Consider the following 576716-nt stretch of genomic DNA (forward strand, 5'->3'; position numbering starts at 1 on the left):
CTTAAGGTGAGGGTGGGGGGGGGGGTGGAGGGGTTGGAAAACTCTGAAAGGAATGTAAAGGGGTAACTTTTTTTACACAGAGTATGGAATGGGCTGCTGGAGGGGGTGGTTGAGGCAGGGATAAGTGCCATGTTTATGATAGATACATGGATATGATGGATTTAGATGGACATTGGCCAAATTCAGGCATATGGAACTAGTGTGGGTGGGACACTTTGGTCACCATGATGTATGACTCGGTGATACCATGTTTGCTTATATATATTTTTTCTTTTTCAATCTTTTTATTGTTTTTAACATATGCAAAATACATAGGTGCATACGGTAATAATAATACTAATAATGAAGTAAATTAATATCGAGTTACAAGTACCAAATAACAATGAACAAGGTCCACATGACCCCATGTTATTTAATGGAAAAAAAAGGGAAAGAGAAAAAGAATTATATATTCCTAAACATACCATTTTTCAACTTCTACCCTAATCATATGTGTGGATTCCAAACTTTACTCACCACTCTGTGTGGTGTTTAAAGAGTTAATTAAAAATATTGCTTCTTGCTTCTTTGTTTGCTGTCTGCGGTGATTCAGCAACATGATTGGCAACTGGGTGAGAGTGCAGCTCCCTCCAGCAGAAATGACCAGGCTTTAGAACAGGGGCAAGTCCTTGCCATATCTTCCTGTCAAGCCTTCTCTGAAGGAGGGCTAGCACATATGATGGGTTTAGTGCAAATATTTAATTGCTGGTTAGCATGGAATTGTGGACAGAAGAGCCTGGTCCCTTGCTGTGTCACTCCACGACCTTGTCTCCCCCTCGACCTTGCCGTGTCACTCTACGGCCTTGCCGTGTCACCCCTCGACCTTGCTGTGTCACCCCTCGATCTTGCTGTGTCACTCCACGACCTTGTCTCCCCCTCAACCTTGCTGTGTCACTCTACGGCCTTGCCGTGTCACCCCATGACCTTGCTGTGTCACCCCTTGACCTTGCAGTGTCAGCCCATGACGTTGATGCAGATCACACAACCTGGGCAGCAGCCATGTGCAAGACAAGCAGTGATTGTTTTTAAGCAACCCTTCCTTCACAAATAGCTGAAGGAATGGACAGCTTGTACACTTGCAGTGATTCCTCCTGATCCACTCATGAGCAGCTCCCCCCCCCCCACCCCCCCCCCACCTCTCTCTGAAGCCAAAAGTGCAGGCATGTACTCAGGAATGGCGTCTGGAAGTCATTTGCTCAGGGGCCAGTCCGATTATCACTGCAGTCTGAAGGCCCAAGAAAAATGTTAGCAATGTCAGTGAAAGCACATTCCTGTGGTAGTGAGGTCAGCTTTGAAGGGGTGGGGAAGTGGGGGGGGGGGGTGGGGTGGTGGGGGGTGTGCAGGTAACATGTAGCAAAAGGGCTGCCAACTGGCTCTGTCTGAGGTGCGGTACTTTCTCTGAGTGCTGGGAAGGCCATAACTGAGAAAGGGAGCAACAAATCGAGCGACAGTTAGCACGATGATATTACGGACGCTAGCGACCCGGTTCAAATTTGCCACTGTCCGTAAAGAGTTTGTATGTGTTCCCTGTGACCGGATGGGTTTCCTCCCAATGTCATGCAGGGTTAGTAGGTTCATTGGTCACGTGGGTGTATTTGAACAGTGTGGGCCGGAAGGGCCTGTTGGATTTCTAAAATAAAAAAAAGTTTACAATCCAATGCTTTGGAGCTCCTGAAAGTGTCAGAGTGTCAGAGGACTGATGGTCACATGGATGAGATGAGAGTTTATTGTCGAACACCTTCTGTAACTGAAATGTTAAAATGCACCAAAATTCTCAGTCTATGCAGCCTTACAGGGACAAGATACACCAACAACAAATGGAACAAAGGATAGCAAATAAATAAACCTCATAGTTGTCAGTACAAGAAAATAAACTGGCCTATCAGTCAGTAAAGGCAGAATTTTGGTGGTCCCGGAGTTGTTTATAGCTAGGGAAGGTTCGAGAGCCTTGATTAAAGGCTGTTCTATGACCAGCAGGGGGGTCCTACCTTCTTGAGAGAAAGCACAAGACTTGAAGTCACCAAACAAAAGGAACTATCACCCTTTGGTCCTCCAGGCAAGCTCTCCTGGAGGGACTCGGTGGGGCAGGTAGCATCCAGGAACAGAAGTGGTCAGTCGACCTTTTGGGTTGGTAAACCTTCGCGGAGCTGAAACGGTTGGTGACTGATCACTTCCACCCACAGACTCTGTCTGACCCACTGAGTCCCTCCTGCGGGCTCGTAATCGGCTCAAGCTTCCAACATCTGTAGTCTTGCTGTTTCTCACCTCCACACTGAATGTACATTTTGTACAAGGCTGAGCCAGAGACAGTGGAATGGGTGAAATTACAGTGATCACATGATTATCTGGTCTTGTGGGCACCTAATCCTGTGTCATTCACTCGCTTTAACTTTTGTTTTACAGACTTAAGGATTGAGGATGTTGCTAAGTAACACTGGACAACACATTTTTTTCAGGTTTCCTTTCTGGGAAAAAAACATCAGGGATTATGGACAACTTCATGCAGAACGCAAAGATAATTTCAGATTTGCTGTAGGAAGTTGGTGAAACATTAAGTTAATTTTTATGGAATTTAACATGTTTAATCACATAATGATGCTGAGCCAAGCTCTCAGGTTGACTGTGCGTGTTGCACAACTAATGGAAGGAGCCTGGGATTTGTCTGGGTCACCAATTTTACAATCGAAGAAGAGCTCATAGGCTTTCTTAATAAGTGCAGTCATGCTGTGTCTTTGAGCCTTAAGTGTATGTAACAGAATGTATTGGAGCTGTTGCAACATTGACAAAACATTTCTGCTGCATTGAATCTTCCTGAAGACAATAAATGCTGTTGTTAAGTACACTCACTCTGCTCTTGCCTGAAGAACATGTGGATCAACATGTGTTTAATCCTCATTAATGTAATGCACAGTATCTGGATATGTGAGCTGCTCTTATAGCCAGTTTGCATCTAACCTGACTCAGCACGCCCAGACCTAAGGCAACATTTGCAAAACATATGCACTGAGTGGATGACCAGGCATGTTTCGACTGACCAAAACAGCTAGCTTTGTGGGAAATATACTAGTAGAGAAAATGTGACAGGAAATCACAAAACTAGGTCACATCTACAAAATGGTACATGATGGGAACATTTTAAGGTGATTTTTGTGATCAGCAACCCAAATTCCATAAAATACATGAAAACTTATTCAGGAAGCAAAATCTTTAGGCCCTAAACAGCCCAAGTGGAGCAACCCTCCATTTGGGGCAGCATGGTTGATGGAGTGGTTAGGGCAACGTCTTTACAGCACCAGCGATGGGGACTGTGGTTCGAATCCCATGGTGTCTGTAAGGACTTTGTACGTTCTCCCCATGTCTGCGTGGGTTTTCCCGCTGAGGGCTCCGGTTTCCATCCACCGTTTGAAATGTTAACTGAGTGTAAATTGGGTGGCACAGACTCGTGGGCCGAAATGGCCTATTACCCTCCTGTATGTCTACATTTAATAGAAATTTTATGTAACACTACACTGTTTTATTACTATGATAATAAATTGAATCTTGAATCTTCTACGTCGGAGAGACCAGATGCAGACTGCAAGATCATTTTGTTGAGCACCTTTGCTTTGTCCACTGCAACAATAAGGGCTTCCGAGTGGCCACCATTTCAATTCCACACACCAACATGTGACCATGCCATCATACACTGCCAAATGAGCCTACTCACAAATTCTTTCTCCAGTTTCCAACCAGATGGCATTTATGACAACATCTCCAGTTTCCATTAAACACCTCCCCCAATCTCTCTCTAGCCCCATCCTTTTCTCCAGCTCCCCCTTTCCTTCCTTCTCCTATCAGAGAACTTCCCCTTCCCCATCCCTTCTCAGCTTCTACCTCTTCTCCCCACTCCCCCCAGCTTTTTATTCAGGGGCCTACCTGCTTCTGTTTATACCTGATGAAGGGTTGAGGCCTGAAGCGTTGGTTACCCTTTACTTACACTCCACTCAAAAAAATGGCTTCGTTGCCAGAGCTGCTGTAATGGCAGCCCCTGCTGCTGGTGTGGACCTGCAGGAAGCAGGGAGCGGAGTCACAGCGCTCTTGCAGGGTCTAACCGCCCAGTCCGACTGCAGACAGCTCCATACAGGCTTTAAATTGGTTGTAAATGGAGCTGACAGTGGTTTTATTTAAAATCCCATGCCCCCAAGATGGGGACACCTCTGCTCGGCACCAGCCTCGAGGGGTTGCAGACTCCGGGGAGGCAGACAATTGACCTCCTATTTGAGAAGAGGAAGCAGAGGAGATGGCCCACAGGATAGTGACTGCGGTGGTGGACCAGTGAGGGGTTCTGCGATTGAAGAAACACACAGAAAGCGAGGAACCCGTGCAGGCTGGGGACTGCTGGCGACTGCTTTCAAGGGATTCACACCGGGCTGTGGACTGCTGGAGATCAGCTCACAGTGGCTGAAGGGACACCAGGGTTTAATCCAGGGTTTTGAACCGGGATGCGAGAGGGTGCTGAATAGTTCCTGACTGTGTTGGAGGTTCAGATCTGGAGCTCGGGCTGCCAATGGTTTGGACTGGAGTCTATGTGGTTGTAGGGGCTGGAGCTGAATCCATGGACACTAGGTGACTCGAGGGGGTGGGGGTGAGGGGAGGGGGTACTCTCTTTTGTTTCTCTTTCTCTGACTGTAAGAGGTGTTTCAGGCAGATGACGAATCTGTCACAAAAATAAATTACGTGTACTATTACACTGTCTTTATTACGTGACAATAAATTGAATCTTGAACTTCCTGTGCATGCCGTGTGACCTGCTAATCTTCTCCAGTGTGTTTGTGCAGTGAACTCGACCCTAGCATCTGCACACTGCTGACCCACTGCCTTTGTCTCTCAAGTGCTCTCTGAATGAGGTCATTAATTTTTCTCCAGTTCCCTAAATACAATTACAGCTAACGATCTCTTGTGAAGAATTTTATCAACCACCTTCTGAAAGTTTATAAAACTAACATGCAGAGTCAAAACTCAGTCCAGTTCACTGCTACGTGGTGGACATTGGAAAAATGTCATAGTTGTTCACTTCAGGTTGGGAGAGGACAGGGGAACGGGGAGGAGCACAGGTGAGAGGTGGATACAGGTGGGAGGGTGGAAGAGAAAGAAGTTGAGGACTGATAGGAGGAGAAGGCAGAAGGCTAAGGGTGGCTTTGTCAGGAGAAGGAAGAGAAGGGGTTGGGCAGCTGATGGAAGGGACACAGAGGGATAAGAGAAAGAGAGAGACTGGGAGAGGTGGTTAAATGAAATTGGAGGTTAATACTGATGTTGTCTGATTAGAGAGTGTCAAGATGGAATATAAGGGTTTTGTCCTCATCAGACAACTACAGTCAGTACAAATTGGGAACAACGTCTCCTCCCCACTGATCAACACATGCACACCCAAGGATGTGGGCTTAGCATTATACACCTTGTGTGGCCAGGAACAATTCCAATGCTATCTACAAGTTTGCCGATAACACCTCAGTTGTCGGTAGAATCATAGACGGCAATGATTAAGTGTATGGGAGGAAGATGGATCAGCCCATTGAATGGTGTAATGATGACAACCTTGTGCCCAACATCAGCAAAACCAAGGAGATGATTGGACTTCAGGACGAAGTCAGGGGAACATGACCCAGTCATCACTGAGGGCTAAGTTGTGGAGAGGATCAAGAACTTCAAATTCCTGGGTGTTAACATCTCTGAGGATCTGTCCTGGAGCTTCCATGTTGATGCAATCATGAAGAAGGCTCGCCAGCAGCTATGCTTTGTTAGATTCTGTACATCACCGAAGACTCTTGTAAACTTCTACAGGTGTACCATGGAGAGCATTCTGGCTGGTTGAATCACTGTCTGATACAGAGGTGCCAACTCTCAGGACGAGAATAAACTCCAGAGGGTTGTTCACTCAGTCTGCAACATTACAGGCTCAAGACTTCACTCCATTGAGGACATCTACATGAGGTGGTATCTTAAGCAGCCTCTATCCTCTGTTACGAACCCAGAGGAGCCCAAAACCCAGCAGCAATAGATATTCACCAAGACAAATGGTTACTTAAAGAAAAGTTGCTTTTAATTATCTTTAAACATCAAAACAGAATCACACTTTAACGAAATTTAACAAAACTAACTTAACCCCCTTCTAAATCTAAGCGCACACATGTATGTAATATGTGTGTAAGTTCAGAAAAGTTCTTTGGTTTACAGTCCAATCTCACTTCACATTCCTCCAAGTTCACTGGTTGCAGGCAATTCTTATACTGTGCACAGAATTTAATATTTATAAAATTCACCAGGCTTTGGTGCTTGAAAGGTAAATGGTTACTACTCAAGAAGGTTCTTGTTGGTTTTCAGAGAGAGATTTGTTATTCCAGGACACCCACAACTGATTCCTTTTTAATCAGCCACTCCAGTATCTTTCTGATGAAACTTGCCCCTTCAGGATTCTCCAGATGATAACCTCTTTCTTTCAGGTCACTACAGAGTTCTTTTTTGTTTCACTTATTCCAAGTGAAACATTAGACAGCCAGTCCTCTCCTCTTGCATGAACCACAAGGGCTTTGACCAGGCTGTCTTCCAAATGGGGTTTCCACAAGCTTTCCAGCTTGTCCTGTTCTACTTCTAGCTGCTTCTGCTGGCTGTAACACTCTAGAAATGATCTCTGTCTCTCTCTGAGAGAAAGCCTGTTTAACTCTCTCTGCTTGCAAAAGCACATGACCTTCTTAGAACAACAAGTTATCTTCCAGATAATCTGTGGCTCCAACAAGATATTTCATCTGTTGCCTTTTGTAAACAACAATCCATTAGTGAAGTCTCTTGAGCACTCTTCAAAGCTCTTGCAAAAGCTGTGGAGACGATATGGGTCAAAGCTTCAGTATTTTAAATAAGATCTGTTTTAAAGTGTTTGTATGTGACCTACTCTAACATACCTTTCCCAATTTATCTCCCAAAAACATATCTATATACTCTGTTATACCTCAAAGACCCCCACCACCCAGGCCATGCCCTCTTCACTTTGCTACCATCAGGGAAAAGATACAGGAGCCTAAAGATGAGCACTGTTAGGTCTGCTTTGTTCATGAATGAGTGAGACAAACACCAGACTGAGTCGAAATCAGGGTTCTTTGTTCTTTATTACCGGATTGTAACACTTGCGACTAACAAAGTTAGTCGGAGAATGCATTCTGCCGTTATCAGCAAAATGGTGATTTTTTATACCCTTGGATACGTGCTTAGAACATCATCATATCATTACTTGTCCAATGACTAAAACTGTTGCTATCCTTTCCCTGCTAGCTTCCTGCCTCTCAATCCATCAATGTCTCTCTTATCTTGTAAGTACAAGGATGCATTCACATCTTGTTACAGCCCTGTACAGGGCAGGGTAACTCCTTACACATTCCCATCTCATGATGTTTTACCTTACAGCACTCAGCGGCACAAGGACAGCTTCATCCCCTCCGCCATCAGATTCCTGAATAATCAATGAACCACAGACACTGCTTTAGTTTTCATGCACTTTTATTTCCATTTTTTATAGTAATGTGGTAAGATGGTTATAATATGAACGTTTACGCTATGAAGCTGCTGGAAAACAAGGAATTTCATGACTTGTTCACGACAATAAATCCTGATTCTGAATTCTGTTCCTTCCATTTGTGGCCCCGGATTGACAGTACATGATATGTCAGTGTGGCAATGGTGTATAGAATTGGAGTGGTTGGCCATGGAAGGTATTTGGTATTGCAGAGGACAGGTTGAAGCAGCTCAGTGAAACTATCTCATAGTCTGCTTCCCTGATGTAGAGGAGGCCACATCACTTGAAAAGACTGTTTGGGGCCCTGAATGGTGATCATGGGACGGGTATCAAGGGGGTGACTGGTGGGAAGGCATGAGTGGACAAGGCAGTCACGGGGGAGTTGCGTCTGTTGGGAAGGTGCTGCTGAGAAATTTGTTCACTTGTTTAATCCTTAACTACAGGCTCCAGTAACCCCATGAAAACGGTGGTGCTGCCTGACTTGTTATTACAACAGCACAGCCGCTGGTGCAGACCAGCGGAAAGCGGGGAGCTGGGACCTGGCACTCCCATGGGGTCCAACTGCCCAGTCCAACTGCTGCCAGCTCTGTGCAGGCTTTAAACATCCTGTAAATGGAGCCAACAGTGGTTTTTCTTAAAATCCTGTGACCACGGGGTCTGTGCCCAAGATGGCAGCGCCTATGATCGCCAGGGATTGCAGACTCCAGGAAAGCAGAGGGACTGCCACGCTCTGTGTACAAAATAGTTACCCCTCAGGTTCCGGCAAAACATCTCCCCCTTCACCTTAAACCTACGTCCTCTGGTTACTGATTCCCCTACTCAGGACAAAAGGCTCTCTGCGTTCACCCAGTTGATTCCTGTCCCGATTCCTTTCCCTGTCAAAGATGTGCCTGGTGAATCACACATCAGAAGCACATCAGATGATCTACATCATCTCAGTCTTGGTGAACAATCCCTCAACTACTGTCAGGTTTCTTGCAGGGAAGTTTGTTTAATTGTCACATTTTACCTAGTACAGTAAGATGGGTTCCTGTCAGCATTCTGGCAGGTTAACTCTAACATTCATACAGCTGAATAAAGTAGATCACAATTTGCAGTCTTGAGTTACAATGATCAATTCGTGCCAAACAAGGGCAGTAGGAGAGCACTGTTAAATTTAAATTTATATTTAGACATACAGCATGGTAACAGTCCTTTTCGGCCCACCAGCATGTGGTGCCCAATTACACACAATTGACCTACAACATTTGGAATGGTGGGAGGAAACTGGAGCTCCCTGGGGAAAACTCACTCAGTCATGGGGAGAACGTGCAAACTCCTCACAGACATCACTGGATTCGAACCCCTTGTCCTGATCTCTGGTGCTGTAATGGCGTGGCACTAACCACTACGCCCACTGTGCCACACCGTTGTGGGGTTCATTCATGAGCTTGATGACTGTGTAGAATCAACTGCCGTTAAACCTGTTTGGTGGGTGATTGCAACTCCCTTTCCTTCTCCCCAATAGGAAGAGGGAGAGGAGAGCATGTCCAGGGTGTGATGGGCCCTTCAGTATGCTGTCTGCTTTCCTCAGCGACAGGAGATATCGATGGAGTTCAGGGAGAAGAGGGACGTTTGCATGAGGTTCTGAGCGGCATTCAAAACTTTCCAGACCTTTTTCTCATCAAGTCTGGTGTTTCTGTAGAGGTTGTTGAAGGACAGGGTGGGGGGAGACACGATGAATTTCCAGAGCCTCTAGGACAGTAGAGGTATAACCATATAACCACTTACAGCACAGAACAGGCCAGTTCGGCCCTACTAGTCCATGCCGTAACAAATCCCCACCCTCCTAGTCCCACTGACCAGCACCCGGTCCATACCCCCCCAGTCCTCTCCTATCCATGTAACTATCCAGTCTTTCCTTAAATGTAACCAATGATCCCGCCTCAACTACATCTGCTGGAAGCTAATTCCACATCCCTACCACCCTTTGCATAAAGAAATTTCCCCTAATGTTCCCCTTATAATTTTCCCCCTTCAATCTTAAACCATGTCCTCTAGTTTGAATCTCCCCTTTCTTAATTGAAAAAGCCTATCCACATTTACTCTGTCTGTCCCTTTTAAAATCTTAAACACCTCTATCAAGTCCCCTCTCAATCTTCTACGCTCCAGAGAAAAAAGCCCCAGTCTGCACAACCTTTCCCTGTAACTCAGACCCTGAAATCCTGTCAACATTCTCGTGAACCTTCTCTGCACTCTCTCTATTTTGTTGATATCTTTCCTATAATTTGGTGACCAAAACTGTACACAGTACTCCAAATTTGGCCTCACCAATGCCTTGTACAATTTCATCATAACCTGCCATGATGAAAATAAGGAACCTGAAAAAAATTAGTTGACTTAGCAGGAGAGAAACTAACAGACTGTGCAAAGTGTAGAAAAGAAAATATAAAAAAGAATTCCAAAGAGGATGAAGTAAGCCAAGCCATGGGTTGGAAGGGGGTTCCAGTTGGGAATGATGCAAACTGAGCATAGAGCTGGGAGCATCGATTTCGGTCAAGAACAACCACGACGCCTTCAGATTTTGTAAGTGAAGCGGGAAGAGCAAATGGGATGGAAGGTCGTCCGAGGACAATTTAACTGAGGGAGATGCGACTTAGTTGAGGGAGAATAAGAAATAATGGGAGTAATAGGGAGGGCCCACAGAAGCTGATCGATAAACGGGGGACAAGTTGAAAGGCCATCTTAAATCCAGAAGGAGGTGATGCCAACTTTCTACAAACTGGTGGACAGCCCATTGGGTTCTGTTTCCTTTCCAAGCCAGCATCTATTACCCAGTTCCATCTTCTCCGGAGAAGAGCATGAATTGCTAGACTTTCAGATGATGTTGCACCGAGGATGTTATCAATGAACCTACAGAAGAAAATGATGGCATGTTGACACCTGGGCCTAGTGATTAGGATGTTTCTCATGAGGTGAACCCTACTCCATCATGAGATGAAGAAGCAGGATTAGGCCTTTTGGACCATTGAGTCTGTTCCACCATTTGAATCATGGCTGATGTACTTTTCCTTGCAACATATTCTTCCCATAATCTTTGACGCCTGGATTTATCCTGAAATCATAGAATCTAAAGGAGTTGTAGCCTGCTGTGTGGTTTGACAAGGAATGTTACACACATGCTTACCAGCAAATCTTTTCTTATTGCAGTGTTGCTGCCTATTGGAATTCCCAAACACAGTGGTGCAGGAGATGGCAATTCGTGAGAGTGGAAGGCACTTGGTGTGAGTGCAAGGCATGTGCTGGAGTGCAAGACACTTGCTGAGTGGGCAAGAGGATCAGGCACATTCTGAGTAAGACTCAGGGCAAGTGGATAAAGCATATTCCAAGTGGGTAGGTGCATGCCAAGTGGATAAGGCTTTTGCTGAGTGGATAAAGCTCATGGTGGGTGGGTAAGGCTCATGTTGAGTGAGTAAGGCACATGGTGAGTGAGTAAGGCTCTTGCCAAGTGGGTAAGACTCATGGTGAATGCATAAGGCTCAAGGTGAGTGGGTAAGGCTCATGGTGACTTAGTAAGGCACATTCTGAGTGGGTAGGTGCATGCCAAATGGATAAGGCTCTTGCTGAGTGGGTAAGGCTCATGGTGAATGGTTAAGTCTCATGGTGAGTGGGGGAGGGAGTTGGTGAGAGTATAGAGTATCTGGCAAGAGTGGGAGGGAGTTGCTGAGAGTGTGGGGCACCTGGAAAAAGGGGGAAGGATTTGGTGTGAGTGAGTGGCACCTAGTGAGAGGGGGATGAAGTTGGTGAGAGTGTGGTGCACCTGGTGAGAGGGGGAGGGAGTTGGTGAGAGTGTGGGGCACCTGGCGAGAGTGGGAGGGAGTTGGTGAGAGTGTGGGGCACTGGCATGAGGGGGAGGGAGTTGGTGAGAGTGTGGGGCACCTGGCGAGAGGGGGAGGGAGTTGGTGAGAATGTGGGGCACCTGGCGAGAGGGGGAGGGAGTTGGTGATAGTGTGGTGGACATGGTGAGAGAGGGAGGGAGTTGATGAGAATGTGGGGCACTTGGCGCGAGTGGGAGGGAGTTGGTGAGAGTGTGGGGCACCTGGTGAGAATGGGAGGGAGTTGGTGAGAGTGTGGGGCACCTGGCGAGAATGGGAGGGAGTGGGTGAGAGTGTGGGGCATCTGGTGAGAATGGGAGGGAGTTGGTGAGAGTGTGGGGCACCTGGTGAGGGGGGGGTGTTGATGAGAGTGTGGGCACCTGGCGTGAGTGGGAGGGAGAGTCTGGGGCACCTGGTGAGAGGGCGAGGGAGTTGGTGAGAGTGTGGAGCACTTGGCGAGAGGGGGAGGGAATTGGTGAGGGAGTGGGGTGTGACAGATTATGTTGTATTTTGTATTGTAAATAGATATATTTTAAAGGAGACAAATTGTGGCACAATTTTAGTGTAGGTCACATACAAACACTTCGAAACAGATCTTATTTAAAATAATGGAGCTCTGCTCAAGTTAGACAGGCCGGCTCCGAGGGCCTTTGCCAAAGCTTTGGGGAGTGCCCAAATGACTTCACTAATGGATTGTTTTGAAAAGCAACAGATGAAAGAACTCAGAGGATTAGGTTCAGATCCGTAGTCTGTCTGAGTCCAGTTTGCTGTTCTAAGACGCTCATGTGGTTTTGCAAGCAGAGAGAGTCAAACAGGGTTTTTTTTTCTCTGTGTGTGTGAGAGAGAGAGAGCGGGAGAGAGAATTCAGTTCTATCGTTGAGCAGCAGCAGCTGGGACTGGAACAGGACAAGCTGGCAGACTTGTGGAAAAATCCCATTTTGAAAACGGGTTGTGAGTGCTTAGTTCAATCTGGTCAAAGCCCTTGTGGTCCATACAATGTTTCACTTGGAATAAGGGAACTCTGTGGTGACCTGAAAGAAACTGACAAGAACCTTCCTGAGCTGTAACCATTTATCTTTCAAGCACCAAAGCCTGATGACATTCATAAGTGTTAAATTCTGTGCACAGTATAAGAATTGCCTGCAACCAGTGAACTTGGAGGAATGAGATGTGAGATTGGACTGTGAATCAAAGAATTTTTCTAAACTTACACACACATTACATACACGTGCGCTTAGAATTAGAAGGGGATTAAGTAAGTTAATAGTAATAAGTTAGAGTTTGATCCTGTTTTCATGTTTAAAGATAATTAAAAGCAACTTTTGTTTAAATAACCATTTGTCTTGGTGAATATATGCTGCTGCTGGGTTTTGAGGTCCTCTGGGGCACTTGCTACTTGGCACGGGTGGGAAACACAATGAGAATGTGAGGCACTTGATAAGAGCTGGTAGTACTTTGCGATCAGGCGATGCACGGCGAGAGTGAAAGGCACTTGGTGAGAGACCAAGGCTAATTGCAAGCATGCAAGGCATGTGATGAGAGTGGGAAGCTCTTGTTAAGTGTGTGGGACACTTGAGAGTGCAAGGCATTTGGCGATTGTGGGAGCCCTAGTCAAGCTTTTTTGCACCTGACAAGAGTGAGTAGCATTTGGCAAGAATGGGGTGAAAAGTCTGCAGATCCTGTGATTGTAAGAAAAACACAGGAATAATGGAGGAACTCAACACATCTTCAAGGTACGCAACTAAATACAATAACAATGTAAAAAAAAATCAATTGGGCAGCATTTGTTAGTGTAGTGGTTAGCGTAACACTGTTACAGCACCAGCGATTGGACTTCGAATCCTGCGCTGTCTGTAAGAAGTTTAATTTAAATTTAGTTATGCAGCATATTACAGGGAATTTCAGCCCATGAGCACATGCTGCCCAGTTACACCTGATTAGTGTGGAATAAGCTGCCATCTGACGTGGTGAATGAAGAGTCGATTTTAAGAATAAATTGGATAGATACATGGATGGAAGAAGTTATTGGGTGGGAGCAGGTCATTGGGACTAGCAGAATAATGATCAGCACAGACTAGAAGGGTCAAATAGCCTGTTTTTTGTGCTGCAGTGTTCTATGTTTCTAACCCCCGGTACATTTCGAGGAAACTTGAGCCCCTGGGAAAACCCATACAGGCATGGGGAGATTGTATAAACTCCTTACAGACAGTGCAGGATTCAAACCCCAGTCCTGATCGCTGGCGCTGTGAAGGCCACGTGTCTGCATGGATTTTCCCCGGGGGCTAGGTTGATTGGGTGTAATTGGGTAGCATGGACTCTTGGGTCGAATGTCCTGTTACCATGCTATAGGTCTTAATTTAAATTTAAATTTAAAAAATTAAAAATTATATAACCAGAACAGGCAGCATGAGAGCACTGTTGTGGGGTTTATTCAAGAGTCTGATGTCTGCAGGGAAGAAATGGTAATTGAGCATGTTGGTGCAGGATACATCCTCTTGAGCTTTCACCCTGCTGGGAGGAGAGAGAAGGGAGTGTCACTGAGGCTATCACCGCGATGAAAGATGGAGAAGGAAGGCAGAGCTTAGCCGATAATACTCGAACAACCTGATGGTGCGACATTCATCAGATCATGGTTGTGCAGTGAACTGAGAACATAGAATACTACAATGTACAGACCCTTCAGCCCTCAATATTGCGCTGACCCATCGAAACCTGCTCCACAACAATCTAATTTTTCCCGAACTCACACGCACACCCATTTAATTTTCTTGCACCCAGGTGCATATCTGAGAGACGCTTCAATGTCCCTATTGTACCAGCCTCCACTACCCCCCCCCCCGACAATACATTTCAGACCCCCTCCATTCCCTGTGTATAAAATCTTACATCTGACATACTTTCCTCCACTCATTTTAAACACATGTCCTCTGGTATTTGTTATTGTTGCCGCAGGAAAAATGTGTTGGCTGTCACCCTATCTAAGATGCTCATAATCTAATATATCTCAAAAGGACACCTCTCATCCTTTGTTTCACTGAAGAGAAAAGCGCTAGCTTAGTGAATTTGCTTCGTAAGACATGTTCTCCAACTGTGTTCTTTGCCTCCTGCCCTACTCACTTTTCACCTATGACTTATACAACACCATCTACAAATTTGCCGATGATACCACAGTAGTGGGTTGTATAAAGGAAAGGGATGAGTCATCATACAGGAGGGAGATTGAAAACTTGGCCTAATGGTGCACCAACAACAACCTCACACTCAATGTTACCACAACCAAGGAGCTGATTGTTGACTTCAGGAAGAGAAAACAATTCAATGATAATTGGGGGATCAGAGCTGGAGAGGGTGAGCAAATTTAATTTATTGGGAGTCACTATCTCAGAGGATCAACACACCAATGGCATCGTGAAGAAAGCACATCAGCGCCTCTACTTCCTCAGGGATTTGCGGAGGTTTGGTATGACATCAGAAACCCTGGCAAATTTCTACAGAGTGTGCTGACCGGCTGCATCATGGTCTGTTATGGGGACACCAATACCCCTGAGTGTAAAGCCCTCCAAAAGGTAGTGGACACAGCCCAGGACATCACAGGCAAAACCCTCCCCACTATCAAGAACATCTACAGGGAACGCTGCTGTCGAAGGGCAGCAATCATCAAAGACCCTCACCACCCAGCACACACTGCGTTCTCACTGTTGCCATCAGGAAAGAGGTCTAGGTGCCACAGGGCTCATACCACCAGGTTCAGGAACAGCTGCTCCCCATCCACTCAGACTCCTCAACGACAAACTAATCAGGGTCTCGTTTAAGGACTCTGACTTGTGCACTTTATTGATTTTTTAATTCTCTCTGTATTACACAGTCAGTATGTTTAAATTTCTTTACTTGTTTACATGCATAAGCTGGGTACAGTTTTTTTTACACTTTTCAGCCCATGAGTCCGTGCCGCCCAATTTACACCCCATTAACCTACACTCCTGGTACATTTCCAATGGTGGGAGGAAACTGGAGCCCCTGGGGAAAACCCACGCAGACAAGGGGAGTATGAGCAAATTCCTTACAGACAGCGCGGGATTCGAACTCCGGTCCCGATTGCAGGCACTGTAAAGATGTAGAACCACCTGCTACGCCAACCGAGCCGTCCTCTCCAAACCCACATCCCTCCTGTAATGAGGAGTCCAGAATTGAACGGAAGGGAAGCGCGCAGACCAACCCAGCCAGAACCTCACCCGCTTGGCAGGGCTGAATTAACACAAGCACTGCCAATTTGGAGCTTGGTGCTCCGGTTCATGGCTTCCTATAGACTCTCAGCTGAGCAGTCGGCTTTGGCCTTCCCAGAGAGAATAGACAGCGGCCCCTAGAACAGCACAAGGAAAAGGAGCAGAGGATTAAATGTGAACTTCTTGGACAATTTGGAGGAACAGGAAATGCTCCATCTTAGAATTCTCTGAAACCAGGGTAAACATAGCTTTTTCCAAACTGTCATTTCTTATTTTGGAATGTGCAGAAAATGCTGCTTGAAATAGGAACAGGCAGTAAATTTAGCATAAAATAGTCAAGGATAATTCCTGAGTTTTTACAGCTCATAAAATGTGGCTGATAATATCCCAGCCGGCACTTAAACTATTACTATGTGTTTTTACTGCTAAAGTTTCTTGTGGCCATGTGTTCCATTTTACACACAGCACCTTGGCAGCTGCTTGAAGGTGCTGACTAGTCAGGTTTCTTTGTCCAATTTAATTAGAGTTGGAGTGACAAGAGTTTTCTTTCACATTTCGAAGCCGCATTGTTCAGCAGGATTTCTCTTCAATGATCTGTACCTCCTGCTCTTTCAGTGCTTTATTTCCTAACTCTTGAATATTAATTTGTGAAAATTGGGAGCTGGAGGAGGCAACGATGTTCAAAAACTGCCATCAACAGCAATCTGTTGGCGGCTGTCAATTAATTTGTGTCTTAGTGTGGATGCCTGTTAATTTATCCATCTGTCTGTGTTTGTATTTTAGTGTGTGAATGCATGTCTGTGTTAGTGTGAGTAGGAATGTTGATGTGTGCATTAAAGTGAATGCGTGTATTAACCTGTGTTTGTTGTCGGCCTGCTTGTGTGCATTAATGTGTGAATTAGGATGTGCTTTTAGTTAGTTAGTTAGATGTGCATTTAGCTTGTATGTCCTAATATATATATATTGTAGATGGAACATGAATCTTTGTCAGTGGGCAAGTATATTAAAGTTGATGCATGTGGTTCTCTGTGTTTGTCAGTTTGAATATGTGTGTGAATGTGTGCATTAGTGTGAATGTGTTAATGAGTCTCAGATCTCCACGAAGATCACACAAAACAAACAAGCAATAGCCTGATGTTCATTTTCATTGTTTTGTAAATTAGTACTTACTGTTATTAGAGCAGGGAGAATCCTAGTTGCCAGTAATCCAGACTATAGAACATGGAACACAGTGCAATACAGGCCCTTCGGCCCACATCTGTCAGGCTACTCCACAACAATCTAAGTGATGTTATCGCAAATCTGATATCAAATTAGCCAATCATAGAAATACGTCAGTTTTATCTCATCTATTTTCAGTAACGACTTGGCCTTAAAAATCAAGGCTATGTTCCTAATGGCTGTCTGCCTCCTTAGACGGGCAAGCTGAGACTTTTTTTTAATCGCAGCATTCATTGCCCCAGGAGAGTGACAAAATAGGTTTGCCAGGGCTTTGCAAAGAGAAGCCCACATTTCACCAAGCTCGGAAGATAACACAATGAACAGCAACTCCTCGCCCCAGTCTCCTTTGTGTCGAGCTGCTGCTGGGTCACAGCAAGGAGAAACAAAGTTCGCAGGTGTCCCATCGCGAGACCTGGGTTGTACAGTGCCAAAAAAGGGAATGCAGACGAATCCTCAGAGTGCCTTCAAATGATCACCAGGCCAGGCAGTGGAGCCAGCTGTACAGCAAGCAAACATCAAACCTTAACTGAACACTAAGCTTTCACCCTCAAACCCCATGTTTCCTGTAGCCCAACCCACCCCTGCCCCCCTCTACTGCTGAAAGAGGCCAGGATAATTTTACTTTCTCCTTGCTCCTACTCCAAGTTTGACTGAACCTTCTGATGGATGAATGTGAAGTAAATAGAGAGAGACAGATTTGTTTCATTTATGATCGAAAGCTTGGCAAGTTTGCTCAAAGAAATATGCAACAGATTATGAGGATAGTTATTGGACAGCAGATTGACAGAATCAAAAATATATTTGTTAAAAATTCTCTTTAAATTTTGTTTGAACTTCAAAAAAGTTTTGGAGTCTGACTCAATAAACTTTTTGCTTCATGCATGTTGTCACAAAGTGCATTGATAGATAGAATGGATCCATATACAAACTGTGCACCAGTACTGCTCTAACCAATCACCAGGCTCCTGACACAGCGATGGAATGTTGTCTTTTTCAGTATCAATAATGATAAAAGATGAAGACAAATATATTTATTGAGTCTGTCTATGGCCTCTTCACGTCACAAGTCAAACATTACTGAAGCATGGCCCCTGTCACAGTCTAAGGAATGTGATAAAGTAAGGAAGACCAGGAATCAGAAAGTGAAGTTTGATTAAACTGAAAGGAGAGGGTGGGGGGGAGAGAGAGAGGGGTAGAGAGAGGGGGAGGGGAGAGAGGGGGGAGAGGGAGGGGTGAGTGGGAGAGAGAGGGGGTGAGAAAGGGGGAAAGAAAGGGGGGAGAGAGTGGGTGGAGAGAGGGGAGAGAGAGAGAGAGGAAGGGGGAAGAGAGGGAGGGCAAGAGGAGGGAGAGGGATGGGGAGAGAGTGGGAGAGAGAAAGGAAGAGAGCCACAGGGGAAGTAAAGTAAATGAACTGAATGCATTCTGCATCAATTAAACATGGCATCTGGCCCCAGAATAGGTTGATCTGTTTTCCATTAGATATGGTCTTGTATAAACAGGGGGCTGAAGTTATGTGAAGTTGATGGAACCTCTTAAACAGACGGGTTGAAACTGCTCTGGACTCTGCTGGATAATGGCCATGTTGACGCATTCCCTCTGCTTTGCCCATTATTTAAACCGAGCTCGCTGCGAGACAGCAGATCAAGGAATTTCATTTAATTCATGACCAAAATCAGACAGTTTCATTTTAACCCACAGACATGCTAATGTGTCCGCAACACCGTCATTCATCTGCCTTGCTTTTGACCCTTCAAAACCAGTTCCTTCTATTCGCTTGGATTGCATGGATCTATCATAGGCAAAAGATGGTGCTCTTGACTTGTGTTATTTGTTGCCCATTTTTTCAAACTTTTTTCCATACCTTGTGTTATCAACTCATTGTAAGACTGTTGTTTATCGATGTGTTCCTATTGCATGACGTGCTGTGTGAGTTGACTTGCTGGATAGCATGCTAAATGAAGCTTTTTCACTGCATTTTGGTACATGTGAGAACAAAGACTGCAATTCAGTTTCAAGCCACATTGATATAGACATGGGCTCCACAGTTTTTCCCTGTCACTGGCTCTAAGTGGGCTTGCTTTCACTCTGCTATGCAACTTGTGCATTCTGCATAAACTGGACCCTGGCAACGCGGGACAATCTTCATGGGAGCAAACCTGCACTCGCAAATGGGGACTTGGTGACCCAGCTGGCTTCCCCCATAGGCAGCAAGGAAGATGACTTAGGCCAGCGCCTCCGTGATCGTGGCTGCAATGGCAAAGGTCACACCCCCCCCCCCCCCCCACCCCGGGTTCTCCTGCACAGGACAGGGAACAGACACTCTGCTATCAAAGGGAGTGAAGCTCAAGACAGGTTACTGACTGCAATGCGTTCATAACCATCTTCCATTATTTTATGTGGTGTTTGGAGCGCTTTATAATGGGGCATTGTGACAATTGGTGTTGCTGCGAAGAACCCTTATGACCATAGAACACTACAGCACAGGACTATTATTCTGCTCCTATCCATGTTCCAGTCCACATTTTTCTTAAATGTCAAAATTAGCCAGTTCTCACCACTTGAACTGGCAGCACGTTCCACACCATTCTCTGTGTGAAGAGGCTCCCCCTGATGTTTCCTTCAAACATTTCACCTTTCACTCTTAACCTATGTCTCCCATCTTTGTCTCATCTAAACCTCAGTGCATTTACTCTGTCTATACCCCTCACAACTTTGCATACCTCCATCAAATCTTCTACCCTCCAGGGAATAATGACCTAACCTTTCCCTGTAACTCAGTTCCTCAAATCTGAGCAACACTTTTGTAAATCTTCTCTGCATTTTTTCACTTTTATTGGTATCTTTCCTACAGTTGGGCGATCAAGACGCACATAATACTTTAGAAGCCAAACCATACTGACTTGCGGGAAAGGGTTAAGGAGGCCTAAAGAAGAGTTCTGGTGGCTATAGCAGATGGAGTGATTTCTCCATCCACTTGGACCAGTTAAGCTAAGCAGCAGGCTTTTCTGTTTCACATTAGGTTTGGTCTTCTTTAACCGACAAGAGAAATAATGTGAAGTTGATGAAACCTCTAAAACAGGTGGGTTGAATTGTGTGGTGTTGGAACAAAAGCAAATGGAAGTCAGAGAGAGGGAAATGGCACAAGAGAACCATGGTGTGTCATTTACTTGGCCTTCGTTGCAGGGACAATGAAAGGAATGATGGCAGCGAAAGGAAATGGGCAAGATCTTGTACGCAGAAGAGAATCAGCAGGTCGTGCAGCATCCAGAGGAAGTAAAGGGGCAACTGATGTTTCAGGCCCGGGCCCCTCATCGGGAATCTGCTCGTGACTGATCGTAACACTGTAAATAAATTAGAGGAACTATTCATCGCGCAGAAGAGAAAAGCAGAGAAAGTCGATAGCTTTTCATCAGAGAAGAATGTGATTGGAGATACAAGCTTAAACAAAGTGCAACAGCAAGGGAAGGTGGAAGGGAATGGAGCCATAGAATTCAACTGCTGAAGTGATGAATGCGGGCTCAATTTTCAGATTTAAGAAAATTGTGGACAGGTACATGGATGGGAGGGATATGGAGGGCTATGGACTGGATGCAGATCAGTGGGACTGGGCAGAGTAATAGTTCAGAACAGACTAGAAGGGCTGAATGGTCTATTTCTGTGCTGTAATATTTTATGGCTCTATGGATCTAGTTTGGAAACCAGCCCACAGGACGAACAATATACCCTCCTATTTTAGTCCCACTTGCCCACATTAGGCGCAGGCCCAGACACCCTGCCATCCAAGTGTTTTTTAAAGGAAACTAAAGTACCTGCCTCCATCACTGTGTCCGGCAGCTCGTTCCATGCACCCACCCCCCTCTGAGTGAAGAACTGTCCCTCACCTCCCTTCTAAATCCTACTTCCCCATACCTTATAATTATGCCTCCTCCTCTATTCACTGATTTTGAGGACCGGCTGCACCCTTTACCTGGTGTAACAATAGCAAATATGACGGGACATGCATTTAAGGTGAGAGGGGGAAAGTTCAGGTGCGAGGTGTTGTGAGTGAGGAAACAGGTTTGGTAGGTCGCAAAGGCAAGGACCCCAGACACTGTTTTGATGGGGAAGGATTTTACTTACAGAAGGCAAGTGTGGGAAATGGTAATGCGCACACACACAACGAACTGGTACATACAATGATCAAAGAAAAATCACTACAATGCCCCACCACCCCTTAACTCAGTGCAGGCACGGCTCTATGCTACAAGGGACACTAATTAAATTCTCCCAACCCTTTTAATAGTACACATCTTACCAACAGTTTCTCCAGCCCCCTTCCACATTTCTAGGCCTAGAGTGAAGCAGGGTGGTCCTAAGCTGGTAAGAGAGAACAAAGAGCACATGGCACCTTTATAGTGCTGGAGGGTCCAGACCAGGTCATTAGCAAAGTGAAATGCTCAGTGCCAGGAGTGCCAATTACAACAGCCCAAGGCCAAGTGCAGGCAGGCTGGAGAGCCCAGTCCAGGTAATTTACATGGGTATAACGGCAAAGTGTGCACTAATGGGTGGGGAGAACAAAAGCTTGATTGGCAGCTGGGGTGCTCTCCGACAAGGTAGGTGGCAGTGGTGTCACGTGACAGCCATGACCCTTCCCAATACATGAGGCCAAAAGTAAATCTTCTTACACAGAGAGTGGTTGGTGCCTGGTATTTATTGCTGGGGTAGTGATGTATGCTGGTTCAAGGTGGACCTTCATTAGACTCTTGGACAGGCAAAAAGATACAAGAAAAATAAAGAGTTATGAGGGGGAGGTAGGGAAAAATTGCTGGAGAAACTCAGCAGGTCTCACAGCATCCATAGGAGGGAAGACATACTGTGTATGACCAATGTTTTGGGCTTCAGGCCCTTGTCAAGGTTGATGAAGGCCTGAAGCCCAAAACACTGATTATGAGTCTTTCCCTCCAATGGACACTGTTAGATCTGCCGAGGTTCTCCAGTAATGCTGTGCATTTGCTAGAGTCACAGTGTTTCTACAGACTTTTCTTGTTTCATTCACTTAGATGATGGAAGAACAGGTTCACAGAGGTTGGCACAACATTGTGGGCTGAAGGGCTGCCGTGTTCAATGTTCTCTGCTAGGTTCTGCTGCTGCTACATTGACATTTAACATTTTGAAACAATATTCCAAGCCTTTGGTAACACAGTCCACAAAGACTGTCCACCGGTCCAGTGGACAGTTACAAAGATTAAATCGAGGACAATCTACCGGAATGGAACCAGCTAAAAGCAGAATGAACACCGTTAACCTCCATTTGCTAAACAAATGTATTTTCAGTGCAAGTACAACACATTTCCTTTCAACTGTCCATGCAGTTAATTTTTCTGAGTCTGAGTGATTTATTGAAATTAACCCCTGGACTGATGGCCCTTCTGATATAAAATATGCTCTCTAAGCCAGCTGTGCTTTTTCTAAATGAAAGAATCTCCTGCACCTGCAATAAGCCATTCTCAGCAGGAATTGTCAGGATTAACCTTGGTGACCTAAACATTTTTGAAAAGATCCACAGTCCATATCAGAGGTGCAAAATGAAGTCGTAAGGGCAGATAGAAGAAATTTCTCTTCATAAATATTCTTTACTCTTCATAACGATCCTTTGTTATTAAATGCCCAGGTCTTTACTTAAAACAGATGGTCTTTTGTCAGTCTGTCTGTGAGTTCAATTAAGAAGTAGTTGAGAGAAATGATGTGACATTGAACAGGTTGCGTGGGCAGGGAGAATTAATATTTTTGCAACTTGTTTTTCAAATAGGAATGAGAGAAGGAACTTGCAGTGATGTAACAGATTCTAAATGATGGCTTTGTTTTAAAGTAGCTGTTGGCTCAGCGCCATTACAGCGCCAGTGGTCGGGATTGGGGTTCGAATCTGGCGCTGTTTGCATGGTTTCCCCTGGTTTCCTTCCACCTTTCAAAAAATGTACCGGGGATGTAAGTTAATAGGGTGTAAATTGGGTGGCGTGGGCTCGTTGGCCGACAGGGCCTGCTGTATGTCTAAATATAAAGAATTCAGGTGACAAGCTGAAGTCGAATATGTGACATTAAGTGGTGATTCGGGGTGTGCCAATGAGGGATCAACATTCGGCAGGAGGTGAGTAAGGAAGGGAACACACATGGGCTGAGTTTGACTACTCATCCAGCAGATGCAAGGCTGTGCTGCATTTAATTTCCCAGCTTGGTAATGGGCCCTTTTAGCTCATGAGCCAGTGCCATCCAAATATGCCCATGTAGTGTCGGTGCCAAGGGGGATCATCCGCAGACATCGCCCCCCAAAACGAGATGCTGTGCCCTTCCCCATACAGTCATGGCCATCCCTGGACATCAGACCTGCCCCCACCCCCTCCGGCATCATTAATGTCTAGGTTGACGAGCGCTAACGACTCTCCACGCACCCCCCCGGCCGCGCCACCAGCTTGCTTCAAGCATCAGTAGTGTCTAAAGGATGGCGCTCATGTCCGACATTGGAGGGGCAGATGGTGTTAAGGACAGGTAGATCCCAGCTAGCAAACCCCCCGCCACCCCCATCAGCAGGTAGGTCTCCTTCTAGCACCCCCCACCCCACTGTCTAACATGCTAACGTTAACGTAGGTTCTGGGGCCGACCCTACATTCATGTGGTCAATAGCTACTGCACCTTGTACACTTTAGGAACGTGGGAGGAAGCTGGAGCAGCTGAAGGAAATCCTTTCGGTCATGGGGAGAACAGATAGTGCCTGATTTGAACCTAGACGCTAGTGCTATAAATGCACGGCACGAATGTGCACCACCTTTTCTTTGAACTGGAATATGCAATTAATTTGAATGCCATACTTCAGTAATAAAGCAACAGGAGCAGGATCTGAGCAATTTTATTCTTTTGTTAGACTAACGTAGATAATTCTGGAAATCCAGAAATCCAGGCTTGTTTCTCTCCCCTCACCTAAATAGTGCCACGACCAACATAAAACTTTTGCAGTAATTATTCAGTGATTTTTTTTGTGACTTTGATTGATGTCTGGACTGCGGGTAAGGTCTGTCATTGACTAGACGCCAGTGATCATAGGTAGGGTGAGATCACCGTGACTAACTTATGTTTACTTAGTTATACAACGTTCCACAAAACTTCAGCACATAAATAAAGGAAATATCTAGTGCTTATTTCATATATTCCAGCCAAAAATTGGTGGAAAGGTCACTATTACTGTCTTTAAGCAGAGAAAGGTGCTGTCAGGCTGACCATATCTTGTCCACAGGTTCTTATTTCTGCATTGTTGAATTCTGAGAGGTACAAAATTGCCTCAACGTGGTGCTATAGTTTTTTTTAAAATGAATCAGGCCTTTTCTGGCCCATGAAAACTGTGCCACCTAATTAGCCTACCAATATGTTTTGGAGGGTGGGATGAAACTGGAGCACATAGAGGAAACCCACGAGGTTATGAGGAGAGCGTACAAACTCCTTACGGACAGCAGCAGATTCGGATCTGTCACGGCGTGGCGCCCATCACCAAGCTAACCATGTTGGTCTGCTGCAGGACAGTGGGAGGCAACAAGTTGTGCCTTTGTTCTTCATGATGGCCATCAGCTGCACGCATGTTATTCTGCCAATTTTGGGTGGTTCCGTTGAAAGCTCCTCCTGCTGGCCCCATCCCTGCATGGGAAAGCTCATAACGCACAGCATGGCCAAAAGTGATTTGTGGGAGGCTGCAGTCGCTGGACCCTGAAGGTAAAATCAATCCACTGGAGGAACTCAGTGGTTCGAGCAACATTGATGAGAGAAACATCCTTTTCCCCCACTGATTCTGCTGAGTTCCCTCCAGCATTTTGGGGTTGGCTGTCCAAGGGAAAAGTAGTAGAGAAAGCAGTGGTTAGCTGACATAGCGTCTGCACTGTAAAGGCTTGTTGATGGTGGAAAGAAGGAAAGAGTGAGCAAAGTTTCCAGGGGAATGATGAGCTAGGGTGAGTGATGTGGTGATGAATCTTTAGCTCAGCACTGGAAAGGCACAGTGAGGCAGGAAAGAGTACATATTTAGGTGAGATCAGTAAAAGACATCCACATCTACTTCCAGTTCCTCAGCAAGTGAGGCAGTTCGTGGCAGAACATGGAAAGACCAAGATAATGGGGCTGATTAGTGTGCAAGAAAGATTTACCGCCATAGGCACGATTGGCGCAGGGGTTAAGGCAACGCTATTACAGCACCAGCGATCAAGACCGGGGTTTGAATCCCACGCTGTCCGTAAGGAGTTTGTATGTTCTCCCCGTGAGTGTCTAGGTTTTCACCAGGGCCTCCAGTTTCCTCCCACCATTCGGGGGTGTGTGGGGGGGGGGGGGGTTTAGGTCAATTGGGCGACACAGGCTCATGGGCTGAAAGGGCCTGGATGTCTAAATTAACCACAAAAAAAATTTAAAATAGACTCAAACAACATGGAAACAGGCCCTTCAGCCCAACTTGCCCACACCAACAGAAATGTTCCACTTGTCCATACTGCCTGTGCTTGACCCATATCCCTCTACACCAGTGGTTCTCAACCCTTTTCTTTCCACTCACATCCCCCTTTAAGTATTCTCGATGCCATCGGTGCCCTGCGATTAATAAGAGATTGCTTAAAGTGGGATATGGATGGGAAGAAAAAGGTTTGAAAACCCTTGTTCTAGATCCATTCACTCCATGTATTCATCTAAATTTTTCTTAAAAGTTGCAATAGGACCTGCCTCAATCACCCCCTCTGGCAGCCGATTCCATACACCCACCACCCTCTGTATCAAAAAATTACCCCTCAGTTTCCTGTTCAAGCTCTTTCCCCTCACCTTCATCCAGGTCCTCTGGCTACCAATTCTCCGACTGTGGGCAAAAGACTCTCTGAGTTTTCTCGATCCATTCCTCCATGAGATCATTCCTCACCCTCCTGCACTCCAAGGAATTAAAGCCCCAGCCTGCTCAGAACCCCAAGTCCTGGCAAAATTTGTGCTAAGTTGTCTGCGCCCTTTCCAGCTTGGAAATATCTTTTCTGCATTACAGTGACCAAAACTGAACATCAAAGGGGGGTGGTGGGGGGGCCTCACTAATGTGTTATACAAATGTCACATGACCTCCTTTCATCTAAACTCAATACACTAACTGACGAAGGCCAAAAGTGTGAACACTCTGTACACCATTTTCAGGATCAGAATCAGGATTTATTGTCGTGAACATATCGTGGAATTCGGTGTTTTGTGGCAGTGTTATAGTGCAAACATTCATATTATAACATCTTACAACATTACTGTAAAAAATAAAAATAACTGCACAAAAAGTAAGGCAGCGCCTTTGGTTCATTGATCATTCAGAAATCTGATGGCAGCAGGGAAGAAGCTGTCCTTGTGCTGCTGAGTCCTCGTCTTTAGGCTCCTGGACCTATTCCCTGATGGTAGCAGAGTGAAGAGGGCATGGCCTGGGTGGTGGAGGTCTTTGAGGATAGAGGCTCCTTTTTTTAAGACACCACCTCGAGTAGATATCCTTGATAGAGTGAAGTCTGGTGCCTGTGATGTCACAGGTCGAATTAACAAATCCTCTGGAGTTTATTCTTGTCCTGAGAGTTGGTGTCTCCATACCAGGCAGTGATGCAACCAGCCAAAATGCTCTCCACGGTCCACCTATAGAAGTTTATGAGAGTTTTCAGTGGCAGACCGAACCTCCTCAGAGATCTCACAAAGTCTAGCCACTGGCGAGCCTTTGTGATTGAATTCAAGTTAACCATATTCCTTGCTTCCTCTGCTCTATAACACTCCCCAGGTCCCTACCATTCACTGTGCTTGTCTCCCCACGTTAGACCTCCACAAAAGTGCCAGGTAATGACTATCTCCAGCGCGAGCTGATCCAATGCCCACTCGTGAGATCAAGAACCATGACCATTGCAGAAACTTGTGCCATCAATGCCCTGAACAAAGTCAACTGTTGCGTCAGCCACGTTAAAACTGTGGCTCCAAGGGCAGGTCAGAGCTGAACATGAAAGACTGCAGCCACTGGAGGAATGGAGCAACACACAAGGTGCAGGGGGCACTCAGAATGGCAGACAGCATCTGTGGAAATTGACTGTTCCATCTATGGACTCTTAACTGTTAGACTGCCCCTTCCCCCCTCCTGCACTCCCACTGCCCCTTCCCCCCTCCTCTCCTCTGTTCTCCTTTTCTTCCTCTGGATGCTGCTGAGTTTCTTAAATTAAACTTTAGACATACAGCACAGTAACAGACCATTTCGTCCCTCGGGTTCATGCCACCCACTTTACACCCTATTAATCTACAACCCTGGTACATTTTGGCGGCTGGGAGGAAACCGGAGCTTCCCGGGGGAAAACCCACACAGACACAGGGAGAAAGTATAAGCACTGGGACTCGAACCCCAATCCCAATCGCTGGTGCTGTAAAAGCCTGGCGCTAACCGCTACGGCAACCGTGCTGCTCACACAAACGTCCTTCAGCATGTTTGTGTGGGGTGAGTAGGTTCAGAGATTGAGTCCCCTGTAATCTCCTTTAGAAGGATTGTCATGGTTCAAGAACGCAGCTCAGTTCTACCTTCGTAAGGGAAGTTAGGAGTAGTCAATCGATGTTGGCCTTAACAGAGATGGTCAGATTGTGCTAAGATTGCAGCAAAGTTTAGCTGGGAGGTTTTAACGTCCAAGCATCCTCCACAGCATGAAGATTACGGTATCTTAGTTCTCAGCTTTGCTAAGGTTGAAGGCAGGCATCCCCCCCCCCCTGGCAATCATTACGTCTCCTGAGGCAATCTGGTAAATACATCAAACCCTCCATCAGCATCGTTCACATTTCACCCTCTGCAGCCTCACAGTGGCCATCACCAGGATCCTCTCAATCAGGGTTCATCAAGGGGGGTGGGGGTGGGTGTGTGTGTGTGTGGGGATGTGTGTGTGTGGGGATGTGTGTGTGTGTGTGTGTGTGTGTGTGTGTGTGTGGATGTGCGTGTGTGGGGATGTGTGTGTGTGGGGATGTGTGTGTGTGTGTGTGTGTGTGTGTGTGTGTGTGCGCACGTGCATGTGCTTGTGTGTGTGCGCGCACGTGCATGTGCTTGTGTGTGTGCATGGGTGCATTGTGTGTGTGTGCGCGTGTCTATGCATGTGTGTGTGCACGCGCGCGTGTATGTGTGTGTGTACCTCTGTGTGTGTGTGTGTGTGTGTGTGTGTGTGTGTGTGTGTGTGTGTGGGGATGTGCGTGTGTGGGGATGTGTGTGTGTGTGTGTGTGTGTGTGTGTGTGTGTGTGTGTGTGTGTGTGTGTGCGCGCACGTGCATGTGCTTGTGTGTGTGCATGGGTGCATTGTGTGTGTGTGCGCGTCTATGCATGTGTGTGTGCACGCGCGCGTGTATGTGTGTGTGTACCTCTGTCTGTGTGTGTGTGTGTGTGTGTGTGTGTGTGTGTGTGTGTGTGTGTGTGTGTGTGTGTGCCTGCGTGCGTACGCACGTGTGTGTGCGCTTTTCGGTTGCTGTGCTGATTTTGGTTGGTGCACTAACATTGATCAGACTTGGAAGCACACTGCACACTGCACGTTTTACAATGCTGGGACCAAGCACATGTTTAAGTCCAGGCATCAGTCTCTCTGGTGATCAGCTAATGCCACTTGTCTTCACAGTCAGCTCCTAACACTTTTGGCTCCCGACCTCAATGAAGAGGGTTTCCAGGAAACACTCATTAACTCTGAGGATGTGCTCCCCACCCAAGGGTTCTCCCCATGGAGACACATGAGGGATCAGCTGGAAATTTCCCCAATAACTACCTGGATCATTTGGATAGTCTTTGAGCTGGAACTCCACATCATTGCCTGCTAACTCAGCTCAAAGGAGTTGGTTGACAAGGGGATAATGTGCAGGAATTAACAAGGCAATGCACACACATCACCAGAGCCAGGAGTTTGATGGAAACCACCAAGGCTACAACCACAGCCTGCCTGAGCAGTGCAATGTTTACATTTATATATTTTTAAATTTTAAATTAAAAACATTAAAAAAAATTTAGACATTCAGCGTTTTGGGCCACGAGTCATTAGCCTACACCCCAAGTACATTTCGAATGGTGGGAGGAAAATGGAGTCCCCGGGGACACAGGGGAGAACTCCTTAGAGACAGTGCGAGATTCAAACCCAAGTCTTGATTGGTGGCACTGTAACAGTGTAGCGCTAAATGCTATGTCAACCATGCCACCCCACAGTTTGTTAATATGTGTGTTTAAGGTGGCTGTGAACTTGGGAAAATTTGTCCTGTGGAAGACAAGGCTTTTATCCAGCAACTAGTATCTGATTCCATTCGTCCCCGAACCCAGATCCCTGGTGCTGCTTTACTTCTGCTTTAATTTTTATTAGATTATCACCCTGATCACCACTCTTTCCCACACAGGCTGGGGGCTGGTGGTGACTCAAGGACCCAAAAAGGGTGGGGACTCCTGGCGATTCAAGGACCCACATTGGCTGGGGGCTGCTGGCGACTTAAGGACCCAAAAAGGGTGGGGACTGCTAGCAATTCAAGAACCCACTGAAAGCCCACACAGGCTGGGGGCTGCTGGTGACTGAAGGACTCACACATGCTGGGGGCTGGTAGTGATTCAAGGACCCACACAGGCTGGGGGCTGCTGGACACTGGCTCATGGGAACCAGGTAGTAGAATCAGGATTCAAGAGGGTGCTGAGAGCAAGAATGGCTCCTGAAAGGCCTTGAATGCTGGTGACATCCAATCATATCGGAGGTTTGGATCTGGAGGCCTGGTTGCTAATGGATGGAACAAGAGTCTGTGTACAGCAGGGGCTGAATCCATGGTGACTGTGAATGGACTCTCATTTGCTTCTCTTCTCCGAGGGTTGCGATTCCCCGAAATACTCTTGGTGACTCTCTGTTTGCCTTGCGTTGAAGTAGATCACGTATATTACATTTTTCATGTATTATTACGTGACAATAAAAGGAACCTTTGAAACTTAAAAAATGGTTGTGATTCACTGGAAAGACTCCTACAAAAATATGGAAGTGACCTAATTTGGCCTGTTTTTTTCTACACATCTGACAAATGGTTGTATTGTTGCAGGGCAGATTAATCCAGAGTTGGTTGGGCAGCAGACGTTTTGTTCATGCCGAATTTAAAAGGGGGAATTTCTCATTAAATAAAGGGAAACCACTACCATAGTAAACAACAGAAAAAAGAGAGGGGGTTGGGGGGAATCTGGTGTCTCTTAAGATCTGCAGTGGAAACATTGTGAAGGTTGAACAAAAAAAACAGCCCGCATTCCTTGTTCACCTCACAATAACCCAGTGTTTGGATCCAGCTGAAAGTGTTTCTTTCAGCAGATCGGGGACTGTGTCAGAACGATGACCTTGCTAATGAGATGAGATGCACCTTCAGCTGTTTGCAATTAAAACAAATGCTTTGGTTTGCGGAGCTGTCTGCGGCCGCTGCTGATTTGTTCTGATGTGTGTGCTCGAAGGGCAGGCGGTCTTGAGCTGGTGCTGCGCTTCAGCACTCTCTGAGGGCTTTGTAGTATCCCCAGGGTCCGAGCACCTGTGAGGTCAACGCAGGCAAGGACAAAGCTCTAGGAAAGGAGAAAAATCAAAGTTGGGAAGGTTTAAAAATGAGCTAACCTCCCTTGTTACTTCAGCATGCATTAAAAAGAACAGTCCAACAAATGCATATTCAGTAATCAATTCTACAAATAGCCTTTGCTTGCATGTCCATTATTCCATCTGCTACTAAATGGTGATTTTATTTTCCTGAACTTAACACGATTTCTTAGTCTGAAGATACAATGCAAGAATCTGCAGTGTTCTCTTCCAAGACCCAATCAATTGGAGCCGATTGATTTTCTCATCTTCTCATTCTCTTTTTTAACAAAAACCTAAGGCCTTTCAGCCTATTGAATTCATGCCAGCACTCAGCCCATTCCCACCACCCCATTTCCCTGTAACCCTCTCATCAACTCTTTCCAATTTGCCTGACAATCACCCTCGCTGGTCATTTGCAGGGGAACAATTAACCTATTCACTCAGGTGGGGGGGGAGTGCCCAAGGGGAATCCGTACAGGCAGACGTGTGAACTCCACACAGACAGCCCCCAGGGTCAGCATCAAACCTGGGTGAAACAGCAGCACCACCTATGTTGTCTCCGAGACCCCCCCTCTTTTGAAATGCATTTTCATGTCCTTTTCACGAGGCACCTGATCATTCTTGACAGCTTCAATAATGAGAAGGAAGAAGGATTTCAAACATAGGTTCATTCCCAGCTCAGTGCAATACTCAAGGCTTGAGGTCACTTGCCTTTAAGGTTGGATTAGATCTTGCAGAATAATTGATGCCTGCACATTGTGGGATCCACCAAGTCTAATCTTAAAGCTGAAGACACACAGGTGACTGTTGAGTGTATCTTTATCATTGAACATCCAAGACTAGTCACAAAAAGAAATAATTTCTATTTCTTTGTGATTCAGCCTGTCAACCCAAAAAATAATGAGTAAAAAAAGAATCTGGTGGAGATCCAAGTGTCAAACTCCACTCCTGAACAACGGCAACAAGAGTGGAGTACTGCAGGGAAAACTCAGTCTGCTGGAGCCATCCAGTGAGCTGAGCGGCGTCTGCGGGGGGATGAAGAACGGCCAAGGTTTTAGGCTGGAACCATTCCTCGGGACTCAAGAAGCATTGCCCATTTTTTAAAGATCCCCACCGACGTGGGTCGAACTGCTGAGCTGCTCCAGAAGAGCGTGCTTGGCTTCAGATTCCAACCTCCTGTGTGTCTCCCAGCGTTGCAGGGGATTGGCACCTGTGGAGCTGGAACTGGCATGTTAAATGCTTCAGGGGGCAGAGCAAGACCTAAAGAAACGAAACCAAACCAAATTAAACCGCCAGCATAACAACAGTCACTGGCCTTCACAGTAATTCGCTTTACATGAAACACTTTGGGTCACTTCTCAAAGATGTGATCAGGAATTTTAAGCATGAAAATCTTTTCTTTAGGACAAAGAAATCTAAAGCAGTACAGAGGGGAAAAAAAATTAGATGGTATCTTTATCACTGAATTTCTCAGACTATATTGCGGACGATTCTAATTTAAGTGGAAAAGCAATTTGTACAGAGGATATGGAGAAGCTGCAGAAGGATCTAGTTAAGATAGGTGAGTGGGCAAAGGTCTGGCAGATGGAGTACAACGTTAGTAAATGTGAGGTCATTCACTTTGGCAGGAAAAATAGAAGAGCAGATTATTATTTAAATGGTGAAAGACTGCAGCATGTTGAAGGACTTGGAAGGGTTTGGGCAAGAATCGCAAAATGTTGGGTTGCAGGAACAACAGGTTATTAAGAAGGAAAATGGAATGTTGGCCTTCATCGCAAGAGGAATTGAATTCAAGAGCAGGGACTTCATGCTGCAACTGTACAAGGTACTGGTGAGGCCGCACCTGGAGCACTGTGCAGTTCTGGTCTCCATACTTGAGGAAGGATGGAGGCAGTCCAGAGGGAGTTCACCAGGTTGATCCCGGAGGTGAGGGGGTTGACCTACAAAGAGAGACTAAATCGTTTGGGATTATACTCACTCAAATTCAGAAGAATGAGAGGAGATTTTATAGATATTATATAAAATTATTAGAGGGATAGATAAGATAGAGGCAATAAAATTGTTTTCACTGGTGGGTGAGACCAGGGACACAGCCTCGACATTCAGGGGAGTAGATTGAAGACAGAGATGAGGAAAAACTGGTTTTCCCAGAGAGTCGTGAATCTGTGGAATTCTTTGCCCAGGAGAGCAGTTGAGGCGACGTCATTAAACATACTTAAGGTTCAGTTAGATAGATTTTTACATCAAAAAGGAATTCAGGGATGTGGGGAAAAGGCAGGTCGGTGGAATTGAGTCAATGATCAGATCAGCCATGATTTTATTGAATGGTGGGGCAGGCTGGATGGGCCGGATGGCCTCCTCCTGCTCCTATTTCTTATGTCCTAATTCAGCCAGTCAAGCCAAAAAGGGTCACCATTGATAATGAATAAAAAAACTCTTTATGTTCGTTGATTTGAAAGCACAAGGTGTTGGGTATTTAATCTGTTCTGATCTTCAACAGATCACGATAGCTTGTGACGAGCAGCCTTCCTTGCTCATCATATCCCTTAGTAAGTTATTAACAAGAACCTCTCAGTCTCAGCATTAGAACGAGTAACTCATTTGGTGCCAATTGTTGTTTCTAAGAGAATCTTTTGCATGAAAGTTTCTTCCATCCACTTCTGCCACATCTGCATCTAATTTTGAAACTTTGCCTCATAGCCCAACAGAAATGTTTCTTCAGACATACACAACCTACGAGGTTCTGGGAAATGCAGAACAAGGCTGGAGGAACTCGGCAGGATAATGTAACCAACGTCCTGGGCCTGAGCCCTTCGGCGAGGTCTGAGCAAAAAGCAGGCAGGCACCTGAATAAAAAGGCTGGGGGAGGAGGGAAGAAAGAAAGGGCATGGGGGGGGTGGTGGAGGAGCACAGGCCAACAAGCCAAAGGCCACAATTTGACATGGATAGGAGGGCAGGAAGGTTGAGGGTTTACTACAATCACAGCGCCTGCAGATTTTCTAGTTTCACCACTAGGTCCTGGCCCTTCTATATTCCAATGAATAAACCCCTATTTTGTGTCCTCTCTTCTTACAATTAATACCTACATCTTCCAGTTGCTTTCCTAAAACTTGGTGCGCAGATATGTTCACAATATGCCAAGGGTGGTAAGGAACACATACGAGTACAAGAATATCGTGGAACACTGTAATAGAGGCATTCATCTTTTTCTTCTTTATTGCACAGTTTGCTTACATTTCACTCTTTGCCTACATATATCTTCTCGAGCACGATTTAAAGTTACCGATAATGTAGAAATTCTGCCTGGCTTGTAGGAAAAGGAATCTCAGGGCTGTATGTGATGTTCTCTGACAATAAATCTGAACTTTGAACAAACCAGGGCTTTGTACCGCTGTGGAATGACCCTACTATCATAATACTGATTACAGCAGCAACCAAATTCACTGCTATCTGTGAGGAGTTTGCTTGTTCTCCCTGTGTCCGCACATGTTTCTTCTGGATGTTCCCATTTCCTCGCACCCTCCAAAAAACATAGGGGGTTTGAAGGTTGATCTAGATGATTATGTGATCAATTGGATCAGCACACTTTCAGATGACACTATGATTGGAGGCGTTGTGGACAGCGAGGAAGGTTTTCAAATCTTCCAGAGGGATCTGGACCAGCTGGAAAATTGGACTGAAAAATGGCGGGTGGAATTTAATGCAGACAAGTGTGAGCTGCTGCATTTTGGAAGGACAAACCAAGAAGGACTAGGCGGTAAATGGTAGGGCACTGAGGAGTGTGGTAGAACAAAGGGATCTGGGAATACAGATTCTGTATATAATTCCTTGAAAGTGGTGTCACAGGAAGATAGGGTTGTAAAGAGACCTTCTGGCACATTGGCCTTAATCCTAAATATGCCTGAGCAGGCTCAGGAATGGAGGGGACTCTGCCTAGAAACACCAGATGCTGTAGGTTTCTGTGGGGGGCGCTGGACAAAGTGGTGACTTCCTGTCTGCCTTACGGTAGACAAAAGTTAAAGAATTTCCTGTAGGTGACATTCTAAATGTAGTATTACATAACAAAAACCTTTACTTTTATCTTTAAATCCAAGAATTGAATATAGGAGTTGACATGTTATGGTAAAGTATTGTGTGGAGTCTTGGCCACCTACAATAACCACAGGAAAGACTGCAATAAAATTGAAAGAGTGTAGAGGAGATTTACCGGGATGTTTCTGGGACTTGAGGACCAGAGTTATAGGGAAAGGTTAAACAGGTTAGGACTTTAATCCCTGGAGTATAGAAGAATGAGGGTGGTGGGTGGGGGGATTTGATAGAGGGATTTAAAATTATGAGGGGGATAGACAGAGCAAATGCAAGTAAACATTTTCCACTGAGATTAGGTGAGGCACAAACCAGAGGACATGGAGTAAAGGGAGAAGGGGAGAAGTTTAGGGGCAACATTGGTGGGAATTTCTTCACACAGAAAATGGTGGGAATATGGAACAAGCTGCCACTCTCTGCATAAAAAACACTTATCCCTGATATCTCCTCCGTGCCTACTCCCGTGTCCTCTTGGGGCAGCCATTTCAGTCCTGGGGGAAAAAAGCCTCAGATTATCTACAAGATCAATGCCTCTCATCATCTCATACACCTCCATCAGGTCACCTCTCGCCTCTGCCGCTCCAAGAATAAAAGGCCGAGTTCACTCAACCTGTTTCCATAAGGTCGGCTCCCTAAACCAGGCAACATCCTTTTAAGCATTAAGCATTAACAATATGTCCGGGGAATCAGAATTTCAGAATCAGAATCAGAACATGTCATGAAATTTGTTGTTTTGTGGCAGCATCACAGCCATGACTTGGTGAAACACATCAGATAGCAATCCCTGGTCAGACAGAGTTAGTGTTAGGGAAGCACAGGCAAGCAAGATGGTGGAAGCTGTCGGATTTACAGTAAAAAGGCAGAGGTTACTGTGCCGCCCCATCCTGTGACTGCCCCTGTGGCCCCCTCCCTCTTTTGACCTTGTACAAATCCTCCAACACCTTGACCCTTCCTCAGAAATCCCGGGCCACAACACAGGATGAGGTCCATTGTGAATAAAAGCCTGTAGATCAGTAACTCCGCCTCCATCTTGAGTTATTTACTGCACGTCATCTACTTAACCATGCAATGGCCAAAGAGTTACTCCCCAAATCAGTGGATGGATGCAACTCTTACTGAAATTCAGGCAGCAGAAGCTCGGTCTAGAGCAGTGGTTTTCAAACTGCCCCCCTAAACTCACGTTCCACCTTAACCACACCCGATGCCATCGGTGCTCTGTGATGAGTAAGGGATTGCTTAAGGTGGGATGGGAAGTGAGTGGGAAGGGAAGGTTGAGAATCACAGCTCCAGACCCAATTGTTACTGAAATATTTTGCTTGAGAAAAACTGACATTGGCCCATTTCCTTTGGAGTTCTGAAAATGTGCACATAACAAGTCAATGAGGTATGATTAAAACAGTGGGTTTCAAACTTTTTCTTCCCACCCATCTTAAGCAATCCCTTACTCATCACAGAGCACCGATGGTAAAAGGGAATACTTAAAGTAGGATGTGAGTGGAAAGAAAAAGGTTGAGAACCACTGCAATAGTGTAGCCAGAGGAGGTTCAAGAGTCAGATAGCTGTTGAAAAGAAACTGTTCTTGAACGTAGAGGCACTGGACTTCAGGCCGAAGGGAGCAGTGAGAAGAGGTTGTGACCAGGGTGAGGGGGTCCTTTATGATGTTGGCTGCCTTCTTGAGCCAGCAGCTCACACAGATGCCTGTGATGGAAGGGAGGTCAGAGCATGTGATGAACATGGCTGCGTTCACTACCATCTGCAGCCTTCTGCATTCCAGGGCATTCAAATGCAGTGATTCGTCCAAGTGCCCATGTAGAAGTTTAATAGAAGGTCTGGACGACATGCTAGATCTCCTCAGACCCCATAGAAAGTAAATGCATTGGCAATCATATATAAAAGTGCAGGAGAAACTCAGCAGGTCCCGCAAAGTCCATGGGAAGCAAAAATATATAACCCAAGTTTTGGGCTTGAGGCCTTCGCCAAGGTATGAGCAAAAAGGAGGCATGCACCCAAATAAAAAAAAACTGGGGAAGAAAGAAGGGCAGGGGAAGGAACACAGGGTAGTGGCTGAGGCCAGAAGGGCAGGGGAAGGAGCACAGGCTAGCGGCTGAGGCCAGAAGGGCAGGAGAAGGAACACAGGCTAGTGGCTGAGGCCAGAAGGGCAGGGAAGGAACACCGGCTAGTGGCTGAGGCCAGAAGGGCAGGGAAGGAACACCGGCTAGTGGCTGAGGCCAGAAGGGCAGGGGAAGGAGCACAGGCTAGTGGCTGAGGCCAGAAGGGCAGGGGAAGGAGCACAGGCTAGCGGCTGAAGCCAGAAGGGCAGGGGAAGGAGCACAGGCTAGCGGCTGAGGCCAGAAGTGGGCATGGATTGGAGGGCAGGAGAGAAAAGCTGAGACTTGATTGGGCAGGGTGATTGCTCTGTGAATGCAGAGCTGGAAGAAAGGAGAAAGAGAGGGAGGGAGAGAGAGAGAGAGAGAGAGAGAGAGAACAAGATGGAGGAAAGGAGACAGGGGACAGGGAATGTGAGAGATGGGGTGGGCAGTTGGGGCTAATGGAAGCTGAAGTTTGCCATTTTTCTGGAGGGTGCTCAGAGGGAATATGAGGTGTTGTACCTCCAAATTGTGCGTGGTCCCAGTATGGCAGTGCACTAGACCATGGACAGACAGGTCGGCATGGGAACAGAGCGGGGAATTGAAATTGGTGGCCACTGGGAGATTCCCATTACCCCAGTGGATCAAGCAAAAATGCTCAGTGAAATGATCTTCAAGTCTACATTCAATGTAGAGGAGACTACAGTATGCGATACAGTAGATGACCCCCTGCAGATTCACAAGAGAAGTACTGCCTCACTAGGAAGGCTGCTTTTGAGGTGCACCGGTGTGTGTGTGTGTGTGTGTGTGTGTGTGTGTGTGTGTGTGTGTGTGTGTGTGTGTGTGTGTGTGTGTGTGTGTGTGTGTGTGTGTGTGTGTGGAAAGCACACAGAAGCTCAATATAAAAGGTTGAAGAAGTGCACCACATCTCAAAGCACCCACTTTCCTGCCTCGTACCACCAGTTGACGAATGGATTTATTATTGGAGCATGCACTGGAACACAATTAAAAGGTTTATTTTGTGTGCCGTTGAAAGCCCGGTAAAGACTCTCCACACTCTGAGGACATCATACAGAAAGAAAAGGAAGACCGTCACTTCAGAGACACCGAGAGCAATGACTTGTTCTCATTTGCCCACTGACTGTGAAGCTCCTGATTTGCCACAGAATGCTACACCACAGAAACAGTATGTGCTGAACTATTATTCTGCTGGGTTCCATTGACCTGCACCCAGTCCAATACTACAACATGGACTAGATGGGCTGAAGGGCCTATACTGTAATGTTCTATGGTTCTCCAGTAATCTCTCGCAGAATTCGAGTTCAGGCCCAAGACATGGACTGCCTTTGGGTTTCTCTGGATGCTGCTTGACCTGCTGAGTTCCTCCAGCTCGCTTGTCCACCACACAACAATCTCTTGACTTACTGAACCGCGCAAACTCATAGGCAATATGAGATTTATGATTTCCTCGGCCGTGCATGAAGTAACTGCAGGAATAACACACTTCTGTTTGGCAAGCAAAACCGTAGTTATTCAGAAATGTCTTTTCCTGATGCCAAAGGTAAAAATATTTAAGAGAATGTTCTTCTTTTCCTCTCCGAGAAAGAAAATAGTACTTGTAAAATATTTATGAACACAAGGCATGTTATATTAAATCTTGAATAAACTAGAAAATATAGCTGTTTCCTTTCCCTCCTGTGGATCTACATGTTTGCCATTCTCTCATCATCTTCTCCACTACTCTCAACTTTTATGCCCTCAGCAGAGGTTCATCTGTTCAATAAAACATGAAAGTCTGCAGACACCGTGAATGAAATAAAAACGCAATGCTGGAGAATCTCAGCAGGTCAGACAGGGTCCTTTATGTGGCAAAGGCAAAGATTCGCAACCGACATTTCGGCCTAGAGCCCTTCATTAAGCAAAATGTACGCAGGCAAATGATCAAAACCTCATCTCGGATTTCCCAAATAAAAGAGAGTCATGGTGGCTCGCGGAATGTTATTACACCAGCAGCAACCCAGGTTCAACGCCGCCGTTGTCTGTAAGGAGTTGAACCTGCGTGAGTTCCCTCCGTGTGCCCCATGTTCCAAAGATGGACAGGTTTAATGTGTTAATGGGTGTATATGAGCAGTATGGACTCCTAGGATGGAGGGCCTGGTAACCGTGTTGTAGCTCCAAAATGGAAAGAAAAAGCATGCAGTCTGACAGCAGATTTTTCTCGACAAATTCCAACTGATTGGTTCCCCTTTTGCCATCCTTCCTGACAGACATGTTTTTTGTTTGCACTCTTTGACCTTTCTTGGCCTCCACTGGTTCTATTTTCCTGCTGACTTATCAAACAAACACACTGACATAGCTTGATTAATACAATCAAAACCTGTGAAGGGAGTTAATGGATGATAGCATCAGATGGATGACGTTGGGAAAGTCTTTCCCATATTCCCTTCTATTTAACTGGAATTGAAATGCATTAGGAAAACATCTGTTTTACACAATCAGATCGACTTTGTAGTTTACAAATCTCAAAGAGCATGTTGTGCTCACGACTGCTATTGAATGCCCACAGGGCGGAAGTAGAATGGGGGACTTCAGGCCCCACTGCTCATTAATTTTAATTTTAAGAAAATATTTAGACATACAGCATGGTAACAGGCCCTTTCGGCCCACGAGCCCGTGCCATCCAATTACACCCAATTAACCTCCAACTCCTGGTAGTGGGAGGAAAGCAGAGCTCCTGGGGGGAAACTCATGCAGATGTGGGGAGAATGTACAAACTCCTTACGGACGGCATGGGATTTGAACCACAGTCCCAATCACTGGTGCTGCAACATTGCATTAACCGCTACTTTGGGCTCATTAGTTTTTTAATTTAAAAAAATTTAGTTATACAGCACGGTAACAGCTCCTTTCAGCCCAAGAGTCTCTAGTGCCCAAATATTTAAATTAACCTATTAACCCCGCAGGTCTTTGGAACGTGAGGGGAGACCATAGCGCCCGGAGGAAACCCACACAGACACGGGGAGAAGGTACAAACTCCTTACAGACAATTGTGGATTTGAATCTGGGTCTCTGGTGCTGTAACAGTCCTACATTCATTCGATTTGACTGTTTCTTTGGTTTACAAAAGGAAAGAAGGCAGCTGAGGCTCCCATCCCATATGCCCCTCTTGTTCTTTCAGGGGAACGAGTCAAACCGAGCAGCAAGGGGTCCAGTCTGCTCTCAGGGACATTGATCTGTGGAATAAGACCCGGAGTCGTGAAGTTACTGGGTAATGGAGTCCAAACCCTGACTACTGCTGTTATCGGATGAAATGACTGACAAGAGCCAACAGCTTTGGCAAAGGCGAGCAAGTCTCAAGAAACCAAAAACCACAAATAAGCAGTAGGGAGGAAAAAATGAAGGTGTTTAATTCTCTCTCTCTTCATCTTATTCCTGTGGTGATACCGTATCAAAGGGACTGTTATGTGTGCAAATTGATTGTTACATTTTTAATGGAGCTTGAGAACAAGCTGAGGCCAGTAATTTACAAAAGAAGTCATAAGCATTTATTGGAAATATATGTGAACCAGATTTCACATGGTGAGGAGTGTGGAGCTGGCATCAGACATGATAAGCTTGAGTAAAGATCTGCAAACACATTATAGGGACGACTGAAAATCAAAACTGCACCCTGATGTTTAACCCTTAACTTGCCATAGTTAAAAATATGGAATCTGATTATCTGGAGACGCTTACCTGATATTGTCACTTGCACAGAGAGATTAAAAACCCGTCTGAATGTTTGCGCTCACTGATAATGCTGTTTGCCTTTACATATTCAGGTTTGGTGGGGTGTTACTGGTGTTATGGGACCAGGGGACCCCATAACCCAGCAGCAATAGATATTCACCAAGACAAATGGTTACTTAAATAAAAATTACTTTTAATTAACTTTAAACATGAAAATAGAATCAAACTTTAACATCACTATTAACAACTTAAACCCCTTCTAATTCTAAGCGCACGTGTGTGTAAGTTCAGAAATGTTCCTTGGTTCACAGTCCAATCTCACTTCTCATTCCTCCAAGTTCACTGGTTGCAGGCAATTCTTATACTGTGCACAGAATTTAACATTATAAAATTCACCAGCCTTTGGTGCTTGAAAGGTAAATGGTTACTGCTCAGGAAGGTTCTCGTCAGTTTTCAGAGAGAGATTTGTTGTTCCAGGACACCCACAACTGATGTACTTCCATCACCTCAGTGTCTTACTGACGAACCTTACCCCTTTCAGGGTTCTCCAGATAATAACCTCTTTTTTTCAGGTCACCACAGAGTTCATTTTTGTTTCTCTTATTCCAAAGGAAACATTAGACAGCCAGTCCTCCCCTCTTGCATGAACCACAAGGGCTTTGACTAGGCCAACGTCCAAACTGGGGCTTCTTGCCAGCTTGTCCTGTTCCAGTTCCAGCTGCTCTTGCTGGCTATAACACTGTAAAAGTGATCTCTGTCTCTCTGATTCTCTGTCTGTCTGTCTCTCTCTCAGAGAGAAAGCCTGTTTGACTCTCCCTGCTTGCAAAACTACATGACCCTCTTACAACAGCAAGCTCTCCTTCCAGACAGCAGCAGATCCAGCCTTCTCTTTTATCTGTTGCCTTTGGTAAACAACAATCCATTAGTGAAGTCTCTTGAGTACTCTTGCAAAAGATGCGAGAAGCCAATATGTCTAGCATTAGCAGAGCTCCAGTGTTTCAAATAAAATCTGTTTTAATGTGTTTATATGTGACCTACTCTTACAAAGCTTTCCCAATTTATCTCCCAAAAACATATCTATATACTCTGTCACACTGGCATGATGAGCATTTATTGCCCAGTGCCAACTGTCTTTGGGAAGATGGCTGTTAGCCATCTGTTAAACTGCTGCAGTCCTTTCTAATGTTGGGTAGGATGTTCCAGGATTTTGGCTCAACTACCATCAAGTACCCCCCAAGGTATTTGCAGCACACCAATATGCTGGAGAAACTCATGCAGGATCCAGAGGAAAGAAAGGATAACCAATGTTTCAGGCCTGTGCCCTTCGACGTTCTTGTTTAAGACATTTGCAAATCAGGATTCTGCATCTCGGACTGATATGGGGACACCAATACCCCTGAGCATAAAGCCCTGCAAAAGATAGGACATCACAGACAGACCGCTTTCCACTATTGAGAACATCTACAGGGAACGCTGCTGTCGGAGAGCAGTAGCAATCACAAAGGATCCACACCACTCACACACACTCTGTTCTTGCTGCTGCCATCAGGAACGAAGTATCGGTGCCACAAGTCTCACACTGCAGGTTCAGGAACACCTGCTACCCCTCCACCATTGGACTCCTCAATGACAAAGTCAGTCAGAGACCCATTTAAGGACTCTTACCTGTGCACATCATTGAATTTTTTTTATTCTCTCTGTATTGCACCATCAGTTTGTTTACATTCATTATCTGTCTACAGTTCTTTATTTGTTTACATGTTTACGCTGTGTACAGTTTATTTTTTGCACTACCAATTAGTGGTAATTCTGCCGTACCTGCAGGAAAAAGGAACCTCAGGGCTATATGTGATGTCCTGTATGTACTCTGACAATAAATCGGAAATTGAACTATAACTGATTTATTTTTCAATTCACAAAAATGTCAAAGTTTGGAGACACACAGGAGACGGCAGATGCCTGATTCTGAGGCTAAGCACAGACTACTGGAGGAAATCAATGGGTCGAGCAGCATCAGTGGAAGCCAAAGGATCATTGACATTTTCAGCCCAAACCCTCTATTTAGACTTAACCTCGATAAAAGAGTTTGGGCTTGAAACGTCGACCATTCTTTTTCTCCCACCATGCTGCTTGACTCCTCCAGCAGAGAGTTTGTTGTTCTGGAACAGATGACTATATTTTCATGGATTTTATCCTTGGTAAAGATCCTAGTTCTCTCCAAGAAATGGCTTTGTTCCTAGTTTTAAATATTTGAGGCCAACCTCCATTCTGGGTCCTGGATTTATTCTGGTCTTATGATACATTTCTGACTTATGGAAATCCACTGCCATCAAAATTCTCCCATTTTTTTTTCAATCCAAAATAACAATGATGAAATGTTTCATGGTATTCATGGGTGGCTGCCCACTCCCTCTTAACGCTTCTCAACTTTTTTTTCTCTTCTACCCCACCACCCATCTTACCTCTTACCTGTTCACCTGTGCTCCTACTCCTCCCCTTGCCCATTCATCCCTCCCATCCTCTTCTGCTCTCCATCTCTTCCCACATTTTCATGTAGGTACCTTCCTGTTTTTGGTTACAACTTGGTGAAAGGACCTGGTCTTAAATGTTGGTTAACCGTTGCTTCGCATGAGTTTCTGCAGCACATTTGTGCATTACACTGTATATATTTCATTTCAGGCAGCGCTAGGGCGAATATTCAATGAAAAAAATGATAAAAAAAGTTAATGTAGAAAGATTCAACATGTGTTACGATAAAAGCGGACAGCATTGGGACTACTTGAGAAAAATCAATACTTCAGTACAGGGGAACAACTGACTGTTTATTCAATACTGTCAGAATGCTGCCTTGTTAACGATGCTACCCTTCAGGCTAATTGATTCACTGTTACTTCCAATGAACATTGTACATTCCCATCATGAAGCAGACCAAGATGGGTTTCCTTTCAAGGTGATGCATATGAAGAGTCACACAGCCTGTTTCTGCCCAATGCAACTCTAGTGCTTTGTGGTTTCCTTTGAAGACCCCTGTTTTAATTGAACCTCATTGACTCGTTATGTGCATGGTTTCACAACTCCAAAGGAAATGGGCCAATGACCATTTTTCTCAAGCAAAATATTTCCATAACAATTGGGTCTAGAGCAGTGATTCTCAACCTTCCCTTCCCACTCACATCCCACCTTAAGCAATCCCTATGCCATCAGTGCTCTGTGAGTAGTAAGGGATTGCTTAAGGTGGGATGTGGGTTGAAAGAAAAAATTTGAAAACCACTGTTTTAATCATGCTGTGACAGGTTATATTATATTTTATATAATATATACAATTTTTAAAGGAGATAGATTGTGTGTGTGTGTGTGTGTGTGTGTGTGGGGGGGGGGGGGGGTTAGAGTACAGGTCACAAACAAACACTTCACAAAACAGATCTCATTTAAAATGCAAGAGCGTTGCTCAAGCCTGATGGTCCAGGCTCCGAGAGCTTTCGCAAAGACAATAAAAATTATTTTGGAAAGGCTTGCTAAGGAACTTCAAAAGCAGGTGTAAATGGATTATTGTTTTGAAAGTAACAGATGAACAGGCTCAGACGTTTGGGTCCAGTGTCCCAATGTGTCTCGCTGCAGTTTGTTGTTCTAAGAAGGTCAAGCAGAGAGAGAGGAGACCAAACAGGCTTTCTCTAAGAGAGAGAGTGAGAGAGAATTCAGTTCAAGTTCTGCAGTAGCTTTTGGAGGCTGCAACATGACAAGCTGGCAGCTTGTTGGAACCCTATTTTGAAGATGGGTTGTGAGTTCTGAGTTCAGCTTGTGATCCATACAAGAGGAAATGGCTGGCTAGAATGTTTCACCTGAAATAAGGGAAACAAAAGGAATTCTGTGGAAGAAGAGGTTATCATTTGGAAAACCCTGTTAGGGTAAGTTTCTTTGGCAAGACACTGAAGTGACTGGTTGGAGGAAGTCAGTTTGTGTGTATCCAACAAGGAAAAATCTCTCTCTCTGAAACCAACAAGAACTTTCCTGAGCAGTAACCATTTAAGCACCAGAGCTTGGTGAAAATTCATAAACGTTAAATTCTGTGCACAGTATAGGAATTACCTGAACTTGGAGGAATGAGAAGTGAGATTGGACTGTGAATTAAATAACTTTCTGGAACATATACACATTACATGCACATGCGCTTAGAAATAGAAGGGGGTCCAATTAATATTAATAAGTTAAAGTTTGATCCTGTTTTTATGTTTAAAGAAGATTAAAAGTAACTTTTATTTAAGTAACCATCTGTTTTGGTGAATTTCTATTGCTGCTGGGTTTTGTGGTCCTCTGGGCCCATAAACGTCCCTCATTGACTCCTTATCTGCACGGTTTCAGAATTCCAAAGGAAATGGGCCAATAACAATTTTTCTCAAGCAAAATATTTCAGTAAAAATTGGGCCTAGAGCAATGATTCTCAACCTTTCTTAACCACTTTAAGCAATCCCTGACTAATCACAGAGCACCGATGGCACGGGGTATGCGAATGGAAAGAATAAGGTTGAGAACCACTGCCGTGGACAGGTTCCAGTGGGTGGCCCTCAGTCGGAACGCTGACAAGGTCTGGGGCTGGCACTCTGCGCACTATAACCGGTTGGGATGGAGGCTCCTGGCACAGGGGCTGTGATGTGATCGTGTCTGCATGAGGTGGTGGGGGTGGGGGAACAGGTCAGGGTGGGTCCTGTCCATGCAGCGGGACAGACTCAGGCGAGCGCAGCTGGTCCCCACCGCTGCCCCTAACCACGCACTCGCTCAGTAAAACGCCGGACGCTCAATTAAGTCGGCACAAGAGCTCCCGATGGGGTCGAGCGGGTGGGCCCCTCTGGACAATAAGGGCGACCCTCAATGGCCCGAATAGTAAAGAATTAATTTCCTATGACACAGTGTAAACACTGGAGAAGAATAGCGGGTGCAGGTGTGCCGCATTGTAGGACACCGGCTTGTTTTGTGAGAGGAGGAACTTTCACACGAGTTTCACTTGTGTTGTTTTTAAACCGATGACCTGTTCCTCAGATCGATTGATGTCAACCTCCAGCGCTGGTGTCAGATCTTGGCAAACATTCCCACTCGGCTCAGGCAGAAAGAAACGCTCCTTTTCATCCCCCCATTAAAAAAGGGGGGAGGGGGGCGCAAAGCTGTGAATAAGGGGGTGGGGTAGATGGGTTCTCAATCCCCAGTTTAGCAAAGGATAGGTCGATCCCTGCTCTCCCTCAATTTCATCTCTGTGGACATCACAATAAATATGATCCTAACTAAAGAGTAAAAATGTCTCTGTACAGGGGAGGGGGGAGGAAGAGGAGGGAGGGAGTGGAAGAGGGAGGGAGGGAGAGGAAGAGGGGGAGAGAGGGAGAGGAAGAGGAGGAGAGAGGGAGAGGAAGAGGAGGAGAGAGGGAGGGAGAGGAGGAGAGAGGGAGGGAGAGGAGGAGAGAGGGAGGGGAGGGAGAGGGGAGGGAGAGGGGAGGGAGAGGGGAGGGAGGGGGGAGGGAGGGGGGAGGGAGGGGGGAGGGAGGGGGGAGGGAGGGGAGGAGGGAGGGGAGGGGGGAGGGAGGAAGGGGAGGAGGGGGGGAGGGAGGAGGGGGAGGAGGGAGGGGGGGGGGAAGGGGGAGGGGGGGGAAGGGGGAGGGAGAAGAGGGAGGGGAGAGGTTCACACTTGCATGTTTGGAAGAGAGTTTTTGGACATTGGAAATCCTGCTCTGTTGGGCACGTTTTATAGACGAGGCTGAAAAGCAAAGCGAACGGTATTTATTATATTCTGTAACGAGAAAGGGGCCAGTAGTCGTTCTTTATTCATTGACAAAATAAATGGCCTTGTACACGGACTTGGGCAGCATTACAGGAAGACGCTCCACGTTGAATTGCTTACAGATATCGGTTTTTTTAAAACGTAATCTTCACCCCAAAGTTAACGCATTTCACCAAGGAGGAAACGAGTCAGAATTCCGCACGGTTTTGATGTTAGAAAGATCAGTAAATCCTCCACGGTCTGACTCCCTCCAAACACTGCACAGCCCTGCACGTTAATAAAAACACCACACTCTCTCCCCCTGCCTATTGAATACAGAGAACTGCGCAGACCAAAGGTGTTTAAAAAAAAAGCTAAGCCATTAAACATTGCCACGGCAACCCAAATAACATAAAACAATTTGTGGCACCTTAAATTGGAAACAGATGCTCTCGCGTGGCAAAGGGCGCAAGTCCTGAAATCCAAAAAAAGGGCACATAATTGGAGCATTATTATTCAGACAAAAAACATTACTGTTAAATATGAAGCAAACGCGGCGCCCGGTCATGGAACCTGTTGGAAATCTGGGCGAGCGATCGCGTTGGTTCCAATTGTAACTTTCTTTGTTCACCTGCTTCAACCACCGCGACCGGCCCTCTGGGGCAAATAAACATCGAATCCGCTTGCAGGGCGGCTGATAAGTTGATTCCCTCTCTGTGAAAAATTCGGATGGCAAATATGCGAGGCTTAAAAAAAATGCTCTTGATAACTGGGTAGTAAACATTTCATGTGGGTGGAACGAAAAAGTTTGAAAAACCACTGTTTTAATCGTCCCTCATGAACTCGTTATGTACACGGTTTCAGAACTCCCAATGTCCATTTTTCTCAAGCAAAATATTTCAGTAACAATTAGGTCTGGAGCAGTGGTTCTCAACCTTCCCTTCCCACTCTCATCCCACCTTAAGCAAACCCTTACTCATCACAGAGCACCGATGGCATCGGATTAGTTAAGGTGGGATGTGAGTGGAAAGAAAAAGGTTGTTGGGGTTAGTATGACAAGGAATTCTTCCGGCAGATATATATTTGTATGCGCTGGAATGTATCAGAATTCATCCCACCTGACTGTGGTCAGGCTACTGAGGCAAATTATACAATGCATTCACACTGAGACCACGGGGTGCATTTAAAACCGCTCAGCATTCAACGAACCGCTGGAGGAAACTTGCCACCGTCCCCGTTCACTGCTTTATTTTTGCCAAACCGATGCACCGTAACTATTCTCGTTTTGCATTACGATCGCTACTAATTTTCGGCGAAAATGAACGTTTTCCAACCCCTTCCCTCTAGAGCCTTGCTGACCCCGTCCCTTCCAGTTTACAACGTTCCCTGGCTCATTCCCATATGCAGAGATAAATTGCACTCTCCCAGTTCATTAAATGTCACTCCCTCCTTTGCCAGTAAAAACTACTCCTTGAAGAAACACATGTAGGAACCATTAATCTCCAGCCTAATTGTACTCTAAAACACACGAGCTGTCTCGGAGTCCACTTTCTTCTTTGTGCATGTATAAACCACGGGCAATTTGCAAATATTTAGAGCATTGCTTTATATATATTTAAAAAAAATCACTTTTATAAAGGTTATCTATCGAGTTAGAATGCATCACCGCCGGGGGGGGGGGGGGGGGGGGGGGTTCAAAGCACCTTTTGATCACAGCTTGAAGTCAGCTTCAACCACCCCTCCTCCTCCTCCTCCACCTCGATCACACCTGCAAGGTTACCAGACACAAAGATAAGCGAAGAGCGCCAAGAACGAACTGGGGGGCAAAGTGCTCCCAGGGACCCCATGCCTGGAATGTTCCGAGTCCCACATTGACCCCAAGGCAAGGCAACCAAGGAATGCAAGAGAATGTAACATTTCCAGGACAATCTTCCACTAAAGTGTAGATCCCAGCCGGGAAAATAAATACTATTTAAACCACTTAGAGGTAGCAATGCAAACATTTTTCAAATATTTTAAAATGCCAATAAAACTCCTTTTGCCCAGACTTAACCAGTAACGCGACTAAAATTCCATGAAAGGGGGATGATTTGTGACTTTTCATACAGTTGAAAGCAAGTTCTTCGGGGAATGATGAGGAAGTCCCGCCCATTCCCGCACCGATTGGCTCACTCGGATTCCTTCGCCGAACGCAAACACGCCCAGGGTGCGTGCGATTGGTGGGCGGCGCTGTCAGTCACAGCCGTGTTGCAATCTACACGGGATGAAGGTGGCGATAACGGGCGCTTTATTACCAGGAGTGGGTAGGTTATAGAGGCTGCATTTCGGTGGGGCTGGCAAAGGGAAAGAAAGAGCAGGCTTAACACCTTCTCGGCGTGCTCAGAAACCGAGTCTCGAACGCAGGTCGCCCTGCTCCATCCCCACGAAGGGATCCCGAGCCTGGGAGTCTGACTGGTATCACACACACACAGACACACAGATTTGTGCGAACTTTGAAACAAAATGTTCACAAAGTTTGCAGTGATCGTCCTCTCCCACTTCACGCTGTTGTTTGCTGCTCTCCCACTCTCTTGCAGCCAGAGGTCGAGTCCACCAAAGGTAAGTGGGTTTAATTTGACAGCCTTTCTTCTTCCGCCTCCGCCCCCCCCCCCACGTCTGTTTTCCTTAATCCTTCTTCCCCCTTTTATGTTTTTACGCTACTTTTCCCTAGGATGTATCCAAACTGAAAAGTCCCAGCCATTCGACACCTGTCGTCAAGGACAGGGGCACGAAGCGTGCGGGGACACAAGTTAAAGTCGGTGGCTGCAGGACCGAAATCACCCACACAAGGGAGGGGGAGGGGACCTTTGCTGGGACTTGGGACAAAATTGTGACCATGGCGCAGCTTGAAAGCCAGATGGAAGATGCAAGGCATCTAGTCCGGTTTTGGGTCGAGCGGAGGGGTGGGAGTGATGATCCCCGGTCTCTTTCTTCCTCCCCCCCCTTCTCTTTGGCCAACCTGTTCGTCCCGTTCGCTCCACAGCAGAGAAGAAGAGGTGAACTTGACCGGGTTTGAGCATTCCAAACTATCCCTTTGATCAGTTAACAGGTACGTCCTGTGCCCGTATATTTCTGAGCAGGACGACTCTTCCCCACCGTCTCCTCCAGGAAGGCAGTTGGGAAATATTTGACGAGCGTTCAGCGAGACCGCACTTTCAATGAACCTCAAAGATACAAATGACCCTCTCTGGGCGGGCAAAACAGAGCGAAGAACAATTGTAGCCCCCCACCGGTGGGGGGCTAAAACCAGCCACTGCGATCAAGACCACCTCCGGGTTCCAAGTGTGAAAGAGACACAAATGTCCCGCATTTTTTTTTAAAAGCTCACACACTTTCCAGGCTTTCGAAGTAGGACCTTGTGTTCGCGCTGCGGCGGGACCGCGACCACCTTCAGCCGAGCGGTTCGTTGGGTATACTGGCCTGTACACACAGGCGAGACAAAAGAACCCATGGAGCTTTTTTTTTGGGGTGGGGGGGGGGGGGGGGAGGAGAAGCGGGTTTATCAGTAAAGCATTCTGTATGGAACGATAATTAAAGCAGAATCCTCATTTGAAGGGGAACTCAAAGTCAAGCAGCAAACTCGTTTGATGTATCTCTGTATGTATTCATACAGATGTGAAAGTATATGAATGCGTAGGGGCGCGGGTGGGTGGGTAGGGGGGCGCGGGTGGGTGGGTAGGGGGGCGCGGGTGGGTGGGTAGGGGGGCGCGGGTGGGTGGGTAGGGGGGCGCGGGTGGGTGGGTAGGGGGGCGCGGGTGGGTGGGTAGGGGGGCGCGGGTGGGTGGGTAGGGGGGCGCGGGTGGGTGGGTAGGGGGGCGCGGGTGGGTGGGTAGGGGGGCGCGGGTGGGTGGGTAGGGGGGCGCGGGTGGGTGGGTAGGGGGGCGCGGGTGGGTGGGTAGGGGGGTCCACTCACACACACATACAAGCGCACACGGACACTCAGGTTGAGAGAAACGAACAGCGGTGAATTTCAGAATAATCGGGGAGGTTAGGGGTGTGTGGTTCTTGCAGATGTGCAAGGAACGAATGGAATGAACTGTTGGTGCAAATTTTAAATCGGGTGGTATGTCTGTCATTTCACTTGCCCCCACTGATTTTGGGAGCTGGGAGACAAATTCAGTTTACATGGACCCAAAGGGTACCTGGGGAATGGTGTTGTTTAGTTCAATTTGTAATCATTAATGGGAGAGGTTATTGTGAGTGATGAGAGATTGCTGGTGTATCCATAAGTACAATGTACATTGGCAGCAAAATTCTCATTTTCTCCAGCCAAACTGGTAAGATAAACCAACTACAATAGTATGTGTTCAATAACCATAATATGCAGAAGAGGTGTGTTTATATAAAAAAAATCAAAGGATAGAAAAATTATAATTATTCAGTTACATTTAGTGCAAAAATAATGATGTTTCTGGAGACTTTAGTGATCCTGGAGTTATTTAAATGAAGAAATTGGGGAGAATTAAGAGATGGTAAAGGATTTCAGACTGTGTACCAATCCCTGCAAAGTATAATGCCATAATTGGCAAACATCTGGTAAAGTTTGGGAAATGTTGCTCTTTGCTTGCCTTGCCATAACCTTGTATTGGAAAGATGGAACATTTCTTGTGTCCCTCCATTTTGTTTTCAATAGAATGTTCTGTACCCAAGGATTGATCAAGTCGCGTTAGATTTAGCAATGAATGTGCAGTAGGACCACTTAAGTGGGCAGCCAAGAGGAGTTTCTCTGATAGATATTGAAGATTGCTGACATTTAATTGCCAAGAGAAATGTAAAATATTGATTCAGATTTGGGAAGAGTTATTCAAATTGACAATGACTAAAACAACAGAAGATCAGTTCGAGCTGTTGGAAAATGAATTTATTGCAACTCGGCACTTGTTTCTATGGCTAAGGGAAAGGCATTTTATTTTCCCACCCCTTCTCTCAGCCCTGATAGTTAGAGGCTGGGGACAAATAAAAGAAACACAGAACTGAGCAATGGAAAGTCCTCACATGGTTAGAAAAGTCTAAGGACTACTAAAAGGGTGCAGAAAATAACTTAAGTTCAAATTTATTGTCAGAGTACATACTTCACATCACATTTACCCTTCTTGTGGGCCAGGCAAAATTTCTACTTAATGGTAGTGCAATAAAAATACTCAAGAAAAGATGTATCCAAGAGAGAAATGTAAACAAATTCTTCAATACAGTAATAAATAATGTGTAAAGTAAGAGTCCTTAAATGAGTCCCTGGTTAAGTTTGTTGTAGAGGAGTCTGATGGTGGAGCTGTCCCTGAACCAGGTGGTGCGAGACTTGTGGCACCTCCACCTCTTTCCTGATGGCAGCAGCAGCAAGAACAGAGCGTGGCCTGGGTGGAATGGATCCTTGATGATTGCTGCTGCTCTCCGACGGCAGCGTTTCCCGGTATATTCTCTGGATGGTGGGGGGAGTTTTGCCTGTGAAGTTATGGGCCACGTCCACTAACTTTTGCGGGGCTTTCTGCTCAAACGTAATGGTGTCTCCATTTAAGGCTGCGGTGAAGCCAGTCAGCACACTTTCCACCGTGCATCTGTAGAAGTTTGCCAAGGTTTCCAATGTGCAAACTTCCACAAACCATTGAGGAAGTAGAGGTTCTGTCATCACGATGACATTCATGTGTTGGGTCTAGGAAATGTTCCTTGAGATAGGTTGATAGGATAGCTAAAAAGGCCTGTGGTATGCTGATCGGCTTCTGCAGCTCTATAAATCTCTACTGAGAGCACACTTGAAACTTTTGTGTTCCGTCCTGCTCCCCTCGTTACAGGAAGGATGTGGAAGTTCTGGAGAGGGTGTAGAGGAGATTTACCAGGATGTTGCCTGGATTAGAAAATGTGTCTTATGAGGCAAGTTAGCAGAGCTGGGGCTTTTCTGTCTGGAGTGAAGAAGGATGAGAAGAGACTTAATAGAGGACTACAAGATTATAACAGGCTTGGATAGTGCCACTTTTCCAGCGTGGGAATAGCAAACACCAGAGGATGTCTACAAACTGAAGGGAAGAAATTTTAGGGGAGACACCAGGGGTAAGTGTTTTTTTAAAACACAGAATTATGGGTGCCTGGAAATACCTTGACAGGGGTGGTGGTGGAGGCTGAAACATTTGGGGGCACATAGATGGAAGAAAAATAGAGGGTTATGAGGTTGAGAGGGTTTAGTTTCTTTTTAGGTATACATAGGTTGGCACAACATCGTGGGCTGAAGGGCCTGTACTGTGCTGTAATGTTCTACATTTCCACCACACTCTTTGGTATGATTGAGGTCTGTTTGATGGTTGCTATGTCCTGCTGGAGTTAGCCATTGAAGATGTCTGAGTACATTGGAGAATCTAGTTTATTGTCATAAAATGTGTCAAAAAATTTGTTGTTTTCTGGAATATTGAGATCAATACAAATTCTAGCACTTCATGGAGTAACTGGAAAGTAACATTGAGTACTTGCCAAGATTAACTGGAGCAAAATAACAGTAATGAAGAAAATACTGGCACCATATTGCCATTAATTCCTGAACCAGATACATTCCAATCTTGGGGTTTTAAGTGAATGAAGTACAAAATTGCAGGTGGCCCGATTAAAATCTTTGGGAACTCCTAATTCAGGTGCGGTTGCTTTAGTCTGGAACATTACACGACATTGTTCTGTTTAAGGAATTTATAGACTAATTTGTTCTCAGATAATTGACTAGAATTTATAATTAAAGATAGGGTGACTAATCTGTTTAAATTGCAGTTAAGTAGAAGCAATGTGGATGTTAATAGGGAGACCATAATAAACAAATCATATTGAATTTTGGAAAGTGTGTTGAAAGCAGCAGACTGGAAAGATTAATATTTGTATAGATTGTGGAAGGCATTTTATGGGATAGTGTTGCTTGGAGTTAATCTCATGGGACTGAGGGTAGGTTATTGGTCTGATGAGGTGATTGACTCTCTGGCAGGGCCTGACCAGCAGGTGGAATGGAAAGATGCATATCTAAGTGTCCTGGTAAAGGGTGCAAATGTCAGATCGTAATTGATTGAACAGATGGATAAAAGTGGTGGCAAATGCATTTCAAAGTGGGAAATGAAGAGCCAGAGGCCCATTTATAAAGGTTAATTAAAGCATCATTAACATAAAAAACCATTCAAAAGTCTGAAGGGTAACAGCCTGAAGCAGAGGTGTTTGGAAAATCTGAAAAATTTAACATAAACTAACATAATTACTCACCTTGTGGTCATTTACAATGCACCCCTTAAGTTCCTGTGGCATGTTAGTCCTGGTGCTTTGATGTGGAGCAACGTGGCCTGAGTCATCAGCTGGACGTTGAATCCATGAGGTGAGTTTTGCGGTGCTATTTACACTTCAGGCTTCCCCCGAAAAGTACTGGGGTCCTGCAGGATAAATCATGGTGCAGGAATTGATTAAAAATTCCTGCATTTTCCTTTTTGGACTGCCCACTTAATGGCAAATTTTAGACATAGGAGAAAGAGGCTATTCAGCCTGTTGAGTCTGCCCTGACATTCAGTCAAGAGCTGATCCATTTTCCCATGCAACCCCCACTTCTTCCCATAATCTTTGACCTGGTGAATTAAGAATATATCAATCTGCTTTTAATGCACCCACTGACCTGGACTCCACAACCGCCTGTACCAACAACTTTCACAGATTTATTACCTGCTGGCTGAAGAAATTCCTCCACATTTCTGTTCTGAGTGAAGTTGTGCCCTCTCGCCCTTGACTCAATCACCGTGGGGAAACAACCTTTCTACATCTACTCTGTCCATGCCAGAGTAGACGGGTGACTCGTAGAGGTTAGCTCAATGCTGTTACAGTGCCAGTGACCGGGTTTTGAATCCAGCACTGCCTGTAAGGAATTTGTACATTCTCCCCATATGCAGTTTCCTCCTCCCCTTCAAAATGTACTGGGGTGTATAATTAGGCGGCACGGGCTTATGGGCTGAAAGGACATGTTAGTTACCCCGCTGTATGTCTAAAGAAAACATTTTCAATTCAATTTCCCCCCTCATTCTCCTAAATACAGGCCAAGAGCTGTCAAACACTTCTCCTATGAAGACCCTTTCCTTCCCAGAATCATCCCAGTGAACTCTTTCAACCTTCTCCAACATCAGCACACCTTTTTTTCTTAAATGAGGTGTCCAGAGCTGCTTAAAATACTGCAAGTGAGGTTTCTCCAGTGCTTTTTAGAGGTTCAACATCACACCCCTGCTCTTGTATCTATTTCTCTTGAAAAGAATGCCAGCGTTTGCTGTATCTCTCACAGCCATCTGACGTGGCAGAGGGAAACCACTGTTTAATGTCTCACCTGGGAGGCAGCACCTCTGAGTGCAGTATGTATTCTGTCGGCACTGCAGAGGAGTGCCAGCATCCACTTCTTCCATGCGTGATGTTTGCACACCCTCCTGAGTAGGATCCAAGAAGCCTCAGCTTTTTAAAAAAAAAAAAAAAAATTTAGACATAATGGTAACAGGCCATTTTGGCCCACAAGTCAATGCTGTCCAATTACACCCAATTAACCTACAATTCCTGGTAAGTTTGTAATGGTGGGAGGAAACCAGAGCCTCGGGTGGGGGGGGGGGGGAGAACCCACGCAGACACAGGGAGAATGTGCAAATGCCTTATACAGGATTCAAACACTGCTATACCCACCGTGCTGCCTGCTTCTGTGTTGACATCTGCACATCCTTCCTAGTTGGATCTAAGCAGCTGGTGATTCAACTGGTAATAAATACATTCATCTGTACTGGTGGTCTTTTGATATCCAGTTAGCTGCTGCTTATTGGTCGACTCGGCAGAATAAATGCTGTCGTTTGTTCACATTGGACAACGGTAGAGCACAATACTCTATTTTAAAAACTCTTAATGTCCCATCTTTCCCAAAGACTGAAGGCTCACAATTCCTTGCTGCTAACAATAGCTGATCAGTTTCCCCCCCCAAAGCACTGTATCCTTTTCATTTTAGATTCGATTTCACTGCAAAATCTGTGTGAATACTTCTCTGCACCGCTGGATTTGGTAGCAGAAGGATTGTGAAGGACTATTTCTCATAGGATTATTCAAAATGAGTCTAATCTCCCTCCACCCAGCTTTAAGGAATGGAAGTAAAATGTGAAAGTCTGCAGACACCATGCTTGAAGTAAAAACACCAAACTGGAGAAACTCAGCACTGTACTTTATCTAGCAAAGGGGAAAATTTATCACTGATGTTCTGGCTTGAGCCCTTAATCAAGGTATGGAAAAATGTTGGCAGGCATCCGAATAAAAGGCTAAGGGGGTGGGAGAATGGTCCCAAAGGCTGGAGGTCATAGGTGGAGAAGGGATGGCTGGGGGAATAGAGAGGGAAGGGAGTGGAAAGCTGAAGACAGGGAAGGGAGGGAGAGAGGACAGCAGAAACTGGAGAAGTCGATGTTAATACCATCTGACTGGAGAGTGCCCAGTTGGAAAATCAGGTGTTGTTCCTCCAATTTGCGGGTGGTCTTGCTGCGATGAGTCTTGATATCTTGGTGATGTGGCTTTAGTGCTTTGGTTGGGGTCTCCTGTACAAGCAGCAGGAGAACCGGAATGTAGAAGATGTTGGCATTGCAAAAAGCCATTGTGTCTGGATGGTTCTGGGATGCAGGCACTTTGAAAGTCCTAAACAAGCTTTAATATATTTTTGGGACTGTAGCACCACTCGACTCAAATTCCAGCTGTCCCGCGTCAGACAATGTGACACTTTGGAGCTCATGTATTAGTCGACCCTACCTGCCCATGAAAGGAAATGGTTTAATGTTAAATGTTCCATGGAAAGGGGTTTGTACCATGAGGAGAGATTGGGAAAGATTGATCAATGCTGGAAGTTGGGAGAATGAGAGATCTCAGTGAGGTGACCAAGATTCTGAAACATTGACAAGCTGTTATTTCACATTTGTAAGATGTGTAGTAAGTGTCAGTGACTGGAAAAGGAGTGGAGGACCGAGATAAGGAAAGGAAGGGTTATAAATCCCTGGGGATTTTCCCTCTCCCCCCAGTGGTCAGAATCAGCATTTATTATCATGAACAAGTCATGAAATTCGATGTTTTGCAGCAGCTTCATAAAGCAAATATTCATGTAAACCACCTTCCAACAACAAATAAAAAAAGAATGGTGCAGGAAAAGTGAGGCAGTGTCTTTGGTTCATTGATTATTCAGGAATCTGATGGCAGTGGGGAAAAAGCGGTCCCTGTGCCACTGAGTGCTCTTCTTTAAGGTCCTGTACCTTTTCCCCAATGATAGCAGAGTGAAGAGGGCATGGCATGGGTGGTGGGGGTCTTTGAGGATGGAGGTTGCTTTCTCAAGACACTGCCTCTTGTAGATGTCCTTGATGGAGTGAAGTCTGGTGCCTGTTTATTGCAGGCTGAGTTAACAACTCTCTGGAGTTTATTCTTGTCCTGAGAGTTGGCACGTCCATACCAGGCAGTGACGCAACCAGCCAGGATGCTCTCCGCGGTACATCTGTAGAGGTTCACGAGAGTCTTTGGTGACGTATCTAATCTCCTTAGACACCTCACAAAGTATAGCCACTGGTGAGCCTTCTTCATGATTACATCAACGTGGAGGCTCCAGGACGGAGATGTTACACCCTGGACTTTGAAAGGACTGGGTCATATTCCCCTGACTTCCTCCTGAAGTCCACAATCATCTCCTTAGTTTTGCTGATGTTGAGGGCAAGGTTGTTGTTGTTACACCATTCAACGAGCTGATCTCTCTCCCTCCTGTATGCTTCCTCATTGCCGTTTGTGATTCTGCCGACAACTGTGGTGTCATCACAAACTTGTAGATGGCATCGGAATTATGCCTGGCCACACAGTCATGGGTGTGTAATGAGTAGAGCAGTGGGCTAAGAACTTATCCTTGATGTTGAGGAGGAGACGTTGCTTCCAATTCATACTGACTGTGGTCTTCTGATGAGAAAGTCAAGGATCCAGTTGCGGGGGGAGGATGGGGGTACAGGGGCCCAGGGTCTGGAGTTTGTTGACCAGCACTGAGGGAATAATGGTATTGAAGGCCGAGCTGAACTCGTTGAAGAGCAGCTGTATGTATGAATTGCTTTTTTGTGTATAGTTCAGGAGGTGAGGAGTTTGGATAGAAGAGGGAGCTTTAGCCTCCAAGTTGGCCATGGTCTTATTGAATGGCAAAGCTGACTAAAGAGGACGTACGCCTTACTGCTACATCTCGTGAGTGGCCAAAATCACCGGAAATTGTGATGGGTAGAACATGATGTGCAAAAACATTGGAAACTGGGGCTCTGACCCAACCTCAAACCAGACAGAACGAGTTTACAATACTGTAGACTCATTCCCATTTTAATCCTTTCACATCATTAAGATTCAAAATGCTTGTGTTTTAAATCAGCTCCCCCAGTGTATGCACACTGACATCTTCCTCTAACCTTGAAGTTACTATTGGGGATGTGTTAAAATAGTAATCCTGGGTATGTCATATGTTGGCACAGTGTGCCTGCTGGGCAGACCATCGTGAGTAGAGCAGGGCACTGCCTTTAATGGACTAAGTGCACTTTCTGGATGTAGGAAATTCCTTTCTTAAGCTTTCTAATTTATTTTCATGCTGATTTGCTTTCTATTTCATTCTTCCCACTTCCATTTTTTCTTGCTTATTTTCAATTTGTACTCTTCATTAACCTGTAAATAGCATTTAATGATGGTATTTCATGTGTGGTTTGACATTTCCCTTGTTCATCTTCTCCACGGCCATGAAAGCTGGAGCCAATAGAAGTGTGAAATTTTCACTCCTAACCTGATCCTTGGATTATGGGTAGGGATGACGGCCATTTCTCTACTGCATAATGATGGCGGGTGGCCTGAAACCTGTGTGTAAAACCTGACTCTAACCCCCTGTTAGTTCACTTACAAGGTCAGTGAAATGAGCATCCGGTACCAATAATGAGGTGCACCTTAGTCAGAATTAATCATAACAGGATTAGTTTGCAAGGTTGCTAATTTCCAACAGTCTTTTTCCACTTGCTGCCCAACCCCATCCTTGGTGACTCGTCTGTCTCCTTTCCCCCCCCACCCCCCCCCCCCCCGGCCCTGGTTCACCAATCTCTACAGGAACCTATCCAATTCTCCTACTTTTTATCATTCCACTGGCGATCTCTCCTCTGTACTCTTTGTCTTTATGAAGGGTTCCAGTCTGAAACGGCCACCAGTATGTGAAGACTGGTCAAGGCTACTGGCCACCATTATGTCTATTGAGAGCATCCTGGCTGGCTGCATCACAGTGACGTACGGTTGCTGCAGAGAAATGGATCGGAGGACAATCCACAGGATTATAAGAGTGGCAGAGAGGATCAATGGAGTCTCTCCCCCCCATGACCTGATCTACTGGGATCATTGTCTGAAGAGGGTGGGCAAAATAATTGAGGACCCTAAACACAGTGTCTTTCAGCCCAGGGAAGAGATACGGTAGTATCAGAGCCAGCACTACCAGACTGAGGGACAGCTTCTTCCCACGGACAGTGAGAATGCTGAATGACCAAAGGAACTGCTCACACTGACCATCCAAGACACTCATTTGTACAAAAGAATATATTTATTTGTATAGATATAGTACTTGTCCTGTATATGCATTATTTGTCTGTCTGTGTTATGTCTGGTTGTGTGTCTGCATGTTTTGCACTGAAAATGACCAGAGAATGATGTCTCATCGAGTTGTACAACCAGATGACAATTGATTTGACTAGAGTTCTTGTTTTCCACTAATGCTGCTAACCCGCCGAGTTCCTTCAGCCAATTGTATCTTGCTCTAGATTTCACCATCTGCAGTCTCCTGTGTGTCTCCAGTTTGCAAATTAGGGTGTCGTCAGATTTTTATTTTAAACACCAATGCTTTGGCATTTAGATCCCATGAGATGAGGATACAAGGTACCTGTATTGCATTTTGTGAAGTTAAACCAGGGCAGGGCCTGCTCAGTAGAAGGTAGAGACCTGAGGAGTGTTGCAGAGCAGAGAGAGCTAGGGGCACAGATAAATCATTCCCTGACTGCTGTGTGACTCTGTGGCTTTGTGCAGTAGTGGAGAAGAACTGCTTCCTTCCACAAACTCCCTCTATAGGCCATTTCAGTTCAGGCCTTTGCCCGGAGACTGACTATGGATGGATTTGAAATCTTGAACTTACCATTTCAGACTGTAGCCCAAAAAGACTGCTCCAGCGCCCCATTCAAAGGAGAGGCGCTTCGTAGCACCCTCTGGAACCCCGTGGAGGTGGGCTGACTGGTGCTGTAGTGCCACCTGTCATTAATATATCATACAATACCTGTCATCTATGGTTGCCAGAACAGTTCCAGTTTTATGGGTAGGGAAGACGGCCATTGCTCTGCCGTGTTTTGAGCTGCAGAGAGCGGCCCTGAAGGCTGAAGCAGCTCGATGTGGCTGTTCCAGCCCACACCGGCTCCCCCTCCTCGATGGTTCTCGTGCCTCCATTGGCTCAAGGGCTCCCCGCCGCCCCTGACTGGGAGGGATAGGGGTGAGCATGGAGATGGGTCATGGGCTGACGGCATCATCATCTCGCTCCCCCAAACAGCTGCCTAGCGCAGCTGCTAATTCCGATTGATCGGTGGAGATTATCCCTCTCTGAGAGGGGTTGGATTATGCAGCTCGGAGACCGCCTCCGCACATTCAGAGAGGAAGGTCATTTTGCATTTTGGCGAAGTTTCCCCGAGTTTTTAGCCTATTTGAAATGACCTAATGTTTCCTGCCACCAAGGAAAGGCAGCTAACGTACTCAAGGACCCATCAGCCCCAGGACCACTCTTGTCACCCTCTTCCCATTTCTCTCACCAACAGTTAAAGAAGCTTCCTCCCTGCAGCCATCGGGCTCCTGAATGAACTCCACAGCAGTGCTCTCATGCTGCTGTTGTCTGGTGCCAATGGTTCTGTGTGAGGCCTGCAGATACTGTGATTGTAGTAAATACACACGGAAATGCTGGAGGAACTTGGCTGATCTTTCAGCGTCCATAGGAGATGAAGGTATATCGTCGACATTTAGGACCTGAGCCCTTCTTCAAGGAATAAGCAGAATGAGCCAGAAATAGTGCTGGCTGGAATGGGGGAGCACATCCAGACTAACACAAGGTGTTAATTGGATATGATAAAGGGAGAGGTGGGAATTGATTGTCTGTATGTCTGCATGCCATCAATCAAGAAGAGTGTGGCAGCCTGCCTAATAACTATCATCCAGTAGCACTTGTTTTGAAAGACTGGTGTTGAAACATATCAGCTCCTGTCTGAGTGGTGACGTGGATCTGTCCAATTCACCTATTGTGGGAACAGGTCTATGGCAGATGCCATCTCACTGGCCCTACACAAAGCCCTGGATCACTTGGACTGCAAAGATGTTAACATCAGGATGCTCTTTATCAACTACAGTTTGGCATTTAATACCATCGTTCCCTCAAAATTGATCAGCAAACTCCAAGACCTGGGAGTTAACACCCCTCTGTGTAATTGGAGAACATCTCCTCCACAATCTCCATCAGTACTAGGGCACCACAAGGCTGTTCTTAGTTCCCCTGGTCCATTCACTTTACACCTACAACTGTGTGACTCGTACGACAATAATATCTATAAATTTGTTGATGATACCAAGGTAGTGGGTTGTATAAAGGAGGGAGATTGAAAACTTGGCTGAATGGTGCACCAACAACAACCTCACACTGAATGAACTGATTCTGGATTTCCCTTCCTGAAGTCAATAGGTATACAATCCAGTGATCATTGGGGGGGATCAGAGCAAATTTAAGTTCTTGGGAGTCACTATCTCAGAGGATCTTTCCTGAACCCAACATATCAATGGCATCGTGAAGAAAGCTTGACAACACCTCTATTTCCTCAGGAATTTGCGGAGGTTTGGTACCACAGCAGGGACCCTGGCAAATTTCTACAGAGGTGTGGTGGAAAGTGTGCTGACTGGCTGCATCTCTGTCTGGTATGGGGACACCAATATCCCTGAATGTAAAGCCCTCCAAAAGGTATTGGACACATTCCAGGACACGGGCAAAACCCTCCCCACTATCAAGAACACCTAGAGGGAACGCAGCCGTCTGAGTGCAACAGCAATCATCAAGGAGCCACACCACCCAGCACACGCTCTGTTCTCACTGCTGCCATCAGGAAAGAAGTATCGGTGCCACAAGATTCTCATCAGGTTCAGGAACAGCTGCTCTCCCTCCACCATCAGACTCCTCAACAACAAACTCAATCAGGGACTCATTTAAAGACTCGTGCACTTTGTTGATTTTTTAGAGGAAATTTTCTGCATTGCACAGTCAGTTTGTTTACATTCATTATCTGTTTACAGTTCCTTATTTGTTTACATGTGTACAACGTGTAGTGTTATTTTTTTTGCACTACCAATTAGAGATAATTCTGCCTTGCCCACAGAAAAAGAATCTCAGGGCTGTATGTGATGTTGTGTATGCCCACTGGCAATAAAATCTGAAATGTGTGCAAAAGGAGACGGAAAAGAAAGAGAGACAGCTTGGGGAAGACAACAGGAGAAGCGTGGGGTGGGGGGGGGGGGGGCGGGGTAAGGGTATTTTAATGAAAGCCAGCTAAGGTGATCTTAATGTCATTCAGTAGGAGGGTGTTCGGCTGGAAGATGAGGTGTTGTGTGCTTTTATATAGCTGTAGGAATGTCAGAGATAATGTTATTCTACTCACAGAAGAACCCCTCTGTCTGCTAGTTATTTTTTTAACAAAAATCTTTAACTTAAAAGGTGTAATGGTGAACTGGCAGGTGTTTGCAATTTATAGTGGTGTGGGATCCAGGAGTTGTTGCTGATCTGCCATCATCAACACTGTTGTGCCAAGTTAAGGTCGTTCTCGGTCTCCTTTTTCTGCTACCCTGCGTGAAGTATCTGCTTGTTTGTACAGCTTTTGCAGACACTAAATGAAAGGCCACACTGTATTGGTCTGAGGAAAAGTTTGACATCGTTTTGACATTTATTGCAGGCAAAGGGTTTTTTTGTGTCCCATGCTTTGTTATTGAACTTGTATCCAGGGCTACTGACTTCTGGAAGACCACAGATTCAGTTCAGTCACCTCTGTTTGACTGCAGGCACCAGAAGATACATAATACACCGAGGAAATGAGCCAAGTCCCTTCACTCTTCAACATGGTGATTGGTTCATGTTGAGCCATGGGCATCCCTTCCTTGCTCAGTTGGTGTCTTCTGACGGAGCAGCTCAGTATAATCCCTTTTCCCCCCTCTTTTCTCACCTTCCTCCTCTCAATTTTGCCAAGGGATTCTCCTTCTGGCAACACCCAGCAGGAAGGCCTTGGGCAATCAAGTCTCAGGAACCTGGGAGGGCTGGGGCATCCTCTTGTTGAGTCTGGGCATCATAGTTGGCAGTGATTCCGCGTAAGCAGGAGAGGTTCGTGCCACCAGCACACAAAAACCTTGCACAGCTGGCCCTGTGGGAAACCACAGGCCAATAAATTCTCTGAGAGCCAGGCTTTGTCAGTCACTAACCCCTCTGCTGTGTGTCTGGGAAAGGGCCATGCACACATTGGATGGATCCTCCTTGGTGCTGGAGGAACTCAGTGGGTCAGGCAACATTACAGAAGGCAACAGATGGGCAACGTTTCAGGGCAACTCCTTCATAAATTCTCCTTATTGGAACTTAAAGCTTTATTTTTCTTTCAAAATGCAGTAAAAGCCCAAAAGTCTGGATGCCAGAAATCCGGACACCCTGCACTGAATACTAATCCTATCACGAAGAAATTCATTTGCGTATTGCATTTTTCTTTTATAATGTTCATTTTAAAACATAATTTCAAGCTTTACTTGCTCTTTTATTGAAGTGAAAACATTTAATGCTTTCATTTTTGTTAAGCATTGACTTTATTTTGTTTTAAACTGTTCATTTTGATAAAAGAAGCGTGCTGTATTTTCTAACGAATAAACTATCATGATTTACCTGTTCTTCTATTATTTGTTCCTCCTTAAATTTGAATGTTAAAAGAACTGCCCGAGAATCTGAAACATCTGGGAAATCCGGTCCGACCCATTCCCTGAGCAGTCCAGATTTGAGGACATTTCCTGTATACGTGACATTTTATCCAGCGACTACAATCAGTCACATATCTCCCCACATTGATTGTATGGTATATCGGCTATCCCACACTTTCGGTGGCCTGTTTTCTCAACAGGTGATGTTTGCCATCCTCCATTCTACTCCGCAGGGCCCCCAGTTCCCGACTTCCTCTCCTGGCTCTCCTCCCTTTGAACTTGCTGTGTTCATTGGAAAATTTATTATTTAGAGACATCTGACAACCGAAGGAGGAAGAGAGTTAAAAGTATTTGCTGACGAGTTTATTGTTCTACACTTTGTACAGTGTACAAATGCACTGAAATTCTGACTTGCTGCAGCCAAACAAGTGCACATTTATATAAAAAAAAACAATAATTAGACACAACCTGTACGTTTGGCATAGCAGTTGGCACAACGGTATTACAGCGCCAGCAATTGTGACCAGGGTTCAAATCCTGCACTGTCTGAGGAGTTTGTACATTCTCCCTGTAACTGTGTTGGTTTTCCCCAGGGCTCCGATTTCCTCCCACTGTTCAAAATGTACCAGGGATTGTAGGTCAATTGGATGTAATTGGGCGACATGGGCTTGTAGACCGAAAAGGCCTGTCACCCTACTGTAGGTCTAAATTAAAAAAATTAAAATTTAAAACAAACACAAAGACTGATAATGAATGATCAGCAACATTTGTGTAAGAAACAAAAGTGGGCTATTAATGGAGATAAAATCCAGTCGATTAGAAAATTAACCCATCTTGTAGGCCCTGTCCATGTTCAATGAGAATTTATTGTCTTGTACATGTGTACAACATGCAGATGCACTGAGATTCTTACTTGCTGCAGCCACACACGTATGTAAGACATGCCAAGTGCAATTGCTTAATTAAATTATTACAATATACCAAGAAAGAAAAAGGGATGGACAAATAAATACTTGCAGTTGTAGTCTGTGACAATGATGAGACACCAGAACCTCTGCTGGAGGAGTTGCTTTGTGGGAGCCAGCCTCTCAGGGCTGGCAGAACACCAGACTCTTTCTTCCCCAGTAAACCTTAGCTGCAACTGCAATGAACTCAAACTTTATTCACAATAACAGTGCAAAGTCTTTTCAGTTGTCATGTCATATTCATGTCTACGCAAAGGAAAACACTGAGATCTTTAAACATTCATCGTGTCACGTTTGTTTGTGCTCTGTTGTACCTTGTAGAGCTAACCATTTATGTCGGCCTTGCCACCCCCCCCAAGATTAACCCTGTCCATTGTTTGAGTGTCTTTCCCACCAATCTCAGCCCCTCAATGTCCAGTGCCTCCCCCTTGTAGTGACTCCCTGCTTGTAGTTTGATGCGCTTTCCCCTCAAGTTTCAACCCCTTAATTTCCGGTGATGGAAGGACTATATACTGTGGTCTGTCCCCACAGCGCCCTAGTGTTGGCTGTCCCAAGCCTCAGTGTGTCCCTCAGCACATGCTCCTGCAGCTTGGAATGTGCCAGTCAGCATCATTCCCTCACTGTGCTGGAAGAACTGCAAGTGTTCGGCAGACTATGGGGTGTCTTTCAAGAGCAATCTTCCAGCAGCTCTGGATGTCTGTCACTAGGAATGGCCTGTAAATAAGAGCCCTTTGTCACACTGCTGCTGGGGATGAATCATGATGAGGACCCTTGCATCGTTTTCCACACGTTCTTTGCAAATCCACATTCAGCAAAGAGGTTGGCGACAGTGTCCACTCCTCCACAGTCATCCCAAGGACAATGTACATGAAAGGGTGGTGTTCTGGTTGTACAGGGAGGATCTGACTGGGAGGGTTCTTCTCACTGCCAGCCAGGCCAAGTCCTGGTACTTGTTTGTGATCCACTAGATGACCTGGATAGTCTGCTCAGCGACCATCGAGTCCTCGTCTCTCAGTGTCTGCAGGATGACTTGTGGTCAAAGATGTATCAGCTGCAAAAACAACAGCAAACACAATGCTGTGTTTTGATCTAAAGGTTACAGCACGCTGTATTTTTTCCAAACGCAATAATGTTGCTGGTCATGTTACACTCAAACCTGGCATTTTAGGTGGAAGTGAAATTCCGATTTCACATGAAAATAACGTTTTATGCTTAATGGAAATAAAAACTTGATCTCTGCTTACTAAAGAAGTTGATTGCAGCACCAAATACTAGAAATTCTGCTTTTTAAAATGTTCCCTCCAGAGTCATCTCAATGAATGGTGCACGTAGGCCTGGCAGAGACAATGGTAACAAACTGGTGCCGTCAGAGCCCCATGTGGGTGAGTGAGGTCAGGTGTGGAATTTTCCCACTTGTGGCATCAGGTCGGCACTCAAAACGGTTCGGATTTTGCATTTTCTGATGAGGGGTACTTGACCTGTAATGTTTATCGGAAGATTACAAGACTTTTCACACCCCATTTTATCATGCATGCCATTATTACAAATTCCTTAGCCCATATTAAGTTTATATTGAACTGCTGCAATACATTGATATCTATACCTGTTAGAACTGGCTAGTTCTCTGGTCTCCAACATTTAAAAGTGAGAACTTTTTTTTAAACCTATATTCTACCTCCATCATGGAGTTGTTGAAACAAAGAAGCATCTGTGAGACTCGAATGGAGAGATGCTTTCTTCTGGTGTGGGTATCTACAACCACTCTGTGCCATAAAAGATGGAGATAAGGTGATTTTTTGTTCCTATCTCAGTGGGCAGTGAGTCTTTGGGATCCAGTCCTTCACAGGGCTGTGGAAGGGGGTCTTTGAATGCTTTAAAAGCAATGAAAGAATCTTGTAAGCAAGGAGGTGAAAAGTTGAGTTAAACATGAAAATCTGCGGATGCTGGGGTTAAGTGCAATACGCAGACAAGCCGGAGAAACTCAGCAGGTCGCGCAGCGTCCGTAAGAAGTACAGGGCAGCCAACTCATTGGAAGGATGAGAAGTCTTTCTTGATGAATGGGCCCAGGGCTCAAACGTGGGCTACCCTTTACTTCCTCTGGATGCTGCATGACCTGCTGAGATTTGTGTTACACTAAAATCTGAGTGGGTGTCGTTTGGTGAAGTGGTGGCCACTGTAATGTAAGATGGCAGAGATTTTCACATGTAGCTTTTGTAAGGGAGAGATTTAAAAAAAAAAACTCTTTACTGTCTGATAGGTGGCTGAGTCTTTTGTCTGGTGCCTGATGGATGCACTCCCCATCAGCACTTTGCCTAAATCTACATGTACCTGGTCCAGAAAGTGGAGGACAAGGTTCTGAACTCTAGCAATGCAATCAGGGCTAGAGCAGGAAGCCCTGCGTCCAAAACACACCGGAAAACTTTGACAGCAGAGTCCTGTGAGACTCATGTGATCATATGCTAAGATTCCGTTTGGGAATCTCTTCCTACAGGTGGGTCAACAAATTGTGGCAGAAAGGATAACATCTATCTGTTTGAGTTCTGCTTTGAAGTGGTTCCCACAGTAAACTCAGAGGAGGGAGGGGGAGAGAGATGGGAATGGGCAGAGAGGGAAAAAGAGAAGGGGTGGGGGGAGGGAGAGAGAAAAACTGGGAGGTGGGGGGGAGAGAGAGGGGAAACTGGGAGGTGGGGGGGCGAAACTGGGAGGTGGGGGGAGGGAAACTGGGAGGTGGGGGGAGGGAAACTGGGAGGTGGGGGGAGGGAAACTGGGAGGTGGGGGGAGGGAAACTGGGAGGTGGGGGGGGAGGGAAACTGGGAGGTGGGGGGGAGGGAAACTGGGAGGTGGGGGGGGAGGGAAACTGGGAGGTGGGGGGGAGGGAAACTGGGAGGTGGGGGGGGAGGGAAACTGGGAGGTGGGGGGGGAGGGAAACTGGGAGGTGGGGGGGGAGGGAAACTGGGAGGTGGGGGGGGAGGGAAACTGGGAGGTGGGGGGGGAGGGAAACTGGGAGGTGGGGGGGGAGGGAAACTGGGAGGTGGGGGGGAGGGAAACTGGGAGGTGGGGGGGAGGGAAACTGGGAGGTGGGGGGGGGAGGGAAACTGGGAGGTGGGGGGGGAGGGAAACTGGGAGGTGGGGGGGAGGGAAACTGGGAGGTGGGGGGGGGAGGGAAACTGGGAGGTGGGGGGGAGGGAAACTGGGAGGTGGGGGGGGAGGGAAACTGGGAGGTGGGGGGGGAGGGAAACTGGGAGGTGGGGGGGGAGGGAAACTGGGAGGTGGGGGGGAGGGAAACTGGGAGGTGGGGGGGAGGGAAACTGGGAGGTGGGGGGGAGGGAAACTGGGAGGTGGGGGGGGAGGGAAACTGGGAGGTGGGGGGGGAGGGAAACTGGGAGGTGGGGGGGGATAGAATTACACAGCAAGTGAGGCAGCGTCTATGGAAAGAGGAATAGAGTTTCTGTTTCCTGTATTAATTCTTTCCACAAATGCCTGTGTGATTTTCTGAGGGTGGCTGACATTTCCAGCATATGCGTTTTTGTTAAAATTTCTCTTTCACATCTTGAGTTGACATTTTATCAGAGCTTGGTTCTGACGCTGCAGAAAGGATGTGTAAGGTTTGGAGGGGGAGCAGAGGAGATTGACCAGGATGTTTCCTGGACTGGAGAACATGATTTATGAAGAAAGTTTGAGCAAGCTGGGGATTTTCTGTATGGAATAACAGAGGATCGGTGACTTAAAATATATAAGATTATGAGGTCCTTAGCTGGAAGGTGGGTGTGAGGGAGGGAAGGGTGAGGATATTGTGGGGTAGGTTTATATTGGTCAGCAGATCATTGTGGGTGGAGGAGAGGATGAGTGAGTGGAGAGGAGGAGGTGAGGGGTGGGCGAGGGGGGTGAGCGAGGGGGAAGGGAAACGCAAGGGAGAAGCAAGCGAGGGAGGGGGAGGGTGAGCAAAAGGAGAGGGGGATTTCCCACACGAGTTCAGCTGAGTGGTGTGGGTGGGAGTTAATGCTAGGTGTGTAATTTGCAGGGAGATGCCGACTGATGTGTTGGGGTTGCGGTCATCGTCTGCCCCAATCATGTGTGAAAATTGCCCAACTGGTAACTTTATTTCATGGGGGGGGGGGGGCAGAACTTTAGTGCTTGCTACAGGCACTATTTTGCATAGAAACACCACTCGTGCCGTTTGTTTCTGAAGTTCAAAAGTCCACTGATGTCTGTTGTTGGGTTTGCAGATAACCTGGTCCCACATTAAAGGGCTGGATGAGGAGAACTGAGTGAAAATGCACTGAGCAGGATGGTGGGCTGTTCCTGGTCGAGTTGCTCTGTTCTGAGGAAGGAAATATGGATGGTTTACCCTTCTGCAGATGCTGCCTGGCCTATGGGGCATTTTGCTTTTGTTTGTGTCAGCTGGAGTCTGTCGCAGTAGTTTGGAACAAGTGATTGCTGGGGTGATGATATAAAACAGACTGGGATTATGAGTTACAGGGAGGATACAAAGGGATAGGGTTCGGTTAAGGGATTGGACAGATAGTGTTGCAACAGGCATGGTGATTCATCTTGATGGAAACCAGAGAAGGACTTATTCAGTAAACAGTTGGGAACTGTGAAGTATAGTAGAACAGAGGGATGTGGGAGTGCAGATACAGAATTCTTTGGAAGCGACATCACTAAGAGCTTGCATGTTGGCCTTGGATCATTAAAATATTTACTGGAGCTGGGATGTTATGGTAAAGTTGTATAAGTCATGGGTGAGGCCAAATTTGTAGTATTATGTGCAGTTCTGGTCAACAGGGAAGATAGCTATAAGACTGAAAGAGAGCAGAGAAGATTTATAAGGATGTTCAAGAATCTTTCATCATCATGTAATCAAAAAGAAAGTCTAATTTCCTTTGCCTGCTGTAAGGTGCCATTAGTATTGCCTGGTACCCCCTACAGTTGGAGGAAGAGAAGCAAAGGAAAGCCCCTTTGGAGTCAGAGTGTCTGTGGATTCGCCTTCATCAATCCCACAGCCTCTGCAGCCGCACAGACACTTGTTCCGTCCATCCATTGGCAGTTCCAGATCGAAGCCTCCAATATGATCAGGAAGCCTTCAATGTCCTTCTTGAATCTCAGCATCTTCTAGAATCCCAGTTCCAATTCTTGCTTACCTTGAGTCAGTCTCCTGCAGCCTGTGTGGGTCCTTCAGCTGTTAAGCCCCTTGCTGGTCCACTGCCATGGTCACCATCCTCTGATGCTTCTCCTTAATGGGGGTGGGGGGGGAAAATGTTTCTCCGTTTCTGGTACCTGCTGCCCCTCAAAGCCGCTGCCAGCATAGGCACCGCCATTTTTTCCTGAGGCTTGAAGAGCTTGTTACAGGGAAGGTTAAACAGGTTAGGACTTTGTTCTTTGAACCGTCGGAGTATGATAGCTGTGTACAAAATTATGATAGAGTAACATTGAGGTTTGGTGAGACAGGAATTAGAGGTCACGGGTTAAGGGTGAAAAGTGAGATGTTTAGGGGGAACATTCGGGAATTTCTTCACACTGTGGAATGAGCTATCAGTGAAAGTGGAGAATGTGGGTTCGAATTTGACAGTGAAGAGAACTTTGGATTGCTACTTGGATTGGAAGGGAATGGAGGCCTGCGGTCTGGGTGAAGGTTGATAGAGCCAGGTGGAATAATAGTTCAGGACTGGCCAAGGGGCCTGTTTCTGTGCTATAGTGTTCCATGGAAAGAATAGAAACCAGAATGATTTTGAATAGAGAGAAGCTAATTATGTTAAATCCAGATGTTACTGGACATAAAGCACCTGGTTAATGTTCAGAAGCACCAGTACGTCATCTTTTATTGAACGTGCATTGGGCCTGAGCTGTGGGGAGAGGTTGAGCAGGCTCGGGATTCATTCTTTGGAGCTCAGGAAGGTGAGGTATGAACTCATTGAGACGTATCAAATCATGAGAGGGGATAGATTGAGTGAATGCAGAGAGCCTTTTGCCCAGAGTTGAGGAATCAGTAACCAGAGGATATGGGTTTAAGGTGGGTGGGGGAAGAAATTTAACAGGAACCTGAGGGAGAAAAAAATTGGATGAATATGTGGATAAGGAAGGGTTTGAGGGATATGGGCCAAACGCAGGTAGGTGGGACAAATGTCGGGTGGGTAATTCTGGTCAAGGTGGGCAGGTTGTGCCGAAGGGTCTGTTTCCATGCTGCCTGACTCTATGGCAGGAGTTTTGCTTCTGAGGAGAGGCTCTCTGCCTTGTGTCCTCGATTACTTGTGAAATCGTGGAGGCTGAGAGCAGCTTTATGGAAAGGCAGTGGAAATGCAGCTGCCATTTCCTGAGTGCTGGATGTCGGGTGATGATGGGGTCCATTTGCATTCTTCTCCGGAGATCTCGCTTAACAATAGTCTTTACTGAGATTGGCAAATCCCGTTAAAATGCTTTATTGCTCAGATGCTTCCCACTTTTGGGCTTTTAAAAAATTTTTAGCTCCTGGACAATTTCCAAAGTTTAAGGGAAGGATGGTGGGGTTGGGCAGGCGTCCAAGGATTATATCAAACTGCTAAAGAAAGGACCTGGGTCTCACACTACTGGTTCGTTGTTCAGGCACGGGGTCTAAAAAAAAATCAGTGTTCTTTGCATGGCAGCTGCCTCAACATTCCTGCCTTTGTTGAGCTGATTTTGTTTTGACCAATCTGTCAAATAATTGTCATCTGAGTTTATTAAAAAACATTGCCGTGCCTGCATGGTAAGTCTCAGCAACCGTGTACAAGCACTGTGCTTTGGTCCAAAATAAACAGTGCCTCATCGTCCCTGCCTCTCGGTGAAGAAGCTTGAAGAGTTTTGAATTACAGGTTAGTATTGAATGACAGGAGCTCCTTCCTACAGGCATCTTTAGCTGGAAATCATTGTGGTATCTATGAGAAGACCTTCTGGTATTGTTTTAAGGTGCCCTTGTCCTTCCTTGCTCCTGTCGATAGAGGGGTGGGGTGTTTAAGCTTGTCAGGAGATGAATTCACTTGTGTTACGTCGGGGTACTGACACGATTTGGATCATGGATGTAACGCAGATTTCTTTTGTCATCAGTTTTTGATAGGAGATCGTGACCAAGGCCTGGATTGCAATGTACATTGTTCTGGCTCCCAGCTGAAGCCTCTGTGTGCATCGGATGGCAGGACGTACGAATCGAGGTGTGATTACCTAAGGGCCAAGTGCCGAGATTCAACACTGGAGATCGTGCACCGAGGCAGATGCAAAGGTACATCAGCTCCTCCTTTCCCTGCCTCGCTGTCCGCTTACCAATCAGGTGCCCAAATCCCAGAAAAGGGTAGGGGATGCAGAACCTATAGCCACAATGAGGATAAGACTGTCTTAGTGGAAAGTTCCAGTGTCACCCTCTCTGGAACAGGGAGATCATTTGGGTCTGTATTGATTTTTGGGACATTTGGGTGACTTTTTATACAGTCTCATCAAGCCCAAGAGGAGGCCACAGTAGCTGGGAGAATCTTTTGATAAGTTACTTGTTCACACTTTTTAACTGCTTCACCCCCCCCCCCCCCCCACCCCGGTATACTTCCCCTCCAGTATCTCTGCTTTTATATTCTATCTCACTTGTATATTCTCTTCTTCTGCATTCATGATGATCAGGGGTCTCTTCACCCACAACTACTTGTGCACTACAGCAGTTAAAACTGTGAACAACTGAGCACAGCAAAAAGCCTTTGACTAACCAAGTCTGCATTGGTTAATTTAACCAGCCCCATCTGACTGCACATAATCTGCATTCGGCCTCTTCACATGACTCTAAGTTACTGCTGTATCTACAACTACTACCACCCATCACTTGGTTTCTTTTAAAAAAAAATAGCTTGCCTTGCAAATCCTTTAACCTTTCCCCTCTCCCCCTGCACAACCTGGCATTTGACATTTGGGCAGCACGGTGGGTGTAGCGGTTGGCGCAGTGCCACTACAGCGCCAGCGATCGGGACCGGGGTTCGAATTCCACGCCGTCTTTAAGGAGTTGGTACACTCTCCCCGTGTCTTCCTGGGTTTTTGACAGGGGCTCCAGTTTCCTCCCACAGTTCAAAATGTACCGGGGGTGTAGGTTAATTGGGCGGGAATGGCTGTTACTGTGCTGTATGTGTAAATTGAAATTTCCAGCTTGGGAATGGGCAAAATAAAAATAATGTCTATCTACCCTTTATATTTCTTCTCATTCCTTGAAATTTGACACTACAGAGAAAACAATCCAAACTCTAATACCATTCAAGTACCTTCCATCTTTACATAGAAGGTCGAACCTCCACTCGTAACCTTTTCTGGCACTGTCTCCAAGATCCTTCCTAAAGTGTGGTGACAAGAACTGCACTGTCTTTGTTTTTACTTGTCACAGTGGGGGTAAAAAATCGATCGCTTACTGTGTGTTAGTTCAGTCGCATGTTATCAGCCCTCTTGTGAAAGAAACTCCGATACTGTGGAAGGTGTAATTTCTGTTGTTCTTACACAATAGTCGGATTCAAACAGGACTTTCCCATCCTTGGTCATGGGAACAGAAGCTATCTCAATGAATGCAAAAATAAACTGTACTCCTGCAGGAGTGAGGCTGGTCATTGGGAGGATGAGAACATAAGAACAGCTCATCGAGCGTGCTCCGCCATTGAGTCTATCTGATGACAGACTCACGTCCAGCTACCTGCCTTTTCCCCTCTATCCCATACTATGTATAATGGGGATGGGAGATGAGAGACAGAGAATGGTGGATGGAAATGCCCCCTTCCCAAGGGAAGGGATGGGGGAAAGAGCAATAGGAAGGGAATTCTCAGATCTACGGCCATATCTACCAAATCGTTGTGACCCAGACTACCTGGGGATCCCTCCAGATTATTGTCAGGATCTGAAGTGGTGCGAAGCAGACTCCGGTGTACTGATAACATAAATAACATAACATAACAATTACAGGATGGAAACAGGCCATTAGCCCCTTCTAGTCTGCACCGAACCAAACACTCCTCTCTAGTCCCACCTACCTGCACAATGACCATAACCCTCCACCTTCTTCTCATCCATATACCTGTCCAGCTTTTTCTTAAATAATAAAATTGACTCTGCCGCCACTATTTCTCCCGGAAGCTCATTCCACAAAGCTACCACTCTGAGTAAAGAAGTTCCCCCTCATGTTACCTCTAAACCTCTGCCCCTTAACTCTTAACTCATGTCCTCTTGTTTCAATCTCTCCTACTCTTAACGGAAATGGTCTATCCACATCCACTCTGTCTATCCCTTTCATAATCTTAAATACCTCTATCAAATCCCCTCTCAACCTTCTACGCTCCAAAGAATAAAGACCTAATCTGCCCAATCTCTCCCTATACTCTAGATGCTTAAACCCAGGTAACATTCTGGTAAATCTTCTCTGCACTCTCTCCACTCTGTTTATATCCTTCCTATAATTAGGCGACCAGAACTGCACACAGAACTCTAAATTAAGCCGCACCAACGCCTTATACAATCTCAACATCACTTCCCAACTCCTATATTCCATGCAATGATTGATAAAGGCCAGCATACTAAAAGCCTTCTTCACCACCCTATTCACATGAGTTTCTACCTTCAGGGAACGATGTACCGTTACTCCTAAATCCTTCTGCTCTTCTGTATTCATCAATGCTCTCCCATTTACTACTTAAGTCCTGTTCTGATTCTTCTTACCAAAATGAAGCACCTCACACTTATCAGCATTAAATTCCATCTGCCATTTTTCAGCCCACTTTTCTAAGCAGCCCAAATCCCTCTGCAATCCTTGAAAACCTTCTTCATTATCCACTATTCCACCTATCTTAGTATCGTCTGCATATTTACTAATCCAATTCACCATCCCATCATCTAGATCATTAATGTATATAACGAACAACAATGGGCCCAATACAGATCCTTGAGGCACACCACTGGTCACCGGCCTCCAACCTGACAGACAATTTTCCACTACCACTCTCTGGCCTCTCCCTTTCAGCCAATGTTCAATCCATTTGACTATCTCAAAATTTATACCTAAAGACTGCACCTTCCTAACTAACCTTCCATGTGGTACCTTATCGAAGGCCTTACTGAAGTCCATATAGACAACATCCACTGCGCTACCCTCATCCACATTCCTAGTCACCTCTTCAAAAAATTCAGTCAGATTGGTCAAACAGGATCTTCCGCTCACAAATCTGTGTTGAGTGCTCCTGATCAGACCCTGTCTATCCAGATATTTATAAGTACTATCTCTAAGAACTTTCTCCATTAATTTACCTACCACAGACATCAAATTTACAGGCCGATAATTGCCAGGCTTCCTCCTTGAACCCTTTTTAAATAACGGAACCACAAGCGCAATACGCCAATCCTCCGGCACTATCCCATCTCTAATGACATTTGGAAAATTACCGTCAGAGCCTCTGCTATTTCCTCCTTTACTTCTCTCAATGTCCTGGGGAAGATCCCGTCTGGTCCCAGAGACCTATCCACCTTTATATTCCTCAAAAGCCCTAACACTACATCTTTCGTAATGACTATATTCTCCATATTTATCTAATTTGCTTTTTTTAATCTCACATATCCCAATATCCTTCTCCTTAGTGAATACCGAAGAAAAGAAACTGTTCAATATCTCCCCCATTTCTCTAGGCTCCACACACAGTTTTCCGCTCTGATTTTCTAAGGGACCAATTTTGTCTCTCGCTTTCCTTTTACCATTAACATATTTGTAGAACCCTTTTGGATTAATTTTCACCCTGCTTGCTATAGTCTCCTCGTACCTTCTTTTAGCTTTCCTAATTCCTCTCTTAAGATTCCTCTTACATTCAATGTATTTTTCAAACATCTCCTTAATTCCATGCTTCTTATACCTAATGTACGCCTCCCTTTTTCTTCGAACCAAGTTTCCAATATTCCTTGAAAACCACGGCTCTCTCAAACCTTTAGCCCCTCCTTTTAACCTAACAGGAACATAAAGCTTTTGCACTCTCAAAATCAGATCTTTAAAAGACTTCCATCTCTCTACTACATCCTGCCTATAAAACAAATTGTCAAAATGCACACCCTGTAAGTCCTTTCGCATCTCCTCAAATCTAACTTTTCCCCAATCAAAAACCTCAACCCTTGGCCCTGACTTCTCTCTTTCCATAATGACATTGAAGCTGATGGCATTATGATCACTGGACCTGAAGTGCTCGCCAACACTAACCTCCATCACTTGACCCATCCCATTTGCCAACAGTAGATCTAACACTGCTCCTTCTCTGGTCGGCACCTCTACATATTGTTGTAAAAAACTATCTTGCACACATTTCACAAACTCTAACCCATCCAGCCCTTTCACAGAATGTGTTTCCCAATCTATATGTGGAAAATTAAGATCTCCCATAATTACAACCCTGTGCTTATCACAAATATCCACTATCTCCCTACAGATTTGCTCCTCTAGGTCTCGGTCCCCTCCGGGTGGTCTATAATACACCCCTACAAGTGTAACCTCTCCTTTCCCACTCCTCAGTTCCACCCAAATAGCCTCTGTGGATGAGCCCTCTAATCTATCCTGCCTAAGCACCACTGTAATATTCTCCCTGACAAGCAATGGAACACCACCTCCTCTTGCCCCTCCGACTCTATCACACCTAAAGCAATGAAACCCAGGGATATTCAGCTGCCAATCACATCCCTCCTGCAACCATGTCTCACTAATCGCTACCACATCATACTTCCAAGTATCAATCTACACCTTCAGCTCATCCACCTTTTTTACAATGCTCCTGGCATTAAAATATATGAATTTCAGAGATTTCCCTATTCTTAATCCCTGTTTTCCCTCATCTTTAATAACAACATTATTTCCTTTTCCTGCCAATTGCCGTTCATCTTCTTCCAGAGCATTTCCTTTCTCTATCACCTGCCCATCCATATTCAAATACTTACTACAAACTTTCTTTGTTTGCATTCTAACCTTCTCCTTACTGCTCTATACTATTTTGCTCCCTCCCCCCAACCATTCTAGTTTGAAGGATCCTGAGTAGCCCTAGCAAATACCCCTGCCAGGATTCTGGTCCCCCTGGGATTTAAGTGTAACCCGTCCTTACTGTACAGGTCACATCTTCCCCAAAAAAGGTCCCAGTGATCCAGAAACTTGAAACCCTGTCCCTTACTCCACCCCTTCAGCCAAGTGTTAATCCTCCACCTCATTCAATTTCTATTCCCACTGTCACGTGGCACAGGGAGTAATCCAGAGATTACCCCCTTTGCGGTCATTCTTTTTAACTCCCTACCTAACTGTCTGTACTCACTTTTTAGGACCTCTTTATTCCTCCCTATGTCATTGGTACCTACATGTACCACGACCTCTGGCTCCTGTCCCTCCCACTTTAGGATATCCGGGACACGAGCAGCAACATCCCGGACCCTGGCACCAGGGAGGCAAACCACCATCCGGTTCTCCTTGCTGCGTCCACAGAATCCCCTATCTGTCCTCTTAACTATGGAGTCCCCTACCACTATTGCCCTCCTCTTCCTTTCCCTACCTTTCTGAGCTACAGGGGCTGACCCCGTGCCAGAGGCACAGCCACTGCTGCTCCCCTCAATTTTGATGTCCTCCTCAACAGTACTCAAAGAGGCGTACTTATTGCTGAGGGTTACAGTCATAGGGCTCCTCTCTGGCACCTTACGTTTTTCTGTCCCTCTCCTAACTGTTACCCACCTTTCCTCCTCCCGTGGCCCTGGCGTGACCACCTGGCTGTAACTCCTGTCTATGACTTCCTCGGTTTCCCTAACCAGCCTGAGGTCATCGAGCTGCAGCTCTAGTTCCCTAACATGGTCCCTAAGAATCTGCAGCTCGACACACCTAGTGCAGATATGGACATCCGGGAGTCTGGAAGACTCGGGACCTCCCACATCTGGCACTCCCAACAACACACAGCCCTAACACTCATCCTTTACCCCAATGAAGTAGTAATAAAGACTATCTTACCTTAATGTGCAGTGACTCCTCCTCAACCTGTGCTCCTACTCACTCGCTTGGGCCGCTCACTCGCTGCCGTTCCCAAAAACCTTTCCTTTACTTTAATACATTGCCCAATGTGACCACTAGCACTGTCCCATCCTAACCAGTTTCCTTTAATTACTCCCACCTGCACTCCCTATTCAATTACTGTCTCTGCACTGAACAGCAATCCCCACCTAAATTATTAATTCTTAATTAAGACTAAATGACCACTCTACTCACGTCCGTTCAGCACAGCACTCTCCCGCCTCTTCGCTCCTTGCCAACTGGACCTCAACTGAGGTAAGGTTTTCTTTGTTTTTAAAACTCCCTCCCTCCTGACGTCACCACACGCCTGCGCACTAGACCCCTCCCCCTTTTAAATTTTAACTTAAAATTAAATTAACTACTTTAACTTTAAATTTACACCAACAAACCTTTCCCCTTACAATTTAAATAAATAAATACACACCTGACTTTTTAAATAAATAGATAAATTAGGACCACTCTACTCGCGTCTGTTCAGCACAGCACGCTCCCGCCTCTTCGCTCCTTGCCAACTGGACCTCAACTGAGGTAAGGTTTTCTTTACCAAATCATCTTCATCCTCATTGTCCAGGCCTCCTCATCCTCCGCCTTCTCACTGAGTGGCTGAGCCTGGTGTAAAGGGCAAGGAGAACTTTGAGTTCCGTCAGGAAATCCCAGTAGGACATGTAGGTGAGGAGGACACAAGTAATTGTATGGGGTTGTGAGGGGAATGGACCATTAATGCTAATTGATCTGAAATCACTGAATGGGTTGGTAGAGAGGAGACAGTGAATGGTGTGCTTGCCTTGGAGGTTCACAGCCATCTCTGCTCCAGCCTTGAGCTTGGTGCCCCATTGCCCCGTGAGGCCTGACCTTCTTCACCAGGCTAAAAGTGATGCGGCAAAGAGGGCATGCTTTCTGCCCAGCTCTTCTCCCACAGGTGACCTGTTTCTACATGCTGACTGCTACTGATGTTCTTCAATTAGTTGCTCCAGGTATAGGTGTGTAAGTGTGACCACATTTGCTGAGGCTTTTAACTGACTGATACAGCATGGTAACAGGGCCCACGAACACGTGTCGCCCAAATACACACGTGACCAATTAACCTACAAACCCCCGTACATGAAACCGGAGCTCCCAGAGGAAACCCACACAGGCCACGGGGAGAATGTGCAAAGTCCTGTCAAATAGTGTTGGTTCAAACTTGGGTCTCTGGCGCTGTACCGGTTTTGTGGTAACTGCTATGATAATAGTGTTGAAGGACACTTCCTCGAGGAGAAACTTAAATCACTGAAGCCTTCACCTCATCAGGTCAAATGAGATCCTGGCTGTCGCTCCTGGGCTGGAACTCTCCTGCCTTACTGCCACGATCTCTGATGGTAGTCTTTCAGTTTGTGCTCTACTCCCAGTGCTTTGGTGTGGCAGTCTGTGAATTCTGGCCCTCCCTTCTTGTCCTCCTATGGCCACCCTTGCCCATTCTTTGGGTGACTGCTATGGTGTGGCCACAGAGAATGTCCCTTTAAGGGGTGAAACTCTGTCATCACTAGCATGTGATAAGTTGCTGTCAGCAAACGTGGTGACTGCTGCTTCCCATAATTGGCCATGCTACTCTTTGAGGTAGTGGGGGGGGCGGGGGGGTGGGTGGTGTGGGGGGGGCGGGGGGGTGGGTGGTGTGGGGGGGGGGGTGGGTGGTGTGGGGAAGAAGCTCATCTTGCACAATGATCATGAAATTAGGTCATAATCCAATGGGTCAGATATCACAGGGACAAGACACAATGATTATTAAATGCTCCAAAAATAGCTGATGAATTTCCACACAAAAGTTGTGGATGGCGTAGAAGGTTGTACAGAAAGTAGTGCAAAAATGTCAAAGGCAAACTTCATTTTTGCACAGAGTGGTGGGGGCCTGGATTGCATTGCCAGGGGTGGTGGTGGGTGGTACAATTGGGCCATTCAGAAGACTGGCACATGGATGTCAGATAAAATAGAGGGTTCTGGGTATGAGGTAGGGAGGGCTTAGATTGTTGTGAAGTGGGTCAGCACCACATTCTGGGTTGAAGGGCCTGCTCTGTGCTGCCGTGTTCTGTGTTCCAAGAATCTTTCAATGCACAGGGAGTCCGTTCCCACTTTCCTCTCGCATTGTGCTACAGCAATCCGTTTGTCCTTGTCCCGTTTTCTGCCCACGAACTGACCTATCAGCTAGATGTTTAAAAGCTACCGGGTTTTACTGCCGGATAAACAGGCACTTCAGCCAAACTTGTCCACTCTGCCCAAACTAGACCTATTTTCCTGCCCCATTCTGAATGGGGGGGGGGGGGAGCAGGAATGGGGTCACTACATTTAAGAGGTTTCACAAACTGAAATCATAAAATATTTTAAATGTTTTTTACGTAGTCGTAGGAGAGAAGTCGGGAATAAACCGAGTAAATGACAGCTTTGCAGGGAATGGGGTCCATAAAGTTTGAGCAAAGTCCAAAGTGGGCAAAAATATTCCAAATGACTGCTCTAATCCTTTCCTCTCAGTGACCTTGTCCAAATGTCTTTTCAGTGTTGCAATTGTTCCCAGCTCAACCACTTTGCCTTTCCTGTATGCCAACCAGTTGGCCCCAGGTCCCTTTAAAATCTTTCTCCTCTCGCTTCAAATCTCTGCCATCGAGTTGTAGATTCCTCATTTCCCATCAGGTAGCAGACTTTCCAACTTGCCTCCTCTGGATACTAAGCTGCAGTATGAGAGATTGATCTTCCATACTTGCTCCATGAAAACTTCAGAGGATTCCCTTGCATGGTTTCATACCCACCCTCTTTGAATTCTTTGAATGACTGTTCACTGCACCCTGCACTTTTGCTTCATTATTGCGTTACCTGCTGTATGAATTGACTTACCTGGATACCACGTAAAAGAAAGCTTTTCACTGTATCTTGGTAAATGTGGCAATCAACTATCCAATCAATCTGATGTTGAAAATTTCTCATAGTTTTGAATACCCCACTTAATTTTCATGGATCGGAGGAGAACACACTCATCTTTTGGTTTCCCATGAACATATAGTAAATTTTTTAATTTATTTGCCACGTGATAGAAGCAAATTCCAGCTATTGAGACCTGTGATGCCCAATCATACCCAATTAACCTACAAATCCCATTTGTTTTGGGAAGGTGGGAGGAAACCGGAGCACCCGGGGAAAGCTCACATGGTCACAGGGAGATTGTTCAATCTTCTTATATGAACCTTGGTTGCTGGCGCTGTAATGTTGTGGTGCTAACAACGGCACCTCGTACGCTTGTCCTGAAACTTCCTCTGTTCTCTGTCCAAGTCTTTGAGTCACTCATTACTGTAGGATGCCTTTGAGGGGAAATAAAAGTGAGACATGAAAGGTTGATCACACCTACAGTGTACCAGTTTAGCCAATGTATTGCAAGCTATTTTTTGGTTCAACCACGTTGTTTTAATTTTAAAACCACATTCATACATAAATATTGAATAAAAGTATATATAAAGAATATATATATACATATTAAACCCCCCATCCCCCACCCACTCATGCTAACCAATATAGGAGAATTCCAATAAAAATTATTAATCCAATACATATACTAAGGGTTACCAGCAGGATGGGCTCTCAAGAGTCTTACATCATCAAACCAAGATGTTGTAAATATGGGCTCCATACTTTCAAGAAAAAAAATTATATTTATTACATCAATTATTATTTTTTCAAGTGGAATACAAGAATGCAGTTTGGCTTGTCATGTCTCCATCCCCAAATCCATATCTGATTTCCAAGTAATGGCTATGCATTTCCTAGAAACAATTGAAGCCAATCGTAAAAATTCAATTTGATAAATAGTTAATCATAATTCAATACTAACCAATTTAATATCACCCAACATAAAGATCCTGCGGGAGTTTAAGTGTTTTCTCCCAAGAAAATTTAACCTGTAACCAGAAGGGCTTTACCTTAGAACACTCGCAAGTAGAGTGAAAAAAAGGAACCAACTTCTTGATCACATCTAAAACATAAATCAGACAATGTTAACTTGAACATTTAGTTATTGAGAAAAATATAATTGATGTAAAAATTTATATTGAACTAAACTATCTGACATTAATAATTTTCTTCTTACTTTCTTTACATTAATTGCTTCCAGTCATTTTCATCTTTGTCCATTTAAATCAGTGGTTGGAAAACTTTTTAAACAATTGAATCCTTGAACTCTCATTGACTGCCAGCATGTAAAATAAATAAGTAAATGTTATCAATAATAAATTTCTTTATAGCCAACACATTTATGAACCCCCTTGGATAGTTTCATTGACCTCCAGGAGTCAATATAGACCACTTTGCCGACCCCTGATTTAAATCAACCTTCCATCTTAATCTTGATTTATGAATTCCTAACTTTGGAACAAGGATTTGAAGTAATCTATACATCTCTGAAATAAACTTATTTTTACCCCCCTTTACTTGTCTAATATTTCTAATTCATTCTGCCTAGGTAATATTAAATTATGACCCAACTTATCAACAAAAAAGAGTATTATTAGGAACACTGAATTTCTCTTTCATTAATTGAAAAATAATAAATTTAGTAACTTCAAAACAAATCCTTTCTTAGTTCCCATTTGATTCCAAATTTTCAAAAATTGATTATGTATAGAGAAAGGGAGAAGTCTATTTTGATACAAAGGCATTTTAATGAGATATCAAATCTTTTCAACCTATCTCATAATTTATTTTAATCCACATTTCAAATAACTCAGAATAGGTGTATCTTTATTCCTGCTAACAATTTTGTATTCCATTTATAAATAAAATCATGCATAGAATCTTCTCCTATTTTACTTGATTCTATTTTGACCCAACTTGGAAATTCATCCAAATTAAGCTTCCCATTAATAAATTTGAGTTGAGCTGCTCTATAATAATTCTGAAAATGGGAAAGTTGCAAATTTCCAAGTCAATTTTTCCAAACAAACTCTCGCCATCTTTCCACAAAAACTTCCTAATATTGAATTTAAATCCTTAAATTTTTTTTTGAGGGGTTGAACAAGGAATTGACTGAAATAAATTCTGAATCCTTGGAAAAATATTCATTTTCATACAATTAACTCTAGATGGAGATGAAGCATTATTCCTCCAATTTACGGGTGGTCTCAGTTTGGCCATGGATGGTCACGTCAGCATTGGGAATTGAAATGGGTCACCCCAGTATTACAGCGGACAGAGCAAAAGCGCTAAACAAAGCGATCTCCCAGTCTGTGTCCAGTCTCTCCGATGTAGAGGAGGCCACAACATGAGCCCGGATGCAGTGGGTGACCCCTGAACATTCACAAGTGAAGGGTTGTTTCACTTGGAAGGACTGTTTAGGGCTCTGAATGGTGGGAGAGAGGCAGCGTGGGTGCAAGTGTATCATATCCTGTATTCGGAGGGGTCAATACCAAGGGACCAATTGGGGGAAGGGGTGAGTGGACGAGGGAGTCACAGAGGGAGCGGTCCCTATGAAAGAAGGAGAGGGAAAGGAAAATGTGTCAGATGGTGGGACTGTCTAGCCTTTATATTCAGGTACCTGCCTTCTTCTTGCTCATACCTTGATGAAGGGCTCAGGCCCAAAGCATTGGTTTTGTATCTTTGCCTCCTTTGGATGCTGTACCTTTTCCCTGATGGAGGGAAGAGCCTGGGTGGTGGGGGTCTTTGAGGATAGATGGTTCTTTATTAAGACACCACCTCATGTAGATGTCCTCAGTGGAGTGGAGTCTGGTGCTTGTGATGTCACAGGCCAAGTTAACAACCCTCTGGAGTTTATTCTAGTCCTGTGAGTTGCCACCTCCATACCAGGCAGTGATGCAATCAGCTAGAGTGCTCTCCACAGTCCACCAGTAGAGGTTTTTGAGAGCTTTTGGTGACATACCAAACTGTCTCGGACACCTCACAAAGTATAACCTTTGTGATTGCATCAACATTGAGGCTCCAGGACAGGTATTTGGAAATGTTGACAATCAGGAATTTGAAGTTCTTGACCCTCTCCACTACTGAGCCCTCAATGAGGACTGGGTCATGTTCCCCTGACTTCTTCCTGAAGTCCACCATCATCTCCTTGGTTTTGCTAACATTGACCGCAAGGTTTGCAGATGGAATACAATGTTGGTAAATGTGAGGTGATCCACTTTGGAAGGAAAAATCGAAGATCAGGTTATTATTTGAATGGTGAAAGGTGGTGTCGTGCAGAGGGACAGGAGTCCTTGTGCATGATTCGCAACAGGTTGGTTTGCAGGTGCCACAGGTAATTAAGAAGGTAAATGGAAAGTTGTCTTTCATTGCTTGAGGGATTGGATTCCAGAGCAGGGAGGTTCTGCTGCGACTGTACATGGTACTGGTGAGGCCGCATCCGGAGTACTGTGTGCAGTCCTGGTCTCCGTGCTTCGGAAAAGGTGGTGGTGCAGAGGAGGTTAACCAGATTGATCCCAGAGATGAGGGGGTTAGCCTCTGAGGAGTGATAGTCGCAGGTGTACAGAAGAGTGAGAGAGTGTCTGATAGCAACAGATAAAATTATGAAATAGACCAATAAGAGGCAAGAAAGTTATTTACAAATGCAGATGAGACAAGAGCAAGAGAACATCGCTTCAGATTTAGGGGTGTAGATTCAAGACGAGAGATGAGGAGGAACGGGCTCTCCAGAGAGTAGTGAATCTGGAATTCTGTGGCCATAATGGTTAGCATGCAGCCTGTACTGTGCCAGCGATGGGGATTTGGGGTTTGAGACTGTAAGGAGCTCTCCCCGTGTTTGTATGGGTTTTCCCGGGGCCACTGGTTTCCTCCAATGGTTCCAGGGGTGTAACATAACATAATAACAATTACAGCACAGAAACAGGCCATTAGGCCCTTCTAGTCCGCACCGAACCAAACACCCCTTTCTAGTCCCACCTCCCTGCACAATGCCCATAACCCTCCATCTTCTTCTCATCCATATACCTGTCCAACCTTTTCTTAAATAATACAATTGACTCCGCCGCCACTATTTCTCCCGGAAGCTCATTCCACACGGCTACCACTCTCTGAGTAAAGAAGTTCCCCCTCATGTTACCTCTAAACCTCTGCCCCTTAATTCTTAACTCATGTCCTCTTATTTTAATCTTTCCTCCTCTTAATGGAAATAGTCTATCCACATCCACTCTGTCTATCCCTTTCATAATCTTAAATACTTCTATCAAATCCCCTCTCAACCTTCTACGCTCCAAAGAATAAAGACCTAATCTGTCCAATCTCTCCCTATACTCTAGATGCTTAAACCCAGGTAACATTCTGGTAAACCTTCTCTGCACTCTCTCCACTCTGTTTATATCCTTCCTATAATTAGACGACCAGAACTGCACATAGAACTCCAAATTAGGCCGCACCAATGTCTTATACAATTTCAACATCACTTCCCAACTCCTATATTTCATGCAATGATTGATAAAGGCCAGCATACTAAAAGCCTTCTTCACCACCCTATTCACATGAGTTTCTACCTTCAGGGAACGATGTACCGTTACTCCTAAATCTTTCTGCTCTTCTGTATTCATCAATGCTCTCCCATTTACCACGTATGTCCTATTCTGATTCTTCTTACCAAAATGAAGCACCTCACACTTATCAGCATTAAATTCCATCTGCCATTTTTCAGCCCACTTTTCTAAGCAGCCCAAATCCCTCTGCAATCCTTGAAAACCTTCTTCATTATCCACTATTCCACCTATCTTAGTATCGTCTGCATATTTACTAATCCAATTCACCATCCCATCATCTAGATCATTAATGTATATAACGAACAACAATGGGCCCAATACAGATCCTTGAGGCACACCACTGGTCACCGGCCTCCAACCTGACAGACAATTATCCACTACCACTCTCTGGCCTCTCCCTTTCAGCCAATGTTCAATCCATTTGACTATCTCAAAATTTATACCTAAAGACTGCACCTTCCTAACTAACCTTCCATGTGGTACCTTATCGAAGGCCTTACTGAAGTCCATATAGACAACATCCACTGCTCTACCCTCATTCACATTCCTAGTCACCTCTTCAAAAAATTCAATCAGATTGGTCAAACATGACCTTCCTCCCACAAATCCATGTTGAGTGCTCCTGATCAGACCCTGCTATTTCCTCCTTTACTTCTCTCAACGTCCTGGGGAAGATCCTGTCTGGTCCCAGAGACCTATCCACCTTTATATTCCTCAAAAGCCCTAACACTACATCTTTCATAATCTCTATATTCCCCATATTTACCCAATTTGCTTTTTTTTATCTCACATCTCCCAATATCCTTCTCCTTAGTGAATACCGAAGAAAAGAAACTGTTCAATATCTCCCCCATTTCTCTAGGCTCCACACACAGTTTTCCGCTCTGATTTTCTAAGGGACCAATTTTGTCTCTAGCTTTCCTTTTACCATTAACATATTTGTAGAACTCTTTTGGATTAGTTTTCACCCTACTTGCCATAGTTTCCTCGTACCTTCTTTTAGCTTTCCTAATTCCTCTCTTAAGATTCCTCTTACATTCAATGTATCTTTCAAACATCTCCTTAACTCCATGCTTCTTGTATCTAATGTACGCCTCCCTTTTTCTTCGAACCAAGTTTCCAATATTCCTTGAAAACCACTGCTCTCTCCAACCTTTAGCCCCTCCTTTTAACCTAACAGGAACATAAAGCTTTTGCACTCTCAAAATCAGATCTTTAAAAGACTTCCATCTCTCTACTACATCCTGCCTATAAAACAAATTGTCCCAATGCACACCCTGCAAGTCCTTTCTCATCTCCTCAAATCTAGCTTTTCCCCAATCCAAAACCTCAATCCTTGGCCCTGATTTCTCTCTTTCCATAATGACATTGAAGCTGATGGCATTATGATCACTGGACCCAAAGTGCTCGCCAACACTAACCTCCGTCACTTGACCCATCCCATTTGCCAACAGTAGATCTAACACTGCTCCTTCTCTGGTCGGCACCTCTACATATTGTTGTAAAAAACTATCTTGCACACATTTCACAAACTCTAACCCATCCAGTCCTTTCACAGAATGTGTTTCCCAATCTATATGTGGAAAATTAAAATCTCCCATAATTACAACCCTGTGCTTATCACAAATATCTACTATCTCCCTACAGATTTGCTCCTCTAGGTCTTGGTCCCCTCCGGGTGGTCTATAATACACCCCTACAAGTGTAACCTCTCCTTTCCTACTCCTCAGTTCCACCCAAATAGCCTCCGTGGATGTGCCCTCTAATCTATCCTTCCTAGGCACCGCTGTAATATTTTCCCTGACAAGCAATGCAACCCCACCTCCTCCTCTTGCCCCTCCGACTCTATCACACCTAAAACAACAAAACCCAGGGATATTCAGTTGCCAATCACATCCCTCCTGCAACCATGTCTCACTAATCGCTACCACATCATACTTCCAAGTATCAATCCACACCTTCAGCTCATCCACCTTTTTTACAATACTCCTGGCATTAAAATATATGAATTTCAGAGATTTCCCAATTTTTAATCCCTGTTTTCCCTCATCTTTAATAATAACATTATTTACTTTTCCTGCCAATTGCCGTTCATCTTCTTCCAGAGCATTTCCCTTCTCTATCACCTGCCCATCCATATTCAAAATGTAGGTTAATGGGGTGTAAGTTGGGTGGCACGGACTCTAAATTAAAAAAAATAAAATTTAAGAATAAAAAATTGACATTAAAACAAACATTAAGCCGTAGAGGCTATCGTGTTAAATATATTTAAAGCACAGTTGCTTGGTAAGGGTGATGGGGAAAAGATGTACGAGTCCACTGCCAGATCAACCGTGAGCTTATTGAATGGCGGAGCAGGCTCGACGGGCCGGATGGCCGACGTCTGTTCCTGTTTCACATGTTCTTACATTAAGAGTTACCTCCCACCACTGCGACAGACGTAAAATCTGCTCTAATTTTACAGAGGCAGGCCCAACTAAGTGTCGGACAGAGAGAGCACAGCAGGCCCAGGAGCAAGCCAAGAAGCCACAGGAACCTGTTTTTATTCCAGAATGCAACGAGGATGGCTCCTTTGCTCAGGTGACTTTTTTTTAAATTTAGAGGTTCAGCATGGTAACAGGCCCTTCCAGCCCACCAGCCCGTGATGCCCAAATACACTCGCGTGACCATTTAGCCCACTCACCCCGTACGTTTTTGGAGGGTGGGAGGAAACCAGAGCAAACTCACAGGGAGAAAGTCCTTCAAGGCAGTGTTGGGTCTGAACTCTGGTCACTGGAACTGTAATAGTGTGCCATTGACTGCTATGCTGATCGTGTCAGGCGAGTGGAAACAAGGTGGATGGGGTGAAATGTTTTGGGTCATTAAACTTTCCATCAGAAATGTTTCTTAGTGGACCAGTGTTATTTAAGTACACACTAATGACCACCTACAGCAGTGGTTCTCAATCTTTTTCTTTCCACTCATATCCAACTTTAAGTAATCCTGAGGCCATCGGTGCTCTGTGATGAGTAAGGGATTGTTTAAGGTGGGATGTGAATGGGAAGGTTGAGAACAACTGCTCAAGACCCAATTGTTCCTGAAATATTTTGCTTGAGAAAAATTGTCATTGTCCCATTTCTTTTGGAGTTGTGAAGCCATCTACATAACGAGTCAATGAGGTACAATTAAAACAGTGGTCTTCAACCTTCCCTTCCCACCCACCTTAAGCAATCCCTTACCAATCACAGAGCACTGGTGGCATAGGGATTACTTAAAGTGGTATGTGAGTGGAGAGAAAAAGGTTGAGAACCATTGACCTAGATATTTTATCTCAACGGCCTGAAATGCACGATTTGGTTCCTGCCAACTCTGTTATTTGTGTGCCGATGTTGATTGGCTGCTGCCTTGTAGGTGAGATGATGGACACCCAGATATTAGCTTGTCTTCCTCTCAGCACTGAAGTACTGAGATGGTTATTGAGCCCCCAACATTTTCCTTGTATCAATAGAACTGGAGAACACTGCAGGCCCTTGAGCTCATCTAATCCACAATGAATTTATTCTACCTCATCCCATTGACCTTCACCCAGACCATAGCCCTCCATAACCCCTCCCAGCCATGAACCTACCCACTCTTTTGAATGTCAAAATCAATCCTGCATTAACCACCTCTGCTGGCAGCTCATCCATGCTCTCCACCCCTAATGTTCCCCTTAAAGATTTTCCCTTTCACTCTGAACCCATGTCCTTCACTGCTGGTTTCACCCGACCTCAGTGGAAAAAGCCTACTCTATCTATACCCCTCATTATATGGTGAATTTGTGTTGATGACGTGGTTTTGAAAAGTGGAAGTTCAGAACCTTCAGGGTTTCCTCTCATTTAAAATTTGTAAATCTGATCACTGAAGTTGTACTGAATGATGTAAACCTTTTCCATAACAACCTACCTCACACCTATAGCTCTTTCTATTTTTACATCCATGTGCCTATCTAAGAGTCTTTTAAATATCCCTATTTTACCACCTCCACCACTAACGCCGGCAATGTACGAATGGTGGCCTGGTTTAACCCTGGTCTCGATTTCTCCATCACTCTGTGGGTTTCCTTGGAATTGAGCACTGTAAATGTATGCTGCCATTGTGTATATTGTATGTAGGTGCTGTATTGGGCCATGACTCCTCCCTCCCAAATATCCCCATAAAGACTGTTAAGCCCAAACCCCTCCCTCAGCACCTGCCTTGGAATCAGGCCAGCAACAGGCAAGCTGTGCTGACACTTTAAGGGGATTAAAGCCTATTAATCACAGATCCTTGTCTAATGCGGTTGATTGGTAGCACAGTAATGTAACCCTTATACAGGATAATAATGGCAAAGGGGAAAGAGGCTGACAGGCTTGTTGGCCTGGGAATTGGTATGGGCAGAATGGCTGTCTTCTTTTTTTTGGAAGATTTAGAGAGACAGCACGGTGACTGGCCCTTCCAGCCTGCGAGCCCACACTGCCCAAATACACCCTTGTGGCCAATTACCCTTCTAATCCTGTTCGTCTTTGCAACGTGGGAGGATGCTAGAGCTCCTGGAGGAGGTCCCATGGGGAAGTACGTACTGTTACGAGCCCAGAGTAGCCCAAAACCCAGCAGCAATAGATATTCACTGAGACAAATGGTTACTTAAACAAAAGTTGCTTTTAATTATCTTTAGACATGACTTACTTAACCCCTTTCTAATGGTTAATGGTTACCGCTCAAAGGCTCTTGTCAATTTTCAAAGAGAGATTTGTTGTTCCACGACATCCACAAGTGATGTTCTTCCGTCAGTCACTTCAGTGTCTTGCTGACAAAACTTTCCCCCTCAGGGTTCTCAAGATGATAATCTCTTTCTTTCAGGTCACCACAAAGCTTTTTGTTTCCCTTATTCCAAGTGAAACATTAGACAGCCAGTCCTCTTCTCTTGCATGAACCACAAGGGCTTTGAACAGGCCGTCTTCCAAATGGGCCTGCCAGCTTTTCCTATTCCATTCCCAGCTAATTCTGCTGGTTGTAACACTGTACAAGTGATCTCTCTCTCTCTCTCTCTCTCTCTCTCTCTCTCTCTCTCTCTCAGAGAAAACCTGTTTGACTCTCTCTGCTTGCAAAACCACATGACCCTCTTACAACAGCAAGCTCTCCTCCAGACAGCAGCAGCTCCAACATGCTCTTTCTTCTGTTTCCATTTGCAAACAACAACAATCCACGAATGAAATCTGTTAAGCACGCTTCAAAGCTCTTGCAAAAGCTGTTGAGACCCCAATATATCTAGCATGGGGCAGAGCTCCAATATTTTCAATAAGATCTGTTTTAAAGTGTTTGTATGTAACCTACTCTAACAAAACATTCCCAATTTATCTCCCAAAAACATATCTATATACTCTGTCGCAATACCAACTCTTTACAGGCGGGCTGGAACCTGGGTCGCTGGATCCGTAAAGGTATTGAGCTAGCCCTGGCATCACTGGAATGGTTGCAAGAGATTGTGCTGTATATGTGAGGCATTTCTGTATGTGGGGTGGTGATGTCAGAGGAATGAAAACTGTGCTGTGAATATAATATGAAGGGAGAAGTTGAAGAGAAATTTGAGAAGTTAGTGTTGCATTCGCTGGAGCACAGATGATTAAATTGGCTAAAAGGTTATGGTGTTATAATTGAGCAACTGGTGATCCACTGCTTGCATTGCTAATTGAGATGGTAGCAGTCAGAAATTTAAGGTAATCTTAAGGAATTTGAGCAGAGGCCAAATGCTCTGCCAAAGGTGATTTGTGTGGAATTTTCTGGCACGGGCCATTTGACTGCTTGAAGCAGCGTGAATTTGGCTTCAAAAGGCATTACTCAGAGCACAAGTATTAAAGGGTGCGGAGAGAGTGAAGGAGTGTGGATGGCCCAAGTGGGGAGGAAGACTGGAGGATCTTGCAACTTGGGCTGGGCCTGAGTGACCCGAGGTGGTAACGCACGCCTGGGACGTGATCTGCCCCAGGCCTAAGGGGCAGGGAGATCAAGCAGCGCTTTCTTGGCACCCATCCACATAGCAGCATGTCACCAGGTGCTGCATGTGAACTTTTACAGGCAGAGGCAAGACAGATCCAAGTAAGGACTTAGCAAAGCAGGCCTCCAGAACCTATCTTGAAAGAGAGGGTTAGGGATCTTGGCAGCCAAAAATGCTGTTAAATCTGGAGGTGATCAGGACAGGTCAAGAGACTGAAAGGGGAAGAGTGCAGTTGCTTTGTAAGAATACTGAGCATGAGGAGGTAAAGGAAAAGGATCTATTTTTTTTCATCACCACACTTCACTAACCTCTAGAGAGTTGACCCCTAACACATGAGGCAGAGAAAAGATCACATTACTCATGTCTTGCAGCTTTCTATCGTTAATCCAACTGTATTGGGAATGAAGATTAAACAATGTCTGAAGATTATTTTATAATGGCATTGCCTCATTGGCTCTTGTCAAGATTTATTCAAGACTGAAATTGGAAACCTTAATTTGTCAGAGGAATTAGCTGACATTTCTTGTTAACATTTTCATGTTTTCAAATCCTAGACAGACTTTTTTGGATATCTTTACTGTATGCTTTTGAGAAATAACAGCTTTTAGCTTGAGTACTTCAAGGCATAAATGTCCTTATGCCTATTCCAGTGAATGATTCACATAAACAACCCTGAATAGATGATTTTGAAGCGATTGAGGATTTCCAGCATCTAAAATATGAAAAATTAAGACTGAGAAGTGTGTGTTACGAGCCCAGAGGACCCCAAAACCCAGCAGCAATAGATATTCACCAAGACAAGTGGTTACTTAAACAAAAATTGCTTTTAGTTATCTTTAAACATCAAAACAGAATAGCACATTAACTTATCACTATTAACTTAACCCCCTTCTAATTCTAAGTGCATGTGTATATAATGTGTGTGTAAGTTCAGAAAAGTTCTTTGATTCACAGTTTAATCTCATTTCTCATTCCTTCAAGTTCACTGGTTGCAGGCAACTCTTATATTGTGCACAGAATTTAACATTTATAAAGTTCACCAGGCTTCGGTGCTTGAAAGATAAATGGTTACCACTCAGGAAGGTTTTTGTCAGTTCTCAGAGATTTGTGGTTCCAGGAGATCCACAACTGATTTACTTCCATCAGCCACTCCAGTGTCTTGCTGATGAATCTTGCCCCTTCAGGGTTCTCCAGATGATAACCTCTTTCTTTCAGGTCACCACAGAGTGCCTTTTTGTTTCTCTTATTCCAAGTGAAACATTAGACAGCCAGTCCTTTCCTCTTCCATGAATCACAAGGGCTTTGATCAGGCTGAACTAAGCACTCACAACACATCTTCCACATGGGGTTTTCCTTGATGTTTGCTGCTGCTGTCCGACGGCAGTGTTCCCTGTAGCTGTTCTTGATGGCGGGAGAGTTCTGCCTGTGATTCCTGGGCTGTGCCCCCGACCTTTTACTGGGCTTCCTGCACTCCGATATGTTGGTGCTAACAGACTGAGATGCAGCTGTCCAGCTGCAGAAGGTTTCTGATGTAATTCAAACCTCTGCAAACTCCTGAAGAAGCAAAGGCACTGATGTGCTTTTTTTTTAAATTTTTTAATTTTTCACACTATAGATCACATTATTCAAGATATACACATTTCTCCTTTCAAATATATACAGTGTCGTTTTCTCCCCCCTCCCTCCTCCCCTCCCTCCTCCCCTCCCTCCTCCCCTCCCTCCTCCCCTCCCTCCTCCCCTCCCTCCTCCCCTCCCTCCTCCCCTCCCTCCTCCCCTCCCTCCTCCCCTCCCCCCCCCACCTCCCCCTCCATCCATTCAAAACTCTGAGTCCAAGATACATCAAACCCATCAAACAATGTTGTCACTCAACATTAACGAACAAAAACTTCCACTGAGTCAATTCTTTCCATTCTCTTTTCCTTTTGTCATTTTAGGTGATAGATGTCCCGGTAGGTTTTCTCTATTATATTCCATGTACGGCTCCCATATTTGTTCAAATAATGTTATATTATTTCTTAAACTATGTTATTTTTTCTAATGGAATACATTTATTCATTTCTATATACCATTGCTGTATTTTCAAATTATCTTCTAATTTCCAGTTTGACATAATACATTTTTTTGCTACAGCTAGGGTTATCTTAACAAATCTTTTTTGTACACCCTCCAAATCAAGTCCAAATTCTTTATTTTTTATGTTACTTAGGAGGAGGATCTCTGGGTTTTTTGGTATATTGCTTTCTGTAATTTTATTTAATATCTTCCCAAAATTTTTTCACCTTTTCACAAGTCCAGATTGCATGAATTGTTATTCCTATTTCTTTTTTACAACAAAAACATCTGTCAGATACTGTTGGATCCCATTTATTTAACTTTTGAGGAGTGATATATAACCTATGTATCCAATTATATTGTATCATACGTAATCTCGTATTTATTGTATTTCTCATAGTTCCTAAACATAACCTCTCCCATGTTTCCTTTTTTATCTTTATGTTTAGACCTTGTTCCCACTTTTGTTTAGTTTTATCATTTATTTCCTCATTCTCCTTTTCTTGTAATTTGATATACATGTTTGTTATAAATTTTTAAATTATCATTGTGTCTGTAATCAGATATTCAAAATTGCTTCCTTCTGGTAACTTCAGACTACTTCCCAATTTATCCTTTAAATAGGATTTCAATTGGTAATATGCCAGCACTGTATCTTGAGTTATATTTATCCTTCATTTGTTCAAAGGATAATAATTTATTCCCCGAAAAACAATTTTCTATTCTTTTAATCCCTTTTTTCTCCCATTCTCTAAAAGACAGGTTATCTACCATAAAAGGGATTAGCTGATTTTGCATCAGTATTAGTTTTGATAATTGGTAGTTTGTTTTATTTCTTTCTACATGAATCTTCTTCCAAATATTAAGCAAATGGTGCAATACTGGAGAATTCCTATGTTTTACCAATTTTTCATCCCATTTATATAATATATGTTCAGGTATCTTCTTCCCTATTTTGTCTAGCTCTAATCTAGTCCAATCTGGCTTTTCTTTTGTTTGGTAAAAATCTGATAGATATCTTAATTGTGCAGCTCTATAATAATTTTTAAAATTTGGCAGTTGTAAGCCTCCTTGTCTATACCATTCTGTTAATTTATCTAGTTCTATCCTCGGTTTCCCCCCTTTCCATAAAAATTTCCTTATTATTTTCTTTAACTCCTTAAAGAATTTTTCTGTCAAGTGTATTGGCAGTGCCTGAAATAGGTATTGTATCATTGGAAAAATGTTCATTTTAATACAGTTTATCCTTCCTATTAGTGTTAATGGTAAGTCTTTCCAATGCTCTAAATCTTCCTGTATATTTTTCATTAGTGGATAATAATTAAGTTTATATAGATGGCTGAGGTTTTTATTTATTTGTATACCTAGGTATCGTATTGTTTGCATTTGCCATCTAAACGGTGATTCTTTCTTGAATTTTGAGAAATCCGCATTATTCATTGGCATTGCTTCACTTTTATTTTTCATTAATCTTGTATCCCAACACTTCTCCATACTCCTTCAATTTCTTATGTAATTTTTTTATTGATGTTTCTGGTTCCGTTAGGTATATTATAACATCATCTGCAAATAAACTGATTTTGTATTCCTTGCCTTTTATTTTTATCCCTTTTATTTTATTTTCTGTTCTTATCAGTTCTGCAAGTGGTTCTAAGGCTAACACGAACAATAAGGGTGATAGTGGGCATCCCTGTCTTGTTGATCTGCTTAAGTTAAAATGTTTTGATACATATCCGTTTACTGTCACTCTTGCCAATGGCTCCTTATATAATGCTTTAATCCAATTAATATATTTCTCTGGTAAACTAAATTTTTGTAGTACCTTGAATAAATAATTCCATTCTACTCTGTCGAAGGCCTTCTCTGCGTCTAAAGCAACCGCTACTGTTGGAGTTTTATTTCCTTCTACTGCATAAATTAAGTTAATAAACTTACAAATATTATCTGTTGTTCGTCTTTTTTATGAATCCAGTTTGGTCTAGACTTACTATTTTTGGTACATAATCAGCTAATCTGTTTGCTAATAATTTAGCTATTATCTTGTAATCTGTGTTAAGTAGAGATATTGGTCGATATGATGCTGGTGCAAGTGGATCTTTCCCTGCCTTTGGTATTACTGTAATTATTGGTGTTTTGCACGAATCTGGTAAGCTTTGTGTTTTATCAATCTGGTTGATTACTTCCAGGAGGGGAGGAATTAATAAATCTTTAAATGTTTTATAGAATTCTATTGGGAGACCATCCTCTCCTGGTGTTTTATTATTCGGCAGATTTTTTATTGTCTCTTGTATTTCTACTATTTCAAATGGTTCTATTAATTTATTTTGTTCCTCTGTTTGTAATTTCGGTAGTTCAATTTTAGTTAAGAATTCATCTATTTTGCCTTCTTTCCCTTCGTTTTCAGTTTGGTATAATTGTTCATAGAATTCTGAAATTTTCATTAATTTCCGTTGGATTATATGTGATCTGTTTGTCTTTTTTCCTTGATGCCAATACCATTCTTTTAGTTTGTTCTGTCTTAAGCTGCCACGCTAGAATTTTGTGCGTTTTTTCTCCTAGTTCGTAATATTTCTGCTTTGTCTTCATTATATTTTTCTCCACCTTATATGTTTGAAATGTTTCATATTTTATTTTTATCTGCCAATTCCCTTCTTTTAGTAGTGTCTTCCTTCCTTACTAATTCTTTCTCTATATCTGCTATTTCCTTTTCCAACTGTTCTGTTTCCTGATTGTAATCCTTCTTCATCTTAGTTACGTAACTTATTATTTGCCCTCTGATGAACGCTTTCATTGCGTCCCATAATATAAACTTATCCTTCACTGATTCCGTATTTATTTCAAAATACATTTTAATTTGTCTTTCTATGAATTCTCTAAAATCCTGTCTTTTAAGTAGCATGGGGTTTAATCTCCATCTATACATTTTTGGAGGGATATCCTCTAACTCTATTGTCAATATCAAGGGTGAATGGTCCGATAATATTCTAGCTTTATATTCTGTTTTCCTAACTCTATCTTGTATACAAGCTGATAACAGGAATAAATCTATTCTTGAATATGTTTTATGTCTATCCGAATAATATGAATATTCCTTTTCCTTTGGGTGTTGTTTCCTCCATATATCCAAAGGTTGCATTTCTTGCATCGATTTAATTATAAATTTGGTTACTTTATTCTTTCTGTTAATTTTTTTCCTGGTTTTATTTATGTTTGAATCCAAATTGAGATTGAAATCCCCTCCTATTAATATATTCCCTTGCGTATCTGCTATCTTCAGAAAAATATCCTGCATAAATTTTTGATCTTCTTCATTAGGCGAATATATATTAAGTAAATTCCAAAACTCCGAATATATCTGACATTTTATCATTACATATCTTCCTGCTGGATCTATTATTTCCTCTTCTATTTTAATTGGTACATTTTTACTGATTAATAAGGCCACTCCTCTAGCTTTTGAGTTATATGACGCTGCCGTTACATGCCCTATCCAATCTCTCTTTAATTTCTTGTGCTCCACTTCAGTTAAGTGTGATTCTTGCACAAATGCAATATCAATTTTTTCTTTTTTCAGTAAATTTAGCAGTTTCTTCCTTTTGATTTGGTTATGTATTCCATTAATATTTAAAGTCATATAGTTTAATGTAGCCATTTTATACTTTGTTTATCTTTCCCTTCTGTTTCCTCATCATCACCTTTCCTTCTCATCCATTTTTGCTTTCTTTCTTTGAACAGTTTATAAGACAACATTTTTAACACATCAAACATTCCCCTTATTCTCCTACCTAATATTTCTTTAACCCCCATTGTCCCCTCCCCTTCCTGAGTTGCCCATTATCCCTTGTCGGGCAACCACATCTCCCCTCTCCATTTGGATTTGTGAATTCACTCGCAAGCGTCAACTGATTTTGCAGTGACCGTAATTTCTCCCTACCCAGCCCCCCCCAGAAAAGATTTCAATTTTTATATACAACAAAGGTCACTCTCTAAATTCCCTCTTTACTCCTCTCTTCCCCTTTTTTTCCCCTCATTAATTCTTCTCTATACACTATATATTTTCTTTTAAATGCACATACACTTGTGTAATATATGTATTATATATGTATATAGTCCTATACACACGTCTTTTTAGTTCGCAGTCTTTTGTACTCTCGTTACACGTCTTCATCTCTCAGTCTATTTTGTAATTGTTCTGCAAATTTTCGTGCTTCCTCTGGATCCGAGAACAGTCTGTTTTGCTGTCCTGGAATAAATATTTTCAATACCGCTGGATACTTTAGTATAAATTTATACCCTTTCTTCCATAAAATCGCTTTTGCTGTATTGAACTCCATTCTCTTCTTCAGGAGTTCAAAACTTATATCTGGATAAATAAAAATTTTTTGCCCTTTGTACTCCAGTGGCTTGTTGTCCTCTCTTACTTTCTCCATTGTTTTCTCCAGTACCTTTTCTCTTGTAGTATATCTTAGGAATTTTACTAAAATGGATCTTGGCTTTTGTTGTGGTTGTGGTTTAAAGGCTAATGCTCTATGTGCCCTTTCTATTTCCATTTCTTGCTGTAGTTCTGGACATCCTAAGATCCTGGGGATCCAATCTTTTATAAACTATCTCATATTCTTGCCTTTTTCATCTTCCTTAAGGCCCACTATCTTTATATTATTTCTTCTGTTATAATTTTCCATTATATCTATTTTCTGAGCTAACAGTTCTTGTGTCTCTTTAACTTTTTTATTAGATTCCTCTAATTTATTTTTTAAGTCCTCTACCTCCATTTCTACTGCTGCTTCTCGTTCTTCCACCTTGTCCATTCTTTTTCCTATTTCTGATATGGTCATATCTATTTTATTCACTTTCTCTTCTGTACTGTTTATTCTTCTTCTTAAATCACTAAATTCTTGTCCTTGCCATTCTTTAAATGAATCCATGTATTCTTTAATAAGAGAAAACATATCCATTGTCTTGCCTTTCCCTTCTTCTTCCATTTCACTGTACTCTTCCTCTTCCTCTTCTTCCTCTGGGTTGGCCATCTGTTGTTTCTTTGTTTTCTTTTTCTTCTCTTCTTTCTTGTTTTCGTTGTCTTCTATGTTCTCCTCTTGCTGCTGCTGTTCTGTAGCCGTCATTGCCGGCTGTGGAGATTGACTCCCCAGCTGGTCGCCCCTCCCGTCGGTGTGTTTTTTTGCATGCGCGGTTGCGCACTTTTACTCGGCTCAGCGAGCCATTTTTGTAGTCCACTTTCTACCGACCTGAGGGAGTGGGCTCCTCTCTCCACCGCGGGCCTCTTCGAACAGGTAAGGCCTTCTCCTTCTTCTTCCGTTGTCTTCTTTTCCTCTCTTCTTATCGTTTGTTTCGACTTTTCTTTTTTCATCGCCATCTTCTTTCCACCTTTATATTCACTTTACTTTAATTTTTATTTTTGTGCCTTTGTGCTTTCCTTTATTTTTTTCAACTTTTCTGGAGAGGGCTGGAGTTCACCGTCCGGCCACTACTCCATCACGTGACTTCCCCCCACTGATGTCCTTTCTTCACGATGAAGTATGCTGGGTCCAGGAAAAGTCCTCCAAGATAGAGATTCCCAGAAATTTTAATTTTCTCACCCTCTCTGCTTCTGATTTTCCCAATGACCACTGAATCGTACACCTCTAGTTTTCCTTTCCTAATGTCCCCAACTTGGTTTTGGTGACATTGTTGTTGGTGCATCATTCAGCCAGGTTTTCAATCTCACTCCTGTATGCTGACTCATTGCTCCTTTTATACAGCTCATTACATGTATCATAGAACACTACAGGCCCTTCAGCGTTTAATGTTGTGCCAACCCTTATATTCCTTCCTTAAAAGTACTAAACTCTCCCTACCCTGTAACCTTTTTTCATCCATGTATCTGAGTTTCTTAAATGCCCCTAATGTTTCAGCCTTCACCACTTCCCCCAGCAAGGTATTCCAGGCATTCACAACTCTCTGCTTTTTAAAAACAAAACAACCTTACCCCTGATGTCTCCCCTAAACTTCCCTCCCTTCACTTTGTACACATATCCTCTTGTATTTGCTGAAACTGCCCTGGGAAACAGGTGCTGGTTGTCCATTCTATCTATGCTTCTCATAACCTTGTAGAATTCTATCAAGTCTCCTCTCGTCCTTCTACGCCTCAAAGAGAAAAGTCCCAGCTCTGCTAACCTTGGTTTTTCAATCCACGCATCATTCCTGGTAAATCTTCCCTCCACCCTCTCCATAGCTTCCACATCCTTCCTATAATGAGGTGACCAGAACTGAACACAATACTCTTAAGTATGGCCTCACCACAGATTTGTAGAGTTGTAACATGACCTCTCTACTCCTGATCTCATTCCCCCTATTAATGAAGTCCAGCATCCCATAGGCTGCCTTAACCATCCTATCAACCTGTGTGGTGACCTTGAGGGACGTATGGATTTGGACCCCAAGGTTCCTCTGTTCATCCATACTCTTAAGTAACCAACTATTAACCCTGTATTCAGCCTTCTGGTTTGTCCTTCCCAAATGCATCACCTCACATATATCCGGATTGAAATCCATCTATCACTCCTCTGCCCAAATCTCATCCTGTCTTTGTCTTGTAACCTTCAGCTCCATCCCCAACTCCTCCAACTTTCATAACATCAGTAAACTTATTGGCCCATCCTTCTGCCTCTTCATCCAGGTAATTTATAAAAATCTCTAAGAGCAGGGGTCCCAGAACACATCCTTGCGGCACTCCACTAGTCACCGACCTCCAGGCAGAATACTTCCACTACTACTCTCTGGTTTCCTTCCTACAAGCCAATTTCTTATCCACACAGCCAAGGTTCCACTGATCCTGTGCCTTATGACTTTCTGGATGAATCTCTTGTGGTGGACCTTGTCAAATGCCTTGCTAAAATCCACATAGACCACATCTACCACCTGACCCTCATCAGTTTCCTTTGATACCTCCTCAAAAAAAACTCGAGGCACGACCTTCCCTTCACAAAGCCACGCTGACTATGCTTGAGTAGACTGGACTTCTCCAAATGCTCATAGATCCTGTCCTTAAGGATCCTCTCCAATAGTTTGCACACCACTGATGCAAGACTTGCTGGTCTATAATTCCCAGGAATTTCCCTATTTTTTTTAAACAAGGTGACTACATTGGTCATTCTCCAATCCTCTGGCACCTCACCTGCAGCCAAAGAGGATTAAAAAATCATAGCTACTGCCCCAGTTATATCTTCTCTCACTTCCCACAATAGCCTGGCATATATCACATCCGTCCTTGAGGACTTATCGATGTTTTTAAGAAGATCCAATACTTCCTGTTGTTTAATCTCCACATAGTCCACACGAGCCTGTTCTTTTCTGACCTCACCTTGATCCTTCTCTTGTGAATATTGAAACAAAGTATTCATTTAGAACCTCCCCAACCTCCTCTACCTCCAGGTACGTGTTGCCTCTTTTATCCTTTAGTGGCCCCACCTTCATTCTCATCATCCTTCTGTTCTTAGAACACCTTGGGGTTTTCTTAATTCTACATGTCAAGGCCTTCTTATTCCCCCTTTGAGCTCTTTCTTAAGCTCCTTCCTGACTACCATAAACTTCTCATGAGCCCTTCCAGTTTCCTGCTTTCTAAATCTTTGTTTCCTTCTTCCTCATGACTAGTTGCCTGACCGCTTTCATCAGCCATGGTTCCCTTTTCCAACTATCTCTTCCTTGTCTCAGTGGGACAGACCTATCTTGAACCCAGCACTTGGTCCCTAAACTTACTCCACATGACTTCTGTGCTTTCACTCATTGAACATCTGTTTCCAATTTACTCACTAGTTCCTGCCTCATCCCTTCACAATTAGCCCTTCCCTAGTTGAGCACTTTCCCATTTTGTCTGTTTTTATCCTTTTCCATAGCCATGCTGAAGCTAAGGGGGTTGTGGTCACTCTCACCAAAATGCTCCCCCACTGAGAGGTCCTCCACCTGACCAGGTTCATTCCCCAGAACCAGATCCAGTGTGGCTTCTCTCGTCAGTCGGTTCACACACTCAGGAATCCTACTTGTACATACCTGACAAATTCAGCGCCTTCTGTCCCTCTTGCGGGCATCATCCCAAAATCTACCTGCTTATCTGCTTCTCATTGTCCCGAAGGCTATTTGGAGGCCTATAGACCACTCCCCCCACAGTGAATGCTCCCTTCCTATTTCTGACTTCTACCCACACTGACTCAGTGGACACTCCCTTTACAGCATCCTCTCTTTCTATTGCCATGGTACTATCCTTTACTAGTAATGTTAACCCCCACCTCCTTATCCTATTTTAAAAAAAACTAAACCCCTGTACCTGCATCAGCCAATCCTGCCCTTCCTCCAGTCAAGTTTCAGTAGCGGACACAACATCGTAGTTCCATGTTCTGATCCATGCTCTAAGTTCATCCCCTTTATTCCTGATACTCCCACATTTCAACCCCTCGAACTGGCTGCCTTTGTTTTGTCTGTCCTTCCACACCAACTCAGAACTCAGCATCATGCTTTTGTCCTTCTACCCTAATCTCTGCCCTCGCATTCTGATTCCCATTCCTCCTACCCCCCACCGCCAAACTAGTTTGAACCCTCCCCAACGACTAGCAAATCTGCCCGCCGGGATATTGGTCCCCCTCCTGTTCAGGTGCAGCCTGCTCTTTTGGTCCAGGTCAGACCTTCCCCACACAAATTCCCAATGATCCAGAATCTGAGCCCCTGCCCCTGGAACCAACTCCTCAGCCATGCATTCGTCTGCCACAACTTCCTGTTCCTACCCTCTCTGGCACATGGCACAGGCAACAATTCTGACATTACCATCCTTGAGGTTCTGTTTTTAAACTTCTTTTGTAACTCTATATTCCTTCTTCATGGCCTCATCCCAACTTCTATCTATGTCATTGGTCCCCATGTGGACCATGACATCTGGCTACACACCCTCCCCCTCCAGAATTCCATGAACTCTATTAGAAATATCCCTGACCCTGGCATCTGGGAGGCAACATACCAACCAGGAGACTCAATCTCATTCACTGAATCTGCTCTCCTTATCAATGAATGCCCAATTAATATAGCTCTCCTTTTCTCCCCCATTCCCTTCTGAGCCGAGGGGCCAGCCTCTAGGTTAGAGACGTGACCACCACAATTGGTCCCTGGTCGATTGCCCCGCCAAATAGTATCTAAAACCGTTTACTTGTTGAGGGGAATGCCACAGCGATGCTCTGCACTGTCTGCTTATTCCCCTTCCCTCTCCTAACAGTCACCCAGTTACATGTCTCCTGACTTTTAGGGGTGACTGTCTCCCTGAAGTTCCTCTGGCTCCCGAATGATCCGGAGTTCCTCCAGCTTCAGCTCCAGTTCCTTAACGTGGTCTCCCAGGAGCTGCAGCTGGATGCACCTCTTGCACATGTAGTAATCTGGAACATTCGTGCTGTCCCTGATCTCCCACATCCTGTAATCGGAGCATTCACTGCCTTCTCCATCAATCCTTCTGACTTTAATATCAAAGATCTTATCTTGGAATCATGTCCATCCTCTGCCTCTGTTTGCTGCAGCCTTGTGAGCCTACCCTGAGCCACTCAAGCAGTGGCTGCATTGCTTGAGCTTCCTCTTTTTTTAAATTGGCTAAAACGAAATGGCCAATGGAGAGATCCAAAAGAACACTTACCGATCCTGCTGCCATTTTATCTACTTGGAACCTGCTTGCTCTGCTCCTCGCTCACAGCTTGTTCCCACAGTCCTTGCTCTAGATCCAAAAGAAAGCTTACCGATCCTGCTGCCATTTTATCTACTTGGAACCTGCTTGCTCTGCTCCTCGCTCACAGCTTGTTCCCACAGTCCTTGCTCTAGATCCAAAAGAAAGCTTACCGATCCTGCTGCCATTTTATCTACTTGGAACCTGCTTGCTCTGCTCCTCTCTCACAGCTTGTTCACACAGTCCTTGCTCTAGATCCAAAAGAAAGCTTACCGATCCTGCTACCATTTTATTTACTTGGAACCTGCCTGCTCTGCTCCTCGCTCACAGCTTGTTACCTCAGTCCTTGCTCTAGATCCAAAAGAAAGCTTACCGATCCTGCTGCCATTTTATCTACTTGGAACCTGCTTGCTCTGCTCCTCTCTCACAGCTTGTTCACACAGTCCTTGCTCTAGATCCAAAAGAAAGCTTACTTTACTGATCTTGCTACTATGGTATCTTCAGCAAATTTGTAACTAGTGTTGCTATTGTACTAAGACACACAAATCGCAAGTGTAAAGTGCGAAGAGCAGGGGGTTAAGAACACAATCCCGTGGTGCTCCAGTACTGATGGAGATGATCTCACAAATCTTCAGATTGGGGTCTGGAGGTGAGGAAATCCAGGATCCAATTACACAGTGGGGTGTTGAGGCCCAGGACTTGGAGTTTGCTGATCATTTCTGAGGGGATGATGGTGGTAAATGCTGAACTACAGTTTATAAACAGCATCCTGATGTTTGCATCTTTGCTGTCCAGATGATCTATTATTTAATGTGGGGCAATTGAGTTGCCATCTGCCATAGGCCTGTTGCTATGATAGGTGATTTGGAACACTCAAACAGGAGCTGATATGCTTCAACACCTTCCTTTCAAAAAAACCATAACTGGCAATAGTACAGGCAATAGTACAGGCAATAGTACAGGCAATAGTACAGGCAATAGTACAGGCAATAGTACAGGCAATAGTACAGGCAATAGTACAGGCAATAGTACAGGCAATAGTACAGGCAATAGTACAGGCAATAGCACAGGCAATAGCACAGGCAATAGCACAGGCAATAGCACAGGCAATAGCACAGGCAATAGCACAGGCAATAGCACAGGCAATAGCACAGGCAATAGCACAGGCAATAGTACAGGCAATAGTACAGGCAATAGTACAGGCAATAGTACAGGCAATAGTACAGGCAATAGTACAGGCAATAGTACAGGCAATAGTACAGGCAATAGTACAGGCAATAGTACAGGCAATAGTACAGGCAATAGTACAGGCTTGTGGTGTTGGGGAATAGTGCAGGCTGTACATTTGTAATTTTGGAGAATAGTGTAGACGGTAGGTTTGTGATTATGGAAAGTAGTCCAGGCAGTACGTTTGTGGCGTTGGGGAACAGTGCGGGCCGTTCGTTTGTGGCTTTGGGGAACAGTGCGGGCCGTTCGTTTGTGGCGTTGGGGAACAGTGCGGGCCGTTCGTTTGTGGCTTTGGGGAACAGTGCGGGCCGTTCGTTTGTGGCTTTGGGGAACAGTGCGGGCCGTTCGTTTGTGGCTTTGGGGAACAGTGCGGGCCGTTCGTTTGTGGCTTTGGGGAACAGTGCGGGCCGTTCGTTTGTGGCTTTGGGGAACAGTGCGGGCCGTTCGTTTGTGGCTTTGGGGAACAGTGCGGGCCGTTCGTTTGTGGCTTTGGGGAACAGTGCGGGCCGTTCGTTTGTGGCTTTGGGGAACAGTGCGGGCCGTTCGTTTGTGGCTTTGGGGAACAGTGCGGGCCGTTCGTTTGTGGCTTTGGGGAACAGTGCGGGCCGTTCGTTTGTGGCTTTGGGGAACAGTGCGGGCCGTTCGTTTGTGGCTTTGGGGAACAGTGCGGGCCGTTCGTTTGTGGCTTTGGGGAACAGTGCGGGCCGTTCGTTTGTGGCTTTGGGGAACAGTGCGGGCCGTTCGTTTGTGGCTTTGGGGAACAGTGCGGGCCGTTCGTTTGTGGCTTTGGGGAACAGTGCGGGCCGTTCGTTTGTGGCTTTGGGGAACAGTGCGGGCCGTTCGTTTGTGGCTTTGGGGAACAGTGCGGGCCGTTCGTTTGTGGCTTTGGGGAACAGTGCGGGCCGTTCGTTTGTGGCTTTGGGGAACAGTGCGGGCCGTTCGTTTGTGGCTTTGGGGAACAGTGCGGGCCGTTCGTTTGTGGCTTTGGGGAACAGTGCGGGCCGTTCGTTTGTGGCTTTGGGGAACAGTGCGGGCCGTTCGTTTGTGGCTTTGGGGAACAGTGCGGGCCGTTCGTTTGTGGCTTTGGGGAACAGTGCGGGCCGTTCGTTTGTGGCTTTGGGGAACAGTGCGGGCCGTTCGTTTGTGGCTTTGGGGAACAGTGCGGGCCGTTCGTTTGTGGCTTTGGGGAACAGTGCGGGCCGTTCGTTTGTGGCTTTGGGGAACAGTGCGGGCCGTTCGTTTGTGGCTTTGGGGAACAGTGCGGGCCGTTCGTTTGTGGCTTTGGGGAACAGTGCGGGCCGTTCGTTTGTGGCTTTGGGGAACAGTGCGGGCCGTTCGTTTGTGGCTTTGGGGAACAGTGCGGGCCGTTCGTTTGTGGCTTTGGGGAACAGTGCGGGCCGTTCGTTTGTGGCTTTGGGGAACAGTGCGGGCCGTTCGTTTGTGGCTTTGGGGAACAGTGCGGGCCGTTCGTTTGTGGCTTTGGGGAACAGTGCGGGCCGTTCGTTTGTGGCTTTGGGGAACAGTGCGGGCCGTTCGTTTGTGGCTTTGGGGAACAGTGCGGGCCGTTCGTTTGTGGCTTTGGGGAACAGTGCGGGCCGTTCGTTTGTGGCTTTGGGGAACAGTGCGGGCCGTTCGTTTGTGGCTTTGGGGAACAGTGCGGGCCGTTCGTTTTAAATGTTAGAGCATTCCCTGATCTGAAGGCGAGGTTCAAGAGCATGGCAGCTGTTGGGAAGGAGCAGTTCTTGAACCTAAATATACTATTCTTCCTCCTTCTGCACCTTGTCAGAAGGTACCATTAGGAATAGATTGTGACCAGGGTGATGGGTTCCTTTATTAAGTTGGCTGCCTTCTTGAGGTAGCACCTTATATAGACGTCTGCTATGGTTGGGTGCTCGGAGCATGTGATGCACCTTGCTATGTTAACTATTAGGAGATTTTTATTTTCCACATATTGACTGGGATGTCCATGCTGTAAATATCTGGAGAGCTTGTAGTTTGTCAAATGTATTCTGTCTATTTTTCTAAATAAGTATATAGAGGTACTATTATGACTGTGGAGTTACTTGGATGGCTTTTTAAATAACCTAGAGATGCAAGATTTTTTAAATAACAGAAAAGCCTTTACTTGCTGATGTCTTCCACCATCTCAGGAAATTGTTCACTCACACTTTTTATATAAAAAAATATTACACCCCACAGTGGTGTACTGCAGTTACAAAATGGTTCACATTATCCTGACTATATAACATCCTTCCTTCTCAAGATAAAGAAAAATTTAGTGATCATTATCACTTTCTTTCCAGTGCAACTTCAGTAACTGAACTTGTACGCTAGTTTATTTACACAGTCCTTATCAATATCGCACTGGCGGAAGTTATGCTGCTTCGCCATCTTGTGGATTTGGCTGCGACCATCGGGCTCTGTGTCGCTGGTCCATGTGTAGGTGATGTAGCTTGTTGTGCTTCACCTGACAACTGCTGTGTGGTTGTAGTATCTTTACTTGATATTGGTGTTGCAGGCTTTGCTGGTATTAAAGCTTTCTGCTTCACCACATCTTGTGTCGGCTGGATGTGAATTCTGTTTCTCCTCAGCTGATTGCCAGAGTCCATCTCGATAATGTATGATCCTGGCATCTCGGCTTCTCTAATGACCTTTGCTGGGGTCCATGTTTTCAACATCGGCTCTTGAATATGCACATGCTGACCCCTGAAGAGTTCTGGCAATGTTTGTGCATGTTGTTTATAATGCTGGTGTCCTTGTGTGTTAGCCAGTTGTCTTCTGGTTTCCTCCTGGTCTTCTGGAGGATGTATTTTGCTTGACAGAGTTGTTTTGTATCTCCTGCCATCTAGAAGTTCTGCCGGGGACTTCATGTCAGCCCTTAAAGGTGTCACTCGTAATGACAGAAGAGCGAGGTAGGGGTTTTCTTTTGTTTCGCAACACTTAATTAGTGTGTGTTTCACAGTTTGCACCCATGACCTTTGGGGTAGTAGGGGGATGATATAGTGATAACAGACCCATACTCTGCAGCCAGCTTTCTGAATTCTTGTGACATGAACTGTGTTCCATTGTCACATATTACTTGCTTGGGAATTGCTTGTTCAGCAAGGAGAGCTCTCGTTTCTGAGGTGAGAGTTGACGCTCTCAGGTCTTTCACCCTTTTGATGAACGGTAACGTAGAGTAGTAACAGGCTAATATTAAATACTGCTCTTGATTCTCGGTGAACAAGTCTGCTCCCACTGTGTGCCGTGGCCTGGCAGGTACCTCTGTGGAAATCATTTCCTCATTTTGTTGTGTGCTTCTGTACTTTTGGCATATTTGACATGTAGCCACCATATTTTCAATGTCTTTGTAAATACCAGTCCAGTACATGGCTGACTTCACTCTGAGTTTGCATTTCTCCATTCCCATGTGACCTTCATGTATTTTCTGGAGAGTCTCTTCCTGCATTGTTTCAGGTATAATCAGTCTTGATCCAACCAGCAGAACCCAATTCTCCAACGATATGTCGTCTCTGATAGACCAATATTGACGTATTGAAGGCTGTATCTACTTTATCCTCTCTGGCCATTCTTGTATGACTTGTTGAGAAAGCATTTGCAACTCATTGACCTTATTGGTTTCAAAGGCTCTAGCTTCGGCTGGCTTCAAGCTATCTCTCCCTATGAGAGACTTTTGCACTTTGTAATGGGCACTCCCCATATTAGTTGATCAATTAATTTTTTCCTCAATATTCTTAAATCTGCGTTTTGCAGCAACAATTTTTAGTCTAGTAAGGAAGTTATCAACAGTTTTATCATTCTCTTGCATTAAGCCTTGAAATACATAGTGTTTAATTTTGCATTTTTAAAATAGCTCTTGAATGCACTTCTGCTGAAACTTTTTAAACGATTCCACAATTCCCCGACCATCACTGGGTGAACTGCTGTTGCTCCAGACATTTTCTTTCAGCAATGATTTTTCTCTTCTTTCCTCTTTCGTATTTCAGTGACTTACAATAAGTTGTATGGCTTTATTCTCGTTCTCTTCTACCGCTGCCACCATGTTGTGTCTCTGTGTTACTTGGGAGCTTCTTCAATAACTTAAGAGGTGCAAAGCTCAAATAACAAAAGAGACTTTACTAACTGATGTCTTCCACCATCTCAGGAAACTGTTAACACTCTCATACGCCCCTCAGAGGTGCATTACCAATACTACAATGAGAAGGGTGGGTTCTTATGTGGTTACAAAATAGTTCACATTATCTTGACTATATAACAGGTATCAACTAGAGAGAATGCAACACTATATCTACGAGACAGGACAGGTAACAGAGGTAAGTGTAGGGGAACGTTTTGGGTCCTGTGTTCATATTGTCATTAGTTTCAAGTTAATTATGGAGAAGGTTAGGTCTGGGCCTCAGGTTGAGTTTCTAAATTGGAGAAAGACTAACTTAGGGGAAATGACAAAGGATCCAGAATGTGTAGATTGGGATAAGTTGTTTTTGGGCAAGGATGAGTGAGGTAAGTGGAAGACCTTCAAAGGTGAAATTTTGAGTGTTACAGAGTTTAAGTTCCTGTCAGGATTAAAAACGCGGCTAGCAGGCAAAGGGAACCTTGGTTTTAGAGGGATGTTCGGGATCTGGCATATTATGAGCAAGGATCAAAATTAGTCCCCTTTAAGATCAGAGTGGTTGACTTTGTATGGAGCCAAAAGAGATGGGGAGATTTAAAATTTTTTTTTTTCTTCAGTATTCACTCAGGAAACAGGCACAGAGTTGTGGGAAGTATGGACAATAAGCAGTGAGATCATGGAACCTATATAGATTAAAGAGGAAGAAGTGCTTGCTGCCTTAAAGAAAATAAGGGTGGATACATCCACAGGGCCTGACAAGATATTCCCTCTGACCTTGAGGGAGGCTGGTGTACAACTTGTAGTGGCTTTGGTAGAAATATTTAAAATGTCCTTAGCCACCATAAGATTGGCGTGTAGCTCACGTCATTCCGTTTATATAAAAAAAAAGGCTCCAAAAGTTACCCTGGAAGTTATAGGCCAATGAGCTTGATGCCAGTAGTGGGTAAATTACTGGAAAGTGTTCTCAGTGATTGGATATACAATTATTTGGATAGTCAGAAATTTATTATGGATAGTTAATATGACTTTGTGCATGGTAGGTCAGGTTTAATCAATCTTGTAGAGTTTTCCGAGGAGATGACAAGGAAAATTGATGAAGGAAAGGCTGTGGATGTTATCTACATGGACTTCAGTAAGGCCTTTGACAAGGCCCCACATGGGAGGTTAGTCAGGAAGGTTTAGACACTTGGTATTGTGACAGAGTATTTAGAGGTGGTTTGGGAGGATTGTAGAGCAGGTTGCACACAAACATTTTAAAACACAGAAATTTCCAGGACTTTTGCAGAGTGTTATTTTGCAAAAGACAACAAAGTAGCAACATACAGCAGCAACTTGTCTGGAAGTGCATGTGATCTTTGCAGGCAGAGGGAGAACAGCTTTGCTCTCAGGGAGGGAGGGAGTGAGAGAGGGACAGAGAGGAGAGACGGTGGCTTTGGTTCCAGAGGAACAAGCTAGCAAACTTTGGAAGACTGCCTGGTCAAAGGAGAAGACTGGATGTCTGAAAGGAACTCTGTAGTGACCTGAAAGAAAGAGGATCATCTGGAGAACCCTGAAGGGGGCAAGTTTCGTCAGCAAGACTGATCAAAAAGGAATCCAGTGTGGATGTCCTGAAACAAAAGGTATCTCTCTCTGAAAACCAACAAGAACCCTCCTGAGTGGTAACCATTGGCCTATTAAGCACCAGAGTCTGGTGAACTTTATTAATGCTAACTTCTGTGCATAGTACACGAATTGCCTGCAACCAGTGACATTGGACTGTGAACCAAAGAAATTTTCTACATTACACACACGTGTGGTTAGAATTAGAGAGGGGTTAAGTAAGTTGATAGTAATAAGTTAAGGTTTGATTCTGTTTTCATGTGCAAAGATAATTAAAAGCAACTTTTGTTTCATTAACCCTTTGTGTTCTGGTGCATATTTATTGCTGCTGGGTTTTGGGGTCCTCTGGACTCAGTATCAGTATTCATGGTGAACTAGTGAAGTGGATTCAACAGTGGAAAGGCTATGGCAGGGGTGTCAAACTCAAATTCACGGAGGGCCAAAATTAAAAACTTGGACTAAGTCGAGGGCCGAACTAAATATTTATAGAAAATTTTCAACAACATCTGCATGTTTTCTCTTCTTTCAACATATGTAATGTTAAACTTTTTCTTATTAAAATAAATGTTTAATAATAGTTTTGGATAAACTCTTTCATTGTCATTGTCAATGGCCCATTTCCTTTAGCGTCTGAAACCGTGCACATGACGAGTCAATGAGGGATGATTAAAGCAGTGGTCTTCAAACTTTTTCTTCCCACCCACAGACCACCTTAAGCAATCCCTTACTAATCACAGAGCACCAATGGCACAGGGACGCGAGTGGAAAGAAAAAGGTTGAGAACTGTTGTATTGTGGTAACTCCACATCTGATTCGGTTAATTGTTAGGTAAGTGATCAGAGAAGGAACCCCCCCCACCCCAAGAAAGGCTTAAATCATAGGAACAAAATAAGCTTCCATCTCACTGCTCCCAATCTTACACACAGTCCTGATGTGGAATGTGGGGTCGCAGCTCCACGTTCACCCGAGTTCAGGTGCTGTCTGTGTGGAGTTTGTACGCTCTCCCCTTGTCTTGGACCAACAGGTCGGTCGCCTGACGAAGGCACCCGAATCCCCTGTTGAAACGCCGGCGTCTGGGGCGGTGGAGGAATTGGCTGAGAAGAGCGCGTTGCTCCCACCCCCCCTTCCATGGTTGGAGAGGGATTAAACTGCGATCTCACGGCGCCGGGCTCGTCTCCAACAAAAGGAGCGGGAGGCAGGGACCGCCGCGCACAGAGCGAGGGGGAAGGCATTGCCAACGAGACGTTCGGTCCGGCGTCGCCACTGAAGCGCAGACCCAGCGAGGATGGTCCCCAACTCCAGCCGCGTTTGTGTGTCCGGGAGCCGGGCAGGCTGAGTGCGGCGCTCTGATCCCCGGGATTCGGGACTCTGAGATCCCTCCGCACCTCCGGCGTCTTCATTTTCACTTTCAGTGTGCATGCGCTATACTGGCGCGGCTGCCAGCGGGCCAACTCTAATATATATTTAATATGATCTTGCGGGCCAAATATAATTATATCGCGGGCCAAATTTGGCCCGTGGGCCAGAGTTTGACATGTGTGGGCTATGGATATTCTCAACATGGAATTACTAGATTTATTGGGATGTTGCCCGGATTTCAGGAACTGAGTTACAGGGAAAAGCTAAACCGGTTAGGACTTAATTCCTTCAGGGGAGATTTGATAGATGTATTTAAAATTATGAGCGGGTTAGACAAAGTAAATGTAGATCGGCTTTTCCACTCTGGGTAAGTGAGATACAAACCAGACGACATGGCATTAGGATGAAAGGGGAAACTTTAGGGGGAATTTCTTCACGCAGGGAGTGTGGAACGAGCTGCCTGCTGAAGTGGTAAATGAGAGCTTGATTTTAAGATTTAAGAATTTGGACAGGTACATGGATGGGAGAGGTATGGAGGGTTATGGACTGGGTGCAGGTCAGTGGGACTAGGCAAAAAAAATTGTTCAGCACAGACTAGAAGGGCCGAAGGGACCTGTTTCTGTGCTGAAATATCCTTCTACAGCCTTCTGCATTCCTGGGCATTTGAATTCTTAAACCCGTCTGTGGTGCAACCAGTCAGTGTACTTTTCACCATAAATGTCCGTGTACTTCCCCTACAGTCAAATGAGAGGAAATTTTATAATGAATATTTGCAATGGTTGGAGGAGAAAGATCCATGTTTTTATTTAAAAACAATTATTTCTTACCATTTTCATGCTGTTTTTGAATTGAGGCTAATCTAACCATGTTCTATATTCATTTAAATTTAGACAAACAGCATGGAGCTGACCCTTTTGGCCCACAAGCCCATGCCACTCAATTGCATCCAATTAACCTACAACTCCCAGTCCTTTTTGAACGGTGGGAGGAAACTGGAATCTCTGGGGAAAACCCACACAGACACAGGGAGAACCTACACACTCCTTACAGATAGCGTGGGTTTCGAACCCCAGTCACTGTTGCTGTAACAGTGTTGGGTAACCGTACTGCCCCGACTGTGTTCTGTTCAAAATATTTTCTCCTTTGCTTCCTGAAGTATAGTCCATGTGGGCCTCATGAATCTGGGCTACTGCAACTCTCCAGTACTTCATCCAAGTGATTATGTTGATGTACAACTTGGCTACACATCAGTAGCTTGCATAGTTTAGATGGGCTGAAAGGCCTGTTTCTCTGCTGCATTATTCTCTGGTTCTATGGCTGTATGGAAGTTTTGGAACACTCCTTGTCTCATGAATGTTCATCAAATACCCACGTAACCATACCACTTATCCTTGCCACACCCTCTCACCCACCTCCCTCGTAACTCAACCACCCACCTCAGGTAGGGGCAATTCACAGTGGCCCACCATCCAGCTGCTGTTTGGGATGTGGAAGAAAAGGGAGCGCCAGGCGTCGGGAGAACATGTAGTCTGCATGCAGAGAGGGCAGCTCTGGCAGCTGACCCATTGTTCCAGCCACCTCGTACCCGCAAGGTGCATGAACCATTGTTGCAACAAAGAGGTGGAGTTACTGGTGTTAAAATGGGTCAGATGTGATGGACACAGGGTGAGGAAGAGGACTGGAAATTGGGGTGCAGGTGATGACAAAGTTGGAGAAACGTTTAATTCAGGGGCTGCAGAGAGGGAGGAGGAGACCCTGGAGGGGTTCAGAATTGAAGCTGAGAACACATCAAAGCTGCCTGCCACCCATGCCCTTCCCTCTCTTCCCCTCATTCTTTTTTGTTTGCCTGCCCTCTCCTCTCCAGAGAAATTAGTACAGAGTGCTTGGGGCACAAAGTTATTGTGGCAGAAACGAAACCGACCCTTTTTTTTCTCCCCCTGAACAGGTGCAGTGCCACACCTTCACAGGATATTGTTGGTGTGTCACACCTGATGGAAAACCAGTGAGCGGATCTTCGGTTAAAAACCAAACACCTTTGTGTTCAGGTACTGTGCAATTGTTAGTGTTTGCTGTCACTTATTCAAGGAGCTGTGGATGACCATATATATTTGTGACCTGTCTTGCTAAACTGAACGCAAGCGTCATTCAGGGGGGTACAAAGTCCACTTTAATTGGTCTAGGCTTGTATTGTTATCAGTTACTCCGAAAATGTTTTGACTTTCACTTGTGTAGATCTTTAAGTGAGCTTAGTTTTAAAGTATGGAACATTTTAAACTGGATGATTTTAGTCACTTCAATCGTTTAACACCATAGCAGACATGACGAGATGCTCGAGGAACCCTGCTATGCAATGTCAATGTTGACAGCAATGCTTGAGCTAACCTTTCCCTCTGAGGCTCTTAGTAAATGATGCTCATATCCACAAGGTTTGTCCCACTTTGGGCAGAGCAGATTTAATTTCCATCATACTCCAAACTGAGCATCAACAGTGAGGAAAAATCGAACCATTCCCATTTTGGAGTAAAGAATTGTTCCAAATTTCTGCCTCTGGCTCCAAGTAGAAATATTTATTAACTTTGATTTCTGAAAGGCTGAGCTCTAATTGTGAGCTGTTCCGGGAGAGGATGGAAATGTTAGGTCTATTTACTTGGACAGGTGACTTACGAGAAACATTCAGGAGATGTTGAGAGACGTTGAGATTGAATGGATGAGGACTGTCTCCTCCCTCTGCTCAGCAGGTCAGGGCATAAAGGTTATTAGTGAGAAGTCCTTGGCAAGAGATCTGGTGGGGGAAAGTAGGGGGATTCGCAAATTGAATGTGTGATTGTGGAATGAGAAATTGGTGGCATGAGGAGAAGCACAGTTGTGGGATGAAGGCCAAATATTCCTTTATCCAAATGAATTTGGTGATGGGATGAATAACCTCCTTGGTCCGTAAATGAATAAAACATTCTTCACCCGAAGAAGAGAGTGGCTTCTGAAATAATGAGGAAGGGTCCTTTGCAAAGCTGCTGGTGAGAGTTGCTACTGTAAGTGTTTAACTAATAAATTAAATGTCACCCACATCCTCCTCCTTTGGGTTCTTGAAGACCTCCTGGACAGATCTTATCGAATATTAAATGGTCAAAACAAGATGTGGGAATTGAGAGACTAATGATGCTTGACCATCAAACTCATTTTGAGGAACACTCTCTAACTGAAAAGAACAATTGGATTAAGGCCTTTGTAAAGGAAAAGGAAGACGTGTGGATATAAAGGAGTGGTTCACCTCTCTGGATCAGTTTCCACCGTGTCATTTAGGATTCTTAGTGAAAATCTTTGTCCCTCCCAAGTGAGCATATGCTCACGGACGTCTCATGGGTTTAACTAACTTTGAGGACTTTTCCTGGACCCATCATACTAATAACATTGTGGGGGGGAAAAAAAGACATTTCAGCTCCTCTATTTCCTCAGAAGTTTGTGGATGCTCGGAAACTTGGCAAACTTCCATGCATGTTTAGTGGAAAGTGTGGTGCCCGGCTGCACCATGGCTGGTATGGAGACACCAATACCTCTGAGTGGAAATCCCTGCAAAAGGTAGTGGACCCAGCCCAGGACATCAGTCAAAACTGTCCCTACCACCAAGAACATCTGCATGTAACAGTGACATCGGAGAGCTGCAGCGATCATCAAGGATCAACACCACACCGCGCATGTTCTGTTCACCCTGCTGCCATCAGGAGAGAGATTATAGGTGCCACAAGACTCATACCTGCAGGTTCAAGAACAGTTTCTACCCCTCAAATATCAGATTGCTAACCAGCACACTCAATTCAGAGACTCGTTTAAGGATTTTGCTCATTGCTTATTACTGAACATTTATTTCTATATTTGTACAGTTTACATTTCTCTATTTGTATACATTTTTTGCTTGAGTAGAGTTTACAGTTACTGGTAATTAGAAATTGTGCCAAACACACTGGAAAAGAATCTCAAGGCTGCATGTGACTTTTTGAATATATTCTGAGATTAAATTTGAATTTTGATTCTCAGGCTGTTTCACTAAAGGCATTTGGTTGAAGATGATGAAACTCATGCTGTGTAATTGAATGTATTTGGTATCAGATTCTTGTGCTGTTTTGCTTGTGTTTGGGGAACAAATCTCGTTCAGATTTAATGAATGTGGGGGACGAATCTGGTTCAGATTTAATGAATGTGTTTGGGGATGAATCTGGTTCAGATTTAATGAATGTGTTTGGGGATGAATCTGGTTCAGATTTAATGAATATGTTTGGGGTTGAATCTGGTTCAGATTTAATGAATGTGTTTGGGGATGAATCTGGTTCAGCTTTAATGTATGTGTTTGGGGATGAATCTGGTTCAGATTTAATGGATATGTTTGGGGATGAATCTGGTTCAGCTTTGAATGTGTTTGGGGATGAATCTGGTTCAGATTTAATGAATGTGTTTGGGGATGAATCTGGTTCAGATTTAATGAATATGTTTGGGGATGAATCTGGTTCAGATTTAATGAATATGTTTGGGGTTGAATCTGGTTCAGATTTAATGAATGTGTTTGGGGATGAATCTGGTTCAGCTTTAATGTATGTGTTTGGGGATGAATCTGGTTCAGATTTAATGGATATGTTTGGGGATGAATCTGGTTCAGCTTTGAATGTGTTTGGGGATGAATCTGGTTCAGCTTTGATGAATGTGTTTGGGGATGAATCTGGTTCAGCTTTGATGAATGTGTTTGGGGATGAATCTGGTTCAGCTTTGATGAATGTGTTTGGGGATGAATCTGGTTCAGCTTTGATGAATGTGTTTGGGGATGAATCTGGTTCAGCTTTGATGAATGTGTTTGGGGATGAATCTGGTTCAGCTTTGATGAATGTGTTTGGGGATGAATCTGGTTCAGCTTTGATGAATGTGTTTGGGGATGAATCTGGTTCAGATTAACTGAATGTGTTTGGGGATGAATCTGGTTCAGATTAACTGAATGTGTGTGTGAATCTGGTTCGAAGTCCAAAGGACCCAAAAACCTAGCATCACGAAAAAGGGTTAATGAAACAAATGTTGCTTTTGATTATCTTTGCACATGAAAACAGAATCAAACCTCAACTTATTACGATCAACTTACTTAACCCCTCTCTAATTCTAAGCACTCGTGTATGATGTGTATATAGGTGTAGAAAATTTATTTGGTTCACAGTCCAATGTCACTGGTTGCAGGCAATTCTTGTACTATGCACAGAAGTTAGCATTAATAAAGTTCACCAGGCTCTGATGCTTAATAGGCAAATGGTTACCACTCAGGAGGGTTCTTGTTGGTTTTCAGAGGGAGATTCCTTTTGTTCATGGACATTTTGCACCTGATTCCTTTCTAATTAGTCTTGTTGATGAAACCTGCCTCCTTCAGGGTTCTCCAGATGATCCTCTTTCTTTCAGGTCACCAGAGTGCCTTTCAGATATCCAGTCTTCTCCTTTGACCAGACAGTCTTCCAAAGTTTGCCAGCATTTCTGCCCCTGCTCTCTCACTCCCTCCCTCTCTGAGACCAAAGCTTTCTCCACCTGCCTGCAAAGATCACATGCTCTTCCAGACAAGCTGCTGCTGTATGTTGCTACCTTGTTGCCTGTTTCAAAATAGCACTCTGCAAAAATTCTGTTATAAAATGTTTGTGTGCAACCTGCTCTATCATCCCAAACCACCTCTAAATACTCTGTCACACCTTCCCCTTTAAAGGAATTATAACTCTTGAGTTAAAATTCAGTTTTAACTAAACTGTCTTTAAAATCACTAAAGAGATAAGAATATACAATATATAACATGTTATAATATAGTAATTCAATTTTGAGTATTTCTATAAATGATCAATTTTAACATCTTGACAAACAATCTGCTATCACATTATTTATACCCCTGATATGGTTAATTTGCAGATTATATTCTTGTAATATCAAACTACAGTTGAACAATCGTCTGTTTTTATTCTTTTTGTTCTTAAAACCACCATAGTATTGTCAGTGAATATAACAATTGGTTCATGAATGGTTTTTTGTTCAGATTTATTGAATGTGTTTGGGGGATGCAGCTCGTTCAGATTTACTGAAGGAGTTTGGGGGATGAATCTCGTTCAGATTTACTGAATCTGTTTGGGGGATGAATCTTGTTCGGGTTTATGGAATCTGTTTGGGGGAGGAATCTCGTTCGGGTTTAAGGAATCTGGGGGAGGAATCTCGTTCGGGTTTATGGAATCTGTTTGGGGGAGGAATCTCTTTTGGGTTTACTGAATCTGTTTGGGGAGGAATCTCGTTCGGGTTTACTGAATCTGTTTGGGGGATGAATCTTGTTTGGGTTTACAGAATCTGTTTGGGGGAGGAATCTCGTTTGGGTTTACGGAATCTGTTTGGGGGAGGAATCTCGTTCGGGTTTACGGAATTTACGGAATCTGTTTGGGGGAGGAATCTCATTCGGGTTTACGGAATCTGTTTGGATATTCAATCTCTTTTGGGTTTACGGAATGTAACTGCTGTTTGGAATGTAACTTCTAGACCTGATTGTAGATAAATCTACAAAATCTGTTACTAAAACCAAAATGGCAAAATAATGATTAATACTGATGCAAGATTTGAACTTGGTCAATATCTGGAGACTAATTATGAAATGAGATTATTAATTTTATACTTATTGAATTGATTCATATCCAAAAGTTTTTTTAGCTCATTTGCAAGGAATGATTGAAAATGTACAATATAAACCTAGAATTATATCTGATCATTCTCCATTATTGATGCCATGTTCAAATATGGAAAATATTAATTCTACGTATAGATAGAGATTTAATTCATCTTTGTTAAGGAATGTAGAATATTCTGATTTATATATGAAATCAAATACAGATATATTTGGAGACTACTATGAATTCACTTGATAATAAGTTTCTTATATGTGATGCATTAAAAGCTTATTTAATGGGACAGATGATGTTTTACAGGAAATAGAGGATCTAGAGAAGGAAATTACTCAAATGTAAAAAAAACCCAAAAAATCAGAGAAAGATAGAATAAAATTAGAAAATAAGAAGATGCAATTTAATTCAATTCAGACCAATAGAATGGAAGGATTGGTTGACAGGACTAATCAAAAGTATTATGATTTGTGGTAGAGAGCTCATAAAGTACTGGCTTGGCAATTAAAAGCAGAACTAACCTCTAAGACTATTACTACAGTTAAAAATAATTCTAAGATTACTTTTAAACCACAGGATATAAATAATTCTTTTAAAAAGTATTATACAAAATTGTATTCATCCGAGACAATAAACAATGCAGATAATTTAGAGGATTTTTTATGTAAGTTGCAATTACCTACTTTAAATAGCCAAGCCCATAATAGTTTTGATTCATCATTTACTTTTAAATAAATTATTAATGGCTTGAATTCCATTCAGATAGGAAAATTTCCTGGAGAAGATGGATTTACTTCTCAATTTTATATATTAAAAAAAAGATTTGTTAATGCCTTTATTAATAGAAGTGCTAAAAGAAGCCTCTTTAACATGTTCTTTCCCTCAATCTCTTTGTAATGCATTGATAACAGTGATACCTAAGAAAGGTAAGGACTTATTAAAGCTAGAACCTTATAGATCTATATTGTTGTCAAATGTTGATTTCAAAATTGTAGCTAAAGTTTTGGAAAATAGAATAAATAAGTGGATTTATTAAGAATAGATATTAGCTGAAAATGTAGCAAAATTGGTTCGTTCAATACATAGTGCTGAAAAACATTTGGATTTTATCTTTGGATGCAGAAAAAAATGATTGATTAGAATGGGATTATTTGTGTCAAGTTTCAGAAAAATTTCAGTTTGGACCAACACTTTTATTAATTGGATTAAGGCTTTATAGAGTAATCTGATGGCCAGAGTAATAACTAATAGACACCTTTCCTTGCCTTTCCCTTTAATAAGATCAGCAAGGCAAGGCTGTCCTCTGTCTCCTGTGTTCTTTGTTTTGGTAATTGAACCATTAACACAATTGGTCAATAAGAAGAAACCTTCAACGGGACTCTCTTTTTTGGTATAACTGTCATTATTGCACTGAAACACGAGTCTGGTAAAGCTTGTTCCTGAGTTACTGTTAGGTCTGCTTTGTTCATGAATGAGTGAGACAAACACCAGGCTGAGTCGAAATCAGGGTTCTTTGTTCTTTATTACCGGATTGTAACACTTGCGACCAACCATGTTAGTCGGAGAATGCATTCTGCCGTTATCAGCAAAATGGTGATTTTTTTATACCCTTGGATATGTGCTTAGAACATCATCATATCATTACTTGTCCAATGACTAAAACTGTTGCTATCCTTTCCCTGCTAGCTTCCTGCCTCTCAATCCATCAATGTCTCTCTTATCTTGTAAGTACAAGGATGCATTCACATCTTGTTACTGCCCTGTACATTCCCATCTCATGATGTTTTACCTTACATTACCTGATTAAGAACATCCATGAATACAGAGGATAGATCATCATAAAAAAACTTTATAAAATTCAGCAGTGAACCTATCATCTCCTGGTGACTTCCCATTAGGCATTTGTTGAATAACATCCTTTATTTCTAAATCCGTAAAAGGAGAATCCAACTTTCTCACATCTTCCTCCTTCAATATTGGTAAATTTAACTTTGACAAAAATGCTTCAATAGAACCACTCCCTCAGAAGCATATAATTTCTGATAAAATGACAAAAATTGATCATTAATTTCCTGAGGTTTAAAAGTAACTGAATTGTCCTTCCTCACAGCATTAATAATCCTTGAAGCTTGTTCAGTTTTCAGTTGCCATGCCAAGACTTTGTGCTCTGTCCCCTAACTCGTAATAATGCTGCTTAGATCTTTGAATCAAACGTTCAAATTGGCCAGTTTGCAATATAAGCTTCAATTTTGTCAAAAAAGCCTTATTTTCTGTAGAATTCCTCTGAAATTCCTTTTCCAACTCTGCTATTTGTTTTTCCAACATCTATGGCTCTACCAAATTTCTTCTTTTCCTTTGATGCATAACTAATGATTTGACCACGTAGAAATGTCTTTAAAGCATCTCATACAATAAAATTACTCCTAACTCTATTCTTATTCAAATCTAAATAAATAGCAATTTGATCCTTAATAAACTTTACAAATTCCTTTTTTTTTCAATAACATTATATTAAACCTCCAGTGAAAAATTGATTGATCAACGTCTGGCCCCACACAAGAAATGAATAGCAAAGAATGGTCAGAAATGATCCTACTCTTATATTCAGCTTGAGTGAAACATGCTTGCAAATGTGCAGATGCTAAAAAAAAAGTCAATCCTAGAAAATGAATCATGATGTGAAGAATAAAATGAAAAATCTTTCTCAGTAGGATTTAATCTTCTCCAGACCTCTCAAATTCAGGTCTTTCATCAAGGAAACCAATTGAAATGCTGCTTTTGATTTTTTTCACAACTTTTGGAAATTTACCAATAATAGGTTTAACCTTGTCCCCATTAGTTTGTATTTAAATGGAATACTCTCTTACTACAGAAATATAATGTACCAATTTTGAAACATTTATTAGAAATTTGGAATAAAAGGAATTTATTAATAGGATCAAAAGGTAGTTTATCAGCTCAAAGCCCAATATATCAAAATAAATGGATTCCTTTTTCATTGAATAATAGAGTTTTAGAAGATTGGTCGATTAAAGGAATAAAAATATTGCAGGATTGTTTTGAAGGGAATTTTTTTATCATTTAATCAGTTTAAAGAGAAATTTGGGATTTTAGAGAATTCTCTGTTTGTTTATTATCAAATTAGGGCATTAGTGAAAGATAACTTAGAAATTTTCATTTCTCTTCCAAAATTAACTAAATTTTAATTTATGGTTTCATATTTTTCAGATAAAGGTTTTATATCAGAAATGTATGCATTATTACAAGATACAATGTTTAAAAAAATTTAGACACATCGAGGATTAAATGGGAGAAGGATTTAAGTTGTGAGATTAGTCAGATGGATTGGGAAAATGTGTTGTGATGGGTTGACTAAATTAATTAATGTGATATAGTATGGTTAATTATAATTTTTTGCATCAGTTATATTTAACCCCTGAAAAATTGAAAAAATGTGGATTTAGTAAATCAGATCTGTGTTTTAGGTGTTGATTGTGTGTTGGAACATTTCGACATTCTGTTTGGTTTTGTGATAAAGTTCATCCTTTTCTGGTTTAAAATTAGGAATTGCCTTCAAAATTTGTTAAATTCAATTTCCTTTTGATCCAAAATTTTTTTGTTCGGTTATATTACTCCATTAGTGGACTTGGGGTTGGATAAGTTTCAGACGGCGTTTATTCGTCTAACATTGACAGTTGCTCGTAAATGTATTGCTATGTCTTGGAAAGATGAAGGGGAGTTAAATGTAGTTTGATGGCATCATGAGTTGAAGTAGTGTATCTATAGAAAATAACATAATTTACATATTAATTATGATTTTTAAAGATGTGGACACCGTATATGAAGAATGAATTTAGTAATACTGTAAATTACTGAATGTTTTTTTATTTTTAATGCTTCCCTTTAGGGATCTGTTGTGGGAGGGGGTGTAGGGGATGGGTTTGTTTTACTGTTTTATTATTAGACTATTTATTTCTGTGAAAGTCTTTATTTTTATTGAAAAAATACTAAATAAAGTTTAAAAAAAGAGAAATTTCTTCAGCAGAGGGTGGTGAATCAATGGAATTCATTGCCACAGATGGCTGTCAAGCCCAAGTTGTTGGGAATGTTTAGTGGAGGTTGATAGATTCATATTTAGTATGGCTGTCAAAGGTTATGGGAAGAAGGCAGGAAAATGGGATTGAGAGAAAAAATAAAGCAGTTATGGTTCTAATAGTGGAGCAGATTAGATTGGTTGAATGTCTTAATTCTGCTCCTGTGTTTATGGTCTCATGGTCGTAAATCAATAATTTCAAACTATAGTTACTTTTAATACTTGTATTAAATAAATTTTACATATGAGCCAAAAAAAATAGATATTTGGCTGACAATGCAGCAAAATTGTTAAGTTTAATACATAGTGCTCAAAAAAAATTAACCAGTGTTGGTTTTATCTTTGGATGCAGAAAAAGCCTTTTGTAGATTAGAATGGGATTATTTGTTTAAAGTTTTACAAAAATTCGGTTTGGATCAACATTTATTAATTGGATTAATGCTTTATATAATAATCTGATGGCCAGAATTATAACTAATAGACACCTTTCCCTTTAATAAGATTGGCAAGGCAAGGTTGTCCTCGATCTCCTGTGCTGTTTGTTTTGGCAATTGAGCCATTAGCATAAGGGAAAATGGAATAAAGGGAATAATGATAAATAAAGAGAAATATAAAATAAGACTTTTTGTGGATGACGTTTTAATCTATATAACAGAACTGCAAAATTCGTTAACTTTATTGTATGAAAAGTTACAGGATTATGGTATGATATCAGGCTATAAGGTTAATTGGGATAAGAGTAAGGTGATGCCATTGGTGGAATGGATTTATGACCAATGTAAAGAAGTTGCTTAATTTAGATGGACTAAAAACCTGATTTAAAATATTTAGGTATTAAAATTGATCAAAATTTAGAAACTTTATATAAGTTTAACTATACTCCATTATTTGAGAAGATTAAAAAAAGATTTAGAAAGATGGAATGATGAGGTTATTCTGATGGGTACCATTCTCAATCTATTCCTTGTTTAATACCTCAAAAATTCTTTAAAGATTTAAATTTAATCTTAAATTTTTGAGGAAAGGTAAGATGAATAGGGTATCTCTGGAAAAATTGTCATGGAAATTTGAATTGGGTTCCTCTTTTTCAGAATTATTATAAGGCAGCACAATTAAAATTTATTAGTATGATGTTTGATATGATGAAAACTACTGATTGGGCTGAAATGGATTAGGATAAAATTGGTGAAGAGTCTATGATGGAATTTATTTATAAATGGAATTCAAATTTATTAATTAGAATAGACTCACCAATTCTAAAACGTTTAATTGAATTATGTAATAAAATTGATTATCAGACAGGTGGAAAAGCTAAGATTTCAATGAAAACACCTTTGTATCAGAATAAACTTTTTTTTCCTGTAGATAATCAAATTTTGAAAGTTTGGAATCAAAAGGGAATTAAAATAGTTGAAAACTGTTTTGAAGCTGGGAAATTTTGTTAATCGCATCAAAGAAAAATTCCAAATTAGTTCAAATACTTTTTGCTATTACAAAATTAAAATATTTTTACTAGGATAATTAGTCATGATTTAAAACCACCTAGACAGTCTTCATTAGAATTATTACTTACTAAAGATAATTCATAAAAATTTATTTCTGAAATGTCTAAGTTGTTACAAAATACCTAAACCTGATCTTCATAAATCAAGAATAAAATGGGAAGTGTATTTAGATAGAAAGATTGATGAAAATGTTTGGAGAAATATGTGTAAAGATGGTATGACAAAGGTAATAAATGTACGTTATAGATTAGTACTGCATAATTTTTACATAAACTGTAATGGACTCAATTGAAAACATTTCAGCCTAGTTCTTCAGATGTGGCCAAGAGGTAGGTACCTTTTTTTCATTCGATATGGATTTGTCCTAAAGTAAAATGTTTTCGTTTACAAATTAAATTATTTTTAGAGCAAATATTAAAAATAAATTTACCTTTCGATCCAATGTTTTTATTAGGAGATATTAAATCAATAGCTTTAAGAATGAAATTAAATATGTATCAAATTGAAATTTTGTGCTATCACTGGCGGTTTCTAAAAAGTGCATAGCTAGTACATGGAAATCTGATATGAATTTAGGGATGAAAAGATGGGATCATGAAATGAAAGCCCGTATTCCTTAAGAAAAGATTACATATAATTTGAGAGCTATATATATTTTTTTATTAGTTTGGAGCCCTTTTTGAAAACTATTGATGTTAAAATGTGAGGTCTCGGTTCGCTCCAATGGATGTCTCTGCTCCTGCAACCAAGAAGCTTTTAAGTTATAAAATTCTAATATTAAATAATGATCTCCTTTTTCTTTCATTGTAGTTGGGGTAGGGAGGAGGGAGGGTATTAGTTGAGAGGTTGGCGTTTTTATATATATATATATATATATATATATATTAAAAAAAAAATCACATTATGTATCTACTTAACTGTAGTAACAATTGTTATGTTTGTTATGTTCAATTTATATAAAACATTAAAAAAAAATTGAATGTGTTTGAGGGGATGAATCTCGTTCAGATTTACTGAACATCTTTGCGCGTTGAATCTCATTCAGGTTCACCGAACCTGTTTGGGGGGTGAATTTCATTCAGATTTACTGAATTTGTTTGGGGGATGATTCTCATTCAGATTCACTGAATGGAACTGCTGAATATACCTGATGTTTAGATAAATCCCCAAAATATGTTACTAAAACCAAAATGGCAAAAATATTATTGATATGAATGCAAGAATTAACTTGGTCAATATCTGGAAATGAATGAATCCTAAAGAAAGAGATTATTAATTTTATTCTTATCTGTTTGATTCATATCCTAGAGTTGATTTTTTTTCTTAATCTTAGCTAATTTACAAGGAAGGATTGAAAATGTACAATAACAACCTAGAATTATATCTGATCATTCTCCAGTATTGATGTCATGTTCAAAAATGGAAAAAAATTGATTCTACATCTAAATGGAAAAATTGTAGATGCATTGTTGTTAAGAAATGTAGAATTTTGTGATTTTATATGAAATCAAATACAGATATATTTGGAGACTAATCTTAATTCAGTTGATAATAAGTTTATTATATGTGATGCTTTAAAAGCTTATTTAAGGTGATAGATTGTTTCTCAGCTAAGATTAAGAAGAATATTTACAGGAAGTGGAGGATCTCCGGTAGCATGTAAAAATGTCACAACTTCCTGGAAAGATGAAAAGGTTGAGATAAATGTAAATCGTTGGCATAATGAGTTGATGTCCTGTATTTATATGGAAAAAAATAACATATAATATGCATGATAATTATGATTTTTGTTGATATGTCGCCTTATCTGAAATGTATGAATTTAGTAATATCTTAAACTGCTGTATGTATTTTTTCTATTTTTTTAATGCTTCCCTTGTGGGGAGGGGGTTGGATAGATGTAGTTCTCATTTTTGTATTATGGATTTTGAAAAAGTATTTGTTTTTCCTCAAATGGAAAAATGCTTACAGAAAAAAATCATCAGGGAAAGTTGGAGTAAAATTGGAAAATTAGAAGATGCAATATAATTCAATTCAGACCAAGAGAACGGAAGGATTGATTGAAGGACTAAACAAAAATATTATGTGTTGGGATAGAGAGCTCATAAAGTACTGGCTTGGCAATTAAAAGCAGAACAATCATCGAGAACTATTACTGCAGTAATAAGAATTCTAAGATTACATATAAGCAACAAGACATAAATGATTCTTTTAAAGAATATTATACAAAATTGTATTCATCTCAGACAATAATCAATGCAGATAAGATTGAGGATTTTTTTATGTAAGTTCCAATTACCTACTTTAAATAGCCAAGCTTGTAATAATTTAGATTCTCCATTTACTTTGAAAGAAATTATTAATGCCTTGAATTCCATTCAGAACAGAAAATCTCCTGGAGAAAATGGATTTAGTTCTCAATTTTATATAAAAAAATTAAAGATTTGTTAATGTCTTTATTAATAGAAGCGTTAAAATAAGCTACTTTAACATGTTCTTTACCTGAATCTTTTTCCAATGCAGTGATAACAGTGATACCTAAGAAAGGTAAGGACTTATTAAAGTCAGAATCTTATAGACCTATATCATTGTTAAATGTTGATTACAAAATTGTACCTAAAGTTTTGGAAAATAGAATAAATGAATACTTCCCCACTTTGGTTCATTCAGATCAATCTGGATTTATTAAGAATAGATATTCAGCTGACAATGTAGTTTAGTTGGTTAGTTTAATACATAGTGCACAAAAACAATTAGAGCCAGCGTTGGTTTTATCGTTGGATGCAGAAAAAGCCTTTGGTAGATTAGAATGGGATTATTTGTTCAAAGTTTTATAAAATTTTCAGTTTGGATCAACATTTATTAAATTGGACTAAGGCTTTATATAATAATCCGATGGCCAGAGTGATAACTAATATTCACCTTTCCTTGCCTTTCCCTTTAATAAGATCAGCAAGGCAAGGTTGTCCTCTATCTCCTGTGTTGTTTGTTTTGGCAATTGAACTATTAGCACAATGGATAAAACAGGAAGATAGAATAATGGTAAATAAAGAGGAATATAAAATAAGACCTTTTGTGGATGAAGTTTTAATCGATATAACAGAACTGCAAAATTCTTCAGCTGTATTGTATGAAAAGTCACATGATTATGGTATGATATCGGGCTATAAAGTTAATTGGGATAAGAGTGAGGTGATGCCATTGGGGGAAGGGAATTATGACCAATGTAAAGAGGTTGCTTAATTTAGATGGACTAAAAATCTGAATAAATATATATGTATTAAAATTAATCAAAATTTATAATATATATATAAGCTAAACTATACTCCATTATTTGAGAAGATTAGAAAAGATTTATAAAGATGGAATGATTAACCCATAATTCTGATTGGAAGAGTGAATTGTATTAAAATGAATATTTTTCCAAGACTACAGTACCATTTTCAATCTATTCCTTATTTCATACCTCAAAAATTCTTTAAAGTGTTAAATGCAAATTTTTTGTTGAAAGGTAAGGTGAATAGGGTTTCTCTGGAAATATTGTCATTGAAATTTGAAATGGGTGATTTACAACTTCCTCATTTTCAGAATTATTATAAGGTGGTACAAATAAATTTTATTAATGCAATATTTGATATGATGAAAACTTCTGATTGGGAAAAATAGAATTGGATAAAATTGGTAAAAGGTCTATGATAGAACTTATTTATAAATGGAATTCAAAATTATTACTTGGAATAAACCCACCAATTCTAAAAAAAAATTAATTGAATTATGGAATAAAATTGATTATCAGACAGGTGGAAAAGCTAATATTTAAATCAAAACACCTTTGTATCAGAATAAACTTTTTTTCTTTTTCTGTAGTTAATCAAGTTTTGAAAGATTGGAATCAAAAGGGAATTAAAAAAAAAGTTGAAAATTGTTTTGAAGCTGGGAAATTTTTTGTCCTTTAATCGCATGAAAGAAAAATGCCAAATTTGTTCAAATACTTTACAAAGTTTACAAAAAATGACTAGAACGATTAGGTCATGATTTAAAACCACCTAGACATAAAGATGATTCATAAAAATTTGTTTCTGAAATGTGTAAGCTGTTACAAAATAAGTTACCTAAACCTGATCTTCATAAATTAAGAATAAAATGGGAAGTGTATTTAGATAAAAAGATTGATGAAAATGTTTGGAGAAATATGTATTAAGATGGTATAATGAAGGGAATAAATGTACATTATAAATTAGTACAATATTTTTTTACATCAACTTTATTTGTGACTCTGTTGATATTGGAAAAATCTTCAGCTTAGATTTTTAGATCCATGTTTCAGATGTGGCCAAGAGGTAGGTACCTTTTCTCATTTGTCATGTTCTTGTCGTAAGATAAAAAGATTTTGGTTACAAATTGAATTATTTTTAGAGCAAATACAAAAATTAAATTTACCTTTTGATCCAATGTTGGCTTTTATTAGTAGATACTTAATTTCAGTCTTAAAGATATTGATTTAATATGTATCAAATTGGATTTTTGCGCTTATCACTGGCAGTTACTAAAAAGTGCTTAGCTATTACATGGAAATACAATTTGAATTTAGGGATGAAAAAATGGCTAATGAAATGAAAGCCTGTATTCCTTAAGAAATAATTACATACAATTTCAGAGATAAATATTTTTTTTAAAGTTTGGAGCCCTTCCTTGAAAACTATTGATAATAAAATGTGAGGTCTCGGTCTGCTCCAGTGGATGTCTCTGCTCCTGCAGCCAAGAAGCTTTTAAGTTATAAAATTCTAATATTAAATAATTATCTCCTTTTTTCCATTCATTGTAGTTGTGCTAGGGAGGAGGGAGAGTATTAGTGGGGAGGTTGGGGTTTCTTCTATCTCTCTCTATATGGATGAATCTCGTTCAGATTTACTGAATGAGTTTGGGGGATGAATCTTGTTCAGATTCACTGAATGATATTGCTGTTTAGTCCCGAATTTGGATAAATCCACAAGATCTGTTATTAAAACCAAAATGGCAAAAAATTATTAATATTGATGCAAGAATTGAACTTGGTCAATATCTGGAGACGAATGAATCCTAAAGAAAGATATTATTTATTTTATTATGAATTTCATTCAAATCCTAGAATTGATTTTTTTCTTAATCTCAGCTCATTTGCAAGGAAGGATTGAAAATGTACAATATAAATCTTTAATTATATCTGACCATTCTCCACTCTTGATGTCATGTTTTAATATGGAAAAATTAATTCTACATGGAAATCGTTGTTAAGAAATGTAGAATATTGTGATTTTATACAAAATCAAATAGATTTATTTGGATACTAATCTTAATTCAGTAGATAACAAGTTTGTTTTACAAGATGTGTTAAAATCTTATTTAAGGTGATAGATTATAAGTTTCTCAGTTAAGATTAAGAAGAAATATTTACAGGAAATAGAAGATCTACGGAAGGAAATTATTCAAATGGAAAAATGCTTACAGAAAAAAATCATCAAAGAAAGATGGAGTAAAATTGGAAAATAAGACTATGTAATATAATTCAAATCAGATCTATAGAATGGAAAGATTGATTGACTACTAAAAAAAGTATTATGTTTTGGGATAGAGAGCTCAAAGTACTAGCTTGGCAATTAAAAGCAGAACAAACATCAAGGACTATTACTGCGGTTAAAAAGAATTCTAAGATTACTTATAAACAACAAGACATAAATGATTCTTTAAAGGGTATTATACAAAATTGTATTCTTCCGGACAATAAACAATGCAGATAAGATTGAGTATTTTTTATGTAAGTTGCAATTAGCTACTTTAAATAGCCAAGCCTGTCATAATTTAGATTCTTATTTACTTAGAAAGAAATTATTAATGCATTGAATTCCATTCAAAACTGAAAATCTCCTAGAGAAGATGGATTTACTTCTGAATTTTATTAAAAAAATTAAAGATTTGTTAATGCTTTTATTAATGGAAGTGTTAAAGCAAGCTACTTTTAAATGTTCTTTACCTGAAACTTTTTCTAATGCAGTGATAATAGTGATACCTAAGAAAGGTAAGGACTTACTAAAGCCAGAATCTTATAGACCTGTATCATTGTTAAATGTTGATTACAAAATTGTAGCTGAAGTTTCAGAAAATAGAGTAAATGAATACTTACCTAGTTTGGTTCATTCAGATCAATCTGAATTTATTAAGAATAGATATTTGGCTGACAATGTAGTTTAGTTGGTTAGTTTAATACATAGTGCTCAAAAACAATTAGCCGTATTGGTTTTTATCTTTTAATAGATAAGAGTGGAAGACAGAATAAATGGAATAATGGTAAATAAAGAAGAAAATAAAATAAGTCTTTTTGTGGATGATGTTTTAATCTATATAACAGCTGCAAAATTTGTTAGCTTTATTGTATGAAAAGTTACAGGATTATGGTATGATATCAGGCTATGAAGTTAATTGGGATAAGAGTGAGGTGATGCCATTGGTGGAATGGAATTATGACCAATGTAAAGAAGTTGCTTAATTTAGATGGACTAAAAACCCGATTAAAATATTTAGGTATTAAAATTGATCAAAATTTAGAAAATGTATATAGGATAAACTATACTCCATTATTTGAGAAGATTAAAGAAGATTTAGAAAGGTGGAATGATTTACCCATTACTCTGATGGGAAGAGTGAATTGTATTAAAATGAATACCTTTTTCAATCTATTCCTTGTTTCATACCTCAAAAAAATTCTTTAAAGATTTAAACTTAAATGTAAATTCTTATGGAAAGGTAAGATGAATATGGTATCTCTGGAAAAATTGACATGGAAATTTGAATTGAGATGTTTACAACTTCCTCATTTTCAGAATTATTATAAGGCAGCACAATTAAAATTTATTAATGCAATGTTTGATATGACAAAAACTACTAATTGGGCTAAAAAAGCATTTGATAAAATTGGTGAAAAGTCTATAATTAAATTTATTTATAAATGGAATTCAAAATTATTAATTGGAATAGACCCACCAATTCTAAAACATTTAATTGAATTAGGGAATAAAATTGATTATCAGACAGGTGGAAAAACTAAGATTTCAATGAAAACACCTTTGTATCAGAATAAACTTTTTTTAATGTAGACAATCAAGTTTTGAAAGTTTGGAATCAAAAGGGAATTAAAAAAAGATGAAAACTGCTTTTAAGCTGGGAACATTTTGTCCTTTAATCATAGGAAAGAAAAATTCCAAATTAATTCCAAAACTTTTTTTTGCTATTACAAAGTTTAAAAAAAAATTAGAGCAATTAGGTCATGATTTAAAACCACCCAGACAGTCTTCACAAATTCACAAAAAATTATTTCTGAAAAGTATATTGTTACAAAATAAATTACCTAAACCTGATCTTCATAAATCAAGAATAAAATTGAAAGTGTATTTAGATAGAAAGATTGATGAAAATGTTTGGAGAATTATGTGTAAAGATGTTATAATGAAGGGAATAAATGTACATTATAAATTAGTACAATATAATCTATTACATCAACTGTATTTTTGACTCTGTTGATATTGGAAAAAATCTTCAGATCTTCAAATCTATGTTTCAGATATGTCCATTCTACATGGACTTGTCCTAAGGTAAAAAGATTTTGGTTACAAATTTATTTTTAGAGCAAATATTAAAAAGTAAATTTATCTTTTGATCAAATGTTGTTTTTAATTAGGTGATCTTAAATCAATAGCTTTAAAATTGAAATTAAATATATATCAAAATTAATTTTTGTGCTTATAACTGGTGCTAAAAAGTACTAGCTATTACATGGAAATCTAGTATGGGATTTGGCATGAAAAGATGGCATAATGAAATGAAAGTCTGTATTCATTCACAAAATATTACATATAATTTGAGAGATGTATATTCTTTTTAAATTAAAGTTTGGAGCCCTTCCTTGAAAACTATTGATATTAAAATGTGAGGTCTCGGTCAGCTCCAGTGGATGTCTTCGCTCCTGCAGCCAAGAAGCTTTTAAGTTATAAAATTCTAATATTAAATAATGATCTCCTTTTTCCATTCATTGTAGTTGTGCTAGGGAGGAGGGAGGGTATTATTGAGGTGGTTTGGGAGGTTGGGATTTCTTCTATATTTGTATTGAAAATATAAAATGAGTAATCACATTATGTATGTACTTAACTGTAGTAACAATTATGTTTATTATGTTCAATTTAAATAAAATATTAAAAAAATCTTTTAATGTACTTGGGGGATGAATCTCGTTCAGATTTACGAATGTGTTTGGGGGATGAATCTCGTTCAGATTTACGAATGTGTTTGGGGGATGAATCTCGTTCAGATTTACGAATGTGTTTGGAGGATGAATCTCGTTCAGATTTATGAATGTGTTTGGGGATGAATCTCGTTCAGATTTACGAATGTGTTTGGGGATGAATCTCGTTCAGATTTACGAATGTGTTTGGGGATGAATCTCGTTCAGATTTACGAATGTGTTTGGGGATGAATCTCGTTCAGATTTACGAATGTGTTTGGGGATGAATCTCGTTCAGATTTATGAATGTGTTTGGGGATGAATCTCGTTCAGATTTACGAATGTGTTTGGAGGATGAATCTCGTTCAGATTTATGAATGTGTTTGGGGATGAATCTCGTTCAGATTTATGAATGTGTTTGGGGATGATTCTCGTTCAGATTTACAAATGTGTTTGGGATGAATCTCGGTCAGATTTACAAATGTGTTTGGGGATGAATCTCGTTCAGATTTACAAATGTGTTTGGGGATGAATCTCGTTCAGATTTACGAATGTGTTTGGGGGAATGAATGTCGTTCAAATTTATTGAATGTGTTTGGGGGAATGAATGTCGTTCAAATTTATTGAATGTGTTTGGGGGAATGAATGTCGTTCAAATTTATTGAATGTGTTTGGGGGATGAATGTCGTTCAGATTTTCGGAATGTGTTTGGGGGAATGAATCTCTTTCAGATTTACGGAATGTGTATGGGGAATGATTCAAATTTAGATTTACTGAAAGTGTTTGTGGGATGATTCTCGTTAAGATTTACTGAACGTGTTTTGGGTTGTTTTTTGTTCAGATGTATTGAATGTGTTTGGGGGGTGGATCTCGTTCAGATTTACTGAAGGTGTTTGGGGGGTGGATCTCGTTCAGATTTACTGAAGGTGTTTGGGGGGTGGATCTCATTCAGATTTACTGAAGGTGTTTGGGGGGTGGATCTTTCAGATTTACTGAAGGTGTTTGGGGGATGGATCTTGTTCAGATTTACTGAAGGTATTTGGGGGATGGATTTTCAGATTTACTGAAGGTGTTTGGGGGATGGATCTCATTCAGATTTTCGGAGTGTGGGGGATGAATCTCGTTCAGATTTACTGAATGTGTTTTGCGTTTGAATCTCGTTCACATTTACTGAAAATATGTTTGGGGGATGATTCTAGTTTATGTGAACTAAGTTTTTGGGGGATGAATATAATTAACATTAACCTAATGTGTTTAGGGAATTAATCTCGTTCACTTTTATTGAACGTGGTTCAATGAAGATTGTCATTCAGATTTACTGAATGTGTTTGTCGGATGAATCTCATTAAGATTTACTAAATTTATTTGGGGAATGAATCGTATTCAGGTGTTTGGGTGATGAAACTAATTCAGATTTACTGAATGTATTTGGAGGATGATTCTTGTTCAGATTTACTGAATGTGTTTGTCGAATGAATCGCATTCAGATTTGTTGAAGAAGTTTGGGGGATGAATCTCATTCAGATTTACTGAATCTGGAGGGTGAGTATCATTCATATTTATTGAATGTGTTTTGAAGTTGATACTCGTTCAGATTTACTGAATGTGTTTCAGTGATGATCTCTGTTCAGATTTACTGAATATGTTGTCAGATGAATCTCATTGAGTTTTAGTTAGGAGATAAATTAATTTGGGGGGATAAATGTTGTTCATATTTACTGAAGGTTTTGGTGGATGAATCTCATTCCGATTTGTTGGTGTTTGTGGGAATGAATCTCATTCAGATTTAATGAGTATGTTTGGGGGATGAGTCTCATTGATATTTTCTGTACGTGTTTGGGGATGAATTGGGTTGAGATTTTCTGTATGTGTTTGGGGGATGAATCTCTTTCTGATTTGCTGAATGTGCTTGGTGGATGAATCTTGTTCAGATTTACTGAAGATGTTTGGGGGTGTTAATCTTATTCAAATTGAATGTGATTGGGGAATTTTTCATTCAGATTACTGAATATGTTTAGGGGATGTTTGTCTTTCAAATTGACTGAATGTGTTTGGGGGATATTCTTCATTGAGATTTAATGATTGTGTTTGCGGGATGGTTCTCGTTTATATTAACCAAGTTTTTGGGGGATGAATGTAGTCAACATTAACCTAATGTGTTTAGGGAATGAATCTCGTTCACATTTACTGAACATGGCTCAATGAAGATTGTCATTTAGATTTACTGAATGTGTTTGTCGGATGAATCTCATTAAGATTTACTAAATTTATTTGGGGGGTGAATCTCATTCAGGTGTTTGGGTGATGAAGCTAATTCAGATTGACTGAATGTGTTTGGGGGATGAACCCCGTTCAGATTGACCGAATGTGTTTAGGGGATGAACCCCGTTCAGATTGACCGAATGTGTTTAGGGGATGAACCCCGTTCAGATTGACCGAATGTGTTTAGGGGATGAACCCCGTTCAGATTGACTGAATATGTTTGGGGGATGAACCCCGTTCAGATTGACTGGATCTGCTTTTGTAATGAACCCTGTTTGGGGTGGAATATTGTTCACATTTACTCAATGTATTTCATTGACGATTCATGTTCAGATTTATTAAATCTATTTCGGGGACTAAAGTCATTCGGATTTACTCAAGTTGTTTGGGGGATGGATCTCGTTCGGATTGACTGAACGTATTTAGGGGATGGATCTCGTTCGGATTGACTGAATGTGTTTGGGGAATGGATCTCGTTCGGATTGACTGAATGTGTTTGGGGAATGGATCTCGTTCGGATTGACTGAATGTGTTTGGGGAATGGATCTCGTTCGGATTGACTGAATGTGTTTGGGGAATGGATCTCGTTCGGATTGACTGAATGTGTTTGGGGAATGGATCTCGTTCATTTTTAAAATCTAATTTAATGTTTAAAATTGCATAACATTAGTTACTACATTTTAATACAGATATAATGTGATTTAATCTTTTTTACATAAAAATAATCTCAACCTCCCCACTAATACACTCCCTCTCCCACCTACAAAGAGAGAGAAAGAAGATCATCATCTAGTACAATCACATTTAAATCTTTAAAACTTCTTGTCTGCAGGAGCAGTGGCATCCTTTGAAGCGGATTGAGTGATCAAATTGTTCAAATCAAATCGATTATTTTCAGATATGGGCTCCAAACTTTACCAATGAAAAAAATATTTGTCTCTCAAATTATATGTAATCTTTTCTAAAGAAATACAGGCTTTCATTTTGTTATGCCCTCTTTTCATCCCTAATACCAAGTCAGATTTCCATGTAATAGCTGAACACTTAAGAAACTGCCAAAGACAAATGCAAAAATTCAATCTTAAAGCAATCCACTTAATATCTCCTTGTAAAAATAATGTTGGGTAAAAAAGTAAACTTTCTTTTCATTTCTGCTCTAAAAATAATATAAATTGAAAACAAAATCTTTTAACCTTAGAACAAGTCCATGTCGAATGAAAAAAGAACGGAATTCTTGGCAATATCTGAAACCTAGATCTGAAGAAGATGAATATATTTCATCTTATATTGAGTCAAACACAGTTGATGTAAAACATTATTCAGCACTAATCTATAATGTACATTTATTACCTTATTCATACCATCATTACACAAATTTCTCCAAATATTTTCATCATTCTTTCTATCTAAATCCAATTCCCATTTCATTCTTGATTTTTGAAGATCTGGTTGAGGCATTTCATTTTGTAACAAGTTATACCCTTTAGAAATGAATTTTTTGAATAATCTTTGAGTAATAATTCTAAAGATTGTCTAGCTAATTTGATATCATGACCCAATTGTTATAAATAATAATTCGTTCAGATTTACAGAATATGTGTTGGGGGATGAATCTCTTTCAGTTTTACTGAAATTGTTTGCGGTGGTGAATCACGTTCAGATTTACTGAGTGTGTTTGTGTGGTGAATCCTGTTCCGATATACTGAATGTGTTTGGGGAATGAATCTCATTGGAGATTTACTGAATGCGCTGAAGGGATGAATTGCCTTCAGATTTACTGAATGTGTTTTGGAAATTAATCTCGTTCATATTGACTGAATGTGTTTGGGGGATGAACCCCGTTCAGATTGACTGAATGTGTTTGGGAGAGGATTCTCGTAGAGATTTAATTAAATTGTTTTGGTGATTATTCTTGTTCAGATTATCTGAACATGTTTGGGGTATGAATCTTATTCAAATACTGAATATATTTGGAGGGTGAATCGTGTTCAGATTTACTGAATGTGTTTAGGAGAGGTTTTTCTTTCAGATTTACTGAATATGCTTAGGGAATGAATCTCGATCAGATTTACTGAATGTGTTTGTGGGTTGATTCTCATTCAGATTTACTGAATGTGTTTGGGGAATGATTCTCATTTATATTTTTAAAAATATTTTATTTAAAGTTTGAACTCTCATAACATAACATTAATTACTACATTTTAATACAGACATAATGTGATTAATCATTTTTATATAAAAATAACCCCAACCTCCTCAACCTCTTCCCTTCCCCTCCTACAAAGAGAGAAAATGGAGATCCTCATCTAGTTCAATCACTTTTAAAACTTTAAAACTTCTTGTCTGCAGGAGTGGTGGCATCCTTTGAAGTGGGTTGAGAGATCAAATTCTAATGCCAATAATTTTCAGATATGGGCTCCAAACTTTACCAAAGGAAAAATATTTGTTTCTCAAATTATATGTAATATTTTCTAAAAAAAATACAGGCTTTCATTTTGTTATGACCTCTTTTCATCCCTAAGTCAGATTTCGATGTAATAGCTAAAAACTTAAGAAATCGCCAGACAAATGCAAAAATTCAATTTGATACATATTCAATCTCAATCTTAAAGCTATTGGCTTAATATCTCTTAGTAAAAATAATGTTAGGTCAAAAGGTAAATTTTCTTTTCATATTTGCTCTAGAAATAATATAAATTTAAACCAAAAACTTTTAACCTTGGAACAAGTCCACATTGAATGAAAAAAGTACCTACTTCTTGGCCACATCTAAAACATAGATCTGAAAAACTAAGCTGAATATATTTCAATTTATATGGAGTCAAAAAATTGACTCTTTGGAAAATCAAAGTTGAAGGAATAATATAAAGATAGTTGGAGTTCCAGAGGACTTTGAAGGTCAAGATCCTACAAAAATTTTTCGTAAATGGATTCTAGAAATATTATGTCAGGGGAGGAAGCATTTCTGGATGGATTGGAACTGGATAGGGCTCATTGAGCATTAAGAAGAAAACCTTTTCCAGGACAACATCTGAGAGCAGTTTTAATTAGATGTTTAAGATATCAGGATCATGAGATGATTTTGTCTTGCTGTGCAGAAAGCTAAGGTTGATCCGAACTCAATAATGGTTCAAGGCAGTTGAGTTTTCTTTTATGCGAATTGAAGTTGGGAGGTTATACAGCAGAGTAAGGAATTTAATCAAGCTAAGACAGTGTTGTGGAAGGGTTATAGGTCGACATTTAGATATCCATCAGTGTTAAAAGTGTTTTATGGGCCATCTAAATATCATTTTTTTTTTCTTTTTTGAGAAGGCTCGAGATGCTTTAACCTTTGCTAATTCTTTACCAGATAATAAGCTGAGTTTTGATCTTTCTGGGAAGCCAGCAATCAGCATTCCTAAAGCCAAGAATGGAAATTGAAGTGAACTGAAGAATGGAGATGTTGCAGTTTATCGAAGTGGCAGAAGATATAATAATGCAACCTGGACAATAAATTTGGTTTTTTTCTTAAAAAGTCCGGCCTGGGAAAGGGAGATGACCCTGTGGAATTCTAAGTCATCTGCCACTAGTGGTATCGATCACACCTGGTCGATGAGGGGTGTACTGCTTTGCAGTTGGGGGGAGGAAGGGGATTTTTGTGTTTTTGATTGTTGTTGGGGGGTTATTTTTTTCTTTTTTTTGGGGGGGATATTAATTTTTATTTTAGGTTAATAAGAAAAAGTGTTGTTTTTGTTTGGGTTTTTTTTCATTAGGTTTAGAGGGGGAGCCAGTTTTTATTGTAAGTGTAAATTATGTTAAGTGCCACTCTAAGAGATAATTGTTACAAGGTCAAACCAGTAACCACAAAGAAGGCATATCACACAGGGATAAAGATGAACAATTACTTTATTAACAAAAATTCACCTTCAAACTAATTCAAAATCCCCCCCTTTATAATAATGCCCACTGGTTACAATGCAAATTTCTATAACAGTGTAAACTAATAAATTCCCCAGCCTAAATATAACATATGTAATTAAGGTCTAAGTTGTATTTCCAACCAGCCCACAGAAAAACTTAGACACAAAACACACAAGACTCACAAAACTTTGATCTCAACTGAAGCAAAGATCATAAATCATAAACAAAATTCAGTTTGTTTGGTAAACTGAAGCCAAAAGATCTTTGTGTGAGAGAGGGAGAGAGCACAAAATTCGAAGTTGTCTTGTGTTGCTTGCAGAGAGAGAAACCACTGGCTTCATCCAGATCCTTCTGGCTGACTTTGGAATGTTCATCCTTTTTGAAATCCCAACATTCTAAACTGTCCTCCAGACCATAACTCATTCTCTGGGCCTTCTTCCACTCCACAGCACTACCCAGTGGTGGTTTATCGTCCAAGTCCAGAAATTTTTAGATAATTTTCTGCTTATGCTTGGTTCATCTCCCACTCTTTCAGCAGTCCACCTTCACCTTGGCTCTCTAAGGCAAACTGTCACTTTTTAACATAAAACCACACAACACATAGGCCAGTACACAACACAGAACTGTTACATAATGAATAATTTAAATTTTGCAACGTTTAATGTTAAAAGGTTAAATAATCCGATAAAATGTGAATTATACTGGACTATTAAAAATAAATTGAAGGTGGATGTTGCATTTTTGCAAGAAACTCATTTAACAGAGAAAGAACATATGAAATTGAAAAGAGATTGGGTTAGACATGTGATTGCTTCACCTTTTAATTGTAAAGCTAGGGGAGTAGCTATTTTGGTTAGTAAGAAAGTATTGTTTACTTTGGATTTTTTGGTTAATACTGGTAGAACTTTAGTGGTGAATTCTAATATCTTTTTAGAAGTTTGGACCTTGATGAATGTTTCTGTACCGAATGAGGATTAAGTATTTATTACGGATAATTTTTAAAATTTGAACCAAATGAATGGAAACATTTTGGTGGGAGGGGACTTTAATTATTATTTGGATCCTTTGTTGGATAAATCTCTAAAGATTGTAAAGAGAATTTAAATGGCAAAGTGAATAATTCAGGTAATGAAATATTTAAATTTAGTGGAAATATGGAGAAAATTGAATCCTGCAGAAAAATATTATTCTTTTTATTCTGCATGACATAATTCATTTTCAAGATTTGATTTGTTTTTAGTTTCAGCTCCATTGCAAGGTAGATTTATACTTGCAGAGTATAAAAGTAGAATTTTGTCTGACATTCATTGTTGTTCGCTTCTTATTTGGGTACTGAAAATACTTATTGTTGGAGATTTAATGGGATGTTACAAAAAAACCTGAGTTTATTAAATATATTAGGGAAAGCATATTTAAGAGGTCAGATTATTAGTTATACAGCAAGAGTTAAGAAACAATATTTGATTGAGAGTCAAAATTTGGAGAAGGAAATTGAAAGTTTAGAAAAAGAATTTCAGAAGAGTTCTACAGAAGATAACAAGATACAATTATTTACATTAAAGTTATATAATATTTTGCAATCATAAATATGAAAAAGTGATTTAAAGATCAAACCAGCATTATTATGAGAGGTGAGAGAGCACACAGTTTTGTCTTGGCAATTGAAAACTGAACAGGCATCAAGAACAATCAATGCAATTAGGAAAAATTCAGAGATTACATAAACCACAAGAAATTAATGAAGAGTTTTTAGATTTTATAAGGAATTTTAAACATCTGAAAGTAGGCAGAGTACTGAGCAAATTAATTTTTTTTGACCAATTTAAATTTACCAGTATTGAGTAGGAAGGATATTAATGATTTGGATAGTTCCTTTATCAAATTGGAATTCAAGGAAGCATTTCAATCAATGCAGGGAGGAAAATCTCTGGGAGAAGATGGGTTCACAGTAGAATTTTACAAAGAATTTAATGATTTGTGGATTCTGGTTTTATATGGATGTTTTGAAACAGGCAACTGAGATAGGTTCATTTCCAGAATCATTTTCAAGGGCATTGATTACTGTAATTCCAAAGAAAGATAGAGATCCATTAAGAGTGTCTTCTTATTGACCAATATCATTATTAAATGTAGATTATAAGATTCTGGCAAAAGTATTGGCTAATAGACTAGTTAATTATTTGCCAAAATTAGAACACGTTGATCAAGCTGGATTTATAAAAGGTCAATACTCTGTTGATAACATTACTAAATTGATTTCTATAATTAATCCTGCTAGGCAACAAGTTAATCAACCAATGATAGTGGCGTTGGATGCAGAAAAAGCTTTTGATAGAGTTGAGTGGAAATTTTTATTTAAGAATTTGGAAAAATTTCAATTTGGACCACTTTTTATTACTTGGATTAAAGCTTTATATACTAATCCTTCAGTACAAATAATGACAAATGGACACATTTCATCAGCTTTTACATTATCTCGATCAACTAGACAAGGTTGTCCTCTTTTACCAGCATTGTTTGCTTTGGTAATAGAACCTCTTGCTCAAGCTATAAGACAAAATTTGGACATTAAAGGTATTAAAGTAGGTGAACAAGAATATAAAATTAATTTATTTGCTGATGATGTGTTGATATATTTAACGTGTCCTAAAGAATCTTTGAATGTGTTGCAAAAATTATTAAATCAATATGGTATATTTTCAGGATATTAAGTGAATTGGGAGAAAAGTGAAATATTACCTATATCAGATGAGGATTATACAGATTGTAAACCGATTATTAAATTTAAATGGTCTAATAAAATTAAATATTTAGGAGTTATAGTTAATTGGGAATATTAGGATTTGTATACTTTGAATTATTTACCATTGTTCAATAAGATTAAGACTGATTTACAGAAATGGAAAGATTTTCCATTAACTTTAATTGGGAGAGTAAATTGTATAAAAATGAATATTTATCCTCATATACAATATCTTTTTCAATCTATTCCATGTATGATACTGAAGAAATTTTAAAAAGATTTAAATAAAGTAATTTGTTTATTTTTGTGGAAGGGTAAACTGTCTAGGGTTTCTATGCAGAAATTAATGTGGCGGTATGAATGGGGAAGACTTCAATTACCATATTTTAAAAATTATTATGAAGCGGCACAGTTGAAATTTATTCATAAGTTATTTGATGCTCAACAACCACCTGTGTGGGCCAAAGTTAAATTGGACCAAACCTTCGAAAAAGATAAGAGTGAATTTATTTATAAATGGAATCTTTTATTGTTACAAAAATATAAATTACCAGTGTTAAGACATATATTTGATACAAACGAGATCAACTTATAGGTTCTGAAGGGAAAATTTCAGTTAAGTCATTGTTCTATCATAATAAATTAATTCTGGTTTCTTTAAATAATTTTTATTTGAAACATTGGAAATTGAAAGGAATAATTACTATCCAGGATTGTTTTGAGGCGGGTAAATTTTCTACATTTAATAGATCACAAGAAAAATTTGGTATTTCATCAAACTTTTTTAGCTCATCATCAAATTCAAGACTTTTTGCAAATACAATTTGTTAAGGATTTAGTTTTGCCAAATCAATTGAAGTTTGAGAATTTAATGGTTGATATAGAAACAAAAGGGTTTATATCAAATATGTGTAGGTTGTTGCAGGAAAAGTTGGAGAAAGTTGGGATATATAGGACAAAGTAGAAATGGGAGAAAGATTCAAATATTGTTTTGGGGGAATGGTCAAATATGTGTACTGATAGTGTTACAAAATTAATTAACGTGGGATACAGTATGGTTAATTATAATTTTATTCATCAATTATATTTGACTCCTGAGAAGTTGAAGAATAGGTGTGGAAAAGAGACAGGTACTTTTATGCATTCTGTATGGGCAGTTAAATTCTTTTGGGGGAAAAAGTCATAAAACTTTTGAGATTTATTTAAAATTGTATTGCAAATGGATCGATCCAATGATGTGTTTATTGGGCTATATGAAAGCTGTTATTCTGGGATTGGCTGATAAGTCACAATTGGCATTTTTGCGATTAGGATTAGCGGTTGCTAGAAAATTTATAGCGATAACTTGGAAAGATGATGTAGAATTGAATATATAAAGATGGCATAATGAACTGCAATTGTGTTTATATTTGTAAAAAAAATAACATAATTTACATAATTATTTTTTTTTTCAAAATGTGGAGTTTATGTTTGGATTATATGGCTATTGATTTTAAGTAAATGATATGTCAAGAGTTGGCACGTTGATATATTAATTGTAAATGTTAATTTTTTTGGTAAGGCTCCCAGGGGTGGGGGAGGATAGTTGAGATAGTGTGGGTTGTTAGATGGGGGGAGAGAGATATTACACTTTTTTCTCCTTTGTTTTGTAATTTTGTATTTTGTTTTTTCTTGTAATCTTTTATAAAATACTTAAATAAAATTTAAAAAAAAAACAATTGATGTAAAACATTATACAGCACTAATCTATGATGTACATTTGTTATCTTATTCTACTATTTTACACAAATTTCTCCAAATATTTTCATCAATCTTTCTATTTAAATCCAATTCCCATTTCATTCTTGATTTATGAAGACCTGGTTTAGGCATTTTATTTTGTAACAACTTATACCTTTCAGAAATGAATTTTTTTGTATCATCTTTAGTAAGTAATAATTCTAAAGAAGATTGTCTAGGTAATTTTAAATCATGAACCAATGTTATAATAAAAATTTGTTTAGATTTACTGAATGTGTTTGGGGGATGAATCTCCTTCAGATTTACTGAACATGTTTGGTGTAAGTTTTTCGTTCAGATTTACTGAATGCGTTTGGGGGATGAATCTCGTTCAGATTTACTGAATGCGTTTGCGGATGAATCTCGTTCAGATTTACTGAATGCATTTGCGGATGAATCTCGTTCAGATTTACTGAATGTGCTTGGGGATGAATCTCGTTCAGATTTACTGAATGCATTTGGGGGATGAATCTTGTTCAGATATACTGCATCTTTTTGGAGGGAGAATCACATTCAGATTAACTGAATGATTTTGGGGGGGGGGCGTATCTTGCTCAGATTTACTGAATGAATTTGAGAAGTGAAATTCGTTCAGATTTATGGAATGTGTTTGGGGAATTAAACTCGATCAGATTTAATGATTGTGTTTGGGGTATGAATCACCTTCAGATTTACTGAATGTGTTTGGATGATGAATCTCGTACAGATTTACTAAATGTGTTTGGACGATGAATCTCATACAGATTTACTGAATGTGTTTGGATGATGAATCTCGTACAGATTTACTGAATGTGTTTCGACGATGAATCTCATACAGATTTACTGAATATGTATGTGATATGAATCTTGTTCAGATTTTCTGCATGTGTATGTGATATAAATCTCGTTCAGATTTCCTGGATGCGTTTGGCTGTTGAATCTCGTTCAGATTTCCTGGATGCGTTTGGCCAGAGAATCTCATTCAGACTTCCTAGATGCGTTTGGCCGGCGAATCTTGTTCACATTTCCTGCATGTGTATGTGATATAAATCTCGTTCAGATTTCCTGGATGCGTTTGGCCGGTGAATCTCGTTCAGATTTCCTGGATGCGTTTGGCCAGAGAATCTCGTTCAGACTTCCTAGATGCGTTTGGCCGGCGAATCTCGTTCAGATTTCCTGGATGCGTTTGGCCGGCAAATCTCGTGCAGATTTCCTGGATGCGTTTGGCCGGTGAATCTCGTTCAGATTTCCTGGATGCGTTTGGCCGGTGAATCTCGTTCAAATTTCCTGAATGTTTTTGGGGGATGAATCGCTTTCAGATTTCCTGAATGTGTTTGGGGGATGAATCGCGTTCAGATTTCCTGAATGTGTTTGGGGGATGAATCGTGTTCAGATTTTCTGAATGTGTTTGGGGGATGAATCGTGTTGAGATTTCCTGAATGTGTTTGGGGGATGAATCACGTTCGGATTTCCTGAATGTGTTTGGGGGATGAATCTCCTTCAGATTTCCTGGCTATGTTTGACGGATGAATTTTGTTCAGAAATACTGAATGTGTTTGGACGTGATGATTTTTGTAAAGATTTTCTGAATTTGTTTGGCGGATGATTCTCGTTCAGATTTTACTTGTGTGCTTGGGGGATGAATCTTGTTTAGATTTACTGAAAGTGTTTGGAGGCGGAATCCTGTAGAGTTTTTTTTTAAATCAGTTTGGAGCATGAATCTCCTTCAGATTTCCTGGCTAAGTTTGACTGTTGAATTTTGTTCAGAAATACTGAATGTGTTTTGACGATGAATTCTGTAAAGATTTTCTGAATTTGTTTGATGGATTAATCGCTTACAGATTTTACTTGTGTTTGGGGGATGAATCTCGTACAGATTTACTGAATGTGTTTGGACGATGAATCTCGTACAGATTTACTGAATGTGTTTGGATGATGAATCTCGTTCAGATTTCCTGCATGTGTATATGATATGAATCTCGTTCAGATTTCTTGCATGTGTATATGATATGAATCTCGTTCAGATTTCCTGGATGCGTTTGACTGGTGAATCTCGTTCAGATTTCCTGGATACGTTTGGGCGGTGAATCTCGTTCAGTTTTCTTGGATGCGTTTGGCCGGTGAATCTCGTTCAGTTTTCCTGGATGCGTTTGGACAGTGAAACTCGTTCAGATTTCCTGGATGCGTTTGGCCGGTGAATCTCGTTCAGATTTCCTGGATGCGTTTGGCTGTCGAATCTCGTTCAGATTTCCTGGATGCGTTTGGGTGGTGAATCTCGTTCAGTTTTTTTGGATGCGTTTGGACAGTGAATCTCGTTCAGATTTCCTGGATGCGTTTGGCTGGTGAATCTCGTTCACATTTCCTGGATGTGTTTGGCCGGTGAATCTCGTTCAGATTTCCTGAATGCATTTGGACGGTGAATCCTGTAGAGTTTTTCTTAATTAGTTTGGGGCATGAATCTCCTTCAGGTTTCCTGGCTATGTTTGACGGATGAATTTTGTTCAGAAAAACTGAATGTGTTTGGACGATGAATTCTGTAGATTTTCTGAATTTGTTCGAGAGGTTAATATCTTTTTCGATTTTACTTGTTTTTGGGGGATGAATCTCATTCAGATTCCCACGATGTGTTTGGGAGATGAATCGCGTTCAGATTTCCTGAATGTGTTTTGGGGATGAATCGCGTTCAGATTTCTTGTATGTGTTTGGGGGCTGAATCGCATTCAGATTTTAGCAATGTGTTTGGGGGATGAATCCCGTTCAGATTTTCTGAATGTGTTTGGGGGATGAATCGCGTTCAGCTTTAGTGATTGTGTTTGGGCCATGAATCTCGTTCAGAATTAGTGAACATGTTTGGTGGATGAATCTCGTTCAGAATTCCTGGCTATGTTTGACGGATGAATTTTGTTCAGAAATACTGAATGTGTTTGGACGTGATGATTTTTGTAAAGATTTTCTGAATTTGTTTGGGGGATGATTCTCGTTCAGGTTTTACTTATGTGCTTGGGGGATGAATCTCGTTCAGATTTACTGAACGTGTTTGGGAGATGAATCTCCTTCAGATTTCCTGGCTAAGTTTGACCGTTGAATTTTGTTCAGAAACACTGAATGTGTTTTGACGATGAATTCTGTAAAGATTTTCTGAATTTGTTTGAGGGATTGATCTCTTTCAAATTTACTTGTGTTTGGGGGATGAATCGTATTCAGATTTCCAGGATGAGTTTGGGAGATGAATCTCGTTCAGATTTCCTGAATGCGTGTGGGGGATGAATCTCGTTCAGATTTACTGAAAGTGATTGGGTAATTATTCTCATTCAAATTTCCTTGCTATGCTTGACGGATGAATTTTATTTAGAAATACAGAATGTGTTTGGACGATGAATTATGTAAAGATTTTCTGAATTGTTTGAGGGATGAATCAAGTTTTGATTTTACTTGTGTGTTTTGGGGGATGAATCTTGTTCAGATTTACTGGAAGTGTTTGGGGGAGAAATGCGTTCAGATTTACTCAACGTGTTTGGGGGAATGAATCGCGTTCAGATTTACTGATCATATTTGGGGCATGAATCACGTTCAGATTTACTCAACATGTTTGGGGGATGAATCTCATTCTGATTTTCTGAACGTGTTTGGGGGATGAATCGCGTTCAAATTTATTGAACGTGTTTGGGGGATGAATCACGTTCAGATTTACTAAACGTGTTTAGTGGATAAATCGTGTTCAGATTGACTAAACGTGTTTGGTGGATGAATTGCGTTCAGATTGACTGAACGTGTTTGGGGGATGAATCGACTTTAGATTTACTGAAAGTGTTTGGGGTATGAACCTAATTCCGATTGTCTGAATGTGTTTCTGGAATGAATCTCGTTCAGATTTATTGGCTAAGTTTGGCGGATGAATTTTGTTCAGAAATACTGAATGAGTTTGGACGATGAATTCTGTAAAGTTTTTCTGAATTTGTTCGAAGGATTAATCTCTTTTAGATTTTACTTGTGTTTGGCAGATGATTCTCATTCAGATTCCAGGTTGTGTTTGGAGGTTGAATCTTGTTCAGATTTCTAGGATTTGTTTGGGAGATGAATCTCGTTCAGATTTCAACAATGTGTTTGGGAGATGAATATCGCGTTCAGATATCCTGAATGTGTTTGGGGGATGAATTTCGTTCACATTTACTGAATGTGTTTGGGAGATGAATATCGCGTTCAGATATCCTGAATGTGTTTGGGGATGAATCTCGTTCACATTTACTGAATGTGTTTGGGGGATGAATCCCGTTCAGATTTACTCAATGTGTTTGGGGGATGAATCCCGTTCAGATTTACTCAATGTGTTTGGGGGATGAATCCCGTTCAGATTTACTGAATGAGTTTGGGGGATGAATCCCGTTCAGATTTACTAAATGAGTTTGGGGGATGAATCTCATTCAGATTTCCTGGCTATGTTTGATGGATGAATTTGTTCAAAAATACTGAATGTGTTTGGACGATGAATGCTGTAAAGATTTTCTGCATTTGTTTGAGGGATTATTCTCTTTCAGATTTATGTTGTGTACTTGGGGGATGAATCTTGTTCACACTGCCTGAATGTGTTTGGGGTATGAATCTTGTTCAGCTTAACTGAAAGTGATTGGGTAATGAATCTCATTTTGATTTACTGACTGTGTTTGGTGGGTGAATCTTGTTTGGAAATACTGAGTGTGTTTGGACGATTAATTCCGTACAGATTTTCTTAATGTGTTTGGGGATTAGGCTCTTTCAAATTTACCTTGTGTATTTGGAGAGTGAGTCACGTTCATATTTACTGAATATGTTTGGGGAATGAATCTCCTTCAGATTTACTGAATGTGTTTGAGAGATGAATCTCGTTTTGATTTACTGAATGTGTTTGGGAGATTAATCTTGTTCAGATTTACTGAATTACTTTGCTGGATGAATGACGTTCAGAATTGCTGAATTTGTTTGGAGTATGAAGCTTGTTCATATTTACTGTATGTTTGTTGGCTGAATCTCATTCAGACTTTCTGAATGTGTTTGGGGGATGATTCTTGTTCAGATTTAATGATTGCATTTGGGTGATGAATCTCATTCTAATTTTCTCAATGTTTGGTGGATGAATCCTGTTCAGATTTTTCTAACATGTTTAGAGGAAGAATCACATAAAAATTTATTAAATGTGTTTCGGGGATGAATCTTGTTTAGCTTCACTGAATGTCTGTGGATGATAAATCCTGTACAGATTTATTAACATTTCTTCCAAATTTTACAAAATTGCTGAGTTAGACAGGCACACAGGAACCATGGTTTCTTTAATGTTACCCTCACAAAATTCTGTTTCCATAATCTTAATATCCATAACTTCCTCAACCCTGTCAACAACTAACATCTCAGATATAGATTGTTCTCCATTACCTTTTCCTCATAATAAGGTTTCAATATATCTATGTGACAAACCTGAGTTTTATTCCTTCTACCTGGAGTATTAACAACATAGTTAACATCATTCAATTTTGATTTAACTATGTATGGTCCAGAAAATCTAGCTCTCAAAGGATTGTCATGTGTTGGAAACAAAATAAAAACCTTACTTCCTATCTTAAAATTGCTCATTTGATCTTTCCTGTCTAATAAATGGTCCATTTTACCCCGAGCCATTTCTAAATTCTCTTGAGCCAAAATCCATACTTTTTGTAACCTGGTATCTGCTCTTTGTTGTCGAATTAACTCTTTCCTTGACAAAGAGAAATCCTTACTCTCTCAATTACCCTGCTCTCTGAAAACCATTTCAGAAGCACTCAGCAAATCTCTGTCAACTAGATCTTCTTCATCTCTCAATAATTTCTTAGACACCAACCTTGTTACTGCACGTGCAGGATCTATCTCACAATCCTCTTCCACCTCATCCTTCCTTGGCCTACTTGTTAATCTCAAACCTGAACCAACTTTATCCTCTGCCAAATCAATCCCTAATAAAAATGAGACCCCTGCGTGGGTAACTTTGAAATTACTCCTACCACAGCATGAACTCTGACTCAAAGAAATGACATGGGAGACAACTTCAATTAAAGGTGTTGGAGGTGAGGTGGAGTCGATACCTCTTCATAATATAGTGCTAAATTCAGAGTTAATTAAAGGATCTGCTGTGGTTGGAGTAATTTCAAAGTTACCCATGCAGGGGGTCTCATTTTTATTAGGGAATGATTTGGCAGAGGATAAAGTTGGTTCAGTTTTGAAACCCATTGTACCAACAATGAATGAGCAGCTCCAGTATCTCTAATAATTTTAACTGGAACCTGTGATTCTCCCTCCTTTACTGAAACAAAACCCTCTGAAACAAAAGTTTTGAAAACATCTATGACTCCCTTATCAGGTTTGGAACATGTTCTCTGCCCAATTTCAACTGTTTGAAAATGTGCTTCTGGTAAAACCTTCTTTTCTCTTTTGTTTCAATACTAGACAATTCGCAATAACATGACCAGGTTTCTTACAAAAATGACATACAAATCCAGAAGTTCTGTCCTTTCCAACCTTCATCTTTTCTCTTAACACTCTCTCCAGTTGTAATTTCAAGCTTACTACCCTGCTCCATATTAATCCTCTGAACAGGTTTATTAATCTGATCCACATGAACTTTCTGAAAATGCCTACCATTCTGAGATATACTTTTGTTAATCAGAGAAAATTCGTCTGCTAATTTAACTGTTAGTCGCCATGTCCCCACATTTCTCACATCCGGGTATAATTTAATCTCCTTTGGGACACACCTTTAATTTCCTCAATTAACATCAATTCTCTCAATGTCAAAATCATTATTTATTCCTTTTGAGGCGCACCAATGGTCAAACTATACAGATTTCTTCAGAGCAAAATCCATACGATTGATTCCATGTTTTTTTTTAATCTAACTCCTAAATTTTTATCTAAACGCTTCTGGAACCAACTCATAAGCTTTTAATACTGTTTGTTTAACAGTATCATAATTTGCCACGCTGCTCAGTCGAGCTAGAGTATGCAATTTGTGCTTTTCCCTTCAATACCCTTTGGAGCCTTAAAGGCCACTTTTCTTTTGGCCATCTTGATCTCTCAGCAACCTTTTCAAAAGGCTGAAAATAGGTATCTATATCTCCCTCATCAAAAGGAGGCACTAGATCCAGCCAAAACCTCTCCCCAGGAGTTACAGCCTCAGCTCCCTCTCAATTTTAATCTTCTCTAATTGAAACTCTCTTACCCTTTCAATCTTTATAGTCATATTTTCTTTGTCTTTCAGCTAACTCATATCTCCTCTGTTTTTCAGCCTCTGTCTTTCAGCTTCTTCTGCCTCATTGTTGTCTCTGCAACTCAAATTTACTTTTCTCTCTTTCCTCTACCACCCTCAATTTCAATTGTAACTTACCAGATCTATCCTCTGGAAGATCTTCTAAGTCTTTCTGAACAAATTTACCCTCACCTGCATAATATTTCACTATAATCCTCTGTATTTCTACTTTCCTCATCCAATGTTTAACTTCAGTCAGTTTTAATGCCTTAGAAATAACCATCAGTTCCTCTTTTCTCTTGCTCTTCAGCTCTGCAGGAGATGGTTGTGACAAAAATTTATCAACATCCATTGCTGCTGTTTTTCCACACACAAGCTTTAAATTAGCTTGGGGGAAAAAAAAACAATTGACTAATAAACCACAAAACTCATGTTCAATCGACCTGATGAGCCCACATAAAATGTTACGAGCCCAAAGGACCTCAAAACCCAGTAGCAATAGACATTCACCAAGACAAGTAGTTACTTAAACAAAAATTATTTTTATTTATCTTTAAACATGAAAACCGAATCAAACTTTAACTTATCTCTATTAACTTAACTAAACCCAACTTACCCCCTTCTAATTATAAGTGCATGTGTCTATAATGTGTGTGTAAATTTAAGAAAAGTTCTTTGGTTCACAGTTCAATCTCACTTCTCATTCATCCAAGTTCACTGGTTGCAGGCAATTCTTATACTTTTCACAGAATTTAACATGTATAAAGTTCACCAGACTTTGGTGCTCGAAGGGTAAAAGTTTACCGCTCAGGGAGGTTCTTTGTAGGTTTGCCGAGAGAGAGGTGTGTTGTTCCAGGATTTCCACATCTGAGGTGCCACCATTAGTCACCTCAATTTCTTGCTGATGAAACTTGCCCCATCAGGGTTCTTCAGACGATAACCTGTTTCTTTCAGGTATCACAGAGTTCCTTTCTCTTCCACTTATTCCAAGAGAAACACCAGATAGCACTTCCAGCCATCTGCCACACTGGAGATTCTGTTTCAGTTCCAACAAGCTTCTCCTGTTGATACTGTTCAGCACTGTGTCTCTCTTTCTCCATCTGAGATTCAAACTCCCAGCCTCGTGTCTTTCTCTCTCTCTTGCAAAACCCCCTCCTTCTCCCGCAAACAAAATAAGTCAGTCTCTGCTCCCAGCTGTTGTTTTAGGTAAACAAACCACTCATTGACATTTGAATGAATCTCGTTGAGATTGACTGAATGTGTTCGAGGAATTAATCTTGTTGAGATTGACTGAATGTGTTCGAGGAATGAATCTCGTTGAGATTGTCTGAATGTGTTTGTGGAGTGAATCTCATTCAGATTCACTGAATGTGTTTGGGGTTTGAATCATGTACAAATTTACTGTCTGTGTATATGGGATGAATCTTGTTGAGATTTCCTGAATGTGTTTGGGTCATGAATCTCTTTCAGATATTTTGAATGAGTTTGGGCAATGAATCCCGTTCAGACTTTCTGAATGTGTTTGGGAAATAAATCTTGATCAGATTTACTGCATGTGTGTGGGGGATGAATCTCGTTTAGATTTCTGAATGTGTCTGGGGTTGTAACGAGCCCTGAGGACCCATAAACCCAGCAGCAATAGATATTCACCAAGACAAATGGTTACTTAAACAAAAGATGTTTTAATTATCTTTAAACATGAAAACAGAATCACACTTTAACTTATCATTATTAACTTAACTAACCTTACTTAACCCCCTTCTAATTCTAAGTGCATGTATATGTAATATGTGTGTAAGTTCAGAAAAGTTGTTTGATTCACAGTGCAATGCCACTTCTCATTCCTCCATGTTCACTGGTTGCAGGCAATTCTTGTATTATGCACAGAATTTAACATGTATAAAGTTCACCAGGCTTTGGTGCTTGAAAGGAAAATGATTACTGCTCAGGAAAGTTCTTGTTGGTTTTCAGTCAGAGATTTGTTCTTCACTGGACACCTAATTCCTTTTTAATCAGCTACATCAGCATCTTGCTGTAGAAACCTGACCCCTCAGAGTTCTCCAGATGGTGACCTCTTCCTTTCAGGTCATCACAGAATTCCTTCGTTTCCCTTATTTGAAGTGAAACATTAGACAGCCAGTCCTCTCCTCTTGCATGAACCACAAGGGCTTTGATCAGGCTGAACTAAGCACTCACAACCTGACTTCCAAAAAGGGGTTTCTCCAAACTTTCCAGCTTGTCCTGTTGCAGTCCCAGTTGCTGAATGTAAAACTGCAGAACAGATTTCTCTCTCTCTCTCTCTCTCTCTCTCTCTCTCTCTCTCTCTCTCTCTCTCTCTCTCTCTCTCTCTCTCTCTCTCTCTCTCTCTCTCTCAACCCTCCAAGAACAGTAGGTTCCACTCCAGACAGTCTGTGGCTCCGACAATTTCTTTCATCTGTTGCCTTTTTGTTAACAACAATCCAAGTATTTTAAATAAGATCTGTTTTATAGTGTTTGTATGTGACCTTGCCCCAATTTAGCTCCCAAAATACATATCCCCCTACAAAGGAATTCTAACTCTTGAGTTAAAATTCAGTTATAACTAAATTGTCTTTAAAATCACTAAAGAGATAATAATACATAATATATAACATGTTATAATAAAGTATCCCATGTTGAGTATATATTCCTCTACATGGTCAATTTTAGCATCTTGTAAAACAATCTGCTATCACATTATTTGTACCTTTGATATGATTAATTTGCAGATAATATTTTTGAAATATTAAACTCCAGTTTAACAGTCTTCTGTTTTTATTCTTAATTTTATTCAAAATCACCAGATGACTGTGGTCAGTAAATATCACAAATGAGTCCCTGAGAGGTACTGAGATATACATCAAAATTCTGCAGAGCAAATATTTTAGACCCCAGTTCTTTCTCAATAGTGGAATAGTTTCTTTGATGAGCATTGAATTTTTTTTGAAATGTAGGCATCTGCATGGTCAGTTTTATTATCTTTTTGTAATAAAACTGTACCTGCAGCTACGTCACTGGCATCTACTGCTAAAGAAAATGGTCTGTCAAAGTCACGAGATTTTAACACCGGGTAATCACATAGCATCTCCTTTAAATTTTTCAAAGCTGTCTGACAACCTTTAGTCCACACAAATTTCTCCCCTTCAAAATATTGGTTGAAGGAAGAGCAACCACAGCAAAATTTCTGCAAAATTTCCCATGATATCCTGCCATTCCTTAAAAACCTTCTCACTGCTTTCTTGCCATTGGGAGTAGGAAACTCAGAAATTGCATTCACCTTAGCTTGAATAGGTGCAACTTTGCCATGACCAACTACATGACCCAAGTATGTTATAGTGGCATTTGCAAATTGACATTTTACTAAATTAACATTTAAGTTTGCTTTGGTTAATCTTGCAAACAATTTGCCCAATTCCCTTAGATGTTCTTCCCATGTGTCACTTTTTGTGACCAAGTCACCAAGCATTTGTATGTGTTAACCCTTGGGTTACTGAATTAATTATCCTTTGGAATATTGCAGGGAAATTTTTCTTGCCAAAAGGTAACACATTATATTCATATAAACCGGATGGAGTTACAAAAGCCAAAATATTCTATCCTCTCTCAGTTAAGAGGCCCACACCAGTAACCCTGCAACAAATCCAACTTAGTAAGAAATTAACTTTGCCTATTTTATCAATACAGTCATCTATTCTTGGAATAGGATAAGCATCTGTTTTAGTTACTGAATTAACCTTCCTGTAGTCTGTACAGAACCTAACAGTTCTATTTGGTTTTGGTACCAGAATACAAGGAGAACTCCAATCTGAGTTCGAAGGTCTAATAATATCGTTTCTCAATATACAATTCCACCTCCTGATACATGATTTTACTCTTCTGAATGTTTATTCTATATGGGTGGTGTTTTATGGGGCTTGTTTCTCTGACATCCACATCATGACAAATCACTGATGTCCTTTTTGGCACAACAGGAAACAAATTTGTATATTTCAAAATTAATTCTTTCAACTGCATCTGTTCTTGTGATTTAAGATGGCTGAATATTTCCTCCTAATTTTACAAAATTGCTGAGTTAGACAGGCACACAGGGACCATAGTTTCTTTAATGTTACCCTCACAAAATTCTGTTTCCATAATCTTATGATCGATAACTTCCTCAACCCTGTCAACAACTAATGCCTCAGATATAGATTGTTCTCCACTACCTTTACCCTCATAATAAGGTTTCAATATACCTATGTCACAAACCTGAGTTTTATTCCTTCTATCTGGAGTGTTAACAACATAGTTAACATCATTCAATTTTGATTTAACTATGTATGGTCCAGAAAATCTAGCTCTCAAAGGATTGTCATGTGTTGGAAACAAAATAAAAACCTTACTTCCTATCTTAAAATTGCTCACTTGATCTTTCCTATCTAATAAATGGTCCATTTTACCCTGAGCCATTTCTAAATTCTCTTGAGCCAAAGTCCACACTTTTTGTAACCTATCTTTAAATATAGAAACATAATCTAGCAAATCCAATTGCACATCCTCATTAACGCACTGTTCTTTTATCAACATTAAAGGTCCTCTAACTTGATGTCCAAACACAATTTCAGAAGGGCTGATACCTAATGACTCCGGCACAGCCTCCCTTGCTGCAAATAACAATAAATGAATACCTTCGTCCCAATCTTTTCCATTCTCCAGACAATAAATCCTTATCATTGAATGAAATCTTTCTAAAGCTCACTGAGTTTCAGGATGGTACGCAGATGAAGTGATCTGTTTTATTGCCAACTCATAAATCAACTGCTGAAACTACCCAGACATAAAGTTAAACCCTTGATCACTCTAGATCTCTTGAGGTTATCCAAAAACTGAAAAATCTTTCCAGAGCCTTACCACTGTTTTGGCTTTAATATTTCTTAATGGTAAAGCCTCTGGAAATCTTGATGCTGTACACATAATTGTTAATAGGTTCTGATTCCCAGACTTAGTTTTCGGCAGGGGACCTACACAATTTACAATAACCCTAGGGAAAGGTTCCCCAACAACAGGAATAGCTTGAAATGGGCTACTGGAGGACCCTGGTTAGGTGTCCCCACAACTTGACAGAAGTGACATGTCCAGCACCAATTTACAACATCCTTGCTCAAACCAGGCCAGAAAAATTGCTTCAAAATCTTATTCATGGTTTTCTTTACACCAAAATGACCACCCAAAGGTGTACTGTGGGCTTGATTTAAAATTTAATTCCGGTAATTTCTAGGAACAACCACCTGATGAATCACCCCCCCCCACCCCGCCCCACTCTTCATTAGCAGGAATATCATGAGGACTCCATTTGCTCATCAACAATTCACCTTTCAAGTCATATCCACAAGCCATTTCTTTAATCTCCTGTTCACTTATTGCCTTACCCCTTAATTTAATAAGATCTGTATCTGTTTCTGTTGCTTAATTAACTCTTTCTTTGATAAAGATAAATCCTGACTCTCTCAATTACCCTCCTTTTTCAAAACTATTTCAGAAGTACTGGGCAAGCCTCTATCAACTGGATCTTCCTCAGCTCTCATCATTTTCTTTGACAAAGACCTTGTTACAGCACATGCAGGATATATTTCACAATCCTCTTCAACCTCATCCTTACTAGGCCGATTTGTTAATCTCAAAACTGACCCAACTTTATCATCTGCCAAATCATTCCTTAATAAAAATGAAACACACTGCATGGGTAATTTAAAATTACTCCTACCACAACAGGTCCCTTTACTAATTCTGAATTTAGCACAATATTGTGAAACGATATCGATTCCACCTTCAACACCTTTAATCAAAGTTGTCTCCCCTGTGTCATTCCTTTGATCTAGAGTTAAAACACTCTCCAACAACAGTGACCGAGCAGCCCCAGTATTTCTAAGAATTTTAACTGGAACCTGTGGTTCTCCCTCCTTTACAGAAACAAAGCCCTCTGACACAAAAGGTTTGAAAACATCCATGACATCCTTACCAGGTTTGGAACATCTGCTTTCCTTAAATTACACTGTTTGAATAGATGCAGTATTTGGAATGTTGGCCTTCATAAATCGGAGTATTGAATTCAAGAGTAGGGAGGTTATGATGAAATTGTACAGGGCATTGGTGAGGACAAATTTGGAGTACTGTGTACAGTTTTGGTCACCAAATTATAGGAAAGATATAAACAAAATAGAGAGAGTGCAGACAAGGTTCACGAGAATGTTGACAGGATTTCAAGGTTTGAGTTACAGGGAAAGGTTGTGCAGACTCGGGCTTTTTTCTCTGGAGCGTAGAAGATTGAGGAGGGCCTTGATAAAGGTGTTTAAGATTTTAAAAGGGACAGACAGAGTAAATGTGGATAGGCTTTTTCAATTAAGAGTGGGGGAGATTCAAACTAGAGGGCATGGTCTAAGATTGAAGGGGGAAAATTATAAAGGGAACATGAGGGGAAATTTCTTTGCGCAAAGGGTGGTGGGGATGTGGAATGAGCTTCTGGTAGATGTAGTTGAGGCGGGATCATTGGTTACATTTAAGGAAAGACTGGATAGTTACATGGAGAGGAGAGGACTGGAGGGGTATGGACCGGGTGCTGGTCAGTGGGACTAGGAGGGTGGGAATTTGTTATGGCATGGACTAGTAGGGCCGAACTGGCCTGTTCTGTGCTGTAAGTGGTTATATGGTTATATGCTTGGAGTAAAATCTTCTTTTCTCATCTTTTTAATACTAGACAATTCGCAATAACATGACCAGGTTTCTTACAAAAATGACATACAAATTCAGAATTTCTGTCCTTTCCCATCTTTTCTCAACATTCTTCTGAGACAATTTCAGGCTTACTAGTGTGACAGAGTATACAGAGGTGTTTGGGAGATATGTTGGGAAAGGTTTGTTAGAGCAGGTCACACACAAAAGAGAATTTTTGCAGGAGCTTTTGCAAGAGTGCTCAGACTCGTGATGGGCTGTCATTTGCAAAAGGAAACAAATAAAACAACAGGCAGTGGCAGGTTTGTCTGGAAAACAGAATTTACTGTCTGGAAGGTCATGTGATCTTTTCAGGCAGAGAGCAGGAAAAAAAACAGGCTTTGCTCTCAGAGTTGGAGCGAGAAAGAGGAGAGACTCAGACATCGGTTTCAAAGGGGCAAGCTTTCAAAGACAGCCTGGTCAAAGGAGAGGACTGGCTGTCCAGTGTTTCCTTTGGAATAGGAGAAACAGAAAGAAACTCTGCGGTGACCTGAAAGAAAGAGGCTATCGTCTAGGGAACCCTGAAGGGGGCAACTTTCGTCAGCAAGACACTGAAGTGGCTGATTAAAAAGGAATCAGTTGTGGATGTCCTGGAACAAGAAAAACTCCTCTCTTGAAAACCAACAAGAACCTTTCTGAGTGGTAATCATTTGCCTGCTAAGCACCAAAGACTGATGAACTTTATTAATGTTAACCTCTGTGCACAGTATAAGAATTACCTACAACCAGTGAGATTGGACTGATTGAACCAAAAAACTTTGCTGAACTTACACATACACATTACACACACGTGCGCAAGGGGGTTAAGTGAGTCAATAGAGGTAAGTTAAAGTTTGATTCTATTTTCATGTTCAAAGTTAATTCAAAGCAACTTTTGTTTAAGTAACCCTTTGTTGTGGTGCGTATCTATTGCTGCTGGGCTTTGGGGTTCTCTGGACCCATAACACTAGTCTTCTCCACATTAACCTCTGAATAGACTTACTAATCTGTTCCACATTCTCTCTGAAAAGGCTTAATATTCTGAAATGTATTTTTGTAAATTCGGTCAATTAGTCTGGTAATCTAGCCGTTTGCCGCTATGTCCTCTCGTCTCTCTCATCCATGTTTAATTTAATCTCATTTGGGAAAACACCTTTTAATTTCCTCAATTAATATCAATTCTCTCAATCTGTCAAAATTATTATTTATTCCTTTTGCAGTGCACCAACCGTCAAAACATACAGATTTTCCCAGAGCAAAATCCATGTAAGATTGATTCCATGTTTTCACCAACCTGCTAAATTTTTGTCTGTATGCTTCTGGAACCATCTCATAAGCTTTCAACACAGCTTGTTTAACAGTATCATAATTTGCCACTTGCTCTGTAGTCAAACTAGAAAATGTAATTTGTCCTTTTCCTTTCAATACACTTTGGAGCATAAGAGGCCATTTTTCTTTTGGCCAGCTTGAGCTCTCAGCAAGCTGAAAATGTGTATCTATATCTTCCTTATCAAAAGGAGAAACTAGATTTACCTCTCTGCTTTCCAAAAACCTCTCCCCATGAGTGACCACCTCAATACTCTTACTTCCTTCCATCTCAATTTTTAACTTCTCTAATTGAAACAGTTTGTCCTCTTTAATTTCCTCACTCTGTTTTTCATCTACCTCTAACTCGTATTTCCTCTGTTTTTCAGTTTCGTCTGCCTCATATTGTTTTCTCCGGAACTCAAAACTCCATTTCTCTTTTTTTTCTTCCACCCTCTTCTCTTCCACCCTAAATTTTTCCAATTGCAACTCAAAAGATCTATCCTCTGGAAAATTATGTAAGTCTTTCTCTTTTAAAAAAAAATAAAATAAAAAAATATTTGATACTTCACTGTGAACTATGTCAATAACAATATATTCAAACATTCATTATTAAAATATACAGTGACATTTCCTTTTTTCCACCCTTCCTCCCCACCCCCATAATGTAAAGTAAGAAATAAAAATAAGAATAAATAAACAATAAAAAGAAAGAAATCGTGTTCTCAAAATTCCATATTTACGTATTTTCATACTTGTATCTTATCACTTTAATTGATGGAGGTCTGAAATTGGCGGTTTCTAATATACTCAATGTATGATTCCCAAATTTGTTCAAATAAAGTACGTTTATCTTTTATATTGAAGGTATTTTTTCTAATGGAATACATTGTTCATTTCCATGTACCATTGTTGTATTTTTAAGATCGCCTCCATTTTCCACGTTATCATTATACACTTCTTTGCTGCTGCAACTGCAATTATATACTAAATCTTGTTTGAGCCCTGTCTAATTTTAGGCCTAATTCTTAGTCTTTAATGTTATTTAACAGGAAGATTTCTAAATCTTTTGACATCTTATTCTTTTGTAATTCTATTTAATATTAAGTTTAAATCCTCCCAAAATGTTTTCACTTTTATACATGTCCAAATTGTGTGTAATATTGTTCCAATTTCTTGTTTACAATGGAAGCATCTATCCGATATTGTTGGATTCCATTTCTTTTAACTTTTGAGGTGTAACATATAATTTATGTAGCCAATTTATTTATTGTATTAATCATTATTCCTGTGCATAGTTCCTCCCATGTTTCATTCTTAATTTGTATATTTAAATCTTTTTCCCAACCTTGTTTGCTTCATCATTTTCTTTGTATTACAATTTGCTGTACAATTTTGTAATAAATGATTTTTAATTATCGCTGTCTGTAATTAAGTATTCTTAGCAGTTACTCTCAGATAATCTTTGTCTAGTTCCCAATTTTTCTTTTAAATAAGTTTTCAACTGATAGCATGAAAATATTGTACCATGTGATATTCCGTATTTGTCTTTTAATTGTTCAAATGCTAATAAATTATTTTCTAAATGTAATCTTTTATTCTTTTAATTCCTTTTCTAGCCCATTCCCTAAAAAATAACTTGTCCATTGCAAAAGGAATTAATGGGTTTTGCGTCAGTAGCATTTTTGGTATTTGGTAATTTATCATCTTTCATTCCAGATGTATTCTCTTCCATATTTTTAGTATATGATGTATATTGGTGAATTATTGTGTTGCACCAGTTTCTCATCCCATTTATAGAGTAAATGTCTCCTTCTTCCGTATGGTAAAATTCAAAATAGATATCTTAACTGTGCTGCCCTGTAAGAGTTTTTTGAAATTTGGAAACTGCAATCTTCCTTGTTTATACATCCATGCTAACTTTTTCAAAGCCACTCTTGATTTTTTTTTACCCTTTCATAAAAACTTTCTTCTTAATTTATTCAGTCTCATAAAAAAATTCCCCTGTCAACCAGTAGCGTTTGGAACAAATATTGCATCCATGGAAATATATTCATCTTGATGCAATTTACTCTCCCTATTAAAGTTAACGGTAAATCTTTCCATGTCTCCAAATCTTCTTGTATTTTTTTATTAACGGTTGATTGTTTAATTTATACAGATGATTTAAATGATTATCCTTCCTGTTACCAAAGTAACGTATAGCCTGTGATTGCCATTTAAAAGGGAATTCCTTTTTACATTTTGTATAATTGACTTTGTTCATTGGCATCACTTCACTTGTATCCTGATATCGCTCCATATTCTTTCAATTTCATATATATCCTTTTTATTGATTTATCTGGGTCTGTTAAATATACTATAATATTGTTCAAAAATAAACTATTTTAAATTCTTCCTCTTTTACTTTTATTCCTTTTATTGTAGGTTCCCTTCTTATCAGCTCTGCCAGTGGTTCTACATCCAAAGCAAATAGGGAAGGTGATAATGGGCATCCCTGCCTAGTTGACATACTCAATTTAAAGTAGTCTGAAATGCATCCATTTGTTACAACTTTTGCCAAAGGACCATTATACAGTGCTCTAATCCAATTAATAACATTTTCCGGTAATTTGAATTTCTGTAGTACTTTAAATAGATAATTCCATTCCACGCTGTCGAAAGCTTTCTCTGCATCTAGAGTAATTGCCACAGTTGGTGTTTTATTTATTTGCGCTGTATGGATTAAATTAATAAATTTAGACGTTATCTGCTGCTTTTCTATTTTTAAACAAATCCTGTCTGATCTAGCTTCACTGATTTAGGTACACAGTAATTTTGCAATTAATTTATAATTTGTATTTAGCAAAGATATTGGTCTTTATGATGCCGGTGATAGTGGATCTTTTTCCGTTTTTGTAATTACTGTAATTATTTCCATTTTACATGAGTCAGGCAAATTATGGGTCTCTTCCACCTGTTCCATTACCTCTAAAAGGGGTGGAATTAATAGATCATTAAATACCTTGTAAAATTCTGTAGAGAATCCATCTTCACCTAGTGTTTTATCATTTGGTAACATTATGAATGTATCCTGTATTTCTGCAATTGTCAGGGGTTTTAGCAAATTATTTTGCTCCTCCAATTGTAATTGGGGAAATTTAATGTTTGATTAAAAAAATTCATCAATGTTGTCATTCTTCCCTGGATTTTTGGTTTGATACAATTGCTTGTAGAATTTTAACATTTCCATTATTCTCTAATGGGTTATATGAAATCTGTTTGTCTTCCTTTCTTGTTGCTCTGATGGTTCTTTTTGCTTGCTCTGTTTTTAGTTGCCAAGCCAATATTTTGTGGGTTTACTTTTCTAATTCATAATATCTTTACTTTGTTTTCATAATCTTTTTCTCCACTTTGTGAGCTTGCAATGCTTCATATTTTAATTTCTTCCTCTGCCAATTTTCTCTTTTTCTCTATATCTTCCCTTCTCATTAAATCTTTTTCTATAGTTACTATCTCTTTCCAACTGTTCAATTTCCCGATTATATTTTTAAATCTTAGTTGTGTAACTAATTATTTGTTCCCTAATAATGGCCTTCATTGTATCCTTCATTGTAAATTTACCTTTTACTGAATTTGTATTTGTCTCAAGATGTATATTTTGATTTGTTGTTCAATGTATTCCTGAAAGTCTCGCCTGTAATTTTTAGCCTCCAGTGGAATATCCTCCAACTCAATTGTCAATAACAAGGGCGAGTTGTCAGATAAAAGTCTTGCCTTATATTCAGCCTTTCGAACTCTCCCCTGAATCTGAGCCAACAAGAATATGTCAATCCTAGAATAAGTTCTGTGTCTGTTTGAATAATATGAATACTCTCTTTCTTTTGGTTGTTGTTTTCTCCATATGTCAATTATCTTCAAAACTTGCATTGAGTTTAATGTAAATTTGGCTGCTTTATTTTTTACTGTTGTCTTCCTGGTTTTATCCAACAATGGGTCAAGGTTAAAACTAAAGTCCACCCCAGTAAAATTTGTGCCTGTGTGTCTGCTATCTTTAAAAAGATGTCCTGGATAAATTCCTGGTCATCTTCATTAGGTGCATAAATGTTCAGCAAGTTCCAAAATTCTGAATAAATCTGGCACTTCATCAATACTTATCTACCACTTACTTTATCTTAATTGGCAGATTCTAATTAAGTAATATAGCAACTCCCCTGGCTTTTGAGTTGTATGGTAATACCCACTACATGACCTACCCAGTCTCTCTTCAACTTGCGGTGTTCTAACTCAGTTAAGCGTGTTTCTTGTATAAATGCTGTGTCTGTTCTCTCCTTCTTAAGTAGTGTCAGTAACTTTTTTCTCTTAATTTGATTGTGGATTCTATTAATATGAATAGTGTCATAGAGTTCAATGTACTCAACTTATTCATCCATTTTCAACTCTCTCCCACCACTTCAACCCCTCCATCTCCCTTCTTCCAAATCATTCTTTAAGTTGTTCTTACTTGCTACTATACAAAATGACACAACTAATAAGAAAATCATTAAAAAAAACTATTAAAAAATAAAAATAAAATAATTCCCCCATTACTGAGTTGTCCTTTCCACCTTGCAAGACAACCACGACTCCCTTTTCTACCTGGGTTGCGATATTGACTGCAAACGTCAACAGATTTCGTAGTGAGTAGATCTTCCCCCTTTCCCACCCCTCTGCCAGAGAAAACACTATATTCTTAAAAATATAACAAAGCCTTTTTTTTTTAAACCTTAAGCGCCTGTAATTAAACTATTAACATTCCAACTTATTTACATACATGAACTTAACCGTCCTTTTAGTATTTCCTTTACCCCTCTTGTTGTTGATTTGGTAATTGTTCTACAAAGTGATGAGCTTCTTCTGGATCTGAAAACCGTCTATTTTGCCCAGCAGGAATGAGTAGCTTCAACACTGCTGGATGTCACAACACAAAATTAAAACCCTTTTTTTCCATAGTACCGTTTTTACTAAATTAAACTCTTTTTGTTTCTTTCAAAGTTCAAAGCTGATAGCTGATTAAAAAATTATTTTCTTCCTATTGGTTGTTTATTTTCTTTCACTCTTCATTGCCAGTTCCAATATTTTGTCTCATTGTATGTCGTAGTAGTTTTATTAGTATGGAGTTTATTAGTTTCTGATGTGGTGGCATTGGTGCCAATGCTCTGTGGGCTCTTTCAATTTCTATTTATTCTTGGAGTTCTTCTACTCCCAAGATCTGTGAGATCCATCGTTTTATAAATCCTTTTATATCTGCTCCTCCTTTACCTTCTTTCACTCCCACTATTTTTATATTATTACGTCTACTGAAATTCTCTAAAATGTCAATTTTTTGGGCTAAAAAATATTGTCATCTTAATCTCTTTATCTCTGTCTTCCAGTTTTTATCTTAACTCATTCATCTTCTTTTCCACACCTGTAATTTTGTCTTCCACTTCATCAGTTTGTTTTATCATGTCTGCCATAGCCTTCTCCATTCTTTGCATTTTTAAATCTGTCTCTTGCATAGTTTTTTATAGTATTGAACTGTCATTATTGTCCATTAATATCTTTATTTGACTGAAAATATTCTTTAGCAATCATCTGCTTCTGTTTTATTACCTTGTATTTTTTCATGTAAGTGTTTATCTTCCTCTTGATGTTCTTTCTCTAGCTCGATTTCGTGGCTCCGTGTTGCTCCTTCTTCTGCCGATGTCTCCTCTATGGCCTCTCCAACTGCCATTTCAGCATCCCGCTGTCGGCGTCCATCTTCACCGGTGTCCCCGCTCTGGCACTCACCTCTTGGGTTTTGTGAGCCAACGTTCATGACTGCCCCGAGGGATGTCGCTGCCCAGCTGCTCACTCACCGGCTTCTCCGATTGGGCCATCCTATTGGGAAGAGCTCCCTGCTCCCGGACACAGGTAAGGCCTTCCTCTTTTTTTTCCTCTGGCGATTTCTTTTTCTCTTCTTGATATTGTTGACTTTTCCTTCTTTGGAGTCATCTTCAAGTTCTCCTTGTACTTTTAATGGTTATTTTTTTTAATACTTTTCTTCCCTGCCTTTTTTTTTTAAAACTATTTTTTCAACTTTCTCTGTGGAGGGCTGGTTTACCCAACCAGCAAATACTGCATCACGTGACCTCCCAATCTAAGACTTTCTCAACAAATTTTCCCTCACCTATATAATATTTCACTATAATCCTCTATTTGTATTTTCCTCATCCAATGCTTGACTTCAGTCAGCTTTAATGCCTCAGAAATAACCATCAGTTCCACTTTTCTCTTGCTCTGCAGGAGATGGTTGTGATAAAAATGTATCAACCTCCATTGCTGCTGTTTTTCCACACACAAGCTTTAAATTATCTTGAAAAAAAAATTAACTAATAAATCACAAAAACTCCAATTTTCAATCCAACAATCTTACAAGTCCAGAGGACCCCAATACCCAGCAGCAATAGATATTCACCAAGACAAATGGTTAAACAAATATTGCTTTAATGATCATTAAACATGAAAATAGAACCACACTTTAACTTATCTCTATTAACTTAACTAACCTAACTTAAACCCCTTCTAATTCTAAGCGCACGTGTATGTAATGTGTGTGTAAGTTCAGAAAAGTTATTTGATTCACAGTCCAATCTCACTTCTCATTCCTCCAAGTTCACCGGTTGCAGGCAATTCTGATACTGTGCACAGAATTTAACATTTATGAAGTTCACCAGGCTTTGGTGCTTTTAAAGTAAATGGTTACTGCTCAGGAAGGTTCTTGTTGGTTTTCAGAGAGAGAGAGAGAGAGAGAGAGAGATGTGTGGTTTCAGGACATCCACAACTGATGTACTTCCATCAGTCACCTCAGTGACTTGCTGACGAAACTTGCCCCCTCAGGGTTCTCCAGTCGATAACCTTGTTCTTTCCTGTCAACACAGAGTTCCTTTTTGTTTCTCTTATTCCAAGTGAAACATTAGACAGCCAGTCCTCTCCTCTTGCATGAACCACAAGGGCTTTGATCAGGCTGAAATAAGCACTCACAACCCGTCTTCCAAAATGGGGTTTTTAAGAAGCTTGCCAGCTTGTCCTGTTCCAGTGCCAGCTTGCTGCTGCTGACTGTAAAACTGAACTTCCTCCATCTCACTCTCAGCGAGAAAGCCGGTTTTACTTTCTCTGCTTGCAAAACCACAAGATTCTCCTAGTTACACTCTAGATGATCTGCGGCTCTGACAATTTCTTTCAACGGTTGCCTTTTTGTAAACAACAATCCATTAGTGAAGTCTCTTGGGCACTCTCCAAAGTTTTTGCAAAGGCACTTGGCACAAATACGTCTAGCATTAGCAGAGCTCCAGTATTTTAGGTAAGAATTGTTTTAAAGTGTTTGATTGTGACCAACCCTAAAAAACCTTCCCAATTTATCTCTCAAAAACATATCTATATACAATACAAATACCACATAATCAGTCATAAGAGTGAATCTTGGTCAGATTTACTGAATGTGTTGAGGGAATGAGTTGGAGTCACGTGATGGAGTAGTGGCTGGTTGGGTTGAACCAGACCTCTTTAGAAAAAAAGTTTGGAAAAGACAGCTCAACAAATATAAAACTCAAGAAATAGAAGATAAAGTTACAGAGAAGAACAAGAAGATGGCACCCAAGAAAGAGAAAGTAAGAACAGGAAAAAAAGAAAAATCACCGGAGAAGAAGAAGGTCTTACCCACACGCAGGACCAGTGCTACGGTGGTGAAGAGTAGCCGATCTCCAAGGTCGATGAGTGCCCTGTGAAGTTGCGACATCCTGACTGGTGGACTCCAAAAATGGCTCTCGGAGCCAAACAAAAGTGCGCAACTATGCAATCAAAGGATAAAGTGAACACCGGCGGGAGGGGTCTCAGCCGAGGAGCGGGCAGCTACAACGCGACCAGCTGAGGGATGCCTGACATCAGGGCGCTCAGCTGGAGGATCAAAATAACAGCGAAGAAAGGATCGAGGAGCTGGACAAGGGAGAACGGCAACAGGGTGACCAACAACAAGAGGATCGACAGCAGGAGGCCCGACAGACAGACAGCCCGCGAACGGAGGCCGAACAGCAAGAGGAGACCTGACAAAGACATAGAAGTAATTCATCTGAAAAAGCAGAGGAGACACAGATACAAAGAAGAGAAGAAGACACAAACACAGGTTCAGACACAGAAGAAGAGGAGGAAGAAGACCAAGATCTTCACGGGGAAATAGAAGGTACAACAGATGGACAGAATATAGAGAAAGCCTTTTTTGAAGAACAAATGAGATCATTAAAAGAATGGTTATCATTAGAATTTAATGCAATTAAAAGAAAAATGAAAAGCGCAGAAGATAAAATGCAAAGTTTAGAACTGGTCATGACAGAAATAGGGAAAAAGAGTAGAAAATGTGGAGGAATGGGAAACTGCTGTAGAAATGGAAGTAAATGATTTAAGAGAAAAATTGGAGGAAAGCAACAAAAAAATTAAAGTGACACAAGAGTTGTTATCTCAGAAAATTGATATGTTGGAAAACTATAGAAGGCGAAACAACATAAAAATTGTGGGCCTGAAGGAGGATGAAGAAGGCACAGACATGAAGGAATTTATAAAAGGATGGATTCTGAAGGTTTTGGGAATGACAGAATTGCATGAAGAAATGGAAATAGAAAGGGCACACAGAGCACTAGCTCCAAAACCGCAGTCACATCAAAAACCGAGATCCATCTTAGTAAAATTTTTGAGATATACGAGAAGAGAAAATATACTGGAGCGGGCAAGGAATAAAGTTAGAGAAGATAATAAACCATTGGAATACAAGGGTCAAAAAATATTTTTTTTTACCCCAACATAAGTTTTGAACTCTTAAAGAAGAGGAAGGAAATTAATACGGCGAAAACAGTTTTATGGAAAAAAGGTTATAAATTCATGTTAAGACATCCAGCTCTACTTAAAGTATTTATACCTGGGGAACAACAGGCAGTTCTCGGATCTGGAAAAAGCACAAGAATTCGCAGATCATTTGCAGGATAGATGAAGAGATGGAACAAGAAAGAAGACCGGTGATAAAGTATATATAAAGATGTAATAATATCAACTAAAAATAATGTATATGTAAAGAACTAATGATGGAAAAGAGAATGGAAGGAAGGAAGAAGAGGGGAAAAAAAGAGCTTTGTTATATGTAAAAAAAAAAAAGTGTTTTCTGTGGGGGGACTGGTGTGAGAGAATAACTGTCACTGCGAAATCAGTTGACGCTTGCGAGCAAGATCATAAACCAAATAGAAAAGGGAGTTGTGGTTGCCCGGCAAGGAATAAGAGGCAACTCAGAGAGTGGAGGTTCATTTGGGGTTAAGGTGTTATTGGGTGTGGGGGATTGTTGGAGTATTTCATATTTTAAATGTGTTGTTATACATTGAGTTTAAAAAGGGAAAACTAAAAGACAAAAATGGGGAAAAAGGGGATGGAGGTGGCGAGAAGGTGGAAAAGAGGTATAAACAAGATATAAGATGGCCACATTGAACTATATGACTATAAACATTAATGGAATACATAACCAAATTAAAAGGAAGAGGCTACTAAATTTACTGAAAAAGGAAAAAGTAGATATAGCATTTGTTCAGGAAACACATTTAACCAAAGTGGAACACAAGAAATTAAAGAGAGACTGGGTAGGGCACGTAGTGGCAGCATCATACAATTTAAAAGCTAGAGGTGTAGCCATATTAATTAATAAAAATGTCCCAAACAAGATAGAGGAGGAAATAACAGATCCAGCAGGGAAGTACTCAGAATTTTGGAATTTGATCAATATATATGCGCCTAACGAAGAGGATCAAAAGTTTATGCAGGATATTTTTTTGAAGATTGTAGATACACAAGGAAATATATTGATAGAAGGGTATTTTAACCTTAATTTGGATCCATTGTTGGATAAAACTGGACAAAATACAAGCAAAAAGAATAAAGTAGCCAAATTTATGGTTAAATCAATGCAGGAAATGAAACTATGGATATATGGAGGAGGCAGCACCCAAGGGTAGGCATAAAACATACTCTAGGATTGATATATTTTTGTTATTGGCTAATATTCAAGGGAGAGTTAGAAAAACTGAATATAAAGCTAGACTACTTTCAGATCATTCACCCCTGCTATTAGCAATAGAACTGGAGGACATCCCACCAAGAACATGCAAATGGAGGTTAAACCCTATGCTACTTAAAAGGCAAGAATTTAGAGAGTTTATTGAACGCCAAATTAAAACATATTTTGAAATAAACACAGAATCGATTAAAGATAAATTTATACTATGGGATGCAATGAAAGCTTTCATTAGAGGGCAGATAATAAGTTATCTAACTAAGATGAAAAAGGATCACAATTGGGAAATAGAGCAGTTGGAAAGGGAGATAGTAAGTACAGAAAAGGAATTAGTGAAAAGGGACGATATAAAGAAAGAGAAAATTGGTGGACAAAGAAATAAAATACGAAACATTACAAATGTACAAGGTGGAGAAGAACATAATGAAAACAAAGCAGAAGTATTACAAATTGGGAGAAAAAAACACATAATATTGGCATGGCAACTTAAAACAGAACAAGCTAAAAGAACTGTATTAACATCAAAGAAAAAGGACAAACAAATCACATATAACCCAAAAGATTAATGAAAACTTTAAGGAATTTTATGAACAATTATACCAAACTGAGAAAGAGGGGAAAGATGATAAAATAGAAGAGTTTTTAGCTAAAATTGAACTGCCGAGATTGCAAGAAGAGGAACAAACAAACTGATAAAACCATTTGAAATAGAGGAAATACAGGATATATTAAAAAAGCTGCAGAACAATAAAACACCAGGAGAGGATGGATTTCCAATAGAATTTTATAAAACATTTAGAGTTAATAATTCCTCCTCTCCTGGAAATAATGAATCAGGTAGAAGAAACACAAAACTTGCCAGACTCATGTAAGACATCAATAATTACAGTAATACCAAAGACGGGGAAGGATCCATTAACACCAGCATCATTTCGACCAATATCCCTACTTAACTCAGATTATAAGTTTATAGTGAAATTATTAGCAAACAGATTAGCCGATTGTGTACCAAAAATAGTAAAACAAGATCAAACTGGATTTATCAAGAAAAGACTAACAGCAGACAAAACAACGGTGGCTGTTGCCTTAGATGCAGAAGAAGCCTTTGACAGGGTAAAGTGGAACTATTTATTTAAAGTATTACAGAAGTTCAATCTGCCAGAAAAATATATTAATTGGATTAAAACATTATATAATGGACCATTGGCAAAGGTAGTAGTAAATGGATATGTATCGAACCAATACAAATTAAGTAGATCAACTAGGCAGGGATCTCCATTGTCCCCCTCATTGTTCGCCTTGGCAATAGAACCATTGGCAGAGCTGATAAGAATAGAAAATAAAATAAAAGGGATAAAAATAAAGGAGAAGGAGTATAAAATCAGTTTATTTGCAGATGACATCATAGTATACCTAACAGAACCAGAGATATCAATAAAAGAATTAAATAAGAAATTGAAGGAATTTGGAGAAATATCGAGGTACAAGGTCAATGCAAATAAAAGTGAAGTGATGCCAATGAGTAATTTGGATTATACAGAACTTAAAAAAGAATCACCATTTAAATGGCAAACACAAGCAATCCGATATCTAGGTATCAGGTTAGACATAACTTAAGCCACTTGTACAAACTAAATTATCAGCCATTAATAAAGAAATTACAGGAAGACTTAGAACATTGGAAAGAATGACTGCTAACGTTAATAGGGAGGGTGAACTGCATTAAAATGAATGTGTTCCCAAGGATACAATACTTATTTCAAACTAAAGAGAATAATAAGGAAATTCTTGTGGAAAGGGGGGAAACCGAGGGTAGCGCTAGATAAATTAACAGAGACGTATAACCAAGGTGGTTTGCAGTTACCAAACTCCAGAAATTATTACAGAGCCGCACAATCAAGGTATTTATTAGATTTTTACCAGACGAGAGAGAAACCAGACTGAACTAAGATAGAACTAGATAAAATAGGGGAGAAAATACCGGAACATATAATTTATAAGTGGGATAAAAAGCTAGTGCAATATAAAAGCTCACCAGTATGGCATCATTTACTTAATACATGGAAGAAGATCCACGTAGAAAGGAAAAAAAAGTGAATTACAAATACCAAAATTGTTATTGATGCAAAATCCACTAATCCCTTTTACAATAGATAACCTTTCCTTTAGAGAATGGGAGAGAAAAGGAATCAAAAGAATAGAAAATTGTTTTACACAGGTTAATTTATTAACATTTGAACAGTTGAAGGACAAATATGGAATAACTCATGGTACAATGTTTGCATATCATCAACTGAAAGCTTATTTAAAGGATAAATTGTGAAACACATTGAGATTACCAGAAGGAAGCAGCTTTGAATATGTGATTACATATAAAATGATAATTAAAAGATTTATAACATATATGTATATTAAGCTGCAAAGGTAAGGAAAATGATGAAATAAGCTATAATCCCAAACAAAAGTGGGAAAAGGACTTAACTTTTCCCATGCTTCATTTATCTTTGTTTATGTTCTGGAACTATGAAGAATACAATAAACACAAGGTTACGCATGATACAGTATAATTTGTTACACAGGTTAAATATCATTCCTCAAAAATTAAAAGAATGGGATCCAACATTATCAGATAGGTATTTTCACTGTAAAAATGAAATGGGAACAACAATACATGAAATTTGGGCATGTACAAAAGTGAATATGTTTTGGGAAGAACTAAATCAGATATTAAATAAAATCACAAAAAGCAACATACCAAAAAATCCATAAATCTTTTAGGTAACATAAGAAGTAAAGACAGGCCTCAAATTGGATAAAGCGCAAAAAAGATTCATTATGATTGCCTTAACAGCAGCAAAAAAATGTATAATATCAACTTGGAAAATGGAAGAGAGCCTGAGAATACAGCAATGGTACATGGAAATGAATAAATGTATTCCATTGGAAAAAATAACATATAATTAAAAAAATAAAGTTACATTGTTTGAACAAATTTTGTAACCATACATGGAACATAACAGAGAGAGTTTGCCTTGGACCTCCATCCCCTAAAATGGTAAGAAGACAAAACAATTTGATTTAGTGTGTAAAAGTAGATGACACTTTTTTCTTGTTTGTTTTTCCCTTGTGTGAAGAAATTGTTTTATGGATTTATTGTATTGTATATGTTGAATATTTATTGGTTTTGGAGTGGGGTGGGAAGGGGGAAAAAGGGGGAAATGCCACTGTATATTTAATGAGAAACGTTTGTACATATTTTGGTTGATATAGTTCATAGTGTGAGAAATTTTAAAAAATGTGTTGAGAGGATGATTCTCGTTAAGATTTATTGAATGTGTTTGGAGGATGAATCTTGTTCAAATTTACTGAATGTGTTTGGGGAATGAATCTCTTTCAGATTTATTGATGTGTTTGAGTGATGAATCACATTCGGATTTACTAATGTGCTTCAGGGATGAACCTGGTTAAGAATTATTGAATATGTTTGGGGGTTGATTCTCTTTCAGATTCACTAAATGTGTTTGTGGGATGAATCTCGTTCAGATTTACTGAATGTGTTTGGGGAATGAATCTTGTTCAGATTTACTGAATGCGTTTGGGGAATGAATCTTGTTCAGATATACTGAATGTGTTTGGGGAATGAATCTCGTTCAGATTTACTGAATGTGTTTGGGGAATGAATCTCGTTCAGATTGAGTGAATGTGTTTGGGGAATGAATCTCATTCAGATTGAGTGAATGCGTTCGGGGAATGAATTTCGTTCAGATTCAATAAAGTGTATGGTGGATGAATCTCGTTAAGATTGACTGAATATCTCTGGAGGATGGATCTCATTCAGATTTACTGAATCTATTTGCAGGGTGATTCTCATTAAGATTTACTGAATGTTTGTGGAGTGAATCTCGTTCTGATTCACCAAATGTATTTGGGGGATGATTCTCGTTCAGATTCAATTAATGTGTTTGGGGAATGATTCTTGCACAGATTTACTATACATGTTTGGGTGACAAACCTCATTCAGATTTACTGAATGTGCTGTGCGTTAAATCTCGTTAAGATTTACTGAATGTGTTTATGGTAGGAAACCCGTTCAAATTGACTGAATTTCGGGGTTGAATTTTGTTTAGATTTACTGAAGGTTTTTCAGGGATGAATCTCGTTCAGATTTACTGAATGTATTGGGGGGATGAATCTTGTTCAGATTTACTGAATGTATTGGGGGAATGAATCTTGTTCACATTTACTGAATGTATTTTGGGAATGAATCTCGTTCAGATTTATTTTGTAATCTTTCTCTGATTACAAAATGCGTTTGAGTGATTTTCTTTCAGAATTAGTGGATGTGTTTGTCGGATGAATCTCGTTCAGATTCACTGAATGAAGTTGGGGGGTGAATCTTGTTCAGATTCACTGAATAAAGTTGGCGGATGAAACTCATTCAGATTCACTGAATGAAGTTGGCGGATGAATCTTGTTTACATTTACTGAATGTGTTTGGGGAATGAATCGCCTTCAGACTTATTTTATGACTTCAAGGGATGAATATTGTTCAGATTTACTTAACGTGATTGGGAAATAAATCTTGTTCAGTTTTACTGAATGTGTTTGGGGATTGAATCTCATTCAGATTTAGTGAATGAGTTTTCAGGACGATTCTCATTCTGATTTGCAGATTGTGTTTGGGGGATGATTTTCGTTCTATTTACTGAATGCATTTGAGAGATGAATCTTAAGATTTTCTGTATTTGTTTGGAGGATAAATCTCGATCAGATTCATTGAATGTGTTTGGGGAATTATTCTCGTTGAGATTTAATGAATGGGATTGGGGTATAGTTTTCTGTCGTATTTACTGAATGTGTTTGATGTATGAGTCCCGTCCTGATTTAATGAATGTGTTTGGAGGATGAATCTCATTCAGTTTTACTGAACGTGGTGAATGAATCTTGTTCAGATTAACTGAACGTGGCGAATGAATCATGTTCAGATTTAATGAATGTGTTTGTGAAATGATTCATGTTCAGATTTAATGAATGTGTATGTGAAATGATTCTTGTTCAGATTTATTTTATGAGTTCGGGGATGAATATTGTTTAGATTTACTTAATTTGTTTGGGGAATAAATCTTGTTCAGATTCTTTGAATGTGTTTGGGGAACAATTCTCATTCTGATTTACTGAATGTGTTTGGTATTTTATTTTCGTTAAGATTTACTGAAGGTCTTGGTGGAATGAAGTTCCTTTAGATTTATTTTATGAGTTCGGGGATGAATATTGTTTAGATTTACTTAATTTGTTTGGGGAATAAATCTTGTTCAGATTCTTTGAATGTTTGGGAAACGATTCTCGTTCTGATTTACTGTATGTTTTTGGGGGATGAATCTTGTTTAGATTTACTGAATGAGTTTGGGGAATGAATTACGTTTAGATTTACTGAATAAGTTTGGGGAATGAATCACGTTCAGATTTACTGAATGAGTTTGGGGGATGAATTTTGTTCTGATTAATGAATGTGTTTTAGGTTTGAATCTCATTCAGGATTACTGAATGTGTATGTGGGGGTAATCTTCATCAAATTTACTAAATGTGTTTGGCATATGTTTTTTTTTTCATATTTACTGAATACATTTGATGTATGAATCCCATTGAAATGTAATGAATGTGTTTGGTGGATGAATCTCATTCTGATTTTTTGAATTTGTTTGTGCAAAGTCAGTCGTTCAGATTTCTGTACGAGTTAGGGGGATAAATTTTGTTCAGATTTACTGTATGTGTTTGGGGATTGAATCTCATTCAGATTTACTGAATGTTTTTGGGGAATAAAACTTGTTCAGATTAACTCAATAAGTTTGAAGGATGATTCTTGTTCACATTTACTGAATGTGTTTGGGGAATGAATCTCCTTCACATTTACTGAATGTGTTTGTGGGATGACTCCCGTTCAGATTTACTGCATGTATTTGGGCATCATTTCTAGTTCAGATTTACTGAATATGTTTGTGGAATGATTCTTGTTCAGATTTATTGATTGTGTTTGTGGGATGAATCCTAATCAGATTTACTGAATGTATTTGGGGGATGTGAATATGTTTGTGGAATTATTCTTGTTCACATTTACTGAATGTGCTTGTGGAATGAATCTCGTTCACATTTACTGAATGTGTTTGGGGAATGAATCTCATTCACATTTACTGAACGTGTTTGGGGAATTAATCTCGTTCACATTTATTGAACGTGTATGAAGCCGGAATCTCGTTCAGATTTATTGAATGTGTATGAAGCCGGAATCTCGTTCAGATTTACTGAATGTGTTTGATGTAGGAATCTCATTCAGATTTGCTGAACATGTTTGGGGGATGAATCTCGTTTAGGTTCATTGAATGTTTTTGTGGAATGAATCTCGTTCAGATTTACTGATGTGTTTCAGGTATGAATCTCGGTAAAAATTTTTGAATGTGTTTGGGAGATGATTTTCTTTCAGATTTTCTGAATGTGTTTTGGGGGATGAATCTGTTTCAGATTCACTGAATGTGTTTGGGGTGAATCTCGTTTAGATTTACTGAATGTGTTTGCGAGGTGATTTTCTTTTAGATTTACGGAATGTGTTTGTGGGATGAATATCGTTCATATTTACTGAATATGTTTGATGTATGAATCGCGTTCAGATTTATTGAATGTGTTTGATGTATAATTTGTGTTCAGATTTAATGAATGTGTGTGGCATTTGAATCTCATTCAGATTTACTGAATGTGTTTGTGGAATGAATCTCTTTCAGATTTACTGATGTGTTTGGGTGATGAATCGCGTTCAGATTTACTGATGTGTTTCAGGGATGAATATCGGTAAGAATTTTTGTATGTATTTTCTGAATGTGTTTGGAGGATGAAACTGTTTCAGATTTACTGAATGTGTTTGGGAGGTGATTTTAGTACAGACTTATTGAATGTGTTTGATATATGAATCCCGTTCAGATTTAATTAAAGTGTTTGGAGGATGAATCACATTCCAATTTACTGAAAGTGTTTGTATAAAGAAAGTTGTTCAGATTTACTGTATAAATTTGGGGGATGAGTCTTGTTCAGATTTACTGAATGTGTTTGCAGGAAAATTCTCATTCACCTTTTACTGAATGTGTTTGGGAGATGATGCTTGTTCAGATTTATTGAACGTGTGTTGGAGGATGAATTTCATTCAGATTTGCAGATTTTGTTTGGGGGATGATTTTTGTTCAGATTTACTAAATCTGTTTGAGGAATAAATCTTGTTCAGATTCACAGAATGTGTTTGGGGGGGTGAATCTCATTTGATTTACTGCATGAGTGTTGGGTATTAATCTTGTTCGGATTTATTGAATGTGTTTGGAGATTGAATCTCATTCAGATTTACTGAATGTGTTTGGGGGATGAATTTTGTTCAGATTTATTGGATATGTTTGTTTGACAATTCTCATTCAGATTCATTGAATGTGCTTGATGTTCGTTTTCGGTAAAATTTACTTAATAAGTTTAGGGAATGAATCTCGTTCAGATTTACTGAATGTCTTTCGGGAATGAATCTCGTTCAGATTTACTGAATGTCTTTCGGGAATGATTCTCATTCAGATTTACTGAATGAGTTTGGCAGATGATTCTCGTTCAGGTTGAGGGAATGTGTTTCAGGGATGATTCTCGTTCCGATTTATTCAATGCTTTTGGGGAATAAATCTCATTCAGGTTTGCATAATCTGTTTGGACAATGGATCTTGTTGAGATTTATTGAATTTGTTTGGGAGATAAATCATGTTCAGATTTACTGAATGTGTTTGCAGGATGATTCTCGTTCAAATTTACTGAATGTGTTTGGGTGATGATGCTAGTTCCGATTTACTCATTGTGTTTGGAAGATGAATCTCTTACAGGTTTGCAGATTGTGTTTGGGGGACGATTTTCATTCTGATTTGCTGAATGCACTTGGGGAATGAATCTCTAAGAATTTTTGTATTTGTTTGGAGGATGAATCTCGTTCAGATTCATGGAATATATGTTTGGGGACTGATTCTCATTCAATTTTACTGAATGTGTTTGAGGGATGAATCTCATTCAGATTTTCTGAATGTGTTTGGTGAATAAATCTCGTTGAGATTAACTGAATATGTTTGTATGAATCCTGTTCAGATTTAATGAATGTGTCTGCATGTTGAATATCAATCCTATATACTGAATGTGTTTGTTTAAAAAAAAAGTCGTTCAAATTTACTGAATGTGTTTTGGTGATGATGCTTGTTCATATTTGATGAATATGTTTGGATGATAAATATCGTTCAGATTCATGGAATGTGTTGGGGAATGATTCTCATTAAATTTTACTGAATGTATTTGCTGAATGAATCCCGTTCAGATTTAATGAATGTGTTTGGATGTTGAATCTCATTCCGATTTACTGAATTTGTTTGTGGAAAGAAATTTGTTCAGATTTGCTCTGAGTTTGGGGGATGAATCTTGTTCAGATTTGTTAAATGTGTTTGAACGATGAATTTCATTCAGATTTGCAGATTGTGTTTGGGGGATAATTTTCTTTTAGATTTACTGAATGTGTTTGGGGGATGAATATCATTCAGATTTACTGTACGTCTTTGGGGAATGAATCTCGTTCCAATTTACAGCATGAGTTTGGGGTATGAGTCTTGTTCAGATTTATTGTGTGTGTTTTGGAAATTAATCTCTTTCATATTACTCGAATGAGTTTGGGGGATGATGCTCGTTCAGGTTTACTGAATGTGTTTGGGGAATGATTCTCGTTGCGATTGACTGAATGTGTCTGGGTGGTGAATCTCGTTCCGATTGACTGAATGTGTCTGGGTGGTGAATCTCGTTCCGATTGACTGAATGTGTCTGGGTGGTGAATCTCGTTCCGATTGACTGAATGTGTCTGGGTGGTGAATCTCGTTCCGATTGACTGAATGTGTCTGGGTGGTGAATCTCGTTCCGATTGACTGAATGTGTCTGGGTGATGAATCTCGTTTCGATTGACTGAGCATATTTGGGGAATGAAACTCATTTTGATTTACTGAATATGTTTGCGGGGTGAACTCATTCAGATTTACTGAATATGTTTGGCGATGTATCTTGTTAAGATTGAATGAATGTTGTTCAATTCTACTGAATGTCTTTGAGGGATGAATCACTTCAAATTTTGTGCTCTCTCTCTCTAAAAGATCTTTTGGCTTCATTTTACCAAACAAACTGAATTTTGTTTACGATCTTTACTTCGATTGTAATCGAAGTTTTATGAGTCTAATGTGTTTTGTGTTGCAAGTTTTTTTTGGTGGGCTAGTTGGAAATATAACTTAGACTTTGATTACATATGTTATATTTAGGCTAGGGAATTTGTTAGTTTTACATTGTTATAGAAATTTGTATATTAACCAGTGGGCATTGTTATAAAAGGGGGGATTTTGAATTAAAGTTTGAAGGTGAAATTTTGTTAATAAAGTAATTGTTCATCTTTACCCCTGTGTGATATGCCTTCTTTGTGGTTGCTGGTTTGATTTGTAACAATGGGAAACGAATCTCGTTCAGATTCACTGAATGTGTTTGGGTGATGAATCTCACTCAGATTTACTAAATGTGTTTGGGTAATCAATCTCGTTCAGATTTACTCAGAGTTTGGGTGATTATCTTGTTCAGGTTTACTGAATATGTTTGTGGGAAGAAAATAATTAAGATTTATTAAATGTATTTAGGCGATGAATCTCTTTGAGAATTATTGAAAGTGTTTGGCGGATGAATCTCATTCAGATTTACTTATTGTGTTTGGGTTTTAATGTGTTTGGACAAATGATCACGTTGAGATTTAGTTAATATGTTAGTGGGATAAATCTCATTCATATTCACTAAATGTGTTTTGTGGGGGATGAATCTCGTTCAGAATCACTCAATGTGTTTGGACGACGAATTTCGTTCAGATTTTCTGTGTGTGTTTGGGGGATGATTCTCGTTCAGATTTATTGAATGTCTTTGGGGGATGATCTCATTCAGATTTACTGGAAGTGTTTGGGGAATGATTCTCATTCAGATTTATTGAATGTGTTTGGTGGATGAATTTGTTTCAGGCGCACTGAATATTTTTGGGACGTGATTTTCTTTCAGATTTACTGAATGTGTTAGTGGGATGAATCTTGTTCAGATTACTGAATGTTTGGGGAATGATTCTCGTTCAGTTTTACTGAATGTGGTTGGGGAAACAATCTCATTCAGATTTTCTGAATGTGTTTGTGGAATGAATCTCTAACAGATTTAGTGATGTGTTTGGGTTTTCACTTGCGTTCAGATTGATGTGTTTAAGGGATGAATCTTGTTTAGAATTACTGAATGTGTTTGGGGGATGATTCTCTTTCAGATTTACTGAATGTGTTTGTGGGATGAATCATGTTCAGATTTACAGAATGTGTTTGTGGGATGAATCATGTTCAGATTTACTGATTGTATTTGTGGGATGAATCATGTTCAGATTTACTGAATGTGTTTGTGGGATGAATCATGTTCAGATTTACTGAATGTGTCTGGGGGATGAATCATGTTCAGATTTACTGAATGTCTCTGGGGGATGAATCATGTTCAGATTTACTGAATGTGTTTGGGGGATGAATCATGTTCAGATTTACTGAATGTGTTTGGGGGATGAATCATGTTCAGATTTACTGAATGTGTTTAGGGGATGAATCATGTTCAGATTGACTGAATGTGTTTGGGGGATGAAGCACGTATATGTGTTTCAGAGATTAATCTGGTTAAGAATTACTGAATGTAATAGCTGGATCATTCTCTTTCAGATTCACTGAATGTGTTTGGGAGATGATTTTCTTTCAGATTTGCTGAATGTGTATGTGGGAAGCATCTTGTTCAGATTTACTGACTGGGTTTAGGTGGTGAATCTCCTTCAGATTTACCGAACATGTTTGGGGAATGAAAAGCATTCAGGTTAACTGAATGAGTTTGGAGGATAAATCTCGCTCAGATATACTGAATGTATTTGGAGATTGAATATTGTTCAGATGTACTTGAATATTTTTGGGATATGAAACTCATTCAGATGTACTGCATATGTTTGGGATATGAAACTTGTTCAGATATACTGAATATATTTAGGATATGAAACTTGTTCAGATGTTTTGAATGTGTTTGGGGTTTCAATCTCATTTAGAGTTATTGAATGTGCTTTTAGGCTGAAATTTGTTTAGATTTACTAAATGTGTTTGGGGATGAATCATGTTCAGATTTACTAAATGTGTTTGGGGATGAATCATGTTCAGATTTACTAAATGTGTTTGTGGGATGAATCATGTTCAGATTTACTAAATGTGTTTGTGGGATGAATCATGTTCAGATTTACTGAATGTGTTTGTCGGATGAATCATGTTCAGATTTACTGACTGTGTTTGTGGGATGAATCATGTTCAGATTTACTGAATGTGTTTGTGGGATGAATCATGTTCAGATTTACTGAATGTGTTTGGGGGTTGAAGCACGTATATGTGTTTCAGAGATTAATCTGGTTAAAAATTATTGAATGTAATAGCTGGATCATTCTCTTTCAGATTCACTGAATGTGTTTGGGAGATGATTTTCTTTCAGATTTGTTGAATGTGTATGTGGGAAGCATCTTGTTCAGATTTACTGACTGGGTTTAGGTGGTGAATCTCCTTTAGATTTACTGAACATGTTTGGGGAATGAAAAGCATTCTGGTTAACTGAATGAGTTTGGGGGATAAATCTTGCTCAGATATACTGAATGTATTTGGAGATTGAATATTGTTCAGATGTACTTGAATATTTTTGGGATATGAAACTCATTCAAATGTACTGCATATGTTTGGGATATGAAACTTGTTCAGATGTACTGAACATGTTTGGGATATGAAACTTGTTCAGATGTACTGAACATGTTTTGGATATGAAACTCGTTCAGATGTACTGAACATGTTTGGGATATGAAACTCGTTCAGATGTACTGAATATGTTTGGGATATGAAACTCGTTCAGATGTACTGAACATGTTTGGGATATGAAACTCGTTCAGATGTACTGAATATGTTTGGGATATGAAACTTGTTCAGATGTACTGAACATGTTTGGGATATGAAACTCGTTCAGATGTACTGAATATGTTTGGGATATGAGCTCATTTAGAGTTATTGAATGTGCTTTTAGGCTGAAATTTGTTTAGATTTACTGAATGTGTTTGTGGGATGAGTCATGTTCAGATTTACTGAATGTGTTTGTGGGATGAGTCATGTTCAGATTTACTGAATGTGTTTGTGGGATGAGTCATGTTCAGATTTACTGAATCTGTTTGTGGGATTAATCATGTTCAGATTTACTGAATGTGTTTGGGGGATGAAGCACGTATGTGTTTCAGAGATTAATCTGGTTAAGAATTACTGAATGTAATAGCTGGATCATTCTCTTTCAGATTCACTGAATGTGTTTGGGAGATGATTTTCTTTCAGATTTGCTGAATGTGTATGTGGGAAGCATCTTGTTCAGATTTACTGACTGGGTTTAGGTGGTGGATCTCCTTCAGATTTACTGAACATGTTTGGGGAATGAAAAGCATTCAGGTTAACTGAATGAGTTTGGAGGATAAATCTCGCTCAGATATACTGAATGTATTTGGAGATTGAATATTGTTCAGATATACTTGAATATTTTTTGGATATAAAACTCATTCAGATGTACTGAATATGTTTGGGATATGAAACTTGTTCAGATGTACTTGAATATTTTTGGGATATGAAACTCATTCAGATGTACTGAATATGTTTGGGATATGAAACTTGTTCAGATGTACTTGAATATTTTTGGGATATGAAACTCATTCAGATGTACTGAATATGTTTGGGATATGAAACTTGTTCAGATGTACTGAATATGTTTGGGATATGAACTCGTTGAGATGTATTGAATGTGTTTGGGGTTTCAATCTCGTTTAGAGTTATTGAATGTGCTTTTAGGCTGAAATTTGTTTAGTTTTACTAAATGTGTTTGGGGAATGAATCTCGTTTAGCTTTACTGAATGCGTTTGGCAGATGATTCTTGTTCAAATTTATTGAGTGAGTTTTGGGAATGAATCTTTCAGGTGTACTGAGTTGGTTTGGGATTTTGGTCTCTAAGATTTACTCTGTGTTTAGGGATGAATCTCATTAACTTTTATTGACTGTGATTTGGTCATGAATCTTGTTCAGATTTACTGAAAGCTTTTGGGGAATGAATGTTGTTCAAATTTACTGAATGAGGTTCGGGTTTGATTCTCCAAAGTATCTATTGAAGGGGTTTGGGGAATGGATCTCATTCAGATTTAGGGATTGTTTTTGGGGGATTAATCTTGTTTAGATTTACTGAATGTGCTATGGGGATGAATTCCATTCAGATTTTCTGAAGTTGTTTTGAGGGTGAATCTTGTTCAGATTTACTCTATATGTTTGTGGGATGAATTTCGTTGAGATTTATTGAATGTGCTTGAGCGATGAATCTTTGTCAGATTTACAAAATATGGTAGGTTGATGAATCTCGTTCAGCTTCACTTAATGTGTTTGGTTGATGACTCTCATTCAGATTTACTGAATGTATTTGGGGGTTGAATCTCATTCAGATTTACTCCAACCCCCTCACATCCATGTACTCATCGAGCCTCCTCTTAAATGACAAAATTGACCCTGCCGCAACTACTTCTTCCGGTAAATCATTCCACTCAGCCACCTCTCCCTGAGTTAAGATGCATCCTCTTGTATTACTCCTAAAGTTTTGCCCCCTAACCCTTAAGATCCCTTGTACCCTCAGGGGATAGAGTTATTCTCATCTACTCTATCTATTCCCTTTATAATCTTAAATTTCTCTATCAAATCCCCTCTCAACCTTCTATGCTCCAATAACTAAAGACCCAGTCTACTCAATCTTTCTTCGTATTCAAGATACTGAAATTCAGGCAACATTTTTGTAAGCCTTCTTTGCACCCTCTCTACCTTATATATATCCTTCCTATAATTTGGAGATCAGAACTGCACACAATACTCCAAACTTGGCCTCACCAAAGCCTTAAACAGCCTCAACATCACCTCCCAGCACCTATATTCTATGCTATGATTTATAAAGGCCAGCATACCAAAAACCACCTTCACCACCCTATCTACATGGGAATCTACCTTTAAGGAGCACTGAAGCATTATTCCAAGATCCCTCTGTTCCTCTGCATTTCTCAATGCCCTCCCTTTCCCTGCATATGTCCTATTTTGGTTATTCTTCCCAAAATGAAGCACCTCACACTTATCTACATTAAACTTCATCTGCCACCTTTTAGCCCACTTTTCCAAACAGTCCAAATCCTTCTGTAGCCCATGAAAACCCTCTTCACTATCCACAACTCACCCTATTTTTGTATCTTCCAGATATTTACTCACCCAATTTACCACCCTGTCATCCAAATCCTTAATATAAATGATGAACCACAAGGGACCCAACACCGATCCCTGAGGCACACCACTCATCACTGGCCACCATCCTGACAAGAGAGTTGTCCACCATGACTCTCTAGTGCCTATTTTCCAGCCACCTCTAAACCCATCTGACTATCTCTATATTAATCTGTAGAGATCAAACCTTCTTCACTAACCTTCCATGCGGAACTTTATCAAAAACCTTACTAAAATCCAAATAGACCACATCAACTGCTCTTCCTTCATCAATTTATCTGGTCACCTCTTCAAAAAATTCAACAAAATACATCAAGCACGACTTTCCCCTCACAAACCCACGTTGGGTATCCCTGATCAATCCCTGCCAATCCAGATATTTATACACATTATCCCTAAGAATTCCTTCCATTAATTTCCCTACCACTGATGTCAAACTTACTGGCCTAAAGTAGTTTGCCTACACCTTGTGCCCTTTTTAAAGAGCGGAACCACGTTTGCAACCTGGCAATCCCAAGGCACTACACCCTCCTCCATTGACCCTTGGAAAATCACTGACGGAGCCTCCGCTATTTCCTCCCAGACCTCCCTTAAGGTCCTGGGAAACTCCCATCAGGACCATGAGACATCTACCTTTATACACCCAGAAGTTCTAAAATCCCCTCTTTACTAATCCCTATCTTTTCTCTAACTAACCCTTTTGCCTCGCTTATTTTATGCACTTCAATATCTCTTTCCTTCGTGAACACCGACGAGAAGAATTTATTCAATATCTCCTCCATCTTGTATGGTTCCTCACACATACCTCCAACCTCTGTTCTGATTTTCCAGTGGACCTATTCTATCCTTAACTTTCCTTTTAATCTTCACATATTTGTAAAAACCCTTCAGATTTGCCTTCACCCTATTTGCTATAGCCCCCTCATACTTTTTGCCTTTCTCATTCCGCTCTCAAGGTTTTTTATTTAATCTATGTATCATCCATAGATCTCATCAGTCCTTTGCTTCTTGTATTTAATGTAGGCATCTTCTTAATCTCTCTAGAAAACCATGGCTGCCATTAACATTTGACCTGAAACTAATGGTGCCATGATCACTGCATCCGAAATGCTCCCCAACGCACACCTCCGTCACCTGCACTATTTCATTCCCCAACAGTAGATCTAATATTGCTCCCTCTCAAGTGGGTACCTCAACATATTGATGCAAAAAGCAATCCTGCACACATTTTACAAGCTCTGAGCCATCCAGCCCACTCACTGACTGCGTCTCCCAATCTATGTTAGGAAAATTAAAATCCCCAACACCATCCCTTTGCCTTCTGCACATCTCAGCTGTTTCTCTACACATTTGCTCTTCTAGTTCCCTCTCCCCATTTGATGGTGTATAATACACCCCTATAATCATAACCTTTTTTTTTAAAATTTCCACCCACACCATCTCCCTTGACGAGCCCTCCAATCTATCACGCCTCGGTACAACTGTAATACTTTCCTTGACAAGTAATGCCACACTCCCTCCCCTTACCCCTCCAATCCTATCACACCTAAAGCAGTGAAATCCCAGAATATTCAACTGCCAGTCACAACCCTCCTTCAACCACATCTTACTAATCACCACCTCATCATACTGCCAAATGTCTATCCACACCTTTAGCTCATCCACCTTCCTTACAACACTTCTTGCATTGAAGTAAATGCATCACAGAGACTTTCCACATCTTACCTTCTGCCTAACCCCCCTCTCTATTAAGTCACCTCTCATCCTTCTCTCCAGAGATAAAAGCCCTAGCTCTGCTAAGTCTGCCTCATGAGACACTGAAGGTACCATCCTGGTAAATCTGCTTTGCACCTACTCCATATGTTCCACATCCTTCCTGTAATGAGGTGTGGTCTCACCACAGATTTGTGGAACTGCAACATGACCGCTCTACTCCTGAGCTCAATCTCCTGCGTGGTCTTAGCACATGAGGTCGTGGACAGACTTGCTGGCAAGGGAATGGGATGGGAATTGAAATGGGTGGCCATTTGGGGATCCATGCATTGCAGCGGACAGATCTGAGGTGCTCAACAAAGCGATCTCCCAATCTGATGTAGAGGAGACCACAATGGGAGCACCGGATGTAGTAGCTGGCCCCTGCTGATTCACAAGACTGAGACCACCTGCAGCACCTTATCTTGCATCTGGGCAACCTCCAACCGGATGGCATTATTATTGACTTGTCTGGTTTTTGTTTAAACCCCCTTCACTTCTTCCCCAATTGCCTTTTCCCAGCTCTATTTCTCTCCATTTCCCCTCTTTCTCCTTTCACAGAACCAAAATCAATTCTTATCTCTCATATCCAATTAACACCTTTTGTTGGTCTGGGCTTCTTCCCCCAGCCACCACTATCTCTATTCTGAGATTCTTTGCCTATTTCTTGAAGGGCTCAGGCTCGAAACGTTGGTAATATATCTTTATTCCCTATAGACACAGAAAGACCGACTGAGGTCCTCCAGCATTTCAGCGGCAACCTTGAGAGATCTATGGATTTGGGCTCCAAGGTCCCTCCGTTCTTCCACACTGTTCAGCATTAACAATGTTTTCTTCCTTCAAGTTTGATCTTCCAAATTGCATTATCTCACACTTATCCAGATTGAACTCTCACTTTTCCTCCCAACTCTGCATCCTGTCTCTAAGCTGTTGTAACCCTCAACAACCTTCAACAAATTTGACAACACCTCCAACCTTTGCATCATCTGCAAACTTACTGACCCATCTCTCTACTTCTTTGTTCAGGTCATTTATAAAAATCACAAAGAGCAGGGGTCCAAGATCAGATCGCTGTGGCACTCCTCTAGTCACTGACCTCCAGGAAGAATACTTGCCGTCCACTACTACTCTCTGCTTTTTACAAGCTGTGAAATACTGAAACCACGCAGCCAAGGTTCCTCATGACTTTCTGAATGAGTCTACCCTGGGCAGCTTGCCAAATGCTTTATACACCATGTCTATCACCCAACTCTCATCAATTTCTTTTGTTCTCAGACTCATGAGGTATGATCTTTCGCTTCACAAAGCCATACTGACTATCCATGGTCATGACCTTAAGAAGCCTCTCCAATAGCTTTCCCACCACTGATGTAAGAATCATTGGTCTGTAATTTCCAGGATTCTCCCTATTCCCTTTTTTAAACAAGGAGACCACATTGGTCATTCTCTAATCCTCTGGCACCTCTCCCACGGCCAAGGAAGACGCAAAGATCATCGGAAATGCCCCAGTTGTCTCTTTGTGTGAGGATAATGGTTCTTGTGCTGCTTTACTGAATGGTTTTGTGTTATGAACCTTCTGCTGCTTTACTGGATGGATTTGGGTAAGAATATTAATTGTCCTGCTGCTTTACAAATGGATATGGTGAGAAATTAGTCAACATTCAAATTTATTATCTGAGTGTATACATGACATTACATACAACCCAGGCTGTAAACTGTACTCATTAAGAAGACAGACTAACTGTACTTGGCTGAGGGCCCTGATCCTTGTGCTGTTTTATGAATGTGTTTGAGCATTTGCTGATTCTCGTGCTGTTTTAATGAACGTGTTTTATTGCGGATGATTCTCGTGCTGTTTTACTGAACATGTTATATTGCGGATGATTCTCGTGCTGTTTTACTGAACATGTTTTATTGCGGATGATTCTCATGCTGTTTTACTAAACATGTTTTATTGTTGATGATCCTCGTGCTGTTTTACTGAACGTGCCCTCAATGGTGAGGAGAGTTTTGCCTGTGATGTGCTAGGATGACCCCACTACCTTCAGCCCACCATGGCCGTGATGCAGCCATCAGCAAACTTTCCACCATACATCTGCAGAGGTTTGGCAGGGCTTCAGATGACATTCTGCACCTCTGCAGCCTCCTGAAGAAATAGAGCTGCTCTCTTTGTGATGACGCTTTCATTGATGGGTGCTGCACATGTCCTCTGAGATTGTGACACCCTGGAATTTAAATTTGCTGAATCTCTTCTGATCCCCCTATTTAATTTTTAAAAATTTAGGCATACAACATGGTAACATGAGCCCATACCACCCAATTAACCTACAACCCCAGGTACGTATTGAACGGTGGGAGGAAACTGGAGCCCCAGGGAAAACCAGAGCGGTCACGGAGAGAACGTACAAACTCCTTACAGGGGCACTCACATCCAATGATTACCTGACTGTAAACCTCTGGTTTTCTTTTCTTAGAGTCTACAATCTGTTCCTAGGTCTTGTTGACATTGAGTGAGATGTTGTTAATCCATCTTTCAGCCAAGTTTTCAATCTCCCTCCTGTATACTCTTTCATCATCCACTACTGTGGTATCAGCAAACTTATAGATGGTCTTTTTAAAAGTATTTTATTTATGATTTTCCAGTCTTCAACTCAAACAGTTATCAACATCAATATTAACATGGTCAGCATTGACAACAATTTACAATAATCCATATTATACAGTTTCTGTAGATTTTAAGCTCTTTTTATCTCCCTTCCACCCCAACCACCATATTCAACACTCGATGCTTAAGTAACCACAATTACACAGGACACTAAAGAAATTCACAACAAAGAGATGGAATGTATGTCGGGATTTTATGGGTTTGTCACGGCATGGCGGCCAGAGCCCAGGGTGTTTCATTTTCTTGACTTTGCCTGGTCGGAATGAGTTGGGCCCTTCATGCACTCCCCCCAAGTGGTGGAGGGGTGGGTAGGTGAGGTGGGACGGCAAGAGACGATGGTTTACAAAATTAGAACGCATCCTTGTGGTGTTCCAGAGCTAATCGGAGATTCTGCAGGAGATCTAAACTGATTGGGGTCTGGAGGTGAGGAAATCAATTGCTCAGTGGGGTATTGAGGCACAGGTCTTGGAGCTCACTGATTAGTTTTCGGGGGATGATGGTCATCAAAAAAGACCATCCAAATGTATGCGTCTTTGCTATCCAGATTTTCCAGGGTTTTGTGAAGAGCCAGTGAGATGGGACCTGTTTTGCCATGATTTGCAAATTGGAATAGATCCAAGGCAGCAGTTAATATGGTTCAAAATCAGCCTCTCAAAACACTTCATCACTATGGATGTGAATGCCCTGGTCGGTCATCCTTTTGGCAGGTTATCTTCCTATGATCCTCTGTGAGTGAAAATTTTGTGCTGTTTTACTGAATGCATTTTTGGTGAGAGTGCTGCTTTTTAAAGGCTTCTCCTCTCACTTACAGCCCTGTATCCGCTGACACCAGTGAGGGCCGTGAAGCGCTCCTTTTTAAACACTCCTCTCTGACCGGAGCCTATGAATCATTTGGTCTACCACTCATGAGTGAAGACCTGTGACATCCTCCTTCAAACTCTTTTTCCCAACCTGAGCAGTCTGCCACGAATGAATGTTGGTTTTCCGAATGTATTTGTGTCAGGTTAGATTATTCTCAGGCTGTTTCTCTGACTGTATTTGAACAAGGCTGATGATTCTCATCCACATGTTTGGGTGAGTATTGTTACGAGCCCAAAGGACTCCAAAACCCAGCAGTAATAAGCATTCGCCAAGACAAGTAGTTATTTAAACAAAAATTGTTTTTAATTATCTTTAAACATGAAAACAGAATAAAACTTTAACTTATCTCTATTAACTTAACTAAACCAACTTAACCCCCTTCTAATTCTAAGCACACGTGTATGTGATGTGTGTGTAAATGTAAGAAAAGTTCTTTGGTTCACAGTTCAATCTCACTTCTCATCCTTCCAAGTTCTCTGGTTGCAGGCAATTCTTATACTGTGCATAGAATTTAACATGTATAAAGTTCACCAGGCTTTGGTGCTCGAAAGGTAAATGTTTACCGCTCAGGAAGGTTCTCATAGGGTTTGCAGAGAGAGATTTGTTGTTCCAGGATTTCCACAACTGAGGTACCACCATTAGTCACCTCAATGTCTTGCTGATTAAACTTGCCCCATCAGGGTTCTCCAGATGATAACCTGTTTCTTTCAGGCTACCACAGAGTTCCTTTCAGTTCCACTTATTCCAAGAGAACATCAGACAGATAGCACTTCCAGCCATCCGCCCTCTGTCTCTCTCTCTCTCTCTCTCTCTCTCTCTCTCTCTCCAACTGCCAGAAAGCTCATGTGACTCTCTCGCTTGTAAAACTCCTGACCTTCTCCAGCAAACAATAGGAGTTAGTCTTCTTGGTCAAGCTGTTGTCTTAAGGTAAACAAAAACCCAGGAGTGACCTTTCTGTGCACTCTGACCAAAACACTTGCAAAGAGCTTTTAACAGTCAGAGCGTTTCCTGCTTGTTGCTTTAATATGGTCATTTCAATTAGCACCTACTTGTGAAATGTGCACAGCATTCTCCATCGTTTCTGTAAATTCACTGTATGTCAATTCTTCAATATTTTAAATAAGATCTATTTTAAAGTGTGTGTATGTATGTAACCTACTCTAATTTTACCAATTTATCCCAAATACATTCCATCACAGTAATATGATTTTTGACCTGTTTTACCGAGTCTATTTTGGGCAAGAATGATGATTCTCGCTCTGTTTTACTGAATGTGTTAAATGATGCTTGTAAACCAGGAAAGTCTGCAGATGCTGTGACTGTAGTTATAAAAAAAAAAGGTAGAAATGCTGGAGGAACAGTTGGCCTCACAGCGTCCATAGATGGTAAAGGTCTATGACTGTTGTTTTGGGCCGGACCCCTTTAAGCAAAAGGCAGGCAGCGCCTGATTAAAAAAAAAAGTGGGCAGGAAGGAAGAAGGGGCAGGGGGGGAGAAGCTCAGGCCAACAGGGTTGGAGGGCTGGAGAAAATTCTGAGCGTTGATTAGAGGAGGGGAGGAGCTCTGTGAATGCAGAACTCGAGGGAGGGGTTTATTGAATGTATTTGGGTGACGATTCTCGAGCTGTTTTACTGGATGTGTTTGGTGAGGGTCATGATTCTCATGCAGTTTTACGGAATAGGTTTGGGCAAAGGTGATGATTCTGATGCTGCTTTCCTGAAAGTATCGGGGAGATGATTCTTGTGCTGTTTCACCGCATGTTCTTCGGCTCAGTGAATCAAATCTTATGCTGTTTACTGAATGTATTTTCAGGAGGTCAGGCCTCTCGCAGGAGTGCCACTGGTACCATGTAACCCAGTACTAACTGTCGGGTGGTCGGTGACTAAACCGGCTCCCCCGCCAGGCTAGACACCTGCAGGATGAAAAACCAGACTTGCCAAAGGGTGGACGAACTCTCTCATAGGGTCAATGGCCATCGAGCAAACACGTGCTATGAAGTGCAGAAAGGGCATCCCTTGCATTGAGACTTCGCCCAGCCATCTTGGACCTCACCGTGCCGCTGGATCCGGGGGGGGGGGTGGGGGAGATGTCAAGAGGGTGGGTCTGGACACTCACCTAAATCCATTCAGGCACACGGTGTTCCTTTCTGAGGAATGGGGTATATTCGTATCAAACCCCACAAACCGAAAGGAACCATCATCATCCCATGGGGTGGAGAACCAGAATTTTCATGAAAATGACGGCCCCCCCATGATTCTGTTTCCTGTGTATATTTAGTGAGTCTGGTGATTTTCATGCTGATTTGCTCCCTCCACATGCTAAAGTTGATCTTTTTTTCCCCCCATTTTGCAGGTTCTGTCACTGACAAGCCGTCTGGCCCTAGCAGCTCTGGGAGGAAAGGTGAGATGAACTGCTTGGATTTGGTTTCCTTCCCTTCTGTCCTGTGATGCATGTGTGCTCCTTTAGACCCTTGCAGAAGAAGGAGGGCATTGCCACAGCAAACTGTGATGGCCGCTTGGTCTCCCTCCCCTTGTGGCTCTGTCAGCGGATCTGTCACTTGTTGGTTCGTAATATCCTGGCTAATCAACATGTGGTGGAGAAACTTCTGTGCAGCCAACATGTTTAGATGCGTAGTGGTACCAGGATAGAATGAGTTATTCTTTTCTGGAATACAGCCCTCTTGTACGGTGGCATGAGTTTGATGTTGTGCGTGCGTGTCCTTGAATGGAAATTGCTGATTTTTATTTCAGCGGTTTCTTAATAATTTGTAAGGGATGATGGTCAGATGTGGCACTTGGGGTGGAATTGTTTGATGTTTACTGCCCTGACAGAACGGGGGCCCGGTTTTCAGAGTAATGTTGGGATCTGGCCGAGTCGGACACATGCTGTGTCTATAGGGATTATCTGGCTAGCTCGGTGCAATGGGGAAGGCAGATTGTGAACTTGTGCCTTGGACTTTGAGGGAGAGAGTGGGTGAAAATTTTAAAGAGGTCCTGTCAGCCACTCTCAGGATATCAGACTTGGCATCTAGTGAGTGGTAACCTGCTCTCCTATGCAAAGAGAAGGCCTGCAAGATGGAATTCTAGTTTCCCAGCAGAATAACAATGGGTTCAAATAATAACACACCAAGTACTGATTGTGGTCATCTTTCAACAGGAAGTATCTGTTAAAAATGCTCAAGAAACAATGCAGAGAAGGTGACCAGCTGGACAGGTCATCAGCTCCGTTCTTGCACTCACCAGTTAACAATTTCAGTCATAGCCATCCATCGTCAGTTGTCACATTCAAAATAGTCAACCATAATACAACACAAGAATCACACACTCCACTGTGGTGTGCCTCAGGGTTCAGTATTGGATCCATTACTGTTTGTCCTATACATTAGTGATCTGGTGGATGGGGGTGGTAAATTGGATTAGTAAGTAAGCAGATGATACTAAGTTAGGTGGAGCTGTAGATAGTGAAGAAGAGTTTCGAAGCTTGCAGAAGGATTTAGGCCAGTTAGAAGAGTGGGCTGAAAGATGGCAGATGGAGTTTAATGCAGTAAGCGTTAGGTATTAGAATTTGGTTGGGCTCATCAAAATAGGACATGCATGGTGAATGGTGGGGCATTGAAGAGTGCGGTAGAACAGAGGGACTGAGGAATAATGGTACATAGTTCCCTGAAGGTGAAGTCACATGAGGATAGGGTGGTGAAGAAAGTTTATGAATCAGGTCATTGAGTCTAGGAGCTGAGATGTTATTTAAAATTGTACAAAGCATTGGTGAGGCCAAACTTGGAGTATTGTGTACAATTTTGGAAAGGTATCAACAAATTGGGTGCAGAGAAGATTGACTAGAATGTTGCTGGTGTTACAGGGTCTAAGTTAGAGGGAAAGGTTAAATAAGTTAGGTCTTTATTCTTTAGAGTGTAGAAGGTTGAGAGGGGATTTGATTGAGGTATTTAAATTATTAGGGGTATAGGTAGAGTTGACGTGGAGAGGTTTTTTCTTTTAAGAAAGGGGAAGATACAAACTAGAGGACAAGAGCAGAGAGTTAAGGACAAAAACTCAGAGGAAACATGAGGGCGACTTATTTATTCAGAAAGTGGTGGGTGTGTGGAACGAGCTTTTGGATGAAGTGGTGGAGGCAGGCTCTATATTAGCATTTAAGGAGAAGTTGGATATGTATGTGAATGAGAAAGGAACGGAGGGTTACGGGTTGAGTGGAGGTCAGTAGGGTGAGGTGGGAGAATGTGTTTGGCATGAACTAGAAAGGCCAAGTTGGCCTGTTTCTGTGCTGTAAATGTCATATGATTATATGAGGGCAACTCAGCGAGTCAAGCAGCGTGAATGGGAGATAAAGAATGGTCAGCATTTTGGGCCAGAACTGCCCAGCAAGACTGGAAGATGTGTTACCTTGAGGCCAAATTAATGTGTTGTGGCCTAATATTCGAATCCATCTCCAGTCATCTGTTTTCCAGCCTCTACTTTACCTTTCCATTGATTACTCTCGAATTCTGCCTCTTCTTAACTGTCTCACTTTATTGAGGATTTATTGCAAGACTGGGGCTCCAGTAATTTAGACCCTTGTCATTACAGGGGTGTAGTTTAGATGTGCACAATTTAAAATTAGCCCCTTAAAATCTTTGATCTTGAGCTCTAGACCCCTTCGAGCTTTGATCCTTTGTCCACCACTCCCCCCCCCCCCCGCCCCACACACCTTCCGCTACTTCCCCCACCCCCACACAGCCAAATAACTTTAAAACTATATCATTGTGCTCTCCCATGTAAAGTGGTGAAGAAGGCTTTTGGTATGCTGGCCTTTATAAATCATAGCATAGAATATAGGAGCTGGGAGGTGATGTTGAGACTGTTTAAGGCATTGGTGAGGCCAAGATTGGAATATTGTGTGCAGTAATGGTCTCCAAATTATAAGAAGGATATCAATAAGATTGAAAGAGTGCAGAGAAGATTTACTAAAATTGCAGTTTCTAGAATACGGAGAAAGATTGAGTCGACTGGGTCTTTATTCATTGGAGCGTAGAAGGTTTTTAAAATATTTTTATTTTTCACACTATGAACCATATTAACCAAAATACACACAAACATTTCCCTCTTGAATATACACAGTAATTTTCTCCCCTTTTTCCCCCCTCCCTTCCCTTCCTCCTTCCCACCCCCCCCAAACCCATTAAATGTTTAACATATACAATACATTTAAACCCATTAAACAATGTCATCACACAATGAAAATAAACAAGAAAATTGTATCATCTACTTTTACACACTGGGCCTGTTCATTTCATCGTCTTCTCATTCTGTCATTTTAGGAGGTGGAGGTCCGCGGTAGGACTTCTCTGTTGTGTTCCATGTACGATTCCCAAATTTGTTCGAATACTGTGATGTTATTTTTTAAATTATATGTTATTTTTTCCAATGGAATACATTTATTCATTTCTATGTACCATTGCTGTACTCTCAGGCTCTCTTCTGATTTCCAGGTTGACATTATACATTTTTTTGCTACAACTAAGGCTATCATAATAAATCTTTTTTGTGCTTCATCCAAATCGAGGCCTAGTTCTTTTCTTCTTGCATTACTTAGAAGAAAGATCTCTGGATTTTTTGGTATGTTGCTTTTTGTGATTTTATTTAATACCTGATTTAGATCTTCCCAAAACTTTTTTCCACTTTCTCACATGCCCAAATTGCATGTACTGTTGTTCCTGTTTCCTTCTTACAGCGAAAACATCTATCTGATACTGTTGGGTCCCATTTATTTAACTTCTGGGGCATGATATATAGCCTGCGTAACCAATTATATTGTATCATGCATAATCTCGTGTTTATTGTATTTCTCATAGTTCGGGAGCATAGCTTTTCCCATTTTTCATTTTTTATCTTTATGTTTAAATCTTGTTCCCACTTTTGCTTGGGTTTACAGCTTATTTCATCGTTCTCTTTCTCTTGCAACTTGATGTACATGTTTGTTATAAATCTTTTAATTATCATTGTGTCTGTAATCACATATTCAAAACTGCTTCCTTCTGATAACCTCAGACTGCTTCCCAATTTGTCCTTCAAGTAGGTTTTCAGTTGGTGGTATGCAAACATTGTACTGTGAGTTATTCCATATTTGTACTTCATTTGTTCAAAAGATAATAAATTATTTCCCAAAAAACAATTTTCTATTCTTTTGATCCCTTTTCTCTCCCATTCTTGAAAGGAAAGGTTACCTATTGTGAAAGGGATTAGTTGATTTTGCGTCAATATTAATTTTGGTAGTTGGTAATTTGTTTTTTTCCTTTCTACGTGAATCTTCTTCCAAATGTTGAGCAGATGGTGCAGTACTGGTGAACTTCCATGTTGCACCAGCTTTTCATCCCACTTATAAAGTATATGTTCTGGTATCTTTTCCCCTATTTTATCTAGCTCTAATCTGGTCCAATCTGGTTTTTCCCTTGTTTGATAAAAATCTGATAGATATCTTAATTGTGCTGCTCTATAATAATTCTTAAAGTTTGGTAACTGTAAGCCCCCTTGCTTGTACCATTCTGTTAATTTATCTAGCGCTATTCTTGGTTCCCCCCTTTCCATAAGAATTTCCTTATTATTTTCTTTAGCTCCTTGAAGAATTTCTCTGAAAGGTGAATTGGCAACGATTGGAATAGGTATTGTATCCTTGGGAAGATATTCATTTTAATGCAATTTACCCTTATTATCAGTGTTAGTGGTAAATCTTTCCAATGTTCTAAGTCATCTTGTAATTTCTTCATTAATGGCTGATAATTTAATTTGTATAGATGGCGAGCATAGAAGGTTGAGGGGGGGATTTGATACCTCTTTTAAAATTATGAGGGGGATAGACAGAGTAGATGTGAATAGGCTCTTCCCCTTGAGGGTAGGTGAGATTAGAATGAGGGTTCATAAGTTAAGGGTTAGGGGGCAAAACTTTAGAAGTAATATAAGAGGGAACTTCTTCATTCAGAGAGTGGTGGCTGAGTGGAATGACCTTCCGGAAGAGGTGGTTGCAGCAGGGTTAATTTTGTCATTTAAGAAGAGATTGGATTAGTGCATGGATTTGAGGGGGTTGGAGGGTTATGGGCAGGGAGCAGGTTTCACTAAATCAGTGCGGACTAGAGGGGCCGAGATGGCCTCTTTTCATACTGTGATCGTTATATGGTGGTTGGGCATTGGCCTGCCAGCTTTTTAAATGATTGTTGATGAGCCACAGTGCAAAATGATAAAACCTGGGAGGAGAGAAGGATGGACTGCAGTGGTGGAGAAAATGATTAGGGATCTCCTTCATGTCCTGCGAGTATCTGTGAAGGTTGTTGATGAGTTGCCATAAGGCAGCCACATTACCAGAGGGTGAGGTTAGAGCACAGAGTGCAATGAAATCTGCTGATTCTGTTTCTCCCGTGAAGGTGTGGACTTCTCGAGGAACTGGTCTGCTCATTGGCTTCTCTGCCTCTTGTCCCCTTCCCTGAGGCTTGGCTGTGATGTACAAGGAGAACGTGGATGTAGGGGAATTGCTAATGGTAATGAGATTATTGCCATTTACATTCTTCACTCGACACATGTACCAAAATTATTCCTTGATGCAGATGAACAGGTACCTTGTTAACATAAACAAACTGCAATAGTATACATGAGATCAAATTTATAAAAGGGATAAAAGGAACCAAAGGTAGATGATTTTCCATAGCGCTGGAAAAGAATGGTGTTCGAATAAGGCAGATGGTCTGTTTGTGGATTTGGTACAGTCCCTGATTAATGTGACAAGGTAGCTGTGAGAAGAGGCTGTGACCAGGGTGGTGGTCCCTGATGATGTTGGCTGCCTTGTTGAAGCAGCACCTCATATCGATGTCTGCAATTGATGGTAGGTCAGAGCCCTTAATGGAACTGGTTATGTTTGTAACCTTTCTCAGCCTCAAGCTGAAGCTTGACTGCTCAATCTTTCTTTTTCTCTCCTCTCTCAACCACTTGTAGTCCCTCCCAAAGGCAGTAACACTTGCTCTTCATTATTCGTGAGGGGCTGGTGGCGGGGAGAGGTGGGGCTTTCATGGAGTACATGGACAGTGTTGAGACTGTTGGCCTGACACCAAGGCCACAATACGGGTTGCTCCCGAGTTATGACCGTAATGGGGACCGAAGAATTGGTTGTAACTTGGGTTGGTCATAGGTTGGGGAATGGGGACCTTAGGCTGCTGTGGGGAATGGGGACTTTGGGCTGCTGCGGGGAATGGGGATTCACTGTATACAGTACTTTTATTGCAAATTATGTACTTGTACTGTAGCTTTGATCAAGATTTTTTAAACAAAACTTTTGGACATATGTGCGGGTGGACGTAACTCATGTAGGTCGGAAGTCGAGAACTATCTGCATCCCACCGTGGCCAATCTGCCATGGACAGTGCCACCTCCTTTCCATTTTCGGCTGGGAAGGAGCACTCCGCCTGCCAAGCTGCCGGTGTTCCTGACCCTGGCACCACTCGTGCGCCTGGCCCGTGTCTGGGTTCTGATTCCAGCCATGCTCCCAGCAATGCACTGATAATGAGGATTCAGACAATGGTGTAGAGATGGGTATGAACTGTTTCCATGAACTACTCTCTAGTCTCCTGCCTCACGTCCAGCACTTCTCCTGCCCCAGACTGATGCAGAATCTCGTTACATTTGCAAGTGCCCCAGCATGAGAAATACTCCCTTCTTCTTGGTTTCAGAAGTCTTTGGTGTGAGGCTGCTTTCTCCCTGTGAGGGAGATATAGCCCAAGGACTATTTTTCTGCAGAGGGATCTTATGATGTAGAATGCATGTGCTGGGAAGACAGAAGTTCCATGAATGACTCCAAAGCCGCAGTGTGAGGAATGATAGGCTTTATTACACTTTAGACTTGTAGCTCGATTCCAACTGCTGGACTGAGGACAGGGAGAGGGAGGCCGACCTTTATTCCAGGGTCACAAGGGGAGGAGTTACCAGGGAGTGGGTCACCAGTGGGGGATGGGCCAACTACCCATTGACAGTCACACATTCACATTTGTATCACCACAAGCAACCAATGTTTCAGGCCTGGGTCCTTCCTTGTACCTTGAATAAGGGCTCAGGCCAGAAACATTGGTCACTCTTTATTAGTTCCTGTAATGGCTGTGCGACCTGCTGAGTTTCTCCAGCACTCAACCCCAGCATGGGCAGACTTCCTGGTTTAACTCTTACTGATCCCGTGTGTGTTTTTTGGACCATTTGGGGCTGTTTTGTTGGCACCTTCACACCTTGACCACTTCCTCTCCTCCCTCTCCGTCCCCCCACCCACTTCCTGCCTTTGTCCCTCCGTGCTCCTGCTCCCAGCAGCACACGGTGAAACTGGGATGTTCTTGTCCTGGGTTTCAGAAGGTCGCTGTTGGTGTGGTGCTCTCTGCCCCAAGCATCTGGCTGTAGGCCTTTGAACCTGATCTGTAGCCCTTCCCTTCTTCCAGCCCCCTCCCGTGCAGGAGAAGGGAATGTGACTGACGAGCATCCCCCAGCTCTTGAAGCCCAGCAACCATGTGGCTGGCAGCCAACTCTTTCTACCAGCACACATCCACCAAGCAGAGCCACAGTTGCTGCTCTTTTCTCCCCCTCTTGCGATATCAGTGGCTCTGCTTTCTGTTTTGCTCATAAATCTCAGCATCTGCACTTTTTAAAATTCATCGGTGTAGAGTTTAATCTCTTTACAGATTGATAATGTGCAAGGCTGAAACTTTGTGTGGGTCAGAAATGGACTGGGACTATGCTTGAGAATTTTCACTTGAAGCAACTGGATTTCAAACCTGTAAAGTTTAATTTCCTGGCTTTTTGTTGCCTGACCCACCACCTCTCAAGGTTACTGCATCATGCACCCCATTCCTCCTCCAAGTCGTTTAGGCCTCTTGTGATGGAAGAGTCTGCCCTTAACCCCGCTGACAAGGGTTGGTGGAGAAAGGGAGGGGGATGGTTAGCTATAAAAGGGGGTAAAGTGGAAGGTGGCATGGAGCCCAGAACTATTGGATCGCAATCTAAAGTCTGGGCTCCATGTGACAGGGCTCTAAACCCCACATATATGGGTCTACTGTTGTTTCCTGAGACTGCATTTTGGCATGTTGGATCATCTGTCAGTGCTACTTCTGTCTGTATATAGACAGAGGCTCCAGAGATCAGGTGCTTGCAGAAGGCTGAAGAATGGTTAGAGGACTACCTTGGGCCAGTGGAGTGTTCAAGAACTCAGCTGAGGATCAAAATGGTTACACTAGGGTCATTACACACTTTATCATAATTGCTGTTGACTAGTTGGCCTCCACCAATTCATTCATGGTTTTCCCTAACCTGAAGCTTTGGATGAACAATGAAGTGCAGAACCAGCTGAGAGCCAGATTGACAGCATTTTCTGTAAGTCGGCAGATCCAGAACACCACACAAGGAGCATGTATGGCCTTTGAAAAGCCATCTTCCAGTTATTTCCTGGATGAAAATGGAAGCCCGGCAACCATGGCAGGGCCTAAATGACATAACCTGCTACAAAGCCAAATCCATTGCAGTAGGAGAAGGTAAAGCTTCACTTCCAGATGTAGTCAGAATTCCTTCTAGGCCCAATTCAACGACAAGAAGAAGGAAGAGTCACAGCTGCGCGCTCCCATGTCTCCGATGATCCTCCATTGTCAGTATCTGAGGATGACATGTGAGCCGCCTGTAGGAGAGTGAGTCCAAGGAAAGCATCCGGTCCGGACAGAGTACTGAGCCGAGTACTGAAAACCTGTGCTGACCATGGATATCTTCAACATCTCACTCAGGTAGGACGTGGTACCTACCTGTTTTAAACAGGCCTCATTTGTACTCGTGCCTAAGAAGAATGTAGTAACCTGCCTAAGAAGGGTCAATTGAAGTTGAAATGTTGCTTTAAATCCTGACGTGCTTCAACTGAATTAATATTTTTGGTGGCTTTGACTCTAGCTTTGAGTGACATAATGAAGTATTGACTACATCTACAATTTGCTCCCCACCTTGTTTTGTGCATGTCTCTTATCCCCTACAATTGTCAGTCTCTAGGATATGTTCTGTGTTGCTCTGCATGTGTTTTTACTCCCATCTCCACCCCCTCCCTCCCACACCCCCACCACCAAAGTGATCCTTCCTGTGCTCTGTCGTCTTTGGTCTCTTCTCTCTGTTTCGATACAAAGCAGCCGGGCCATGTGCAAATCCCATCATTCAATAGTGCTGGAGAGTAGATAGTATTTACCTCAATAATGGTAGTTTCTTTTCAATTCTTTCTAACGCTGAACTCAGAAGACGTCTCGAAGCCAACGCCCACTGCAGAAACCCAGCCGGAGTTTGATGGAGATGGTGAGTCTGCTTTTGGCCATCTTTCTCTGACTTGGTGTGTGCTTTTTTTTAAATGAATGTTTGAGTGTGTGATTATTGATCAGCATCATGTCTTTACCTTTCACTGGGAAAATGATACACGATTTGGGAGCAATTTTGATCTTGGAGGACAGTGTTATCATTTCTGTGGTTGATTTTATTGCATCAGTACAACAGCTCCTTGGGCAGAACATTAGTGTGGTCAATAGAGCTGTCACTTCCCAGCTCCAGTGAGTGTCCTGAACTCTGGTGCGGTGCAGGTGGAGGTTCCATCTTCTGCCTGTGATCTGTTGGATTTACCCAGATACTTGTGTCCCAGTAGGTGAATTGGCCACTGCAAATTCCCTCGGAGGTGGTGGCTGGCAGGAGAATGGCAACCTGGGGTGGGAGGGAGGTGAAGAGAATGTGGGGAGAATGGGATCAGTGAATCTTCAGTTGAGCTGAGGTGTCTGCTTCAGTGCTGTATGACTACTTCTGAGTTTGTTCCTGTCAGTTGTCACATTAACCATCATTGTGTGGCAATGGGAATCAGGCTTTCAGAAGCTAGAGGGATACCTCCTTTAACCAGCACTGCCCTGTGTGGGAACTATATTCTGAAGCCATGAGTAGATGATGTACCTCGCATGACAGAGAGATAAGGGGTCTCTGTTTCAACTTGAAAGGAGAACTAAGGCGCTGAGTAAATGACAGGATTTTATTTTGCAGTAATTCAGCATGATGCTGGTTCTTCACGTGCGTAGGAAGGGGCCAGAGGTCCAAAATCCTTTGCTTTTTTCACTGTAAAAGACTTCGAGATGAACAAAGTTTACAACGGTCTGCTCAACAATTTTAACATAAATTTGAAAATGGAGATGAGTGAGATGGATGATGTAACTTAGCACTAAACTTTGCCACCTAGTCATAGAGCTTAGACCAGGCCCTTCTGCCCCACTAATCCAATGCTGACCAAGTTGGCATTCTGGGCCAATCCCATTTGCCTGCATTTCGCTCACATCCTTTGTAGCTGTTCCATCTGCCCCAAATGGGAAACCCAATTGTACTCACCCACAGCCATTTAAAATAATTATTCAGTGCATGAAGCTGAAGTGGTTCTCTTCTGTTTGCCAACGTCCCCTTGGAGAACGCAGAAGGCTGTGATCCACTTCCTCATGTTATCTCCCCTTGGTGCTTGTCCTGACATTCTCAGAAAGTCTCAAGTTTGTGAGCACATGTTCCTTTATCCAGCCAAGCCAGGTGCCAATTGGCTTCAGAAGTGTCACAATGGCATGCTTGTGCACCGTGAGATTTCTAACCCATCGCATACTGCTCAGACTTGACTGTGATTGAAAGTTGAATCAAACCACATTTTAAAATTCTGACGGTAAATAATTTCAAAGGCCAGCAGCTCAAATGAAAAAAATCTTTTTCTTTTGTTCTATTTCAGAGATTACAGCACCGACTCTTTGGATAAAGCAACTAGTTAGTAAAGACTCAAAGCACAATGGCTCCAGTATGAGGATTCTAGGTACGTTAAACATTCTCAAAGGGGTACTGCGGAATCTCTTGGTTATCCTTGCATGCCAGCGCTGATGGTTCGGGAAGGAAAGGAACCATTTTCACGAAAGGAACACTTTTTAAAAAAACTTTTGGAGACCGAGCACAAGGGAGGGTGAGAGTCATGAATCTTAAGTGCTGGTAGCAGCTGTGGAGAGAACAGCCCGCAGGTCACCAAACTTCGTTCAGAACCAGGGCTCTCCATAGCAGCCGCTTGGTTAGGAGAGCAATTGCAGTGTTTTCTTGTCATGAGTCTGTTGTCATACACCTTGTGCAATATATGTATGCCCGAAATTCTGACTCACTGCGCTTGTGAAGAAAAACTAAGTAAACAAATGGAATTAAATTAAAAAGAGACCATAAAATAGATAATAAATGTTCACAGTAATTCTACTGCAGTAGTGTGGACTGTCCATGATCAGTGTACCAAGACCCTACTAGCTGTTGGAAAGAACCTTTTCTTGAACCAAGAGGTGTTGCTCTTCAGAAGATAGCAATGAGAAGAGGTTGTGACCAGGATGATGGGGGTCCTTTCTGATGTAGGCTGCCCCACATCAGTGCTTAATTGGATGGGACGTCGGAGCCCATGATGGACCTGGCTGTGTCTTCTGCAGGGTCTTGTGTTCTTGGGTGCTTGTACTTCTGAATTGGACAGGAAGACCTAGTGTCACGCAATGTGGAAACAGGCCCTTTGGCCTAACTTGCTCCGGCTGACCAAAATGTCCCACCTGCTTGCATTTGGCCCACATCCCTCTACATCCATCCTATCCAAGTATCTGTCCAAATGCTTCTGAAATGAAATTTTTTAAATGTTTAAAAAATTTTTAATTTAGGCATGCAGTTCAGTAATAGGCTATTTCAGCTCATGAGCCCATGCCACCCAATTTGTACTCAATTAACCTACACCCCCAATACGTTGCAAACAGTGGGAGGAAACTGGAGCCCCTGGAGAAAACCCACGCAGACACAAAGAGAACAGACAGCGTGGGATTCGAACCCTGGTCCCAATTGCTGGTTCTGTAAAAGGCGTTGCGCTAACCGCTATTCCCACCCTGCTGGCCTGTGTAAGTGGTTGGAGACTGCAGATCCCACACCAAGGGTTGTCTCACTGTCCGGTATTGGGGGGAGGACCGTCAGAATCAGGATTTATTGTCAGGAACAAGTCATGAATTTCGGTGTTTTGCGGCAGCTTCATAGTGTAAACATATATTATAACTATCTTACAACAAGACTATAAAATGATAACAGTCAGTAATAGTGCATGCAAAGTAAGGCAGTGTCTTTGGTTCATTGATCATTCAGGAATCTGATGGCAACGGAGAAGAAGCTGTCCTTGTGCCACTGAGTGCTCGTCTTTGGGCTCCTGTACCTTTTCTCCATTGGTAGCAGAGTGAAGAGGGCATGGCCTGGGTGATGCTGGGGTCTTTGAGAATAGGGACTGCTTTTTTAAGACACCATCTCATGTAGGTATCCTCGATAGAGTGGAGTCTGGTACCTGTGATGTTGTGGGTGGAGTTAACAACCCTCTTGAGTTTATTCTTGTCCTGAGAGTTGGAGTCTCCATATCAGACAGAGATGCAACCAGCCAGAATACTCTCCACGGAACATCAGTGACATACTGAATCATTTTAGACACTTCTCAAAGTACAGCCGCTGGCGAGCCTTCTTTGTGAGGCTCCAGGACAGATCCTCGGAGATGTTGACATCCAGGAATTTGAAGTTCTTGACCCTCTCCATTACAGAGCCCTCAATGAGGACTGGGTCGTGTTCACCTGACTTCCTCTTGAAGTCCACAATCATCTCCTTGGTTTTGCTGATGTTGAGCGCAAGAACAGTGCCACATTGAGGAGCTCGTCTTGTTGCAGCCCAACCTGAATTTCCAAGCCTATTCCTTCCATCTAGATAAGCATTTTCTCTTGATTATTTGCACATCTCACACAGGGCAACGTGATCATGGTGGATCTTTCGACGAAACCGCTGACATTACAGAGCCCCTTCAGAGTGAGTTGGAGCAAGGTGGAGGAGGCTTAGGTCACGTCAGTAGGTACTGTGGTGAATTTTGGAGGCTCTGGCGTCTTTGGTGTCCCAAGGTTTGGAGTATTGATCCAGATGAACCAGGTCGACTTCCACCATTGTAATTTCCAGATGATGCAGGAGGCCACTTTGGCCCATTGAGTCCATGCTGGTCCACAGGTATCCTTGGGGGGGCATAGCCAGGTCCTAACATTAGAGGGATCAAGCACATACCCGATGGCGGGCTGCACTGAATTTTCGGTGATGACTGACCTAGAGGGAGGGGGTCGCGGGGGGTACCACATCCACAACATATGCCAAATAATTTTACATTTTTATATTATTTTAATGGCACTTACACCTTTTATCATTAACTTATTATAATTTTGAAAGCCAAGGAGAAATAAATACCTTCGGAGCTATTCCTTCCCAGATGCCCCAAGCACATACTTCCAAGGTGGCGCCCACCTCACCCCCCCCCCCCCCCCACCCCCATTGAACTGTGTGCTTCACTCAGTGGCCCACCAACAGGAGACTGGGCAGTTAAAAAAGGGGCCACCTTTGAAGAATGTGCTCAAGGAGCCCGGTCGCTCCACCCTGTACTCTCCCGAGCTATGCCACTCATTCTCCATACAATCCCATCAACTGCCCACTCTCCCCACTACACCCCCTCCCACCCAACCACACCCCGGCGAGCAATGTACAGTAGGAACCTGGATTAGACATTGGTTTTGTGCAAGAAGTGGTGGAGGGTGATTGCTTCTCTAACTGGAGGCCTGTGACTTCTGCCTCAGGGTTCATTGTCATCTATTTCGATGATCTGGATGATAATAGGATAAGCAGGTTTGTAGACGACACAAAGGGTTAGTGGACAAGGAAGAAGTTCCTACTGCCAGTCCTAATGCAGACAGCTCCGTAAGGCTTTAATTGGCCTGTTAAAGGAGCCAAAGGTGTTTTTAAAAAAATAAATCCTGCAGCCATGGGTCTGTGCCCAAGATGACGGCAGTGTACCATGAGCGGTTGCAGACTCAGAGGGGGAAGAGGACCAGAAGCGGGGAGAAAACCCCTCCTCCGATGAGAAGAAGCCGGGGAGATGACCCCACAGGACGATGACTATGGCAGTGGGCCAGCGAAAAGGGTCAGAAGCTGTTGGCGAGTTTCAGGTGGAGACTGCGGGCTGCTTGAACCAGGTATCGGAACCGCGATTCAACAGGGTGCCGAGGTCAAGAAAGGCTACTGAGGGGCCTTGGGTGCTGAAGGCTTCCATATTGTATTGGAGGTTTGGATCTGGAGCTCGGGTTGCCAATGGTTCGAAGAGGAGTCTGTGCGGCTGCAGGAATGTTGGAAACAAATCCACGGACACAATGTCTCAGATCGGACTCTCTTTTGTTTCTCTTTCTCTCTTGCTGTTAGAGGAACCAGACAATGCTCATGGCAACTCTTTATTGGCTTTCCGGCAATTAAACATTGGAATCTCTCATGACAATGAGAGGAACCTTTGGCTATCAAAGCTTGCAGCGGGATCTGGACCAGTTAAACAATTTTTAGAATTTAACGTGGACAAGTGCGAGGTGTTGAACTTTGGGGGTCTAACAAGGTGGGACATACACTGTGAGCACTGAGGAGTGTAGTAGAACAAGGGATCTGGGAATACAGATACCCAATTCCCTGATAGTGTTGGCTTTCATATGTCATTGTTTTGAGTACAGGAGTTGAGGTTATGCTGAAGTCATTAAAGACATTGAGGAGGCCACATCTGGAGTATTGTGTGTAATTTTGGTCACTGAACTACAGGGCAAGGTTGGTGCCAGAAATTATGTTAATGGGGGGGCATTACTGTGTTTGGGGGGGGGAGGGGCACAGTGCAATGCTCACAAACTCGCTCAGCCTGGGTGGGGAGGGGGTGTTACCATCATCCACCCCTCCAATATAGGGGACAAAGGCCCTGGTTTTATGGCATCGTCTCATTAGACACTAGTGATGCTTGACCCACGCTAGTGACACGCCTGGGGTAATGGAGAATCACTAGTGTGCATCAACCTAGACACTAGTGATGCTTGACGCCTGCTAGTGGCACAGCCTGGGGCAGTGGAGAATCGCTAGCGTTCATCAACCTAGATACTAGTGATGCTTGATGCCCACTAGTGGGGAGGGTGGAGAATCGCTAGCATGGACCAAACTAGACACTACTAACGTTTGATGAACGCTAGTGATGCCAGAGGGCGTGGGGGGGGGCGGGTTTGATGGTGAGCAGTGGCCGTGACTGTATGGCACAGCACCTTGCTTGTGTGTCAGTGCCCACGGATGACTCACCCCTTGGCGCCGACCCTGCTGCAAGTTAAATAGGTTATGACTTTATTCCCTGGAGTGTGGAAGAATGAGGAGAGATTTGACAGAGGTGACTAACTTAGTGAGGAGGTACAGGTAGAGTAAATGCAAGCAGACTCTTTCCAGTGAAGTTGAGTGAGACAAGAACTCTAGGTCAGGAGTTTCAGGAGAACATTGGAAGAAGTTCACACAGAGGGTCAAAGGAGTGTGGAATGAGCTGTAGCTGAAGTGGTCAATGTGGGCTTGATTTTGGCATTTTAAATTTAAATGTAAATTTTTATATTTTAGACACACAGTTGTATAACAGGCCCTTTCAGCCCATGAGTCCGTGCCACCCAATTATATCCAATTGATGTATTAGAACGGTGGGAGGAAACCGGAGCACGCAAAGGAAACTCATGCAGACATGGGTAGAACGTTCAAACTTCTTACAGATGGTGTGGAATTGGAACACGCCCTGATCGCTGGCGCAGTAACAGCATTGTGCTAACTGCTATGTTAAACGTGCTGCCAATATTTTAGAAAATTTTGGACAGGTACCTGGATGGGAGTTGTATGGATGGTTCAGGCCAACGGAACTAGACACAGATTAGATGAGGTAGAGGGTCTGTTTCTGTGCCGTCGTGTTCTGGTTCAACAGCAGCAAGTCAAGACCCATACACAATTTACTGAAGGAACATTACCATCGGTGGGACAGAAGCCTTCATCACTGCTTCCGACCCATACTTCCAAGGGGTGGTTGGAAAGCGGAGCATCTGAAGGGGAGCCCGCGTAGTCACGGAAAGTGCAATTTCCTCACAGATTTGAATTGTATCAGAATCCCTGACACTGAGGGAGCAGCTCTCTCTCTCTCTCTCTCTCTCTCTAGCTGCACCAGCTGGATATTTAAATTCAAGAAGTAAAGTCAGACGCGATGAAAATCATTTGTTTCAATCAAGCAACTAGATTATTCTTTGAAAGCTTGACAAATTCGCCCATTCAAGCTTGTATTTTCATTTGCAATACACAACCGTGCTGGAAAAACTCACCAGATCACGCAGCATCCCCTAGAAAGTAAAGGGTGACCAACGTTTCAGGCCTGGGCCCTTCATCAGGTAGAAGCAGAAACGGCCAGGGGAGGAACTCAGCAGGTCAGTGTGAAATGAGATTGTTTCAAAGTACAATGTATAGGTGCCCTGAAATTCTTACTTGCTGCAGCCACACAGACAACCCAGCTCCTATGTTATGCCTTGAGGCAGGAAAAGCAGATCATAAATAGAAAAGGATAGTCTGTTTGAAGAGTACAGTCAAGTGTTTTGGTGGAACTGCAGGTGCTGGAACCTTGAGCAACGAATGAATGCTGGACGAATTCAGCAACATTTCGGGCCGGGCCCTTTGGTCAGACTGAGATAAAGATCTTTCGGTGGTCTGTGGTTAGTCTAGTTCAGGGAGGTTCAAGACTCTAAAAGCTGCTGTTGGAAAAGCTTCTTGAGTTACTGGACTTCAGGTTTCTGCCTGAAGATGGCAGCGAGAAGAGGTTGTGATGGAGGTCCGTTAGGATAGCTGCCTTCTTGAGGCATCACCTCATGCAGATGACTGCAGTGGATATGAGGTTGGGGCCTGTGATGGACTTGGCTACGTTTGATATCTTTGGGAGCCTGCTGCGTTTCTGGGCACTCGAATTCCAAACCAGGCCGGGATGGGGCTTTCCACAGCACGCCTGCAGAAGCAGAGGAAGAAGAGGCGTTGATGTGCTTTTTCTCTTGGTTGCCTCATCGTGCTGGGTCTGGGATAGGTCCTTTGATGCGTGCACACCTCTCCATTGCCATCCAGTCAATATAACATAATGATCTACAGTTAAGCAAGAAAGTCTGTGGGTGCTGGGATTGAGTGCAACACACAATCGTGCAGGAGAAACTCAGCAGGTTAAGTAGCATCTTTAGGAAGCAACGGGTAACCATAGTTTCAGCCTGGGCCCTCTGTTGGTATACGAGTACCTGAATAAAGAAGTTGAGGTGAGGGAGAAGAAGAAAGAAGGGAGGAAGGGGCAAGGGAAGGAGCACAGGCGAATAAAGGTGGGAGGGCAGAAGAGTGATTTGCAGCTCATTTTGTGCTGGGCTTGAACCTATCGGGGAATTTGGTTCACTTTGTGCATACTCTTGACTATCAAGTATGAGCCAGACCTTCCTCTCCTACCCTCAGTCTGTGCAGGATTTGTTCTGATCTGTTGCAATAGCTAGCCCTGTGGACTTTTGGCAGAACAGAAGCTTATCTTTTCTCTGTGGAGAGCTACAATACTTTCACTGGCATTAGAAAACAATTCCGCCTCGTTTGCTTCATTAAACATTATTCAAAATATCTCCATTCCAAAATCAGCAATGGAGTTATCCCTGATTGGCTCAGCTAATTACCATTATGTATCCAGAGGGCTGGAACGTGGTAGAGTGCAGGTTTATAATGAATATGTCAACATACCACAAGAGCGGGGCTGCAGGTCTGAGCAGTACTGAATTACATTGCTCCCTATAGGGATTGATCTTCTTTCCAAACACAACTTCTCTTTGTTTTTGAACCAAAGTATCTTTTATGCCCTGACCTAGAACGTATCGAGGTTTAGGGAATTAAAGGTTGCTCTGAATGTAATCTGGCATATTGCATGGCTAGAGCTGCTCTGTATTTGTCTCTCACATTGGAAACCCAGTTCTCTTCCCCCCCCCCCCCCCAACCCCACCACATCCCCATTAGTGCAGAGCTGCCTGGGCTTTATGACGCTCGACCTCTGCTACCCTACCCCTCCCACCCCCCTCCTCCTTCAGCTTTGAAACTGGAGGGCTGCCCCAGACTTTTACCCAAGAGTCTCCAACCCCATTTTGGCTTGCTAAAGAACCTGAGAAATAGGAGCAGGAGTCTGCCATCTGGGCCTTCAAGCCTGCTCTGTCAGACAATAAGATTATGGCTGATCTGGCTGTGGACTTGCTCCTTTTCCCCCTTAACCCTTAATCACCCTACTATTCAGACTTTTATTTAAGTCTGTAGCGGGGTTGCTACTGCTACAGCCAGGTTATAGCTCCTGGGCTGTAACACGAAACTTGCAGAGGAAAGAAGACACACACGCTGGTAAAGTGGCACCGAGTTTATTCGGGGGTAGCTGTGCCTTTTGTAGTGAGCTCAGTGGCAACACCACCAGGGCATGGCTTGAGTGGGCCAGCCACTGGTTGGTCGGTTCCAGCATCCGGGCCCCGATTGGGCCCCCTGTTCCACCGGCAGCCTTTGGAAACAGGCGTCTTGGCCCGTGCAAGGTCTTGCTGGTCACTGTGTTCAACGGTCATTGGTGTTGGCCTGATTCACAGGCCATGGGCCACTACAAGTCTACCTTAAATACATTCAATGAGACAGATTTCGTGGGCAGAGAATTCCACGGATTCTCTACTCTGGGAACTTTCCTTCTCAGTTCCATCCTAAATCTACTCTCCTGAGTTGTCCCCAAATTCTTGCCAGACCCACCAGTAGAAACAACTCTTCTTCCTCTATCCAGCTTGTTCCATCTTGACCTCGAACCTCTCTTCTGCCCCTCCGCTCTCCTCCCCCTTCCAGTCTCAAGTTTTGACAATCCTCATTAACAAAATGTTCTTCCATTGTTGGCCTCGCTGTTCAAATCAATAACTTATTACAGGTAGCGGGGCGGTGGGGGCTGTCAGGCAACGGGGCGGAGGGATATCAGGAAACCGGGTGGGGGATTGAGGAAGTGGGTGGGGGGGATTTGTCAGGCAGCAGGGTGGGGGGGGGGGAATTTGCCAGGTAGCAGAGCGTCAGGTCTGTTGTAGGGTAGCCGCTGCGATGCTACACATCCCTCCCCCCTTTTGCCCCTGGGAAGCCAGCACGCTCTCTGGGCTACATAAAAGGACTAGGCAATCCACCTTTTCATCTTCCGCATAAAAGGTAAATTCACCTTTTTATTAAAAAACTTGAGCAGGTGATAATGTGGCTTTTGTGCATAAAAACGCCTAAAGACGATAATGGGCGATGTTTTAAATTTAGACCTAGAGCACAGCAACAGGCCCTTTTGGCCCATGAGCCTGTGTGACCCAATTAACATGAACCCTCCTGTATGTGGGAGGAAACAGGAGCACCCCCCCCCCAGGGAAAACCCACACAGACAATCTACAAACTCCTTACAGGCACCACTGGATTTGAACCCAGCTCTCGATCGCTTGTGCTGTAACAGTGTTGTGCTGACCAGTACACCAACCATATCGTCCTACATAGGTCCCAGCTTCTCAATTGCAAGGGGTGCCCATGCTGTGGTCTTTGCCTGCAGAACCTTGTGGATTTGTGCTGACCAGTATGCCCCTCAGACATGGTCCTGTAATTTGCAACGTGCCAGTTTGATGTCCCTGAATGGCTGAGGAGTTTCACCTGTTGCCCAGACATCGTGGCTTCAAAAGGGAGTTGGATGCGGTCCACTAAAGTGCTGGATAAACTCGAGGTCCGTAGGAAATGGAGAGCAGGTGACATTTCAGGGCTGAGCCCTTTGTCAGGAAGGTGGGAAATCGGGCAGATGCTCAGATAAAATGGTGGGGGATGGGGAGGAGAGGAGGGAGGAAGGGGCGGGAAGGAGGAGTGGCCATAGGTGGATACAGGTTTGAGGGTAGAAGCCGCAAAGTGATGGGAGGAGAGGGCAGAGGGCTAAGAATGGTAGTGGTCTGAGAGGAGAAGGGAAGGGGCTGGGGAGCTGGAGGATAGGAGAGAGACTAGGATGGGTATTAATGGAAATTGTCGGTCGATATTGATGCTGTCTGTTTGGAGAGTTCTGAGATGGAAAATAAAGTGTTATTCCTTCAATTTGTGGTCTCAGTTTGAAAGTTCATAAGGCCATAGACAGACACGTCAGTGTGGCAATGATGTGTGTAATTGGAGTGCTTGGCACTGGCAAGTCCTTGTCATTGCAGTGGACAGAGTGAAGGTGCTCCACGAAACTATCTCCCAGTCTACTGTTTCATCAGTTGGAAGGACTGTTTTGGGCCCTGATGGCAGTGGGGGTGGGGGGGAAAGAACAACATATAAATGCAAGTGGTAGGTCCCAAGGTGGGAAAAGATGAATGGGTCTTGTTTATCTCCGTGGGTGTGACCCGATTGGCTGAAGGGATCAAGGGGTATTGAGAGAGCAGGAATAGGGTACTGAGGTTGTATAATTAGCCATGATAGTATTTTAATCTTGAATTTTTAAATTTAGGCGTTCAGCATGGTTACAGGCTGTCTGGCCCACCCATACGTCATTGGAAGGTGGGTGGAAACCGGAACACTGGAGGAAACCCAATGGGGAGAACATACAAACTCCATATAGACAGTGCTGGCTCAACCCAGATCGCTGCTGCTACAATAGCATTGTGCTAACCGCTGCGCTAACTCTGCTACCCGTGCATGTCGCTGCTGGTTTGAAGGGCAGAATGGCCTTCGTCTGCTCCTACGATTCTGCTGGCAGCTGGTGAAACTCTAAACCGTTCTCGGAACAGCTCTGACCTGTGGAGCCGTTCCCGAGCTTTTGTTTTCATTGCAACTTTATCAACATATGAGCTACAAAAATAAAGCCTTTTCCCCGGGGTCACCTCTGGGGGAATATCCATCGCTTTTTGAACCCCTGCCCTTGGTGGCAACTGGCACCCAGGCAAATGGGTGACCTTTTATTTTCCCTCACTGTGTTACTCACAGGAGTTGAACACAATCTTGGCTCTCCCATCCTTAACACCCAACATCAAGTGATAACACTTTGAGTTTGGGGTGGTGGGGGGTGTTCTGCTTGTGTCCTTTGGAGATTCATCGAGATGCATTCTGACTCATGTTAGGTCTGCTTTGTTCATGAATGAGTGAGACAAACACCAGACTGAGTCGAAATCAGGGTTCTTTGTTCTTTATTACCGGATTGTAACACTTGCGACTAAACATGTTAGTCGGAGAATGCATTCTGCCGTTATCAGCAAAATGGTGATTTTTTATACCCTTGGATATGTGCTTAGAACATCATCATATCATTACTTGTCCAATGACTAAAACTGTTGCTATCCTTTCCCTGCTAGCTTCCTGCCTCTCAATCCATCAATGTCTCTCTTATCTTGTAAGTACAAGGATGCATTCACATCTTGTTACAGCCCTGTACATTCCCATCTCATGATGTTTTACCTAACAGGAGTACAAGGACACCTCCCCTTCTTGTTACAGCCCTGCACAGGGTAACTCCCTACACATTCCCATCTCATGATGTTTTACCTTACACTCATCAAGTGAAAACATTAGAAACCTTGTGGTAGCCAGTTCCTTTGTAAAGCTCAGCTCTTGTTTAAATTGATGTGCAGTGAAGATAATTGCTTTATTTACGGTGATTAAAACCAACTACAATTCAACTGTAGGTCATTTTATGGGGGCCTTTGAACAGCTTGGATCTTAAAGGAAAACTAATTGGTGCACAAGTACTGGATAGATAACCTGCCTGTGAACTGTTGTAAAAACTGATTTAGGTTGTTTCAATCTGCAAGGAAATTATAGTTTTGTGAGACAGGTTGTTGCAAATTACTTTAAAGTAACCAACCAACAGCTGGGCAGGAAGACTCGGGGAATGACGATTGGTAGTGGTCAATTTCCAAAGTAACCGAATCACATTGTTTTGGATTCCATGGGACACATTCATTTGGCTCTTGTTGACATATATGAGGCCTGTCTTATTCCCACACCGAAGACTAGCTTTGTTGCAGATGTGTGCTTTACAGAATCCAGTCTTTTGGAAGATTCTGTAACGAGAGGTTCAAGGCGATCCGCTTTATCTGAGCAAAAATAAGTAACCCGCGGTTAGCACCATGCCCTTTAACAGCGCCACCGATCGGGAACGGGTTCGAATCCTGCGCTGTCTGTAAGGAGCTTGTACGTTCTTGAATCTGCGTGGGATTTCTCCAGGGGCTCTGGTTCCCACCACTGTTCAAAACGTACCAGGGGTGGAGGTTAATGGGGTGTAAATTGGGCGGTACGGATTCATGGGCTGAAATAGCCTGTTACTGTGCTGTTATGTGTTAAATTAAAGGTTGAGGCACAACTCTTCAATTTCCGCCACCTAAAACAGGATGCCATGACAAGACCTATTCTCCTACCATGTCCACCTGTTGGCCTATGCTCCCCTCCTCTCATCACCTCTCTCTCCTCTCCCCCTCACCACTCCCCTCCTCCCCAACCTTCTCTTGTCCTGTCCTCTCCCCTCCATCTCCTCTGCTCTCCTTTTCCTACTCTCCCCTCCTCCTCTCTCTCTCTTCCCCCCCTTTCCTCCCTCTTCTCTGTTCTCCTTCCTCTCCTTTCATCTACTCCATCTCCTCTCCTCGCTCTCTGAATAAAAAATGTTCTTCTGACCCTCCCCCCACATCAAACTTTCCTCCACTCACCTTAAACAAGTGTCCTCTGGTCTATTGTCCCAGGAAAGGATACTGGCTGTCCACCCTATCAAATCCTCTCATATTCTGAAATAACCTCTATTAAGTCAGCTCTCATCCACCATAGAGAAACGCCCTAGCTCTCCTCATCTTGCTTCATAAGGCATGCTCTCCAATCCAGGCCACATCCTAGTGAATCTTCTCTGCACCCTCTCTCAAACTTCTACATTCTTCCTGCACTGAGGTGACCAGAACTGAATGCAAGCTGGTTTCATTGCTTCAATTTCTCGGAAATGCAGCAGCCAAAACCACAGCATGCCAGAATAGGTTTGCCTCATGATGGGTCATCCCTGATGGAAGGTTCTGACCCAAAATGTCAACAGCCTATTGGTCTCTGTGAATGCTGACGTGTTCCCTCAGCATTGAATTCCCCCAGCAGCGATGCGTCCAACGGGTGCCCACTGCCTAAACGCTGGAGGGAGTGCTGGGAGGTTCCCTGTAAACTGTTTCTAATTAGTAGCATGTTGGTGGTCTCTGACATGACTCCTGCCTAAGATGGGAAAACAAATTCCAATAGATGTATGAAAATGTTGAGATTGACATTAGTTTGAGCAAGTTGCTGTGTGCAGCTGGGGGAAGCGAGCTCATGTTTCTATCATTCTCTTCTGTTTTTGGACTGATCGACACATTGACACGAGCTTCCTGCACTATATACTTTATAAATATGGAGAGCGACGAGCTAGTTTTGTTTTCGGGCTCAGATCACTGTGTACGTTGCCAGTAAAATGTTGCAATAATTGGAAGGAATGAATATTAAACTAGCCTGACATGAAAGCTGTTTTGGCCCAAAAAACTGAAATAAGGTTAAACGTGGCAATTGGGTTGTAGACTTGGGATGAAAAAGCTAGGAATGTTATGCCCCTAATGTGTGGTGAGAGCAGAGAATGAGTTGGAGCAGGAGAGGTGAATGGGGGCATTTAAGAGAACTTTGGTTGGGAACAAGGATGAGAGGAGATTTGGTAAGTCAGTGAAGACTCTTCTGCAGCATTCTGGCTGGTTCCATCACTGCCTGGTGTGGAGGCGCCAACTTTCACGACAGAGGTTTGTTAACTCGGCCTGCGACATTACAGGCACAAGATTTCACTCCATCGACATGAGGCGGTGTCTTAAGAAAGCAGCCTCCATCCTCAAAGACCCTCACCAGCCAGGCCATGCCCCCTTCACTTCGGAAGAAGATACAGGGGCCTAAAGACGAGCACTCAGCAGCACAAGGGCAGCTTCTTCCCCTTTGCCACCAGATTCCTGAATGATCAATGAACCAAAGATACAGCCTGACTTTGACTTGTTATTGTTGTAAGGTGGTTTATATAAATGTTTGCTCTCTGACGCTGCTGCAAAAGAACAAACTTTGTGACTTGTTCATGACAATAAATTGAGTCTGAGGGCTACGGTCTGGGTTCAGGTGAATGGAACAAGACAGAATAATAGTTCGACACAAACTAGATGGGCCTGTTCCTTTGCTGGTAACGTTCCATGGGTAATTTTTTTTCTCTGCTTCTGATTAGAAAAGCCCTCCTGTGACCAAGAGAGGCAAACAGCACTAGAAGAAACTCGCCAGTACCCCCGGGATGGAATCTTCATCCCAGAGTGCGCAGGGGCAGGCCTCTATAAGCCAGTGCAGTGCCACCAGTCGACCGGGTATTGTTGGTGCGTCTTGGTGGATATCGGGCGCCCAATCCCTGGAACTTCCACTCGGTGAGTACCCACTGTCGCTGGAGGTGCAGGGGATGATCTTGCGGTTGGCGGTGAAGCTCGAGTGATTGGGTGGGTCTGAGCTGGATGTCTTCAGTGACCGATGGCTATCCATCTGCACCTGTTTTCCTTCTGAGTTTTTTTCCCCTTTGACAAAGTTGGTTTATTCAGTGATGAGAATAAATCACATTAATACAATATTACGGTAATTCAGTTAAAAACTGCTCACAAAAAACATACCTGGTGTAGGTTAATGGGGTGTAAATTGGGTGGTGCAGACTCATGGGGCTGAATTGGCCTGTTACTGTCCTATATGTCTAAATTTAAAGAATTATGTTAAAGTTTAAACCATGGGCAGCACGGTTAGTGCCAAGCTGTTACAGCATCAGCCATCGGGGCTGGGTTTAAATCTTGTGCTGTCTGTAAGGAGTTTGTACGCTCTCCCTGAGTCTGCATCGGTTTCCCCCGGGGGTTCCGGTTGCCTCCCACCCACCAAAATCTACCGGGGTCTGTAGGTTAATTGGGTGGAATTGGACGGCGCGGGCTTGTGGACTGAAAGACCTGTTACCGTGCTGTATGACAAAATAACAACCATCACTATTCAGCACACACCCGAGTGCCTGTGTGCCCACCGGTGCCAGAAGTGACCCCTCCTACCCGTGGGTACCACATGCTTATTGTCCAGGGATACACAGGCGCAGATCTAACCCTGGAGAATTGGCAGGCAGTCAGTCTTGGCTCAACCCTTGACTGCCCACTGCCAAGACCCAGGAAAAGCCTACATGGACAGGGCCAGGAGTAAATTGACCATGAGATTCCCCTGAGCCACACATCCCCCTCCTCATCGGGTGTCCAAAGATCTGGAACTGGAGGAGCAGCTCTTTCGGAAATTCAGATAGAGCCTGCAAACTTTCTCTTCCCTCCTGAAGGAGTCAGCGCACCCAGATTGTTGATAGTTCGAGACCTCTTGAATGCTGTTCTAACTGTAAACTCCAATCAAAGATTACGCCATGCCCGTTTGAAAAAGAAACATATTTTATACACAAGGTGCTAAGCAAGAAAGTCTGCAGATGCTGGGGTCGAGTGCAGTTCACAAGCATGCTGGAGAAACACAGCAAGTCATGCAGCTTCCATAGGAAATAAAGGGTGTGCAGCGTTTCGGGTCTGGGCACTCGTCAGGAATAAGGCAAAAACAGGCATATTCACATTGTCACAGGGCTGAATTGTTTGGGCTGTGTGTTTGATACTAATGGGTGACTAGTATTAACATGCCAACAACTGATCACCTCCTTCTCGTGGGAAGTCATTTCTATTTAGCTTTTTATAAAGTGAGTGGAAGAGAGTTTATTGGCCAGTACATAAGCAGAGTACAGTTAAACTAAAATTCTTACTTGCTGCAGTCACACAGGTATGTAATGTATACAAACAGTAGTTCAAAATTCAATTACCACATGGTGTCAATAGGGGGAAATAATAAATGTAAATATTCACAGTCACAGATGGTGAAATGAAAGTAGCAGGTTCAATGGTGTTTCAATGGTGCAGACATAACCTTTAGAGGCCCTGGGTAGTTTATGGTCAGGAATAGGGTTTTATGAATATACATAGATGAATTTAGCATCTCCTCGGTCGGCACCAGTATAGGTTTTAGCGGGGGGCATTAGGGTAACCGCAGGGGGCACAATGTGACCTTCGAAAAACAGTTCCGCAGAGAAAGGGCGTAGTGCTCCAAACTGTCCACCATGAACCTCTTCCGTGTGGTGGCACCGTTACCTATCCCTCCCTCTGTCATACCAGACAAATGCGGTCCTTATATTCGTGGATGGCATTGAGAGTAGTGACACTAGATGCTAATGGCGCCGGCCCCGAGTGGCGCCGGCCCCGAGTGGCGCCGGCCCCGAGTGGCGCCGGCCCCGAGTGGCGCCGGCCCCGAGTGGCGCCGGCCCCGAGTGGCGCCGGCCCCGAGTGGCGCCGGCCCCGAGTGGCGCCGGCCCCGAGTGGCGCCGGCCCCGAGTGGCGCCGGCCCCGAGTGGCGCCGGCCCCGAGTGGCGCCGGCCCCGAGTGGCGCCGGCCCCGAGTGGCGCCGGCCCCGAGTGGCGCCGGCCCCGAGTGGCGCCGGCCCCGAGTGGCGCCGGCCCCGAGTGGCGCCGGCCCCGAGTGGCGCCGGCCCCGAGTGGCGCCGGCCCCGAGTGGCGCCGGCCCCGAGTGGCGCCGGCCCCGAGTGGCGCCGGCCCCGAGTGGCGCCGGCCCCGAGTGGCGCCGGCCCCGAGTGGCGCCGGCCCCGAGTGGCGCCGGCCCCGAGTGGCGCCGGCCCCGAGTGGCGCCGGCCCCGAGTGGCGCCGGCCCCGAGTGGCGCCGGCCCCGAGTGGCGCCGGCCCCGAGTGGCGCCGGCCCCGAGTGGCGCCGGCCCCGAGTGGCGCCGGCCCCGAGTGGCGCCGGCCCCGAGTGGCGCCGGCCCCGAGTGGCGCCGGCCCCGAGTGGCGCCGGCCCCGAGTGGCGCCGGCCCCGAGTGGCGCCGGCCCCGAGTGGCGCCGGCCCCGAGTGGCGCCGGCCCCGAGTGGCGCCGGCCCCGAGTGGCGCCGGCCCCGAGTGGCGCCGGCCCCGAGTGGCGCCGGCCCCGAGTGGCGCCGGCCCCGAGTGGCGCCGGCCCCGAGTGGCGCCGGCCCCGAGTGGCGCCGGCCCCGAGTGGCGCCGGCCCCGAGTGGCGCCGGCCCCGAGTGGCGCCGGCCCCGAGTGGCGCCGGCCCCGAGTGGCGCCGGCCCCGAGTGGCGCCGGCCCCGAGTGGCGCCGGCCCCGAGTGGCGCCGGCCCCGAGTGGCACCCGCCACCTCTGACGCAAGACACAAATGGCATTGGATGCTAGGGTTGTAATATGTTTATAACGTAAGACACAATCACGCTAGATTATAGTGACACTAGTTGCTTGTGACATAAGTCGCTATTTAAAACATAATCATCACCCATCAGATTACAAATGTGGGCTGAACCACAGGTGTTGGTTGCTTGCCATGCTATCCATATAAAGTTTTCATCACATTTGGGATTTCCGTGAAAAAAGACGTGTCTCCCTGTGTGAATGTGTGTTCCATAATTGTGACTGTGTTCATTCACTTCACCTATGCTTTTTAATACATGCTTCCTTCTGTGCCTTTCTTTATGCAATTTATTAATGGAGGTGTTTTGAGACTGTCTTGTCAGATGGACAGAATCTGGATGGCATGGTTAACATAACAGTTAGCATAATGCTATTGCACCCCCACTGACCCAGGTTTGAATCCGCCACTGTCTCCCTGTGTCTGTGTTTCCTCCGGTTTCTCCCCTTTCAAAGACTTACGGGGTCGGTAGATAAATTGGTCACATGGGTGTCATTGTACAGTAGGGACTCGTAGGCTGTAAGGGCCTGTTACTGCTCTGTGTCTCTAAATACAAGAAAATTAAATTCAACATTTAAAAGTCTGTTATGAACACACTGTTGCGTGCCTTGAGGTTCTAGCTCGGAAATAAGACACACACAACAGGGAGTGCGGCTGACCGATTTAAATGAACTGGGTGCTCTCTTTTATATGGTCAGGTAGACCCTGGCTATCATGTGATCGATGGGTGTAACCATGCCCCTTCAGGCTCTGACTGATGGGATTGGCCCTTTCACAATCCGTCGCCGGTGATTAGCCAGCAGAGCCCATTTTGCAGTGGCCTATGGGAACAGGCTGCTGACACCTTGTTCAGCCAGCTCGATTGCCGTGTTCAAACAGTGAGTTCTGTGTCGGCCTGCGGCAATGGCTGTTGGCTGCTACAATACTTCCCACATCAGTAATGCAGTTTATGGTTATGTTAAATCCAAATGGTGGCTGGCAGTAGAGTAGATTGCAGCGCTGCGTCATAACACGGCAAGGAGCTCAATGTTTTGATTGTTTCAAACTAAACCTCAGCCACTCAAACAAAGTTGAGCATTGAGACCATGTGCTTTGTGGAATTGCTTTGCTATTTGGTATTGTTACAGACAGCAGCTGGAAGGTCAGGGAGGAAGATGTTGCTTTACCAAGGTTCTTTTATGAAATAGGTTAACTGGAGCCTCAGCAGCAATGGGATTTGGAACATTGTTCCTTCACCTCTGGGTGCTCGATTTGACTTTGTCCCAGACTGGAAAACCTTCTCTTGTGACTGACAGTGAAATGATTTTGCACTGGTTGGGTAATTTCCCCGATTGCACCGCAACTGCCAGTAATTCAACCCAAATTGGCACCAAGCCTATTTAAAGCAGAGATCTGTTGCGATCAATGGAAAGAGGCTCCAGGGATCAGGGCAGCTTGACACAGTTGTTGATAAAGACTCTCTCTCTGGAGGAACTCAGGGGGTCGAGAAGCATCAGTGGGAGAGAGAGAGGTCGACTTTACAGGTCAGAACCCTTCATGAAGACTTAACAATGGTAGCCGGCCAAAAAGAAGAAGAATATTTTTCTTCTCCCACTGACACTGCTTGACCCGGTGAGTTCCTCCATCAGAGTATGTTTTGATTCATATTCCAGCATCTGCCATCTCCTGTGCACCCCCAGTCTTGAGGGGGTTGTTCTTGGTGGAACAAAGAGAAATCCTTGAGCGTAAATATCTCAGCTGTTGGGTGGAGCGAGCTACAAGGTCTTTGGGTTGAGTACGCTCTGTACATCAGGCCTGCTTGAAGTCAACATGAAATTTCACAATGGGGAAAACACCCTTGTGCACCTGGAAGGTGATGGTTTAGATCTCAGGCCAGCGTTGGGGACTTTGTACAGGGCGACCCAGTTAGCGCAATGCTTTTACAGCACCAGTGACTTGGGTTTGAATCTGCTGCTGTTGGTAATGAGTTGTGCATTCTATAACTAGGAGACATAGCCTCAAGATACAGGCTCAAGGAACTGATTTTCCCAGAAGGTCTTGCCCATTGAAACAGTGGGGGAGACCTCAGTGGAAATACTTAAGAGAATGTTGGATAAATTTTTACAAAATAGGGGAATTTAGGGATATGGTGAAAAGGCAGGTGGGTGGAGATGAGCTCATATCAGATCAATCATTGAAAGGTGGAGTAGGCTCGACGGGCCAGATGGCCAACTCTTGCTCCCATTTCTTATTTCTGCCTGTGACTGTGTGGGTTTCGTCCGGGGGCTCCTATTTCCTCCCACCCTTCAAAAATGTACGTGGGTTGATAGGCTAACTGGTTTATTTGGGCAGCACGGCCTCATTACCCTGCGGTATCTCTAGTTTTTAAAAATGAACTTGAAGAGGAATAACATGACGGAAAGATTAAATAGATTAAATAGTCACATTTTACAGCAAAGAACCAAATTATTGGCGGCAGCATCTCTTGTGGTAGCAGCTTAGATGGACATTATGGATAAAGGACTACACACTCAAATGTGTAATTCAGTTATCCAACAACTTCTTCCCTTTCACGTTCCACGGCATTGGGAGTTACACCTTTAACTCTTTGAGTTCAATGGGCCTCTTGCAGGGATGCAGAAGGTCTTGATGGAGAACTATCAGGCCGAGTGCAGCATGCTTGGACATGCAGTGCTGCCATGAAGATTGACCTCTGGTTTCTAGAGGTTCACTGGCTGCAGGCATATCTGCTCATCTCTCGAGAAAGGGTCAAAACTCCAACAGTTCTTTCTCTCTCGCTTACGCCGCAAGACCCAACTCCGGCAGATTGTGTTTAGCTTCAGATTCCAGTGTCTGCAGAGTCTTGCGTGTCTCCCGATAATCACAGGAGCGTACTGACTGATTTGGGCCTCCAATGCATCACGAAGATAGCTTTACTTTTCCGGCAAGATACAGCCCGATAACTATGTAATGTCTGCTGTATGAATAAGGTTGCATTCTCTGCAATGAGCTCACTCTTTAAAAAGACACTATCCCTTTTGTTGGTTTTCAATGGCTAAATTTAAACAGAATATACAAAGGAAATTTAAATTTCCATTGATTTCAGAATCATCTTGAACATATTCCAAAACTATGCATGATGTCAAGGTATTTGCAATGAATTCAGGTTGGCTAAAAATTTGATTTAACAACAAATTAACCTCCTCTGCTTTGGTACTTGTTCACCAGTGTATTTGTGTAAAATGGTCAAAGGTGATTGGCAGGGCCTGGCATTGGTGATGGAATTCCCCTTTGAGCTGGACAAATGAGTCTTCGTTCACAAAGCAGGACTGGTGTGTTGAGGTAGGCTACAGTTTGGAATCAGCAAATTGATGAACTTGGACTGCAGGCACAACTTTCATGAATAGAATGGAAGGGCAGGTGATTATTTTTTTAGATTTATACATACTGCACAGCAACAGGCCCATGGGCCTGTGCCGCCCAATTTACACCCAATTAATCTAGACCCCTGGTACATTTCAAATGGTAGGATGAAACTAGAGCCCCCAGGGAAAACCCACACAGTCACAGGGAGAGCGTACAAACTCCTTACAAACAGTGTGGGATTCAAAAACCTGGTCCCAATCGCTGGTGCTGTAAAGGCGTGGTGCTAACCGCTACGCCAACTGTGCCAGTGAGTGAAAGGTTAGAGCTTGAAAGGAAAAGGTCAGGGCAGAGTGATACAGGTAGGGATACAAGATGGCAGATGCCTACATTTTGATGATTTCTGTGTCAGTCGGTACAATATGCAGAGCCACAGAAATTCTTCCTCTCGCAAGCAAACATTTTGGTGCATCTCCACATTGCATGCAACAACAAACTCCTGGCCTTTATGATCTTTAATAGCAGGTTCTCAGAGCAAGATTGGTGTTCTCTGTGTGAAATCTGCTGTGTCAATTTCAGAGCATTCCCATGACTTCCATAACCGCTCAGCCTCCTGACAATTCCAGCTGTGAACCTGAGCTCCAGGTGTCTAAGTAACCTCTCTGGGCCATTTACCCACAGTCCTCAATTTCCTGGTCTTTCAAAAATGTATCTATTTCCTCTTTAAATACCCACAAAGATCCAACCTCCAGAACCCTTTGGGGTAGAGAATTACAGAAATTCACTTCACTCTGAAAGAAGTTCCATTGGATCTTGGTTTTAAATGACCAGCTACTAATTTTGTAACCATACCCTCTCATAAGACCATCAGACTTAGGAACAGTCCGCCCTACCACTCAATCATGAGCTGATCCATTTTCCCTCTCAGCCCCACTGCGTAGCCTTCTCCCCATAACCTTTGGTTAATCTGGTTAATCAAGATCCTGGATAAATTCATAGGATACATTTGGAATATTTTTCTGGGACAAAACTTTAGAACTGACATTGGAATAAGTTTGAAAATCTATTTTCTCAGAAGGCATAAAATTACAATTGAATTTGGAAGACTAGATGGCACTGTTAGTCCAGCGCTGACACATTCAAATCCAGTGCTGTCTAGAAGGACATTCTCCCCATGGCCAAGTGGGTTTCCTCCGGGTGTTCTGGTTTCCTCCCACTTTCCAAAATGTGCATAGTGAGTAGGTGAATTTGACCACATGGGTGTATTTGGGAAGTGCAAACCTGTGGGCCAGCAGGACCTGTAACAGTGCTCTATCTCTACAAAAAGCCCTGCCTTACTCCTCCCTTCCCTGCTTCCGCACTAACTTTCAGTCCCGATGAAGAGTTTCTCCTTGGAATACCAACAATTTGACCCGCTGAGATCCGCCAGCAGATTGTGTGTGGGTTGAATGGGAAGTTCTGGCAGGAACATTGAAAGCAGAATTATACCCGTTGGTAGAGAAGATGCTTGAAAAATTAATTAAAGGATGCAGTGAAAGAGGGAAGAAGTTGAGAGGAAAACCTTTTCAAAGAGCTTGTGTGGTCTTAATGGACCAAGAGGCCTCTTGTGGTCAAAGCTGGTATCTTTCTGTGAATTGAATGTCTCCTGTGTCCTCTCGCTGTATTCCCTCACAGTCCATTTCCGTGTTTGCTGCACTTGTATCTCATACATGTCAAAATATTCCCCTGTCCTGATGACCTAGCTGGAGGAGAAATCCATCTGTAAGTGTATCGGGTGCTGGTAGGACACTCACCTCCCAACCTGGGATGCAGGGATCAGAGATAAAGCGTTGCTCTGCAGGATCCTACTGCTTGGTCATGATGCCAACTTCTCCGTTCAGGCTTTAAACAGCTTATAAGAGGAGCGGATGTCTTTTTTTTAAACATCCGGTAACCATTAAGGTCTGTGCCCAAGATGGCAACACCTGTCCTAGAGACCAGAACACAAGGGGTTGCAGTGAACTACCAGAAATGGGAGATGACCCTATAAGAAGGTAACCATGGCAGTAGACCAGCAAGGGGCTCAGTGATTGAAGGACTTGCACAGGCTGCGGGCAACCAGTCGGTGGGCTGCTGGAGACTAGCTCATGGGAACCAGGCATTGGGACCAGGTACCGAGGGCAAGAAGTGCTCTTAAGGGCCTTAGGCGCCAATCGTATTGGAGATTTGAATCTGGAGCTTAGGTGCCAATGGATCGAACTAGAAGCTGTGAGGCTGCGAGAGCGCTGGAAGGGACTTTCCTTTGCTTCTCTTTCTCTTACTGTTGGGGGTGCTGGGCAATGTTAATGGTGACTTTGTTTGCTTTTATGGCAAGCAAACTTTGATGTATTTCATGTAGATTACATTTTTTTTCATTATTACATGACAATAAAGGAATCTTGAATATAGCTAGTAGGTGAGAACTTAGTTCAGGTTACAGTCAGATTCCAGCAAGGTTGAAAGTCAACTCTCATGTCTAATTTAGCCTTGGCCTGACTCTGCAGATGCATCAATGGGCTTGACTCTGAGATGCCTTGGTAACCTCTCTCCAGTGAGCCCCTCAGCTCTGGCCTGAAATAAATCAAACCAGGCTTTGCACCTGCTTCAGCCCAAAGGATCGTAGCCTTTTCAACGTTGATGGCAAGGAGAGCTAGATTACTCAGACAGGAAGAGTGCAATCCGCCGGCTTCAGTGGCTTTCCTGCATTGACATCAAGCTTCGATTTAGAAAAAAATTAGAAATCAGACATTTGATACAACCTTTAACTTAAAAAAATAACCTGGCAACCTTTTCTTCAATATTTTTGTACGACTGAAACTAATAAACAAAATTGAACCATTTCCAGTTTGCTGTTCCTCTCTAAGTACAAGAAGAATGTCTTTGCTACTTTAAAATTAATCTGAGTTTTTTGGGGTTTTTCCCCTTTTTAAATTTTTTAAAATCAGAGTTGGATTTATTTTGTTCTATGCATTAACTTGATTTCCATTCTCAATGTAACTGTCAATATAGGGAAATGTTGAATTAATTTGAAAGTACTTGATTGTGAGATTCAAGGACAATATACATAACTTGTTCACTTTTTCTGTATATTATTATGAAAAATTAATAAAAGAATTGAATAGGAAAAACCCTTTGAAAAAGATAGAATAACCAGAGTTCACTGGCAGTGGTGGTCACGATGGTTCCTGTGGTAAACCACTGTTGTGCCACGATTGGCAGCTGCCGACTGGACACGCCTCCTGAGACCGATCCTCCTCATAGCCTGATCCCCTTTCTCTTTGCTTCAATCAGTCAACGAGGTTGACGGTAGTTCCTGTCTTTAGTTAATAAAAGCCTAATCGTTACAACAATGTCAGCCTTTTATGTTTACTGATGGTGCATCAATTCAACTACAAATATCAGCAGGGAGAGCGAAGACAGACACCAGTTAGATACTTGGCCGTGAACTTCAAAGATAACAGATGAGGGAAATCTGAAATTAAAGGCATAAACAGCTGGATGCACTCAGAGATCAGGCAGCATCTGTGGAAGGAGTGTAAAGGTTAAAACCTTGTTTTTGATTCCTAGTTAATTTTGTACCTATTCCTTTAAGAAAAATTATTGCTTGTAGTGTTACCATTGTGACAATGACATCACATGTCGTAATATTCGAGAGGACAGAGAGCTTGCATCTCGTTCTTCGATGAATCATTAACGGGATGCAAGCTTGAGAATCTTCGAATTCACCTTAATTCATCTTATTTTGTCTATTTCTTATATCTGTTTAAAGTTGAATATCGCTCTATTCAAATGTGAGGTTATGCAAAATGTTTATCAGTTTTATCAACAAATTAAAGCTACTTAAAGCTGCATCTACAAAGTTTGGCTTTTTGGAATAGTAAGATAGTAATTTGGAATATCTTCACTCTCGTCTCCTTGAAGGTGACACTGGAAAATACTAGAACTTGGAAAGTGTTGTCCATAAGGAGAAATAGAGATAACATTCCCCTTTGTTAGAGTTTTAACATTTAAATTCTGGCCCATGAGCCTGCACTAACCAAATACACCCACGTGACCAATTAACATTCTAACCCTGTACATCTTTGGAACATGTGAGTTAACTGGAGAACCTGGGGAATACCCACGCAGATTTGGGGATAACATACACATGGGGAGAACATATGCACTCCTCACAGACAGTGGCAGATTTGAACCCAGGTTACTGGTGCTGTAATAGTGTCAGGTTAACAAATTATTAGCCTTCTTATGGGAGGAGAGGAGAGGGGAGGCGAGGACCAGGGGAATGGAAGGGAGAGAGAGCCAGAAGGGGCAGGGAGTGAAGGAGAGGACCAGATCAGAAACGGGACTGCTCCATGCCAGATTGTGTGTGGTCTCATCAGGGTGGGAATTGACAAATGCTGAAGATGGGGATCCACTCTTGCCTTGCTCTGAAGCTGCAGCGGTCTGGCAGTTGTGACGACCGTATCAGTATCACCAATTTGGTAATAGATCAGGAGAGGGTTAACAGGTTTCCAATGTGTGTTCTGAGCAATGCCCTGTCTCTTTCAGGTATCAGACCCCTGACTGTGACAGCAATGCCCGTTCTAAGGTTGTAGAGGGCGATGATCCCTTCAAGGATAAGGAGCTACAAGGTAAGACATTTCTTCATCGTCACAACACCACAGCAGGCAGCAATCAGTGACTGTTGCATTTGATCAATTTGATTTTCGTATCATCTGTGATTTGGCGACATGACATTTATGGTAATTGGTTGGGGGTTGCAACACTCCAAAATGTTGATGACAAGGTGAAAAGAGCTTTCCACCTGAAAAGTTCCTTCTCTGGCAGAGTTAAAGTTTGATCTTAAGGGTAAATGCAAAGAAAATCTTTCACTTGATGGCATGTTTCAGGAGTTTGCTCGAAGCTGCTCAGTTATGAAGCCATGATCCATGTTGAACCTGGGTATTTTGGTTAATACTGAGCCAGACAAGACTTTGCATTCCCTGAGCACATCTCTGTAAATATAAGGGAGTGAGACAATGTGGTTGCTCATCTTTTTGTAATGAAGCATCAATATTTAAGAAGGTTTTAAATTAGAGGCAATGTTTAAAGATTCTGTGAAGGTGAGTGAATGTGACCTGCTGGTTAAAAAAATATTTAAAACTAGGTTGTCCAAGTGGTCCATGTATTAAAACCAGAACAGCACAGGAATGTCTTTGTGGTGGAACGGTACTGCACACTGGACTGGGCAGGCTGGCCTGCCTTCTGTCCCAGTAGCTCTTCCCTGTAAGATCCCTAATAAAGGCTGAGAGCCCTAGTTTCCTTCCTCATACCTGCCTTGGACGGGAACCAGCAGCATCTAGAGATTTGTTGGTTAATAAAGCCTTTGACTTCTTGCTTCGTGTCTGCAGGTGGTCATTGATCGTGCCACAGTCTTAAATCGGCCTTTGACCCTGGGGAGAACCTTGAGGATATTTCTGCAGGTTTAACACAAACCAGCTTTAGATTTCTGTGAGTCACAAAGCTGAGGCAAAATTTGACACTAAATTAACTTAATTTGGTCAAAATCAACTTTCCAGTAGATTATGTCCAATCTAGCAGGGTAACATCCAATTTGAGAGATACATTTTAAATTGACCCAGAAAGTGTCACCAGTTTAATCACTGTCTCTCTGGGCAGACCCTGATTGGCTCATGGACTGCTATTTCCAGAAAAAACTGATGTCCTTTGGCCAAGATTTTGATGGTCTGTTCTCGTATTTTACTTTTGAGAATGTGTCCTGTGAGGTGCATAAATTGACTTGTTGTTTTCATGATTTAATACCTGGCTTGTAGCAAGGACGTGCTGGTTGGACAGAGCTGTAGGGCACCGGTGGTACAGCGTGGTGGTTGGACAGAGTTGCAGGGCACCAGTGGTACAAGCGTGCTGGTTGGACAGAACTACAGGGCACCGGTGGTACAAGCGTGCTGGTTGGACAGAACTACAGGGCACCGGTGGTACAAGTGTGTTGGTTGGATAGAGCTGCAGGACACCCAATGGTACAAGCGTGCTGGTTGGAGAGATCTGTAGGACACTGGTAGTACGAATGTGCGTGCTGAATGGACAGAGCTGCAGGAGCCCAGTGGCTCTTGTGTTTGTGGACTTCTACTGCAAGTTCAAGTTCATTATCATCTGACTGTACATATATAGTCAGATGAAACAGCGTTTCTCTGGATCATGGTGTACATGTATACACACACACTACACAGCACAATAATCACTTGTATACATAAAGACATAATTTAAAATAAATATACATAAATATTTTCAGATGATTTACTTGGTGAAAGGATACTGTTCACAAATCTTACAGCCTGTGGGACAAAGCTATTCCCCAGCCTGACATTCCTGATTTTAAAGCTCCTGTACGGATGGTAATAGATTAAAGATTCTGTGTGATGGATGGAAAGGGTCCTCAATAATTCTTCGAGCTCTGTTTAAACAACACCCTGGTGAATGTCGTCTGTCAACAAAGGGAGACCCCTGTGATCTTCTCGGCCGTTTTGATGATCCTCTGTATTGACTTCCGGTCCGATGTGTTGCAGCTACTGCCCCACACAGTGATGCAGCCGGACAGGACGCCCTCAATTGTGCTCCTGCAGAAGTTGTCAAGATGACGGCTGCTAGACTTGCCCTTCTCAGCCTTCTAAAGAAGTCTAGACTCTGCTGCATCTTCCTGACTAATGAGGAGGTGTTGTGGGTCCAGGAAAGGTCGTCATTTTTATGCACACCATGGAACTTTGAGCTTTCCACTCTCTCCATCTGCAATGCTCTTAGTCGAAGCTCTGATGCAGATGTTGCATAAGAAAAGCAAAGATGACCTCCGTGCAGTCTGATTGCTGAAGGTTTAGAAGTGGGAATTAAAACACACCGAAAGGCTGGAGGAACTCAGTCAGTCTTTTCAGCGTCATCAGGATATATGGCCGATGTTTCGGGCTGAGCCTTTCTTCAAGGAATAAGCTAGAAACAGGAAATGTCAGAATTCAGACAGTGGTGGGGGGGGGGGGAAATCCAGACCAACAAAAGGAGTTAATTGGATATGATAAGGGATGAGGTGAGAATTGATCATTTTTGTGTGAAAGGAGATGGAAGGGAAAGATAGAGCTGGGGGAAGGTAACAGTTGTGTGTGTGTGTGTGTGTGTGTGTGTGTGTGTGTGTGGGGGGGGGGGTTGTTTAACGAAAGCCAGAGAAGTCCGTATTAATGGCATCCGGTTGGAGGGTGCCCAGTCAGAAGATGGAAGTTTTGTTTCTCCAATTTGTGGGTGGTCTCAGTCTTGCTATTGTTATCCCAGGGAAAATGTGCTGGCTGTCCGCTCTATCTAAGCCCCTCATAATCTTACCTCTCCATTAAGTCACATCTCATCCTTCGTCGTTCCAAAGAGAAAAGCCCCAGCTCTCTTCTTGAGACATGCTCTCCAATCCAGGCAACATCCTGGTAAAGCTTCTCTACACCTTCTCCAAAGCTTCCTTCCTCTGACGTGTCCTTTGGTGAGCGGGAGTGGAGGGGGGTGCGTGTGAAGAAGTGCTTGGCTTGTGGATATGCTCAGGCCATTATAGATCCACAGCAGAGGAAAAGGTACTTCAACGCACCTTGTGCACACTGGCTAGACGTGGTGCTGAGCACGAGGCTGCTAAACAAGATGGGAACCCATGGTGTTGGGGGAAAGGTTAAAAGATTGGCGGACTGGCAGAAGGAAAGGAGTGGAAATAAAAGGGGGCTTTTTCTGTGTTGGGTCCGCTGCATGTAAATGATTTAGATGATAGAATTGATGCCTTTGTGGCCAGGGTTGTGCATGATACAAAGATAGGTAGAGGAGCATATTGTGTTGAGGAAGGAGAGAGACTTGGACAGACTGAGAGAATGGGTAAAGAAGTGGAATGCAGTGTAGGGAAGTGTATGGTAGACAGAATAAAGAAGTCGACTGTTTTCCAAATGGGAAAAGAGTTCAGAAAGCAGAGATCCAAAGGGTAACAGGAGATCTTGTGCAGGATTCCCTGAAGGTTAATTTGCAGGTTGGTTCAGTGTTCAGGAAGGCAAATACAAATGCTATCATTCATTACAAGAGGACTGGAATACAAAAGCTGAGGCTTATACAAGGCGCTGGTCAGACCATGTTTGAAGCGCTGTGAGCAGTTTTGGGCCCTGTGTTCAAGGAAGGATGTTCTGGTATTGGGTTAATGTATGAGGAGCTATTGATGACTCTGAACCTGTACTCACTGAAGCTTGGAAGGTGGGGGGGTGGGGTGGGGGGGGGGCAGAGAATCTCACTGAAATGCACTGTATATTGAAAGGGCTGTATAGAATGGATGTTCAGAAGATGTTGGGACTAGGAGGCACAGCCTCAGAACGCACACGAGAAATTTCTTCATCCAGAGGGTGGTGGATCTGCGGAGTTTGTTGCCACAGATGGGTGAGTCATTCATTAGACTAGTGGTTCTCAACCTGAGTTGCAGGAGCTGTAGTTGTGTTGCTCTAGCTGTACCTCCCTATTTAATAATGACTGCACCAGAAAAATGAGAGAATAAAATGATGAAATGCTTATATTCTGGAAAATGCACAATTTAATGGCTTGCGATGGTTTAAATGTCGATTTAATCATCATACTATGCCCAGATGCACTGTAATCCTGACCTGCAGCAGTCGCACCGATTCTTAAAATGCATTCACTGTCAGTATAAGTTAAATTACTGAGCAGAAAATATAAATGGACAGATAAATTATTCCTAGATTCAGTTAGAGCTTAAGAAAAGTGATTTTTCAAGAGTGAAGGCAGATTCCTGGTGGTCTTGGTACGGTTGTGAATTTAGTTGCCTTCAGAGAGATTTATGCTCTGGCAGACAATGGCTCTTTTTATTTCCCCTCTGGACATTGTTTTCATCCTCTGAGTGAAGACAAGAGTGAATTGACTTTGCCTTGTCTTCATTTTTAGTTAACCATAAATCTTGTGGCTTAGTAGAAAATTCCAAGCCTGCAACCGTGAGCTCGGCCGGGCTGCATTCTCGCACTCTCCATCACCGTGAGCTCGGCCCAAATTTGACAGCTCGTATCAGGGTTCTGCATCTCGGATCGTTTTCTGTCCTCTGGTTGCAGAGCTTGCACTCCTGTGTTCAGATCCTTCTTTGGCCACCCCCACCCCTCAGCCCTCACCCCTCCCATTCTCTGCCCTTCCTGTGTTGCTCAGACTCTGGCTTCCTGTGTGCACTCTTTACCCCTTGGGCAGCAGAGGGCCTTGCGAGGGAGAGGAACATTTCTCCATCTCCAATCAGTTCGATGCCCTTTCTATCTGAATGGTGCAGAAGGTGAAAGCGATTCATTTAAAAACAAAAATAAAGCTTTTAAAAGGATTTTTATTTACAACAGAGTAGAAACCGGTTCTGGCTTTTGAACCCGTGGTACCCCACTTAACCTACTGTACGACATAGGAACGTGAGAGGAGACCGCTGCACCCGGGGAAAACCCATGCAGGTCATGGGCGAACATACAAATTCCTTAGAGACAGCAGAAGATTCGAACCCAGGTCACAGGCACTGCACTTACTGCTATCTGCGCCACCCTGCAGGACACAATCCGTCAGGTTGTAACCTCAGCCACCCACAGGACAACACCTCCAGCTTCAAGGACAGATTTTTTTTCTCCAACAGCTATCAGGCTCGTGAATTCCCCTGTACTACCCAAACCGTAACCTGCTTCAGGACCACCAAAAATCTGTCAGTACGACTGACACAGCACATTTTATTTGTTTGCATTTACTTCAGAACCATGGAAGAGTGCAGCACTGAAACAGACCCTCCAGTGTGTGCCAAACAATTATTCTACCTTATCCCAATGACCTACAGCCAATCCATATCCCTCCACACCCCTCCCACCACGTACCTGTCTACATTTTTCTGCAAATATTTAGCTCTCTATCCTTTTAAATTTATAACCTTTTTTATGATTTAGCATGTTAATTTAAGGTATGGTTATTGTTTCCTAGTGTGTTATACATACCTGTGTAGCTGCAGCAGGCAAGAATTTTATTGCATCTGTACATTACTGAAGGATTTTCCAATAAACTCAAGATTTTGGAAAAAAGCCCTACATCCAGACCGACCTTTTCGGCCTCTACATTAGCCCTGTCTGCCTGCAGTGGGCTCATGCGCTTCTCTGCCTTTCCGATTGGCCTTGCCAATGAGAGGCAAAGTTAGCAGTCTGCGAGGAGTTTGAATCCGGCACTGTCTGTAAGGTGTTTGTACATCCTCCCCGTGACCTGTCTTGGTTAGGGGCTCCGGTTTCCTCTTACATTGCTAAGACGTACAGGGTTGGTCAGTTGATTGGGTGGGAAGGGTTTCATGGGGAGAGAAAGACTTTCTCCATCATTAATGTTGAGGTTGTATCTGATTCCACCATCACCTCTGGCAGTGAGGTGTCATCTTCTTCCTGACGAAGGGCCCAGGCCTGAAACATTGGTTACCCTTTACTTCCTATGGATGCTGCGTGACCTGCTGAGTTTCATCTGCTTGTTTGTGCACTGCTCTCAAACCCAGCAGAGACAGACTTTCTTATTCAATTTCTCTGCCCTTTTGTTCTAGATATTAACCAATCTCTGAGCAGGTAAAAACGTTCCCCTCCAATCTCCTTAAAAATGCTTTTTTTCTTACCTTAAATCTGTGCCCTAGCTTTTGATACCCTACCTAGGGAAAAGTATTCCCACTCCCGACCCTTTCCTTGCTTCCTATGGTTTTATATTCCCTACAGCTCTGTCAGGTCTCTCCCTCTCTCCTTTTCTCCAAGGATGACAAACCTATCCGACCTCTCCCCATTGCAGGTGGCATGTAACAGTTAGAGCGATGCTTTGACTGCGCCAACGGCATGGGTGTGAATTCAGCGCTGTCTGTAAGGAGTGTGAATGTTCTCCCCGTGACGTGTGTCGGTTTGCTCCAAAACAAACGGGTGTAATTGAGCGGCATGGGTCTCACTGGCTAGAACCAGCTTCTACCATGTTGTCAATAAAGTTTTAAATTTAAAAATGATTAAAATCCTCCAATTCAGCTCTGTCTTGGTGAATTTCTACATGTCCCTCCTGTAATGTGGTGACCAGAAATGTGCACATTGCCCCATGTGCACTATAACCGGTGATTTAGGAGGATAATGCCCCATCTTTTATATTCCATGCCTGGATCTCGCAAAGCAGGCATAACATATACCTTCATCACCACCTCTTTCTTATGTTGCCAATTTTGTGAACTTGAATCACAAGGCCTTACTGTTTGTTGTACAGGTCCTACTTCCAAAATGCATCATCTCCCACTTATCTGGATCCAACCAGACAACCTTCTGCTTTCTGATCTCCATTCTGCTGAAGCCTTGTCTCCTTTCTTGGGGGCTGCTGCTTCTCAGTCTGAAAACTGCCAATCATTTTTTCCTACGTTGCCATCCAAGCCATTGTGTATCACAAGCAATAGGGGTCCTATAGCACTGATCTCTGTGATACCTCACCCATCCCAGACTTTGAATCGGAATGCCATCTCTCCCCATCAGTTCCTGTTCTCACCGTCAATCCAATTTTGGAACCAATTAGCTGGCTCACTTTAAGCTTCTAGACCTACCTATTGTTAGGGACCTAGCCAAATTTCTTATCAAAGTCTTTCTAAACAATGTTCGTCAATTGACTTTGTTGTCTCAGCTTCACTTTTTATTATCTTTGGTAAAATCACCCTTGGAGTATTGTGTTCAGTTCTGGTCACTTCATTACAGGAAGGATGTGGAAGCTATGGAGAGAGTGCTGAGGAGATTTACCAGGATGTTGCCTGGATTGGGAAGCAAGTCTTATGAGACAAGGTTAGCAGAGCTGGGACTTCACCTTGGAATGTAGAAAGATGAGAGGAGAGTTGATAGAGATTATGAGAGGCATAGATAGGGTGGACGGTCAACACCTGTTTCCCAGGGCAGGATCTGCAAACACCAGAGGACGTATGTACAAAGTGAAGGGGGGGAAGTTTTGGGGAGATATCAAGGGTAAGTTTTTTTTTTACACAGAGTTGTGGGTGTCTGGAATGTATTGCCAGGGATGGTGGTGGAGACTGAAATGTTGGTGGCATTTAAGAGACTCTTAGACAGGCACATAGATGAAGGAAAAATAGAAGGTTATGGGGTAGGGAGGGTTTAGTACAGTGGTTCTCAACCTTTTTTCTTTCCACTTTCATACCATTTTAAGTAATCCCTATGCAATCGGTGCTCTGTGATTAGTAAGGGATTGCTTAAGGTGGGATGTGAGTGGAAAGAAAAGGTTTGAAAACCACTGTTTAAATCGTACCTCATTTACATTTATTTTAGGAAGGAATATACAGGTCAGCACAACATTGAGGGCTGAGGGGTCTGTACTGTGCTGTAGTCTTCTATGTTCTATGCCTGTACGTATACAACAAGATGATCCTTTGTTCTTTGGATCACCATGCACACACACAAGATAACATTTAAAATAAATTTATATACCTGTACAAATAATTTGGGATGATTTATTTGGTTCATCAATCTCTCAGTCTGCAGGATGAAGGTATTTCTCAGCCCGGCAGTCCTGATTTTGATGCTCCTCTACTTCCTTCCTGATGGTAGTGGGTTAAAGATTCTGTGTACTAAGTTGAAGGAGTCTTCAGTAATTCTGTTGAGCTCTTTTTAAGCAATACTTCCAGTTATTGTCATCAGTAGGGGAAAGGGATCCTCTCGGCCATTTTGATGGTCCTCCTTATCAACTTCTTGTGTGATGCTTTCCAGCTACCATCCCACACAATGATGTAGCCAGACACAAGACTCTCAATTGTCAATTTGGTGAGAGTGACAGGGTTCTGATCTGCAGCGTGCAATCCTGGGAACTTAATCTGGATAATTCCCTTCTCAGTGCACTGTGTCCCATTATAGTGACCCACATCACCCTGCTCGACACCCCGCCTCTCCACACTCCTGGTGAACTGGAGCACCCCAATCCTCCTGCTATACCTGAAGCTCCCCAACTGTGGGCAGAGTGGTGAAAAACTGGCAGCAAAAAGAAAAATCCATGGATTGAACTGAGCTGTCACCATTGACCTCGATAGTACCCAGACAGGAATCGTATCGGTCTGGCAACAATCCCTTGAAAATTCAAATATAAATAAGTAACAGCAGGCATAAATAATAAATACAAGAACTCCTTGCACTCTAATCATAAGTTTGGTTGATTTAATACAAAGTGTTCCCACTGAAGGAAGTTCTTTCAAAACCCGAAGATGTATTAAATCTCTGTATTTATTTGGTTGAATTAAACTGTAGATTTAGTGGTATCTTGTGTAGCTCTTGGCAACCATCCATTCAGTTATTTGACAAAATGCCCATATTATATGGGGCAGGCTCAAGCACATTTAATAGTATTTGATGAATAGCTGTTTTATGGTCATGTATGACCTCTTCCATCCACCCATGGAGTGAGAAATCCTACACCTCTTCTGCTTGCCAACGATCATGACTGGGGAAACAACTGGTCCACACTCAACTCCACAACCACATGAAAGCAGGGGCATGCTCAGAGAACAATGTCTCTGAGTGTGTCGATCCTCACAGCACTGAGCTCCCTTCTATCACCAAGCCTTGACTGGCACTCAGTTCACCAGATATTTGCCAGGTTATGGTTGCAGCGTCTCCTCCTTTCCACAGCCGTGATTGTAGAATGCTCTCGCCCTCCTGCAACCCCTGGGGTAAATATAATACGATGCAGGGCTTATTCCAAGCTCTGTTGCAGGATTGTTTTTCGCCCAGGAGAACAGAAATAAAGATTCAACGATGTCCTCAAAGCATCCTTGGGGAAACATTGCGATGAAATCTCTGACCCACTGTCCTCTGTTGTGGACTCAGAGTGGCATTCAGGAGACTGAGGCCATGCATTGGAAGCACACTTGTGTAAGCAGAGGGAGCATTGTCCCATCTCGCCTTCCTTCGCTGCCCCAGAGGTGGATGAATTCGCAGTTCTCGCGTTGGCATCACTGGCCCACCGGACCGAAGTGGAAAACAATTCACCCTTGGTCTAGAGAAACCGCTCAAGATCAAGATGTTCTCCTTCATTTATTCCGTCTGGACATCAACTCCTCCAGTTACTGTTAGCCTCCTTCCCTCCCCTCTTCTCCTCCTTCCCTCCCCTCTTCTCCTCCTTCCCTCCCCTCTTCTCCTCCTTCCCTCCCCTCTTCTCCTCCTTCCCTCCCCTCTTCTCCTCCTTCCCTCCCCTCTTCTCCTCCTTCCCTCCCCTCTTCTCCTCCTTCCCTCCCCTCTTCTCCTCCTTCCCTCCCCTCTTCTCCTCCTTCCCTCCCCTCTCCTCCTCCTCCTTCCCTCCCCTCTCCTCCTCCTCCTTCCCTCCCTTCTCCTCCTCCTTCCCTCCCCTCTCCTCCTCCTTCCCTCCCCTCTCCTCCTCCTTCCCTCCCCTCTCCTCCTCCTTCCCTCCCCTCTCCTCCTCCTTCCCTCCCCTCTCCTCCTCCTTCCCTCCCCTCTCCTCCTCCTTCCCTCCCCTCTCCTCCTCCTTCCCTCCCCTCTCCTCCTCCTTCCCTCCCCTCTCCTCCTCCTTCCCTCCCCTCTCCTCCTCCTTCCCTCCCCTCTCCTCCTCCTTCCCTCCCCTCTCCTCCTCCTTCCCTCCCCTCTCCTCCTCCTTCCCTCCCCTCTCCTCCTCCTTCCCTCCCCTCTCCTCCTCCTTCCCTCCCCTCTCCTCCTCCTTCCCTCCCCTCTCCTCCTCCTTCCCTCCCCTCTCCTCCTCCTTCCCTCCCCTCTCCTCCTCCTTCCCTCCCCTCTCCTCCTCCTTCCCTCCCCTCTCCTCCTCCTTCCCTCCCCTCTCCTCCTCCTTCCCTCCCCTCTCCTCCTCCTTCCCTCCCCTCTCCTCCTCCTTCCCTCCCCTCTCCTCCTCCTTCCCTCCCCTCTCCTCCTCCTTCCCTCCCCTCTCCTCCTCCTTCCCTCCCCTCTCCTCCTCCTTCCCTCCCCTCTCCTCCTCCTTCCCTCCCCTCTCCTCCTCCTTCCCTCCCCTCTCCTCCCCTCTTCTCCTTCTCTCTCCTCCTATCCAATTATCAACTTTTGCTTGTTGGCATAATTTGAGATTTTGTATTTATATGGAAAAAATAACATAATTTACATGATGATGATAATTTTTAGATGTGTTCATCTTATTTGAAACGCATGGGTTTAGTAATATCTTAGATCATTGTATGTTTTTTTTGACTATGTATTTTTTATGCTCCCCTTGTGGGGCTTGCTGAGGGTGGGGGGTGGGTCAGTGGGGGTTATTTGTAATTCTTTTTTAATTTTTATTCTATGTATTCTTTGATAAGTATTTTGAAAAATTTTGAATAAAGTTTGAAAAAAAAATGGCGGCCGGCGGGGCTGTAACAGGGCGGCCGGCGGGGCTGTAACAGGGCGGCCGGCGGGGCTGTAACAGGGCGGCCGGCGGGGCTGTAACAGGGCGGCCGGCGGGGCTGTAACAGGGCGGCCGGCGGGGCTGTAACAGGGCGGCCGGCGGGGCTGTAACAGGGCGGCCGGCGGGGCTGTAACAGGGCGGCCGGCGGGGCTGTAACAGGGCGGCCGGCGGGGCTGTAACAGGGCGGCCGGCGGGGCTGTAACAGGGCGGCCGGCGGGGCTGTAACAGGGCGGCCGGCGGGGCTGTAACAGGGCGGCCGGCGGGGCTGTAACAGGGCGGCCGGCGGGGCTGTAACAGGGCGGCCGGCGGGGCTGTAACAGGGCGGCCGGCGGGGCTGTAACAGGGCGGCCGGCGGGGCTGTAACAGGGCGGCCGGCGGGGCTGTAACAGGGCGGCCGGCGGGGCTGTAACAGGGCGGCCAGTGGGATGGAGTCGGCCAGCAGACATTGAGTGGAGCAGCTGGCCAAAATGTCCTAGACCCCTACCTCCTATGGATGCTGTGGGACCTGCTGAGATCTGGAATTTTTGTGTTTTTTCCTTCACAGCTTCAGTCTACGTGGAACAGAATGGTGCAGGAACTGGCCCAACACATTGTCCAAATCAAATGGAAGCTCTGCTAAAGCTTATCACTGTTAAATGTCTTCAGTATCCCCTTCCTTCCTTCCTTCTTAGCACATCATCTTTGCAATCTACTTAAATAAAAATTGAGCCATATAATTTAGAAATGCTCAGCGACACTCATGGTGGACGGTTGCAGGAGGAAGCCAGCAGGTCATATAGCATCCATGAAAGGAGCACAGCCTTACATGTGATACTTGACTGTGGCAACCATCTATGTCTGCTGCTTGTTAGAGTTATACGAGACATGCACACATACGCACGTGCACACACACACACACGCGTGTGGACACGGACACACACTTGATGATAAAGAAATTAAGGTTTATTCCATGGTATTGCTTGGCCAACTGCCTACCATTACAATTTAATTTAAAAAAAAATGTAGACATACAGTACGGTAACAGGCCAATTCATCCCTACGAGTCTATACCACCCAATTATACCCCAGTAACCTACATCTACATCCCCGGTACATTTTGAAGGGTGGGAGGAAACCAGAGCCCCCGGGGAAAACCCACGCAGACACTGGGAGAACATTCAAACCCCTTACAGACAGCATGAAATTTGAACCCTGATTCCGATCAGTGGCACTGTAAAGAATCACGCTAACCGCTATGTCCACCATGACGCTATGCTAATTCTCAATGCCAAAGAGCACTTTTGTACATCTCATTTATTCCTCTGTTCATATTTCACTCCCTCCCTCTGACGACAGGAGTGGTGTCGTCACAACGCCAGCCTCCGAGGAATGACGGCCGTTGTCCCTGCGGGGCCCTCGTGATTGATGTGTGCCGGGTCGTGACTTGGTTTGCAGGCCACTACAGGCACCAAAATTCTGAAGCTGAATAGATACTAGTAAAGAAAAACTATAATAGCCACTAATTGAATTAAGTTCAAAGAGATAATAAATTATTAAGATAGATATAAATATTCACTGTAATCTTAATACATATAGAGACGCAATCCCCTTCTGTTGTTGGAACAACCCCTGATTAACATAACAAGAGGAGGTTCAAGAACCTGATAGCAGTTGGAAAGAATTGATCTTGAACTTAAAGGTCCCGGTTTTTCTGCCAGAGAGGAAGTTATGACCAGGGTGATCGTCTTTGATATTGGCTGCTTTCTTGAGGTGGTGCCTCACATAGATGTCTTCAATGGATGAGGGGTTGGAGCCTGTGGTGGATCAGTTTATAGTCATCTGTGTTTTTGGGCACTTAAATGATTAAACCAGGCTGTGATGCACTCGGTTGGTATACTCTCCCAAGTTTACCTGCAGAGGTTTGCTAGAGTATCCGACAGCATCCAAAATCTCCCCAGACTCCTTCTTCATGGATGTTTACACTATGAAGCTACTGGAAAACATGGAATTTCAGGACTTGTTCATCCCAATAAATTCTGATTCTGAAACACCAGTGAATTTGTTGATTGGAGCTCATCATTTACAGGGAGTAGAATAGGGGATGCCCTTTTGCTTTTCTTTCTCTTGTACTGTAAGGAGCGTTGGGAAAAATAATAGCAATTCTTTGCTTTACGACAAGCGAAAGTTAAAATAGACCTTGGACCAAACGCACAGCTTTGGGGGGGGGGGCCTGTGTTGATGGTCAAGGCAGAGGGGAGTTAGAGAGAGTAAGAAAAGACCGACGAAACCTTTGTCGTGAGTTGCAGATCAGGAAAGAGTGACGTGTATAAATTATTTAAAAAGTAGGCAAGGGGAGCATTTATTGCATATCCCCACTTGCTCTTCAGATGTTGGTGACCACAGCAACTTGTAATTTTGGGAATGCCCTCATGAGGAAGCGCACAATAAGATCCCACAAAACAGTGTCGTGACAGTCAGAGAGCAACCTTTTTGTTACTGTGGCTGACTGAATGATTGGTAGAACTACGACAGCCACGGGTTGGGTGGCATGAGGCCACCAGGATGTTTGCATGAGTCACTGAATCAAGGTACTGGATGAATGTCAGGAAAGGAGAGCTATCAGGCAGGGTTTTGGACACAGACCCTGAACCGATTGCTTTTTGTGCATCATGAGAGTTAATTCAACCCCCCTCCAAATGGTGGAAGTGAAGCAGCTGATAGCTGTTTACAGGAAACTTAAATTCTCTTTGGTTATATTTGGGGAAGAATACTTAATTAAGTGTGTAATAGTGCAGAGAGGGCAAGTGAAAAGGAGACTGTGTTGTCCCCAGAGGCTATTGTGCATGTACAGAAGTATTCAAACAACTGATCCATCAGATTAGCAATGATCTTGTCGTACCTGTCTAGTCATTTGTCAATCGAATCATCCATCAAGGTAGCCGACCCTGTATGTTAACTGCTGAGGCTGGAAAGCTCACCTGTACCTGAGGCAAGCTCAGAACGGTTGACTGATCATCACACAGTGAGGGAAGTGACACACCTGGTAGCAGCAGTAATGCTCTCCCAATCTCTGCTGAAGTGCTAGAAGCACTTGCTTGAAAATCGTCTTGAGCCATTTAGGCTAAGAGATGGCGAGTGGGCTTTCGGGTGTCCGGGCTTTTAGCTTCATCTTGGAAAGGCAATGTGGTAATACTTGCTTACGAGCCCATTCGACTATGGCTGGACCTTTCCTAGCAGAAGGCAGAGTGCACGCTGATGTTAGTCCATCCTGACAACTACAGGGATGAGGACTCTGCATCCTTATCATGTGAAGCTTTGGGAAATTATGTACTCACTTCCTAGATATTTTGCCCTTGTGTTTTGTTCAGTGACGATAAATTGAGGATTATCGTTTTGGTCAATTGAAGACATCTGAAAGGATCAAAGTAGTCAGACCTTGTTTACCTGGATTTCCAGAAAATCTTCGATAAGATGCAGTATAAAAGGCTTATACGGAAGATAAAAATGCATGAGTTGGGGTGATGTATTAACATGATGGACGATTGGTTAACCAACAGAAGGCAGAGAGTTGGGGGTAGCCGAAGCCACCATGCCTGCATTTAAGGCTAGACTTGATCTGTCGAAGCTGTCTTCGGGCTTGTCCTCACCCTCTGGCTTGACGTGTCACTATTGGGGAAGCTTTGAGGGATTGGTTTTTGCTGCTCGTTATCTCTTCATGCTTGGGCTTTTCCAACGGGACCTCATAGAGGTACATCCCACCATGGCGCAGAACCCGTAAGAGTACCGTGGATTTTGCAGTGGGCCTACACCACGGCAACATCCCTCTTCCTGAGGGATAATTCTCCTAAGAGAGTCCTAGTTATTCCCGCCAGGGAGGAGTTGTATGTGCCCTTCATGTCCTGAGTGGGTTTCCACCAGGTTTTCTGGTTTTCTCCCTCATACCAAAGACATACGGGGTTAGTAGGTTAATTGGTCACAAGGGCGGTGCAAATTCAGTGTCCCAATAGTCTCGTACTGTGCTGTGCCTCTACATCAATTTAAAACTAAAAATTCACTTATTTCCCTTGAGCTTGGTTGCCCCTCAAGGATGATTTACTAAAACTGGGATAAGAAAGTTCATGTTCTGTTTGCTCCTCCTGTTCACAAAGTATGTCCCAAGAGTCCTTCCTCACAGTACTGCCTGGCTTATGGATTAAACAAGAAAATCTGCAGATGTCTTTCCAACAGCTATCAGGCTCTTCACCACCGCCTTGTTACACTATTCGTTGACTGTTCTGACACCACAAAAGGACTGACTGCACTTTTAAAAAAAAACTTGGACTACTGTGGGTATTTATGATCTATTTTGTATATTTATTGCTTATTTTTAATTCAACAAAGTTTACGCTTACAGTACTTTTTTAACAAAGTGCCAGTTCGGCTGCAGCAAGTAAGAATTTCAGTGTGTATGTACATCGTTCACTGCATGTGACAAACTCATTGTCACTTATCACCTGTTCTCCCTTACTCCCTTTAACCTTGAGGGAGGCTGGTGTAGAAATTGCAGGGGCCCTGGCAGAAATAATTAAAATATCCTTAAGCACAGGTGAGGTGCCAGAGGATTGGAGGGTAGCTCACGTTATTCTGCTGTTTAAGAAAAGGCTCCAAAAGTAATCCTGAAAATTACAGGCAGGTGAGCCTGATATCAATAGTGTGTAAATTATTGGAGGGTGTTCTAAGAAATCGGATATACAATTATTTCGATAGCCAGGGTCTGATTCAGGATAATCAACATGGCTTCATGTGTGGAAGCTCATGTTTAACCAATCTGATTGAGATATTTGATAAGGTTACCAGGAAAGTTGTTGGAAAGGCTGTGGATGTTCTCTAAATGTCCTTTAGCAAGGCCTTTGACAAGGTCCTACATGGGAGGTTAGTCAGGAAGGTTCAGATGCTGTCTATTCATGGTGAAGTAGTGAACTGGATTCGACAGTGGATGGACAGGAGAATCCAGAGAGTAGTAGTGGATGATTGCTTCTCAGACTGGAAGCCTGAGACTAGTGGTGTGCCTCAGGGATCACTGCTGGGACCATTGATGTTTGTCAACTATATCAATGATCTGGATGATAATGTGGTAAATTGGATCAGCAAGTTCGCAGATGACACAAAGATTGGAGGTGCTGTGGACAGCAAAGAAAGGTTGCAGAGGGATCTGGATCAGCTGGAAAAATGGGCTGAAAAATGGCAGATAGAATTTAATGCAGACAAGTTTGAGGTGTTGCATTTTGGAAGGTCAAACAAAAGTAGGACATATACGGTAAATGGTAGGCCACTGAGGAGTGCAGTAGAACAGAGGGATCTGGGAATACAGATACTTAATTCCCTGAAAGTGGTATCACAGGTGGATAGGGTTTAAAGAGAGCTTTTGGTATATTGGTCTTCGTGAATTAAAGTACAGGTGTATGCCGCTTAACGTCTGATTGGATAACGTCTGACTGAATATACATCCGTTGTCCGTTTTCTGATAGGGTTAAAATGTTCAGTCAAAAATCCCGATTGGACAATGCGAGAAAGGGACATAGTGAACGTAACCGGACGTGTACAACAACAACTTCCCGCATGCAACACGTGTGGCTCAAAGGCCTATGTAGGTAGACTACTGTACTTTCTATCCATCGTGGCTCCTGAACACAGCAAAACCAGTGCGAGTGAGAGCAACAGCACGAGGCAAAGGAGAAGTATCAATCTGGAAGTGAAACATAAGGTTATTAAACAATACAAAGGTGTATTGCTATTGCTCGTGATTTTGGCACGTCACCCTCGACAATCACGATGATCCTAAAAACAAACATTCTCCAAGCTGTTAAAGAATTGGCTCCACTGAAAGCTACAAGGCTAATGAAAACGTGAGAGGGACCCGTATCGGATATAGAGACATTGCTAATGACGCGGATTGAGGACCAATCACCAAAGCGAGTCCTTCTCAGCATGGTGACCATCGCTGCTAAGGCACGAAGCTTGTTCCAGATGCTTAAAAAAATCTCAGGACTAGACTACAGTCTCGAGTTTAGTGCTAGCTCTGGGGGGGGCTGGGGGGGGGGAGGTTCAGGCACTTCAAACAAAATGTTTCTCATTGCATAATTTGAAAGTGAGTGGTGGGTCTGCGAGTCCTGATGCAAAGGCAGCAGAAGAATTTGTTGAAAGTATTTGCCTGGCAAATGTTTAATGTGGACATTCTGGAAGCAAATGTCTGAAAGGACCTTCATCCATAAGGAGGCCAAGTCAATGCCAGGCTTTTAAAGACAGAGTGACAGTGTTGTTAGGAGACAATGTTGCTGGCCTCAAGTTAAGCCATTCATTATTTGGCATAGTGAAAACCCCATGAATTTCAGAAACATCAACAAACACACCCTATCGGTTTATTACAGGAGCAATAAAAAGTCCTGGATGACACAACTGCAGTTTCAGGATGCCCTTCTCGATTCTGTGTCAAATGGAGAAGTACTGCTTGGAAGAAGGCATACCTTTCAAGATTTTGCTAATTGTAGACAATGCTCCAGGACATCCTTCCCCCCACCCCCCCCCACTTCATTGGTGGCCTCCACCCCAACATCAAAGTGGTGTTCCTCCCTCCAAACACCACCACTTTAATCCAGCCAATGGACCACAGAGTTATTGCAGCATTGAAGCCCTACTACCTGAGGAGGACCTTTGCTCAGGCTGTTGATACCACTGATGTCACTGGCAAGACACTGATGCAGTTCAGGAAGGAGCATAACTTTTTCCACTGCATAACGAACCTTATGATGTGACCAAAGAGAGATTTGAAAAAGATGATGAGATTGCAAGGATGAGTAGAGCTTGGTTGGTAAACAACCTGAACCTGCGGTGATGGTAACGGGGAAGGCGGCAGAGTCAAGCAAAGACTGAGAGAGCTAAAGTGGTGGAGACAAGGGTGACTGCAGCGGAAGGTGAGGCGTCATGAAGAAGGGCCGGAATCCAGAGCAATGACAGCTGGAAGTGATGTATAGAAGAATGAGGAGAATACAGAGACCAGCAAGTGGAAAAAACATCGCTGCTGCTACACTGATCACCACGTTGGATCCTTCTATCATGTGATGAAAGGCTCACACCTGGCTTCTATGCATCGCACTCCAGCCGTAACACTTTGTTGGTTTTACAACCAGCAGGAACAAAACCCTTTCGTGACGTGATGTATCCTTCTTCATTTAAGCCAAAAAACCCTGCAGCATTTCATTGCCCTCTGCCTGACCTGGAGAATTTTCCAGGCGGCAGTCACCTACCACCATACAATCGAGAAAGTCTGCAGATGCCGGGGGTGGTTGGGGGGGGGGTTAGAGTGCGGCGGCAGGTGCAGTGCACACACGTGCGGGAGAAACTCTGCAGGTCACGCAGCGCTCGCCAGAAAGGAAAGACCATCAATGTTTCGGGCCTGGGCCTCTTGTCGAAAATCAGGCAGACACCCAAAGAAAGGGTGGGAATGGTGAAGTTGGGGGGGGAGGTGGAGTTTCTCCAGGGCATTTATGTGTGCTGCTTACCTGGATAGGTTGGTTTGGAGTACCTTCCTACAGGGAAGATAGAGGGGGACCACTGGGCTAGGTTAGCGACCCATTATTATTCTGTATCCTGTGGGAAGCCTATCATTTTAAAATATAAGAATAATCCCTCATTACTCAAATGCATCTGGATGGAACTTGGTTACAAAAATGGTAGAGAAAATGCTGTCACTTCACTCCCTCCCATCTGGTGTGAGGGACTTCACTTACCCTGCTTAAGGACATCCTCCCTCATGTCCCTTGCTCCCTTGAATCTCCTTCCCCAAGTGCCTGGTACCATGTTCCCCTGTTATTACTCCCCTTCAGAAAGGGAACCAACAACAGGAATTCAACCTCCATGCTTGAGCTGACTTCGGCTTGCAAGGAATCCTGATAAACTGTATTTGCATTAAATATATCTTTGGGTGAAAACAAACAATTTTACTCTTAACACAACTCAGCTTGCCACTTACAAAGCAGAAATTTTGGGAAATTAATCATAAAAAAATAAATCCTTTGTTAAACAATAGTTTCTCAAGACAGTTGGAGACGAATGAAAGAATGCAGGCACTTGGAGAATTTTGAGGCATGTTCAATGCAACGAATTTGGTGACAGGTTCATGACAATAAATTCTGATTCTGATTCACATGCAGTGCATAAATGCGCTGGAGAAGCTCAGCAGGTCACACAGCACCCATTGGAAGTGAAGGGTAGCCCATCAATTCTAGACTGGGCCCTTCGTCGGGAACGTTGGGGAGGGTGGGGATGGGGAAGAGGTTGGGGGAGACTCCATGCAACCAATTCCCACACCAGCATCAACATGCAGCAGAGGTTATTTTTTTCATCCTGCCTGCCATTGGGTTAGGGGGAAGAAAGAGGAAGCCCACGTGGTCCCGGGAGACAGTGCAAGCTCCGCATAGACAACAGCAGTGGTCAGAAGTGATTGCAGGGCTGTTGGATCCATCTGTGAGGCAGGAGCCCTGAGCTGCTGCATGAACCCTGCAATGTCACCCGCCTTGCACCGTATTTTCCAGAGGCGTGGATTTGGAAGGGAATTGTGAAACTGGGAGCGAGGAAGGTGAGACCACAGTGGCTGGTAATGGAGGGATGGCAATGGAGGGAGTACAACTGAAGGGCGATCAGATCTGGATTAAACAGGTGCAGGTGCCTTTGAAACACAGATACTTGTTTCTTACCGTAGAGTTGTGGAATCATAGAATCACGCAGAATGGAAACAGGACCTTCAACCCATCCTATTCATGCTCGCCACTGAGAATGCATCTACACCAAACCCACCCCAGCCCTTGCTCTAGAACCCCCAGCCCTTGCTCTAGAACCCCCAGCCCTTGCTCTAGAACCCCCCCCCCCCGCCAATGTCCTTTGGAGACTGCAGGAGGACCAGGAATATGGAGGTTGAGGCTGGTTCAACCCATCTGATACCCCACCTTTCTCCAAGAGGGTAGATTGAGTGGTATTGATAAAGGTGAAGGAGGGATCATTGCATTGTCACAGCACAGAAGGACGTCAGATGGCCTGAAGGGTAAATGCTAGCTGTTTTAGAGGACTCTTGCCAGACTCTGTTAAACAAGAAAGTCTTCAGATGCTGGGCTAAGTGCAAGATACAACCGTGCTGGAGAAACTCAACAGGTCATGCAGCATCCAGAGGAAGTAAAGGGTAACCGATGTTTCGGACCTTGGACCTCCATCAGCATATAAGACAAAACAGGTAAAAAAGGTGTACACCTGAAGAATCAGTTAGTAAAAATGGTGCAGTGTGAGCGAGGGATACTGAAAGGGACAGAATGAGAGAAGGATCTGTTAAAATTAGATTTGCTGTCAATAAGTAGTTTGGATTGGCTTCTGTTCGTTACTAAACCCTTGAAAAGTTTCCATCCCTCTCTTATGTTAGGATCAGGAAGCTCAATGTATCTTAAAAGGAAAGTCTAAAGGAGACTTTGTCTTGGTACGATGCTTTAAATTAACAGTATTGCAAAAGCAACAAATGAAAACGCACTGTATATATCTGGCTCTCCATCCCATAGGATGGATGATGGCTCCTTCCAGTCAGTCTTTGGGATTTGATATGAGGATAACCCACTTCTCACAAAGGAACAGTGTGTGTGAATAATGAGTAGGGGGTTGCACAGATCCAGATCCACCCTCTCGGCATCACCTCCTGGATCCAGCAGCATGGTGAGATCCAAGACAGCTGGGGGATGTTCTGTTGCAGTGAATGGCCAGGCCAAGCATCGATGCAAGGGATGCCCTTTCCACGCCTCATGACATGTGTTTGCTCGATGGCTGATGACCCTACGAGGGGGTTCGTCCGCCCTTTGTCAGGTCTGGTTGTTCGTCCTGCAGGGTGTCTAACCACCCTCCGCACCAGGCAAGCCTGGTGGAGGAGCCAGTTTAGTCGCTGACCACCTGACCATGCAGCAGGTAGTACTGGGTTACATGGTATCAGTGGCGCTCTTACAGGTAATATAAGGTAACTATGACCATGTCCTCCTTTGGAATGGCCACCCTTGAACTTGTAAGTGACAGATCTGGCAAACAGTTTGATGTTAACTCAAAAAGCTTTCCACATCTTGTGAATGTGGTACTTGTGTATAGTGATGGGTTTATATACAGAATGTGCAAATCCACTGGAATTCCAACTTGCTGCAGTTATTTTGTCAAAACACTACAATACTATGCGTTAAATTAAAAAGAGATAGATCATAAATATTCACAGTTACCTTAGTACAAGAAAAAAATAGCTATAAACTGGAGGTTCTAGTCGTCAGGCTTCTGTACATCCTACCCGAAGGGATCAGTGAGAAGAGGTTGTGACCAGGGTAACGGGGGTCCTTTATGATGCAGTCGAATTCCCAAACCAGACTGTGATGCAACCAGTCAGTATACATTCCACTGTGCACCTGTAGAAGTTTAATGGAATATTCAATGACGTGGTGTATCTCTTCAGAATCCTTGGTAAGTAGAGGAGATACGTTTGGTTTATTTGTGATTGTAAAAAAAATCATTAATTTTATACAATCATTTCAAAATTATGTTCCACTCCATCTGGTGAACTTTGTGATGCATGTGATCTCTTTAAGCAAAACTCTAAAAGTAAGTTGGATTTGAAAAACAGAATATCTACCCAGTTTTTTTAAAGGGGCCATTCCTTTGCCAGTAGAAGACTTCATTCCCAGTGTGAACTGAGTATTTGTCATGGATTTTATTTATTGTCTTTTTTAATTGAATTGAATATACAATTGTAGTTGTGTTTGTAATTTTTTTTTAAACCAAGTACCTGTTCGGCTGCAGCAAGTAAGGAGTGTTGTTGCACAAGTACATTGTACCATGGGTATGACAATAAATTCATAATTTAGGTCAAAAAGAATGGTCAAAGTTTGAGCTGGGCACTTAATCATTACTGAGGAAAGTCTGAAAACGACAGGTGGGGATGGATGAGACAGGGTCTTTCTGTTCAATCTTAACTTTATGCCCTCTATTTGCCAACAATGCCATGCCTGTTCTCCCAGGATTTCCAGCTATGTCCCATATTAACCTTCCAACCCTGATGGCTCCAGTCATCTAGGCAAAAAAGCCTCTGAGAACTGGAATATTATTGTGGTTTTGATTTCTAGGGGTTGAAATTCAGCTCCTTTTGTGAAGAATCAGATTTTATTGAAATCTTCAGTAACTTCAGCAAATAGGCTTTCCATAACAACTGGTTTTTTTTCCTTCGAGTTAACAAGATGAGAATAGCCCTTACTCTGTTATAAAATATGTTCTCTCTCATTATATATAATTACTATTCCATCAAGTTAAACATTTAATTAAATTCTTTCTTTGATTCTATATCATTCAACACCAAGTAATTGTTGTTTCTCTCTCTTTTGAAACTCAAATTAAGAGATATTGACCCAAATGTTTTTGGGAAGGCAAAATTCTGACCTTGTACCTTTATTACTGATTGTGCTTCCAGCAAATTGTACAAGACAAATGAGACCGAACAAGCCTCTCATGGGGAAACTCAGGATTTTAATAAGCTGCTTTTAAACATCAATATTTTAAAATAATGTGATATGCTTCAAACAATTACTAAAATCTCACCATTCTACACTCTGCTGAGAAATTCTCAGAATCAGGATTTATTGTCGTGAACAAGTCCTGAAATTCATTGTTTTCCAGTAGCTTCATAGTGTAAATATTCATATTATAACCACCTGACAACATTACTTTATATAAAAAAATAACAATGCACGAAAAGTAAGGCAGTGTCTGTGGTTGATGGATCATTCAGGAATCTGATGCCAGTGGGGAAGAAGCTGCCCTTATGCCAGTGAGTGCTCATCTTTAGGCTCCTGTATCTTTTTCCTGATGGTAGCAGAGTGAAGAGGGTATAACCTGGGTGGTGGGGATCTTTGAGGATAGAGGCTGCTTTTTTAAGACACCGCCTCGATGGAGTGAAGTCTGGTGCCTGTGATGTCACGGGCCGAGTTAACAACCCTCTGGAGTTCATTCTTGTCCTGAGAGTTGGTGCCTCCGAATCAGGCAGTGATGCAACCAGCCAGAATGCTCTCCACGGTTCACCTGTAGAAGTTTACAAGAGTTTTCAATAACATACCGAATCACCTCAGACACCTCACAAAGAATAGCCACTGACAAGCCGCCTTTGTGATTGCATCAACATGGAAACTCCAGGACAGATCCTCGGAGATGTTGACACCCAGGAATTTGAAGTTCTTGACCCTCTCCACTCCTGAGCCCTCGATGTCCTCCTGACTTCCTCCCAGTTCACAATCATCTCCTTGGTTTTGCTGATTGAGCGTAAGGTTGTTTTCGTTACACCATTCAATGAGCTGCCTCTTCAACAGGATGGAATAAATGCATTTCAAGTCTGTCTCGTGAACTTTTCTCCAATATTGTTGTTTTGACATTTTTCACTCCAGTGAATCTCAAAGTTCAGCAGGAAATTATTGTCATGCATACATGTACAATGTACAGAGGCACTGAAATTTTTATTTGGTGCACAGAACAGGATCTAAAATACACCAACTACAAAAGTAAAATTTAAATGACCACAAACACAAGTCAGAAAAAGAGATGGATAAATAAATATTCACAATTGTTAAATGGAAACAAATGTTTTTCTGTAATGCTGATAAATCTTTAGATGGTCCCAGAGTTGTTTAGGGTTAAGATTGAAAGGTTCGGAATCTGATGGCTGTTGAATTATAAACTGTTCTTGAACTTGAAGGTGCTGAACTTCTGCTTGAAGGAAACAGTGAGAAGAGGTTATGACCAGGGTGAAGGTGGTCCTTTTTGACATTGGCTGCCTTGGTGAGACATTAGTGGGTTTAAGACTGCAGGGGTGTAACGGCACAATCAAAGAATTTTGCCGCTACATGGGCAGGCAGTCTAAAAAGGAAGGTGCTGGAATTTTGAGTCAGTTCCTGCTCCACGATTTATCCTGCAGGACCTCCTACAACTTTTTGGAGAAAGCCTGCAGTGTAAATCATACCGGAAACACTTGTCGACGGTCATACTGTGAATGACCACATGGACAGTAATTATGTTAATTTTTACTGCGATTTTCCAGTTATTACCGTCTGAAAAAACATTAATGCTTCGCGTAGATGCTTTCAAAGGATTGGAGATCAGTGCTTATGATGGACCTAGCAAAGTTCACCACTTACTGGAGTTGCCTGTATTCCTGGACAAACTAGGCTGTGAGTCAACCAGTGGTGTCAGGTGGCGGGTTTATGGTGATGAGTTTTGAAGCAATATGAGTGGCAAAGCAATTCGATATTTCCGAATCCCTTCCCTTTTTTTAAATTTTTTTAAAATTTTTTTATTTTTCACACCATAAACCACATTAACCATGATACATACTTTTTCCTTTTCAAATATATACAGTGCCATTTTCTCCCCCCCTCCTCCCATCCCACCCTCCCTACCTCCCCCCTCCCGTCCATTTAAAGTACAAAATCTAGGATACATTAAACCAGTCAAACAATGTTGTCATTCAATAAAAATAAACAAGAAATTCCACAGTCAATTCTTTTCATTTCCTTCTCCTTTCGTTAATTTAGGTAGTGAATGTCCCCGGTAGCTTTTCGCTATTATGTTTCATGTAAGGCTCCCATATTTGTTCAAATATTTCAATATTATTTCTTAAACTATATGTTATTTTTTCTAATGGAATACATTTATTCATTTCTATATACCATTGTTGTATTTTCAAATTATCTTCCGATTTCCAGGTTGACATAATACATTTTTTTGCTACGGCTAGAGCTATCTTAACAAATCTTTTTTTGTGCATCATCCAAATCAATTCCAAATTCTTTGTTTATTATGTTACTTAGGAGGAAGATCTCTGGATTCTTTGGTATATTATTTTCTGTAATTTTATTTAATATTTGGTTTAGATCTTCCCAAAATTTTTCTACTTTCTCACATGTCCAGATTGCATGAATTGTTGTTCCCATTTCTTTTTTACATCGAAAACATCTATCAGATACTGTTGGGTCCCATTTATTTAACTTTTGAGGTGTAATGTATAGCCTGTGTATCCAGTTATATTGTATCATACGTAACCTCGTATTTATTGTATTTCTCATCGTTCCAGAACATAACTTCTCCCATGTTTCCTTTTTTATCTTTATATTTAAATCTTGTTCCCATTTTTGTTTAGTTTTACCATTTGTTTCCTCATTCTCCTTTTCTTGCAGTTTAATATACATATTTATTATAAATCTTTTGATTATCATTGTATCTGTAATCACATATTCAAAGTTACTTCCCTCTGGTAAACTCAGACTGCTTCCTAATTTGTCCTTCAAGTAGGATCTCAATTGGTAATATGCCAGCACTGTATCTTGAGTTATATTGTATTTATCTTTCATTTGTTCAAATTTCTTATATAATTTCCTGAAAAACAATTTTCTATTCTTTTGATCCCTTTTTTCTCCCATTCTCTAAAGGAAAGGTTATCTATTGTAAAAGGGAGTAAATTATTTTGCGTCAATATTAGTTTTGGTAATTGATAATTTGTTTTATTTCTTTCTACATGAATCTTCTTCCAAATATTGAGTAGATGATGTAATACTGGAGAACTTCTATGTTGTACCAATTTTTCATCCCATTTATATAATATGTGTTCAGGTATCTTTTCCCCTATTTTATCTAATTCTAATCTAGTCCAATCTGTCTTTTCCCTTGTTTGATAAAAATCTGATAGGTATCTTAATTGTGCGGCTCTATAATAATTTTTAAAGTTTGGCAGTTGTAAGCCTCCTTGTTTATACTATTCTGTTAATTTATCTAGTGCTATCCTCGGTTTCCCCCCTTTCCATAAAAATTTCCTTATTATTTTCTTTAACTCCTTGAAGAATTTCTCTGTCAGGTGTATTGGCAATGCCTGAAATAGGTATAATATCCTTGGAAAAATGTTCATTTTAATACAGTTTATCCTTCCTATTAGTGTTAGTGGTAAATCTTTCCAATGCTCTAAATCGTCCTGTAATTTTTTCATTAGTGGACAATAATTTAGTTTATATAGTTGGCCGAGATTTTTATTTATTTGTATACCTAGGTATCTTATTGCTTGCATTTGCCATCTGAATGGTGATTCCTTCTTAAATTTTGAGAAATCCGCATTATTCATAGGCATTGCTTCACTTTTATTTACGTTAATCTTGTAACCCGACACTTCTCCATATTCCTTCAATTTCTTATATAATTCTTTTATTGATAGTTCTGGTTCTGTCAAGTATACTATAACATCATCCGCAAATAAACTGATTTTATATTCCTTGTCTTTTATTTTTATCCCTTTTATATTATTTTCTGTTCTTATCAATTCTGCTAGTGGTTCTATAGCTAACGCGAACAATAAAGGTGATAGTGAGCATCCCTGCCGTGTTGACCTGCTTAAGTTAAATTGCTTTGATATATATCCATTTACTGTCACTTTCGCCAATGGTCCCTTATATAATGCTTTAATCCAATTAATATACTTCTCTGGTAAACTGAATTTTTGTAGTACCTTGAATAAATAATTCCATTCTACTCTGTCAAAGGCCTTCTCTGCGTCTAAAGCAACTGCTACTGTTGACGCTTTACTCCCTTCTACTGCATGAATTAAGTTAATAAATTTACAAATATTGTCTGTTGTGCGTCTTTTTTTAATAAATCCAGTTTGGTCTAGATTTACCATTTTCGGTACATACTCTGCTAATCTGTTTGCTAATAGTTTAACTATTATCTTATAATCTGTGTTAAGTAAAGATATTGATCTATATGACGCTGGTGCGAGTGGATCTTTCCCTTGCTTTAGTATTACTGTAATTATTGCTGTTTTACATGAATCTGGTAAGCTTTGTGTTTTATCAATCTGGTTGATTACTTCCAGGAGGGGAGGAATTAATAAATCTTTAAATGTTTTATAGAATTCTATTGGGAATCCATCCTCTCCTGGTGTTTTATTATTTGGTAATTTTTTTATTATCTCTTGTATTTCTACTATTCCAAATGGTTCTGTTAATTTATTTTGTTCTTCTATTTGTAGTTTTGGTAGTTCAATTTTAGTTAGAAATTCATCTATTTTCCCTTCTTTCCCTTCGTTTTCAGTTTGGTATAATTGTTCATAGAATTCTCTAAAGTTTTCCTTGATCTCCTTTGGATTATATGTGATTTGTTTGTCTTTTTTCCTTGATGCCAATACCATTTTCTTAGCTTGTTCTGTCTTAAGCTGCCATGCTAGAATTTTGTGCGTTTTTTCCCCTAGTTCATAATATTTCTGTTTTGTCTTCATTATATTCTTCTCCACCTTATATGTTTGTAGTGTTTCATATTTTATTTTTTTTATCTGCCAATTCTCTTCTTTTAGTTGTATCTTCCTTCATTGCTAATTCTTTTTCTATATTTACTATTTCCCTTTCCAACTGCTCTGTCTCCTAATTATAGTCCTTCTTCATCTTGGTTACATAACTTATTATTTGCCCTCTAATGAACGCTTTCATTGCATCCCATAGTATAAACGTATCTTTCACTGATTCCGTGTTTATTTCAAAATACATTTTAATTTGTCTTTCAATGAATTCTCTAAAATCCTGCCTTTTAAATAACATGGAGTTTAATCTCCATCTATACATTCTTGGAGGGATGTCCTCTAACTTTATTGTCAATATTAAGGGTGAATGGTCCGATAATATTCTAGCTTTATATTCTGTTTTTCTTACTCTATCTTGCATACGAGCTGATAACAAAAATAGGTCTATTCTTGAGTATGTTTTATGTCTAGCCGAGTAATATGAATATTCCTTTTCATTTGGGTGTTGTTTCCTCCATATATCCAAAAGTTGCATTTCTTCCATCGATTTAATTATAAATTTGGTTACTTTGTTCTTTCTGTTAATTTTTTTCCCAGTTTTGTCCATATTTGAATCCAAATTCAGGTTGAAATCCCCTCCTATTAATATGTTCCCTTGCATATCTGCTATCTTCAAAAAAATATCTTGCATAAAGTTTTGATCTTCTTCGTTAGGTGAATATACATTGAGTAGATTCCAAAACTCCGAATATATCTGACATTTTATCATTACATATCTCCCGGCTGGATCTATTATTTCCTCTTCTATTTTAATTGGCACATTTTTACTAATTAATATAGCTACTCCTCTTGCTTTTGAATTATACGACGATGCTGTTACGTGTCCTACCCAATCTCTCTTTAATTTCTTGTGCTCCAATTCAGTTAAATGTGTTTCTTGCACAAATGCTATATCAATTTTTTATTTTTTCAGTAAATTTAGCAGTTTCTTCCTTTTAATTTGGTTATGTATTCCGTTAATATTTAAAGTCATATAGTTCAGCGTAGCCATTTTATACTTTGTTTATCTTCCCTTTCCGTTTCTCCATCATAACCTTTCCTTCTTATCCATTTCTGCTTTCTTTTTTGAACACTTTATAAGACAACATTTCTAAAACATCAAACATTTTCCCTATTCTCCTATCTAAAACTTCTTTAACCCCATTCTCCCCTCCCCCTCCTGAGTTGTCCTTTATCCCTTGTCGGACAACCACATCTCCCCTCTCCATTTGGATTTGCGAATTCACTCGCAAACGTCAGCTGATTTTGCAGTGACCGTAACTCCTCCCCACCCAGCCCCCCCCAGAAAAGATTTCAATTTTCATATGTAACAAAGGTCACTCTTTTAATTCCCTCCTTATTCGCTCTATTCCATTTCCCTCCCTTATTAATTCTTGTCTATACTCTATATATTTTCCTCTAAATACGGATACATTCATGTCTTCTTTGGCTTGGCTTCGCGGACGAAGATTTATGGAGGGGGTAAAAAGTCCACGTCAGCTGCAGGCTCGTTTGTGGCTGACAAGTCCGATGCGGGACAGGCAGACACGATTGCAGCGGTTGCAGGGGAAAATTGGTTGGTTGGGGTTGGGTGTTGGGTTTTTCCTCCTTTGCCTTTTGTCAGTGAGGTGGGCTCTGCGGTCTTCTTCAAAGGAGGTTGCTGCCCGCCAAACTGTGAGGCGCCAAGATGCACGGTTTGAGGCGTTATCAACCCACTGGCGGTGGTCAATGTGGCAGGCACCAAGAGATTTCTTTAGGCAGTCCTTGTACCTTTTCTTTGGTGCACCTCTGTCACGGTGGCCAGTGGAGAGCTCGCCATATAACACGATCTTGGGAAGGCGATGGTCCTCCATTCTGGAGACGTGACCCATCCAGCGCAGCTGGATCTTCAGCAGCGTGGACTCGATGCTGTCGACCTCTGCCATCTCGAGTACTTCGACGTTAGGGATGTAAGCGCTCCAATGGATGTTGAGGATGGAGCGGAGACCATGCTGGTGGAAGCGTTCTAGGATGCACACTATATATATACACACATATACCCCTTTACACACATACATATGGATTGTGGTCATTTTTACTTTTCAAGCTTTGTTGGGACCAAGGTAAACTGCCTCAGGATCTTCGTGATGCCACCATCATCACCCTGTACAAAAACAAAGGCGAGAAATCAGACTGCTCAAACTACAGGGGAATCACGTTGCTCTCCATTGCAGGCAAAATCTTCGCTAGGATTCTACTAAATAGAATAATACCTAGTGTCGCTGAGAATATTCTCCCAGAATCACAGTGCGGCTTTCGCGCAAACAGAGGAACCACTGACATGGTCTTTGCCCTCAGACAGCTCCAAGAAAAGTGCAGAGAACAAAACAAAGGACTCTACATCACCTTTGTTGACCTCACCAAAGCCGTCGACACCGTGAGCAGGAAAGGGCTTTGGCAAATACTAGAGCGCATCGGATGTCCCCCAAAGTTCCTCAACATGATTATCCAACTGCACGAAAACCAACAAGGTCGGGTCAGATACAGCAATGAGCTCTCTGAACCCTTCTCCATTAACAATGGCGTGAAGCAAGGCTGTGTTCTCGCACCAACCCTCTTTTCAATCTTCTTCAGCATGATGCTGAACCAAGCCATGAAAGACCCCAACAATGAAGACGCTGTTTACATCCGGTACCGCACGGATGGCAGTCTCTTCAATCTGAGGCGCCTGCAAGCTCACACCAAGACACAAGAGAAACTTGTCCGTGAACTACTCTTTGCAGATGATGCCGCTTTAGTTGCCCATTCAGAGCCAGCTCTTCAGCGCTTGACGTCCTGCTTTGCGGAAACTGCCAAAATGTTTGGCCTGGAAGTCAGCCTGAAGAAAACTGAGGTCCTTCATCAGCCAGCTCCCCACCATGACTACCAGCCCCCCCACATCTCCATCGGGCACACAAAACTCAAAACGGTCAACCAGTTTACCTATCTCGGCTGCACCATTTCATCAGATGCAAGGATCGACAATGAGATAGACAACAGACTCGCCAAGGCAAATAGCGCCTTTGGAAGACTACACAAAAGAGTCTGGAAAAACAACCAACTGAAAAACCTCACAAAGATAAGCGTATACAGAGCCGTTGTCATACCCACAGTCCTGTTCGGCTCCGAATCATGGGTCCTCTACCGGCACCACCTACGGCTCCTAGAACGCTTCCACCAGCGTTGTCTCCGCTCCATCCTCAACATCCATTGGAGCGCTCACACCCCTAACGTCGAGGTACTCGAAATGGCAGAGGTCGACAGCATCGAGTCCACGCTGCTGAAGATCCAGCTGCGCTGGATGGGTCACGTCTCCAGAATGGAGGACCATCGCCTTCCCAAGATCGTATTATATGGCGAGCTCTCCACTGGCCACCGTGACAGAGGTGCACCAAAGAAAAGGTACAAGGACTGCCTAAAGAAATCTCTTGGTGCCTGCCACATTGACCACCGCCAGTGGGCTGATAACGCCTCAAACCGTGCATCTTGGCGCCTCACAGTTTGGCGGGCAGCAGCCTCCTTTGAAGAAGACCGCAGAGCCCACCTCACTGACAAAAGGCAAAGGAGGAAAAACCCAACACCCAACCCCAACCAACCAATTTTCCCTTGCAACCGCTGCAATCGTGTCTGCCTGTCCCGCATCGGACTGGTCAGCCACAAACGAGCCTGCAGCTGACGTGGACTTTTTTACCCCCTCCATAAATCTTCGTCCGCGAAGCCAAGCCAAAGAAGACATGTCTTCAACTCTCTGCTTGTTTTGTAGTTGTTCTGCAAATTTCCTTGCTTCCTCTGGATCCGAGAATAGTCTGTTTTGTTGCCCTGGAATAATTATTTTAAGTACCGCTGGGTACCTTAACATAAATTTATATCCTTTTTTCCATAAGATCGTTTTCGCTGTATTGAATTCCTTCCTCTTCTTCAGGAGTTCAAAACTTATGTCTGGATAGAAAAAATTTTTTTGACCTTTATATTCCAGTGGCTTTTTGTCCTCTCTTACTTTCTTCATTGCTTTCTCCAATATATTTTCTCTTGTTGTATATCTTAAGAATTTTACTAAAATGGATCTTGGTTTTTGCTGCGGTTGTGGTTTCAGGGCTAAAGTTCTGTGTGCCCTCTCTATTTCCATTTCTTCCTGTAATTCTGGTCTTCCCAGGACCCTGGGGATTCAATCTTTTATAAATTCTCTCATATTCTTGCCTTCTTCATCTTCCTTAAGGCCCACTATCTTTATATTATTTCTTCTATTATAGTTTTCTATTATATCTATCTTCTGAGCTAACAGCTCCTGTGCTTCTTTAGCTTTTTTATTAGATTCTTCTAATTTCTCTTTTAAGTCTTTTACTTCCATATCTACACATGTTTCTCGTTTTTCCATATTTTCCACTCTTTTTGCCAATTCTGATATGGCCACTTCCATTTTATTCATTCTTTCTTCTGCATTCTTAATTCTTTTTATCTCATCAAATTCTTATAATTGCCATTCTTTCACTGATTCCATATATTCTTTAAAAAAAGATACATCCATTGTCTTGCTTTTCTCTTCTTCTTCCACTTCTTTCTGTTCTTCTCTTCTTCCTCTGGATTGACCATCTGTTGTTTCCTTGTTTTCTTTTTACCCTCTTCTTTCTTGTTGTCGTTATTGTCTGTGTTCTGCACCTGCTGCTGTGCTGCAGGTGTCTCTCTCAGCTGTGGAGATCGACTCCGCAGCTGTTCCCCCCTCCCGTCAGTGTGTTTTTTTTCATGCGCATCACGCATGCGCGACTCCTCGTGCATGTGCGGTTGCGCACTTTTACTCGGCTCTGCGAGCCATTTTTGTAGTCCCGAGCCCAGGACCTCCACTGACCTGTGGGAGCGGGCCTCTATCTCCGTGGCGGGCCTCTTCGGACAGGTAAGGCCTTCACCTTCTTCTTCCGACGTCTTTCCTTCTTCTTTTCTTCCCGTTGTTTTTGGTTTTTCTTTCTTCGCTGCCATTTTCTTCACACTTTTACTTTCACTTTGTTTTGGTTTTTAAGTTTGTGCCTTTGCTTTTTCTCTATCTTTTTTAACTTTTCTGGAGAGGGCTGGAATTCCCCTACCGGCCACTACTCCATCACATGACTCCTCCCCGAATCCCTTCCCTTAATGATGTTTGTACAAAAGAGGCAGTTATTTTTTGCCAGGTATAAAATACTTGGAGGACAATATAATTGACATGGTTAGTATGTTTGCAGACAACACGAACGTTCATGGTAGAGTGGACAGTGAGGCATCTTGTCTGAGATTACATAGGATCCAGATGATCGAGGCTGACAGAATTACTGAGGACCCTTTTTCAACCAGCACATGATCTTTGACCCACTACCATCAGGAAGGTGGTACAGGAGCATCAAAATCAGGACTGACCCGGCTGGGAAATAGTTTCCTCCCACCGGCTGTGAGATTGATGAGCAGTGTCCTGGAACTGAGTAAATCATTCTAAAATATTTATATATTTATTTTAAATGATATCATAATGCATACATGTGTTTATTGTGTTCTCTACACGTTTGTGTGTGTGCACCATGGGTCCGGAACAACAGTTTCATCTGTTGTATATGTACAGTCAGATGATAATAAATTTGAACTTGAACTGAGAAAATGAACCAAGAAATGGCAGATGGAATTTAACTGACAAGTATGAGATGTTTTGGTATGTTAAACTGGGCATGCTGTGCATGGTGAATAGTTGAGCCCTGGAGTGCATTTACTCCGAGGCTTAGGGGTACAAGAACATACTTCCAGGTAGACAAGGTGCTGAAGAAGGTGTTTCGCACACTTGCCTTCATCAGTCAGGTAATGAGTGCAGAAGCAACCAGATGACATTCTAACTGTACAAGACGTTGGTGAGACTTCACTTGGTTCTGGTCATCCGACTGTTGGAAAGATAGAAGAGGTGCAGAGAGAGAGAGAGAAAAATCACAAAATTGTTACTGAGGCTGGTAGGTTTGAATTCTAAAGAAAGTCTGAAGAGGCTTGGACTTTTCTTCCTGGAGAGCAGGAGGTTGAGGGTAGACCTTGTAGAGGTTTAAAAAATCATAGATAAGGTCAATAGCTATAGTTTTCCCCAGGGTAGGGTAATCTAAAACTGGAGGGAATCGATTTTAGATGACAAGGGGATGCTCACCTTAATGATCCTCTTAAAACAGAGGATGGTGGGAACATGGAATGAGCTGTTAGAAAAAGTGGTAAAACAGGGAAAATTGTGACTTTTAAAAGACCTTTAGATGGGTACGGGGATTGAGAGAAATATGGGCTGAATGCAGTCAAATCACATTAGATTGGTTTGCATAGTCATGTTGGGCTGAAGGGCCTCTTTCTGTGTTGTAGAGCTCTATGACATTGCTTAGCAATACAGCAGAGTACAAGATGCGATTAGGTTGGCTTGTTATGACTCGGACTTTGTGTTTCTGGATGCGGTTAGTACTGCTGTGGGTAATATTATCAGATTATCTAGGATGCAAGAACTGTTGGTTTCTCCAAGAGCCACCACTTTTGGATTCCATTCCAAAAGCGTGCACATTTGGCGGGGGGGGTTACTGTTTCAGCACCAGCAAACCTGCGTTCAAATCCGTCGCCACCTGTAAGGAATATGCACGTTCTCTCTGTGTCTGCGTGGGTTTCCTCCAGTTGCTCTGGTTTAATCCCATCTTCCAAAGGCGTACGGGGTCAGTCAGTTAATTGGTCATATGGGTGTATTTGGGTGGCAATGGCTCGTGGATCGGAAGGGGCTTGTTACAGTGCCGTATCTCTAAATAAATAAATACAGACAGATATATGTTTTTGAGCAAGGACGAAGGCTAGATGCTTTCTCTTTCCCAGGTATAACCTGGAAGACGATGAGAAAGAAAACAAAATTTGCATTGTTGAACTGCCGGGGAAGTGATCGAAACATTGCAATATATAAAGTGTGTTTAGACAGGTACATGGATGGCAAAGTCTTGCAGGGATATTTGCCAAGTGAGACAGTCTGTTTAGATGGATGTCAGCCTGAAGGGCCTTTTCCATTTTGGACAACTGTGGTGAAAATTGCTGAGTGCCTTTGTTTCATCCGTCGTGTGGGTGGTCATGACTGCAGGTGAAAGAAGAAAAGGATTTGCTTTTTACTAGGTGCCTCTGCTCACTTAACTATGTCCGAAACTGCTTTGCAATCGATTACAAACTCAGATGGACGAATTCCGCAAGGAATCTTATCGTTCAGTTATTGAATAAAAATACCATTTTGTTTTAAACCTCAGCAAATGTCCAAATTATATGCACAAGGTCAAAGGTTTGTAACTTTGTGTTCAAGCAAACAGAAAATACTGCAAATAGTCAGCAGGTCAGGCAGTGGAAAGAGAAACTGGGACTAATTCATGTCTAGGACCCTTTGTTTCAGATTTCCAGCATCTGCAGTTTATTCTTAACTTAGATTGAGTAAGCATTGAGAAGACTTGTGGAACTGTGAGCTGTTTGAGGTCCATTCAATGGCATCTACCTGGCTGTGAAGAGTACTAACATTTTCTTTGTCTTAGCTCCTTGGTTCCACAGTGAGATCTTGCAGATTTGGTCACAAGTTTCAAGTTATAACATTGAAATCCACCTTTGCTAGGATGCTGAGGCCATAAGACATAGGAACGGAGTTAGGCCTGTTGGCCCATCGAATCTGCCCCACCATTCCATTGTTACTGATTTATTCACCTTTTCAACCCCATTCTCTTGATTCTCCCTATAATCCTTGATTGACCAAAAACATATCTATCCCTGTCTTAAATATCCTTGAGCCTCGAAGCATAATCTTTTAAAAGTATAGATCCCTGCTATGGGTGTTTATGCAGGGATCACAGTACTTTGTGTTCCTTTGTCTTTAACTCAATTTAATGGGATACCAAAACCCTTTGATGTTGGGTCAAAGTGTAAGGGACTGAGCAGGTACATGAAAGCAGCGCTGTAGTGTTGGGTGAACTGACCCAACACACTAAAGGCATCGTGAAGAAAGCACATCAGTGCCTCTATTTCCTCAGGAATTTGTGGAGGTTCGGGGTGACGCCAGAAACCCTGGCAAATTTCTACAGATGTGTGGTGGAAAGTGTGCTGACCGGCTGCATCATGGTCTGGTGTGGGGACACCAATACCCCTGAGTGTAAAGCCCTGCAAAGCGTAGTGGACAGAGCCCAAAACCCTCTCCACCACCTAGAACATCTACGGGGAACGCTGCCATAGGACAGCAGCAGCAATCATGAAGGATCCACACCACCCAGCTCATGCTCTATTCTCACTGCTGCCATCAGGAAAGAATTATTGGTGCCACAAGACTTGCACCACCAGGTTCAGGAATAGCTGCTACACCTCCACCATCAGACTCCTCAACCACAAATTCAAACAGGGGCTCATTTAAGGACTCTTACTTGTGCACTTTATTGATTTTTTTAAAACATTCTCTGTATCGTACCATCAGTTTGTTTGCATTCATTATCTGTTTACAGTTCTTTATTTGTTTTTTTTTTGCACTACCAATAAGTGGTAATTCTGATCTGGGCACCTAGCCCATGATGACCCTAGTAATTTAAACGAGCCAACGACAAGGTGTGCCCTAATGGGTGGCCGGAGTCCAACCTTGAATGACAGGTGATGTGACTTCCAAATAAGTTTCAGACAGGGAGGTCATGTGACCACCTGCAATACACAATATTCCAGACTGGCAAGACCATGTTTCCTCCACAATCCATATATAACAGTTTGTCTTACTTCGGCAAATTACTCTGGCCCGTGCCATTCCTCATCCGATCAAAGACATTTACCCTCTTCTGAGATGTTCCCCTTAGAACTGGACCCTCAAACGGAAGAATCTGACAGTCTGTGCTGAACTCTGTCGAACCCTCTCCGGAGTCACCTGCAAAGCCACGGCCGCATGGAGCAGATAGTTACTATGTAACCTCAGCTGCTGAGACAATACCAGGAGTCGTGGTTGAATGCAAGTGCTTGGTCTGTTCAGGGTTGAAGTCTGTATCGTTCGATCTCATTTTCCACTCAGAGGTAAATGAGGGCCTTTGTTTGAGAAGAGCCAGTGGCCAATGGATTCTGGGGGTTATACTCTCAGTATCTGCACTCCTTAAACATTAGTCTTTTAAAGATCCCAAGGGGAAGAAGACTCTGGTTAATAGTTTGTGCAGCAGAGATTTGTTGTTGGCTGCCGTTCACATCAGCTGGGTCTTTGCAGTAAAGGCACTGGCCCAACGAAAACACACATTGTGGGTTTTTTTCTTTTTTTTGGCTCTTGCACTTAAATTTACATGGTCCTTAAATTCCCAGATTCTTTGTTTATATATAAAAAAAGTGATCTTTATTTTAAATACTCACTGAAATGAACATGGAAGCAAAGATGGGAGAAATGGAGACATTTTAAAGAGTTTTGTTGCCAGAATAAATATAATAGGTCTGAGATAATCCTTCCAAGTGACTTTACTATGAATCTGTCAGAGCCATTTACTGCGTCTGGTGCTCCCTTGGTGGGCTCTACTTCAAGGAGACTGGACGCGGACTGCGAGATCATTGCATTGGGAACCGTTGTTCTGGCTGCTGCGACGGAAGGACCTCCCAGCGTCCGCTCATTTTAATTCCACACCGACATTGTCTTTCCATGGCCTCCTGCACTGCCAGCTGCAAATTGGAGGATTAACACCTAATATTTTGTCTTGGGAGTCTCCACCAAGACGGCATCGATATTGTCCACCCTTATCCGTCAACTCCCCCTTCCTTGTGTCTCTCTTCCCCTAACCGTCTAGCCCCTTTTACACTTGCAATGGTCCCAGGAATTAATGGCCAATCGGCCTTTAAAGGGTCTAGTGTGAAAACAAAAATCAGCTCAATGCCAGCATCACTCATGCCGAATATTGACAGCCTCAAGCCCCCTAGTACAATCCCTGGCATCTGCAGATGCCAGCGTTGCAATCAGGGCAAGTGTAGAACGGGTAATTGCATGGCAGGATTAAAATGATCCAAGTTTTTATGTGAGTGCAGGAACTTGAAGGAAGAAAAGATTAAAATGAAGGCATAAACTTTGCCGTAGGAAAATCGCAGCGGGACGGTGGGGTGGGGAGAGAGGAAATAAATAACAATAATATCAATAACTGAAAATTTTTGAACAATGTGGGAATAGTGCACAATTAATAAAGACCGTGGGGAAAAACCAACCAACTTTCGCACGCTATATAAATTGTGCATGACAGCGCTACCAACTTTCCCACCCTGTTTTAAAGATTGTTCACTATTGCTATTTATTTCTAGCACTTTCCCACAGTCCCTTATAAAGGTTTATATAGATCGGCACAACAACAAAAGGGGCTGAAGGGCTCCTACTGGGCTGTACATAAAGCTTAATTATGTTATAATTAGGCATGATTAATTTGTTTAGATATAAGATCATAATACATTGATCAGGATTTAGGGCAGGTCCACTATTGCTCGATGCTTCATGATATCACCAGAAAAAGGTAGAACAGTCCTAACCCCGGGGATGGCCCCTTGCAAGTGTGAAAGGGTTCAGTGTCCCAGTTAGGAGAGATGACGCTGTTGCAGCTGCGTCTGGTGCTGCAGTCGTGAGTCAGTAGCGTGAGCAGTCATGTTTAATGTTTTCTTGTGGGAGCTCTTTTAAAACTACAAAGAAAATCATATGTGCTACTGCAGTTGGGAGAAGGATTCTCATCCAGCACAACTGGACGGGAAGCTGATGGGGAAACTTTGATGACCCAGTTGGCACCTGGTTTGCAAAAGTAATGTTTCTTGGAAAAAACTGTTGAGCAAAACTTTATACAGTGCAGGGCTGAACGTAATATATCACTGGAATTTTAAGGGGTTCAAGTTTGTTGTCACAAGGTGCTGGGATAGAGGTTGCGATGCAAGCAGTCTAGTTGGACATGTCTGATGATACATGGAAGGCTATGGACAAATCGTTAGAATGGAAAATAGACTTGTAAATCGATAGAGATACAGGTACACAATCCTTTATCCAGACATCTAAAATCCGGAAAGCTCCAAAATCCGGCAAGTGGGGAGAGAGACTGGCAGCACGAGTCAGGCGGGTAAGAGACCGGCAGCTGAGTCGGGGGGGGGGGGAAGACTGGCAGCGCGAGTCGAGGGGGAGGGGGGAGACTGGCAGCACGTCAGGTGGTTGAAGGGGAGGGGGAGACTGGCAGCGTGAGTCGGACAGTCGAGGGGGAGGGGGAGACTGGCAGCACAAGTCGGGCGGTCGGGGGCGAGACTGGCAGCGCGAGACAGGCAGTTGGGGGGGAGGCCAGCAGCACGAGACAGGCGGATGGGGGGGAGACAGGCAGTGCGAGTCGGGCGGGTGGGGGAGGAGGGAGAACAGTAGCATGATTGGAAGGGGGTGTGGGTGGATACAGCAGCACAATTCAGGTGGGCTTGAACCTGGCTTTCCGAAATCCAGAAAAATTCGAAATAGGCTTTCTTCCACTGAGATGGGGTACGACAAGAATTTAGAAGGCATGGGTTAAAGGTGAGAGGGGAAATGTTAAAGGGACCATAAGGGGGCACCGCTTCACTCAGAGAGTGGTGGAATTGTGGAACTAGCTACCAGCAAAAGTGGTGAATGCAGCCTCTATTTCAGCATTTTGGAAACGTTTGGACAGGTACATTGATGGGAGGGTGTGGAGGGCTATGGGACTAGGCAGAATCATTGTCTGACACAGACTAGATGGGCCGAAGATCCTGTTTCTGTGCTGTAATGTTCTATGGTCCATTCTGAAGTATCAGAGGTGTGAAAAGGGGAGGAAATAAGTGGAAAGCTATTGCACTGGCATGGTGCTGGGGCTCTGTGAATCACTAGGCAGGATACCTTGGGTCTGATATTGCTCTTCAGAAGAAATGTCTCTCAGGTAGAGGTTCAGTGGGAGCAGATGGAAGATCTGGATGGGCAAGCCTGGTGTTGTCAGATCTCCCCTCTTACTTCTTCTGATCTGAGTAATTAATTATTGAGTTCTGGTCAAAAGGGATTGTTTCGAACCTTCTTCCCCCCCCCCCCCCCCCCACCGCAGTGGGGAATGAGGGGAGCTCCACGGATGATGCCCAGCTCCCACTCTCTCAACCATGCAGAAGTCACATGCCAGGACGCAGAAATTGCTCCTGCCGGCCGGCAGCACCTGCGGAGAGAGAGAATGAACATTTCAGGCCAGTGGCCCTTCAGGTCTGACAAGAGTGTCAGCAACTTGAAACACCACGTCGCTGGAGCTGCTCACAATTTCTGCATTCTCAGACCTTGCTTCGGAAATCCAGCATCTGCAGGATTCGTTTTTTTGCTGCAAAGGAAAGGTGGCAATGGAGAACATAAAGCAGAGAACGGGACTAAACGGGGCCTTTTCTGGCTAGCTGTCAAAGACCATTGGTTTCAAATTTAATTTTTTAAAAATCTAAGCATGGTAACAGGCCAATTTGGCCCATGAGCCGGTGCCACCCAATTAATCTACATTCCCCCCCCAGTACATTTTGAAGGGTGGGAGGAACTCGGAGCCCCTGGGGAAAACCCACACAGACACGGGAAGAATGTATAAACCCCTTACAGACAACACGGGATTCGAACCCCGATCCCGATCACAGGCACTGTAAAGGTGTTGCTCTAACTGCTACGCCAACCATGCCTTCCGAAGGGGCTGGTGGTAGGTTTGCTATTTTTCCTTCATATGTAAACAATGTAAATGACAGAATTAATGGACTCATGGCCAAGTTTGCAGAAGATACAAAGTTAGTTGCAGGGAGCTGTAGTTATTTAAAAAAAAATTAACAATGGTGAATGAAACCCGGGCTGTCCAATTACACTCAATTACTGATCGAACCCCATACATTTTTGGAGGGTGGGAGAAAGCCAGAGCACCTGGAGGAAACCCACACAGGTAATGAAGAGAGCATACATACTCCTTACAGACAGCAGTGGATTCGAACCCTGGTGCTGTGATAGCGTTGCTCTAACTGGAGATGAGGAAGCAGGCAAGCCTGTGAGCTCAACCCAATGGTATTGACACTGACCTACCCAATTTTGTTAATCCATACCCCACCCTGTCAACTCCTTCCGTGTCGACTTGCCTGTCTCTGTACTGTGTGACTTCTGGTTGATGACCTTCACCACATTGTTAACACTGAGGCACAGCGAGTTCCGGTGAGTGGCGAGGAGCCTGGACATGGTGAGGCCCGGCAGGAATAGCAGCGAGGGGCCCAGACATGGCAAGGGCCGGCAAGAGGAATGGTGAGGAGCCTGGGCATGATGAGTCCTGGAGAGAGCAGCGGCGAGAGGCCCGGACACGGTGAGGCTTGGCAGCAGTAACAGCGAGGGGTCCAAACAAGGTGAGGTCCAGCAGGAGCAATAGCGAGGGGTCTGGACATGGCGAGTCCTGGCGAGAGCAGCAGTGAGGAGCCCGGGTAGTGTTAGGCCCGGTGAGAGCAGTGGCAAGGAGCCTGGACATGGTGAGGCCCAGCGAGAGCAGTGGCGAGAGGGAGGTTCATTTTGATCTTGTGTCTGAAATTTGATGTTAGTTATTAAAATATGTCTTGCTGGTAGTGTATCACAAATTTCAGTGATCTCCTGGAGCTCGGCTTGACCACCATTAGGGAGTCGGGAGGAATTTCCCAAATTGTTTCCTGAAACTGGCCACAGGTTTTTACTTTGGTTTTTCGCATTCCCTAGGAACCACATTAGGGCAGAGAGTGGAGGTAAATCCAAAAGGAGCAATAGAGATAGATAGAGAGAAACAGAGGATAAAGAAAGATAGAGATAGAGGGATAGAGAAAGAGAGAGAGATAAGATAGAGGAAAAATCTTTGAATTTAAATTGGGAGTAGATAGTGGAGTCAGCAGTTAGTGCAGAGCAGGATGTGGGAAATCTGGGACACCACAATTGTCCCTGATCATTGCACCTGCAAGAGGTGCATCCAGCTGCAGCTCCTGGGAGGCCGAGTTAGGAAGCTGGGGGTGAAGATGAATGAACTCCAGATCAATCAAGAGGCTGAGGCAGTGATGGAGAGGAGCTTCAGGGCGACAGTCACCCCCAAAAGTCTGAAGACGGGTAACTGGGTGACTGTTAGGAGAGGGAAGGAATATAGGCAGACAGTGCAGAGGCTGTTCCCCCAGTGAGTATGTTTTGGATTCTGTTGGGCGGGGCGAATGGACAAGTCATGGTGGTCACGTCTGTCATAGAGGCTGGCCTATCAACTCAGAAGGGAAGGGGGGAGAAGAGGAGAACTATGGTGATTGGGGACTCATTGGTTATGAGAGCAGAAAGGAGGTTTGGTGGGCGAGATCAAGGCTCCCGTATGGTATGTGGCCTCCCAGTTGCCAGGGTCAGGGATGTCTCTGATCGAGTTCACAGCATTCTGGAGGGGGTGGTGGAGAGCGAGCCACCGGATGTCGTGGTCCAGATGGGGACCAATGACATAGATAGGAGTAGGATTGAGGGAATATAGGGAGTTATGAAGGAAGTTAAAAAGCAGGACCTCAAGACTGGTAATATCAGGATTGCTTCCTGTGCCACACATCAAAGAGGGTAGGAATAAAAAGCTGTGAAGATTAATGTATGGCTGAAGAGTTGGTGCTAGGGACAGGGGTTAAGATTTCTGGATCATTGGGATCTCTTCTGGGGAAGGTCTGACCTGCACAAAAAGGACAGGCTACACCTGAACTGGAGGGGGACCAATATCCTGGCGGGTAGGTTGGCTAGAGTTGTTGGGGAAGGTTTAAACTAGTTTGGCTGGAGGAAGGGCAGGATTGGCTGATGCAAGTACTGGTGTTTAGGTGTATTAAAAAGGAAGGATGGGAGGTAGTAAAGGGGGTGGAGGAGTCAGGGATAGTATCACGGCGATAGAAGAGGAGATTGCTGCAGAGGGAGTGTCCACTGAGTCAGTGTGGGTGGAAGTCAGAAATAGCAAGGGAGCAATCACTGTACTGGGAGTGGTCTATAGGCCCCCAAATAGCCCTCAGGACACCGAGGAGCAGATAAGCAGGTAGATTTTGGAATGGTGTGGGAAATACAGGGGTGTAGTTATGGGTGATTTCAACTTCCTTAATATTGACTGGAACCTCCTGACTGCAAGAGGAGTAGAAGGGGCTGAATTTGTCAGGTGTGTACAAGAAAGATTCCCGACACAGTATGTGGACCAGCCGATGAGAGGAGAGGCCACACTGGATCTGGTTCTGGGGAATGAACCTGGTCAGGTGGCGGACCTCTCAGTGGGGGAGCATTTTGGTGAGAGTGACCACAACCCCTTTAGCTTCAACATAGGTATGGAAAAGGATCAAAACAGTCAAACTAAGAAAGTGCTGAACTGGCGAAGGGCTAATTATGAAGGGATGAGGCAGGAACCAGCAAGAATAAATTGGAAACAGACATTCAATGGATGAAAGTACAGAAGTCATGTGGAGGAAAGTTAGGGTTCAGGATAGGTTTGTCCCTCTGGGACAAGGAAAAGATGGTAGGAAAAGGGGACCATGGATGACAAAACAGATCAAGCATAAAGTCAAAAGGAAGAAGGAAACATATGTTAGATATAGGAAAGAGGAAGGGTTCATGGATGGAAGAAAAATAGGGGCTGACGGGGTAGGGAAGGTTTAGTATATTTTTTAAGGAATATATAGGTTGGTACAACATTGAGGGCTGAAGGGCCTGTACTGTGCTGTAGTGTTTGATGTTCTATGTTCTAAATGGTAGTTACATTAAACCCATGGGATCTGGCATCTATTAGGAATTGATAGACATTGGAGAAATGTATTTTGAACGATTGGTGAACTAATGGTGAGGCGTATTTATTTTACGTATTTATTTCCCATGATTTTTTTTTCCCGGTTGCTTGAATTCTGGATGACAGGGGTTTTACTGTACTTCACGAGTATCTGGTGATAGACGCTCATGATGTGGCCTCCTCTTCACTGGAGAGACCAAACACACAACACCTCATGAGGTAAAATCTGCAAGGGTGATCTTGATGGAAGGTCCTCAACCTGCTTCTTTCTCCAGAGATGTTGTTTGAACTGCTTAGTGTTTCCAGCATATTCTGGTTTTTTTTTTTAAATTCACATCTGCAGTATTTTGATTCTTCATTATTTTTCATATTGTTAAACATTTAATTTTAGTTGTTTCCTCATTTGTTAATAAACCAACATTTAAACCAGTGGTTCTCGACCTTTTTATTTCCATTCACAGACCACTTTAAGTATTCCCTATGTGATTGCTTATGGTGGGATGTGAGTGGGAAGGGAAGGTTGAGAATCACTGCTCTAGACCTTATTGTTATTGAAATATTTTGCTTGAGAAAAATTGTCATTGGCCCATTTCCTTTGGAGTTCTGAAACCGTGCACATAACGAGTCAATGAGGTACGATTAAAACAGTGGCTTTCAAACTTTTTCTTTCCACCCACATCCCACCTTAAGCAATCCTTTACTCGTCACAGCATCGATGGTATAGGGATTGCTTCAAGTGGTCTGTGAGTGGAAAAAAAAGATTGAGAACCACTGATTTAAAACATCAAGAATTATCAGTGCCTGCAGCATAATTGTAAGATTTGAGTTTATTTCTCATGTTGTCCTAGTACAGGGAGAATGGTTTTTCTGTGAGCAATCAACTCTAGCATTCACACAGGGGTGTAAAGTCGAAGAACACAATTACAGAGAGTTACAACGTAAAGAAAGAACAATGTATACCAAGCAAAGGTAACACAAGAGTACTGCAGTGCAATTCCTTCAGGAGCCTGATAGCTGTGGGAAAGAAACTGTCATCAAGCCTATTGGTGTGCCCTTTCACACTCATGAACCTTCCCCTCCCAATAGGAGGTGGGAAGAGAGTGTGTGTTTGGGGTGTGATGGGTCCTTCAGTATGTTGGCTGCCTTTCCTAGGCAGTGGGGGATGCAGGTGGAGTCTATGGAGGGGAGGGGAAGATGGTGTGAGGTTCTCTGTTGCATTCGCCTTCTGCAGCTTCTGACCTTGAGCAGAGCAGCTCCCGTGTGGTGATGCGTCTGCTTTCAATGGTGCACCTGTCGAAGTTGTTGAGGGATGGGAGAGTGATGGTGGTAGGGGGGAGGGGCGGTGTGGGAGGGACAGGCCGAACTTCTTCACACTTCTGAGGAAGTAGAAGCGTTGGGGCACTTTCTTGGTCCAGGTCACTGGGGGTGCTTACTCCTCCAAATTTGAAGCTGTGGCCCCTTCTACATTCCTTTCCCATACGAAATTGAACCTCTGCCCCACATTTTGACAGCCTGTGCGGTCAGCACTCCTCACACGAGCGTTTTCAAAAATGGAACAGATGCCCAGTTACATTCTAATTCAATATCCTGTGGAGATGTAGAATATTTAACAAAAAATGTATTGGGATCTAGAAGACGGAGAAAACTGGGTTCATTTCAACCTGTACAATGAAGCTGCCTGCAATTTTGTGGAATTTACTGTCCAGCTGGCAATGTTGAATGGGGAGGTTTATGAATTAGTGTACATGTCTAGCATTGCTCTGTGTTAAACTGGAATAACATGGCTGTCAGGGCAATTTCTTATTCAAACTATCTTTAAACCTGGTTATATTTGGACAGATCATTTGCCAGCTCTGCTGTACATGTTCAAGCCAGGGAAATAACATCAAAGAATTTCACACTGTATTTGCGTGGGAAAAGGCCTTGTAGAAATCACACATTGAGTGCAGGAAGCTGGGGGAATGGAATCATCAATTGAAACTCAGGGGCGGAAGAGAGGGTCTCACCTGCAGTTTTCCAATAACTTGCAGCCATTGTGTCTCTTTATCCGTTTGCTTTGTTTAGTGTGAGTTCAAGCGTGTTGCTAAATAGAAGTGTCATTTGTGCCCAGGTCAGTTTGTTCAGGTGCACTTTTCAAAATGGTCTTCTCCACACAACGCCTGGCCACATCTGATTGATGTGGTATTAGTTGATGTGCCCTTCACCAGCTGTGCTTGCTCAGGCAGAGCATGATAAGCCAGCTCACTCATTGTGGAGTGTTCCTCTTGCGTGGAAGAACACAAGAGAGGATTTAGCACAGCTGACGTGTTTCAACAGAAGGTCTTGGCAGCAAGCTCGTTGCACAGCTCTCGCATGCTACAAAGCTTGGATTTGTTTGCCTTGCAGTAATGAGCTGATTGTACTTTGATGGACAAAGTGAATTCAGTAGAATACGCTTGGTGCAGTTTCTCAAACAGGTGCATGTTGGCCCTTGGCTGACGGGGATCCTTGTATCTGAGCAGTACACAGGTCTGGACTTGTTCTAACCTGACTGCGAGAAAGCCATTGTATTGGCCTTTATGAGCATGCACACTTCAGCAAGGTGTGTGAGGCAAAATGTTTCCACTCTCCAGTGACCTGAATTTTAACATAGAACCATAGAATGTGAAAACGCAGAAGGTGTAGAATCTCACTGCTTGCTACCTTGTAGAATGGATTGTGGTGGATTGTGAGCAGGTTTTGTGCTGTTAATCATCTGGGCTACAGTGAGCCATGTTATACATGTATGAAACAAACACCATTTCTCAATCCACTTCTGGAATCAGTGGTGATTCAGAATGTTGCCTCTCTGCTTGTAGCCCCCAGCTCAATTTCGCAATCGGCTCCAACTGCCCCTCCGAATTGTTCAACTCCAGTCTGACTTTCAGGTGCTGGCCGACCAGAAGCTTCCACTAAATATTTATAGGGATGCTTGCGTACCTCGCTCACCTCCCCTCCCCCATATTACAGCTTCCCTTTCTTTGCCCGTTGCCTTCATCCCTTCCCACACCACATAATAATTACATACATAAATATATATTTTAAAATCAATATATGTAAATATTTTGGGGTGATTTACTCATCAATCAAGTCTGGGAAGAAGCCATTTCCCAGCCTCCCAGTCCTGGTTTTGATGCTCCTGTGCCTCCTTCCTGATGGTAGTAGGTCAAAGATCCTATGTGCTGGATGGAAAGGGTCCTCATTAATTCTTTGAGCCCTATTTCCTTCCAACAGTCCCAAGACGAACTGGAGGTGAAGCATCAACTGTTTCCACCTTCTGAATCCTCCCTCTGCTGCTGACACCCTAGTCACCAGCCAGTGGACCTCCTCCTATACCAGACCATACAGAATCCTTACTGAGGTCCGCAGCTGCCGACACTGGGAGCCCGTGGTCCCCGGTCAGTTCAGCTCCAAAAATTTTTCAGATAATATTTTTGTACTAATGTTGCTTGTAAATTGTAATTCCCATATATCACTGAATGTATTGGCAATCGTAGTGAGATAAACAACCAACAAAATTAAATACACCTTTAAATTATAATATCATATGCAGAGCCTAAATGTATCTAGAATATATAGTTGTAAAAATATAGAATAATATAGGATAAATAGACAATACAACTCTGATTATCCAAAATGGTCAGGACCGGGCCTATGTGGATGAATTTCTTTTCAGAGAACTGGTCATTTTTAAAAAAAAACAGCCCAGTGGCAACAGCAAATCACTTGTAACAGTGTTTATACCACAACACACAATGAGAAGGCTTTTAAAGCATTAAAATAAAGCTTAATTCTCACCAAAAAATGCTGATCGCCGCCGATCACCGACACCTCCCCACGGAGGCCTCGCTCCTGCCGAGAGCCCGAGGGTTCCCACTCTTGCCCAGGAGCTTGAGGTCCATGCTGCCGCTGGGGGCCCCCGAGGTCCCAAGTCAGTTTGGCTCCGACAAAAAATCACAAATGAGGATTTTGGATATCTTTGTTTTTTTCGTAGAGCTGAGGATTTTGAAGAATCTGATTTCAGATCATGGGAGTTGTACTCTCTAGTTGTAAATTGCTTAAATGTAACTTTTCTTAGATTATAGGAATACTAACAAAAAATGGTTTCGTAAAATCTTTCAACATTGAATTACAGCATTGTTAGTAACTCAGTAGAAGCCTTTTTTTGATTTTTCTTTTCCTTTAATCCAGTGGTTCTCAACCTTTTCCTTTCCACTCACATCCCACTTTAACCAATCCCTATGTTATTGATGTTCTGTGATTAGTAAGGGATTGCTTAAGGTGGGATGTGAGCGGGAAGGAAAGGTTGAGAATTACTGGTCCAGACCTGATTTTTTCTGAAATATTTTGCTTGAGAAAAATGGTCATTGGCCTATTTCCTTTGGAGTTCTGAAACCGTGCACATAACGAGTCAATGAGGAACAATTAAGGAGCACTGACTAACAGGTAAAAAGACATGGTGGATAAAGGTGGGAGGGAAGAAGAACCATAGAATATTATATCACCAAAGCAAGTCCCTTTGGCCCTTCTAGTCTGTGCCAAACCATTTTATGTTTGCCTCGTCCCACTGTCCTGCACCCAGTCCACAGCCCTCTAAACCTCTCCCATCCATGTACCTGGTCAGATTCCTCTTAAATGTTAAAATTGAGCCCGAATTTACACTTTAGCTGGCAGCTCTTTCCACTCTCTGTGTGAAGAAGTTCTCCCTCATGTTCCCCTAAACTTTTCCCCTTTCACCCTTAACCCACGTCCTCTGGTTTGTATCTCACCCACCCTCAGTGGAAAAAGCCGATCTGGATTTAATATGTCTATCCCCCTCATAATTTTAAACATCTCTATCAAATCTCCCCTCATTCTTCTACGCTCCAGGGAATAAAGTCCTAAACCATTTAACTTTTCCCTGTAACTCAGTTCCAGAAGTCCCAGCAACAGTTGAGTAAATCTTCTCTGCACTCTTTCCAACTTATTGATATCTTCCCTGTAGTTAGGTGACCAAAACTACACACAATACTCCAAATATGGCCTCTCCAAAAGGGAAAGAAGCTGAGGAGCGATGGGGAGGGTAGCTCTCTGATAGGAGAAGGGAAGAAAGAGAGAGCTGGAGGAAAGGAGACAGACGGATAGGCATAGAGAGATTCAGGGAATGAGGTTAACGGAAATTGGAGGAGTTTTTAAAAATTACACTGGTTAGTTTTCTATTGAGATAATTTCTTGATGGCTATATTCAGTCTTGGAAATTTGTGAATCAGTAAATTGGGACAACACCACAAATGAAGGCTATTCTCTGAAGGATTTGTTGTGCAAGTCTCTCTTGCTTCTGATGTTATAGCTGGCTTTTGCTTCCTTGAGAACTGGCAGCATGTCTGACCCAGTTGCACAATTTAATTGGGCGTAAACTGCCCCTGCGAGTGGAATTTGACCCTTGCACTGGGCCCATAAAAGGCCACAGAGGTCACATCTGGTAGGAAAGGAAACTATTACAAGTAAATGACAGCTTGACCAGGCAGGCCAAAGGTGAAATTCTTTTCTTCTCAGCCACACCTGCCACCATTACAGTTAATACTCTTGACCTTCCACCTCCTGCAGGTTGCCCCGGAGTGAAGAAGTTGGAGTTCATTACCAGTGTTCTGGATGCCCTGACCACAGATATGGTGCAAGCAATCAACTCGCAAACTCCTGCTGCAGGAGGAAGGTATGTACCCAGTCTCTGTCTGCGGGGGGAAATATAGTAACCAGTGCTGCAGACTTTCACTTCCCACACAAATGATCACGTCTTTCAGGACATTTCGAAGCCAATCAGTACTTTCCATGAGATGTCGGAGCAGAATTAGGCAATTCAGCCCATCGAGTCTGCTCCATTATTCTTCTTCTCAAGCTGTTCCCCGCCATCTCCCAGTAACCTTTGCCCCCCTCCCTGCACCAATCAAGAACCCATCCACCTCTGCTTTAAATCTACCCAATGACTGGGCCTTTGCAGCTGTCCATGGCAATGAATTCCACCAATTTGCTGCCCTCTCTGAGCATTCAATTGGTATTTACCCTTTCAGTTTATTGGCTGAGCTATGCAGAACAAATATTTGAGAATCTGAGGAATTTTTCAGGTGCTGCATGAGGGATAAGGATGGGGCCACACAGTAGTGATAAATCCCCTGGTTTTTCTTGCGAGGCATGTCACAAGAGAAGACCACTCAGTCCATTGTATCTGGAGAGTGATCCTATCATTATGCAGTCACTGTTCCCATCAGCTCTCCTTTCAGCCCACCCTACATGCACGCATAGTACACAGCGGCCAGTTAATCTACCAGCATTGCTAGGGGAACAGCAGGTCAGACAGCATCCATGGGTAGAAATGACAGGCCAATGCCCTTTATAAATGCTAGAGGGAAGTGGTCAGGGGTGGTGGAAAGAAGCTGGGAGAGGGGCCCAGAGGTGATAGGATGGAAGTGGTGAGAAGAGGAGCAAGACAGGTAGAGGGAGAGACCATTGGAGGGAGAAGGAAAAGTTATAGGGGGGAAGCAGGAGTAGGTAGAGATGGAAACAGTGGAACCAGATGAGGGTGGGATTACCCAAACTCAGAAGTCAATGTTCATGCCATTAGGTTCAAGGCTGTCCAGGAGGAATATGATGCCTTGTTTCCATTCTAGATTCAACCCTCAGCTTCTTTCCCCCTTTATATATGTAATTTCACCTTTCTTTTCTCAATCCTGATGGACGGTGCAGACCCAAAACCTCGAATGCCCCGTTTCTTGCTATGGATGCTGACTGATATGCTCAGTTCCTCCAGCAGTTCTCTACTTGCTCCAGTTTCCTACACCTGCAGGCTTTTGTGTGAACCTACCGGCACGACTTTGGGATGTGAGAGGGACTGGGAGCATGATGGGAATGTGCAAACATCTGACTGGTGAGGCCCAAGGACAGGATTGAACCCAGGTCCCTGGAACAATATGTCCCTGTCTTCTGTGAATGGCACCATATTCACCTCAAGGTCTCATTGTTAATAACTGGAGCCAAGGCATCTCCTCCATCGGACATGCTGCCAGAAAGACACCCCATGTTTCAGTGCTCGCATTTCTCCTTCTGACCTGAAGCAAGTTGGTTTCACAGTTATCATTTCTTCAAAGCATCTCATGCCGCAGACCTCGGGGTTCAGAAGAAGCACTGGCCCTTTTGCTGGCAAGTGCTGTGTTTACGGTTTTTATAAAAGTAATTATTTTGTAAGTTAACAATATGTGAAACATAAGCATTCAAAGTCATCTGTTTCCACCCCTTTGCTTCAACTAATTCAGGTTTATCCCCTGGGCCACATTGCTGACCAGAGTGGTCTATCATGTACAATGGGTCAGCCGTCTTAGCACTATACCTGCATTTTGAGAGGTCCATGGTTGACGTTGTAAAACATTGTCTGAGTTTTTCTTTTTTGCAGTGCCAGAAGGAAAGTGAAAGTTAAATGTTTGGGTGTATTCTATTATTGGCTAGAATTGGTCAAATTCAAGGCCTAAACATGTCTGTGTAAACAAAAGAAGTCCCCAGCTGTTTGTGTTAAATTATCAGAGGTTCACTGGAGCCATTTCAGATCTGTCCATCAGGGGAGGTGTTGGAGCCACAGTCCGAGTCTGCTTCATCTATGTTTGGTATGGTTTCTTTTACTTTTGAAGACCTTTGATGAGCTCCCAGTAAGATTCAGCACCTGAGACTTAGGACGGGTTAAAATTGTGTGAATTGGAAACGGAATCTCAACAAGTGGGTCTTTTTCCAGAAGATAGGAGGTTATCTGCTGAGTACTCCAGGGGTTCCAACCATTCACAATGATTTCCATGAGGGGACAGGATATGGTGGATGCAGCCTTGCTCTCTGTGTGAATCAAGCTGGTGTTGGGAGTTGGAAACAGTGTCGGAGGATCTCCTTGATACGCGTAAGGCCATGGGAAGGCGAGGGAGACTGGATGGAGGGAGGGGGATATTTCCCTGGGCTGGTGTCATCTATAAACAGAGCCTCAGGATGTGGGTGAGAAACTTGGGACTGAGTGCAATACATAAACGTGCTGGAGAAACTCAGCAGGTCACGCAGCGTCCATAGGAAGTAAAGGGTAACTGATGTTTCAGAACTGGGAGCTCCGTCAGGTATAAGACAAAACAGGCAATAAAAGTGGGGGAGGAGAGGCGAGAGGAAGGGGCAGGGGAAGGAACGCAGGCTAACAGATTAGAGATCATAGGTGGGAGGGTAGAAGAGAAAGAATCTGAGAAGTGATGGTGGGAAGGTGTAACTCTCTGGTAGGAGAGGGGAGGAAGGGTGTGGGAGGTCTAGAGGAAAGGAGACACAGGAATAGGGATAGAGAGAGACTGATGGTAGGGGTTAACAGAAATTGGAGAAGCTGCCGTTAATGCCCTCTGGTTGTAAAGTGCCCCGTTGTTCATCCAATTTATGGTTAACCTCAGTTTGGCAGTACATGAGGCCGTAGACAGCATGTCAGTGTGGCCATGGCATGTGGAGTTAAATAGTTGGCCACTGAGTGCTTCCTGCTGCTGCAGAGCGAGGGTGTTGCCATTATGCCTCCAGCCTCCCAAATGCAGAGGAGGTCACATTGCGAGCATGGGATGCAGTAGATGACCTCCATCTACACAAATGAAGTGTTTCTTCACTTGGAAGTTTCACCTTGCCCGTTGTAAAACAGACATCTGTATACTGCACTCGACCCCAGCATCTGCAGACTTTGGTTAACTCCGTACTTGGGGCTGCGTTGAAGACATTTAGGACTAAATAGGGGGCAAACATGTTCCCTCAGGGATTAGAGAATCTGTGGAATTATTTAATGCAATAGGCCACATGGTGTATGGGGATACGGTATAAGGAATCAATCTTGTTAACATTGAATGATGGATCAGATGGCCTTAATGTTCCCATTGGCAGTAAAGTTATACACAGGAGTTTAAGGACCTACAGTTTATCATTGAACATACCTCGATTAGACCATGATTCCACTCATTATTTTCATCCCTTAAAGTTTGCAAGAACAATGAGTCTGACACTAACTTGAGTCTTAAAGAGAGCAAGACCCACAGAGAGAATCTGTGGACTGAATATAATGTCTACGTGCCAAGTTGTATAATCTCGGCAAGTGTCCAACCAACACTGCAGAGGCTGGCTGTTGGGTAAGAGGACTTTTGGCAAGCAGTCAGCGGACAGATGCACTGGTTAATGGCGGGGAACATGGGGGCTGGATCATTGATTGTGGGATGTTGTGAAAGAGCATTGGGCAAGAGACAATCTTCCTCTTGAAGAGTTAAGTTTCGAAGCGTCGACCATTCATTTTCTCCCACTGACGCTGCTCAACCTGATGAGTTTCTTCCAGCAAGTTGTGTTTGTGATTCCAGCATCCGAGTTCCCCTGTGTGTCCCCAGTCTTCCTCCTCCTCTGATTTACGAGCTCATTGGTGAAGACCCATACCTTTTTGGAGGTAAACAAGGGCTCAGGCCTGAACGCCGACTGACTTTTGGCTCATCTGGATGCTGAGAGATTTCCAGCACTTTACCATAGCTTTGTGGCTCCCTTCTGCAAAACTATTGAATTGTCACATGTAATGAAATGCAGTGACATACTTTATTGTGAGTTTCCCAGACTGGCAATCTCTATGTGGTACAGCAGGCAGTGAACTAATGAAGACAGTTACGATAAAACAAAAAAGGGCAGGGTTCAGTACAAAACATCATTTTGTACTGATAGGAGGTTCATTCCAGAATCTGACAGCAGAAACTGTCCTTGCTTCTGGAGGTATGCGTTTTGTGTCGGCTGCTTTCCCAAGGCAGCGGGAAGAGTGAAAGGAGTCGATGGAGGGGGTGAATGCCCACATGATAGCCTGGCTGCAATCACAACTCTCTGCAGTCTTGGGTGGGGCAGGTCCCACCCCAAGCTATGAAGCACCCTGGCCAGGTACTTTCTGTGGTGCATCTATTACAACTGGCAAGGGGTGTTAGGGACAGAACAGGATTTCCTTCAACTTCTGAGGCAGTCTTTTTCCGAAATACAAAACCTGAAACTGTGTGTGTGTGTGAGAGAGAGAGAGAAGGAGAGAATGAGAGTGAGGGAGAGGGTGAGAGAGGGAGAGACAGTAAGAGAGGTGAAGAGAATGCTTGAGAGGGGGAATATGTGAGAGAGTGAAAGTGTAAGGAGAGGGAGAGAGAAAGAGAAAAAAAAGCTGCAGGGCCACAATAAAACCGTGTGTGTTTAAATGGAGGTGGGCTGCCCCTTCGTTAATGACCGATCTGCTCCCTGAGTGATACAGCGTGGTGCAACACAGAAACAGGCTCATCAACACTGATCAGCGGACAACCATTCAGATCCATCCCACCTTCTAGCTCCAGGCACATGATCGTCCATGCCTCAGCTCCTCAAATGCTCGTCTGGACATTACTAACGTGGTGTCAGCCGCTCTGCTTCCATCCCTTTCCAGATACTTGCCTTGCTGGATGCTGAGGATCACCCTCCCTTCCTTCATCCCACCCAAGTGACCTCTCATCTGACTTCATTAGGATGGCAAGTGGGATGTTGGGAGCCTGTTTCACATGTGTCTTTAACCATTGTGGATGGATTAAAATTATTCCTTAGTTGTCCTGACTTTTGGATGGAGCACAGGATTTGTCCATGAAAGAGCTGAGTTCTGGTGCCTTGTTTTCCTGAGATTATGGTTCTGCCCCCATGATGTACGAGGAGAAAGTCTCATGTATCGTCCTTGATTCTGTAATCAATGCACAAGTGAGTATCAAGAGAATATCTACACAAGCTGAGTGCAATAATTCTCTGTTGATTATGAAAATGCACTTAACGCCATGGAAACCAGTGTCTGTGAAGGGTGTGGGAAAAACCATTCAACGCATCAGGTCCATTGTCAGCTCCGAGCCCATGGCTCTGTTCTTCTGATCCTAATTTGTGTCAATTATCCAGTAGCAAAGGAAGAGAGAGAGTGAGAGGGAAAAAGAGAGGGAGCAAGCAAGAGAGAGAGGGTGGGAGAGAGAGAGACAGTGATAGTGGGACTGAGAGAGGGAGTATAAGAGAGAGAGAGAGAATGAGAGAAAGAAAGGGTGAGAGAGCGAAAGAATTAGAGAGCATGAAAGAGCAAGCGAGAGAAAGCATGAGAGAGAAAGAGCTGGATAGGGAGACGGAGTGAGAGATGGAGTGTGAGAGAGAGAATGTATGCAAGAGAGAAATAATAGTCGTAGGGAAACAAGAAAAGAAGAGTGGAGGTGTGGCCAGCATCGACCTGGTAAGCAGAAGGAAAGAAAGGGTTCGTGTGCCCATCTTCTCACTCAGAAGAACTTCAAAAGTCTATGCTGGGAGATTTTATCAGTGAAGATGTTCCCTCTCATGGAGTTTGTCTGAAATGTGTCATTTAGCAAGGCTTGACAGGATTCCCTCCCTTCGGTCAGTCTGGGGTAACGAGTGAGCAAGCCGACAGGTGCTCCCCTACTTACGATGGTCCGACTTAAAGATTTTTTGAAGTTATGAATCTGTACTTTCAATTTCAAATTCTGATCTGTTCCCGTGCTTGCGACATGCGGTATGCTACTCTCTCGCGATATCACCATCCAGCAATTCATTTTAGTTCCATGCTTCAAGCATTCTTCATGCCCAGTGTGCTGTCAGCTGTGTATGTTAATGGTTCTTCCACATTTAGTTATGTAAAGTGGTAGATGTAGTATTCTTTTTCCCACTTACAATTTTTTTCGACTTACTGGAACATATCCACATCGTATGTTAAGGATCACCAGTACCTTGATCAAGTATCCAGCATATCCTGCAGATAATATCACCAATCCTCCGGTTCACTGAAGTTATTCTGGTGGGAAGGAAAGTGAACGATTCTTGTCACCCCCCCCCCCCCCCCAAAATCTAATTGTGAGTGATTTCCTGGCAGTGCAAGCAAATTATGGCATCTGTTTGTAACTACCTATTCATCTCACTTCCACTCGACTAGCCTGTGAGATGCTCACAGCAAAGTGATCTGCTCTCCTCCCAGCTACACTGCCCCAAGGCTGAATATGATAGAATCGATGCAGGGACTAGACATTAACTGCAAAAGTATTTGGATATTGAATTTCTCATCCCTTATCTCTTGGTATCAATAACTATGTCTCCTTGAATCTCTTGTGAACATCTTGATTGACTTTCCATTTGGAGGTAAACAAAAAAGTCTTCAGCTGCTGGGGATGAGTGCAATACACAAACATGCTGGAGAAACTCAGCAGGCCACGCAGCATTCATGGGAAGTAAAGGGCAACCAACATTTCGGGCCTGGGGCCAAGAAACAGGCAGACGTCCAAACAAGATGGGAGAGAGGGGGAGCACCACAGGCCAACAGGGGAGAAGTAATCGGCGGGAATAGAAGTAATAGAAGGGAAGGAAGTTGAGAAGTGATGGGAGAGAGTGCTGAGGGAAGCTCTCTGATAGGGGAAAGGAGGGAATTGAGGGGTGAGGGAGAGAGAGAAGAGGAAATTAGTGGAAATTGGAGAAGGTGAGGCGTGCTGGAATTGATTTACTGACCCTAGCTGCCTGACAGGGTAAAAATGATTTTAAAACATGGAACAGAAACTTTAGCTCTGTCCGCTTCCAAGGCCAGGATCCCCCAGAGGCCAGCCATTTTAATTTAATTTAAACATACAGAACTGTAACAGGCCAATTTGGCCCTATGTACAACCCAATTTACACCCCATTAATCTACACCCCACAGTACCTTTTGAAAGATGGGAGGAAACCGTATCCGCCGGGGAAAACCCCATGCAGACATGGAGAGAACGTACAAACTGCTTACAGTCAGTGTGGGATTCAAACCCAGGTCTTGCCCCGATCACTAGTGCTGTAAAGGCTATGTCAACCATGCCACCTCCTGTTTTAAAATTGACACACCTGTAGTTGACCCCGTGTGCTGCCAAAATGAGGCCACCCGCAAATTGGAGACTCTGCCGTCTCCAGTTCCCAGTACCCTTCCCCACCTCCTTGCTTTCTGCCGCTCCCTCTTGCTTTCCCTGATCCCTCTGGTCCCTTTCTTTCTCTTCTTTCCATTCCCCGCCCTCTCAACTGACCTGTCTCCCATGCTTTCCTTTCTCTACCTCCTCAATCTCCTTACCTTCATTCCATTGATCTACCCCCCCCATCAGATTGTACCTTCTTCCCCCTTACACCAGAGTTCATCTGTGAGCTGCCAGCTCGTACTCCTCCCCTCCCCTACCCTTTCACTCTGGCTTCTGTCCTCTTCCTCCCCAGCTCCGGAGAAGCAAGTCAGCCCGAAACGTTCACTCTTCCAGATGCTGAGTTTCTGCAGGATCCCTGGTGACCACCACCTCTCAATTTGATCTGTTTAAACCTGCTGCCCCACTCCAAATGGTCCAGATCGTGACTGCGAATGCCGTGACCCTGGGCGGTTTGGTTAGCGTAGCAGTTGAGTGGCGCTGTTGCAGAGCCAAAGACCTGGGTTTGAATCCAGCACTGTCCATGAAGAGTTTGTACGTTACCCCCGTGACCTGAATGGGATTCCTCTGGGTGCTCCAGTTCCATCACACGTTCCAAAGACCTAAGGTCGATTGGTCACATGGGTGTATTTGGTCAATGTTGGCATGTGGTTCAGAAGCTCCTGTTATTATGCTCTATATCTCAATTAAATTAAGATAAAAGATCAAATTAATACCTTAGACTGATGCAGGAACCTATGAAATGACTTTCAATAGTGCATTGTCCACATCCAGCAGAGGTAATTTGAAACAGGAGTCCATCAAACTAAATCTGGGCATCTGAATGTTAACTCAAGTTGGCTATTTTACAGCTATTTTGATCTTGGCTTCTGCTCAGTAAGCTCCTCTCTCCATCTGGCAGATGATACGAACAAGTGGACGATGATAAACAGGGAAAATCCCTCTAGTGATCCGGCCTGTTCCAACTTGTGTATTACAGTGTACACCCACCTCAGCCTCCATCCCACCCCCCCCCCCCCCCCCCTCCCACCAAATAGCAGGCTCAATCCTGAGTTTTAAGAATAAATTGGATAGTGTTCGCTTCGGCAACACATGGGCTGTTTTCTATGCTGTAGTATTCTATGGTTCTAAATCAGAGGTGAAAGCTGGCCAGACACAAGTTGTAGAGTTGAAATGAAAATGAGTTTCAAGTGACAGGGACAGTTGTAGGGTGAGACCAGAACCAGTGTTCCTGGGGAAGGGAGGAATATTTGTGGACACCAGCGCAAACTTGCATTTATAAATACCTTTGTTTCAAGGGGTATAGTGTATAAGAGTAAAGGGGTGTTGATGAGACTCTTATGGAGCAATGGTGAGACCTCGTGGAGTTTTGGGCCCCCTTATCTGAGAAAGGATGGAATGATGTTGGAGAGAGTACAGAGAAGATTGACCAGGATGATTCCAGGAATGCAGGAGCTAACATATGAGGAGCGTTTATCAGCTCTTGGACTCCATTCATTGGAGTGTAGAAGAATGAGAGGGGATCTCATAGAAACATTTCGAATGCTGAAAGGATTGGACAGAGTAGATGTGAATAAGATGTTTCCCTTGGTGGGTGAATCCAGGACAAGAGGGCACAGTCTTAGAATTAGAAGGTACCCATTTAGAACAGAGATGAGGAGAAATTCCTTTACCCACAGGGTCATGAATTTGTGGAATTAGTTTCCACATACAGCAGTGGATGTACGCTCATTGGGGGAGTTGAAGAGGGAGATTGATAAGTATCTAATTAGTCAAGATGCCAAGGGATATAGGGAAAAGGCCAGAAAATGGAATAAGATGGGAAAACAGTTTAGCTCAGGGTGGAGTTGCGGAGCAGACCCGATAGGCTAAATGGCCTGCTTCTGTTCCTTTATCTTGTGATGTGCAAGTGGTTTTCTTCCCCCCCACCTTTAATTATACTACTTTTAAGTCCAGGGTAAACAAGGTTGGGGTTTCAAACTGCTGTAAGTAAGTTAGTTCAAGTTTATTATCGTCTGATTGTCCAAGTACAACAGTCGTAACTGTGTTCTCTGATCCTCGGTGTAAAAACATATAAACACACATCCAGACAAAACTATATGTATGCAGAACATATATAAAATATATAAATAAATATTGTTGAGTAAATAGTTGTCTTGGAGGGTTTGCATGAGCAGTTCATCTGTCGTTCACCATTCTCACTGCCCATGGGAAGAAGCTGTTCCTCAGCCTGGTGGTTCTGGCTCTGATACTCCTGTACACTGTCCTCCATAATGTTTGGGACAAAGACTTTTTCCTTGATTTCCCCCTGTGCTCTGCAGTGTTAAATTTGGAATCAAACCATTCACATGTGATTAAAGTGCACATTCCAGATTTTATTCAGGGTTATTTGTTAAACCATGGTTGGTTTAACCATGTAGAAATTACAGCACTTTTTATACATAGTCCCCTCATTTCAGGGCACCATAATGTTTGGGACGTTTGGCTTCACAGGTGTTTGTGTGCACTCAAGTATGTTTAATTGCTTCATTGGTGCAGGTAAAGAGAGTTAGGCTTGCTTCCAAGCTTTGTAGTCTGTAGTTGCCATTTCTCAGAGTTGTGCCCAATGAAAGTCAATGAAGCCGTTATGAGGCTGAAAAACAAGAATAAAATGGTAAGAGACATAGCCCAAACCTGAGGATAACTAAAATCAACATTACGACGAAGAAAGAATGACCTGGTGAGCTCAGGGTTAGATATTCCAAGAAAAAATAGAGCTTTTTATTTCAAAATAAACTTCATTCTCAGTAGAAAAAATATATATGCAGTGCAAGTTTCCTGTGCAAAAATGATCATTCAAAGTTTTGGGTCAGGACCCTTTATCAAGACTAAGGTGAAAAGGGTGATGTTGCATACGTAAAGGGGAAAGAAGCTGGTGGAGGGGTTAAGACAAGGTGGCTCGGTTAGCAGAGCAGCAATGCCATTTCCACACCAGCAAGCCAGGTTCAAACCTGCCTTTTCCTGTAAGGAGTTTGTACGTTCTCCCAGTGACTGTGTGGATTTCCTCTGGATGATCTGGTTTTCAAAAGTGTAATGATACACTTGATAAATGGCAGGTGAATTATTTAAATCCTTCTCATGTTGAGACCTGGAAGGGGAGTACAAAGTGAGGAAGAAAGAAGCAGGTGGAGACTGCAGACTTTTGTAGAGTCGTTGAGCTATTGGCAAACCAACAGGAGAGAACATCTTATCGAGAGGCCATATGGATTCACGGCAAACCTGTCAAAGGCTTTGGAGGCAGGAGATTTTTCGTACAGAAGCAGGGTTCCAGCAACGCAGAACGTGCTCGCAGTATATCACTGAAATGTGTGCCCACAGTTGAAGGTTAGGCTAGTGTACAAATGGAGGAGACTCCAAATGGTTTCCATCACCTCAGTAAAACTCTCCCTGTGACCAAAATATTGAGGAGCTTTTGTATATGGTTGAACAGGTGAGGACTTTATTCCCCAGGAGCATCGGAGAATGAGCGAAGATTCATTAGAAATATACAGAATTATGAGGGGTAGAGATAGAGTAAATGCAAGCAGGCTTTTCCCCCACTGAGTTTTGGGTGAGGGTGTGGGTTAAGGGTGAAAGGGGAAATATTTAAAGTGAACATGAGGAGGAACTTGGTCATGCAGTGAGCGAAGAGAGTGTGAAATGAGCTGCCAGATTAATGACATTTAACAAAAATTTGGATAGACACATTAATGGAAAGCGTAGGAAAGATGATGGGACAAGGCAGTAAAATAGTTTGGCACTGACTACATGTGCCAAAGCGCCTGTTCCTGTGTTGCCTTGTTCTATGGGGGGTGGGGGAAACTATTATAGTTTTGCTGTTTATTTTAGATTCATTAACTTCAGCCATGCTTGCCAGTCATGGAATAACATTGTTGAATTATTAAAACAAAGGTACGATTCAGTAAAACCACTTCAGCCCATTTCAGGCTTGGTTAAACATAGAAACGTAGAAGATAGAAGCAGGAGTAGGTCAGCCTTTTACCACTAGAGGAGGTTCTAGAGGAAATGAAATCAACAGCATATCACAGATAATTCAAAGCATTCGGTGTTTGTTATAATCAAACCCCAGATAGCTGGAAGGGGTGGGGTGGAGAGGAGGAAAGGGTAAGACTTGTCCTACTGACCTTGAGTAAATTTATTCTGGGCGATTGCTGTTCCTTGGTTTTCCCCCACGGTGGTTTTGAGCTGACCTTATTGACCTTAGATGCATGGCACTGTGCCTAACAGTACAGTAACCCTAACGTAGAGTACTAACCCTAATGTGGCCTCATTGTAGTTTAGTTTAATTTAATTTAGAGACAATTTACCAAGATGGCCTTTTCAAATGAGGTCCTGTATACCAATGGAGAAGATAACATCATTTACGGGATAAATATTATGTATTTTAAAAAGACGGAGCCCATATTTGGATTATGCCAATTTGAAAATCTGAGACTGGTTGTGGGTCCAGCTGGATCTCCGCCCTGTAGAGTGAATGAATGACTTAAGTTATTCCCCTTATTTCTTTCTTTCCTTCTTTTTCTTAGGGGAGTAGGGGGGTAGGATTTGGTTTAGAGGAAGGGAAGACTGGAGGCTGGGGTGATTAAGTTTCTTTTAGTTCTTGTTAGATTTTTTTTCGATGTAACCATGAAATATTTTTTGATTATCTGTTAATATTTTTATTTTATAATTGTGGTTATTACTTTGTTTTCTAATAAATACAAAATATATTTTGAAAATTTAATTTAGAGACACAGCATGGTAACAGGTCTTTCCGGCTCATGCCACCCAATGCATCCATGTTGATCAATTAACCTGCTATCACCTTGATGCAGATTGGACGTGAATGGAGGATGTACAATTGATGCGTTTCTGAGATGATTAAGCTTGCAGATGACACAAAAATAGCCAATCTGGACAGTGTGGAAGGTGTTTAAGGCTACAGCAGGAGATGGGATCAGTTAGAAATGTGGGGAAGGGGGAAGATTGGAGTTTGGCATAAGACCTGGAGGATTGCATGCACTTCTGGGTGCCATGCTTCAGGCAGGATGTGGTTGTACTCCTGGGAGGGCAGAGGAGATGCACCAGGATGTTGCCTGGATTGGAGGACTTTAGTTTTGGTGTAACTGGATCAGCTTGGACTGGTTTTCTTTGCAGTGAAGGAGGCTGAGAGGTAATCTGTTGGAGGTGTAGGAAATTCTGAGGGGCATAGTTAGGGTCAATGGTTAGAATCTTCATTCCATCTGAGGCTGTTAAAAATAAGGCGACAGAATTTTCAGGGAATAGAAAGGAGTGTTATGGTGGGGGGGGTGGGGTTTAGGGGAAAGGTTTATTTGCACTGAGATTGCCATGTAGAATCTGCCACCAGAGGAGGTGGTAGATTCGGATACACTGACATTGTTCAAGAGACGTTCAGTGGATACTTCAACTCCTTGCAGACAGCAGTGGATTTGAACCTGGGTCGCTGATGGGTGTTATACCATTGCACTAATCACTACTGCATGAGTCTTCTTCCTATGTCTGACACCCAACATTAATCCCTGCTGAAGACGAGTCCTTGGGACTTGTGGCAATTTCCCATATGGTTGGAGGGCACACTAATTTGACCAGATGCTGGTAAAGTCTCTTCCTCCAATGCTTTTTCTCCCTTTCAAGTTCTGCTTACCTTCAAAGGGTGCACCTTGATAATGTAGTTCGAGGTTTGACGCACTGGGAGATGGGACCCCATCGAAGGTGGAGAACGTTAACGCCACAAATGCCTGGGTTACGCAGCCAATACAAAATGTTATTTCAGAAAGCAACCCTCAATTATTGAGCAAAATCCTCGAATTGATGCAGAATTTGACTTTACCAGTAACAGTGCCATTATCAAAGGCACAATTAAAATTCCAGCACCCTCCCCAAAATCAATCAAAACCCAAGAATCTCATGCAGCCAGAGTAGAATTGAATGAATTGGTCGTATTGAAATTGTTGGAAATATAAGTAATGAGAGATCCCATGTGCTGCTCACCCCAGTGGTCACACTTTGAACAAAGTCAATATCTGTCCCGCGTTTGATGTTGTGCAGGTCTGTCTTGGGGGTCAAGTGAATGGACCAAAGAACAGCAGAGTTGGCTTAATTTCCTGTGGGAGAGCAGGCTACCATCGGCCAAGTCGCTGGTGGGGGGCGGGAGATATTCAGATAACACCATGGAGACTGGTGCCTGCTGTAGGAGATCAGAAGAAAAATATTTAAACACTGCCCCAATTTTAAGAAAAAGAATTGGAGCAATGCTTACATGAAATATGCCAGAGATTTAACAAAATACTGGGAATGTTTTCTTGTTGGAGTAACTGCATTGAAAGGGCAGAATAGGTTTTGGAAGCAAGCTGCTATTTGTTAACAAACCATTGCATCATAAACTATAAATCACATCTGTAAAAGGGAGTCCATCTACCAGACAGGACAAAAAGAGAGGGAGAAATTCAAATCTTAAACAGCTCTGAAAGAATGGGGCTCTGGCGATGGTATGTCTGATAAATACCAGCCTGTCCATCCTGAAGTGCTGCACTTCAAGGAGTACTGGTTGAGGAACCATGGACCTGTTGACCTTGGAAAATCATGGGGTAAGGCCCATACCTTCTGACCCCTGGATCTGGAGCAATGGTCATTCTTTGCTGAACATGTCCATTCGAATCATTGATCCACAATATTGGCCCATCAATCTGCTTCGTGGGTTCATCCCTTCAATGTGCATGGAGGATGGTCTAGGTTAGGGGTCTCCAAAGTGGTTGGTGTTGACCCATGGGGGTCGATAGGACTATCCAAGAGGTCAATAAATGCCAGGGGGCCGAAAGGGGGGTCAATAATGCTGGGGGAGGGGGATGGTCAATTGACCTTTTGTGGTGGAAAGTAGGGGTGGATCTATAGAAAATAACACCTGTGGCAGAGGTGTCCAACCTCTTGTGAGAGGGGGCAGTGGTGGCCACCATGTTGTATTGGGCTTCAGCCTTTGAATACTTTGAGAGTGAACAGGAAGACGGACTGAGCATAGAAGAAAGATGTATGTGTTCTCTGTTCCTTTGGTAGCGCCCCACTCCCTGTCTAGTACTGCCATCCACCCCGAGTCAGGATTCCATGCCTGGTGGGGGGAAGAGGGTCAATGAAGGGTCCACGAAGGGGTCAATGGTCTAAAAGGTTTGGGGATTCCAGATTTCGGTGCTGAAAAGTGTTCACAGATGGGACCTTCCATTCCCCCCAGCGACTCAGGAGAAAGCCAATCACCTTGCCTCCTCACGGGACTACACTTCCTAAGGAAGTTGAGGGGGGCAAGGCTGGTGGCCTCCATCTTGACAACCTTTTACAGTAGCACAATGGAGAGTGCCCTGTCCGGCTGTGTTGTTGTGTGGGACTGTAGCTGCAAAGCATCAATGGAGAGTGCCCTGTCTGGCTGTGTCGTTGTGTGGGACTGTAGCTGCAAAGCATCAATGGAGAGTGCCCTGTCCGGCTGTGTTGTTGTGTGGGACTGTAGCTGCAAAGCATCAATGGAGAGTGCCCTGTCCGGCTGTGTTGTTGTGTGGTACTGTAGCTGCAAAGCATCAATGGAGAGGATCATCAAAATGGCAGAGAAGATCACAGGGTCTTCCTTTCCTCTATTGATGACATTCACCAGGACCGTGGCTTAAATAGGACTCAAAGAATTACTGAGGACCCTTACCATCCAGCGCACAGTATCCTGGAGCCACTACCATCAGGAAGGAGGTACAGGAACATCAAAATTGGGACAGGCTAGGAAATAGAAACTCTGAGATTGATGGACTGAGTTAATTATTGCAAAATATTTATATATATATATTGTATCTTTATGAAGTTCAAGTGTATTAAGATCTGACTGTACATGTACAACCAGATGAAAGAGGGTTTGTCTGGACAACAGGACACACACATACCCACACAATACACAGCACGTAATAATCACATATATACATAAAGGTATCATTTTTTTTACAGTGCCAGTGACCTGCATTCGAATCCATCATTGTCTGTAGCGAGTTTGTACGTTTTCCCCATGAGTTCCTCCTGAGGCTTCGGTTTCCTCCTATGTTCTGAAGCTTTGCCGGTTAATTGGTCACGTAGATGTATTTGAGCGGTGTGGGCTCATTGGCCAGAAGGGTATTTTACTGTGCTCTATATTTAAAAAAAAAATTATTTAAAATCTACAAATCATTGGTAGGTTTTCTCCGAGCCATTTAAGGGATGGATTCTCTTGGGGGGGGTGGGGGTGGGGGGGGGGGGGCGGCAAGTGCCCTCCTGAGGTTGTGGTTAAGATAAATTTGTGAGACACCTTTGCTCATCTGACTCATTTTGCTCTGCTCGGAATGCAGATGTAGTAAAAGCAGACCAGCAAACAAAAACCTCAAAATCCCCACAGAATTCTTTACTTTCAATCCCTCTCAATCACTTTAAGTCGATAACTTGCCTGACAAGCGACAGGAAATACCTGCAATTGATAATAATTACCAGAGGCATATTTCAACATCCTTGGCTCAAAAGAGAATTTAAACAACAGTTTCACCTTCCAGATTTCAGCCAAAAATTGTAAATTGAAAGCATTTCCAGTCACCAAGAAGTGCAAAATCTCTTTGTCATCACATTCCATTGGTACATACAACCACATCATCTGGCTGAATAGTAGTTTTTAGGATTTATTTATTGCATGTTTCCCTTTTGGTCAAATGTCCAAGGAAAAGTTTTATCTGCAAATATCCCATCAACCTAGAAACCCTGAAGAACGAGCCAGAGATCTTGAAACTCTTTGTTCGAACAGTCAAAACGTCCACTTACTGGACGTTTAAAAGATGAAATGCATCTCTAGCATATGAACAAATCATCAACTTGAAATTTTCTCTAACCTCACACAACTGATTAGTATTCCATGGTGTAGATTAACCGGAGAGGTAGATCATTGTAAGGTTCATAATTAAATATGTCAAAGAATGCATGGTTTCGGAAATCAAAGCATGCATTGATGAAATCCGAGTGACACCTTGATTTTGTTTTGGTTAAGATGACCTTGCAGATGATGTCTTTATAAACGCTTCAAAGCCTAAAGTCACAAGATAGTTGGTTACAATTCGGATGCGTTGCAGTACACAGATGTGCTCGAGAAACTCAGCAGATCACATATCATCCACAGGAAGTAAAGGTCAACGAACGATTTGGACCTAAACCTTTGTCAGGAATAAGCAAAAACAGGCGGCCTCTTCTACCCACCCACCTGTATCCACCTCTTACCTGTTAGCCTGTGCTCTTCCCCTTCCCTATTCTCCCTCCTCTCCTCTCTTCCTCTGCCGGCTTTGGTATTCTGATGCCTGCCTGCTTTTCGCTTCTATGTTTACGAAGGGCTCAGGCGCAAAACGTTCTGATGGATGCTGCGCGACCTGCTGAGTTTCTCTGCGTATTGCACTACAACCCCACTGTCCACAGACTTCCCTGTTGAACTCGGATCAGATACGTTATCAAAGTTTTAACACATTTTTAATTTAAGTGCCAGTCAAATACATCCATGCAACCAATTAACCTACTCACCCCATTCATCTCTGGAACTCGGGAGGAAACCGGAGCATACGGTCGAATCCCACACAGGTCATGGGGAGAATGTGCAAACTCATTGCAGGCAGTGCCGGATTTGAACCCACGTTGCTGACACTGTAATAGCATTGTGCTAACTGCTATGTTAACCGTGACATGGTGAACCAAAACTCAAATCCAACAAGTTAAAGTGTCGAACACAAAAGGTGCAGGTGCTGGAATATTGACCAAAGGATTGCTGGAGAAAATCAACAGGTCAGACCACCATCCATAGGTGTGGCATGAACATCATTTTTCTCATTTTAAACTGCCTCATCCCCATCTAATTTCATTGGTTTTATTTCTTTGCCGGCTCTTGAATGTATGTTCCCCTCTCCTCTTTCTAATTTCCTCACCTCCAGACTGTGAGGACTGGTAAGAACATCTCCTCCCTATCTCCATCAGTACCAGACCACCACAGGGCTGCATTCTTAGCCCTCTGTTCTACTCACTTTACGTCTGCAACTGTGTAGCTTGGTGAGACAACAAGATCATCTACAAATTTGCTGACAATATCACTTTTAACTGATAATGAGTTTGTGGTTATACACCAGGTTCAGGGCCAACTGCTACCCCTCCACCATCAGACTCCTCAATGACAAACTCAATCAGGGACTGATTTAAGGACTTGTACTTGTGAACTTTATTGATTTTTTTATTCTCTCTGTATTGCACAGTCTGTTTGGTTTATATTGTTATCTGTTGAGAGTTCTTTATTTGTTTATATTTACGCTGTTATGTTTTGCATTACCAAAAAGTAGTAATTCTGCCACGCCCTTGGGAGAATTGAATCTCATGTAGGTCCTCCGATGATAAACCTGAAATCTGAATATACTTTATGCAATAGACACCTGCACCAATATTCTTACTTGTTGCTGGAACAGGTGCACAATCCTTTATCCAGACATCTAAAATCTGGAAAGCTCCAAAAACTGGCATTTTTTTTCCTGGTGCTGGTACAGCGGAGGGGGAGAGAGAGACAGCAGCGTGACTCGGGTGGGAGGGGGAGAGATGACACTGTGACTCGGATGGGTGGGGGAGAGATTTGGGTGGGCGGGGAAGAGACGGGTGGGTGAGGGGGAGAGAGACACCAGCGCGACAGGAAGGGGGTGGGTACGACTGCACATCTCGGGTGGGCGTAAATCTGGGGTAACTGGCTTTTGTTCTGAAATCCGGAAAAATCCGAAATTCGGAACACAGTGTCCCCCAAGAGTTCCGGATAAAGGATTGTGTACCTGTACTTTTAAAAACAAGCATCTACAAACTCCTTTACTTTCTACCCATGGAGAGTAGTGAGAAGAGGTTGTGACCAGGAGTCTTTAATGATGTTGGCTGCCTTCTGGAGGCAACGCCACACACAGACGCAAAGTCCGAGCGTGTGATGCATCTGGTTATGTTTGTTGGCTTCTGAATTGCTGGGCAGTTGAATTCCCAAACCAGGCTGTGATGCACTAAGAATAAGATGTGACATAGGGGCTTAGATGACTCTGGAACCCTCCTCAGTCCTTGGTTCTGAATCCCCAAAATGATCAGGAAGCTCTCAGCATCCGATGCCCTTCAAGAGCCCATCAATACCCACTCGAGTTCTAGTCCCGATACCTGGTTCCCAAGGGTCAGTTTCCAGAGCCCCTGTAGTCTGGTGGATGCCTTCCACTACCGAGCCCTTTATAGATGACACTTTCCAACCTCTCGCATTTCCCAATTTCAAAGCATGTCATCTTCTAAGAAACGTAAGCTTCAATATTCCGAATTACAATCTCATCACTCCAGTAAGCCAAACAATGCATTTTTAGTTGTAAGTAGCTTTAATTCGTTGAGAACCATTTTTCATAACTTTGCATGAGGATTTACGTAACAATGAATTAACAAAGCATTCGATTATATTTAATAAAGATAAAAGAAATGATTAAACTAATAAGATGATAAGATGACAAATTCAAAAGAAACGTATTTTGAGAGCTTACTTCTCCCTCTGTGGTCCTCCGAAGATGTGCACAAGCTCTCCGTTCGCCCAGATCTTACAACATAAGATGTCATAGTAATTCTGCTAACATTATGAAAACAATTTATCCTTAAAGGGATGTTAATAAAATTAACTAAGAAGTAAAACCACAGGGTTTTAACCTTTCCCCTCCTCACTGATCCATTCCCTCCCCTGTACCCCTGCTGTGGGATAATCCTAAGTTCTTGAAATCGATCCATCCTTCCTGTAGGATACGTCCTCAGCCCAAACACCTGAGTTGCTTAAAACAACTTTAATGGTCAAGGTCATCACAGTTCATTAAGGAAAATAATTGATTGAAGTCCAGTAGTCAACTATGTTCCTTGCGCGTTAATTGCCTGTTGTGGTTGGTACCAGCCTAGCACTCCTTCTGGCTGTTGTGGTTCTATGTAGATTAGTGATGGCGTAGGAGACAGTCCACCACTCCTTCTGGCTGTCGTGGTTCTGTGTGGGTAGTGACGGTGTAGGAGACAGCCCAGCACTCCTTCTGGCTGTTGTGGTTCTATGTAGATTAGTGATGGCGTAGGAGACAGTCCACCACTCCTTCTGGCTGTCGTGGTTCTGTGTGGGTAGTGACGGTGTAGGTGACAGCCCAGCACTCCTTCTGGCTGTCATGGTTCTGTGTGGGTAGTGACGGTGTAGGAGACAACCCACCACTCCTTCTGACTGTCGTGGTTCTGTGTGGGTAGTGATGGTGTAGGAGACAGCCCAGCACTCCTTCTGGCTGTCGTGGTTCTGTGTGGGTAATGACGGTATAGGTGACAGCCCAGCACTCCTTCTGGCTGTTGTGGTTCTGTGTGGGTAATGACGGTGGTAGGTGACAGCCCACCACTCCTTCTGGCTGTCGTGGTTCTGTGTGGGTAGTGACGGTGTAGGAGACAGCCCAGCACTCCTTCTGGCTGTCGTGATTCTGTGTGGGTAGTGATGGTGTAGGAGACAGCCCAGCACTCCTTCTGGCTGTCGTGGTTCTGTGTGGGTAGTGATGGTGTAGGAGACACCCCACCACTCCTGGCTGTCTTGGTTCTGTGCGGGTTGTGATGGTGTAGGTGACAGCTGACTACTCCAGGCTGTTGTGGTTCTGGGTGAGTAGTGACAGTGTAGGTGACAGCTTACTGTTCCTTCTGGCTGTTGTGGTTCTGGCTGGGTAGTGATGGTGTAGGTGATGGCTTCATTCTCTGTGCCTCACAAGTGATGGGACCTTGTTGTTTTCTGGTGCAGGTTCCCCGAGCCCGACCCTAGCCATACCCTCGAGGAGCGTGTCGTGCACTGGTACTTTGGCCAGCTGGACAAGAACACTAGCAACAACATTCACAAGAAGGAAATGAAGCCGTTCAAACGCTTCCTGAGGAAGAAGGCCAAGCCAAAGAAATGTGGCCGCAAGTTCACCGATTACTGCGACTTGAATGAGGACAAGACCATCTCACTGCCTGAGTTCAAAGGGTGCTTGGGAGTGAAGGAAGGAGGTGGGTAACTTGCGTGACCCAAGCGATCCATTGCAGCATATCAACCAATCCAGTTAACTTTGACTTCCTGTGGGATTGCAGGGTGAGCTCAGCCTGACCTGCAGGGCCCGTCTCCCTACTCTGCGTTTTGTAACTCCTGAATTCTTTTGTCCAAGTTCTCACTCTCGTACTGCATCCATTCCTTCATTGACCGGATTATTTGCTGCTTTAAAATCCCTGGTTTTACCCTGTTTGTGGGGGGGGGGGGGGGTGGTTTGGCATCCCTCCCCATGTCTTTTGCTTCCTTCACACTTTTGCCCAAGGGTTGTGCTTTACTTCTTGCAAGTACACCCTGACCGGCAAAGTGTTTCTAACTTTTGCTACTTTTATAATAAAAACTCAAGTCCATCAACCTGTTAGATTTTCACCAAAAGCAAAATATTGGAGATGCTGGAAATCTGACTTTAAAAATAGAAAGGTGATGCTACATCATCAAACACCACAATCAGGTGTCTGATCATCACATGACAATGTGTCCTTGGGTCAAAGCCCAACCCAATTGTTTGAATTCAACAGGTGTGCCCTTGGCAGGCAGGCAGGCAGTTACTGGGAGGATTGAGGCTACTTGCAATGCTCTTGGAGGGATCCTTTCCCAGCTCAGTTCATTAAGCAGCAGCAGGGCTTCAACCTTCATGCTACCCAGTTTCTTAACTTTTTTTAAAGATGTAGACATACAGCACGGTATCAGGCCATTTTGGTCCACGAGCCTGTGCCGCACAATTACACATACTAAACCACATGGCCCTTGGTACATTTCAAACAGTGGAAGGTAACTGGACCCCTGGAGAAAACCCACGCCGACATGAAGAGAACGCACAAACTCATTGCAGGCAGCGAGGGTGCGATCACTGATGAGGGAAGCAGGCCTAAGCTGCCAGCAAGTGTTGAACGAAGGATGAGAGACGACCTAATAGATGTATATGAGATTATGAGGGACCAAGACAGGGTGGACAGCCAGCACCTTTTTCCTGGGGTGAGAGTACCAAATACCAGTGGACATCTGTTTAAGGTGAGTTGAGGAAAGTTTAGGGGAGATGTCAGAGGCAAGTTTATATTTACTCAGAGAGTAGTGGGTGCCTGGAATGCATTTCTGGGGATGGTGGTGGAGGCTGGTACAAGAGGGACATTTAAAATTCTCTGAACTAGACAGGCACATAAATGTCAGAAAAATAGAGGTTTGTGTCCGTGAGATAGGGAAGGGTTAGATTGTTGCGGAGTAGGTTTTCATAGTTCCGCACAATATCACGTGCTGTAATGCTCTACATTCTAAGAGGAAGGATCCCACGTGAAGGGTATTCATAGTTATTTTTTAAACTTAGACATACTCCTTGGTAACAGCCCATTTCTGCCCCTGAGTCCATGTCGCCCAATTGCACTCCATTAACCTACATCTCCCTTTATGTTTGGAACGGTAGGAAGAAATGTTGTTGGAGAGCAAATAAGACAATTAAAATTAAAATTTAGACATATAGCACGGTAGCAGGCCCTGCCAGCCCACGAGTCCGTGCTGAACAATTTCCCCAATGAACCTACACCCCTGGTATGTTTCAAACAGTGGGAGGAAACCGGAACCCCCGGGGAAAACCCACGCAGACACAGGGAGAATGTCCAAACTCCTTACAGGCAGCACAGGATTCGAACCCCAGTCCTGATCACTGGCGCTGTAATAGTGTTGTGCTAGCCCCTACTCTAACCGTACCACCCAGGAGAAACTTTGCATATTGCAAGAATTCTTTTCAAAAGCAACTGAGTGATAATATTTTAAAATATTTGGACCTTCAAATATCAAAGTGCACTTGATCTCAAATTAGCAAGAGAATGGCCCAAATTTGTTTCGATCTATTAATCAAATGTTTGAAACTCTTCATTATTTTTTATTTATCACATTTACAGACAAGAAAAAAATGTAAAGCTCTTTGGCAGCTCATATTTTCCTCAGCAGTCACTTCAATTTTTTGAAACATAACATCATCGTAGATCTGTTTTTCTCCTAAGAATACAAAATTGAAGCTTCTGGCAGATAACTTGGCATTCTGTCAATGCAAAGTTTCCTTTTTTCCTGTCAAGTATCTTCCTTTCTCGTCATAAAGCAGTAACGATTCAAAACAAAAAGGAACAGACATAATCAGGGGCTGGTGAATGAAGATGATTAGTTTACCTTTCAATGAAGTGCAGGCTAGAGACAGGTGCTGTTACCCTTCAAACATGCATAGAAGCTAACCCCTCTGAACACCTTTAACACTGTGGGCGGCGCAGTTGGCGTAGGGCTTAGCGCAACGCCTTTACAGTCCTAATGATCGGGTGGGGTTTGTAAGGAGTTTCTACCTTCTCCCCATGTCTGTGTGGGTTTTCCCCTGGGGTCTCCGGTTTCCTCCCTCCACTCGAAACGTAGCGGGGGTGTAGGTTAATGGGGTGTAAATTGGGTGGCACGGACTCGTGGGCCGAATTAAATTAAATTAATCATTATATATACAGGAACCTCGCTTGTTCTGTGACAGCGAGCCAACTGTATCTATTCTGTAATTACTCATGTATGTGGGGCCCCAATCTTTCAAACTGATATCATATGTTTTTTCAAAAGGTCTGCTATCTAGCCATTTAATCATTCCAAATATTTCTGGCTAAGGCCATGAATCGGACATGGGGATGGAGATCACAATTCACAGCAAAAGCTTGCTGTTTCTCAGCAATCAGTTCCAAATCTGACTCTTAGCTCGGTCAGATCCTTGATTTTATCTTAAACTGTGGATCAGATCTCCTCTGGACATTTTCCAAGGCCACTATCTCAGCTGAGTTGACCCAAACTGGGCACAAAGCTACAGATAAGAATGATCTGTCACTTGTGTGATGTTACAAAGACTGACATGATCTACATAATCCAAAACAATTCGCCGAATCCCAAATTCAACCATTCTAGTTATTTTTTTAAACATACAAACTCTATTCAAACTACATTACAAACACAAAACACACACAGACCTACAACTAAAACCAAAACGCACCAGAAACGTGGCAACTAAACCATGAGAAGCAGTAATCCCAACCACCTCTCTATTACATGGTATTACACATCAAATCAAATTTCATCATCCACCTCGCATGCTATCCCCATGCTCACCGTTCCCTGAACTTGGACACCGCCTGCTCCTGCTCCAACACCACACAGGCTCAACGTAACCCAGAAAGATGAACAGGCAGTCAGCTCACCCCACCCCCTCGACCACCCGCCACCATCAGTATCAGCATAATTGACTTGCACCAGAGAACACCCCCCCCTTTCCCACTGCCTCCCGTCCTTCACTGGCTAATTTGTAATCATACACGAGATGAACATAACCATTGGCGACACTTGCTCCCTGCGATTTCTTTGACTGATTTTAATAGGTTGCATTGCATTGAAAATAAAATACTTTGGCCTCATTCACTCGATCTTGGCTGCGCTTGTTCCTTTTTGTTGAATCATTTCTGCTTTGGTGATAAGCAAGGAAAATGCATGATGGGCAAAATGAATGAAAATGAAACTTTGCATTTATACAATACCTGAACAAGTCTGCTAGTGGCTTAAGAACGTGTTTTATCTCCTAATGGATTATATGTCAGAATTGGCACAGCTTTGTAATTGGAGTGAAACGGTGTGTAGGTTTTAAATGTGCTAATAAATGGTAGCCAGGTGCGCTCTCCTTTGTTCTGACTGGGTAACAGTGTAGGGAGAGCAAGTATCTTCCCTGAGCTTAATCAGAGATAAGGGGATGGTTGTGTTTGGCTCTTGAACAAAGAATTTGTCCACCAGCTATTGTATTTTTGCTGAATTTACCCTTGGCTAGTCAATTTCGGCAGGTCTGCTGTGACTTGTGGCTGTTTGCGGTGTAGTGTGTGATAGGGAAGCAAATAAACATCGTCCAACCAGGGAGCCGACTGTTCTCGACATGGTATTGTGCATTGAGGTTGGATTAATCAATGACCTCACAGTAAAGGTGACTGGTTATAGCAGTGATCATATGAATGAATCCTACATTCAGTTTGAGAAAAAGGGTGGATGCAACATTCCTTTTAAAACACAATTTTAAGACATGGTAGCTGGACCATGGCATCATCCAAGTAAATCTCCTCTATGCATTCTTCAAAGATGAACGAGGTCAGGTGAAGAAGGGCTCATTTCTTCCCATGAAAGACATCCATGACCAGATGGGTTTTTGTGATGTACCAATTATCACAGCAAAAGTTTAGATTCCAGATCAATTGAATTGAAGTTTCTCACCTTTCCATGGCAGGATTCTTCATTCTCCAGCAATTAATTAAGGGACATAACCTCCACCAAAAAAATTGTTTAAAAATTGTTTATTGTCTAAGAAGCATCTTAGACTATAGTAAAGAGGGACACACTATAGTAGAGGGACACGCTATAGTAGAGAGGGACACATACAAATCTATACACACATACACATACTATAGTAGAGAGGGACACATACAATGTGTTTCGAATTCTGGGCAAGCAGAACCTTGTGATAGACACTGGCTTGACTAACTGCTTGGCTTCATTATTACATTGCTTCAGTCCAGCCTTGTGCTGAGGGGACAAGATGGTTATTAAACTTCAGGCAGTTAGTTGAACTTGGCACTTTGGAGCTACAGAGCAGGAAAGCAGTGATGGGAATTCTCCTCAACATGTAAATGCTCAGACTTTAATCATTCGTAATGAGTACAATTTGTGCAGTGATTGGCACAAAGCCTTGACTACAAACAGTCATGTTAAAAGCACTCTGTCCAGTTGTTTTTAAGCAAAGAAAAATCTCTCTCATGGAATTTTTGTTGTTTCTTCTATAACCTGTCATACAAGTGATTCACTTTAATTCTCTTTCCTGGGATGCATTTCATTATCATTTTCTTAAGTTATTTAAAGAAAAAGTCAGCTTGCATTTGTGTATCTCTTTTCTTGGCATTTGGGCGTTCCATGATGTTGCCAAGGAAGACCTTTCAAAAGGTGATGCCCAAGGTATTTAATTTATTCGAATGTAAGTTCTCTAGCTGTTGTGATGGGATTAAGTCTGGTTGCCAGCTGAATGAGTTCGGTCTCTGAAGGCCAGTCCACCCCAACAATTCCCCTGCTACTCTTGCAAAAGCCGAGAACATTCTGTACTTTCCGTCCTTAGCTGCTGTTCCTGCCGGCACTGAGTCAAAATGCCCATTGTTCATTGAAGACCTTCTAACAAACATCCAATGTTGGAATGACCAGGAACCTCATGTTCTTTTATCCAAAGATCTGCTTGAGCTGCTCCCCTTTCCAAGTTTTCTGTGTGAAGTACTGGAGTCTCTTCTGCCATAAACTGGGCTCTCCACTAACGTTAGACCTTATTTTTATCTCTTTCCTTCACAGGTAGCAGTGCCGGAAGCTCCTCAAGTGGAAGAAGGCAAGGAGCAAACCCCTTCAGTGAGTGCTTGTTTCTCTTGTGTCTTACAGTTACCAGTAGCTGGGATCTCTCTCCTGGGGATGGGTAAAATGAGTTGAGAGGTTATCATCCTACACTTAAATCCAATGTGCAGATTCCCCAAAATTCTCTCTTGCCCTCAGCTTCAGAGTAGGTGAAATATACTAATAAGTAGAAATTAAATTACGACATGAGAGAAGAAAATAATTAAAAAATATAGATAAATATTCACAGTTGCAGGTGGCGCAAACACTGTGAAGTTACCAGAGCAATTGCATCCCCGCCTGGTTTGGAAGCTGTACCACTGTAAGACCCTGCAGAGGACAGTGAAGTCCTACCATGAAGGGCATCTACAACACTCGATGCAGGCAAAAGACAATAAGCATTGTGCAGGACTCCACACCCCCCCTCACGTAAACTGTTCTCCCTTCTCCCATCTGGTAGGAGGTTACTGCAGCACTCAGGCCCTTACATCCAGATTGGGCAACAGTTTTCTCCCCCAGGCCATCAGGCTTCTGAATTTCCCAGAACATTCATGCATAGGGTAAAAGGGACTGTTACTGTATTTATCATGCTACTTTAACTTCTAACATATTAATGTAAATATGCTCCATGGTCCTGGAGAAACACTACCTCATCTTTACTGTCTGAGGTGACTTGACTTGAGGTAAATAAAGGTGACTTGACTTGACTTGAGTGCATACAGATCTGTGGAGGTCCCAGAATAGTTTATGATTAGGATCCATTGGGGAGGTTCAAGGGACTGATAGCTGTTGAAAGAAATTGTTCTTGAACCTGGAGGCGCTGGAGTTCAGGCTTCCGTACATTCTGCCCGAAGGTAGCAGTGAGAAGAGGTTGTGACCAGGGTGGGTGGGGGGTGGGGGGTGGGGGGGGGGGTCCCCCTTATGATGTTGGCAGCCTTCTTCAGCCAGTTCCTCACATGGATGTCTTTGATGGGTGGGAAGACGGAGGCTGTGACTGACTCAGTTAGGTTGGATGGTTGTGTTGATTGACAGGAGCAGAGCAGAACCATCAAAGTGATGGCCATCTTGCTCATGCAAAATGAATTCCACCCAGCTAAAACTCACCATGCCTGGTGGGGCTTGGAAAAATTTCAGAAACTCCATATTTCTCAGAGTGTGAGTGAAATACCAAGGTGGCTTGTTTAGTACTCGGGACACTTTCACAGTGAGCCACATGACTGGAAGGAGATGCAGTAACTGACCACGTTCTTGAGCAGCATCTGACGGGAAACCCCCCGAGAGACAGCGGGGTCTGAAAGGAGCTGCCTGTACCCAGCAGTGGCCTGTGATCACCAGGAGCTGGGTGACTGAATGCCATCACTCATCACCAGCCTCTGCTGTGCACTGCCTCACTGGTCAACTCCACACGGAGTAATGCAGCAATGAGCTGCCCCACTCTCCCTGGTAGAGCCCCAGCAGAAGTTCATCTCTGAGCGCACACACACCTGCTTAGAAGGTATAAAACTTGATGGTCTGTCTGCACACTACTGCTTTGGAATGGCGCACTGGTCCTGGAGGCCAAATGTTATTGTCATCTGGTTGCACAAGTACCACCTAACAGCGTTATCTGGTCCTCGGTGCAAAACAAGCAGACACACAACCAGACGTAACACACACACAGACAAAAAATATATATACAGCATCAGTATTTTATATATAAACACATAAATAAATATTGTTTTGTACAAATGAGAGTCTCAGATGATTAGTGAGAGCAGTTCCTTTGGTTGTTTAGCATTCTCCCTGCCTGTGGGAAGAAGCTGTTCCGCAGCCTAACTCTGATACCCCTGGTTTGCAGCTGTGGAGCGCCCACCCCTTCCCTTTCTTTGAATGTGTTACGAGCTCAGAGGACCCTAAAACCCAGCAGCAATAGATATTCACCATGACAAATGGTTACTTAAAGTTGCTTTTAATGATCTTTAAACATGAAAACAGAATCACACTTAAACTCATCACTGTTGACTTAACTAATCTAACTTAAACCCCCTTCTAATTCTAAGTGCACAGCTATGTAATGTGTGTGTAAGTTCATAAAAGTTCTTTGATTCACAGTCCAATTTCACTTCTCATTCCTCCAAGTTCATTGACTGCAGGCAATTCTTAGACTGTGCACAGAATTTAACATTTATGATGTTCAGCAGGTTTTGGTGCTTGGAAGGTAAATGGTTACCGCTCAGGAAGGTTCTTGTCAGTTTTCAGAGAGAGATTTGTTGTTCCAGGTCACCCACAACTGATTTACTTACATCAGCCACTTCAGTGTCTTGCTTACAAAACTTGCCCCATCAGGGTTTTCCAGATGATAACCTCTTTCTTTTAGGTTACCACAGAGTTCCTTTTTGTTTCTCTTATTTGAAGTGAACCATTAGACATCCACTCCTCTCCTCTTGCATGAACCACAAGGGCTTTGACCAGGATGAACTAAGCACTCACAACCTGTCTCCCAAATGGGGTTTTCCACAAGCTTCCCAGCTTGTCCTGTTCCAGTCCCAGTTGCTGCTGCTGGCTGTAACACTGTAGAATCGATCTCTGTGTGTGTGTGTCTCTCTCTCTCACACACACACACACACACACACACACACACACACACACACACACACACAAAGCCTGTTTGACTCTCTCTGCTTGCAAAATCACATGACCCTCTTAGACCAGCAAGTTCCCCTCCAGACTGTTCCGGCTCCGAGAAGCTCTTTCATCTGTGGCCTTTTTGTAAACAACAATCCATTAGTGAAGTCTCTTGGGCATTCTCCAAAGCTTTTACAAAGGCTCTGAGGCCCTGACATGTCTAGCATTACCAGGGGTCCAGTATTTTAAATAAGATCTATTTTAAAGTGTTTGTATGTGACTTACACTAAAAAACCTGCTCCAATTGATCTCCCAAAAACATATCAATATTCTGTCACAAATGCATTTAAAAAATAACACATGGCTAAAGAAGGTACATGTGCATTTCATTCACGTTCTGTACCTTTGAAAATTGGTTTAAAAATGACCAATCCTTGCTGGGCAGATGAGCTTTAGCTGGGTGGAACTTTTCACTGATGTGGCCCACAGATGAAAGCCACACTTTTTTTATTTTGAAGAGGTGACCGAAGAGATTGATTAGGGCAGAGGAGCTCAAGTGGAATGACCATGTTGGGAGCAGCCAGTATAGGAGTTGGACTTGGAGGCTTTGGCTCGAGAGAGAGAGCACAGGCCGAGGAAGTGGTACAGGAGCGACATGAAAATAAAGGTTCAGCAAGAAGGCACAGGTAATGTCGTTTACCTTATTAAGGTATCCAGCCACAGTTCCTTACAAACAGTAAGGGAAACTGGAGTTGGACAAACTCCAGATCATTCGGGAGGCTGAGGGGACAGTAGGCAGGAATTACGGGAACACGATGACTCCTTGGAGGCAGGAGGAAGGAGGTAGATGGTTGACAGTCAGGAGAGGGAAAAGGATCAAGATAGCCAGCACATTTTTCTTGGGATGACACTAGAAATACCAGAGATATTGGTTTAAGGGGAGTGGAGGGGAGATGTCAGAAGAAGTTTTCTTTTAATTCAGAGAGTGGCGGGGACCTGGAATGGATTGCCAGGGGTGGCGGTGGAGACTGGTACAATAGGGACATTCAAAGACTCTTAGACAGGCACACGGATGTAAGAGAAATGGAGGGCTATGTGTGGGCGTGAGGTTGGGAAAAATTAGATTAATTTGAGGTAGGTTTACATAGGTCAGCACAACATTATGGGTTGAAGGGCCTATACTGTGCTGGAATGTCCCATGTACTTTGTAACTTGCTAATTAGTTCAAAACCTAAACGTGAGATGAGAACTGAGGGGGAAATCAGTTTGAATTTTAGGCTAAGACAGTGATAGAAGAACTGAGAGAATCAATTAATCTGACACAGCAGTTGGGAAAGAAATTAATAGCAACATAAAAATGGGAAGACTCAGGATTAGAATGTTTAGGGAAATACTCTATTTTGTTTGCTCAGAGTGTCAACGTGTTGAGATAAAGTAAAAGCCCTTGTGTTGATAATAATCAAATCCACTTTAAGCGGTGCTTTCATTTAAAGTTGGAGCTTGAGCCATTATTTACTGCAGTGAATCTCACAGAAACAGCCATGAGTCTCATTTTCTCCAACCTCCCATCCATTGGAGATGTCTTTGTGAGGCGCTGACTCAAGAAGGCGGCCAGCATCATAAGGGGTGCCCATCATCCTGGTCACGACCTCTTCTCACTGCTACCGTCAGGCAGAAGAGGGCTGGATGGGGTAGAGTTTGTTAAGTGTGTTCAGGAAAGTTTTCTGAATCAATACGTAGAAGAACTGACTCGAGAGGGGGCAGTATTAGATCTCCTGTTAGGGAATGAGTTAGGTCAGGTGTCAGAGATTTGAGATGGGGAACACTTTGGGTCCAGTGATCACAATACTATTAGCTTTAGGCTAATAATGGAAAAGAATAGACGTGGACTAAAGATTGAGATTCTTGATTGGAAGAAAGCAGATTTTGAGGGGGTGTGAAAAGATTTGGAGGGTGTGGATTGGAATATGTTATTTTCAGGGAAGAATGTAGCAGATAAATGGAGGATATTCAAAGGAAAAGTTCTGAGAGTGCAGAGTCGGTGTGTCTCCGTGAGGATTAAAGGAAAGGATAGAAACTGTAGGGAGCCTTGGTTTTCAAAGGATATTGGGAACTTGGTTTGGAGGAAGAGGGATGTGAACAACAGGTATAAACAACAGGGAATGGATGAACTGCATGAGGAATATAAGGAGTGTAAAAGAAATCTTAAGAAGGAAATTAGAAAGGCTAAAAGGAGATCTGAAGCTGCTTTGGCAGGAGAAGTAAAAATAAATCTGAAGGGTTTCTACAGGTACATTAAAAGTAAAAGAATAGTGAGGGATAAAATTGGACCCCTTGAAGGTGAGGAGGGTAGGCTCTGTGAGAAGCCAGAGGAGTAGGTGAAATTTTAAATGATTTTTTTCTTCAGTATTCACTAAGGAAAAGAATATTGAGCCAGATGAAGTAAAGAAATATGGTAGCGAGCTCATGGATAATATAAAGATTAATGAGGAGGAAGTGTTGGCTATATTGAAAAAGATCAAGGTGGATAAATCTCCAGGTCCTGACAAAATATTTCCTAGGACCCTGAGGGAGGTTAGTGAACAAATAGTGGGCGCCTTGACGGAAATATTTAAAATGCCACTGGCCAAGGGGTAAGTGCCGGAGGACTGGAGGGTGGCTCATGTTGTTCTGCTGTTCAAAAAAGGGTCCAAAAGTAAACCTGGTAATTATAGGCCTGTAAATCTAACGTCGGTGGTGGGTAAATTAATGGAAAGTGTTCTTAGAGATAGTATATACAACTATTTGGAAAGACAGGGATTGATTTGGAGTAGTGAGCATAGTTTTGTACACGGTAGATCATGTCTAAAAAATGTTAGTTTTTCGAGGAGGTTACTAAAAAGGTAGATGAGTGGAAGGCGATGGATGTTGTCTATTTGGACTTTAGTAAGGGTTTTGATAAGGTTAGTAAGGAAGGTGGTAGCATTAGGTATTAATGATGAAGTAGTGAGATGGATTCAACAATAATTGGATGGAAGATGCCAGAGAATAGTGGTGGAAAATAGTTTGTTGAATTGGAGGCCAGTGTCAAGTGGAGTGCCTCAGGGATTGGTACTGGGTCCACTGCTGTTTGTCATATATATTAATGAACTAGATGATAGGGTGGTAAATTGGATTAGTAAATTTGCAGATGATACAAAGGTTAGCAGTGTTGTGGACAGCGAGGAAGATTATCAAAGCTTACAGGGTGGTGTAGGACAGTTAGAAGAGTGGGCTGGCAGATGAAGTTTAATACTGATAAATGTGAGGTGCTACATTTTGGTTGGACTAATCAATATAGGTCACACACGTTAAATGGTGGACAATTGAGGAGTGCAGTGGAACAAAGGGATTTAGGAGTCATGGTACATAATTCCCTGAAAGTTGAATCATGTGGATAGGGTGGTGAAGAAGGCATTAGTATGTTGGCTTTCATAAATCAGAGTATAGAATACAGGAGTTGGGATGTTATGTTGAAATTGTATAAGGCATTGGTGAGGCCAAATTTGGACTATTGTGTGCAGTTTACATCGCCGAATTACAGGAAGGATATAAACAGTATAGAGAGAGCACAGAGGAGACTTATGAGAATGTTACTGGGGTTTCATGGTTTGAGTTACAGAGAAAGGTTTGGCAGACTGGAACTTTATTCCTTGGAAGGTTGAGGGGTGATTTCATAGAGGTATTCAAAATGATAAGGGGGACAGATAGAGTCAATGTGGATAGGCTTTTTCCACAGAGAGTGGGGGAGATTCAAACAAAAGAGCATGGATTGAGAGTAAAAGGTGAAAAGTTTAGGGGAAACATGAGGCGGAATTTCTTCACGCAGAGGGAGGTGGGGGTATGGAATGAACTTCCAGCAGTGGTAGTAGAAGTGAAATCGAGGTTCAAGGAAAAGTTGGATAGGTATATGGATGGGAGAGGTGTGGAGGGTTATGGGCCAAATGCGGGTCAGTGGGACTAGGTGGGGGATGATGATCATTACGGACTAGTAGGGCCGAACTGGCCTGCTTCAGTGCTGGAAATGTTATATGGTTATATAGATTCAGAAACTGGAAGTCCAACAGGCCTTACTTTACCAACAGTTTTTCTCTCCCAATGCCTTTGAACCTCCCCTCGCCACCCTCACCATAAACTACTCCAGGAGCACAAAAAGATCTCTCTGCATTATTGCACTACTTAGAGTCAAAATAGCCCCTTTCACACTGCTGATTCCATGAGTGTTGAATTGGCTAATGTAGCGGGCCTGTTCCCAGTAATTGCGCTGTGTGAAACATTCGAACCTGGCAGGGCGAGTTAAATTCAACCGTGTTCTGACACTTGGTGGGGGAAAGTGCCAGAGCCTGGCCAAGTTAACTAATCACCTTCTGCTGGCGTGAAAGGACAACCTGGTCTTGCATTGTCACTACTGGAGGTGGGACCCCCCCCCCCCCACCCACTTAAAATGCCGGGTTGCCGATTAACCAGGTAAATCAAGGTGCAGTGGGAAAGGCTCCCAAATGCAGCATGTCCAGTAAGTTTGCTCGCTTCCTAGGAAGGTTGGCAGTTATGAAATGGGCTATATGTGGAAACAGACCCTTCAGCCCAACTTGCCTATACTAACCATAATTCCCCACCTCCCTGCGTTTGGCCCATATCCCTCTAAACTCACCTTATCCATGTACCTGTCCATTAAAAAAAAATCTGTTGCAATAGTACCTCCCTCAACCACCTCCTCTGGCAGCCCGTTCCATACACCCACCACCACATCCATTGTGTAAAACAAATACTCCTCAGGTTCCTGTTCAATCTCTCCTCACTCTCTTTAAACCTATCATTTACTGAATTATTTTTATTCTTGCACTAACTGTAATTGTGAATATTTATCATCTTTTCTCCTTTCATACTGTGGTAATTTAAAGTATATGAATGTAGTGGTGTATTTTATAAATGTACCTGTGTGGCTGCAGCACGTACAAATCCTAGTGCTTATGTACGTTGTACTCATGAGCAATGGCAATAAAGCCATGACTTCTCTTGGGTTTTTGAAGTGTCTGGCTGGTTGCTGATCATGGCATAGACCAAGCGAGGAGAATCGGTAGTGCCTCGCTGTACCCAATTAGCCTGTTGAGGAGTGGGGTAAGGAGCCAGCTCAGAAGAGTGTAAACTGGCCTGGATGAATCGCGCATCAAATTGAATCCATGGAACGAGAGGGGAAGCAAGATTGGCGTGAGCATTGGTGGCAACCTTCCGCGTATGAACTTGGCTACCTTCTGTGGAGATAGTTGCAAAGTACCGTATAGTTTGGCGTATAAGTTGAGTTGTGGAACGCTCAAAAATGGGGGTCAACTTATACGCCAGATATACTTTTGAGACCTTAAATTCAGGTCAAAAACCTTGTTATCTTTATTATTATTAGTTGACTCTGGGAGCACCTCCCCACCACTGGTCCTGCCATTCCCCACCGCTGTGTGCCGCTGTAACCCACCCAGACATTCTACAATTATAGAGCCCGAGGTCCCCGCTCCTGCCCGGTAAGCCGAGGTCGCCGCTTCTGCCATGTAGGCTGAGATCGGTCACTGCTTCTGGTGCGAGAACGAGGCTGCAGCTCCTGCTCCAGAGAACAAGATCACCGCTTCTGCCACGTGGCAGGAGCAGCGACCTCGTTCTCCCATCAGGAGGTTCCTGCTCCTGGCGGGAGAACAAGGCTGCCACTCCTTCCTAGTAGGCCGAGGTTCCTGCTCTGGCCCAATAGGCTGAGGGTTTTTTTTTAAACATTTACTTGCTTAATTTACAGCTTTGTTATTTGGTGATTGGGGGGTTTAAAAAAATTTGAGGTGGTTGCTGGGAGGCCCAGGCAACCCGAAAATGGGGGTCGAGTTATACATCCGATATACAACAAAACCATTAAAATAAGACTAAAAAAAATGGGGGGTCAACCTATCTGTCTGTCAACATACACCAAAATATATGGTAATCCTTTAATTTCCTTTTAAGTTTTCTGTTTTTGTCTGTAATGGTAGCATCTCATCCTTGACTATTTCTTTTTATGAACCTGTAATAACCTTTGCAGTCTGATTTTTATGTTTTGCTGATGCCTTACCTTTCCTTTATCAGGTTCTCGGCCATTCTTTGCTTAAGTGCACCCAGACCCAACACCTACTGCTATGTTCACAATGTTAGAAGTCGCTACCTTGGATTTAATGCGATACATGTATTATATTTACTTTTTTTCCCTACAAAATCATAAAGGGACAGATAGGGTTGATAGTAAAAAAATCTTTTTCCTCCTCAAAGGGGGTTACAAAGGCAGAGGGCATAGGTTTGAGGTGGGAGGGATGGAGAAGGTAGAACATAGAGCATTACTGCACAGAACAGGCCCTCCGGCCCACAGTGTTGTGCTGACCTATGCAAACCCACTGCACAACAGTCTAATCCAGTGGTACTCAACCTTTTCCTTTCCACTCACATCCCACTTTAAGTAATCCTGATGCCATCGGTGCTCTGTGATTTGTGAGGGATTGCTTAAGGTGGGATGTGAGTGGGAAGGGAAGGTTGACAATCACTGCTCTTGACCCAATTGTTACTGAAATATTTTGCTCTAGAAAAATGGTCATTGGCCCATTTCCTTTGGAGTTCTGAAACCGTGCACATAACGAGTCAATGAGGTACAATTAAAACAGGGGTTTTCAAACTTTTTCCACCCACATCCCACCTTAAGCAATCCGTCGCTAATCACAGAGCACCGATGGCGTAGGGATTTTTTAAAGTGGTATGTGAGTGGAAAGTAAAAGGTTGAGAACCATTCCATAGATGCTGCGTGACCTGCTGAGTTTCTTCAGCATGTTTGTGAATTGCACCCAGTATCTTAGATTCTCCTGTTTGCCTCCATAAGCCCTGAGTGGATGGGGTGAAGAGGGTCATCTGACATTATTGTGAGAAAACCTGGGAGCATGCTAAAGTGTAATTCAAGAGCAAGGTATTCTGAGTCCAATAGATGGAGCAGGGTATCACAGGGAATCCAAGGATGCTCTTAAGATCATTCTGCAACCAAATGAAAGCAGTGCCTAACGTGGTCCATTCTTCTTTGTTCTTTGGCCTCTGTCGGTCGTGGTCGACCATGGCTACTGTGTCTCCGGTAGTCGCCGTGGTGTGGCCTCTCCATGGCGCCAGCCAGGGCAGAGTTGATATGGAGCGCTGTCTGTTGCCTCCTTTCCATCCTAATGACAGGTCTAAAGGAACGACGAAGGTCGGTACTGTTTGGTGCCAGTAGTCTCGCAGGAGTTGCCGGACCGGTGCTGGGTACAGCAGTAAGTCGCCTTCGGGACTCCGACTCTGAATTTGTCCTCGGGGTTTACTCCTAAAGTGGTCCATTAAATATAGAACAAAGAGTATGGGAATAATTGGGAGATAACAGTCATAATACGGACCTCATGGAAGCATTTTGAATGTTGAAAGGCCTGGACAGAGTAGATGTGGCAAAGTTGTTTCCCATTGTAGGGCAGTCCAAGACAAGAGGGCACAATTTCAGGACTGAAGCAAGCACATTTCAAACAGAGAGGCAAAGGAATTTCTTTAGCTAGAGAGTGGTGAATCTCTAGAATTTGCTGCCACGGGGCGGCTGTGGAGGTCAAGTCGTTGGGCGTATTTAAGGCAGAGATTGATAGGTATCTAAATAGTCATGGTATCAAAGGTTATGGGAGAAGGCATGGGAGTGGGGCTGAGTGAGAGATTGGATCAGCTCATGATCCATGGACTCAATGGGCTGAATGGCCTGCTTCTGCTCTGATATGGTCCTATTAGAGAATAGAATACTGAAGCATAAATAAAAATGTTTCATGTGACAGTGAATGGCCCAAAGTAATTGAGCAGAAAAGTAACAAGAGTGGGGTCAAGGGTTAACAGTTGGACACAACACATAATAGAAGTAAAACACAAAGGTCCGCAGACACTGTGGTTGAAGTAAAAACACACAGTGCTGGAGAAATTCAGCAGGTCAAACAGGGTCCTTTATGCAGCAAAGATAAAGATACAGAACCAACATTTTGGGCTTGAGTCCTTCATCAAACAAAATGGCGGGGGGTGGGGTAGGGGAGGATCATGGTCCTACAGTCAGGAAGTCGTAGGTGGAGAAGGGAAGGCACAGCAGCAAGCAGGTGGAGGGGGGATGGCTGGCTGGCTGAATAGAGAGGGAAGGGGGTGGAGAGCTGGAGGGGGAAGGGAATGGAGGGGGAGAGAAGTGCAGGTTAGCAGAAATCGGAGAAGTCTGGCTGGAGAGCCCCCAGACAGAAATCAGGTGTTGTTTCTCAAATTTACAGGTGGCCTTGGTAGGACAGTAGATAAGGCCACTGCAGAACTGGAATGGTTGGCCACTGGATGGTCCCTGTCACTGGTATGGACAGAGCAAAGATTCTCAGCGAAGCGATCTCCCAGTCTCTGCGACGAGGAGAAGGCCACAAAGGGAGCACTGGATGCAGTAGACCACTCCCACGGATACACTAGTGACATGTTGCTTCCCGTGAAAGGCCTAGTTGGGGCACACTGAGGAACCACACTTGCCCCCACACCTCCTCCCTCACCATATTTCAGGGTGGAACAGCAGAAGGCACCATCTTAGAATATTGGGCAGGGTACTTAGATCTGAGATTCCCTTCATTATGAGAATGACTGCATTCTCCTTCATCGAACACCGTGGAGGCCAATCCATGAATATATTTAAGAAAGTAGGTCTTCAGATGCAAAGAGGCATCAAGGGACATGGGTAAAGAAATGATCAACGACAATTTTACCCAGTGGTAGAGTAACTCTGAAGACCAACTCCTGTCCCTAGTTTTCAAGGGTCCTACATTCACGATGAATATAACTATTCCAGTAATTGTTGTAAATGTCAAGATTTCAATTATGTTCAAAGAGCATTTGAATATTTAGCCAAATCAGCTGTGAGTGACCTGTGGGAAAACTCTCTGCTTGTTTTTGTCAAGTGGGGCCTCATATCTCCTGACAACCCGGGACTAATAGGGTGAGTGAGTCCAAAGTTATAATTCGCCCACAAGCCCAGGGTCAGAAAGCAGTAGAAAGGCCTGGGAAATCACTGGAGGTAGAACACAAGTATGTGCCTATTTTTCCATCACCAGACTGTGTGTGTCCTCAGAGGAAGTTGTACAGTCGGCTCTGAAGGAGGTTCGTGGTTGTCCTCAAAAGCTACATTTGCATTTTTGTTTTGCTGCAATCAAACACGAGCCCGAAGGTATATCCAGAAGCAGATTAAGCTACAGACCCAAGCTCCCCTAGACTTGTAAAGGGTTGTAAATCAGGAGGTAAGGAGTAAAAGTCTGTCTCAGTTTTTAAAAATGTAGCTCTGAACATAAAACATTTAGAACTTCAGAAATTCATGTGACACATTGACTAGAGGTTTATGCAGTCTAAACATGGCAGCCCTGCACAATGTTCCATTTTCCTTCTCTTAGTTGTTGTGCCTTTCAAGGATATCCCTGCCAAAAGCAGGATTCAATGGCCATCCCTAGACACATTCCCAAGGCAGTTAAGGATCCAGACAAGGACAGCACATTCCCTTCCCTGTGCAATTAAATTCCCAGCTGCCAGATGAAGGGAACAGATCATTAGGTAGAACAGGTCGCCAATGCACAGGGAGAGATGGGGGAAAAAACCACATCTCTGCTAGTTTTAACACAAGGAGTAGATGGCAGTTCAACCCAGGTCAAGGTCCCTAAATGAACACCAGACTTGGGGCTGTGAAAATTATAATGAAACCAGGGCACACCGTTGGGTCTGAACATAAACTTCACCAATTCAAACCAAGGCAGGCTCAGGATGAAGAAAACTTTAGCTAGAGAGTGGTGAATCTTCAAAGCAAATAATTTGTAACTTCCTTTGCAAACGAGAGAAAGGAACATCTTCATTCCGTGCATCTTGAAACCCTGTGCTGATGATATTAAGTTGGAACGGCTGGAAGGCCATTAATCTGCTTCCCAGCCAATGGCAGAATCAGGTGTCTGGGGAAATGAAACATGAATGCAATTACTTCTGACAAGATGTTTTATTCATCACATTGATTTTATTATGCTTAGCTGCCATTGTCTAGAAAGGAAAGTATGGCATAGATTAGAAAACTATTCACTGCTACATTTCTAGGGGGTACAATTTACTCATTACGCAAAATTTCCCAGAAGTTCACCTTCTTGGAAACATCTGGATCCAATTTGATCTTTGTCAAAAAACACTCTCGCCAAATGCCAATTGTGCTACCAGTTTTTCAGCTACTAAGAGGTCGTCCATTCAAGTTCCCACTGGGGACACAGTGCTTCGCCAAACATACCAAAGTAAGTGTGAAAGTGTGCGCACACACACATATTCTCGCATACACTGTCTCTCTCTCACACACACACACACTCGTATTCTCTCACACAGACATTCTCTCACACACATATTCTCACACACCCTCACACTCTCTCTCATACACACATACTCTCACACCCACTCTCTCACCACATAATCTCTCGCACATACTCTCTCACACACACACTCACTTTCACTCATACACTCACTCACACTTACATACACTCTCACTCACACTCTCATTCACTCACTCACTCTCATACACTCACACACATTCTCACTCACGCACACTTATTCACATAATCTCTCACACACACTCATTCACATAATCTCTCACACACACTCATTCACATAATCTCTCACACTCATTCATAATCTCTCACACACACTCATTCACATAATCTCTCTCACACACACACACACACACACACACACACACACACACACACACACACACACACACACACTCTCAAACATTCTCTCTCTCTCACACACACACACAAGCCATAGAACATCGTAGCACAAAAACAGGCCCTTAACCCTATCTAGTCTGTGCCAAACCATTATTCTGCCTCCCATCGATCTGCACACAGACCATAGTTCTCTTGTACTTGTCCAATTAATTTTAATGTTAAAATTGAGCCGGCATTTACCACTTAAGCTGGAAGCTCGATCTACACTCCCACCGCTCTCTGCGTGAAGAAGTTCCCCTGAATGTTCCTGCTGCAAAAACAACTAACTTAATGATATAACCATATAACATTTTACAGGACGGAAAGAAGCCATGTTGGCCCTTTCAACGTTTCTCCTTTCCCAATAAGAATGGGGCAGTGATTGGCACCTGCTGACAAATTGTTTCAGACAGGACTCCATCTAGAGATCTGCATTTCTCACATATGCTGGTGAATCCTGGGAACACAAGCTGGGGGTGGGGGGGGATTAGAATTTCTTCATTTGTCTGGACCCAGGGGATCTACTATCCATCAAAATCTCTTGTCATTGCCCAAACGAGGCTGCTAGATTTAAGGTTCGGGGTGGGCTGTCACAGACTTGACCTTGTGACTGCTTCTCTTTCCACACGTGCGACCTGACTTGGAGGGTTTCCAGCATTCTCTGATTTTTTTTTTGTTTTCAACTTTCAACAACTGCAGATTCTTTTTAACTTTTTGAATATTGCTGCTCACATCAAATGATCAAGAAATTACAATTGGGTGGAGCTTTTGATTAGTTTGATTAACCAAAATGCGCAGACTCAGTAATTATTTTTCCCTGCTTCCTTCTCCTTTGTCCCATTCTAAGGTGGCAAGGTCAGTGTCGCGGTGACAGCAATGCCATTACATTGGGTGGGTGGGTTCCATCTGGGTGCTCCGGTTTTTTTTCCCCCACGTTCTAAAGATGTTTGGGTGTATTTGGGAGGCACGGCCTCGTGGGCTGGAAGTTCCTGTTGCTATGCTCTGTCCCCAACAGAAGAAAACATTGCCGCACTATCCTTATCGGTGAAATGTACAGTTTTTAGACAGCAGGCATGTACCAGCACAATCCAGGAATTCTGCCGCTACATGGGGAGTCGAGAAAGGAATGTGCAAGAATTTGGAGTCAATTCCTGCTCCATGATTGATCCTGCAGGACCCCTACATCTTTTTGGGGGAAACCAGCAGTGTGAATCATCCTGGAAAAATTCATTGACGGTCATCCACTCGACGGCACGTCCAACCCCCGGGACTGTTGCACTCAGGTTCTTGCAGACTACAAAATGCACCCAATGTGAATGACCACATGGGCAGTAATTATGTTAATTTTTTCCAGTGATTTTCCAGTCTAAAAAACATGATGGACTACCCGTCTGAGGTGCTGTGTACAAAATGGCAGCAAAGCACTGGAGGTGTGCAATATAAAAGCATTTTATTTTCCGATAAAGATATTCAAATGGGTTTCAGATTTAAAATTCGTCAACCAGGAAGTGCATAGCTATTACTTGGGGAGGAGAGGTGTTTTAGTACAACCCTATTACACACCTAACAGGAGGTCTCTTGTCAGCAAAGGCGAAGAACACTTTTAAGTTGACTGTGTCCTTGTGTGAACAGTCTGACAGGTTATCTATGACAGCCATGTAAAATATCATAATTTGTAGGGTATAGGCTTGCAACGACAAAAAGGGGAACTCGCTCTGGACTGTGCATGAGCTCCCAAGCCCACTGATGATTTGATTTCCGGAAATCATACTTCATGAAAATTCTCTAATGAAATTTATAAGGTGATAATAATAGCAGAGGTAAACAAGAGAGACAGCAGGAAACTGGAGCAACCCACAAGGTGCTGGAGGACCTCAGTGGGTCAGCCTGCATCCGTGGAAGTCAGTAGAGAGTTGATGTTTCGAGTTGAAGACCTTGATGAGGAATAACATGTAATGGGCAAAGCCTGAATAAAATGGTGGTGGTGGGGGGGGTGGGGAATGGTGTAGGGAGGGGAAGTAGCTCAGAGTGTGGGGGACTGGAAGGTGTAGGTGATAGACAAGTAGACAGGGTAGGGGAAAGGGGAAGTGAAAGGAGGAATGGGACCCAAAAGATGAGGGAGCCAAGTTGTGAACATCAGGGGGGAGGGGGAAAGATAACTGGGAATTGGAGAGCAATGCTGATGTCATCTGTTTGGCGAATGCCGAGACAGAATACAAAGTTGTTCCTCCAATTTATGAGTGGCCTCATCCTGGCAGCTCATGAGACTGTGGACATACAGATATTGATGCGGCATTTGAAAGGGGAATTAAAATGGCTGGGCTATAACAGCAAATGTCTTCTATTTATTAAAACTATGTGCTCTGATAGATTAATTGTGAGTTACAGTAGGGGTGAACACAGAATAACTATTAAATGAATGAAATGTCTGCAGAGAGGGCAGCAATAAAAAACAGATGTTCCTATCAATGGGGAGAACTTGGTTTACAAACAGCTCTTTTGCTTAAGATGGGCACTGCCTTACACCCCTCCTGGTCATGTTCCAAATTGAAACCCTTTTGGGGAAACTTATATCAAATTATTGGGAAACACTTACCTCGAAGTCTAGAATTGTCTCTTTTAGGAAATATTATGGGCGTAATACCTAAAATGAGGCTGTCCAAATATCAGTTAGAGTTTATTAAAGTTGCATTGGCAGTGGCCAGGAAATGTATTGCAGTTACCAGGAAGTCTGATTCTCTCTTGGAACTAACCCGTTGGAATACTGAGATGCCTGGTTGTGTCCCCCTGGAGAAAATCACTTACAGCTTAAGGAACAACAGGTTTTTGCAGCTATGGGAACCCTAAATGTAGGGTTAATAAATAAGATACTTATATTGTTTATTTTTCTTCCCTTTATTGAAATTTATATCAAAATAAGTGGGCCTCTTCTCTGTTGAACTGGATTTCAGATCCAGATCGCGCCTTCTCACTTTTTCTTTTCTCTCTCTTTCTTTCTCCTTTTTTATTTCTCTTTTATTATTTTTTCTCCTGTTTCCTTCTCTTTCAATTTTTTTTCTGCTTCATTAGGGGTTTTGTTTGGGGGAGGGGGATAGGCATAATATTTGGAACATATATTAATTTTTTTTGGAAAATTTTATTTTTAATTTTCATCAATACGTACACATAAATTATTCATCATCTAACAATACAATATAATAAATATGATATAAATTTTTCTCTTTATTACCCTTCCCTCCCACAATGAAAAAGAAAAAGAGAAAGCACCTGAATTTATTTATTATTCACTATTCGCATATTCCTAACAAATGATTCTACCCTGTACATATTAATTGGGAGGAGCGGGTGTTATGGACGATATGGATGGACTCTTACTAATGAAATCCATATATAGTTTCCAAATCATATAAAAATTCTCAGGTTGATTCCTTAAATTATAAGTCATCGATTCCAATGGTATACAGTTTTGTATTTCCGTATGTCACCTATCCAACCATATAAAATTATCTGACTTCCATGTTACTGCCATACCCCTGCTATTGCTAGACTCAAAAAGTTTCTTTGATATTTGTCTAACTCCAATTTAGTATCAATGTCATATAAAGTCACCCAGCAAAAATATTTTGGGATCTTTTGGTATCTATCTTCATAATTTGTCCCAATAATATATTCAAGTTCTCCCAAAATTTTCTCACTTTTTCACAAGACCAAACTGCATGTAATAAAAGGTACCTGATTTCCTTGTTATATCTGAAACATTTGTCAGAACAATTTGAATTAAGTCCATGTAATTTATACGGAGTGCAGTATAATTGGTGTAAAAAATTAATTGATATCTAACATTAATTGTATAAGTTACACCCTCCTGGCACAATCTTGACTAGGCCTCATCATGAATTTGTATATTTAAATCTTTTTCCCATTTTATTTTTACTTAAATCTTCCTTTTTCTGCATTGTGTCTTGAGGAACATGTATTAATGATTCACATTTGATTACTTATCTGTGATGATATAGTTTGTGGATAATTTTCAAAAATAATAAATATTAAGAAAAAAGATGGGCATTGCCTGGTGCTACCTTTCCTGATGAGAGAATGGTGTTGTTGGAGCCAGGAGAAGATCTTCCAGCTGGGCTTTCATTATCAGGAAGTGAACACAGAGAGGCAGAGGGACAAGAGATGAACCAGATTTGCACTCTTTGTAAAATGAAGCGTTTTAAAAAAAAAAATGTGTACATGCATCTGAGTGGTCAGACCAAATACTAAATGCATTCTTACTTCTGTTTGTTTCTAGTAGGACGTTTGGTATGAAGGATGCAGTGGATATTTGGGAGGAGACGGAGGATAGAACAAGTGCTTCAAGAATGGCAAAATCTCAATAATCTAAATCCAAGAAGTGTGACTGAAAGTTTGCACTTTTTAAAAAAAAATGTATACCATTATAGATTGATTATAGATGAAAGATGCAAATTTCTAAACAGCTACTGATTTTTTTTTTAAGGTCTTAGTGGTTTGGACAGAAGAAAACTTGACGAGCTATTTAACTGTACCATTCTGATGTACATCACAACATCTGTTGCATTTTAGTGGTACCGTGTCCTTTATAACATACAATGTAGGTGTGGTTTCTACAGCCAACACATTTTTCATTGACAGGCTCTTTGTTGCTTAATTGTAGTCACCTCCTGAGGAGCAAAGCAAGACTAGTGAAAAAGACTGTTAGAAAAGGAGAGTGCTCTTCTCCAGTGATTAATGGAAGCAATGTCCTGTAGATATCAAGGCTTACAAAAATATAGTCAATCTCTTGCTTTTCTTTTACCTTCATCACATTTACAATGCATATTGTTTCCCAACACAGTGCATTACTGATTTACTAATAAAACTATAGAACAAAGACCTCGTACGCTTTCTTGATTGTGGTATTATCCACAGAGTCTGAACGTCAGGTAACCATATAACAATTACAGTACGGAAACAGGCCATCTATCCCGCACCGATTTAAGTGATCTCCTCTAGTCCCACTTACCTTGCCCATATTCTGAAAGCGTTGCCATTTTAAATGGTGTACAGATTTTTTGATATGTCTAAATCAGATATTTATTGGATGACATAAAAAAAAATTGAGTTCAGAAGATCGTTCAATCTGGGGGTTTAATTAGTTTGATTGCCCTTGTCTCTTTTCCCTGTAATTTTTGATTTCTCGTTTCCTGGATGAACTAAACAGAGAAACGTATGGAGAAGATAGGGGTGGGAGGTGGTCCTTTCAACTTGCTCCATACCATTGTATCTCTTCCTCCAAATTCACCAGTATTATCTTCCAAATTTTTCTATGCTCTCTCCAACCCCTGCCCACCCCATGTGACCCTATTAATGTTAAAGTTTGCTTTTCAGTTGCTAGACAAGAGGAAAAATTAAACACTTTTAGGACAGAGTTAAAGATTATGGCTTAAAATCATCATTACCATTTTGGCCATAACTTGTATCAAACATTTGTCCATTTGACAAAAGCATCCCAATGCATTTCGCTCTGAACTGTCAGGCTCGCTCACACATCACGGGTGGCACGGTTGGCGCAGCAGTTAGCAGTCGGGACCGGAGTTCGAATCCCATGCTGTCTATAAAGAGTTTGTACATTCTCCCCAGTGTCTGCATGGGTTTTCCCCGCGAGAGCTCCAGTTTCCTCCCACAAACAGGGGGTGCAGATTAATTGGGTGTAATTGGGAGGAATGGACTCGTGGTCCGAAAGGGCTATATGTCTAAATTCAAAAATCCCTGACCTATCTATAGAAACTGATACAACAGCACAGTGAACATTTTTTTACAATGAACAACACAGAGAATCTGGAGGAACTCGGCCAGTCTCGCAGCGTCCATGGGAGGTAAAGATATATTACCGATGTTTTGGGCCTGAACCCTTCTTCAAAGTTCCTGCATTTTTACAAAGCACCCGCTGACTTTGGCGTTTCACTCTAATGAAGATCAGTACCTAGGGATGTCCTGTGGTAGCATCCAAAGAACCAAAGGCCAAGCTTGTGAGATACGTGCAGAAACCATGTTTGGGAAATAGAATGGCACTTAGAGCATTGGTCCTGTAATTCCTTCACTGGAGATGCTGTAGACTGGAAGTCTAATAAAAGATAAGCAGAGTCCATGCAGCAAAAATTATTGTGGTTTATTGCCAGCAATGTGCTCACCTTAGCCAGATCAATCCAAAACTTAGTTCAAACCTTGCAAAGGTATTATTCATCATCTAACAAGAGAGAGGATCTGACATAAAGAAAGGTGGCAAAGCTAACACAAAGCTATGACAACACCAGCAGCCGGGTTAGGGTCAGACTCCAGTTCTTTTGTCCCGTTCTCTGGAAGCAAGATTAGCTCAGTTGTTAGCACAATTCAAACCCGCTGCTCTTCGTAATGAGTTGTAGGTTGTCCCTGTTCCCTGCGTGGATTTCCTTTGGGTGCTCCTGTTTCCAACCGCGTTCCAAAGACTTACAGAATTGGCTGCTTAATTTATCACATGGGTGCATTTGGGCAGCATGGGATCCTGAGCCAGAAAGGCCTGGTACCATGCTGTGTCTTGAAATTAAATGGAAAAAACTGAAGGTCCAGACCCCAGCTTTGGCCTCGAGGAAGTTGGTATCTGGGCCATTTGCAATGGCTGCTTGGGTCCCAGGTTACTGGGACATCCTCCATTGTATCATAAGGATGTTCTTTTGTAACGAGCCCAGGGGATCCCAAAACCCAGCAGCAATAGATATTCACCAAGACAAATGGTTACTTAAACAAAAGTGGCTTTTAATGATCTTTAAACATGAAAACAGAATCACGCTTTAACTTATCTCTATCGACTTAACTAGCATAACAACCCCCTTCTAATTCTAAACCCACGTGTATGTAATGTGTGTGTAAGTTCAGAAAAGTCTTTGATTCACAGTCCAATCTCACTTCTCATTCCTCCAAGTTCACTGGTTGTAGGCAATTCTTATACTGTGCACAGAATTTAACATGTATAAAGTTCACCAGGCTTTGGGGCTTGAAAGGTAAATGGTTACTGCTCAGGAAGGTTCTTGTCTGTTTTCAGAGAGAGAGATTTGTTGTTGCAGGACATCCACAACTGATGTGTCTTGCTGACGAAACTTGCGCCCTCAGAGTTCTCCAGATAATAAACTCTTTCATTCAGGTCACCACAAGGTGCTTTTTTGTTTCTCTTATTCCAAGTGAAACATTAGGCAGCCAGTCCTTTCCTCTTGCATGAACCGCAATGGCTTTGACCAGGCTGAACGAAGCACTCACAACCCATCTTCCAAATTGAGTCTTCCGCAAGCTTTCCAGCTTGTCCTGTTCTAGTTCCAATTGCTCCTCCTGACTGTAAAACTGATCTCTCTCTCTCACACACAGAGAGAAAGCCTGTTTCACTCTCTCTGCTTGCAAAACTACATTACCCTCTTAGAACAGCAAGTTCCACTCCAGACAAAATCTGGCTCCGACAAGCTTGCCTTTTTGTAAACAACAATCCATTAGTGAAGTCTCTTGGGCACTCTCCAAAACTTTTGAAAAGGCTCTGAGGCCCCGACATGTCTAGCATGAGCAAACCTCCAGTATTTTAAATAAGATCTGTTTTAAAGTATTTGTTTGTGACCTACACTAACAATCCTGCCCCAATTTATCTTCCAAAAACATATCTATATTCTGTCACACTTGCCATTAGATGAAAGAAAAACCGCAGGCCCAACAAAATGTTGTCTGGGTGATTTCCTGAATTCCCTGGTCTCCTGAAACCAAGGTTTCAAATGCTCAATTTTGATGTTGGGACTGTGTAATTGCAAACTGAGGTGGCTGTTTGGATGATTTTAACCCTGTTCATCAGAGGCGCAAATGGTTGCAATTGACCGGATCATTCACCTTGATCTGATTCCCAGAATTTCCTATTTCAAGTCCGGGCCCAGAGTGGTGGAGCAAAAAGATAATCTGTTAGAGGCACTCAGATTTTGAACATTTTGAACTGGAACCCTTCATCAAGGAATAGCCAGTCTGGATGAAGGGTTCTGACCTGAAACATCAAATGCTTTCCCTCTCCCTGCTTCTCCTCCTTCCCCCCCCCCCCAACACTGAATTCCCCCAGCAGAGTGTGTTACTCCAGATTCCAGCCTCGTGTGTGTCTCCTTAGAGTAATTTGAGTTGGGCAGGACCTGAGGTCTACTTGACATTTAACAATTTAATTTACTGTTTAGAGATACAGCACGGTAACAGGCCCTTCTGGAACCCGCACTGTCCAATTACGCGCATTTAATTGATCAACCTATGTCTTTGAAATGGAGGAGGAAACCCCTGCAGAACTTAACCTTTACAGACAGCAGCGGGTTCAAACCCAGATCCACTGGCGTCGCTTGAGGGGGTGCGGAGCCGTACCGGGTGGCACCTTCAGAGGGGGTGGCACCAAAATGACCATCTAGAAAATATTTGTCCAGTGCTTCAGCAGAAGTGTATTACGTTTTTATAAAAATATCCCTTTTGTATTGATGTATCTACAAGGCTAAAACTCGATGTTCATTTCCTTTTTGAACCTTCTAATGTGCTCCGGTCAGAGCCCCCACCCCCACCTGGACATACAAGGAAGACCTAGTTCTTCTACACTCGGTCGATTGTGGGATGAGGGGGCGGGGTGACACCATGAGTTACTGCACTGGGTGTCACCATTCCTAGTAATCCCACTGCCCAGTTTGCTGGTGCTGTGACAGCATGGTGCTAACTGCTACAATAACTGTGCCATCTACAATGCAAGCAGTCAAGTTGTGTTACTCTCCTGGCTCAAAATCGCATTTAGAAAGAATATTTATGCCCAGTGGCATTGAACCTGACATGGGTCGAAGACATTCATAACCTGATGACCCTTAGCATATCAGGTGTTTGTAATGAACTGGGATTCACTAGAAATGTACTGTACTAACAACTGGTCCCACATCCCGGCTCAACCCCCCCCCCTCCACCACCGGGGCCTGTATATAACTCTGGATTCCCGCCTAAACCCAGAACCCTTCTGAAGTCTGTTCATGAACCCTACCTCTGTTGTAAGCTAATCAAAGTATTACCTCTCCCTCCAGTCGAATGTGAGCTTTTATCTACGGTACAGTATTCCGTACAGATTTTGTGGGGAGGGGGGGGAAGAAATAACACCCTCCGCTGAGCAATTGGTTTAATCAAGTCAAGTTTAGTGTCATCTGATTGTTCAAGTACAACCCGACGAAACAGCGTTCTCTGGTCCTCAGTGAAAAACACAGACTCACAACCAGACTTAACACACATACAGACAAACAATAAAGATGCAGGACACGTATTCATTTTTTATTTAAAATTTTTTTTTAGACAAACAGCATGATAACAGGCCATTTCGCCCCATGAGTCCATGCCGCCCAATTTACACCCCATTAACCTATAACCCCCGGTATGTTTTGAAAGGAAACCAGAGACCCCTGGGGAAAACCCACCCAAAAGCGGGAAGACCATACAAACAGACAGCACAGGATTTTAAACCAGGTCCAGCCCCAATCGCTGGCATTGTAAAGGTATTGCACTAACTGCTACACCAACCACGCCGCCCTATACAGATAAATATGAGTGTCGGCTGGTCAGTGTGAGCAGTTCCTTCGGTCATTCACCGTTCTCACTGCCCGTGGGAAGAAGCTGTTTCTCAGCCTGGTGGTGCTGGCTCTGATCCTCCTGTATCTCTGGCCAGACAGGAGCAGATGAAAGATGGTGTGTGTGGGGTGACAGGAGTCCTCAATGATTTTACACACCATACTTGGACAACAATCCCCGTAGATCACATCGATGGAGGGGACGGATCCTCCCTGACACTTTTATGATCCTGTGGATTAACCCACAGTGAACTGCGGATCAGAAAAAAACACACAATGCTGGAAAAACTCAGCAGGTCAAGCAGTGTACTTTATATAGCAAAGTAAAGGAAACATATATACAGTGGAAACTTGGAACTATTTTATGCTGGAGCAGGAGCACTGCAAGGCTGCCAGAGCCACATCACACTTGAGTGGTGTAATGGAAGATTTAAACCATGTTTCTTACTTTTGCAGCCTTTGCTTTCATTCTCGTTCATCTGCAGGCTGAGAACCTGCTTGTTTTTTAGAATCAGCAGACATAAGCTAAATTCCACCGAGGGGCCAGAGATGCTGTTATCTGACGAAAGGATGTCTGTGTACCAAGAAGATTTAATCTTCCTGCTTGTTTTGGTCACAGACTGTCAGAGGCCTAGCCTTGATGCAAAATAAACCATTGTATTCAAAATGATAAGCTGAAAATTATGTTATTCGATAGAAGCATAGCATGCTAGCTTGCTCGCTTATCTTTCTTGCTGTGCTGGGAATAGGTGCTTGGGTAAGCAGTTTTTGGGTAATATAAGCCATGGTCCCGCTGCTGAAGTTTGAGACTCTCCGAGAGGTGGTAACATCTCTCAGCAAGAAGAAGAACTTCTAGAGTCCAGCCAACGTCCTGGTCGGGGGAGGTGGAGAAGCTGCTACCGGCGCCCTGACAACCTTCTACAAGTGTGCAGTCGTTGCCTCGCTTCGGCAGTTGGGACCAGTCCAAGCGCTGATAAGTATAGTTGGGAAGGGCTTGCCTATTGTAGTGTGAAATCAGCTTTTGAATTAGTAATAAACATTTGTATAAATTGAACAGCTCTCGGTGCATGAGTCTATTTTCTTTCGGTAGCTCAAACCCTGTGACCAATCTAAAACGAACAAAATGAGAGGTATAAGTTTACCCAAGACAAGTGGTGAACATGCTCAGTGAGACACATTGTAAGAGCCACATCACACTGGGTGGTGAGCATGCTCAGTACGACAGTGTATTCATACATGACCAGCAGCCTGAGACGTGAGTAAAATTTGTGCTGTAAACTTACAAGCTTCTCTGAGTGTTTACTAAAACCTCTGATGGTACAACCGAGGACATAACATGGTGGCAGCGGTGGGATCCGAACACACGCCTCCCAAGTTTCCACTGTATATAACAATATAGAACCGACGTTTCATGCTTGAGCCCTTCATTAAGGTGTGAGCAAACTGTAGACAGACATCTGAATAAAATGGTGGTGGGGGAGGAGCACGGTCCCACAGCCAGCAGGTAATAGGTAGATAAGGGAGGGAGGGCCCACATTATCAACCTGTTACCTTCCAAACCTGAAACCTTGGTTATGTCTCTTTATCTTTACTACACTGTTTGATCTGCTGAGTTTCTCCAGCATTGTGTTTACTTCTATCACAGTCTGTACAAACTTTTGTGTTTTCCTCCTGTGGATCTGTGTACAACTTTGTCACAAAATGAAAAGCAAAAGTCCTTGCACTTAAAAGCCACAAAGTCTTATAACCGGAGAAACAACTGTTTGATTGGTGACATTTCAGCCAATGACCAATACTCTCCATACGCTGAGATGATGAGAATTTACCAGAACATACACTGGAGTTGTACTGAGTTTTGTAAAGCCTGCAGATGGATGAGAATGAAAGGAAAGCCACCCATGTTGACAAAGAGCTAAGAGAGCGTCAGCAGGAAGGGCTTGTACTCGGTCACCCATCCGGACATGACACTGCCACGCAGCTCTCCAATTTTCTCAGCATTCTGGCTGGACACACTGAACAGATGGTCAAAGCTTTAGATGCAATAGAAAAGTGTGGGAGGGAGGGGAGAAGAAAAATTTTATCCTTTAATTATCCATTTATTCTCAACACAGTTTCTTAATCTTTGAAATAAAATTCCAAAAACCTCTGAAATTGATGAAGGAAGGGCTGTGGATGTTGTCTACATGGACTTTTTAGTAAGGCCTTTGACAAGATCACACATCAGGAAGGTTCAGACACTTGGTATTCATGGAGAAGTAGTGAACTGGATTCGACAATGGCTGGACGGGAGAAGCCAGAGATTAGTGGTGGATGATTGATTCTCAGATTGGAGGCCTGTGACTAATGGTGTGCCTCAGGGATCAGTGCTGGGACCATTGTTGTTTGTCATCTATATCAATGATCTGGATGATAATGTGGTAAATTGGATCAGCATGTTTGCAGATGACACTAAGATTGGAAGTGTTGTGGACTGTGAATAAGGCTTTCAAAGTTTGTAGAAGAATCTGAACCAGGTGGTAAAGTGGGCTGAAAGATGGCAGATAGAATTTAATGCAGACAAGAGTGAGGTGTTATATTTTGGAAGGACAAACCAAGAAAGAACATACATGGTGAATAGTAGGACACTGAGGAGTGGGGTAGAACAGAGGGATCTGGGAATACAGATACATAATTCCTTGAAAGTGGTGTCACAGGTGGATAGGGTTGTAAAGCGAGGTTTTGCCATGTTGGCCTTCATAAATCAAACTATTGAGTAGAAGAGTTGAGATGTTATGGTAAAATTGTATAAGACATTGGTGAAGCCAATTTTGGAGTATTGTGTGCAGTTTTGGTTACTTAACTACAGGGAAATCAAGAAAGAGAGAGAGAGTGCAGAGAAGATTTACTTAGATGCTGTTTGGACTTCTGGAACTGAGTTACAGGGAAAGGTTAAACAGGTGAAGACCTTATTCCCTGGAGTGTAGAAGAATGAGGGGAGATTTGATAGAGGTATTTAAAATTATGAGGGGGATAGACAGAGTAAATGAAGATAAGCTTTTCCAATGAGGGATGAATGAGATTCAAACAAGAGAACATGGGTTAAGGGTGAAAGGGGAAAAGTTTAGGGAGAATGCGAGGGAGAACTTCTCTCAGCTGAAGTGATAGATATTGGCTCAATTTTAAAATTTAAGGGAAATTCGGACAGATATTAGGATGGGAGAGGTGGATTGACCCCAGGTCAATGGGAATAGGTAACAAAAAATGGTTTGGCACAGACAAGAGGGGCCGAAGTGGCCTTTTTTTTTGCAGTAATTATTCCATGGTTCTAAAACAGAATTGTGCATATTTTTGAGCCTTTTCTACTTCCATAGCTTGAAAACTATTTTGATGGTGCTTCTAATATTTTAAAATAACCCTGGAATAAAGTGACCAGAGCGATTTTATGAACACATCATTATGGCCAATTGATAGACATTGGCCATTGGTGGAATTGTACGCCATGCAAGGTCTTGGTGTAGGGCGTGGGGAGAGAAGAGAAGGGGTGCTTTCTGAAAGTTGATCGCGAGACTGCATCCACACAATGAGCAGAGGCAAACAATCCCATCAATTTTCATTTGGTTTACTTCACTATTTCCAGAAATGGAGGTTACACTGGTATAGCTCCAATCTACAGTATGAATCATTTAATATGAACTGGTTTTTACCACTGATGCTGAGATACAGTGAAAAGCTCTGTAGTGCATGCTATCCAGCCAGGGTAGCACATCCATTAGCATAGTCATAGAATCATAGAACATTACAGCACAGATATAGGCCCTTTGACCCTTCTAGTCTGTGCCAAACTATTTTTCTGCACCCAGTCCATAGCCCTCTATACCTGTCCCATCCATGTACCTGTCCAAATTCTTCTTACATTTTAAAATTGAGCCTGTAGTCACCACTTCAACTGGTAGCTCGTTCCACACCCCCACCACTCACTGTGTGAAGAAATTCCTCCTCATGTTCCTTCTAAACTTTTCCCCTTTAACCCATTTACTCTTAACCCATGTCCTCTGGTTTGCATCTCACCAACCCTCAGTGGAAAATGCCTACCTACATTTACTCTGCCTATATCCCTCAAAATTTTAAATACCTCTATCAAATCTCCCTTTTTACCATGCTCCAGGGAGTAAAGTCTAAACTATTTAACCTTTCCCTATAACTCAGTTCCTAAAGTCCAGGCAACATCTGAGTAAATCTTCTCTGCAATTTTTCTATCTTATTGATATCTTTTCTAAAGTTGGGTGACTCAAACTACTCCAAATTTGGCCTCACCAATGTCTTATACACATTTACCATAACATCCCAACTCCTGTGCTCAATACTTTGATCTATGAAGGCCAATATGCCAAAATCTCTCTATACAACCCTATGACACCACTTTCAGGAAATTATGTAACTGTATTCCCAGATCCCTCTGTTCCACTGCATTCCTCAGTGCCCTACTATTTACCATGTATGTCCTTTCTTGGTTTGTCCTTCCAAAATGAAAGACCTCACATTTGTCTGCATTAAATTCCCTCTGCCATTATTCAACATATTTTTCCAGCTGGTCTAGATCCTCCTGCAAGGTTTGAAATCCTTCCTCACTGTCCAACATGCCTCCAACCTTAGTGTCATCTGCAAACTTGATGATCCAATTAACCACATTATCATCCAGATCATTGATATAGACAACAAACAACAATGGCCCCAGCACCGATCCCTGAGGCACACCACCAGTCACAGGTCTCCAGATGGAGAAGCAATCATCCACCACTACTCTGGCTTCTCCCATCCAGCCATTGTCGAATCCAGTTCACTACTTCACTATGAATACCTAGCGTCTGAACTTTCCAGATGAACCTCCAAGTGGGACCTTATCAAAGGCCTTATGAAGGACCATGTAGACAACATCCACAGCCTTTCCTTTATCAGTTTTCCTCGTAACCTCCTCAACAAACTCTATAAGATTGATTCAACACGATCTACCACACACAAAGCATGCGGACTATCCCTAATCAGTCTATGGCTATCTAAATAAATTTATATTCAATCTTTTAGAACACCTTTCAATAATTTACCTATTACTGACAGAAATCTCACCAGACTATAATTTCCAGGGTTAATTTTGGAGCCTTTTTTAAACAACAGACCAACGTGACCTATCCTCCAAACTTCCAGCACAACACCTGTGGCTAGGGATGATTTAAATATTTTGCCAGGGCCCCTGTAATTCCTACACTAGCCTCACTCAAGAGCTGAGGGACTATCTTGTCAGACACGGGGGATATATCCACCCTTACTTGCTTTAAGACAGAAAGCACTTCCTCCTCTTTAATCTGTATAGATCCCACGACCTCACTGCTTGTTTTCCTTACTTCCCACGACTCTGTTGCCATTTCCCGTGTGAATAGAGATGAAAAAAATATTTAAGATCTCCCCCATCTCTTTTGCCTCCATATTTAGCCAAACACTCTAATCGTCAAGGGAAAAATTTTATCCTTTTATTCTCTTTAAATGTTTTGTAGAATTCTATTGGGAGTCCATCCTCTCCTGGTGTCTTGTTATTTGGTAAATTTTTTATTATCTCTTGTATTTCTACTGTTCCAAATGGTTCTGTTAATTTATTTTGTTCCTCTATTTGTAGTTTTGGTAGTTCAATTTTAGTCAAAAATTCATCTATTTTCCCTTCTTTCCCTTCGTTTTCGGTTCGGTATAATTGTTCATAGAATTCTCTGAAGTTTTCCTTAATTTCTTTTGGATTATATGTAATTTGTTTGTCTTTTTTCCTTGTTGCCAATACCGTTTTCTTAGTTTGCTCTGTCTTAAGCTGCCATGCTAGGATTTTGTGTGTTTTTTCCCCTAGTTCATAATATTTCTGTTTTGTCTTCATTATATTCTTCTCCACCTTATATGTTTGTAATGTTTCATATTTTATTTTTTTATCCGCCAATTCTCTTCTTTTGGTTGTATCTTCCTTTATTGCTAATTTTTTTTCTATGTTTATTATTTCCCTTTCCAACTGCTCTGTTTCCTGATTATAGTCCTTCTTCATCTTGGTTGCATAACTTATTATTTGCCCTCTAATGAATGCTTTCATTGCGTCCCATAGTATAAACTTATCTTCCACTGATTCCGTATTTACTTCAAAGTACATTTTTAATTGTTTTTCAATAAATTCTCTAAAATCCTGTCTTTTAAGTAGCATGGGGTTTAATCTCCATCTATACATTCTTGGAGGGATGTCTTCTAGCTCTATTGCCAATAACAGGGGTGAGTGGTCCGATAATAGTCTAGCTTTATATTCCGTTTTCCTAACTCTCCCTTGTATGTGGGCTGATAACAGGAATAGGTCTATCCTTGAGTATGTTTTATGTCTAGTCGAGTAGTATGAGTATTCCTTTTCTTTTGGGTTTTGTTTCCTCCATATGTCCACAAGTTTCATTTCTTGCATTGATTTAATTATAAATTTGGTTACTTTGTTCTTCCTGTTAATTTTTTTCCCCGTTTTATCCATATTTGGATCCAAATTCAGATTGAAATCCCCTCCTATTAGTATGTTCCCTTGCGTATTAGCTACCTTCAAAAAGATATCTTGCATAAACTTTTGATCTTCTTCGTTAGGTGAATATATATTAAGTAGATTCCAAAGCTCTGAATATATCTGACATTTTATCATAACATATCTCCCTGCTGGATCTATTATTTCCTCTTCTATTTTAAATGGCACATTTTTGCTAATTAATATAGCCACTCCTCTTGCTTTTGAATTATACGATGCTGCTGTTACATGTCCTACCCAATCTCTCTTTAATTTCTTGTGCTCCAATTCAGTTAAATGTGTTTCTTGGACAAATGCTATATCTATTTTTTCCTTTTTCAGTAAATTTAGTAGTTTCTTCCTTTTAATTTGGTTATGTATTCCATTAATATTTAGAGTCATATAGTTCAGCGTAGCCATTTTATATTTTGTTTATCTTCTCTTTCCGTTTTTCCATCATTACCTTTCCTCCTTTTCCATTTCTGTTTTCTTATTTTCAACTCTTTACCAGACAACATTCCTACAACATCCAACATTTTCCTTATTCTCCTATTTCTATCTTCTTTATCCCCAATCTCCCCTTCCCCTCCTGAGTTGCCCTTTATCCCTTGTCGGACAACCACATCTCCCCTCTCCATTTGGATTTGCGAATCCACTCGCAAGCGTCAACTGATTTTGCAGTGACCGCTCTTTTCCCCCCACCCAGCCCCCCCCAGAAAAGATTTCGTTTTTTATATGTCACAAAGGTCACTCTTTTAGTTCCCTCCTTATTCTCTCTATTCCATTACCTTCCCTTATTAATTCTTGTCTATACTTTCTATGTTTTCCTCTAATTACAGATACTTTCACATATGCCCGTTGTCTCTATTCACTCTTATACCTCTTTACCCGCATACATATCAATCGTGGTCATTTTTACCCTCCTTACCCGTCTTCATCCCTCAGTCTATTTTTGTCTTTACCCACATACATATCAATCGTGATAATTTTTGCTCTCATTACCCGTCTTCATCCCTCAGTCTATTTTTGTAATTGTTCTGCAAATTTTCGTGCTTCTTCTGGATCCGAGAATAGTCTGTTTTGTTGTCCTGGAATAAATATTTTCAATACCGCAGGATGCTTCAGTGTAAATTTATATCCTTTCTTCCATAAAATCGCTTTTGCTGCATTGAACTCTTTTCTCTTCTTTAGGAGTTCAAAGCTTATATCTGGATAAATGAAGATTTTTTGCCCTTTATACTCCAGTGGTTTGTTGCCCTCTCTTACTTTTTCCATTGTCTTCTCCAGCACCTTTTCTCTTGTAGTATATCTTAGGAATTTTACTACAATAGATCTTGGTTTTTGTTGTGGTTGTGGTTTAGGGGCCAATGCTCTATGTGCCCTTTCTATTTCCATTTCTTGCTGTAGTTCTGGACATCCTAGGGCCTTAGGGATCCATTCTTTTATAAACTCCCTCATATTCTTGCCTTCTACATCTTCCTTAAGGCCCACTATCTTTATGTTATTTCTTCTGTTATAATTTTCCATTATATCTATTTTTTGGGCTAGTAATTCTTGTGTCTCTTTAGTTTTTTTATTAGATTCCTCCAATTTCTTTTTTAAGTCTTCTACCTCCATTTCTGCTGCTATTGCCCGTTCTTCCATCTTGTCCATTTTTTTCCCCATTTCTGTTAAGGTCATATCCATTTTATTTATTTTCTTTTCTGTGTTGTTTATTCTTCTTCTTAAATCATTGAATTCCTGTGTTTGCCATTCTTTAAATGACTCCATGTATCCTCTAACAAGAGCAAGTACCTCCTTTACCTTGCCTATCTTTTCTTCTTCTATTTCCCTGTACTCTTCCTCTTCCTCTTCTTCTTCCTCTAGGTTGACCATCTGTTGTTTCTTTGCTGCCCTTTCCTCCTCTTCTTTCTTGTTTCCATTGTCTTCTGTGGTGTCTTCTTGCTGCAGGTGTTCTGCAGCTGTCGTTGCCGGCTGTGGAGATCGACTCCCCAGCTGGTCCCCCCTCCCGTCGGTGTGTTTTTTTGTATGCGCATCGCGCATGCGCGAGGAGTCGCGCATGCGCGGTTGCGCACTTTTACTCGGCTCTGTGAGCCATTGTTGTAGTTCTTTTTCTACCGACCTGAGGTAGTGGGGTCTTCTCTCCACAGCGGGCCTCTTCGGACAGGTAAGGCCTTCACCTTTTTCCTCCGTTGTCTTCTCTTCCTCTCTTCTTTCCGTTGATTTTGATTTTTCTCCTTTTGTCTCCATCTTCTTTCCACCTTTATATTCACTTTTCTTTAACTTGTATTTCTGTGCCTTTGTATTTTCTCTCGTTTTTCCCGACTTTTCTGGAGAGGGCTGGAGTTCACCGTCCGGCCACTACTCCATCACGTGACTCCCCCCATCCTTTTATTCTCAACACAGTTTCTTAATCTTTGAAATAAAATTCCAAAAACTGAAAACCTCTGAAAACTAAACAGTTGTGATGGATAGACATCTGCTCACAAAAGCTCACATTTAGCACCAAACATGATCTGACGTGATCTACATTCAACTCATGCTTGAATATCCCATGTTAGTCCACGTCAGTAATTAGTGGTACTTACTTCATAAGTACCAGTGGGAAAAACGGAGTCCAGCATCTCCAATTTCCCGTATACGGAGAGGACCCAAAACAGAGTAACAGAATGAAGGATACAGTGTTACAGTGAGTCACAGAGTGTAGGGTGGGGTGTTACAGTGAGTCACAGAGTGTAGGGTCCAGTGTTACAGTGAGACACAGAGTGTAGGGTGGGGTGTTACAGTGAGACACAGAGTGTAGGGTGGGGTGTTACAGTGATTCACAGAGAGCAGGGTGGAGTGTTACAGTAAGACACAGAGAGCAGGGTGGGGTATTACAGTGAGTCCCAGAGTGTAGGGTGGGGTGTTACAGTAAGACACAGAGTGTAGGGTGGGGTGTTACAGTGAGACACAGAGAGCAGGGTGGGGTATTACAGTGAGTCCCAGAGTGTAGGGTGGGGTGTTACAGTAAGACACAGAGTGTAGGATGGGGTGTTACAGTGAGACACAGAGAGCAGGGTGGGGTATTACAGTGAGTCCCAGAGTGTAGGGTGGGGTGTTACAGTAAGACACAGAGTGTAGGGTGGGGTGTTACAGTGAGACACAGAGTGTAGGGTGGGGTGTTACAGTGAGACACAGAGTGCAGGGTGGGTTATTACAGTGAGACACAGACTGTAAGGTGGGGTATTACAGTGATTCACAGAGAGCAGGCTGGAGTGTTACAGTAAGACACAGAGTGCAGGGTGGGGTGTTACAGTGAGACACAGAGTGCAGGGTGGGGCATTACAGTGAGACACAGAGTGCAGGGTGGGGTATTACAGTGAGACACAGACTGTAAGGTGGGGTATTACAGTGATTCACAGAGAGCAGGGTGGAGTGTTACAGTAAGACACAGAGTGCAGGGTGGGGTGTTACAGTGAGACACAGAGTGCAGTGTGGGGTATTACAGTGAGACACAGACTGTAAGGTGGGGTATTACAGTGATTCACAGAGAGCAGGGTGGAGTGTTACAGTAAGACACAGAGTGCAGGGTGGGGTATTACAGTGAGACACAGAGTGCAGGGAGGGGTATTACAGTGAGACACAGACTGTAAGGTGGGGTATTACAGTGATTAACAGAGAGCAGGGTGGAGTGTTACAGTAAGACACAGAGTGCAGGGTGGGGTGTTACAGTGAGACACAGAGTGCAGCGTGGGGTGTTACAGTGATTCACAAAGAGCAGGGTGGAGTGTTACAGCAAGACACAGAGTGCAGCGTGGGGTATTACAGTGAGACACAGACTGTAAGATGGGGTATTACAGTGATTCACAGAGAGCAGGGTGGAGTGTTACAGTAAGACACAGAGTGCAGGGTGCAGTGTTACAGTGAGACACAGAGTGTAGGGTGGGGTGTTACAGTGATTCAAAGAGAGCAGGGTGGAGTGTTACAGTAAGTCACAAAGTGCAGGGTGGGGTGTTACAGTGAGACACATAGTGTAGGGTGCAGTGTTACAGTGAGACACAGAGTGTAGGGTGGGGTGTTACAGTGATTCACAGAGAGCAGGGTGGAGTGTTAGAGCAAGAAAGAGTGCAGGGTGGGGTATTACAGTGAGACACAGACTGTAAGGTGGGGTATTACAGTGATTCACAGAGAGCAGGACAGAGTGTTACAGTAAGACACAGAGTGCAGGGTGCAGTGTTACAGTGAGACACAGAGTGTAGGGTGGGGTGTTACAGTGATTCACAGAGAGCAGGGTGGAGTGTTACAGTAAGACACAGAGAGCAGGGTGGGGTATTACAGTCAGTCCCAGAGTGTAGGGTGGGGTGTTACAGTAAGACACAGAGTGTAGGGTGGGGTGTTACAGTGAGACACAGAGAGCAGGGTGGGGTATTACAGTGAGTCCCAGAGTGTAGGGTGGGGTGTTACAGTAAGACACAGAGTGTAGGGTGGGTGTTACAGTGAGACACAGAGAGCAGGGTGGGGTATTACAGTGAGTCCCAGAGTGTAGGGTGGGGTGTTACAGTAAGACACAGAGTGTAGGGTGGGGTTTTACAGTGAGACACAGAGAGCAGGGTGGGGTATTACAGTGAGTCACAGAGTGTAGGGTGGGGTGTTACAGTAAGACACAGAGTGTAGGGTGGGGCGTTACAGTGAGGCACAGAGTGCAGCGTGGGGTATTACAGTGAGACACAGACTGTAAGGTGGGGTATTGCAGTGATTCACAGAGAGCAGGGTGGAGTGTTACAGTAATACACAGAGTGCAGGGTGGGGTGTTACAGTGAGACACAGAGTGCAGGGTGGGGTGTTACAGTGAGACACAGAGTGCAGGGTGGGGTATTACAGTGAGACACAGACTGTAAGGTGGGGTATTACAGTGATTCACAGAGAGCAGGGTGGAGTGTTACAGTAAGACACAGAGTGCAGGGTGGGGTGTTACAGTAAGACACAGAGTGCAGGGTGGGGTGTTACAGTGAGACACAGACTGTAAGGTGGGGTATTACAGTGATTCACAAAGAGCAGGGTGGAGTGTTACAGTAAGACACAGAGTGCAGGGTGGGGTGTTATAGTAAGACACAGAGTGCAGGGTGGGGTGTTACAGTAAGACACAGAGTGCAGGGTGGGGTGTTACAGTAAGACACAGAGTGCAGGGTGGGGTATTACAGTGATTCACAGAGAGCAGGGTGGAGTGTTACAGTAAGACACAGAGTGCAGGGTGGGGTGTTACAGTGAGACACAGAGTGCAGCGTGGGGTATTACAGTGAGACACAGACTGTAAGGTGGGGTATTACAGTGATTCACAGAGAGCAGGGTGGAGTGTTACAGTAAGACACAGAGCGCAGGGTGCAGTGTTACAGTGAGACACAGAGTGTAGGGTGGGGTGTTACAGTGATTCACAGAGAGCAGGGTGGAGTGTTACAGCAAGACACAGAGTGCAGCGTGGGGTATTACAGTGAGACACAGACTGTAAGGTGGGGTATTACAGTGATTCACAGAGAGCCGGGTGGAGTGTTACAGCAAGACACAGAGTGCAGGGTGCAGTGTTACAGTGAGACACAGAGTGTAGGGTGGGGTGTTACAGTGAGACACAGACTATAAGGTGGGGTATTACAGTGATTCACAGAGAGCAGGGTGGAGTGTTACAGCAAGACACAGAGTGCAGGGTGGGGTGTTACAGTGAGACACAGATTGTACGGTGGGGTGTTACAGTGATTCACAGAGAGCAGGGTGGAGTGTTACAGCAAGACACAGAGTGCAGGGTGCAGTGTTACAGTGAGACACAGAGTGTAGGGTGGGGTGTTACAGTGATTCACAGAGAGCAGGGTGGAGTGTTACAGCAAGACACAGAGTGCAGGGTGCAGTGTTATAGTGAGACACAGAGTGTAGGGTGGGGTGTTACAGTGAGACACAGAGTGCAGGGTGGGGCGTTACAGTGAGAGACAGAGTGCAGGGTGGGGTATTACAGTGAGACACAGACTGTAAGGTGGGGTATTACAGTGATTCACAGAGAGCAGGGTGGAGCGTTACAGTAAGACACAGAGTGCAGGGTGGGGTGTTACAGTAAGACGCAGAGTGCAGGGTGGGGTGTTACAGTAAGACACAGAGTGCAGGGTGGGGTGTTACAGTGAGACACAGAGTGCAGCGTGGGGTATTACAGTGAGACACAGACTGTAAGGTGGGGTATTACAGTGATTCACAGAGAGCAGGGTGGAGTGTTACAGTAAGACACAGAGTGCAGGGTGGGGTGTTACAGTGAGACACAGAGTGCAGGGTGGGGTGTTACAGTGAGACACAGAGTGCAGGGTGGGGTATTACAGTGAGACACAGACTGTAAGGTGGGGTATTACAGTGATTCACAGAGAGCAGGGTGGAGTTTTACAGTAAGACACAGAGTGCAGGGTGGGGTGTTACAGTGAGACACAGAGTGCAGCGTGGGGTGTTACAGTGATTCACAGAGAGCAGGGTGGAGTGTTACAGCAAGACACAGAGTGCAGGGTGCAGTGTTACAGTGAGACACAGAGTGTAGGGTGGGGTGTTACAGTGATTCACAGAGAGCAGGGTGGAGTGTTACAGCAAGACACAGAGTGCAGGGTGCAGTGTTACAGTGAGACACAGAGTGTAGGGTGGGGTGTTATAGTGATTCACAGAGAGCAGGGTGGAGTGTTACAGCAAGACACAGAGTGCAGGGTGCAGTGTTACAGTGAGACACAGAGTGTAGGGTGGGGTGTTATAGTGATTCACAGAGAGCCGGGTGGAGTGTTACAGCAAGACACAGAGTGCAGGGTGCAGTGTTACAGTGAGACACAGAGTGTAGGGTGGGGTGTTATAGTGATTCACAGAGAGCAGGGTGGAGTGTTACAGCAAGACACAGAGTGCAGGGTGCAGTGTTACAGTGAGACACAGAGTGTAGGGTGGGGTGTTATAGTGATTCACAGAGAGCCGGGTGGAGTGTTACAGCAAGACACAGAGTGCAGGGTGGAGTGTTACAGCAAGACACAGAGTGCAGGGTGCAGTGTTACAGTGAGACACAGAGTGTAGGGTGGGGTGTTATAGTGATTCACAGAGAGCCGGGTGGAGTGTTACAGCAAGACACAGAGTGCAGGGTGCAGTGTTACAGTGAGACACAGAGTGTAGGGTGGGGTGTTATAGTGATTCACAGAGAGCAGGGTGGAGTGTTACAGCAAGACACAGAGTGCAGGGTGCAGTGTTACAGTGAGACACAGAGTGTAGGGTGGGGTGTTACAGTGATTCACAGAGAGCAGGGTGGAGTGTTACAGCAAGACACAGAGTGCAGGGTGCAGTGTTATAGTGAGACACAGAGTGGAGGGTTAAGTGTTATTGACAATCACAGAGTGCAGGGTGGGGTGTTACAGTGAGTCACAGAGTGCAGGGTCTTGCAAATGTCTTTCCTTGGCGCTCCACAGCTGGGCCTGCCTTCTTGACCGTTGGCCCATTAATTGGTCTCTTTGACTCAGACTTCAGATGCTAGGACAGACAGATCCCCTACCTCACTGAGGATCGAAGACGCGTCGGCTAACCTCCCCTTGTTTAGTCCATCTGCTGAGACGGTTTATCGGGATGTGGTCTCTGCGATCCCTACAGCCACTTGGAGCCACAGGTGAGAGCTGAGCGTCAGGTGGACAAGCTGCCCAAAAATGTTCGAAAAGCCCCCTCCACCAGAGGTGCTACCCCTCCCTGGATACCCCATACACAGAAATAGAAGAACCCAACAGGTGTCGCAGTATCCATTGGAGGAAAATATATATTCCTGGACTGAGCCCTTCGTCAAGGTTTGAGCGAAGACCCGGCAGGCACCTGAATAATAAGGCTTGGGAGAAGAGAGGAGAGGCAAGCAAGTGGGAGGGAGCTCAAACCAACAGAAAAAAATGCAAAAATTAGATATGAATTGGAGGACAGGAGAGGAAAGGTGAGAAATATTTGGGGGAGTGGGATGCTCTGAATGCAGAGTTGGAGGAATAGAGTCAGAGGAAAAGGTGACGAGAGAGCAGAGCTAGAGGAAAGGAGAACTTGTGATTGGGGAAGGGGAGTTTGTGGGGGGGTGGTGGGGAAACGGAAACGAGAGAAGTCCACGTTAATGCCATCTGGTTGGAGGGTGCCTTGTCAGGATTCCATTCCTTTCTCACAATTCCTCCGTCTTCCAGGGTAAGGTCTTCCATGTGAGATCTTCCAAGATGTCCTCCTTCTTCAAACAACATGTCTCACCCTCTATTACCATCAACTCAGCCCTCACCCGCACATCCACCATTACCTGCACATCTGTCCTGGTCCCTTCGTCCCTCAAACATCACAAGGATTCCCCTTGTCCTCACCTACCACCCCACCAGCCTCTGTATCCAACATATTATCTGCCATTTCCACCGCCTACTATGTGATCCCACCTCTTCCCAGGCATATCTTCCCCTCTCTGCCCCTCTCTGCCTTCCTTCCATGAGTCCATTCCTCCTTTCTCACCTATCACCCTCTTGGAACCTACCCCTGTGTGACTGCAGGAAATGCTACACACGCCCACACCTCCTCCCTCACCACCACCTTTTGGGGCACCAAACAGTCCTTCCAAGTGAAGCAACATTTCACTTGTGAATCCACAGACATCATCTATGGCATCTGGTGCTCCTGCTATGGCCTCCTCTACATTAGAGAGACTGGACGCAGACTGGGAGATCACTTTGTTCAGCACCTCTGCTTTGTCCGCTACAATAGTGTAGATCTCCCAGTGGCCACTCATTTCAAATCCCCACCCCATTTACATGCCAATATATTATCCATGGACTCATTCATTACCAGACTGAGACCACTTGCAAAGTGGAGGAACAACACCTCATGATCTGCCTGGGCACCCTCCAACCGGATGGCATTAACATCGACTTCTCCTGTTTCTTTTTGCCCCCCTCCCCCATCTCTCTCAATCCCTATCTCTATTTCGTGCTCTCTCTCTCTCTCTCTCCCCCTCCCCCTCTCCTCTCTCTCCCTCTCCCCCTCTCTCTCCATCTTTCTCTCTCTTTGCCTTTCCTTCTGTCTCCTTTCCTCCAGTTCTGCAGACACAGAGCCACCCCATCCCAGATCAATTATCACATTACCTCTCCCACCCTCATATTCATATCTAATTTTCCTCTTTTATCTGTTGGCTTGTGCTCATCCTCCTGGTCTTTCGTCCCTTCCCTCCCTGCCTTTTTATACAGGGGCCTGCCTGCTTCGTCCTACCTTGGCGAAGGGTTCAGGCCTGAAATGTTGGCTATATATCTTTACCTACTGCATATATCCCAACTACTTTATCGTTTCCTTATTTGCACTGGTTGAACAAGTGGTTTGGTGTCAGATGGATTCTGTGCCAGATCCACCAAGGTTCATATCTCATTGATCTTCGTGATCAATGATTCCATGGAGCCAGTGTGTCTTGAACATTCTGTGCTTTGTGGCTGTTTGGGTTAAATTTCACCTACCACTAACACACTCTGCCCATTGCTTCAGATCTTTCTCTGAAATTCCCTTTGCCAACATTTTTTAAACATATATTTTGGCATCATCACATTTCTTGCCCATCCCATTCCCCTTGAACGCAATGACTTGCCAGGAGAGTACAGAGAGCTTTAAAAAGCCAACCGCACGGGGGTGGGGTTGAACTCATACGCAAGTCAAGATGGTGGGAAATAATGGACTTTTTTACAACAATCTAGGAGCTTGTCCAATATCTTTACTAAGACTGGTTGCTCTTGTTTTTTTTTTACTCATTCCAGAGTATTAATTGAGCTTAAATTCCTCAGCTGGACTGGTGGGAATGAAATTCATGTCCGTGGAGCTTACCAATCCAGCAATTTAACCTGTGCGCCACCACATGGCTTTGCATCAACCTGCAACTCGCTTCTGTTAACTGGAAAGCCCAGTTGTCCTTCACAGTCCTCCTTCTCCATGATGTGACATCATTTCGATGATAAACAGACAGCTTTTTTTAAATGATTGGCAATCAGGGACTCATTTAAAGGCCTCTTACTTGTGCACTTTATTAATATTTTTATTCTCTCTGTATTGCACAGTCAATTTGTTTACATTCGTTATCTGTTTACAGTTCTTTATTTGTTGATATGTTTACACTGTTTTGCACTGGCTCACAGGAAAAATAATCTCAGGGGTGTATGTGATGTCATGTATGTACTCTGACGATAAATCTGAGAATTTTTCATCCATTCCCAAGTTTGTGTTAAATACTTCATTCCGGTGCCTTGCTGCCCTGTTTCTAAATATCTACAGCTTTGAAATCAGCTTTGTCAAAGGCTTCTTGTAAGTGGAGTTGCTTTTACATTTGAGATTTGGGCTTCATTGTCAAGGCTGGCGCATACTGATCACCCCTAGAAAGTGGCAGTGAGGCCCCTTTAAACCACCCCAATCCTTCTGGTGAAGGCACCCCCACAATGCTGCAGTGTCAGTTACTCTGAGGCAAGGCCCCGTGGCGATGAGGGAATGGTGGCATATTTCTGACATCACAATGGGGTATGACTTGGAGGTGATCCTGCGGACATTGGGGTTCCCTTTTGCCTTGTCCTGCACAGTGGCTGACGTTGAGAGTGGCTGCAGAATTAGCCTTGCTGATTTAGTGTCAATTTTAGATTAACTGCAGCAAGTATTCTTTATCTCAACTTCCATTCAGGAAGTCGAACTTGCAGAAACTCAAGATTCTTTTATTGCCATGTGGGTAAGACTTGACATTTGTCAACTTTTACTTGCCGTAAAGAGGTGCCACTAGCCTGGTGCCCCCATCAAAAGAAAGAAAAGCAAAGAGACTTTGCCTATCTTCTATGGCTGCATGGAGCACCATCAACTGGGTTATCAATGTATAAGTAATGCTCTGGAACACTCTGCTCCTGATGCTGACGTTCCTAGATTTAATAACAGAATGGACATAACAGTATAGTTTGGAAGCTCTGGGTCAGCAGGAATGCTCTGTGGGTCATTAATAACACATTTACTAGCCCGATGCACCCAACTGCTGGTATCTCATTGTCACCATGCCTCTTTGGCATGGGGAGAAGGCACTGACTGACTCGTACCCCATGTTCTCAAATCTGATTTGAAAGATAACTTTTAAAGCCATGGTCTTAACTAAGTAGCATAGAGCAGGGGCCTTCAGAAAAATGACATTGATCTACCAGATCTGATTGACCCAATACTTGGTCAAAGATTCACAGCCCTCTTATATGGAATATGAGATTGTAGGTTCAGGGGCAGAGATTTATCCTGCAAGCTCAGCACCATTTTACATGTACTTTTCCAAGTTTGTGTTTATTGTTACAGTTAGACATCTCATTAATAGAACAACAAGCAAGACACTGTACAGAGGTGCAGAGTTATGGTTGGAATGGAGTAAAGGCAACATTCATGATTTAGGTTCATTCAGGAGCTTGATCTCATACTTGCAAATTTTCTTCCCGATGAGAGCGGGTCGGTGGTGAGGGGAAGAGAAGAGAGTCATAACAGGGGTGGGATGAGTCTTTTAATATGTTGGTGGCTTTTCCAAGGCAGTGGGGGTGGTAGACGGAGGGGAGGGAGTGTATGTGTGATGGCCCGAGCCATATGGGGCAGTAAGTGATTTTGTGAAGTGCTGTGGCCTGGGATCTGGGGCAGGTGTGGGTGGGGGGGGGGGGGTATATCATCATTTTATGGTGCTGCTGACCTAATTGGTTGCAGTAATCCAGTTCCTGTACATTTTCTGGACTATTAACAAATATCACAGAGCCCTGTCTCCTGTGACCCTCATTTGCTGCCTGGTCTCATGTTTAGTTTTGGCTTAGTTCCCCTGCTTCATGACATAGATTCAGTGTCTTCTTTCTTTGGCTTGGCTTCACGGTCGAAGATTCATGGAGGAGTAATGTCCACGTCAGCTGCAGGCTTGTTTGCGGCTGACAAGTCCGATGCGGGACAGGCAGACACGGTTGCAGCGGTTGCAAGGAAAAATTGGTGGGTTAGGGTTGGGTTTTGGGTTTTTCCTCCTTTGTCTTTTGTCAGTGAGGTGGGCTCTGCGGTCTTCTTCAAAGGAGGTTGCTGCCCGCCGAACTGTGAGGCACCAAGATGCACGGTTGGAGGCGAGATCAGCCCACTGGTGGTGGTCAATGTGGCAGGCACCAAGAGATTTGTTTAGGCAGTCCTTGTACCTCTTCTTTGGTGCACCTCTGTCACGGTGGCCAGTGGAGAGCTCGCCATAGAACACGATCTTGGGAAGGCGATGGTCCTCCATTCTGGAGACGTGGAAGGAATCACCATGTGAAGTTATTTTATTGGACTAGGGCTCAATCCATTGCTTTTTTAACAATAACTGAGAAAAACTCCTAAACATGGTTAAGAAGGTTTAAGGGGTGTTGTCCTTCATTAATTGCAGGATTGTGTTCAAGGTAATGTGGCAGTGCTATAAAACTCTGGCTGGAACATACTTGGAGTATTGAGTTCAGCCTCATTACCGTTACAGTTAGCACAATGCTCTTTGCTAGTGATAGCAATCTGGATTGGGGTTTGAATCCTGTGCTCTAAGGAGTTTGTACGTTCTCCCCATGTCTGCAAGGGTTTCCTCCCACCTTTTGAAATGTACCGGGGGTTGTAGTCAATTGGGTGCAAATGGGCGGCATGGGCTCGTGGGCCAAAATGGCCTGTAACCTTGCTGCATGTCTAAATTTGAAAAAAGGATTTAGATGTTTTGGAGAGGGTATTCTATATTCACATTATAGAAAAGTCTCCTAACACAAAAAACATTGTTTTAGCATTGTGTTTTGTAATGCCAACTTGCATCTGACTCGGAAAACAGAGTGACTGACCAATCACATTTATATGCAGAATCCACTGGCCAATAATGTGAATGGGAAGTTTATAGGGGAGGAATCGGCCCAGAATTGTGAAAATTCAAGATGTCAGTGACTGTGCAGGGATTGTTATTGAGGTCATCCATTGAGTTGCATTTCATCATAGAAGCTAAAAGTTGTTCCATTTACCTAACAATTAAAAAATCAAAAATGATGAAAATATAAGGAAAGACAAATCCATACCAAACCAGAAGAAAATCTCAGGCATCACTTACAATTTAGTGCAATGCAAATCCTGAAGGATTTACCCCAGAAAAATTCCCACACTACAGTACTTCATACATTTCTTCTGCTTGAGAATAGACATAGGGTTCAAACAATTGTACTCCAATGGCAAGAAGGTGCATGGTTGCTTTTCGGAGACATGTCAGTGAATGGCTTTGTTTCACCGCCCATGGAAGCATCACTCACTCTGCAAAAATGGGATCAACTGAATAACCGTACAGAGACACAACATCTTCACACTTCATAATTGTTTCAAATGGCTCAACACTCCATAGAGCTTGTCGGCTGCTAATCTGGAACACCTTGTGCATCAGCATTTGAATCTTTAAAGTATTCCATTCATCTGTTTCCACTTTCATGTATGCTCACTAAAGGCTTAAAATAGCATCAATGTTGCCCACAGGGGATTCCAGAGCAGTTAATGAAGGGTGAAATACAATGATGTCAACTCTACATTGATGCAATTTAAGAACAATTCTAAAATGGTTAATAATGCTGAAAATAATTTGTGAAACGAACAGGAAATTGTGATTTACCCATTAAACAGGGACTGCAAGGTATTAAGTGAAGGATCAATTCATCTGTGGCAGTGAGTCTGTAGATTCTGTACTCTTCCCTGCACATTTTCAAATACTCAAGTTCCCCTTTCTCCATGCACCACTCATCCAATGGCAGCATTTGGTTCTTATTATCCCCTGTTGCCAGCTTCACTAACGCCTACAGTTATTCACTTCAGCAATCATACAGGAAGTGGATTGGTAATAAGTTAACACTGCACTGTGATTGACAGCTGAGACTCCAAAATTTACACCTGTAAGATATCAGACTCCCAGAAGAACATCTGGGATCGTTCAGAGACCACAAGGTCCACAGAAGTTTTTTTTTGCCATGACCCGTTGTAGAGGTGAACTGCGCTGTAAGGGTGGCATTGCCGTACAGACAATGTTTCATTCATTGTCTAAGTATGTCTGAGCTCTAGCTGATGGAATGTGGCACAACAAATCTGGTGTCTCCATCAGCAGGGAGCCATTCTTTGTGGCAGTGTGGTGAAGGTACAGTGGTTAAAGTAGTCATCTGGCTGCTCAAATAACAGTTCAAATACCAGTGAGCTTTATATTTAATTATTAATCTGCAATCCTGCAGAAACTACACAAACTACCCGGTGGTTTAATAAACTCAGCTGGTACACGAATGTCTTGGTTGGTAGGAAATCTGTTATTATTTGGTTCAACCTACATGCCTCAGGAGCCACCCAATATGCCCAACTTGTATCTCCTCTCTGAATTTCAAACAGAGCTGGAGTTTGGGGAATTTATTAGAACAAATAACTGGAGTAAGATTCCCACAGGATCTAATGTTATTTTTACTGGGAGATGTTCGAAGGATTAAACCTAAATTAAAATTGAATATCAAGTAAAATTTATTCAAATTGATTTGGTGATAGCTAGAAAATGTATTGCTATAACTTGGAAGTCAGATATCGATTTAAGAATGGATAGATAGATGCAGAGGTTCGGAGCTGAATTCCACTTGAGAAAATTACTGATAACGTAAGAGATAAATAATGTTTTTGTGAAATATGGAGGCAATATTTATCAGCTGTTGATATTAAAATTTAAATGAATCTCAAACATTCCCTTCCTCTCATGGACTCTATGAATATATGCTTAAAAATATATGGAAGTGAAGGGCGCCTGTTGTGGTTTTCTTGTCCCTTTTCTGGTCTTTTTCTTTTTTTTTAGTTCTTAGAGGGTTGGGGGGGTTTAGAGGGTGGGTTTTCTTTTTTTTTGCATATATATATATTTACACACACACACACACACACACACACACAAACACACACACACACACACACACACACACACACACACACACACACACACACATATATAACACGTATACACACATATATATAAGGCATTGGCGAGGCCAAATTTGGAATACTGTGTGAAATTCTGGTCCTCAAATTATAGGAAGGATATCAATAAGGTAGAGAGGGTGCAGAGAAAATTTTCTAAAAAGTTGCCTGGATTGCAGTATCTAGAACACAAAGAAAGATTGAGTAGACTGGATCTTTATTCATTGAAGTGTAGAAGATTGAGGGGGGATTTGATAGAGGTATTTAAAATTATGAGGGGGATAGACAGAGTAGATTTGAATAGGCTCTTACCCTTGAGGGAAGGTGAGATTGGAACGAGGGGTCATAAGTTAAGGATTAGGGGCAAAAGTTTAGAAGTAACATGAGGGGAAACTTCTTCACTCAGAGAGTGGTGGCTGAGTAGAATGACCTTCTGGAAGAGGTGATTGCAGCAGGGTCAATTTTGTCATTTAAAAGAAGGTTGGATGAGTGCATGGATGTGAGGGGATTGGAGGGTTATGGACAGGGACCAGGTAGGTGGGACTAGGAGTTCTCTTAAATCGGTACGGATGAGAGGGGCCGAGGTGGCCTGATTCCATACTGTAATTGTTATATGGTTATAAAATACCACATGTGTTTAGATTAAGTATGAAATATTGTGATTATGTTTGTAAGTGGTTTTATATTAAATACAATTTAAATAAAAACAGGGTATAAGTAAAACCAGACAACATAAGCTGAGGCTGAGAATTGGGACACAGAAAAGTGGTTCCGAGTCCAGTCCATCTGACAATGATCTGCGACTGGTGTCCAAAATGAGATGACTATTCCAGAGACCAGTCAAGGGTGAAATAGTTGTACTCACAGAATTATATGTCATAGCCAATGTTATATAGAGAATTTAGGTTAAAAAGACTTAAGTTAAAATGTGATGATTAATCATAAACAGGGAAGCCAGAACGGACAGGGAGTTTACTAGCAGTCAAGGACAAAAGGATCTGCTGAATATGTTTTTTTAAACCTATCTTTTCATGGTCATAGTGAGAGACATGCAGGAGACAAAGGATTGATAAGAAGGGTGAGAAACAGAATTTAGTGTATGTAGAGTTCACAGCGTACGTAACGAACGTGATAATTAAAAATGCAGTTATACTTAGAATGCTTTTGTAATACTAACCAATTAAAACAGTATTAATAAGAAGGGGAAGGGCAAACAATAAGGGTATAAAAATCAATGCACTGTATGTATCGGGGCTTAACTGGTGAGAAACCAGTTGAGTCCAACTCTGCAGACTTGTAAATAAAGCTTGTCGTGTCATCAGTTTTAAAGAGACTCATGTGTGAGAAGTTTTATTTCTGACAAATGGGGGCTCGTCCGGGATCTACACTCCGGCCATGAGGGGAGGCGAGAAGAGGGACATCGGAGGCGGTGCACCCCGCTGAGTTCAGCGGCTCCTAGTCCCTTGCTCGTCGCTTCGGGCGGCTTGAGCGAGTGGTATCCGGACAAGGTGACACGACAAGACGGAGAGGAGAAGGGTGACGGTTCAATCCCCGGGAAGACACCGGTAAGTGACGACTTACGATTGTGGTGTGGGGATTGGGTAACAGGTGTAACGGGATACACCTGTTTGGATAAAAACCTAACGTAATAGATTAGGTATAGATCTTTTGTCGTAGCGTGAGGACCCCGTCGCGGGACTCTAGGATAGACCCCAGGGAAATCTCGGCGGTAACCGAAGGAGGGACAGCACCTCCGACGAAGTGCCGAGAAGAGAGGGGTCAACCCCAGGAAAACCTCAGCGGTAACCGAAGGAGGGACAGTACCTCCGACGAGGCGTCTGAGAAGAAGGGAGTAGGGTCCAGAACGAGAGGGTCCTCAGCAACGATAAACAGATCTAGGTGGGAAAATGGGAGGATCAAAATCTAAGGGCTCGTCTGAAAATTCAGGACAATTCCTGGGAGTACCCCTTGACAGCCCTTTGGGGAGAATGTTTGAAAATTGGGATAGTAAAAGATATCGGGACAAAAACAAGAAAAAGATGGTCCAATATTGTCTCCTTTGGTCAAAACAACCTATTAAAGGTTCCTCGGTCTGGTGGCCGAAATTTGGATCTGATGAGGATTGGGTTAGACAAGCATTAAACATATATGTAAATTCGAGACCAAAGGTGAATCAAGAAGAGTCAGCATATGCATTTTGTTGGGTTCCCTGGCCAGGATCCTTAACAGAATGTTTTAAATTGAGGGTAGCGGGAGAAAAGAAATGGGAACCTCTGGACAATCTTTCCCCTCCTTATATTGCCCCGGTGCCTACTGCGCCCGAGGAAAGCTTACTACCGGAGGGGAAAGGTGATGAATCTGATTGCCCCGAAGGGGGCCGGGAAAAAAAGGATGAATTAAGGGAGTCGGACCCTAAACTTCCACCGGTAAACCGACCCTGGACAAGATCCCAGACTGGTCCAGGACCATCAAAGTTTTCAATAAACCTAAATCCCCTGAGAGAAGTTCCTATGGGAGGACCGGGAGGGGGAACGGGATATGTGAATGTTCCCCTAACTAGTACAGAGGTGCGGGGATTTAAGAAAGAAATGAAAAAGTTATTGGAAGATCCTATAGGACTGGCTGAACAGCTCGACCAATTCCTGGCACCAAACACATATACGTGGGAAGAGATGCAGGCAATAATGGGAACATTATTCTCACCCCAGGAGAGGCAGATGATTCGACGGGCTGCCCTCCTCATGTGGGAATATGAACAACCTGGGGACCCTAGACCCATGAACAAAAATATCCCTTAAATGAACCCAGGTGGGACAAACGAACACCCGAGGGATTGGCAAGTATGAGACAATATAGAGAGTGGACAATTAAAGGGATACGGGAGGCTGTGCCAAAGGGTCACAATCTTACCAAGGCATTTGGGAACCACCAGGGGAAAGACGAGTCCCCTACTGATTTTTTGGAGAGGGTGAGAAAGAATGTCCAACAGTATGCTGGCGTGGACCCTAGTACACCAATGGGTGAACAGCTTATTCGAATTGAATTTGTTTCCAAATCATGGCAAGATATTAGAAAGAAACTAGAAAAGGAGGAGGACTGGAGCGAAAAACCCCTAAGTGACCTGTTAAAAAAGGCACAAAAAGTATATGTGCAGAGAGAAGAAGAAGATCAAAAGAGGGCGACAAAGGTTATGGTACAGACTATCCGACAGATGAATGCTGAATCCAGAGGGGAAAGAAAACAAAACCTTCCTCTAAACAATCCAAGATATCCAAGAGAGGGAAGATCCCGGAGGTTCGTTAAGTGCTATTACTGCAATGAGGAAGGACACTTTAAGAGGGAATGCCCCCGATACAAGAGGGAATTGCGTGCCCTCGAACTTATGGAAGAAGATTAGGGGTGTCAGGGGTTCCAAATGTTAGGGACCAAATATAAGAGGGAACCCCTGGTAAAACTAAAAATTGGTCCCAAGGGAGAAGAGGTGGTGTTTATGGTGGACACAGGAGCGGAACGAAGTAGTGTAATAACTGTGCCAATCGGAACTGAGCCTGTAAAAAGTAATTTGACAATTTCTGGGATAGAAGGGGCTCCCAGAATGGTATCAATAATTCCCCAAGTAACAGTGAAACTGGAAGAAAGAGAAGGGGTACAAGACCTCTTGTTATTACCGTCGGCTGGATTTAACCTCCTAGGAAGGGACTTACAGGCTCTCCTAGGTTTGGGTGCTCTCCCTGTGGACCGAGAAGTGCGAGTCCACCTCTGCGCTTTAAAGGAAGAGGATGAACAGCAGATTGACGAGAGAGTCTGGTATAAGGAGGGAAATCGAGGAGGTCTGGACATCCCACCTTTACATGTCACATTAATACCAGGTCATCAGCCGGTAAGGAAACGTCAGTATCCTATTTCTTTGGAAGGGAGAAAAGGGCTACAGCCGGTAATTGAGACTTTAATACGAGACGGACTATTAGAAGAATGCATGTCACCTTATAACACCCCTATACTCCCAGTGAAAAAGTCAGATGGATCCTATCGCCTAGTTCAGGATCTAAGAAGTTTGAATGCTATTGTTCAGACCCGCCACCCAGTGGTGCCTAATCCCTATACTATTATGAGTCGGATTTCCCCAGACCATGAGTGGTTTAGTGTTATCGACTTGAAGGATGCCTTCTGGACGTGTCCATTAGAAGAGGAAAGTAGAGATATGTTTGCGTTTGAATGGGAAAATCCATGGACAGGTAGACGGAGACAGTTTCGGTGGACTGTATTGCCCCAAGGGTTCACTGAATCTCCAAACCTGTTTGGACAAATGCTAGAACAAATCCTGGTGGACTATCCACAATCTGATGATTCCCAACTAATGCAGTATGTGGACGATTTACTATTATCAGGACCCAAGGAACAAGAAATGAGGGGAGATACCATTAGACTCTTGAATTATCTGGGGAAAAAGGGTCTACGGGTGTCTAGGAACAAGTTACAGTTTGTTGAGAGAACTGTGATATATCTGGGACACCAGATAAGTAAAGGACAGAAACGGATTACCCCTGAACGGATTGCGGGAATCACTAGAATGCCTTTACCCCGTAATAAGAAGGAAATAAGACAATTCCTGGGACTCTTAGGTTACTGTAGGTTATGGATAGAGGACTACTCAGCTTTGGTGAAGTTTATGTATGAAAAACTGACAAATGAAAATGGAAATGGACCCAGGAGGAGGAGGGATGGTTCGAGGACTTGAAGCATCGCCTGACACGAGCCCAAGTACTCACTCTGCCCTCTTTAAAACAGCCCTTCCAGCTATTTGTCACTCATAACCAAGGAACAGCTGTGGGAGTTTTAACACAGGAAAAAGGCGGTCAGCGACACCCAGTGGCTTTCCTTTCCAAAATGATGGACCCAGTGTCTCGCGGATGGCCGACGTGTATCCAGGGAGTAGCGGCTGCTGCTCTGTTGGTAGAGGAAGCACGTAAACTTACTTTTGGAGGAAAGATGACTGTGTACACCTCCCATTCTGTGAGTGTTTTATTAACACAAACTGCCCATCGATGGCTGACTGATTCTCGCATATTAAAGTATGAAACCATTTTAATGGTTGGAGAAGATTTACAGTTTGCAAAGATTAATAGCTGCAACCCAGCTCAGTTTTTATACGGCAGTGAAACAGAGAGAGAGGTGGAGCACGACTGTGTCGAGTTGACAGATCTTCAGACCAAGACCCGAGAAGACCTTTGCGATACTCCGCTGGGAGAAGGATATGAATTCTATATTGACGGCTCCGCCAGATGTGTTGACGGAATGAGAAGAAATGGGTATGCTATAATAGAAGGAAATACTTGGAAAGTAGTAGAATCCACGAGACTACCCGGAAGCTGGTCAGCACAATCCTGTGAACTATATGCCTTGCAGAGAGCCCTCAGAATACTGGTAAAGAAAATTGGAACGATTTACACAGATTCCAAATACGCATACGGGGTAGTGCATACCTTTGGTAAGATCTGGAAGGAGCGTGGTCTAATTACATCAAGAGGAAAGGAATTGGCACACGAACAGATGATTACTCTGACTTTAGAAGCCTTGACATTACCCCAGGAAATAGCAGTGGTCTACATACCAAGCCATCAGAGGAGAGATAACCCGACAGCAATTGGAAACAGACTGGCTGATGAAGAAGCCAAAAGAGCAGCCATGCAACAAGAAGTCCGTTTGCTGACCTTAATCCCAATAAGGCAAGGCATAAAGAAAGCTCCCATTTTCACTGCTAAGGAAGAAAAGGACATGGATCAGCTGGGCGCAAGCCAGTTGCCTGATGGAACATGGAAGACACCAGATGGAAGAATGGTTCTAAATAAAGAAATAACTCGCAATATCTTAAAACACCTGCATCATCAGAGCCACTGGGGCACCCAAGCCTTATGTGACACAGTGCTTCGAGAATATGTGTGTAAGGGAATCTACACCTTGGCCCAACAGGAGGTGCAGAATTGTTACCTATGCACAAAAATTAATAAGAAGGTAATGAGGACAGGGACCATGGGAGGTCAACCATTAGCCATACGCCCTTTTCAACGTATCCAGATCGACTTCACAGAGTTACCTCAAGTCCAAAGATGGAAATATCTATTGGTGATAATAGATCACTTTACCCGATGGGTGGAAGCCTTCCCAACAATAAATACTACAGCCTCTACAGTAGCTCGCCTCCTCCTAGAGCAGATAATCCCCAGATATGGTATAATGGATTCTATAGACTCAGACAGGGGTCCACATTTTTCTTCAAAAATCCAGCAATTGATTTGTAATGCATTACAGGTCTCTTGGAAATTACATACCCCTTGGCATCCACAAAGCTCAGGGAAGGTTGAACGTATGAATGGAACACTAAAAATGCAATTGACAAAGTTAATGGTGGAAACTAAAATGCCTTGGATAAAGTGTCTACCCCTGGCTTTATTGAGAATTCGTACTGCCCCACGAAAAGATATAGGGCTGTCCCCTTATGAAATGATGTTTGGGCTTCCCTTCTGGAGTACAGTTGAGGGGTGTCCCACCTTGGGGGAAGGGGATATATTTGTTAGGAACTATTTACAGGCACTGTCACGCTCTCTTGAAGATTTACGAAAGAGAGGACTATTGGCACAAACACCGCCTCTAGACTTTTCTTTACACAAAGTGGAACCAGGAGACTGGATTCTCATCAAGACCTGGAAGACTGAAAAACTCCAGCCCCAGTGGGAAGGTCCATACCAAGTTCTCTTAACTACAGAAGCTGCAGCACGAACAAGAGAGAAGGGGTGGACACACGCATCCAGATTTAAGGGACCTGTAGAGGCGCCTCAGGACCCTGATACGAACTCAGATTGGACTTGTGTTCCTGGAGAAAAACCTCTTACCTTACGATTTCGCAAAAAGACTTAATTCACAATGTTATTGTTATGTTCTTTGATTTTTCTTAGTTTGCCTATGTCTTTATCAGGTGTGAAATGTAAGAAATGCAGAGACACAGTGGTCCTGTTTCAGGACCACATTTGGGGAAGAAAGGAAGGTAATTTCATTTCCCATACCTCAGTTCCTGAGAAATGCTGGGCAGAAAATACCAACCAACATCCATATACCCCTTGTGTGGAAAAAGAAGGAAATAATATGGGTCATTATATACAGATTCCTAATACCACTCCTTTCCCTCTTAACGGTTGGAAGGGTGACTCAAGCCCACCATGCCCTGATGGACTCTGGTTTTGCATACACCAGCGTACTGTTCCAATGAAAAGTTACACTCCACACTCGAAAATGCCTGTCCCTTTAAGACAGCCAGACTTAGTTCGAGTCCATCCAAATAACCATGTAAGTTTCGGTAATGCAGTTGGGGGAGATAACCTTTTTGTAGATCTGGCAACTAAAATTGCAGGAACTTTTAATGTAACCAATTGTTGGGTCTGCGGAGGTCCACGGATGTCAGAGCAATGGCCTTGGTGGGGCTGATAATATTCGTACATTGTCCCATGTACCGGTTCAAACCTGGCATCCTTTCCCACAATTAAATTGGATGGACAAATGGTTTGGAGGAACCTGGTGGCGTACCTTCTTGTGGGTCATCGGAGGTATTTTATTCCTCCTACTTATTTTGCCCTGTATTATTCCCTGTCTACGCAGCCTGGTGATTTCCATGGTCCAACAAGCTATGCAACCAGGGGGAATGGGAGACCCTGTAAGACTTTTATTTCAGCGTGAGATTAATGTATCATAAAACGTTTCTCTTCCCTAGGTTAAAATCCCCATTCATATCTATACATATATTCAACACATTTTAAAGAGAGAAAGGGGTGGATTGTTATATAGAGAATTTAGGTTAAAAAGACTTAAGTTAAAATGTGATGATTAATCATAAACAGGGAAGCCAGAACGGACAGGGAGTTTACTAGCAGTCAAGGACAAAAGGATCTGCTGAATATGTTTTTTTAAACCTATCTTTTCATGGTCATAGTGAGAGACATGCAGGAGACAAAGGATTGATAAGAAGGGTGAGAAACAGAATTTAGTGTATGTAGAGTTCACAGCGTACGTAACGAACGTGATAATTAAAAATGCAGTTATACTTAGAATGCTTTTGTAATACTAACCAATTAAAACAGTATTAATAAGAAGGGGAAGGGCAAACAATAAGGGTATAAAAATCAATGCACTGTATGTATCGGGGCTTAACTGGTGAGAAACCAGTTGAGTCCAACTCTGCAGACTTGTAAATAAAGCTTGTCGTGTCATCAGTTTTAAAGAGACTCATGTGTGAGAAGTTTTATTTCTGACAGCCAATATGTCAATTGCAACACTTAGGTTGCAGGTACCATGTGTGGAATAGATCAACCAGAGGTGAAGGCATGCTGATGGATAGGCAGGAAGGAATGGCTGTTGTGGACTTTAATGTTGACTCTAGACAGCATGAAGTTTTACAGAGTCCAGAGGACCCCAGAAAACCAGCAGCAATGGATATGCACCACAATACAGGGTTACTTAAACAAAAGTAGTTTTTAATTATATTTGAACAAGAAAACAGAATTAAACTTTAACTTATTACTTAACCTACTTACTTAACCTAACTACTTAATCCCCCCTCTAATACTAAGTGCAGGTGTGTGTAATGTATATTTAAGATTAGAAAAGTTCTTTGGATCACACTCCATTCTCACTGGTTGCAGGCAATTCTTGTACAGTGCACAGAAGTTAGCATTAACAAAGTTCACCAGTCTTTGGTGCTTAACAGGCAAATGGTTACCACTCAGGAGGGTTCTTGCTGGTTTTCAGAGAGAGATTCCTTTTCCAGGACATCCGCAACTGATTCCTTCTCAATCAGTCTTGCTGACAAAACTTGCCCCCTTCAGGGTTCTCCAGATGATCCTTTCTTTCACATCACCTTTCAGATCGCCAGTCTTCTCCTTTGACCAGACAGCCTTCCAAAGTTGGCCAGCTTTGTCCTGCTGGAAATAATTTCTGTCACTCCTCTCTCTGTTTCACACCCTCCCTCTGAGAGTAAAACAGTTCTCCTCTGCCTGCAAAGATCCCAGGTAAGCTGTTGTCGATACTTTGTTGCCAGGTCTTGTTGACTCGGGTATGGTCACCATGGGAATCTGCTGAGGTGTTGCAAAAGAAATTAACATTGCCATAGAGTTATACAACATGGAAACAGGCCCTTCAATCCAACTTGTCAATGCTGACCCAGTCCCATTTGCCCATACTTGGCCCATTACCCCTCTAACCCTTACCTATCCAAATTACCTTTAAGCTCTGTAATTGTTCCTGTCTCTACCACTTCCTCTGACAACTCATTTGACAGACTCACCAACCTCTGTATGAAAACGTTGCCCCTCTAGTCCTTTTTTAAATTGTTCCCTCACCTGAAATGTGTGTCCCCGACTCTCCTGCTCTGGGGAAATGGTGTAGGTAGCCACAAGAAAAAGATGCCAAAAGCATTCTGCAAAAGTCCTGCAAATATTCTGTGCTTTAAAATGTGTGTGTGCAAGCTCTTCTAACAATTCCTCCCAAACCGCCTCTAAATAGTCTGTCACAGAAGCGTCATGGCATTAGGTCCACACAGGAAAAGAAAGCTCTTCCTCATTAACCCACCATTCTCTCGCAGCTGGTGAAGCTCCCCCCTATTGAATAATACTGAGAATAAAGAAACAAGGGCACAGAATGGAGACCTTCAATAGCTGTCATCAGAAGGGGCTTCACAGCTCCAGTCCTGACCAAGCCAGCTAAGTCCTGAAGGAGAGAACATCCAGACTGGGCTACAGCAGGGATTGAAATGAGGTAAACCTGGGGGTGCTTGAGTTTGAGAATTTGTTGTCATATACCATGGTACACCAAAATTCTCACTTGCTGCAGCCACACAAGAACACAAGACACACCAACTACAATTTGGTGACCACAGTTTGTCATGAGTTAGAAATAATGTGATGATAAATATAAAAAGAGAGATACTGTAGATAAATGTTCACAGCAAGAATTGTACAAATAGGCCCTTTAGTGGTCCCAGACTCTGGAGTAATTGATGGTTAGGGTAGTACAGGGAGGATCAAGAGCCTGATAACTATTGGATAGAAAATGTTCTTGTACCCTGAGGTGGTGGACTTCAGGCTTCTAGACGTACTGCCTCAAGGACTTTCTCACTGATGGTCAGGCCAGACTTTATCAGTCCAAATGCTGACTAAAACCCTCAATACCAAAGGGGGAGTAAATAATTTTGGACCTCGAGGCAGCCTTGGTCTCACTGTTGCATTGAGGTGCCCTGAGAAATCTGAAGTCAGGGAGAAACTCTCAGAAATGGTGAAAGTCGAGGGAAAGGGAAATGGACGTGGTCATTGGAGCTTAATCATTGCAGTCTCAGAACAGCAGTGCAGGGATGCATGAGGGCAGTGTCCAGATCCCCACTCTCGTTAGCTGCTTAAGGACAGACGTGGACATGCACGCTGAGGTAGATGCTTATCCTTTTTCTTGTGGCTACCTACACCATTTCCTCCGAGCAGGAGAGTCGGGGGCACACATTTCAGGTGAGGGAACAGTTTAAAAAAGGACTAGAGGGTCAACGTTTTCATACAGAGCTAGGCGAGTCTGTCAAATGAGTTGTCAGAGGAAGTGGTAGAGACAGGAACAATTACAGAGCTTAAAGGTAATTTGGATAGGTAAGGGTTAGAGGGGTAATGGGCCAAGTATGGTGGCAAATGGGACTGGGTCAGATGGACAACATGGTCAGCATTGACAAGTTGAGTTGAAGGGCCTGTTTCCATGTTTTATAACTCTATGTTAATTTCTTTTTGCAACACCTCAGCAGATTCCCATGGTGACCATACCCGAGTCAACAAGACCTGGCCAACTTTCAGGCATGGATTGGAAAGTGACATTTATACCATAAAAGTGCCAGGTAAAGACCATCTCCAACAAATGAGAGTCTAACCACTATCACCATCTTCTCTACAGCCAAGTCCATCATCAGCTTCTTCTGGCTGATCAGATCACTGACCAGAGGTTCAACTGGAACAATACAGACCAGAGGTTGGGTGTCCTGGTGATCATCTCATTGGTGCTTGTCACAGTGTGCAGTGTGCCTTTTTTCCCACATTGCAACAGCCACTTCTCTTTAAGATTGGATCACCAGTGCTTTGTTTCCCCTGGATCTTGAGCAGCCACTATACAAACAAGACATTTCACTTCTCTGTAGTCAGGTGTATGAACCAACCCACCTCATCATATTTATTGAAAGTGTTTGTCACTTAAGATGCAGTGTGGTCACAGTTCATCCAACCGAGTCACCAACTCCATCCTTTCCTTTACAATTCTGCCCGATAACCAGATGCTAAAGCAATTTAGACCCCACTGGGAACCCATGCACTGCAGTGAAATAGTTTGCTTTATGGAACAATACATAAGATCACACAGTGTGCCCTTCAGCCCAACATTTCCAAACTGTCCCAAAATGTCCCACATCAGTCCCATCTGCCATATATCCCTATAAATCCATGTACCTGACCCATTCTTTTCTTAAGCATTGTTATTATGTCTATCTCAACTACCTCCTCCAGCAGCCCATTCCATACACCCACCATCCTCTGTGTAAAAGTGTTATCCACAATTTCCTGTTAAATGTCTCCCCATCCCCCACTCCTCTGGTTACTGATTCAGCTGCTCTGAGCAAAAGACTGTGTTCATCCGATCGGTTCATTATTTTGTATCATGATCAACAGAAGCTTGCAAGTAAAATAAAACAAGCACATTTTCCAATGTGGTTTTGAGTGGGCTTGCCTGCTTCTGCAGATCAGCTCCTCGAGACTCCATGGCCATCTTCCCAATGTTTTTATAGACCATCTCATTTAATCAAAAAAGCATCCTTGTTGGGTAAGTAAGGTCCGTCATTGATTCTTTTGTCTGATGATAAAATTGAGATGAAAAGAAGATCATCCAAGAAAAATATCTATTTCAGCACAGGCAAGCAAATATGGAGAGGTGGCCTGGCTATAAATGTTGATTAAAATGATCATGTTTTCATATCAAGTCAAGTTTATCGTCATCCAATTGTAAAGTACAACCTGACGAAACAGCGTTCTCCAGTCCTCAGTACAAAACACGCAGGCACACAACCAGACAATACACATATACGGACATACAATGCATATGCAGGACATGCATTAGATCTGTAGAAATAAATATGGTTTTGTACATATGAGAGTCTCGGGAGGTCAGTGAGAGCAGTTTCTTTGGTCGTCCAGCGTTCTCACTGCTTGTGGGAAGAAGCTGTTCCTCAGCCTGGTGGTGCTGGCTCGGACACTCCTGTATCTCTTCCCTGATGGGAGCTCCTAAAAGATGCTGTGTGCAGGGTGGAAGGGGGACTCATTGATTTTGCACACCTTACTCAGTCAACGATCCCGGTAGATCAGGTCGATGGTGGTAGGGGGACGGGGTGGGAAGGGAGACTCCTGTGACCCTCTCTGCCACTCTCATGGTCCTGTGGATTGACCTTCGATGTATTTCTCTGCAGCAATCGTATATCAGTAACATTAACTGCTCAAATGCAGCTCTCCTTGAGCACAAGGGTACTTGCAAATATTGAAAATGTCTATTTAAAAAAATTCATGCATTGAAACAAGGTTTAAAAAATTGTGTGTTGAAGGAGGTCTAATAATTTTGTCTCCTGAGATTCAACGCACCAATTATTCAGTCTTGTATCAGACACGCAGACTAAAGTGATCCCTGCAGCTGGTGTCCACATTGTAAAATCAAAACATTGGTGTCAGAGGGTTATGTGGAAGGAATCCATATCCTGATGGCTGTGTTGATCCTGTCAGCATGGATATCCACTTGATATGAATGCAGGGCTCGTCATTTCAGAGTTCCCAGCTTATGATTGACTTTGCGTACGCTACAGCATTCGCATTCCTTGCTAACCGATAGTCCAAAAAGAATTCTATGGAAAAGTCCAGGGCTGAAGAATGGTTCGAAACAAAATGAAAGGAAGTAAAATCTTTGAGATTGAATGGACCACAACCATATTTTTTTTTTTGAAAATGAAGCCAATGTTTTTGTTGCTTAACCATTTGTACTGAGAGCTGTGGACAATTAAGATGCAGGTCAAACTTATGAAGTTATGAATAATATCAAAGACTGCCCTTCAAATACACATTTGTATCTCAGATTTCAGATTGCAGATTTACTGTCAGAGTACATACATGACATCACATACAACCCAGAGATTCTTTTTCCTGTGGGTGAGGCAGAATCACCACTTAATGGTAGTGCAAAAAAATAACTATATAGAGTGTACACGTGTAATCAAATGAAGAACTGTAAACAGATAATGAATGTAAACAAACTGTGCAATACAGACATTAGGAACTGAGTTACAGGGAAAGGTTAAACAGGTTAGGACTTTATTCCCTGGAGCGTAGAAGAATGAGGGGAGATTTGACAGAGGTATTTAAAATTATGAGGGGGTTATACCGAGTAAATGTGGATAGGCTTTTCCCACTGAGGGTAGGTGAGATACAAAATAGAGGACATGGGGAAAGGAGAAAAGTTTAGGGAGAACATGAGGGGGAACTTCTTCACACAGAGAGTGATGGGGGTGTGGAACGAGCTGCCAGCTAAAAGCAGGCTCAATTTTAACATTTGAGAAGAATTTGGGCAGGTACATGGATGGGATAGGTATGGAGGTCTATGGACTGGGTGCAGGTCAGTGAGACTAGGGAAAAGAAAAATGGTTCAGCACAGACTAGAAGGGGTTGGTTTCTGTGCTGTAATGTTCTATGGTTCGAATAAAGAAAGTCAATAAAGTGCATGTCAAAGTCCTTAAATGAGTCCCTGATTGAGTTTGTTGTTGAGGAGTCTGATGGTGGAGGGGAAGCAGCTACTTCTGAACCTGGTGGTGCAAGTCTTGAGGCACCTACTCCTCTTTCCTGATGGGAGCAGTGAGAACAGAGCATTTACTGGGTGGTGATGATCGCTGCTGCTCTCTGACAGCAGCGTCCCCTGTAGATACTCTTGATAGTGGGGAGGGTTTTGCCTGTGATGTCCTGGGCTGTCTCCACTACCTTTTGAAGGGCTTTACGCTCAGGGATATTGGTGTCCCCATACCAGACCATGATGCAGTTGGCCAGCAGACTTTCCACCACACCTCTGTAGAAATTTGTCATGGTTTCTGGTGTCATTACCAAACCTCCGCAAACTCCTGAGGAAGTAGAGGGGCTGACGTGATTTTTTTTCACAATGCCATTAGTGTGTTCTCAAGCATCCAAATGTAATGATGATATACATAGGACGTAGAACATAGAACACTACAGCACAGTACAGGCCTTTTGGCCCTCAAAATTGTGCTGACCCATATATTCCTTACCTCGTAATCTTCTATTTTTCTACCTCATTTAGGACAAAATGGAAAACAGTGAAAGGCCTAAGCAATTTTTTTTTTAAAATGATGCAGCCCAGTAAAAGACCCTTCTGGTCCATGAAACCAATTACACCCAATTAACTTCCCAACCTTGTACATTTTTGGAAGGTTGGAGGAAACCAACACAAGTCACAGGGAAGAACACACAAATTCCAAACCTGTGTTGCTGGTACTGAAGGAGCCTTGCGCTAAACTGCTACTCTAGCTGGTTGGTGCCTGAAAAGTGGCTGATCAGTATTTTTATTGAGAATTGCCACTGGGAAATTCGATGGCACAGATGAGCCAAGCATTTATGTGCAGAAGAAAGCACTTTGCAATGCTTTGTTGCAACTCAGACCAGGCGATGCTAGCTGTTGTGCCAGGGGGCATAGACTTCGTGGAACATGTGGCATCCAGGATTATACTTTGCAAATGAACTTGAGAGAGAACCTTGCACAAACCCCACTCTGCACCCCCCCCCCCCCCAACCAAAACAATTGCTGGGTCAATAGTTTACATCAGCTGACAGTCCAGAGTACTTTGATATTCAAAGTGATCTTGAAACAGAGGGGTGGAAATTGAGCAGTATAAATTGAGGGGGAAGCAGTTGTGTGTGAACGGAGGGGTGGAAACAGAGAGTTGGAAAAGAAGGAGTGGAAAGGAGAGGAAAGAGAGGGGTGTAAAAAGAAGGGTGGAAATATAAATCAGAGGAACTTATATTATGATTATAACAAGCAAACAAGAGTCAAATTTTGCCAGTACAAAGGAGTTGGAGTACCTTAGAACCATAGAAACAGCCCCTTTGGCCCATCTGGTTTGTGCTGAACTATTATTCTGCCTAATCCCAGTTACCTGCACCAGATCCATAGGCCTCCACACCCCTACCATCCATTGCTCCCAATAAAATTTCTCTTCAATGTTAGAATCGCACTCACATCTACCACCTCCACTATCTTCTTGTTCCACAATATCACCACCCTCAGGGTGAGAGGATCCCCCTAATATTCTCTTTGAACATTCCCCCTTTCACCCTTAATCAATGTTCCCTTGTTCTTATCTCACCCAATCTCAGTGGAAAAAGCCTCCTTGCATTTATCCTATCGATACCCCTCATAATTTTGTATACCTGCATTAAATCTTTCCTGAATCTCCGACCCTCCAGGAATTAAAGGCCTAACCTGTAACTCAGTTCCTTAAGACCTGGCAATATCTTTGTAAATCTATTCTGGACTCTTTCAATCTTGTTGATATCTTTACTGTAGTTCGATGATCACTGCACACAAACTCACCAACGTCTTATTCAACTTCACCACAATATCCCAAACCCCTATACTCCATACTCTATTTATGAAGGCCAACATCCCAATTAACCTGTGATTCCACTTTCAGAGAATAAGGTATCTGAATTGCCAGATCCCTCTGTTCTATGGCTTCTCAGTGCCCTACCATTTACCGTGGACGTCCTTCTTTGGTTACTTCTCCCAAAATGCAACACCTCACACTTGACTGCATTAAACTCCATCTGCCATTTGGTAGCCCATTTTTCCAGCTGGTCCAGATCCCTCTGCAAGTTTTGAAAGTCTTCCTCCCTGTCCACTACACCCCTGATCATAATTTTCTGATCCACTTTACTACATTATCATCCAGATCATTGATATTCAGATGTAGATGACAAACATCAATAGGTCCAACAATCGATCCCTGGGGAACACCACGAGTCCCAGTCAAACTGAGGCCACCAGAAATTTGAGGAGGAGCACTTCATACTCCATCTTGGCAGTCTCCAATCAGACTGCATCAATCTCACCTTCTCCAATTTCCATTTAGGCCCTCCCCTGGTCTCTCAATTTCCCATTCCGTCCACCTCCTTTCCTCCGGCTCCCCACCCATTTCCTTCTATCAGAGAACTCTTCTTTTATCCCTCTGTCACCTCCCCTTATCACCTCTCAGCATGTTTCTCTTCTACCCTCTCACCTATGACCCGTTACCTGTTAATTGATGCTCCTTTCCTTCCCTTTCTCATTGCCACCCCCCCCCCCCCCCATCTACCAGTGTTCTACATTCCTGATGAAGGGCTCAGACCCAAAACCTCAACTGCTTTTTACTTGCTTTGGATGCTACGTGACCAGCTGAGATTCTCCAGCACATTTGCGCATTGGACTCTTTCGTTCAGAGGGTGGAGGGAACGAGCTGCTGGGGGAAGCTGCAGAAGTTGGCAAAATTACAAAATTAGGAAGAGATTTGGAGAGATACAGAAGGGCTCTGAAGGATCAACCCAAATGCAGACAAATGGGACCAGCCCTCAATGTCATCTTGGTCAGCAAGGATGAGTGGAGCTGAAGGACCTTTTACATGCTGTATGATTCGGAGTAAGCAGGTGGTTCCTTGGGTCACTTTGCACCTGTGTCTCTTAGGAGTTGCAGGAAGAATTGGTGCCCTCCAATTAATGGATGAGACAGGGCATGGTACAAAACTGTGTGTAAGGGAACACTTTGGATCTAGTGATCAATATGCCAGTAGTTTCAAGGTAATTATGGAAAAGAGTAGATCTGGTCCTTGGGTCGAGATGCAAAACTGGAGAAAGGCCAATTTTTATGGCATTAAAAGGGTCGGGCAAGAGTGGATTGGGACAGGCTGCTTTCATGCTTGGCAAGTGGGAGATCTATGAAGATGACCATTTGAGAGTTTGTATGTTCCTGCCAGAATTAAAGGCAACACTACGAGCCATAGGGAAGGTTATTATTTGATATCGAGGGCTGGTTAAGAAGAAGGTGGAGGTTCATCGCAGGTAGTGGCAGGAAACAAGGTACTTGAAGAGCACAAGAAGTGTAAAAAACACTTAAGGAGGAAACCAGGATAGCTGAACTGTGACATGAGATTGCTTTGGTAGAAAGGTTGCAGGAAAATCTCAAGGGCTTCTACAGAAAAATGACAGCAAGAGACAAAATTGGTCTTACTGAAGATGGATGGAGCCAAATAGATCGATAGATTTTAAATGATTTTTGTGTCAGTACTCGGGAGATGGATACACAGTAGAACCTGAAGTGAAGGCAAAACAGCAGGCAGATCAAGGTGCAATGCAGAAAAGTGCTGGTGAAGCTGCATCTATCGGAAATGATGGTTTCTGGCCTGCGACCTTCGTCAGCAGAAGGAAGAGAAGGTGCTTGCTGTCTTGAGCCATACCACACACACCACAACACCCACACGCACACCCACACGCCAATGCCCACACCATACACACACCCACACCTGCACTCCCATACCCACACCCACCCACACGCCAATGCCCACACCCATACACACACCCACACCTGCACACCCATACCCACACCCACCCACACGCCAATGCCCACACCCATACACACACCCACACCTGAACTCCCATACCCACACCCACCCACACGCCAATGCCCACACCCATACACACACCCACACCTGCACTCCCATACACACCCACCCACCCATCCACACCCACACACATAAAATGAACTAGTACATAAAATGATCAAGGAAAAATCACTACAATGCCACACCACCCCTCAACTCAGTGCAGGCTATAAAGGACACTAATTAAACCCTCCCAACCTTTTTAACAGTGTACATCTTACCAACAGTTTCTCTAGTCCCCTTCCACATTTCTAGGCCTGGAGTGAAGCAGGGTGGTCCCAAGATGGTAAAGAGGAAGAACAAAGAACACATGGCAACTTTTATAGTGCTGGAGAGTCCAGTCCAGGTCATTAGCAGGATCAAATGGCTCAGTGCCATAAGGGTTAATCCAATTACAACAGCCAGTGGCCCAAGACCAAGTACGAGCTGGAGAGTCCAATCCAGTTAATTTATGTGGGGCCAACTGCCAGGTGTGCACTAATGGGTGGGGCAGAACCAAACCTTGATTGGCAGCTGGGATGTCATCCAAATAGGTAGAGGTCAGTGCTGACATGTCACAGCCACACCTTTCCCAATACAGTAAGGTGTTGTATTTTACCAGGACTCCTGTTGGGAAATGTACTTTGCCTATTGAACTTGAATTTGAAGGAGATGCAGTCAGTAGGTCACACAATTAATAGACCTTCGAGCATGAACAAGAGTAAGACATAAAGCGATGTAAATCTTAGAAGACATAAATGAGAATATGACTATTAATTAGCTATGGAATGGATATCTATCTTGAGGTATCAATGTCTCAAGGTTCAGGTCACTCAACCATTAGAACATATCTCCTTGATTAAGTCAGCAGGTTGATATTTTTCTGTCTCTTGTTGGGAATCACCGAGTGTTCTCTCTTGCACGCAGATGACACCTCCTTTTGACCTTAGGACTACTTTTAGAGGGATAGCTCATGGACGTTTTCTGCACTGGAGCAACGGATACCCGGAAGGTCAGATTGGACCCTACATATAGTGAATTCAGGGTTTTTAATTTACCTATCAAAAGTTGTATAGCAGGGCGTAGTAATTCTGATATTGAAGGATGCTTCCTGCTCCACTTGCAAAGTTGAATCTCAAGTTTCTTATCAGCTAACTCAATCCTTTTCTTTCCACTCACATATCACTTTAAGTGATCCCATGCCATCAGTGCTCTGTGATTAGTAAGGGGTTGCTTAAGGTGGGATGTGGGTGGGAAAAAAAAGTTTGAAAACCACTGTTTTAATCATACTTCATTGACTCATTATGTGCACGGTTTCAGAACTCCAAAGGAAATGGACCAATGGCAATTTTTCTCAAGCAAAATATTTCAGTGACAATTGGGTCAACCTTCTCTTTCCACTCACATTCCACCTTAAGCAATCCCTTACTAATCAAAGAGCACTGATGGCTTAGGGATGACTTAAAGTGGTAAGTGAGTGGAAAGAACAAGGTTGAGAACCACTGATCTAACTGCTCATATGGCTAAACATTCTGGCTGGTTCCATCACCATCTGGTACGGAGGTGGCAACTTTCAGGGCAAGAATAAACCCCAGAGGGTTATTAACTTGACCTGCAACATCACAGGCACCAGATTTCACTCCATTGAGGGCATCTACATGAGGCAGTATCTTAAAAAAACAGCCTCTATCCTCAAAGACCCCCACCACCCAGGCCAGGCCCTCTTCTGGGAAAAGGTGCAGGAGCCTAAAGACGAGCACTCAGCGACACAAGGACAGCTTCTTTCCTGCTGCCATCAGATTCCTGAATAATGAATGAACCAAAGACACTGCCTTACTTTTTGTGTTCTATTATTTTATATTTTATTTATAGTAATGTTGTAAGATGGTTATAATATGAATGTTTGCCCTGTGATGCTGCCACAAAACACTGAATTTCATGACTTTTTCGTGACACTAAATTCTGATTCTGAGATAGAATGGTTGGCATTTGGGCTAGAGCCAAATCAATCTCGATGAAGGGTTCTGAATGTTTTATTTTTCCCACTCATGCTGCTTGGCCGCTGATTTTCTCCAGCATTTTCTTTTCTTTTGCTTTAACATAAAATGGGGTTAACCATTTATCGGTGTTTGCGTATATTGCAAGGCAGAGTAGCTCGGCAAGTGATAAGAAAGGTTACTGCAGGTTGCTAGGAATGCAAAGTGGAGCTTACAGTCACGGTCAGTGTGACTGAATTGAAATGAGGGAGCAGGGTCAAGGGCTGGAGCAATGGGCTGCTATGTTCAGATAAGACCCATATCCTACCTCAACGGGATTGCTATACTTGCGCCAGCACAGGGAATGTGCCTCATTGTCAGGGAAGGCTGCTTCAATCTGCACTCTGCAATTTCACCAACTCACACACTTTAAATGCTGACAGATCTTCTGGCTTTCAGCTGAAAGATCTGGACCATTAGCTTTTACAAAAGAGTTACTTATTTCAAAATGTCCAATGACACAAACGTGCTGGAGAAACTCAGCAGGTTACATAGCATCATTAGGAAGTAATGGGTAACAACATTTCGGGCCTGGGCTCTTCATCAGGTAGAAGCAAAAGCAGCCAAATAAAATAGTGAGAGGAGGGAGAAAGGGTAAGGGGAGGAGCACAGGCTACAGGCTATTCCTTGTGAAGGGCTCAGGCCTGAATTGCTGGTGGCCCTTTACTTCCCACGGACAATGCGCAAACTGCTGAGTTTCTCCAGCATGTTCGTGTATTGCCCCTGACCCCAGCATCTTCAGACTTTCTTGTTTAACACTCCATTCGACAACATTTGAGAGAGTTTGCACGATTTGACCAGCTTCCATCAGTCAAACTAAATGTTCAGTGGGTGCCTGATAGCAAACATCCATGGATAAAAATGGAAACAGTGAGAGAGATTCCCAGAGTTATATGTGATTCTGTTCACCTCAAGAGAAGTTAAGATGGCAATTGAAAATAATTTCTCGGGTGGAATAAGAAGACGGCAAAGAATTTTGGGTTTTCACAAGAGGAATCCTGTCCTTGTTGCGTGTGGGGAAGAGGGGGCCTGGGCAGATGTGCAGGTAATGGAGGATATGCGGGTGAGGGCCAAGTTGACAGTGGTAGAGGGAAAACCTTGTTGTTTGAAGAAGGAGGACGTCTTTGATGATCTGGTGGGGAAGTCCTCGTCCTGGGTGTAAATGCAATGGAGATGGAGGAATTGGGAGAATGGAATGGAATTGCTACAGGGGACAGGGTGGGATGAGGTGCAGTCGAGGTAGCTGTGGGAGTTGGTGGCTTTGTAGAAAACATCTGTCGAGAGTTTGTCTCCTGAGATGGAGACAGAGATTGAGGAAAAGGAGAGATTGCTAGAGATGGACCAAGTGAGCTTGAGGTTGGGATGAAAGTTGGCAGCAAAGTCAACGAGCTCATCACGGGTGCATGAGGCAGCACCAAAGTAGTCATCGATGTAGTGGAGGAAGAGCGGACAATAGACCACAAACACTACCTCACTTTCACCACTAATATATTAATTTTTATATGTCATTTTTAAGCAATATTTGCACCAAAATGCTGCCACTAAACAACACACTTTTGTGACATGTTCATACCAATAAATTCTGCTTCTGATCTGTTCAGTATCTCCAACACATTTGTGCATTGCACTAAGACTGTGGCATCTGCAGAGTTTCTTGTTCAAAAGCAAATGTGTGTGTACAAGAGAAAAATTAATATCAAATAATCAAACTGTTGCATGTAACAGCTATAATTTCAGGTACCTCCAAGGCCAGTATTAAATACTTCCTAGGCCATGGGTCTTGCCCACTTCCTGTTTATCCGTACACATTGTTGAAACAAATTTTAAATGACAGTGACTGTCATGGGGCAGACTAGATGAACCTCCGCCTTCAGTTGGCAGATTCAGTTGTACTGCCTGCTTTGGTGAAGTGGCACTCACTTACTGTGGGCCATGACCCCAGATCTGAGTGATACTTCTAGCTCCACACCGTGTTTCTAACCTCTGCCCATGGGATGTTTGCTTGCGCAAGAATCAAAGTCCGAATCAAGTCTCAATAACCAAGGATTGATAGGACACAAATAAATAACATTTCAAAAATTGGAATTCTACGTTTTGCACCATAGTAGCAGCATATTTTATATAAAATGTCAGTTGTCTGTTGAGTTCTGCATTGACTGCATTCTTCTAAACTCTGGTGGGTATGACTCATTCTTATCCAATCACACTTCTAAGCCAGGTGAATGGAAAGAAAAAGTTTGAAAACCACTGTTTTAATCGTCCCTCATTGACTCATTATGTGCATGAATTCAGAACTCCAAAGGAAATGGGCCAATGACCATTTTTCTCAAGCAAAATATTTCAGTAAGAATTGGGTCGAGAGCAGTGGTTCTCAACCCTCCCTTCCCATTTTCAGCAATCCCTTACTAGTCACAGAGCACCGATGGCAGAGGAATTACTTAAAATGGGATGTGAGTGGAAAAAGGTTGAGAACCACTGCTGCAAGACGCGTACAATTCCTGCCAGTGTCAAATCAGTCTGTAATAAATTTCATGTAATACAACACTGTTTTATTACTATGATAATAAATATAACCTTGAATCTTGACAATAAATCTTAAATCTGAATAAATCTGAAATCTGGTGATGATGGGTCTCTTGTATAATCACAAAGCCACAAGAGCCCCCATGAGACATTTCAAAGTGAAAGCACCAAGAAGGATGGGGCGGATGGTGGGTGAGGGGGAGGCAATGAGGGAATTCCATTTATATTCTTCCCATTTCTTTATTTTCTCTTCCAATCTTAAGACCAACATACGCTGCCATGCACCTTCTCTCCCTGTGGTCCAAATGTCACTCCATCGATTACTGCAAGAAGCACACCAATATTTTTCACGCCCCCTGCACTCACCTCCCTCCCCATCCCACACATTCAAAACTTGAAGGTCTCTCAGAAGGCAGCAACATCTTTGACATCTTTAGGGTGCAGTAGGTGAAGGACATTTGGTGTGCTGTTAGAACACTGAAGCAGGAAAAGAACTTAAAAGATGGAGCATTTCAGCACAGTACAGGCCCTTCAGGCCACGATGCTGTGTGAAGCTACTCCACTATAATCTAATCCTTACCTCCCTCATACCCATAACCCTCTATTTTTCTGACATCCACGTGTCTATCTCAGAGTCTTTTAAACATCCCAATTGTACCAGAAGTAAAACACAAAACGTGATTGGAGTAAAAACGCAATGCTGGAGAAACACAGCAGGTCAAACAGAGTCCTTTATATAGCAGAGATAAAAATACATAATTGGCATTTCAGGCTTGAGCCCTTCATCAGGTACTATCAATGATACCATCCTCCACCATCACCCCAACAATGCTTTCCAGACACCCACTGCTCTCTGATGCCCCCCCTATACTTTCCTCCACTGGCATTTGCTGTTGCTGCCCCAGTGAACAGGTGCTGCCTGTTCACCCTTTCTAACCCATATACCTCTATGAAGTCACCTCTCATCCTTTGTCGCTCCAAAGAGAAAAGCCCTAGATCTAACATCTTTGAACTAGTGGAGTTCCATAGGGTACAGTTCTGGGACCCCACTGCTCTTTGTGATTTTTATAAATGACATAGATGAAGAAGTCAGTACGTTTGCAGATGACACAAAGGTTGGAGGTGATTTGGACAGTATAGAAGGTTGTCAAAGATTACAACAGGATCTAGACAGGATGCAAAGTTGGGAAGAAATGTGACAGATGGAGTTCCATGCAGATAAATGTGAAGTGGTGTATTTTGGAAGGTCCAACATGAAGGTGGAGTACATAGTTAATGTCAAGATTGTTGACAGTGTGGAAGAACAGAAGGGCCTTGGGGTCCAAATCCAAGGTTACCATGCATGTTGATAGGGTAGTTTAGAAAGCTTATGGTGTGCTGGACTTTGTAAAGGTTAAAACCTTGTGTTTTTGCTTTTTAGTTAATTTTGTGCCTATCTCTTTAAGGAAAAGTATTGTTTGTAGTGTTACCATAGTTACTATGACATAATACGTTGCAATATCCAAGTGGACCAAGAGCTGGCATCTCATTCTTCAACAAACCAATACGGAGACATGAGCTCGAGATAATTTTCTTTGAATTCATCCAATTTCTATATCTCTTTAAAGTCGAATATCGTTATATCTTTAAATATAGTCAATGCTTTGTTTGTTCATCATTATGAAAGTCTTAATGCAAAGTTATGCAAAATGTTTATCTGATTTATCAACCAATTAAAGCTACATAAAGCTGCATCTACAAAGTTTGGTGTATTGGATTAATAGGATAGTAATTCGGAACAACTGAAAAGTGGCAAAGCAGCAGGTATGGATGGAATCCCCCCCAAAGGTCTGGAAGGCTGGCAGCAAAGCTCTGCATACCAAACTGCATGAGTTTTTCATGCTCTGCTGGGACCAAGGAAAGCTGCCTCAGGACCTTCGTGATGTCATCATCATCACCCTGTACAAAAACAAAGGCGAGAAATCAGACTGCTCAAACTACAGGGGAATCATGCTGCTCTCCATTGCAGGAAAAATCTTCACTAATACCTAGTGTTGTCGAAAATGTCCTCCCAGAATCACAGTGTGGCTTTCACGCAAAGAGAGGAACTACTGACATGGTCTTTGCCCTCAGACAGCTCCAAGAAAAGTGCAGAGAACAAAACAAAGGACTCTACATCACCTTTGTTGACCTCACCAAAGCCTTTGACACTGTGAGCAGGAACGGGCTTTGGCAAATACTAGAGAGCCTCGGATGCTCCCCCAAGTTCCTCAACATGGTTATCCAACTGCACGAAAACCAACAAGGTCGGGTCAGATACAGCAATGAGCTTTCCGAACCCTTCTCCATTTGCAACGGCGTGAAGCAAGGCTACATCCTCGCACCAATCCTCTTTACTATCTTCTTCAGCATGATGCTGAAACAAGCCATGAAAGACCTCAACAATGAAGACGCTGTTTACATCCGGTACCGCACGGATGGCAGTCTCTTCAATCTAAGGCGCCTGCAAGCTCACACCAAGACACAAGAGCAACTTGTCCGTGAACTACCCTTTGCAGACGATGCCGCTTTAGTTGCCCATTCAGAGCTAGCTCTCCAGCGCATGATGTCCTGTTTTGCGGAAACTGACAATATGTTTGGCCTGGAAGTCAGCCTGAAGAAAACTGAGGTTCTCCATCAGCCAGCTCCCCACCATGACCACCAGTCCCCCCACATCTCCATCGGGCACACAGAACTCAAAACGGTCAACCAGTTTACCTACCTCAGCTGGACCATTTCATCTGATGCAAGGATCGACAAAGAGATAGACAACAGACTCGCCAAGGCAAATAGCGCCTTTGGAAGACTACACAAAAGAGTCTGGAAAAACAACCACCTGAAGAAACACACAAAGATCAGCGTGTACGGAACCGTTGTCATACCCACGCTCCTGTTCGGCTCTGAATCATGGGTCCTCTACCGGCATCACCTACGGCTCCTAGACCGCTTCCATCAGCGCTGTCTCCGCTCCATCCTCAACATTTATTGGAATGACTTCATCACCAACATCGAAATACTCGAGCTGGCGGAGTCCGCAAACATTGAATCCATGCTGATGAAGACCAAACTGCGCTGGGTGGGTCACGTCTCCAGAATGGAGGACCATCGCCTTCCCAAGATCGTGTTCTATGGTGAGCTCTCCACTGGCCACCGAGACAGAGGTGCACCAAAGAAGAGGTACAAGGACTGCTTAAAGAAATCTCTTGATGCCTGCGACATTGACCACCGCCAGTGGGCTGATATCGCCTCCAACCATGCATCTTGGCGCCTCACAGTTCGGCGGGCAGCAACCTCCTTTGAAGAAGACCGCAGATCCCACCTCACTGACAAAAGACAAAGGAGGAAAAACACAACACCCAACCCCAACCAACCAATTTTCCCTTGCCACCGCTGCAACCGTGTCTGCATGTCCCGCCTCGGACTTGTCAGTTACCAACGAGCCTGCAGCAGATGTGGACATACCCCTCCATAAATCTTCATCCGCAAAGCCACGCCAAAGAAAGAAGAATTCAAAATATCATTCCCATGTTTCCTTGAAGATTACACGTTTTGAAATTAGGAAATACTAGAACCTGGAAAGTGTCGTCTGGGGGATTGAGTTCAAGAGCCATGAGGTTATGGAAGCTCGATGAAACTCTGGTTTGACAACACTTGGAATACTGTGTTCAGTTCTGGTCACCTCTTTGCAGGAGGATGAGGGTGCAGAAGAGATTTACTGATTCACTCCTACTTTCTGTTTTCTGTCCTAAAGCTAATTTCCCATCTCCACTGACACTGAGCCTTTCTCTTGGAATCTTGCCAGGGATTTTCCTTAATTCAATCCAGACTGAATCCATTTATCATTCTTTCCTGTCATTTCATTAAAACAACAAAAAAAAAATCAGGTAAATGATTTGACACAGAGAGTGCCAGGTGCCTGGAATGAGTTGCTGGGGTGGTGATGGAGGCTGGTACAATAGGGACATTTAAAAATTTCCTATACACATGGATACAAGACAAATAGAGAATTATGGGTGTAAAGAAGAGAAAGGTTAGATTGTTGTGGAGTAGGTTTACATAGGTCAACACCACATTGTGGGCTGAAGGGCCTATACTGTTCCATGCAAATTAAACACAACTTAAAAATATGCTGATTCTCCTTTATCAACTTCAAACATTTGAAATAATTGTTCACTTCCCTCCAACTGATTTCTCTGTATATCTTTGCTACCTTTTTTGAACACAGGTGCTGCATTTCATATTTTTTGTGACCTCTGGCACATACCTGGTATCTGGGGTCAAATAACCATATGCCTTTTTGATCCTTAACTCTCTGTTAAAATACTGCACCCAAAATGATCGACTGTAACCACAAGGGGTTGCGGACTCCGGGAAAGCGGAGGACAAACACAAGGCACCAGAAAACAGGGAGAACAACCCAGGTTTGGGAAGGAGAAGCAGGGGTGATGACCCACGGGGCGGTGACCATGATGGCGGACCAGTGAGGAGTTCGGCGGTTGAAGGAACACACACAAGTGGTGGGCTGTTGGTGAGATGAGGGGAGGAACCCACGCAGGCTGTGGGCGACTGCAGTCAAGGGATTCACACCAGGAGGTGGACTGCTGGAGAATGGCTCGACTGGTTGAAGTGACACCAGCTTTCAGAACCAGGATGTGAGAGGGTGCTGGGGGAGGGGGGGGGGTGGTTCCTGACCGTGTCGGAGGTTCAGATCTGGAGCTCAGGACACCAATGGTTTGGACTGGACTCTGCGTTTCTGTGAAAGTGCTGGAGGAAAATCCACGGACACTCGGTGATTCTGGGGGAGACTCTTTTGCTTCTCTCTCTCTGACTGTAAGAGGCACCAGGAAATTCCTGCCAGTGGCAAATCTGTCTGCCTTGCTGCAGGCAAAACAAATGGAGTTTAATATTGAACTGTCTTTATTGCATGACAATAAAATGAATCTTTAGTCTTTAAGTAAAGCTCAAAGAATTCTTGAGGACCCCTGCCTTCCAGCACAGGATCTTTGACCCACTACCATCAGGAAGGAGGTACAGGAGCATCAAAATCAGGACTGCCCAGCTGGCAAAGAGCTTCTTCCCGCAGGCTGTGAGATTGATGAATGGCATTAGGTTTCTTATAAATGAAACAAGTAAATTATTCCAGAATATTTATACATGCAGTATTTATTTTAGATTCTATTTTTGCAATGATTTATATGCTGCATATGATGTATGTGAACTGTGGTCCAGAGAAACACTGTTTCTTCCAGTGTGTATATACACTGAGGTGAGAGTGAACTAGAAAATGAGATGATCATTGAGTTCAGGAGAGGGAACAGAGACCACAGCCCTCTCATCATCAAGAACAGGAAGTCAAAAGAGCTTCAAGTTGTTAAGAGTAAACATCTCCAAAGACCTGACCGGAGCAATTACCTTGATGTCCTGGTCAAGAAAGCACCAATGCCCCTCCCTTCCCAGAAGATTAAGGAAATTCAGCATGCCCCTCAACAACCTCTACAGGTGCACCGTCAAAAGCAGATGCATCGCCGTGTGGGGCGCCAGCTGCTCCGCTCAAGGTCGGAAGGAGATGCAGAAGATGTTGAAAGCATCTCAAACATCAGGCAAACCTCTTTCCCCTTCACGGGCTCCATCTGCATCTCCCATTGCCTGGGAAAAGCTGAAGAATCCACCACACCCCGAGCACTTGCTCTTCTCCCTCTGGGCGAAAGCTTGCACACAACAGATGGGGTTTCTTCCCCATGGGCCCCAGGCTCCTGAATGAACCAGGATCACAATGCTACGGCTTGTGGTTTAAAGAGGGCTCGCAAAATTGGGCTGGATCCCTCCCACCCCCACACTCAGCATCTTCCAGCTACTCCTGTAGGGCAAAAGATGCAGGAGTATCAGAGCCAGAACCACCAGGGAGAGGAACAGCTTCATCCCATGGGCAGTGAGACTTTATTTTAATACAAGAACATATTAACTGTGTGTATGCTTCATTTGTCTGTGTGTGTTATGCGTGTTATGCCCCATTTTGCACTGAGGACCGGAGAATGCTGTTTCGACGGGTTATACCAGCACAATTGGATGTCAATAAACTTGAAATTGCCGAACTTGGTACAAGTCGATCTCTTTTTTTCCATTACTGTATACTCTGTAAATTGTGGTCTTCACATTGCTGTTTCAGTGTTAGAGTTACTCGGTTAGATTGCTCAAAGAACCCTTTTCATTCTGTTAGGTACAATGTGACAAATAAAATATCTCAAAGTAGCTGATGGCTACTCAGTCCACACTGGTTCTGCTAATGTGTTTCTTTATTTTTTACACTCAAAGACTTTTCTGTGGTGTACCAGTGACAACAGAAACTTTATGGGTTGATGTCAGCTCTTGGCAGTTTTAAAAATTTTGTCGGCCTGGTTAGCGCAATGCCATTACAGCGCTAGCGACCCAGGTTCTAATCTGCCACTGTGTGTAAGGAGTTCATATGCTCTTCCCGTGTCTGCATGGGTTTTCTCCAGGTGCTCCGATATCCTCCTGCGGCCCAATGATGTACAGGGTTAGTAGTCACATGGGTGTATTTGGGAGGTGCAGGTTCGTGGGCTAGAATGGCCTGTTACTTTGCTTAGTGTCAAAGGATAAACCTTGCAGGGGACATCTTTGCTGTGTCCCTATCCACATCTACATGAAACAGAAAGAGGACTCAGAAGTTGCCCTACAGTGCACCCAACACCACCACCAATGGGCATGCTCATTTTCCATTGGCTGACATTGAGCACAGCTGCCTGGATGCCGGCTTTTCAATTTCTTAATCTTTACTTTCCCTCTCCTCCACCTCATATTTCCAATAATCAGTGAAAGAACCAAAGGATCAGAGGGCCGCCTGCCAAAGAACTTCAAGATTCAACAGCAGGCTGGACGAAGCTGACCCAATTGCATTCGATATGCCACGGGACAGCACTCAGAAGCTGAACAGAAACCTGATCTATTTCCTCATACAGGCATTTAAATTAAACATGCGGTTATATTTCTTTTTCATGCATTGGCTGCTACGGTATCCCGGGTCCGTCACAATGAATTGTTTCCCACCCAACATTATCAAGCACCTATCACCATTCATAATGACCATCAACATATCCACCGCTGATGAAGATTCAATCGCAGGACTTTTTAAGCAGATTTACTGAAGAGTAAAACCATGAAAACTACATATTAAAAGAGTACAGAATACATTACACTCAGATCATACAATTTCATCCACAGTTACCCCACATTCTTTTTTTTTCTATTTTTTTAATTCCTTTTCTCTCCCATTCTCTAAAGGGAAGGTTATCTATTGTAAAAGGGATTAGCTGATTTTGCATCAATAATAATTTTGGTAGTCGGTAATTTGTTTTTTTCCTTTCTAAGTGAATCTTCTTCCATATATTGAGTAAATGATGCAGTACTAGTGAGATTTTATATTGCAACAGCTTTTCAACCCACTTATAAAGAATATGTTCCGGTACCTTCTCCCCTATTTTATCTAGCTCTATCTTAGTTCAATCTGGTTTTTCCCTTGTCTGATAAAAATCTGATAAATACCATAATTGTGCTGCTCTATAATAATTTTTAAAGTTTGGTAACTGCAAACCACCTTGTTTGCACCACTCTGTTAATTTATCTTAACGGTATCCTCGGTTTCCCCCCTTTCCATAAAAATTTCCTTATTATTCTCTTTAATTCATTAAAGAATTTCTCTGTTAAGGGAATTGGTAACGATTGAAATAAGTATTGTAGCCTTGGGAAGACATTCATTTTAATGCAATTTACCCTCCCTATCAACGTTAGTGGTAATTCTTTCCAATGTTCTAAGTCCTCCTGTAATTTTTTCATTAATGGGTGATCATTTAATTTGTACAGGTGGCTTAAATTATTATCTAATCTAATACCTAGGTATTGGATTGCTTGTGTTTGCCATTTAAATGGTGATTCTTTTTCAAATTCTGTATAATCTGCATTACTCATTGGCATCGTTGCACTTTTATTTGCATTGATCTTGTGCCCCGATATTTCTCCATATTCCTTCAATTTATTATGTAGTTCTTTTATTGATATTTCTGGTTCTGTTAAGTATACTATGATGTCATCTGCAAATAAACTGATTTTATACTCCTTCTTTATTTTTATCCCTTTTATTTTATTTTCTGTTCTTATCAGTTCTGCCTTTGGTTCTATTGCTAACGTGAACAGTGAGGGAGATAGTGGACATCCCTGCCTAGTTGACCTACTTAATTTAAATTGGTTCGATACATATCCATTTACTATTACCTTCACCAATGGTCCATTATATAAGGCTTTAATCCAATTAATATTTATTTCTGGTAGATTGAACCTCTGTAATACTTTGAATAAATGATTCCATTCTACCCTGTCAAAGGCTTTTTCTGTGTCTAAAGCAACAGCCACTGTCGGCATCTTATTTCCTTGAAATGCATGAATTAAATTAATAAATTTACAGACATTATTCTCTGTTCGTCTTTTATTAATAAATCCAGTTTGATCTTGTTTTGCTATTTTTGGTATACAGTCGGCCAATCCGTTTGCTAATAATTTTGCTATTATCTTATAATCTGAATTAAGTAGAGATATTGGTCTATGTGTTTTTGCCCAATCTCCTCCTGAGAGTTGTTTCCCAGCTAAGGACGATGCTAAGAGGGAGAACGTTTCAATTCAGTTTTTAATTATATTTTAATTGTGGAGACACAGCAACAGGCCCTTCAGGCCCACAAGCCGACACCACCCAAACACACCAATTAATAACCATATAACCATATAATAATTACAGTGTGGAAACAGGCCAAATCTTCCTGGACCAGACAAGCCTGCATTACCAACTAAATGGTTCTCACGGCACAAAACCAGTATCAACCGCTGCTCTGTCTTTATTTCCATTGCCATCCAATTTTATTTATGATATTCAGTGGCCATTTTATTGTGACTGATGTAAATAAAACTTGTAGAAAGTGTAGAATGACCTCTTTGCAACAGAAAATAGCTGTCACATTTAATGACAAGTAAACAATTGCAGAAATAAACCAACCAGGGTTCTAAATGCACAAATTGACAAATCATTATGGCCAAACTATGTTTTTTTTTGTCTAACTGTGTACAGTAAATTGGTTTAATTTAATTTTGGTCTACAATTGGTACCCCATCCGTTCTGCTACTGTTAATGGCGCCATTACACGTTAGCTCCATTTGAAGACTCCCTGCGTGCAATCTAGTTTGGCAAAATCTAGTACACCCACTTGGCAAATGAACTGACTATTAAAAACAAGGGCCACATCTGGTCAACATTATAGCATACTAATTCACCACAGCAGAATCCATGCCTTTTAACAGACAGAAGGTTCCATTATGATTAAAAATACCTCAAGCATATCCACATTTGGTAGAAAATAATTATTAATACTGTTGTTATTTTATATAATATGCATCATATTGTTTTTGAATATTTTATTTTTGATTTTTACAGACTGAACAAACCATAAACAAATCAAGTTGATATATATATATTAGAGAGAGAGAGAGAATGTGTTAATCCCACCTCCTTTGCTTCCCTCCCTACCTCCATCCCTTGAACAATTGATGAAGCAATCAATAAACATATTAATAGAGTCAATTAACTACCCTTCCCCATAAAAAACCCACACACACCGACACACACACAGACACACACCGACACACACACACACACACACACACTCTCACACCCACACTCACAACTCTGCCAAGCAAAATACACCCTCTAGAAGACCAGGAGGAAACCAGAAGAAGACTGGCTGACACACAAGAAGAAGGATGCCAGCATTATAGCAAGCATGCATAAACATTGCCAGAACTCTTCAGAGGGCAGCATGTGCATATTCAAGAGCAATGTTGAAAACATGCAGCCCAGCAAAGGTCATCAGAGAAACTGAGATGCCAAGATCATACATTGTTGGGACAGACTCTGGCAATCAGCTGAGGAGCAGAATTCACATCCGGCCGAAACAAGAGGTGATGAAGCAGAAAGCTTTAATACCAACAAAGCCTGCAACACCAATATCAAGTGAAGAGACCACAACCACTGATACCAAAACATCAACACAGCAGTTGTCAGGTGAAGCACAACAAGCTACATCACCTACACATGTGCCAGCAACACAGAGCCCAACGGTCGCAGCCAAATTCACAAGATGGCGAAGCAGCACAACTTCCGCCAGTGCGATATTGGTAAGAACTATTTCAAAATAGTTGTGTAAATAAACTAGTATACAATTTCCTCCTCTCCGTTCGCAACAAAAGTGACCTCCCCATAGCCATCCATTTCAAATCTGAGTCACAATTTCAAGCTCACATGTCTGTCCATGGCCTTTCACACTACCTCACCCTGACCACCCGCAGATTGACTTCACTGCATTCCACTAATCAGCTTGCCTTCCCCCCCTTAACTAGTTATTTCAGTTCCTACTTCCTTTCTCTCTCCACCTAGCCTAAACTTCTCCCTCCACTGCGATCCTTCTCCCCCCTTCCATCTATCATTACCCACCCTCACCACCCCCCTTCCTCCTTTTGTTCAGACATCTCTCATGTTCCCCCACACCTTGATGAAGGGCTCAAGCCCAGAATGTTGGTGATGTATCTTTACCTTTGCTACATAAAGGCACTGTTTGACCTGCTGAGTTTCTCCAGCATTTGTGTATTTTTTTTACTTGACCACGGTGTCAACAGAATCCTGTATTTTACCTTTAGTGTACAAGTTCAGTTACTTAAGTTGGACTAGAAAGAATGTGATAAAGAACACTAATTTTTTCTTTACCTTGAGAAGGAAGGACGTTACATAGTCAGGATAATGTGAACTATTTTGTAACTGCGTAAGAATACACTCTTTTCACTGTAGTATCTGTAGTGCATCATTGTGGGGTGTACGTATGTAAGTGTGTGTGTGAACAGTTTCCTGAGATGGTAGAAGGCATCAGTAAGTAAAATCTCTTGTTATTTGAAACTTGCATCTCTAACTTATTTAAGAAGTCTCCTACGTAACACAGAGACATAACAAACTCTTAGGGTGGAAGACATTTTATTTTTGGAAAACTCTTCTGCAGAATGCAAACCATGCCAAATTAATTCTTAATTTTAAATGGAAGTTGTTAGTTTTCTGTTATATAAAGGGGATTTAAGGAAAAGGAGTATATTTGGATTTAATCTCATTGAGAGGCAGAAAGGGCTGAGGGGGTGATGATCTCTGCCTGTTGCCAGGTTCCTCTACTCCTGCCAGTTGCCAATTAAATTACCTGCTGGCAGGAAAGGCTGAAGGTTAGCACTGTAAGGCTAACGAAGCTAGTTTGACAGGAGTAAAACACAAGTCTGCAGACACCGTGGTTGAAGTAAAAACACGATATTCTGGAGGAATGGTTTACCTTCTATAGCAAAGATAAAGATATATAATCAACATTTTGGGCTTGAGTCTTTCATTAAGGAAAGAGCAAAATGTAGGTAAGTGCCCGAATGCAGGACATGTGGTATCAAGTACTGTCAAATTGAGGCCACCTGCAAACTGGAGGAACAACACCATCCCAGCAGATTCCAGACAGCATTACCATTGACTTCTCTAATTTGCATATCTCCCTTCCCTGGTCTGTCTCCATTCCTCCAGCTCCCCAACTGTCCTGAGTAAACTTGTACCTTTCACTTTGTTCATTTTAGATTGGTCACAGTGTTTGAGCTACCAAAAGAAAATAGACACACACGCCAAGAGCACTTCAGTTTATACAAATCTTTACTACAAATTCTAAAGCTGATATCAAACTACAATATGCAAGCCCTTCCCAATTATACTTATCAACGCCTGGACTGGTCCCAACTGCCAAGGCTGGGCAATGACCGCACACGTAGTAGGTTGTCGGGGCGCCGGTAGCAGCTTCTCCACCTCCCCCGACCGGGACGTTGGCTGGACTCTAGAAGTTCTTCTTCTTGTTGAGAGATGTTTCCACTAAAAAACTGCTTACCCAAGCACCTATTCCCAGCACAGAAAGAAAGGTAAGCGAGCAAGCTAGCATGCCTAGGCTTCTATCGAATAGCACAACTTTCAGCTTATCACTTTGAATACAATGGTTTATTTTGCATCAAGGTTAGGTCTCCCTGAAAGACTGTGACCAAAACAAGCAGAAAGATTAAATGTTCTTGGTACACAGATGTTCTTTTTGTCAGATAACTTCATCTCTGGGCCCCATGGTGGAATTTAGCTTATGCCTGCTGAGTCTCAAGCAGGTTACTGATTCTCAGCCTTGCAGGAGCAAAAAACATGGTTTAAATCTGAAGCAAAAAGCATGGTTTAAATCGTCCAGTACATCAACTTCTTCCCTTTCTTCACCTATCTGAGAGCTACCTTCTTAGCCTTCTCCCCTTGTCACTCCTCAGCTTCTTTTCCTTCTACCCTCCCACCTATTACCTCTTACCCGTCAGCCTCTGCCCCTACCCCTTTCCCCCCAGGCACCTGTCTGATTTCTGACAATGGGCCCAGGCCCCAGATCACTGGTCACCCTTCTCTTCCCATGGACACTGTGTGGCCTGCTGAGTTTTTCTAGCACATTTGTGTACTGGATGTTGCATTTGTTCCCACCTCTGCCATTTCCTCCAGCTCTCTTCGTATTGGCCATAGACCCTCTGGCAGAAATTATTTGACAGCACCTGGACGTTAAGAGATCCAGAGTTGACCAAGATTTTTTTGCAGATGACGTGCTAATATATCTGACAGAGCCTGAAACTTCTCTACAAAGATTGCATTTACAACTGGAAGATTTTGGGAGGGTTTCTGGGTTCAAAATAAACTGGGACAAGAGTGAGATCATATCGCTAATTGATGGGGATTATACAAACTGCCAAAAGAATACACAATTTAGATGGCCTAAAAACAGGATCAAAACAGATAATGATTTAAAAAAACTTGTATAAATTGAATTACCTCTCCTTGCTTAAAAAAATTGAAGAAGATTTAAACAAATGGGTAACTATTCCAATAACATTGATCAGAAGAGTATTAAAATTAATATATTCCTGCATATACAATATCTCTTTCAGACTCTTCTGATACCATTACCACAGAAATTCTTTCAAAATCTGAATCAGTTAATTAGAAAGTTCCCCTGGAAAGGTAAGTTAGCCAGAATCTCAGTGGAAAAATTAACTTGGAAATATCAAAGCGGGGGGGGGGGGGGGGTCACTTCCTTCTTTGATGGAAGATACAAGCCTTCATGGGTGGAAATTGGACTGCACAAAGTCAGAGAGAGAGAGTAGCAGAAGATCTCATATATAAATTGGACACTAAATCTCTTATTGGTGGAAAAGAAGCACCTTTAACAAAGCGTATTTTGAAAATTTGGTACAAATTGAATAATTTAATTAGATTAAAAAGAAAAGTAACCAAAAACACTCTTGATTCAAAATAAATCAATTCCTTTAACAATAGATAATAAAATTCTACATATGTGGACTGTAAAGGGATCAGATATGTAAAAGATTGCTACATACAAGGGCAATTAATGTTATTTGAATAGTTAAAAAAATACAATATCCATAATAACACAATATTCTTGTACTTTCAATTAAGAGCTATTTTTAGAGATGAATTAGGACCGACCATGATTTTACCAGAGTGCAGTGAAATGGAGATTCTAATTCTGAAGGGGAACAGAAATTTACATCAATAATGTACTTTCTACTTTAATTGGGCACTCCTAAGTGGGAGTTATACAAATCAAAGCAAAGAGGGAATCAGACTTGAATATTAGTGTTAATGATAAGACCTGGTCTGATTTATGACATGATTAGTACAATTAATGTAAGATAGAGACTGGTGCAATATAATTTTTTGCATCATCTACATCTTACCCCGCAGAAATTGCACAAATTATATTCTAATATATCTGATATATGTTTGAGATGAGGGAAAGAAACATTCCACCTGGCCATGCTCTAAACTGAAACCCTTTTTGGAAAATTTAAGAATTTTATTAAACCAGATTATTGGGAAATAATTTCCACAAAGTCCAGAATTGCTTCTCATAGGAAATATTGTGGACGTAAGACCTAAAATGAGGCTGTCTGAGTACCAATTAGAATTTCTTCAAGTTGCATTGGTGATGGCCAAGAAATGTATTGCAGTTACCTGGAAGTCTGATTCCCCTCTGGATATAGCCTGATGGAATGTGGAAATGTATAGTTATGTTCCTCTGGAGAAAATTACATAACCTAAGGAAGAGGTACAACATGTTTTTGCAGGTATGGCAGCCATACTTGCAGAATGCAGGGTGTAATATTTAGGGGCACTTATTCTGTTCTCAACTAAGTCCCTGTTCTTTCCCATATTTGAGATCCAGGTAAGAAAATGAGCTAGACTGTCTGGACTGGATTCCAGATCCTGACTGCTCCTCTTTCTTTTGTGATTCTTTTTCTTTCTTCACTTTCTCTTTCTTTCTCTTCTATTTTCTATCTTCCTTCTTCAATCTTGGGGTCTCAATTGGGATTGAGGAGGGATGGGGTTAGTTGGAAACATGTATCAACAATTCTTTCTTTTTTTTTAAGCTTTTCTCTCTGTATCTGTAATGGTTATAATTCTTGATATTTGTTTAACCATAAAATTAAAATAAAATATTCCAAAAAAAACAAATATAAACAAAAATATAAACAAACTGACTGCATAAAACCACTGCATTAAACCACTGGTTTAAACCTTCTCTCCAACATTTGCTTTCCCACAGAGCTGAGCAAAAAGATGCCACCCACATAGTTCATACTGTGGGGACGGTCCAGCTGGGGGCCAAGAAAGGGTGAGAGGGTGTTAACTGAGATTAAAATATAAGACATAGGAGCAGAAATAGGCTATTCAGCCCACTGAGTCTGCCCCACCATTTAATCATGAATATACCTCTGTCACCAAGACAACAGGGCCAGTGTTATTTATTCAGGCAAACCTTACGTGCCAGCCACATGAATCAAAAGCAGGTTCCGATGAAAATGTTCTGGGATATGTCCAGTGAATTCTCATTGTCATAAAGTAAATTAGTACATGGAAGTAATTAATATTAATAATTATATCACCTGCGGTCCACTCCATCCCCAACATTCTCATTGTAACCAATCAATATTTTACTCTCATAGTTAACTCTTTAGCTGCTGTATATCAACAGTATAAAATTTAATTCAGGAAAATTTTACTGACAGAATAGCAAAAGCATCAATGTTTAGGGCGGCATGGTCGGTGTAGCGGTTAGTGCAAAGCTGTTACAGCGCCAGCGATTGGGACCAGTCTGTAAGGAGTTTGTACATTCTCCCTATGTCTGTGTGGGTTTTCCCCAGGGGCTCCGGTTTCCTCCCCTGCTCGAAATGTATCGGGGGTGTAGGTTAATTACATGGCACAGACTCATAGTCTTGTTACTGTGTTATATGCCTAAATTTAATATTTTTTAAAATTACTAACGTACAGTCAAGAGAATGCAGGAGAAAACCTTTACTCTTGAAATCCAATTTGGGCAAAGCTTTAGAACCAAAGGTTCTTCTAAATCTGATAAAAGGAATGGCCATGACTTGCTTCCTTTGGAGACACATGGTAAGAGGCCCTTCCCCCTCCCTGGGTCCGCAACCCCACTTACACCCATGTGACCAATTAACCCTGTAAGTCTTTTCAAGTGAGAGGGAATCAGAAGGATCCCAGGCAGATTATAGGGAGAATGAACAAATTCCTTACAGACAGCACCAGATTTGATGCAGCGTGCACTAACCGCTGTGCTGTTCGCTCTGCCGTAAAACAATCAGAAATGTTTTTAATCAGGGAAACATGTTTCCAAAGATAGCCAGAGAGAAAGCTTTTAACCTGTGTCTGCCTGCAGCAAGCAAACATGCTGATTTATGAACAGAACATTGTTTGGGGAAGGTTGTAATGGAGCGACAAAGGATTTATATGACTTTTTGATTGCTCTGATCTTGCTTGTACCTTGTGATGGTTAGAACATCCTTCCCCCAATCTCCCTCTCACTCCCTGCCACCACCAACCAACATGTACTTGATACTAACTTACTGTCAGCTTGTTCAAACTCATTTCCCTTGTGTTCCCCAAAAGGCTTCAATAGGAAATGGAATGTTTTAAATTGAATTATAGTTGCAGTGCGCTGCAAAACATTTCACTTGGGTTTCATTCTGTGGATTCTGTGAAGTCGGTAAAGATTTTTAAAAAACAGATAGCAGCTTCTGAAAAGACAGATAACTGTTACTGTACATGACGCTGATCATGTCCCCAAAACTGATGGGAAAGGCTACATTTGAAATTGGCATCACACTGACAGTGTTAGCTTATATCCAAAGTGAGCATTATTCTGGGTCCATTCATTCTCCAGGCCTCAGGGAGAGGACTTTTCTCCAGCCAGAATGTGCATCCCATGGCCAATTCGATGCTAATTAGTATCGCAGAAACTAATTTTGCTCTGCCATGTCTGTGGTTCGATGAGACTTGTGGCAAGATATAACTCCCCCTATAAGAAGGCATAGACGGATGCATCATGGCCCTGGTTGACACACAAACTTGGTCAATGCAATGGTGACAATTACAGGGGAACTTTCCATCTTCGATTCAAGCCCTCCAGCCCACTCTATCCATGTTGACCATCAAATGCCTATCAATACCAATCCCATTTACCACCACTTGATCTACTGCCTTCTCCAGCTTGGTGACTGAAGTGTTCCTTCAGACACCTTCTAAATGTTAGGGGACACCCTGCATCTGACACCTTCATTAATTTAATTTTAATTCAGCACGGTTACAGACCCTTCTGTTTTAAATGTCGAGCCAACCAATTAACCTACAAACCTCTGAAGGTTAGGGATGAAACTGGAGCACCCGGAGGAAATGAAAGCTGACACAGGGAGAATGTAAAAACTCCTTTCCCACATGGTAGATTCGAACCCAGGTCGTTGGTGCTGTAGTAGCGTTGCACTATCCACAGATCGGGCTGTGCATCCAATTCTGGTTTTCACAGGGAATGGCATTCCCTACCACTACCAAAGTCACTCCCTTGGACAATCAATGTCTTGCCTGGAATGCAGTGAAAGGACTAATGCAGGCAAAAGGACACCATGAGGTCCAGAACCTTCACCTCTTCCTTTAAACTATAGACAAATTAGTGCCTTCCAGATCCCTGCAATTTTTTTTCTTATTATCTTGGAGACCACTTTTTTCAGATAAATCCCACCAGGAACTCTCTCTCACTCATATCCCAGTAACCTGTACTCACCCATTCCATCCACTTTTACAATTTACAGTGGACCTTTGTCCCACTAACTCTTTGGGACATGGGAGGAAACTGGGGATGGACAGGGGAGGGGGTGGGAATCCCGTGCAATCACAGAGAAAGTGTGTATATTCCAAGCCAACAACTCCCAAGGCAGGATGGAACTCAGATTGATGTATGAATGCAGCAGCTCCTGGACCAGTGTGCTGTCTCTTTCCATTTAAAAGGCCAACATTGAACTACGATGTAGATAGGGTGGTGAAGAAGGCTTTTAGTAGGCTGGCCTTTATAAATCAAAGCATATAGGAGCTTGGAGGTGATGTTGAGACTGTTCAAGGAATTGGTGAGGCCAAGTTCAGAATATTGTGTGCAGTTCTGGTCCCCAAATTATAGGAAGGATGTCAATAAGGTAGAGAGGGTGCAGAGAAGATTTTCTAAAATGTTGCCTGGATTGCAGTATCTAGAATATGGAGAAAGATTGAGTTGACTAGGTCTTTATTCATTGGAGCGTAGAAGGTTGAGGGAGGATTTGATAGAGGCATTTAAAATTATGAGGGGGATAGACAGAGTAGATTTGAATAGGGTCTTCCCTTGAGGGTAGGTGAGATTGGAACAAGGGATCATAAGTTAAGGGTTGGGGGCAAAAGTTTAGAAGTAACATGAGAGGGAGTTTCTTCACTCAGAGAGTGGTGGCTGAATGGAAGAGGTGTTTGCAACAGGATCAATTTTGTCATTCAAGAGAAGGTTGAATGAGTGGATGGATGTGAGGGGATTGGAGGGTTATGGACAGAGAGCAGGGAGGTGGGACTAGTGGAGTTCACTTAAATTGGTGCAGACTGTTATATGGTTATATATGGGCAGGATTGGTGTTTTATAAGGAATTGGATGGGAAATGTGAGGGATAGTGTCACGGGAGGACACTATGGAGGAAGTGTCCACAGAGTCGGTGTGGATGGAAGCTAGGGATAGGAAGGGAGCTCTCATTGTGCTGGGAGTGGTCTATAGGCCCCTATATAGACATCAAGGAGCAGATAAGCAGGAAGATTCTGGAATTTTAAACATACAACACGGTATCAGGCCATTTTGGCCCATGGGTCTGTGCCACCCAATTAACCTAAACTCCCAGTGGGAGGAAACCAGAGCCTCCAGGAAAAACCCACACAGACAAAGAGAGAATGTACAAACTTCTTACAGACAGTGCGGGATTCGAACCCTGGTCTCGATTGCTGGTGCTGTAAAGGCATTGCACTAACCACTACACCAACCATGCTGACCCATACAGGGTTGTTGCTATAGCAGACTTATTGACTGCAAGAGGGATAGATGAGGCTGAATTTGTCAGGTATGTCCAAAAAGGTTTCCTGACACAGCCAATGTGAGGAGAGGCCATACTGGATCTAGTACTGGGTAAAAAAACCTGGTCAGGTGGTGAAGCTCTCGTGGGGAAGCATTTTGATGAGAGTGACCACAACTCATTGAACTTTAGCAGAGCTATGGACAAGGGTAAAAGCAAATAAAATCAGAAAGTATTTAATTGGGTAAGGGTTAATTATGATGGGATAAGGCAGGAACTAGCAAGAATAATCTGGAAATAGATGTTCATGATTCTCTCTCCTAATGATAAGGAATACTCCTTTTTTTCTAGTGTTCATCATACGTATTCACACATTGATTTGCCTTTTTTTAACCAATAAAAACTGATTCCAATAATAACTGCATGTAAATATGAGTCTATTGTAATTTCAGACCATGCTCTGGTGGTTTTATCACTAAGGCTTCCTAATTTACATCAATCTGTTAGACACTGCCACTTTAATTCAATTTTGTATTTTTCTTTGATAACAATTCTTCTTTGAGGTTTCTAGCTTAATTGTTTGGGATTCTTTTAAAGCTTACATTAGTGGACATATTATTTTATATATGTCAAAAATGAAAAAAAGAGGCTAATGCTGAGAGGATTGCATTTAAAAAACGAGTTGAACTTAAAACTAAGTATGATTTACTTTTGACTTATCCTGTCGAAACACAATTTTTGAAAAGTAAGAGCCAATTTTATATTCACGGTAATAAACTGGGTAAACATTTAGAAAATCAACTAAAAGGCTTAGCTGTTAAATGTCTTATTACGATGATTCAGAAGGAAGATGGTCGTGTTACCATAGATCATGTAGAAATTAATGATATGTTTAGACAATATTATTTTAACCTCAATAAATCTGATTTTCCTATCAATAGAACTCTTATGTCAAATTTTCTGGACCATTTGACCTTTTTGACCATTTGACTCTTTTTTTAGAAGCATAGTGACAGTTAGTAAAACCTACTTCTCAGGAAGAGTTAATAATGATATTAAATCATTACTAGTTAGCAAAGCAATAGGCCCTGATGGCTTTCCTGTCAAGTTTTATAAACTTTTTCCCACCTGCTGGTACCTCATTCTGTATTTTCTGACTCTTAAATCTGATAACTTGCCAACCACTTTTAATGATGCAATTATTTCCCTCAACCCAAAAAAAAAAGATTTATTAGTTTAGGCCTCATACAGGCCAATTTCTCTTCTAAATATTGATGCATAATTTTTATCTAAAATTTTGGCCAGTAGATTGGAAAATATTTCACCTCTTTTTATTTCAGTGGACCAGACGGGTTTCATTAAAATCTGTTATCTACATTTTAATATATGCCTGTTATTATTATATATTCCCCCTCTGTCTCTCCCTTGGAATATGTTATCTCTTTAGATGCTGAAAAGGCCTTTGATAGAGTTGAATGGGAATATTTATTTGCAATATTAGAAACATTTAATTTTGATCCCACGTTTATTTCATAGATTAAGTTATACTTATCCCCTGTTGCTTCTATTCTTACTCATTCTTAGCAATCTAAAACTTTTAAACTTCATTTTGGAACCAGACAGGGTTGCCCTCTCATTCCCTTGTTGTTTAATTTAGTTTTAGATCTCTAGGCTATTGCCTTTACAGAATCTCAGGATATTTCTGGAACTTTTGGGGGAGGATCGGTCCACAATGTTTCTCTTTATGCTGATGACCTTGCCCAAATTCTTCAATTTCTGCTATATTAACATTGACCTTCAATTTGGTCAGTTTTCAGGATACAAATTAAATTTACAAAAGAGCAAACTTATTTTTTTTAACACTTTTGACGTGTTACACACTGATTTTCCTTTCAAGACTGTTAAAAGTCAAGTTACATACCTTGGTGTAACAATTACCAAAAAACACAAACATTTTCTTAAGGAAAATATTCCTGCTTTCTTAAATCAGGTAAAGAAATCTTTATCTCAGTGGTCTCCTCTTTCAATGACCCAAACTGCATGAATTAATGTTATTAATGTGGCGGTACGCCATTAGGCAGGCGAACTGGACCCGCTTATCATGCACGTGGCGGGGCAGCCAGCCAAAATGGGTTTCCTCCTGACCTCGGCTCAGAAGCCCGTGCTTGGCAATCCACGTGATGTCCTGGTGATATTGGGGCCCCCCAGCGCGGTTCTCAGCAAGGTCCGGGCTAGGAGTACAAGACCAGCTCACTGAACTCAACCCGTCTGGTTGTGCGATCCTTCAGTTAGCAGTGTAGTCGCCGCTACAATTGGTGACCCTGACAGGTTCAAACATCTTTGAACCTGACATGAACGACCCTTTGATCAACGCTATAGCCATCAAGCTTCCTGACTTCTGGGTTCAGGAACTGGAGACCTGGTTCAGCCACGCAGAGGCTCAGTTTCAACTCCGCCAGATTTAATCGGATTTGACCAAGTTCTACCATGTGGTCGCCACCCTGGACCAGGCCACCACCAAAAAAGTGCTGCACCTCGTTCAGCACCCACCCGCAGAAGATAAGTACGGAACCATCGTGGGTGCTCACTGGCTCCCTCGGCCTCTCCAGGCACCAGTGTGCCATTCGGATGCTGCGCCTTGACACCTTGGGGGACAGAACTCCAATCAAGTTGATGGACGAGATGCTCGCGCTTATGGGCGATCACAACAACTGCCCACTCTTCGAGCGCATCTTCCTCAACCATCTGCCTGAAGACATCCAGCCGTTGCATTCCCAGGGGAGATTTGTTGACCCTAGGAAGGTCGCTCAAAAGGCTCAAGAGCTATGGCTCGAACAATTCCCGGAGGTCTTAGCAGACTATGCCAAGCCCTCCTCCAGCGCTGCGGTGGAACACCTGGCCCCTGCAGGAGCCTCAAAGAGCATAGCCAGAAGCAAGCCATCCACTTCAGGCCTCTGCTTCTTCCACTAGCACTGGGGAGCCAAGGCTCGGAAATGTCGTCAGCCCTGCTCGTTCCAGCTGCTGTTAACGGCTGCAGATGCTGGCCAACAACACAGCCTTCTCTATCCGGGATTCAGTCAGCTGCCGATGCTTCCTCATCAACACCAGGGCCCAGATCAGCATCATTCTGGCCACAGCCATTGAGTCCCAGAACCGGCCTCGAGGACCTCCCCTCCATGCAGCCAATTCGACAGAGATCCGAATGTATGGAGACAGACCATCCACTTCCAGATCGGCCAGCGGAAGTTCTCGTGGAGGTTCACCGATTCGTCCCTCCCAACCGCCATCCTGGGTGTCAACTTCCTCCTCGCCCACAGACTCCTGGTCAACATTTGAGGAAAGCAACTGGTAGATATCCGTACCTTCCAATCCATTCACTTCAACCCCTCCTGCACAGAGCAGCTGCAGCTGGCTATGGTCAGCACGCCAAAGGATGAGTTTCAGCTTATCCTGGATGAGTTCCCATCCCTCCTCAAGCTGCAGTTCTCCGTCGCCTCACCACACCATGGGGTGTTTCATTACATCCCCACCCAAGGCCCGCCGGTTCACGCCAAGGCATGCCGGCTCCTGCCAGACAAGCTCCAGATAGCGAAGGAAGAGTTCTTGCATCTGCAAGAACTGGGGAATCATTCGACGCTCTGACAGCCCTTGGGCCTCACCACTCCACCTGGCACCCCTGCGGAGATTATCAATGGCTTAACGACGTGACAGTACCTGACCGCTATCTGATCCCTCACATCCAGGACTTTACGGCCAACCTGCATGGCGCAAAGGTATTCTCCAAGGTCGACCTGGTGCGCAGGTATCACCAAATCCCGGTGCACCCTGAGGACCTACACAAAACAGTCATCATCACCCCTTTTGGCTTGTTCGAGTTCCTACACATGTCGTTCAGGCACAAGATCACTGCCCAGACCTTTCAGCGCCTCATGAACACAGTGGACAGGGATTTGAATTTTGTATTCATTTACCTAAATGACATCCTTGTTGTCACCAGAGACCAGGCACAACACAGATCTCACCTATGGAGCCTCTTCTCCCGACTGACTGACTTCGGCCTAATGATCAATCTGGCCAAATGCCAGTTTGGGAAAGAGCCCATGCAGTTCCTGGGCCATACCATCACAGCCGAAGGAGCTACACCTGCCGCTATGAAGGTCACTGCAGTCAGGGAGTTCCCACATCCAGACAACCTCAAAGGGCGACAGGAGTTTGTGGGTATGGTCAATTTCTATAACTGCTTCATTCCAGGCGTTGCGCGTATCACGCAGCCGCTCTTCGCCCTCATCGCGGCTAAAGACAAGACACTCGCCTGGATTCCAGAGGCCAGCAGAGCATTCGAAGCGACGAAAGAGGCGGAGGAGCTTGGGGAGGTCCTAAATGAATACGTTCCTTCAGTATTGACAAGAGAAAAGGACCTTGATCAGGGTGAGGTCAAAATAGAACAGGCTGGACAATGTTGAGATTAAGGAAGTGTTGGATCTTCATAAAATCATTAAAATTGATGTCCTCAGGGCCGGATGCGATATACCCCAGGTTGCTGTGGGAAGGGAGGGAAGAGATAGCTGGGGCAGTAGCTATGATCTTTGCATCTTCCTTGGCCAGAGGGGAGGTGCCAGAGGATTGGAGAATGGAAAATGTAGTCCCCTTGTTTAAAAAAGGTCATTGGGACCATCCTGGGAATTATAGACCAGTGAGTCTTATGCCAGTGGTGGGCAATGTACTGGAGAGGATTCTTAAGGATACAACTCCTAACTTCTGCATGCCAACGATCCAATCCAAAATCAATATTTGACTTCCAAGATATTGTGAAACATTTTCTAGCTATCGCTAAAGCAATTTGAACAAATTTCACTTGATAGATATTCAATTTTATTTTAGGTTTGACCCCTTTAATATCACCCAATAATGTTGAATTTTATCCCTTTATTCGTTCTAATATTTCCAACGAAAAAGGTTTAACTGTGGAACACTGCCAAGTTGAATGCAAAAATGTACCAACTTCTTGTCCACATCTAAAACGTAAATCCAAATAAATAGGATTAATTTTATGTGATCTTTGTAGTGTCAAAGTCTTTCATATCCTTAAATAATCTGGGTAGGTCAAGATTCCTGGACACATGTATCCTTCATTTCCCAAAACCTTATAGAACTGCCTCTGTTTTCACTCCCTCTTGATTTACAGAATCTGAGCAGAAAATTACTCATCACAAAGTGCCCTTGAGAAAGTGATGGTAAACCGCCATCTTAACGGACTGTAATCCTTCTGGTGAAGGTATTCGGAGAGTATGATTGGGAGAAAGTTCCAGGAATTAGTCCCAGAGGTGATGAAGGGCTGGCAGTACACTTCCAGGGAAGGCTGGTGTAAAATTGGAGAGGGTTCTGGAGAGAGTGAGGTACCAAATGTGGTCACTACCCTTATCCTTCTTCCTAGTGGTAGTCATGGATTCAGTAGGTGCTGGAGTAAATGTACAATTAACTGCAGTGAACTTTGGGTCCTCTACCGGCATCACCTACGGCTCCTAGAACGCTTCCACCAGCGTTGTCTCCGCTCCATCCTCAACATTCATTGGAGCGACTTCATCACCAACATCGAAGTACTCGAGATGGCAGAGGCCAACAGCATCGAATCCACGCTGCTGAAGATCCAACTGCGCTGGGTAGGTCACGTCTCCAGAATGGAGGAACATCGCCTTCCCAAGATCGTGTTATATTGGCCACCGAGACAGAGGTGCACCAAAGAAGAGGTACAAGGACTGCCTAAAGAAATCTCTTGGTGCCTGCCACATTGACCACCACCAGTGGGCTGATATCACCTCAAACCGTGCATCTTGGCGCCTCACAGTTCGGCGGGCAGCAACATCCTTTGAAGAAGACCGCAGAGCCCACCTCACTGACAAAAGACAAAGGAGGAAAAACCCAACACCCAACCCCAACCAACCAATTTTACCTTGCAAATGCTGCAACTGTGTCTACCTGTCCCGCATCGGACTTGTCAGCCACAAACGAGCTGCAGCTGACGTGGACATTACCCCTCCATTAATCTTCATCCGCGAAGCCAGGCCAAAGAAAGAAGTTTGCAATTGTACACATTGCAGCGACTGGTGGGGAAGATATTAATGGTGATGGGAAGCATCGCTTTTGCAGGGATATTGACACTCTGCTCAGCTTGGCAATTGGGAAACTTTCCAATGCACTCCTGATTTTTGCCTTGTTGACGTCAGGAGCAGATTCCCTTGCAAGAGAACCAACCTCTGACTTATTCTTGTGGCCATTGGTTTCCAACTGAGTGTACAACTTGGATGACAACTTCAAGGTTAGGTGGTGATACTCTCTAGAGTTGGAGATGTTCACTGCCCCGACCCTTGACAATCTTCAGCTAACTGGAGATATTGATTGGATTTTGTGGCAGGCATTTGCCAAGATTTGAATGGAATTAATCTCTCTGCAAGTATCAGAGGACTTGCCCGCTTTTCTCCTCTGAGGACACGTGAGAGCCTGCAGATCCTTCATCAAGAATCTTGTTACTACCTTCAGGCAGAAGATACAGAGGTCTGAAATATAGCACCTCTAGTTTAAGAACAGGTTTTGTAAATCCAAATGGCTATCAGGCTCTCGAACCTCCACTAAAATCCTTGTCTGCACCATTGAAACACCATTTGATTTCCTTGCACTGCTCTGAATATTATCTATTTTTTAGTATGTGTTATCTCTTTCTGTACCATCTTTTAACATGTACTATTAGTTCATTTTACAAAAGTACCCATCTGGCTGCAACAAGTAAGAATCTTGGGGCATCTGTCCATTATTACATATGTGCATATGACAATAAACTTAATTGCATTAATGAAAAAAAGCACAAAAATGCAAAAGTATGGAGGAACTCACATCATGCAGTGTCCATTGGAGGTAAAGTCATGTTTTGGGCCCGATCCCTTCTTCAGGTTATGAGCAGAATACAGACAGCCATCTTATTAAAAAGGCTGGGTGAGAAGGAAGGGAAAGGGCAGGCGAAGGGCACATTCCACAGGCGCACAGGCTAAAAGCCATTAATTGGACATGGAGGGGAGGACAGGGGAGGAAAGGTGAGAATTGATCGGTGGGGGGGGATGGCTCTGTGAATGCAGAGCTGGAGGAGACAGGGGAAGAGAGACCAAGGAAGAGGAAAGGAAAAGGCCTCCGAATGGTGGTGAGGGAGGAGGTGTGGGTGCGTGTAGGTCTCAGGTGTAGTAGGTACCAAGGGGTGATTGGTGAGAAGGGAGGAATGGACGAGGGAGACACAAAGGGTGGGGTCCCTGTGGAAGGTGGAGAGGGGAGGTGGGGAAGATGTGTCTGGTGATGGGGGTCATGAAACAGGTGGCAGAATTGGTGGAGGATGATTTGTTGGATGTGGAGGTTAGTGGGGTGGTAGGTGAAGACAAGGAGAAATCCTGTCCTTTTTGAACGTGGGGGCCAGGAAAGAATTGGAGCTAATTGAGGACGTGCAGGTGAGGGCTGAGTTGATGGGAGTAGAGGGGAAGCCACATTGGTTGAAGGTAGAGGAAAGTTCCTCCAGTATTTTTTATGTTTTTACTACAATCACAGCATGTGCTGACTTTTGTATTTCATGGAAAACTATCAACTTGCTTAATGCACCAAAGAAGTTGTCAAACCCAGCCATGACTGTGTAAACAGATTCTGTGGTTGTTTTATTTACCACTGATAGGTTCTTTGTTACCACAGATCATTCTAAAATAAATAATACATTTAGAGAATTTTATTTGAGATTGTACACTTCAGAATCTAATAATGATAATCATCTAATGATGGATTTTTTTGGACCACTTCTATATTCCCAAGTTTTCTCCACCACTGATGTCAGGCTAACTGGTCTGTAATTGCCTTTTTTCTCTCTCCCTCCCTTCTTAAAAAGCAGCACAACATTAGCCATCCTCCAATCCACAGGCACCTCTCCTGAATCTATAGAACATTGGAAAATGTTGACCAATGTGTCCACAATTTCAAGAGCAACCTCCCGAAGCCCCCTGGGATGCAGTCCATCAGGCCCCAATTTGCTCAAGACCACATGCTTCCGAATCCGGATTTTCATCAATTCCTCCATTACTGTTGGAGGAATCAATTATCTTACCCCCCCACCCCCCCCCCACCCCCTTATCTGATCTTTACCTGATTCTTCCCTGGTAAAGACAGATCCAAAGCATCTGTTAAACTCGTCACCCATTTCCTTGCCTCCCATAATAATTTCACCCGTTTCTGTTTTTAAGGGCCCAATTTTGGTCCTAATTAATTTTTTCCTCTTTACATACCTAAAGAAGCTTTTACTATCCCCTTTTATATTATAGGCTAGTTAACCCTCATACTTAATTTTTTCTTCGTTACTTTCTGTTGCTCTTTGAAGGTTTCCCAACCATCTGGCTTCCCACTCCTCTTTGCTATATTAGACTTTCTCTCCTTGGTCTTGATACTGTTCTTGACTTCCCTTCTCAACCCTTTCTTTCTCTTTGGAATGAACTGGTACTGTATCTTCTGAAAAATCCCATAAATCCCTGCCATTTTAGAACCATTGTTCTCCCAGCCAGGGTATCCTTCCATTGTATTTTGGCAAGCTCCTCCCTCATGGCTACATAATCCCCTTTATTCAATTGTAATACTGATACTTTTGACTTTCTTTCCTTCTCCCTTTCAAATTGCAAATTGAAACTCACCATATTATGGTGACTATTACCCAATGGCTCCCCTACTTCAAGGTCGCTTATCAAATCTGCATCGTTACACAACACCAAATCCAGAAGTGTCTTCCCTCTGGTGGGGTCCATCACTAGCTGCTCTAAGAATGTATTCCGGAGACATTCTATAAACTCACTTTCTTGCTACCAGCTAGATTTTCCCAGTCTACCTGCAGGTTGAAATCCCCCATAACAACTGTATCATTATCATTCTGACATGCTAATCTTAGCTCCTGATTTATTCTGCCTCCTATATCTGAGCTGTTGTTTAGGGGCCTGTATATGATTCCCATTAAAAATATTTATTCTTCTTTAAATAAATGTCATTTATTGAACATTTTATATTTACCCCCCACTCATGAGTCCTTTTGTTAGATGCAGAGAAAGCTTTGACAGGGTGAAGTGGGTTTATTTATTTGCGATCATGGAAAAATTTTAATTTTGGACCATGCATTATTAAATGGATTAAATTATTATATTTAGTCCTACTGCTTCAATTCTCACTAATTTACAAAAGTCAAAAACTTTCAATTCCCAACAGGGTACTTGTCAAGGATCCCTTTAACTCCACTACTTTTTAATTTTTGTTTTAGAATCATTAGTAATTGCCTTACGTGAGGGCAAGGATTTTTCAGGGATTTACAGGAAGGGTATTGACAGTGGAGCAACTCTTCTGAGAGCTACTCTTCACCAATGATGTTGCCCTTGTTGCCCATACAGAGACAGCCCTACAGCGTACAATGTCCTGCTTTGTGAAGGTGCTGAGCTCTTTGGACTGGAAGTCAGCTTGAAGAAGACAGAAGTTGTCCATCAGTCCGCACCTCACGAAGAGTACCACCTTCCCTGCATTATCATTGGTGAGACTGAGCTGAAGACAGTCCACCAGGTCAACTACCTGGGGTGCACCATCTCTTCAGATGCCAAGATCGATAAAGAGGTTGACAATAGACTGGAAAAGGCAAACAGCGCATTCAGCAGGCTATACAAAAGAGTCTGGAACAAAAAGCATCTGAACAAAGGTACAAAGAACAGTGTGTACAGCGCTATTATTCTGAACACCCTCCTGTATGGCTCTGAGTCATGGGTCACCTACCATCACCACCCACAACCCCTTGAGCACTTCCACCAGCGCTGCCTCCGCACCATCCTCCACATCCACTGGAGTGACTTTGTCACCAACATTGAAGTCCTTGAAAAGGTGGTGATTAACAGCATTGAGACCAAGCTGTTGAAGATGCAGCTACGCTGGGCAGGGCACATCTCTAGGATGGAGGATCATCACCTGCCCAAGATTGTGCTGTTTGGTGAACTCTTCATTGGCCACTGTGACAGAGGGGCTCTGAAAAAGAGGTATAAGAACTCGCTGAAGAAATCCCTTGGTGCCTGTCACATTGATCATCGTCAGGGGTCTGCTCTAGTCTCTGATCGCGTGGCCTGGTGATAACCATTCACTAGAGTATCTCCTCCTTTGAGAATGCACAGTGAGCTGGCCTTGAGGACAAAAAGAGATGGGAGGAAGAACTGTGACTCTGCAACACCAAACCCAGAACAGAATTTCTCTTGGAGCCGTTGCTGCTCTCTGTCCTGCATTGGCCTCGTCAGCCACCAGCAAGTCTGCAGCAGACATGGACAGTCCCCTTCCTAAATCTTCATTTGCGAAGCCAAGCCACGATTGAACATAAAATTTCGCTATACGCAGATGATCTTTTGCTTTTTATATCTAATCCAGCTATTTCTTTATCATTTATACCATCTTTGTTATCTCAATTTGGTCAGTTTTCAGGGTATACTGGGTAAATTGAATCTGCAAAAGAATGAACTTTTACCTTTGAATGCTCCTATCGAAAAGTATTTTAATTTTCCTTTTAAGATTGCTTATCTTGACATTATAATTACCAAGAACTATAAACATCTTTTTAAGGAAAAAATTACTACTTTATTTAAACAAATTAAATTATCCTTAATGAGATGGTCACCTTTATCTATTTCTGTAATTGTTCGTATTAACTCTATTAAAATGAACATTTTACCCCTATTTTTGTATCTTTTCTAATCTATACCAATTTTCATTCCTAAATCTTTTTGATTTATTTGACTTGCTTTAATCTTATTATGTGTGGGTAGGAAAATGTCCCCACTTGAATAAAGTCCATCTTCAAAAATCTAAAAGGAACGGTGGATTGGTATGTCCAAACTTTAGATTTTATTATCGGGTGGCCAATATACATAATTTGATTCTTTTATTACAATTTGAGAACTGAGTGGGCCGCCCCACTTGGGTAGAAATAGAACTAAATTATACTAAGAATATTTCCATGTTGGCAATTCTTGGGTCTCCTTTATCCACTTCTTTATAAAAATTAACAGACAACATGGCCATTAAATACAGTTTGAGAATATGGCCATAATTTAGAAATTTTTTTCTCTTGCCAAGCCTATTACATCCAATCACCTCTTTCAACCTTCTTTGCAAGACTCTGCCTGCAGCGATTGGATATTAAATGTTTTAGAGACCTTTTTATTGACAACAATTTTGCATTCTTTGAACAATTGATTGTAAAATGTAACTTATCTAAAACTCTTTTTTTTTAGATATTTACAAATTAGACATTTTGTTCAATTTCAGATTTCTGATTTTCCTGGGATGCCCGAGGTGAATAATCTTGATAGATTTTTTGACCTATAACTTCCTCATCAACTTTTACTAACTCTTATTTATGACAAATTGGCTGATCCAAGACAGGACCCATTAATTAAAATATAGAACACTTGGGAGTAAGATTTGAACCTTTCACTGCCCAATGAGGTTTGGGACTCTATTTTTAAACTGATGGACACAACATCCCTTCTGATGCAATTTAAAGTGATGCACAGAGCACATATGTCTAAACTAAAATGGTCTCTTTTTGATTCAGACATAATTTCCCAATGTGATAAATGTAAAACAGGTGATGCTTCATTCATTCATAAGTTTTGGACTTGTCCTAGCTTAGAAATATTTTGGAAGGAAGTTTTTAAAACATTAGCGGTAATTCTCAATTTAAAATTGCTCCTTTTTTGGAACATTTTGAGAAGATGATGTGTAACTAACTTCAATTCAAAGCCGCATTTTATCATTGACTTTGCTGATGGCCAGACGTGCAATTTGGATTCCATGGAAAGATAATACCCCACCTACACATGCACAATGGCTAAGGGGTATCATGTCTTATTTAAACTTGGAAAAAGTTAGATATACAACCAATAATTCAGGTATAAAATTCCATATGATATGGGGCTCATTCATGGATTATTACCACCATCTTAAGATTTAGTGTTAAACTGGAATCTTGCCGTTGTGTTGACCCTCTCTAAGACTGTGCCATTTGAATTTATTAATGTGAATCTTCAATCTTGCTTTAGGGAAGGGGTTTTGAAATTTAATTATTTTGTTTCTCTTTATTTATTTTTCGCGATGTACTTTTTCACTGCATTGAGTGTGCTTTGGAACTTGTACTTATGATCGTTTTTGAGACTTCTGATCTTCATAATTGTATTGATCAATTTTTTGATTGTAAAATATCAATAAAAATATTTTAAAAAGAATGATTGATAGATTCTTAATGAGCCAGGGTATCAAAAGTTATGGGGATAAGACCGGGCAGTGGAACTGAGTGGGAAAATATATCAGCTCATGATTAAATGGTGGGGAGACTCGATGAGCTGAACAGCCTATTTCTGCTCCTTATGGTCTTATCATCAGCACTAATTTCCAGCAAGGAGTCACGTGCTCCTGTCCTGTTTCGTGTATGCTCCGTGTCTTGAGTGTGACCCGAGGTACAAGGCACACACACACACTTAAAGGTATGCCCCACACTGAACAGCTGAGTTGGTGCCTTGACTGCAGCAGTTAAAGGAACGTCATTTACCAGCAGTGAAAGGATGTTGGGCTGGAGGCTCCATACGGCATACATGCCTTGTCATGGGGCAACTGGAGAAGAATCTACAGGCGAGACACCCTTCCTGCCAGCCTGCTTCACTTTAGAATTATCAGCATTTCATTTCCATCTGCCCATCACAGAATGTGATCAAGTCCTTTCTGAGTTAAAAGTAGAACTTTTAAAATTTTTTCTCATTTTTCAGAACTGCTGATATTAAATTGTTACAACTTCTGGATTCTCAGGTATCTTTTTTTTTAATCCCCTAAATATAATGCCAATGGTCTTTTTTACACTGTAGAGTTAAATCCACGCATCTGGATACAGCTTTAAAAACCTCCAGTTTCCCCAAGCAATTTTAAAAAGTGCTCAGCTCGCCTCACTCCCACTTGTGTCACTCACCTCAAACACGAGGCCTCTTCATCAGAGAATTTGGATTCTAAATGAGTTGATCCTGAATTAACTGCACGGACACCGTCAGTGACATCTTGCCACGCTTCTGGCACGGAACATATCCCAGTGGAAAATCTGGGCTGAAGTTTATTACCGCATCAGCCAACTTGTCAAAAAAGAAATATTGAGGTAATCACTCATGTGGATCAAGTTTATACTTCAATCCAAACCCATCAGTCATTTCCTCCCCAGCGAAAATTTCTCAAGGGTTAGACAGGATAAATTTTTCCCCCAAGTTTCATTGTCGTCATGGAAATTGTTGGGTAAATTTGAAGTTATTTTCCATTTAACCCATACATGCCTTGATCTCAGAAAAGATGCCTTGTAAAACCTTAGAATAAAGTCACAGCCAGTGTCAAACAAAACACAGCCTGTGTAAAAGGGGGCACAGAGAACTGACAATCAGTTGGGCCATCTGATCACACATCAGGGCCAACTTAATTGCACCATGATTGTGGTAAGGCCACCCTTTCTATGCACTTGACAAAGACTCATGGATAGGATCAGATGGCACTCGACTCATCATTTCACAGGAGCAGAGCTGAGGCTTTGAAGCACCAGTTTCCTTAACTTCAGCCAAATAAACAGAACAGTACTGCAGAGTACAGGCCCTTCGGCCCACAATGTTGTGCTGATCTACTCCGGATCACTCTCACATTTCCCACCCTCACATCCACAATCCTCTACTTTTCTAACATCCATCTAAAAGTTGTCTGAATGTCCCTGCTGTACCAGCCTCCACCAGTGCCCCCAGGCAAACATTCTGGGCACCCACCACTCTCTGTGCAAAAAAACTAACCTCTGACATCTCCCCTGAACTATCTTCCACTCCCCTTAAACAGATATTCTCTGGCATTGACCATCGCTGCCCTGGGAAAAAGGTATTGGCTGTCCATGCTATCTGTGCCTCTTGTAATCTGATCAATTAAATTCCCTCTTATCATCTATCACTTCAAGTAATTTTATCAAGTTAAAGTTTATTGCAACATGTACCAAGATGCAGTGATAAAGTATGTTTTGCAAGCAGTCCAGCCAAACATCTCATTGATAATACAAGTTAGACACAGCATGGAGGTGGAGAGAGTTGGAGAGAGATTAGATCGTGTACAGAGCAAAGGCAGTATGATTTTACTCTTCAGAATCAGGGTTTATTAACATGAACAAGTCATGAAATTCCATGTTTTGTGGCAACATCACAGTATAAACGTTCGTATTATAACCATCTTACAACATTACTATAAAAATAAAAGTGCATGAAAAGTAAGGCAGTGTCTTGGTTCATTAATCATTCAGGAATCTGATGGCAGTGGGGAAGAAGCTGTCCTTGTGCCGCTGAATGCTCGTCTTTAGGCTCCTGTACTTCCTTCCCAATGGTAGCAGAGTGAAGAGGGCATGGCCTGGGTGGTGGGGGTCTTTGAGGATAGAGGCTGCTCCTCATGTAGATGTCCTCGATGGTGCCTGTGATGTCACAGGCTGAGTGAATAACCCTCTGGAGTTTACTCTTGCTCCGAGAGTGGGCGCCTCCATATCAGGCAGTGATGGTACCAGCCAGAATGCTCACGGTACACCTGTAGATGTTTACGAGAGTCTTTGGTGACATACCAAATCTCCTCAGACACCTCACAAAGTATAGCCGCTGGTGAGCCTTTTTTGTGATTGCATCAGCATGGAGGCTCCAGGACAAATGCTCGGAGATTTTGACTCCCAGGAATTTGTTGAGCCTCTCCATTACTTAGCCCTTGATGATGACTGGGTCATGTTCCCTTGACTCCATTCTGAGGTCCACAATCAACTGGTTTTGTTTATGTTGAGCACAAAGTTTCTGATGTGACGCCACTCAACGATCTGATCTATATCCCTCCTGTACGCTTCCTCATTGCCGTTTGTGTTTCTGCCAACTGTGGTGTCATCGGCAAACTTGTAGATGGGATTGGAAGTGTTCCCGGCCACATAATCATGGATGTGTAATGAGTAGAGCAATGGGCTAAGCACGCATCTTTGGGGGGCACCTGTGTTGATGATCAGTGAGGAGGAGATGTTTCCCATTCGTACTGATGTGGTCTTCTGATGATGAGAAGCTCAAGGATCCAGTTGCAGAGAGGGGTACAGAGGCCCAGGGTTTGTAGCTTCTTGACCAGCACTGAGGGATTAATGGTATTGAAGACCGAGCTGTAGTCGATGAAGAGCAACCGTATCTACGAATATCTGTTTTTGAGGTGATCCAGAGCTGAATGGAGAGCCAGCGATATTGTTGGAGCAATTGTGACAATAGGCGAATTGCAGTGGGTCCAGATCTTTACTTAGGTATGTGTTAATTCTGGCCATGACCAACCTCTCGAAACATTTTATCACAGTCGGTTGTGAGGTTCCTTCAAGAGTCTGATAACAGCAGAGTCTGTACAGCAACATCTGTGCAGCTATCATTGCTCCCAAAAGAGTTCCATTCTTCAATGTGAAATGAGTGGCAGACAGACCACACAATTCCACAGGTGACCACAAGAAGCAGGAGGTGTGAATGTGCAATCCTATGGTGCCAGAACCCCACATTCACACCTATGCACCTCATAATTCTTCAGGCTTCATTATCATTGCTATTGGGGTCTAATCTCTGCTTCTGTCTTCCCACACACATATACATACATATACATGTGTGTGTGTGTGTATGTGTGTGTGTGTGCATGTGTCTGCGTGTATCTGTGCATGTGCATGTCTGTGTGTGTCTGTGTGCCTGTGTTTGTGTGTGGGCCTGTGTGTGTCTGTGTGTTTGTGCGAGTGGTGTCTGTGTATATGTGTGCATGCATGTATGTGTCTGTGTATATGTGTGCATGCACATGTGTGTGTGTGAGTGTGAATACATGTGCGTGTGAGTGTGAATGCATGTGCATGTGAGTGTGAATGCATGTGTGTGTGAGTGTGAATGCATGTGCGTGTGCATGTGAATGCATGTCCGCACGCGCGCGCGCGTGTGTGTGTGTGTGTGTGTGTGTGTGTGTGTGTCTGTGTGTGTGTGTGTGTGTGTGTGTGTCTGTGTGTGTGTGTGTGTGTGTGTGTGTGTCTGTGTGTGTGTGTGTGTGTGTGTGTGGGGGGGGTGGGGGGTAGACATATACATACAGTCCACGGTTTTAGATATATATAGATAGAGAGATACAGGTATATAGATCTTGTGAGAGACACAGAGAGACAGAGAGAGCGACAGAGACACCACCCTGAACTACACATTAATTGCTCAGTAGTGTAGAGAGTAGAGACACCAACTTCCTCGAAATTCCAAGAAGTGACCTATCGTGAACACACAACGTCTCCTCACTTGTCAGGAAGGCACTACAGTGACTGCACGTCATGGCAAGTCTACCGGCCACCATCCTGTCAACTTTCTACAGAGCTCTATCGAGAGTGTCCTGGCCAGCTGCATCACAGTGTGGTACAGTTGCTGTAGACTGTGGAGCGTTGGATCAGAGGTCAATCTACATGACCATAAGAGTGGCGGAGAGAATTGTTGAAGAATCCCTTCCTTGCTACACTCAACACCTTCCAGCTACTCCCATTGGGAAAGAGTTCAGAGGTAAAAGCACCATGCTGAGAAACAGCTATTTCCCACGGACAGTAACATGCTGAATAATTGATGAACTGTTCATACTAATTCACCAAGTGAAGCATTCTGGTTACCCCATTACAAGAAAGATATGGAGGCTTTGGAAAGGGTACACAAGAGATTTACCACCATGCTATATTTCGTCAACTCCCCATCTGAGTCCACTTTTGAGATTTAAAGTATCACATACTTGGGTGGGTCTTAGATCCCTTACCACCATAGGCTGCATCCCCAAAAAACACACATAAAAAGCCAACAACTTCATTTCCCCATCTCATTCCCTTGCTGACATGTCCATCCATGGTTTTGTCCATGCCAGACTGAGACCACCCACAAATTGAAGAAACAACAGTTCATCTTCCGATTGAGCACCCTCCAACCAGATGGCATTCATATCGACTTCTCTGGCTTTCATTAAACCACCCCCCCCCATTCAATTCTTCCCCCTGTCGCCTTCTCCCAGCTCTGTCTCTCCCTTTTACCTACCTCCTTTCACACAATTCCCTCCTCTCCCCTTATCATATACAATTCCCACCTTTTCTTGGTCTGGATTCCTCCCCCAGCCAGCACTGTCTGTATTCTGAGATTTTCTGCTTTTGGCTCATTCTACTTATTCCTTTGAAGAAGGGCTCAGATCTGAAACATCAGTAATGTATCTTTGTCTCCTACGGACACTGAAAAGACCGGCTGAGTTCCTCCAGTCTTTCAGTGAGTTTTTACTGTAATCACAGCATCTGCAGACTTTCATGTTTTATTCATAAATAAAAAAGTTTATGCATATTCAGAGCTTTGCTGCTCTATCCCATACGATGGCCACATCCAAAAATGGGAGAATGGAGATATAGAATTGTAAAACATGGAGCAGGAGAAATTTATTGGAGGGTCTGACCTACAAGAACTGTTTGGACAAACTTTAGTATTCTATGGAGCATCAGAGGCTGAGGGGTGGAGTGACCAAAGTTTATAAAATGATGAGAGATGGTCAGAATCCTTGCCCCATGGTAAAAATGTCACACACGTTTAAAGTGGGGGTGCGGTGGGGAAAGAGACATGTGGGTGGTTTATTAGAGCATGGTGGGTGTCTGGAACAGGCCTGTCGGGAATAGAGGTCGAAGTAGATGCGAGAGTAACGTTTAAGAGGGTTCTAAATAGACACATGAATATGCTGGAAATAGAGGGATTATGCAGACAGGAAAATTTTAGCTTAAATTGGGCATCATGTTCAACACTGATTTGTGGGACATAGGGTTTATTCCTGTGCTGTGTTGTACTCTAAAATATCCTCAAATCTTTGAAAAGAATTTAGTATGCCTATTACACGAGCATTATAGTTGAGTCAGCAGCGTGTGCAACGGACGTCCCACCCGATTGCCGATGTTGCGCATGATCAATTCAGCAGGGATAGGTCACTGGCACTTCTCTGCTAGCTCTTCATGGAGCACTTTGTCTCCTCCAAGGTCACTCTGATTGCCCTTCCACTGGTCATGGTCCAGCCTGGTTCCAGCCTCGACGCATTGAGTACAGGAGTACAGGTCACGGTGGAGATGTATGAGACATTAATGAAGCAAGATTTGAAGTATTGTGCTTTCAGGGCGGGAAAGTTATCAATAAGATTGAGAGGGCAGAGAAGATTTACAAGGATGTTGCTGGCACTTGAGGAAATGAGTTACAGGGAAAGGTTAAACAGGTCAGGAGTGTAGAAGAATGAGAGAAGATTTGATACAGGCATCGAGTCCACACTGCTGAAGATCCAGCTACGCTGGATGGGTCACGTCTCCAGAATGGAGGACCATCGCCTTCCCAAGATCGTGTTATATGGCGAGCTCTCCACTGGCCACCGTGACAGAGGTGTACCAAAGAAAAGGTACAAGGACTGCCTAAAGAAATCTCTTGGTGCCTGCCACATTGACCACCGCCAGTGGGCTGATAACGCCTCAAACCGTGCATCTTGGCGCCTCACAGTTTGGCGGGCAGCAACCTCCTTTGAAGAAGACCACAGAGCCCACCTCACTGACAAAAGGCAAAGGAGGAAAAACCCAACACCCAACCCCAACCAACCAATTTTCCCCTGCAACCGCTGTAACCGTGTCTGCCTGTCCCGCATCGGACTTGTCAGCCACAAACGAGCCTGCAGCTGACGTGGACTTTTTACCCCCTCCATAAATCTTCGTCTGCGAAGCCAAGCCAAAGACATAGGTAATAAGAAGAATAACTGTCCCACAAAGTAGATCTACTCACATGTAGCTACAAATAACCTGATACATTGCAAAAGACGAAAGAGGACACCACATATAAAAATGATGCTAATAATCTAACCCCCTCCCTCATGAAGTTATTGGTTGAACATATGTGTTGCAATATTGTCAGAGGGAAAAGCCAAACCCCAAAACGGGATCAAAACAATCATAAATTAAGAAAATAATTTAAAAAAGGTCCTCATAAACTTACAAAGTTCATTTCAGTAGTAGAACATCTAATTATTTCCAAAGTCAGACATGCCATCATATCTGATACCCACTGAGAACCTGAGTCAGAGGGACAGCATCTTTGCATCTCGCGATAGGAAGAGCAAAGATAATGACCTGGGATTGTCGCCCAGACAAGTTCAAGATGTTGGCCTCCTCATTCCCCATAGGGCAAGAAAAGGATTAAGAGTCAAATTAATATTAAGAACTAAAGACAAGGTACGAAAAATACTTTCCCAATAGATGGAAAGGGAAGAATATGATCAAACGTATGAAACAGCGTACCTTCTTCAGTCTGTCACATTTTGAAGAAATATTAGAATAGAATTTCACAAGATCACAAGATAAAGGAGCAGAAGCAGGCCATTAGGCCCATTGAGTCTGTTCTGTGACTCTACACTAATCTGAACTATGCTGACACCTAGTTCCAATTTCCAGCCTTTCCCCATATCCCTTGATACCCTTACTAATTATGTACTTATCAATTTCCTGTTTAAATACTCCCACTGATCTGGCCTCCCCCGTTGTGTGCGGCAGTGAGTTCCACAGATCCATGACCCTCTGACTGAAGAAGTTCTTCCTCATCTCTATTTTAAATGGATAACTTCTGGTTTTCAATGTTTTCTTTCCACCCACATCCCACTTTAAGTAATCCCTATGCCATCGGTGCTCTGTGATTAGTAAGGGATTGCATAAGGTGGGATGTAGGTGGAAAGAAACCATTTGAAAACCACTGTTTTAATCATCCCTCATTGACTCGTTATGTGCACGGTTTCAGAACTCCAAAGGAAATGGGCCAATGACAATTTTTCTAAAGCAAAATATTTCAGTCACAATTGGGTCTAGAGCAGTGGTTTTCAACTTTTCCTTCCCACTCATATCTCACCTTAAGCAGTCCCTTACTAAGCACCGATGGCAGAGGGATTACTTAAAGTGGGATGTGAGTGGAAAGAAAAAGGTTGTTAGTCCTATTCTAATGAACTACTTTTTTCAGCCTTCTTTGATGGACTCTGCTTTTCAGGAATGGTTTAGATTAGGTATTAAACATTTTAATGATTTATGCTTTGATAATAATCTTGCTACATTTGAGCAACTTCCTAATAAATTTAATTTACCAAATTCTCATGACTTTCTCCATTCTCAAGCTCCTGTTATGAATTTGGTAGAAACAATTTACAATCTTCAACCATCTCAGAAAATGTTAATATCTGTTGTATATGGCACTTTGTTGAAATTAAGGCAAGCCTCATTGGACAAAACTAAAAAGATAGGGAAGCAGGACCTCCATATTTCAATTTCTGAAGATTCTTGGAATTCAATTTTTGTTGATTAATACATCTTTTCTATGTGCCCATTACTCACTACTATAATTTAAAGTTGTGCATAGAGTCTATATGTCAAAAGTTGAATTAGCTTATATTTATCCTAATAAATGTTCTCTTTGTGACAGATATAAGAATGAGAATAGTTCACCAATTCATATGTATTGGTCTTGCCTGACCCTAGTCAAAAATTGGGAACAAGATTTCTGAACTTTATCAATTGTCAACTATTGACAACTTATCATCAAAGGGTTGTTAACTCAGCCTGTGACATCACAGGCACAAGACTTCACTTCATCGAGCACATCTACATGAGGCGGTGTCTTAAAAAAGCAGCCTCTATCCTCAAAGACCCCCAACACCCAGGCCACACTCTCTTCACTCTGCTACCATCGGGGAAAAGGTTCAGGAGCCAAAAGAAGAGCACAAAACGGCACAAGGCGAAATTATCTTCATCTCAACATCACGTAGCAGCTTTCCCTTCTCTTATTGCGAGCCGAGTAATTTTTATCAGATGGGATAATGCTGTCCCGCCCACTCATAAACAATGATTACATGATATGATGTCATATCTAATGTTGGAAATAATAAAATGTTCAACAAGTGTTTTAAATTAAATTTTGTACAATCTTTGAGGCTCCTTTTTGAATTATTTTCATAAGCTTTAATGGGAATAATAATTATGTAATGTCTTTCCAGTGGATTTGAGTTTCCTCCTATTTATACCAGATGTATACTTTCTCTTTATATTAGCTCTGCAACTTTGGAATGGTTTAGGGCTTGGATTATATAATCAAACTTTTAATTTTTTTCTCTCTATTTTATTGTTTTCTTTATTTTCAATATATCCTTGAATTAATACTGTGTATAAGGTTAAAAAATTCTGTTAATGAGTTTGCTTACTGTGTTATAGCTGTATCATTGATATGCACCTATCTTTTTTTGTATGTGTGTTGTGACAGAGTATATAGATATCTTTTTGGGAGATAAACTGGGGCAGGTTTTTCAGTGTAGGTCACATACAAACACTTTAAAACAGATTTTATTTGAAATACTAGAGCTCTGCTCATGCTAAACACATCTGCTCCACAGCTTTTGCAAGAGCTTTGAAGAGTGCTCAAGAGACTTCACTAATAGATTGTTGTTTACAAAAAGCAACAGATGAAAGATCTTGTTGGAACCACAGATTGTCTGAAAGAGAGCTTGCTGCTCTAAGAGGGTCATGTGGTTTTTCAAGAAGAGAGAGTAAAACAGGCTTCTTCTCAGAGAGAGGGAGAGACACAGAGGTGACTTGTACAGTGTTACATCCATCAAAAGTAGCTAGGATTGGAACAGGACAAGCTGGCAAGCTTGTGGAAAGCGTTTTGAAAGATGGGCTGATCAAATCCCTTGTGGTTCATGCAAGAGGAGAAGACTAGCTGTCTAATGTTTCACTTGGAATAAGGGAAACAAAAAGGAACTCTGTGGTGACCTGAAAGAAAGAGGTTATTATCTGGAGAACTCTGACAGGCAAGTTTCTTCAGAAAGACCCTGGGGTGGCTGATGGAAGTAAATGTACAACAAAGCTCTCTCTGAAAACCAACAAGAACCTTCTTGAGCACCAAAGCCTGGTGAACTTCATAAATGATAAATTCTGTGCACAGTATAAGAATTGTCTGCAACCAGTGAACTTGGAGGAATGAGAAGTGAGATTGGACTGTGAACCAAAGAACTTTTCTGCACTTACACATACATTACATACACATGCACTTAGAATTAGAAGGGGGTTAAATTAGGTTAGCTAAGATAAGTTAAAGTTTGATTCTATTTTCATGTTTAAAGATAATTAAAAGCAACTTTTGTTTAAGACACTATTTGTCTTGGTGAATATCTATTGCTGCTGGGTTTATGGGTACTCTGGGCTCGCAACACTGTATTATTAAATAAAACAATAAAAATGTCGAAAGAGAAAAAGACAACTTGTGTTGTCTTCTCTGAAGCATTGGAAGCTGAGGAGAGACCGAATAGAGATTTATAAAATCGTGAGCGGCTTTAATAAGGTGGACAGTCTTTTCCCAACATAAAAACATCACACACAGGATATCCATTTAAGGTGAAGGGAAGGAAATTTAAGGGAAATTCTTGGGACAAGCCATATAACCATTTGCAGCACAGAAACAGGACAGTTTGGCCTTACTAGTCCGTGCCAAACACCTTCTCCCACCTAGTCCTACTGACCTGCTTTTGGCCCTTCACCCTCCACACCTCTCCAGTCCATGTACCTATCCAACTTTTCCTTGAATATTAACATCGATCTCGCTTCTACCACCACTGATGGAAGTTCATTCCATACCCCCACCACCCTCTGCATGAAAAAACTCCCCTTCATGTTTCTCCTAAACTTTTCCCCCTTTTCTCTCAATCCGTGCCCTCGTGTTTGAATCTCAGTGTCAGTGGAAAAACCCTATCTATCCACATTGATGCCGTCTGTCCCCCTTATCTGGACCAGCTGCTTCGTGTGGGTTTGAGTGGATCTTGCTCACCTTAGAGCCTTCCGTCGCGCATGCAGCCATCTTCAGCGCAAACTCCGGGAGATCCAAAATGAGTGGTGGACTAGCCTCGCCAAACGAACACAGCTCAGCGCGGACATTGGCGACTTCAGGGGTTTCTACGAGGCTCTAAAGGCTGTGTACGGCCCCTCACCCCAAGTCCAAAGCCCGCTGCGCAGCTCAGACGGCAAAGTCCTCCTCAGCGACAAGATCTCCATCCTCAACCGATGGTCAGAACACTTCCAATCTCTTTTCAGTACCAACCGCTCAGTCCAAGATTCCGCCCTGCTCCAGCTCCCTCAACAGCCCCTAAGGCTAGAGCTGGATGAGGTTCCCACCCTGGATGAGACATATAAGGCAATCGAACAACTGAAAAGTGGCAAAGCAGCAGGTATGGATGGAATCCCCCCAGAAGTCTGGAAGGCTGGCGGCAAAACTCTGCATGCCAAACTGCATGAGTTTTTCAAGCTTTGTTGGGACCAAGGTAAACTGCCTCAGGATCTTCGTGATGCCACCATCATCACCCTGTACAAAAACAAAGGCGAGAAATCAGACTGCTCAAACTACAGGGGAATCACGTTGCTCTCCATTGCAGGCAAAATCTTCGCTAGGATTCTACTAAATAGAATAATACCTAGTGTCGCTGAGAATATTCTCCCAGAATCACAGTGCGGCTTTCGCGCTAACAGAGGAACCACTGACATGGTCTTTGCCCTCAGACAGCTCCAAGAAAAGTGTAGAGAACAAAACAAAGGACTCTACATCACCTTTGTTGACCTCACCAAAGCCTTCGACACCGTGAGCAGGAAAGGGCTTTGGCAAATACTAGAGCGCATCGGATGTCCCCCAAAGTTCCTCAACATGATTATCCAACTGCACGAAAACCAACAAGGTCGGGTCAGATACAGCAATGAGCTCTCTGAACCCTTCTCCATTAACAATGGCGTGAAGCAAGGCTGTGTTCTCGCACCAACCCTCTTTTCAATCTTCTTCAGCATGATGCTGAACCAAGCCATGAAAGACCCCAACAATGAAGACGCTGTTTACATCCGGTACCGCACGGATGGCAGTCTCTTCAATCTGAGGCGCCTGCAAGCTCACACCAAGACACAAGAGAAACTTGTCCGTGAACTACTCTTTGCAGATGATGCCGCTTTAGTTGCCCATTCAGAGCCAGCTCTTCAGCGCTTGACGTCCTGCTTTGCGGAAACTGCCAAAATGTTTGGCCTGGAAGTCAGCCTGAAGAAAACTGAGGTCCTCCATCAGCCAGCTCCCCACCATGACTACCAGCCCCCCCACATCTCCATCGGGCACACAAAACTCAAAACGGTCAACCAGTTTACCTATCTCGGCTGCACCATTTCATCAGATGCAAGGATCGACAATGAGATAGACAACAGACTCGCCAAGGCAAATAGCGCCTTTGGAAGACTACACAAAAGAGTCTGGAAAAACAACCAACTGAAAAACCTCACAAAGATAAGCGTATACAGAGCCGTTGTCATACCCACACTCCTGTTCGGCTCCGAATCATGGGTCCTCTACCGGCACCACCTACGGCTCCTAGAACGCTTCCACCAGCGTTGTCTCCGCTCCATCCTCAACATCCATTGGAGCGCTCACACCCCTAACGTCGAGGTACTCGAGATGGCAGAGGTCGACAGCATCGAGTCCACGCTGCTGAAGATCCAGCTGCGCTGGATGGGTCACGTCTCCAGAATGGAGGACCATCGCCTTCCCAAGATCGTATTATATGGCGAGCTCTCCACTGGCCACCGTGACAGAGGTGCACCAAAGAAAAGGTACAAGGACTGCCTAAAGAAATCTCTTGGTGCCTGCCACATTGACCACCGCCAGTGGGCTGATAACGCCTCAAACCGTGCATCTTGGCGCCTCACAGTTTGGCGGGCAGCAGCCTCCTTTGAAGAAGACCGCAGAGCCCACCTCACTGACAAAAGGCAAAGGAGGAAAAACCCAACACCCAACCCCAACCAACCAATTTTCCCTTGCAACCGCTGCAATCGTGTCTGCCTGTCCCGCATCGGACTGGTCAGCCACAAACGAGCCTGCAGCTGACGTGGACTTTTTACCCCCTCCATAAATCTTCGTCCGCGAAGCCAAGCCAAAGAAAGAAGAAAAAAAAAGATGCTGCTATGCAGGGTGCTTGTTCTTCAGGGGGCGATGAGGCTTTGTTTAATATCACCTTGTTTTTCTCATCAAATATTTCTCAAAAAAGTATTCATCCTGTCAGGAAGGGAGGTAACATTGTCGCTTGAACCATGAGATTGACTTATAGTCATTTATTGCTTGAACATACGTGCCCCGTGTTACTGATGTCACACAAATGTCTGTCTATTCTCTGTGTACACCCATGCTTTGCCTTCCTGATTACACAGAAAAGTTCGGCTCTTGATGAACTTATTTTCTTATTTTCCCTCGAAAGAAATCATTGGTTTAATATTCACATAATATCCACCTCAGGGAGGGAGAATATTGGATGTTAATAACTTGCATTATCTTCAAAATCAAATCACACAACTCTATCTTGGTAAGCAAGCATAAAGAAAAGAAGGTCAGCTCTGCAGTTTGAATCCTTGCGTGCACTAAAAAGAGGTGCATATAGCATCTGCAACTATGCAAAGACATTCCAAATGGCCCACGTCTACTTAAAGCACAAAGATTAATGACCAGAACAAATAATTGGCCTGCACTTTGCTGGGTCCCCCCCTTTACCAAGAACAAATGGCTCTTCAAGTCTCAGGAGTCACGTGGCTGAGAATTCCAGCCCTCTGCAATCATTCTCTGGCTCTGGACCGGGAGCTCATGTTGCCGACGGTTTGGACAGAAATCTGTGCGGTTGCAGAGGCTGTGAATGCACTGGAGATGACTCTGGATGGACTTGCTTCTCTTTCACTGGATTCCCCGTAAAGTTCCAAAATAGAGAGGAGTTTGCATGTTCTTGACAGGATTAAAGGTAAAGTAACCAGGCAGAGGGAATCTTGATTTTCATGGGATATTGGTGATCTGGTTAAAAGGAAGAGAGAGTGTGTAGCAGGTACAGTCAACAAGGAGCAAATAAGGTACAAGATGAGTGTAGAAAATGTAAGAAAATACTTAAGAAGGAAATCAGTAAGGGAAAGGAAGACAAGATGTTGCTTTGGTAGATAATGTGAAAGGATGTTAAGACTAAAAGGATTATAAGGGACAAAATTGGTCCCCAAGAAGATCAGAGTGGTCATCTATGTGTGGAGCATCAAAAGATGGGGGAGATCTTAAACAGATTTTTTGCATTAGTATTTACTCAAGAAGTTGGCAGAGTTAATAAGGAAGGAAGGGAAGCAAGCAGAAGTGTCATGGAAGATGTGGAGATTAAAGAGGAGGAGGTGTTTGCTGCCTTAAAGTGAATAAAGGTAGGTAAATCCTCCAGGTCAGATATGATATTCCCTCGGACCTTGAAGGAGATGAGTGTAGAAATTGCAGGGGCCCTAGCAGAAATATTTAAAGTATCCTTATCCACAGGTGAGGTGCTGGAGGATTGGGGGATGGCTCATATCGTCCCGTTATTTAAAAAAGGCTGCAAAAGTAACCCAGGAAATTACAGTCCGGTGAGCCTGACATCAGTAGTAGGTAAATTATGAGAGGGTGTTCGGAAAAGGGCTTTTACAAACCACAAACCACTGACTTTTGCCCTGGCTAAAATTTCCAACCCCTGGTCAGTCCGAGATGTAGGACAAGTGTCCTACAGTGGTCGACCGCTTCACCCAGTGGCCAGAAGCAATTCCCCTGGCCGACACATCCACTAGGTCCTGAGCCACAGGCACCTCAAGACCACCCTCATGACCAGACTCAAGGGCCCCAACTGGGTGGACGAGCTACCGTGGGCACTACTGGGCATCCGAACAGCACCAAAAGAAGACCTCCACGCATCCTCCGCTGAACTCGTCTACGGAGCCCCACTCACAGTTCCTGTGGATTTTGTTCCATAGGCCACAGGACAGCAGGAGGAGACAACCACCTTCCTGGACAGGCTGTGTGGTAAGGTTAATAACCTGGCTCCGATCCTACCCTCCAGTCATGGACAAGCCAAATCCAACATCCCCAAAGAACGCAAGGACTTTGAGTATGTATTTGTACGCAGAGGACCCCACCGTTCTCCATTGCAGAAACCATACAAAAGTCCCTTTCAAGTCATCTGGAACAACAGAGCCACCTTCAACCTGGACATCGGAGATAAACCAAAGGTCTTCACTACAGATAGACTCAAGCCTGCCCACACAGACCCAGCAGAATCCGTGGAGACACCAACACCTTGACGCAGAGGCAGACCACAAAAGACTTTGGGGACTATACCCAAGGATACTATAGACTGTAACGCTGGTTCTGTGGTGGGGGGGGGGGGAACAAGTGGCGGCCCACAATTGTGGAGATCAGGCCAGCACATTGCGCAGCAGCAGACGTGGACAGAGATCGCTAAAGCAACTCCCAAGACAATGAACTGGTGGGGGTAGAAGCTGGGGCAGCATCAGACCAACAGCCCTAAAATGGCGTTGGTCAGGCTGCCCAGCTAACTCAGCAGAAACAGGCTGGGGAAGAAGGGAATCCATATACATAGATGTTCCCGCCCGCTATTGTTATTCAGATGGATGACTCAGTCAATCATCAAAAATGGGCGGAACTTGAACAGTATAAAAGCAGCCTTTCCAGCCCTAATAAAGGAGTGACCTTAACCTGCCACACTGTGTATGTGTGTTTCTTTGTAGTGGTCAGCTACAGACCAGTCTTGGGTCCAACCAAACTAAAGACTAAATAAGAGAGATCTTATGTCACCAGTTGTGTCTCGTTTTGTTTTGGGCATGGTTTGTAGGCTTCACAGGCTAGCTTGCAGTTAGAGGTTTGGAAAGTAAAGATGTAGACATGGGCATAATGGCTTGGAAAGGATGGATTATAAAGATGGTGACAGACAAAATTGAAGGGAGGTGATTCTGACATGGAGGCATTAAATGGCAAATTGGCACAACTCAAAAATACCCATAAATTGCAGGAACAACACCTTATATACCTTCTGGGCACTCTCAACCTGACACCATTAACAACAATCTCCAATTTCTTTTAGCCTTTCCATCAGGTCTCTCTCTCTTCCAAGCACTGTCTTCTCTCCTCCTGCTTTCCACCACCTTCCCTTCCTTGATCATTCAGAGAGCTACCCTTGATCCTTCTCAGTTTCTTTCTCTTCTCTTCTTCCACCTTTACCCTTGAGCCTGTGTTCCTCCCCTTGCCTCTCCCTCCCGCCTCTCCTCTCCCACCGCCTATTCAGGCTTGTTTTGGCTCAAGCCTTGAAGAAGGGCCCCAGGCTCAAAACGTGAGGCCGGCGCAGGCTTATATCCCGGAGGGTGATTGACACCCAATTGGGTGGGGCTTGATCCATTCAGGCTGACTGATTGACAGCTGGCCAAGTGTTGTCCTGTCCCCTTACACTCCTGCAGGTACAGAGGTTTCCCCCTGCAGTAGGCCAGTGGTGTACCACCACAGGCAAGGACTCTGAACACAGAGTCTATTTACAAAAGGCAAGTGTGGGAAAATGGCAATTGATGCAGAGCGAACACACACTCTCACACACACAATGAACTGGTACATACAATGATCAGGGAAAAATCACTATGATGTCCCACCACCCCTTGACTCAGTCCAGGCACAGATCTATGCTACAAGGGACACTAATTAAACCCTCCCAACCCTTTTAACAGTGCACATCTTACTAACAGTTTCTCCAGCACCCTTCCACAGTTCTAGGCCTGGATTGAAGCAGGATGGTCCCAAGCTGGCAAAGAGAGAAAACAAAGAGCACATGGCATCTTTATAGTGCTGGAGGGACAAGCCCACATCATTTACTGGGGGCCAATAGCTCAGTGGCAGGACGGTTAATCTAATTACAACAGCCAATGGCCCAAGGCCAAGTCCAGGCAGGCTGGAGAGTGCCGTACAGACAATTTACATGTAGCCAACAGCAAGATGTGCACTAATGGGTGGGACAGAACCAAACCTTGATTGGCAGCTGGTGTGTCCTCTGACTAGGTAGGCAGCAGTGTTATCACATGACAGCCACAACCATTCCCAATGTACCAAGCGTGACTCCCAAATCTAAAAACACACAGAAATGCTGAAGGAACTCAACTTCTCTAGCTGTGTCCAAAGGCCTGAGCCCTTCTTCAAGGGATGTGTAAAAAGCAGACAGGCAGTGGAATAAAAAGGCCAAGGGAGCAGGGGAAGGAGCCCAAACCAACAGACAATGAGTGATAATTGGATATGGAGAGGAGGAGAGGAGAGGAAAGGAGAGAATTTATTGGGGCAGGGGATGGCTCTGTGAGGGCAGAGCTGGATGAAAGGAGACAGAGGGGGAAGGGGGAAAATGGAGACAAAGTTAGAGGAGAAAAGACATAGAGATAGATGAGGGGGGTCAAATGGAAACCAGAGAAGTTGAGGTTAATGCTATCCAGTTGGAGGGTGCAGGTGTTGTTCCTCCAATTTGCAAGTGGTCTCAGACTGACTGTGCATGGACAGATACGTCAGCAAGGGAATGGGATGGAGAATTGAAATGAGTGGCCTTGTGGGTTCCCCGCTCTTGTAGCTGATGGAGCTGAGGTGCTCAGCAAATTGATCTCCCAGTCTGCTTCCAGTCTCTCCAATGCAGTAGATGATCACTGAAGATTCACAAGTGAAGTGCTGTATTACTTGGAAGGACTTTTTGGAACCCTGAAAAGTGGTGAGGGAGGAGGTGTGGGCGCAAGTAGAGCATCACCTGCATTCACTCATTTTTGTCTCATGGAATATTGTGATAATTTAATCTGTACTCTTATAACTGATGCATCTTGCATTCTGGGGTGGCTGCAGCAAGAAAGGATATTGATGCATTGATACTTATGTTGTACTTATGGCTATGACAATAAAATCTCAGTCATTCAAAGCACTGCAAAGGGCAGAAATAAACAATCTCACAATGAACAGAGCATAAAGTTAAACCGTGAATGCTGGTGGATATCTTCAATGCAAACATGCAGACACTGTGATTGTGGTAAAAACACCCACAGAAACACTGGAGGAACTCAGAGGGTCTTGCAGTGTCCCGACATTGCAGTACTCCCGACATTTTGTGCTTCAGCCCTTCTTCAAGGTAGACGCAAAGAACAGGAAGGCATCAGAATAAAGACAGAACAAAGATGGTGGAATCCAGCACAAACAGTAAACAAAACATTGATGTGCTTGTTAATATTTTCAACCACAATCTCAACTTCCTTCTGAAATTTCTGCAATCACAGAAACCAGTCCATTGACTCTGTCCATACATCCTGTGGCCCTGGAGAAGATACTAACATGTTAAAGGACCTACCCCTCCCACACTCTCCTTTCCACCCTCTGGTCCAGTGGAAGATAGATGAGCTTGAAAACACAGATCTCCTGATTCAAGGACATTTTCTTTCTTGATGTTGTAAGGCTCTTAAATGGACTTTTCAATAGTTAAAGATTAAATTCTTTCTTTTAAAATTATTTTAATGGAGATTTATCAGAAAAATAAACAAAAAAAACAATTAATCAATTGGAATGAAACTTTGCAGGTTTACAAATAATAACATATGGTACAGTAACAATAAGACAATTTTAAATTCAATAAATGGTAATATATACAATATTATTAACAATAAATAAGTAAAAATGAAAGAAAAAAGAAAAAACTTCAAACCACAGTGATTGAGGTTAAAATGCAAATTGTGTGTCATGTTAATTCCAAACAAGCACGCCCAGCGACATCCATCATCACACCTGATTAGTCAAATGGTGGAAATGAGCTAAAAATTGATCCCAAGTCTTATCAAAAGAAATCTTGATTTTTGTGAATTATGCCCAATTTTCTCCAGATTTAAAAAGGACATATTATCTAATAGCCAATGAATATGAGTAGGTGGGAATCCATCTTTCCATTTTAACAGACTTGCTCTTCTTGCTAATAAAATGGAGAATGACCTTTTTCTTCCCACTTACATCCCACTTTAAGTAATCCCTCTGCCATCGGTGCTCTGTGATTATTGAGGGATTGCTTAAGGTGGGATGTGAGTGGGAAAGGAAGATTGAGAATTACTGCTCTAGACCCAATTGTTACTGAAATACTTTGCCTGAGAAAAATGGTAATTGACCCATTTCCTTTGGAGTTCTGAAACCGTGCACATAATGAGTCAAATTGGGTCAATTTAAACAGTGGTTTTCAAACTTCTTCTTTCCACCTTAAGCAATCCCTGACTAATCACAGAGCACCAATGGAATAGGGATGACTTAAAGTGGGATGTGAGTGGAAAGAAAAAGGCTGAGAACCACTGGTCTAAACTGTCTTTGATTAGAAGATAAAATAATATTTATATCTTTAGAAACACCAAATAGTACAACTACATGGATCTAAAGTGATCTTAAATAGGGTTAAAAAAGTTCTAAAAATGTCTGTCCAATATTTTTGCAAATGAGGGCAGGTCCAAAACATACATAACAAATTGGCATTGAATATGTTACATTTGTCACAAAGTGAACTAATATCAGAATAAATCTGAGCATGTTTGACTTTGGAGAAATGTATACGATGTAGCATTTTGAATTGCATAAGATTATCTCAGTGCACAATGATGAATTGTAAACCAGGCCCAAAACTGAAGTCCATTCTTCCTCTGAGAAAGAGAGATTCAGATCATTCTCCCATTCAATTTTGATTCCACTTCAAGAAATTGCTTTCATATTCAGTATTTTATAATATAAGGCAGATTATGAGTAAATTGTAACTCAAAGAGTTCATCAATAAATTTTTTGGTCAGAAAGGGTAGGAAATGTTAAAAGCTTAGAGCGAATAGAATGTTGAAATTGATAGTATTTGAAATAATGTCTATTTGATAGGTTAAATATCCTCAATCGTTGAAGACATATAAAATGTTGTTGAATGAAAAGATCTTTAAAACTATTAATACCTAAAAAAATTCTGTTCTTGAAAATCGGCATCTAAAAGAGCTGGTTGAAATAAATAAATAGATATTATAAGACTTGTAACAAGAAATCCCATAAATCTGAAAATTTTTCTGAATTTATTCCAGATCTTCAATTGATGTGTCATTTATTAAGTTCTTTGTCAATTTTTGAATAGAGAGAGGTAAAGATGACCCCATTACCACCCATAAGGAGGTACTTCTGAGGGACTTCAACTCCTTATCAATCCAATTAGGATATTCATCTGTCTTTTCACAATGCAACAAAAGTAGCATAGTTCTTATGTTCATAGCCCAGTAGTAAAAACGGAAATTAGGTAGGGCTAATTCCCCACTATTATTAGTGTTCTGAAGATACCTTTTATCTAATCTAGGTTTCTTGTTTTGTCATATATATGACATAATATTTGATTTGAAATTGTCAAAAAAAACTTAGGAATAAATATTGGTAGTAATTGAAAGAGGTATAAAAATTTTGGAAAATATTCATTTTAACTGAATTATTTCGACCAATCAAGGTCAATAAGAGTGGTGACCCATCCAGTAAGAATTGATTTGGTTTTATTGACTAAAAGTGCAAAGTTTTCTTTAAAAAGATATTTTAAATTCTTAGTTATAATAATGCCTAATTATTTAAATTGATTATTCACTATTTTGAATAGATATTTAGAATAAAGTTCTGGTGCACCCTTCAGTGGTAGTAATTTGATCTTGTGAAGGTTGATCTTATAACCAGCAAATCTGCTAAAACGAGGAAGTAGCGATAGTATATTTGGTATGGATAGCTCGGGATTGGAAATGACCAATAAAAGGTCATCTGCATAAAGAGATAACCTATGTTCAGTAGTTCCTCTAAACAAACTGGTAAAGTTAACATTTGCCTGCAGAGCAATACCAAGGAGTTCCAGTGCCAAGTCCAAAGGCAATAGGATCTTGTCTTGTGCTTCAATGTAGTTTAAAAAGCTTGGATTGATGGGAATTGGTACGAATTGAGGCCATTGGTGATGTATATAAAATGTATAAAAGCTTGGCCAAAATTAAGTTTTACTAGGGTAGTAAATAAATATTCTCATTCTACTCTACCCAACCCTTTTTCAGCGTCTAAGAGTAAAAAATACATTCATTGTTATGAGTAGAAGGTTTATACATGATATTCAGTAATCTATGGATATAATAATAAGAATGTCTATTTTTAATGAAACCTGTTTGATCGTAGCTTATCATACCTGGTAAGCCATTCTCCAATTGATAGGCAAAAACTTTAGGTAAAATCTTAATATTCACATTTAGTAAGGCATCGGTCTGTAAGATGCACGATCTTCTGAGTCTTTGCCCTTTTTCAAAATCACCAAAATAGCTGCTTCATTAAAAGAAGGAGGTAATTTTCCTCCTTGGAAAGAGTCGTTTAATACCAATTTTAAATGCAGGAGTAATTGTTTAGAAAATGTTTTGTAAAACTCATCTGGATAACCATCTGGCCCCCGGAGCTTTATCTGATTGTAAGGAAAATACTGCTTGTTCTTATTAAATTGGAGCTTATAAATGTTCTTTATTTTCCTGAGAAATTATTGGTATATTTAAAAATTCATACATTAAATTGTGCTCGTTATTAAATTCAGAGGAATATAAATTAGTATAGAATTTTTAAAAATATTATTTATTTTGGATTGATCAGTAGTGGTAGTATCATCAGGGAGATGTATGTTATTAATTTGCTTATTAGCTGACACCGCTTTCAATTGGTTAGCCAACAGTTTACCAGACTTGTCTCAGTGAATATAAAATTGGCCTTTAGTTCTTAAAATCTGTTGTTCAATTGGGTGTGTAGAAAAAAGGTCAAATTAGGATTTTAGTTCAGTTCTTCTTCTGAATAGCTCCAAGTCTCTATTTTTGGGCAAGGTTTAAATCAATTTGCTCAATCAAATCTAATCTTTATTCCCTAGCACTTTTATTTATATTGGCTGCATAAGAAATAATTTGGCCACTTAGTTCGGCTTTCATAGTATCCCAGCCCACTAAATTTGAAACATCTGGGGTTGAGCTGACATCAAAGAAGAATTGAATTTGGTTCTATAAAAAAAGTCAAAAATTCTTTATTATTAAATAATTGTGTATTAACCCACCATTTTGTTTTTTTAACAAGGAGTATTTGAGAAATTCAAACTTAAAGAGACTGGAGCATTATCTGAGATAAATAAAACATTAAATTCAATTAAATTTATTTACAACACAGTAGAAGCCAAATCCAGCCATTGAAACCCACGTGGCCCAATTACACCCAATTAAACTATCAACCCTGTAAGTTTTAGAGAGTGGGCAGAAACCGAGCACCAGGAGGAAACCCACTCAGGTCATGGGGAGAAAGTATAAACTCCTTACAGATGACAGTTGATTCAAAGCCAAGTATTCAGTGCTGCGATAGCGTGTGTTAAACTCTAAGTAATGTCCTTGCACTGTTTAACTGTACTTTGCTTCATACCCTGCACTCTTTAACTTACTGTAAAACCACACCCTGCACTGTTGTGTTATTATAACCCTACATGCCACACTTAAGTATGAGTTGACTTGCCTGGACAGCACTCAAAACACAAAAAGTAATTTTGTGGAGCAATCCATGCTGCAAGCCTACACAGGCAAGAACCTTCAACTCTTCCTCCAGTATATCGACGACTACTTTGGGGTTGTCTCATGCACCCACGATGAGCTTGTCGACTTTATTCACCTCGCGGCCAACTTCCACCCCGATCTCAAACTTTCCAAGTCCATCTCTGACAACACTCTCCCCTTCCTGGATCTCTCTGTCTCCATCTCGGGAGACAGGTTTTCCACTGACATATATTACAAACCCACCAACTCCCATAACTACCTTGACTTCACTTCCTCACACCCTGTCCTCTGCAAGGATTCTATTCCCTTCTCACACTTTCTCCGTCTCCGCCGCATCAGTTCCCAAGATGAGGTCTTCCAGTCCAGATCTTCTGAAATGTCTGCCTTCTTCCACAAGCATGGCTTCCCCTCCACCACCATCAACTCAACCCTCACCATCATCTCCTCCATTTCCCACTCATCTGCCCTGGCTCCTTTTGCCCCTAGAAGGAACAAACACAGAATCCCACTTGGCATCAGCTGCCACCCCACCAGCCTCCGCATCTAACTCATTACCCTCTGGAATTTCCAGCACTTACAACAGGATCCCACTTCCAGACACATCTTCCCCTCTCCTACCCTCTCTGCCTTCCATAGAGACCACTCCCTCCATGACTCCCTCATGCACTCATCCCTCCCTACCAATCGCGCCACCCCCCACCCCAGCACCTTCATCTGTGGTCGCAGGAGGTGGCATATTTGCACCTACACCTCAGAAAGACTGTGCACAGACTGAAGATCGCTTCATTGAGCACCTTCGCTCCGTCCATACCAGTAACAAAAACATCCCAATAGCCAACTATTTCAGTTCTGTGCCCCACTCCCACACTCACATTTCTGTCCATGGCCTCATGTTCTATCATTAGAGGAACAACACCTAATTTTAATGGCTTTAACAGTCTCTGCTAACCTGTTCTCTTCCCCTCCCCTTCCCTTTCTATTTATCTAGCCTCATCCCTCCTCCCCTTGATCGCTGCTGTCCCCTCCCTCCCTTCTCCACCCCTTGCTTTTGTGACTACGTTCTCTTCCCCAGTGCTTTTGTTCGGATGCCTGCCAGGATTTTCTCATGCCTTGATGGAGGGCTCAAGCCTGAAACGTCATTTCTGCATCTTTACCTTTGCTACATAAAGGACACTGTTTGACCTGCTGAGCTTCTCCTGCATTTTGTGTTTTTACTTCAATCACGTTGACTTTTTTGTTTTACTTCTGACTACTGCACAACTCTGTGAAATCTCTTCGAGGGATACCTATCCTGAAGAAGTTCTCCTTTGCTCTCCAAAGAGAGTTCTGTGGGATTCTCTCCCACTGCTCCCCATCTGTAACCCCTGCAGCCCTCAAGCTCTACGCCCAGGTACTCAACCAGACTCGATTCCAGGCCACCTTGCTTTCCTCTCTACTTGCTTCTGATGCCATCTTCTGCCACTTGGTTTCCAGCAGTTTGACACCCGCAAGGATCTCAGGTACCTACACAGCATTGACTGCTGCTCTCTCCGCTCCTCTCGATGACCCCTACTTATTACCCACGCCTTGATGCAGCAACTCGCCCTCACACTGCCACAGCTCTGGACCTTGCTGGCCATGGCCTTCAGCAGACATCTCTGCTACTTTATACTCTACTCCACCGGGCCCATGCATTCAACCACCGACTCTACACCCACCTGGCATCCGTCAAGGATTGCAAGCTCACCTCCCTTGAGACTGTAGCCTCTGCAACCCTCACCGTGGGTTCCCTCCTTGGCCCCGGCCGCCTGCCCCTCCGGAGTTCCCCACACTTCTGACACCTCCAACTGGTGCCCTGTCCATCCGCCCATCAGATTCTCAGCTTCGGCCGTCGACCTGAAATAGCTCTCGAAGCCCTGGCAGCTGACCCGAATACTGGCCCTGGCTGCTGACCCGAAGTAGCTCTCAATGCCCTGGCCGCTGACTGAAACACTGGCCCTGGCCGCTGACCCAAAGTAGCTATTGATGCTTTGGCCACTGACCTGAACCCAGGCCCTCACTACCAACCCAAGGTAGCTCTCGACACTCTGGCGACTGACCCAAATACAGGCCCTGGCCGCCAACCCAAACACTGGCCTTGGCCGCTGACCTGAATACTGGCCCTGGCCGCCGACCTGAACACTGGCCCTAGCTGCCGACCCGAAGTAGCTCTCGACACTCAGGCCGCTGATCCAAACACAAGCCCTGGCCACCGACCTGAACACCGGCCCTGGCCGCTGACTCACCAGAGCTCCCCATGACACGGCTGTGATGCAATAACGAGGAAGGTTCACCAGTGGCTATACTTCATGAGGAGTTTGAGGAGATTCGGTACGTCACCAAAGCCACTTGCAAATTTCTAGAGGTGCACTGTGGACAGGATTCTGTCTGGTTACATCACTGTCTGGTACAGAGGTTCCAATGCACAGGACAGGAATAAGCTACAGAGATGTGAACTCAGCCAGCGCCTTCATGGGCATCGGTATTCACTCCATCGAGGACATCTGCAAGAAAGCAGCCTCTATCCTCAAGGACCCTCATCACCCAGGCTATGTCCTCTTCACACTGCTACCATCATAAGGAGGTCCAGGAACCTGAAGACTAGCACCAAAAGACATGAAAACAGCTTCTTCCCCTCCATCACCAGGCCCAGTGTTCAGGTCGGCAACCAGGGCCAGTGAACCATAGACACTAACGCAGTTCTCATCTTTTCACACTAATTTATTTATTTTTGTAATGTCACTTATAGCAATATTTGCATTGTAATCCTGCCACAAAACAACACATTTCATGACATATTCATGATAGTAAATTCTGATTCTGAGAAACATTTGACTTTGGCAGATGGACACAATGGCTTTGTTGAAATTTCAAATCAGCTATTGCCTGTGAAAATATTGGACAATGCAGGATGGAGATCGAAAATCTGTTTGGGCTGTGCCCACAATGTGAACTCAAGTCAAATGGGCTGATTGTGGACTCCAGAAAGGAGAAACTAATGGACCACACATCTGATCTGTGAATCGTGGAACAGAGTGGACAGAGTCCATGTATCAGAGGATGTCTCCTAAAGCCAGCACATGATGAAGACAATAAATTATGATTCTTCTATAAAGTGCCCCAATCTCCAAATGCCTCATGTGGGTCCTTAAGTCTCCAACAGCCTTCGGTCTGATGTGGGTCCCTCAGCCTCCAACAGCCCATGGACTGATGTGGGTCCCTCAGTCTCTACTGTCCAGTCCCCACAGCCTGGTGTGGGTCCATCAGTCTCCAACAGCCTTCGACCTGATGTGGGTCCCTCAGTCTCCAATAGCCTTTGACCTGATGTGGGTCCCTCAGTCTCAAACACAGTTACTCTGAGTTTGGGAGGTTAATTAGTCACAATTGAGCAGCGTAAAATCTTGGCCGGAAGGGCCTGCTACCATGCTGTATAGACAAATCTTTAACAATTGAGAACTGGCACAGAAGGGGAGATCGGGCAGGAGGCAGATTAACCATGGTCATGTCGAATGGGGCAGGTACAAGGGGCTGAATGGCTGCCTCTTTGTTTTATCTTTTCATGGGCCATTTGACAGTCAGCTAAACTCTGGCCGGTGAGCAAGGTGGCCTGTTTGAACTTGGTGAAGATATTATTTCTGGAGGGTATTAAAGCTTATTTTTTAACCGTTTCATTCCAGCATTCTTGGGGCTGCAAGTGTGAGACACAGCATCGATAGCAGTTTGCCTGATAAATAACAGCAGCCAACATTTCACTGCCAAAAGGCTCCAGAACGTCCTCATGTTGAACTGCTGCCGAGGAAAATATCTCACTGCTGCGAACTTCAGAATACAAGCTGTCTGTCTCATTTTGAGATTCAATATTTCTTTCAAGTGAAGTGCTCACCCAAATTACACCATGTTCCACCCACTTACTTCATTACCTTTGCAAGTCTAACACCTCAGCCCACCTCTGATACATCGAGACATTTTAATACATCGATAAGTTTTATATTCCTTGTCTAACACTGTGATATATGTATTGATCCCTTTAATAAAAGGGAGTGGACAGTTGCCAAAGGTTCCATCTTGTACCAAAATTTATGTAACACAAACTGACCTTGGCAAACTGGCATATGTAAAGAATATGTTAGGTGCTGTTGTGCAAGAGTTCATATTTTACTAATTTAATATTGGCCATCAATTCCATCTCATCTGACAGTTAGGAACTTTAATTCCAATTGGGGGGTTTTGATAGCTAGCCTATATTTTTCAAGAGCAATAAAACTGTCTTGTTTGCAATAATTCTAGCTTATCCTCATGAAATAAGAGATCCTTAGAACTGAGTTATCAGTATTAAAATGTCTTCCTTCCATAACCTCTTCTTTCATTGGATTTCTCCAGAGGAATTTGCTTGGCCTTTTCAGAAGGATTTTAAAAAAAACCGATGGACTTGGTGGAGGAACTCGGCAGGACCCGCAGCAGCAAAGATAGAGAACCGACATTTTGGGCCTGAGCCCTTCACGAGCGGAAAGCAGGCAGGTTTCAAATCGAGAGGATGGGAGGGAAGAAGGGGCAGGGGAGAGGAGCATGGCCAGCAGCCAAGAGGTCATAGTTGGACATGGGTAGGAGGGCAGGAGAGGTGGAAGGGGGGTGGTGGGGGAAAGCTCTGAGAAGGCAGAGCTGGAGGAAAGGACACAGGGGGATAGGGAAAGAGAGAAACCTGGGGGCAGGGAGGATAATGAAAATGAGAGAAATTATTGTTAAAACAATCTGGTTTGTGGGTGTCCAGACAGAATATGAGGTGTTATTCCTGTAATCTGCAGGCAGCCCCAGCTGGGCAATGTATGAGACCATGGACGGAGAAGTCGGCATGGGAATGGAGGACGCAATTGCACCAGATGGCCACTGGGAGATCCCCGCTATTACAGCAGACAGAGTGAAGGTGCTCAATGAAGCAATCTCCCCAGTCTGCGTCCAGCCTCTTTGATTTAGAGGAGACCATAACGGAAACACTGGATGCATTAGAAGATCCCTGCAGATTCATAAGTGAAGCTTTGGTTCACTTGGAAGGACTGCTCAGGGCCCTGAATGGTGGTGAAGGAGGAGGTGTGGGCATGTTCAGCATTTCCTGTGGTATCAAGGGAGCAAATGGTCAGGGGGATGGGGGAGGAGTGGCCAAGGGAGTCATGGAGGGACCGGTCCCTGTGGAAGGCAGAGAGGGGTGGAGAAGGGAAGATGTGTTTGGTGGTGGAATCACATTGAAGATGGCATAAATTTCAGAGGATAATGTACTGATGGGGAGGCTGGCAAGATGGAAGGTTAGCACAAGAGGAAACCTGTTCTTATCATGCCTGGGGGTGGAGGGGGCAGGACAGATGTGCAGGAAATGAAGGATAATGTGGTTGAAGGCTAAGTTTATGGTGGTGGAGGGGAAGTCATGTTGATTGACAGTGGACATCTCTGATTATCTCACATGGAAGACCTTGTCCTGAGAGCAGATAGGACAGGGTGTGAATGGGTGTAGTCGAGGTAATTCTGGGAGTTGTAGAAAATGTCTGCAGAGAGTTTGTCTCCCAAGGTGGATACGGAGAGATTGAGGGGATTTTGTTGTGGGAGATGGACCAAGAGAATTTGAGGGTGGAAGTTGGCACCTGCCACTTTTTGCTCATGTCTGAAGAAGGGTTCAGGCCCGAAATATATCTGTGCCTCATATGGACTCTGCAGGACCTGTTGAATTCTTCCAGCCCTTTTGTGTATTTACTACAAACACAGCGTCTGCAGACATTCTGGTTTCATGACTTGTGTGGAAGGGGGCTCAATAATGTAAGAAGTGGGGCACAATTTTAACCAAAGTTTTCTTTGCAGAAGGGGTCTGCAATGCAAGGGAAACCTTTCCAAACTGTGTGTTAACAATCAGCTGTGTGTTAACAATCAAGTGAATGTCTCACTCCACAAAACCATCAAGAGAGAAACAGGCCGTGGCCTATCATGAAGTCAATCCCCTCATCTCCTGAAGTGCCAATATCTCCTTTATTTTCAATTTGCTTCTCCAAACCACATGAGTCCATGGAAAACAGAATTTCACCATACACCCATTGTCTTGTAACCTTCAGCAGGCTAGCTGAATACATCAACCATGCGGCAGGCTGCCCACTGTTATCCCTTCAATCAGAGATGACAAAACATGATGTTCAGGCTTACTCCACCATGATCAATCATAGAGCAGCAAAATGCAGCAAAACCTGGCAAACACCGATTGCTTAAAGGCTAAGAGTTTTACTCACAAATTAATGGCCTGTCCAAAACTAGCGACTTTCAATGAACTTAATCCAGGTATAGAAGCCCAAAATTGAAAAGTAAATGCAAGTTGCGTAAGAGAGTATGAGTTCGTGATGTCATGAATGTCGTCTGAATATAAATTCGAAGATTGAACTTTGAAAATAAATCTTCAAATATGATTATGTTTTGTAAAGATGTTTCAAGTTTTGAGATCAACTAAGAATGGTCAGGCTGAGAACAAGCAGCAAACTCAGAGACGGACTACTTGTGGGCAGCGAGGTGCATGCCAGTGGAAGGTTGACAAGGTCACTTGTTCAGGTCAAAGTCACAGCTCAAGTTCAAGTTTGTCATCTGACTGTACATGTACAGCTCGACAAAACAGTGTTTCTCCAAATCTCACGCACACACACGCACACACACACACACACACACACACACACACACACACACACACACACACGCACGCACACACACACACACATGCACTCACACACACACACCCACACACAGACATAGATACACACGGACACATGCACACACACGTGACCGTGAACAAACACACACACATGCACACGCATACACATACACACACCCACATAATAATCACATTTCTACATAAAGATATAAATTTAAATAAATATATGTAAATATTTCACGATTATTTACTCTGTTACAGGATATTTTTCCATTAATCTCACAGCCTGCGGGAAAAAACTATTTCCCAGCCAGGCAGTCCTGATTTTGATGCTCCTGTACCTCTTTCCTGATGGTAGTGGGTCAAAGCTACTGTGTGCTGGATGGAAAGGGTCCTTGTTAATTCGTTGATCCCCTATTTAAGCGACACTCCCAGCGAATGCTGTCAATGGAGGAAAAGGAGACTCCCGTGATCTTCTTGGTCATTTTGATAATCCTTTGCTTTGACTTCCAGACCGAGGCTTTGCAGCTACACTCTCAATTCTGCTCCTGCAAAATGTTGTCAACATGGGGACCAAGAGCCTTGCCCTCCTCTACCTCCTAAGGAACCTCAACAGGCACAACTTTAGATTTGTGATATGATGTGTTTTCATATCAGCTGCTTTCAGATCACTGGGATGACACGAATGATCTGTATTTCCAGTCTAAATCAGGCAATACTTTGGCAGCAATGAGGGGGAAATCAACAATTCTTTGTTCCCCAGGAGAGAGCAGATTTTCCTTCCTCCCCACCAGACATGTGTTCCCCTTGACCCCCCCCCATCCTTGTACTAGGCATCCACGCTTCACTAACTTTGAGATACAGCACAGAGCAATGGATTTTCCCATTGAGGGTAGGAAACTTGCTTCAGTATCAACACTGGCTGGGGTACCAGTTTAAGCTTGCTTTTGCTAATTTCATGCTGGCTCTCATGGTGTGAACTCTTCAGAAGCACATCAAGGAACATTTATCTTCAAAGAAACCCAACTCCTTCCTCTTGGACCTCTTCCTGCTCAAAACTGTGAAAAGAGTTCCTGCTGGGACCCTCACTTCAAGTACAGTTAGCCCTGCAGCAAGAGGCTTGGGTTAAATTATTGCTCAAGGCAGAACATAGAAATGCACAGGAGCAGCCCCTTCAGCCCCTCATGTCTATGCTGAATTTTTAATTTAATTTAATTTAGCAAGAGCCACGCCACCCAATTTACACCCTATTAACCGACATCCCTGGTACGTTTCGAATGTTGCGAGGAAACCAAAGCCCCCCCCCCCCCAGGGAACACCCATACAGACACGGGGAGAACATCCAAACTCCTTACAGACAGTGCCGATTCGAACCCAGTCCCGATTGCTGGCGCTGTAACAGTGCTGCACTAACGGCTACGCCAACTGTGCCTCCCGGTAAATATATGCCCAAGTTAAAGCAAAACTCTGATAGGACATGGGGTGCAGCCTGAATCACCCAATTTTCAATGTTTCTGAACTTAAAGTCAAATGTAGCACACAGAGGTGGGTTGGGATTCAGCTCTCGCTGGTTAAGTGCTCAAAAGTGAGGTTGATACTGAAAGAGCAGTGTAAAGGGAGTGCAGCCCTGTTGGAGGCACAGTTGTGAAAGATTTCATTGTCCATTGTGGAAAAGAGTCTCTTCAATCAATGCCACTATGTTAGGTATTCAAGCTACTGGTGAATTTAAATTGCTGTGCATTTCACTGGCCTGCCATACCTCTTACAGCAGCTGTAAAGTTCTTTGGGAGAGACCAAGATTATGGGACTGTCCAAGCTCTCGGCTTTTGTTATTTCCCCCTGTGGTTGCAAGTGCCGTCACTATTTTACCAGAGAATGGCTTCATTTCATCTGCTCCTTATCGAGCAAGGATGATTTGATAATTGCCTGCAAGATGCATCATTTAGTAAAGCCAAATGCACCTTCTTTTTTTCTTCATAATCACTTCGAGAACCAAACAAAATTTACAATCTCAAAATAAGTTTTGGTCAGCCAAAAAAAAATTGTGATGTGATGAGTAAAACCTTGCACATTTTTAAATACTTTGAAGCACACATAAAAGACTTTAATAGTCCTTATCAAGTTTAATGGATGAGCCAAATAAATGAAAGAACTGGAACCTATCTTGATCAGTAAATCAAAAGCATATACCTTATCAACACTTGACAATGTAAATGCAAGCAAGGAACTAACAGGTTAAAGGTGAACTAGCAACTGGAGTATTCACCCATATGAGCAGCATTAGCTTTAACCTTTTTGGAGGTTTTGCGAGGAATAAATGGTCATAAATCATCGTGGCGATGGTAGAATGCAGCCCAGTGCAGGAAGAATTGTAGCTATAATCCTTGCAGAATTAAACTTATAAATTCTCTCCATGAGATGAAGATATTGTGGTGTTATTACAAATCAGTCACTGCAAGCATATACAAACAATTCATCCAAAACACATGGCAAGGTCTTAAGCAATTCTTTACCCTAATGGTTTCTCAATTTATATTTGCCAACCTTTTTTGGCAGGTTGTTTATCCAGACTTATTTTTCTACCTGTCCCATTCATCAGCATCCAGGAATTTGGGGACAACCTCTCAACAGGATTGGAGCCCAGTAAAGGTCTGGGCCAGTGGTTCTCAACCATTTTCTTTCCACTAACATCCCACTTTAAGTCATCCCTATGCCACAGAGGATCTGTGATTAGTAAGAGATTGCCTTAAGGTGGGATGGGAGTGCGAAGAAAAAGTTTGAAAACCACTATTTTAATCGCACTTCATGGACTCGTTATGTGCACGGATTCAGAGCTCCAAAGGAAATGAGTCAATGACCATTTTTCTGAGGCAAAATATTTCAGTACCAATTGGGTCTAAAGCAGTGATTCTCAACCTTCCCTTCCCAGTCCAATACCACCTTAAGCAATGCCTTACTAATCACAGAGCACTGATGGCAGAGAGATGACTTAAAGTGGGATGTGAGTGGAAATAAAACGGTTGAGGACCACTGGTCTGGGGAATGCAGATTTCCATTGGACCAAGGATCCATGTACCTTTCAACAAACCTCTTTGTTATTTTGCCCTATAGCTGCAGGAACTTCCTCTATTTTACCAGAGAATGGCATCATCCCATCAGCTCATTATGAACAAGCATACAAGATTTATCATTTATTAAAGTCAAAAGCGTCATTTTTTCCTAGCAATCACATCAGGACCAAACAAAATGAACAACCTAAAAGAAGTTTTGGTCAACCATTTTCCAATGATCTCCCCAACCCCCCCCCCTACCCCTTGAAATGACTTCTTTACCTTAATGCCACACTCAAATGGTGCCTCGATGCCAAAGGCAATCAGTGTCACTCCAACACCTGACAATTCTCATCGTGAGATGAGATCTGGAGAGAATCACAGCCACCAGTGGAGGGAAGGACTATTTTGAGTGATGGGTGGGTTGGCAGTCAAATGGACTGCTGTGTTCTGGAGGGTGTGGAGTCACATTTGTCCAGGTAAATGCAGGGCTCTCCATAGCACTGCTAATCTATGATTTGTTGATAGTGGAAAGACAGGATATCCAGCCTCTGATCTCAAAATTAAGGTTCCTTTTATTGTCATATGATAATACATAAAAATATAATATGCATGATGTACCTCAACTTCTGCCTGCCGTAAGGCAAAGAGGCACTATTAGTATGGCCCAGTGACTCTAACAAAAGGAGAAAATGAAGCAAAAGAGAGTCCCTTCAGAGACAGAGTGCATGGATTCGCCTCCAGTGCTCCCGCAGCCTCTGCAGCAGCACAGACTCTTATTCCAACCATTGGTAATCCAAGCTCCAGATCCAAACCTCCGACATAATCAGCACCCAAAGGCCTCAGCACCAATACTCTGTTCCCACGAGTTATTCCCCAGCTGCCCCACAGCCAGTGTAAGTCCTTCAACCGCTGAGCCCCTCGCCAGTCCATTGCCATGGTCGCCTTCCTACTGAGCTGTCTCCCATGCTTCTCTTTCTCAATATGGAGGTGGGGTGGGGGAGGGGGGAGGGAATACTCTGCTCTGATCATCTCAAGATGGCTGGCTTATTTGAGTTTAAGGTCAGTGGAGACCTTGACAATATGGAACTCAGCAACGCTAATTAGAGTCAAGCATAGAGCTCAGAATCTCAACATCAATGTTCAATAAGAGTTTACTGTCATAAACATGAGTACAACATTCAGATGCAGCAGAGCTTTTACTTGCTCCAGCCACAGAGCTATGCACCATCTAAAATTGTAAGCATTTAACTTACCACAAATGCCAAGAGGAAAAAAGAGATAGATAGCTTATGAGAAGTGCAGTCAGAAATTCTAATTCCAGCTCCACAGTATCTCCAATGAGATCAGTAAACTGATCTGATCAGATGCTGATCATGGCGGTAAACGGCTTCTTCATATTAAACCGCTCAGCCAAGAGGGAAGATATGTTGATGTAAAATCTAACAGCCAATGCCACCATGATTATATTTTTTGTGCTGGCAATAAACGTAGTTGATCGTAAAGCCACAAGGAGAAGGCTTTGCAGTTAATAGACACTTTCCCACTGGAGAGGTCAGATTCATGGTGAAACACAAAAGTCTGCAGGACGACATACTGGAGAAACACAAAAGACAGAGGAGTCGATATTAATGCCATCCATTGGAGGGAGCCCAGCCGGAAGATGAGGTGTTGCTCTTCCAATTTGTGAGTGGTCTCAGTCTGGCCAAGCACACAACTATAGACAGATATGTTGGCAAGGGAATAGGATGGAGAATTGAAATGGGTGGCCACTGAGAGATCCACACTATTGGAGCTCAACAAAGCAATCTTCCCAGTCTGCATCCAGTCTCTCCGGTGTAGAGCAGACCACCATAGGAGCACCGGATGCAGTAGATGACCCTTGCAGATTCACAAGTGAAATGCTGCTTCACTTCAAAGACTCTTTGTTCCCAATGGTGGTGAGGGAGGAGGTTTGGGCTCAAATGGAGCATCTTCTGTGGTCACAGGGGTAGATCCAAAGGGGATGATAGGTGGGGAAGGAGGAGTGGACAAGAGAGTTGTTCCTGTGGAAGGCAGAGAGGGGAGGAGAGGAGAATATGTGTATAGTGGTGGGATTATGTAGAAAGTGGCAGAAATGGTGGAGAAGGATGCAGATGCTGCTGGGGTGGTAGGTGAGGATGAGAAATCCTGTCCTTGTTGCATGTGGGGTGGAGTGGGCCAGGACAGATGTCCGGGTAATGGAGGATAAGCGGGTGAGTGCTGAGTGATGGTGGTAGAGGAAAAGCTACATTGTTTGAAGATCTTATGATATGGCATGGAAGTCCTCATCCTGGGTACAGATGCAGCGGAGATGGAGGAAATGGGAGAATGGAATCCTTATAGAGGACATGATGGGAAGAGGTAACTGTGGGAGTTGGTGAGTTTGTAGAAGCTATCTGTTGAGAATTTGTCTCCCATGATGGAGACAGAGAGATCAAGGAAAGGGAGAGATTGCTAGAAATGGTCCAATTGAATTTAAGGACAGGGTGGAAGTTGGCAGCAAAGTGGAAGTCAACGAGCTCATCAGGGTTGCATGAGCACCAAAGTAGTCATCGATGTAGTGGAGGAAGAGTTGAGTGGCCTTGCCTGTGTAGACTTGTAGCATAAATTGCTCCACGTAGCTAACAAAAAGGCAGGCATAGCTGGGGCCCATAGGGGTACCCATGCCAACCTCTTTGACCTGGAGAAAGTGGAATAATTAAAGGAGAAATTATTGAGGGTGAGGACAAGTTCTGCCAGTGTGATGGAGGGGGACTGGTTGGGTCTATTGTCAAGAAAGAAATGAAGGGCTTTGAGGCCTTCATATTGGGAATGAAGATGTATGGTAAACATGAGGCAATTGAGTTCAGGGGACTGAAGTTGTTGAAGTGATGGAGGGCATGTGAAGTGTCCTGGATGTAGGTGGGAAGGGACTGGATCAGGAGAGACAAAACAGTTGAGGTAAGTGGAGACCAATTTGAAGGGGGCAAGAGCACGCAGACATGATGGGATGATTGGGTTTGTGGATCTTGGGTAGAAGTTAGAAATTGGTGTTATGGGGTTGGGAAACAATCAGGTTGGAGGCCGTGCCAGGGAGTGATTGGAAGTGATGAGTTCAGAGATGGTGCCGTGGTTTGGTGGGTCCTGTTGGAGGGGTAAGTTAGTGGAGGTTTCTGAGAGTTATCATTTGGCTTCAGCCAGATAGAGATCAGTGTGCCAGACCACAACAGCACCACTCTTGTTTGCAAATTTGATAGTGAGGTTGGGATTGGTGTGGAGAGAGTGGAGGGCCAGGCATTCCGAGGGGGTGAGATTGGAATGAGTGAGGGGAGTAGTGACATCACTGTGGCAATTGGAAATATAAATGTCCAAAGCAGGTAGAAGACTGGAACAAGGTGTCCAGGAGTAGGAAGAAGGTTTAAAGCAGGAGAAGGGATCTGTAGTAACGGGTGGAGAATCGTGGTTGTGGAAGAAGGCATGGAGACAGAGCCAATAGAAGAAGAGTTCAGCAATATGACATATACAGAACTTGTTAAGATGTGGGTGAAGGGGGATGAAGGTGAGGCCTCTACTGACGACAGAGCATTCCATCTCCGAGAGGGGAAGGTCAGAGGTAAAGAACAGGCAGGGTTTATAAGGAGGTTCAGTGGGGTGGAGGGCATTGGGGAGGGGAGGAGAACGGGGTGGATTGGAGGTGGAGGGTAGGAAGATCCCAAGGGAGGGTTAGGAAAGTCAGAGGGTGGAGAGAAAGAGGCCCGTGTGCTCCCAGAGCCAGGCGGAGAGTTTGCAACGGAGGCTCAGTCCTGTAGGTTGCTGAGGCCAAGGTGGAAACCTGCATGTGAAGCTTGGTTCTGTAGTTCGTCGAATTCAGGGTGAAAGTTCATGCCAGAGGCTCAGTCCTGTAGGTGGGTATATTAATTCAATCAACTCTCAAATGAGATAAAATCTTATAACAGTATCAGCAATGATCACTTTAAAACTATAGATGGTTAAAAATAATCTGGTTTATTGATACTTTTAAGTGGACTCGACTATATGTGACTCCGGGTACACATCTAAGAAGTTGACTCTGAAACAGTTCTCCAAACCCAACCAACACAGACGGGAGGTGCAATCATTAAGTTTTAGCAGCACTCATATCTTATGAATAAACACAAGCATCATTGCAGTTTTCAATATCAATCGAAGGCATTTTTGGCACAAAGTGAAAATTATTATGCATTCAAAATGCCCCAGAAGTGTTCAAAAGTATCCAAGTGCTTGCAGGCAGAGGTGCCACTAAATTTACATTTATTAATTTTTGTTGAGTTCAATAAATGTGCTTTGAAATCGTTGTCTCCTTTTCGTTAGGATTTGGTTTATAGGTTAGGCCTACGACACGATTAGCCCTGGCAGATATAAAAGTCCGCAATACAGATGTTCTTTCTCAATTTTGCAGTTTCTGACGCAGATAAGACTATGATTCATCCAGGATGTATATTAAGTTCGTGCTCGAGAATTTACAATTCAGCATTCCACGTGAGTCAGATCAGGCTGTAACTCACTGATGGAAGATATTTAACAGTCAGAGAAAAAAAAGAAAACAGTACTTAGGAGAGGAATGCCACAGTGTGTAAAATGCATCACTGTTAACTGAAACAGAGGAAGCTGATCCTAACGTCTTCAAGGATTGACCATGAGCCATTGTTCCAGCCTTTAGGTACGCATTTTCAACAGCAATTTGAATTAATAATACAACTGAACTGCATATAAGGCTGAAGCACAAAGACGAGCTTCAATCTCATGGAAACATTTTCAATGTTCAAAGTCATGGGCAGAGTCCATGGAGGGCAGAACTTTAGGATTGAAGGACATCCATAGAACGGAGATGTGGAGAAATTTCTTTAGCCAGAGGGTGGTGAATCTGTGGAATTTGCTGCCGCAGGGGGTTGTGGAGGTCAAGTCATTGGGGTATTTAAAGCAGAGATTGATTAGCTAGGGCATCAAAGGTTAAGGGGAGAAGGCCGGGTAATGGGGCTGAGTAGGTTGCCCCATGTGAGTTGGGGCTTTTCCTGAGTTAGGTGCAGCCCTTCTGAGCAAGTGGAAAAGGCTATACAAGTTCAAGAGGTGTGAGGTCATATTGCAATTCTATAAAACTCTTGTTTAGGCCACAGTTGGAGTGTCGCATACAATTCTGGTCACCTCATTATAGGAAGGGTGTGGAAGCTTTGGAGAGGGTGCAGAGAAGATTTACCAGGATGTTGCCCAGATTGGAGAACAGGCCATATAGACAAGGTTGACTGAGCTAGGGTTTTTTTTTTGTCTTTACAATGATGAATGATGAGAGGTGACTTAATAGAGTTATATGAGATTATAAAAAGTTTAGATCGGGTGAACAGCCAGCACCTGTTTCCTGGGCAACAAAGGCAAATACTGGAGGACATCTGCTTAAGGGGAGAAGAGGAAAGTTTTGGAGAGATGTCAGAGGTAGGTTTTTTCCATAGAGAGTGGTGGGTGCCCAGAATGTACTGCCAGGGGTTGTGGTGGAGGCTGGTACAATGGTGTGGTGATACACCACTAGCCTACTGCAGGGGGCGATCTCTGTCCCTACAGGAAGATCACCGGAGGACAGACCACACCTGGCCGGCTGTCAATCAGCCAACCTGAATAGACCAAACTCCACCCGGCCAGCTTTCAATCAACTACCCGAGATATAATCTTGAGCCGGCCTCTCCCGAGCCAGTCACTTGGGAGCCACCAGTACAGCTACCACTGTAGCAGAGACTTTTAACCAAATAAAGCCTGTTGTACAGTCTTTCTCGAGTTTTGTGTCTGCTTACTGCTGCAGCAGTGGATCACAATTTATTCAGTTAAAAGTTAGACCTGCTATGGAAAAGCTCCTAACCGTCGAGAGCCTAGAAGCCCAAGCATACTTCGAAATCTGGAGGCATGTGGTCGAGGCAGTCATCCAGGCCCACTATGATGTGGTGAACTTGAATCAGAAGAAACTTGTGGTGCTCTGTACGAAGTTGGGTCCCCATGCCTTCCAGGCCCTCAAAGGCTGCACAGAGTACCCGGAAGCGATGGCTACCCTGGAGGCCATGTACAAGCCCCCAACAAACGTGGTCTATGCCAGACACCTCCTGAATATTCGGGTCCAGCAGCCAAGTGAGACAGCTGAAGCCTCTCTGGGATCCCAGCGTGAGTTAGTTCGTCTGTGTCTGGCAGAGCCCGGGGTGAATAAAAAGGAAGTTGAGAGATTGGTCAGGGATGCCTATGTTTGAGGTCTGCGCTAAAGAGATGCCCACCAGAAGTTACTAGAAGACAATATGTACTCCCTGACCCAAACTATAGAGGTAATCCGCTCCTTGGAGGCTGCAGCCCTGACTACCGCTGGTAGATGAATGCTTCTCTGCCGCAGGTGCCCTGCGCCCGAGTAAGTACTGTGGGTCCAAGTGTGGGTCTGATCGATAATCGTGCCAAAACTGCCCGGCGAGAAACCAGTTCTGTTCGTGATGTGGCAAGAAAGGCCACTATGCAAAAGTATGCCTTTTGAAGCCTGCTGGCAGCTCAGCAGCTCTCTATGATCATCTTGCTACCCACCGGACGCCGCCACGTGCGAGGGCCGGATGCCGCCATTACTCGCCCAGTGACTTCCGTCCTCCTCGTATGCCCCACATCCGACCCCGATGGGTACTACCACCGCATGCTAGCCATGAGCGCCGCCCTACCCAAAGCTTCACCAGCCAAAGCCAGCAAAGACGTCACTTCCACCACCACAGATAATGTCACTTCCTCTGACGCAGAGCACGATGATATCACCTCCCCCAAAGCAGGCAGCATGACCGACGGGTAGAGCCAGCCATGCCGCCACCACGCACACCCACAGGGTGCTGCCATCTTGTGTCAGCCATCTTGGGCCTATCAGGCCGATCCAGCACACAACCCCACCTCCCACCCAGAACAGGGTGACGACGATGACGACAGTGATGTCGATGTGGTCAACACGGGTGCCGACCAGACCTCCCTCCCAATGCACCCCAAGACCGAGGATGTCACCTCCATCGTGCCTGCAAAGGACGCCACTGGCTGCCACTCACCTCAATCATCAGAGAGCAGCGACTCGGACCCCGAGATGGTCCTAGCAGCCACTACACTAAAGAGAGACATCCCACACGGCCTCGGGCACTCCATGATGGACATCGCTATTAATGGTCAGCTAACAAAATGCCTATTCGACAGCGGCAGTACTGAGAGTTTCATACACCTGAATGTGGCCCAAATTTAGAGACTTAAAATCTACTCCACGAGCTTTGCTATCGCTTTTGCCGCCCAGGACCGCACCATAAAAACTCTCGGGCACTGCTCCGTTGATCTGACTGTGTGTGGGGGGAGGGGGACATACAACGGATTCAGGCTCCTGGCCATGCCCAGACTTTGTGCCCCAGTCCACCTAGGCTTAGATTTCCAGTGCCATCTACAGAGCATCACCCTCACTTTCAGTGGGCCCCTACCCCCATTCATGCTCCACAGTGCACCGTCCGACCAGCCCCAGCCCATCTGCGGCCTCTCCACACTGTGCATCACCCCTCCCGCCCTCTTCTCCTACCTCACGCCAGACTGCAAACCGATTGCGGTAAGCAGCAGGCACTATTGCGCAGCCGATAGAGAATTCATTAAAGTGGAGGTAAAACGGCTTCTGGCGGATGGCGACATAGAACCCAGAACCAGCCCATGAAGAGCCCAAGTCCTGGTGGTCAAAGGAGGCAGCAAACTGAGAATGGTCATAGACTAGAGTCAGACCATTAACCAGTACACCCAGCTGGATGCCTATCCGTTACCCAGGATAGCCAACGTGGTCAACGAGATAGTCCGCTACAGGGTCTTCTCCACAATCAATCTGAAGTCGGCCTATGATCAGCTCCCGATCCACACGCGGGACAAGCCCTTCACCACCTTTGAGGCAGACGGGCATCTCTACCAGTTCCATTGAGTTCCGATCGGTATCACTAACGGGGTCTCTGTCTTTCAGCGCGAAATGGACTGCATGGTAGACCAGAACAAGCTGAGAGCGACCTTCCCATACCTGGATAATGTCACCATCTGCAGCCACAACCAGTAGGACCATGATGCCAACCTGGAGAGATTTCTTCGGATGGCCAAGGAGCTGAACTTCACTTATAACAAAGAGAAGTGTGTGTTCAGCACCACCTGCTTCACCATCCTGTGGTACATCGTGGCACATGGTGTCATCGGCTCTGATCCAGAGCGCATGCTCCCATTAACGGAGCTACCCCTTCCACACACGCTCAAGGCCCTCTGCAGGTGCCTCAGAATCTTCCTTTACTACTCCCAGTGGGTTCCCCGCTTCTCGGACAAGGTCCGCCCACTGGTCCAGGCCACCACCCTTCCCCTCCCACCTGAGGCACAGGCAGCTTTTACTTGCATCAGGCAGAACATTGCAGATGCCACGATGCATGCTGTGGATGAGGACTCCCCATTCCAGGTGGAGTCCAATGCCTCCAATGTGGCCCTTGCCACCACTCTCTACCAGGAGGGGCAACCCGTTGCCTTCTTCTCAAGAACCCTCCATGATTTCGAGCTCGGGCACTCCACCATTGAAAAGGAGGCCCAAGCAATCATGGAAGCGATCCGCCACTGGCGTCACTACCTGGCAGGCAGGAGATTCACCTTCCTCACCGACCAGTGTGCAGTGGCATTCATGTTTAGCACCACCCACAAAGGCAAGATCAAAAATGTCAAGATGGAGTCGAGCTAGCAACATTCAGCTACGACATCCAGTACCCTATCCCTATCCCAGACCTGTGCGTCAGTCCAGGCCGACCAGCTGCAGGCACTCAGCGAATCCCTCTGCCACCCGGGTGATATACGCCTCTATCAATTTCATCAACTCCCAGAAACTCCCATACACTGTCCAGGAAGTCCAGACCATGACTGAGGCATACCAGGACTGAGCGGAATGCAAGCCTTGCTTCTTCCGCCCACCCCATGCCCACATCATAAAGGCCACCCAGCCCTTCAAATGCCTCAGAATTGACTTCAAGGGTGCCCTGCCTTCCACAAACCAGAACGTCTACTTCCTCGCAGTGATAGACGAGTACTCCCATTTTCCCTTTGCCATCCAGTGGCCAGACATCTCCACAGCCACCATCATCAGGGCACAGACACAGATCTTCATTCTGTTCAGCTACCCTGTGTTCATCCACAGTGACCGGGGATCCAGTTTCATGAGTGAGGAGCTGCGCCAGTACCTGACAGCAAGAAACATCGCAACTAGTAGCATGACTAGTTACAACCCAAGAGGCAATGGGCAGGTGGAGTGTGAAAACAGAGTGATTTGGAAGGCAGTCCTCCTGACCCTTAAGTCAAAAGGCTGGTCCGTGGACTACTGGCAGGATGCCCTCCCTGAGGCGCTTCACGCTATCAGGTCACTTCTGTGTATACCACCAACGAGACCCCTCACAAACACCTGTTTTATTCCCCAGGAAATCCTTCCCCGCATGGCTCACGTCTCTGGGACTGGTGCTCCTGCGTAAACACATACGGGCCCACAAGGCAATCAGTTGAAGATGGATTATGTAGCAACATATGTTTCCACTGATTGTCCATCTGTAACAACCCTGCCATATTCTTGCTCTCTGGTCGAGCATGTGTTCCTCCTACACGCCAACCACAACTATGCCTACATCAGGTACCCCAATGGCTGGGAAGACACCATTTCAACCAGAGATCTGGCCCCAGCAGGAGCACCCACCTCGACACAGCAGCCTCCACTGCCCCAGGACCATGATGCCAACCTGGAGAAATGTCTCCAGGTTGGCTCGATGCATCTTCCTCATCTCGAGCACTCATTGCACATTCGCGCTGCGGGGGCAACCTTTCTCCCCGCCCCTCCAACGCCTCACTTGCTTGCTGATCCAGGATGTCCTGGCCACCCCACCATGCTACGCTACGCCAACCATCCTGGCGCCCACCCTAGCTGCCCTGTCTAGCCATCAGACACCCAGCACGCCCTCACCTACCTTTGAACAGGAGCCAACCCTGCGACAGTCACAGAGACTTCGACGGCCACCGGACTGTCTAAACCTGTAAATATTCATGTACCACCTAAGAATATTGCAACCCCCCTGTCACATTTGTGGCCCGAAATGTGAAGTTTATTAAACATTAAACACAAATTTATCAGGTAAACTTCTTAGTGTCTTTTTATTCTCCCGTTTTCCTTTGTTCTCCTGCTTGTGTTCTTATCTCTCTCTCATACCACGTGACTTCCGGTACATCTCATACATATTCATTATCATAACATCCCTCCTTTAATCAGAAATAAACTTTACCTTCACTTACCAATATCCCTTGGAAGCCTACAAACATCGTAACTAATGGTAATACAATAACTCAACTACATAAAGTTTACTTCCTACAGCACTCATACATGCACTTTATGATATAAGATTAAAATACTGTCCCAAAGTTCTTATTAAAACTATGGCACAAAGTTTTCGTATCGTTTGGGCACTTTCCGGTTTCGTTTCGGCCTGCCTGCGATATTGTCGTCGCTTCTCGGTTGTTCACTCTCAGCGTCGGAAATACTGCTCGCCACGGCTTCGGGTGTTTCTGGCGCTCTAGTCACTTCATCAGGAGTGCTGGTAACTGCCTCTGGAACATCATCAGGTCTCTCAGTTTCAGCATCTCGTATTGGCCTTTCAACCTCTTCGCTCGATGTATCTCTGGACTGGTACCTTTTTACACCTGATACATTTCTCTTATACAGGACTCCAGTCGGAGACTTGACTGTCACCATACTGCCACTTCTGGATACGACAGTATAGGGTTGATGGTAATAAGGTGTGTCTAGCTTACCGCCAGTTTCATGCCTCACTAGAACATTATCTCCTGGCATGATGTCTGAGTACTTGGCTCCACGTTTCGAATCTGTGTACAGCTTTGCTGCACCTTTCTTTTCAGCATCGTGGTCCCTCAACTCCTGGTCGTCTCGGATTTCCTTTATTTCTGGCATTTTTGTGCGGATTTTTCTCCCAAAAAATGCTTCTGCAGGACTTTTTCCAGTGGTTGCATGAGGCGTTGCTCGATAGACAGCCACATAAGATAGCAATGCTTCTCGCCAATTTTGTCCTTCAGCGTGTGCAATCCTCAATCGTTTTTCAATGGACTGATTTTGTCTCTCTACTTCTCCGTTGGTTTGCGGCCATTTCGGAGTTACTTTATGATGGTGGATACCTGTGGTCCTCATGTATTCCGCAAATGTCTCTGAAATGAATTGTGGACCATTGTCAGAGTATAATGTAACAGGTAATCCATATCTTGCGAATATCTCTGCTAATGCTTGTATTGTTTTTTCAGTGGTTGTGGACTTCAACACCACGTACTCATAGTATCTGCTGTAGTAATCTATCACTACCATAATTGATTCACCCGTCGGTAAAGGTCCAAGAAAATCAACAGCTACGTCGATCCATGGTCCTGTTGGAAGTTGCGTACTCTGGATCGGTTCTGGTGGATTACTCCTACTTGTGATTTGACATCCGTGACAAGTTTTAACAAATTTTTCTGCGTCTTTATCACAACCTGGCCACCATACCTTGGTCCTGAGGTTTTGCTTGGTACCAACAATGCCTAGGTGTCCTTCATGCGCTAAGGATACGATCTTCAGTCTCAATCTTTGTGGTATCACCAATCTGCAACCTCTTAATACACACTGTCCGATGCAACAAAGTTCATCTCTAATGGGAATGTAAGCCTTGTGAGTACACTTGTCCCATTGTCCACTCTGTATGCATTCTCTTACTTCCCTGAGTTCTGGATCACGTTCGGATTCTCTCTCGACTTCCTTCGTAGTCACAGCTTTCGGTGTCGACTGAATAGCTACGAAGCATACAAAGCTCTCTGTTTCTGTTCCCAATTCTGACTGGATTGTGGACATCCATCCTTCACCAATCTGGACAGCGGATCAGCAATGTTTGCTTTCCCTGCTATGTGGATTACTTTATATTTGTAGGGTTGTAGTCTGAGTACCCATCTCTCTATTCTGGCACATGGTTTGGATCTAGGTGCATAGATCACCTCTAATGGCTTATGATCTATGATGAGTACAAATTCAATGCCGTATAAATATGCATGGAACCTCTCTCAGGCCCATACAAGTCCGAGTGCTTCTTTCTCTGTCTGAGAGTATCTTCTTTCCACATCTGATAACGATCTGCTGGCATAGGCAATGATTCTTGGTCCTCCATCATGCATCTGGACCAACACGGCTCCTAAACCAACCGGGCTGGCATCCGCTATGACTTTGGTTGATGCCGCCGGATCGTAATATCCAAGAGTTTTTGCATCAGTCAGGCTTTGCCTCAGCGCTGTGAACGCTTTCTTCTGCTCAGATCCAAAATGAAATGGTACACCTTTCTTGGTTAGTTTCCTTAGTGGTTCTGCCACTGTAGCGAAATTAGGAATGAACTTTGCACAAAAATTGACCAATCCCAGGAAACTCCTCACCTCTGTTGCTTTCTGAGGTGCACGTGCCTCTGCAATAGCTTTCACCTTGGCCTCTGCAGGGTTTAGTCCTTCCCGTGTAAGTCTGTGTCCCATGAAGTCCATTTCTGACACATCGAACTGGCACTTGTTTCCATTCATGGTAAGGCCTGCCTCCTGTAGTCTAGATAGTACACGCCTCAACCGTTTATCATGCTCTTCCTTCGTTGGTGCATGGACTATGATGTCGTCAGAAATGTTGGCAACTCCAGGAATGCCTTGAATCACTCGATGGATTTCATACTGGTAGATCTCCGAAGCTGCATTAATTCCAAATGATAGTCTCTTGTAACGATACAATCCACAGTGAGTCACAAATGTAGTTACATCTCGGGAACTTGGATCCAGCTCTAATTGATGATAGCCCCATTTCAGATCAATTTTTGAGAATACCTTGCTGGTAGTTAGTTCTTGAAGTATTTCCTCCACCGTTGGTATAGGGTGTCGTTCTCTAATTATAGCTTCATTGGCCATTCTCATGTCAACACATAGTCTTATGTCACCCTTTGGTTTGGGCACAATCACTACTGGACTGACCCATTGTGTCAAATGTTCCACCGGTTCAATAATGTCTTGTTCGATCAATTCTTTAATTTTGGCTTCGACTTTCCCACGAAGTCCAAACGGAGTTCGGCGCATTGGTTGTGCCTTGGGTTTGACCCTTTCATCTACCGCTAGCTTCAATTGTCGACCTTTCAGCTTTCCTACTCCTTGGAAGACTGCGGGGAATTCTTGCTTCATATCCTCGTATGACTGAATTGAATTGACAAAAGCTCCAATATGAAGTATTGCCAGGTCTTGCGCTGTGCTTCTACTAAACAATGGTTCTCCCCTCTCTTCTATGACCATAAATTCTGCTTCGGTGTACTTATCTCCAGCTTCAACAGTTGCAGTAAAACATCCAATGGTCTGCAATGGCTTGGTTGCTGTGTATGGATACAGTTTCTTGGAACACTTCTTTGAGGTACAGATGATCTTTTTCCTTTTCAACTTCTCCCATAAATGTCGATCAATCACATTACTGTCACTGCCTGAGTCTACAATGACCTGCACTGTCACTCCACCAATGATCACTGGGACCTTCTCATGATGTACTTCATTCAACGTAAATTGGTAACAACTCTGTTCCTCCTGGGTATCATCATCATCACCGTCTATCTGGCGAATGGTATCTTTCTTTCCAGGATACTTTCCTTTCCCCCAGGCTTTGCCTTTGGAAGTTGTACTCTTCCTCTTCTGGTCTGCATTGGACTTGCTTTTGCACTTCTTTGCAAAATGGTCCTTACCTCCACACTTTCTGCAAACTTTGCCTTTGGCCGGGCAATATGGGTCTTTTCCAAAGTGACCTCGGTTTCCACATCGATAACACTCCACGTCCTGTGTCGACGAATATCTTGGCTGATTATGGCGATGTGAGAGCCTCTTAATTTGCTGGCTTGAGTTGTCTTTCAGGGTCATGGTATGAAATTGCCCTTCAACAGCCTCTAATGCAGCAGCAATAGCTAAAGCATCGGTGAGTTCCAACTCACTCCCTCTTTCCAGTAGACGTCTTCTGAGTTTATCTGATCTGCAGTGCTGTACGACTTGATCCAATAATTGGTTGTCCAAATCAGCTGCCATGTAATTGCATCCAACAGATAGCTGGCGTAGTCTCGTCACGTACTGAGCAATTGTCTGGCCAATTGTCTCGTTCTCCGAAACAAATGGCGTTGAAATGTAGCATTCGGTGTCACTACATAGTGTGCATTTAATGCATCTACCGCTTTCCGGTACTCATCCTTTCTTCCAGCATTCAAAAGTGTTTTAAATGTTTCCCGAACTGAGGGGCCTGCAGTGAAAAGAAGTAACGCCCTTCTCTGCGCTTTTTGTTCACCTGTACCGGTATCTAGAAATAGGCCACGACTGTCGGCGTAGGATTCAAATTCATCCAGCCATGCCTTCCACTTCACACTTACAGTGCTTGCATCACCCGTTGGGTCAAAATGAGCAATTCCACTATGTGTTAGAAAGTTACCGTCTGCACCAGCCATGAGGAAATATTCCAGCCCCAAAAGTACTGAGTCACAGAGAAAATTCTTATCACCTTGAAGTTGTCTGTAATCCTCTGTAATCTTGTTTAGTCTTTAATTTTCTTCAAGCTTCTTTCATCCTCGTCGCCAATGTCACATTTGTGGCCCGAAATGTGAAGTTAATAAAACATTAAACACAAGTTTATCAGGTAAACTTCTTAGTGTCTTTTTATTCTCCCGTTTTCCTTTGTTCTCCTGCTTGTGTTCTTATCTCGCTCTCATACCACGTGACTTCCGGTACATCTCATACATATTCATTATCATGACATCCCCCACCCCCACCCCTGGGGCAATTTTAAAGAATGGGGTGAATGTGGTGATACACCACTAGTCTACTCCAGGAGGTGATCTCTGTACCTGCAGGAAGATCACCGGAGGATAGACCACACCTGGCCGGCTGTCAATCAGCCAACCTGAATAGACCAAACTCCACCTGGCCGACTGTCAATCAACCACCCACGATAAAATCCTGAGCTGGCCCCTCCCGAGCCAGGCACTCAGCAGTCACCAGTACAGCTACCACTGTAGCAGAGACTTTTAACTGAGTAAAGCCTGTAGTACAGACTTTCTCGAGTTTTGTGTCTGCTTACTGCTGCAGCAGTACATCACAAATAGGGACATTCAAAAGACATGGATGTAAGGAAAAAATGAGGGTTATAAGTGTGATGAAGAGAATGATTAGATTGTTATACAGTAGGTTGACATAGACCAGCACAACATTGTGGGCCAAATGGCTCGTACTGTGCAGTAATGATCTCCCTTCTATGAACTGATTAACACAGCTAATCAGTTGTTTGGGTCCCTTTTAAGAATCTCACTATCAGATTCTAGAGCCCTGTCTCCCTTCTCCAGTCCAGTCATCTGCGCGTGTGATGTTGCCGCAGCTGCATGCTGTGGTTGGGTGCCAGCATGTGCTGCGATTGTTGTCTTGCTGAGATTAACCAGTTGCGTCATTCGCTTCAGGTCATTTTCAAATCTGGTTTTAGGCGAGCAGACTTGCATCAGTTGAAGATGGATTGTTCAGCAACATATGTTTCCACTGATTGTCCATCTGCAACAACTCTGCCATATTCTTGCTCTCTGCATGCACTCCCTTTGCAAACTATGCTCTTCCAGATGTGCACTGACCAATACTCCTGCAGCTCATTTTCAGGCTCATTACACTTGCAATTCAAAAATAAAAGACTGTTCATTAATCCCATTTATAACAAGAAAGAAAGTTCTCAACTGACATCCCAGATTCAAAACAATCTGTGATAGCCTGCAAAGTTGAGGAAATAATTTTGCAATTGTAATCTTTTTTTTTCCAGTCAATTTAATGAATATTGAAAACTGGCATTTCAGAGGGCCCCCAGACAAGGTACCAAAGCAAAATTAGAGCACTTGGGATTGAGGATAATAAATTTAGGATTGAAGATGAGTTAAATGGAGGGAATGGAGATCAAAAATAAATGGGAGTTTGGGTGATTTTCATGACAGGTTTTTAACTCAGGGGTTGCGACAGGAATTAGCTGTGGGGGGTCAATGCTTTTCATCAATAAATAAATAAGATAGGTAATTAATTACATCAATATACACTATACTGTATATACAATATTTGTGAAAGTGAGTAAAAGTTTAGTGGCAGTGTGAGTTAAAAAGAGGGGACAGATTAGTTTCAAGAGGATCTACACTGCCTTCCATAATGTTTGGGACAGACACTATTTCCCTTTATTTGCACCTGTACTCCACAGTTTTAAATTTGTCATCAAACAATTCACACATGATTAAGGTCCACATTCCAGATTTTATTCAAGGTTATTTGTGTACATGTTGGTTTGACCATGTAGAAATTACAGTACTTTTTATATATAGTCCCCTCTTTTCAGGGCACCATAATATTTGGGACATTTAGCTTCACAGGTGTTTGCGAGCACTCAGGTAGGTTTAATTGTTTCATTGGTACAGGTATAAGAGAGATAGGCTTGCTTGGAAGCTGTTGATCTGTAGTTGCCATTTTTCAACATGAGGACCAGAGTTGTGCCAATGAAAGTCAAAGAAGCCAATATGAGGCTGGAAAACAATGATATGTGTTGTTTCTTTGTAATAAATAAACTTGGGTTCTTTTAAAACAACTATACTTTATTAGCTAAAGAACTCACTCAGGCCCATGCGGATGCATCCATTTTGAAACCAACCGACGCTGCAACAAACTAGTCTCTGACTCACTCTAGCGATCAGGATTATCATTACATCCCCTTTCCTTGAGATATTTAATATAACAAAAATGACACCCTAATACAGTATTAATTTCAACACAAACATAAACACAACATCAGCAGCATAAACTTTTTAAGTGTGCAGTTCTTTTCCTTTTAGTGATTCAGTCGGTCAAGTGCTTTGATAACACATGTGGATCTTTTCTTTTCTTTGTAAAATATCTTTATTGAGTTTAATAAAAAACACATATTGATCCAATACAAAAATTGAAAGATAAAAAAGATAAGAAAAAGACAAACAATAAGTCTACTCCATAAATATTGAAATAATACATATGAAAATTGTGTGTTCCCCTCTCGATCAAACCCCTTAACACAGGTGCTTGTGTCGGCTTTGTTGGTCCACTACTGTCTAGCACTTGTTCCTCTTTGGCTAGATCTTCTGCATTTGTCTGTTCCTACAATGTCTCTTGTGTTTTCAGCAGGCTCTTTCAATTCTCAGTATTATATCAGACCATCCTCTGTTCTGACAGTGTAGGATCTTAGATTTACTCCCTCCAGTCCCAAGTGTTGGAATCTCTTATTCTTATTGTGTCGTGTTGTTTGTACCAGTGGCCCTAAGCTTCTTGTTGACTTGTCATAGTTTGCTTTTCATCTCCTTTACAGGAGCTGTTCTTTCTGTTCGACATCTTCAACATCTCTGCTTTCATTCGGGTCTCTAGAGTAGAGAAGTCTGGTGTGTAGTCTAAGTCCCATCAGAAACTCAGCAGTTGACTTGCCATGTTTAAGTGGAGAAACTGTGTCACTCAATAGATCAATAGATCTGAGCCACTGTCTAATGCTTTTTTGGGCAACTGTTTAACTATGTGAACTCTTCTCTGCTTTGTTGTTGAACTGGGGATGCAGAGGACTTGAAATCACGTGTCAAAAAGCATACTCTTCTGCAAAGTTCTGGAATTCTCTACAGCTGAATCATGGTCCCTTGTCACTGTAGACAATTTGAGGAATTCCATGTCTTACAAAGATCCATTTCATATATTTGATCACACAAGCAGTAGACATGTTGGGAAGCAGCACAATCTCTGGGTAGTTCAATAGATAGTCAATACCCAGCAAGTAATTCTTTCCATCCATGTGAAACAGATCAGTCCCAACTTCCTGCCATGGTTCTGCTGGTATATCAGTTATTATCATGGGTTCCTTTGCCTGCTTTGGGTGATGTTTCACAGCTTGAAACCACCCTGTCAATGTCAGCATTTATCCCTGGCCAACAAACAGCATATCTGGGCCTCCTCTTGCATTTTTCCATTCCAAGGTGCCCCTCATGCACCCATTTTCAGCATCTCTTGTCACAGCGATAATTCTGCTCTGACTGAGTAGAAGCCCATTGACAACACAGCTCAGCTCTGATGTTGTAGTGTGGCTGACGTTCACCTTTAGGCCATCCTTCATTTAGATTCTTGATGACCTTCTGTAGAACTGTGCCCTTTTCTGTTTCAGCTGTGATCTGTTTGGATTTCATGTCAGATATGGGAAGCAATTCAGTGATCAGGTTCAAGTGGAGATTCACATCTGTCTCTGTGGAACTTTCATTGGTGCTTCACTCTGCGTCATTGCCCTGGATAACGCATCAGCTAACACAATAGTTCCCTGATGTGTACACTCTCTTGACTAGGCTTAAGATTTCACATGCATTGTCACCCACCAGTGATTCATGTCCATCTGGGATTACAGTGAAACAGAGGTGGTGCTCTTTATCTTTAACTTTCACCTTGAGTTTACATGTACCTTTCGTGTCGACGCTCTGTCCATTGTAGGCTTTGAACTGTATAGAATTGGCATGGATGTATGGCATTATCTTCATTGCCTTGATGTCATGCTCACAGATCAAATTGACCTTGAATATTTGTTCCATTTGTATACAATGACACAGTCCACTTGTCCTGCTCAACTCTGTTCATTCTTGGCTGTTCAGTGTCTGTTGGTTTATAATCGTGCTGCACTACCATGCCAACAAAAAGAATATCTCTGAGAGCAGTTTCTTCTATATGTGTACAGCGTCTTCAATAGAGTGTACACTTTCACTTCTGTTTTGTTTCCCTTTGGAAAAACATTGCTTTGCACAATGATTCTGCAACTTCTCAAAAATAATCCTGAGCACAATTTGATCATGGATCATTGAATCTTGCAGCGATCCAAAATTGCATATTCTTGCTTTTAGGTTTAAGTCCATTAAAAAAAGTATCAAAGCTTTCTCTCTGCAATTACATGTGTAAACAAAACATGTACCTCTCGATGTTTCCTTTTTTTGGATAAACAGTGTTTATGAAGTATCTTGATAACTTTGTCAAACTTGCCATGGTCTTCTACTGGCCCCCTCGACTCCAAACTCACATTCCTCTTTAAGTGATCCCTATGCAATCGTGCTCTGTAATTAGTAAGGGATTGCTTAAGGTGGGATGTGGGAGGAAAAAAGTTTGAAAACCACTGTTTTAATCGTCCCTAATTGACTCGTTCTGTGCACGGTTTCAGAGCTCCTAACGAAATGAACCAATGACATTTTTTCTCAAGCAAAATATTTCAGAAACAATTGGATCTCGAACAGTGATTCTTTCCTTTCCACCCACTTACCACCTTAAACAATCCCTTACTAATCACAGAGCATGATGACATAGGGATTACTTAAAGTGGTATGTGAGTTTAGGGGAGCAGTTTGAAAACCATTGGTTTAAATCAACTATACTTGATTAGCTAAAGAACTCACTCAGGATCATGTGGAGGCATCCATCTTGAATCCAACCGAAGCTGCAATTCCCTCCAGTGCTCAGGAGATCACTAGCACTCTAGCATTACATAATAGACAGTGCCCAACCCTTTAGATTACCAAAATCAACTGTGTAGGTCATAATTAGGAAGAAAAAGCATACCAGTGAGCTCAGCAATCACAGAGGGACTGGTAGGATGATGACAGAAGAATTCTAATCATAATGAAGAAAAATCCCCAGATCAGAAAAACACTTCAGGGGACAGGTGTGGATGTGTCATTGACCACTGTCCGCAGAAGACTTCATGAACAGAAATACAGAGACTACATTGCAAGATGCAAACCACTAATTAGTCACAGAAACAGAATGAGCCAAGAAGTATTTAAAAGACCTTGTGGATAGAGGAAGAATGTATCAGAGCAATGGCAAGAGCAAAGTGTGAAGGTGTAAAGGAACTACCCAAGATTCAAAGCATACCACCTCATCTGTGAAACACGGTAGTGGGGGTGTTACGGCCTGGGAATATATGGCTGCCACCGGTAATGGCACACTTATCTTCACTGATGATGTAACTGCTGATGGCAGCAGCAAAATGAATTCTGAGGTATACAGAAACATCTTATCTGTTCAATTTTGAGCAAATGCCTCCAAACTCATTGGACGGTGCTTCATCCTACAGCAAGACAATGAACCCAAACAGACTGCTAAAGCAACAAAGGAGTTTCTCAAAGCTAAAAACTGGAAAAATTCTTGAATGGGCAAGTCAGTCACCCATCTAAATCCAATTGAGCATGCCTTCTGTATGCTGATGGGAAAATTTAAACAAGATGGCTGCAGTGGAGGCCTGACAGAGCATCACCAGAGAAGATACTCAGCACCTGGTGATGAATCACAGATTTCAAGCAGTCACTGCATGTAAACGATACACAACTTTAATGTACATACCAATGTCTCGAATATTATGGTCCCTTGAAATGGGGGAACCATGAATAAAAAGTGCTGTAATTTCTACATGGTAAACTGTAAATATACACAAATAACCTTGAATAAAATCTGGAATGTAGCTTTAATCACATGTGAATTGCTTGATTACAAATTTAAAACTGTGGAGCACAGGGGGAAATAAAGGAAAAAGGTACTTTGGTCCTAAACATTATTTATTTATTTTTTTTAATTTTTTTTTATTTTTCACACTATAAACCATATTGGCCAAAATACATACAGACATTTTTCTTCTTAAATATATACAGTGTCATTTTCTCCCCCTTTTCCCCCCTCCCTTCCCTCCCTCCCTCACCCCCTTTCCCATTTATTTGAAGTTCAATCTATAAGATACATTTAACCTGTTAAACAATGTTGTCACTTAATAAAAATAAACAAGAAATTTTATTGAGTCAGTTCTTTTCGTTATCTTCTCCTTCTGTCATTTTAGGTGGTGGAAATCCACGGTAGGATTTCTCTATTGTGTTTCATATATGGCTCCCATATTTGTTCGAATTTTGTAATGTTATTTCTTAAATTATATGTTATTTTTTCTAATGGAATACATTTATTCATTTCTATGTACCATTGTTGTATTCTCAAGTTGTCTTCTAATTTCCAGGTTGACATAATACATTTTTTTGCTACAGCTAGGACTATCATAACAAATCTTTTTTGTGCTCCATCCAAATCGAGTCCAAATTCTTTGTTTCTTATATTACTTAGGAGGAAGATCTCTGTGTTTTTTGGTATATTGCTTTTTGTGATTTTATTTAATATCTGGTTTAGATCTTCCCAAAATTTTTCCACTTTCTCACATGTCCAAATTGCATGAATTGTTGTTCCCGTTTCCTTTTTACAGCGAAAACATCTGTCTGATACTGTTGGGTCCCATTTATTTAACTTTTGAGGTGTGATGTATAGCCTGTGTATCCAGTTATATTGTATCATACGTAAACTCGTGTTTATTGTATTTCTCATAGTTCTGGAGCATAACTTCTCCCATGTTTCATTCTTTATCTTTATGTTTAGATCTTGTTCCCATTTTTGTTTAGGTTTACCATTTGTTTCCTCGTTCTCCTTCTCTTGCAGTTTGATGTACATGTTTGTTGTAAATTTTTTAATTATCATTGTGTCTGTAATCACATATTCAAAATTGCTTCCTTCTGGTAACCTCAGACTGTTTCCCAATTTGTCCTTCAAGTAGGTTTTCAGTTGGTAGTATGCAAACATTGTATCGTGAGTTATATCTATCCTTCATTTGTTCAAAGGATAATAATTTATTTCCCGAAAAACAATTTTCTATTCTTTTGATCCCTTTTCTCTCCCATTCTCTAAAGGAAAGGTTATCTATTGTAAAAGGGATTAGCTGATTTTGCGTCAATATTAGTTTTGGTAGTTGGTAATTTGTTTTATTCCTTTCTACATGAATCTTCTTCCAAATGTTGAGCAGATGATGCAATACCGGTGAATTCCTACATTGTACCAATTTTTCATCCCATTTATATAGTATATGTTCAGGTATCTTCTCCCCTATTTTATCTAGTTCTAATCTGGTCCAATCTGGTTTTTCTCTTGTTTGATAAAAATCTGATAGGTATCTTAATTGTGCGGCTCTATAATAATTTTTTAAAGTTTGGTAGTTGTAAGCCTCCTTGTTTGTACCATTCTGTTAATTTATCTAATGCTATCCTTGGTTTCCCCCCTTTCCATAAAAATTTCCTTATTATTTTCTTTAACTCCTTGAAGAATTTCTCTGATAGGCGTATTGGTAATGACTGAAATAGGTATTGTATCCTTGGGAAAATGTTCATTTTAATACAGTTTATCCTTCCTATCAATGTTAGTGGTAAGTCTTTCCAATGCTCTAAGTCGTCTTGTAATTTTTTTCATTAATGGATGGTAATTGAGTTTATATAGATGGCCGAGGTTTTCATTTAGTTGTATACCTAGGTATCGCATTGCTTGCATTTACCATCTAAATGGCGATTCTTTCTTAAACTTTGAGAAATCCACATTATTCATTGGCATTGCTTCATTTTTATTTGCGTTGATCTCGTACCCCGACACTTCTCCATATTCCTTCAATTTCCTACGTAATCCTTTTATTGATATTTCTGGTTCTGTTAAGTATATTATAACGTCATCTGCAAATAGACTGATTTTATATTCCTTCTCTTTTATTTTTATCCCTTCTATTTTATTTTCTGATCTTATCAGTTCTGCTAGTGGTTCTATAGCTAACGCGAACAGTGAGGGAGATAGTGGACATCCCTGCCTTGTTGATCTGCTTAGGTTAAATTGTTTTGATATATATCCATTTACTGTCACTTTCGCCAATGGCCCCTTATATAATGCTTTAATCCAATTAATATATTTCTCTGGTAAGCTGAATTTTTGTAGTACTTTGAATAAATAATTCCATTCTACTCTGTCAAAGGCCTTCTCTGCGTCTAACCGCTACTGTTGGAGTTTTATTTCCTTCTACTGCATGAATTAAGTTAATAAATTTACAGATATTGTCTGTTGTTCGTCTTTTTTTAATAAATCCAGTTTGGTCTAGATTTACTATTTTTGGTACATAGTCGGCTAATCTGTTTGCTAATAGTTTAGCTATTATCTTATAATCTGTATTAAGTAAAGATATTGGTCTATATGACGCTGGTGCAAGTGGATCTTTCCCTGTCTTTGGTATTACTGTAATTATTGCTGTTTTGCATGAATCTGGTATGCTTTGTGTTTTATCAATCTGGTTGATTACTTCCAGAAGGGGAGGAATTAATAAGTCTTTAAATGTTTTATAGAATTCTATTGGGAATCCATCCTCTCCTGGTGTTTTGTTGTTCGGTAGTTTTTTTATTATCTCCTGTAATTCTTCTATTTCAAATGATTTTATTAATTTATTTTGCTCCTCTGTTTGTAATTTTGGTAGTTCAATTTCAGTTAGAAATTCATCTATTTTGTCTTCTTTCCCTTCGTTTTCAGTTTGATATAGTTGCTCGTAGAATTCCCTGAAGTTTTCATTGATCTCCGTTGGATTATATGCAATTTGCTTGTCCTTTTTCCTTAATGCCAATACCGTTCTTTTAGTTTGTTCTGTCTTAAGCTGCCACGCTAGAAATTTGTGCGTTATTTCTCCTAGCTCATAATATTTCTGTTTTGTCTTCATTATGTTCTTCTCCACCTTATATGTTTGTAGTGTTTCATATTTTATTTTTTTTATCTGCCAATTCTCTTCTTTTAGTTGTATCTTCCTTTATTGCTAATTCTTTTTCTATATTTGTTATTTCCCTTTCCAACTGTTCTGTTTCCCGATTGTAGTCCTTCTTCATCTTAGTTAGATAACTTATTATTTGCCCTCTGATGAACGCTTTCATTGCGTCCCATTGTATAAACTTATCTTTCACTGATTCCGTATTTATTTCAAGGTACATTTTAATTTGTCGTTCAATGAATTCTCTAAAATCCTGTCTTTTAAGCAGCATGGAGTTTAATCTCCATCATACATTCTTGGTGGGATGTCCTCTAGCTCTATTGCCAATAACAGGGGTGAGTGGTCCGATAATAGTCTAGCTTTATATTCCGTTTTCCTAACTCTCCCTTGAATGTGGGCTGATAACAGGAATAGGTCTATCCTTGAGTATGTTTTATGTCTGCCCGAATAATATGAATATTCTTTTTCCTTTGGGTGTTGTTTCCTCCATATATCCAAAAGTTGCATTTCTTGCATCGATTTAATTATAAATTTGGTTACTTTGTTCTTTCTGTTAGGTTTTTTTCCAGTTTTATCCATGTTTGAGTCCAAATTAAGGTTAAAATCCCCTCCTATTAGTATGTTCCCTTGCGTGTCTGCTATCTTCAAAAAGATATCTTGCATAAATTTTTGATCTTCTTCATTAGGTGAATATACATTGAGTAAATTCCAGAATTATGAATATATCTGACATTTTATCATTACATATCTCCCTGCTGGATCTATTATTTCCTCTTCTATTTTGATTGGTACATTTTTATTGATTAATATAGCTACTCCTCTGGCTTTTGAATTTTATGATGCTGCTGTTACATGTCCTATCCAATCTCTCTTTAATTTCTTGTGTTCCACTTCAGTTAGATGTGTTTCTTGTACGAATGCTATATCAATTTTTTATTTTTTCAGTAAATTTAACAGTTTCTTCCTTTTGATTTGGTTATGTATTCCATTAATATTTAAAGTCATATAGTTCAACATTGCCATTTCATACTTTGTTTATCTTTCCTTTCCGTATCCTCATTACCACCTTCCCTTCTTATCCATTTCTGATTTCTTTTTTTGAACACCTTATAAGACAACATTTCTAAAACATAAAATATTTCCACTATTCTCATATCTAAAATTCCTTTAACCCCAATATTCCCTCCCCTTTCTGAGTTGCCATTTGTCCCTTGTCGGGCAACCACATCTCCCCTCTCCATTTGGATTTGCGAATTCACTCGCAAGCGTCAACTGATTTCGCAGTGACTGTAATTCTTCCCCACCCAGCCCCCCCCCAGAAAAGATTTTAATCTTCATATATAACAAAGGTCACTCTCTTAATTCCCTCCTTACTTCCTTTCTTCCCTTTCTTTCCCTTCTTAGTTCTTACCTATACTCTATTTTTAATATATATATACCTACATACACACATACATATAGTTTGTTGTCATTTTTGTTCTTGTTACATCTCTTCATCTCTCTGTCTGTTTTGCAGTTGTTCTGCAAATTTTCGTGCTTCTTCCAGATCTGAGAATAGCTCTGTTTTGCTGCCCCGGAATAACTATTTTAAGTACTGCTGGGTATTTTAGCATAAATTTATAACCTTTTTTCCATAGGGTCGTTTTTGCTGCATTAAACTTCTTCCTCTTCTTCAGGAGTTCAAAACTTATATCTGGATAGAGAAAAAAAATTTTGACCCTTGTATTCCAGTGGTTTTTTTGTCTTCTCTTATTTTCTTCATTGCCTTCTCCAATATATTTTCTCTTGGAATTTTACTAGAATGGATCTTGGTTTTTGTTGTGGTTTTGGTTTAGGGGCTAATGTTCTGTGTGCCCTTTGTATTTCCATTTCTTCCTGTAATTCTGGTCTTCCTAGGACACTGGGGATCCATTCTTTTATAAATTCTTTCATATTTTTGCCTTCTTCATCTTCCTTAAGGCCCACTATCTTTATATTGTTTCTTCTATTATAATTTTCCATTATATCTATCTTCTGAGCTAACAGCTCTTGTGTCTCTTTAACTTTTTTATCAGATTCTTCTAATTTCTTTTTTAAGTCATCTACTTCCATTTCTATGGCTGTTTCTCGTTCTTCCACCTTGTCTACTCTTTTTCCTATATCTGACATGATCATCTCTAATCTATTCACTTTTTCTTCTGTACTTTTTATTCTTCTTTTTATTTCACTGAATTCTTGTGATTGCCATTCTTTTACTGTTTCCATAATCTTAAAAAAATATATATCCATGTACTTGCCCTTCCCTTCATCTTCCATTTCTCTGTGTTCTTCCTCTTCTTCTTCTGAGTCCACTCCAGGATCTGTGTCCTTTACCTCTGTCTCTTCTGGTTTTCTGGTTGGGTTGTTTGTTTTATTTTGTTGGGTATTTTTGGTCTTCTTATTTTTATTAGAAGTGTCTTGCTGCTGGTCTTCTTCCTCTGGGTTGGTCATCTGTTGTTTCTTTGATTTCTTATTTTTATTCTCTTCTTTCTTGTTCTCGTTATTTTCTATGTTTTCCTCTTGCTGTTGTGTTGTAGTTGTCTGTTTCTGCTGTGGAGATCGACTCCTCAGCTGGTCCCCCCTCCCGTCAGTGTTATTTTTGTCTTGCGCATCGCGCACGCACGAGGATTTGCGCATGCGCGGTTGCGCATTTTTGTTTGGCTCCGTGAGCCATTTTTGTCATCCCGAGTTCGGGCTTCGACTGACCTCAGGGATCAGGCTTCTTTCTCCACGGTGGGCCTCCTCGTACAGGTAAGGCCTTCACCTTCTTCTTCCGACGTCTTTCCTTCTTCTTTTCTTCCCATTGTTTTTGGTTTTTCTTTCTTCGCTGCCATTTTCTCCACACTTTTACTTTCACTTTGTTTTGGTTTTTATGTTTGTGCCTTTGCTTTTTCTCTATCTTTTTTTAACTTTTCTGGAGAGGGCTGGAGTACCCCTACCGGCCACTACTCCATCACGTGACTCCTCCAGTCCTAAACATTATTGAGGGCAGTGTAGATAGGTTAAGGAATGGGCAAGGAATGTAAAGGTTAAAATCTTGTGTTTTTGATTCTTAGTTAATTTTGTGCCTGTCTCTTTAAGAGAACTATTGTCTGTAGTGTTACCATAGTGACTAAGTAATATGTTGTAACATCTGCCCAGACTAACTGCTTGCTTGCATTTCTATGAGATGTGAACGAAGCGTGAGCATGAGAATTTTTTCTTTAAATTTTGTATCTCTTTAAGTTTTTGTATCTTTATATACCTTTTGTATCTCTCTATACCTTTGTAATTTATAGCAGTCTTTAGCTATTGCTTTTGTTATGACAACTTTTGAGTAATTAGAGTCTAAAGGACTATCGTCATACTGTCAATGTTTTGTTATTCATTGTTATGAAAGTCTTGTGGTGAAGCTACGGAAAATGTTTCTCTGTTCTATCAATGAATTAAAATGACATAAAGTAACAGTCACAGAGTTTGATTTGTTGGATTAAAGAGTTTGAAATTTGGATATTGCAGCTCATGCTTTGGAAGATGATACTTTGAAATTAGGATATATTGGAATAAGGAAAGTGTCTTCTAAAAGGGCTGGTGGATGGAACACTGGAAAAAAATGAGGTCACTCACTTTGGCAGGTAATTTTCTGAATGGTGAAGCATTGGATGGTTGGAGTCCTTCAGAACAAATCACTGAAAGTTGACATGCAGATGGATCAAGCAATTAAGTTAGCAAATAGTAAGTTTGCCTTTATGGTAAGAGGATCTGAGTACAGGGGTGAAAGCAGCTCACTGGGAAGACTTCATCTGGATCATTGTCCACACTGCGAGAATACCTTCAGCAGAAGGACTATGGCTCAACACCACCTTCTCAAAAACATTTAATAGATGCTGTCAAAATCTACAATGCAGTGTCCTAAAGATTCTTACGGAGCAGAGGGACCCAGGGGTGCAGATGCATAGCTCTTTAAAGATTGCAATGCAGGTAGACAGAAAAGTGAAGAGAGCATTTGGGACACTTGCTTTCATCAATCGGGGCACTGACTACAAGTGTGGAGACATCATGGTGAAGTTATACAAGATGATGGTGAGGCCATATTTGGAGTATTGTGTGAGGCTTTGGTTTCCAAGTTAGAGGAAGGACATAATAAATTTGGAAAGGGTGATGAGGAGCTTCACAAATGGTTGTTATTGCTAGGAAAGTTGAGTGATTGTGAGAGCTGGAAAACTAGGTGAGGTTTGTTCAATGTGGAGGAAGTTGAGAGGGGATCTTTCTTTATAAATCATGAGGGCCATATATAAGGTGAACAGTGACAGTCTGTTTCCTAGAGGAGGAGAATCTAGGACGAGAGGGCATAAATATAGGGTGAGGGTCTGGGATTTAGAAGGGACAAGAGGGGACAGTTATTCACTCTCAGGGTGGTGGGCACATGGAAGGAGCTGCCAGACACAGTGGTGGAGGCAGTTACTTTAGCTACCTTTCAGAAACACCTGGCTCACTCCATGGATGGGAGGGGATTGGAGGGGTCTGGGCTTAATGCGGGACTATGCTCGGCTAGCCCTGTGGGCCTGTTTCCGTGTTGCATGGCTCTGTGAGTTGACATCAAAAAATATACAATTAGAAGAAAATAGATTAATAACGTCCAGTGAGAAAAGTTAATAGTCCCATGATCCTTCTGTGCTTTTCATTTGTGAAGTGGAGACCAGAGCTTTCACAATATTCCAAGTGTGATTTTAACAAGAATTCAACCAATCTAATGAAACTTTCCACAGTTCCCTGGAAAATAGAAAACCCTTAGCAGTATTGAAATGGTGATGGAATCAAGGAAGAAATTTGTGAAACACCCAAATGAGTAAAGAGTAAAGCAGCTTAATAGCATCATTATAAAAGTAAATCCCTTGGATTCTTTTCTAGAGGGATATAAACAAACTGTGGAAAATTAAAATGAACCTATTGAATTTTTGTTAAAAGTCCCTGAAATATTGTGATAGCTCTGATCACCAAGTGATCATAAAGAGACTGATGGGATAGTGGGACTCATTGACTCACATTGGTGCATTCTGAGGGGGAAGCCAATTAGGGATACAGAAGAATAATCAAACAAAATAAGGAAGATACAAAATACCTGCTTCAGATGTGATAGAGGGAGAGGTATGAAAGGGAGAGGAGTGGCATTTCTGGTCACGGAAAATATCTCAGCGGTGCAAAGTCAGGACAGCCCAGAGGGCTTGTCTACAGAGGCCATATGGATGGAGTTGAGGAATGGGAAAGGTGTGACCACCCTCATAGGGTTGTATTATAGACCACCCAATAGTCAGAGAGAATTGGAGGAGCAAATCAGTGGAGAGAGAGAGCAGACCGATGTAAGAAACAGAACATTGTGATTTTAACTTTCCACATATTGACTGGGACTCCCATACTGTAAAAGGGCTGGATGGCTTGGAGTTTGTCAGATATGTTCAGGAAAGTTTTCTAAATCAATATATAGAGGTACCAATGAGAGAGGATGCAGTACTTGATCTCCTATTAGGGAACCAGACAGGTCAAGCGACTGAAGGCTATCAATGTTTTACAGGAAGAAATTGAGAATGTCTGGCTGCATCATTGTGTGTCATTGTAGCTGTAAAGTACGGATCTAGAGGATCATTAAAACAGCCAAAAAGATCACTGGGGTATCCCCTTCCTCTATTGACAACATTTACCAAGGCTATTGCTTAAATAGGGCTTAAAGAATTATTGAGGACCCCTACCCTCCATCACACTGTATCTTGGACCTCTTACTCTATGGCAAGAGGTACAGAAGTATCATAATCAAATGGCCAGACTGGGAAATGGCTTCCTTCCATAGGCTGTGAGATTGATGAAAGACACGATTCTGTTGACACCGTGGACAAGTGAAAAAAACACACAAATGCAGGAGAAACTCAGCAGGTCAAACAGTGCCTTTATGTTGCAAAGGTTAAGATACATCACCAACGTTTTGGGCTTGGGGGGTGAGGGGTGGTGCAAAAGGCAAGCTGATTAGTGGAATGCAGTGAACTCAATGTTCTGCCCTGGGGTTGAAGGGTGCCCAGGCGGAAAATGAGGCAGTGCTCCTCCAATCTGCAGGTGGTCGGGTGGGGGTGGGGGAGGGGTGGTAGTATGAAAGGCCATGGACAGACATGTGAGCTTGAGAGTGTGACTTAGAATTAAAATGGTTGGCTATGGGGAGGTCACTTTTGTTGCAGACAGAGGAGGTGATGGGCGAAGCGATCTCCTAATCTGCGACCGGTCTCTCCGATGTAGAGAAGGCCACAGAGGGTGCACCGGATGCAGTAAATGAGTTCTTTGGAGGTACAGGTGAAGAGTTGCTTCACCTGAAAGGTCTGTTTGGGACCTCAGACTGTGGTGAGGGAGGAGGTGTGGATGTAGGTGTGCAATAAAGAGAGGAAAAAGTAATAAAATGCACAAGTAAGAGTCCTTAAATGAGTCCCTGATTGAGTTTGTTGTTGAGGAGTCTGATGGTGGAGGGGTAGCAGCTAGTCCTGAACCTGGTGGTGTGAGTCTGGTGGCACCTACACCTCTTTCTTGATGGCAGCAGTGAGAACAGAGCATGTGCTGGTGGGGGGGGGGTGGTGTGGATCCTTGATGATTGTTGCTGCCCTCCGACGGCAACGTTCCCTGCAGATGTTCTCAATGGGGAGAGTTTTGCCTGTGATGTCCTGGGCTGTGTCCACTACCTTTTGCAGGACTTTACGCACAGGGGTATTGGTGTCCCCATACCAGACCATGATGCAGCTGGTCAGCACACTTTCCACCACACCTTTGTAGAAATTTCCTAGGGTTTCCGATGTTACATCAAACCTCCGCAAGTAGATCTTCCTCTACTCTGAGGAAGTAGAGGCGCTGACGAGCTTTCTTCATTAGTGTGTTGAGTCCTAGAAAGATCCTCCACGATAATGACTCCCAAGAACTTAGATTTGCTCACCCTCTCCAGCCCTGATTTCCCCCCCAATGATCACTGGATCGTACACCTCTGGTTTCCCTTCCTGAAGTCAATAATCAGCTCCTTAGTTTTTGGTGACATTGAGTGCAAGGTTGTTGTGGGTGCACCATTCGGCCATGTTTTCAATCTCCCACCTGTATGCTAGTCCATCGCCTCTTTTATACAACCCTCTACAGTGATATCGCCAGTGAATTTGTAAATGGTATAGATACTACAAGTGTGAAGTGAGTAGAGCAGGGGGCTAAGAACGCAGCCCTGTGGTGCCCCGGTACTGATGGAGATTGTGGAGGAGATGTCCTTATGAATCCTCACTGATTGTGGTCTAGAGGTAAGGAAATCAAGGATCCAATTACACAGTGGGGCCTTGAATCCCAGGTCTTGGAGTTTACTGATCAGTTTTGAAGGGATGATAAAGAGCATCCTGATGTATATGTCTTGCCTCCAGGTGTTCCAGGGCTTTGTGTTGAACCAATGAGATAGCAACAGGTCTACAGTGGATGCCACAATAGGCAAATTGGAATGGATCCATGTCACTTCTCAGACAGGATCTGATATGCTTCAATCACAAGCCTTTCAAAACACCATCACTGTGGATGTAAGTGCTACTGGGCAATAGTCATTGAGGCAAGTTACCACACTCTTCTTGGACACTGGTACAATTGAGGCCTGATTGAAACAGATGGGTACTGGAGCGAGATGTTGATGATATCCATTGGTACATTGGCAAGTTGGTCAGCACAGATTTCTAATACTCGGCCAAGTACTCTGTTTGGGCTGGATGCTTTCCTCAGATTCATTCTCCTGAAGGCAGCATGCACATCATCCTCAGATATAGACAGGGTGGAATCATCAGGGGACCTGGTGGGGGGTGAGCATTGGTGGTTTTTCCTCATTTTTGTGGTTGAATCGGGAGTAGAAGGCATCAAGTCCGTCGGGAGTGAAGCTTTTGCCGTCTTCTACTGCAGTGGATTTGGTTTTGTAGCAGGTTATTTCATTTAGGCCCTGCCACAGCTGTCAGGAGTCCCTTGTAGTTTCCATCTTCATCCAGAAACTCCACTTCACCCAGGAGATGGCTTTCTATATGTCATACCCGCTCCTTCTGATGTGATCTTGATCTCCAGACTTAAATGCCTGTGATCTGGCTCTCAGCAGATTCCAGATTTCATTGTTCATCTAGGGCTTCTGGTTGGGGAAAATTCTAAACAGTTTGGTGGGGACACACTCATTCACAGCTGTTTTGATAAAGTCTGTGATAGCCCAGGTGTAATCATTCAGATCCTCAGCTGAGTCCTTGACACTGCCCGATCTGCCCACTTGGGGAAGTCCTGCAACAGCTCTTCAGCTTCCTGCAACCACCTTCTAGCTGTCCTGATCTCAAGAGCCTCTCTTTTCGGGCACTGACTGTATGAAGGCAGGAGGAACACAGCCAGGTGATCCAGTGTGCCAAAATGCATAGAGGAGGAGAGCCAACAAACAAATTCCATGGGCTGCCCTGTTTGGAATGCATAATACCAGGAGAGCAAGCAACCTCATTGCATTCACGGAGGAAGGAAATAAACTCTGCCAACAGAACTCCAACCTCTCCACCAACACTTGCAAGGGTTGGAACATTTTAGAAACCACTTTGTAAACACCTCAAATTGATTTGTAATCTTCCCTTTCCTCTCACTGGTCAAAATTTATGGATTTATTAATAAAACTTTAAAATAAATTATATTTATGGCTGAATGCTGAAATATTTATTTCTGCACATTAAAAAATAATTTACATTGCCTTGATGGGTCCTGCTGCACTCGGGCCAAATCGTGGATGAAGTTAGCTTTTTGATTGTGTGGCTTTCAAGTGTTTCTCAACAGATAATGAATATTTATGATGGCAGAAGAGGAGCATTTCCTGTGTACATAAAACCAAAACCACCCACAGCGCCCAAAGTGCATCACTCGATTAGCTTGAGGATTTGTTCCTTAGAAGATGTCATTGATAGAAACATTTTCCAAAGACATTCAGTGGCAGTATCCCTATGTTCGATGTTTTGCAGCCCTTTCCTTTCCCAGTCACACAAGCTGTTGATGGGATGTAATGAGCAAACGTGCGGGAGAGACTCAGCAGGTCACGCTGCGTCCATGGGAAGTAAAGGGTAGCCAGCATGTTGTGACCTGAGTGCTTTGTCAGGTGTATCCAAACACAGGTATGGGTCGGGAGAGAAGAAGGGGTGGGAGCGTAAAAGAGAAAAAAGCCGAGGTGGTGAGGAGGGGGTGGTGGAGAGGGAGCTCTCTGATAGGAGAGGGAGAGGGGGAAACTGGGGGAAAGGAGATAGAGGTAAAATTTCTCTAAATTTAAACATAGTATAGTTTGGGTAAACCATTGGAAAACAGTGGGAGGATTAACCTCTTTCCAATTCAATAGTATAGATCTTCTAGCCATTAGTGTAAGAAAAGCAATCATACGATCCGCAGGAAGAGATAAATAAGTCAAATCTATCATAGGTAATCCAAAAATTGCAGTAATGGGATGTGGTTGTAAATCAATATTCAAAACAGTAGATATGATGGAAAAAAATTCCTTCCAATAATTCTGTAAAGAGGGACAGGACCAAAACATATTTGTAAGGGAAGCTATTTCCAATTGACATTTATCACATATAGGATCGATATGAGAATAAAAGCGATGGAGTTTATCTTTAGACATATGAGCTCTATGAACAACTTTAAACTGTATTAGTAAATGTTTTGCACATAGAGAAGAAGAGTTTACCAGTCGCAGAATTTTATTCCAATTTTCATTGGAAATATGAAGGTTGAGTTCTCTTTCCCAATCATTTTTAAACTTTTCAAAAGTCCCAGAATTTATTTTTGAAATTATATTATATAATTTAGATATCACACCTTTTGGAGGGAATTTTGAATATAGTATATCCTCTAAAACAGTCGTAGTCTCCCGATTGGGAAAAGAGGGTAAAGTCGAAACTAAGAAACTCCTAATCTGCAAATATCGAAAGAAATGAGATCGAGGTAAATCATATTTCATGGATAATTGTTCAAATGACATGAAAGAGTTATCCAAGAATAAATCCGAAAAGCATGTTATACCTTTAACTTTCTAGAGTAAATAAGCTTGATCAATTAGAGAGGGATGAAAAAGGAAATTTAGTACAATAGGAGTTTCCAAGATAAAATGACTTAGGCCAAAAAATCTCCGGAATTGAAACCATATACATAGTGTATGTTTAGCCATTGGATTATCAATTTGTTTATATAATTTAGTAAGAGTAAAAGGGAGAGCAGCTCCCAAAATAGAGCTAATTGAAAAAATTAGAGAAAATTAGAAACTCTGTCTATGAATCCCCTTCTAAGTTTGAGTTAACCTGGCGACCATTTATTCAATATTTTCATTTGTGGTGAGTTGATCTGGCTCTGTTTTCTTTCTATGATTATGTATGATAATTGGGCTGTAAGATGAGATCGGAGTGATTGGCGTGGTTTAGCTATATCTGTAGGTTTTTTTTTAAGTTTTTTTTTAAAGTTTTTTTAATTCAGATTTGTTTTTTCTTCTTTTTTGGGGTTTTTTTTTCTCTTTTTTCATATATTGTTATTAATTATATCTTTTTTTTAGAGATAGTTCACACCCTAAACTGATCTAAAATTTTTTTTTATGATATATTTTTATTCTGTAATATTATTGTTTAATATCTCTGTATTAATTCATTACTTACTATGTATTTTTTATATCTCTTTGAACTGTATGTGTTTATAAATTATAATAATAATAAAAAGATTGAAAAAGAAAGAGATAGAGGTAAAATTGGGAGAAGGGTTAATAGAAATTGGAGAGGTTGATATTTATGTCGTATGGTGGCTGTGTCCAGATGGAATATTAGTTGTTGTTTTTCCACTATCTGAGTAGCCTTGGTTTGACAATGCATGAGGCCATGGATAGACATGTCAGCAGTGTGCGGAATTGAAATGATTGACCACTGGGAGATCCTTGCTACTGCAGCGTACAGTACAATGAAGAAATGTTGGGGCATCAGTGGCCTCCAGACAGAGTGGACCACTTGACCGGAAGTCGATGCATAGGATCATCAAAACGGCCCAGAAAATCACTGGGGTCTTAACCGAGACACTAAAGTCATCCTGATATTCACAGAGAACCTTGCTTAAGTTCAAGTTCATTTATTGTCCGATAGTACCAGTACAACTCGAAGAAACAGTGTGCTTGGGTCCACAGTGCAGCACTAACACACAAGTAAATTACATGTATACATATATCTAAAATAAACAGCGAAATCACAGTAAGATGTTTTAATAGTTCATCAGTCATTCCGTCTGCTTGTGGGAAGAAGCTGTTCCTCAGCCACATAGTTCTGGCTCCGATATTCCTGTATCACTTTTACAATTGGAATAGCTGGAAGGTTGAAGGGGTCCTCAGCGATTTTATGAGTCTTCTTGAAGCAATGATCCTGGTGAATCACATCAAATGGGATGGGGGGTTGGGAGGGCAGGGGTGATTGTCTCATGGTCCTGTGGATTGATCTCAGATCCAATGCTCTATAGCAGTGGTTCTCAACATTTTTTTTCCACTCACATACCACTTTAAGTATTCCCTATGCCTTCGATGCTCTGTGATTAGTAAGGGATTGCTTAAGGTGGGATGTGCGTGGGAAGAAAAAGTTTGAAAACCACTGTTTTAATTGTACCTCATTGACTCGTTATATGCATGGATTCATAAATGTAAAGGAAATGGGCCAATGACAATTTTTCTCAAGCAAATTATTTCAGTAACAATTGGGTCTGGAGCAGTGATTCTCAACCTTCCTTTCTCACTCACATCCCACCTTAAGCAATCCCTTACTAATCGCAGAGAACCGATGACATAGGGATTACTTAAAGTGGGATGTGAGTGGGAAGAAAAAGGTTAAGAACCACTGGTCTACAGCAACCGTACCACACTGTGATGCAGATGGCCAAGAGGATCTCGATAGAGCTCCTGTAGAAGGTTGGCGTAATGGTGGCTGGTAGCCTTGCCCGCTTCAGCCTTCTCTGGAAGTGCAGTCACTATTGCACCTTCCTGACAAGTGAGAAGATGTTCAGTGCCCAGGATAGGTCACTTCTTAAGTAGACTCTGAGGAACCTGGTGCTCCCTTCTCTTCCGAGCTGTTAATGTGTAGTGGAACATGGTCATCTTTGGTCTTCCTGAAGACAACAATAATCTCTTCGTCTTTTCCATGTTACACTTAGTTTGTTACTCTTGCACCATATCATGAGATTTTCCACCTCTTCGCTGTAATGCGACTCATCATTGTTGCTGATGAGGCCAACGACTGTTGTGTCACCTGCAAACTCATTGACATTGTTGGAGCTGGATCTGGTGATGCATCAGTAGTGTTAACAGGAATGGCTGAGCACACGGTCCTGAGGTGCTCCAGTGCTCAGTATGACCGTAATCATGTTTGGCTACCACTCAAGTTAGTGGATCTTCTGTGAGTCGAAGAGCCACAACTGTCTCATTGGCCAGCGTCTCTCTCACAGTGGTTGGATCACCTCTCAGGACCATTGGCCATTGTGTCTCTAACTTCTATGCCCACCCCATTACAGTACAGAAATCAGAAGATACAGGAGACCACAGGGGTCACATAAACTCTACCAGATGCACCCCATCTTGTGCATTTGATTGATAGCATTGTTGTGTGAAAGAATTTGTGATTTTACTCTTTATTTTTATATTAGTATTCTAAATCAATCGAATTTATTAACAATTTAATTTGGAGATACAGCTTTTAGAGATAATTTAGTTTATCTCTAATTAGATAATTTAGAGATGATATAGTTTCATAAATTTTAGTTTAATTTAGAGATACAGAGTGAAGAGACTTCACCCCATCGAGGTGTCTTTAAAAAGCAGCCTCTATCCTCAAAGACCCCCACTACCCAGGCCACGCCCTCTTCACTCTGCTGCCATCAGGGAAAAGGTACAGGAGCCTGAAGATGAGCACTCAGCGGCACAAGGACAGCTTCTTCCCTGCTGCCATAAGAGTCCTGAATAATCAATGAGCCAAAGACACTGCCTTGCTTTTCATGCACTTTTATTTTTATTCTTTATTTTATTTATAGTAATGTTGTGAGATGGTTATAATATGAATGTTTGCACTATATGATGCTGCCATGAAACATCGAATGTCATGACTTGGTCATGAGAATAAATTGTGATTCTGATTCTGAGTATAGTAATAGTCCCTTCTGGCCCAAGAGCCCACATCACCCAATTACACCCTTGTGACCGATTAATCTACTAACCCCGAATGTCTTTGGAATGTGGGAGTAAACTGGAGCAGCTGGAAGAAACCCACGCGGACATGGAGAGAATGTACAAACTCCTTACACACAGCGAAGGATTCAAACCTGGTTTGCTGTGCTAACCCTGCCACCAATTCACAATTATGTCTTATAGAATTCTATATAATATACTTTATTATATAATTATATAATATACTTTATGTGTATTTGAGCATTTAAAAAAAAAATTAAATATTTTAAAAATGTAATTCTTGAAAAATAATTTACTATGAATCCGATTTCTTTCATCAGGCCACCAGAGCAGACAAAAGAGGAAAGGCACCGCAAATTAGAGGAACAACACATCATTTTCCAACTAGTTACCCTCCAACTTCTCTGGCTTTCGTTAAACCCCCCCCTGCTCCCCTCACTTCTTTCCCCGTCCCCTTCCACAAGCTCTGTCTCTCTCCCTTTTTCCTGTTTCTTTTCGCACAGACGTAATCAATTCACACCTCTCCCCTGATCATATCCAATTAACCCCTTTTGTGGGTCTGCATTCCTCCCCCAGCCACCACCATCTGAATTCTGAGATTTCCTGTGTTTTGCTCATTCTGCTTCTTCCTTGAAGGAGAGCTCAGGCCCGAAGCGTCGGCAATATATCTTTGTCTCCTAAGGATGCTGAAAGTCCGGCTGAGTTCTTCCAAGTGTGCATTTTAACTGCAATCACAACATCTGCAGACTTTTGTGTTTCACTCTTGATCATTCTAGCACCCAAGAATGCAGATCCAGACAGCCACCAACCTCCCAACCTTTGAAGACATCCATGTGAGACACTGTCTCAGAAGGATCCATGGTCACCCTGGTCACACCCTCTTCTCGCTACTACCTTTGGGCAGAAGGTACAAAAGCATGAAGTCCACCTCTCAGTTCAATTTCTTATCCAATGGCTATCAGGCTCTTGAGCCTCCCCTTACCTTAATCAGAAACTACTCCAGGTCTAAGTCCTTCTGCAGCCTCTATGTTTCCTCTACACTTACCTGCTCCTCCACCTATCTTTATATCATCACTTGCCCACAAAGCCATTCATTCCATAATCCAACCCATTAATGTACAACATCAAAAGAAGTGGCCCCAACACCGACCCCTGTGGAACACCACTAGCAATTGGCAGCCAATCAGAGTAAGATCCTTGTATTTCAACTCTCTGCTTCCTACCAATCAGCTAATGGTCTACTCACGTCAGTATGTGTCCTGTTTTTCCATGGGCTCTTACCTCGTTAAGTAGCCTCATTAGCGGCTCATGTGCGGCTCCTTGTCAAACCCCTTCTGAAAATCCAAATACACAACATCCATTGCATCTCCCTTATCTAGTCTTCAAAGAATTCCAACAGGTTTGTCATGCAATATTTTCCCTCCAGGAAACCATGTTGGCTTTGGCCTCTCCTGCCATGTCCCTCCAAGTACTCCATAACCTTGTCCTTTACAATCAACTTCAACATTTTCCCAACCACTGACGTCAGGCTAACCAGTCTATAATTCCTTTTTTGCTGCCTCATTCCCTTCTTTAATGGCATTTGTGATTTTCCAGTCCTTCGGGACCACTCTTGAATCTATTAATTCCTAAAGGATCATTACCAATGTCTCCACAATCTCTACCGCTACCTCTTTCAGGTCATGAGGGTATGATCCATTTGGTCCAGGTGACTTAGACCTTTCAACTTTCTGAGCATCTTCTTCCTTGAAATGTTAACTGCACTCACCTTCCTTCCCTGATACCCTTCGGCATCTGGTACACTGCCATTGTTTTCCACAGTGAAAACTGATGCAAAATTCTCATGTAGTTCCTCTGCTATCTCCTTGACTCCCATTATTATACCTCCGATGCCATTTTCTAGTGGTCCTGTATCTACTCTCATCTCTCATATACTTGAAGAAGCTTTTTGTATCCTCTGATGTTATTTGCTAGCCTACTTTCATACTTCATATTTTCCCTCCTTATGAGTTTTAGTGACTTTCTGTAAGTTTCTAAAAACTCCCCAATCCTATAGCTTTTCATTAATTTTTGCTTTCTTATCCACCATCTTGTTTTCACATTGGCTTTGACTTCCCTTGTCAGCCACAGTTTTTCCATTTGAACATTTTCTCATTTTTTTGTTAACTTGCATCTTCCCCATTCCTTGCAGAAATTCCATCCACTGCTGTTCTGCTACCTTCCCTACCAGTGACCCCTTCCCATCTACTTTAGCTAGTTCCTCTCTCATGCCATTGTACTTCCCTTTACTCCACTGAAATGCAACACATCTGACTTTAGTTTCTTGTTAAATCTCAAATTGAACTCAATCATATTGTGATCACTTCCCCCTAATGTTTCCTTTACTCTAAGCTCGCGAATCACCTCTGGTGCATTGCACAACACCCAATCCAGTACAGCTGATCCCTTCATGGGCTCATCAACAAGTTGCTCTAAAAAAACCATCTTTCCACAGAATCTCTCTCACTTGAGATCCAGTCTCATCCTGGTTTTCCCACTCTACTTCCATGTTAAAACACTCCATGACTACCATGACATTGCCCTTCTGACACGCCTTTTCTATCTGCTGTTGCAAATTGTTGACCACATTGAGGCTACTGTTTTGAGGTCTGAATATAACAGTGTCTTTTTACCTCTGCCATTTCTTAACTCAACCCACAATGATCCTATGTCGCCTCTTTCTAATGATTTAATGTTGCTCCTTACAACCGAGCCACACTGCCCCCTCGGCTTACCTGCCTATCCTTTCAATACACTGTATATCCATGGACATTCAGCTCCCAATGACATCTGTCCTTTAGCCATGACTCTGTGATGACCACAACATCGTACCTGTCATGCATGTGAGAATTAACAATTAAATTCAATTTCCTTAAAGAGAATGTGACCAATTGGAGAGCTTTTGTAGAGCTTTTGTCAAACAGCTAGTACAAACATAATGAACCAAATCGCTTCAACACCGCCCAAGACTCCCGTGTGTGATGTGGAGTTGAATCAAAATTGTCCATCTTACACTATGACAAAAAGTTAGAATCGCCTCAATATCTTTCTGCTGCAAGGCTTGTAAGGAAACAATCTGTCTAAAAGAAATATGTTCAGATCTGATCATCATAATATGAATGTTTTAGAGATGATTTTGCATCGTAACTTTTGGGTTTGCTTCAGGTCTCTGGTTACATTGGTGACAAGACAATCAATAGCCATTTTCTATCAAACTACTGCACAAAATTATAATTGAAACAATTCTGAATAACCTCAATACTTACTAAAATGTAAGTGAATGTTAAATGGCCTGATCAAATCCCTGATTTAATTAACTACAGATAAGAAGTAAACTTTCACTCAATTGTCTCGTTGATTCATTCAGCATTCCTTCTTCGATTCTTCTGGCAATGGCACAATGGATTAATTATACTGTATATTTATAGTTACTGAGTAATGCAGTCAAGAATTTATTTTAACCAAAGCCAGTTGTACCTCATCATTTAATTTATCACGGTAGAGACCATGAGATTGCCTTTATTCCATTTTGCTGAGGTCAGGCCAGAAAGAATCAATTTTCTCCGACTGGAGTAGCAACTTTTTGTTAAGCATTGTCCTTATTTTTGTTTCTATTCAGTTATTGGATGTGGATATCCTGGGATGTTCATGGGATGTGGATACCAGTGCAAGGTTTGCATCATTTGCCCTTTAGAAGTTGCCTCCTTGAAGGAAGCAGACTGGGTGTAACAATGCATTTAAGAGGAGAGTTTCCATTGTTCCCTGTAATGACCAAGGAATGCCAATGCTCCTAAGTTATGATGTGAAGAAGAAGGATGGTCTATGCACCTTATTCTTCCAAGGGGATTGAGCAGATTCCTTTTATTGTTACATATTAATGCAAAATATATAATCTACACGATATACTTCAACTTTTTGCCTGCGTAAGGCACTGTCGAGGAAGCTGTGATAAGTGACTGCAATGCATGCATACCAATGGGCAAGGGAGAAAATATTTGAGATGATGGTCAAGAAGCTTGCTGCTTGTCCTGGTTGATTTGGGGAGCTTATTCCACTTCTTCCTGATGTGTCTTGTGGATGATGTAAAGCCTTTAGGATGCCGGGGACGAACCACTCTCTGGAGGATACCCAGTTCTTTTTCCTCAGTGTTTATCTGGCTGATCCATTTTCTGGAGGAAGATCCAACACCGTCTTTAATTTTCCCTGTGTCTGCGAGGGTTTCCTCTGGGCAATCCGGTTTTCTCCCTACCTTCAAAACATACGGGGATTGGGGTATTGGGTGGCACAGATCATGGGTCCTGTTACAAGGCTAAATTTGAAACAAAATTAAAAATTAAATTTAATATTCCTTTGAGTAAATATCGAGCTGAAGTGGTTGGACTCCTGATGTTGATGGTCATTTCTTGATACCTGGCTACAATGTGGCATGTTTCCTTTCGGCTTAAGGTTGAATGCAGCCGAGGTCTCATTGGGCAGCAGTCGCTGTCCATCATGTTAACTGAACAACAGCAAATGGAATATCCCAACTTCTGAGCTTGTGATGAAAGTGGGTCCATTGATGAATCAGTTGACAGTGGTCAGACACAGGGCAGATGATTCGAGAACTAGATGGCACAGGTTTACGGTGGGTGGACAGGGGAAAGATTTAAGAGGGACCTGAGGGGATTTCTTTTCAGTGCAAAATGAAGATTGAGAAAATGATCATCTGTAGTGGAGTCGAAGTTCAGTAAAAGCTGTTTTCTCAAACAGTTACGCACACCTTTTTAAAAACCCGTGCATTCCAAATTACTTCATCGCATTGTGGCATCATGACGTCACACGGAACCTCCTGAGCCGGTTTGATTAAGCCTCTGGTGAGTCGTTACATGCACCCCCCCTCCCCAAGAACTGGCAATAGGAGGCTAAACCTCTGGTGCCATTTACTGTCCACCACTCTTGGGCAGTTGTCTGCATTTTCGCATCATGAAGGGTCACATCAAGGGCCAATGAACGTCGAGATGAGCAGGCTTTAGTCGGTCAGTCGTAAATGTCTCTGGATGCCCTCCAATGTCCAGTACACAAGTTGTACTATTGTCTCGTACCACTCTGAAAAGGCCCTCATACAGCCTCTGTAAGGGTGGCCCGTGTCCACCTCTACACACAAACACAAACTACTTGTCCTGAAATTCCTTTGAGATGAAGGGTGTTGTTGTTCTTTGCCTTGATGTGGGAACTGGGGCCAATTTTCCCAACTGCCCCTGCAGTCTGCCTAAGACTTAATCGGGGGCATGTTCTGTTTGTGAGCTGCAGGCATGAACTCCCCAGATACAATGAGTGGGGTTCCATAAACCAACTCTGCCAATAAGGAGTTGGGATCCTCCTGGGGTTCCGTTCTTATCCCTAGGAGGATCCAGGGCAGCTCGTCACCCAATCAGGTCACTGGAGGTGGGCCATCAGTGTAGTCTTCAGGTGCCTATGGCACTGCTCCACCAGGCCATTCAGCAGCAGGTGATAGGCTGTCGTGTGGTGGAGCTGCTTTCCCAACAGTTGCGACAAAATGACCCAGAGTGTGGAGGAAAACTGTGGGCCTCTTTTGGAGGTGACATGTGTGGGTAGGATGAACCGAGATACCCAGACAGAAATAAAAGCTCTGGCACATGAATCGGTTGATGAGTCCATCATAGGAACTTCCTCCGGCCATGTAGTGAATCTGTCAATGACCGTTAACAAGCATCTAAACCCTCGTGACACCGGAAGCGGGGCCGACAATGTTGACATGCGCATGGCCAAATTCGCACTGCGGTGGCTGGAAAGGTTGAAGCAGTGCCTTCACATGCCTCTGCACTTTTGCAGATTGGCCGTCCATGCAGTCTTTGCCCAGTACGTGACCTGCTTTTTGAGTCCATGCCATACAAACTTGTCGGCTATCAGGTGGACCATTGCTCAAATTGAGGGGTGGGACAGTCCGTGAATGGCATTGAAATTGCAACATTTCCACACACCAGGGACAATAGGGCAAGGCTGGCCTGTGGAAAATTTGCACAGGAGAGTAGTACTTAGTTGCCCAAAAGCTACATCCACAAGTTTCAGGCTCATGACAGTAGTTCTATAAGCCAAGAATTCATCGTCCTGGCGCTGAGCTTTGGTGAGCACTATGTAGTCTACATCTAGAGAGAGGGCACATACTGCTTGAATGGAGGAGCGGGACAGGGCATCAGCCACCATGTTACTCTTATCAGAAATATGTTTAATCCTGGTTGAAAACTTGGATACGTAAGATAGATGGTGTTGCTGGCAGATTGACCAGGGATCTGATGCCTTCATAAAGGCGAACATTAGCGGTTTGTGGTCAGTAAAATCTGTGAAGTCTCTTCCTTCCAAAGAATAGAGGAAGTGTCTCTCCGCTGGGTACAGAGCCAGTAGTTCCCTATCCAATAAGCTGTATTTAGTTTCCGAAGGGCAGATGTGCCACTAAAAAACGCTAGAAGTTTCCATTGTCCATTGGTGTTCTGTTCCAAGACCCCGCCTACTGCCACGTTGGACGCGTCTATTGTCAAGGTAGTTGGTGCATCCATTTGTGGATGGACCAGCAACATTACCTTCACTAGAGCGTCTTTGGTCTGCTGGAATGCTACCGTCATCTCCTTTGTCCACTCGAGTTCTTTGGCATCGCTGGACAAAGAGGGGTTTCATAATATGAGCTGCAGAGGGTAGAAAGCGATGATAGAAAGTGGCCAACCACAAAAATTCCTGGAGTCCTTTGATCGTAACAGGCCTCGGGAATTTGAGGATGGCTTCCATCTTGCTAGGCAATGGAACGACACCCCGGCTACCGATCTGATGTCCCAAAAACTTGATAGAGGACTGCCCAAATGTGCACTTGGCAGGGTTCATAGTTAGCCCGAACTCCAGTAGGCAGCGGCAGAGTAAACACAGATTCTGCAGGTGCTCTTTGTGAAAGTGGCTGGTGTCGAGTATGTTGTCAAAGTATATCAAAAGGAAGTTCATGCCATGCCCTGCCACGACCATCAGACACTGGAATGTGTGTCGAGCATTTTTGAGCCCAAAAGGCATTCTCAAAAATTTGAAGAGGCTGAACGGTGTTACAATGGGCACATCCTCCAGGTTGACAAGGATTTGGTGGTACCCAAGCACCAAGTCAATTTTAGAAAATATCCTGGCCCCATGAAGATTAGCTGTAAAGTCTTGTATATGGGACACAAGGTAATGGTCTGCAGTGGTAGAGTCATTGAGATGCCTGTAATCCCCACAAGGTCACCAGTCTCCCATGGATTTGGGCACTATATGTAGTGAGAAGCCCATGGACTATCAGACCTGCAAGTTCCTCTATTTTGTGGAACTTTTGTTTTGCAAACTCCAACTTGTCAGGTGGCAGGTATTGGGCTTGGGCATGTAGAGGAGATCTTTGAGTTGGGATGCGGTTTGCGAACGTCATGTTTGGGTGTGGCAGTGGAGAACTGGGGAGTGACAATTACCAGAAACTCTGCAAGAAGTTTGGCGAATTCATTATTTGAGTACCCCATGGGATCTAGGTGCGGGTCAAGTAGTTTGGCTTTTCCAAGACGGAAAGTCTGGAATGTGGTGGTGTTCATGAACCGGCGCCCTTTTAAGTCCACTATCAGTGAGTGGGCTCTGAGGAAGTCAGCACCCAGCAACAGCCGGGGCACAACAGCAAGAAGGAACTTCCATGTGAAAATATTATCGCCGAATTTCATGGCTATAGTCCTTGTGCCGTACATACAAATTGAACTGTTATTCACCACAGTTAATGCTGGACCCACACTCGTGGTATGGATGTCAAAGCCTGAAGGAGGAAGGACACTAACCTCCACACCCATGTCAACTAGAAATTTACACTGGGAGAGTTCATCCCAGACATAAAATAGGCTGTTATGGGGGGCCATCTGCCATAGCCATTAGCAAAGACAGGCCATGGCATTTCCAGGAGTCATGCTTGTCCAGGGGAATGTGCGCCCTCATCTCCGGTACTCGTGGAGCCTGGGCCTTTAGGTGTGACGCAGCACTAATTTTTGTGGGACTTCCACCTTGCTGTTTCGTGTGCCACAGAATGTCTGCATGGGTGGCCATTGTTCAAGGGTTATCAAAGCCCTCGGCAGCCAACATGAGGCGGATGTCTACTGGCATATGCTCTAAAAACTGCTCAAAGATCAAGCAAGGCCTATGGCCATCTGCCAGGGCCAACATGTCTTTCATTAACTCTAATGGGGCACAGTCCCCCAGGCCATCGATATGGAGGAGCTGTGCAGCTCGCTCGCGCCGTGAGAGACCGTAAATTCAGAGAAGAGCTTTTAGGGCTTTGTACTTGCCGAGAGCTGGTGGGTCCTGAGGGAAATCCACTACTTCACTAGCCGTGTCCTGGTTGAGGGTGCTTACCACATGATAGTACTTAGTGGCATCCATTTTAACCTTGCCAATGTGGAACTGTGCCTCAGCCTGCCCGAACCAAACTTCAGGCTGAATGGTCCAAGAGACAAGCAGTTTGACGAAAACAGCTGCCTTGTCCATGTTGGGTCCAAAATCCATTTGGGCCGTCGGGGTCACCAATGTAGCAGCTGTGTCACAGTGTGAAGTAAAGAATGTGAAATGATCAGACGTAGTTGAGTCGAAGTTCGGTAAAAGTCATTTTAGTTAAACAGTCACACACAACTTTTTAAAACCTGCATGTTTCAAATGACGTCATTGCATTGTGACGTCATGGCACCACTCAGAACCTCATGAGCCGGTGCGATTAAGCCTCTGGTGAGCTGTTATGCCATGTTCAAATTCCAGCAAAGGGAGAAGAACGAAAGGACTGATCAGTCTGTACCGAATGGACAGCCTATCAGAGCTGAATTGCCAATTCCACTTGCATAGATGGCAGTAGAAAGAAGCCATATCCACAGAGCCCCTCATTGGCTCTAAATGGAAGCAGCTGACTTCCTGTCTGAAGACCAATGCTGCCAACTTGCAATGATGAAAGGTCTGAATTGACGCATCATGAAAATGAGTTTCCTCTGCAAACGCTTCAGTGCTTGACCTGGACATTTAGCATGTAAATCAGATCATTTCGGTACATCTTCAATGGAGTTTTTACAAGCTGATTCCAGACTTATTCTTCTGACTGCTTATCATGGTGAAATTACTTTGAAATTCTCATTCCTCTGTGTAGACTTCCCTCTATTGATAGAGTGATGGAAAGAAATTTGCTTCCTCCCAAATTGGAGTGAGGCAAACTACTTACAGAGCAACTTACTATAGGTGAAAGTTAACACTCAATTTTGACCCTATCTTTAGGGCACTATAGAACAATATTTATTTATTTCTTGTACATATGAATACTTGTCCTGCATATATATTGCGTGTCTGTATATTTGTTTGTCTGTATTTACTGGTTGTGTGTCTGCGTGTTTTGCATCGAGGACCAGAGAACACTGTTTTTTTGGGTTGTACTTGAACAAGCAAATGACAATAAACTTGACTTGACTTGGAAATGGGCTGCAGAAACTCAGCAGGTCATGCAGCATCTATAGAAAGTAAAAGGTAACTAAAATTTTGGACCTGAGACTGGGAGATCATTTAATTGAGCATTGTTACAAGCCTAGAGGACCCCAAAACCCAGCAGCAATAGATATTTACCAAGACAAATGGTTATTTAAACAAAGGTTGCTTTTAATTATCTTTAAACATGAAAACAGAATCAAACTTTAACTTATCTCTACTGACTTAGCTAACCTAACTTAAACCCCTTCTAATTCTAAGTGCACATCTATGTAATGTGTGTGTAAGTTCAGAAAAGTGTTTTGATTCACAGTCCAATCTCACTTCTCGTTCCTCCAAGTTTACTGGTTGCAGGCAATTATTATACTGTGCACATAATTTAACATTTATGAAGTTCACCAGGCTTTGGTGATTGAAAGGTAAATGTTTATCGCTCAGGGAGGTTCTTGTCAGTTTTCAGAGAAAGATTTGTTGTTCGTTGGACACCCACAACTAAGTCCTTTTTATCAGCCTCATCAGTGTCTTGCCGAAGAAACACCCTCTCAGGGTTTTCCAGAAGATAACCTCTTTCTTTCAGGTCACCACAGAGTTCCTTTTCATTACTCTTATTTTAAGTGATTAATTAGACAGCCAGTCCTCTCCTCTTGCATAAGCCACAAGGGCTTTGACCAGGCTGAACTAAGCACTCACAACCCATCTTCAAAATGGGGATTTTCCACAAGCTTGCCAGCTTGTCCTGTTCCAGTCCCACCTGCTGCTGCTGACTGTAAAACTGCAGAACTGATCTCTCTCTCTCGCTCTCTCTCTCTCTCAGAGAAAAGCCTGTTTGACTCCCCCTCTGCTTGCAAAAACAACATGTCCCTCTTAGACAGCAAACTGCATTCAGATAAACTGTGGCTCCAAACCTAATCCTCTGAGTTCTTTCATCTGTTGCTTTTCAAAATCACAATCCATTAGTGATCTTGGGCACTCCCCAAAGCTTTTGCAAAGGCCCTTGGAGTTGGTCTCTCTGGCTTAAGCAGAGCTCCAGTATTTTAAATGAGATTGTTTTGAAATGTTTGTATCTGACCTATATTAAAAAACCTGCCCCAATTTATCTCCTTTAAAACTTATCTATAATCTGTCACACCATATTCGTACTGTCTGCTGCTACAGCTGGAAACTCTCAATGGTCAGCCATTTTGATTCCATACCCAATTCCCATGCTGACATGTCTTTCCATGACGTCATGCACTGCCAAACCGAGGCTGCCCGTAAAATGGAGGAACATATCTTTCATCCAGGTGTTAAAGTGAGCATTTGGTTGCTTGAAAACAAATATGAATACAGCTGGACAAATAATTTTTTAATCACTTTGCGAAGCTAAGCAAGGTAGAGAACCAGCAAGTCTTGCATGATGAGTGGTGAGGTTGGTGGATGTATAAGGTGGGGGATTGGACATCGAATTACTGATTACGAATGGAGCCCATCAAATGCCAGTCACACCTTTATGATAACATTGATAATTAAGCCCCAATAGTACAGCAGTGCAGAGCTGACATTACCATCAAAGTTGTCATATACAGTACCCCGCACCATTAAAGTCACAAAACCAAAGCCTCGAACAGCTACTGTATATGACTTGGATGCCAAGGAGACCTTCTGGTTCACCGGCAGTTCAGTGAGGGAGAGGCTGCACACTGTGTCCAGATGTATAAATCTCTGTGCGTTCAAGATGGGACCCCCCCCAGGTCCCACACGTGGTGTTGCCGGATCCAAAAGGTGGCAGCCTCCGCAGCCTGCACACGGCGCAGTTGGGTCCTGAAGGTGGTGTCCAAGATGTTGGTGCTGCGGGTCCCGGGTGATCCGGACGTGGCGCTACTAGGAATGAATTTGGACTTGTACACTTTGGCGTAGTGGCCCTTCTTTCCCAGTTTCCTCTAGTAATTTACTCAATTTCAATTTTACAGTTCTATTTGCATGTTCTACCATTCCTGCTGCTTACGGGTGGGTGGGAGCAGTGCAACCGGAGATCAAACACCAACACTTTGTGTAATTCTTAATTTATTTTTGCAACAAAGTGTGGACCATTAACATTTCAGGCAGACCATAACGCAGGATAATTTCTTGCAGCAAGATTGTTACAAGTCAATGCAATATTAGTGGTGGGAGGTACAGCATCAATCCACTGACTAAACACACCTACAATAACCAAACAATATTTGTAGCAATGTACAAGTGGTAACTCAATAAAATCAAATTGCAAACATGACAATTGCAAACTTGGCAAGGGAGCTTTCCCACTGGAACATGGAGTTCCATTTCCAACATTGTGCTCCTGGCAAGTAAGACTTGGCCTGGTGGAATTTTGGGTGCCAACAAGTCTGTAAAAGATTATTAAACTATTCCTTCCATGCCAAGATGGATACAAGTATGTACATAATCAATTAAAAGTGGTAGAAATTAGGAGAGGATGTAAACTTGACTTGCGTGGTGGGGCACAGAGTGCAACTGATTTTGATCCATTGTTGGCGTGTCCCACTAAAAAAAAACCTACTGCTTCCTTGTCTGGCAGACCCGTCCTGCTGGAGGGGCGGATGTAGCTCTATCTCTCTTTCACACACGCACGCACACACACACACACACACACACACACACACACACACACACACACACACACACACACACACACACACAAAGACATAGAGATAGACACACACAGACACAGAGACAGACAGAGACTCACAGATAGATACACTCACAGACACACTGACATGCAGACACACACACAGAAACACAAAAACAGACATACACACACACACAGACAGACCCACAGACATACACACAGACACAGACACACAGACATACACAGAGACAGACACACACAGATAGATACACTCGCACACACAGTGACACGCAGACACACACACAGAAACACAGAAGCAGACACACACACAGACAGACAGACATTCACACACACACACACACACAGACACACATAGAGACAGAGACAGACAGACAGACAGACAGGCGCACACACACACACACACACACACACACACACACACATGCATGCACGTAAACACATATGCAAACACTGCATCTTGTGATTTCTGTCGAAAGGCTTAATGGTATTTTACTTAATCAATTTAACTGTACACAGAGCTTCCACCTCCCAGATATTGAGTACCAACTTTTTTCTGTATGACTGCCAGATTATATATTGTTTATAATTTAGTTATGTGGAATGATTCACTGTTTTATTTCATTTATAAACATTGAGGGGAAAATAAAGAAATGCCAGACTTAACACGTACCTAAGCAGAGATCTGGACCCACTGCAATTCGCCTAACCTCACAATTGCTCCACAGCAGATGCAATATCACTGGCTCTCCACTCAGCTCTGGATAACCTCGTAAACAGAAATTCATATGTATGGCTGCTCTTCATCAACTACAGCTTGGCCTTTAACACCATTATTCCCTCAGTGCTGGTCAACAAGCTCCAAACCCTGGCCTTTTGCACCTTCCTCTGCAACTAGATCCTTGACTTTCTCATTGGAAGACCAAAGTCGGTACGAATTGTAAACATCCCCTCCTCACTGATCATCAATACAACCCCAAGGATGTGTGCTTAGCCCACTGCTCTACTCATTATATACCCATGACCGTGTAGATAGGCACAATTCCAATGTCATCTACAAATTTGTTGATGACACCACAGTTGTTGGCAGAATCACAAATGGCAATGAGGAAGTGTAAAGGAGGGATATAGATCAGCTCATTGAATGGTGTAATGACAACAATCTTGCACCCAACGTTAGCAAAACCAAGGAGGTGATTGTGGATTTCAGGAGGAAGTCAGGGGAACATGACCCAGTCCTCATCGAGGGCTCAGTAGCGGAGAGGGTCAAGAACTACAAATTACTGGGTGTCGACATCTCTGAAGATCTGTCCTGGAGCCTCCACATTGATGTAATCATGAAGAACGTTTGCCAGTGGCTGGACTTTGTGAGGAGTTTGAGGAGATCTGGTATTTCACCAAAGAAAAACTATTCAGATGGACCATGGAGAGTATTCTGGCTGGTTGCATCACTGCCTGATATGGAGGTGCCAACTCTCAGGACAAGAATAAACTCCAGAGGGTTGTTAACTTGGCCTGTGACATCACAGGCACCAGACTTCACTCTATCGAGGACATCTACATGAGGCAGTGTCTTAAAAAAGCACCCTCTATCCTCAAAGAATTCCCCCCCCAGGCTATACCCTCTTCACTCTGCTACCATTGGGTAAAAGGAGAAGGAGAAGGAGCCTAAAGACACTCAGTGGCACAAGGACAGCTTCTTTCCCACCAGATTCCTAAATAATCAATGAACCAAAGACACTGCCTCACTTTGACTTTTTCTTGTTCTTTTTTAATCATTTTGTAAGCTGGTTTATATAAATGTTTCCACTGTAATGCCTCTGCAAAACAACAAATTTTGTGACACGTTCTTGACAATAACCTGATTCTGAAAAGAAATATTTGGGAACATCCCTTGTTATTTCCATGTGTTAGGGGTATTACATTTTGTGGGATATCATGGAGGATATCCAGAAGGTACCGAGGGTGCAAAGGGGAATCCAATCATTGCTAATTTGTCAACAAACAACATCGGTACGTCCTATGTGATTGGTAATCCCACAATGATGTTTCCTGCTACCATGGACCGGCCCTTTCTTTCTTTCTTTCCAGTTTTTATCCATTTGGCACCATTACCTTTTTCAACATTCCACTCACACCCCCCCCCCCCCCCCCCCCCACCGCCACTGTCCCTCCCATGGGCCATACTTCTTAGCCCAAACATTTAGTCAGATCTGCACTTAATCGTATCTGGATCTGGATATTCATCATATAATATCTGTACCTTTTCTTTTCTCTAATAACTATCTCATCACATCACACTACACCGAATGACATGAACTTGCTGGCCAATTATCCCCACTTCCCATGGCCTGAGTCCTCAGGCTTGCTGTCCTATTTCCCCCCCCCCCACACCAAGTTGACTGAGTTCAACCACATTCGCTGCCCAATTATGGCCACTTCTAATAGATTGAGTCATGCATCTCGCTGCCCAATTCCCAAATAGACTGAGTTTCGTTCAAAATTGACTGAGTATCCTGAACTCGCTACCCAATTAAAATACACTAACCTCATGTAATCTGTATTCCTTCCCGTAAGTCCTTTGGTGGATATCGTCAGGGCTATCCACTCAACCTGGGGTGCGTGCCACGTGATGACGTGGGGTTAGACTGTGAATCCCTTCTCTCTCCAAAAAAGTTTAAAAAATGATTTCATAAAGGTTGAAGTAGTTAAAAAAAAAAGTTGTTGGAAGACCTAGTAAACAGGACAAGGTGTCACCAAAGAAAGATAAAGCAGCTGTTACTTCACAAGAAAATGAACAAGAAAAAGAGACATAAAGAAGAGAGGCTGACCTTGAAGAAGGATCCTGGAGCTGTCCAGAAGATCAGAGCCTGTGGAGATGTCTGGAGCTGGGGAGACCTTGGACATCACTGTGCAGGATCTCCCCCAGCAATGGCCACCTGCCACTTTGCACATGCGCAGAGCACAAAAAAGCAGAGGCCCAAGAACCCTCCAGCTCCAGCAATCAGGATGAAGATCAAGAAGAACAGAATTATACCTAGAACAAAGAGTTTTGGCTAAAAAAAATCAGGAAAAAAAAACGAGAGAGACGTATATCTACAACTGAAATGAATAAGAATGTGGATACTTTTCAACAATCTTTGGTGCAATTGACAATACTAGTTAAAACGTGTAATGACAGTATAGTTAAGAATAAAAACTTCACAAAGAAGGTGGAAAGAATGATGCTGCAGGTGGATAAAAAATTTGAAGTGGTGGAAGAAAAAATTAAAGGGAATGAATTTGATATTCAAAATGTTAAAGAGCTGATGAAAAAAATTCAAGCTGAAGCGGCTGCAACAAAAGATCAACTAACTAAAAAAATTGACATTTTAGAAAATTTCAGTAGAAGAAATAATATAAAAATTGTTGGGCTTAAAGGAGGCGACAAAGGTCAAGGCATGAAGAGGTTTTTGCAATGTTGGATTCCACAATCTTTGGGGGAAACTGAATTTCAAGGAGACATTGAGATTGAAAGAAGCTCATCGAGCGTGACGACCGAAACTGCATCCAGATCAAAAGCCACATCCGATACTGGTCAAGTTACTTCATTATGAAGCAAGAGAAAAAAAATCCTGGAACTGACGGTGAAGCAAGTGAAAGAGAGCCAATCATCATTAATTTATAATGGAAAAAATATCTTCTTTTACTCTGATATAAGTTTTGATTTGTTGAAAAAAAATAATTCAATGCCATTAAAAATGTGTTATGGTAAAAAGGTTATGTTCTTGTTTTAAGGTATCTGGCAGTATTGAAGGCTATTGAAAGGGAAAAATAGATTTTTTACGGAACTCAATGAGGCAAAGGTGTTTGCAGCTTCATTGCTTGAGAAAGAGAGGCAAGAGGGTTGAAGTGAGAGATAATGCAGAAGGATTACAGTTGATAATATAGGGAAGGAAAGAGGAAATGTTTTAAAAAAATTATCTTGAGAGAGAATTTTAAGGAGGAAATTTCTTAACCTGAAGGATCTATAAATAAGTAAAAATTTGTAATTGGCAGAGATTGTAATGCAACAAGAAAAAGTACAGTATTTCGAGAGAGTTAGTTGGGAGTGTAGGCCTAACTTCTACGGAGTCATGAGTGCTGGTGTAGTTTCAACCAAATTCCTATAGGTCAGGGTTTTAAGAACGTATTATTAATAATGTATGCCTTTGGTGGTGGGAGGGGGGGGAGGTTCTATCTTTTTCTGTTTTTATTACTTTATTCCTTTTTAATACACCTAAATATAACAAATATATTATGAAATATTTCAAATATGAAGTTAGTGTTTTAAACGTGAGAGAGATGGGAGTGGAAGGATGGATGGTTAGTAGATTTAGTAAGATAACTGATGGTTGAAAAATTGAATTTTATTCGTCTTAAAATTAATGGGATACAGAATCAAATAATGAGTGCATTTGAAAAAGAAAAAATAGATATTGCCTTTTTACAAGAAACCCATTTGGCAGAAAAAGAACATGGAAAATTAAAAAGAGATTGGTAGGAACTGTAATAGAATCATCATTTAATTTAAAAACCAGAGGTACAGAAATATTGATAAATAAAAATTTACCAGTGAAAATACTAGATACAATTGTAGATGGAACAGGTGGCTACGTTATGGTAAATTGTCAGATTTATTTGGAACAATGGACCTTAATGAATGTATATGCACCTAATGTAAATTATGGTAAATTTAGACAAGATATTTTCATGCCATTATCAAATGCCAAAAGAAAAATTATGTTGGGGGAGATTTTAATTTTACTTTAGACCCTAAATTGAATAGGTCAAGAGATAAAATGATGAAAAATAAAGTAGCTAAAATAGCAATAAATTTAATGAAAGACATGGGTTTATTGGATAGATGGAGAAGAATTCATCCAAGTGAAAGAGATTATTCTTTTTACTCTTTTGATATAAAACATATTCATGAATAGATATGTTTTTAATTTCTACACAATTTCAATATAGAGTAAAAGGTTGAATATAAGTGCAAGTTCTATCAGTTCATTCACCTCCAATTTTGTCAATTTTGTTGGAAGAAGAACAAAAGATAGGGTATAGATGGGGGTTAAATACAACATTAGTGAAGAAAAAAGAATTTTGTGACTTTAGGAGACAACAGGTAAAATTTTTTCTTGAAACTAATAATGATTCACTAATGAGCAAGTTTACAAAATGGGATTCTATGAAGGCATATCTAAGAGGTCAAATAACAAGTTATACCTCAAAAGTAAAGAAAGAATATATAAAAGAAGTGGATCAGTTAGAAAAAGAAATAATGAAATTGGAGAAGGAAATATAAGTGCAAAAAATGAGGAGAAAAGAATATTGTTAGAACCAAAAAAATTAAGATTTAATAAAATACAAACTTATAGAATGGAGAGGGATATAATGAGATCATGACAAAAATATTATGAATTAGGTGAAAGGGCTCATAAAGTATTAGCATGGCAATTAAAGACAGAACAAGTTTCAAGAACAATAACTGCTACTAAGAAAAGTACTGGTCAAATTACCTATAAAGGTACACAGGAAATAAATGATAATTTTAAGGAATTTTATGCCAAACTTTATCAATCTGAATATTTGAAAGATGAAAATAAAGTAGAAGAGTATTTGTGATAAGTTAAATTACCTGTGTTAGATGAAGATGAAAAATTAGAATTATCTAAAATTTTTCTGACATAGAAGTTTGTAAAAGACCCTGATGACATTACAGAATCTTCTGAGTTTCTCTGGTATGTTTGTGCTTTGCCCTCGACCCCAGCATCTGCAGACTTGCTTGTTTAAAACCCCACACTTTGATTCATTATTACACTATCTGTTGTACTAGAGCAACCAACAATCTGCTGGAGAATTCAGTAGATCGAGCTGCATCAGCGGGGGGAAAGGAACAATCTGTGTCCTGATGAAGGGCTCCAGCACGAAGGGTTGACAGTTCCTCCCTCTGATGCTAGTTGACCTGCTGAGCTCCTCCAGCTGATTGCTTCTCCAGACTTCAGCATCTGTAGTCTTCTGACTTAAGTATGGGTTGACTTGCCTGGATGGTTTATGCTGCATCTCAATGCATCTGACAACAAATAATTCAATGCATTTGCCAGATCTGGAGTCATATATTCGCAGTGAAAGCAAGTAAGAGTTCCTTCTGAGTGTATGGTATAGAGAAATTCCAATCGATCCAGTGAGCTGATCACACTTTGTTTCATTCCTGTTTACTATAATGACTTGAATTCAAACCTTCCAGTTCCCATGCTGGGATCTGAACACATGGCCCATCATATGCACTGAGGGTGGCTCCAGCCTGCTGCACCTCAGTTACATTCTGTCCCATCATACCTATGCCAGTGTATACTGACAGCCTGGAGAGAGGGAGCGAAGTGGTGAGATCAATGGGTAAATCACAAAATTCTGAAGTATAAACACAAAATGCTAGAGAAGCTCAGCTGGTCAAACAGTGTCCTTTATGTAGCAAAGGTAAAGATACAGAACTGATGTTTTGGGCTTGAGCCCTTCGTCAGGGTATGAGAGAATGCCGGCAGGTGTCTGAACATAAGAGTCGGGGGGGTTGGGGAAAAGGCAGGAGATGATAGGTGGATGAGCAGAGGGAGTGGACAGCAGTGATGAGGGGAAGGAGGAATGGCTGGGTGGGTAAGGGGGAAGAGAAGGGAGAACTGGAAAGACAGGAACTGGGGAAGGGGAGGAAAAGGCAAGCAAGTTTAGCTGAAAGCAGAGAAGTCAATGCTAATGCCATCTGGCTGGAGGGTGCCCAGACAGATAATAAGATGCTGTTCCTCCAATCTGCAGCTGGTCAGGGTGGGATAGTACAAAAGGCCATAGACAGACATGAGAGTGTAGAAGTGTGACTCAGAACTGAAATGGTCAGCCACTGGGAAGTCTCTGTGGTTGCAGACGGAGAGGAGGTGCTCAGCGGAGCGATCTCCCAATCTGCGATCGGTCTCTTCGATGTAGAGAATGCCACTGTAGCGGTGCTATGGTACCACTACAACTCCCAGAAGGCATTAAACCGGCCATGTGACGTCAGTGCGTGTTGAGAATGTAATTCTGGCTTTTAAAAGGTTACACGGGAGATGCAGAGTAAATCCGTTTGATTCACTCTAAAAAAGTGCATGAGGGAATCACAGAGGGAGCAGTCTTTACGGAAGGCCGAGAAGGGAGGAGCAGTGGCGTAGACAAGTTTTGACATTAGGGCGAGCGAGAGCACATAAAAAAGGCACTATGAACCACAGATGTGAGTGCACACACATTTTGCAACCAGAGCACAAAGGAAATTAATGTGCACACTAAAGACTAGTTAACAAAAATAATGTGATAATTAATAATTATACTTTGTAGAATGCAATCATACTTGTATTATATTAAAAGATGCCTATACAGGATGGGATGTTGGGGTTAGAGGTTCCTCGTACTGGCTCCCTGTTCAACAGATATGATCATGGAGCTATTAATATTTACAGGTCAACTTCAGTAAACTTGGAATTAAATCGCCAAATGTAGGAATATTTAAGGAAGGAGAGGTTCTTCAGACCAGTTACTGAGAGGAAGGGGTTTCCCCAATGGCTGCATGTTACCCAGAGAGACTGTAGCTGGGAGGAAGGGACATCCCTGGGACCCTTACCTGGGTTAGCACACCACCTCAGTGGGGTTTCCCCTCATTCACCGGTGGAACAGGCCCTCCATGTCATGGATCTGCCTTGAACTCAGTGTATGGGTTGAAGACCCGCAGGCTGCACTGCTGTGGCTCCATCGACTCTTTGTTCAGCTTCCCGTGGCGTCATGCTTGGCCGACAGTTCATTGTCTGCCGCGGAAAAAAAATCTGTATAGTGTATACATGGAAACAAATAAAGAAGTGCAAACAGATCATGAATGTAAACAAATTGACTGTGAAATACAGAGAGAATTTAAAAAATCAATAAAGGGCACAAGAGCCCTTAAACAAGTCCCTGATTGAGTTTGTTGTTGAGGAGTCTGATGGGGGAGGGGGAGAACCTGGTGGTGTGAGTCTTGTGGCACTGATACCTCTTTCCTGATGGCAGCAGCAAGAACACTGGGTGGCTGTGTGGTGAGGGTCTTTGATGATTGATGCTGCCCTCCGATGGTAGTGTTCACTGTAGATAGTGGGGAGGGTTTTGCCTGTAACGTCCTGGGCTATGTCACCTATGTTTTTCATGGCTTTACTCTCAGGGGTATTGGTGGACTCATACCAGACTGTGATGCAGCCAGTCAGCACACTTTCCACCACATATCTTAGGAATTTTCCAGGGTTTCTGATGTCATACTTAACCTCTGCAAATTCCTGAAGAAGTAGAGGCACTGACGTGCTTTCATCGCAATACTATTAGTGACTCCCAAGAACTTCAATTTGCTCACCTTCTCCACCTCTGATTCCCCCATTGGTCACTGGATGGTACCCAATCAACAATCAGCTCCTTAGTTTTGGTGACATTGAGAACAAATTTGTGGTTGATGGACCATTCAGCCAAGTTTTCAATCTCACTCCTGTATGCTGCCTCATCCCTTTCCTTTATACACCCACTACCGTGGTATCGTAGGCAAATTTGTAGATGGTGTTATTGTTCTACTGAGTCACAGAGTCGTAAGTGTGAAGTGAGTGGAGCAGGGGGCTAAGAACACCCTGTGGTGCTGCGGTACTGATCGAGATTGTGAAGGAGAAGTTCTTGTTAATCCTCATTGATTGTGGTCTGGAGGTGAGGAAATCCAGGATCCAATTACATAGTGGACTGTTAACTCCCAGGTCTTGGAGTTTACAGATCAGTTTTGAGGGGATTATGGTGTTAAATGCCAAACTGTAGTCGATAAAGAACATTCTAATGAATGTATCTTCACTATCCAGGTGATCCAGGGGTTTATGTTGGGCCAGTGAGATGTTATCTGCTGTAGACTTGTTGCTGTGACAGGAGAACTGGAACAGATCCATGTCACCGCTCAGACAGGAGCTGATATGGTTCATCAACAGCCTTTCAAAGGACTTTATCACTGTTGATAGTCATTAAGACACTCTTCATGGGCATTGGTATGATTGACCCCTTTTTGAAACAGGTGAATACCACACCCTGCCAGAGTGAGATATTGAGATATTGAAGATATCGGTGTAAGTTGATCAGCACAGTTTTTAATATTCGGCCAGTACTCTGTCCAGGCAGATGTTTTCCTCGGATTCACTCTCCTGAAGGCTTCATCCTCAGGTGTGGACAGGATTGGGATCATCAGGGGTTGTTGGGGTATAGAGGGGTGGTTATTCACTGTTACTGTGCTCAAATCTGGCATTGAGTTCCTCTGGGCTGAAGCTTTGCCGTCTGCTACTTCAGTGGATTTGGTTTGGTAGCAGGTTATGGCATTTAGGCTCTGCCATAGCTATCAGGTGAGCTTTGTTGTTTCCATTTTAATCCTGAATCTCCACTTCACCTGGGGACATAGCTAATTCTGTATTGATCTGGATCGCCGGACTTGCGTATATGCTTGGGTCAATGCCTTCGTACTTAATGCCTTAAATGATCTGGGACCGAGACTCATTTTAGAGAGTAGGTGGAACCTCGAGGCAGCGTTGAACAGTTGAAGATGTCAACCTTTGGGCGACATGGTAACCCAAGGCCCATCTCCTTCATGGCACCAGTTCAAAGAAGAAAATGAAGAAAAATGCAAAAGCTACAGTAGGTGCAATTTTGAACAGACAGAAATTTGCTGGAGGAACTCAACAGGTCAGACAGCAGATAAAAATGGTCAGTGGAGTTCCTGGCAATATAAATCCCTCAGTAAACACCACAAAGAGACAGGCAGCATCCATGGAGAGCAATGGGCAGTCACATTGGGACCCTCTTTTCCCTATGGTTACCACATTGGCATCAGAAGACAATTATATTGAAAGAATAATTGGAGAACATGATGTGTGTTTGGCCATGAGGAGAAATGATTGATTGGAATCAGCAGAGCACGGACTTGCAATAAAAGAAGAGTCCAAAAGATAAAGTAAATCAATTGAATTTACAATTGTGTATTGATGCAACTAGAAATTGGATGTGAATAATATGAGGGTATTTAATTTTTCGGATCAGTTGATGGTGCAAAGTACAGACGTGTAAGTGCAGAAGGAAGTGCACCTTGTGGCGTGACTTTGATACATCATCGTGGTAGACATTGCTGGTTAGTTGAGAGTTACTACATTCAGTTAAGAACCTCTTGTTTAATTGAATGCCCTGCAGCACAAAGCTCTTTGGAACTTTGCTATCTGGAATTTAGCTGCAGATTATTGTCCATTGCTACAGATTTACAAACGATTTCATGGACAGCAGATAGTTCGGGAATGTCTTCAAGCTGCAGAAACCTCTGCATAAACTTCAGCCTCCACTTAGGACCTAAAAGAATCTTGGAGTTGTATGTGATGTCATGTATGCACTCTTGACAATAAATCAGAAATCTGCAAGGGACTACCAGTCAAATGAAAATCTCGGTGACTAGGTGAAAGTCTATTTTTAAAATTGTCTCGTTATTGAACACTTTATTTTCACCGTTTTTGAGTCAGACAAGTTTCCTTCCCATAGATTGGAGCACAGCAGGCTGTCCTGCCCTTAGTGCTGCAGGGCATCCAAGTAAACAAGAGATTCTTAACTGAATGTAGTAACTCTCAACTAACCAGCAATATCTACCACGATGATGTATCGAAGTCACGCCGCAAGGTGCACTTCCTTCTGCACTTACACGTCTGTACTTTGCACCATCAACTGATCTGAAAAATTAAATACCCTCATATTCACATCCAATTTCTAGTTGCGTCAATACACAATTGTAAATTCAATCGATTTACTTTATCTTTTGGACTCTTCTTTTATTGCAAGTCTGTGCTCTGCTGATTCCAATCAATCATTTCTCCTCATGGCCAAACACACATCATGTTCTCCAATTATTCTTTCAATATAATTGCCTTCTGATGCCAATGTGGTAACCATAGGGAAAAGAGGGTCCCAATGTTGACTGCCCATTGCTCTCCATGGATGCTGCCTGACCTACTGATCCCTCCAGCTTCTCCTTGTTTGCCCAAGGTCCCAGCAGCTTCTACAGCAAGGTAGGATTGGTGCCAGAACTGTGTTAGAGGGGATCAACCTGTTGAAGGGGAGGGGGTTGCTGATGGGACCGACCTGCTGATGGGTGGGGGGGTGCGGGTCCTACCAGGAGCCTACCTGCTGTTGAGGCCAACCAACCAATGTGGTTTTATTCCGACAAGCTTGATGCACGCTAGTGATGTGTCCGGGGGAGCAGGTGGAGAGTCGCTGGTGTGCGTCAACCTAGACACTACTGGCACGGGAGGGAATGTGGAAGGCCGCATACTGTATGTGGGGGGCACTTCATTTGGAAGGGGGCAATTCCCACAGATGCCTTCCCTTGGCACTGACCCTGGTTCAAGGAGGCACTTGTTCAAGTTCAAGTTTACTGTCACCTGTACCAAGATTCAGTGATAGAGACTGTTTTGTGAGCCAACCAGTTAGATGGGCCATAAATAGCACAACAACAAGACTCTTTACACATAGTAGAAGTAAGGCACGGTGCAGAGTTACAGAGAGAGTTGGTGCAGAGCAAAGGCAACATTATTTTACGATCCTGAGGTTTATTCAGGAGTCTGACAACAAATGGGAAAGAATCTGTCCTTGAATCTGGTGGTTAATGATCTCATACTTATAAATCTTCTTCCTGGTTGTGGGTGAGGGGATGGTGAAGAGAGTGTGGGATGAATCTTTTAACATGTTGGCTACTTCTCCAATTCTATGGGGGGTTATGGCTGGAGTTGATGGGACTCAGTCATGGTCACAACACTGCAGTTTCTTGTGGCCTGGCGTAGAGCAGTTCCTATCCATGCAGCAATGCTTTCAGTGGTGCTCCTGGTGTAATAGGATTTCTTTCAGCAAGGGAAGCAGGTAACATGCCAAATATCCTCGGGCTTCTGAGGCTGGGAAACAGCTTCTTCCCATGGGCAATGAGACAGTTAAACGACTGATGAACTGCTTGTACAGACCCTTCGAAACTCTACTATTTATTTAACGATATTTATTCTTTTTTACATTTGTATAGATCTATCATTTGTCGGTATGTGTATTATCTCTGTATGTGTGTTTTGCATGTTTTTACACCGAGGACTGGAGAACACTGTTTCGCTGAGTTGTACTTGGACAAATGGATGAGAATAAACTTGAAATTGGAGGCACTGGTCCTCTTTCTTGGCCATTGCATGGACATGGTCGACCAGGACAGGTCACTGTGAATGTTTTACCCCAGGAAATTAAATCTATCTACTATCTCCTCCACAACACCATGACCTTGTTGTATAGAAGGCCGGAATTTACCATGCACCAATATTTAGCTCCTTGAACCACAGTAATCCTTCTGATTAAGGTGTTCCCACAGAGATCAGAACAAGTAACAAATAGGCAATAAACAGGCCATTTCGGACCATGAGTACATACTCGGGTTGTAGATTAATTGGGGGGCCCAGACTCGTGAGCTGAAATGGCCTGTTACCATGCTGCATGTCTAAATTAAAAATTAAAAGGTTGGCCACCCCTGCCAAACCCATCCTATCCATGATCCCATCCAATTATTTTCTTAAACATTGTAATACTACCTGCCTGAACCACCTCCTCTGGCAGTCCATTCAATACACCCACCACCCTCTGTGTACAAAGATTACCCCTCAGGTTCTTCTTTAATCTCTCACCCCTCACCTTACACCTGTGTCCTCTGGTTACTGATTCCCCTACTCTGGGCAAAAAACTGTGTTCACCCGATCAATTTTTCTCATGATCCATGAGGACATCCTCCTGTGCTCCAAAGACTAAAGCCTGAGGGTGCTCAACCTCTCCCGAGAGGTCGGGCCCTCAAGTCCTGGCAACATCCTCATAAGCTGGACAACATCTTTGCTGCAGCTCACTGATCAAAACAGAACAGTTTGAAAATGGCAGCTCCATGTCACTCATTCCCGTCCGATTGAAAACAAGGACAACTCAGAATAAGGCAGCTGGAAAGCGTGCAATGAACAAAGATTAAAAATGGAATGAATGCACCAATCTTCTCCCTTTCTCAAATCGTTGCCAAAATAACTACAATTTGGAAACCATAAACCACCATGATGCAACGTGACAGCAGTGATATTTATTTTTCAGAGCTGTTGATTAATTGAGTTGTGAGACTGAGAGGAAAGGCTCCAGTCAGACTGGAGCCATCAGCCCTGAACCTAACACTCGACGAAACCTGGCAGTGATGTGGAGGAACTTCAGGGACTTTTGTTTCCTGCCCCCGTCCTGAGGTTCTTGACGTCAATAATGAATTGCTACTTTCCTTCTATTTGACAATTAATCCAGTGCTCAAAAGTGGCAGCTAAAACAGAGCAATTTCCCTGCACAAATGTTACGTACAGCCCAAACTTAGATTGGGTGGAATAGGGGGTCATTGCTTCAGCTCCAAAAAGAAAGGTTAGAGCAACGTAATTACTCCACCAGCGACCCAGGTTGGAATCCACTGCTGTCTGTAAGGTGCTTGTACATTCTCTCCGTTACCTGCATGGGTTTCCTCCAGGTTCTCTGGTTTCATCCCACGTTTCAAAGACACTAGAAGGTTACTCGGTTGGTTGGGTTCATTTGGGCCATCCGGGTTCAAGGGTCAAAAGGGCACGTTATCGTGCTGTATCTCTAAATTCAAAATTAAAATAACAGAAAGTCATTGGAACTTTTTATTTCTGAACAGAGGGGAAATATCCTGAGACTTAAGATCACAGGAAGGAAAAGCAAACTTGTGGATGAATGTCATTGATAAAGAAAGTCTGGACATGCTTGCTGGAGAAACTCAGCAGCTCATGCAACATCTAGAGCAGTGGTTCTCAACCTTTTTCTTTCCACTCACATCCCAATTTAAGTAATGCCTATGCCATAAGTGCTCTGTGATGAGTAAGGGATTGCTTAAGGTGGGATGTGAGTGGGAAGGGAAGGTTGAGAATCACTGCTCTAGACCCAATTGTTACTGAAATATTTTGCTTGAGAAAAATGGTCATTGGCCCATTTCCTTTGGAGTCCTGAAACTGTGCTCATGAGGAGTCAATGAGGGATGATTAAAACAGTGGTTTTCAAACTTTTTCTTCCCACCCACATCCCACCTTAAGCAATCCCTTACTAATCAGAGCACCAACAGATAGGGATTACTTAAAGTGGTATGTGAGTGGAAAGAAAAAGACTGAGAATCATTGATGTAGAGCAAGCAAATGGTCACCAGCGGATGTTGCATGACCTGCTGAGTTTCATATTGCACTTGACCCCAGCACCTGTAGACTTTCTTAACATCATCTCAGCACCAGCAAATCCTGGTGGCTCTGTGGGGTATTATCTAGATCAGCGAGGTTGATGGATCCAACCTGACCCACTACTGCTGTCATCATTTGTGGTTGGTTTAAACAAAAGAAGAACAACCAAGCTCCTGTTGGAAAGTCATGAGTCAAATTTCCCGAGAAATGTGAGTGATAGAGTATCACCATGAACTCAGATCAAGTTCCAACAACATAGCTCCATATCACTAGGTGATGCATGAAAGAATCTCTTGGCCATTCTTCAAGGTCGTGTACTAAAACCTAGTTAGTGCAATGCTATGATGGCATCAGCGATCCAGGTTCGAATTGGCCGCTCTCTGGAAGGAGTTTGTACATCCTCCCCATGCCCTTCGTGGGTTTCCTCTGGATGCTCCAGTTTCCTCTTGCCCTCCAAAGATGTACAAGGATTGGTAGGTCAATTGAGAGTTGCGGATTTCAATAGCTGGAATCGGATTCAAATGTGTTGTAAATCAACTTTAAGTTTAAAAGATCTCTAAAAGTTTCAGTATTTTTATAATAAATATTCAGAAATATCAAATGTAATCGCATACTCTATCTGTTTAAAATTGTACGTAATTAGAAATTAGAAATGTGAATTGATCTTGAAATTACCCCGGGCAAAGTTCACTGTTTAAAATTCCCTGGAGAGCGGTGTTAATGGACAACAGCTTCAAAGGAGGCGATTCTGCCTGAATCTAAAGTCATGGATTTAAATCCCTCTTCAACAAAATATCCAAAAAATATAATCTTCTGATTTCATAGTTTTTCAGCAAAATTTGAGCCGTCAGTGTTGAGTGATATAATGAGAAACATTAACAGGTTCTTGAAACCTGCCTGTCAGTGTTTATGGATGGAGTGAGCAATTCCTTTGCCCATAGTGTCTTATTTTAAAATTCTACTCTTTTCTATCAATTAATTCTGACCTCATTATTTTTTTAATGCTTGAATTTCTTTAATAGGCTTGCCACCTTTTTCTATGGACTCTGGCAGAGGTTCAGACTGCAGTCAGTCTCAAGCACTTGAAAGCAGCCACCAGGGAAAGGATGCTGTATTGTGGTGCAGGAAACCTCCTGACTCTTGCCGCCATTCACAGACATTGAGTCACTGGGTCTTAATGCCCGATCATTATACTGTCGCCCCCGTACAGGTTTAAACTGCCTGCAGAACGGGGATAGCTGAGAACCCACAAAGATCTCCCCTGTTTCTTTTGGCCCCATAAAAACCTGACCACTCTGATCTTCAAGGAGACCAATTTTGTCCCTATCCTTAAATATTAATGTAGAAACCCTGAGGATTTTCCTTCACATTGTCTGCCAAAGCAACCTCGACTTCTTTTAGCCTTCCTGATTTCTTTCTTGAGGTATTTCTTGCATTTTTTGTACTCCTCAAGTACTTCATTTTCTCCATGTTGCCTATACCTGTTATACACCTCTCTGCTCTTCCAAACCAGATCCCCAATATCCCTCGAAGACCAAGGACCCCTATACAGTATCTTCTAATCCTGATCTTCTGATGCTGACAGGAATATTCAAAATTTCACCTTTGAAGGTCCTACTCTTACCTCGCACATCCTTTATCCTTGCCTGAAAACAACATCCCAATCATACATTCTGGATCCTTTTTCATGTCCTTCTCCAATTTAGAATCTCAACCCGAGGCCCAGACATATCCTTCTCTATAATTAACTTGAAACTAATGGCATTATGATCACTAGACCCAAAATATTCCCCTACACAAACTTATGTTACCTGTCCTGACTCATTCTCTAATAAGAGGTCCAGTACTGCATCTTCTCGAGTTGGTGCCTCTATATATTGATTTAGAAAACTTTCCTGAACACATTTGCCAAACTCCCAGCCATCCAGCCCTTTTACAGTATGGGAGTCCCAGTCAATTTGTGGAAAGTTAAAATCTCCTACTATTACAACCTGATATTTCCTGCAGTTGTCTGCTATCTCTCTACATTGACTATTGGGTGGTCTATAATACAATCACATAAGTGTGGTGATATCTTTCCTGTTCCTCAGCTCCACCCATTTAGCCTCAGTAGATGATCTCTCTGGTCTGTCCTGCCTGAGTACAGCTATGATATTTTCCCTGATGAGCAATGTCACTCCTCCCCCTTTCATCCCTGTCCCCTGTTCCCTGTTCTATCACATCTAAAACAATGGAAGCCCAGAACATTGAGCTGCCAGTCCTGCCCCTTCTGCAACCAAGTTTCACCAATGACCACAATGTCATAATCCCAGGTACTAATCCACGCTCTAAGATCATCTGCCTTTCCTACAATACTCCTTGCATTGAAATAGATGCACCTGAGAACATTTCCACCACGTTTAACCTGTGCGGAAAGAGAGGCAGTTAATGTTTCAAATCAATAAGCCCCATCAGTGAAGCTGCAAAACATGCCCACTCTGCTTCTGATTGTGAACTGAGGGAATAGTAGATATGGTTCCCCTCCCAGAGTACAGAGGTTGGATGGCCTTTCCAATAAAGCTGTGGTTTAGCCAGGGAACGGTGTTGGGTCCTCCACTTTTCACACTGCAGGTGAAGTATTTAGATGATGGAATTGATGACTTTGTGGCCAAGTTTGCAGATGATATGATGATAGGAGGAAGGATAGTTGGTGATGAGGAAGCAGGGAGTCTGAAGAGGGACTTGGGCAAAGAAATGTCAGATGCAGTTCAGTGTTATGAGCCCAGAGGACCACAAAACCCAGCAGCAATAGATATTCACCAAGACAAATGGATACTTAAACAAAAGTTACTTTTAATGATCTTTAAACATGAAAACAGAATCACACTTGAACTTATCACTATTGACTTAACTAACTTAACTTAACCCCCTTCTCATTCTAAGCGCACATGTATGTAATGTAAGTTCAGAAAAGTTCTTTGGTTCACAGTGCAATCTCACTTCTCATTCCTTCAAGTTCACTGGTTACAGACAATTCTTATACTGTGCACAGAATTTAACATTTATAAAGTTCACCAGGCTTTGGTGCTTGAAAGTTAAATGGTTACCGCTCAGGAAGGCTCTTGTTGGTTTCAAAGAGAGATTCGTTGTATGCTGACACCCACAATTGATTTACTTCCATCAGCCACGTCAGTGTCTTGCCAAAGAAACTTGCCCTCCTCAGGGTTCTCCAGATGATAACCTCTTTTTTTCAGGTCACCACAGAGCTCCTTCTTGTTTCTCTTATTTCAAGTGAAACATTAGATAGCCAGTCCTCTCCTCTTGCATGAACCACAAGGGCTTTGACCAGGCAGAACTAAGAACTCACAACCTGTCCTCCAAATGGGGTTTTCCAGAAGCTTGCCAGCTTATCCTGTTCCAGTCCCAGCTGCTGTTATTGACTGTAACCCTGTGGAACTGATCTGTGTGTGTGTCTCTCTCTCTCTCTCACAAACACACACACACACACACACAGAAAACCTGTTTGACTCTCTCTGCTTGCAAAACCACATGACCCTCTTAGAACAGTAAGTTCCACTCCAGACAGTCCGTGGATCCGATAAGCTCTTTCATCTGTTGCCTTTTTGTAAACAATAATTCATTAGTGAAGTCTCTTGGGCACTCTCCAAAGCTTTTGCAAAAGCTCTGAGGCCCTGACATGTCTAGCAATAGCAGAGATTCAGTATTTTAAATAAGATCTTATTTAAAGTGTTTGTATGTGACCTACACTAACAACCCTTGTCCAACTCTTTGCTAAGTAGGGAGAGAATTCAGAAAGTGGAGGTCTAAAGGGACTTAGGAGTCCTAGTGCAGGATTCCCTAAAGGTCAACTTGCAGATGAAGGGAAATGCAATGTTAGCTTTCAATTCAAGGGGTCTAGAATACAAAAACAAGTATGTAAGGCTGAGGTTTTACAAGGTGCTTTCAGACCACATTTGGAGTATTGTGAGCAGTTTTCACACACACAAAATAAAAGAACAGAAGTTGGCCATTCTCCCCATCAATCCTGCTCCACCACTTAACCATGAGCTATTCTCACATCCAGTTCCAATTTCCACCCTTTTCCCCATATCCCTTGATACTGACTAATTAGATACCTATCAATCTCCTATTTAAACTCCCCCAATGATCAGGCCTCCACAGCTCTATGTAGCAACAAATTCCACAAATCCACGACCCTCTGGCTAAAGAAATTTCTCGTCATCTCCTTTAATTCTGCCTAATATTATGTCTCAAACCAGCAACAACAAAAAATGCAATTCAGAAGGGTTAAATTTCAACTGTATATTTATTAATGCCGTAACACAATTAACCCCAATATAAGTATCTAGAGCAAATATACAGATATCATATATTTACAAGCAGCATGTATGTAAAAAAAACCCTGACCCCCGACCCAATACTCAAAAAATCTCCCAAAACTCTAGGTCAGTCAGTCAAGTAAGTCAGTCCAAAAAAGCAAAGTCCACAGAATCCAATATCAAAGTTCAATGTCCAAGTTCAGTTCTTTAACTGATAACAAAGGACTTTGTATTGAACGTTGGAGAGAGAAATAACTGAATTTGCGTTGCAGTAAACTTACGAATCCTCACTTATGAGGCATGTGCATTACACTCAGCTCTCCAGCTGCCCTCTGCTGCTCCAACTGCCGCTCTTTGCTTCACAGCTGGATTCTCCCTTTGTTCTCGAAAGTTCCAAGCAATTGGCGAGTCAGCACTCAGCTGTACCGCATGTTGCACAGCGTTCTCAGCTGAAATCCATCTTATATAATGACAGTCCACATTCTAAAAGGTCATTCCATGGATGTGACTCCATTCTGTGGAGTTATTGATGGTGCATTATTATCCATCACTTATCTTCTGCCTGTTGCTGGATCTACTCCACCATTTTCTCCTTTTGGTTCTGATTTCCAGCTTCTGTTTTACATTTCACATTACACTTTAATGATCTGCTTACTCCGAAAATCTGCAGGTTTGCAATCCTAATTCACTTTTGGGAACCACCTCACAGTCAAAACTAGTATTGCAGAATAATGCTCAATCCTTGACTTCCCACAGGAATAGTTTGGTCTCTGTGGCATTGAGAGAACCAGTCTTTTCTCACAATTTCTCATGTTACTTGATGGCACTACACATGGCATTTGGCCCAACAAATTGATGCTGGCTCTCGGAGCACACATCTCAGAATTAGAATCAGGATTTATTGTCATGAACAAGTGTTTGGCAGCAGAATCACAGTGTAAACATTCATATTATAACCATCTGACAACATGACTGTAAATAAAAAAAAATAAAATAGTGCATGGAAAGTAAGTGTGGTGAATGTCTGCCAAGCTGTCTGTCTTCCCTTCAGCTGGCGAGCCTTGCTGTACTAACATTGGCTGTGCATTATCTCTACTGTTAAGAACACTCCCGTCTGGATATAACTGTATATGCATCTATTGTCTTTCATTATTGTACCATGAGTTTCTGCTAATAAAAGCCATGATTATTGTTTGACCACATCCTCTTTGTCTACTTCATCAACTGGCCCTTCAATTTTATTAACGGGTACATGAGGCAGTGTCTTTGGTTCATTGATTATTCAGGAATCTGATGGCAGCGGGGAAAAAGCTGTCCTTGTGCCGCTGAGTGCTCGTCTTCAGGCTCCTGTACCTTTTCCCCGATGGTTGCAGAGTGAAGAGGGCATGGCCTGGGTGGTGGGGTCTTTGAAGTTAGTGGCTGCTTTTCAAAGACACTGCCTCATGTAGATGTCCTCGATGGAGTGAAGTCTGGTGCCTCTGGAGTTTATTCTTTTTCTGAGAGTTGGCACTTCCATACCAAGCAGTGATGGAACCAGCCAAAATGCTCTACAAGGAACAAAAGTTTTCAGTGAATCTCCTCAGACATCTCCAAATGTATAGCCGCTGGCGAGCCTTCTTTGTGATTGCATCAATGTGGAGACTCCAGGACAGATCCTCGGAGATGTTGAAACCCAGGAACTTGAAGTTCTTGATCCTCTCCACTACTGAGCCCTCGATGAGGACTGGGTCGTGTTCCCCTGACTTCTTCCTGAAGTCCACAATCATCTCCGCGGTTTTGCTAACGTTGAGTGCAAGGTTGTTGTCGTTACACTATTCAATGAGCTCCCCACTTCACTTCCTTGATCCAGTTGGTCTATGAGGGTTTTCACACCATATGACCCTTTGTCCACTTCAAACACATCCTCCAAGTCTGGACCATTATTTTCTCTTTTGTTTCTCTTTCTCTCGTCTTGTAAGGGGCGCCGAGCGACACTAATGCTGACTCTTTGTCTGCTTTACTTGCCTGTGTTATATTACGTGTTATGTATAATAACATGATAATTATGGAATCTGGAATCTTTAAGTTGCATGACAGAATGAGTTAAGAAAGGTACAAAGTGAAAAGCATGACTCTCCATGGCAAGGTAGAAAACCATGGTGCAATGGTAGACCTGAGTCTTACAATACTGCTCAAAAGATTCCAGAGTAAAGCCATGAAATATGACTCCTGCTTCAGAAGCGACACATATTTGGTAACTATTATTGAAGCATGCTTGCAAATGCTGAAGCTGTGAAAATCCAAATAGTATTGTTCCTGTCTTCAGCTATCCATCCAAAATAGTTGGTATCACCCATCACCCTGGACACACCTTTTCTCATTGCTTCCTTTGAGCAGAAGACCAGCACCTCTGGTTCAAGAAGAGTTTCTTTCCGACAGCCAATAGGGTCATGAACCTCCCCTTGTTACATTAATCAGGGATTGCTCCAACACCACAAAAGAACTGGCAAAGTCACTTTTGTGCACTACGTTAACTGTGTACATTAATTATCTAACTATGTTCGTGCCTTTATTGTATTTTTAATTAAATTAAGTAGTTGGTCACTTTTTTAAAAGTTGCTTTATAGTTGTTATTTTTTTTTTACAAAGAACCTGCTCAGCTACAGCGAGTAAGAATCTCGGTGCTTATTTGCATTATATAATGTGTATGTGTATCCACGCTGCTGAAGATCCAACTGCGCTGGGTAGGTCACGTCTCCAGAATGGAGGACCATCGCCTTCCCAAGATCATGTTCTATGGCGAGCTCTCCACTGGCCACCGTGACAGAGGTGCACCAAAGAAGAGGTACAAGGACTGCCTAAAAAAATCTCTTGGTGCCTGCCACATTGACCACCGCCAGTAGGGTGATCTCGCCTCCAACTGTGCATCTTGGCGCCTCACAGTTCGGAGGGCAGCAACCTCCTTTGAATAAGACCGCAGAGCCCACCTCACTGACAAAAGACAAAGGAGGAAAAACCCAACTCCCAACCCCAACCCACCAATTTTCCCTTGCAACCGCTGCAACCGTGTCTGCCTGTCCCGCATCGGACTTGTCAGCCACAAACGAGCCTGCAGCTGACGTGGACATTACCTCTCCATAAATCTTCGTTCGCGAAGCCAAGCCAAAGAAGATAATGTGTATGACAATAAACTCATTAAAAAATATCATTACCAGTTGCTCTTCCCCAACTGTGCACAATGCCAGTTATAAAAATGCCACTCATGATGCACTAGTTCACAGGCCATTTCAGGCAAGTCCATAACTAGTTTGTTTAACTAATTTAGATGCATAGTTTTAGACGCCACAGGAACAGGCCCTTCTGCCCAACTCATTCATCCGCATCCCTTGCCTATGTTTCTCCCTCTAATCTATATCCACATAGCTGCCCAAGTGTATTTCAAACATTATAATTGTATCTGAGCATCTGGGAACTTGTTTCATATACCAAGGACTCTGTGAGAAACATCTACCCTTCTCTACTTAATTATATGTCCTCTCATTTTAGACTCTGCTACCTTGGGCAAAAGATTATGACAATCCTATCTATGCTCTTAATGATTTTATAAAATGCTGTAAGGTTGTGCCTCAGCCTTCTTTACTTCACAAGTGGAGGAGAGTCTACGTAGTAAAATATTACCATTAGTTCATCTTTAAATTTAAATTCAGACAATACAGCACGGTAACAGGCCCTTTCAGTCCATGGGCCTGTGCCACCCAATTACACCTGATTGACCTACATCCCCGGAACTTTTCAAATGGTGGGAGAAAACCAGAGCCCCCCCCACCACCTCATGCAGACATGGGGAGAATGCAAACTCATTACAGACAGCTTGGGTCTTGAACACCGGTCCCGATCGCTTGCGCAGTAACATCGATGCGCTATTCGCTACGACAACCATGCCACACTTATTGCTCTTTGTTAACACCAAGATTATCCTGTAATTGAGAAAGAAATTCCAGAATAAATATTTTTATTTAAAATTATATCTCTAAGTATATATATGATTATTAGGTACTGTGTGTTGTGTGTGTTTCTGTGCGCCGTGGTCCACAAAAATGCTGTCTCGTCTGGTTCTACACTTGAACTGTAAATTCTAATGGTCACTGTTAAAAAGAAAGGCATCCATTACAAGAGGTGAGGTGAAACTTTTTCTCTTGGACAAAGGTCTCTTCCTCAGAAACAGGATCTAATTTCATAAACAAGTTTTGCAGCAATAATCGTAGAGCAAACATTCATATTATAACCATCTGACAACATTCCTATATTAAAAAATAACAATAATAGAGGACAAAACGTAAAGCCTTCATTTAAGACCCTTCATTACCTTTTTTATTCCAAGCATCAAAAACTTCCCCAACTCTGCCTAATTTAATACATTCATCATTTGATAAATGTATACAAAATTCTTCCAACAAAGAATTATTATCTAGATCTACTCATTTAGTTAATTTCACGCAGTTTACTAAAGCCTGATATATAAAATATAAGTTATAAAATATTTGTCTAGATAACAAATGGGGTCATTCAGAGACATGCAACTGAACAATAATTATTTCCGTTTAACCATACTGCCATCTACAGCTCATGCATACTGCAGCAGCTTGTAAAGTTAGAATTATAACAAAAGAGGTTCTTTAGCCCATCGAGTTTGTCCTGGACATCATTCACCCCTTTCATCCTCATCCTACATTAATTCCATTCTAAAAATTCTCGCCATATTCTCTTCAACCACCCCCCCCCCTCCTGAATCTACTACTCTCCTGCACACTGAGGTCAATACAATGTAACCAATTTACCTATGCGATGTGGGAGGAAACTGGAGCACCTGGAGGACATTCACGGAGACTGGGAGAATGGGTAAACTCCACACAGACAGCGCTGGAGCTCAAGGAGTGAAATAAGTGGGTCTACTAGCTCTTGTTGAAACTTAGTGCTTTAAATAAGGTAGTGATTGTCATGATAATGAATATGTATGAGATGTACCGGAAGTCAAGTGGTATGAGAGAGAGATAAGAACACAAGCAGGAGAACAAAGGAAACGGGAAAATAAAGCCACTGAGAAGTTTACCTGATAAAACTTGTGTTTAATGTTTCATTAACTTCACATTTCGGGCCACAAATGTGACATTGGCGATGAGGATGAAAGAAGCTTGAAGAAAATTAAAGACTAAACAAGATTACAGAGGATTACAGACAACTTCAAGGTGATAAGAATTTTCTCTTTGACTCAGTACTTTTGGGGCTGGAATATTTCCTCATGGCTGGGGCAGACGGTGACTTTCTACACATAGTGGAATTGCTCACTTTGACCCAACGGGTGATGCAAGCACTGTAAGTGTGAAGTGGAAGGCATGGCTGGAAGAATTTGAATCCTACGCCGACAGTCATGGCCTATTTCTACATACCGGTACAGTTGAACAAAAAGCGCAGAGAAGGGCGTTACTTCTTTTCACCGCAGGAGCCGCAGTTCGGGAAACATTTAAAACACTTTTGAATACTGGAAGAAAGGATGAGTACCGGAAAGCGGTAGATGCATTAAATGCACACTATGTAGTGACACCGAATGCTACATTTCAACGCCATTTGTTTCGGAGAACGAGACAAGAAGATGGCCAGACAATTGCTCAGTACGTGACGAGACTACGCCAGCTATCTGTTGGATGCAATTACATGGCAGCTGATTTGGACAACCAATTATTGGATCAAGTCGTACAGCACTGCAGATCAGATAAACTCAGAAGACATCTACTGGAAAGAGGGAGTGAGTTGGAACTCACCGATGCTTTAACCATTGCTGCTGCATTAGAGGCTGTTGAAGGGCAATTTCATACCATGACCCTGAAAGACAACTCAAGCCAGCAAATTAAGAGGCTCTCACATCGCCATAACCAGCCAAGATATACATCGACACAGGACTTGGAGTGTTATCGATGTGGAAACCGAGGTCACTTTGGAAAAGACCCATATTGCCCGGCCAAAGGCAAAGTTTGCAGAAAGTGTGGAGGTAAGGACCACTTTGCAAAGTGCAAAAGCAAGTCCAATGCAGACCAGAAGAGGAAGAGTACAACTTCCAAAGGCAAAGCCTGGGGGAAAGGAAAGTATCCTGGAAAGAAAGATACCATTCGCCAGATAGACGGTGACGATGATGATACCCAGGAGGGACAGAGTTGTTACCAATTTACGTTGAATGAAGTACATCATGAGAAGGTCCCAGTGATCATTGGTGGAGTGACAGTGCAGGTCATTGTAGACTCAGGCAGTGACAGTAATGTGATTGATCGACATTTATGGGAGAAGTTGAAAAGGAAAAAGATCATCTGTACCTCAAAGAAATGTTCCAAGAAACTGTATCCATACACAGCAACCAAGCCATTGCAGACCATTAGATGTTTTACTGCAACTGTTGAAGCTGGAGATAAGTACACCGAAGCAGAGTTTATGGTCATAGAAGAGAGGGGAGAACCATTGCTGAGTACAAGCACAGCGCAAGACCTGGCAATACTTCATATTGGAGCTTGAGTCAATTCAATTCAGTCATACGAGGATATGAAGCAAGAATTCCCCGCAGTCTTCCAAGGAGTAGGAAAGCTGAAAGGTCGACAATTGAAGCTAGCGGTAGATGAAACGGTCAAACCCAAGGCACAACCAATGCGCCGAACTCCGTTTGGACTTCGTGGGAAAGTCGAAGCCAAAATTAAAGAATTGATGGAACAGGACATTATTGAACCGGTGGAACATTCGACACAATGGGTCAGTCCCGTAGTGATTGTGCCCAAACCAAAGGGTGACATAAGACTATGTGTTGACATGAGAATGGCCAATGAAGCTATAATTAGAGAATGACACCCTATACCAACAGTGGAGGAAATACTTCAAGAACTAACTACCAGCAAGTTATTCTCAAAAATTGATCTGAAATGGGGCTATCATCAATTAGAGCTGGATCCAGGTTCCCAAGATGTAACAACATTTGTGAGTCACTGTGGATTGTATCGTTACAAGAGACTATCATTTGGAATTAATGCAGCTTCGGAGATCTACCAGTATGAAATCCATCGAGTGATTCAAGGCATTCCTGGAGTTGCCAACATTTCTGACGACATCATAGTCCATGCACCAACGAAGGAAGAGCATGACAAACGGCTGAGGCGTGTACTATCTAGACTACAGGAGGCAGGCCTTACCATGAATGGAAACAAGTGCCAGTTTGGTGTTATAGATAGAGAATTTGGGTTAAAAAGGGTTTAAGTTAAAATGTGATGATTAGTCATAAAAGGGGGCTAACCATTAGAGTTTAGCTGGAAAATGTTACAACAGACTTGCAACAGATTTAACTACAGAGAGACATGCAGGAGCCAAAGATTTGTAAAGAGTGAAAAACAGAATTTGGTGTGAGCAGAGGTCATGAATGATCGTGGTGTGGGTGACTAACAGTAATCAGGATGATTCTGCAAAAACTAACCAATTAAAGCAGTGTAGTGGAGATGCCGAAGGACAAGCAAATTATATAAAAAACAATGCACTGTATGTATCGGGGCTTGACTTGGCAAGAAGCCGGTTGAGTCCAACTCTGCAGACTTGTGAATAAAGCTTGTCGTGTCACCGATCTTAAAGAGACTCATTTGTGAGAATTTGTGTTTCTGACATTTGGTGTGTCAGAAATGGACTTCATGGGACACAGACTTACGCGGGAAGGTCTAAACCCTACAGAGGCCAAGGTGAAAGCTATTGAAGAGGCACGTGCACCTCAGAATGCAACAGAGGTGAGGAGTTTCCTGGGATTAGTCAATTTTTGTGCAAAGTTCATTCCTAATTTCGTCACAGTGGCAGAACCACTAAGGAAACTAACCAGGAAAGGTGTACCATTTAATTTTGGATCTGAGCAGAAGAAAGCATTCACAGCGCTGAAGCAAAGCCTGACAGATGCAAAAACTCTTGGATATTACGATCCGGCGGCATCAACCAAAGTCATAGTGGATGCCAGCCCGGTTGGTTTAGGAGCCGTGTTGGTCCAGATGCATGATGGAGGACCAAGAATCATTGCCTATGCCAGCAGATCGTTATCAGATGTGGAAAGAAGATACTCTCAGACAGAGAAAGAAGCACTCGGACTTGTATGGGCCTGTGAGAGGTTCCATGCATATTTATACGGCATTGAATTTGAACTCATCACAGATTATAAGCCATTAGAGGTGATCTATGCACCTAGATCCAAACCATGTGCCAGAATAGAGAGATGGGTACTCAGACTACAACTCTACAAATATAAAGTAATCCACATTGCAGGGAAAGCAAACATTGCAGATCCGCTGTCTAGATTGGTGAAGGATGGAGGTCCACATTCCAAGTCAGAATTGGGAACTGAAACAGAGAGCTTTGTATGCTTCGTAGCTATTTAGTCGACACCGAAAGCTGTGACTACGAAGGAAGTCGAGAGAGAATCCGAACGTGATCCAGAACTCAGGGAAGTAAGAGAATGCATACAGAGTGGACAATGGGACAAGTGTACTCACAAGGCTTACATTCCCATTAGAGACGAACTTTGTTGCATCGGACAGTGTGTATTGAGAGGTTGCAGATTGGTGATACCGCAAAGATTGAGACCGAAGATCGTATCCTTAGTGCATGAAGGACACCTAAGCATTGTTGGTACCAAGCAAAACCTCAGGACCAAGGTATGGTGGCCAGGTTGTGATAAAGATGCAGAGAAATTTGTTAAAACTTGTCACGGATGTCAAATCACAAGTAGGAGTAATCCGCCAGAACCGATCCAGAGTACGCAACTTCCAACAGGACCATGGATCAACGTAGCTGTTGATTTTCTTGGACCTTTACCGATGGGTGAATCAATTATGGTAGTGATAGATTACTACAGCAGATACTATGAGTACGTGGTGTTGAAGTCCACAACCACTGAAAAAACAATATAAGCGTTAGCAGAGATATTCGCAAGATATGGATTACCTGTTACATTATACTCTGACAATGGTCCACAATTCACTTCAGAGACATTTGCGGAATACATGAGGACCACAGGTATCCACCATCATAAAGTAACTCCGAAATGGCCGCAAGCCAACGAGAAGTAGAGAGACAAAATCAGTCCATTGTAAAACGATTGAGAAATGCACACGCAGAAGGACAAAATTGGCGAGAAGCATTGCTATCTTATGTGGCTGTCTATCGAGCAACGCCTCATGCAACCACTGGAAAAAGTCCTGCAGGAGCATTTTTTGGGAGAAAAATCCGTACAAAAATGCCAGAAATAAAGGAAATCCGAGACGACCAGGAGATGAGGGACCACGATGCTGAAAAGAAAGGTGCAGCAAAGCTGAACACGGATTCGAAACGTGGAGCAAAGTATGCCAGGAGATAATGTTCTAGTGAGGCATGAAACTGGTGGTAAGCTAGACACACCTTATTACCATCAACCCTATACTGTCGTATCCAGAAGTGGCAGTATGGTGACAGTCAAGTCTCCGACTGGAGTCCTGTATAAGAGAAATGTATCAGGTGTAAAAAGGTACCAGTCCAGAGATACATCGAGCGAAGAGGTTGAAAGGCCAATACGAGATGCTGAAACTGAGAGACCTGATGATGTTCCAGAGGCAGTTACCAGCACTCCTGATGAAGTGACTAGAGCGCCAGAAACACCCGAAGCCGTGGCGAGCAGTATTTCCGACGCTGAGAGTGAACAACCGAGAAGCGACGACAATATCGCAGGCAGGCCGAAACGAAACCGGAAAGTGCCCAAACGATACGAAGACTTTGTGCCATAGTTTTAATAAGAACTTTGGGACAGTATTTAATCTTATATCATAAAGTGCATGTATGAGTGCTGTAGGAAGTAAATTTTATGTAGTTGAGTTATAGTATTACCATTAGTTACGATGTTTGTAGGCTTCCGAGGGATATTGGTAAGTGAAGGTAAAGTTTATTTCTGATTAAAGGAGGGATGTCATGATAATGAATATGTATGAGATGTACCGGAAGTCAAGTGGTATGAGAGAGAGATAAGAACACAAGCAGGAGAACAAAGGAAACGGGAAAATAAAGCCACTGAGAAGTTTACCTGATAAAACTTGTGTTTATTGTTTCATTAACTTCACATTTCGGGCCACAAATGTGACAGTGATCACAGAACATAAGAACAGAGCAGAGTTAGGCCTTTTGGCCCATCAAGTCTACTCCATTATTCAAATCATGGGTGATGTATCTTTCCTCTTGTCCCCATTCTCCTGACATCTCGTCATAATCTTTGACAGCCTCACTAATCAAAAAATATATCTACCTTAGAATTTGGTTTATTTTTGGAAAGAGTTATAAAAGTTAAGTTACCTCAAGATCCAAATACTTTTTTACTTGAATTGAATTGAAATTGAATTTGTTAAAATAGCTCTAGCAGTAGCTAGAAAATGTGTGGCATTAACTTGGAAATCGGATGTATATTTGGTAGATGGCCAGACTGAAATAGGGAGTTGGATACCATTTGAAAAGATTGCATATAATTTACATTAAAAATTTGAAATTTTTCAAAAGGTTTGGGAAACATATTTACAAATTGTAGGAATTAGGTTTTTTATCACCCAGCCTGAACCTTCTGACTTCTAAAAATTAAGATATGTTTGATTTTTTTTGATAGTTTGAGTGTTTTTACTTAAATAATATCCAGACACTCTTTTTCTTCCTTTTTTTTCTATTGGGGCTGTTTGGGGGAAGGGGAGGATTAAAAAAAAAATCTCCATGTGTTAATTTTTAATGTTTTTGAACAAGAAATTTAAAATACGTTTTAATGCATATTAAATAAAATATTTAAAAAAAACCTATCAACCTCAGTTGTATACCTGATGTCTTGACCTCCATAGCCGATTGTGGCAACAGATTCTGCAAGTTCACAACCCTCTGTTAGAAAAAACTTTTCCTCAACTCTGTTTTAAAGAGACGTCCTTCTATTCTGAGGCTGTGGTCTTAGACTCTCCCACTGCTAGAAGCATCTTCTCCATATGCATTCTATCAAGCCCTTTCAACTTTCACTCGGTTTCAAGGAGTCCCCACTCATCCTTCCAAACTCCAGTGAGTATAAATCCAGAGCCATAAAACGCTCCTCATACATTAACCCTCTCATTCCTGACATGGATTTTGCATTTACTCCCATGATGAAGCTATTGAAATTTCTTGTTAATATAGAGTGAGATTGACTGTAAACTTAGAGTTACTACTGTTATGAGCCCAGAGGACCACAAAACCCAGCAGCAAAAGATCTTCACCAAGACAAATGGTTACTTAAACCAAAGTTGCTTTTAATTATTGTTAAACATGAAAACAGAATCACACTTTAACTTATCACTATTGACTTAACCCCCTTCTAATTCTAAGCGCACGTGTATGTAATATGTGTGTAAGTTCAGAAAAGTTTTTTTGGTTCACAGTGCAATCTCACTTCTTATTCCTCCTGGTTGCAGGCATTTCTTAGACTGTGCACAGAATTTAACATTTATAAAGTTTACCAGGCTTTGGTGCTTGAAAGGTAAATGGTTACCGCTCAAGAAGGTTCTTATCGGTTTTCAGAGAGAGATTGGTTGTTCCGGGACACTCACAATTGATTCCTTTTTAATCAGCCACTTCAGTGTCTTGTGGGCAAAACTTGCCCCCTCAGGGATCTCCAGATGATAACCTCTTTCTTTCAGGTCACCACAGAGTTCCTTCTTGTTTCTCTTATTTCAAGTGAAACATTAGATAGCCAGTCCTCTCCTCTTGCATGAACCACAAGGGCTTTGACCAGGCTGAACTCAGGACTCACAACCCATCTTTTGAATGGGGTTTTCCACTAGCTTGCCAGCTTGTCCTGTTCCAGTCCCAGCTGCTGCTGCTGACTGTAGCATTGATCTCTGTCTGTTCGTCTGTCTGTCTGTCTGTCTGTCTGTCTCTCTCTCAGAGAGAAAGCCCATTTTACTCTCCCTGCTTGCAAAACCACATATCCCTCTTAGAATAGCAAGTTCCACTGCAGACAGTCTGCAGCTCCGACAACTTCTTTCACCTGTTGTCTTTTTGTAAACAACAATCCATTAGTGAAGTTTCTTGGGCACTCTCCAAAGCTTTTGCAAAGGCTCTGAGGCCCTAACATGTCTAGCAGGAGCAGAGCTTCAGTATTTTAAATAAGATCTGTTTTAAAGTGTTTGTAACCTGCCCCTATTTATCTCCCAAAAACATATCTCTAATCTGTCACACTACAGATGTACAATCTGATGCATAAAACCAAAACATTTCTCAGAACATTTTAGTACTTCTCAAAGTGCTGCAAGAATAACTTTGCCTCATTAAATTCTTGAGAGGCCCCATCATCAGAATAATGAAATAAATGGTAGTAGGCAGTTATCTGTGTGTGTTTCCTGGAGACACGCGGATGCCGGATTCTGGAGCCAGTGAACGCAATCTGCGTGTAGAGTAGTGGGAGTAAAAGAACCTTCGACGTTTCAGGTCGGAAATAAGATGGACCCCACGACCCTCTCAGTCTTGATCAAGGGTTTTGGCTCGAAACGTTGACTCTTCTTTTCTCCCATTGATGCTGCTCGACCTGCTGAGTTAATGCAACAGATTCTTTATTGTACCAAGTGTGCTAAGCTCCTTTTTAATAGTGGAATGTTAAATACATGGAAAGAGGCCCTTTGTCTCAACTCATCAGTGCCAACCAAGGTAATTAACCAGAGTAATCTGGCCTACATTTCACCATATCACTCTCTTCCTTTCCTAATTATATACTAGTTCAAATGCATTTTAAATGATTTGCCTCTAACACGTTCTCTGGCAGCTCATTTCATGCACCCACCACCCACAGTTGGAAACAAATCTTGCCACTCAGATCTTAGAGTTTTTTTCAAATGACTAAGGTTCTCTTAAACATTCTGAAACATTTGTCCCATCTTCTGTCAACTAAAATAGAGGTCGGCAAACTATTTAAACCATTGACCCCCTCATCGTCCCCCAAGCAAATAAAATAAATATTATCAATAATAAATTTCTCTATAACCTAGACATTTATCGACCCATTGGATAGGCCCATCACCCCTCCCACCCCGGGGTTAATACAAGCCACTTTGCTGACCCCTGCTCTAAAAGAAACAAAATAAAATGGAAAACACTCACCTGTGACCTGCTTAGAAGGTTGGTACAGTCAACACGAAGCTATTACAACATCAGCAACCCAGGTTCGAATCCGGCACTGGCTGGAATGACTTTGTACATTCTCCCTGAGTCTGCAACAGTTTTCCTGGGAATTCCGGTTTCATCCCACACTCCAAAATGTACAGGGTTCTCGGTTAATTGAGGTTAAATGTCCAGAATCAGCTTCTTCTGTGTTGTAAATAAAATTTAAAAATACCAGTTTTATATATGTGCATTATCATTCCTTCAAATAAACATCTCAAAATATAATGGAGGTTAAAGTTATTTATTTCAGCTTCTACCACAATCACAACCTTACTTTTGTACTCTGTAAATTGAAGGATCTATTGATTTCCTGCTTTGTTTCATGTGCATCTGCTAGAAAGCCTTCTGATCAAACTGATGGCTGACAGAAGATGGGAATCTCTCCACTCAGAAATCATTAAAATGATGCTGCATGCTTCTTTCTAGGTCAGATATGCTTGTTGTTATTTTATCATTAATTGCAAATCCCAAATCAATGACGCAGTGAAAAAAGAATAGTTTGGGAGGATCGTTGTTCTTTTAAAAAAATGCCTGATTATCCTGAGACCTAAGGGGCAAGTTTTTTTTTCACAGATGGAGTCGTTAATAAAACATTTTTTTTAAATTAACATTTCAGTATTAATCTCCTGAAATTATGGGCTCTTTAATGGTGAAAACATTTTGACATTGAGTTTTTTTTTGGACAAAGCACAGTGTTAAGGACGTTCCCCCAAATACACCAATTATTTCCAGAAATGTAACCCGAGTTTATACCAACAAATAAAAATTGATGATTTATAACATCTTCATGAAGCCTAGTGCATTAGATCCAGGTCTACGATGAAGAAAAGAGTTTTTCAACAAGGGGACAGGCCCTTTGGCCAAACCAAGTTGTCTACCCAAGTTTGCCCTATTTGCTTGTACTCACCCCAAATCCCTCTAACCCAGTGGTTCTCAACCTTTTTTCTTCCCACTCACATCCCACTTTAAGCAATCCCTATGCCATCGGTGCTCTGTAATTAGAAAGGGATTCCTTAAGGTGGGATGTGGGTGGAAAGAAAAAGTGTGAAAACCACTGTTTTAATCATCCCTAATTGACTCGTTATGTGCATGGATTCAGAACTCCAAAGGAAATGGGCCAATGACAGTTTTTCTCAAGCAAAATATTTCAGTAACAATTGGGCTTCAACCTTCCCTTCCCACTGACATACCACCTTAAGTATTCCCTTAACAATCACAGAGCATTAATGGCATTGGGATTACTTAAAGTGGTATGTGAGTCTAAAGAAAAAGATTGAGAACCACTGCTCTAAACCTTTCCTATCATGTACCTGTCTCATTAGCTTTTGATCATTACAATTGTACCCAACTTTGTCACTTCCCCTGGCAGCTCATTCTCATCCTGGATACCTACCACCATCTGAGTGAAAAGTCGCCCCCTCCTGTCTCTTTTAAACCTTTGATTCCATATTGATTCTACTTATGTAATGGCACAACTAGTATGATCCTTACCAAGCAGCCAGAAAGATAACCCAAGCACGTTCATTCTGAAAAGAACAGCACAGTTCTTTTTTAAAATATTTTTTAATTTCAATTTATTTTTAAATTTAGACATTCAGCACAGTAAAATGCCCACAAGTTCGTACCACCCAATTTACCTACACCCCCAGTACATGGGAAGAAACCAGAGCACCTGGGGAAAACCCACACAGACATGAGGAGAACGTACCCACTCTTTGGACTTTATTCCTTGAAGTGTGTAAGAACGAGAGGCAATTTGATAGAGGTTAATAAAATTATGAGGGATGATGACAGAGTAAATGTGAGTAGGCTCTTTCCACTTAGATTAGGAGAGATAATTACAAGTGGACATGGCTTTAGGGTGAAAGGGGAAAGGTTTAGGGGGAACATTAGGGGAAAGTTCTTCACCCAGAGAGTGGTGGGAATTTGGAACGAGCTGCCATCTGATGTAGTAAATGGTGGCTCACTCTAAAGCTTTAAGAATAAATTGGATAGATACATGGATGGGAGAGGACTAGAAAGATATGGAATGGGCGAAGGTTAGTGGAACTAGCGGAATGATGTTTCTGCATAGACTGGAAGGGCTGAATAGCCCATTTTCTGTGCTGTTGTGTTCTATGATTCTCTGGCTTGATGGTTCTAACTCCTTACAGACAGTGTGGGTTTCAAATCCCAGTCCCAATCACTGGCGCTGGTGCTGTGTTCGGATGTTAGCTTCACTACAAAGAGCGTTTAATTTAAGGTAATCATGTGCTTAAGAATTTCAAGACTTTTATGCAATAGGATCAAAGACTGAGTTTTAATTTCAAGATTTAGAGACGCAGCCCAGTAACAGATCCTTCTGGCCCATGTGTCCATGCTGCTCAATTACATTCACTTGACCCATTGATCTACTACCCCATACGTCTTTGGAACCTGGGAGGAAACCACAGCACTCGGAGGAAGTGCACATGGTCATGGGGAGAACGTGCAAACTCCTGACGGACAGCGCTGGATTTGAACCTGGGTTGTTGGCGCTCCGCTAGTATTGTGCTCACTGCCACACTAACCAGGTTGTCCTTCTTTCAAGTATCCCATGTATAACACTGGACTCTGTTTGGTGAAGAAAGGTTGGGTTTTTTTTTGATTATCGCCCATTTAGCGTCCAGCTAAATGACTTTTCTTCTGTCTGCTCCTGGACAGCCTTCCAGTACTTCAGCAGCTGGAGCCCAGGTCTGTTCTCCACACAGAGTAATGGATGACCTTTCCATTGCTGTTCCTGTAGTGAACTGGGATTCACTAGAAATCTGCAGTGCTAACGAATGGTCCCGCATCCCAGCTCCTTCCCCTGGAGCCCGTATGTAGCCTTGGTTTCCCGTCTGAACCCAGAACTCCTATGAAGCCTATTCGTGAACCCTACCTGTGTTGTAAGCTAATAAAAGTGTTAGTTCTCTCTCCAGTCGTGTGATCTTTTATCTATGCAACTATTTTATTAGCTTAACAAACAAGGATGGAGGCGTTACTCAAGCCTAGTATGCTGTTAATAGACCTCTGGACCCCCGACGCAGCTGAGGTGTTCGCATGTTGGCTAGTCTGCTTCCAGGCCTACCTGAACATGACCAGGGACGTTTTCCACACAGATGAGCACTAGAGGTCAGCACTCATCTCAAGGGACAAAGGGTACGCAGTTGTCCAAGACTGCCTGACGTACAAGGCTGCCGTCGAGGCGCTGAAGGCCATGCTACATGAAGGCCCCGAACGAGGTCCTAGCAAGGCACCAACTTGCCAACGTCCTGGAAATTCGATTGATGACTACCTGCTGGATCTGTGGACACTGTCTAAGAAATGCAGATATGAAGCGGATTCAGGTCGTATCTGGAAAACGAACAGAACTGGGACACCCTAGTCGCAGGGGTCCGCTCAAGGTATGTGAGGCAGTGACTGCTTGAGTCAGGAAGGAACAACCTCACTAGCCTTGTCGAGCTGGCCAAATCACTGGAACAGGCCAGTCTCGAGAATGATGACCTTGAGGCCAGCGAATTCGCGCTCTCGGGTGAGCACCTCCAAGGACCGGAGGCCCCCACTCTAATGACTGCCACTCTCCAAGCCTTCTCTGTAGCAAGGGTTCAGCACCCCCATGCCCGCTGCCCAGCCAAAGACTTGGCGTGCTTCAGCTGTGGGAAGAAAGGACATTGGGCAAGGGTCTACCGCACGAAGGGAGGTCCAGGGAAGCCCAAAGCTTCCAGCCCCAAGCAGTCTGCCTCAGACTCACCCAAGATCACCTGCTGCGCAACCCGCTGTCTTCGGAAATGACCTGACAAGGCCCGACGGCCATCTTGCAGTGGTCTGACTTTGAATTCAGTGCCATCATCATCGTCAGAGGAGGACGGGGGGTGGCCATCTTGCCGTGCCACGATGTCGGCACCATCTTACTTGAACAGGTCGACTCAGGACAGAGGGGGCCACTCGAGGGAAAAACACATCTCCGGCAACCTGGCATCACTGGTCCTTAACCAGAACAGACCTCACCAGCTCAGCAACTTGATGGTGACAATGAAGGTAAACGGACATTCGACTAAGTGCTGATTAACACAGGCTCAACAGAAAGTTTTATGGACTCACGGACTGTGCGTACAGAAATGCTGTATAGTTCATTTGTCATTTGAAGGGGGGAATTTTGTAAATTTTGCATGTACATTTTAGATGAATTGTGTGTTCCAGTATTGTTGGGTCTATACTTCCTGTGTCACCTTAAAAGCATGAGCTTGGAGTTTTCTGGTCCTCTTCCCCGATAACGGTTCGGAACGGAGGGTCCTCAAAACCAGGACCCACTTGCAGCCTCTCCAAGCTGAACATTGACCCCCCCCCACCGTCTCTGTTCCCAATCCTTTCTGCCGACTGTAAGCCCATCGCCACCAAGAGCAGGAGGTACAGTGCTGCAGATGGGGAGTTTATAAAGACGGAGACCCAGCGCCTGCTGGAGAAGGGGATCATTGAACCCTGCACCAGCCCGTGGAGAGCGCAAGTGGTGGTAGTGAAGGGGGAAAACCTTAGTGATTGACTAAAGCCAAACAATTAACAGATATACACTCCAAGACGCATAGCCCCTCCCCCGCATATCGGACATGGTGAACGATATCATGCAGTATCAGGTCTATTCGACCATCGACCTAAAAGCTGCCTATTACCAGCTGACAATCCATTCCAAGGTCCACCCGTACACGGCATTTGAGGCCAATGGTCGACTCTATCAGTTCCGGAGGGTCCCTTTCAGTATTACCAATGGGGTGTCTATTTTCCAGCAGCAGATGGACAAGATGGTGGATGGGTATGGGTTGAAGTCTACCTTCCCCGACCTCGACAACGTCACATCTGTGGCCACACCATGGAAGACCAAGATGCCAATCTCCAGAGCTTTCTCTATGCGGCGAGAGCCCTGAATCTCACTTACAATTCTGACCAGTATGTATTCAGGACTGCACGACTGGCTGTCCTTGGCTACGTGGTGGAGAATGGCATCATTGGCCCGGACCCTGATAGGATGCACCCCCTGTTAGAGCTTCTTCTTCTTGGAACCACAAAGGCTTTGAGGAGATGCCTGGATTTTTCTCAAATTACGCCCAGTGGGTCCCTCAATACGCCGACAAGGTTCATCCCCTCTTAAAGGCCACCACTTTACTCCTTTCAGCCAAAGCCCAGGTGGCTTTTATTTACCTCTGAAGTTTCATTGCGAAAGCATCCATGCATGCGTTAGACGAGAATGTACCTTTCCAAGTGGTAAGTGACACTTTGGACGTAGCCTTGGCCGCTACTCTCAATCAGGCGGGCAGGCCAGTTGACTTTTTCTCATGGGCGCTTCAAGGCCATGAGCTCCGTGGAAAAAGAGGCTCAGGCCATTGTAGAAGCTGTAAGGCTCTGGAGGCACCTCCTGGCTGGTAGAAGATTTACGCTCTGTCGCAGCCTTGTTCAGCAATGCCAAGAGGGGCAAAATCAAGAATGAGAAAAATTGCTAGGTGGAGGATTGAACTCTCCACCTACAACTTTGACATTGCCTACTGGCCTGGGGCCCTTAACGAGCTTCCAGATGCCTTGTCCAGGGGATGCTGTGCCTCTGCACACACCGGTCAACTGCAGACCATACACAATGAGTTCTGCCATCCAGGGGTCACCCGCATGACTCATTTTGTGCTGGCAGCATGTCCTCCCCATCACGCTCCACTCAATTCGGTCACTATTCTGCACTGCAACCAATGCTACTCCTCATGAGCTCATGTTTACATTTAACAAAAGGTCAACATCAGGGACTACACTCCCAGCCTGGCTCATGAGTCCTGGTCCACTCCCTATCAAGAAGCACGTGAGGAGAAGCAAGACCAACTCTCTGGTGGAGAGAGTGAAATTGCTCCATGCCAACCCCACGTATGCCTGCATGGAGTACCCAGATGGCAGGGAGGACACCATCTCCATCAAGGACCTGGCACCCACCGGAACAAAAGGTCCATGGCCTCAGGTGCCCCACGAGCTACCATGTTCTTTTTCCCCATCCCCGCCCAGGGCCTCAGGGAACCCGGTTCAGGAGGAGAGAGAACCCTCTTCTATCATCGAACCGGAGCCCCAGCCCACTACCCAGGACACTCAAAGAGCCGAAGGCCCCCCTGGTGCTAAGGCACTCCACCAGGATCTCCAGACCCCTGGACTGCCTAATCTGTTAATAGTATTGTAAATATTTCTCTTCTGTGTCTATTACCGGCTTCTGATCCTTGTTCTCTTCATCCACAGACCCTTAATTCTGAAGGAAGTGGTGAATGTAGTGAACTGGAATTCACTTGAAGTGTACTGTACTGACGATTGGTCCCGCCTCCTCTCCCTGGGGAGAGGTTTCCCACCTAAACCCAGAACCCCTCTGAAGCATGTTCATGAAAGCATTAGTTCTCCCTCCAGTCGAGTGCGAGCTCTTATCTACGCAACAATTCTCAATAGCATTTTTTTTTAAATGTGGCAACCTGATGTTGACCTACCACTCTGCGACTTGGAAGATCCAGGGTTCTCCTCCTCAGACCTACTGACAGTTTGCCTGAGTTTGCTCAACCTGGATCATGCATCTTTGGACCACAGGTGCCAGGAAGGAGTCATGTGTAAATATCCTGTTCTAATTGAATGAGTGTAATGCTCACTTTAAATTAACTACGTTGAAGTTGGTTGAAAGGGGGTTGCAGTGCAGACAGTGGCTCCATTTGCAGCGGACCGAATGGTGAGCGTTGAGCGATCTCCGCCGGATGATATTGCTGGTGTCCCGACAGAGCGGGGTGTGTGCAGCCGTGAAAGGGCTCCCCCACCGCCCAGGCTGCCGTTTACTGTGTGTCCGCGAAATGGACCGACTGAGGAGGAGCAAGACGGCGAGGTTCGGGCTGCCAATGTTGGTGAGAGACCGGGAGGAAGGGGATGGACAAGGTGGCAGGGGAACGAGCACATAAAGTATGGAGAGAGGGTTGTGCAAGGAAGGAGGAGGAGGGCTGGGCAAGAGGGGAAGGAGGGCTGGGCAAGAGGGGAAGGAGGGCTGGGCAAGAGGGGAAGGAGGGCTGGGCAAGAGGGGAAGGAGGGCTGGGCAAGAGGGGAAGGAGGGCTGGGCAAGAGGGGAAGGAGGGCTGGGCAAGAGGGGAAGGAGGGCTGGGCAAGAGGGGAAGGAGGGCTGGGCAAGAGGGGAAGGAGGGCTGGGCAAGAGGGGAAGGAGGGCTGGGCAAGAGGGGAAGGAGGGCTGGGCAAGAGGGGAAGGAGGGCTGGGCAAGAGGGGAAGGAGGGCTGGGCAAGAGGGGAAGGAGGGCTGGGCAAGAGGGGAAGGAGGGCTGGGCAAGAGGGGAAGGAGGGCTGGGCAAGAGGGGAAGGAGGGCTGGGCAAGAGGGGAAGGAGGGCTGGGCAAGAGGGGAAGGAGGGCTGGGCAAGAGGGGAAGGAGGGCTGGGCAAGAGGGGAAGGAGGGCTGGGCAAGAGGGGAAGGAGGGCTGGGCAAGAGGGGAAGGAGGGCTGGGCAAGAGGGGAAGGAGGGCTGGGCAAGAGGGGAAGGAGGGCTGGGCAAGAGGGGAAGGAGGGCTGGGCAAGAGGGGAAGGAGGGCTGGGCAAGAGGGGAAGGAGGGCTGGGCAAGAGGGGAAGGAGGGCTGGGCAAGAGGGGAAGGAGGGCTGGGCAAGAGGGGAAGGAGGGCTGGGCAAGAGGGGAAGGAGGGCTGGGCAAGAGGGGAAGGAGGGCTGGGCAAGAGGGGAAGGAGGGCTGGGCAAGAGGGGAAGGAGGGCTGGGCAAGAGGGGAAGGAGGGCTGGGCAAGAGGGGAAGGAGGGCTGGGCAAGAGGGGAAGGAGGGCTGGGAAGAAGGGTAGGGGCAGGAAGGAAGGAGGGAGGGAGGGTTGAAGTGGGAAGGAGAGGAGGGGGCTGTTAGGTAGAGGAGAGGAGGGGGCTGTTAGGTAGAGGAGAGGAGGGGGCTGTTAGGTAGAGGAGAGGAGGGGGCTGTTAGGTAGAGGAGAGGAGGGGGCTGTTAGGTAGAGGAGAGGAGGGGGCTGTTAGGTAGAGGAGAGGAGGGGGCTGTTAGGTAGAGGAGAGGAGGGGGCTGTTAGGTAGAGGAGAGGAGGGGGCTGTTAGGTAGAGGAGAGGAGGGGGCTGTTAGGTAGAGGAGAGGAGGGGGCTGTTAGGTAGAGGAGAGGAGGGGGCTGTTAGGTAGAGGAGAGGAGGGGGCTGTTAGGTAGAGGAGAGGAGGGGGCTGTTAGGTAGAGGAGAGGAGGGGGCTGTTAGGTAGAGGAGAGGAGGGGGCTGTTAGGTAGAGGAGAGGAGGGGGCTGTTAGGTAGAGGAGAGGAGGGGGCTGTTAGGTAGAGGAGAGGAGGGGGCTGTTAGGTAGAGGAGAGGAGGGGGCTGTTAGGTAGAGGAGAGGAGGGGGCTGTTAGGTAGAGGAGAGGAGGGGGCTGTTAGGTAGAGGAGAGGAGGGGGCTGTTAGGTAGAGGAGAGGAGGGGGCTGTTAGGTAGAGGAGAGGAGGGGGCTGTTAGGTAGAGGAGAGGAGGGGGCTGTTAGGTAGAGGAGAGGAGGGGGCTGTTAGGTAGAGGAGAGGAGGGGGCTGTTAGGTAGAGGAGAGGAGGGGGCTGTTAGGTAGAGGAGAGGAGGGGGCTGTGGGAATGTTAGGTAGAGAAGGAGGTGGATGAGGGAGGAATAGGAGGGGGAACCATGGCCTGTGAGGTAGTGCTGTGTGCTTTGTATTAATATAGTTTTATTATTGATTGACATGCACCTTTTCTCGACCTTAATTTCACCTGTGGTCTTGATGCTTGTATGTGCAATGCCAAAGGATCCAATGTTCTCATGTGTGGATTCTTGTATTCCTTCCTGTAAAATCTTTCTTCCTGATTTACTAATTTTTAATGTGGTACTTCTGAATCAGTGTGGATATGGGCACTTGTACATTTCATGTCCATTCTGATGTACTTTGCCCATACATAATTGCCCTTAATCTGAGTGCTGAGCCAAAGAACTTTCAAAAAGTAGTCTTCATATAAAAGTATACTTCTTTTCAACATAGAAGGAAGCTGCTTCCCCCATTGTGCCAATGCTGGCTGTCAGAACATTTCCAGCCATCTCATCTGCCCACTAACATCCCTGTAACCTAGTCTTTCTTCTATCTCACAATTTTACTGCCAGCCACATCTAATAGGGAGCACATTTCAATGGCCAATTTATCTACCAGCATGTTCCCAGGATGTTGGGCGGAAGTCAGAGCACCGGGAGTTAAAAACGCGCTCCTTCGCAGAGAGAATGCGCAAATTCCACACAGAATCTAAGCCAGGTCCCTGGCACTGAGATAGCAGTACTCTTAATGCGCCTCCCACAGGCAGGTGTTGTGTCCAGTCAAACGAGATGTGGACGGCAGATTTTTTACAAAAAGGCATTGGCGTGTGGCACAAGTTTTTGTGTTTTTATACTCACCATTACTGTCCCCATCTTATTCCAATTTAATGCATGATTCAAGTTCCCGGCAACGCAAGTGTGATTTTTAGACCATAAGACATGAGAGTGGAATTAATCCAATTGGCCCATCAAGTCTGTTCCTCCATGGCTGATTTGCAATACTTTTCAACCCCTTTCTCCTGTCTTCTCCCATTTAATCCTTTCCTAATCAAGAACCGACTTAACTCCATCTTAAACATACCCAATGGCTTGGCCTCCTCTGCTAAACAGGGCATCAAATTGCACTCATTCACTGGGTGAAGAAATTCCTCCACAAGGGAAGTTTTTTTTTGTATTCTGAGGATGTGCCCTTTTGTCCCAGACTCCCCCATCATATCATCCTTGCCACATCCATCAGATCCAGGCTTTCATTAGTCGATAGGTTTCAATGAGATTCCCCTTCATTCTTCTAAACTCCAAGCCACCAAGCATTCCTCGTATGAAAACCCTTTCACTCCAGGGATCATCCTTGTAAACCTCCAATGCCATCATATATGAAGCCTCCTCATCTATGAAGCTCAAAGCACCTCCCAAGTGCGGTCTGACCAATACCTTGTAGAACCTCAGGTTCACATCTATGCTTTTATATCCTATTCCTCTCGAAATGAATGCCATCATTCCATTTGTCTTCCTTCCAGTGACTCTATATACAAGTTGACCTTTAGGGAGTCTTGTGTGAGGACTCCCAAGTCTGTCCGAGCCTCTGATTTCTGAACTTGTTGCCCATTTAGAAAATAGTCTACATCTTTATTCTTTCCACTAAAGTGTATGATCATGTACTTCTCTGCTCTGTTCCCCATCTGCATTTCCTTCTCCTAACCTGTCAAAGTTCTCCTGCAGATTCATTGCTACCTCAATGCTACCTGCCCCTCCATCGATCTTTATATCATCCACAAACATGGCCACAAAGTTATTTAATCCCTCATCCAAGTTGTGAAAAGAAGTGACCCCCATCGCTAAGCCCTGTGGACCATTTGCATCCAAATGTTCTGTTCACCTCTAGATATCGGTCAGAATCTCTGGATTGCTCGACCAATAGCCCGATAGCAAGGCTACCATTCCCTACACTTCCCCTGGATCTCTCTGTTTCCCACATTGCTTCGTGATGTGGCCTTAATGAAAGTTATCGTTTAAAAGGTACACCTATTACCCATCCTGCCCTGTTGTGAAAGACCGTAGATACGGGTGTCTGCAGAATATGGGAAGGCAAAGGGCAGAATGGGGTTCATTTCAGCTTTGGAGAACTCAGTGGGGTCTGTTAGAGTGAAACAAAACATCTGCTGATACCTTTGTCAGGTAATAGGAAAAACAGGCCTGAAAAATTGGTATCTTTACTTCCAATGGATGCAACATGACTTGCTAGGTTTCTCCAACACTATTGAGTATTCTGTGGAGGGTCTGTGCCCAGTATGGTGGCCCATGCTCGGCAGGCCCGACCATAAAGGTCGTGGGCTGGCGCATGGCATCAGAGAGCCACCCCACTGAGAGGGAGAAGCCTGGGAGAGGACTCTACCACGTAGGAGGCCACAGTAGTGAGGCCCTCAGCAGCTGAAGGCCTCACACCGGGCTGTGGACATTTGAAGACCAGCTCATGGGAACCAAGTATCATGACTAGGGTTTGTGAAAGTACCGATGGTGAGCAGGGCTGCTGGAAAGCCTCGGGCGCTGACTGCTTAGGATCAGAATTTATAGATAGACGTGAACGAGTCGTGGAATTTGGTGGGTTGCAGCAGCATCACAGTCCAAACATTTATTTTATAACTATCTTACGACATTACTATAAGTAAAAAGATAAAAGTCCACAAAAAATAAGGCAGTGTGTTTGGTTCATTGATTATTCAGGCATCTGAGGGCAGCGGGGAAGAAGCTGTCGTGCCGCTGAGTGCTCGTCTTTTCCCCATTGTAGCAGAGTGAAGAGGGCATGGCCTGGGTGGTGGGGGTCTTTGAGGATAGAGGCTGCTTTTTTAAGACCCTGCCTAATGTAGATGTCCTTGATGGAGTGAAGTCTGGTGCCTGTGATATCGCAGGTTGAGTTAACAACCCTCTGGAGTTTATTCTTCTCCTGAGAGTTGGTGCCTCTGAACCAGGCAGTGGTGCAACCAGCCAGAGAACTCTCCATGGTACACCTGTAATAGTTTATGAGAGTCTTCAGTGATGTACCAAATTTCCTCAAGACACCTCACAAAGTATAGCCGCTGGTGAGCCTTCTTTGTTATTGCGTCAACATGGAGGCTCCAGGAGGAGTCACGTGATGGAGTAGTGGCCGGACGGTGAACTCCAGCCCTCTCCAGAAAAGTCGGGAAAAACAAAGGAAAACACAAAGGCACAGAAATAAAAGTTACAGAAAAGTGAGTATTAAGGTGGAAAGAAGATGGTGACAAAAAAAGAAAAATCGAAAGCAACGGTAAGAAGAGAGGAAGAGAAGACAAAGGAGGAAAAAGGTGAAGGCCTTACCTGTCCGAAGAGGCCCGCTGCGGAGAGAGAAACCCGCTCCTTCAGGTCGGTAAATAATGGACTACAAAAATGGCTCGCAGAGCCGAGTAAAAGTACGCAACCGCGCATGCGCGATGCGAATGAAAAAAAACACACCGACGGGAGGGAGGACCAGCTGGGGAGTCGATCTCCACAGCCGGCAACGACAGCTGCAGAACACCTGCAGCAAGAAGAGACCACAGAAGACAATAGAAACAAGAAAGAAGAGAAGGAAAGGGCACCAAAGAAACAACAGATGGCCAACCCAGAGGAAGAGGAAGAGTACAGGGAAATAGAAGAAGAAAAGAAAGGCAAGGTAAAGGATATACTTGCTCTTATTAAAGGATACATGGAGTCATTTAAAGAATGGCAAACACAGGAATTTAAGGATTTAAGAAAAAGAATAAACAACACAGAAGAGAAAATAAATAAAATGGAGATGACCTTAACAGAAATGGGAAAGAAAATGGACAAGATGGAAGAGCGGGCAGTAGCAGCAGAAATGGAGGTAGAAGACTTAAAAAAGAAATTGGAGAAATCTAATAAAAAAACTAAAGAGACACAAGAACTACTAGCTCAAAAAATAGATACAATGGAAAATCATAACAGAAGAAATAACATAAAGATAGTGGGCCTTAAGGAAGATGAAGAAGGCAAGAATATGAGGGAGTTTATAAAAGAGTGGATCCCTAAGACCCTAGGATGTCCAGAACTACAGCAAGAAATGGAAATAGAAAGGGCACATAGAGTATTGGCCTCTAAACCACAACCACAACAAAAACCAAGATCTATTGTAGTAAAATTCCTAAGATATACTACAAGAGAAAAGGTACTGGAGAAGACAATGGAAAAAGTAAGAGAGGGCAACAAACCACTGGAGTATAAAGGGCAAAAAATCTTCATTTATCCAGATATAAGTTTTGAACTCCTAAAGAAGAGAAAAGAGTTCAATACAGCAAAGGCGATTTTATGGAAGAAAGGGTATAAATTTATACTAAAGCATCCAACGGTATTGAAAATATTTATTCCAGGACAACAAAACAGACTATTCTCGGATCCAGAAGAAGCACGAAAATTTGCAGAACAATTACAAAAATAGACTGAGGGAGGAAGACGGGTAATGAGAGTTAAAATGATCACGATTGATATGTATGTGGGTAAAGACAAAAATAGACTGAGGGATGAAGACGGGTAATGAGAGTAAAAATGATCACGATTGATATGTATGCGGGTAAAGAGGTATAAGAGTGAATAGAGACAATGAGCATACATGAATGTATCTGTACTTAGAGGAAAATATAGATAGTATAGACAAGAATTAATAAGGGAAGGTAATGGAATAGAGAGAATAAGGAGGGAATTAAAAGAGTGACCTTTGTGACATATGAAAAGTGAAATCTTTTCTGGGGGAGGCGGGGTGGGGGGAAATAGCGGTCACTGCAAAATCAGTTGACGCTTGCGAGTGGATTCGCAAATCCAAATGGAGAGGGGAGATGTGGTTGTCCGACAAGGGATAAAGGACAACTCAGGAGGTGAAGGGGAGATTGGGGATAAATAAGATAGAAATAGGAGAATAAGGAAAATGTTGGATGTTGTAGGAATGTTGTCTTATAAAGAGTTGAAAATAAGAAAACAGAAATGGAAAAGGAGGAAAGGTAATGATGGAAAAACGGAAAGAGAAGATAAACAAAATATAGAAGGGCTACGCTGAACTATATGTCTTTAAATATTAATGGAATACATAACCAAATTAAAAGGAAGAAACTACTAAATTTAAATGAATAAATGTATTCCATTAGAAAAAATAACATATAGGTTAAGAAATAATATTGAAATATTCGAACAAGTATAGGAGCCTTACATTAAATACAATAGCGAAAACCTACCGGGGACAAACATTACCTAAGTTGATGGAAGGAGAAGGAAAGAAAAGAATGGACTCAGTAGAATTTCTGGTGTAATTTTGTTGAATGACAACATTGTCTGTCTGGCTTAATGCAACCTAGATTGTATACCTAAAATGGATGAGAGGTGGGGGTGGGGGGGTGGTTTGGGAGGAAAGGGGGGGGGAGAAAAAGTCACTGTATATGTGTGAAAAAGAAACAGTGTATATCATGGCTAATGTGATTTATGGTGTGAAAAAAAATAAATAAAAAGAAAAACAAAAAAAAACATGGAGGCTCCAGGACAGATCCTTGGTGATGTTAACACCCAGAAATTTGAAGTTCTTGACCCTCTCCACTATTGAGTCCTTGATGAGGAATGGGTCGTGTTCCCCAGACTTCTTCCTGAAGTCCGCAATCATCTCCTTGGTTTTGCGTTGAGCGCAAGATTGTTGTCATTACACCATTCAATGAGCTGATCTATCTCCTCATGGCCGTTTGTGATTCTGCCGACAACTGTAGTGCCATCAGTAAATTTGGAATTGTGCCTGGCCACACAATTGTGGGTGTATAATGAGTAGAGCAGTGGGCTAAGCATACATCCATGGGGTGCAGCTGAGTTGCTAATCAGTGAGGAGAAGATGTTGTTTACAATTCGTACTGACTATGGTCTTCCGATGAGAAAGTCAAGGATCCAGTTGCTGAAGGGGGTACAGAAACCTAGAGTTTGTAGCTTCTTGACCAACACTGAGGGAATAATGGTGTTGAAGGCCAAGCTGTAGTTGATGAAGAGCAGCTGTATGTATGAATTTCTGTTTTTGAGGTGATCCAGATCTGAATTGAGAACCAGCGATATTGCATCTGCTGTGGAGCGATTGTGTTGATGGGTGAATTGCAGTGGGTCCAGATCTTTGCTTAGGTACGTATTAATTCTGGCCATGACCAGCCTCTCAAAGCATTTCATCTCAGTAAACGTTGGTGGATTTGGGCAATAGTTGTTGAGGCAGCTCACACTACTCTTCTTGGGTACCGGGGGTTCACACCCAGGGGCCGAGGATGGAGTCTCAGACACTGTAGCTTGGCTTTAGCACTAGAATGGTCAGGTGGCCGTGCGGTATTGAAGCTGCGAGGGTGCATGAGATGGTGAGAATCTCGGACACTCTATCTCTGAAGGGTCACTTGCTTTTGTTTCTCTTCATGGTAGGGGCATTGGGCTAGTGGTCTCTCTTTATGTGCCTTAACGAGCAAAGAAAAGTTAATAAAAGTGGCAATAAAGGAACCTGGAAGTCTATGTCACACACAGAGGTCTCTCCCTGATGAGAATATGTTGGTGTGCCAGTCGGTTGGAGGACTGAGTGACTCTGTTCTGCCCTGGGAACAGGCAATTGGCTTCTCCCCACTACGGATTCTCTTGTATTCCTGCAGACCACAGTATGGAATGAACTCCTTCCTGTTCTGGGAAAAGGTGAAGGAATCTCATATCTTTGAAGTAGTCAGAGTTAGAAAGCAGAATTCACTGATAAACCTCTTGTTGACCTTCTGGTTTATTTATACTTGTTGTCTCCATTCTTGTTGAATTGTTGAGAGAGTATCAACAATCTTGGGTACTTTTACCACCATGGGGACTGTTCCTGTTTTTCATTCCTCTTCATTAATGTCGAAAATTGAAGCATATCCGTCTTTGTGCACAATAGAGAAACAGTTTCACATTTTCTGATCCCTTGTAGCCCAAACCTGCTCAACGTCTCCCTATAGCTCAGTCCCCTGGGTCCTTGCCAGAGCCTCATAAATCTTCTCTGCACTCTCTCCAGATGGACGACATGTTTCCTGTTGCAAGGGGAACCAAATCTAAACACAACACTCCAAATGGGTCTTTGCCAACTTTCAAGATTAATTTTATTGTCATTGAGATAAAACCATGTCATATTAAGTGAAATTGCTTTTGCCCAATGTAGGGCAGACCGATTCACCATTGACAGAAATTGCCTGAAATGCAAGAGTCAGAGAAATAGAAGCAAAAGAGAGTCCCCCCCAGAGACACCGAGTGTCAGTAGATTCGTCTCCAGCTCTTCCGCAGCCTCCGTAGCCACACTGAGTCCAGTCCAAGTTATTGGCGGCAGATCAAAACCTCCGATGTGATCAGGAACCCTTCAGTGCCTTTGGCACCCCCTTGCATTCCAGTTCCGATAGCTGGTACCCCTTCAGCCAGCTTTGAGCCAGTCTCCAGCTATCTGCAGCCTGGGATGAGTCCCTTGATAGCAGTCTCCAGCAGCCATCAGCCTCCGTGGGTTCCTCGCCGTGAGTTGCCAGCAACCCGCCGCATCCATTGGTCTTTCAGCCACATTTTCTGGGCCCAACTCTAGCACTCTGCTCCCCTGGAGTCTGCGACCCCTCATGGCTGCTGCCGGTAAGAGGCACCACCAACTTGGGTGCAGACCCCATGGTCATGGGATTATAAATAAAACCACTGTCAGCTCCTCTAATGGGCTGTTCAAAGCTTGAAGCAATTGACTGGCGGTTGGACCCCACAGGAGCGCTGTATCTCTGCTACTTGCTCCCTGCGGGTCGCACCAGATCTGTCGTTGCTGTGACTCTGGCAGCACCGCCATTTTTGCTCTTGTACAATTACAACATGACCTCCCAATCTCAGTGCTCTGCTTGATGAAGCCCAACGGGCCGAAAGCCTTTGTGATCACCCTATCTACCTGTGATACCACTTTCAAGGGTACTATGTATCTGTATGCCTAGATCCATCTGCTCAATACCATTCACTGTGTAGGCCTGACTCGTGTTCAACTTCCCAAAATGCAACACCTCCTATTTCTTTATTAAATTCCATCAACTGCTCCTCTGCCCAACCAAGATCCTGCTGCAGTCTTTTGCAGCCATCTTTGCTATTATAATACCAACTACCCTGTTGCTTAAAAGATGCGTGTATTCAAAGATGTAAACTATTATGTTTGATGTCAATGGGAGCTGATGATATTTTCTTAAAGTATCAGAAATATAATTGTAATGTTTAAGGGTCAGGTGTAAATATTGATTAAATTCAAGATATTTAATGAGGGCTGTTTTCACCAAGCTAATAATCAACAGTGAATCAGAAATGTGAATATAACAGAACTCAAGAGCGTGTCTCGTTTGTAAAAATGTTAGGCATTCATCTATGCAGTTGTTTATGTTTTGGGGTAACTTTTGAGGAAGTTGGTCCCTTGCACGACTGGCTGTCGTAAAGGGGGCTTTCTAAAGCATTTAGGAATCCTAAGGTGTGAATTCAAACAGCCAGTGCAGAGGCCAAGCTGAACTGGTGCTACATTACAGCAGAAAAATCTACAGGGGGAGACATAACCTAGTGAAAAGACAGAAACTGTTATTAAAAAAAGACAAATATAAAGGTATTAATTAATCTAAACATTATCAAGGGGAGGAACAAGATCATCTTGAATAAAATGTGGAAGGATTGGATATTTGCTCATTATTGTCACTTTAATGAGCTCACACGTAATTGCCTAGACACAACCATTTTTAGGTTTCGGTTCAAAATTCTTGCATTTGATGAGAAACCTATTGTGAATTGAACCATCATGCCAAAAATAAGTGGGGATTATTTTAAAAAGCATCTGGATTTTCAAAATATTTGAATTAAAATATAGGTTGCATCTTGCTTGACAATGTTGTTTCCATATCAAGTAAATATAGTATCTTGCAAGTAACATTCTAATTGGATATTATTGGTGCCTTGTTTCATTGCCTTTATAATGCAGTATATTAAACCCGTTCCTTCTTGTGATTAGAATCTCAACCAAATGTTTGCAATTCAGTCTTTTCTGGGGAAATGTGATATTTCCAACAGTATAATTAATTCCCCTGAGTAAGGGATTTATTAAAGGCCTGCTATCAATAAATAGTAATTGCTGCTACTAGAAAGTTAACTGGAATCCTGAAGAGATTTATTTTTTATCCACAGGAGTTGTATCTTGTCTGCTGTAGGTTCTCTGAAAGAAAGGTGTTCAAAATTCAGATTTATTGTCAGATTACATATATGACATCACATGAATTCCTGAAATACTTTTTGCTGCGGGCCAGGTAGAATTTCTACTTATCAGTAACTGTAAAGTGTACTCAAGAAAAAAAGACACATACTGTATGCAGTGGAGAGAAATCTGTACAAAGAAATAAATGTAAATAAATTGAGATACAGAAAAATATATTTAGTAATAAATAATGTGAAGAGAGTCTTTAAATGAAGCTCTAGCCCCTTTTCCACTGGCACCCTGTCCCAGGAATTAACTGGGAATTTACTGGGACAGGGTCCAGCGGAAAAGGAACAATGTCCGAACACTGGCGTCAAATGACGTTATTTCACATCGGGAATTAACTGCCTCTACCCCTACTCACATCCCCAGCGTTTGCTGACCCTGGCGTGCTAATAAAACCAGTGGAAAAGGGACAGCAGAAAGTCACCCGTTTCCATTTGAAGGTAGAACACCCCGATCCCCGGAGATGAGTACGTGCAGTGGAAAAGCAGTTGGTGTCCCAGTTAAGAGTGGCCCAGTAGAAACGGCACAAAGGGCTTCCTACCCCAGGACACTCCACAGCCAATTAACTGGGATGCCAGTGGAAAAGGGGCTTTTGAATTTGTCATTGAGGAGTCTGATGGTGGAGGGGTAGCAGCTGTTCTTGAACCTGGTGCAAGTCTTGTGGCATCGCTGCCTCTTTCTTGATGGCAACAGTGAGAACAGATCATCTCCTAGGTGGGTGGATTGCTGCTGCTCTCCAACGGCAGCGTTCCGTGTATATTTTCTTAAGGATGGGGAGAGTTTTTTCTGAGTACTTGGTTATGTCCACTACCTTTTACAGTGCTTTCTGCTCAGAGATATTGGTGCCTCCATACCTGGCCGTGATGCAGCTGGTCAGCACACTTTCCACTACACATCTGTAGAAGTTTGCCAAGATTTCTGATGTCATATCAAACCTCCACAAACTTCTGAAGAAGTACAGGGCTGATGTGCTTTCTTCACTACGTTCTGGAGGAAAGGTCCTCCGAGACGGTGACTCTTAGGAATTTTAATTTTCTCACCCTCTGATTTTCCCACAATGATCACTGAATTGTGTCCTTCTGGTTTTCCCTTCCTGGTCAACAATTAGCTCCTTGGTTTTGGTGACATTGAGTGAGAGGTTGTTGTTGGTATACCTTTCAGCCAAGTTTTCAATCTCCCTCCTGTCTGCTGACTCATCTCCCCTATTTATACAACCCACTATTCCACGAATTTGTAAATGGTGTTTTTGTTGTATCGAGCCACATAGTCATTGGTATAAAGGGAGTAGGGCAGGGTGGGGTAAATCACACAGCTCTGTATTGTCTGGTGGTGCTTATGAAGATTGTGGAGAGGTTCTTGAAATCTGTACTGATTATGGTCTGCAGATGAGGAAATCCAGGATCCAGTTACACAGAGGGGTCTTGAGGCCCAGGTCTTGGAATTTGCTGATCAGTTTTGAGGGGATGATGGTGTTAAATACCGAACTGTAGTCAGTGAAGATCATCTTGATATGCGCATCTTTGCTGTCCATCTTTGGTGTTCCAAAGTTTTGCTAGAGCCAATGAGATGGGATCTGCCACAGGTCTATGGCTGTGGTAGGTTATTGGGGGCAGATCCATGTCGCTGCTCAGGCAGGAGCTGATATGATTCAACACCAGCCTCTCAAAACACTTAATCACTGTGGATGTGAGTGCCACTGGTTGGTAGTCGTTTCGGCAGGTTACCACACTCTTCTTGAGTGCCTGTTTGACACCGGTAGATACAATGCCCTGTCGGAGTGAGATGTTGAAGATGTCTGTGTGAATGGCCAGATGGTCAGCACAGGTTTTCAGTACTGCATCTGGACTGGATGTTTTCCTTGGATTTAGTCTCCTGAAGGCAAGTCGCACCTCATCCTCTTGGGTGTTTATCGGGGACATGGGGCATAGTACTTTTATGAGGAGATTGTTTTGGTTTCATTGCCAGCTAAATGACTTTATCATTGCTATTTTTTCTTTGGAATAGTGAGAGCTGTTTGTTAATCAGTCCTTTCTTGGGTAGAAGGGGTCAGGGCTGTAAACTTTGGCAATATATTTTTTCTCCTATAGATGCTGAAAAGACCTCCTGAGTTCCTCAAACATTTTGGTGTGTTTTTACTGCATGGTAGGATTGACTATGTCTGCGTCAGCTAATGGAAGGTAAGCATCATAGGCCATCTCCTATAAATTTGTGTGGTAATTGGATTCCTGTGCAGGTGAACGGAAGGGATGTTGATGTCCTCCAGCAAATCATGGAGCCAAATATAGGAAGTGTGCTTGGAATTTTGATCCAAATCAAAAATCTATACACTCTTTGATGTTTGGGTTACTGGATTTATTTCTTGATAGTGGTTACTGCAAAAAAAAAAGATGGAGTTGATGATCATTTAGATTTAGTTAAGAAAGCTATAGGTTATTTGGTATTGCACAGTGACTCTACTGAGTGATTATCGTATGAAAGGGTGAAAATCTATTTAACTTGTGCTTCATGATCGAAACTGGACAGAGCGGAATTTTGGAATGCATTTTCTTGCTTGAATGGATGGTGAGGAAAATAAATGCTTGGGGCAACTGTAACACTCTTCATGCGCACTTGAACTGGTTTCAAATTATTGAAAAGCTGATTTAAAATGAGTAAATTGGGAGCAAATATTCGGCACAGACGTTAACTGCAGATTATTGCTTATTAAACCTGGATTAACAGCATGAGTCATTTTAGGGGAATATTATTGTTTTTCGAGGTCATGAAGTACAGGAGCATAATCAAATTTTGGGATGTGTGTAGGCAGCACGAAAAGGTTACAAATAAAATAATTACTCTCGCATGTTAAATGAAAACTGGGTCTGAATCTGCTGGAATGCGTCAATGCAGGTTCCTCCTTTTTTTTTGGTTAGTCTTTGTCCCTTAATTTTGAGATTTTGTGCTGTAGATTGTTCACCTTTGCACCCTAATTTTCAGCAATATGTATGGACAGAGCAGAGCACCTCTGTGGCCATTCCCTTCTGTTTTAGATACTGTTGGGTATGACCTACCAGGGTAAAGTTGCAGTGGTCTGGTCTCTGGTATGGGGACTGGCCCCTCGGCTCAGGAGGGAAGGGGGGAGAAAGAGAAGAGCTCTTGTAATTGGGGACTTGCTGGTTAGGGGGGTAGATGGGAGGTTTGCTGCATGAGATCGGGGCTCCCGGTTTGTATGTTGTCTCCCTGGTGCCAGGGTCAGGGATGACTTTGATCAAGTTCACAGCATTCTGGAGGGGGAGAGCGAGCAGCAAGGTGTCATGGTTCACGTGGGGACCAATGACATAGATAGAAGTGGGGATAAGGTCCTGAAGAAAGAATGCATGGAGTTAGGAAAGAAGTTAAAAAGCAGGACCTCAAGGGTGGCAATGTCAGGATTGATACCTGTGCCACGTGCTAGAGAGATAGGGATAGGAAGATGTGGCAGGTGAATGCGTGACTGAAGAGTTGGTGCAGGGGGTTCGCAGGGGGAAGGTCTGATTGTACAAAAGGGACAGACTGCACATGAACTGGAGGGGGACCGATATAATGACGGGCAGATTTGCTGGAGCCGTTGGGGAGGGTTTAAACTAGATTAACGGGGGTGAGAATGAGAATGCGAGGAGTAGGGAGGAAGAACATCTAGATTTGAAGGGAGAGAGGAACCAGAATGTTAAAATTAATGAAGGGGGGTGGGGGTAATAATAGATGGTAATAAAAGGAGTGAATATGGGGGACATTCTCAAGTGAATATATTTCAATGCAAGGAGCATGGTAAGAAAGGTGGATGAGCTTAGAGCATGGATTGACACATGAAAATATGAAATTGAGGCCATCAATGAAACTTGGTTGCAGGAGGGGCATGTTTGGCAGCTAAATATTCCAGGATTCTGTTGCTTTAGGAATGATAGAACATTGCTTGTTAGAGAAAACATTACAGTGGTGCAATGGCAGGATAGATTGGATGGTTAATCCAGTGAGACGATTTGGGTGGAAGTGAGGAATGGAAAAGGCATGAAAACACTAATGGGGGTGTATTATAGACTGCCTAATGGGCTGAGAGGATTAGAGGAGCATATTTGTAAGGAGATAACATATATGTATAATAAACATCTTTGGCTTGGCTTCGCGGACGAAGATTTATGGAGGGGGTAGTGATTAATGTAGATTTTAACTTTCCACACATTGGCTGGGACATCCATCCAGTATAAGGACTGGATGGATTGGAGTTTGTCAAATGTGTTCAGGGAAGTTTTCTAAATCAATACATAGAAGAACTGACTAGAGAGAGGGCAGTATTAGATCTCCTATTAGGGAATGAGATAGGTTGGGTGACAGAGGTTTGTGTTGGGGACACATTGGGTCTAGTGATCATAATAATATTAGTTTTAGGTTAATGGGAAGGATAGGGCTGGCTAAGGTTGAGATTCTTGATTGGAATAAGACTAATTTCGAGGAGATGTGAAAGGATTTAGAAGATGTGGATTGGGATCATTTATTTTCAGGGACGGATGTAACAGAAATATGGAGGAGATTCAAAGAGGAAAGTTTGAGAGTACAGAGTTGGTATGTCCATGTGAGGATTAAAGGAAAGGCTAGAAAATATAGGGAGCCTTGGTTTTCAAGGGATATTGGGAATTTGGTTTGGAGGAAGAGGGATGTGTACAACCGGTATAAATGGGAGGGAATAAATGAGGTGCTTGAGGAATATAAGGAGTGTTTTTTTAAAAAAAAAGAGAAAGAAATTAGAAAGGCTAAAAGGAGATAGGAGGCTGCTTTGACAGGCAAGGTAAAAATAAATCCAAAGGGTTTCTGCAGGTACATTAAAAGTAAAAGAATAGTGAGTGATAAAATTGGGCCCTTTGAGGATCAGAGGGGTATGTGAGAAGTGATGGGGGGAAATTTTAAGGTTTTTTTTTATTCAGTATTCAGTAAGGAAAGGAATATTGAGCCAGGTGAAGTAAGGAAAACTAGTGCGAGGTCATGGATAATATACAAATTAATGAGGAGGTGGTATTGGCTGTTTTAAAGAGAATAAAGATGGATAGATCTCCATGTCCTGACAAGATATTCCCTTGGACCCTGAGGGAGGTTAGGGTACACATAGTGAGGGGGGGGTCCTGTCAGAAATATTTAAAATGTCACTGGCCACGGGGGAGGTGCTGGAGGATTGGAAAGTGACTCATGTTGTTCTGCTGTTTAAAAAAAGGATCCGAAAGTAAACCTGATAATTATAGGCCTGTGAGTCGGACGTTGGTGGTGGGTAAATTAATGGAGAGTGTTCTTAGAGATGATATATGCAATTATTTGGAAAGGCAGGGATTGATTAGGAGTAGTTAAAATGGTAGATTATGTTTAACAAATCTTATAGAGTATTTTGAGGAGGTTACTACGAATGTTGACAAGGGGAAGGCTGTGGATGTTGTCTATATGGACTTTAGTAAGGCTTTGACAAGGTTCCGCACAAGAGGTTAGTTAGGAAGGTTCAAGCATTAGATGTTGACGTGGATTCAACAATGGTTAGATGGGAGATGCTCTAGTATTTGCCAAAGCCCTTTCCTGCTCACGGTGTCGAAGGCTTTGGTGAGGTCGACAAAGGTGATGTAGAGTCCTTTGTTTTGTTCTTTGCACTTTTCTTAGAGTTGTCTGAGGGCATAGACCATGTCAGTAGTTCCTCTGTTTGCGCGAAAGCCGCACTGTGATTCTGGGAGAATATTCTCGGCGACACTAGATATTATTCTATTTAGGAGAATCCTAGCGAAGATTTTGCCTGCAATGGAGAGCAGTGTGATTCCCCTGTAGTTTGAGCAGTCTGATTTCTCGCCTTTGTTTTTGTACAGGGTGATGATGATGATGGCATCACGAAGGTACTGAGGCAGCTTTCCTTGGTCCCAGCAGAGCTTGAAAAACTCATGCAGTATGTCATGCAGAGTTTTGCCGCCAGCCTTTCAGACCTCTGGGGGGATTCCATCCATACCTGCTAATTTGCCACTTTTCAGTTGTTCAATTGCCTTATATGTCTCTTCCTGGGTGAGGACCTCATCCAGCTCTAGCCTTAGAGGCTGTTGAGGGAGCTGGAGCAGGGCGGATTCTTGGACTGAGCGGTTGGCACTGAAAAGAGATTAGAAGTGTTCTGACCATCGGTTGAAGATGGAGATCTTGTCGCTGAGGAGGACTTTGCCGTCTGAGCTGCGCAACGGGCTTTGGACTTGGGGTGAGGGGCCATACACAGCCTTTAGAGCCTCGTTAAAAACCCCTGAAGTCGCCAATGTCTGCGCTGAGCTGGGTTCGTTTGGCGAGGCTAGTCCACCACTCATTCCCAAATCACCTCACTGGATTAACCATCCAATCTATCCTGCCATTGCACCACTGTAATGTTTTCTCTAACAAGGAATGTTCTATCACTCCTAAAGCAACAGAATCCTGGAATATTTAGCTGCCAAACATGCCCCTCCTGCAACCAAGTTTCATTGATGGCCTCAATATCATATTTTCATGTGTCAATCCATGCTCTAAGCTCATCCACCTTTCTTACCATGCTCCTTGCATTGAAATATATTCACTTGAGAATGTCCCCCATATTCACTCCTTTTATTACCATCTATTATTACCCCCCACCCTTCATTAACTTTAACATTCTGGTTCCTCTCTCCCTTCAAATCTAGATGTTCTTCCTCCCTACTCCTCGCATTCTCATTCTCACCCCCCATTAATCTCATTTAAACCCTCCCCAACAGCTCCAGCAAATCTGCCCGTCATTATATCGGTCCCCCTCCAGTTCAGGTGCAGTCTGTCCCTTTTGTACAATCAGACCTTCCCCCTGCGAACCCCCTGCACCAACTCTTCAGTCACGCATTCACTTGCCACATCTTCCTATTCCTAACTCTCTAGCACGTGGCACAGGTATCATACTAGAGCGCCTCGGATGCCCCCCAAAGTTCCTCAACATGGTTATCCAACTGCACGAAAACCAACAAGGTCGGATCAGATACAGCAATGAAATCTCTGAACCCTTCTCCACCCTTCTCCATTAACAATGGCGTGAAGCCAGGCTGCGTTCTCGCACCAACAGTCTTTTCAATCTTCTTCAGCATGATGCTGAAACAAGCCATGAAAGACCTCAACAATGAAGACGCTGTTTACATCCGGTACTGCACGGATGGCAGTCTCTTCAATCTGAGGCGCCTGCAAGCTCACACCAAGACACAAGAGCAACTTGTCCGTGAACGAGTTTTTGCAGATGATGCCGCTTTAGTTGCCCATTCAGAGCCAGCTCTTCAGCGCTTGACATCCTGTTTTGCAGAAACTGCCAAAATGTTTGGCCTTGAAGTCAGCCTGAAGAAAACTGAGGTCCTCCATCAGCCAGCTCCCCACCATGACTATCTCTATCGGGCACACAAAATTCAAAACAGTCAACCAGTTTACCTATCTCGGCTGCACCATTTCATCGGATGCAAGGATCGACAACGAGATAGACAACAGACTCGCCAAGGCAAATAGTGCCTTTGGAAGACTACACAAAAGAGTCTGGAAAAACAACCAACTGAAAAACCTCACAAAGATAAGCGTATACAGAGGCGTTGTCATACCCACACTCCTGTTCTGCTCTGAATCATGGGTCCTCTACCGGCATCACCTAGAACGCTTCCACCAGCGTTGTCTCCACTCCATCCTCAACAATCATTGGAGTGACTTCATCCCTAACATCGAAGTACTCGAGATGGCAGAGGCAGACAGCATCGAGTCCACGCTGCTGAAGATCCAACTGCGCTGGGTGGGTCACGTCTCCAGAATGGAGGACCATCGCCTTCCCAAGATCGTGTTATATGGCGAGCTCTCCACTGGCCACCGTGACATAGGTGCACCAAAGAAGAGGTACAAGGACTGCCTAAAGAAATCTCTTGGTGCCTGCCACATTGACCACCACCAGTGGGCTGATATCGCCTCAAACCGTGCATCTTGGCGCCTCACAGTTTGGCGGGCAGCAACCTCCTTTGAAGAAGACCGCAGAGCCCACCTCACTGACAAAAGACAAAGGAGGAAAAACCCAACACCCAACCCCAACCAACCAATTTTCCCCTGCAGCCGCTGCAACCGTGTCTGCCTGTCCCGCATCGGACTTGTCAGCCACAAACGAGCCTGCAGCTAACGTGGACATTACCCCCTCCATAAATCTTCATCCGCGAAGCCAAGCCAAAGAATGATGGGAGATGCCAGAGAGTAGTGGTGGAAAATTGTTTGTCAAATTGGAGGGCGGTGACTATTGAAGTGCACCCAGGATCAGTACTGGGTCCATTGTTAGTTTGTCATATATATTAATGATCTAGATCTGGTGGCCAACCTTTTAATTTTACATTTTTAATTTAGACATACAGCACGGCAACAGGCCATTTTAGGTCACGTGTACGAACCAGGAGTGTAGGTTAATTGGGCGCCACGGACACCTAGGCCGAAATGGCCTGTTGCTGTATGTCTAAATTAAAAATGTAAAATTAAAAGGTTGGCTATCCTTGTTCTAGATCATAGGGTGGTAAATTGGATTAGTAAGTATGCAGATCGTACAAAGATTGGTGGTGTTGTGGACAGCGAGGAAGGTTATGAAAGCTTTCAGTGGGATATAGGACAGTTATAAGAGTGGCTGAAAGCTGGCAGATGGAGTTTAATACTGATAAATGTGAGGTGCTACATTTTGGTCGGATTAATCAGCAAAGGTTATACACGTTAAATGGTGGACAATTGAGGAGTGCAGTAGAACAAAGGGATTTGGGAATTCTGGTACATAATTCCTTGAAAGAGGAGTCACACGTGGTGAAGAAAGCTTTTGGTATGTTGACCTTCATAAATCAGAGTATTGATTACAGGAGTTGGGTTGTCATGTTAATGTTAAATATTGTGTGCAGTTTTTATCGCCGAATTTCTCCATCCTCAACATTCATTGGAGCGCTTTCATCCCTAACGTCGAAGTACTCGAGATGGCAGAGGTCGACAGCATCGAGTCCACGCTGCTGAAGATCCAGCTGCGCTGGGTGGGTCACGTCTCCAGAATGGAGGACCATCGCCTTCCCAAGATCGTGTTATATGGTGAGCTCTCCACTGGCCACCGTGACAGAGGTGCACCAAAGAAAAGGTACAAGGACTGTCTAAAGAAATCTCTTGGTGCCTGCCACATTGACCACCGCCAGTGGGCTGATATCGCCTCAAACCGTGCATCTTGGCGCCTCACAGTTTGGCGGGCAGCAACCTCCTTTGAAGAAGACCGCAGAGCCCACCTCACTGACAAAAGGCAAAGGAGGAAAAACTCAACACCCAACCCCAACCAACCAATTTTCCCCTGCAACCGCTGCAGCCGTGTCTGCCTGTCCCGCATCGGACTTGTCAGCCACAAACGAGCCTGCAGCTGACGTGGACATTTACCCCCTCCTTAAATCTTCGTCCGCGAAGCCAAGCCAAAGATAGGAAGATATCAACAAAATGGAGAGAGTGCAGAGAATATTTACAAGAATGTTGCCTGAGTTACAGGGAAAGGTTGGGCAGGCTGGGACTTTATTCTCTGTAGCGCAGAAGGTTGAGGGATGACTTGATAGAGGTATTCAAAATTATAAGTGGGACAGATAGAGTCAATGTGGACAGGCTTTTCCACTGATTCAAACAAGAGGTCATGGATTGAGAAGGGAAAAGTTTAGGGGAAACATGAGAGGGAATTTCTTTATTCAGAGAGTGGTGGGAGTATGGAATGAGCTGAAGTGGTAGATACAGGTTTGATTTGAAAATTTGGATAACTATATGGATGAGAGGTGTGGAAGGTTGTGAGCTGAGTGCAGGTCAATGGGACTAGATGGGAGAAGGCATTCGGCATGGACTAGAAGGGCCAAACAGGCTTGTTTTTGTGTTGTTGTGATGGGAGATTTTAATTTCCCAAATATCGATTGGCATCTCCCTAGTGCAAGGGGTTTAGATGGGATGGAGTTTGTTAGGTGTGTTCAGGAAGGTTTCAAACCATCACCTGAGTTTTCTTGTAGATAAGCCGACAAGAAAAGAGTCTGTACTTGATTTGATATTGGGAAATGAACCTGGTCAGGTATCAGATCTCTTAGCGGGAGAGCAGCTTGGAGATAGTGATCATAATTCGATCTTCTTTACATAGGAATAGACAATGTGGCAAATGTTCAGGGGATATTTGTGTGAAGTTCTTCATGGGTACATTCCAATGAGACAGGGAAGTTATGGTAGGGTACAGGAACTGTGGTGTACAAAGGTGGTATTAATATATGTGTGGGTAAGCTTACAGAAGGTTCAGAGAGCCAGATAATGTTAGAAAGGACCATGGGCAGGATTAAGGAAAACGCCAAGGCATTCTACAAGTATGTGAAGAGCCAGAGAATAACACATGAAAGAGGAGGAACTAGCAAGTTTGACAGTGGGAAGTATGTATGGAACTGGAAGAAATAGCAGAGGTACTTAACGAATACTTCAGTATGCACTATGGAAAATGATCTTGGTGATTGCAGCAGTTTGAAAGGTTGAGCATGCAGATATTAAGAGAAAGGATGTGCTGGAGCTTTTAGAAAGCATCAAGTTGGATGTCTCCAGGACTATATGAGATGTATCTCAGGCTACAGTGGGAGGCAAGGGAGAAGATTGCTGAACCTCTGGCGATGATCTTTGAATCATCAATGGGGACAGGAGAGGTACTGGGGGATTAGAGGGTTGTGGATATTGTTCCTTTATTCAAGAAAGGGAGTAGAGAAAGCCCAGGAAATTATAGACCAGTGAGTCTTACTTCAGTGGTTGGTAAATCAATAGAGTCAGGATTTATGAACATTTGGAGAGGTATAATGTGATTAGGAATAGTCATCATGGCTTTGTCAAGGGCAGGTCGTGCCTCATGAAACTGATGGAATTTTTTGAGGATATGACTAAACGCATTGGTGAAGGAAGAGCAGTAGTACCCAGACCACCCACACATTTGAGGAACAACACCTTATTTTCCATCTGGGCACCCTCCAGCCAGATGGCATTGACATTTCTGCTTTCTATTAAACCTGCTCACCTTTTCTTTCCCCTCCCCCCTTTCCTGTCTTTCCAGTTCTTCCACCCACCCGGTCATCCCCCCTCCCCCTCATCACTGCTGTCCCCTCCCTCCTTTCTCCACTTATCATCTCCTGACTTTGCCACCCCTCTTCCCCCCCACCCCCCATCCTTTCGATCGGACGCCTGCTGGAATTTTCTCATACCTTGATGAAGGGCTCAAGCCCAAAACGTCGGTTCTGTATCTTTACCTTGGTTACATAAAGGACACTGTTTGACCTGCTGAGCTTCTCCAGCATTTTGTGTTTTTACTTCAGATGCCGATCACCTCACTTCTGGAAGGATGTGGAAGCCGTAGGAAGGGTGCAAAGGAGATTTACAAGGATGCTGCCTGGTTTAGGGAGCATGCCTTATGAAAGCAGATTGAGCGAACTCAGCCTTTTCTCGTTGCAGCAGTGGAGAATGAGAGGTGACCTGATAGAGGTGTTTAAGATGATGAGAGGCATTGATCCTGTAGATAGTCGGAGGCTGTTTCCCAAGGCTGAAATGCCTGCCCCTAGAGGACACTGATTTACTGTGTTGGGGAGTAGGAACAAAGGAGATGTCAGGTAATTTTTTTAAGAGAGTGGTGGGCATATGGAATGGGCTGCTGGCAACAGTAATGGAGGAGGATACATTGGGGTCCTTTAAGAGACTTCTGGATAGGCACATGGAGGTGAAAAAAATAGAGGGCTATGGAAAAGCCTAGTTATTTCTTAGGTAGGGACATGTTTGGCACAACTTTGTGGGCCAAAGGGCCTGTATTGTACTCTAAGTTTTCTATCTTTCTATGAAAGTCATAGAAAGTACTGAGTAGAGCTCAAAAAAATAACAAAATCTCCCCTTCTCTATGTGGACTCCATCTACCATTCCTGCTGCCAGGAAAAGACAACCAACTTACTGAAAGATCCATCACATCCTGGAGACCTCTTCCACATACAATTAAGAGTGCAAAAGCGCGCAACAACAGGTTTAAAGACAATTTCTTCCCTGCAGTCATCAGGCTCCTGAATGAACCCCATCACAGAGCTCTCATGCTGCCCTTGCTTGGCGCTTATTGATTTTTATTTGTAATCCTGTACTCTGTAAATTGTACTCAAGACGTGGCTGTATGAATGTGTTCATATATGAATTGTTCTCCGTCTACTAAATATTTTGTGATGAATAATCTCAAACCTAAACTTAAGGAAAAAAACGTAGACAGAGCTAATTTTAGGCTCTGAGAGAAGGAATATAAATCTCAGTAGTTCATTGTTGTAGAGGTTGAATAACTCCTTTCCTGGTGCACATGCAGCAACTCTGAAATAGTTGGGGAAGTTAATGGTAACCTTTCTATTTTTACAAACCTATTGTGAGAAAATAGTCCTTCCACTGTCTATTTTAAGAGTTAAAGAATGAAGTTATGCTAAAGATATTGAAGTTGTCCTCCTAAAGGGATGGATTATGCTGGAGTAGGGTTTGCAAATATCATGTTCATCACCAAAGTATTTCTACCTGCATGAGTTTTCATTCATGGCGCATCCTAAATAAATGTATTTCTTCTTTCAACCAAGTATTGTAGGTACGTAGTATTCTGCAGAAGGCATCGTCCAGTCCGTAGCATAGGAAATGAGGCCAACTCTTTACGTTTGCGCACCTTTCATTCCCCACTCTCCATCCGAGAGGGGCATGAAGGCCAGTTCTAAACCTGTTCCTCCTTTGACTTCGAGATCTTCACACTTTCTCCGAACCAGGGATTGAACTTGCGATCTTTGTAGACACAGAGGATTTTGCTTGGCAGATCCTTCGCCGCAAACATTTTTTAATATCATCTACCATGAGATGTGGTTTTGTTGAAACATTTCTGAGTGATGCTCTTGGTGAATCGCTGGGTAGCTCTATTTGTCCAAATCCCAAAATAGTGACCTGGTCTCATTTTGTGACCCAGCTAATGGAAATTTGAAATGGCTTGCTTTTCACTTTTAAGAATTGGATTTTTAAGAAAACTGGGCACCATAAAATCCAACCCTGCTGTGGACATGATTGAATGAACCTTCTACAGAGGTCAGGAGAAACATTGAGTTCTGAGTGACTTGGGTGCTGAGAGGTTGCTCCTCCGGGATTTGTATGAGAAAATCTAATCTCTTGTTAAATGTTAGCAGATTGATGAACCAGAAGTTTATTATTTTCTAACCATTCCATTTCACTTCAACAGTCAAGTTATTCACAGCTATTGATTGTTCTATATTTAAAAGCTCCATGGTTTTCAAATTTGCATTTTGTACTGCATTACACTTGGTGCTGAGTTGAGATATTTGCATTTCATCACGTAGATGAGCAGAGCACTTAGTGCTGCAATTCTGGAAAAACCGAGGACACTTTCAGAGAGCTGACAGTGTGTATAAAAGCAAAAGGAAGTCTGGATGATGTTCATGATTCTTTATTAAAAGCCAAATGACATAAATTATCTTTTACCTTTGGGATTGGCCTTGCCTTGTGGTAGATGAAGTGGAGAGTTATCAAGTCAGCCCAATAGTGTACGATAAATCTAATACTGCATTATCTTGACCCTGAACCACTGTAACATATTGGTAGCAAAATTGACAGCAGCGTGCTCATTCTGTTTAATATCTTCATGCTTTTTTTGAGAATTGCTTCTTCATTTGTATCAACACATCTTCTCTATGGCTGGGAGTAATATTTGTGGTATTTGTCTGGTATTTCTGCAAGTATTCTGCAATCGATAGAGAACCATTATTGAAGGCAGTCATTGCCATTAAGGAATGATTTCAAGTACAGCAGCATTCCAAGGTCATCGCACAGGGTACACTTTGTACTTAAAGGTACCCTTGCATTTTGGATGATGCACTGTGCTCAGGTCATATGCTTATTCCTTGAAGACGGGCTCAGGCCCGAAGTGTTGGTACAGTAATATATCTTTACCGTCTATTGATGTTGTGAGACCGGCTGAGTTCCTCCAGCCTTTCTGTGTGTTTTTTACTACATTCAGACTTTCATGTTTAATGTGGATCTGGCTTCAGACATAACTTGTGCCAGTGGCATTCTGAACTTGCCCTAAGGTTTTCATTCTTGATGCTTTTTTTTCATTTTGTATTATTGAAGCTGAAGATCTGCAGCTGATGTCAGGAATTCATCTATTAGTATCTTGTCAGTATTATTTGCTTGTCTGAAATGATTGCCTGCATATCTTTCAACTTATTAAGACAATCGATTACACTGGACTACAAATTTTTTAATAAAAGTTTACTTCCTTAAAACAAAATTGGGGATTATGATAAGGCTGATTTGTTGTATCATGTAGGAAGTTGGAGAAGCATTAAATTAACTTTTGTTGAATTTAGCATGTTTAATCGCATAATGATGCTGACGCAATAGTTCAACTGACCTAAAAAGCATCTGATGCCTCTCTGGTCAATGTCCAACGATAGTCGGCCAGCATTGACGGATTCCAGTTGCCCTGATTCCGCTTTTCAATGGTCATAATATCCTGGTGAAATCTTTCACTATGTTCGTCACTGACTGCACCCAGATCAGCAGGGAAGACGTCCAAGTGCGAATGCAGAAAATTCATTTTCAATGGCAAGTTACACTTTGTGATTTTGTAGGCTTAAAGTAGTCTTAAAATATGACGAGAAATCACAAAATAGGTTGCAGCTAAAAAAAGGTGCGTGATAAGAAAAAAAATTAAGATGATTTTCGTGATCAGCAGCCCAAAATCCATTTAAAAAAAAACACTCAAAAGTGTTCAGGAAGAAAAATCTTCGTTGTCCAATGTTATTATAGTAATGGGTCTTTCTTGGTGCAGACATTTAGTGTACCTTAAAGGAGAAGCTGGGGGAAAATGGAGCTGTTTCTCACCACTCCAGTGTCCTCAGATGCTGTCTGGGTGGAGCTTTTATATTCTTTCTATGACCCCTTGGGTTCACTGATTGCTTCTGTTCCCTCCTACATCCTAAAGACGTGGAGCTTGGTATGTTGATTGACAGTTACAAACTTCTCAAAGTGTATTGAGTCATGCAGCATTGGATGGGTGCTTTGGCAGACTTGGGATGGCATGGTTGGCATAGCAGTTAGAACCTTTACAGTGCCAGAGTTGGGGTCCAGGGTTCGAAACCTGCGCTGTCTATAAGGAGTTTGTACATTCTCCCCATATCTAGTGTGTTTCCCCAGAGGCTCCCACTGTTCAAAACATACCATCAGTGTAAGTTAATTGGGTGGCTTGGATTTGTTGGTCGAAATGGCATGTCACCATGCTGTATGTCTACATTCAAAAGCTTAATTTACTCCACTCATCTAAGGTGGCATTCTGGGCTAATCCTGCACTTGGTCCATATTCTTTCAAGCTCCTCTGTCCAAATCTGTCCAAATGTCTTTTGAGTGAGTGAGGGCTGATTAAGGACAGGCAGCTTGGCTTTGTGTGTGGTAGGTTATGTTTAATGAATCTTGTAGAGTTTTTCGTGGAGGTTACTGAGAGGGTAGATGAAGGAAAGGCTGTGGATATTGTCTATGTGGTGTTTAGTAAGGCCTTTGACAAGATTCCACATGGGAGGCTAGTTCAGAAGGTTCAGACACTATGTATCCATGGGGAGGTTGTAAACTGGATTCGAAATTGGCTGAATGGGAGAAGACAGAGTGGTGGTGGCTGGTTACTTCTCAGACTGGAGGGCTGTGACTAGTGGTTTGCCTCAGGGATCGGTGTTGGGACCATTGTTGTTTATATCAATGATCTGGATGATAATGTGGTGAATTTTTCAAGTTTTCTGATAACACAAAGATAGGAGGTGTTGTGAGCAACAAGGAAGATTTTAAAAGCTTCCAGAGGGATCTGGACCAACAGGGAGAATGGGGGAAAAAAATGGAAGATGGTGTTTAATGCAGACAATTGTGAGGTGTTGCATTTTGGAAGGACATGCACAGTAAATGGTAGGGCACTGAGGAGTGCGGAAGAACAAAAAGATCTGGGAATACAGATACATTATTCCCTGAAGATGGCATTGCAGGTGGACAGGGTTGTAAAGAAAGCTTTGGCATCTTAGCCTTTCTAAATCAAAATATTGAATATAGGAGTTGGGACGTTATGTTTAAGACATTGGTGATGCCAAATTTGGAGTATCGTGTGCAGTTCTGGTCACCTAACTACAGGAAGGAAATCAATAAGATTGAAAGAGTGCAGAGAAAGTTTACTAGGATGTTGCCAGGTCTTCAGGAGTTGAGTTACAGGGAAAGGTTAAGGAGGTAAGGACTTTATTCCTTGGAGTAGAGAAGAATGAGGGGAGATTTGATAAAGGTTTAAAAGATTATGAGAGATAATAGACAGAGTTGATGTGAATAGGTTTTTTTCCACTTAGATTGGGCCAGGTAAATGAGAGAGGTCATAGTTTTAAGCTGAAAAGGGAAATGTTTAGGAAGAACATTAGGGGGAAGTTCACTCAGAGAGTGGTGGGAACATGGAATGAGCTACCATCTGATGTGAATGTGGGCTCACTCTCAAGTTTTAAGAATAAATTGGATAGGTACATGGAACAGAGAGGTCTGGAGGATTATGGAATGGGAGCAGGTCAAACGGACTAGTGGAATAATAGTCAGCACAGACTAGAAGGGCCGAATAGCCAGTTATCTATGCTGAAGTGTTCTCTGATTCTATTTTGCCTGCTTCAACAGCTTTCACTGGCAGCCCCTCCCAGACATGGACACCCTCTGAATGTGGGGAAAAAATACTCTTGTAATTCTTTCCTCTTAAACCTGTAGTTCTAGAATGATCTACCCCAGGTAAAAAGCCTGTGAGGATTCAGTTCATCTGTGCGCCTCATTATTTTATAATCCTTATTTACACCCCCCCCCCACCCCCCCAGTGGAGACATTAGTCATTACCATCCACAACTGTGATCTAGAAGTGATCCATGAGCTCACATACTTGGGGGCCAACCATTAGCGACACACTCTCCCTTGATGCTGAAATCAATGGATGTATTGGCAGAGCAGCATCAATCCTTCCTGGACTCTCCTCGTGGGTCTGGGAGAATCAGAAATTTGCTGCAAAGACCAAGAGTGCTGTGTACAATGTATGCATTATCGGCATCCTCCTGTATGGTAGCAAGACTTGGACCATCTAGTTACTCCAAGACTGAAAGGAAACTCAACAGTTTTCACCTGTACAGTCTTTGCCGCATCCTCGGCATCACCTGGAGAGACAAAGTCCCATATTCTGAGGTCCTCTCCTGTACTGGACTTCCCACAATGTTAACGCTTTTAAAACAATGCAGACTACGCTGGCTGGGCCAAGTCCACCATATGAAGGATGGTAGACTGCCAAAGGACATCCTCTATGGAGAACTAGCAGCAGGCAAGAGGAACATTGGTAGACCCCAGCTTCACTTCAAGGACCTCTGCAAGCACAACATGAAAGGCTTAAAAATTAACAGAGAATGCAGAGAGGATACAGCAGATGACTGCAACAAATGGGGAGGTTCTCTTCATCAACACCTAGAGCAAGGTGAGAGAATGATCTTGAGTCAGTTTGGGGAGCGGAGAGCTAGGAGAAGAGCACAGCAGTCCACAATGCAATGATGCCCTATATTTTCAGCAACTGTGGCAGAGCCTGCCACTCCAGGATCGGCCTCTATGGCTACATTTGATGCTGCTTAAACAAGCCAGTGGTGCAATATCCATGGTCGATCAAGACCGACAGAGACCAAGAGAGAGAACTCTCATCTTCCTCTGCACCGGAGAATAAAGATTCTCCTGAGAGCTCAACCCCTCCCTCCAATCAGAATTGATTGTCATAAACAAGTCACATAATTTGGTGTCCAGGTCAGATCCTGGTGATTTTTTGTTTGCTTGTTTTTCTTTATTTTTAATTGTTATAAGGGTGAGAGTCGATGGGTGGATGGAGAGTGTTTGATGGCTTAGACCCTGTTTGCCTTTGACTCCTGGCCAATAAATAGCCAAAACCAGCAAAGGCATTTTATTGCAATTGTCCTGTTCTCCAAAGTAATGAAGCAGGTTCCACTGTAATTATTTTCATCCTCCTTCCTTGGTTTGAAGATTGCAAAGCACTACAGTTTGAATCAAGAGTTTTTTTCCATTTATTTCTGTGGATGGTTCACTGCATTGATGGTAGTTTATTCTGCTGACCGAATGCAAATGTGAAGTAGTTAGTCCATGACAGAAAATGAGAGTGCAACACGACTAGCCCAGCTATTTCATAAATGGCTGTCTTTTAATTTCTGCTCTTGCTGACCCGGGATCTTGTGAGTGGCTTCCCTGAACTGTTTGTGAAAGCCATCTTTTGGTTTCTTTTTCTGCCTGGTGAATCTATGGTAGTGTAAATGTTTAATGTTTAAATTGTAAATGTTTAAAACTTCACTGCATTTTGGCTCAGTACAGATATTGGCATGAAATAAGGTTTCCGTTTAATACTTAACAGCTATTAAGGTCTGTTCATCACATTTTCAAAATGTGTCAAATTGATGTCAGCTTGCATTTCAAAATCCACAATATGTGACTGAAAAACCCCTTTATCTAATCGTGGTTGTGGGAACATTTAATATCAGCTCAGCTTCCTCTCTCCACCTTTCACATTTCAGGGTAATTATTGGAACAACCCAATGCTACAGAATTCAGAGACTCTTCTCTCTGAGATCTCTCTGCTCATTGTTCCTGAGATGAAATGTTTTGGATGTGAAAAGTTCTGCACAGCTGGTTATTGTTCTGCAGCAATCAACCACGCTGACTAAAACGGAATCAAACCAATTTTTTTTAAATCCCCCATCACCAAAGTCAAAAAGTGTGTTAACAGCTTTCATGATTAAAAATACACCCTGTGGTATATTTTAAATGGATATGCACTTTGTACTTGATAGATAAAATAGAATAAGAATTAATGCTGTAAAGGTTTAAAGGTGCACTATAAAGAATGTGTTTATTGTCATGTACTTTTTATAAAGTACACAAGTACTGAAATTCTTGCTGCAGCCAAGCAGCTACTTCATTTATAAAACAACAGTATTGTAGTGAGTGGTGCAGTGAACAAGCACTACAGGAGTCGTCTGTGAGCCTGAACCAACAAGACTGTTTAATGGAACCTTTGCACGAGCTTAAATAATTACAGTTGGAGCATTATTACCATCACCTGACCCCAGAGATCACACACCTCCCAGAGTTCTTTGCGCACGCTCGCAGCCACTGGGAACTCCCGATCCTGCGGGAGGCAACAATGACAGACGCCGGTTCACCACATGCCCCCCCCTTCCCATCCAGAACCAGAGTTCAGAGGTGACACTGCAGTCTCCCTTATACAGTTAGAATGGGCCAGCTGACAACCTCAGCACCAGGGGCATGCTACCTGTATCGTTTGCTCCAGGTCCAAATGTGCTGGCTTAAGGCGATCTACAGAAACAGTCTCTTGTTTGCTGCCCATGTCTAGAGCACATGTTGTGACACTGTTGCGCAACACCTTAAAAGGGCCCTCGTTTGGCCAAGGAGCACATACTGGCAGTCCTTCAGCTCAGCCAGAACGTAGAAAGTCAGAAGTCCATGCCGTGTGGTCAGGACCAGTTGCTATACACCCACCTTCTCTCTCCGACGTGTCAGTAAAGAAGTGGGTGACTCCTCCTGCCCATGAGCTGCCAGAATGAAATCACCTGAGACTTTTGGGGGGATCTATATATCAGTTCGGCCAAGGAAGTAGCCAGATCTTCTTTTGCCACAGTACATATACCTAACTGTACCCAGGGTAATTTGTCCATCCAGTCTGGACCCTTGAGGTGTACCATGAGGGGTGTCTATATGTGTTGATGAAAATGCTCCACTATTCCATTAGACTGGGGATGATAGGCCATAGTACATTGTAGCTGCATGCCCAGTAACTGTGTGATTGCAGTTCATAGCCCGGTCGTGAACTGTGCCCCTCTGTTAGAGGAGATATCCATAGGTAAACCGAAGTGGGCTATCCAATTAGCAATGAGGGCTTGTGTACAAGCTGTAGTTCTGAGAGCGGAACAACCTCTGGCCATCTCGTAAATCTGTCAACCCAGTAAAAAGGTGAGTAGCACCTCTGAACGGGGTAATGGTCTGACAATGTCGAGGTGGATATGATCGAATCACCTCTGTGTTGGAGTGAAAGTCTGCAGTGAAGTCTTGTGGCACTGAACTTTGGAGGTTTGAGATGGGATACATGTCCTTGCCCAAACGCCAACTTGCTTGCACAATCCATGCCACATGAATTTGTCCACCATCAGCCTTATTGTCACCCAAATAGAAAGGTGAGCCAAACCATATATGGCATTGAATACCCAATGTCTCCAGATAGTAGGGATGATTGGTCTTGGTTGTCCAGTGGACACATCACAAAGCAGCGTGGAATTTGCTGGTCCAAACTTCACGTCCTCTAATTTCAGGCCTGAGATGGCAGTGCAATATGCGACCATCTCATTGTCTTCTTGCTGAGCCGCTGCCAAAGCCATATAGTCTATTCCCGGAACAGGAGAATGGACTGACGCGATAGTTGTGTGAGCTAATGTGTCAGTGACCAGATTGTCTCTCCCCGTGATGTGCTGTATAGTAGTTGTGAACTATAAGATGTATGAGAGCTGTCATTGCTGTTGGGCTGACCATAGATCTGACACCTTGGAAAAAGCGAACATGAATAGCTTGTGGTCTGTAAAAACTGTGAACTCCCTTCCTTCCAGAAAGTAACAAAAAAGTCATATGGCAAGGTAGAGGAGTTCTCTGTCAAAAGCGCTGTACTTTTGTTCAGGGTGCCTCAGATGGTGACTGAAAAAGGCCAGGGGTTTCCAGGTGCCATTGACCAGCTGCTCCAGTACCTACAACCGTGCTTGATGCCTTGTCCATGAGAGCCGTCAGCACGCTGATCTGTGGGTGCACCAGCATGGTTGTTTTCGTCAATGCTACTTTGGCTTTTTCAAATGCAGCCGTGGCCCCTTCATCCCATTTCAGCTCTTGAGGTTGTCTAGACAAGACCTTGAAAAGCGGCTGCATTATTCTGGCAGCTGCCGATATGAAACAGTGCTAGAAATTTATCAGGCTGACAAACTCTTGCCGCCTTTAATGGTAGACAGTTTGGGGAACTTGTGGATGGCCTCGACCTTGGATGGTAGTGTGACTGCCCCTTGTTGATCAGTGTGATGACCAAGGAAGTCGATGGTCGTTAGGCCGATCTGGCATTTGGCAAGATTAATTACTAAACTATGCTCGTTGAGCCACTGATGAAGATGTGCATGGTGTTCCTTGACAGGAGTGGCTGACAACCAGGATGTCGTCCAAATATATAAACACAAAGTCCATGTCCATGAGTTGTTGAAAATTCTGGGCTGCATTCTTCAAACTGAATGTCATATGGAGGAACTTTAAAAGCCCAAATGGGGTAATGAGGGCTGTTTTTGGAATGTCATCCGGATGAACTGGGATTTATTGGTAACCGCGTAGTAGATAGATCTTGGAAAAGATATTAGCATTGTGTATGTTCACTGTAAAGTCCTGTATGTGGGGAGCTAGGTATTGATCTGCTATTATAATCTCGTTAAAGTGATAATAAGACCTCCAGCTACCAGATGCTTCGGGAACCATACGAAGTGGGGATGCCCATGGGCTATTGGAGTGCCGAACTAGCCCATCTCCTCCATTCTCCTGAATTCCTCTTTGACCAACTGCAGTTTGTCTGGAGGCAGCCTGTGAGCTTGTGCATGAAGAGGCCATTCGTCGAGATATGGTGCTCTACTCTATGCTTGGGCTGGGGCGGCGTGAACTGCAGAGTGACGATGCTCGAAAAGTTGGCCAGGATTTTGGCGTGAGTAATGTGGTAGATCGTAATGCGAGTGACTCAAAAGTCTTTAATGACCTTTTCGATCCACAAGGAGGCAGTGTGCTCTTAGAAAGTTAGCACCCCCAGCAGCAGCTGAGACATGTCAGCGATGGTGAAGGATCATCTGAATCTGGAAGAGCTGGATTGAATGGTATTGTCCTTACCCCGTACAATCTGCTGCTGTTGTTGGTGGCTGTCAGGGAAGACCTCTTCTTTCCAGAATGTGTATCCGAGCCAGGGGGGGGGGCAATACACTAACCTCTGCTCCAGTGTCGACAAGAAAACATCGACCCGAATACCAATTCCACAGGTAGAGGAGGCTGTCCTTGTGGCCAGCTGTCATTGCCTTTATCGACTGCTGGCCTCAGTGTTTCCCGACTGTATGCGGGGAGGGGTCTGCACTGGCGGGCCGCAGCTCCCTACCTTTGATGATAATAGCAACCCTGCTCTCTCCCGGTACCTCTTGCCGCTGAGTCTGACCCCTGCACCTCTGTCAGGGGTAGGTATAGCTCACACTTTTTGGCGTGGTGCCATCACATGATCAACAGATCCTTGTGCTGTTTGGCATGCCGTAACTCATCCGCACGGGCAGCCATTCGATGGGGATTGCTGAAATCATCGTCCGTAAGGGGTAGATAGATGTCCTCTGTCATCTGTTCCTTGACAATCTGCTCGAAAAGAAAACCAGGCTTTTGCCCGTCCCTGAGCGCCAGCATCTCATTCATTACTGCAGAAGGTGTGTGGTCACCTCGGCCTTCCACATGAAGGACCTCGCCACCCTGTTCCTGCAGGCAAGTCCGAAACTATGAATGAGAAGAGCTTTGATAGCTTCATGCTTATTGTTGGCTGGAGGCTGGTGTAAAGTCGACGATGAGTACCACAGTGTTCTGATCTAGCGACGCGACGACATAGCAATATTTCGTAGCATCAATCTTTCAAAGGTGAAACTGGGCCTCAGCCTGCTTGAACCAAACCTGTGGTTGCGAGTCCAAAAAACCGGTAGCTTGAGTGCAAGGCCATTCTGCATATCTATAGCAAGGTCCAAAAAATTGTTTTGGACCATCGGGGACACCACTGTAGTGAGTGGTGCAGTGAACAAAGCACAACATGAGTCCTCTATGAGCTGAACCAACAGAACAGTTTAATGTTTAAACAAATACAGTTGGTGCACCATCACCATCCCCTGACCCTGAAAGTTGCGTGCCTTCCAGAATCCTTTGCTCCTCTCCCCACCCCCCTCCAAGCCACCAGGAACTCCCAATCCTGTGGGTGTCCACAACGACGGATGCTGTTTCAACAATGGAGTGGTGCGGTTCGCCACAGTATACAGTTAATTAATTTTAAAAGTGATCGTAAATATGAAGGTAGCAAATTTTCAATTTCCATTGTGCAAGGGGAAAAGTGTTGAAACCACAAATATGACTGTTAGTGTTATTTATTAGAGTAGTAGGAGAAGATTCGAAAACTATTGGAAAGAAGCAGCTTTTGAACCAAGAAGTGCTGGTCTTTGGCTTTCTGTGCCTTCTGCCCGAAATTCACAGTGAGAAGAGGTGATGTCCAGGATGATGGGATCCTTTTAAAGGCAGCATCTTCCAAAGATACAAACAATGGATGGGAGGTCGGCAAGGTTTGCTGCTCTCTATAGCTTCTGTATTCCTGGGCACTTGCATTTCTAAACTAGGTCACGTTGCAACCGATTCGTACACTTCAAATCATGCATGTTGAAGTTTGATAACTTATTCCACAACATGCTAAATCTCCTCCGACTTCTTGGGAAGTAGAGGCATTGGTGTGCCTTCTTTGTGGTTGCCTTGTTGGAGTTCTTCAATTTACAAACATCTTGTTTCCAAATTTTCGCCATAGTGCATTGACTCTTGCAGGCATGCCTATTATTTTTACAAGGGTATTTTTCTGCAACCATTAATGCTCTACTCTCCGTGCATGGGACACTTCACCAAAATGCTGCAATGCATTCCACCCATGAATTTCCATGCAAAATTTTGCGGCACCCAGTCTCGTTGATGTAGAAGAAGCCACATTGACAGCATCAACACGAGATTGTTCATATAAAGCTCTACCTCACTGAGAAGGGTTGTTTCCTTGCAGTTCTGGTCACTGAATTACAGGAAGGATGGCAACAAGGTAGAGCAACTGCAGAGACGATTTACGAAAATGTCACCTGGGTTTCAGCATCTAGACTACAAAGAAAGATTGAGCATATTATGTCTTTATTCTTTGGCTCGTAAAAGGTTGAGAGGGGATATGATAGAGGTAGTTAAGATTATGAGGGGGATAGTTAGAGTTAGTTAGGCTTTTTCCTTTGAGGGTAGGAGAGATTGAAACAAGAGTTAAGGAGCAAAAGTTTAGAAGTAACATGAGGGGGAACTTCTTCACTCAGAGAGTGGTGGCTGTGTGGAATGAGCTTCTGGGAGAAGTAGTGGTGGCAGGGTCCATTTTGTCATTTAAGGAAAAATTGGATAGGTATATGGATGGGAGGGGAATGGAGGGTTATGGACAAGGTGCAGGTAGGTGGGACTAGAGGAGAGGATTTAGTTTGGAGCGGACTAGTAGGGCCGAGATGGCCTGTTTCCGTGCTGTAATGGTTATAGGATGGTGAGGGAGATGGTATAGGGAAAGTTATAATGACACCTTTGCAGGGAAAAGCTCATGGGGACAAGGAGGGGTAAGCAAATCAAGAAGAAAATGATCTCTGTGGAAAGTAGAGGATGGGGAGGGAAAGATGTGTTGTAGCTGGTAAAATATCAAAGAATGCTGATAGGATGAAGTAAGGATTGGGGGATCCTCTACCTCTCTTCTCAGATCAGTTCTTCAGAATATGTGCTCCTTCGCCTTATGAAATGGCAGAGGAGGATCGTGATGCCATGTGACTACTGCTTCTATTTCCAGTGTAGTTTGCCAATTTGAAGCAATCTGGAAAAAGTACAAAGGAGGCCATTTGGTCCATTGTGGTTTTGCCAGACCTTGGAAACAATCAATCCCTTCCTCCTGCTCTTTCCTCCTATCCCTGCAGATTTTTCTCTGTATCTATCCATTGCCCCCAATGCCCTTTCAGCATGGCCTTCCACATCATTGTAACCAGCAGGATTTTATTAAAGTTCGTTATTTTCTACTTAAACCTGCAAATCCTGATTTTCTATAAAGATTTCTTTCTATATGCTCCATCCAAAACCCTTTTAATAATTTTGAGTGTGTGCATTCCATTTCCCCATTACCTTCTTGGGTTCTTGCTTTTATTTTTAGCATCTCCATGTATCTGAAGGGTTTGACTTTTCTTTGAGCCAGTGGTTCTCTGGGTATTTCTGCTTTGATGCTGATTTACTTCAATAACACCAATCTGCTTTCATTTCCACACAGCTACTTATTGTTGGAGGATCATTTGGTCTCCGTGAATTTGCTCAAGTTCGGTATGATGTCCAAAAGGTGAAGAGAAAGGTGAGTAGCGGAAGAAACTGCAAGCAATGGGATGCTTAATCTGGCAAGTAGTGTGGCGATCGGAAATCGGTCGGGCAAAATGAGCAGTGTTGCAGCTGCAAATCCCCAGCCAGCCATATCAGCCTTAACTCTGCCTTGCTTTGATGCTCAGGACTTGCATTGGAAATGCTGAATAACATTTGGTGATGTAGTAACTGCTGAAACTTTTCTGTCATTGATTTCTTGAAATAACTCGCTAGTAAAGTAATTGCATTGTTAATGCTGTTAATAATGGAAGTATATTTTGCAGCATTGGAGCTATATGTACAGTTTATTTGCAGTTAACTGAATAGATAGACAATGAGATAGACAACAGACTCGCCAAGGCAAATAGCGCCTTTGGAAGACTACACAGAGTCTGGATAAACAACCAACTGAAAAACCTCACAAAGATAAGCGTATACAGAGCTGTTGTCATACCCACACTCCTGTTCGGCTCCGAATCATGGATCCTCTACCGGCATCACCTACGGCTCCTAGAACGCTTTCACCAGCGTTGTCTCCGCTCCATCCTCAACATTCATTGGAGCGACTTCATCTCCAACATCGAAGTACTCAAGATGGCAGAGGTCGACAGCATCGAGTCCACGCTGCTGAAGATCCAACTGCGCTGGGTGGGTCACGTCTCCAGAATGGAGGACCATCGCCTTCCCATGATCATGTTATATGGCGAGCTCTCCACTGGCCACCGTGACAGAGGTGCACCAAAGAAAAGGTACAAGAAATCTCTTGGTGCCTGCCACATTGACCATCGCCAGTGGGCTGATATCGCCTCAAACCGTGCATCTTGGCACCTCACAGTTTGGCGGGCAGCAACCTCCTTTGAAGAAGACCGCAGAGCCCACCTCACTGACAAAAGGCAAAGGAGGAAAAACCCAACACCCAACCCCAACCAACCAATTTTCCCCTGCAACCGCTGCAACCGTGTCTGCCTGTCCCGCATCGGATTTGTCAGCCACAAATGAGCCTGCAGCTGACGTGGACATTTACCCCCTCCATAAATCTTCGTCCGCGAAGCCAAGCCAAAGAAGAACTGAATAACTAGTGGTCACCGACTTGGGAGTTAACATCCCACTATGTAATTGGATCATGAATTTCCTCATCTCCAGACCACAATCAGTGAAGGTTGGTAAGAACATTTCAGGGCTGCATTCTTAGCCCCCTGCTCCACTCACTTTACATCTACGACTGTGTGACTTGGTATGACAATAATACCATCTACACATTTGCCTATGATACCACGGTAGCAGGTTGTATAAAGGAAGGTGATGAATCAGCATACTTGAAAATGTGGCTAAATGGTGCACCAACAACAACTTTGTACTCAACTATTAGGGAATATGCAATCATTAATTGATTTAGGATTAAATAATTATCAGATTTCTTTTATCTATTTAGGTTTAGCAGTGGCCAAGAAATGTATAGCGTTTACTTGGAAAGATAGAAATATATTAACTTTGGACTGGTGGTATTTAGAGATGAAGTCTTGTTTAATTATGGAAAGGATATCTTTTTCAATCCAAGATGAGATGTCTTTTTATAAGTTGAAGTGGACTCCATTTGTTAAGTATATGCAATTAAGTTTGATTTAAGTATGGTCTTAGATGTGATATTTTAGATCTGATAAATTTTTAAATTATTTTCATTTGTCATATTTTCCTTTTTTTTGTGTGTTTTTTTTAATACATAATATTATTAATTTTACTAATTCTTCACTCTTTATTTTGGGGAGGGGAAGGTTGGGTTTTTTTATATATAGATTTTTAGTTGTTGTATATGTAAGGGGGGGGTTAGATTGAATTAAGTTAGGTTATTAATGTTGTATTGTAATTATAATTATTTTATTTTATATCTTTTCTTTAAATGTAATATTTCTTTTTATTCCTGTGATAAAACCTTTAAATAAAGTTTTAAAAAAAACTTTGTACTCAACGTCTCCAAAACTAAGGAGCTGATTATTGACTTCAGAAAAGGAAAGCCAGAGGTATACAATCCAGTGATCATTGGGGATCAGAGGTGGGGGGGGGTGGGGGAGAGTTCTTGGGCATCATTATATCAGATGATCTTTCCTGGATCCATCGTGAAGAAAGCACGTCAGCACCTCTACTTTCTCAGGAGTTTACAGAGGTTTGGTATGACACAAGGGACCTTGGCATCATGGTCTGGTATGGGGACACTCATACCCCCGAGTGTAAAGTCCTCCAAAAGATAGTGGACACAGCCCAGGACGACAGGCAAAACCCTCCCCACGATTGAGTACACCTACGGGGAGAGCAGCAGCGATCATCAAAGGCCCACATGACCCAGCACGTGCTCTGTTCTTGCTGCTGCCATCAGGAAAGAGGTGTAGGTGCCACAAGGCTGGCTCCCCTTCCCCCATCAGACTCCTCAACAACAAACTCATTCAGGGACTCATTTAAGGACTCTTACCTGTGCAGTTTATTGGTTTTGTTTTGTTCTCTCTGTATTGAACAGTCAGTTTGTTTTATATTTGTTATCTGTTTACAGTTCTTTTATTTGTTTACATATTTATGTTGTATAGAGTTTATTTTTTGCACCACCAATTAGTGGTAATTCTGCACCCGCAGGTAAAAGGAATCTCGGGGTTGAATGTGATGTCATGTCTGAACTCTCTGTTGTTCATAGTAAATGTGTGCCTGGTTGAACTGCGAGACTGCTGAGTGCAGAAAGTGGTGATTCAGGAAGGCTGGCAAAGAAGGCGATTGGCAAGCTTGCATTCATTGGTCAGGGCATTGAGTATAGGAGTTGGGATATTATGTAACAGCTGTATGAGATGTTTGTAAGGTCACATTTGGAATACTTTGTGCAATTATGCTTACCTTTCAAAAGGATGTCATTAAAGGGTGCAAAAAATTAATAAGGATATTACTGAGCCAACAGTGCTTGAGATAGGTCGACTGGATAGGTTTAGACTTGTTTCCCTGAAGTATTAGAGGTGAGAGATAACCTTGTAGAAATATGCAAAAACGTTAGGGATAAAGATAAGGTGAATAATGTTCCCCAGAGTAGGAAACTCTACAAACTAGAGAGCATAAGTTTAAACAGGAGGAAAGATCTGAGAGGAAACCTTTTCATACAAGATGGTGCTTGTGTGGAGTGGGCTGCCAGAGGAAGTGGCGGAGGCAGGTATAATTATTTGGGCTGGTTCATGATTAGGAAAGAGAGATGCATGGATCAAGTGTGGGCAAGGAAGCATGGACAAGTTGAACTGAAAGATCTTCAGCTTCACTATCTTTGTTTCTATTATGCATCAATGATTTTTACAAATTCTTTCAGCCCTTAGGTACATCTTCAGTAGATTTTTTTTCTTTATACTGTATATCTCATACAGGCAACCAAATAGGGAATTATATTATTGAAATCTCTCTTCAGCACGTCGTATGGCCATGTCTAAAGCTCCTTTCACACTTGCAAGTGGTCCCAGGAATTAAAGGCCAATTAGCCTTTAAACATTCTAGTGTGAAAGGAAAATTGTCTCAACGCCGGCATCCTAGTGCAATCCCTGGCACCTGCAGACGCCGGCATTGCAATCAGGCAAGTGTAGAATGGACAATTGCATGATGGGATTAAAATGACCCAAGTTTTTGTGTGAGTGCAGGAACATGAAGGAAGAAAAGATTAAAATGAAGGTATAAACTTTACCGTGGGAAAGTCTTAGCAGAAACAGCAATAATTACAGTGATACTAAAACAAGGGAAAGATCCACTCTCACCAGCGTCATATAGACCAATATCTTTGCTAAACACAGATTATAAGATAATAGCTAAACTATTAGCGAACAGATTAGCAGAACAGGTACCGAAAATGGTAAATTTAGACCAAACTGGATTTATCAAAAAAAGACGCACAACAGACAATATTTGTAAATTTATTAACTTAATTCATGCAGTAGAAGGAAATAAAGCACCGGCAGTAGCAGTTGCTTTAGACGCAGAGAAGGCCTTCGACAGAGTAGAATGGAATTACTTGTTCAAAGTATTGCAAAAATTCAGTTTACCGGAGAAGTATATTAATTGGATTAAAGCATTATATAAGGGACCGTTAGCGAAAGTGACAGTAAATGGACATGTATCAAAGCAATTTAACTTAAGCAGGTCAACGCGGCAGGGATGCCCACTATCACCATTATTGTTTGCGCTAGCTATAGAACCACTAGCAGAATCGATAAGAAGAGATAATAATATAAAAGGAATAAAAATAAAAGACAGGGAATATAAAATCAGTCTGTTTGCGGATGATGTGATAGTGTACTTAACAGAACCAGAACTATCAATAAAAGAACTATATAAGAAATGGAAGGAATATGGAGAAGTGTCGGGATACAAGATAAACGTAAATAAAAGTGAAGCAATGCCTATGAATAACGCGGATTTCTCAAAATTTAAGGAGGAATCCCCATTCAGATGGCAAACGCAGGCAATAAGATACCTAGGTGTGCAAATAAACAAAAATCTAGGCCAATTATATAAACTCAATTACAATCCACTAATGAAAAAATTACAGGACGATTTAGAGCATTGGAAAGAGCTACCACTAACACTGATAGGAAGGATAAACTGTATTAAAATGAACATTTTTCCAAGGATACTATACTTATTTCAGGCATTGCCAATACAACTGACAGAAAAATTCTTCAAAGAGATAAAGAAAATAATAAGGAGATTTTTATGGAGAGGGGGGAAACCGAGGATAGCACTAGACAAATTAACAGAATGTTATAAACAAGGAGGCTTACAATTGCCAAACTTCAAAAATTATTATAGAGCCGCACAATTAAGGTACCTATCAGATTTTTATCAAACAAGGGAAAAACCAGACTGGACGAGACTAGAATTAGATAAAATAGGGGAAAAGATACCTGAACACATATTATATAAATGGGACGAAAAATTGGTACAACATAGAACTTCCCCAGTATTACACCATCTCCTCAATATATGGAAGAAGATTCATGTAGAAAGAAATAAAATAAATTACCAAATACCAAAACTAATATTGACGCAAAATAAGCTACTCCCTTTTACAATAGACAACCTTGCCTTTAGAAAATGGGAAAAAAAAGGGATTAAAAGAATAGAAAATTGTTTTTCAGGAAGTAGATTCTTATCCTTTGAACAAATGAGAGATAAGTACAATATAACGGGAGATACAGCGCTGGCATATTACCAACTGAGATCCTACTTGAAAGATAAATTAGGAAGCAACTTGAGTTTACCAGAGGGAAGTAACCTTGAATATGTGATTACAGATACAATGTTAATCAAAAGATTTATAAAAAATATGTATATTAAACTGCAAGAAAAGGAAAATGAGGAAACAAATGGTAAAACTAAACAAAAATGGGAACAAGATTTAAATATAAAGATAAAAAAGGAAACATGGGAGAAGTTATGCTCTGGAACGATGAGAAATACAATAAATACGAGGCTGCGTATGATACAATATAATTGGTTACACAGACTATACATTACACCGCAAAAGTTAAATAAATGGGACCCAACAGTATCTGATAGATGTTTTCGATGTAAAAAAGAAAGGGGAACAACAATTCATGCAATCTGGACATGTGAGAGAGTAGAAAAATTTTGGGATGATCTCAATCAGATATTAAATAAAATAACAGAAAACAATATACCAAAGAATCCAGAGATCTTTCTCCTCAGTAACATAAAAAATAAAGAATTTGGAATTGACTTGGAGGATGCACAAAAAAGATTTGTTAAGATAGCCCTAGCTGTAGCAAAAAAATGTATTATGTCAACCTGGAAATTGGAAGATAATTTGAAAATACAACAATGGTATATAGAAATGAATAAATGTATTCCATTAGAAAAAATAACATATAGTTTAAGAAATAATATTGAAATATTCGAACAAGTATGGGAGCCTTACATTAAATACAATAGCGAAAACCTACCGGGAACAAACATTACCTAAGTTGATGGAAGGAGAAGAGAAGAAAAGAATGGACTCAGTAGAATTTCTGGTGTATTTTTGTTGAATGACAACATTGTCTAACTGAATTAATGCAACCTAGATTGTATAACTAAAATGGATGAGAGGGGGGGGGATGGGGGGGTGGCTTGGGAGGAGGGAGGGGGGAGGGAGAAAAAGTCACTGTAAATGTGTGGAAAAGAAAAAGTGTATATCATGGCTATTGTGATTTATGGTGTGAAAAATAAAAAATTAAAAAAAAAAAAAAAAAAAAAAAAGGAAAGTCTTAGCAGGAGGGAGGGGGGGAAAAGAGAGAGAAAGAGGAAATAAATACCAATAGCTGACAAATTTTAAACAGCGTGGGAAAGTTGGTGACGCTATAGCACCCTATTTATAAAGATTGTGGAGAAAAAGCAATGGCAGACCTGACTTCCCAGAATGTCAAGGGGCAGAGAAACCCCTCCATGAATGCTCCATGCGTGCAGCCGTGCATACAGCCCTTTCTGCACGGAATTCTGGGAGGTCTAGTCTGCCATTAGTTTTTCTCATGGTATTTATAAATTGTATGCGATAGTGCTACCAATTTTCCCATGCTGTTTAAATTGTACGCAATTGTGCGACCAACTTTCCCATGCTATATAACTTGAGCACTATAGCGCTACCAACTTCCCCACCATGTTTAAAAATTGTCCACTATTGCTAGCATTTTCCCACAGTCCCACAGGCACAACAGCAACAGGGGCTGAAGTGCTCATATGTGTTGTACATAAAGCTTAATTATGTTATAATTAGGCATGATTAATTTGTTCAGATATAAGATCATAATGCATTGATCAGGATTTAGGGCAGGTCCACCATCGCTCGACGTCACCAGTAGAAGGTAGAACAGTCCTAACCCCGGGGATAGCTTCTTGCAAGTGTGAAAGCGTTCAGTGTCCCAGATAGGAGTGGTCAAGTGTGAAAAGCCAAACCCCCATTCCTATCCCGGGACACTGAAAGGCCGATTTAGTGGGACGCCAGTGTGAAAGGGGCTTAAGACCGCGTAGTAGAAATCTACTTGAATTTCTGCTTTGGATCTTGTGGTGCCTCTTCATGGGCTTGTACTCAAACTACCGTTTCTTCCTCCTGTATCTTAAGCCCCTTTCATACTTGCAAGTGATCCCAGGAATTAATGGCCAATCGTCCTTTAAAGTGTTTAGTGTGAAAGCAAAATCAGCTCAACGCCCACTCTGGGCATTGACGGTCTCAACCGTGAAAGGAAAAAGCAACGGTGGACATGAAATACCCCTCTTGCTTTGCTTGCTCCTTAGCTTTTTATGCCTTTCATTTGTGGTACTGAGCTCCAGAAGGTCGTTATTTATCACCCATCGTATTTATCTCCCACCATCTGAGTCTCAAACCATAGAATATTGCAGCACAAAAAACAGGCCATACAATATATGCATTCATAAAGAACTGAAACAAATGAATATTCACTCATCCTTCTTCAAAGTTCGCCACACTACTCCACTCGACGTCGACGGGCTAACTGAAGCGCTGCCGATCACGCCAAAACCATGTGCCTGGACTAAATGTTCCCCTGTCTGTGGCCTACCATGCTCTCACCAGTAACAAACCCACTACACGTGTACCAGCCAACCCCGGTACTCCAATTCATTTTGCATGCGCCAGCTGGAACTCAAGCATGCCCTACGGATCTCAGGATGCCATATTTAACAAGGTAAGTGCCCCCCTCCCTTGTCCTTTCTGCCCCTACACCTCCAAATGCAGGACAAATTAACGTCCAGCTCAAGGTGGCACCGTGCGGTGGATAGAGTGCTCAAAAGGTGGACTGTCTGGCCTAAAACCAGATGTAGCGACTACTAGTCACTTGGAGGCTGAGTGGTGTATTTCAATTATTTCCAACGCAAGCCCAGATGTATTTAAATCCTTTATTTTAACACCTAAAACTTGTATCCATCCTCTTTAATGTTACATGAAATGTCTGTAAATAAAGTTCTATGATAACAATCTGTAATAACAAACATCTATGTTAATGGACCATGTTAACAGTCAACAAAATAATATGAGCTTCACCCATCCTACTCCTCCATGCCACCACCAAGTTGTACAATGCTCCAACTATCTGAATTCGCACCCTTCACTATTGCACATGCCCCAATCGAACTACCATATGCTAACCCACTGTGCATGCGCCAATCAACCGCAGAACACCAACCTACCGTGCCAGTCATCACTCACACACGCGCACAGGAATAAAGATGGCCGTGCCCAACCAACGGACCCCAACAGGGTAAGAACACTTTTGCATGTTTGGCCCCTACATCAGACATCTAGCCAACCTGACAGTGTCCCTCTGATGTCTGCGCTCTAGGCAGCTGCCTGGTTGGCCTAATGGTACTGCCGGCCCTGTACTCTGGAGACATATATTAGTTACCAAATAGAGTGATTTTTATGCATTTTCCAAATTCTGCACAAAATATACTTCTAATTAAAAAAAATACAGTTTTTTACCTGGGGACACGGGGTAGTCCTGTAGTTCCAATACATTCAATTTTTGTGTTGCAGAATTATTCTGACAGTAAAATGATGACACTTGCTTTTTTTAATAATAATAATCTTGGCTGACTGCTTTGCGAAAACATAAATCTTCCAGTGTTTCCAAAATCTCAGCAAATTTCAGCAGCTGTGTGGTTTGTTCCAGGGTTTCGTTGCTTACTTGCCTTTGAGTACCTACTTTGGACAGGCTTTTATTCATTTGCACAAAATATTCATTTGTGGGAAGTACTTGAGCTGTGTGTGACAGCAACCAGTGAAATTCTGGGCAAAACAAGAAGCAAAATCACAGCTGTTATTTTCACCAGAATATTAGCAAGCAGTTAGCTAAATCTGCTTCAATGAAATATCTTTTGGTGGCGACCAACACGCTTGGTGTTCAGGCGAATTGGGTCCGATTATAACATGTGTGTGGTCAGCAGCCTACACCAAGATGGCGCTGGGCATCTTCCCCTTAAGGAAAGGGCTTGCACGTGTGAAGTCTGAATAGCTGCCGGTCAGCGACGCAACTTCTAGTTCCCAGTGGCTGGAATGAGGAGTGCCTTTAAAATGCTCAGCAAACAATAAAGCAACGAGAGTAATGGAACGAACCTGTTGACTGCCAGTCTAGTTATTCGCTCCATAGCACTGTGACAGAGTAGACATGTTTTGGGAGAGAAATTGGGAAAGGTTTGTTAGAGTAGGTCACATGCAAAGACTTTAAAACCGATCTTATTTGAAATTCTGGAGGCATAGTGGCTTCTCACATCTTTTTGCAAGAGCTTTGAAGAGTGCTCAAGAGACGTCACTAATGAATTGTTGTTTACTCAAAAGCAGCAGATGAAAGTGAATGCTGGCACTGCTATTGCCTGCAAGAAACGGTTATGTGGTTTTACAAGCTGAGAGAATAGGCACGTTCAGCTGGCCAAAATACCCCAATGTAAAGCTGCATATTCTACCCCTGTCCGGCTGTCGGGAGGCCACCTGAAAGTGGAGAACTAGGTCAAGAGGAGCACTTACCTAACCCTCCTCCTATAGGTATAATCTCAGGCTCTGAGAATCCACCGTTGTACCTGAAAGCAGCATTGGGACTATGGCCACAGTCACAGGAGGCGCATTTGCTCGGATGTGGCTCTCCTTCAGATAGAATGTTCAGGTGCCAGAAAGGTATCTTCTCCACGGCCACCTGAAGGTCCCAGCTGCACTCCCCCAGCTGCATCTAGCGCTGCATTTTCTGCATCCAAGCACCTGAAAGCGGCTAGAGAAACAGGTTTTCTCTCAGTGTGTGAGAGAAGCAGAGATCACTTGACAGTGTCAGCCAACAGAAGTTACTGGGACTGAAACAGGACAATCTGGCAAGCATTTTGAAGACAGCCTGGTCGAAGCCCTTGTGGCTCATGCAAAAGGAGAGGACTTGCTGTCTAATGTTTCACTTGGAATAAGAGAAACAAAAAGGAGCTCTGTGGTGACCTGAAAGAAAGAGGTTATTATCTGGAGAACCCTGATGGGGCAAGTTTTGTCAGCAAGACACTGAGGTGACTGATGAAAGTACATCAGTTGTGGATGTCCTGGGACAACACATCTCTTTCTGAAAAGCAACAAGAACCTTCCTGAGCGGTAACCATTTACCTTTCGAGCACCAAAGCCTCGTGAAATTTATACATGTTAAATTCTGTGCACAGTATAAGAATTGCCTGCAACCAGTGAACTTGGAGGAATGAGAAGTGAGATTGGACTGTGAACCAAAGAACTTTTCTGAACTTACACACACATTATATCTCTCTCTTCTCTCTCTTTGGCTTGGCTTGGCTTCGCGGACGAAGATTTATGGAGGGGGTAAATGTCCACGTCAGCTGCAGGCTCGTTTGTGGCTGACAAGTCCGATGCGGGACAGGCAGACACGGTTGCAGCGGTTGCAGGGGAAAATTGGTTGGTTGGGGTTGGGTGTTGGGTTTCTCCTCCTTTGTCTTTTGTCAGTGAGGTGGGCTCTGTGGTCTTCTTCAAAGGAGGTTGCTGCCCGCCGAACTGTGAGGCACCAAGATGCACGGTTTGAGGCGTATCAGCCCACTGGCGGTGGTCAGTGTGGTAGGCACCAAGAGATTTCTTTAGGCAGTCCTTGTACCTCTTCTTTGGTGCACCTCTGTCACGGTGGCCAGTGGAGAGCTCGCCATATAACACGATCTTGGGAAAGCGATGGTCCTCCATTCTGGAGACCTGACCCACCCAGCGCAGTTGGATCTTCAGCAGCGTGGATTCGATGCTGTCGGCCTCTGCCATCTCGAGTACTTCGATGTTAGGGATGAAGTCGCTCCAATGAATGTTGAGGATGGAGCGGAGACAACGCTGGTGGAAGCGTTCTGGGAGCCGTAGGTGATGCCGGTAGAGGACCCATGATTCGGAGCCGAACAGGAGTGTGGGTATGACAACGGCTCTGTATACGCTAATCTTTGTGAGGTTTTTCAGTTGGTTGTTTTTCCAGACTCTTGTGTAGTCTTCCACAGGTGCTATTTGCTTGGCGAGTCTGTTGTCTATCTTGTTGTCGATCCTTGCATCTGATGAAATGGTGCAGCCGAGATAGGTAAACTGGTTGACCGTTTTGAGTTTTGTGTGCCCGATGGAGATGTGGGGGGGCTGGTAGTCATGGTGGGGAGCTGGCTGATGGAGGACCTCAGTTTTCTTCAGGCTGACTTCCAGGCCAAACATTTTGGTAGTTTCCGCAAAACAGGACGTCAAGCACTGAAGAGCTGGCTCTGAATGGGCAACTAAAGTGGCATCGTCTGCAAAAAGTAGTTCACGGACAAGTTGCTCTTGTGTCTTGGTGTGAGCTTGCAGGCGCCTCAGAATGAAGAGACTGCCATCTGTGCGGTACCGGATGTAAACAGCGTCTTCATTGTTGAGGTCTTTCATGGCTTGCTTCAGCATCATGCTGAAGAAGATTGAAAAGAGGGTTGGTGCGAGAACGCAGCCTTGCTTCACGCCATTGTTAATGGAGAAGGGTTCAGAGAGCTCATTGCTGTATCTGACCCGACCTTGTTGGTTTTCGTGCAGTTGGATAACCATGTTGAGGAACTTTGGAGGGCATCCAAGGCGCTCTAGTATTTGCCAAAGCCCTTTCCTGCTCACGGTGTCGATGGCTTTGGTGAGGTCAACAAAGGTGATGTAGAGTCATTTGTTTTGTTCTCTGCACTTTTCTTGGAGCTGTCTGAGGACAAAGACCATGTCAGTAGTTCCTCTGTTTGCGCGAAAGCCGCACTGTGATTCTGGGAGAACATTCTCGGCGACACTAGGTATTATTCTATTTAGGAGAATCCTAGCGAAGATTTTGCCTGCAATGGAGAGCAGTGTGATTCCCCTGTAGTTTGAGCAGACTGATTTCTTGCCTTTATTTTTGTACAGGGTGATGATGATGGCATCACGAAGGTCCTGAGGCAGTTTTCCTTGGTCACAACAAAGCTTGAAAAACTCAGGCAGTTTGACATGCAGAGTTTTGCCGCCAGCCTTCCAGACCTCTGGGGAGATTCCATCCATACCTGCTGCTTTGCCACTTTTCAGTTGTTCAATTGCCTTATATGTCTCTTCCCGGGTGAGGACCTCATCCAGCTCTAGACTTAGGGGCTGGTGAGGGAGCTGGAGCAGGCGGAATCTTGGACTGAGCTGTTGGCATTGAAAAGAGATTGGAAGTGTTCTGACCATCGGTTGAGGATGGAGATCTTGTCGCTGAGGAGGACTTTGCCGTTTGAGCTGCGCAGCGGGCTTTGAACTTGGGGTGAGGGGCCGCACACAGCCTTTAGAGCCTCGTAAAAACCACTGAAGTCGCCAATGTCCGCGCTGAGTTGGGTTCGCTTGGCGAGGCTAGTCCACCACTCATTTTGGATCTCCCGGAGTTTGCGCTGAAGATGGCTGCATGCGCGATGGAAGGCTTGTTTCTTCTCTGGACAGGACGACTTTGTAAGGTGAGCCTGGTGGGCAGCTCGCTTCTTTGCCAGCAGTTCCTGGATTTCCTGGCTGTATTCGTCAAACCAGTCCTTGTTTTTCCTGGAGGAGAAGCCCAGTACCTCTTCAGTGGATTGCAGTATGGTAGTCTTCAGCTGATCCCAGAGGGTTTCAGGGGACGAGTCCGTGATGCGGATTGCATCCTCGAGCTTTGCTTTGAGGTTTGCCTGGAAGTTTCCTCTCATTTCGTCTGACTGCAGGTTTCCAACATTGAACCTCTTTCTGGGGGCTTTACCGTTCCTGGGCTTTATATCTTTCTTTGGCTTGGCTTCGCGGACGAAGATTTATGGAGGGGGTAAAAAGTCCACGTCAGCTGCAGGCTCGTTTGTGGCTGACAAGTCCGATGCGGGACAGGCAGACACGATTGCAGCGGTTGCAAGGGAAAATTGGTTGGTTGGGGTTGGGTGTTGGGTTTTTCCTCCTTTGCCTTTTGTCAGTGAGGTGGGCTCTGCGGTCTTCTTCAAAGGAGGTTGCTGCCCGCCAAACTGTGAGGCGCCAAGATGCACGGTTTGAGGCGTTATCAGCCCACTGGCGGTGGTCAATGTGGCAGGCACCAAGAGATTTCTTTAGGCAGTCCTTGTACCTTTTCTTTGGTGCACCTCTGTCACGGTGGCCAGTGGAGAGCTCGCCATATAACACGATCTTGGGAAGGCGATGGTCCTCCATTCTGGAGACGTGACCCATCCAGCGCAGCTGGATCTTCAGCAGCGTGGACTCGATGCTGTCGACCTCTGCCATCTCGAGTACTTCGACGTTAGGGGTGTAAGCGCTCCAATGGATGTTGAGGATGGAGCGGAGACAACGCTGGTGGAAGCGTTCTAGGAGCCGTAGGTGGTGCCGGTAGAGGACCCATGATTCAGAGCCGAACAGGAGTGTGGGTATGACAACGGCTCTGTATACGCTTATCTTTGTGAGGTTTTTCAGTTGGTTATTTTTCCAGACTCTTTTGTGTAGTCTTCCAAAGGCGCTATTTGCCTTGGCGAGTCTGTTGTCTATCTCATTGTCGATCCTTGCATCTGATGAAATGGTGCAGCCGAGATAGGTAAACTGAGTTTTGTGTGCCCGATGGAGATGTGGGGGGGCTGGTAGTCATGGTGGGGAGCTGGCTGATGGAGGACCTCAGTTTTCTTCAGGCTGACTTCCAGGCCAAACATTTTGGCAGTTTCCGCAAAGCAGGACGTCAATCGCTGAAGAGCTGGCTCTGAATGGGCAACTAAAGCGGCATCATCTGCAAAGAGTAGTTCACGGACAAGTTTCTCTTGTGTCTTGGTGTGAGCTTGCAGGCGCCTCAGATTGAAGAGACTGCCATCCGTGCGGTACCGGATGTAAACAGCTTTATATGCACACACATTATATACACGTGCGCTTAGAATTAGAAGGGGGTTAAGTTAGGTTAGTTAAATTAAAGTGTGATTCTGTTTTTTCTGTTTAAAGATAATTAAAAGCAACTTTTGTTTAACTAACCATTTGTCTTGGTGAATATCTATTGCTGCTGCCTTTATGAGTCCTCTGGGCTCGTAACAGCACGAATGCTACACTGGTGACCCCAATGGTCCAAAAGGTATTTTGGACCCAACATCATGGATACAGCAGCAGTGAATGCCAATCTGCTTCAATAAAATGTTATCAATTTTTCGGTGCTTCTCCCAAAGATTAGTGAATCGATGGAATTCTCTGCCTAAGGAAGCAGTGGAAACCACCTCTTTAAACATCTTTAAGATACAGATAGATTTCTGAAGAATAGGGGGAAAAAGAGTTATGGAGAAAGGGTGGGTAAATGGCACTGAGTGCATAGCCAGATCAGCCATGATCTTGTTAAATGGCGGAGCAGGCTCAGTGGGCCAGATGGTCGTCTCCTGTTTTTATTTCTTGTGTTCTTGTGTATGTCACTTGTAATCTGTATAACTTTTATTGTTTTTTGGTCAATGGTTGAGGAGGTGAGTTGTGTCGAGTACTTTCCTTGTCTTCATTCCCTACGTATTATTTGTCATAGAATCCACATTTGAACAGCTAGAATTGTTGAACTGCTGGAAGAACTTTATCTGCAGAACTTGGAAATTAATCTCATGAGTGCCTTCTGTCACTGTGGAAAAGAAAGCAAGTCCAGATCATCGAATGAGCCTGATGAAGGAATGAATGTTAGAACAGTAACTCTCACTGTGTTTGGAGATGCAATAAACTGCATGGGAAGCTGGAGGGACTCGGCAGGTCAGGTAGTATCCATGGAGAGAAATTGACATTTGGACTTTTAACCCAAGATGTTGATGGTCCATTTCTCTCTAGAGATACTGCCCGATTCACTATATTGTGATCACCCAAGATAATAAGAAAAAATGTCAAAGACTCAAGATTTATTGTCGTGAACAAGTCATGAAATTTGGTGTTTTCCAGCAGCGTCACAGTGTAAACATTCACCTTATAACCATTTTACAACATGGCTATAAAAAATAAAATAATATCAATAACGGTGCACGAAATGTGAGGCAGTTTCTGTGGTTCATTGATTATTCAGGAATCTTATGGCAGCGGGGAAGAAACTGTCCTTGTGCCACTGAGTGCTCGTCCTTAGGCTCCTTTTCCCCAATGGTAGCAGAGGGCATGGCCTGGGTGGTGGGGGCCTTTGAGGATAGAGGCTGCTTTTTTTTTAGGCGCATTTCATGTGATGGTCTCGATGGAGTGAATTCTGGTACCTGTGAAGTCGCAGGCTAAGTTAAGAAACCTCTGGAGTTTATTTCCTGTCCTGAGAGTTGGCACCTCGGCACCAGACAAGTGATGGAACTGGCTAGCCTGCTCTGTAGAAGTTTTCAAGAGTTTTTGGTGACATACCGAATTTCCTCAGATACTTCACAAAGTATAGCTGCTGGTGAGCCTTCTTTGTGGTTGCATCAATGAGGAGACTGCAGGACAGAATCTGGTACAATTGAGATCCTGTTTCATGCTACCATTATTTCTAATTTTTAATTAATTATATTCATAATTGTGTGACAATTGGATTACAGGGCATTTTGCAAACTTTGCCATAAGCTGTATAAACATTCAAAAGTAATTTCTGTATTCCTCACACTGTATATAAAGGAACTTCCAATATCTACTTTTCCTGTACAGTCCAAAACCTCAAGTGGTGATTTCCCAATGTTGATGTACAGAGAGTGCCTGCATAGTCAGTTAGATAGCCTGACTTTGTGTTGCGTGAACTTTCCATTGTACAGTGATCTGATAAAACAAACATGATACCATGCCCTCATAATACTTTTTTTAACTGCTGCTGTGCCTTGATCAGGAGTCACTACCTGCAGTGGAAAGCACAGATCTTTGAGATAATTTTAAAAGAGTTTGAGTCAGCACCAGGTTTTTTTGGCAACATTTAAAACTAATGCAGCGGAGCAGCTGGAACAACAGGATTCTTAAAGATGCTTTGCTGGCAGGAAATTTTGTTTGGGGAGGTGAAGTTATAGAACTTTTCTTTCCAAGTGACCCAATAAGGTGAAGTGCTACAATGTTTTTTCTGGTATCCAGAGCTGTGGAACTGAACTTCTGCAACTTTTGCCCCTATCATATTATTTCAAAATGAACTTAAAAGTACAGTACAACTCTAATTATCCGAAATCGGATTCTCTGAAATCCTCATTGATCTGATATTTTTAAAATTTCAATTCTTATTTATCGGATTTTTTTTTTGGGAAACTGAGCTGTCCTAGCGGATTGGAAAAAAATTCACCAGACATGAAATTAGAAATCATTTCAGGGAACTCTCCCCCCTCACTCTCTTCATTCCTTCTTTATCTTCCCCTCTCTTCAACACTCCCTATCGCTGTATCTCAGCTGCAATCAGTTGGAAGAATCCCTTGTCATCAAGGAAAGTTGCCTCCCAAGCAGGAGCAGGACGTCATGCTCAATTGTGTTTTCTTCCCCCCCCCTCCCTCCCTCCTTCCTCTGCACACTGGGGTTCCCAACGCCAACTCCGAACCCTCTCCTCGGCATAGTATTGCATAGGCACATTGGACTCCCCACTATGTGGTAGACTTAGGGGAGGATTTTGAATTGGGTATCAGGAGCTCTGGTGATTGGGGAGACAGGAGCCCACCGACTCGCCAGTCTGTGTTCCACCAGCCCGGGAAGCCTCCCCGGGGATCGGTTGCAGCAGTGGGGATGCGTCGAGGGATTAGTGGCAGTGGTTGGAGGTTCTCGGTGATCGGCAGCAGTGGTTGATGGTGGCAAGCATTTTTTTTGGGTGAAAATTAAACATTATTTTAATGCTGAAAAAGCCTTCCCTTGTGTGTTGTTGTTTAAATTGTGTTACAAGTGATTTGCTGTTGCTATTGGGAAGTTTTTAAAAAATGATCAGTTCTCCAAAAAAAAATGTATCCGACATGGGCTGGTCCCGACCATTTTGGATAATTAGAGTTGTACTTGAAGAAAATGAATTTGTCCATGACCAGGTACTTTGGCTTATGGGGTGCCTGTTGATTGGATTTGAACTTCTGCATAGAGGTTGCAGGACAAACTGGTGAGGCACATGCAATGGTGTCCCTTCAGGGCTTGTATTACCAAGATCACTATTCCTGATGTTATTAGTGGCCTAGTTTATGGTTTTATTAAACTTCCTTTGCATGTTTGTTGGTGACATGGCCTATAAAACATTAGAACATAGAGAATCTGAATGAAAATTCGAATGACATGAGTGAACATGGCAAAAGGAATTTAAAGTGAAGGTTTGCTGCAAAGGGTCCAGCCAGTTCTTCATTATAACTGCAAGGCCTGATTGCTCTGAGGTCATTGAAATTTTATTTGGAGATGAAAAGGCATGCTACTGTCCATTTTTTTGTGGTCCATTTCAATTTGTCTTGGACGAATATTGGAAGTTAATTTGTGAAATGTGTACAATGTCTGATTTTTTTTTCCTGACGGTCAAAGGTTAAAACTATGGACAAGGTATAATGTTGCATGCAAGGTATAAATGGAGACAGGAAGCTGCAAAACCTTCTGAAGGAAATCAGTGGATCGAGCAGCATCAGTGGAAGGAAAAGAAAGGTCGAAGTTTCAAGCCAAAACCCTTTATCGATCGAGACTGGTTAAATGTAGTAGAGACGCCAGTCTCGATAAAGGGTTTCTGCTTGAAAAGTCTACCATAAATGTTACTTTTTGAATTTTTAAAAAATGTCATATTGATAATGCTAATTTGTCTTCATTTCATTGTGAGAAGAAATCCTCAATAATGTCGTACACATAAGCAGTATGTGCATATGCACCAAAACTCCTCCTTGTTGCAGCCAAATGGATACTTTTTGTGGGGATAAAATTTTTTATTACATGTAATTTTTTTTAAACTAAAACGTTATTGAAGTAGAAAATTACATTGGATCTAAGAGGTTACAAAATATTACCCATTCAGCAGTTGAGGAAAAACTGCCAGGGAGTCAAATATACATGGCTATGCAACTCAAAGCTGGCATATTTCAAAACCGTATATTCCACATTTCACATTTGAAGTGCTTGCACATAAAAACTGCAAGTTTTTATTAAATGCATGCACAGTTGATTAGCTAGAATACATCTTGACCCTTGCCTGTGTCCTCATTTAAAAAAAATAAACTGGTGCAGTTTTTTTTAAAGAAAACCAGGATATTCTGCAAAATCTTAGCTGGTTAGGCAGAATGGAAAGATTTTTTTTTATTTTGGGTTTCCAGCATCTCCAGTTGTTTATTAATAACTACATTAGCACTCTTCAACGGTGCATGCTTCGAATGAGGTCAGCTTGAGCAGGGGTTCTGTTGGAGAGAGGCAGCAAAACAAAATGACAGTGATGTCAGAGGTTCAAAAGATTGGGATGTTTAAAGAAAATCCCTTGACAAAGTTTGTATATAATTGGCCAGAAGTGACTCAAACATCAGTCTGGCCTTTCTCTACAACCCACTTCCCCACTCCTCCTCTCAAAACAATATAGAACTACCATAGGTTTATCCATTGATGTTGTGAAGGCAATAATTCACTTTAGTCATTCTATTGATGTTTTTACTGTCCCAGCTTTTTGAAGTGTAACAGTGCTTGTGGAATTCTTTTTAAATATTTTAAAATGTAAAATCCCATAGAAAAATACATATATATATATATATAAATGCTCTTTGATACATAGTTAATCCTAATTTAATACAAGTATTTTTAATATTTCCTAACAAAAATATCGTAGTATCCATTGAGAGTGTGTAACTCCTAATACGTTATTGAAATAATTTTTAATTTCATTTGACAATGCTTCAATTTGACTTGTGCTAAATATAAATGTGGGAGATTTTAACTTTTTGCTGGAGAGTATTTTCCGTCTGTGGAATTTTGGATAGTCAGTACTTTAATGAATGTGATGGCCATTGCAGAATCTTGACTACTTTAATCCTGATGGATAGCTGTCGTAGTGGTGTACTCACTTGCCTTATTTATTACTGGCTTTTCTTGCTTGATTGGGTACTGGTTAACATTTTGAATCTCTTGATTTGACAACTTGATGCATGAGGGACATCAGAAAATAAGAAATGGGAACAGGAGTCAGACATCCAGTCTGCCAGGCCCGCTTCACCATTCAATGGGATTATGGCTAATCTAATGACAGGCCTATCTACCTTTTCCCCATATCCCTTAATCCCCTTACTATGCAGAAATTTATTCAGCCTTGTCTTAAATATATTTCCTGAGGTCCTCTCCACTACTTCAATGGGCAGTGAATTCCACAGATTCACCACCCTCTGAGAATAACAGTTCCTTCTCATCTCCGTCCTAAATCTACTACCCTGGATCGTGAGGCTATTTCTAGTCTCCCCAATGTAAACAATCTGTCTACCTCAATTTTATCCATGCCTTTCTTAATTTTATATGCTTCTATAAGATCCCCTTTCATTCTTCTAAATTACAGGGAGTATATTCTCAGATGATCATAGGCAAACCCCCTTATCCCTCAATCAACTATTGAATCTCCTCTGCACCGCCTCCAAAGCCAGTACATCCTTCCTTGAGTAAGGAAACCAGAACTGCATGTAGTACTCCAGATGTGGTCTCACCAGTACCTTGTACACCTGCAACAAAACCCCCATGCTCCTAAATTTAATCCCTCAGCAATAAAGGCCAACATTCCATTTTTTCTTCCAAAGTGGAGCACCTCACATTGCCAACAATGTACTCGATCTGCCATACTCTTGCCCACTTGCTTAACCTATCTATATCTCCTGCAAACTCTCCGTATCCTCTGCACAATTTGGTTTACCACTCAATTTGATGTCATTAGGAAACTTTGTCCCCTCTTCCAGATTGTTTATGTATATTGTGAACAGTTAAACTACTGGCCTACAGTTCTTTGCCTTTTACCTATATCTTTTTGAATGTTGGTGTGATTTTTTTTTCACTGTCTTCCAATCCACCGCCTGCAGGGGCATTAAAAAATATATATATTCACCAGCTACTCCCAAGACATAGGAGCAGAAATAGGCTATTCAGCCAATCGAGTCTGCCCTGCTATTTAATCATGAGCTGATCCATTTCTATATTCAGCCCTGCTGCCCAGTCTTCTCCACATAACCTTTGATGCCCTGGCTAATCAAGAACTTATCATTCTTTGTCTTAAACGCACCCAATGACCCGGCCTCCACAACCGCCTTTGGCCACAAATTCCACAGATTTACCACCCTCTGGCTGGAGAAATTCCTAAACATCTCTGTTCTAATAAAGCACCCTCTACTCTTGAAGTTGTATCCTCTTGTCCTAGACCAGTGGTTTTCAAACTGACCCCCTAACTCACATCCCAGCTTAAGCAATCCCTATGCCATAAGTGCTCTGTGATTAGTAAGGGATTGCTTAAGGTGGGATGTGAGTGGGAAGGGAAGGTTGAGAATCACTGCTCTAGACCCAATTGTTACTGAAATCATTTGCTTGAGAAAAATGATCATTGGCCCATTTCCTTTGGAGTTCTGAAACAGTGCACAGAAGGAGTCAATTAAGTACGATTAAAACTGTGGTTTTCAAACTTTTTCTTTCCACCCACATACCACCTTAAGCAATCCCTTATGCCACCGGTGGCATTGGGAATACTTAAAATGGTATGTGCGTGGAAAGAAAAAGTTTGAGAACCACTGGCTGACACCTTTCAACATTTGAAATGTTTCAATGATATCTCCCCCACTCCATTCTCCCAAATTCCAATAAATACAGGCCAAGAGTGGTCAAATGCTCCTCATATGAGAACCCTTTCATTCCTGGAATCATCCTAGTGAACCTTCTTTGAACCCTCTCTAACATCAGCACATCCTTTCTTCAATGAGGAGCCCAATACCACTCACAATACTCCAAGTAAGGTCTCGCCAGTGCCTTGTAAAGCTTTAACATTACATCCCTTCTCTTGTATTCTGTACCTCTTGAAATGAATAGCAGCATTGCATTTGGCTTCTCCTTTACCTTTAGGTTATCCTGCACAAGGGCTCCCAAGTCCCTTTACATCTGAATATTTTCAATCTTCTCCCCATTTAAAAGAAATAGTCTTCCCATTTATTTTTTTTCTATCAAAATGCATGACCATTTTGGCCTATTCTGTCTCATCCTTCTGCAGCCTCCATGTATCCTCTACACTACCTGCTCCTCCCCCTACTTTTGTATTGTCCACAAACTTGATGGCAAAGCCATCCATTCCAAAATCCAAATCATTAATATACAACATAATAACAAATGGCCCCCAACACTGACCCTTATGAAAGACCACAAGCAACTGGCAGCCAATCAGAAAATTATCCTTGTATTCTAACTCTCTGCTTCCTACTACCCATGCTAGTATGTTTCCTATCATGCCGTGGGTTCTTATCTTGTTATGTAGCTTCATCTTATCCAGCCTGCTTGTCACTTCCTCAAAGACTTCCAGTCACGCTGTCCAGACATAGGTCTTTGCACCACTTATCATTGATTGTTGTGCCCAAGTCCAATTCCCATTTCCATCTCTCCCTTGACCTGTATAAGCCCGCTCTCAGGCCCTCACATGTAATACATCTTTGAGATATATTTACACAGCCCCTGTTGAATTAGAATCTCCATGTCTCTACACATGGGCAGGGTCATAGGGCCAATTTGTCCCTTAAAAAAGATCTTAGTTGCAAATAGCAGAAGAATGTACTATTAGACAAATCATATTCATTCCTCAACTGCTCGAATAACATGAGCTGGCCTTACTTGTAACAATCCTTGATACACCTGGGCCTTTTCTGGCACCAGAAGTCCAGGATTTTATTTCCCAGAGTCATGGGTATTAAATTATTCTGGGTCAATGGCATTTTGGGAGATATCACCACCTTCCACCCAATACACTGATATTTTTTCCATGTCTCATGCTTTATATGAGGTTATCTGTTTTTTTTTGAGAATAATAGTGTCCCACTAACATATGAATTCTCCTGCTATCTTATCACTTACTGTGTGTAGTCCAATTTATGTCTCATCCTCTATCTTCCCATTATTTTTTGCTTCCTTGTATGCCTTCTCTGTTTCACATTGGCTTTGACTTCCCTTGTCTGCTGCAGTTGTGACATTTTTCCATTCGAATATTTCCTCATTTTTGGTATGTATTTATCTTTCAACTCACCATTTCTTCCTGAAACCATCCATTGCTGCTGTACTAGTGCCCCCTTCAATCTGTTTTGGCCATTTTCTCTCTCAGGCCATTGTACTTCCTTTACTCCACTGAAATATGGCACATCTGACTTTAGTTTCTCCTTGTTAAATCTCAAATTAAACTGAATAATATTGTAATCGCTGTCCCCTAATGTTTTCTTTACTCTAAGTTCGCAAATCACCTCTGCTGCATTACACAATACCCAATCCAGTACAGCCGATCCCTTCGTGGGCTCATCAACAAGCTGCTCTAAAAAGCCATCTCATTTGCTTTCTCCAAAATCTCTTATTTGAGATCCAGTCCCAATCTGGTTTTCCAAATCTACATCCATGTTAAAATATCTCATGACTACCATAACATTGCCCTTCTGACACGCCTTTTCTATCTGCTGTTGCAAATTGTTGTCCACATTATACCAATTCTTTGGAGGTCTGTATATAACTGCCAACAGTCTTTTTACCTCTGCCATTTCTTAACCCACAATGATTCTATATCTTCTGATCCTATGTCGACTCTTTCTAATGATTTAATGTTGTTCTTTACCACCGAGCCACACCGGCCCCTCTGCTTACCTGCCTATTCTTTCAATACACTGTATTCCCGTTTCATTCAGCTCCCAATGACATCCGTTATTTAGCATGATGGCAACAAAATCTTACCTGCCAATCTGTAGCTGTACTACAAGGTCATCCACTTTATTCCTTCTGCTGTGTTCATTTAAAAACAAAACTTGTATCCCTGTATTTGTTACATTTGACTGTGTCCCTGTTGCATTCCAACAGTTTGACGTCGGATACAGTGGCCTCTATAGGACATATTTTTGTTTTGTTTTAAATTTTGTTAAACAATATATTAAATTATTTAAAAGTTACGCAGTTTTAGTTTTCATCGCTAGCCTACAGTATTTATTTAGAAATGTTTCTACTCACCTCTGGGGAAATCTATGGGATTTAGGTCGTTGCTGCGGCGGGTGGATGTGACCACGGGTGGACTAGGCCTAAAAGCCATGGGCTCGCAGAGGAAAAGGAAGCAGTGGAGGAAGTGCGGCCAGTGAGCAGGGTTCCGTGCTAGGATGAAAGTGAACTCCTGCCGCCCGGCTTGCCAACATCTGTTCCCTGGGGAATAAAATGGATGACATCCAACTCCGGAGGTCTTTGCTGCGGGAGTACAGGGACTGCTGTGTTTTGACCTTCACAGAAAAGTGTCTCCGCGACGGGGTCTTGGATGCCACCATTCAGCTGGATGGGCTCACTTTATTTCGGGCTGACAGAGATGCTGCTCTGTGCGGTAAAGCCCAGGGTAGTGGCCTGTGCATTTACATCAGTGAGAAATGGCGCAGTGACTCGGAATGAGTCTCCAGTCACGGCTCATCGTTGGTGGAACTGTGACGGTCAGATATAGATAATTTTATCTTCCATGGGAATTCCACCCGACCAGCCACTACTCCCTCACGTGGCTCCCCTCATAATAACCTTTTCAATGAAAGTAGTGAATTTAAAGAGAATGGGCAGCTGAGCCCTGGTAAGTGTGAAGGGAGTAGGAAATAAATGCTGCTGAGGTTCAGCTTATCAGCTGATCTGATCTCCACTGGTAATCTAAACTCTAGCCCCAGCAGCACCTGCTCCTCACACTTTAGAATCTTGATCTGTGCTCCGAACTGATTGGGTACTGGAATATCTTCCCCTCTTTTATCCCTGCACATTCTATAGTCAGACTTCTTGTGGTGTTGACTTCACTGTATTTGCCCCAAGCTTCCTTTTACTTTACTTTCTCTGCTCAGTATATTACTCAACATGCATGCAGGTCTATAACTAGGAATTCCCCTTCTTTCTGTTAAT

The 576716-nt window shown here is 42.8% G+C and overlaps 2 protein-coding genes and 3 long non-coding RNA genes across 12 annotated transcripts in view; 2 read left to right on the forward strand and 3 right to left on the reverse strand.

Moving 5' to 3' along the window:
• The first annotated feature begins 48412 nt into the window (after window positions 1–48412).
• smoc1 (SPARC related modular calcium binding 1) lies at window positions 48413–316914 on the forward strand. Of its 6 annotated transcripts, none has more exons than XM_069918105.1 (13): window positions 48413–48703; window positions 71170–71341; window positions 87095–87210; window positions 112604–112703; window positions 189293–189340; window positions 198184–198273; window positions 199715–199795; window positions 213119–213308; window positions 224086–224168; window positions 272695–272800; window positions 292918–293162; window positions 298576–298629; window positions 316315–316914. In XM_069918105.1, the coding sequence occupies exons 1-13, from the start codon at window positions 48608–48610 to the stop codon at window positions 316329–316331; spliced, it is 1398 nt and encodes a 465-aa protein (XP_069774206.1). In that variant the 5' UTR covers window positions 48413–48607; the 3' UTR covers window positions 316332–316914. The 6 variants fall into 6 exon arrangements, with proteins under 6 accessions (XP_069774206.1, XP_069774207.1, XP_069774208.1 ...); XM_069918106.1 differs by having other exon boundaries at window positions 316318–316914; XM_069918107.1 differs by having other exon boundaries at window positions 198217–198273.
• On the reverse strand, window positions 80191–102593 carry LOC138754200 (uncharacterized). Its single transcript, XR_011351603.1, has 4 exons — window positions 102336–102593; window positions 81249–81347; window positions 81082–81134; window positions 80191–80466 (listed from the first exon to the last, which is right to left on the reverse strand). It is a non-coding gene; the product is annotated as an uncharacterized lncRNA (long non-coding RNA).
• Window positions 222672–245309, reverse strand: LOC138754199 (uncharacterized). 2 transcript variants are annotated; one of them, XR_011351602.1, is made up of 3 exons: window positions 245211–245309; window positions 224850–224993; window positions 222672–223059 (listed from the first exon to the last, which is right to left on the reverse strand). It is a non-coding gene; the product is annotated as an uncharacterized lncRNA (long non-coding RNA). The 2 variants fall into 2 exon arrangements; XR_011351601.1 differs by lacking the exon at window positions 222672–223059 and having other exon boundaries at window positions 224685–224993.
• On the reverse strand, window positions 282444–288194 carry LOC138754201 (uncharacterized). Its single transcript, XR_011351604.1, has 3 exons — window positions 288088–288194; window positions 285751–285844; window positions 282444–282699 (listed from the first exon to the last, which is right to left on the reverse strand). It is a non-coding gene; the product is annotated as an uncharacterized lncRNA (long non-coding RNA).
• A 199341-nt stretch (window positions 316915–516255) lies between the features above and the next one.
• The window catches only part of cox16 (cytochrome c oxidase assembly factor COX16), a 92767-nt gene continuing 32306 nt past the window's right edge, over window positions 516256–576716 (forward strand). The window contains exons 1-2 of one of the 2 annotated variants that reach the window (XM_069915292.1): window positions 516256–516414; window positions 552642–552719. In XM_069915292.1, coding sequence (XP_069771393.1) covers window positions 516271–516414; window positions 552642–552719 — 222 coding nt within the window. In that variant the 5' untranslated portion in view covers window positions 516256–516270. The remainder of the gene's footprint in view (window positions 516415–552641; window positions 552720–576716) is intronic. The other variant, XM_069915293.1, reaches the window with a different exon arrangement.

The sequence above is a fragment of the Narcine bancroftii genome, chromosome 2 (genome assembly GCF_036971445.1).
Source record: "Narcine bancroftii isolate sNarBan1 chromosome 2, sNarBan1.hap1, whole genome shotgun sequence".
Taxonomy (NCBI): Eukaryota; Metazoa; Chordata; class Chondrichthyes; order Torpediniformes; family Narcinidae; genus Narcine; species Narcine bancroftii.

Coding starts and splice junctions, on each gene's coding strand:
- smoc1 (XM_069918105.1), top strand. CDS start 48,608: ATGTTCACAAAGTTTGCAGTGATCGTCCTCTCCCACTTCACGCTGTTG. Junction 48,704..71,169: donor AGAGGTCGAGTCCACCAAAG/GTAAGTGGGTTT, acceptor TTTTGTCATCAG/TTTTTGATAGGAGATCGTGA. Junction 71,342..87,094: donor GCACCGAGGCAGATGCAAAG/GTACATCAGCTC, acceptor CTAATTTTACAG/AGGCAGGCCCAACTAAGTGT.